The 576,716-nt window shown below is 39.8% G+C and overlaps 4 protein-coding genes, 2 non-coding genes and 1 pseudogene across 13 annotated transcripts; 5 read left to right on the top strand and 2 right to left on the bottom strand.

Annotated features, from left to right (window-relative positions):
* Positions 1 to 91,374: 91,374 nt before the first annotated feature.
* On the top strand, positions 91,375 to 311,772 carry DNAJC1 (DnaJ heat shock protein family (Hsp40) member C1). The gene is made up of 12 exons (XM_075552477.1): positions 91,375 to 91,871; positions 170,195 to 170,296; positions 170,573 to 170,619; positions 177,406 to 177,571; positions 178,766 to 178,863; positions 179,819 to 179,912; positions 198,320 to 198,410; positions 217,041 to 217,204; positions 274,430 to 274,549; positions 298,336 to 298,384; positions 309,482 to 309,891; positions 311,395 to 311,772. The coding sequence occupies exons 1-12, from the start codon at positions 91,659 to 91,661 to the stop codon at positions 311,461 to 311,463; spliced, it is 1,623 nt and encodes a 540-aa protein (XP_075408592.1). The 5' UTR covers positions 91,375 to 91,658; the 3' UTR covers positions 311,464 to 311,772.
* LOC142452098 (U7 small nuclear RNA) lies at positions 202,236 to 202,297 on the top strand. The gene has a single exon (XR_012785154.1). It is a non-coding gene; the product is annotated as a U7 small nuclear RNA (small nuclear RNA).
* LOC142452296 (small nucleolar RNA SNORA47) lies at positions 214,156 to 214,293 on the bottom strand. The gene has a single exon (XR_012785313.1). It is a non-coding gene; the product is annotated as a small nucleolar RNA SNORA47 (small nucleolar RNA).
* Positions 311,773 to 326,737: 14,965 nt separating the features above from the next.
* On the bottom strand, positions 326,738 to 555,830 carry MLLT10 (MLLT10 histone lysine methyltransferase DOT1L cofactor). 8 transcript variants are annotated; one of them, XM_075552468.1, is made up of 23 exons: positions 555,612 to 555,830; positions 555,302 to 555,461; positions 551,759 to 551,838; positions 499,047 to 499,101; positions 461,028 to 461,137; positions 450,296 to 450,399; positions 447,441 to 447,534; positions 445,506 to 445,601; positions 431,438 to 431,533; positions 417,748 to 418,003; positions 412,428 to 412,997; positions 400,740 to 400,784; positions 399,952 to 399,984; positions 365,502 to 365,680; positions 351,579 to 351,696; positions 349,712 to 349,784; positions 346,196 to 346,350; positions 343,991 to 344,179; positions 343,516 to 343,604; positions 343,022 to 343,383; positions 341,545 to 341,641; positions 333,762 to 333,971; positions 326,738 to 328,491 (listed from the first exon to the last, which is right to left on the bottom strand). In XM_075552468.1, exons 2-23 carry the CDS (start codon positions 555,459 to 555,461, stop codon positions 328,447 to 328,449), a joined length of 3,216 nt encoding a protein of 1,071 aa, XP_075408583.1. In that variant the 5' UTR covers positions 555,612 to 555,830; the 3' UTR covers positions 326,738 to 328,446. The 8 variants fall into 8 exon arrangements, with proteins under 8 accessions (XP_075408583.1, XP_075408584.1, XP_075408585.1 ...); XM_075552469.1 differs by lacking the exon at positions 445,506 to 445,601; XM_075552470.1 differs by lacking the exons at positions 499,047 to 499,101; positions 551,759 to 551,838.
* LOC142450596 (COMM domain-containing protein 7 pseudogene) lies at positions 381,264 to 396,239 on the top strand (annotated as a pseudogene).
* Positions 538,773 to 541,287, top strand: LOC142450595 (large ribosomal subunit protein uL24-like). The gene is made up of 2 exons (XM_075552590.1): positions 538,773 to 538,808; positions 540,808 to 541,287. The coding sequence occupies exons 1-2, from the start codon at positions 538,773 to 538,775 to the stop codon at positions 541,285 to 541,287; spliced, it is 516 nt and encodes a 171-aa protein (XP_075408705.1).
* A 16,064-nt stretch (positions 555,831 to 571,894) lies between the features above and the next one.
* On the top strand, positions 571,895 to 576,243 carry SKIDA1 (SKI/DACH domain containing 1). Its single transcript, XM_075552467.1, has one exon. The coding sequence runs from the start codon at positions 571,968 to 571,970 to the stop codon at positions 574,992 to 574,994; it is 3,027 nt and encodes a 1,008-aa protein (XP_075408582.1). The 5' UTR covers positions 571,895 to 571,967; the 3' UTR covers positions 574,995 to 576,243.
* Positions 576,244 to 576,716: the final 473 nt, after the last annotated feature.

The raw sequence follows: 576,716 nt of genomic DNA, 5'->3' as shown, positions 1-576,716 counted from the left end.
ACCACCAGTGTCACTCTCAGTACCACGATGCTTTGAACTGCCAGACATATGTTATTAATGTGCAAGACAGTCAAAGAGTAGATTTCTACTACTGACATAATGTGAAACATCAGATACGAGACAGGTGGTAAGTGAAGACAGTGTTATTTGAAAAAGAAAAAAAAATCCAAGAAACTAAAGTTGCTTTCTAACATCAATAAAATAGAAAAAACCACAAGGGAACAACATGGGACCCAAATTGGTGGTGAGAGTGGGGGGGGGGGGGGAGTGGCAGGCCTGGAAGGAAATGATCAAGGGTAAGGTTACGTAAAGAAGAGGTATAGCTGTAACCCAGGTGAGGACGGAGCATGATAGTGGGGCAGGAGGAAAGTCAAGGGAAATACAGGAAAGAGCTAGGAGGCAAAGGGCATTTATAGAGGACTAGACAAAGACATGTACATGCAAATATATATATATGACAATGGGGAAATAGATCTATGTGTCTATATTTATAGGCTTAGTATTAATGTGGCAGAAGGACCTTGGGCCTCTACTCAAGCACTCCCTCAATGCATGAATACTTTCTGCTATTAAATTGGCATTCTATGATGCTCACCCTCCCGACACAACTGCTGAAGCCAAAACGGGTGAACAAGTAAATGTGGTGAAGAAAGCTGATGGTGCCCGGCTATCAAAAGAGATAGTGTCTGGGGTCTTAAAGGCTTGAAGATAAACAAGCGGCCAGCTAGCTCAGAAGCAACAAAGCCCACATGGAAGAACACCCTAGCCTGTATGATCACGTGGTCTCAAAGGGATCAGTTATCAGGCATCAAAGAACAAAAAATCATATCATTGGCTGCACACCTCCATGATATGATCGCCGAGGACAAACGGGTGCATAAGCAAATGTGGTGAAGAAAGCTGATGGTGCCCGGCTGTCAAAAGAGATAGTGTCTGGGGTCTTAAAGGCTTGAAGGTGAACAAGTAGCCATCTAGCTCAGAAGCAACAAAGCCCACATGGAAGAAGCACACCAGCCTGTGCGATCATGAGGTGCCAAAGGGATCAGGTATAAGGCATCATCAAAAAAAAAAATACCATAGTGAATGAAGGGGGAAGTGCAGAGTGGAGACCCAAATCCCATTTGTCGGCCAAGGGAGATCCCCTCACAGAGGGGTCTAGGGGATGAGATGAGTCAGTCAGGGTGCGATGTAGCACTGATGAAGAACACAGCTTTCCCCCAGCTCCTGGATGCTTCCTCCTCCCGCCCCCACCCCCCCCCCAACTACCATGATCCGAATTCTACCTTGCAGGACTGGATAGGGCAGAGGTTGTACACTGGTGCATAGGGCAGCTGGAGGCACAGGGAATCCAGGGTGGATGATACCTTCAGGACCAGGGGTGTGACAGGTGATGCTGGGAGAGTGGAAGGTGAGTGGGTTGGAAAGGGGGAACCGATTACAAGGATCTGCAAGTGACCTCCTCCCTGGGGGATGGACAGCAGAGAAGGGGGTAAAGGGAGACGCCGGATAGGGCAAGATATGGCAAAGTAATAATCTATAAATTATCAAGGGATCATGAGGGAGGGGGGAGCGGGGAGGGAGGGGAGAAAAAAGAGGACCTGATGCAAAGGGCTTAAGTGGAGAGCAAATGCTTTAAGAATGATTAGGGCAAAGAATGTACAGATGTGCTTTATACAATTGATGTATGTATATGTATGGATTGTGATAAGAGTTGTATGAGCCCCTAATAAAATGTAAAAAACAAAGAAAAACCTATAATAAGAATGATAAAGGAAAACAAGATAATACATAAATTACTAATAAGACTAAAAGAGAATGGTATAAAAAACTCCTTATTTTTTGAGGTATAATAAGGAGATACTATGAATATTCTATAGACATAAATTCAACAATTTTTTTTCTGTTTGGGGGGAAATTTACTATGATTTAAAATTTAACAAAGTAAATTGGTCTTTCATTCAACAATTCATACATTGATTGCAGTCCCCCAGCACTCTTCCCACTTCCACTCTCCCTGTGCTTTTCATTATCCATCCTTCTTTCTTGTCCCTTCTTGCTTTCAAGAGCTTTTATTTGGGGTTTACTGACACACGAGAGAAGCCAGCGAAGGCATATGCAAAGTCACTATATCGTGAGGGCTTTCCTGCTGCATAAGATCACTGGCATGTGTCTGACACATACCAGTGTCATTAGCAAACACTGTCCTTCTCATTTTGTATGCTTCGTTATTCCATAAATTCAACAATTTCAATGAAATAGATCACTTCCTTAAAAACTACAAACAACTGATCAATATGGATAGCTTGAATAGTGCTATAACTCGTAAAGAGTTAAAGGTATTCCAAAACTAAAACCTCTCGGTGCAGATAGCTTCACTGGTGATTTCTCCCACACATCTTGTTAGTTTGCTTATTTGTTTTATTCTGTTAGACACGGGATCAGTATGAGTTGGAACCAACTTAACAACATATAACAAGAGGAACGTAAAATCCTGACTGATATACTCTGGATCGATCCAAATTATTTTTTACTTAGGGCCATGGGCAATTTGACAGCAATGAATTTTAGGGTTTTTTTTCTGACTTTACACCTATACCAAAGTAGACAAAGATGATATGAAAAAACTGTAAGACAATACCATTCATTAACATAAATTTAAGTATCCCCAACAAAATACTAGTTAAGAGAATTCAGTACTATGTATAAAAAATGTAACATAGCTCAATCATCTGGAATTTATTTCATAAAAGCAATGCTGATTTAATACTTAAAAATAAATCAGTGTGATGAACCATAGTAATAGCTTAAAGAAGAAAAATCATGCATGATCATATCAATCAATGCTGGAAATTAATTTGACCAAATCCAACCATATCTATGGTTAAAATTCTAAGCAAACCAGGAATAAAAGCAAAGTTCCTCAACATGGAAGAGAAAATCTACAAGATTCCCTCCTACAGCTACCACCATATTTGGAATCAGACCTAACAATTGTGAAGATGATATAGGAAAGGGCAGTGTTTCATCGTGTTGCCCTGTCACTGTCAGTCAGAATTGACTCAAAAGCACCTCACATCATCACAGCAAAGCCATCGGGTTTAATTTTCACTCTAATCCACGGCCATCAAGTCGATCTTGATTCATAGCAACCCTATAGGTTCCCCAGGCTGTCAATATTCATGGGAGCCAATAGCCTCATCTTTATTCTGTGAAGGAGCTGGTAGGCTTCAACCACAGACTTTGTGGTTAGCAACCCAACCCTCAACCGACAGCACCAACCAGAGCTCCGTTGTTGGAGTATGGTTCTTCATAATCTTTTTATTGTGAAGAATCCTATCATCACTATTCTTTTTATTTCAGGTAAATCTGTTGTGATGCCACAATTTCATTTCTTATTCATGGTATTTGTATCTGCTTTTATTCCTTTGTTCAATTTGCCAGCGGTTTGTCAATTTTATTAGTCTTTTCAAAGAATCAACTTCTAGCCTTGTTGCTGCTGTTCGTTTAATGTTTTCTGTTGCATTGATTTCTGCTCTAAATCTTTATTATTTCTTTTTCCCCTGATGATTGTAGGATTATTTTGCTGCTATTTTTCTATTGTTGGAGATGTTGGGTTAAGGTTGATTTTGGTTCTTTCTTCTTTTTTAATGTGTGCACTTACTGCTATAAATTGTCATCTGAGTGCCACTTTTCATGGATCCCAAAGGCTCTGGTATATTATTCATTATTTTTTATTTGATTCAAATAACTTATTTCTTTTATTATACAGGGTAGTTGTCAGTTTCTACATATTTGATTTTTTTGCCCTTGATCTTCCTATTGTTGGTTTCTAAATTTATAGTTATGATCCAAGAAGATACTTTGTAGTATTTTGATGTTATAAAATTTAATGAGGCTTACTTTATAGGCTAAAATATGGTGTCTTCTGGAGAATGTTTCATGTACACTAAAAATAATATATATTATGTTGTTGGAGGGTGGAGTATTCTGAACATGTCCTGAGATCAATTTGGTTGATTGTTGTTTAGTTCCATGTCTTTGTTGAATTTCTTTCTAATTTTTCAGTCTTCATCCAAAGTAGTATGTTAAAGTCTCCTACTATTTTTTTAGAGTTCTCTATTTTGCTCTTCAATTCTGTTAGTTTGATTTAAATATTTTGAAGGTTTTTCATGGATTGTATAGATATTAGGACTGTGTCCACTTTTCCATTGATCTTTCAATCATTATATAGTTTTCTGCCTTGTCTCATGCTGGATATTTCCCCAAATTTATCAGAAATCAATATTACTGCTCCTTTTTAAAAAATTATCATTTGCTTGATATACTTTTGCATTGTAGTCTATTTTTATGTCTGAGGTGGATCTCTTTTAGATAGTATATTACTGGGTCATGTTTTCTTATCCATTTGCTATTATCTGTTACTTGACTAGGGCATTTAATCCATTTATATTCAGTATAATTATCAATAGGTATGCATATATTGCTGTAATTTTATTGTGTGGTTTGTGTTGTTGTTGGTTTTTTAAATCCACATACTTTTTTGTGCTGAGTTCATTTTTTCTTATCATTTCTGTCATTGCTGTATGTTTACTGAATCTTTATAATTTTGCTCTTTTTCACCTTGATGGGAAGGCCTAATAAATTTATTTGGTGTTACCCTGCAATGTATTAATTTCTTCCAGAGTTTAAGACAGTCTTTTCTCTCTTGAAATCCCTTTGACTTCCCCTCTGTTTGGAAGTTCTGTACTTACACAATGTATTCCCTCTTTTCATTTTGTAGTTGTCTTTGTTTGCAAATTGATATATCTGGATCTCTAATTTCAATCTTGTAGGCTTGCTTTATTTTGGATACTTCTATATCTAGGTTGACTTCTGGGTGTTGTCTTGCATATTCATATCAGATTGTTATAAGGTCTGATTTCTACAAGTTCTCTTAATTTCTGCTTTCTGAAAATACCATAATTTCACCATTATATTTGAGGGATCATTTTGCTGAGTACATAATTCTTGGTTGGCCATAATTTTTGGTTCATAGTTATATGTATGCCATCTTATTGCATCCTTGTCTGCGTGATTTCTGCTTTCAAGATTCTCTTTGGTTTTTCTTTTTTCTGATTGTTTTCCTAGCAAATTAGTATTAAGAGCTTTGTCTTCAATCTCATGAATTCTGCCTTCAATTGATTCAGTTCTACTCCTTTATCCTTTCAATGTATTATTTGTTTCTGAAATCTTAGCATTAATCTTCTGGGATTCATTTGCTGCTTTTGCATGATTTCTACTTTTTCATTCAGTTTTGTCAATTTGTTTTAGTAATGTTTGCCAATTTCTTCTAGAGTTATATTTATGTTTGCCTTGGTTTCTTCTGCAACTTTCTCAAGCCTTTGAAGGTATGTAAATATCATTCTTTTGAATATCCTATCAGAAAGTTCCAATGCCATTTCTTTTACAGATAGGCTTACCGGTTCCGTATTTTGAGTATTTTTTGTATTTGAGTCTTATTTCTTCATATGAACGGAAATTGTCTGTTATCTCTGAGACATTGTGATGATGTAGTATTTATATGTAATTGATGATTAAATTTTGACGTGTTGTTAGGTATTCCCCAGCTGTTCCTGGTAGGTGTGATAGAGGATGGGGGTATATATGCAGTTCTGTATCCACTGTTTGTATAGTATGGCTGAGGGTGGACTGGGCTGGTGTTGGCCAACATAGCTTGTTAATCAAGTTCTACAAGAATGGTTCATGGTCCTTGCCCAGTAGGTGGGACTGCAGGAGATGCAGTGTAGCCTTGGCTGCTTTACCTCAAGAGATGGGGCAAGGGGCGTGGGAGAGAAAATCAAACAAGAGTAATAATGAATATGATAATATTTTAAGAGGAGAAAAGCAAACAGCAAAATAAAATAAATTAATCCCTAAAAAATGGAAAGGAAAAACAAGGGAAGAGAAAAAAAAAAAGCCAAATCATAAAAAATGGAGGGACAAAAGAGATAAAGAAAAAAAACTAAGAAATGGAATGGGGAAAAGAACTGAGCAATGGAAGAAAACAAGAGAAGGAAAAGAAAATGAAAGGAGAAAACTGGTAGGAGGGGCAGACAAGTGCCTGAAACATGCCAGCCCTCTCTACCAGCCAATGAGATCCTGGTGCAGAGAGCAGGACGTGCAATCCCAGAGTGTCTGTCAGCCTACAAAGGTTTGGGATCAGGGCACCTGCTAGATCAGAGGTGGCTGGGGTTTGGTACCTGCTTCTGTAATGAGTTCTTCGCTGGGAGCAAATTGCTCATCTAGCACCCCACACACCTCCAGATGTCGATATGGCATGCAGCCAGAGCCTGATGCACCAGGGCGTGCGTGCCTCTGACAGTGCGGTAGGTGGGTTTCACCACTCCCTGAGAGGGTGACAGTTAGGCCTGTCCACACCTCCAGTCACCAGCAGGGTATTTGGAATGAGGAGAGGAGCATACTTTTCTGGACTCTAACCATCAGTGTGGCCATTTGTGTGGTTGTGGGTGAGCAACTACAATGATCATACGACTGTCCCAATTGAAGGCTACTTGCAAAAGTTAAAAATGGCTGTGCTGTGTCAGGCAGGTAAAAATTCACCCATTTTGGCTGGCTGCTCTCTTGTCACGTTTGTCCAGCTTATCCTCCTAGTCAGTGTTCAATCCACGTTTCTCTCCTTTCTCCTGAAACTTGAGATTCCAGGGTTGTCATCAGTACCAGTGCCATTTGCTCTCTCCTGTCTGTTGTAGCGGGTCTGTTTAGCATGTCTGCAGAGCCCACTAGTATCTTGTCAGAAGCCTTTTTGGCTGCATGTAGGATGGTCAACACTTTTTTGTTGAAAAATGGAATAAAAAGATAATGGAATGTTCCACTTTTTGAAGTCCCTCATAATTTGTTTGGAAGCATATTGCCAGTACTGTTTTCCATGGCATTCCTCAATAGGTTTGAACTGCCAACCTTTCAGTTAGTAGCTGAATATAAGCAATTTGTGCCAACCAGGGGTCTAAAAAGAATATGCCTATGGGTGTCTGTGTGTGTGTGTGTGTGTGTGTGTGTGTGTGTGTGAAACTACATCACCATTAGCCATTAACCCAAAAAACAAAACAAAACCAAAAAATCCACTGCTGCCAGGTAGATGCTGACTCATAGGAACCCTATGCAAGACTTCCAAGGCTGTGACTCTTTACATTAACAGACAGTCTCATCTTCCTCCTGTAGAGTGGCTGGTGGGTTTGAACTGCCGGCCTTTCAGTTAGCAGTCCAACACTCAACAGCGCCACCAAATGCAAATTAAAACCTTTATGAGATTTTAAGGGGTATGCTACCAACACCAACCTTATGTCTAAAATTAAAATTACTGACAATGTGGAATGTGGAACAGTGTTGTTGAACATAGGTGTCAAACTGGAAGCCCGCAGGTGGCAAGCAGCCCCCCAGGGTAATTTTTTATGGCCCACAATGCTCTGAAATAAAATGTAATGAGGGAATTGTGTGTGTGGTATTGCCTCAATCTCACCTAAGCACTATTTTCTTCATAACAATTTTTTCTATTTTCATTTTATTTCAGAGCATCATGGGTCACAAAAAACTACCTCCAGGGCAACCTGCGGCCCACCCCTGTTGTTGAGAATGCAAATGGCACAGCCATTCTGGGGAAAGCAACCTGTGGGAAGCAGTTTTTCAATTTCTTATCAAGTTGAATATTAACTCCCACCATGAACAAGCTAATCGCAGTCATAGATATTCTCCTTAGTGAAATGAAAGCTTGAACTCACACAGAAGTCGCTATTTGATTCTTTAGAATGGTTCTGTTCATAATTGCCAGAAACTGGAAAAAAGTTTAACTGCCCTTTAGTAGGTAAGTGGATAAATGATTATATACATACATTACAATGCAAAACCCAAACCAGATCCACTGTCCTTACATTGATTCTGATTTATAGCAACCCCGGGGAACAGAATAGAACTGTCCTGTCAGGCTTGCAAGGCTGTGGACTTCACACAGCAGACTGCACGCCTTTCTCCCATTGAGTGGCTGGTGGGGTCAAGCCAGTCACCTGTGGGTTAGCAGCTGATCACTTAAGCATGGTATTACCAGGTATCCTTAATGGAAAACTAATTCGTAATAAGAAGAATTAAATAATTGTTATCAGCAACTGGATAAAATGTATCTCAAAGGAATTGAGCTGAACCAAAGAACCTGTGGTAGTTTCATAATCTGGTGTCCATTTGGGACCTGAGAGGATTAATAGGGGTGGAGTCTAGTCTGTCAATCAGGTCATAGCCAATGGGGCCTGTGTGTGGGCATAGCCTTTTCCTGAGAATTCTAGGAACTGTATTTTCCTCCTTGGAGCAGGAGACACTCTCTCTCAGCTGTCTCCCTGCGAGGCATTTCTGAGAAGAACTACAGGAAGCTACCCTGAGGCAGTCAGAGTTTAAGAGCTGAAGGAACTGTGTGGAGACCCCTGCCAGTGTTGAGATGCTTACAACGCCACTGGATCCAGAAGACTTCCCACCCACTGGCCTGTGATCATCCTGCATTTGGCGTCATGCATGTGTGGTGTACATCTGAAGAGGACTTTATAGATTGCTATCGGACATACGGGCTAATATCAGACACAAGGACTTGATCTGGACTGGGCTGGGATGTTTTCTCAATATTCAGTTGTTCTTGTACATAAAGCTCTTACACATGTATGACTGTCTCCCTGGATTTGTTTTGCTAATCTACCCAGACTAACGCAGAACCAGTCTCAAAAAGTTGCATAATGTGTACACTCCGTTTACATTTTAAAAACCCACAGCCACCGAGTCAATTCTGCCTCATAGCAACCCGATAGGACAGAGCCACCCTCGCCCCTTTGGGTCTCCAAGAGTGTAACTCTACTGAAGCAGCAAGTCTCATCTTGGTTCTACAGAGCCCGTTGGCCTATGAGCTCCCTGCAATCGGCATCATGGCATGTGCTGTGTGAGTATAAAGAGGAATTCATGGACTAGTATTGCACATATGGGCTAATATTGAACATATGGACCTGATCTGCACTCGGCTGGGGTGTTTTCTCAATATATTGTTCCTTGAGATAAAGCTCTCTCTTACACACACACACACACACACACACACACACACACACACACTATAGTAACAGAGCCTAGGAGTGGTTGCTACAGATTAGGGTTGTGAAGAGTAAGAGACTACAAATTAAACTGAAACCAAACCCACTGGCATCAAGTTGATTCCAACCCGCAGTGACCCTACATGGAGTTTCCAAGACTGCAAATCTTCATGGGACTTCAGATGACCTCGTCTTCCTCCTACTGAGGAGCTGGTGGGTTCAAAGCCTGACCTTGAGGTTGGCAGTCAATCTAATCCACAGAACCACCAGAGCTCCTATGAAGGATTTTAGAATGAGGACATTTTTCTGTCAAAGATTGTTGTGGCAGGTCTATGAATTTATACATCTTCTATGAAAATTCATACAACTGAACCCTCAGTAAAAAAAAGAAAAGAACAAAGCAAAAACCAATAATACAGAGGATTTCTACCGAAGAGATAAAGTGATACACAAATCATGCATCATATGTGCTGATGTGAAAGTAAAATAAATAAAAATCAAGTAGAGAAATTTGTGAATGCGATCTTATAGCTGGCAGAACAATCTTAATGATTCTGTTTTACATTGGCACTTAGTTTGCTAAACTATATGCCACAAATCATGAAAATCACAGGCATTAAAATACTATATATAATAATAACGATTTGGGATCTTTTACCATATTACAAATTGCTACCAATCTCCTCTTCCAATGCTGTTCTTTCTTTACTCGTTTTTTTCTTCTTCCCTTTTTAGTAGCTTGACTTGAAATCATTCTCACGCTAAGCAACCATTTTGGACTTCTCCTGATTAATTTTAAAAAAAGCATTTATCATGTTATTTATCCATCTCTTTTTCCTTATATCATGTTTAACACCTCCCAGCTTGAAGTCACTTAAACATGTAATTAAAGGGGTTTTTAATCAGTCTTCCAGATTATTTATGGAGATGTTAAACAAAACTGGACTTGACTTTAAACTCTTACCAGGTTCACTAATCTAAACCAAGATAGTCCACCAACATGCTGCTGCATTTTAAACTATCCATTGTTTATAGTCCCATCTAAGATTCATTGTATAGTATCAATAACCAAAGGAATCCATTTCCATTTCTCTAATGCATATGCTACCAATTGCTTACTCAAGGGTCCAGATGTTTTATATCTCTTTGTCCACTTATTTGATAATTGTATGAAATATTAGATCTCACATCCTCTTACTGGCCACCTACAGAGAGACAAACAGCAGTGTGAGTCCATTAGAATCCGCTTGCTCTTAAAACAGATAATAAGTCAGTAACTAACCCCAAGTAATGAGCAACAGTGACAGATGCCTGGCAAAATCAAAGCAGATATTCCTCAGCTGGAGTAACAACTTATAAAAAAGGACAAAGAAAAAAATCACCGAAAAAAAAGAACTCCAGTAAGACAGAGAATTTTCTTCTTATGAGATAAAAATAAAATGTTATATATTCAAATTAAGCTAAACCTATTTTTAAAAGTATAAACTCCACTTCCATGATATCCTCAAAAAGGTAAAACCATCCTAATACAGAATAATGGTGGGTGCTAGAGATTAAGATTTCGAGGAGTATATGACTACAAACCAAAGCCCAAACTCGCTGCCACAATAATGAATCAGTAATAGATGGTATGTTGTGGTTTTTGGATGCAGAGACTAGGATCGACAGAACCGTCAGATAAAATACAACTAAAACAGTGCAATAAAATAGCATGAAAAATTGCACCTTAGAAATATGAATGTTAAGGCATTGTCCAAACCAACCTCCAAACGCAATACCCTTGAGTTGATTCTGACTTGTAGTGAGATCCTATCAGACAGGGTAGAATGGTCATTGTAGGTTTGGGAGAGTGTACTATTTATTAGATGAAGAAAGTCTCACCTTTCTTCCAGGTAATAGCTGGTGGTTTGGAACTGCTAACCTTGAAGTTAGCACCCAAATATGTAATCCACTATGCCACCAAGACTTTGACCAAGAGGTATCTAAATAATGAAAGAATATAGTTAAAAAGTATTGAGACCCATTCTGCTGTTATTTGAGTGGATTTGGGTATAATGGCTCACAAGGATGTGAACTTTCTTTTTTTAAAATCATTTTATTGGGGCCTCGTACAGCTTTTATCACAATCCATACATACATCCATTGTGTCAAGCACATTTGTACATATGTTGCCATCAGCATTTTCAAAACATTTTCTTTCTGCTTGAGCCCTTGGTATCAGCTCACTTCCCCCCTCCACCACCATCTCTCCCTCATGAACCCTTGATAATTTATCACTTTTCCTCCCATGTCTTTCACTGACCGATGTCTCCCTTCAGCCACATTTCTGTTGTTTGTCTCCCTTGGGGGGTATGTCTGTGTGTGTGTCTGTGTGTGAATTATATGTCAATCATTATGATCGGTCCCCCTTTCTCCCCTTACCCACCTTCTCTTTCCCCCCACCCTCAAGGTATTGCTACTCCCATTACTGTTCCTGGGGGTGGTTACCTGTCTTGGATTCCGTGTGTCAAGATCTCTTATCTGTACCAGTGTACATGCTCTGGTCTAGCAGGGTTTGTAAGGTAGAACTGGGGTTATGAAAGTGGGAGGCAAGGAAGCATTAAAGAACTAGAGACCTGATGTGTGTTTCATTGGTGCTATATTGCACTTTGGCTGACTCATCCTTTCCTTGTGAGCCCTCGGTGAGGGGACTGTCCAATTGTCTACAGATTGGGTCTCCACTCCGAGTCCCCTCGTTTGCATTGGTTTGTTTGGGGTCTTCGGATACTTGATCCTGTTGACACCTCATGATCACCCAGGCTGGATTGCTTTTCTGCCAGATGAAATGCTCTTAATTTTAAGGCATGCTAAATTTTAGTTTTTAAAGATATGAGCGAGAAAAAAAAAGCGTCCTTTGTAAATAAAGTCACCTTGTTTCCAAGCTTTATCATATCTGCTTGGGGGCAGGTCATCTTGTGGGGTAGAAGTTGATTGTATAGGTTGTATCACTCAAAAAGCCATTTGGAAGTTTTCTTGACAATGATAAAGAGATCTGACGGTGTCTCAGCTACTGAATTGTATCTTTTTTATATTAATCATTTTATTGGGGGCTTGTACAATTCTTATCATAATCCATACATACGCCCATTGTGTCAAGCACATTTGTACATTTGTTGCCATCATCATTCTCAAAACAGTTGCTTTCTACTTGAGCCCTTGGTATCAGCTCCTCATTTTTCCCCTCTACCTGCCCCACCCCATGAACCTTGATAATTTATAAATTATTTTTAAATAATTTTATTGGGGGCTCGTACAATTCTTATCACAATATATGCATACATCCATTGTGCAAAGAACATATGTCCATTTGTTGCCATCATCATTCTCAAAACATTTGCCTTCTACTTGAGCCCTTAATATCTGCTGCTCATTTTCCCATTCCCGCCCCACGCCCCCACCTCATGAACCCTTCATCATTCATAAATTATTATTATTTTGTCATATATTACACTGTCTGACATCTCCCCCTGCCTTCTTCTCCCCCAGGGAGGAGGCTATACATAGATTCTTGTAATCAGTCCCCCCTTTCTACCCTACATTCTCTCCACCCTCCAGGCATCACCACTCTTACCTAACTGGTCCTGGAGGAGTCATCGTCCTGGATCCCCTGTATTTCCAGTTGCTATATGTGCCTATGTACATCCTCTGGTCTAGCCAGATTTGTAAGGTAGAATTGGGATCATGACAGTGGCGGGGCGGGGGGGGGGTAGTGTTTAAGAATTAGTGGAGAAGCTCAGGTGCCTGTGGGATTTGTAGTTTATTTTTTTAGGGGTGGCCCTTCAGAAGGAGTTTAGGGCAGGGCTGCCAATGCAGCTGTGGATTCAGAGAGCTCTAATATGAATCTACGGTTCCTTTCAAAGTTGTTCCTGGTCCCTCCCCATGTTGTCATTGCTGAGGTCAATCTCTGTAGTTGTTGAGGTGTGCTCCTTTTTGCTGTCTTGTGAGTGGTAGCCAGTGACCCAGGTGCCCAAGGGCAGGGCCTGTTGCCCGCCCCTGACTGGTGCCATGCGGGTGTTCCTGACCTAGCATTCCTGAACAGGGAAATTAGGAATTCTGCCCATTGGTGACCTGGAACATCAGCACATGCCTCTTGGGCCTGGAGTTCCACTATGTTAGTGAGTGTAGGAAAATATGGTGTCTTTAAATGGGTGAAAATTCATTGTATGCTGTGAATTTGTTGGTTTGAAATATTGAAAATTTTTCATTAGACAATGTTTACATACCTCACCTGAAGAACCTTTAGAGAGTGTATATATGATGAAATTTAAGAATATATTAAGTTGCTTTAAAACAATATGTATAGCTATAAAATTTGGAGTTATTTTAACTTTGAATATGTACCAAGTCTCTTTAAATATTGAAAAAAAAAGAATTATTGGAAAGTTATATGTTTCATCATTGCTACCCTGTACCCTACCTGGTTCATCTCCTCCCCACAACCCTTCAGCAAGGGGTGTCCAGTTGACTACCATTGGGCTTTGGGTCTCCACTCTGCACTCACCCACCTTTTCAGTGATAGGATTTTTTTGTTCCTTGATGCTTGATACCTGATCCCTTCAACACCTCATGATCACATAGGCTGGTGTGCTTCTTCCATGTGGGCTTTGTTGCTTCTGAGCTAGATGGCCGCTTGTTTACCTTCAAACCTTTAAGACCCCAGACGCTATATCTTTTGATAGCTGGGCACCATCAGCTTTCTTCACCACATTTGCTTATGCACCCATTTGTCTTCATTGATCGCGTCAGGGAGGTGGGCACCCATTGATATGATTTTTAGTTCTTTGATGTCTGATAACTGGTCCTTTCTGCACCTGTGGTCAGAAAGGCTGGTTTGCTTCTTCCATGTGGGCTTTGATGCTTCTCACAATTGTATCTTCTTAATTTATTTAAAAGAAGAATGTATGACCTTGACATGCATTTGTTAGTGTTGTTGTTAGTAGGTGCCATGGGTCTGTGTTGATGCCTAGCAACCCGATGTACAACAGAAGGAAATGCTAACTTGTCCTGCCCCTTCTTCAGAATGATTCTGTTTCAGCCCATTTTTGTGGTCACTGGGTCAATTCATCTTGTTGAGAGTGTTTCTCTTTTGTCGTTGTCCATCAACTTTGCCAAGCATGATGTCCTTTTCCATGAACTATTCTCTCCATGAACTTATAACATATCCAAAGTACATGAGACAAAGGCTTGCCATCCTTGCTTCTAAAGAGCATTCTGGCTGTACTTCTTCCCAGCCAGGTTTGCTTGTTCTTCTGTCTGTCCATCGTTCACTGTTATAGAATTGTTTCTGGTGTATAGTGACTCTTTTTTTGTTTAATCATTTTATTAGGGGCTCATACAACTCTTATCACAATCCATACATATATCAATTGTGTAAAGCAAATCTGTACATTGATTGTCCTCATCATTTTCAAAACATTTCCTCTCCACTTAAGCCCATGGAATCAGTTCCTCATTTTTTCCCCTCCCTCCCCGCTCCCCAGTCCCTCATGAACCCTTGATAATTTATAAATTATTATTTTGTCATCTCTTGCCCTGTCTGACGTCTCCCTTCACCCACTTTTCTGTTGTCCGTCCCCCAGGGAGGAGGTCACATGTAGATCCTTGTAATCAGTTCCCTCTTTCCAACCCACTCTCCCTCTACCCTCCCAGTATCGCCACTCACACCACTGGTCCTGAAGGTATCATCCACCCTGGATTCCCTGTGTTTCCAGTTCCTATCTATACCAGTGTACATCCTTTAAGACCCCAGATGCTATACCTTTTGATAGCTGGGCACCATCAGCTTTCTTCACCACATTTGCTTATATACCCATTTGTCTTCAGTGATCATATCATGGAGGTGTGCACCCAATGATATGATATTTTGTTCTTTGATGCCTGATAACTGATCCCTTTGGGACCACGTGATCATACAGGCTGGTTTGTTCTTCCGTGTGGGCTTTGTTTCTTCTGAGCTAGATGGCCGCTTGTTTACCCTCAAGCTTTTAAGACACCAGACGCTATATCTTTTGATAGCTGGGCACCATCAGCTTTCTTCACCACATTTCCTTATGTACCCGCTTTGTCTTCAGCAGTTGTGTTGGGAAGGTGAGCATCATAGAATGTCAATTTAATAGAAGAAAGTATCCTTGCATTAAGGGAGTACTTGAGTGGAGGCCCAATGTCCTTTTGCTACCTTAATACTAAACCTATAAATATAGGCACATAGGTCTATTTCCCCATCCTCATATATGAATATATTTGCATATGTACAGGTCTTTATCTAGACCTCTATAAATTCCCTTTGCCTCCCAGCTCTTTCCTCTATTTCCCTTGACTTTCCTCCTGTCCCACTATCATGCTCAGTCCCCACCTGGGTTTCAGCAATTCCTCTTGGTTACATTACCCTTGATCATGCCCTACCAGACCTCCCATGCCCACCTCACCACCAATTTGGATCACTTGTTGTTCCTTTGTCCCTGGGTTTGTTAACACCACTTCCTTTCCCCCCACCTCCCTCTACCCGTTGTCCCCCCAGAACTGTTGGTCCCGTTGTTTTCTCCTCCAGATTGCTCATCGAGCCTGTCTTATTTAGACAGACCTGTGGAGATAATAACATGAACAAAAACAAGACACAGCAAAACAGTGATTCTACAGGACAGGATAGTACTTGGAAACCAATGTGGGTTTCTGAGACTGAACTCTTTGTGGGAGTAGAAAGCCTCATCTTTATCGGTAATATTTTCAGTATTCTTCACCAACACCATAACTCAAATGCATCTCTTCTGCAGTCTCTCTTATTCATTGTCCAACATTCACATACATACGAGGCGATTAAAGTATGATATGTCTTAACCCCTCAGGAACAGAAATGGGAGTAGGGATACCAGCAGGGTAGAGAGTAGGTGGGGAGAGGAGAGGAGGAAGGGGAAACATTGCAATGATTGACACATAACCTCCACCCCCCTCGAGGGGATGGACAACAGAAACCATGGGGGAAGGGAGCCAGTGGTCGGTGTAAGATATGAAAATAAAAATAATAATTTATCAAGAGGTCACAAGGGTGGGAGGAGGGTGGGAGGGAGAAAAAGGAGCTGATGCCAAGGGCTCAAATAGAAAGTAAATGTTTAGAAAATAATGATGTCAACATATGTACAAATATGCTTGATACAATTGATGTATGGATTGTTATAAGAGTCGTAAGAGCCCCCAATAAAATGATCTTTGAAAAATAATAATAATAAATAAAATATGTATTTATGAAATCAAAAAATCTCATACAAAAAAGTTCTCTCTACTGGTTAGCTACTGTTATCAATGTACTGAAACTACATATATTTGCACTCCTTGGATAAATTTCTTTTACTACACAATTCACTTTGATACATTTCCCAACAAGCATTTGGGACTGCTGAGAGAAGTCAAGTTATTTTTCATCTTAGACGGACCCAGGAAATGCTCGTTGGAGAAAGTAATATCGCTTTATTGAATAAAACTATTTGGTAATGTCTTCTGAGATCACCTTCCCACTTTCATGATGCAAGCACGATAGTGTGTTCAAGTGAATGGAGTCTTCTGAGGAATATTGTGTGAGAAGTGACACAAATGCTTTCTGGTCTGTACTTCCTGACACTAACCAGTTGTGGAAATGTGGGCAGTTGTTTGACATGATGAATGACAATTTTCATACTCGTATACTGCCAGGGTTGGGCTAGAATTCTAGTTTTCAAGCTCTTTTCCAAGGTGTACCCACAGGGTAAGAGAAGGCTAGGGCAGGCCAGCTAATCTCTAGTCTGCCCACTCCTGCCTCAGCCACAGCAGCACTGTTTGCATTCCGCGGATAGATTCTCCTTTCGCTTGTGCTTTTTTTGAAGCAAGCTTTCTATAGCTAAACAATTTTGATCTCTGACAACATCCTTTTTAGTCCTATTGTTCTAAGAGTCTCTGAGTCTAATAGGCAAGGGTTTATGCTCTTTGTACACTTTTGCTATATTAGCAAGGCCCTTTTCTGTTACAAGGAAAGGAGCCATGAGGTTTTCCTCAGATGATGAAATTGGGAAGACCTGGAGAAAATCTCAGCACTGGAGAGTTGGCGCATGGAGTGTCAGATTCTAAATCTAAGTCTTTCAAAGGTAATGGTAACTTACAGCAACAACAGAAAGGACAAACGCTTATTTAAGCCTTTCCCATCTGGAAGAGTAAAGGCACTATTCATTTCCATAAAGTAAAAACAAAATGATTAGATCACAAGGACACAAAGGCCAATTTAAGTCACAAAACAGATGTGTGCTCTTTAGATTCAGTCACCTCTCCGTACACAGAGGCCACACCAGGGGGTGGTTTGAGAACTTCCCTTTTCTGTCTTTGTTCCCTGGATCTTTTTATCCCTCCTGCCTTATGGCTAACCTCCCCTCTGCCGCCAGTTGAGTCTGCTCTTCTTCTGGGTTTCTCCTCTGGAAGGTCTTAGGAGAGGCCTTATGGGCTCTTCAGAGAATGAAAACCCTTCCTTGGTTCAATTTCCTCTTTTCCTTTGCTGACACTGATCACCTTTATAGCAATCAAACAAAGGATTGTTGTGCTCTGTTCCTCTTCTTCACTTAAGAGTGAGAGAGAGGAGAGAGAGAGAGAGAGAGAGAGAGAGAGAGAGAGAGAGAGAGAGAGAGAGAGAGAGATCCAACCAAGAAGAAGCCTGCCCTGTCATACACTCTTAATAAAAATCAGCAGAGAATAGAATTTGTTAGATATTGGCATTGAGGTTGCTGGTTTTCCCAAGAAATTGGCTTGCTCACCCCTGGTACACACATAATTTCCATTAGAGTTGATTCAGTTCCAAACAGCAAAGGAAGAATAGATTACATTAAGTTCAAATTTATATTTGTGAACGACACAGAAGTTATTACACGTGCATTTAGGAGCCTGGTGGTGTGGTGGGTTACACATGGGTCTGCTAGAAACAGGGTCAACCGTTCAAACACACAAGTTGGTCTGTGGGAGAAAGATAAAACTGTCTGCTATGATAAAGATTTGTGGTCCTATTCTGTCCTATGTGGTTGCTATAGGTTTGAACCACTTCCATGGCAGTGGGTTGAGTGAATAAGACAAGCCCAGTTTTGATGTTTTTCTATTTTTATGCACAATTGTATACATTTAAGTCAAAGTAAATAGCTACCTTCCACCACTTGTCTGTCAGTTTGTCATACTGTGGTGGTTTGTGTGTTACTGCAATGCTGGAAGCTATATCACTGATATTTCTAATACCAGCAGGGACGCATAAAGTAATGATGTTGAATATGTTTCAGCAGAGCTTCCAGACTAAGATGGAATAGGCTGTCCACTTTTGAGGAATTAGCTACTGAAAACCTCATATAGATCAGTGGAATATTGTCAGACACTGGAAGCCTCATAAATAGCAGAATATTTTCAGATATAGTGCTAGTAGATGAGTCTCTCAGACACCAGACATTCGAAATATAACCAAGGAAGAGCTGTCCTTTCAAAGTAGAGTCAATCATAGATTGAATAAAGCCTTCGGATCCTTCGTTTGCTGATGTGGCATAACCACAAATAAGAAGAAACAGCTGCAACCCTCTATTAATAATCGGAACTCAGAATGCATTATGTATGAATCTAGGAAAATTGGAAGTTGTCATAAATTAAATGGAATTCATAAAGATGAATGTCCTAAGCATTAGGGAGCTGAAATGGGTGGGTATTTGGCCATTTTGAACTAGCCATGTGGTTTATTATGGTGGAAATCGCAAATCCAAGAGGAACGGAGCTGCCTTTCAAGATCTGTCTTGAAGTACAATACGCTCTGTGATAGGATAATATCGATACATATGCAAGGAATCCCAGTCAATACAACTATTATTCAAATTTATGCACCTAACACTTAAGCTAATGATGCAGGAATTGAGGCATTCTACCGAAGTCTTCAGTCGGAAATTGATCAAGCATGCAATCAAGGTATATTGATAATTATAGGATATTGGAATGCAAAAGTTGGAAACAAAAAGGATGGAACTCACTCTCAACTCACTGACATCGACTCAACGCAGACTCATAGCAACCATGCAGAACAAGGTAGAACTGCCCCTGTTGGTTTCTGAGACTGTAGTTATTTACGGGAGTAGAAAGTCAAATCTTCTTCAGGAACAAGGAGTAGTAGTTGGAAAATATGGTCTCAGAGATAGAAATGAAGCCGGAGATCACATGATGAAATTTTGTGAGACCAACGACATCGCAAATGCCCCTTTTCAGCCACACAAAAGGCACATAGACTTCTCCAGGTAGAATACACAGAAATTCTGTTGACTACATCTGTGAGAAGAGGTGACGGAGAAGCTCAGCACAGCAGCTAAAATCAAGTGAGGGCCAGCTGCGGAACAGACCATCAGTTGCTCATATGTAAGTGCAGATTGAAGCTCATGAGCCCCAAACCACAACTCTAAGCAGATTCCACCTGAATTTTGAGAACATCTCAAAAGCAGATTCGATGCATTAAACACTAATGTCAAAAGGCCTGATGAGCTGTGGGATGATATCCCAACAATAGACACGAGGAAAGGAAAAGGTGCTATTTTCATACTCTCTTTGCTTTTTCATGACATGTCTTAGTCCAGAAGGCATAGATCTGCCTTTGGGAACAAGTGTTACTGAAATTTTTGTACAATCTTCCACCCTCATTGTTTGCGTAGAATACAGTCACCCAAATTTTAAATCTGTACAAATTAACAATTCATGTAATTTAATCTAAAAAGTTTTCCTATATATGTGTGCTTTCATTTCTCAACAATATTTTGCATTCTATACCTTTATCTAAATTAATGATACTCTCAGTCAAGTTACCATATATCCCATAAGAAGTATTTGTAATTTTCCCCCATAAAATGATAGTGACGTGTCTAAGGTCACCAGGGCCATAAATAAATTACAGCTCAATGATTGAATTTTGAGCTTACACTTAATTGTAGCCCCAGTCTAAGGAAAATTAGTTGTTATGACACGGCTCTAAAGAGCTCACTGAAGATGTAGTGCTATAGCAAAGTATGGTGAAGAAGTCAGATGGTGCTCAATTATCAGAAAGAACAGCACCTGAGGTTTTCAAGAGCTTATCTTCAAACAAGCAGCCAGCTAAGAGAGGTGTCAGCTAAGTGAACCGGAAGAAGCACACCAGCCTGTGTGATCCAAGGACTGTAATAAAATCCAAGGCTGTAGCATCAGCAGCACAACAATACTACTATTAAATTAATAAAACCCAAGCCTGGAGGAGAGAAGGTTATTAGAGCTTAAATTCTGAGCGTTGGTTTGCAGAAGGCAGATGACAGTGAAAACTCAAAATCCATTTGCAGGGTTGCCATGGAGATTGAGCCTCTGGAGAATCTCTTCTGACCATTGATGGAGGATGTGAGCAGCCTTGCTCATGGAGCACGTTGGAAAGGAGATGAATGCAGATGTAGTTAAGTTAAAATTGAACACCTTATCATTTGTTCTCCTTTTGGACTCATTTTAAATGTGGTCTAGCTTTTATCATTTTCGGCTTTCTCTGGAATTGACGCTTTTCTCTTTCATTTTGTTGTTTTTGCTCTTTTTCCTGTTTGATTTTGTACATTTTATGTTTTTCATGTGTTTAACAGCTTTATTGGTGTAAAATTCACATATCATACACTTCCAGAGTTTAGTCACTTTTAAAGAGGTGTATATACACATACATCATCACAGTCAATTCTAGTGCTCCCTCTCCTCTCCTGCATTCAGTGTTTGTCCCCGATAAACCATTGCATCAGGTTTTGTCTCTATGCATCCACTCCTTCTGTGGTTCATAAACTGGGAAACCCAACAGAAATAATAAAAACAAAAGCAAAAAATATATATGTATATATTTACATATATAAAGATAAAACATAAGAAAGAAAAGACTACCAGAAATATTAAAAATAGAGAGGAAATTTCTGTCATGGAACAAGTGAGAAATATTTAAGCCTACAGCAAATTTAGATTGGGTCAAGAGAAGGTCAACTAACCAAGTATCATATGATACCATGCATGGTTTGATCCACGATAATCAAGTTTACAGTAATCTCTGCCTGATACTGAAGCTGTTTGCATTCCTTGTCTGTGGCCAGGGGGCATCTGCCAGAGGCTTACTCTGACTAGACAGATGGATGTTGGGCTTCCACTTAGCCTTCTACAACTTCGGTGTTCACAATTTAAGCTCTAGTGCTCTTCCTTCTTCATATTTGGACTCTGTTATTGTCAGCTTTGGATCACATAGGCTGGTTGCTTCTTCCATGCAGACTTAGTTGACGCCTCATTTAGATGGCTGCTTGTTTGCATGCAAGCTTTAAAACCCCAGACACTATTTCAATTGGTAGCCAAGCACCATCTGCTTTCTTCAGCACACTTTGCTGTAACACTTTGCTTGTGAAAACCCCGTATCTTCAATGATCTCCATGAAGGCAAGTATCTAGCAGGGCCATGTCAGAAGAACTAACTGTTCTTGGATTGGGGATAAAAGTACAATATATACTCAAGTATAAGTCTACCCAAATATCAGCCAGGGAAGCTAATTTTACCACAACAACTGCATTAAAAATGTGCTGAAAAACTCGGTTTATACACGAGTATGTACGGTAAATGGGAGCTTAGAATCCACCTGCTTGTCCAGGGATAATGAATGACTCTGGTTTACTTTAGCAGTCATATTATTTTATGACAAAATGAACAAACAAAAAATAAAAATTGATATCCCACTGGGATATAAGACAATTGCTTCGAAAACACCAATAATGTATCCAACGGTATATCATTTAAGGCACTGTTGAGATGTGGGGTTTACGCAGTTATAGTCCAGCTGTGAACTGCGATCCATGCGTGGTTGCATTATACAGATTGAATTCTTAAGTGATTGAGCTCTGTTTACATTGAGCATGGGGTTGCTGTGAGCAGAAAATTTCTTGTAGCATTCCTTATAATGGCAGATCCTTATCTATCAGATTAATATCTGTTATGTTAATGCAAGGGGAGAATTGAGATGCTAAATATATGGTGGTTCTGGGTCTCCTTTCATTGGATACTCACTAAGCCAGAGGTCCCACCCTAGGTCCAACAACCACCATTTCCACAGTCTTAAGATGGCCATCATTTGCTTTCTCTGCCATCAGGGAATTTCAGTCCTATGTCCAAGGACTACAGGGAGTTTTGAGGTAAAGCTCAGATTGTTCAATCAGACTTTACATAGAGTCCTGTTGTGGTCCTCGGAGGATGCCATGTTCCCTCTAAGGCCAGGTCTGAGGTCATCATAATACTTAGTCCATGGCATGGTTCACCAGCGGCTGGATAGAAGCTTATAGCATCAAGTGAATGGTCTTCTCCCTGGGGTGCGCCCACTGGTGTGAGAGCTCTTTCCCATCTTTTGAGGTGGTTTTTTTTATAAAGTGCGTATAAGAGGGGTGTTGTACAGTTCATGGACAGTAGGCAGACTTTCTACCCTTTTCTTTGGGAAATGGCTTCTAAGATTTGTTTTATAGGTGTTTCTCCTTATAGTAGTGGATTTATGTGATATTTCTCCTTTAATGATTGACTAATTCAATCAGCATAATGTTTTCAAAGTCCTCCCATGTCATGTGGTGTTTCATGCTGTCATCGCTGTTTTTTTAGGAAGGTGTAGTATTTCATTGTGTGTATGTCCCATAGTTTCTTTATCTGTTCTCTTCCACTGTTGGGCATTTGAGTTGCTTCTAGTTTCTTGCTACTGGGAACTCTGCTGTTATAATAAACCTGGAAGAACATACATTTTTTGTCTCTTATTTCCTTGGAGTTTAGTCCTAATAATGGTATTGCTGGATCATATGGGATTTCAATTCCCAGCTGCTTCAACTATCGCTGTATCATTTTCCATAATAACTGTGCATGTATGTGTGTGTATATGTGTATAGCAGCAATAGAAACAAATTCCATTCTCTCCTCAACCTCTCCAGCATGTGTTGTTTTCTTTTTTTAATTGGGCTAGCATTGTGGATGTAAGGTGGTATCTCATTGTGGTTTTAATTTGCATCTCCCTAGGGCTAGTGATAGTGAGAATTTTTTTTCATGTGTTTGTTAGCCATTCATATTCCATTTTTGGTGAACTGTCTGCTTGTCTTTAGCCCTCTTCTTAATTGGGTCGTTTGTTATTTTCTTATTGAGCTGTTGCAGGATTCTGTAGAATTTAGTAATTAGACCCCTTGTCCAAAATGTTTTATAGGTTAAAAAATTTTCCCAATCTGTGGACTCTCATTTTGCTCTTTTGAAAAAATCATGTGGTGTTCATAAATGATGTAATTTCACCATGTCCCAGTCATCTCTTTTGTCTTCCACTGTGTGTACTTCCTCCATTATATTTGTTAGTCTATGTATTCCTTGCAAGAGGGCCCTTAAGTTCCAGTTTTTTCGGTGATGATTCTGATAGGTCTAGGGTTTATATTTGGGGCTTTAATCCATCTTGAGTTTGTTTTTGTGTATGGGGAGAGATGTGAGTCTTGTTTAATTTTTCTGCAAACTGGACAAATCCAGCTTGTCCAAAGCCATTTGTTGAAGAGACTGTCTTTGTCCGATTTGGTACAGGATTAGTTGCCTGTAGGCTGACGCATTTATGTAAGGGTTTTCTGTTCGGATCCATTAGTCTATATATCTCTCATTGTGCCAGCACCAGGCTGCTTTGACTACTATGGCTATGTAGTAGGATTTTAGGTCAGCTAATGCAGACTTCTTTCTTGATCCTTCTTTTTAAGAAGTTCTTTGCTTATTCTGAGTTTTTTTCCTACCCATATGAAATTGGTAATCAGCTATTCCATTTCTTTTTTAAAAATCATTTTATTGGGGGCTCGTACAACTCTTATCACAATCCATACATACATCCATTGTGTCAAACACATCTGCACATTTGTTGCCATCATCATTCTCAAAACATTTGAGCCCCGAATATCAACTCCTCATTTCCCCCTCCCTCCCCGCTCCCACCTCCCTTCTGAACCCTCCATACTTAATAAATTATTATTATTTTTGTCACAGCTTTTCCATTTCTTTAAAGAATATATTTGGAAATGGGAGTGGAATTGCTTTGTATCAATTGTTTTAACTAGTATTGACATTTTCACAATATTAAGTCTGCCTATCCAAGAGCACAAAATATTCTTCTATTTATGTAGGTTTTCTTTTGTTTCTTCGAGTAATGTTCTGTAGTTTTCTATGTATAAGTCCTTCATTTCTTTCCTTAGATTTATTCCTAAGTATTTAATTTTTGGGGTAGCTATTGTAAATGGTATTGTTTTCTTAATGCCTTGTCCATAACTCTCTTCACTGATATTCAGAATTCCAATTAATTTCTGGTTGCTAATTTTGTATACTGCTGCTTTGCCATATCCCTCAATTGTTTCCAGAAGTCTTTTTATTTTTTAACAACTTAATAACATTTTATTTTATTTTTAAAAAACATTTTATTAGGGACTCATACAACTCTTATCACAATCCATACAGACATCAATTATGTAAAGCACATCTGTACATTCTTTGCCCTCATTTTCAAAGCATTTGCTCTCCACTTAAGCTCTTTGCATCAGTGTACATCCTCTGCTCTATCCAGACTTGCAAGGTAGAATTCGGATCATGATAGTTGGGGGAGAGGAAACATTTAGGAACTGGAGGAAAGCTGTATTCTTCATCAGTGCTACATCGCACCCTGACTGACTCATCTCCTCCCCTAGACCCCCTCTGCAAAGGGATCTCCAGTGGCCGACAAATGGGCCTTGGGTCTCTACTCTGCATTTCCCCCTTCATTCACTGTGGTAAGATTTTGTTTTTCTGATAATGCCTTATACCTGATCCCTTCGACACCTCGTGATCGCACAGGCTGGTGTGCTTCTTCCACGTGGGCTTTGTTGCTTCTGAGCTAGATGGCTGCTTGTTTACCTTCAAGCCTTTAAGACCCCAGACACTATCTCTTTTGATAGCTGGTCACCATCAGCTTTCTTTGCCACCACATTTGCTTATTTTGTGGAGACTTCCGGGTTTTCTTTATATAAGATCATATCATCTGAAAATAGTGAGAATTTCACTTCCTTTTTTGCCTATTTTATTGCCTTGATTTCTTTTTTGCTGTCTGATGGCTCTAGCTAGGGTTTCCAGTACAATGTTGAAGAGTGGTGACAGGGCACATCCTTATCTGGTACTCATTTTCAATGGAAATGTTTCTACTTTATCCCCATTGAGGATGATGTTGGTTTTTTGTAGATGGTTTTTATTGTGGTGAGAAATTTCTCTTCTATTCCTATTTTGTTGAGTGCTTTATATAAAAAATGGGTTTAGGCTATTGTAAAACACTTTTGCTGTATCTTTCAGTATGATTGTGTGGTTTATATTTTTGCCTTGTTTATGTGATGTATTACAGTGATCACTTTTCAAATGTTCAATTTTCCTTGCACCCTGGAATGAATCCCACTTGATCATGGTGAATTTTTTAAATATAATGTTGGAATCTATTGGCCAGAATTTTGTTGAGGATTTTAGTGTCTATATATATGAGGAATACTAATCTATAATTTTCTATCATTGTGGGATCTTTGTCTGGTTTGAGAATCAGACTGGTATGCTGGCTTCAGAGAATGAATTTGGGAGTCTGTTATCTTTTTCTATGTTCTGGAATAGTTTGGGTAATATCGTTGTCATCTTCTCTGAATGCTTGGTGGGATTGACCTGTGAAATCATCTAGTCCTAGACTTTTCTTTGTTGGAGGTCTCTTAATAACTTGATCTATTTATTATTTTGTTATGGGTCTGTTGAGTGTTTCAATATCTGTCTGCATTAATTTGAGTTGATGATATATTTCTAGGTATCTGTCTATTTCTTCTAAATTTTCTAAGTTCTTTGAATACAGTTCTTTATAGCACTGTGTTGTTACTATTTTGCTTTGTTTAGATAACATTGTAACATCATCCTTTACTGCTCTTATTCTGAGTTATTTGGACCTTTTCTGTGTTTTCCTTTGTTAAGTTTTCCAGTGGTCTGTCAAATAACCAACTTCTTGTCTTGTTGATTTTTTCATTGTGTTTATTTCTGCTTTAATTTTTATTATTTCTTTCCTTCTTTAATTGAAGGGTTTATGTTGTCCTTTTTGCAGGTATTGTGTTAGGTTGTTGATTTGGATTCTCCTTTTTTCATGTTTGCTTTGATTTCTATAAATTGGCCTTTGATACTGTTTTTGCCATGACACAAAAGTTTTGATATTGTGTGTTTTCATTATCATTTGTCTCAAGGAATTTAAAGAATTTCCTCCCTTATTTGCTTTATTACAATCATTTTCCAGTATCATGTTGTATGTACAATTTCCATGTGTTAATCTTTATGTTTCTGATTTTTTAAATTGTTGATTTCTAGTTTTATAGCACTGTGGTCTGAGAAGATAGGTTTTAGGATCTCAATTTTATTTGAATTTGTTAAGGAATGCTGAGGTCTATTCTTGAGAATGGTCCATGTACATTGGAGAAGAACATATACTGTGTTTTTGTTAGATAGAGTGTTCTGTATATGTTTATGAGGTCAATTTTGTTGGGTGTGTAGTTGAGTTCTTTTCAGTTTTTATTGAGTTTCTTTCTTGATGTTCTGCCTTTCCTTGATAGTGGTGTTTTGATGTCTCCTGTTTTATTGTTACTCTCAGTGTATTGGTTTCTGCGAGGAATTGTTTTGTATGTTGGTTTCAGGTTTGTGTGTTGTTGCTAACTTTTTATTTTTGGCCATAGTACATCATTGAGTAATTTTTTATAGTGGTGGTCTTGTTTTAGTGAATTTTTGAGTGATATTTTTTTCTGGGTACAAGATTCTAGATTGACAGCATTTTTTTCCTTCAGGCTCTGTTTAAGTCACTCCATTTCCTTCTTGCCTTTATGGTGTCTGCTCAGAAATCTAAGGTTATTCTAATTGCTGATCTTTTGTACAAAATTTTTCTATTTTTCTCTGGCTGCTCTTAGACTATTTTCCTTGTTGTTGATGTTAAACATCTGGACTACAAGATGCCTGGTAATTTTCCTTTTGGGATTTCTCCTGATTGGGGTTCTTTCAGCTTCCTGGATCGTTATATTTCCATCCTTTAGGCATAAAGCAAAGTGTTTTTGCCAGAGTTCTTGATCCATTCTCCGTGTGGATTTTTTTGGTTGTTATTTCTTCTTATTCCAAAATCCCTATAAGACTTAGGTTGTTCGTCTTGATTGTGTCCCATGTCGTTCTCAGGCTTTTATTGGTGTTATTTGCAACTTTGTTGTTGTTGTTTGTTCTTCTCTTCCATTGGAGTTTATACTTCTGTCTTGAAGCTCACTAATTTGGGTTTCCATCTCTTCTATTCTGTCTCTCTGCTATTGTAATTCCTAACTTTTATGTTTCTATTCGGAGGTTTTCTTATAAGGAGTGCAGTGAAGCTTCTAGCTTTTTGTTTTCACTTTTCCTCTCAAACGCTCTCTTCATCTGTTGCATGGAGGCAATCATCATTCTGTAACGTTCTTTGTCTGGTAATCCCATCGTCTGTTCAATTTCTGGCATTTCATCTAGGTATGATTAGTGTTAGGTTATTTGTGGCTATTTCTCTTGGGGGGTTTGTTTGTTGTTGTCTGTGTATGTGTGTGAACCAACATCTTCTGTTGTTTCCTCAAGATCTTGATGTAGCACTTAGAGGTGGTAGGGAGCTGAGGTTATGTGGGAGTAGTTAACTCTGTTAAGTGGTGCAGTAGAGAGGTGATAGCACTTTATACTAATTATCTGGAGGATAATGTTTGAATATGTTAGGCAAGAGAACTAAGAGTAGAAGAGGAAGTGTGAGAGGAGAAATAAAGGAAAAGGGAAACAAAAAGGAGAAGGGTCCAGTAGAGTTAATAGGTGGGTTAAAAGAAAGTGAAGTAGACCCCCCCCAAAAAAGCCTTGTTTACAACAACAAAAGACAGACGAATAATATTTGAAAGAAGGAAAACAAACCCAAAAAATGTAATACTAATATCAGATTCTGATTTTATGAGGATGAGAAAGAAAGAAAAGGATTGACAAAAAGAAAAGAGAAAAAGGGGCTATGAAATATAAGTTTAGATATAAATCTAAAGGAAGAAGGATCAAAAGCCAAAAGTATTAAAAATAAAAATAGAAAAAATAAGTCTGAGATATGAAGTAGAAGAACTGTTCATGCATATTTGTTTGGGCTCTAAGCTTTTCCCTGGAACTTCGTCTCTGATGTGGGTGCTAACTAGTGAATCAATGATGTGTTGAAGGACTAAAAGGGGGGGGAAAGGTAAATTGAAAGTAAAGCAATAATTTGTTGTCCTTACATAGACCAGCAGATGTGGAAGTCCTGAGTAAGGATGAATTATGAGAGTAGTGCACAACTTTGTTTTAAAGGGTGGAGAGGAATCAGAATGATAGAACACACAGCAAATCAACAATATCAACAACAGAGGTCTAGGCCGTTTGCTGGGGGAAAATCAGGACTTTTTGGAACAGCAGTCTTTTGAGTAGTTGGAGACAGTGTCTGGGAGTATGTTGTTTTACTCTCTCTTGATCTTTGAGGATGGCAGGGTAGGGTTGAGTTTAATGTTAAGGGATGATTTGGGTGCCTGGGAGGGCTGAGAATCCTGTATTCTTATGATTTAGGTTACTTATCGTAAAAGAACAGACTAATGGATCAGGTTGCAGGGGACGGGATTTGCCCTTTTCATCTGATGTGGGTAGTAATGTAGGGGTGGGGAAGTGGGGTCTATAACTGCCACCTACTTAGATGCTCTTGGAGAGAGGGACGAAGCAATAGCCTACTCAAAAGGCAGGTTTCTAATCTAAGCAACCTAGGGTGCTGACCAAGACTGGTGTGATCCTCCATGATAGGATCGCTGAAGACAAATGGGTGCATAAGCAAATGTGGTGAAGAAAGCTGATGGTGCCCGGCTATCAAAAGAGATAGTGTCTGGGGTCTTAAAGGCTTGAAGGTGAACAAGCGGCCATCTAGCTCAGAAGCAAATAAGCCCACATAGAAGAAGCACACCGGCCAGTGCGATCACGAGGTGCCAAGGGACCAGGTATAAGGCATCATGCAAAAAAAACGATATAAGTGTGTGTATATATATATATGTATATGTATATATATACACCATATTAAATGAAGGGGGAAGTGCAGAGTGGAGACCCAAGGCCCAAGTGTCGGCCAATGGAGATCCCCTCATAGAGGGGTTTAGGGGAGGAGATGGGTTAATTAGGGTGCGAGGTAGTACCGATGAAGAACACAGCTTTCCCCCAGATCCTGGATGCTTCCTCCCCCCAACTACCATGATCCGAATTCTACCTTGCAGGACTGGATAGGGCAGAGGCTGTACACTGGTACATATGAGGGCTGGAGGTACAGGGAATCCAGGGTGGATGATACCTTCAGGACCAAGGGTGTGACGGGCGATGCTGGGAGAGTGGAGGGTGAGTGGGTTGGAAGGGGGGAACTGATTACAAGGATCCACATGTGACCTCTTCCCTGGGAGAGGGACAGCAGAGAAGGGGGGAAGGGAGACTCCGGATAGGGCAAGATATGACAAAATAACGAGGTATAAATTACCAAGGGCACATGAGGGAGGGGGCAAAGGGGAGGGAGGGGAAAAAAAAAGAGGACCTGATGCAAGGGGCTTAAGTGGAGAGCAAATGCTTTGAGAATGATTGGGGCAGGGAATGTATGGATGTGCTTTATACAATTGATGTATGTATATGTATGGATGGTGATAAGAGTTGTATGGGTCCCTAATAAAATGTAAAAAAAGAAAAGAGGAGAAAAAAATGATTAGGGCAGGGACTGTACAGATGTGCTTTATACAATTGATGTATGTATATGTATGAACTGTGATAAGAATTGTATGAGCCCCTAATAAATTGTTAAAATTTTAAAAAAAAGATTAAAAAACAAAAAAAGAAAAAGAAAATGATTAGGGCAAAGAATGTACAGATGTGTTTTATACAATTGATTTATGTATATGTATGGATTGTGATAAGAGTTATATGAGCCCCTAATAAAATGTTTTTTAATAATTAAAAAAAAAGAGACAGATGACTGATTGCTCAGTCTATCCAATGTCTCATCCCAGAGAACCCTCTGGGCCCTGGGGATTATGGCCCTTGTCTCATGTACAAACTCCCTGCCTATGCTATGTAAAACCACTAGAAGGGGAGTTTTACCGATAGGTCTAGGGAGACATCCGCCCAGGAGCATGTACCCACTGAGCAATGTGTTGAGTTCTTAGCCTGTCTGACAATAAAAATAAACAAACAAATGGGCAAAATACCAGATTAGTAATTTAAAGTATAATGTGCATATATTTATCTGTTAAATATTAAGGTAGCAGATGTATACTTGGCCTCTACGCATGTCCTCCCTCAGCACAAAGAACACTTTGTTCTAACAACCTGACATTTTGTAATGCTCATGTTCCAGTGTGTCTGGAAGACAAAATGGGTGCTTAAGAAAATGTGATGAAGAAAGCTGATGGTGCCTGGCTATTACAAGATATAGCATCTGGGGTCTTAAAGGCTTGAATATAAACAAGTGACCACCTAGCTGGGAAGCAACAAAACCCACATGGAAGAACCACACCAGCCTGTGTGATCACAAAGTGTCTACAGGATCAGGTATCAGGCAACAAAAGACCAAAAACAATTGTTTTGATAACAAACAAGAGGGATTGGAATGGAAATGTAAAGACCATCTGTAGACAACTGGACATCCCTTCACAGAAGGGTCACAAGGAATGGACCAGTCAGCTGGGTGCAGTATAGCACAGAAGAAGCACACAACATTCCTCTAATTCTTCAATGCTTCCTCCTCACCCACTATCATGACCCCAGTTCTATCTTACAAATCTGGCTAGACCAAAGCATGTACACTGGTACAGATAAGAGCTCTCAACACACAGACAGATAAACCCCTTAGGAACAGTAATGGGAGTCGCCATACCATGAGGGTAGGGGGAAGGTGGGGAGAGAAGAGGGGGAAAGGAGGAACCGATCAACAGCAGATGATGTAAGATATGAAAATAATAATAATTTAGGATTTATCAAGGATTCACAAGGGTGGGAGTGGGGGGAGGGAGGGGAAAAAGAGGAGCTGATACCAAGGGCTCAAGTAGAAAGAAAATGTTCTGAAAATATATGATGGCAACATGTGTGCTTGATACAATTGATGTGTGGATTGTTATAAGAGCCCCTAGTAAAATTATTTATATATATAGAGAGGCACCTGACCCACGTCATATTTTCCAATGTTTCATATAAATGTGAAAATTGGACATTAGATAAGGAAGACTGAAGAAGAATCGATGCATTTGAATGACAGTGCTGGCAAAGACTATTGAAAATACCATTGACTCCCAGGAGAAGAAACACAAATCTGTTCTGGAAGACGTAATTCCAGAATGTTCCTTAAAGGTAAGGATAGCAAGACTTCATCCATACTTTGGACATGCCATCAGGAGATGCTAGTCCTTAAAAGAGGACATCATGTTTGGAAAAGTAGAGGGGCAGGTAAAAAGAGGAAGCGCTTGACAAGATTGATTGACACAGACAGAGGCTGTAACAAGGGGCTCAAACAGAATAACAATTGTGAAGAGGGTGCAGGACAGGACAATGTTTTGTTCTACTGGTCATAGTATTGTTATGAGTTGGAACTGACCCAATGGTACCTAACAAAAATACCTATCTTTACCTTTATTTGGTGTGTTTTCACATTCAATGTAGTAAATTTGGAGATTTTCGACAGTATTTATCAAACCAAGAGTTAACTTTCAAAGGTAAAACTTTGCCCACAATTTTTTTCAACCTTTGCACAAAGCTAAATAGAAAATTATAAATTAAAAGCTTATGTTGTTTTTCAAATCTATTACTTAATAAAAAATTGAATGTAATGATCTGAGGCTTTTTATTGTTATAATGATTTCATGCTTTTGTGGTAAAAACATGCAAGGGAATTTTTAGAAGTTCACAGGAAGATTCCACTATTTTTTATTTCCCTCTTCCCACGAACTATTTGAAGCCCCCTCACGTGTGTGTGTCACAGTATTTGCTAATTCGACATTTTTCAGGCTTACAATTACATTAATCATGCTGTGCAGCTATCCCTCATAATTGTTGCCAAATGTCCCACCCTGATATTTTAAAAAATCAGCTTACTGGGGGCTCATACAGCTCTTGTCACAATCCCTCCATCCATCCATTGTGTCAAGCACATTTGTAAATATGTTGCCATCATCCTTTTCAAAACATTTTCTTTCTACTTGAGCCCTTGGTATCAGCTACTCATTTTTTTTCCTCCTCTGCTTTTGTTTTATTTGGAAATCCTGAAGAGACGAGTAACAGAATTCAGTCAATGTAGTGGAAGGAAATTTCTTCTGTGTGAATTCTGGCTGTGAGTTCAAACTACACTCTGAGGAACTTCCTTTTTACAGAAAGAATGTCACTTAATGCAGTCACTGACACGTCTATTGTGAAGATTTATGTACATTAATTAGACTTAATATGATTCCACTCTTGTTTTAGTTATATAATGAATTCTACTTCATTATTGATTTTTTTGACCACAAATCTAATCCATATTCCTTATTATCAAACTAACACAGAGTCCAGTCAATTTTAACTCCCAGATATCTATTTCTACCACTAACAAGGCACTTATTATTAGCTCTCACTGAGGCTACTGCCTTAAACTCCTAATTGGTCCTCTGCTCTCATCTGCTTTGGCCCCTCTTCAGTTTGCTCTCCACTCTTAGACAGAAGGAATGTTCTCAAAGGCACACAGGGAAACAGAAAGGCAGTAGTCTGACCCTTACTTACCTCCCAGTCATATTTCTCACTCATTTTTCTGCTCATTCTCTGCCACCTTCAGAACTCCGTTTTGATCTCCAACCAGAGTTAACAAACTTGTTGCGTCATGGTTTTGCAAATTTAAAATGAAGCCAAATTTTGGCTTTGGTTGGATTGTAGCTTTGCTTTTAAAAAGTTTTAAACACTATGAAAGATTTAAAATGCGAAGCGTTGATATAATAGAGGAGGAGTTGTAACTAATTAAGAAAACCGGAATATTGTGCTCCATTGTAAGGTATCCAGGAGATTTCTACTAATTTATGTTTCCATTGCCATAAATACTACCATGTGAATTTTCCCTTGCCTGGGTCTCATAGAAGGTTAATGTGCTTAAAGATTTGGATTGTTAAATTTTATGGTCAGAAACATTTGATTCTCAACTTGTAATCCTTGGTGGATTCAGAGAAATGAACTAGTGTGAACAACCGAGAAGAAAAAAATTCCATTACAACATCGAACAGAAATGGAATTGCTTAATTTTCTATGCAATCTTTGTGGAGATTCTTTTTCTCCCACATAGCACATGCTACGTAGCCACTAACAGCTTGACTATTTAAATAGAAATATTTTGCCCGAGTCAGACATTAGCAATTAGATACTTTGGCGATGTAAGAAAGTGCTCTTAAAACAAATCATGCTAATGATTTAAGAGCACTTTGTGCGTCCTGTTGTCAGCTTCTCCATATCATCTGAAAAGAGTCCCAGGCATAGAGTAAGCATTTAATATTTGTTGACTGATAAAATGTACATGTGTGTCTAACTTTAAAAGCTTGACTAATACACAGAATATAAATCTTTCATTTTTGGAAATTAATTCTTAATTCAGCTAATCTTAATGGCCTATGCAGTAAGTGGGCCTATGGGTCTCCTGTTTTAGAGAAAATGGAGGCATATTTCATTTGATAACCAAAACAAAGCAACCTATTGCCAATGAGTTGATGCCAACACATAGCAACTCTACAGGACAGAGTAGAACTGCCCACAGGGTTTCCAAGGCAGTAAATCTTCATGGGAGCACCCTGCCACATCTTTCTCCAGCAGAGCAGCTGACGGGTTCAAATCACCAACCTTCTGGTTAGCAGTCAAGAGCTTGAATTACTGTGCCAGTAAACTTTTTCATTTGAAAAAGAAACCCTCTTCTCAGTTGGTTTACCATGTCTGAAAGAAGCTTTAGGCTGGAATGAAATCCACAGAGTTTCTTGTGATTTGACTGATACTCAGTTTATTCTAGCTTTTAAATTTGTACGTACTGATTGTTATTCGTTAATCTAACACTTTTATGTCAAAAGGAATGTGTTTCTCCGTTGCTTTGATTTATTTTCAAGGAAATATAAATTTACTGTGTACTTTACATACTTATGTATTTTTATTTTTAAGTAACTAAGTGTGGTAGTTATGTAATTTCATGTCACCTTGAAGTGTAGGGGTGGAATCTAGCCTGTCAATCAGGTCACAGCCTGATGGAGCCTCCTTGTGAGCATGACCTCCTCATAAGAAGGTTCCTGGGAACCTCCCCCCTATCTCTCCACCTTCACCTTCATGCGAGCTGTGCTGAGACCTGCAGGAGCCCTGGGATGTATCTGCTGCCACTGAACCACAGGATTTTCACACACTCTCTGTGCTCTTCTGCATTTTGCAGCATTGCTTGTGGCTGCCTGAGTCTGAAGAGGGATTTATGCACTAGTAGTGGAGTTATGGACAAGTATTGGATTGGGCAGGGAGTTTTCCTGGTATCTATCTACTTCTTGAAGTAAAGCTCTCTCTTACACATATGAGTATCACTGGATTTGTTTCTCTAGTCAACCTGGCTTAACACACAAAGACGCAAAGAATGATATAAGAAATATTGAGGTCTATGAATTCCAGAAGGAACCCTGATTGTAGACTGCTAACTTTGGGGTAGCACTTGGCACCCCACCTGAACTGGTTGGGGGTTACTCACAAGGGGGCCGCACTGAAAGTCTAAGGCATAAATGGGGGAGGGGAGCACGAGACCACTCCATCCCCCGACTGTGGGAATAGCAATGTGGACGTATGGGAAACAAATGCCTTTTGGACACAAATACAGCTCTGTGTCATGATGTTGCTGTTTTTATCTTTTATTATTATTAATATTTTGTTTTTGTTTCTTGATGTTGATCTATACAAGAAATGCAGGATGGGCAGTGTTATAGAGTCAGGGGCCAGATCAATAGTTCCAGAGAGACGGGGAGAGAGGTGAGTGGGAAGCCAATCATGATGGGTACAGGGAAATAGTAGGAGTTCTAAAATGGACTGAGAGGAGGATGTATCTTTTTGGGGGGAGTTTAATCAATATAACTGTTATCTGAGAGGAATTACTGAGAGGTGAACGACAGGCAAGCAGAATAGTGAGGTAGAAGGAAAAAACATAAACCCCAATATAGATATATATTTACGTGTAAAATATATATGAACCTGTATGTATTTGTTTTTCTATGTATATATATGTGAATGCAACAAGGAAGCAGGTAGACTTTGGATCTCTACTTAAATCTTACCTCAGTACAAGAATAGCTTGTTCTAATAATGTGGCATTATATGACATCCACTTTCCTAACACGATCACTGAAGACAAAATGGGTGCATAAGCAAATGTTTTGAAGAAAGCTGATGGTGCTCGGCTATTACAAGATATAGCATCTGGGGTCTTAAAGACTTGTAGTTAAATAAGCAACCATCTAGCAGGATGCAGCAAAGTCCACATGGAAGAAGCACACAAGCCTGTGTGATCATGAGGCATCAACAGGAAAGAGGTATCAGAAGTTAAAAAAAAAACACTCATCCAAATTTATATGAAGGGGTGTGGATATAATGGAGGTCCAAAGTCCACTAGTAATAAAATTGGATAGTCCCTCTTGGAAGGGCCCTGGGGAATGGAGGATAAGTCCAGGGTACAGTCTGACACTGATGAACCATATAACTATCCTCTAGTTAAGATTTCCTCCCCGGACTATATGGTCCTCGTGGGTCATGTTAGATTTGTGTATGTACATTTCCACATTTAAAATAGCTCAGTACATGGTAGTCAAGCTAGGCGACCCCTCAGAGACAGTGACAGGAGTAAAGTTTCTCAGAGGGTACAGGAAGTGAGAGACAGGAGAGGAAGGGGGCATGATTGTATAGCCCCACCCGATGGGATTGATGATGATCCCACCCAATGGTATTGACCAACAGAACTGTATGGGAAGGGAAGAGATATTGGAATGAGTAATATAGGTCAGTAAAATTATTTTGTTTAAAATTTAAATAACAGGAATAAATAAATAATTGTGCCTATTGCTAGCTTCAGAAATAGCGTATTACTTACACATTTGAAGTTCCCTGAATATTCCTCCCAAAGTGTATCTCATCCCTTGTCACTATTCGGAAGTGTCATTCATCTTCAGTCTTTCTTCTTTTCGGATATTTCCAGGCAGGATGATCAATTTCTTTCTTTGGATTCTTCGACCGCATTCCCTAAGTGCTGCTGTGTACTATTGTTTCATCGTGTGCTTCATTCATTCATTTTCACTTCTTTAGTAATATAAGTATTTGAATACGAGAATAATCTTCTAAACACTCCATGTTTTTCGTGGCTTTCATATGTACGGCTAAATCATTTGCAATGCTGTGTCTGATACCTTACTTGACTTAAGAAGGACTTTCTGATCATTGTGGCTTTTGAAAGTCATCTGGTAATCTGGTTGTTTTTTTCTGAAGGTGCAAAGCTAGGTCAAAAACATATCGCCACTACGGTTCCAGTTCAAGCACGCACTAGTTGATTACAAGTAAAAGGTGTTTAACCATCCCTGCACTCAGTGGGTGGCTGCAGACGATTTTCTCTCAGTCATATGTGTACACTCCTCTAAATCTCAATAGTGAGCTTTCAGAACAAAATCCATCAACACGGTGGTTTTCAAGGGAATCTCTTGGGCCAGCTGCATTCACGTCAAAGAGGTCAGCTCTGAAGGTTCTGGTGACTGTGTTTTGGGCCTCCCCAAGGGGTCATCTTGGTAGACTTTTCTCACAGCACACATGATGACCACAGGGTCTTTTCACGACGTTCTCTTAAAATTTAAACCTTCATTGATGGGGAAACAGCCTGGAAAACTGTGGGGAGGAATTATTCCCATTAGGACAGAGCAGCTGCTCATTCTTCAAGGATCTTGTTGGGAAACCTTTACCCCATCCACCCTACAGCCATTGTCTTGCCCCATAGGCTTGTTTTTGTTTCCCAATCTCAAAGAACATTTAAAAAGAGTGCCATTTAAATCTCTCAAGGATACCAGAACAGGTATTTTGATGGTGCTATAAATGGAAGAATGCAGAATTATTTTGGATAGAGTTAGAGAGATCGAAACACTGATTTCAGAACTCTATAGTCCTAGATGGAGTTCGAGAAACAATAGCTTCACATTTTGATATTTTTGTTTAATAAACATTTCTATGATTTTTGTAGTAACACATTTCTACTTACCCTTGTAATCTACCAGAAGATTTTTGTTTTCTTAATTACTTTTAAGACTTCTTTTAAATTTAGATGTTCTACAGTTTCATTATAGCATTTCCCAATCTGAAGATATTTTTTGTCTAGAAGTTCAAGAATTCACTGAACTTCTTGAAACTCTGGATTGCTATGCTTCTCAGGCCTAGAAAATCATCTTTCTCCTCTCTTTCTGGAGCTCTTAAAAAAAAAAAAAAAAGAAACTGCCATCAACTTGAAGCTGACTCCTGATGATCCTATAGGAGAGGATAGAACTGCCCTGGGGAGTAGAAAGCCCCATCTTTCTCCCATGGAAAGGTTGGTAGTTTTGAGCTGCTGACCTCACAATTAGCAGTAAGTCAGCACGATGCCGCCAGGACTCCTGCTTCTAGAGCTCTGGAGATGCTGAACAACTACAGCTCTGGATAGATGTTAAACATCTCCATGTCTCCTACTCTTTCTTTTATATATTTTTTCTGCATCTTTTTCTATGTTATATTCTAGGCTCTTTCTTGGAATTCGTCTTCAGGCCACGCACATTTTTGCTAGCAGTGTCTGATTTACAATTTCCTGGACGTTTTCCTGGCTCATTACTAAGCCATGTGTCTGTTGGTGGGTTAGCTAGTTTAGGCTTATTATCTTAAGAAGATGAACAGCTGCGGAGCTTCTTGTCATGCCTCTCTTGTCCTGCAGCTTGATTATAAAGATAGCACAGAGCCATTCTTTAAATTCTCACTCCCCTCTAATATCAAACAAAAATGCAGGGATGCATCATCTATTCTGTTTTTTTTTAAACAGATGTATTAGCACATAATTCACATATCATACAATTCAGTAGTTCAATCACATCAAGAAGAGTTGTACAGTCATCACCAGTCTTAGAATATTTTCTTCATTCGTGTACTTATCATTATTAGCTCCTCAATGTCCCCCAGGTCCTCCTGCCAGCCCAAGGAACCACTAATCCAGTTATTGTCTCTGTAGAGTTACCTAACCTGGATTTCATATACAGGAAAACAGCAACAACCCAAACTAAGAACAATAACAAAGTAAAACAGATAAAAACCTCAATCTAAAAGAAAGCAGAAAACGTTGAAAAATAGAACAAATTTAAATGGATCACAAGGGAGACCAAATGATAGGGAACTAAAGCTTAATCTAACTGCACCTGCAGCAATCCACTTTGCAATGCATTCTGCATGATAGCAAGGCCATTCACATCCCTGGTTCACGGTCAAAATGGATTCACCAGGGGCTTAATCTATGTTTTTGTTTTTTATCTGAAAACAGTTTTAAAATGGGCCAAAAGGGAGCTCAATGATACTACATTTCGATCAAGTCATGTCAGGCTTAATTGACTTTGTAATGCTACCTGGTAACCGGGCTGCTCACATCCCTCAATTATGATCAGAGGGTCTGCACAGGAGGTTGAATCCATGTGTGGACCCTGCAAATGGATTTTGGGTTTCCGATGCCATCCAGAACCTTCTACAAACCAGGTGTCGATCATTTAAGCTCTGATACCATTCCCTCCTTTAGATTTGGATTATATTGTTTACAACCCTTGGTTCACACTGGTTGGTGTGGTTCTTCGACGTGGATGCCTCACTTAGATGGCTACTTGTTTGAAAATAAGCCTTTAAGATCCCAGACGCTATTCTTTCTGACAGCAGGGCACCATACAGTTTCTTCACCACTCTCTTCTATAGTACCCATAACTTCAGTGACCTCTTCATGAAGGCAAGATTTGGAGCTAGGATTAAGTGCAAACCCAATTCCATTCATGCATCTATAGCTTATATATACCTCTGGTTCACCTTAGAAACATAATTTTCATTTTTTGTTAGAAAACATTATCCAATCTTTCCACTGGGGCACCCCTTTCACTGGGGAACCCAGTCAATGATGACTTTTAATGACCCAGTTGGCGGGGGGAGGAGGGCGTAGAACTGCCCCTATGAGTCAGAAAGGTTCTTACTCTGTTCAGTTTGGTTTTTTTCTAGGGTTTCAACCTAGTTCTTCCTGGATCAGTCATTGTCTGTGAAGCCAAACAGGAATAGACTGGAATTTGCAAACTGCTAGTGGCTGGCATTGGAGACTCAGAAGTGGGATTTGGGAGGCTCACGTAGGAGACTGGATTGTTGCCAGGGCTATTGAACCAGGACGGTCAAAACAGTGTGGTAGTTTGCATCTTTGAACAATACACCGATGTTCTGAGTTTTCCAGGTAAGAGATTTGTTTGCCATGCTGTGCACAGGCTGCTTTTGTTTCTAGCCAGATGTTGACTCATCATTTTTCTGGTTCTCATGATCATTGCAGGCACCTACATTTGACAGATTCCTGTCCGTTCCAGTTTTTGCTTCATCAGCCATGACTGATCCAGGCAGAACTTGTTGAAGGCCTTTTTTTTTTTTTTAAATAACCAAGCAAGAGGTAGACTGCTCCTCAGACTAAGCCACGTCTGAATACTCAAGTCTTGACCAACTCTAACAGGCTGTCAACTCATGCTGTACTTCACATTTTTCTGTAGTTGACATCTTCTATTCATATGTAAAAGCTCCATGAGATTGCACGGCTTGCCAGAGATTTCAAGACAAAATATCTGGGAATAATTTTACTTTTGTATCTCAAAACGAATTACATTTATCATTTTAAATAATATGCTTATATCTTACTCTATTTTTATGTATTTTTTGTTTTAAGGGTCTTTTATTGGGAGCTCTTATTTTAATAATTACAAAAAATGCTTTTCAAAAGCTATTAAAATTCTATGACCCACACTGTACCTCCTGATTTTTGTTGGTATTATTTGGAACATTTTGATGGTAATCTGTATTTTTCTATTATTTTTATATCATATCCATTTTTATTCACTTATGACATTTTTAACCTGCTCTATAATCACAAGTTCTAGACTTGGTTTATTTCGTATGTTTAATTGAATTTAACAGCTTTCCCATTTCTGGGTATTGTATTCCTTTTATGTTTGTTTGAATTTCGTGATCAGCATTTCCCCCCCAAAGAGCATGTTTGAGAATGTCATTGTTTTCTATTTATACACAAATAGTCTAAAGGGTTTGAAAATTTTAAGGTGCATTTATTTTTCCAACTGCCCTACTGGGATGTAACTCTGAATGCTGCAGGAACCAGTCTGCGACTAACTTGATTTCTTTTCCCTTTAATGGCAACCTACTTTATTTGCCTGCACGCTAAAACAAAAACCAAACCCACTGCTCTCAAGTTAGTTCCAACTCATATTCACCATGTAGCATAGTATGGAACTGCTCCCTAGGGCTTCTGAGTCTATATATCTTATTAGATCAGAAGGCCTTATCTTTCACCCATAGAGTGGCTGATGAGCTCAAACTTCTGACCTTGTCATTAGCAGCTCAGTGCTTAGCCCACTGTGCTGCTGGGACTCCTTTTGACACAGAAGGAGGTGCTCAATACGTGTGGTGGATTTGTTGAACTTGAAGGAAGGACTTCCAAGGATTTTCATACCAGAAATACTATACTAGATGATCAAGACACTGGCATATGAGAGCTACAAAGTGAGCAGATGGTGGCAATGGGAAGTCAGCCCACCAAAAAGAAAGAGAGATAGATGAGTTGGCTCAGAGAGTTGTGGGCCTCTGGATGACACAAGGCGACCAACATAACAGAGACTTGGAAATACACCATACAAGGGTTATTCATAAAGGGATTTGTTATTGTTGTTGTTATGTTTTGGCTATCGTTGTTGGTTCTGTGTCTAAAAACTCACTGCCATCTGGTCTCTTCTGAGTCATAGTGACCCTACAGGGTAGAGTAGAACCCTCCTATTAGCTTCCTGGATTATAACTGTTTCTGGAAGTAGAAAGCTGTCAGTGTGGCTGGAGGTTTGGAGTCCTGGCCTTACTGACCCCAGTCCCACACATAACCGCAACCTCACTCTAATGACTGTCCCTCCCTAATAACTCTGTCAGGTTGGTCTCACTTTTACAGAGTCCCTGATCTCTGTTTATCTGGAAATACCCTATTTTTACCATGCATGTTAAGGGACAGTTTTGCTGGATACATAATTCTTGGCTGATTTTCTCCCCCCCACCCCCATGCCCCATTGTCTTCCTTGCCTACATAGTTTCTTTGAGAAATTAGAGCTACCTTACTCGTGTTCCTTTGTAGAAAGCTTTATATTTTTCCTGAACTGTTTTCAGGATTTTTTCATTGTCTTTGGGTTTGAAAAGTTTGTGTATGATATGTTTTTGGTGATTTTCTTTTGGGGTCTACCCTGTCTGAGATTCATTGAGCTTCTTGAATACAGACCTTCTCATCTTTCATGATATCAGGGAAGCTTTTTTCCCAACAAATCATCAATAATTTTCTTTGTGCTTTTTTTGTTTGTTTGTTTCTTCCTGTTGTAGAATTCTGATCATGTGCAATTTATTCTTTTTGACGGTGTCCCACAAAATTCTTAGAGGTTCTTCTTTTTTTTTAAACTGATTTTCTCTCTACTAGATTAGTATTGACATATTTATTTTCAAGTTTGCTATTTCTGTCTTCAATTGATTCAGTTCTCCTCTTTTCCCTTTCCAACATGTTATAGATTTTTAAATTTTAGTATTAACCTTCTGGATTTCTAGTTTTTGTATGGTTTCTAATATTCCATTAAGTTAAAATTGTACTTGTATTGTTTTTCTGAATCATTCTAGCATTTTGTCTATAGTTTCCTGGATCTCCCTTTGAGTATCTTGAAGATATATATATATAAATCTTCTTGTTAGGTGCCATGGAGTTATTGGTATTCTGTGCTGTCCAATCAGCTTCACTCATAACAACTCTATATAAATAGAATAAAACACATCCAGTCCTGCACGTTGCAGCCAGTGTGTCAATCCATCCTGTGGAAGATCGTCCTCTGTTTCGCTGCTCCTCTACTTTAGCAAATATGAGGTTATTTTCCAAGCGCTGGTCTCTCCTTATAACATGGTTAAAGTAGGTGAGACAGAGCCCTGCCATCTGGGCTTCTAAGGATCAGTCTTCATGTTTCTAAGGAGCTGTCTGATCATAATTTCTCCAGGACAGATTTGCGTATTCTTTTAGCAATCCATGGTACTTTATGTACATATATTCCATATTTGGCAGCTCCAATATCATTTTTTTCATCAGAAAGTTTGTCTGGCTCTGAATTTTGGTCTCTATCTGCCCTCTTTGTATGAACTGAGGTTGTCTATTGCCTCTGAGACATTGCAGTAGTGCTGTATTTGACATTACTTGTTCTGCTTTGTTTTCTTTTGGCATACCTAGGCAAGTAGGATGAGCATGCTACTCTTCTTGCTAGTTTGGCAGCCTTTAGGACCAAACTTCCTGCTTCTCCTGGTGAATGTGATTGTGGATGGGCATGTGTGGGCAGTTCTCTATTTGTTGTTTATGTATAGCACTTGAGGACATTCTAGGCTTGTATTATCTACTGTCTGTCTTCAATCAAGTGGTTAAGAAGTAATGGTGACAGTCACCCAGTGTGTGGTGTGACTGGGGGGAGGAACAGGGGGACAGGGCAGGGGTAGCTGGGTAGTATAGATGTATCTATTTTCTCTCATGACAAATAACAAAAACAAACCAATGAAAACCACGACAAATATTTTTAACAAAAGGGTTAGTCTGGGTAAACTAGAGAAAAAAAAATCATGGACATTCATATGTGTATTAGAAAGAGCTTTATATACAAGAGCAATTGAATATTGAGAAACCATCCCAGTCCAGATCAAGTCCATAAGTCTGATATTAGCCCATATGTCTGATATCAATCTATAAATTCCTCTTCATACTCACGCAACATATGCAATGATGCCGAATGCAGGAAGATCACAGGCCAGTGGGTGCAAAGTCTTAGGGATCCAGTGGAAGTAGAAGCATCTCAGAGCTGGCAGGGGTCTCCATGTGGCTCCTCCAGCTCAGGGCACTAGCATAGCTCCATGTGTTTTGTCAACAGGAATGTCTTGCAGGAAGAGTCTGTGTGTCCTGCCTCCAGCGAGCCATTTATCTCCTTAGCGCCTCCAAATGAGGTCATCAAGCTGTGACCTGATTGACAGGCTAGACTCCACCCCTTCACTCTTAAGCCTCAAATCGACAACAGATCATGTAACTACTACAACAAAAAACAAGGGAATGAAAATTAGGAAAAAGGTAAAACAGAACTTAAGAAGAAAGAAAACGGGAAAACAAAAGAAGAAAGCAAAGGAAGGGAAGGGAAGGGAAGGGAAGGAGAAAACGAGGGCAGACTGCCAGGGTCAGTGAGCTCTGGTGGCCTCCAGGAGGCCTCAGTGGGCAAGGTGCTCGTCCAGGACTGTGGTTTTGCTGACCGAGGAAATGGGAAGGGGTTGGAGTCTGGTCTGGGATGTCATGCTTTGATGACATAGCAGCTGGGAATGCACGCCTCCGTGTGTGGGAACAGCATGTGCTTGTTACCTGATCTGCAAGAGTGCATCCTTGACTTCAGGGTGGCAGGGGTGCATGAGATGTGTGTTGTCACTGACTCTGGTGCATGGGTGTGGAGAGTGACCACACTCCTCCTCTCTGGGAGAGTGAGGGGCCTACGGGGAAGATCACACCATTGTAGGAGCCAGTCTTCAGTGCGGGCTCTGGGGAAATCCCAGGCTAGTGGAGCCAACTATCTTGTTCCTCCCCTCAACAGAATCCTGCTCGTAATAATTTAAAATGACCAAAATGCAACACTGTTAATGCCACTCCATAAGTCTTCTTGTTTGCTCTTTCCGTTTGGGCTCTTCTTCTAATTAATATTTGATCTACAGCTTTATCCTTTCCTTTGAAGTTCAGGGTCCAAGATTATGACCTGCATCTGTGTCACTTGGCTTCTCAGGTCTTTGGTACAGAGGGGCTGGGTACCATGTCTTACTAGAATACCACCACCCATACAAGTTTTGCCCCAATCGCTGTAATGCTAACCTAACCCTGGCATTGGCCCACTATAGTCCTGACGTTTCTGACTGAGAGGAGGGACAGCAAGTACTGGGGCCAGACTCAGGCAAAAAAAATATGGAATCAGGGAGAGAGAGACAGAAACAAACACAGCCACAACCAATTTGACCTAACAACATAAATACTGAGAGAGAGACAGGGAGGGAGAGAGAGAACGAACTGATGATACCTGGCCCACCATATGCCTTCCCAGTGACACAGAAGTAGACATGGTAAAAGTGAACAGGGTCCCCCTTTAGATATAAATTGGACTCCTGCCTACAACGCTAAGTGAGGTACATTGGGTTGAAAGGAATCAGTTCACCTCAAATCTCTTCTGGTTACTTACTGTTTGTTTTCTATAAGTATCTGTTCTTGTTTGCGGTTTAGATAACAATAGGTAACAATTGCCAACCTTGTGCAAATGTCCAATGTGCTGCTGAATTGCATTGGACAGTAGAGCCCTCACCTTCAACAGTCTTTTTGCTGCTTGAAATTGCGAGGCAATAGTTCAGAAGTACAATATGGACAAAGAGCCATCAATTCAAAGATATCATCTTACTAAATAATTGGATGCTTTCTTAATACTGTTGGGTAAGAGGTGGACTCCCAAGGACACAGTCAGTGACTGATGGTTTGATTTACATTAACCAGCTTTAAGGTTGGGCTTTAGCACTGATGTATTTTATGGTCTGTATGTCCCTTGCCTGAATTTGGAGTTACCAAGCCTGGACACAGTAACAGTTGTGGATTTGGTGGATTTTGATTTTATGTTCACAGATATGGTTTTGTCTGAAGCCCTTCACCAGAGTCCTTGTTTAGTGTTCGGTCTGTTTTTAGAGTGGGGCCTGTATGCTGGGGGAGAGGAGACCTCTATTTCTTCATTATTCATCTAACTCAGATTATGCATTATATATGACCCTGTATAATCGTTAGCCCTGATGGCCAACAAACATATGAAGAAATGCTCACAATCATTAGCTGTACAAGAGATGTCAATCAAAACAATAATAAGCTATCCTTGCACACCAGTATTCATAGCAAAGTTCAAAAGCCAGAAAATAACAAATACAGAGGGTACCTGTCATAGTTAAGGTTTATTGTGCCAACCTTGCCTATAAACACATGTGGGGTTAATTGAAAGGTGGAGAGATAAATGACTCGGTGAACCTCACCTTTCTAGTTCTTGGATCTCTTGCTCTCTGATGGTCGGACCAATGAGCGGCTGCCTTAGCCCGTTCCCTGTCTTAGCTGGCAAGGCTCACTTCCTGTGAGACATCCTGAGGAGAAGCCGCATGGACCTACACCGATGCAGCCCTGGGTGCTGGAGCAGCCGGGTAGAAACTCCTGCCAGCGCTAAGATGCTTACACATTCACTAATTCAGCTTTCCTCCTGCAGTTGGTGTCATTGCGTGTTTGAGGAGGACTTTGTAGATCAGTGACAGACATTTGGGCTAATGTTGGACTTGTGGGCTTGGACTGGACTGGGTTGGGATGCTTTCTTAATGTACACTTACCTTTTATATAAAACTCTCTCTTATATACATATGAGTTTCTGTGGATTTGTTTCTCTAGTCCACCCAGACGAACACAGTACCTCATACACTGCTGGTAGGGCTGTAAAATGGAGCAGCCACTGTGGACATTGGTATGGTGCTTTCTCAAAAATTTAAGAATAGAAATAAGATATGACCCAGCAATCATACTGTGTAATATATATCCCAGAGAAATAAGAACTCTAACAAAAAATATATTATGTACCCTTGTTCATAGCAGCCCTATTGGCAATAGCAGAAAGATGGGAATCATCTAAATGCCCATTAATGGTAGAATGGATAAATAAACATTGCTACCTGCACACAGGTCAAATACTAGACAACATTCAAGAATCACAAGGAATCCGTGAAACACCTCAGAACATGGATGAGCCCAGAAGGCATTATACCCAGTGAAAGTCGTCGATCACAAAAGGACAAATATTGCTTGAGATCACTGTTATAAAAAGTAAAAAAATAAATAAGGTTTTCACACTGAAGGAAACACTCGAATGGTGATCAAGGGGAGGAGGGGAAGTCACAGGCTGGAGGGGAGACAAGTGTTAACTTGGGTAAAGGGGAAGGAATATACAGTAAGAGGGAGGTTTGCAAAAAATGATGGAGGCAAGGGAAGACACTGTGAAGCTCACAAGAGAAGCAGAGGCAAAAACTTTTGTACACACAATCCTGTACTAGGGGTGATGTATGAATAGGCACTTGGATCAATAGGCAAGCTGAACAGATGTGGGAAGGAGAGTGGAACTATACTCACAAACACATGCAGGTTTGACAGAGAATATTTGTATATGTGGAATTACCCTTGCTACAAATATGAATGTGGTAAAATCCACAAGGGGAAAGGTTATGAAAACTTCTTAGCCATTATCAAAAATTTAAGGGAATGAATCGCTGAAGTTGGGTCCAGGTTATACTCTTGGGGAACCAAAGTCAACTGGCACAACATAGTTCTCAAAGGGAGTGCTCTACATCCTACTTTGATGACCGGGTTATTAAAAGCTCATGAACAGCCATTGAAGTGGTAGCTGCTGGTCTCGTCCCATGTGGAAGAAAGAAAATTAAGACACAGGAGAACAATGAGTCCAATCTCCACAACTCTAAAAGCAAAAGAATTCCATGGTACTCGGTTGCCACTACCAACATCTCTGAAAGGGATCACAGTAGAAGGTTCTGGATAGCATGGGAGGAAAATGTGGAACAAAATCCTAAAAGATGTACCTGGCTTACTTGTTGGATACAGACTAATGGACACCACAAAGGTATGGCCCTTAGTCACCCTCCATGTCTGGAACTGAAACTCGCTCTGTGTTAGAATAAATAACCATTTAAGATCAAAAGGGTAGTATTTAGCTAAGGACTAGGAAATAAGGAGGAATGTAACTAGAAAACATAGGGGGGAAGTAGGATAAGTGATGATGCATTGAGGGTAAGTTGAAACAAGATGTGTATAACTTGTTGATGGTAACACTGATGCTCCTCTCGGGAAACTTTTACTCAATTCACAAGAAAAAGCTTTTTAAAAAAATATTACTAACTCTGAGAAACTATTCCCTTGTCCCACTATTTACTTCCTAACCACACCCCAAATATTTTCTCCTGACAAAATCGGGTAAAGGGGAAGTGGCCACACGTAGGGTTTCTCCCATATCTGTCTGACGTGCTGTTTGTCTGCAGTAGAGAACAGCTCCAGGTGGGACTCTCCATGTACTATCTACATCTTCAGTAATGTTAACTGTACATTCTGGGTTTTGTTCCAATTTATCACGGTGAGAAAACTACACCAAAGTGATGGGCATTGTGCGTGGTCTTCACGGAGTCCCCACTCACTATGGTAAGGAGGCGGATTTCCACCTTAACAACCACCTCTGGGCTGCCTCCCCACACACCCACCACTCTCTGTTCTGTCCTCCTTATCAGTTACCAGATAGATGGATTAGTCATGGACTAATAGACTTTTTGTTTTGACATGCCTCCTCCTGTTTTCCTGGTGTTTTGTTTTTGTTTTTTCCCTCCCCACTTGCACATCTGCAAAATCTATTACAAGTCTAGTGGTCCAGCACATCGCAGGCACTCAATAAATCTTTGCTGAATGGATCTCTGGAGCAATGATGAACAGCACTTCTGAGTAAGCAGCTGGGGGACTGCTGATTCCCACAATCTTCTGTCTTTGAGTAACACTTTTCAAAGTGCACAGTGACAGCCTTTCCTCTTTTAAACTTGCTGGCAGCACGTGTGCACACACGTGTGTATGTGTGTGTGTGTTCCATCTTTTTTATTTTAAGATTTTAGTGGGAAGAAGGTCCTACCATTTTCCTTCAGGGGGAGGAAAGTACATAATATATAATATATATGTAATTTTAATCAACTAAAAAAGAAGCCAAGTATCAAAAAAGATCAGACCTATTTTGGGGGGTCATTTGGCAATATCTCTCAAAATTAAGCATGCACATACCCTCTGACATAGTAATCTTACGATAGGACTTTAATTATACTCAAAAGTATAAAATAGCGTAAGATTAAGGTTATATATTAGCATATTGTTCATAATTATGAAAGCCTGGGCAAAAAGTAATGTCTATGAAGAGGAAACTGCTCAAATAAATTATGGTTTAGCTATACAATGAGATCATATACAGCTGTAAAAAGAATTGTTGCTGTTCCAACCCATCACTACTCTATGCTATTTACAGCAGAATGAAAACTGCCCCATCTTGCGCCATCTTTACAAGCGTCGAGTTTGAGCACATTGTTGCAGCCACTGTGGCAGTCCACACCTGCTGGATGGGTTCCTCGTTTTTGGCTGCCTTTCTACTTCACCCAGCAAGCTGTCCTTTTTCAAGGACTGGTCTCTCCCAATGATGAAAATAAAGGCTTGTCGTTCTTGCTTCTAAGGAACGTTCTGACTGAACATCTTCCCAGATAGATTTGTTTGTCCCCGTGGCTGTCCTCACTGCTTTCCCTATGCTTTGCCAGGATCATACTTCAAATGCACCGCTTCTTCTTGACCTTCCTTGCTCATTGTCCAGCTTCCACACTTGAGACGATTGGCAATACCGTGGCTTGTGCTAGGTGCACCTTAGGCTTCAACGTGACATCCTTGCTCTTCAACGCCTTAAAGAGGTCTTGTCCTGAAGATTTGTCCTATCCAAGACGTCATTTGGTCTCTTGACTACTGCTTCCATAAACATCGATTGTGGATCTAAGCAAAAAGAAATCCCTGGCAACTTCTATCCTTACTCCATTTATCAGGATGTTATCTACTGGTCCAGTTGTGAAGATTTTGGTTTCCTTGACCCTGAGTTGTTAAAATAATAATATAAAGATTGTTTTGTGTGTGTTAATAGGAGAGATTGCCAAGAATTGTTGTTAAGTGAAACAGAAGAAGCCTAGCTGCATGTAGCATGCCATCACTTCTGGAGAAAGAAAAGGGGAGGAAATACCTACATGTGCTTTCACATGCGCAGTCAAGCTCTGCAAAGTTCTGGGAGGATATGTAAGGAAATGAGGCATTGATTGATCTGTGTAGGGTGACTCCAGCCTATGAGACTGAGGGGTGTATTTTTAACTTCTGATTTCTGAAACATGTGGCTCAATTATCTATTCAAACTTGGGAGGAAGGAAGGATGGAAGGAAGGAAAGAAAATACACTAAAATGTTATAGTAATTGTGTCTTGCTGATTAACAGTAGTGAGTAGCCCTTGTGTTTTTTATGAGCTGGACCCCTGGTAACTTCCTTTTAAAAAAAATAATAATTGCTCTTATTTTACTTTATATTTTTAAAACAAAGATTCCAGTGTATTGTATTAGAAGTGATAGATTACCTAAGATATGGGAAAATACATTTTTTCCAGTTTAACCCTGCAGGATATTCATTATTTTTGCCATTAGGGGAAAAAAACACAATTTTTTAAGAATAAAAATCTTGTTTTATTGTTATTTATCACAGGATTTCTTCTTACTCTGGTTTAAGCCAAACTTCTTTGAAAAAGCAGAATAAACACACAAAAACATGGCTTCAAAGATTTATATTCCATTTCAATACAATAATTTAAAGCAGAAGAACTTTGTTTTTCCTTTTCCAGATACATAATGCAAATTGGTCTAGGTTTTATTTTATTTTTGCTTTAACATTTCCAAAAGTGTGATGTGGAACACAATTGTGTGCACATGCACACTCACCACCCCTTTGTTGTGCTCTCACTCGCCTCAGAACTCGGCTTCATTGGTTTCCAATATCCAGACCAGTGGCTCTAACACGGTGCATGTATTTTTCTGGAGCCTGGGTCCTAGGGGGTTATGATACCCACATTTTTAGAAATATAAACCTTTGAGACTCTAGCACCTAACAACGTGTTTATGGCGATTGACTGATGTATTTTTAATTTTTTCATGGGTGAATGTACTTGCAGTACGAATATTAATTAATTTTTTTCTATGTGTCTTGAATCCTTCAGACAAATGCAAATGACATTTGGCACACGGATTCTTTGACTCTTGGTGACTGAGTTGACAGCTTAGTCAAATAGTTAGGAGTTCTGCCTTCTTGAAGTAGGTCCTGAGTGGGCCAGCCCAAGGGAACAAGATTGGAAAATGTCCATGCACTGGACTGGGAGAGAGGTGAAGGTTCAAGGCCCAGGGTGGGCTGAGAATTTCAAGGCTCAGAACACCAACATGGCTTTCTCCATGGCCGAATTATTACCACAAACAGAAGTTAAGCTGTTTTGTCACCTGCTGACTACGAATGGGCTTGATGGGATTCAAGGCAGCAAACCCAGAATATTGTTACAAAATCAATATTAAACAAAGTCCCTTAGGAAACAAATGATCAAAATGCGAAGCTGTTGCTTTTCACATATCCTTCTGGTCTACCCACTCTTGAAAGCAGGGCCTCCATCTCTCTGACTCTGCCTGGATAAACCTTGTCCTCTGCAATTTATAGCACGTCAAAAGGGCAATGTGAGCATTCTTCAGAGAATCAAATGGTATTCCTTTTCAACATTCTTTGAGTGCGAGGATGAAAAGGAGTATGATAAAATCAGCAAGAGGACAACTCAGGGCTGCCGGGTGGACGAGATACGGGTCCCAACCACATTCTCAGAGGACTGCTCTTGGGACTCACAAAGAACGAACAGACGCAGCCTCGGCACAACTTTCCAAGCTTTTCCCTCACCAGTGCAGTTTTTCATTTGATTAAAGCTTCTTCCTAATAGATCCTCATGACTATCCTTAGAGTAAATCTATCACAACTACCCCTTAGGGATCCCGGGGAGTGGGGGGATCACCATAGTTTTATGAGCTGACCTCTCCACTTTGAATCCAACTGGCTCAGCAGATGGCCTCAGAAAGAGCCTTTGGGACTGGGCCTTCTTTTGGGAGGCCCCCTACTGAGATGAAGACAAGTGTCATACTGAGGTTGTTAACTGAGGTTGTTAGCAGCCATCCACTGATACCTTCCGTGTCCAGAAAACTCCTGCCTGTGTGAACTGGAACCCAGGTAGTAATCCTTTTATTATGGTCAATTATTGTAGTTGCATTTTCTGTATTATTTTTAAACACAGATAATAATTTATGACATTAGAAACAATGAAGTAATAGATGGCCCTAAAAGGGAAAAAATTGTTTCAGTTGGATGTGCTAAGTGGTCATTAAAATCTCACCAGGAATATGAATAAATTTCATTTGGTAACAATACTTTTGGACTTAATCTAGTAACCTGGAAGGCCTCACTCCCAGCATGTGAATTTTTTTTCTTCCCACCCACCCCCAGCATGTGAACTTTTTATGTCTCCATAAAACAAACAAACAAACCAACAAGAGAGGCATTGGTGTTTGTGTCTTCTGAATACGAATCTCATAAATATCCTTTGGCATTAATATAACCCTAAGTAAAAGTCACAATTCTTGCCTATTTATTCCCAAACCAGACTCTGGTCTGGCTTGGCACATTCTCTTTTGTTTAGAAACCAGAAACATAGATTGAAGGAGAAAGAAGGGTAAATAAACGAAAGGCGTATACTAACTTGAGTGAAAGGGAAGATACACCCTTTATACAACAAGAGGGAGGTCAGCAAAAATGGATGGAAATTCAGAAAGCATCTCAAACCCATCCAAACCAAGCCCGTAAGTCTGGTTTAGCCCATATGTCCGACAACGATCTAGAAAGTCCTCCACACACTCACAAAACACACACAATGATGCCAAAGCAGTGGGTAGAAAGTCATTGAATCCAGTGGCAATGTAAGCATCTCAGCGCTGCTCCAGCACCCAGGGCTGCATCGGGATAGGCCTATGTGGCTTCTCCCCAGGGATGTCTCGCAGGAAGTGACCCTTGCCAGCTGAGGCAGGGAGCTAGCTAAGGCAGCTGCACATGGGTCTAACCATCAGAGAACAAGAGAAAAGAAAACTAAAAAGGTGAGGTTCGCTGATCCATTTACCTCTCCATCCTTCAATTAATCCCACATGTGTCTATCGGCCATGTTGACACAATAAACCTTAACTAGCTCAGCAACAGAGGTAAATACTGTCTTATATGCAATCCTTCCATAATAATGATCCACAAATGGATACATGAAAGACATGCAAGTTGAAAGGGTATAGGTATGGGAGTGGGTCTATATCCAGAAATATAATTAAGTTTGACAGAGGATATGTCTACATATGTATTTACTTACGCTGCAAGTATATCCGTGAATGTGGTAGAGCACACAAAGGGCAGAGTTGTGAAGACTTCTTAGACATACTGTATAGACTCAAGTATAAGCTAAGTTTTTCAGCACATTTTAAATGCAGTTTTTGTGCTAAAAGTAGGTGCCTGGGCTGATACTCGGGTCAGCTTATACTTGAGTATAGACGGTAACCAAAGACCTTGAGAGAGTGAGTCACTGGTCTGGGGCTCAGGACCATGGTCTTGGGAGACACCAAAATCACTTGCCAGGACACAGTCCATAGAAGGGATGTTCTACAGCCTACTGTGATGAGTAGCACATGGGATCTTAAAAGGACACACGTAGCCATCTAAGGTGCAACTATTAGTCTTTCTCATCTGGAGGAAAGCAGAATGAAGAACATCAAATGTATGGAAAACTTAGTCCAGTGGACTAATAGACTGCGCTAGTTAGGGGTTGATTTTTGTGTGTGTATGCCAACATGGTACCTGTAAGAAGATATGGGTGGTTTAGCCTGTCAATCAGATCACAACCTGATGGTGTCTCCTTGCTGGCATGGCCTTCTCGCATGGAGGGTCTTGGGTGCCTCCCCTCTCTCTTTTCTTCACTTTCCTTCTGAAGGTGGTCAAAGCCCTGGATATGCATCCACCACCATTGGATCCACAAGACTTTGTATGCACTGGCCTGTAATATTCCTGGATTCTCCATCACTGCTTGTGACTGCATGAGTCTGAAGAGGGACTTATGGACCAGTATTGGTCTTAATGGATTTGAGTTAGACTGGGCTGGGATGTTTTCCTGATATATAAAGTTTCTTGATATAAAACTCTTTCTGACACATATATGGGTGTCACTAGATTTGTTTCTCTAGTTACATAACCCAGCCTAACACATAGACCATCCAATCTCATCCTCCACGACCCAGAGACCAGAAGAACTAGCTAGTGTCTTGCTACCACTACTAACTACTCTGAAGGGACTCACATTAGAAGGTCTTTCATAGAAAGGGAGAAAAATTTGGACCAGAGCTCAATATCATGAAAAGTACCAGTTTAGATACAGAAGGGTGGTAATGCCCCCTACATTCCTGCTCTCCCCAGGACTGTGGCCCTTAATAGCTCTTCAGGCCTGGAATTGAACCCACCACCCTTTCCCCACCACTACCCGCAAGCATAAAATTTCAGCCAGACAGTAGATATGGAGATAAAGAGAACAATAACAATAAGGAAATGTGCAGTTCTTAGAATAAGTGACCTTTTGAGATAACAAAAGGGCAGCATTTTCCCAAGGACAAAATTCAGAAGGGCAATGAAAGGAGGAATGGGACCCAAAAGGGAGGAAGTGCTATATAAGTGATGTCACATTGCGGGCGTAGCAATCATGACACGAAACAAAAGGGGCATGGATTGTTGAATGTAAAATGGATTTGTTCTGTAGACTTTTACCCAATTCACAATAATTAAAAAATTTTAAAAATTGAATCAAAAGTAAATAGCAAATTTTTAGTGAAGCCCAGGTGGAAAAATGGTAAGATCCTTTATGCTTTATAAAAAGTTTATGGGGACACTGCTCCAGATAAGTCAGCAGTTTACAAATGAACAACTCATGTTAAGAAGGGATGAGACAATGTTGAAGACGAAGCCTGTAGTGACAGACCAGCCACATCAATTTGTGAGGAAAAAATAAACCTTGTCTGCTCCCTTATTTAAGAGAACCCATGAACGATAGCAGAAACATTGGCCAGCACCATTGATTCAGCTCACACAGCTCTGCTGAACAATTAAAGTTGAGCAAACTTCCTGTTCACTGGGTGCCAACACTGTTGCTCCCGCGTGAGCTGCTACAGGAGCAGAGCTTCGGATGGAAATTTTCACCAAGTGGACTAAGATCCTGAAGCATTTCTTTGAAGGAGTATAACAGGGGACGAGGTGCTGCTTTACCGGTACGATGCTGAAAACAAAGCACAATCAAAGCTACGGTTACCAGGGGGCAGAATGGTCTTAGCAAAGTAAGAGCAGACCAGTAGAAAGCAAAGGTCATAGTAAATGTGTGGGGGTGGAGGGGGGGCTTTCAAGGAATTTTGCTCGCTTACTTTCTGGCAGCCCAAAGAATGATCACATCTGCTTGTTATGAAAATGTTTTGAGAAAGTCAGACAAAGCATTAGCAGAAAAACACCCAGGAGATCCCCTCCAAGGAGTCCTAGGTCAGGACCATGCTCCTGCTCATTCTTCTCACCAAGCGAGTGTAATGCGGTGGGAATTTTGATGGGAAGTCATTACGAAGCCACCTTACGGTCCTGATTTTGTCCTTTCTGATTTCTTTTGTGACCCTTAAAAAATCTTTAAAGGGCATCTTTTTTTCTTAAGTTAGTAATTTAAAAGAGAGTACATTGGCATGGCTAAATTTCCAGAATCCTCCATTCTCTAAGACTGGATTAAATGGCTGGGATTATTGTTTAGTGTCTTGACCACAATAGAGCTTATATTAAGAAGTAAAATGTTATATTTTTAATTTATCACCAATCTCATGTATTCGTAAACTTTTAAAAGACCCCTCGAATATATTTTGATGAAATAATTTGCCATAACTGAACCCCAAAGCAGCAAAATTTAGATACCTGCTACTCATTCTATGACTTTATTTTTGGTTCTTTCTTTCTTTAAAATAAATGATTACCTTAAAGTCCACTGATTTATTATTAGAAGTAAAAGAGAGAGAAAAAATCTAGAAATAACACTTTTCCCTTTTTAGACCTACGTTTGTACTAGCTACGATTTGTAAAGTGATGAGTCCTAAGTTGTATTTCTCTATCGTAATATGAAACAAAACAAAACTACAAGGAAGCAACCCAAAAGTATTTCTTCCTGTAATCAGGTAAATAAAATAGCATTCTGACAGACACACAGAAGAATATTTGAATATTAATAGGACTTCTCTCAAGAGCTGGCTCTTCAAAAGCCGAGTGGCTAATTTTCTGGGGACACATACTTTGTAAGCTGCTGAAGCATACTCTGGGGATGAACACCTGTGGAGGAAGTGAAGGAAATAGAATTGAGCAGAAACCCAAAGTCCCATTGAGTTGATACTGACTTACAGCAACCACATACATATAGGGATTCTGAGACTGTACACCTTGATGGGAGCAGACAGCTTTGTCTTTCTTTCCTGACATGTAAAACATATAGGTAACAGCTCACTGGGGCTCCTTTGATATGGAAAAAATATGTATGAATAGTTGGAGGAGAAACTGATCTACTCTGTAAACCTTCATTTAATACATAATAAAACATTAATTTAAGAAATAATAAAAAATAACTCTTCAGCTGAAGGCAATTCCAGAAGAGGGACTGTTGTCTTAGTCATGGTTCTGTCAAGAAATAGAACCAGTGAGATATAGATATAGTTAGGTAGATAGATTTACTTCAAGGAATTGACTCATGCCATTGTTGGGGGCTGGCATGTCCAAATTGGTAGGCCAGAAGGCAGGCTGTGGACCTATATACCTGCAGTCCAATGCTGCTGTCAGGCAACAACAAGAGGGCAGAGTGGAGAGAGAAAATGATTCTGCCAAAGCATCTCTTTGGAGTCTGAAGGCAAAATACAGTCTAAGGCGTTTCCTTTTCAACTGGTTGCATGTTTGCCTTAAATCTGATTACATTAGGGAAAATAATCAGATTGGATTATGGGACAACAAAGAGTCTAGTGTCTGACCAAACCACTGAGAATCATACCCTAGCCAAATTGACACATACTGAGCTCACTGCCATAGGGCCCATTCCAACTCGTAGCCGCCCTATAGGACAGGGTCAAAGTACCCCTGTGGTTTCTGAGACGGTAACGCTTTGTGGGAGTAGAAAGCTTCCTCTCTCTCCCATGGAACAGCTGGCGGTTTCGACCTGCTGACCTTCGGGTTAACAACATAACATGTAACCTACTAAGCCACTGGAGCTCCTAAAGTACACATAAATTAATACATAACCATCACAAGAACTCATCTGAAAACTCTGGAGGTAGGAAGTAAGTGGTGGTGGAGGATGGAAATGATACCTGAGTCATTTACCATATCACATGCTTAAATCAAAACATACTCACGCTGCCTTAATATTTTAGGCATGTATTATAAAGTAGTAGGAGAAAGATGAAGCAGTGTCCTCACATAAAGGTGTATAGGCTTGGAAACTCTTAGGAACAGTTCTTTTCTGTACCATAGAGTCAATATTACTCAGTGGCAAGATTACAAACGGAGATCTACTGAGTCTAACAGCATGAGCCAAATCCAGAGCAAAATACCTTTAAAAATCAACTGAAAGAAAACACGACAAAAGTCTAATCAAACCGTCATTGTTATGAATGTAGACAGTCTTACAGTGAGCAGTGAAATTGTTACACATGATAGTTTTTTTTAATTCCAAATATACACAGCTTCCTTTCTAACCAGTTAGCCATATTAGTTTATTCCCTGGATATTGAATATTGGGGTTATATCATGTACCACTACCACCTGTCTGTCAGTTTGTCATACTGTGGTGGCATGTGTGTTGCTGTGATGTTATATCACTGGTATTTCAAGTACTGGCTGGTTCACTCAAAATGAGCAGGTATCAGTAGAGCTTCCAGACTAAGAACAAACTATGAAGAAGGAGTCTACTTTGGAGGAACTGGCCACTGAAAGCCTTACAAATAGCAATGTAACATTGTCAGATACTGATAATCGTTGTCAAGATACAGAACACATGAATTGCACAAGCGCATGCTCATCGATAGAGCCAAAAGATGAGCCAGCCCTTCAGGGCAGAAGGTACTCAAGGACTAAGGAAAATCTGTCTTTTAAAAGTAGTTACCATAGTGACATGCATGGAGTAAATCCTTCAGCAGGAAAGCCTTCAGAACCTTCATTTGCTGATGGGGCACTAGTCAAATGAGAACAGCCACAAACATTTATTAATAATTGGAACTTGGAATATATGACATGTGAATCTTAGAAAATTGGAAGAGGTCCTTATACACTGAAAAGGGGGGGAGTCATCATCCTTGAAGAAATAAAAATGTCATTAAAAAGAAAGATATGGCAAAATAACTATTTTAGGAAAAGGGGGGTGTTCCTTGGAGGGTATGGTGGGGAAGAGAGGGGGGAAAGGGGGGCTGATATCAAGGAGTTTAAGAAGAAAGACAATATTTTGAAACTGATTGTGGTAGCAATTGTATTATACTGGCTGATGTGACAGAACTAGGGAATGTTATGAAACCTGTAAGAGCTCCCAGTAAAATGATTGAAAACGTTTTTTAAAGAAAGAAAGAAAAGACTAGCATGGATGAATGTCAGAGGAAACTGAAACTTGCTCTTAATTTATAGAGTAGCTAAGGAAAATGGAAGAAACGATGAAATCAAGGAGCTGAACAGAAATTTTCAATGGGCAGCTCAAAAGTAAAGTATTAAAGTGAAATGTGCAAAGACCTTGAGTTAGAAAATCAAAAAGGAAGAACGTCATCAGCATATCGTAAACTGAGTGAACTGGAAAAACGTTCAAGCCTTGAGTTGCAACATTGAAAGATTCTATAGGCAAAAATATGAAACAATGCAGGAAGTATCAGGAAAAAATGGAAAGGATTCACTGAGTCACTGTACCAAAAAGAACTAGTCGACATTCAACCATTACAAGAGGTAAGTATTTAATCACGAATTAATGGTACCGAAGAAAGAGTCTAAGCTGCACTGAAGGCATTTGTCAAAAAGAATGCTCCAGGCATTGATGGGACAGCAACAGAAATGCCTCAGCAAGCTGATGAAACACTGGAAGCACTCACTCACCTGGGCCAAGAAATCTGGAAGACAGCTACCTGGCCAACTGACTGGGAAAATCCTATTTGGATCCATTCCAAGGAAAGGTGACCCAACAGAATGCTCAAATTATAGAACAATCATTGATACGACATGCACATGAATTTTACTGAAGATCGACCAACAAAAGTCGCAGCAGTATGTTGACAGGGAACTGCCAGAAGTTCAGGTTTGATTAGAAGAGGATGTGGGACAAGGCATATTATTATTAATGTCAGGTGGATCTTGTTTGAAAGCAGGAATACCAGAAATACGTTTACTTGTGTTTTGTTAACTAGGCAAAGAAACTATAACAAAACTATGCATAGCAAAACTATGGATAGCATTGAGAAGAATGCTATAACGTAACTATGGACTATAACCAAACTATGCATAGCGTTGAGAAGAATGAGAATCCCAGGGCATTTAAGTATGGGCACGTTGAACTTAAATCAAGAGCCTGTTGTTTGAACAGAACCAGGACAACACTACAGGGTTTAAATTTTTCTTAGGTGTGTGTCAAGGTTGTACTCTCTCACCAAAGTTATTCAATAATCAGACAATCTTGATTATATGAAGAAGAATGTGGGATCATGTCAGGGGAAGCCAGCCCCTAACACATCATTACGGGTCTGGTAGGTGCAACTGTACAGCGATCATAAGTAAAGATCATAGTAAAGCCATAGAGAGCATGAGAGAAGAAGACACATTTCATGGTAGCATGCTCACCTCAGCGCCGCCTGATGGTCCACATGGAGGGAGAGAGCTATCTTTAATGCCAGCCCAGGCTTTTTATATTCTCCAGGGACATGCAAGCCCCCTAATTACAGGTGAGTACAAATGTCACAGAAAAGGGTTGTGCTATCGGTAATACAGTAATGAGAGGGGGTGGTCTAGGGACATACATACAATAGGAAGAGGAGGGATTGGGGGTATACATGTGATAAGATGGGAGGATAACTTAACTTTGGATGTCACAGAGTCAGTTTGGCCTGTTCCCTGACTCAGCTGATAGAGATCGTTATTGGTAGGGTGAGAATGCTTGGTCGCAGGCCTCAGGGAGGAATAGTTTATTGTCCCCAGTAGCAGGGAGTGAGGCCTGCCATGTAGTCTGGTGACTAACTGTCCTAGAGGCCTACTCTGTAGTCTGGTAACTAACTGCCCTCGGGGAGGATGTCTGTAAGCATCTGACCTCTCCCCACAGGATCAGGTTTGGGGAAAGTCTTTTTTTTTTCCTTTCTGGGTTTTTTATTTATTTGATTTTAATTTTTTTATAAATCATTTTATTGGGGCTCATACAACTCTTATCACAATCCATACATACATCAATTGAGTAAAGCACCCCTATATATTTGTTACCATCATCATGCTTAAAATTCACTTTCCACTAGGGTTCCTAGAATCAGCTCATTTTCCTTTTCCCCTCCCCCTTCCTCCCTGCTCCCCCCTCCCTCATGAACCCTTAATAATTTATAAATTATTATTTTATCTTATCTTACACTGCCCAGCATCTCCCCTCACCCACTTTCCTGTTGCCCATCCCTCAGAGAGGGGGTTATATGTAGATCCCAAGATCGGTTCCCCTTTTCTATCTCCCCTTCCCTTGTATCGCCACTCTCACCGTTGGTCCTGAGGGGTTCATCTGTCCTAGATTCCCTGTGTTTCCAGATCCCAACTGTACCGCTGTGCATCCTCTGGTCTAGCCAGGTTTGCAAGGTAGAATTGGGATCATGATAGTTGGGGGAGAGGAAGTGTTTAAGAACTAGAGGAAGGTTGTGAGTTTCATTATTGCTATACTGAACCCTGAGTGACTCATCTCCTCCCCACTACCCCTCTGCAAGCAATTTCCAGTTGTCTACTGATGGGCATTGGGTCCCCAACATGCACTCCCCTCATTAACGATGATATGATTTCCCCCCCCCCCCGCCTTTGTTGCTTGAAACCTGGTCCCCTCGGCCCTTCATGATCACACATGTTGGTGTGCTGCTTCCATGTGGGCTTTGTTGCTTCTGGGCTAGATGGCCGCTTGTTTACTTTCAAGCCTTTAAGAGCCCAGACACTATATCTCTCAATAGCTGGGCACCATCAGCCCTCTTCACCACACTTACTTATTCACACATTTGTCTTCAGCATTTATGTGGGGAAGGTGATCACACAATGATGGTTTTTGTTCTTTGGTGTCTGCTATCTGATCCCTTCAACACCTTGTGTTCACTTAGGCTTGTGTGCTTCTCTGTGGGTTTTATTGTTTCTGAGCTAGATGGCCGCTTGTTTGCCTTCAAGCCTTTAAGACCCCAGGTGCTATATCTTTTTGATAGCCGGGCACCATCAGCTTTCTTCACCACGTTTGCTTATGCACATATCTGCCTTCAGCAATCATGTCGGGAAGGTGGGTATCATGGAATGACCGTTTAGCTGAGCAAGGTGCTACTGTATTGAGGGAGTGTGCGCGAGGAGGCCCAATGTCCAACTGTTACCCTACTACTGAACCTATAAATATATGCACCTAGGCCTATTTCCCCCATAATCATAAATATATTTACATATGTAAATGTCTGTATTTAGGCTTCTATATATGCCCTTTCCCTCCTACTCCTTTCCTCTATTTCCTTACGCTTTCTTCCTGTCCCACGACCATGTTCAGCCTTCATTCTGGTTTCAGTAATTCCTCTAAGTTACCTTGCCCTTGGTCACTCCCTTTCAGTCCTCCCATCCCTGGGAGAGTCTTACTAACAGCCTGAGATATGCAGATGACACAACCTTGTTAGCTGACAAGTGAGGAGGACTTGAAGCACTTGCTTATGATCAAGGACTACAGCTTTCAGTGGGGATTACAATTCAATGTAAAGAAAACCAAAATCTTGGACCAATTGGTAATATGATAAACAGAAAAAGGATTGAATTTGTCAAGTGAGGAAGTTAGTTTATTGTGCCAATCTGGTCGATAAGCACATGTTGGGTTAATTAAAGGGCAGAAGGATAAATGGCTTGGTGAGTGTCGCCTTTCTAGTTCTCAATTCTCTTGCTTTCTGATGGTCGGACGAGGGTGCAGCCACCTTAGCCAGTTCCCTGCTTTAGCTGGCATGGCTTACTTCCTGCAAAGCATTCCTGAGGAGAAGCCACTTGGACCTACCCTGATGCAGCCCTGGGTGCTGGAGCAGCCGTGTGAAGATGCCTGCCAGTGCTGAGATGCTTACACATTCACTAACTTGGTCTTCCTCCTGTAGTCGGCATCATAGTGTGTGTTTTTGTGAGACGGAGGAGGACTTTGTTGATTGGTGTCGGATATATGGGTTAATGGGTTATTGTTGGACCTGTGGGCTTGGGCAGCACTGGGTTGGGATGTTTTCTTGATGTGCACTTAACCTTTATATAAAGCTCTCTCTTATAAACCAATTTCTGTGTACTTGTTTCTCCAAAGTACCTAGACTAATACATCAAGGATTTTGTCTTGCTTGGATCCATAATCAATGATCATGGAAGCAGCAGTTGAGAAATCAAACAACACATGGCATTAGATAAATCTGCTGTTCAAGACCTCTTGAAAGTGTTGAAAAGAAGGCTGTTTCATTGGGGACTAAGGTGCACCTGACCCAAACTATAGTATTGTCAATGGCCTCATGTGCATGTGAAAGTTGGACATTGAATGAGGAAGACCAAAGAAGAATAGATGCATTTGAATAATGGCACCAGTAAGAATATTGAAAGCATTGTGAACTGCCTAAAGAACAAAGAAAATCTATCCTGGAAGAAACACATCCTTGCACCCTAAAAACCATCATGGCGAGACTCTGTATCACATATTTTGGACATGTTATCAGGAGAGACCAAGTCACTGGAGAAGCGCATCATACTTGGTAAAGTACAGGGGCAGTGAAAAAGAGGAAGCCCCTTCATGAGATGGATGGACACAGTAGCTGCAACTGTGGGCTCAAACACAAGGACAATTGTGAGGATGGCAATGTTGGATCAGGATCAGGAGATGTTGTTGTACATAGGTGTGCTATGAGTTAGATCCTACTCAACGGCACCCAAGAAAACAACTATAATAACATTCCACTCCTTAACACCCCATAAAAGAAGCCAACTACATGCATGTAGTGACCATCTTGGGAGCATCCATGTAAAATCTCTGGCAAAGAGTTTAATATTTTCAGTGACTGCTAAACTTTTCTAGGGTCAAAGAGAAATTAACTTAGGCTAAGACCTATAGGAAGAATTTATTGTTGGCAATTCTGAGAAGCAACACCAAGAGTTAGAGACAGAGAGATGACTGGACAGGAAAGAACCTTACAGTGAAATGTTGATTAATAGATGTAATTGTTGTCAGGTGTCATGGAGTCCATTCTAACATCGACTCCTCGTATAACTGAAAAAGCACTGTCTGGTGCTGCACTATCTAAGAATTGTTGTATGTAAACCCGTTACTGCAGCCGCCACGCTGTCAATCATCTCATTGAGAGGATCATTTTGTGCTGGCATTCCACTGTACCAAGCATGATAGACTTTTCCAGGGCCAGTCCCTCACGCTAACATGTCCAAAGTGCACTTGTAAGGGGCGTTTCAACAGTACTTCTCCCAAGACACGTTTGTTCAATTTTTTTTGGTAGTCCAAGGTACAATGTTCTTTGCCAGTATCACAATTCAAAGACATCAGTTCTCCTTTCGTTTCCTTCTTCGGTGTCTAGTTTTCACGTGTCTATGAGGCAATTAAAAGGAACATGGCTTGGGTCAAGAGTACCTTAGTCCTCAAGGTAAAATCTTTGCTTTTTCATACTTTAAAGTGATCTTGGACGGCAGAATTGTACAATGCAGTACGCCGTTTGATTTCCTGACTGCTGGTTCCATGGGCATTGATTATAGATCAGTGTGAAATGAAATCCTCAACTGCTTCAAACTTGCCCCCATGTATCCTGATGTTGCTCTGGGGCCCAGTTGTGGGGAGTTTTGTTTTCCTTTGTGTTGAGGTGTAGCCTTGGTTCAACGGTTACAGTCTTTGATTCTTCAGCAATACATGCTTCAAGCCCTCTTTCCTTTCAACAGCAAGGTTGTGTCATCTGTGCGCTGAAGGTTGTTCATGAATCTTCCACCAATCTGTGCTCTGCATGTGATTCAGCTTCTCAGATTGTTTGCTCAGCAAAATCACTCTTTTACGACCATCAGAGTTACAGTTTATTTAGGTGGGGGGGGGGAGTCAACAGATGTTAAAATTATGGGTTTATATTTAATGGAAGTCACCCCTGTGTAGTGTAAACAGTTAATTTCTTAACTACTTGCCTAACAGTTGGTGATTCAGGCCCACCCAAAAATAATTCAGAAGACAGGCACAGTGACCTGCTCCCAAAATGTCTTGACCTTGGAAACCGTATGGGATAGTTCTACTCAACACACCTGGAGTCAACCAGGAGTCAATATCAACTCAACAGCAGCTAACAACATGTAATGGGAAACGAATTTTTACAGTCTCAAAATAGCTTCTGAGAGAGATTATTTATTAATTACCCAAAAAATGGCAACTACAGAAAAGTAACCTGGTGGTGAATGCTTTTTACTGATCTTAGTCCTCCTTAAAAGCATGAGTAATAAAAGGTACATTAATGTAAAACTCCTACTCTAAGTCATAATCGTTCATTTAAGCACAAGAAAATAATCAAGAAATTCTAAATTGAGAGACCTATGATAAAACATTTTTTTAATATAATGTCATTAAAGGAGAGCAAAGTACACGACCATGAAATAAAATGCATTATTCTGATCTGGATTCTGAGTCAGAATCTATATGTCAATTTTCAATCATGGGCACTATACTAGATGAAAGTATTGTGTCAATGTTGAAATTTCCTGAATTTTATAATTGTTTTGTGATCATGTTAGAGGACAAAGTTTTTAGAGGTGAATGCTAGTGAGTGCTGCAATTTAATCATAAATGGCTCAACTTTATAATAATTTTAATTTCAAAAAGGTATATAAATGTATAGAAGGATAAAGCCACTGTGGCCAAATGTTGACCATCAATAACGCTAGAAAAGGGGTTGAGAAGGAGATCGCTTTACAGCTTTTACAACTTTTCAAGTGTGACCTCTTTTTTTCCCAAGTAAAAACTTCAAAATTGGTAAAGATAGGCTCGCTAGATATTAAATTGTCTGGGAGCAATGTAACCCTACTAGCACAAACCTGATATGTTCCTCTAGGGTCCAGAATTTGGTCCAAAATAACATTTTCCATGAAAAGAACCAAGGATCCTTGGTGAAAGTGATTGATATTTTTGTTTGGAGCAGAGAAATTACAAAGTGAATCTGGGACGCCTCTCTCAGTAAGTCATTAAGAAAGGAAACTTTCAGATTCTGAAGTTGAGACAAAAAGAGCCAGGAACCAGTTTAGAGGGGCTGAGATAGGTTGAATAAAACAACTAAAACATCACAAAGTATACTTCGTATATTTGAAATCAGTGTTACAGAAAAAGTCATGTGTGCTTACTATACAAAATGAGAAAATTTAACAGGTTATTGCTCTAGAATACATTACTGATGAAACATGTCATTTTTCACTATTATAAAGATGCAATTTTAATATCTTTAAGAATTTTGTATTCTTTTTTGGTTTTTTTTGTTTTTATTTTTTAAATCTTTTTATTGGGGCTCATAAGGCTCTTATCACAGTCTGTACATACATCAATTGAGCAGCGCACCCTTATACATTCGTTGCACTCATCATTCTCATAATTCACCTTCCACTTGGGTTCCTGGAATCAGCTCAGTTTCCCTTTTTTTCCCTCATCCCCCTCCCTCCCCGATCCCACCCCTGGTCCCTTGATAGTTTATAAATAATTATTATATCTTATCTTACACTCCCCGGCATCTCCCCTCACCCGCCTCCCCATTGCCCATCTCCCAGAGAGGAGGTTACACATAGATCTCTGAGATTGGTTCTCCCTTTCTACACCCCCTTCCCTCCTGGTGTCGCCACTCCCACCGCTGGTGTTGAGGGGTTCGTCTGTCCTAGATTCCCTGTGCCTCCAGATCCCCACTGCACCGCTGTACATCCTCCGGTATAACCAGGTCCGCAAGGCAAGGTAGAATTGGGGTCATGATGATTGGGAGGGGAGGAAGCGTTCAGGAACTAGAGGAAGGTTTTGAGTTTCATTGTTGCTACACTGAACCCTGAGTGGCCCATCTCCTCCACACTACCCCTCTGGAAGGGGTGTCCAGCTGTCTACAGGTGGGCATTGGGTCCCCATCACGCACTCCCCCTCTTTCACGGTGATGTGATTCTCACCACCACCCCACCTTTGTTGTTGGAGATCTGGTCTCCTCTGCCCTTCACGGTCACCTATGTTGGTGTGCTGCTTCCGTGTGGGCTTGGTTGCTTCTGGGCTAGATGGCCGCTTGTTTGCTTTCAAGCCTTTAAGTCCCCAGACACTATATCTCTCAGTAGCCGGGCACCATCAGCCTTCTTCACCACACTTGCTTGTGCACACTTTCATCTTCAGCGATTATGTGAGGAAGGTGATCACACAATGATTGCTTTTGTTACTTTGTGTCTGCTACATGGCCCATTCAACACCTTGTATTCGCTTAGGCCGTGTGCTTCTTCTCTGTGGGCTTTGTTGCTTCTGAGCTAGATGGCCACTTATTTGCCTTCAAGCCTTTAAGACCCCAGATGCTATATCTTTTTGATAGCCGGGCACCATCAGCTTTCTTCACCACGTTTGCTTACACACACGTCTGTCTTCAGTGATCATGTCGGGAAGATGGGTATCCTGCAATGACTGTTTAGCAGGGCGAGGTGCTATTGTATTGGGGGATTATGCATGAGGAGGCCCAATGTTCATCTGCTACCCTACTACTGAACCTATAAATATATGCATATAAGTATTGCCTCCATAATCATAAATATATTTACATATATACATGTCTGTATTTAGGCTTCTCTGTATGCTCTTTGCCTCCTACTCCTTTCCTCTATTTCCTTTCGCTTTCCTCCCGACCCATTACCATGTTTAGCCTTCATTCTGGTGTCAGTAATTCCTCTCAGTTACCTTGCTCTTGGTCACTCCCTACCAGTCCTCCCCTCCCCTCCCTCCTCTGGCTTTGAACCACTCGCTGTTCCCTTGTCCCTGTGTTGGGCGACACCTCCTCCCTTCCCCTACCTCCCACGCTCTCATGTCCCTCCAGGACCGTTGGTCTTGTTGTTTTCTTCTCTCATTATTTGTCCAGCCTATCTTGTCTAGGTGGACCTGCTGACATAGTAATATGTGCATACAAATGCATATGACTTTGACTGCACCCAAGTGGCACATAAGAACATGGCTTTGACAGAAGCAACATCGACACGCTGATAAGCAGAAAAGCCACTAACATACAAAATTTACAAGGTACGGGACAGCACCTGAGACACAGTGGGGGATGTGCGACTGAGCTGACCCCGCCACACTGAGGCAAACACTGGGGGCGTGCAATGGAGCAGCGGAGGAAGCAGAGCAAAGGGATCCCGAGGGAGTATAAAGGATGGACTTCCGGGCCAGGACGTGGTGCCTCACAAGCTACACCTAGAAAACACTCCTAAAGGCCAATGAACTGACCTTGAACTACTAGCAATTTTTTAAATAAGAATTTTGTATTCTTAACAGATTATACAAATATAAAAAATAATTAAAATAGAATGGAGCAACAATTAGTTTAATCTAGTGAAGCGATTAGTCATCTGAGTGATGGTACAGATATTAATCTGGCTTAAAAAGTAAGTGATAAACTAGTTAAAACACAGGGACAAGAGCATTCTTGTTACTCCAAGTGTGGTCCATGGACCAGCAACATCAGCATCACCTGGGGGCTTGTTATAAATATAGGCAGTTAAATCCAAAACAGATATACATGTTTCTATTAAAGAATAATTTACATACATTAAATTTCACCCATTTGATTGTAAAGTTTTGCAAATTTTGAGGAATGCATACAACCATTTAACCTCTACCACAATCAAGATATATAAACCAGTTTTGTTACCACTCCCTCTTCCCCCAATTTCCCCATTTTCAAGATCTGAGAACTATTGATTTTTCTTTTGTCCCTTGATTTTGCCTTCTCAGGAATTCTGTACAAATGAATTAATGGAATCATATGGTTTTTCTTAGCTTAATGAATTCATCCATGTTCCTTGGTATATCGATAGTTCATTTCTATTTATTACTGAGTAGCATGCTAGATTTAGCAAAATTGATTACTCAACTGAGAGATATTTGGGGTGATTGCGGTTTGGAGAAATTAGGGGAGAAATTGTGTGTGAATAAAATTTCTTTTTACTTGCTGGTAAATACATGGAAGTAACATAGCTGGGCTGTAAAGAAAACGCATCCTCAACATATAAAACATTGCCAAAACTGTTTCTAAAGTGACTGTGTCATTCTGCATTCTCATTGGCTATATATGAAATTTCCAGTTTCTCTGTATTTATGCCAGCATACTTAGAATTCTGAAGGGGTTTTTTTTAGTCTCTATGTTCTATTTTTAAGCCATTCTAATAAGTAAGTATATAGTAGCATTTCACTGTGATTTTTTCTTACATTTTATGGATTACTAATGATGTTGAGAATCTTTTCTTCAACATTCCATCCTATTTGTCATTTATATATTTGTTTTTGGTGAAGTGTCCTCAAACTATTGTCTGGTCTCCTAAAATGAGTTATAGAGTATTTCTTCCTCTTTTATATACTGAAAGTGTTCTGTAGAATTTAGTACCTTTTTTAAAATAGAAATAATCAGTGAGATCATCTAGATTTGGAACTTATATGTCGGCAAGTTTTAATTGTGAATTTAATACCATTAATAGGGGAAGGAGTATTTAGGTCATCTATTTCTTTTTGAGTGAAATTTACCAGTTTGTGCCTTTCAAGAAATTTCTCTATTTCATGTAAGTTACCAATTTATAGGCATACAATTGTTTGTAGCATTCCCTTTCCCCAACGCGTGTGAGCCTACTTGAGCCTACTTATAGCACAATGAAACACTGCCCGGTCTTGCACCATCTTCACAATGACTGTGTTTGAGCCATCATTGCAGCCACTGTCGATTCCTTTTCTTTTTGACTGACCTCTACTTGACCAAGTGTGATGTCCCTTTCAAAGAACAGATCTCTCTTGATTACACGTCCAAATTGGAATACCGGAGCAAGATCAAACCACACCACTTTATTAAAATTAAAGAATAAGCCTTTTATTACAGCTAGCTGGGCCAAGAGAAGAGGCTAGTGCCTGGAAAAAACACTCTGGACCTTGCACAAGCACGGCAGACAGGTTCTACACAATAGCTAAACCAGGGAGCTAGATTGGGGGGGAACATTGGGTAGTTCCATTCTTGGTTATCAGGCAGACAGGACATTGGGAGGGGATTAGGAGGGGACACCTGCAGATGAGTCAGGGTCTGTCAAGATTACTACACTGCTAGCTTACCTGGCAGACAGGCAATCAGGAGAGGTTATGGGGCCATCATCGGGGTGGGGCAAGATCTGTCAGGAGGTTGAAAGGGTGTGTTAGTCTGAGTAAACTAGAGAAACAAAATTCATGGACACTTAAATGGTTCTAAGGAAGAGCTTTAGATACAAGAGCAATTGAATATTGAGTAAACATCCCAGCCCAGTCCAGATCAAGCCCCTAAGTCCAATATTAGCCCATATGTCCAATACCAATCTATAAAGTCCTCTTCAGACTCACATGACATATGCAATGATGTGAATTCAGGGCGATCACAGGCCAGTGGGTGGGAAGTCTTGTGGATCCAGTGGTGTTGTAAGCATCTCAGTGCTGGCAGGGGTCTCCACATGGCTCCTCCATCTCCCAGGGCACGGGCTATATTAGCATAGGGCCATATGTCTTGTCAGTAGTGTCTATCAGGGAGTGAGTAGAGAGAGTGCTCCTGCCTCCAAGGAGGAAATACAGGAGTTCCCAGAATCCTCAGGAGAAGGCCATGCCCACACAGCGGCCTCACTAGTTGTATCCTGATTGACAGGCTAGGCTCCACCCCTATACTCTAAATCCTCAAATTGACACCAGGTTATGTAGCTACCGCATCTGGCAAGAGTCTCTGTGAATGAATCAGAGTTTGGCAGGCTATAGCTATTGGGTGGGGCTAGGGATAGCAAGGTTGAGGTCATACAAGATGACAATGTTAACAAAATGGAGTTCTTCAAGCTAAGCTGGGTAACTACACAAAGTACCTAAGACGCAGTCTCATCATCCTTGCTTCAAAAAAGCATTCTGGCGATACTTGCTCCAAAACAGATTTATTTGATCTTCTGTCAAAACCTACCAAAGAGTACTTGAAATATTCTTTGCCATCATCATAATCCGAATGCATCCTTTCTTGTGCAATCCTCCTTGTTCACTGTCCAGCTTTTGTATCCCTATGAAGCGATTGAGGCAAGCTCACCTTAGTCCTTATGGTGACGCCTTTGCTCTCTAACGCTTTAAAGCGATCTTGTGCAGCAGAATTGGCCAATGCAATATGTCGTTTGATCTCTGAACTACAGCTTGTACGAGTGGATCCAACTAATTGCAATCTTTGACAGCTTTAATCTTTCCTCCATTTATCAAGATGTTGACCATTGCTCCAGTTGTGAGGATTTTGGGTTTCTTTACATTGAGTTGTAATCCATACTGAAGGCTGCAGTCTTCCTCAAGGTGGTAGTGTGAAGTTGCTGGAGTTGGTAATACCTCAGTTCTTGGCTTCGCATGAAAGAATTCACACTGAAGCCCACTTTGTGATTCAAGTGGGTTTTTTCCTGAAGGACATGATAAGTTTCAGGTTTTACAGTCTTAAAGGGGTTCACAACTGGGCCCGAACAACCACATGGAAAAGATCATCCATGCGTGCATATCTTGGGGTGTGATCCTGGGAGGCCATAAGCTCAAGAACTCCAGAGGTTGAGAGCATGTGAGTCAAGAGGCAGTGGGCCTTGAGTAGACTGGAGTGGGTACATATGCGCCTGCGTTGGGGAGAGAGCTCCTCCCCCTCTACCTGCCTCTGACCAGGAGCAGGGTAAGAGATTGTCCTAGAGTATGCTCCCTCCCTTTATTCTAGCCCACCCTCTGGCTGGGGGAAGATGTAGTTGATAGTATTGGTTGACCCCATTGTCTGAGTTAGGCCCACCTGCGTGATATCATGAGCCTGGGCCCAACCAGGTATATCTCCCACTTGGCTTGAGTATGAGCATACTCAGTTTAGGGTCTTCATAGGGGGTCTAATGGTTGCCTGCTTTCTTCCCAACCTCCTCTATGGGGCCTTCACAGGCATGGGAGAGGCAATCCCCATCCCTAAATCTAGCTACCTAACAGTAGATTTAGTCATTACCTGACGTTCCCTTTTTTTTGAAGTTCCCTTTTTTATGACAGAAATTTCTCTCTAATAATTATTGATTTAGCTGCATCCCACACACTTAAATGGCATACTTTATTTTCATCCAGCTCCCAATACCTTTTCTTTTTAAAATTTTAATTAATCATTTTATTGGGAGCTCTTACACCTGTTATCACAATCCATATATCAATTGTATCAATCACATTTTTACATACATTGGCATCCTCATTCCCAAAACATTTTCTACTTGTACCCTTGGTATCAGCTCCTCTTTATTCCCCTTCCTCACTCACCCTCCCATCTTCATGAATACTTGATAATTTATACATTACTATTATTTTCACTTTTTACATTGTCCGCGGTCTCCCCTCATCTGTTTCTGTTGATCATCCCCCTGGGAGGGAGGGTGTTGTAGATTGTTTTGTTTTCTTCCTCTTCTCCCAACCACCCCATTTTCCCCTACCTTCATGGTATCGTTACTCCCATTACTGTTCCTGAGGAGCTTAATCTGTCCTGGATTCTGTGTGTCAAGAGTTCTTATCTGTACCAACGCCACCTGTTCTGGTCTAGCCAGATTTGTAAGATAGAATGGGGGTCATGATAGTGGAGGGCAGGAAGCATTAAAGAACTAGAGGAATGTTGTATTTCATTAGTGCAACACTACACCCTGGCTGACTCGTCTCTTCTTTGTGACCCTTCTGTGAGGGGGTGTCCAATTGTCTATAGATGGGCTTTGGGTCTCCAGTCTGACCCTCCTCGTTTGCATCAAAATTGTTGTTTGTTTTGGGTCTTCTGATGCCTGCTACCTGATCCCATGGACACTTCATGATCACATGGGTTGGTGTGCTTCTTCCCTGTGGGCTTTGTTACTTCCCTACTAGATGGCTGCTTGTTTAACTTCAAGCCTTTAAGACCCCAGATGCTATATCTTTTGACAGCCAGGCACCATCAGCTTTCTTCATCACATTTGTTTATCTACCCATTTTGTCTTTAGGGATCATGTTGGGAAGCTGAGCATCACAGAATGCCGGGTTATTAAAACAAAATGTTCTTGCATTGATGGAGGACTTGAGTAGAGGCCCAATGTCCATATGCTACCTTAATTCTTAACCTATAAATAGATGTATATAGACCTATATCCTTATTGTTATATATTAATATATTTAAATACATACATGCTTATAAATGTCTTTTGCCTCCTAGTTCTTTCCTCTACTTCCTTTTACTTTCCTCCTGTTCCATGATCATGTTCAACCTTCATTTGGCTCTCTGTACTTCCTCTCGGCACTTGAACCTCACTAGGCTTTCTGTGCCTTCCTTGACATCGACTTCAGATCTCTTGTTCCTTTGTCCCTGAGTTTTTTGCTCTCTCTCTACCTTTTCTCCACCTCCCCCTCTTCCCTGTCCTCCCCAGAACCATCTGTCCTGTTGTTCTCTCCTCAGGATTGCTTATCCTGCCTATCTTATATAAATAGACATGATCCCAATATTTCTTATTTTCCTTGAGGCTTCCTTTTTGATATGGTTTATTTAACCTTTCCATTGTCATCAAGTCATTTCTGACTCATATTTACCCCATAGGGAGGAATGGAACTATCCCATAGGATTTCCAAGGTTGTAATCCTCATTAAAACAGAAGATTTTTTTCCATGGAGTATCTGGCGGATTCACATTCCAACCTTTCAGTGACCAGCTGAGTGCTTAATCACTGTGCCACCAGGACTCCTAATGATTTATTTAGAAATTAGTTTTTAAATTTCTAAAGTTTGAACAAATTTTTGTATGTGTGACTATTGATTCCTAACTTAATTTGATTATGGCTTATGAACATTCTTTGCACAATTTCAATTCTGTAAGATAATTTTATAGGAAAGAATAAGGTCAATTTTAGTAAATGTTGCAAATACTGTGTATTTTGCTGTTATTGGGTAGAGTGTTTTATTAGACCATATTGACTGATACGCTATTTAGATCTTCTTTCCTTGCTAGACCAGGTGACACAGTGGTTAAGTGATCAGATGCTAACAGAAAGTTTGGCAGTTCTTCCCCCACCCTACAGTGCCACAGGAGAAAGACTTTATGGGCCATTTTACTTGGTCACATGAACTTGCCATGATTTGAAAACGGACTCACCAGCATCTAACAACAATAACATATTCTTGAAATTTTTCTGTGTACTTGGTCTATTAAGAGGTGTTGAAGTCTCCCATTTTAACTTTAGATTGTTCTTTTTCTCCTTTGAGTTGTATTGGTTTTTCACATGTGTATTTTAAAGCTCTGTTGTTATATTTAATGAGCACTGACAAGGAGGCCTCGTGGCATAGTGGATTGGGTATCCAGTTGCTAACCACAAGGTCAGCAGTTTGAATCCACCAGCCACTCTGCAGCAGAAAGATGAGGCTTTCTATTCCTATATTCAGTTACAGTCTCAGAAACTAGGGCAGTTCTACTCTGTCTCCTAGGGTAGCTGTGAATTGGTATTGACTCAATGACAGTGACTTTGGTCTTTGGAGTTTCACAATGTAGTTGGGCAGCAATCTGCAAGGTCAGGAGTTCTAACCATCCAGCTGCTCCTGTAAAGATTTACAACCTTGGGAACCCTATATAAGAGCTTGATGAATCAAGGTCAACTTAACCACACTGAGTGGGTGGATGTTTATATTTATGCCCGTCTAACTTCTTAATATGTCCTTGTAGATCTGGCTCTTTATCATCAGGCAATATTCTGCGTCATCTCAAGTGGTATTCCTTATTCTTAAGTTTATTTTCTTCTGATATTAATTTAGTGACTCCAGCTTTCTTTTGATTGCGTTTTATGGTATGTCTTTTTGTAGCCTTTTCTTTTAACTTTCTATACAAAGCATGTTTCCGATGTTACTGTTTGGAGTTGTCAAGTAACTCCGACTCACGGGGATCTTATAGATGACAGAATGAAACGCTGAAGAGTTCTATGTAACTTTCATGATTGCTGGTTTCTCTGAGTCCACTGTTTGTTGTGCTCATGTCAGCACATCCCACTGAGGGTTGTCTTTGTTTCCATTCACTCTCCAAACTTTACCAAACAAAATATTCTTTTCTTGCGGTCTTTCCTAGTGATATGTCCAAGGCAAACACGGCGACATCTATGCAGCAGCTAGTTATTTTGCTTTCTTTTTCTCTCCCCGAGTTTCCAGCTTCCATTCTTCCATCTGAACTTTGTCCTTGGGCAAGCCTTTTGATCTCAAATGGCTGATGATTAGCAGGATGCTTTCCGCCCTAGTGCCACTGTTTGCCTTAGACACCTGACTTTTGTTAGCTGAAAACCGAACCAGGGGGGTGATTTTTGTGCCAGTCTTAATGAGTGATTAAGGGCCATGGTCTTGGGTATTCTACCAATCTCTATCCCACTAATAAACCTGGTCTTTTTTTATTATGATAATTTTGAGTTTTGTTCTATATTTTCCTCCAACTCTATCCAGGCCTTTCTATGTTGTCCTCCTTAGAGTAGTTGGCTGTGGTAGACAGACACTCATTCTTCTGGTCTCGGTGTCATGGAGGTTGACATTTGTGTGATCTATGAGCCTGCTGGACTGTTTTCACATGTCTTTGATTTTGTCTTGTTTAAGTTTTTTTTTCCACTCTTCTTTTCTCTGAATGGGAAGATTTCTATAGCTCTCTCATTAGATGGCTACTCTCAAGCTTTTAAGACCCCAGTCATTACCCACTAAAGTAGAACATAGAGCATTGTCTTTGGGAACTATGATATGGCAATTGATCTTTGTGTTGTGCAAGACTATGGTCTTGATCCTGCCCCCCCCCCCGCCCAGTAACTTGTTCCTGCATCGTGTCTGGCTCTAGGTAAGAAGTTTTCATACATTTGCCCCTTATAGACACTACTATACTTATGGATATCTTTGCGGCATACATACATACACATGGGGAAATATCCTCTTTCTAATTTATGTCAATTTGTGGGTAGAATCCCCTTCTTCTCATACCTGTTCAGCTCCCATGTCTGTTTACACATCCACTTGCTGATTATTGCAAGATTGTATCTGTAATAATATTTCCTTTTCTTGCCATTAACTTTTATATTCCTTTTTTTTTAGTTTACTTAAAAAACATCTATTCTGGATTTTATCTGGTTAAAAATTAATTCATTTTAACTATTCATATACAATGTAATTTATGGTCAGATTAAAATCTACCATGTTGCTGGCTTTTCCTATTTGTATATTTTCTCCTATTTTTTCCCTTTTATTCCCCTTTACCTCCATAATTGCTTTATTATTTATACCACTTAAAAAATCTTTAAGTGGTTGCTCTGAATTTGAAATGGTGATCTTTAACTAATTGCATTCTGCCATCAGATAATATCATACTGCTTCATGTGTAGTGACAGCAAAGACTTTATCTTGCTCATAACTTCATATAGTATATTTCCATGTTAGGCTTTCAATACATTTTGTTGAATAAGAGAATAAAAATTCCTTTTTCTCTCTAAGAATAATAGCCTATTGTTTTATATATCAACTTCATAAGACAAAACTATCAAATAAAGGGGAAAACTGTCTTACCTCTAAGTCTTAATAGCATATCCAACTCTCAGGGTAAGTTATTATTTGCAGGATGGGTTCCAGGTTTCATCTGATAGAACCTAGTTGCTTATGGGAAGGGAGTGATGACTGACCTAATTGCTGTATTGATACAAATCATTGGTCTCACTTTTGGGTTGCATAATAAGTTTAAGAGTTAGACTCACAACTTAGGAGCACCATTTGTAGTTGCTCATATACATTCTGATCAGCACATAGTAAACTATTTTTTAAAATCATTTTATTGGGGACTCGTACAATTCTTATAACAATCCATACACACATACATTGGGTCAAGTACATATGTACATTTGTTGCCATCATCATTCTCAAAACATTTGCCTTCTACTTGAGCCCTTATATAGGCTGCTCATTTCCCCCTCCTTCCCCACTACCCCCTCCCTCATGAACCCTTCATAATTCATAAATCATTATTATTTTGTCACATATAACACTGTCCGATGTCTCCTCCCACCCTCTTCTCTGCTGTTCAGGGAGAAGGCTAGACATAGATTCTTGTAATTGGTTTCCCCTTTCTACCCTATATTCCCTCCAGGCATAGCCACTCTCACCACTGTTCCTGAAGGAGTCATCTGTCCTGGATTCCCTGTGTTTCCAGTTCCTATCTGTACCAATGTACATCCTCTGGTCTAGCCAGGCTTGTAAGGTAGAATTGGGATCATGATAGTGGGGGGAAGGAAGCATTTAAGAACTAGAGGAAAGTTATATGTTTCATCATTGCTACACTGCACCCTGACTGGCTCATCTCCTCCCCACAACCCTTCACTAAGGGGGTGTCCAGTTGCCTACCGATGGACTTTGAGTCTCCACTCTGCACTCACCCACATTTACAATGATATGATTTTTTTGTTCTTTGATGCTTGATACCTGATCCCTTCGACAGCTCGTCATCACACAGGCTGGTGTGCTTCATCCATGTGGGCTTTGTTGCTTCTGAGCTAGATGACCACTGTTTATCTTCAAGCCTTTAAGACCCCAGATGCTATATCTTTTGATAGCCGGGCACCATCAGCTTTCTTCACCATATTTGCTTATGCACACATTTGTCTTCTGTGATCATATCAGGAAGGTGGGCACCCACTGATATGACTTTTATAGTAAACTATTTTATGATGTTTTAAAATAAGTAATATTCACACCCACTGACAGAGGGATGATGTGTTAGACAGGGTTCTCTAGAGAAACAAAACAAAGACACTAATGATTTTAGATAGATAGCTAGAGCACAAAAGAATATAACAGGTTATTAGTCCACACAGCAGTACAGAGGACTCAGTTCAACTCACTTCTGTGGAGCAATTAATATACAGAAAGTCCTTAAACTCACAATGGCTGCTGGGTCCAAGGTCAAGGAAACAGCTGAGTCTTCCATAGGTTAATGCAGGCAGTCCAGTCACAGGCAGGAAACAGCAGGGTGGGTCACCAACAGTCAGCCAGATGAGAGGATCTGAAAGTCCCCAGCTCAAGTAATGTATACACCAGCACTGTGGTGAAGCAGGTCTCAAAGGAATCTCAAGCTCTAGCTACATAGTCCACAGGTTGGGCGTCCCACAGGTAGTATAGCTCACAAGTTTAGGCAGAGAACTAGCTAAGGCAGCTGCACACTGGTCCAATCACCAGAGAGTAAGAGAGAGGTGTTTCCACCTCCAAGGAGGAAATATGAATTTCCCAGAATTCTTAGGAAAAGGTCATGCCCACACAGAGGCCTCATTGGCTATGACCTAATTGACATACTAGACTCCACCCCTTCACTCTTAATCTTCTCAAGTCCCAAACTGCTACCAGATTATGTAACTAACACAGATGAATAAACAAATTGTAGCACATGCATACAATGAAATATTATGCTGCTGTAAAGAATAATTAATGAGGAGTCTGTGAGGCATCTTTTAATCTGGATTAATCTGGGGGACATCTTCCTGAGTTAAATAAATCCATCACTGAAGAACTAGTATTGTATGATCTCACTATTGTCATCAAGAATAGAAAAACATAGAGAAAGCTCTATTCTTTGATGGTTAACAGGAATGAGAGGAGGATGGAGGGGGAATCATTTTCTAGCTTGTAGATACTTTATAGTTTTTGAGTATCCCTGTGCTGCACATATATAATAGGAGGCCACAGCCATTCAGACTTCATAGACATAGCCAAACAACCTGCAGAATTGGTTTAGTGGACAAAAATACTAGGATCATAGACCTGTGGGACACCTCAATCAATTGGCATTACATAGTCCATAAGATAATGTTCTATATCTTAGTTTGGCAAGTAGTATCTTGGGTGTTAAAAACTTGGGGGAAAGTATCTCAGTTACAACCATGGGTCTCTATCACCTGGGACAAAATTTTAAAAAAGGAAAGACTCAAGGAAGAAAGTCTTCCGGAGCACTAACTGCCCACATAGACCACAACTTCATCTAGACTGAAAACTAGATGGCTCTTGGCTCCCACCACCAACTATTCTGACCAGTTTACACAGGAGAAAGTCCTGGATAGAATGGGAGAAAATGGAGAACAAACTTCAAATCTCTAACAATCGCCAGACTTGTTGTACTGAGAGAAACGAAATGAATTACCTGAGATGATTACACTTTGTCTGAATCTGCTCCTATAAGTCATCTTTTAGCCACATAATAAAATGGTTTATAAGATAAACAATATCACCTGTGAGTAATGTGCTCCCTTAATCCCTTAATGAGGAAGTCTGTACAACAGCGTTATGAGACCAGTCAACATGTATCCAAAACCAAAGGTGAGAAAGCAAGAAAGAGAAGCTAGACCAAGGAAAGAGCCAACAGAATGAAAACAATGAGATGAAAGCCAATGTCATGACAATAACTAGAAAGGTGGCACATTGTGAAAATTATAACAGATATCACAAAGCAATCTGTACAAAAGTTACAAATGGAAATCCAATTGGCTGTGTAGACTTGACCATAAAACATAGTTTTTAAAAATCAGTAAGATTCTCATGGAGTGCCATAAAGTATACCCCAAACTTCTCTAGTCACTAAAAGAGTATTACTGACATCTTGAATAAATATAGCGGAGAGACATGATTTCTATTTGTTTTCTCAGTTGTAATGGGAAATGGCCCAGATAATGGAAAGTTTTCTTAAAATTTGTCCTGTAAATCAGAAGTCATGCCTTCAACAGGAAGAATAACAGTATTTGCAGAGAGACTTGGATATGCAAATACTATGATAATTTTATACACTCATCAGAAAGGTTTTGAAGTCCTACTGATATTTCATTTAGTAGAGGAGTGTATATCACAGAAACATCTTTCTTTGCTTCATTTATATTCAAAAGCAAACCATGCTGAAATTTCAGTCAGTGTTACCATTCATTATTTTCTTCTTTTCATATTTTTTGATGTAAGGTCATGGTTGTGGTTAAGATTTGTTTCATAATGATGTCTCAAGTTGCATTTTTTGACATGGAAGGTCTTTATTTTTAGCATATAGGAATATTCTCACTGCAACAGAAAATCATGTTTCCACTTTTGTTGAAGCATAGAACCTTCATGGTAGAGTTGTCAGAGTTAGCAAATAAAAATACAGGACACCTAATTAAATTTGAAAATCAGAAAATAACAAATACTGCATGTGGCACACTGGAAAATGATTTGCTTATCTGGCAATTGTTAGACTAAAGAATTGTGTACAAGTGCCAAGTTGACAAGGGGTAGATTGATATAGTTAAGGTTTATTGTGCCAACCTGGCCGATACACATGTGGGGTTAATTGAAGGGTGGAGCGATAAATGGCTCGGTGAGCCTCACCTTTCTAGTTCTCGGGTCTCTTGCTTTGTGCTGGTCAGACCAGGGTGTAGCTGCCTTAGCCAGTTCCCTGCTTCAGCTGGCAAGCCTCACTTCCTGTAAGACATCTGAGAAGCCGCGTGTACCTGCCTTGATGCAGCCCTGGGTGCTGGAGCAGCTGTGTGGAGACCCCTGCCAGTGCTGAGATGCTGACACACTCACTGATTCGGCTTTCCTCTGGCAGTTAGCATCATTGCGTGTGTTTTGTGAGATTGAGGAGGACTTTGTAGATCAGTGTCATACATATGGGCTAATGTACTTATAGGCTTGGACAGCACTGGGTTGGGATGCTTTCTTAATGTATACTTACCCTTTATATAAAATATATATATATATATATATATATATATATATATATTTCTGTGGATTTGTTTCCCTAGTTTACCCAGACTAACACATTATGAAGGAAGGAAGGAAGGAAACATCCCTTCTCAAGACATTGGTCACCAGGCAGCAAAGGATATAGATATGCTAAACAATTAAAAAGTAAATGTTGACTAAGCATTTGCCATCTGTAAGATATTGTAGTATAACTTGTCATAGAAACAAGGAAAAAAAGAAGAAAGGAAGATGTCATCCCTTGAAGAACTTACAATTTTCTATGGAAGAGAACACAGATACACATGAAAAGGCGCAGCAGTGCACAGCAGTTGATATTGGGTGCCACAGGAGTGATGGGGGACAAGAAGAATCAGGAGATCGGTTCTACCTGGGTGTCTGGAGACACAACCAACGTACACACTTCAAAGGGAGAAGGAAGAGCAAAGAAGTGTGTTTCTAAATCTTTTATATCTATCATTCAGTTTAAGCTTCTCAAAAATCCTGTGCGTGGGAGTGGGGGCAAGAGCTAAATGAGATTGAGAGGGCCTCACATGCCTGTGGTCACACAGATAGTAAGTGGGATTTTCACTGTTATCCTAGTACCTCCGAACTCCAGAAAACCTAACTTTTTAAAAAAATCATTTTATTGGGACTCATACAACTCATCACAATCCATCCATTCATTGTGCCAAGCATATTTGTACATTTGTTGCCCTCATCATTCTCAAAACATTTGCTTTCTACCTGAGCCCTTGGTATCAGCTCCTCATTTTCCCCCTCCCTCCCCACCAACCCCTCCCTCATGAACCCTTGATAATTTATAAATTATTATTATTTTGTCATGTCTTACACTGTCTGACATCTCCCTTCACCCACTTTTCTGTTGCCCGTCCCCCAGGGAGAAAACATAACTTTTTTAAAAAAGTGTTATTGTCGTATTTTCACTCATATTCAGAAGATTTGTGCAATTATCACCACAATTTCAGGACATTTCTTATACACATTGCTTTTAGGCCCCCATTTCCCCTTCCTCTTCTGACATGCTCCTGTTCAGTTTCTGTCTCTCCAGATCTACTCATCCTGGGTCTCACATACAGAAAATCATATATACTTTAAACAGGAAGAAAGCAAACAAAAACCAGCAACAATGGCTAGATAAAACATAGAAAAACTTCAATTAAAGAGAAACCAAAAAATATGGAGAATGGAAATAACTTTAAAATGGGTCAAAAGGAAGATCAAATGAGAAGATAGTATATTTTAATCTAACTAGCATCATCGACTTTACAATGTTTTCTGCCTTATAGGAAGGCTATTCACAGTGGTTCTTCTGAGATGTTGAGGAAGTAGATTGGGCCCCTGATGGCTATAGGGAGTTATGAAAGGAGCTTGGTCGTGCTGTTGAGAAATCAAAATTCGGGATTCAAACTCATCAGCCCCAGAGGCCTTTTGTAGGGTCACTGTGAGTCAGCATCCACTCCACCACAGTGCGTTTGGGTTTGGAAAGGTCTGACTGGTAGTAAAAGGCTTTGGAAAAAAAAATGAGTTGTGTAGCTTACATGTTGCTATGCTATTGGAAGTGATGCCACTGGTATTTTAAATATCAACGGAGTCACCTGTGGTGTCATGGAGTCACCAAGGTGGTGCAGGGGGTGCAAACTGCACTGGGTGACACAGTGAGAGGGATGACTGTCTATAACAGTCTAGTGTTTACGGGGAAATTTATTATTTTTTTATTAAAACATCCCTACATTTTCCATAAGCCTAGCTTACATGTATCACTCTACCTACAAGGTTAAAATGCCATGCTATCTTATATTTTGGAACTTCTGATTCACCTAAGAGCCCTGGCAGTGTTGTGGCTATACCTTGCGGTGCGATCCGCACGGTCAGCAGTTTGAGATCATCTCCCGCTCTGTGGGAGAAAGACTGGGCTTTCTACTTCCATAAACCGTTACCGTGTGGGATTTCGCTATGAGTCATCATTGACTCCATGGTAGTGAGTGTCTTAGGACCAGAGGCCAAAGGAAGAGGGGAGCATTTTGCATCCCGGATCAACTCCTGCAAGTTTCCTGCCTGAGTACCCAGTGAATGGCCACGGACGCACACGTGGAACGAGAAGCCTCTGGTCGCAGTTAGGGAAAGAGGCTAGTTTAAGTACGAGGTGGCGAGGATTCCAGGGGTTACACCAAGGCACCTCGTGCATCCTGAAATGTGTCATTCTGAAACGCAGAGGTATAGACGTTGAGTCACTGGTGCCTCAGCTGCGGCTCCAGGACACAGTCAACAGTTCTGATTGTGCCAGTTCACACGGAAACGAATTTTCATTACATGCAAACTGACAAAAGAAAAAAAAAAGACATCTCTAAAATTTCCATCCACCACTCATGTAAAAGGATGGGGCAGACACTGCCTCTTCCCGTGTCGCTTTAAAAGAAGCAAGGAAACCTTTAGGCAAACACCCTCAGTACTGCCCTGATACAGCTTCTTTATCCTAAGTTTGATTTCCGTATTTATTTCACTATGATGCCACCGGACAACAATGTTCCTTAGAGGGACGTGTGGTGTCTGCCTCAATTCTGCACTCCCCAAGAGACAGTCCTGGTGCAAGGAGCTGCCTGTGGTCGTGGGGAGGGCGGAGATGAGCAGTAAAGAACAAGAAAGAACAAGCACATCTTGCCAGACCGTGGAGGCAACTTCATTGTCTTCCAGCCTGAAGTTGGAACGGTGGCACCATTTTCACTGATCTGAAGAAAAGTCTCAGCAGGTCTCTTGGAGCAGGAAGAGGGGAAGAAAACAGGCCAAATGGAATAAATCATGGTTTGTTCCTTCACCTCCCTCCTACTGTCTTTGAGTCAATTTTGATGGATACCAACACTATGGGGCAGAGAACTGTCCCTAAGGCTTCCAAGGCTGTAAATCCTCCTGGAAGCTGTCTTATCTTCCTCGAACTGAGTGGCGGGCTAGTGGGCTGGGTTAGCACTCCAATACTTAACCCACTGTGCTACCAGGACTAATTTTCTATAATCGAGATAAGTTGATTTCAAAATGTTGAGATTGTTTTCCTTTACCAGATGCCCCACCCACCCCCCAAAATAATAAAATATCCTCTGAGACTTCAGAATGTAGAACCTATCTACTGTGGGAGTGGCCTAAGGTGATGATCAATGACTTCTTATCAATGACTCAGTGTACAAATATTTTTGTAGTTTTTATTCATGATTTACAACTCTAGCACCTTATAGGAGCCCTATCATAGGGGTTAGCAAGGTCAGCTGTTAGAAACCACCAGCTACTCCGAGGGAGAAAGACCAGGCTTTCTACTCTCCTAAAGAGTTAGTCTCAGAAACTCACAGGGGGCAGGTCTACCCTGTCCTACAAAGTCACCATGAGTCATGATCAGCTCGATGGCAGTCAGTGAGCACTTCACAGCCTTCAGTCATATCAAAGTCTCAAAAAGAGATAACACATGATTTGATATTTTATCCATTATTAATATCATTTGTTATAAAATTAACAAATGGAAAGGCATTCATTTTTTAAAAAATCAGTAGACTCAATTTCAGGAGGAAGAAAAGACTGGAGTCTATGAGTTAATCACATTAAATTTTAAAATAAGGCAAAACCAAACCTCCTGCCATTGAATCAATACTGACGAACGACCTTGAGGGATAGATAACAGCTCGCTAGGGCTTCTTTTTGGCAGCAAATTGGCTGGTAGATTTGTGCCACCAGTCAGTTTGAGTTGCTGGCCTGTTAGCAGCCCACTGCTTAACCAGGGCTCCTTAAGTTATCAGAAAGCAGAGGTGAGATACATGCTTAGGAGACCATTGGTCAAAAGATACAAAAACCATACTCACTGCCATCAAGTTAACTCTCTCATCTTGACCTTATGGGGCAGAGTAGGGCTGGCCCCCTGGCTTTCTGAGGCTATCCATCTATATGAGAACAGTCTTCTCTTTCTCCAGTACAGCCACTGCTGGAGTCGAACTGATGATCTGTGGTTAACAGCCTAGCAGCACTTAACCCACTATCTCACCAGGGCCCTTTCGGCCAAAAGATACTCTGTAATAAAAACAATGAACGTGTCACTAGAGAAAGATGAGGCTTTCTGCTTCCATAAAGAGTTAGTCTCAGAAACTCACAGGGGCAGTTCTAGCATGTCCTATAAGCTCACATGGTGAGTCAGCACCCACTCATTCGTTGGCAGTGAGTTTGGTTTTACAGATAAGGGCTAAATTAGCTTTTCAAAAGTTCAATTCAGTGTTTTCTTCCTCATGCGCAATCTATAAAAGGAAAAGGGAGGGGGGGAGAAAGTGGATACGTTCAATTAACATCTAAAACCTGTGGTTTAAGACTTAACAAAACCTACTGCCAGTATCTTCTACAATGTTTTAATATAAACATGATTCTTCTTGAAATTTAAATTTTTGTGTTAAAATCGGGGTCTCCTGTTGAAGCTATTAAAATTCAAATAAGAAAGCTATGTTAATACTAGATACTTTCTTTAGAGTTAAAAATATACTTTGCCTGCTTAAAAAAATTCTTTGCCCCCTGGTGGTGAAATTATTATTTTTAAAGTTAAAATAAGACTTTATGAAGTCTTGGCTCTAAGACAAGAGCTAGTCCTCCTGTGCTGAGCAAAAACAATAGAGAATTATATATTGGACGTGGAATAGAGGGAGGCTGGGCTCTATGGCTCCATTAACATGGGTGTGATGCAGCTGTTATATCTGAGACAATAATTTAATTTTTTTCCTTATCTTACCACTGGAACTAAGTTTTTCTTAATTTATCTGTCTTCATTTCTATAACAATCATCTTACTAATTCAGTATTCTGAAGAAATGCTGCCTCTTTTCAGGACATTTAATACTAGGCATTTTTAATACATAACTGATGTGCTAGGAGGGATATGTTGATTGGGGTGAATGATCCTGGTTTTCTTTGTGTTCTAATTTGGCATCACAAACAAGATTAGGGCTGGAAGGCAGAATGCCAACCCAAGCGGTTCAGCCTGAAAGAATAGATGATGAAGAGGTCTGTTAATTTCTTCTTTTGCAGACTAATTGGAGCCTTTGTAGATGAAGGAAATGCAACGGATGCTGGACACAGGCTGAACTGAGGAGTCTGTCGCAGAGAATATCCCAAATGGTTAAAGGGAGACAGAAGAGAACTAATTTTCAAATTCAGGAAACGGATTCAAGTGAGTTACTAGAAAGCTTTGAAAAGTGAATGGTATTCTTGGCACTGTAGAAGATACTAGAAGGAAAAAAAAGACATTTTATCAGAGGTTTTATTGTGACTCATTAAAGTCCATGTAACGCAGAAAACATCATTATCTGAAAATGCAGAACAGCTTCAGAGTAAGACAATGGCCAATGAGTCTTCAGTGATTAAGGTGAATACTCTCCTTTTATTCAGTTGAGGTGCATGGGCTTCATTCAGGATCGATTATGTAGCTTGAAGCTGAACTTAGCAGGAAAACCATGTGTTATATGCCTTTAAGGAGTTAGAACAAAAATAATTAAACCAAACCCAAACTGACTCCTGAGAACACTTGGTAACTTAAGAGCAAATTGGCCTTAAAAAAAGAAATGAATACCATACAGGAGTACTATGTTCTTTAAAACATCACCTAAATGAAACCAAATGGTCAACAATTATCTTAAAGCAGAGACAAGGGTGCAAGGGAACTAGATGAAGATGCAACCACCAGATGGTGATGATGAGAATGTGCGCATATTGTGAAAAATGGAACTAATATCACTGAACAACTTGTGTAGATTGTTGGATGCTGCGGACCCAAAATGCAATGAAATGTTATTTTAGAAAATTAAATCAGCTTTTAGAATCAGCTACGGTTTTGTGAAGACACACTTGCCTCCCCAGCTATTGATTGGGTAAATTTATGGCAACGATGACAACCATGATGGGTCAAACTTAATAACATACGGCTTTAAAGCCAACTTCAAAACATTTGAAAATAAATGGGATGTATTTATAGGCAAAAACCAAAATAAGTGTTTATTTGGCAATAAGCCCTTTAAGAGACAGCTCACAGCTCAAGATGTTAGCAGAGCCAAGTTCCTATCCAGGAATTAGGATCAGCAGCCCCCCCTCAAGCCAACACCACTCTGAACTGTCTATTAGTGCTGCTGTATGTGTTATGTGGTATGGATTGGCAGGTTATTTCTTGAGTCTAGGAATGCTCAAAATTTCCCCCACATAGATTAATGGCATAGTAACTGCATCACCAAATGCATTGCCACTGAGTCAATTCTAACTCTTTATTCCATATTTACTTACAAAAGGGATTGTTTTCCAACAAGGTTATTTCCCAGGCGGATACTTCCCGAACTCTTGCCAACTCAATAGAAATGTGTTGAACAGGTATTGGGACAAGTAAATTACTGAGTCAAGTTACTGGTGTAGTTAGATGGCATTGAGTTAGTCCTGACTCACAGAGACCCTATGAACGAAGCCCTGCCTGGAAGCACACCATCCTCATACCCATTGTCAAGCTTGGGCCTACTGTTGGCAGCACCGTGTCAATCCGTCTCGTCAGGGAGCTTCCTCTTTTGACTGGCCCTCTATTTTACCAAGCACCGTGCCCTTCTCCAGGGACTGGGCCCTCCTCAAATGAGCACAATTACTACAAGTCCCTGGTACAGGCAGCATTCTTCTTGGGCAAGGCTAATTCGACTGCATCGATTCTTCATTCTTTCTGATTTGCTCCCCAGCTACACCACGGGTTGGGTTGTGGGCACCTTAGTCCTCAAAGTGACATCTTTGCTCTGCTACACTTAAAAAGGGATCATTCAAAAATAATAAAATTAAATTTAAAAGAGATCGTTCACAGCAGTTCACACCCCTCACACTCCCCTTTTGACAATGTCTGTATTATTATACATTCTCCCCAGCAAAGTTTCTCTACAACCCTGTCAACCCTGTGACTTTCTTGGTTGTCACTGCCATTCTAATAGGTGTGAGTGCTGTCTCATTGCAGTTCCGTAAAGACGAATGTCATCTTTGTAGGTGCTTACTGGCCTTTTGTGGAGTTGTATGATTTTGAAAAGAAATATTGATTCAAATTCTCTGCCGACTTTTAAAAAATTCGATTAGATAACTCCATTTTACAACTTAGCAACAAAAAGACAAATTCTGCTATGTTGTAAAAGTTCTTTACGTATTCTCGCTATAGCTCCCTTATCAAACACACAATTTGGAAATATTTTCTTCCATTCTGTTATTTCACTTTCTCAATTGCATTCTTTGCAGTACAATTTTTCAATTTCTTCCCAATGGAAGGGAAGATACATTCGTTTTTTTAAATCATTTTATTAGGGGCTCGTACAACTCTTATCACAATCCATACATACGTCCATTGTGCAAAGCACGTTTGTCATGAATTTATGTGGCACAAATGGTTAAGTGCTCAGCTGCTGGCCGAAAGGTTGAAGATTTGAACCCATTCAGAGGTGTCTTGGAATAAGGGCCCAGCAGCCTACTTTGAAAGATCCCAGCCTGGAAAATCCCAAGGAGTGGTGTTGCTCTTCACACATGGGGTCGCCTTGAGTTGCAATCAGCTCAGCACCAACTAACAACAATTTCCTGACCCCCTGTAACGAATTAGGGAAGATATCATTCTCACAAAAGAAAGCACTAGCAATGGAAGGAAAAAAAATAAGAGACTGAACAGAAGCAATGTAAAACTAGACAGTGAGATGTTGATGGGAAAGAGAGCTTTTTAAAAAAACAGTTCTATTAGCACTCTATCCCCATATCGTACAATTCAATAGTTCAGTCACATCAGGAAAGTTGTACAGTCTTTACCACAATCAATTTTAGAACATTTTCTTCTACCTTGTACTCATTGCTATTTGTGTTTTGTTTTTTTCCAAATTTTGGTAGAAATATGCACAACAAAACATTCTCCAGTTCAACAATGTCTCATGTACAATTCAATACTATTGATTAAACTCTTTGTGTTGTACAACCATGATTGATATCCCTTTCAAGACTATTCTACCACCATTAAAATAAACTCAATGCCCACTAACCAAAAATTCTTCCTTCTTTACTCCTGGTAACCATAGGTCACGTTTGGTTTCTTTCTTTCTTTTTGTAGTTTTTTGATATAATATTCACATATCTTACATTTCCATAATTAAATCACTTAAAGATTTTTTTAACTTACATGTCTTTAAAACAGACCTATCGCAACCACAAAACTTGGTATATAACCAAAAGAATTCAAAGCAAACCTAAAGAATTCAAAGCAATTCAACCCTCCCAAACTAAAATGAAATCCACCGCCATCCAGTCAAATCCTATAGGATTTCTGAGACTAAACTCTAGAGGAGCAAGATACCCTTATCTTTCTTATGTAAGACAGCCCATGAATTTGAACCACTCACCTTGTGGTTAGCGGTCCAGTGCCTACCCACAGTACCAATGCTTCTTCCCCAAATGCCCAGTGTCAGATAAATTACCAAAATGTGGTACCAAAGATGTAATATTACTCTGCCATGGAGAGAAATGACATCCTGACACATGCATGGATGAAACTTGAAAACATGCTGCATGAAATAAGTCCATAACAAACGGAAAAATATGACCCCACTTATAGGAAATAGATAATAGGGAACCATAGCTTCTTACTGATTGAGAAGGAGGGCCAAGGGGAATTCTTCTTAGGAGGAATGAGTTTCTGTTAATATACAGTGGATGGCAATGCAATGTGATGAGCACACAAAGGTGACTGAATTGTACTTGCCAAAAGAGTTGAGTTGCCAAATATTTTGCTTACACACACACATACACACACACACAAACACACACATGTATTTCCAATATATTTTTATTTTGGTAAGTCACATGGGCTTTAAAAAGTTCATGGGGAAATTCCATTATCTTTCAATTCCATTTTTCCTTGAATTTTTTGAAGACCCTTTATATGTAGGTAGCAAAACATTTGCTATTTCAACCACTCACATGTCTAGTTTAGTGACATCATGTTGTTCAACTATCACCATTAACCACAGTTAATGCTTGAGCTATTGAGGTTGTTATGCATATTTTAAAATATACTATTCATCTCTGGAAACCCAGGTATCCTATAAAAGAGTGATATTTAGTGGTCCTTGTGTCATTTTCATCCTGCTAACCAATACAAAGTGCTATAAGTAATGCTTCTTCCTGAGAAGTGGAGGAAAGTCACGGCATATCACAAGAAAGTGAACTGCTCAATATGTGTAGTAGACTGAGGTTTGTAGATGCGGCTGCCTGGCATTGCAAGACAAATCAATGAATGAATGTAGCTTAAGGGCCACTGTAAAAAATTAAGAAGAAAAGTAGCTTGGTCAAGCTAGCACTGCAAGTATGGAAATCTTGTACTTCTTGAGAAATAACCTTTTACTCTTGTATGGAAAACACAGCCTTTATGTGAGTGCAGCTTATGTAATACATGGCACATACAAAATATGACTTAATCACTTGTTTATGGTGTTGCTAAAGTTTCCCGTCAATAGGGGGTATGGTAGTTACTTCATTGGTTGTCAGTTTGAGACTATTACGAGCGAAGGGGTAGAGTTTAGCCTATTAATCAAGTTGCAGCTTGGTGACCTCATTTGGAGGTGCTAAGGAGATAAATAAAGGACACACAGACTCACTGGGACACATTCCTGTGGAGAAGACACATGGAGCTACATCAGAGACCTCGAGCTGAAGGAGCCATGTGGACACCCCTGCCAGCACTGAGATGCTTCCACTGCCGCTGGATCCACAAGATTTCCCACCCACTGGCCTGTGATCTTCCTGTATTCGGTGTCATTGCATGTGCTGCGTGAATCTGAAGAGGACTTTATAGATTGGTATCATACATATGGGCTAATATTGGACTTAAAGACTTGATCTGGACTGGGCTGGGAGGTTTCTTCAATATTCAACTGTTCCTGTATATAAACCTCTTCCTATACACGAGTATCTATGAATTTGTTTCTCTAGTCTACTCAGACTAACACAATGGGCTTTCAGTAGTTAAGTCTTTGGAGACCCAAAGTCACACGAAGATTTTTCGACTGCACAAAGGTATGCAGCCCTAACCCCCTTGTTCAAGGGCCAACAATATTTTCCCAAGTTTTCATCACTCAGATCTCAGTGCACCCTAAGATTGTGTCTTCCTTGCCTTTTTCCTTTTCCCAAGCTCACCGTCACCGAGTGTTCTGACGCATAGCGACTCTAGGACACATTAGAACTGCCCCTGTGTGCTTCCACGACTGTCACTCTATGGGAATAGAAATCCTCTTCAGTCTCCCATAGAGCTGGCTGGTGGTTTCATTAGCTTCCCAGTGTGTAACCATACCAGGAGGGGAAGGGGAAAGTCGGCGAGTTAGGGGAATTGATTACAATGATCTACCTACAATCCCCTCCCAAGGGAATGGACAACAGAAAAGTGGGTGAAGCGAGACAGCGGTCAGTGTAAGACATGGAAAACATAATAATTTACAAATTATCAAGGGTTCATGAGGGAGGGAGGGAGGAGAAAAATATGAGGAGCTGATATCAAGGGCTCAAGGAGAAATAAAGTGTTTTGAAAATGATGATGGCAACAAATGTGTTTGACACAATGGATGAGTGGATGCTTGTGATAAGAGTTGTACAAGTTCCTAATAAAATGATTGTTTAAAAGAGCAGCTAGAAAAATGACACGTCTGGTGAGTTTCTGAGGGTGGTTCGTCTGTGGCATGGAGTCTAGACTAGAAGTGCCCCGGAGGCTTTCCTGTAACCTTTCATGTGGTGCCTTGCTGTACTCGAGAAGAACCACTTGTGGAGCTGAGACCTCGCCATTCCCAGCCTAGCTCTAAACTACTATGGCCACCTGGGCTCTTCGAGATTAATATATCCCAGGCTGCGGATCTTATCTTTATGCCTGTAACTTATTTATTTTTAAATTGTTTTATTAGGGGCTCATACAACTCTCATCACAATCCATACAGACATCAATTGTGTAAAGCACATCTGTACATTCATTGCCCTCATCATTCTCAAAACATTTGCTTGCCACTTAAGCCCCTGGCATCAGCTCATTTTCCCCCTCCCTCCCCGCTACCCTCTCCCTCAGGAACCCTTGATAATTTATGAATTATTTTTTAAACCATTTTATTGGGGGTCGTACAACTCTTATCACAATCCATACATCCGCCCATGGTGTCACGCACATTTGTACATTTGTTGTCATCCTCATTCTCAAAACATTTGCTTTCTACTTGAGCCCTTGGTATCAGCTCCTCATTTTTGCCCCTCCCATGGCTGTAACTCTTCATTCATAATTAAAGTCTAACTTTTTAGTTTAAGTTCCATTTCTAGTGTACCTCTCAAAAGGCTATCCTAGACTTGCGTCTGTAGCCCTGTGTATCCTACACATCTTAGCTGACACAAAAATGAACTGTAGGGAACTGGGGCCCACAGCAATACAACCAGATCTCCAGTGCGCGGTTAGGTGTACACGCGTAGGGCAGAGCCGGAAGGTAGCGCTTTCTGACCGATTCTCCACGTGGGGTGCTCCAGGTGGAAGCGCGATGTCGCTCCTGGTGCCCGGCGCCGACAAAACCTATGCCCAGCTCCGCCGTGCCCCACATCCGCGGCGAGACTTCCTCGGTCAGAGGCCCCGGTCCGGGGTGCCCGGTTTTCTCTACTTCCGGTCCCGGCCCCTCTTCCCCGGTTGCTAGGAGACGTGACGTCACCGGAAGCCAGGACTGGGATAGGCTGAGGCCAGGGGAAGCCGCTCCCGCTCGGCCACCTCCGCGCCGGCGCGGACTCTCCAGCTGTCTGGTAGGCCCTGAGGTGAGGGTCCCGGGCAGGCGGACCCGGCCGCCGCCCGCTCGTCCGCTCGCCCACCGGCTCCTCCGACGCGGCCCTCCCGGCTGGGGCCGGCTGCCCGGCGGACGGCGTCGGTGCCGCGGACTGTGTTCCCGAGTGACAGGCGGTGTCCCCGTGCCCGCGCTGCCCGCCACGGCCCCGGTCTCGGCGGACGGCTTTGCGCCGCGGGTGACCTTTCCGAGCCCAGAGCGATGACGGCTCCCTGCCCCGCGCTGGCCCGGCTGCCCCAGCGCCGCCGGTTCCGGCTCGTGCGGTCCCCGCGGCCGCCGCCGCCGGTGCTGCTGCTGCTGCTGCTGGCGGCGGCCGTGCGCCCGGCGCGCGGCTGGGAGAGCGGGGACCTGGAGTTGTTCGACTTGGTGGAGGAGGTGCAGCTCAACTTCTACCAGTTCCTCGGGGTGCAGCAGGTAAGCGCGGCCGGGCGCCGCGGGGTGCAGGCTGGCGGGTGGGGCGTCCCGGAGCGCCGCGCTCGCCGGGACGCTGGCATCCTCGGTTCCGGCTGCTGAGGACCCCCGGGGGGAGGCACTCGCCTGCCGAGCCCCCCAGCGCCTGGCCACCGTTCGCCACGTCTCGAGTTCCGGTTTCGTTGACAAGCTGCAGCTGTGTGGGAAGATGAAGGAGGGATGTTGTGGCCAGATCCCCTCACACCTCCTCCTCACGCTTCCCTGCTTTCCCGGAGCTGGGCAAGGGTAGCCCCTCCCGGAATCGCCCCCTTCCTATTTCCACGGGTCTCTGGTCATTGTAACCGCGTCCTTTCCGGGGAGGTAGGAGTGCGTGTTGGCTGCTACCTGTGCCGCCACTTTTGGGGGGTAATCTTGACAGCCTTCTTGCTGTGGAGTAGTTTGGAAATCGGGAGCCACTTGCGGCTCCTCCCAGGGTGGTCCCGGAGTTCAACGCCACAGTTGGCAACTTTCTGGGCCACAGAGGCACTTAACTCGAAAGAGAAACTCAACTTGGAGGGGCCGGGTCGTTGTTTTTCTTTCCCTCTCCTTTAATTTTTGCGTTTGCTATTGAGAGTCCGGAGTAAAAGTGGATATACAGTCTCTCTTTGAAGCAGAGTGTTAAATGAGAGCTGGCAGGTCACTGCTTTTTAGGTTTTCGGAGTGAAAGTTTTAGCATTCCCTCCAATATGATTGAGTTAAAAAGCAAACACCCTGCCATCCACTTGATTCCGATTTATAGGGACCCTTTAAGAGAAGATAGAACTGCCCTTGTGAGTTTCCCAAACTGTAACTCTTTACAGGTGTCGAAAGCCTTATCTTTCTCCCTTGCACTGCCTGTTAGTGTCGAACCTCTAACTAGCAGTTTGCAGCCCAAAACTTAACCCGCTGTGTTTCCAGGGCTCCTCCATTTCTAATGGTTATGGGGTAAAATGGCACTAAATTTATTGACAGTTATCTGTAAAAGCACATTCCTCATGGCTAGATATGAATTGTAAATTTTTTCCACCATATGTTATGATACAATTGAATTTATACAAAATGGAAACTTAATTTTCAAATATTGTATTGGCCGTGCTACTGTTTTGAATATAAAATTGCTCTATTGTATGGTACAGTGAATTTAACGATCTTGATTTTTGTAAGGGTTGTAAAATATAAGCACTTCGTATTTTAAATTCCCACATGCAAACAATTATGTAGTAAATGTGTTTATGACCTGTCACCTGTTGCTATTTCCGGATCAAACAGAGAATATACCTTATTTCCAAAGAAAGTGATTATCAGTATGTATAAAAATAATTTGTGAAATGCTGATTCTAAAGACTAACTTTGAAGAATGTCTTTAGTATATTGGGCTTTCTGTTATCCACAAGGTGAGCAGTTCAACACCACTAGCAGCTCTGTGGAGAACAGCTGCTTTCTACTCCCATGAAGAGTAACAGTCCCGGAACCTCACAGGAACAGTTCTGCTCTGCCCTATTGGGTCACTTTGAGCCAGTTTTGACTTTATGGCAGTGAGTTTAGCGGTTTAGAATTTTTCATTGATTAAATTCCATAATTCAATTGAGTCTTATATATAACCTACTCAAAGATCTTGAAGCCGCTTTCTTCATGGATGATTAAGCCCCTTGGATACAATGCAGAAAATGAAATCATCTAAGTAAATGGGCCTACAGAAGTTTAAAATTTAGATTATATAAAAAAATTAGATTATGTTATCTACACGTGCATGTAAATTCTCCCAGATTTTCCATTTATAATTTCATGCAATTTAATTTGCAGGGTTAATTAGGCAGTATGGAAAACCAGAGCTCCTAACTGTCTGTGCAGTGAATGGAAAATAATGAAGCGTAGATGATTGAGAAGAATCAATGTGGAGGTAGAATTGGAAGGGAACTCTCCGGGGGCGGGGGGATGTTTTAATCTGTGTTGAGATTGCAAAATATGCCAGAAAACACCTTCTCTTCAGGAGAGAAATTGATTGTAACAAGTTCTGTACATTGAAACTGAACTTGCTTGGAACATTTTAAGGGAGCCAGATAGAGACAGTTGCAACCTCTGTTGAATTCTTTTTATCTATTTCGTTGTTGTTGGGAATATGCACAGCAAAAAACACCAAGTCCAACAGTTTCTGCATGTGCAACTCAGTGACGTTGTTCATACATTTTTCAAGTGGTGCAGCGGTTCCCATCCTCCTTTTCTCAGCAGTTCCTCCTCCGCTAACATCAACTCACTACCTTGTAAGTTTCCTCCCTAAATTGTATGATTTGTGAATTATATGCCAAGAAAACTTTTTTTTTTCCAGTGGAATTCTCAAGGTTGACATTGTTTGAGTAAGCTAGGAGTCCTGATGTTGTAGTGGTTAGGAATCTGGTTGCGATCCACATGGTCGGCAGTTTGAAACCACCAGCGGCAATGAGGGAGAAAGACTGGGTTTTCTGCTTCTGAAAACAGTTTTGAAACTCATAGGGGGTTCTATGAGTCAGCATAACTGGCAGTTAGTGAGTGAGTGAGCCTATTGCTGGGTTTTTAAGAAGGCCTCCGGGAGTAGTTATGGTTTAAGGTTTAAAGATTGCTTCAGTGCCATAGTTTCAGGGGTTTATCCAGCCTTCACAGCTCTAAAAAACCTGCTTAGTCCAGGAGAATTTGAAATGATGCCTTGTATTTCCCTTTTTAATCCCATTTTGATCAGGATTTCTCCATATAACCTTTGATAAAAATACTTAGTAATGGTAGCTGGGGATCATCCTGATCTTTTGATCACCTGACAAAGGAGGGAGTTGTTCATGGAGGCTAGGTTCCTCCACCCTCCACCCCCCCCCACCCCCGTTGTGAATTGAGTTGGGGTGTGTATTTCAAACCATTAACTCTACCTTGAAGAGTTCAAACCACTCATCAGCTTCATATTGTACTCTCTTTTCCCAGTTGCTCTTCTCCCTCTTGTCTCAACCTCCATACTTCCCTTCACCCAAGTTATCCCCTGCCAGCTCACTAGTCTATTGCCTTCCCTACCTCTGTAACCTCTGAAGTGTGTTCCTTTTGGTGTCAAGCCTTTGTCCTGGTTTTAGCAGTCGTGTCATACAGTATTTGACCTTTCTTATTGATTCACTTCACTCAGCATGATGATCTACAGGCCCATCCGTGTCATCAGGTGCTTTGTGGTTTCATCATTGTTTTTTTTAGTGATGCATGGTATTCCATTGTGTGTATGTACCAAAGTTTCTAACTTCCTACTATTGTGCACAGTGCTGCCACGAACATAGGAGAGTATATGTGTTTGTGTTATGTTTCTTACATCTTTAGGTATATGCCCGAATATCAGCTGAGGCAACTAATTTTACCACAAAAACTGCATTAAAAATGTGCTGAAAAACTCTGCTTATGCATGAGTATTTGTGGTATATACCAAGCAAAGCGATTGCAGGATCCTATAGAGTTTGTATTCCCAATTTTTGGAGGTAGCACCATATATATCACTTTCCAAAATGGTTGTACAGAGGTTAAATTCTTAATGCATTCTTTTCAAGCCAGATCCAAGCAAGCAATCTTGTCTGGCCAAGTTCATAAGGGTCCAAGACAAAGGAGGTAGGCTATTCAAAGTGGTGACTTGATTTTATCCACTAGTTCATTTTGATTTGTTCATTCAACAGGGACTTATTCGATGTGTACTAGATTTAAGCACCAAGAGTTGGCTAGTTTATAAAACAAAGCCTCTAGCCTCATGAAACTTATATGTTAATAGGGGCAAAAAGGTGGCAGGCAACCAAGCAAGTAAAGATAAAGTTCAGATAATTGGAAAAGGCCTGGGAAGGAAGGAAGGAAAAGAAAGGAAGCAAGCCATGTGGATAACTGGGGGAAGGGCATTGAAAGACCAGCAGATACCAAGTACAAAGGTCTAGAAAGCTGCAGCTTCCTAGCAGAGTGCATGCGAGGGACAGTGGTCAGAGGTGAGATCCAAGTTCTAAGGTCAGGCACCGTTATTATGGGGTTTTCTAGGCTATTGCTAAGATTTTGGCTTTTGTTTATAAGCAAGTTGGGAGGGGGGCCTGAGGTATGCTGGCATTTGAACAGAAGAGGGGCATGATTTGATTTAAATTTCAAAATGATTCCTTTGTTGTACCCTGAGGATGGCCTGTAAGCCATTTATTAGTGAGCTACTTGGACTTGGGTGGTAGCAGTGGGGGTGGTATAAAAGTCATCCCACTCTGGATTTAATTTAAATATAAAGATGGCAAAATCTTAATAATGCTTTGAACATGGGATATGAGAGCAATAGAATTGAGCATATCGAAGATTTCAGCCTCAGTAACTGGAAGAGTGTAGTTGCAACTGAATTCCATAGGGGAGCATGGGATTGGAGCCGGCTTGGTAGGAGAGAAATCAGAAATTTGAATCTGGGTGTTGCAGACCATTTTGGAGGGTCTGTTGACCATCCCCTTGGGGGCTTCGTGTTATCCGTTGGGCTGCAATCCTCAAGGTCTGCAGTTAGAAACTACCAGGTGCTCCGCCGGAGGAAGATTGGGCCTTCTACTCCCACCAAGAGTGACAGTCTCAGAAACCCACAGGGGCAGTTCTACCCTGTCCTGATAAGGTCACCATGGAATTGATGACAGTGAGTTTTGGATTTGATTAAACATCCTAGTGGAGCTAACAAATTGAAAGTTATCTTAAGCTGGGATTTTAAGGATAAAGGAGAAAGATTTGAGCTGTAGAAATTAATTTGGTAGTTCTTGGCAAATTTTGAACTTCACAAAATTTGAAGCCACAAAACTGGATGAATTCACCAAAGCAGTCAGTGTAAAAAAACAAGAGAGGGATCTGGACCCAGTAACCCCTGGGGGTGCCACACTGTTAAGAGTCAGGAGGTGAGGAAGGACCAACAAAGGAAATAGAGGAGGAGCAGCCAGTAAAGTTAAAGGTAAAGTAAGACAGGGTGGTCTCCTTCAAGGTAAGCGCAGAACGTAATTTCAAAGATAAGAAATTGGGTAAAATGATTTTAAAAGTTAACCAAAAAAAGAGATAAGAAATTGGGGGTATGTACTGACGATAATTCAAGGCAGTTGAGTTCTGAGAATTGCCTATTGGATTCAAGCATGGAGGTTATTGACGACACTAGTAGCAACTGCTGTTTCAATGGTGGTGTGTGATCAGTAGGCTGGCTAGATTGGGTTCAGGAGAGGACAAGTAAATATTGGAGGCAATTAATATACAAAGTTCCATATGACATAGAACCTAGTAACCTTTGTTGTGTCCTTATCTGCTAGATCTAAGATAGTTAGCTTGGTTACTCACAATGCCAAAAAGGGTGTAATCAATGATTTTGAAACTTGGACCAGGCCACTTCCTGGCATTATCACCTTGGGCAGATGAGTTTGGCTCATTTTCAGGAAAGGTGATACCTTTCTTATTTATTTACTTCTTATTTAGGCACATAGAAGGCATTCAATATTTATTGAGTAAAAAAACCATAAACAGAGTTCCAGTTTAACATTACATGATTTCAAAGGTGATAAGTTGGTAGATGCAGGGGGAAAAATGTTTCGTTGCAATAACTTTCAGCAAAAAGAAAAAGAAATACGTTTCAGCTGCAGGTCCCCATTGCAATATTTCTATTTTACTTAATAAATCATTAGATACTAACATTTCTTGTGGGTCAATGACAAATCTGTTTTGTTTTTTATGGCTTTGGGAGCCATGGCTTATATTTTGTACAACATTCTAGTCAATAGTAAGTGCTTCACATCCACTTAAAAATCTTTGAATTAAAATTGTGACAAGCTAGGCTCTCATAAATCTCCAGGTCAGAATTAATTTAATGACAGTGGTTTAGGTGGGGGACTTATGATGACGTTGGCATTAACTCTAACTAATATAACCAGAAACTGTGCTTCCCCTTCTTATAGTTTGCTTATGTCTTCATCCTTATAGTCAAATGAAAGTGGAAAATAGGTTAACAGAAGAAATGAACTAATTAAAGAAATTAATAAAAGAAGAAAGAAATTAATACATGCTTATAAAAGATTATTTTAATTTTTTATCAGAATAAACATTTTAAGCTCTCTCAGTCTTAATGTATAAAATGTATAAATGTACACAGAATAATAGCAGCCTCTTTAGGAGAGTTGGCTTCCTAAAAACAAAACAACATTGCTGATCCTCCTGGCCCATCTCTTACATCTTTTTAAAATTTTAAATTTATAACCATTTAAATATATCTTATAACATTCCATACTTCAATTATATCAAGCATATTTATTGGTACACATCTTGTCATCATCTCCTAAACATTTGCTTTTTATTTGAGTCCTTAGTATCAGCTCTTCTTTTTTCCCTACCCTACCTCCCCACTTTTGTGACCCCTGGTTAAATTATAAATTATTTTTATATTTTGCACCAACCTCTGTCTCCTTTTACCCGTGTTTCTGGTGTTTACTCCCCTTCCCCCGGGGGTATGTGTTATGTGTGGATCATAGTGATTGGTTCCCCCTTCCTCTCCTCCTACCCCCACCTTTCCCCTACCCTCCTGGAATTGCTACTCCCATTTCTGTTCCTGAGGGGTTTATCTGACCTGGATTCCGTGTGTCATGTACTCTTCCAGTGCACATGCTCTGGTCTGGCCTGAAGTGGAAGGCAGGACTGGAATCATGATATTGGGGGGTGAGGAAGCCTCAAAGAAGCAGAGGAATATTGTGTTTCATGGGTGCCTTACTGTGACCTGGTTGGCTCATCCCTTCCTAGTGACCCTCCTGTGAGGAGTGTTCTATTGTCTACAAATGGGTTTTGGGTCTCTGCTCCAACCTACATTGTCAATAATACGTTTTTTTGTTTTATCTTATTTTGGATCTGGTGCCTGTTACCTGATTCTGTTGACACTTCATGATCACACAGATTGGTGTGCTTCTTCTATATGGGCTTGTTGCTTCTCTGATAGATGGCCGCTTGTTTAACTTTAAGCCACTAAGACCCCAGATGCTATATCTTTTGATAGCCAGGCACCATCAGCTAGGAAGCAACCCAGATTTTTTTCCCTAAGGTCATTACTGGTGATGAGATACAGTGCTATTCTTAGGACCCCATAAACAAACTAATGAAACCAGTGGGAGACGGCATTGTCACCTCACCTAAAAAAGCTCAGCAAGTGAAATCAGAGATCAAGAGGATGCTCTTTTCTTTCTTTTTCTATCTATTTATTTATTTATTTTTAATGTAAGGAGGATAGTGCCCTCGGAGTTTGTTCCACCAGGTAAGACTGTTAATCAAGCTTTGGAGCAGTGGTTCTCAACCTGTGGTTCACTATACCTTTGGGGGTCAAACCTTTTCACAGGGAACTCATAAGACCATCAGAAAACACATAAATATTTCACCATATATAATTAAATATTGTTTTGTGATTAATCACTATGCTTTAATTATGTTCAGTTTGTAACAATGAAAATACATCCTGCATATCAGATATTTACATTATGATTCATAACAATATCAAAATTACAGTTATGAAGTAGCAATGAAAATAATTTTATGGTTGAGGGTCACCACAACATGAGGAACTGTATTAAAGGATCGCAGCCTTAGGAAGGTTGTGAACCACTGTTTTAGGGGTTCTGAAAAGATTGCATAGCAGTGTGCAACTAAAAAGGCCTGATTTGTGGCAGAAAGGGGACTGGTTTTGCCACCATGACAATGTACCTGCTCATGCAGTCATCTTAGTGTGTTAGTTTTTGGTAAAAAACAGCATGCCTCTTGTGCCCCATGCACCTTACTCATCTGACCTCACTCTGTGTGACTTCTTTTTGTTTCCACGATTGAAGAGGGACATGAAAGGACAGCAATTTGATGACTTAGTAGATGTGAAGGAAAAAAGGAGGGATGTGCTGTCAGTCATCCAAACATGAGTTGGAAAAATGTTTCCAAGAATGGAATCGCAGATTTGACAAATGTTTTAAGTATAATGGAGAATACTTAGAATGTGGTATGGATGTTTTGCAAAAATCTAAACACATAGCTTTGAAAAATAATTCTGGGGTTTTTGCAGTGACCCTTCTCATTTCCAAATCTTCTGTTACAATTCACTGAACCAAGATCCAACGTAGTCCAGATAACAGTCTCATCTCAATGGTCTTTCATCGGTCTTTGAGCACAAGTGCATGAAATTTGTGGACGTTTTTGTCCGTTCGGGAAGTTGATGGATGGTCATAATGAAGTTTGTCATTAATTGACATTTCACCTTTTTTGAAATGAAAAAACCACTCACATACTTGAGATTTCCCCCATAGTGCTGTTCTTTTAAGCTGTGTTCAATATCACAATAGTTTCTGTGGCATTTTTCCTTAGCAGGAAATAGAATTTCACAGCTGCATACTGTTCTCTGAAATCAGATATCCCAGAAAATGAGGTTCAAGAGAAACTGCTTTTACGAAAAAGTTCACTGTGACCAGAGAGAACCTTCCCAGGCATGCTACTGGGTGCACTAACTTCAGAGCGAGTTGCTGGATGCTTGCTTGCCTAGCGGGAAAAATGTGTACTATGAGAATGCTTCTTAGCAGAGCTTTGTTTCTGATTGTGTGTGTGTGTGTATACACCCCCTTGTATTTTGAAAATTGTGTTGCCGAGTATCCAGAAGTAATGGTATAGAAATTCTCTTGAAGTTGTTTTTCCTCCTTTAATGATATTTTGAGTTTTTTCATTACATTTATCATGAGAGACCCTTAGAATATTTTTGTGTTTTTCCCCGCTCAGGGGGGTGTCTTTTATTACTCAGATATAGGCTAAGCTGAGCTGGGAAAGTGGAATTGGATTTTGTATTGTAATGATTCCAAAGTCTTAAATAGGCCATCGTTTTACCCAGAGAGTGCCATAGTGTGGTAGAGTTAATAACGCTAAGTTTTACGCAGAATCTGGACTGAAAGGGAGGGTAGTAGGTTGTACCTGGATCAGAACCTTCCTTGATTTGGTGATTGCTGACAGGAGAACTTGTGGGGCAGTTGTAAGTACACCAATACAAATAATTTGGTAAAATGTCTAGTATATATTAAGCCTTTATTAATACCTTTCTATCTATGAATTATTTGTTCCATAAATTGTTACTTTCTGGTGTTAGGAACCATTTTCTCAGTTGGGCGTTATCTGGTCTACCAATTAACTCTTCCTAATTAAGCACCACCCCCAAGCCTTACTTAAGATAGAGTTAGGCAGAAATGGAAGGAAAAGGAAAAATGTTGCCGTGAAAAGAGAAACTTTCTTTGGGGATGCAGGACCCTAGATAAATTTTCTAATGAAGCTATAGTGATTGTGTGTGTGTGTGTACACGCGCGTGTGTGTGAAAAACCTCCTTTATTAATTTTTTATCACCTTATTGGGGCCTTTTACAGCTCTTATAACAATCCATACATCAATTTTATCAATCACTTTGTGCATATGTTGCCATCATCATTTTCAAAGCATTTTCTTTTTACTTGAGCCCGTGGTATCAGCTCCCGCCACCCCCCCCCCACACGTGCTACCCTTGTGAACCCTTAATAAATGATAAATTCTTGTTATTTTTATATCTTACATTGCCCTCTATCACTTTTCACCCATGTTTCTGCTGTTCATCCCTCGGTGGCGGGGGAGGGTTGGTGTCTCTCATTGTGATCAGTTTTCCCCTTCTCCCCCTACCTTCCCTTACCCTCATGGTATCACTATTCCCGTTTCTGTACTTGAGGGATTTATCTTTCTTGGATTCTGTGTGTCCAGGGCTCTTATCTATACCAATGTACATGCTCCAGTCTAGTTGGATTTGTAAGGTAGAACTTGGTCATGATAGAACTGGGTAGGGATGTGGGGGAGGGGAGGATGCATTAAAGAACTAGAGGAATGTTGTGCTAAACCGCACTCATGGCTGACTCGTTCCTTTCTTGCTACCCTTCTGTGAAAACCTTTATTTTAAGGAAGGAATAGCATCAGAGCTTAAATTGTGAACACCTGGTTTGCAGAAGGCTTTGGATGTCAGTGGAAGCCCAGAATCCATTTGCAGGGTCCACACATGGGTTCTGGTGAGTCTCCTCTGATCATAGTTGAGTGATGTGTTATCAGACAGAGAGCGTAGGCAATTATGCCACACATAGGTCAATATGTAATAGCTTATCATTTGATCTTCCTTTTGACCAATTTTAAAGCTGTTTCCGTTTTTTAAAAAAAATGAAAGGGAAATGCATATGGATTAAGCCCCTGGTGAATCCACTCTAACCATGGGCCAGGCATGTGAGTAACTTTGCTAACATGCAGAATCTTTTGCAAAGTCAGTTGTTTCAGGAGGAGCTGATACCAAGGACTCACTAGAAAGTAAATATTTTAAAAAGAATGAAAACAGCATATGTACAAACATGCTCGATGCAACCTATGTATAGATTGTAACAAGAGTTGTAAGAGTCTCCAATAAAATGATCTTAAAAAAATTCAGCACCCTCTCATTTGATCTACTTTATGATCCATTTAAATTTGTTCTAGTTTTTTCATGTTCATATGGAATTTCTTTTATTTATTTATAAAACATTTTATTAGGGACTTCCTACAACTCTTATCACAATCCATACATATATCAATTGTGTAAAGCACATCTATACATTCTTTGCCCTAATCATTTTCTAAGCATTTGCTCTTCACCTAAGCCCTTTGCATCAGGTCCTCTTTTTTTCCCCCTCCCTCCCCGCTCCCCCCTCCCTCATGAGCCCTGGATAATTAATTAATTAATTATTTGTCATGTCTTTCCCTGTCTCACGTCTCCCTTCACCCCCTTTTCTGTTGTCTGTCCCCCAGGGAGGAGGTCACATGTGGATCCTTGTAATCGGTTCCCTCTTTCCAACCCACTCACCCTCTACCCTCCCAGTATCACCACTCACACCCTTGGTCCATATTTTCCACTTTTTGATTGAGGTTTTTGTCTGTTTTGTTGTTGCTATTTTGGGGGGTAGTTTTATACTATTTTTCTGTATATGGAGCCTAGGTTAGGTAAATCTAGAGATTAATGGATTAATGTTTTTTTATGGGCATGGCAGGAGAGGTTAAGGGTAAATAGAGAGCTAATAGCTAATAATGAGTACAAGAATAAAGAACATATTCTAAAAATTGAGGTGATGATTGTACAAAATCTTGATGTGATTGCACTACTGAATTGTTAGAATATGTGAATTATATGCCAATAAAACTGGGGGAAAAACCCTCCTTTATTTTAATAAAAAATTTATGTGTGAAAAGTGGGCCCTTTACAAAGACAATAACTGTGCTATAAGAAACATCACAGAATTACATTTTATGAGCTCAATATTTGGACTTTTCAGAAGTTATATATATGAAGGGACTTCAAAAAGTCTATGAAAAATAGAATGAAAAGGTAATGGAACTTTTCCATGAACCTTTGGAATCTCATCATATTTACAAATATGAAGTGACATCTGAGTGTCACAAAGACTTAAGTAGAAATGTAATCTACTGTGTTTCATTCCCCATTCTCCTTAATGCTAACTTTAAAAAGGGTAGAATTAATTCGCTTATTCAGTATGTCTCTGACCACCATCCATCATCCAGCACTCAAATATCTCATGTGAACTCAGCCATTCTGCAAAAGGAGGACATGCCACAGTCCACATTTTAGTTAGCAAGAAGATGTAGCCAACAGCGTATTTCATTATTAGATGGGTGACTTTTGTTTGCTAGTGGCAGTAGGCATAAAGCTTTCTTTAAACTATATGCCGCCAAGTAATAAACTTTGAGTTGTTAAATATTTAAGCTAAGAATCTAAAATCAAGAATTAAATAAAGGGCATATAATAATAGAAACATCAGAATGAAAATGTAAATGATGCAACATTAAAATGCTGCTGAGAGCAAACACTGGACTTGTAAAGGGACTAATTTCCTTAGTTAAACAAATTCCAGAATGCATCTATTGCCTGTTTATAAGTGGTACATACTTTTAAAAAGCACGAGATCTCATTACACCTTGTGTAGTGAGCAGTAGTCAAAATGAATTAAGACCAAAAAGAAGATCATTGTCATAGACCAGGAAGGTCCAAACAGTGTATTGGAAAACCTTGGGATCCATGTACAGGCCTGCTAAGGAGGGAAGAGACTTATTGTCTACCCTGTCCTTAAAAACTGTATTTATACCATTAAAATTGAGCAGGTCTAGGAAACTATTCCATGGCCATTTAATTTATGTACTATCAATAATGCCTGCCTTTGTGGATTTAAAAAAAAAAAGCAAATCTTTTTAGCAGTTATTTTAAATTACCATCCTTGTAGTTGACAAATAAAAGCAGATAAAAAGTTAGTACTTAGATTCTTTTCTGACTTTACATGGTATTAATAGTTGGTGATTATGTTAGCCTATTTGTCTAGACTGAAAAACAAAACCAGTGACATTCATATATTTTTATGAGCTAACTATACCAGGAAGTAATTTTATATCAAGAAGGCATCCCAGCCCAATCCAGCTCAAGTCCATGGCAGTCCACCTCAAGTCTTTGGGTCCAGTGCTAGCTGGAGCCTTCTTCACACTCACAGGAAGGTGAGGCGGAGCGGAAACAGGAGAGCAGTCACTGGATCTAAGATCAGAGGGAACATCACAGGGCGCCAACAGCTCCCATTGTCCAGTGCCCCATCTGAGGGCACCCCTGGAGCAGACAGAATCCAAGCAAACAAGGAATGCGAAGGGAGAGACAGAGAGAAGAGGAGAGAGCTTGAGTGCTAGGTGCCCACTGTCTCCCTTATCAGAAGGCCCACCGCCAAGGAAGCATCATCAGGCTGTGACTTGGTTGATAGGGTGGACTCCACCCCTACACTTTCATCCTGACACAAGTTGACATAAAATCTAATTGCCACAGTAATTAATTAGATTTACCAAAATATTGAAATATCTATGTATGTATGAGGGGTTTAGCCCCAGTTAATTGTTACTTGGACTAAATTTGGTGGCTAAATTGGACTAGCATACTTCAGATTAAATATAATTTGTGTTGATAATGCTATCTGAGTCTAAATGTTCCTGTAAGATTCATAAATTGCCTCTGAAGACTGTTTCCAAAGAAGAATTTCAGAGATGTTTTGAGTGATTGCAACATGAACTAAAATATGTTGCCTTATAACAATGTTTTCAAGTAAAGACTCCTCTGTACTTAATTAACAAAATTTTTATTAGACATCTTTTGATCTATGTTAGAAAAATATAATATAAATAAAATTATCTTAATTTTAGAAAATTCTTGAGCCAGAAAAAGATAATCCAATTATTTAGTTAATATTAAGAACACGGATAAGAGTATTCATTATATAATATTTCTTTGGTAAGGCTTGTTAAAACAGAGTGGTAGACTAACCAGAATAAATGTTAGTGTATCTAAAAATAACAAGGGAATAAACAGAGTACACACAGAAAGGAAAATATTCATAGAAAAATGCATAAATACAAATATAAAAGGAAATAGAGTAATATCTCCATCTTGTGGTCTTCTTAGGATATTGCCAGTAAAGTTGTGGAAGAGTTGTATTTTCACAACTGTAGGCATAAACGAAAATAAAACATGGAGCGGCAGCTTCTTGCACTCTGTTTCCCTAGAGATTACCGCCTTGGAGCCCTCTGTCTTACAGGGCATGATGAGCCAAAACCAGCTTGCTGACAATGGTGGTTTTGACATGGGGTTTTTTCCCTTCTTTTTTTGTCTTAGGGTTTTACAAATAGACTTTTCTGTAAAATTCCTAGGTATGAAAGAGGTTGGGAAAGCACTAGTAAGATGTGCAGTTCTGTTTTCTTCCAGTGGAAAAATTATGAACACACATGCACACACAGCCTCTTCCATTATCATTGAATTGCATTTTTCTATAAACTGTTTAAAGGCCCTTGTTTAATTATCCTATAAAAATAGACTTGTTGCACTTGATAAAAATTGTGTTACACTGAAAATCATTTAGCACTCACAGAAGCAAAAATATTATTTGATAGATTGGCGAGGGGACCACAGCAATCAAGAAAGCGGATGAATTTGTGCATTTTGGATACTTGATTCTTATTCCCTGATGGTGGGAATGATCTTTAAACTTCAGCATCATTTACAGTAAGTGGGAGGAGTACTTTAATGAGCTGTCAGGATCTTTCATAGGAAAAGGATGCAAATAATTAAAAAATATATGAATACATAAATTCTCAGTAGCTTAAAATAACACTTTGTGACATGACGAGAAGATAATATTTTACTTACAAATCTTGACTGGCGGCTATTTCAGGTTTTTGACAGACGACAGACTGTCCAGCCCTTGATCTCTCAGAGAAGTACTGTGCAATAGAGGCAGAATGCAAACCATAGTTCATATGTATTAGATTTTCTAGGAGCCATATTCCATAAAGAAGAAGCTATTGCAATTAATTGTGATAACATTTTATTTAATGAAAAATAAAACATTACAGAGTATAATTAAGTTAAAAGAATTAAGTTAAAAGACATTTTACATTTTTTTGTACTAAATCATCAAAATCTTTTGTTTTTTCCAGTTACATGTCTTATCACATGTCCATTTGAATGCTAGATTTAGATTGAAAATACTTGATATATATTTAGATTTCATAAAGTATATAGTCAGAACTTGGATTGTCAATACTCCTGTTGTTCCAGACATACTTAAATGTTTTCCATTAAGGGAATTTGGGTATCAGATTTTTAAAATCCAATGATAAACGAATGCTAGGTAACTCAAATTAAAAATATAGCTTGTTAGTTGTACTGGCACATTTGGAGTACTCAAATGTAACACAACCCTAGAGACAGTTCTGTGTTGCATAGTTAGATCTAAATATTTTCTGATGAAATCACTACTTTCTCTTTTTTTGTCAGGGACTTACCCAAAGCAAAACAAAAAGCATCCATGAGTCAATTTTGTATGGTGAACCTGAAATGTAAGGTTTCTGAGGCTGTGCGTCTTTACAGGAGTAGAGAGTCTCGTCTTTCTCCGGTGGCATTTGAACTACTGACCTTATGGTTAACCGTGCAGCGCGTGCCAAAAAGTGCCACCAGGGTTCCATTGGTAGTTTGCAAAGTTTTTGCAATTGATATTTTAACCCAGTGGTTTTTTTTGTTGTTTTAAAGTTGCTCCAGTTGTACTAGATATCATGTTCTTGTTTAGCTGTACACTGTATTTTGTCCTGTCTTTTCTTTGGCCAATAAAAGCTACTGCATTAGGCCTGTCCGTTATGGTTTTTTAAAGGTAATCAGTTTATTCAATTTGGTCACTTACCTTTGCTGATGTACTTATTATATTTTATAATTTTTTAATGTTATGTATTCACTTATAGATGAGGTATTTAATGTGGCTTTGAACATTCCCCCACCCCCCGCATTGTTTCTGCTTGTAATTATGTAATTGCCTGTTCTTATTTACTCATCCATCATATGTATTGCCAGCTATGAAATGGTCACTATAATCTCTGCTGTCATGTGTTTTGATTATTATAAAATTTTCAATCAAATTATTTTTTAAAAAGACTCCCACATACAGTTCTACATGTGTCTGTTGGAGTTTTGTGAATACCAACCAGGGATTCCACACCCACCCTTTTTGACTAGCCACTGCTAAGCTTCTACAGAGCTCTCAGTGAATTAGTTACTTTTCTTAGAGGGATTCACTGCTGATTGGTATACCTTTGACTTACTTTGTAATTTCCTAATTTGCTGAGGGGAAGAAGTAATAGATCTTTACACTGATAATTCTTACTCCTAGCTGTTGTTGTTTTTAATAGACCTGGTATAGAAAAACAGACAAGCAAAAATTAAAGAAAGGATAATAGGATCCTAAAGTTGGAAGAGACTTTACCAATACTTAATTTATCCCCTTATAGGTCTTCTGTTGCACTCCCTGAGTATGTCTAACACTGGGAATCAGGTTTAGAGTCATAATCCATTGCTTCAAGTTTACTCAGCGAACCTCTATGGAAGAGTAGAACTGTTGAATTGGGGTTTTCCCAAGGCTGTAGATCTTTATAGAAGCAACCTCCCACAGCTTTCTCCCAGGGAGTGCCTGGTAGGTTGCAATTACCGACTTATTTATTGGTTAGCAGCTGAGTACTTTAACCACTGCACCACCTGAGCTTCTTTTGGATGGTATTTAATCAGAAAAAGTTTTATTATTTTATTCCCCATATAAACTTTTTCTTTTTATTAATTCATCACAAGCCGTGATTTAGATTTTAAATCACATTCCCAAGTTCACTGCCATTGAGATAATAGGGCTCATGGCGACCCTTTTACAGAGGCTTGAAGGCAGAGAACACAGTAAATGTCATCCTACAGACTAGATAATAGCAGTTGGAAAGAGCAGATGGCCAGTGAAGCTGTGCAGCCACCACCTGATCCTCTTGCTTTCACGTTGCAGCCCCAGCTGAACATTGGGTTGCTTTTAGGTAAACTAGAGTACGTATATACTCGTATATAAGCTGAGTTTTTCAGCACATTTTTAATGCACTTTTTATGGTAAATTTAGGTGCCTTCATGATTTTCAGGTTGGCTTATCCTCAAGTATATACGGTAGGTTCCCAGGCATTTTCAGGGAAACGTGTTCCTGTTGGCAACACCCAGGCTGAGGTCATTAGCTACCGTAGCATATTATTTTGATAATACAGAATAGTTTTAGATCAGCATAGTGGAGGTTACATAGATAATCTTGTATCCTCAAATATCAGACACTCCCATACCATATCAGTAAAGAAATAAAATGAACTCCACTGCCAATAGGTTACCTCAAAAACTTCTTATTGGCACTGGGCTCAAACAAGGATCCACGTACTACTGACGTCATCTGCAGGTCTCTGCGATCAGTCGACCTTTCCCGGCATTGGAAACCTGTATTTCACTATCCCACTATAGATCTCAACATCACTTCAGGAAGGTAGGCCTCCTAATTAATTTGGACAACACCATATTCCTTGGTTAAGACTGTGTACAGCAGGAATTTTTTTTTTGCTCTGTAGCTTTTAAAATATATATTTTAAAATTTTTAATACCACTGGTAAATCCTGTTTCACTCAGGACACCAGCACTGGGTCCTCGGTTATATCTTTTCCCATTTTGACGAGTCTCTGTTTTACTTCATATTTAGGTCTGAGACAAGGTTGTCACTTGCCTTGAGGACTTCCAGTCTTGCTAAATTCATAAGTTAGATAATTGAATTCTTTTTCTGCTATTCAACTTGATTTTTTTCCCTTCTCATAGTACTCCATAACTTGGGGTTTGCCTGGGGTTTCTGTTTTTGCATGTTTCTTCTGCCTTCTCATTAGCTTGCTGGGGGTCATAGCCACAGTGTTGGCTGGCTGGTGGGCAAAGGACTCAGTCTAGATTTGAAGAGGTGGTGGGAACAAAGAGGAAGGGAAACTCAGTTTAGATTTCAGCTTCCTTTGCTTTACGCAAAGTTTTATACGTATGCAAAGCTGAAATCATACTTCGTATACCACTTTCAACTTTCATTAGTAATCTTTCAGGGACTTATGCCATCGAGTTGATGCCGACTCACAGTGAGCCTACGGTGGAGAACTGCCTCTGTGGGTTTCCAAGACTGTAACTCTTCACAGGAGTAGAAAGCCCTGTCTTGCTGCTGAGAAGCACCTGGTGGTCTGCAACCACCAACATTGCGATTTCAGCCCCATGTATAACCAGTACACCACCAGAGCTACCTTTCTGGAGGCCCTGTGTACTTACTCTTTCTAGATTAAAGTTTTGTTTGGGTTTATTTTAATGCCCTCAAACAAAATACAGAAGAGGAATTATTACTTTCCACCCCCACCTCCAATAGTATAATTAATGGAACTAAAAAATACATGTTTTTAGAAATTTGGTTTATATGATCACTCATCTCAAGAAATACTAGTATAAAAATCCTTGCCACTTTTTTTTCTGCTTAAAAATGTCAGTGGTTAGCTTTTTGTCATTAGTTTGTTGTTGTTTTGTTGTATATTGTTGTTTGGTTTTGATCTGTCTTGTTTTTGTGCATGTTATAATCTCCACAGGTCTGTCTAAATAAGACAGGCTGGATGAACAATCAGGAGGAGAAAACAACGGGACTGACAGTTCTGAGGGGACATGAGAGAGGGGGTGGGGGGAGGGGAAGGAGGTGGTGTTAACAAACCCAGGGACAAGGGAAGAATAAGTGATCCAAATTGGTGGTGAGTAGGGTGTAGGAGGCCTGTTAGGGCATGATCAAGGGTAATGTAACCAAGAGGAATTAGTGAAACCCAAATAAAGGCTGAGCATGATAATGGAACGAGGAAAGTCGAAGGAAATAGAGGAAAGAGCGGAGAGGCAAAGGGCATTTATAGAGGTCTCAACAAAGGCATGTACATATGTAAATATATACATGAGGATGGAAAAATAGATCTATGTGCATATATTTATAGGTTTAGTATTAAGGTAGCAGATAGACATTGGGTCTCCACTCAAGTACTCCCTCAATGCAAGAATATTTTCTTCTATTAAATTGGAATTCTATGATGCTCACCTTCCTGACACAATCGCTGAAGACAAAGTGGGTGAATAAGGAAATGTGAAGAAAGCTGATGGTGTCCTACTATCAAAAGATAAGCATCTGGGGTCTTAAAGGCTTGAAGGTAAACAAGCATCCATTTAGCTCAGCAGCAATAAAGCCCACATGGAAGAAGCACACCAACCGATGCGATTATGAGGTGTTGAATGGATCAGGTATCAGGCATCAAAGAACAAAAAATCATATCATTGGATTCACATCTCCATAATACGTTCGCTGAAGACAAATGGGTGCATAAGCAAATGTGTCGAAGAAAGTTGATGGTGCCTGGCTATCAAAAGATAAAGCATCTGGTGTCTTAAAGGCTTGAAAGTGAACAAGCAGCCATCTAGCTGAGAAGCAAGAAAGCCCACATAGAAGAAGCACACCAGCCTGTGCGATCACGAGGTGTCGAAGGGTTCAGATATCAGGCATCATCAGAACAAAAAGTCATATCATTGTGAATGGTTGGGGGGAAGTGCAGAGTGGAGACCCAAAGCCCATTTGTAGGCCACTGGACATCCCCTTATGGAAGGGTCTCAGAGAAAAAAAAGAAAAAGGGTCTCGTGGAGGAGATGAGCCAGTCAGGGTGCAGTGTAGCAACAATGAAAAATACAACTTTCCTCTAGTTCCTAAAAGCTTCTCCTCCCCACCCCCAATATCATGATCCCAGTTCTACTTTGCAAATCTGGCTAGACCAGAGCATGTACACTGGTACACATAGGAACTGGAAACACAGGGACTCCAGGGTGGGTGATCCCTTCAGGACCAGCGGTGTGAGTGGCAATACTGGGAGGGTGGGTTGGAAAGGGGGAACCGATTCCAAGGATCTACATATAACCTCCCCCATGGGGCACAGACAACAGAAAAGTGAGTGAAGGGAGATGTTGGACAGGGCAAGATATGACAAAATAATAATTTACAAATTATCAAGAGTTCACAAGTGGTGGAGTCCCAGTGTAATCCCTGCTTTCAGGCAGTGAGCCTGGCTCAGATCCTAAGCTTCCTTCCTATAGGGGACTTAGAGTTATCATTATCCAGTGGGTGCCAAACTCAGTCTCTTCTGCTTACTTCTGGCCTAGAGCCCAGTAGGCCTAGAGCCTAAGCTTTATTTATGGTTACAAGTTTAGACCTTTTTCAGTCTGTAGAGCTATTTAACCTGTTGTTTTAATAGTTTTATTTTTCCTCTCTTTACATTTTATTATCGGTACATATTTGGAATGGGGTTTGGGTGAAAATCCCTGTAGTGTTTGGAATGCTATTTTGACCCTGTGACCTTTATTTACAGCACTGCACTTCAAAAAAATAATTATTGTTTTTAATGCTGGCTGTCAAATTACCTAAAAATATCCATCACTTATCATCCAAAAGTATAGTTAGGCTCATTATTCACAGCAGTATAAGAGATTGTTACTTAGGCATTAAAAGGGACCCTTTACCCTTCAGTCTCTGTTCCTTCCTGGGTGTTAATCTTTATCCAGTTTCACCTTGGCAGTAGCCTGCGAGGTGGTAAAACAAGCAAATAAAGTTTCTGAAACACTCTGATCCCACAAAGAGAACCTTCCCAAATGATGCCACTGTGGGAAAAATCATACTGAAAAAACTGTTCCGCTCAGGGCAATCCTGGGTTTTGCAGGGGAGGTACCCCTTGTATATGCACTGTTTTCATGCTGTCTTACGATATGTCTTAGTCAGGTGGGCAAAATTCTACTTTTGTGAATGAGTGTTATGGAAAGTTTTGCCTTATTTCCAATCCTCGTTGTTTGCATAAACAGTATCCAGTCACTTGAGTTTTCCATTTGTATAGGTCCATAATACATGCATTTTGGTTTTAAAATCTGCCCTATACATATATTTTCAATTTCTAAATAGTATTTGAAATTCTGTAGCATTGGCTAAATTAATGATATTATCAATAGAATTACATATGCCCTGTTGTTGTCATTCGGTATGCTCAATTGTTTCCAACCAGTCATTACTGTATACACAACAGAACGAAACACTGCCCGGTCCTGTACCCATAGCTGTGATTTATAAAGTTCCCAAATAAAAGGTTAATGACGTCTTTAAAGTGGACATGGATACACGAATGGACTTTGAACTTTCACTTAATCATAGTCAAAATTAGTTCATGTGACATGGCCCTACTCAATACCGACCCTGCTATCAGAAAGAAAGCTTGCCTTAAAACAAGTAGTCATCTAAGTGTGTTTTCAAGTAAGTCTGAACAGAAGGACACAAACCTGTGTGATCCCAGGATTGTAAATAATAAAAGTCAAAACCAGAGGAGGGAATGGTATTAGAGCTTAAATTCTGAGCACCTGGTTTGCAGAAGCCGATGGATGACAGTGAGAGGACAAAATCTACTTGCAAGGTCCCCACTTGGTTTAGCCTCTGGTGGCTCCATTCTGACCATTGATCAGGGCTGCAGTAGAAAGTGGGTTAATGCAGATGTAGTTCTAGGTTAAAATTTAGCACCTTATCATTTGTTCTCCCTTTTGACCCACTTTTAATTTGTTCTATTTATTATTATTTTTGTTATCTTTTCAACTGAGGTTTTTCTTTGTCTTGTTATTTTAAGTTTGCCTAATAATTTCCAATGATTATTTAAAGAAATCAAATCTACCTCATCATAATTTTGAACTCTAGTCACATGAAAAATTCATAGCTTGGGTCAGATGAAGTAAATTTATGGTCTATGAGAAATAAAAGTGGTTATAAATTTTTTTTTGACAAGCTACAAGTTCTACATTCTGGCAAGCAAATACCATTGTATCCCAGCCAAGAAAGCCAACTAATGAGGTCTTGTGGTTCAGACCACACTTTAGTGCCTCTAATCTTTATGTCCCCCGGAATGCTTTTTTTATGTATATGATAGCTTCATAATTCAGTATTGTAGCCATTACTGAACAACCAGCTTTTTCATAGGCTGCTTGTGGTTTTGAGCTGTGCTTTCCAGTGTGGCAGCCACTAGCCACTGCGCACTTGAAATGTGTCTAGTTTGACTAAGATTATGAATTCAAATTTTTATGTACTAAAATAAAATTTGTCAATTGAAACAGTGTTGTTGGGTGCTGTTGAGTTGGTCTCAACTCAGAGTGACCCTACATAAGTATAGTAGTATGAAACCACCGCTCAGTCCCGTGCCACCTCACAATTATGGCTATGGGTTAGCCCATTGTTGCAGTCACTGTGCCCATCCACCTTGCTGAGGCTCTTCCTCTTTTCTGCTGACCCTCTACTCTGCCAAGCATGATGTCTTTCTCCAGAAACTAGGCCATCCTGATAAAGTATGTGAGAGCATTCTGACTGTATTATTACGTATATTTTACTACCCCTCCCCCCAGAAAAGCTGAAAAATATTTTCACGGATAACAAGTTTATTGCTGTTGTACTTTAACTGTCAAAATTCTAGCTTAATGAGATGTTCTGTGGGTGTCAAATATACTTTGGGTTTTGAAGATTTGGTAAATTAAAGGAGCCCTGATGGTATAGTGGTTATAAATTAAGCTGCTAACCGGAAGGGTCAATAGTTCAAAACCACCAGGCACTCCAAGGGAGAAATACAGAATTTCTGTTTCCATAAAGAGTTACAGTCTTTCGAGAATGATGATGGCAACAAATGTACAAATGTGCTTGACACAATAGATGTATGTGTGGATTGTGATAAGAATTGTACGAGCCCCCAATAAAATGATTTAAAAAAAAAGAGAGAGTTAGTCTTAGAAGCCCACAGGGCAGTTCTGCCCTGTCCTGTAGGGTCACTGTGAGTTGAAATCAACTCACTAGTAATTTCTAATCCCTATTACAGGATGACTGATAATATTTTGTATATATTACTTTAAATATATTATTTATATTTAATATAACTGTAACAAGGTTATTAAAGTTAGTTTCAGTGCTTCCTATTATTAAATGTTTTAGTATTATTTTTAATATAGTTAGAGAATTTTAAATTGCCCATGTGGTTCACATCACATAATATTTCTATTGGATAGAATTTGCTTCAAATAGGAGCCAGCATACTAAGTCTGCCTCTTGCTTAGACTCCTGTTTTAGAGTATTATACTCAAAAGAGGAAGTAGGTGCTTATATTGCCTGTAGGTGAAAAGGATTATTTTGAGATTCAGGAAGAAAAATTTTACATTTCTATTTACTTATGTTTTTATCTCATCCTTTAAATTTTTATATTCATTCTCTAATATCACATGTATTAGTAGAATAAATTTACTTTTTTTCTGAATGGGACCTATGACCAAAAAAATGGGACCTATGAGGAAATGATAATGAGATAGCACTTCTGGATGATAGGGAGGTATAACTCTCTTAGAAAAATATAATGAGAAGACAAAAGAGTCAAAAAAGAAAAACATTTCAAAACTCTGAAAATCAACTAAAGGCATGAAACAACTTTAGAAACATTTTGTTTTGTTTTTTTAAATAGTAAACTTTAGATGGGACCTATGGCTATCCAGAGACATTTTAGCCTGGGTCTAAATTCTTCCTCTTAATTCTGACTGGGAGGTAGTTCTGCTAAGGAAACACAAGCTCTTAAATCTAGCACTGTTGGGTAGAGCTGGCATGTTTTGGAGTAACATGGAAAAATCTCATGCCCTGGGCATCTTAGGTATCTCAGTGCCAGACAAATGGGGAAGGCCCAGATCACAGCCTGTCTGAGGTTGTGACTTAGAATGGGTTAGTAATAAGACATCGATAGTCAACTAGAAAGCAAATGAACAGATCCAGGGAATGAGGCGGCCATGATGGGTTTTGATAAGATTCCTCAAATCATCTGTGATGATCTCTCAAGCTATGCGTGTGCACAAAGCTACATACACACTGTGAGAATGTCCTAGCTATTCACACATTACTGGTTGAACATGAGGTTGTGTGTACATGTAAAGAAACACAGGAGGGTTTGATGCAATGGAAAACTCCACAAAGACTTGTAAAGTGCCTCTGTAGCACGTTCTCCAAATGAAGGAAATATCATTTGACAAAAAATATGTGTTAGGCAGGGTTCTCTAGAGAACCAAAACCAGGACGCTTTTGATTAGATGGATGGATGGACGGATGGATGGATAGATAGATAGATAGATTTATACAGTGAGAAGGAATTGCACAGCTAATTAGTCCACACCAGTGAAATGTAAAACAGCAACACAGTAGGAAAATGGAAAATGAATTGAAACAAAACTTGAAGAAAATGGACAGACTGTTAGCAAGAATGATCAGGAAAAGGAAAGAAAGATGGTATAGACTACCCACCCATTGAGCCCCATCAAGCCACGGCCAAGGCAGTACCAGAGACCTGGGCTGGAGCCACAGGTGGTGAAGCAGCTTCCAGCACACCCCTTGGAAATGTTTGCTTAGGATCCCAAAATACAAGGTGGTACAAACCAGACCGATTAATAGAAGCATTTAATAAGGAGCAACTTACATGCAGAGGACAGCATGAATTCCACAGTAGACACAGGAATCACCAGTTATGTAAGTTATGATGCTTGTGCTCTCGTGCTGTTTGTCCTGAAAGCTTGTATACTCTGAAATGCAAAGGTTTGTGACTCTGCCAAGGGAGAAGGAGAAGCCTTGAAGCCATTTAGGAAGTCGTTCTAGGAGTGTTTATTTTACTGATTACTGATTATGTTTATATTAAAGGCAGTTTAATCTGTAGGCGCTAGCTAGCTTCAGGGCATGGGGGCAGCTGTTTAAAGCCTTCTTTTAACTATGGGATGGTATGAGACAGGGTTGTTGCTTGATCAATCTGGGGCATTCCCAGATTTCCTGGTGTGCAAAATCTGTATTGGATATGTCTAAACTCCACACGGCCTCAGGAAAGAAACTGAAAGAGTATAAGACAATACTATGAAAACCATTGCTAACAAATTTAAAAACTTACATGAAATGGACTGTGGTGGTTAGTTTTATATGTTAATGTGGGTAGGCTGTATTTTGGCAGATAATGGACTCGTTACTTGTCAGTAATACATTGTGTGTAATTACCTTCCTGGAGAGTTTGTTTGGACATACCAGAAGATGGAGTGAATTTACACCGCAAGACAAAATACATACCAAAAAGACTTTGTCTACCATTTCAGGAGGTAGCATAGAATCAGGAACCTTGCCTTAACTGTTGAGTACTGCTATAACAAATACTACAAGTGGGTAACTTTAACAAACATACATGTTTTTTAAAATATTCATTTTATTGGGGGCTCATACAGCTCTTATCACAACCCATACATCATCCATTGTGTCAAGCACATTTGTACATATGTTGCTATCATCATTTTCAAAACATTTTCTTTCTACTTGAGCCCTTGGTATCAATTCCTCATTTCCCCCTCCCTCATGAACCCTTGACAATCATAATGTATAAATTATTACTATTTTTTCATGTCTTACAATGACCAATGGTCTCCCTTCAACCACTTTTCCTCGTGGGGGAGGGGTTTATGTAGATCATTGTGATCTGTTCCCCTTTTCTCCCCTACCTTCCCCTCCCCCTCCTGGTATCACTACTCTCATTATTGGTCCTGAGGGGTTTATCTGTCCTAGATTCCTTGTTTTGTGGCTCTATCTGCACCAGTGTACATGCTCTGGTATAGCCGGATTCGTAAGGTAGAATTGGGATCATGATAGTGGCGGGGAGGAAACATTCAAGAACTAGAGGAAAGTTGTATATTTCATCAGTGCTATAGTGCACCCTGACTGGCTCATCTCTTCCTTTGGACCCTCTGTAAGGAGATGTCCAATTGTTTACAGATGGTCTTTGGGCCTCCACTCTGCAATCTCCCTCATTCTCCTTGATAGGATTTTTTGTTCTGTATCTTTGATGTCTGATTCCTGATCCCATTGATACCTCATGATCACAAAGGCTGGTGTGCTTCCATGTGGACTCTTTTGCTTCTCAGCTAGATGATCCCTTGTTTATCTTCAAGACTTTTAAGACCCCAGACACCATATCTTTTGATAGCCAGGCACCATCAGCTTTCTTCACCACATTTGCTTATGCACCCATTTGTCTTCAGCGATCATGTTGGGAAGGTGAGCATCACGGAATGCCAAGTTTTTAGAACAAAGTGTTCTTGCATTGAGGAAGTACTTGAATAGAGGCTCAATGTCAATCTGCTACCTTAATACTAAACCTATAAATATATGTACATAGATCTATTTCCCTATCCTTATATATAAATATATTTACATCTGTACATACCTGTATTTAGACCTCTATAAATGTCCTTTGCCTCCTAGTTCTTTACTCTAGTTCCGTTAACTTTCCTTTGGTCCCACTATCATGTTTGGCCTTCATTTGGGTTTCAGTAATACCTCTAGGTTACATTGACCTTGATCAAGCCCTACCAGGCATACTACACCCTCCTCACCATCGATTTTTAGATCACTTGTTATTCCTTTGTTCTTGGGTTTGTTAACATACACTTCCTTTGCCCTGCCACCCCCTCTCCCATGACTCCTCTGGAGCCATCGGTCCTGTTGTTTTGTCCTCCAGATTGTTTATCCCCCCTATCTTAGCTAGATAGACATACAAACATACATTTTTATCTCACCATTTAGGAGGCTAGAGGTCTGACTGTAGAGCACTGGTGCTAAGAGAAGGTTTCCTATCCCTGTTGGTTCTAGAAGAAGATCCTCGACAGTTTTGAACATCTGTGCACATAGTGTCCCTTGGAGATCTCCATGACTCTTTGCATCAATCTTCGTCTGGACAGTGTTTCTCAAAGTCACATTCCAGGAAGGCTATAAAAGCATCTACTACACTCTGTACTGGATTATGGGTTAGAGTATAAAAGTTTTTAATGACCAGAGAGCTGCTGAGTAATTTTTTTTTTTTGGTCACGGAAAAGGGGGCCAAATAAGTTTGGGAGCCTATGGTCCAGGAGGTTCTCAGTGCAGGGACCCCAGGCCCAAAGGATATGCAGTGCTCCTAATTTTTCTTTCTTGGTGGCATTATAAGGACCTTTTTCTCTGCTCACTTGTTTAATCCTTCTTATATCTCAAAAGACATTGACTCAAGATGCAGCCTGATCCTATAGATGAATCCTGGCTCATGAGCAGTGATGTCCATAATGTAATATAATTCATAAATTGTATATATTTGAGTATAAGCTAACCCGAATATCAGCCGGGGCACCTAATTTCACCACAAAACATGCATTAAAAATGTGCTGAAAAACTTGGCTTTATACAAGTATATTTGGTAATTACCATAGTGACTCATGGAGACTCTGTAGAGTTTCTGGGGTTGTAAATCTTTATAGAACAGGAGCAGCTAGTGAGTTTTAACCACCCATCATGCAGTTAAGACATCAGTGCTTACCTTACAGCATTACCAGGGCCTATCAGATCACAAAATGGAAGATAAATATATAATACTGAGAATAATGGCTTAGCAAAGACAACACATACCATATATACTCGTGTATAAGCTGAGTTTTATGCTGAAAAACTGGGGTTCGGCTTATACACGGGTCAGTGGTACCCCAGCGAGGTGTAACATCTTGCGGGTGATTGCCATTCTTCTGCTGTTCATTCAAAGCCCTGCTGACACTGCAGGGCTTTGAATGTTTGTTTACTCACATCTAACCAATCAGAGCCATCCTATGACATGGACAGCTCCAATTCGCAGAAGCACCCGTAGTGATTCATTTACCACGACAGCTGAACTGGTAAGGTTGTATCTGTGGCTGTGCTCTGTCTCTCCCCTCTGGTCTCTGTGTTGATTTACATCCTGCATTTCCCACCTAGGCTTATACTCGAGTCAATCAGTTTTTCTGGTTTCCCAGGTAATAATTAGGTACCTTGGCTTATACTCAGGTCGGCTTATATTCGAGTATGTACGGTATATTGGGGGGACAGATTTTAATCCATAACAGTACTGAAGGAAGAATTTCACACTACATTTAACACCTTCATAAAAAACAAGCCTCCAATTGAGCTATTTCAATAACCTGATCCAACACTGGAAATACTCATTCACGTATGCCAAGAAATTTGAAGGAGAGCTACCAGGTCAACTGACTGGAAGAGAGCCATATTTGTGCCCATTACAAAGCAAAGTAATCCAACAGTATGTGGAATTTATTGAACAATAATATTAACAAGTGCAGTTTTGCTGAAGATAAGTTTGTTGTTTTTTTTAAATGTAGTAGCTGAACCTCAACAGGGAACTGCTAGAAACTCAAGATGGATTCAGATGAGGCATGGGATGAGGGATGCCACTGCCGACAGCACGTGAATCTTGGCTGAAAGAAGAGAATACTGGAAAGATCCTTACTGAAATTAAGCATTCTCTTGACTGTACAAAGGTATTTGTGTGGATCATAGCGAGCATAAGCGTTGTTTGGGAATTCTAGAACACTTCATTGTACTCACGAGAAATATATACAGAGACTGAAGGGCAGTTGTTCAAACAGGAAAGGTGATACTGCATGATTCATAATCAGGGAAGGTATGTGCCAGGGTTGTATTCTTTCACCATGCTTACTCAGTCTGTATGCTGAGCAATAATCCTGAAAGCTGGACTGTCTGAGGGGGTACCCCCAGAACCAGAACTGCACAGGGCAGAATTGCACCGGAGCTTTCATAGTGTGCATTTCCCCCACTAGGTGAGCATCAAGCCACTAGCTCTGAATGCTAGTGCACCCAGTGTCATCGCCTGGGAAGTTTTTTTTCATAAAAGCAATTTCACTCAAACCCGAGAATGTTGTGCAGCTATGAAATGTTTCCTGCTTGGGAAAAATGTCACAGAAACTGTTGTGATGTTGAACACAGTTTACAAGGACAGCACTATGGGAAAACATCAAGTGTTTGGGTGTTTTTCTTGTTTTAAAAAAGGTGAAATGTCGATTGATGACACACTTCGCTCTGGACATTCGTCAACTTCCTGATTAGACTAAAATGTCGAGTTGGAGTGCATTTGGAGTTTATTCCAAAAGGTCAAACTTACTCAAGCTTTCTATTTACAGATTCTGAAAAGATTCCATACAATGTGCAACAAAAAAGGCCTGATTTGTGGCAGACTGGGAACTGGTTTTGCCACCAGGACAGTGCACCTGCTCATGCAGCCATCTCAGTGTGCCAGTTTTTGTCCCCACACACCTAATTCACCTGACCTCACTCTTTGCAACTTTTTTTTTGTTTTCTCGAATGTAGAGGGACATGAAAGGACAATTTGACATACATTAAGAAAAAACGAGGGAGATGCTGTCATCCATCCAAACAGATAAGTTTGAAAAATGTTTCCAAGAATGGAATTGAAGATTTGATAAATGTCTTAAGTGTAATGCAGAGTACTTTTAAGGTGATAAGGTTATTTGTTTTTTTTATAAAGAAAATGCAAATACATAGCTTTGGGGAGGAAATTCCTGGTTTTTTGGGGGGTACCCCCTCATATGAAGAAGAAAGTGACATCAGGATTGGAGGGAGATTAGTGATCAGTGATATTCAAATGACACAACCTTGGTTGCTGAGGTTAAAGTGGACTTGAAGTGCTTAGTGATGAAGATCAAGGACAACGGCCTTCGGTATTGTTTACGCCTCAATGTAAGACAAAACAAAAATCCTCATAGCTGGACCAATAAGCAACATCATGATAAATGGAGAACAGATTGAAAATCTCAAGAAGTTCATTTTACTTGGACCCACAATCAACAGCTGTGGAAGCAGCAGTCAGGAAATCAATAGTGTATTGCAGTGTGGGTAAACTGCTGCAAAAGCTCTCTTTAAAGTTTTAGAAAGCAAAGATGTCATTTAGGGGACTCAGGTGTATCTAATCTAAGTGCTTATATTTCTGGTTACCTCATAAATGTAAAACTGGACCATGAATAAAGAAGACAGAAGAATTGATGCCTTTGAATTATGGTGTTGGTAAAGAATATTGAGCATACCATAGACTACCAGAAGAACAGAAAAATCTGTGTTAGAAAAAGTACAGCCAGTGTTTTTTAAGAAGAGATGACGGTGAGACTGTCTCACGTTGGTTGTATTATCAGGGACCAGTCACTGGGGAAAGATATTATATGTGTTAGTCTGGGTACTTTAGAGAAACAAATCCACAGACACTCATGTAGAAGAGAGAGTTTTATATAAAGGTTAAGTGCACAACAAGAAAACATCCCAACCCAGTGCTGCCCAAGCCCACAAGTCCAACATTAATCCATATGTTCAGCACCAATCCACAAAGTCCTCCTCCATCTCACAAAACACACACTGTGACACTGACTGCAGGAGGAAAGCCAAATCAGTGAACATGTAAGCATCTCAACTCTGGCAGGGGTCTCCACACGGCTACTCCAGCACCCAGGGCTGCATTGGGGTAGGTCCATGTGGCTTCTCCTTGGGGATGTCTTGCAGGAAGTGAGCCTTGCCAGCTGAAGCAGGGAACTGGCTAAGGCAGCTGCACCCTGGTCTGACCATCACAAAGCAAGAGACCCGAGAATTCACAATGTGAGGTTCATCGAGCCATTTATCCCTCCACATTTTAATTAATCCCACGTGTCTATCGGCCAAGTTGGCATAATAAACTAACTATCTCACCATACTTGGTAAAGTAGAGGGTCAGTGAAAAAGAGAAAGAGCTTCAATATGATGGATTGACACAGGTACTCAAACATGGCAGTGATTGTGAGGATGCTGCATGAATAGGTGGCATTTCTATTGTACACTGTGCTTATAGGGACTGAGCAGTACCAAAGGACTATAGCAACAATAAGAGTTGCCGTGCATGCTGTAACCTGAAGTGATCACCTGTGGGGGTATGGCTGCTTCCAGTAGGTAAATAGATGTTCTGGCAAACTTGTTCTTTCTTCATCCTGCATTTGTTGCCAGACCTCCCGCTCCTGGGATGTAAGCCTGCAGAAGGGTCCAGACTGCCTCTTGATCTGTAGGTTTTGGATTTCCCAGCCTTCAGTGCAATTTGGGACTATTGCATTTCGTACCTTTGGGTCTTGATTGTATGCTACCTCATTTTTCTTTTCATTTTTAAAAAATGTACAAATAATTTATCTTTTTTTAAAGATCATTTTATTGGGGGTTCTTAGAGCTCTTATAACAATCCATACATCAATTGTATCAAGCATATTTGTACATATGTTGCCATCATTATTTTCTAAACCTTTGCTTTCTATTTGAGCCCTTAATATCAGCTCCTCTTTTTTCCCTCTCATCTTACACCAACCACTATCTCCCTTTCACCACAATTTCTGTTGGTTATATGTCATTATGTGTGTGTGGTTCTGTGGTTATGTGTTAATCATTGCTATCCTTTCCCCCTTACTCCCCTCCTATCCCCACCTTCCCTCTACCCTTTTGGTATCGCTACTCTCATTTCTGTTCCTGAGGGGTTTATCTGACCTGGGTTCCATGTGTGGTAAGCTCTTACCTGTCTCTGCGTACATTCTCCAGTCTAGCCCTCAATGAAAGGCAAGACTGGGGTCATGAAGTGGGGGGTCCAGAAGCCTCAAAGAACCAGAGGAATATTGTGTGTTTCATCAGTGGTATACTATGTCCTGGTCGCCTCATCTGTTCCTTGTGACCCTTCTGTGAGGGGATGTCCCATTGTCTACAAATGGGTTTGGGGTCTTTGCTCTGACCCTACCCTTTCTTCTCAACAGTATGTTTTTATTTGTTTGTTTGGGTCTTCTGATGCCTATTGCCTGATCCTGTTGATACCTTGTAATCATGCAGACTGGAGTGCTTCTTCCATGTGGACTTGATTCTCTGCTAGATGGCCACTTTAACTTCAAGCCTTTAAGACCTTAGATGCTATATCTTTTGATAGCTGGGCACCATCAGCTTTCTTCACCATATTTGCTTGTGCACCCATTTTGTCTTCAGCGATCATATCAGGAGGGTGAGAAAGCCAAGTTGTTAGAATAAAGTGTCCCTAAATTGAAAAGGGCTTGAGCAGAGGCCCAAAGTCTATCCACTACCTCAGTGTATTGTCATATAAATATATGTGCATATGCCAGTACCTCTATTTTAATGAATTAATGTATTTACATATGTACACCTATGTGTATACCTCTATCCATAGCTTTGCTTCCTAGATTTTTCCTGTTTCTTTTTACCTTCCTCCTGCCCTGCCATCATGCTTGCCCTTCTTCTGCCTCTTAGTAATTCCTCTCAGCTAGATTGCTGTTGCTCCAGGACTCCAAGGATCTCTACGTCCTCCTCGTTGTTGATTTTAATTCCCTAGTTGCTACCTCTTAAAATGGTCACTCTATCAGTTATTTTTGGTATAATGACTTCCTCTATTCCATCCACATTCTTGCTGATAATTGATTCAATATTTTGCCCATAGAATTCTTTCAGTAGTGCAACTTGAATTTTGTTCTCAGCTTGAGCTATGCTGAGCATAGTCTTCCTTTTTAGTTTGTACCTCCACGTCTTTGCACATTTTATTACAATACTTTGTCTTCTCAAGCTGCCTTTTGAAATTTTCTGAGCTCTTTTACTTCATTTCTTTGTTGTTAACTACTGCAAGTTTAATAACAAATTTCAAAGTCTCTTGTAACATCCACTTTAATCTTTTTTTTTCTTTCCTGTCTTTTTAATGACCTTTGTTTTCTTCATGAATGATAGTCTTGATATTTGGAATGAAGAAGTTGTCGGCCTTGCAGAGTTTCATCATGTGATTTCCAGTTTTGTTTCTATCACTAAGGCCATATTTTACAAATACTGTTCCTTCCCCTTTGTTTTTATCTTTTTAATTCCAATAGCTATTAATTATGGATGCAACTTGAATGCATGCTTGATCAATTTCAGACTGAAAACGTTGAAACAGTTCTTCCATTTCTTAATCAGTAGCTTTAGTGGTTGGTATGTAAATTTGAATAATAGTTGTATTGACTTGATTTCCTTATATATGTTTAACTCTTATCCTATATAGACAGCATTGTACTTCAAGATCTTGAAATATCAGTTGCTTTTTTTCCCAAAACATTTTTGGTTGTGTGTGTGTGTGTGTGTGTGTGTGTGTGTGTGTGTGAGAATTAGGGATTTACATTTCAAATAATCATTTTTGTATTCAGCAATTTAAACCACTCATCATAACTCCCAATAGCTTTCCCTGTCCCTCACCATCCCATTTTTCTCTTCTGGCTCTAGTAGAATATTAGCTCCCCCTTCACCCAAAGTTAGCACCTGTCTAGTTTATTGGTGATTCATTACTGACTCAGGTGTGTCTTTAATTTTTTCCTCTTTTAAATTTTTCTTAGTCTCCTGTACTGGAGATCAATTCTAATCTTGAATTCATATTGGTTCTAGGTATTAGAGTCATCATGGGAGAAATAGAAATACACTGTACTTCTTCAAGCTCCCTAAGTCCTTACTTGGAGTACATTAATGATTAATACTTAAATTATTTCTCTTCCAAGACTTTGATTTTGATTCATATTATAGTTTATTTGGATGTCTATAAAGTAAGGACTTGAATTCCTGAAGGAGACTTGGTAATAGCTGCTTTACAATAATGAGACATTGTCAACTAATTGATTAGGTACCAACATTTAGCTAAACAATAAGCATGTGCTTGACATAGTCTATCATCTTATTTTTTCATTTAAATTTATTTTGGTAGTTTGTTTTTTAATGAATTTAAGACAGTCTTAAATTTTGTCTGGCATTTAAGTGCTAAGTACTAACTACAAAAGGTCGAGTCTTTTGTTTGTGAAAATGTCAGAGGCCAGCATTTTGAGTGCCCACCATATTCCCTCCAGTTCTACCAAGAAGCATCTGTAGACTCTAGTTCATTCATGGGAGTAGAGGCGACTGTCACTAGTGCTTTGCCTGTTACTTGCCGTTGTCCTCTTTCCCCCTTTCTTGCTGTTGCCGTTTTGATTGGTTGCTTTTGCAATGGCCCCCACTGTTGGTGATGTGGAGACAACGAGAAATAGGACAACCTAATGGATAGGCTGCCCTCAAGTAAGACATAGGTCAAGGCAGAAGCCCATTTTAACATGGGCATAGACGTCAGTAAGCACCTTCTGTAACAGGATGAAGGCATAGTGCTTCCGCTCTTTTGCCTTCTGTTGTTCTTTGGGAATTGCTGATAAAAGCTAGAAGAGTTACAATCATTTGCTCCTAGAGATACAAGTGGGTATCTTTAGAAGCTGGTATTGATTTTTGTTGAGTTAGGACATTCGGTGCATATTTCTTTAAACCACCTCCAACCAGTCTGTTGGTATTTTTCCATTACTGGACCAGCCTCCTAATAATTATTATTCAGATTCAGTGATAAATAATATGGCAGGACAAGCTTTGACATGGAAATCTAGCTGATAGTAGTCTGATGTTACTGTAGGTAAAGAAAGAAAGGGTGAGGACTAATGAATAAATATTTATGTTGATTGCCTTTAACTGTTGAGCAATTACATAGTTTTTAATCATGGTCCGACCTTATAGAAGCAAGGCCTTGCACGTATGTCAATGTTTTGCAACATGGTCATTATGAAATATTTTCTTTCCTACCGAGTATATATAATGTTTTCCTGGGTTTTATAGAATACATATAATATGATCCTTGCTCTAAAGATAATTTAAAGAAGACATGAGTAACCTATTACTGTCTTTAAAATAGCAGCAGTAAACCTATTACTGTCTTTAAAATAATCTTATTATGCAGCCCTGCTAGAAGCAAAGTTTCCCTATTTATAAATAGTAAATTATAATTATGGACATAACTGCGCATGCAGCACCAGCCGCCGATTCATTTGCAGACCTCTTCAGCGCACATTAACATTTCCTTGTTATGTTTTTGCCCATCTAAATATGTTCCTCTTTCCCTGATTTTTCCTGATTTCTCTTGAAGAAACATGAAGTAAGTCTAACATTAAAAAAAAACCCTTTAGACCAAAAATCTTGAGCAGTAATCAATTCATCACTTAATGAAGGACATGTGTAGTTTGAGTTTCTGGATAACCCTTCTTCCTTTGAAAATGTTCCTTAATTAAAACCAGACTAGAAAAATAAAGAAAGTATTCAGGACAGTAAATAAAATGTATGTGCTTCATGAAATTTGCAGAATTCGTCAATACATCTAACAATGATTTATAATTGCACCTGGCCTGCACACCTATCAGTGTGCGTCTAGCAGGCACAGTACGTAAGTAGCTAGTATAAAACACTAAGGTGAAAGGGTTAATTGGCCTTGCACAGTTCAATTTGCCACTCTAGTGGCACTTTCTGTTGTCTGTGTAAACAAAGTTGCTAAGTACTTTCCCACCAAGCTGCCACCCTTTTATTTATCCAGTTGAACCACCAATAAGGGATGGATCAGTTTGTCAGTTGTTAGACCCTTTCTTCCTGCCATTTTGGCCAAATTCATGCTTTTTCCTCTATCAGCTGTCGCTACATACCTTTCTAACCTTTTTTTTACTCCTGATGAGCTTGGTCTTTAAAAAAAAAAAAGTATGGCAGTTTTTTCTCTTATTCATTGATTTAAGTGTATGCATTTGTATATGTGGTTCCTGTCTTCTAGTTTCTACTCATTTAGACCTAATTTCTGCTTCCTTCAACTCTCATTTTACCTGTTCAGCTCTCAAAACTTTTTGTTCCAAATAACATTGAAATAGTCTTGAAAAAGGATAATATTATATATATAAAGGCTTCTTTAACCAGCCTTTTCTTTCTTTCTTTTTTCTTTTTTGTTTTTAACCAGCCTTTTCTATTTGAATACCCACACCTTTTACCCCACAGTGCATTAATCTATCAACATATATCTTATAATTATTTATTTATATGTGTGTGTATTAATCGACAGGATAAGGCATATAAATTATACCCTGGAACTTTTTTTTTACTTTATGCTATTAAAAATGTGTTTACTAAAACTCATTGCCATCGAGTTGATTGTGACCCTGGACAGCTATGTTCTACTCTCCCTTACAGTATCCTGAGTCAGAATCAACTCAATGCCAGTGTGTTTGGTTTTGGGTTCAGTAGCAAACAACCTTATAGATATTTTCTGGAATACATTGCTATAGTTTTTTTAGGGCAGTGTTTTCCAAACAGAAGGTAGTGAAATCAATTTAGTAAGTTGGAACCTGCATTAAAAAATATAATAGAAAAAGATTGTGGAGTGTTACATCTCATACTATAGATCTGGAGCCATGGTAATGTAGTGGTTATGCTGTGATCCCCATGGTTGGCAGTTCAAAACCACCAGCAGCTCCACAGGAGAAAGGCTAGGCTTTCTACTCTCATAAACAGTTTCAGTCTCGGAAACCCACAAAATGGTTGCTATGAGTTGACTTCAACTCGATAGCAGAGCATACAGAGAAGTATCTTAGTCTCAAAGTGGACTTACATGATCTGGATCATAGACTACATAATACTTTGAAGGTTTTCCCACTTGGTATCTGACCCATTGTCTTGAGTTGGATGGGGCTTGTCCATTCTGTGGCATTGTGGGCTGCTTTCTTGATATAAATTTCTGTGTATACTTGTATAAGTGTCACTGCTTTTGTTGCTCTAAAGAACCCGCCTTACCCACCAGTAAAATGAAAATTAAGATGGAATTTTTCACCCTTAAGAATATAAACAAGGTAAACATTTGACTCCAAACTCACCTGCCATTGAGCTGCTGCCAACTCATAGTGACCCTTTGGGACAGGGTAGAACTGCCCTTGTGAGTTCTTGAGACTGTAACTCTTACAGAGTAGATAGCTCGTCTTTCTCCCACAGAGAAACAGGTGGGGTTTGTGTGTGTGTGTTTGATTTTTTTTAAAAATCATTTCATGGGGGCCCGTACAACTCATCACTATCCATATATACACCCATTATGTGGAGCACATTTGTACATTTGTTGCCCTCATCATTTTCATAACATTTGCTTTCTACTTGAGCCCTTGGTATCAGCTCCTCATTTTCCCTCTCCCTCCCTCCCTCCCTCATGAATCTTTGATAATTTATAAATTATTATTTGTCATGTCTTATGCTGCCCAACGTCTCCCTTCACCCACTTTTCTGTTGTCTGTCCCCTAGCGAGGACATTATATGTAGATCCTTGTGATAGGTTCCCCCTTTCTACCCCACCTTCCCTCTACCCTCCTGGTATTGCCACTCTCACCACTGGTCCTGAGGGATTCATCTGTCCTGGATTCCCTGTGTTTCCGGTTCCTATTTGTACCAGTGTACATCCTCTGGTCTAGCCGGATTTGTAAGATAGAATTGGGATTATGGTAGTCAAGGGTGGGTGGGGGAGGAAGCATTAAAGAAATAGAGGAAAGTTGTATGTTTCATCGTTGCTACACTGCACCCTGACTGGCTTGTCTCCTCCCCGCAACCCTTCTGTAAGGGGATGTCCAGTTGCCTACAGATGGGCTTTGGATCCCCACTCTGCACTCCCCCTCATTCACAATGATACGATTTTTTATTCATTGATGCCTGAGACCTGATCCCATTGACACCTCATGATCACATAGTCTGGTATGCTTCTTCCATGTGGGCTTTGTTGCTTCTGAGCTAGATGGCTGCATGTTTATCTTCAAGCCTTTAAGACACCAGATGCTATATCTTTTGATAGCCGGACACCATCAGCCTTCTTTACCTCATTTGCTTATGCACCCACTTTGTCTTCAGCGATCATGTCAGGAAGATGAGCGTCATGGAATGCTAGTTTAATAGAACAAAGTGTTCTTGGATTGAGGGAGTACTTGAGTGGAGGCCTAATGTCTATTGAGGCAGGTGGTTTTAAATGCTGACTACTGCACCCCAAAGGCTCCTAACATCTGACTAGTATACCAAATATTGAATAGGATGCTGGAAATGTAAATTATCATAGCCACTTTGGAAAGTAATTTGAGAGTGTTTATCAGGATTCACTGTATTTCATACATTACATCTTCTGATTATTAATGCCTCATTGACAATGGAAGGTCCCCAAAATGCTGAGGCAGCACTTTGCAGTCATGCTTTGAGTGCCTTTCAACCTGAGGACCTTACAGTCCATCAGTGTCTTAGCGTTGTATTGCTATTTGTAAGGCTTTCAGTGACTAAGCTCTCAAATAGACCAAGAGCCTGTTTCTTCTTCCACCAGAAGTGACTGCTGGTATTTGAAGTTGGTGGCATAGCTTCCACTAGTTCAGCAATGAACAGGCCACCACAGTGTGGAATGATTGTTATTGCTGTTGTTTTACTCACTGCCATAGAGTTGATTCTGACTCATAGTGACCCTATCAGAAGAGATGACTCCCGTGGGTTTCCAAGAGTGACAACTATTCTCGTAAATCATTATGGAAACAGAAAGCCTCGTCTTTCTCCTAGGCTGTTGTTTCAGTTTATGAACTTTATGATTTACTTTTTCATTTTGATGAAAATGTTTATTTTTCCATAAAGTTACCCTATAATTAATTTATTTCTATCCAAGTTTAAAACAGTTTGTTCTGCCTTGAAATCTATAATACTTTCCATTTGGAAGTTCTCTTAACAATACTATTCCCTCTTTTAATTTGTGATTGGTTTCTTCATAAATTGCTATCTCCAGTTCCCCTAGTTCCAGTCCTATAAGTTTGTTTTACTTTGGGCACCTCTATATCTGGGCTGATTTCTCGGTGGTGGTGTCATCTGTGTTAATTTCTGGCTGTTATCTACTGCTGTTAGTTCTCTGTCTGAAGGAACTCCCCACTAAGTAATACTTTTAAAGTTGGTCTGGTTCTTACAAATTCCTTTAGTTTCTGACAATTTATTATTTTTTTCTAAGAATTTCTGACAGGCAAAATTAGTTATGACAAGGTAATTTTTTTAATGTACAAATTATGTCTCAATAAAACTGTGAAAATATGTATAGCATATCTTATGTTTCTTAATGGAATGGGAGGGAATTTAAAATATTTCTCCTGTTTTTCATCATTCAATTTTTAAAGTTTTATTGGCACATAATTAACATATCATACAATTCAATAGTTTAATCGTTCAATCATATCAAGGAGAATTGCACAATCATTACCACATCAATTTTAGAACATTTCCCTCCCCCCATATGGTTAAATTGCCTTTAAAATGAATTGTATGATCACAATCAGTTCTTGTGCTCCCTGCCTCCTCCTGCCTTAACATAATTCAATTTTTTATGTGAGCATAATTTAAAAGATTATTTGAAGTGTTTTAGATGTCCTTTTAACAATAGTTTCCACCGCCCCAAAATAAACAAATTAGTTTCCATCCACAAAAATAACAAAACTACCTCTATTGAATCTATTCTGACTCCTAGTGATCCTATATAGGCTTTCTGAGGTGGTACATCTTTTTGTGGTCAGCAGTACCATAGTGACTTGACAGTGTCATGAAAATGCACTGCAATCAAGTCCACTCCAACTCCTAGTGACCCTGGGGCAGGGCACAGCTGTCCTGTATGTTGCTGCAACGGTCACTCTATGGAACTGGGAAGCCTCATCTTTCTTCCTTGGAGCAGCTTTGGTTTCAAGGGGCTCCTTTTATTTCCATGGGACTCAAAAACTTAAGCAGTTTGGTTATAAGTATATAACCCCCAAAAAAGACAAAATGATTTTAACTTCTAAGTCTGAAATATGTTGCTTTTGTTTTATATATAGAAATATGTTCTTTAATGATATAAATAAAAGATACCCAAACAAATGATTGTTTCTATCCCTAGTTATTATTGAATGGTTGGTTAGTCAAATCTAAATACAGTGAAGAACATACTCTAGTCTTCATTGATTATTAAATATCTCTAAATAAATAGTAAAAATAAAAGCTGTGCCGTACATGTTTGAACAGATAATATATATACTTTTGTAGTTATAATCATATCAGAATAAGTTAAAATTTATATGATTGATATGGAAAATATTTAGAAGCTATATGTCAATTTTATAATGTGATATAAAAATGTCTGAGTGAGATTAAGGGGTTGTGTTAGGCTAGGTTGTCTAGGAAAACAAAATGTGTATATAAGTGTTCGTATAACTTTATATATACACACACAACATACATACAAGTATATATAAATATTAAGTTGCTTGATAAAAAGTTCCTTCCTATACCATATATACTCGTGTATAAGCTAAGTTCTTCAGCATATTTTTAATGCAGTTTTTGTGGTAAAATTAAGGGTCTCGGCTGTTATTTGGGTTGGCTTATACTCGAGTATATATGGTATATATTTATGAAGGGATCCCAGCTCAGTGCAACTCAAGTCCATGGATGTGATTCTAGCTGGAGCCCTCTTCAGACTCACATAGCTGCAGGCTGATGGCTCAAAAAGTTCAGGTGAGATGCAGAAGAGCACAGGTCTGAGGGTTCAGAGTTGAAAGGGTTCAGAGTTGGATCCAAGGTCAGTGGAAACATGGCAGGGCACCTAAGCTCTCAGGGTCAGACAACCCACACAGGGCCACCCCTGGAGGTAGGCACAGTCTCAACAAGCAGCAAGGCAAAGGGTCAGAGAGAGATGGGGCGGGGTCTCTTGAGTCTCATTAAAAGGCCACACCTACCAGGAGACATCATCAGGCTGTGACCCGAGTGAGAGGCTGGACTCCACTCCCACAAGGGCAAGGTGGCATAAAGTCTACCTGCCCCAGGGATGTAGAAGAATTAGGATATGATCCAGAAAAGCCTCGAAAAATGTGTAAGATAGGAGTTTGTTCTTGACTGATCATTTTATCTTTTCTTCCAATCATCAATGCACTTAGCTCATGTTTGAAAATAAATCTTTGACTCATCAACTTTACATAGAGATGCTGACCCTGGGAGTCTGTTGAGATCTGCAAAAGAAACCATTCATTAGGGAAAGACAGGAACAAATACTTAAACAGACTTCAAGTACTCGCTTCCCTTAAAGAAATCCATATCCTTTATTTTAAAATATTTATAATTATGAGAATTTATTGTATCTACTTTCCTTCTGATTCTGGTGCTATTTTGGGGGTATATTTTCTCTTAAAAACAAATTATTTTATTTTAATAGTTTCAGAATTTAAAAATTTTTGTGTGTGTGCTATTTTCTTCTACTGACCTCCCTTTAACAACATAGTAAAATGGATTATGAGGCATTAGGGTATTAATTTTTTAAATAACTTAGCTTTAAGCATAATAAAAGTTGGTGGACCACATAGAAAGAATTTGGCTTAATCATGATCATTGTTCCATTTTGTCTAGAAAATAAAAATTAAAATAACTTTTACATGATTTTTCACTTTTCATATTTTAATAGCTTCAGATTTTTTTTGTTTTGTGTTATTTCCTTCTACTGACCCCCCTTTGCATTTGTAATAAAGCTGCTTAGTTAAGATAACTGTATACACCATAATCCTCAGGAGCAAGAAATGCTAATAAGTCAATTAAATTATTAAAATTTCATGGTGACAATGACAATTTAAGAAACTAACATTAGTTCCTAAAATACAGGATACCTTGGTTGTCAAACGTAATTTATTCCAAATTCGTGTTTGAACACTAAAAAGTTTGAGAACTGAACATATTCTTTCCCAGAAGAAATAATGGAAAAACACGTAATTGGTTCTGAGACCCCAAATTACACTCATAAATCAATTTTTCCAGGACTTTGAATCACTATGGAGAGCTTTTGGCCTTCTAAGCTTGTCACTGCCTTGGGTACACTATTGCCACTGAGCTGTTTCTGATCTATCCAAATTAAAAGTTACTTAATTCATGCAGGAACCCTGAAAAATAGATTTGGGGTTCCTGCTGCCATCTGCCTTCTACTCTGGTACCATTCCCTCCTTCGAATCTGGATGTTACTATTTATCATCCTTGGACCACACAGGCTGGTGTGCTTCTGTGGACTTAGTTGACTCCTCCCTTAGATGACTGCTTGTTTGGAGACAAGTCTTTAAGATCCCAGACTCTACTCTTTCTGATGTGTTGATATGTTTACCTGTATATGAAGACTGGGATGGGTGACGCTAGAGAGACGGAAAGTGGATTGGGGACTTGTTGGGAGCAGGGGTCGAGTAGAGGGAAATGGGGAGCTAATGATGAGTATTAGAGGGAAGAAAATGTTCTCGAACTGAGTACAGAGATGATTGTACAACTCGTATTAATATGGCTGAACTATGGAAGTGTATGATACGTGAACCACTTTGTCAATAAACCGTATTAGAAAAAGAAAAAAGGTTTCATTCATGCTAGAACTAAAGCTCAAAAATATCCCAAACCCACTACTACAGAGTCCATTTGGACTCATAGTGACCCTGTGTAATCTAGCTTCCTCTTCTGCTGAGCAGCTGCTTTGAACCACCAACCTTTCAGTTAGTAGTCCAACGTTTATTGACCAGGGCTCCTAAAGCTCAACAACGTTGTTGTTCAGTGCCATCGAGTCAGTTCCAACCCATAGGAACCTTATGCACAACAGAACAAAGCACTGCCCAGTCCTGGGCCTTCCTCAGAATTGTTCCTGTAGTTGACCTTGTTGCAGCCACTGTGTTACTCCTTTTCCTCTTTTCTTTGCCCTCTTCTTGACCACGCAGGATGTTTACCCAGGGACTGGTCCCTCCTGACATCGTCTCCAATTGAGGGTGCCTTAAACAAAGTTGTTGCTGTCATAGCACTCTTCTACACTACTAAAGAGGCTTCCAAAGCTTTTTATCAATTAGAATTTGTATTTTAAATCTGCCCAATGAAAATATATGTGAAATAAGTTGGCAAAGGTATTTCCAAAGTTCTGTATATTAAAAACTCACTTTTCTGGATCACTCTTTGGCTGTGGGTTATTGGTGGTCACTTTCTCCATAATGGAGTTTCTCTATGGGTAGCATTTCAAAAGGAACCCAAAATTTGGTGTGCAGTTCAATGCCAACTTTGGACACAGGTTGAGCTAACCTCATTTTGCTGTCTCTTGGATTACCTTCCAACTGAAAGTCTGAAGTTTATGGTGCTGGTACGTTGAAGATTTGTGCATGCACAAGGAATGGCACCTATCTCATTATTATGACTTGGTATTGCTACAATGATTCGATTCCAGCAATGCTAAGATGCATCTTATTTTAGAGAGTTTGGAGTCTAGGGGAAAAGTGTGTTTTAAACCATAATGGCTCAGAGCGAAGTGTTGGGTTGCTGTAATGTTTACTAATTGTATGATCTTGGGTAAGTCATGGAAGCTTTCTAGTCCTTGGTTTCTTACTTCGTTTCAAACCTCTATCTGTAAATAGTGTCTTTTCCCCTATTTAGTGCCACATCTTATGCTGTTCGTTGATGATTTAGCGCAGAGTGCTGTCTGTGTTACTAAGACAAAGGCTGTGATGTGCTTTGCCGAGAAAATGTGTGTCTCAGAGAAGCTTCTGATGTGAGTTATCGTGCGGTTAGCCAGGGGTTGGATGTTAATAATTTAACAATATTTGTTAAACACGGTCTTGTAAAACAGGAACACACATTCAGTGTTGCTGTATACTGACTGTTTGACACAAATGCTGTGACTAGAAACATGCAGGAACCCGTCTTTTCCCCAGCAGCAGCAGTTCCGAGTTTTTATGGTGACTGAGTATAGATGGTGACATTATTATGAAAGTTGACTATAACTGAATCAACAAACACATTGGGGAGATGGCACAGCTCTTCTTAACTGTAGAATGTCAACGAACAAATGCTGATAGAGTGACAGAAATAGAAAGTTCCCCCCAAACAACTGCCACAGTAATTATTAGTATAGCCAAGAATTATCAGTGGATTCTAAATTGAATTGGCAAAGATATCTTCCCACAAGATATTTATGAATTACACAGAGAAACACAATAGCTTCATAGTGAATCAACCTGGCAAATATGGATTTAACCAATTGATTAATATCAACACCATCAGTAACTTGGCATATTAGGATCATTTATTTATTCCCTGATGTGCATAGAGAAGTACATAATATATGTTCAACTATAATTTAATGACGAGAAAACATCCAGCAAACCCAAATTGAGGGACTTTCTGCAAAGTAACTCACTAGTTGTTTTTAAAAATGAAGGCTGAGGAACTGCAGACATGAAAATGAGATACAATGTGTGACCCCGTACTAAGAAGATTATGCTGTAGGAGGGCAGTTGGCAAAATTGGAATAGATCTCTAGGTAACAGTGTTATATCAATGTGATTTCCCTGGTTTCAATAATTACACTATGGTTATATAAGATGTTAACTTCAGGGGAACCTGAAGCAAGGCTATTCGTGAGAACTCTGGAGGAGTTAGTGCTTATGCACTAGGCTGCAGTATGCAAGGTCAGCAGTTTAAAAGCATCAATCACTCCACAGGAGAAAGACCAGGTTCTCCATTCCCTTCAACAGCTCCAGTCTGAGAGACTCATACGGGAGCTTCTATAGTGTTGCTCTGAGTCTGCATCGACTCGATGGCAATGAGTTTGAGTTTATATTCTTTTTACAACTTTTTAAAAGTATATAATTATTTCAAAGTAAAAAACTTTAAATCACTAGAAAGGATAGAAAAACACCAGATCAGACTCATTTGAAGAAAGGATTAATGAACTTAGAGCTCAAAATACATTAAATTCTTTCCCCAGAAAGAACAATAGATGGAATTTTTAGAGATGTAAACATAGAAACTGCGAGAGAAAAAGGAGCATGTGTAACTGGAGTTCCAGAGAGTTCCTCCCCTCAGTTCATCCACACCCACAAAAATTTTTGATTTTTTAAAAGATCTTTTGTTGAGACTTCGCCTAGTAAAACATAGACCAATTAAAGTTTCTACATGTATAATTTAATGATATTGGTTACATTCTTCTAGTTATGCAACAAATTCTCACCCTTTATTTTTCTTAGTTGTTTCTCCTTTATTAACATTATCTTAATTGTCCTCTAAGGTCTCTTTTTTCTTTTGAAAAAATCATTTTATTGGAGGCTCTTACAGAAATTATAACAATCCATAAATCAATTATATCAGTGAACTTGTACATATTTTGCCATCATCATTTTCAAAATATTATCTTTCTACTTGAACTCTTTGATATCAGCTCTTTTTTCCTTCCCTTCCCCACCCTCCCGTCCTCATGAGCCCTTAATAAATTTTATATATATATATATGTTTATATATATATTCATACCTTACACCATCAGCTGTATCCCTTCACCCACATTTCTGTTATTTGCCCCCCTGAGGAGGGAGAGGTATTATACATCCATCAATTGCTATCAGTTCTCCCTGTACCCTCATGGGATCGCTACTCCCATTACTATTTCTCAGGGGTTTATCTGTCCTGGAATCTGTGTGTCGAAAGCACTTATCTGTGCCACTGTACATATTCCAGTCTAGCAGGATTTGTGAGGTAGAACTGGAGTCATGATAGTGAGGGGAGGAAGCATTAAAGAACTAGAGCAGGGGTGTCAAACTGGAGGCCCTTGGGCCATAGGCCTGCCGATGAAATTTTTTGTGACCCATGGTGCTCTGAAATAAAATGTAATGAGGGTATTGTGTGTACAGTATTGCTTCGATCTCCCCTAAGCGCTATTTTCTTCATAACAATTTAAAATTTTTTTCATTTTATTTCAGAGCATCTTGGGCCACAAAAAATTACCTCGGGGGCCGCCAGTTTGACACACCTGAACTAGAGGAATATTGTGTGTTTCGTCAGTGCCATATGGCACCCTGCATGAATCATCCCTTCTATGTTACCCTTCTATGAGGGAATGTTCAATTGCCTGTGGATGGGCTCTGGGTCTCCACTCTGACCCCTTACCTTTACATCAATATCACTGTTTATTTTTGGTCTTCAGATACCTTCTCTTGATCACACAGGCTGCTGTAGTGCTTCTTCCATGTGGGGTTTGTTGCTTCTCTGCTAGATGGCCGCTTGTTTAACTTCAAGCCTTTAAGATCCCACATGTAATATTTTGTAATATCTGGGACCCATCAGCTCTTTACCATATATGCTTATGTACCCATTTTGTCTTCAATCTCATATCGGGAATTTGAGTATCACACAGTGTCAGCTTATTAGAATAAAGTATTCTTGTGTTGAGGGAAGACTTGAGTAGAGGCCCAGAATCTGTCTGCTACCTTAATACTTTTATCATCTAAATATATATACATAGACCAATACCCCTATCTCTATATATTGATATATTTACATATATACATGTCTATATTTATACCTCTATATAGCTTTTACTTCCTCGTTCTTTACTCTATTTCCTTTTACTTTTCTTCTGCCCCACTATCATGTTCACCCTTCATTTTGCTCTCAGGAATTCTTCTCGGCTGCATTATGGTTGGTCAACAGCACCAGCATTTTATACCCTCCTGGTCGTCGATTTTAGATCCTTTATTGTTCCCCTGTCCCCTTTATTGTTGACTATCTCCTCACTTCACTCCATCTCCTCTCCCATGCCCCCAGAACTATTGGCCAGTTGGTTTCTTGGGATTGTTTATCTACCATAGATAGATAGATAGATAGATAGATAGATAGATAGATAGATAGATAGATAGATAGATGTAAAATATATTTCCTATAAATAAATAGTTCTAGATCTATCTTCTGACTTTTGTAGATACCCCCAACCAAGTGTGGTTGGGTGCTGTCCTCTAAGGCTTCTATCTGATCTTTCAAGTTGTCAGTTTCATCCAGTATTTAGGAGAGTCATATGCTCAAGGCAGATTTTTTATTTTTACTAAGCTAAACTATTTGGTTTGATGATAACCAAAGAGATTTTTGATTTAAGATTTAAATATTAGCTCAGAGTAATAGTTTCAGGGAGTCACCAACCTTTTTATATCTCTAGAAATTTGAAATTCTGTTCTCTGTTTCCCCCATTGACCAGGATTCTCCTCTGGAATTTTTAATTCAAATGTTAGGATGTTAAGGTGGACACTATCCAGTTCTTATGTTCCAGAAGACTTTAATAGAGAGAATGAAGAGACAGTATGTAAAGGTAAAGAGACAGTGCTGAATTTTTTTAAACATGTTTGAAAATTACAAATTCTTCCAAAAAGCACAATAAGTTATCAATAAATATGGTTAAAATAAGAGAAAAATTTATAAACCAACCAGAGAGGAAAGGCAGATAATCCATATACAAAGGAATGACCAACAGATAAAAGACTTCTCAATAACAACAATGGAGAAAAGAGTTCATTCTTTTGAAGACACTGTGGAAAATAGCCCTCAACTAGAATTCTAGACTTCCATACCCAGTGAAATTGTCAAGAAAGAGGACAAAATGATGACAAACTAAAACCAGGCCCAATCCATTACCATAGAGTTGATTCTGAATCATAGTGACCCCATGTAGGGTCATTAGGTACGAGAGCACAAGTTGTCAAAATGCAGGACAGAAGTTAGTTATGTTTAGACCATGTGTAAGCAAACTTTTGCAAACAATTTCAGCAGTGAAATCAAGAAAAAGTAATTTCATTTAAAAGTGATATTTAAATATATCAGAAAGACCTATTTTTTCCCATTTATATGAAATGTCTAGAAAAGACAACTGTAGAAACAGAAAGCAGATGAATCATTCCTTGGATTGAGGAATAGGAATGAGCATTAAGTACAGAAGAGTGTGAGGAATCTTCTGTGGTGTGATGGTTTCATATAATAAAACGGGATAATTATGATTGCACAATTCTGTAAATTTACTAAAATCACTGAACTGTACATTTAATTAAAACAGATGATCCTTATAAACTATAAATGATACTTCAATAAAGGTGATTTTTTTATGCACTAGAAAGAAGGATCTATAGAGATCTTTATATGTCGAGCATGCTAACAATACAGATTTCAGGGCTCTACACTTAATTGGTTAAATCTGGAGTGAGGCGTGAGAATTTGATTGTGTACCCTACCTGAGATGATTTTGACAGGCACTGAGATATACCATATGTTCTCGTATATAAGCTGAGTTTTTCAGCACATTAAAAAAAATCATTTTGTTGGGGGCTCGTACAACTCTTACCACAATCCATATATCAATTGAATCAGGCATGTTTGTACATATGTTGCCTTCATTCTTTTCTAGACAATTACTTTCTATTGAGCCCTTGGTATCAGCTCCTCTTTCCCCCCCACATTCCCCCACCCTTATAACCTACCCCCCTGATTGTACATTGTTATTATTTTCATCTCACACACCAACCACTGTCTCCCTTCCCCCATGTTTTCTGTTGTTCTTCCTCCTAGAAAGGGGTGTATGGTTATGTGTCCATCATTGCGATTGGTTCCCCCTTTCTCCCTTCCTCTCCCCCTCTTCCCCCTTCCCTTCTGGTATCACTATTCCCACTCCTGTTCCTGGATTCTGTGTGTCGTGAGTGCCCATCTCTTATCTATGCCTGTGTACATGTTCTGGTCTAGTCTGAATTGAGAAGTGGCACTGGGGTCATGGTAGTAGGGGGTGAGGAACCAGAGGAATACAGGGTGTTTCATCGATGCTTTTCTGCACCCTGGTGACTCATCCCTTCCCTGGGGTCCTTCTGTGTGGAGATTGTTCCACTGTCTACCGATGGACCTTGGATTTCCGCTCCAGCCCACCTCGTTCTCAACAATATGTTTTTGTTATGTGTCTGCTGATGCCTATTACCTGGTCCCTATGACTCCTTATGATCACACCGGCAGTGTGCGTCTTCCATGTGGACTTGTTACTTCACTGCTGAATGGCGGTTTGTGTAACTTCAAGTTGTTAAGACTCCAGATGCTATATCTTTTAATAGCCAGGCACCATCCACCTTCTTCACCATATTTGCTTATGCACCTGTTTTGTCTTCAGCGATTGTGTCAGGAGGGTGAACATTTCAGACTGCCGATTGGCTAGAAGAAAGTGTCCTTGTATTGAGGGAGAGTATGAGCACAGGCCCAAAGTCCATCCCCTACCTCAGTGTATTGCTGTGTAAATATATGTACATGGGCCAATACTCTGTTTTTGTGCATTAATGTATTTACATATGTACACCGCTGTGTTTATACCTCTATCCATTGCTTTGCTTCCTTGGTCCTTCCTCTGTTTCCTTTTATCTTCCTCCTGCTCCACTGGCACTTTCCTCCTCTTGGTACCTCCTCTTAGCTAGTTTGCTATTGCTCCAACAACCTCCACTGCCCCCACCCTGCTTGCCCACCTCCCATCCCTATCTCCTCCTTGTTATTGACTCCAAGACCCCAGTTGTTTCCCTGTCCATGGCGCAGCCTGCTCACCGCCCCATTCCCACATTGCCCTCACCACCCAGGTCTCCCCAGGACCTTTGCTCCCACTGCTCTCTCCTTGGGCATGCCTCCCATACCTACCCTATAGAGGTAGGTACACCAATTATGACATAGGCCAAACTGATTTAAAAAGTGAAAATAGTAAATCAATAAAAATTTTAAGAGGGAAGGGCATGTAGAAAGGGAGAAACGATCTCGGAGATCTATGTGTAACCTCCTCTCTGGGAGATTGTCAAGGGGGAGGCGGGTGAGGGGAGATGCCAGGGAGTGTAAGATAAGATATAATAATTATTTATAAACTATCAAGGGACCAGGGGTGGGATTGGGGAGGGAGGGGGATGGGGGAAAAAAAAAGGGAAACTGAGCTGATTCCAGGAACCCAAGTGGAAGGTGAATTATGAGAGTGACGAGTGCAACTAATGTATAAGGGTGCTTTGCTCATTTGATGTATGCACAGATTGTGATAAGAGCCTTATGAGCCCCAATTAAAAGATTAAAAAAAAGAAAGAAAGAAAATTATTAGGGCAAAGAATGTACGGATGTGCTTTATACAATTGATGTATGTATATGTATATGTATGGATTGTGATAAGAGTTGTATGAGCCCCTAATAAAATATTTAAAAAAATTTAAGAGAGAAGAAACATGCAAAATCCTGGGTCTGTTTGCTGGCCTTCAAGACTGTCCAGGAGCTGCCCCTCCTGGCCTGGAACGCCCCCTAGGGGGCTCCTCAGGGGCTCCATAGCGCTGCCTTGCTATAGCTGCTGGTCTAGTATGCGCCCTTCTTGGTTCCCGCCGTTTTGGGGAGTTGTGACTGCGCTGCCTCCCCACCGTGTGACCTCAGAGATGTCCTCTGCCACAGTCGGCTCCAGAAGGGGACAGCGTGACACATTCAGCGTATTTTTAATGTATTTTTTCTGGTAAAATTAGGTGCCTCGGCTGATATTTGGGTTAGCTTATACTCAAGTATATAGGTACTTAAAAGGGGTGGGGGGGAGGACTTAAAAGAAATAAGAAAAGAAAGAAGGAAACTGCCAAACAAAGCAAAAAGAACTATTGCTTTATTATTCCAATAAATTTAAAAATACTTAAATAGAGCATTTGATGGTTAAGCTTTTAAATTCCATTATGGTTTTAAGTTCAGATTTCTATATGTTAAAATAGTTGCATATTTTCCACTATGTCCTTGGTTAAAATTAGTGATAAGTAGATCGCTTGTGTGAAAATGTGCATCACAATGAAGCCCCAAAAAAGAAATATATGACTAGACAGAAGTAGGCATTCGATATGAGTTCTTTTATAGAACTAGAAAAGTGCTTTGCTTTATGATGATGGTATAATAAAAAGTAGAACATTTCTACACATGCATGTTCTCTTATCTTTTAATTCCTTTGTGAAGCTCCTTCATATGCAGTATTGTTTGGATTGTCTATAGAAAGCAAAAGTATAAAGAAACTAACTTTAACAACAATAAAAAATGATTAAGGCCTTAATAATAAATGTAGTTGGGAAAAATAAGAAGCTTACTAACAAGAGGGTGACACAGTGAATAATAATATTTCATTGTTAACTTGCTAGACTGTAAAACTATTGCAGAGATCAACAAGGAATGGTTAAGTAGATTACACTGTTAACTCAGTGAAAAATGTGCCGATAGCCATTACATTGCTTTATTAAATTTATAAAGTAAAATGAAAAACTGTTTATATTGAAAACAAAGTACAATATTGCAAATTAATTTATAAAAGTAAGAGTGGGAAAATTGAGGAAAAGAAATAAATATAATGGTGAAAGTATTAATAATTTAACTGAGTGAAGGAACTTGTATTGCTCTCTAAGCTATATTTTTCAGAGGTTTCTGATTAACCAACTTTCTGATTAATCAGAAACATTAGAAAGGAAATCTTGCTACTAGCAAAATGTTTGTTGTTGGGCAATTCTAGAAATGAATAAGACTTGTCTTAAAAGAAAAAACGCAGCGCGCACTCATTTTCATATATAGCTTTAAACTACACTTCTGAAAATAGATACCTGTTAGGCACAATTATTTTTATCAAAAATTTATTATATTTCCTGTGCTAGCATGTAAGGTAGTATGTAACGGAGAATGTGGAAACCAGTGAAAAGAGCTTAACAAATGTAATGTCAAAATGAAAGTTTTTCCTAAGATTTTTTTTAACCTTAATTTTAAAAGTATGTTGTAAATTTTTTCACACAGTACAAAAAAATCACTAAAGTAACAAGTGATGTTCCCAAACTTTGCCCTTCACCTCCATTTCCCAGCAATAACTTTCATTTAAAAAAATTTATTTTTATAGATCTCCATTATTTAAATGTTTCCCTACCAGACTTTACATGATGAGATTTGTCTCCCTATTTTACTTTTAGGAATTAGCATGTTCTCCTCTAAATAGTAAGACTTTAAGCAGATAGTATTCTAAACCATCTGTAGGTTTAAATTTTTTGTAGTGGAGTCATTTAAATTGGGAAAACATCTCAGGCAAATTGATCACCACATGTATCTGGAATGTTAGAAAACTAAAATTTTTTATTTTATCCGTGATTCTCAACTGGGCGGTATTTTTGCCTTTCAAGTCCCTCTCCCACCTTCATCAATGTCAAGAGATACTTTGGGTTGTCACAACATGGGGGCAGTAGAAGCCAGAGATGCTACTAAATATCCTACGATGTACAGAACAACACCCCTGCTGCCACCACCCCGGAAAAAAAAAATAAAAAAAGAATTATCTAGGCTGAGCTTGAGAATGCCTGCTTGTTATGAAAGTCGTAGAGTGAAGACTTCCCAGGCTTCCCAGGCAGACTGCTCAGATTTGTATAACAACCCTACCATTTTCTGTGTTACAAAGGTCAGTTTTGCGCCTCGATTTCCTTATATTTTTAATAGTAATAGTACCTATCCTCTAGGGTGGTTCAGAGGCTACTTACAACATTGAATACATATAAAACAGTTAGAATAGTACTTAGCACATACTAGGAATTTGATACATGTTAGCTACTATTGTTTTGTTAATTTAACATGAGAATTAGTACCTAAAATCAAAGCACTTCAATATCTCTGCTTTATAAATAAGTTTCTCAGTAAAAAATTAATTTCTTTAAAAAAATCCTTTTTGGGGGGGTTATATAGCTCTTATCACAATCCATACAATACATCTATTGTGTTAAGCACATTTGTACATGTTGCTTCATCATTAAAAAATTAAATTCTAATATTTTAAAATACAGTCAAAACACTAATATCAGACCTTCTTAAAATAAAAAAATGGCCTTTTAATATAGCTCATTAATTTTGGAGGAGCCTTGAAGTGCAATAATTATGAGGTTAAATTGACTCTCTACATTTATATATTTTATACACAAGTTAGTTTCTTTTAATATTTAAAAAATTACAAGTAATGATGCATCTTGCAAAGCAATAATATCCCTTCACCTGAGACATTACTTTAAAAAAAATTTTACTAGGGACAAATATAACTTATCACAATCCATACGTATATCAATTGTGTAAAAAGCACATTTGTACATTCATTGCCCTTATCATTCTCAAAACATTTGCTCTCCACCTAAGCCCCTGTCATCAGCTCCTCATTCTTCCCCTTCCTCCCTCATGAACCCTGGATAGTTCACCTGAGACATTATTTAACTGGTCTTTCCACCTAGGGTCTGAAGTTGTATCCTTTGTTTCTGAGCAGTCTGAATGCCAGTAACATAACTCAGCAAGTATGTGTTGATAAAAAAGGGAAATATTATAAATATTCTTAATACTTTTTGTGAAGTCAATCTTAAATAGTCCGGCCTCTGTTCATAGAGCGGGGCTGTCGAGATTGGGGGAGCACTCATTGTCCAACTTGCTGACCGTGTTCAAACTTTCAAAATGCAAATTATTTTAGAGGTAATAGAAAACTTTCATTTTAATCACATGATTTTTAAAATCTCTCCCCTTTTATACCTGTTGTAGGCATTAAGCTCATGATTCTAATGTCATTATTTAACTACATCAATTTCAATAATTCTTTGAATATATATGTTATTGCTATGCCTATCAGTAACTTATGAACTGTGCTTATATCACCAAACTGAGTGACGATTTAATTAAAAGTATTTTTTGTATATTTTGCAAATGCCAAGAACAATGTTAGAGACCATGTTTTTTCCTAGAAACAGTTGACTTTATTTTCTCCATAATTTGACTAAGGTAGTAAAATGCACCAGCAAAAAGCACATGAATATTTCTGAAACAAAACAAAAAAAGTGTGTGTGTGTGAGATTTAGACATTTCTTTTGTTGCTTTTCTATGAGTTCTTTTTTTTTTTTAGTTCAGTTTTAGTTTTTTACCACTTGATGGCAGTGATGGAGCTAGAGCTACCCTAAGAAGGTGAAGGCAAGAACATTATGAATAACAACAGGGGAGATACAAAGGAAATATTTGACATTTTAATACTATTCACATTTCTAGGTGATGTTACTTATATTACAAGTGACAGTAATAGGGGGAAAAGCCTCTAGATGGAGCTTCAGTACTTTCTAAGGGAGAATATTTGTTGTACTTTGCCAAATGCATGCTCTATATTGTTCTATATATTTAACTTAAAATTTAAGGATGATTATATGTCAGTTATAGTTAAGAAATTTAGCCCACTGAGTCCTGTAATTATTTGAAATGTGACTAATTTAAGTATCTTAAATTTCTGTTTTTTAATATTTACATTAACCGAAAAAAATATTTATATAAACATATGTTAAAAGTGTTAACCAAAGCAACCTTTTCTGGTATTAGTAAGCAATATATAGTTTATTAATAAGAAATCAAAGATTTGAAATAAATATATCTCCATAGTTAAATAAAATCATCTGTATTCTTTATTATTATTATGCCTAGGATCATCTAATATTTTTGCTTTTTATGAGAGCTTAAGTATTTTTGTAGTTGTTGCAATTTTTGGTGTTCTGACTTATGTATAGTTTGTGTGTATGTGCATCTATAATTTTGAACTGGGTTCTGGTTTAAAATTTAGATAAGTTATTCAAGTTAGGCTTTCCCAATAAAGTAAATGATAAAGGAAAAAACATTTTAATGTCGAACTAGTTGCAAGGAGCTTGAAATTTGGGTTTCAGGAATTATAGTTTAGTAATTAGTCTGGTTAGTTATTATTACTAAAAGATTTTAAATAGGCTTTTTTATACTTTATAAATATTATAATATAGGTTCTAGAAACCTACATGTAGTTCATTTTTATCAAAACTAAATTATGATCTCAACAGACTTTTTTAGTAGATAGTTTCTTTGTACATAAGAGAGTTTCTGGTTTTAGGATGTATGTAAATATCTAACAAATTAGCTTTCACTAAACGAGCTATTACTCTATTATCTTTCAGAGTGCTATATATTGTATTAGAATGAGCTTGCATATCTAACAAGCTAGTAAAAGACATCAGGTGCTTAAAAGACATTTTAGTAATAAGAAGTCAGGTGCTTGAAATTGATATTGCACCTTAATTAAACAAGACCACATATGCTGTTAATAGTTATGTCTGTTATTCTTCAACATTTGAGTTCTTAAGAGATCATAAATATTTTTCCTATTTTCTCCCAACTTAAAAGATTTCAAAGCTATAGGAATATTCTTTTTAATAACATTCTGTAGTAGTAAGTATTCCTGAAATAATGAGTATTTTTACTTTCATCAGAAATGTCTTCTATAGTTAAGTGGGGGGATTTATTATTATTATTATCACCATACATTTATAAGATGCTATTTTCACTAGAAGAAAAAAAGATATGATTGTTGTCAGAAAACATATTAATGCCTATTTCTTTTAGAGTAACAAGAAAATTTGGAGCATGAATAGTAATTTTTTCTTACTTTCCCTTTAGTATATACCTTTATATGGATTTTGATTTCTTATAAATAATTTCAACAAATAAGTGCCATATTGGTCCGTAGTTGGCATTTTAGGATGCAAAATATTGGAGGAAAATCTTGGGTGATTTTGTTATTGGTTTGACATTAGATGATTGTTTTATTTTAAAAACGATTGCCTTACTGGAAAATTGTAAGAAATGCCTGAAAAATAGTTTGAGTCATTTTATTTACTGGTATTTATTTCTTTCAGTTTCTTGAATCAAATTCTTATTAATTCTCTATTAAGACCAAAAGCTCAGTGAAACAGTTGTCAGTAAGTAGTTGTCAATTGTATTTAACACTAGTGTTAGCAGCTGCTAGTTTTCTTTTTGGCTGAGCAAATTCATTTCATGGTATGTATAAAGTCAACTGAGCTTGCAGTGCAGTTTGCTTGTTAATCATTTTATTAGTAGTAATCTCCCAGAAAGCCGTATGCTGCTTTATTTGTTCCTCATCTGATTGAGTTTTTCAGACTCTCGTGAAAAGGGAACACATTGCAGAACTATCTCATAAATTGGCAAATGTTCATCTTTTATCATTAATACTTTCTAAACAAGTACCATTATATTAAATTAGCTGTCAATTGTGTAATGAAATTAACTTTTTAAAAATATGGGCTCTGTTTTTCAAAGGTAAGGCAACCCTTCTAACAAGACAGTTTAGCTACTACTAAGATTTATAAGTAATAATTACTAAATAAAATAATTTAAAAGACGTATGGTTAAGTTTCAGCTTGTTACTTGAAAAATCTAATTTCAACCAAAACCCAACCATTTTCCATTTCTCTTGAACACTGACCCTCTGAAGATAACAGTTAGATATATGAAGCTAGTTTTACATTGTTTAAACCCTTTTGTCAAGGTGGAAACAGTGAAGCCCATGGTGATCTTTTGTTATCACACAAATTTAAAATTGTCTTGACTTCAGTGGAGGGAACTTCTATTTTATAATAATTCAGGCTAATGGGGTACATTTTCTCCCCCTTTGGCCCATTATACTGGCATTGTGCAGGCTCATCTCTACTATTTAAAGCCTGTTGAGTTGACTTTGATCTTACTGAAAGGAATGCCAAAATCTGCAATGAAGCACTGCTATTTTTACTAACGCTTTTTATTATATTTAGAGTATTGTGTGCACATTTAGTATTAATACTATAAATAATATTAACTGTAAATCTTATTGGTACTGATAAGACTGAATTAACTGAGTAGAAAGACTGGTTTATCATAGTTCTTTTTCAAAACTAGTTTTAAAGTAAGTTTTCCTGAAATAAGTCTAGTTAAAATTTCATTAAAGTATCTGCTTTAAGGATAATGATAAGCCGAAGGAAATCTCTAACAGTTATTATGGTTGGGTGCCATCAAGTTGGTCCCGACACACAGCCCCCTTCCGTACAACTGAGGAAGCACGGCTCTATCCTGTGCCACCTTCAGAATTGTGCTTGAGCCCGCTTTTGCAGCCCATGGGCCCCTCCATCTCCTTCAGGGTCTGCTGTTTTGCTGGCCCTCAACTTGACCAAATATGATGCACTCCTTACGGCTTTATAGTGCTTAATAAAAACCTCTTTTTGATTTGTTTCAAAATGTTTTATTAAGCCCTGACACAACTCCCACTATTAATACACTTTTTATAATGATGCAGACTCAATTGATCACTTCTGAAGCTGTATGTAATGTCATTTCATATATTCAAATATCACTTGTTCCACTCTTATGTTCAAGTTTTGGTTTTATATTATGACGTAGCTTGCCATAATTCCCCAAATGTGATTGATTGTATGGCAGTCTGAAAAAGAGGGCTGCTCTCTAGTTGCAGTTTTGTTTTTCAATAAAAAGAAATCTTTATCTTTTTCATTTATTCTAGCACTAAGACATTTCTATTTTCTTTTACTTCTAAAAATAAATTACATGTGGTGACTTCAAAACATCCATAGAAAACAGAAGATTCTGAAGTCCCCTCATATAATTCATTTTTATATTTGTTTTTTAACATTAGGCTACATAAATAGCAATGGAAATACGTTCTGAAAGCTTATTCAGCTTTGTAAAATAAGACCTATGTAGAATTAAACAAGCGATTTCTTGTGTTGCTATTTTCCTTAAAATTTCATTATTAAACTATGTGGGTTTGCTTCTCTACACACACTATGCCTTTCTTACTTAAAAAACAAAACATACCAACAGACAAGTACCCTGAACTTAATTTTTTATGCATTCTTTTGATTCTTATAATGGTGTATAGTTTCCTAGGACTACTGTAGCAAATTACTATAAACCTGGTGTCTCAAAGGAGCCTGGGTCAGTGTTGGACTTCGAACTGCAAGGTTGGTAGTTCAAGCCCATCAACTGCTCCTTGAGAGGACCATGAGGCTGACTGCTCCCATAAATATTTACAGTCTCAGAACTTAACCCCTGTTAAGGTTCACCATGAGTCAGAAGCAATTCAATGGCAGTCGGTTCAGTGTCTTAAAAGAAACTTACCCTATCACATTTGTAGAGACCAGAAGTCCGAAATGAAAATGTTAGATGGGGCCACCCTCCTTCTGAAGGCTCTTAGAAGAGTCCCCCCTGTCCTCGTGCAGTTAGTTCCTGGTGGCTCCTGGTGTTTAGTGGATGGCGACATAACTCCAGCCTCTCCTTCTGTTTTCACATGCCCCTCCTCCTCCTATAAGGACGCAATCATTTGAGCCACTGCCCAACTGATAAGCATGCTCTCATCTCAGGCAAGTCTTCAGGGTGGACAGGACGGTGTTTCCCAGTGACGTTCTAGTAGGACAGCCCTTGAAGGATGAGCATTGTAGCCCCCATGATCACCAGTTTCCAGAAACCAGTGAAGATCACCCCTCTGGAACCTTAGTCTTCAGTGCTGACCTCTCTGCTTTAAATGTAATTGGCCCAGCACAGTGGTTCTCAACCTTCCTCATGCCGCGGCCCTTCAATACAGTTCCTCATGTTGTGGTGACCCCCCCACACCCCAACCATAACATTATTTTTGTTGCTACTGCATGATAATATTTTGCTACTGTTAAGAATCGGGTGATCCCTGTGAAAGGGTTATTCGACTCCAAAGGGGTTGTGACCCATAGGCTGTTGGCCCAGCAGATCCCCACAGAAGCTGTTTTGATTGGATCTTTTATTTCAAGGCACGCTAATGAATGAGACTTAAGACAAATGTATTACTGAAAGAACTTGTCTGCAGCCAGCCACTGATGGCAGAGACATATTTAAACATATTTTGTCTGGAATGACTATGGGAATGTATGAACTAGTACGTCAGTTGAAACAATTTTTTACTTACCCTGACTTCAAAATATTTGTGGAAAAAAATCCATTATCTTTTCATTTTATTTTCCCACAAGCTTCTGGAAACCCCTTTCTGTCTCTCATTCTCTTTCTGATCCCCCCTACCCCCCCTCTCACACACACACACACACACACACACACACACACACCACAGATAGGGGTGGGGGTGGGGGGAGAGTAGTAGTAGCTTAGAGAGAGAGAAAGAAAGACTGATATTAATTTGGGTGTGAATTTGTATGTTCTTTTTTTTTTTTCCTTCATGACCAGTGTTTAGAACTGGGTTGATTTTATTCAAGCTTACATTAGTTTGGCTTTTAAATAAACATCTCTGCTACAAATATCTTTAATGTTAGCTGTATTTGCATACTTTCCAGAAGCTTTTTTGGTATGGTGCATTGGATCTACATCACAGACCTCTTTTTCTACTGAATTTAATCTGACATGTACTTTATAAAAAGAAAATGAATCTTGACCTTGTTTTGAAATTGTGTTTCTTTTATTACTGATTTATTGCTGACCTGCTTCTGAAATTATATAAATTAGACTTACCCTGCAACTGAAAAGATAAATTATTGCAAATCTTTTCCCTGATTACAGTCCTAAAACGTTAACCACAGAGGAAGAGGAAGAATAAGCAGGCCTTTCCAGTATGGGATAGTGCTATATCTTAGTGTATCTACCAAGGCTACAAAGAGTCTCTTTCTTATGTTACACAGGTTAAGGAAAGGGAGGAAGACCACATGAACTTCTTAAACTATTTTTGGCAAATTTAACTCCCCAGTTTAATTTACGTATAATGGTTTTTATATTTTTGTTTCCTTTGCTTACATGCTGAGGTTGCATATTTTATTTGTCTATTGAATTGTTGCCATCTCTAAAAGGAGGTCAGCTGGGGAGTTAAATTTGCCAAAAGTAGTTTAAAAGATATAGAAGCTTCTAAAGTTAACTTTATATTAAGTGGCACAAATTCATGCATTTGGAAAAAGGTTAAAAGTAAGATTATATATTTGGGTGAATTTTCACAAATGAGTATGTTTATATAGTTAATCATCACGTTCAAGAAATAACCCGGTATCAGCCACCCAGAAATTCCTGTTGCTCCCATGGTTACTATACTTTTCCTGGACAACTGTTCCCCTGCCTTGTAACAGCATACGTTTGTTTCTGTTTGCTTTCTTTCATATATGGGGGGGTACCCCCCAATACTGGAAAAGCTCCACTGAGCTGACCTTTCATAGTATGCATTTTTCCCACTAGTTGAACATCGAGCAACTTGCTCGGAAGTTAGTGCACCCAGTAGAGTCGCCTGGAAAGGTTCTCTCTGGTCAGAGTGAATTTTTTTTGTGAAAGCAGTTTTACTTGAATCTTGTTTTTTGGAATGGCTCATTTAGGAGAACAGCATGTGGCTTTGACATTTTGTTTTCTGCTCTGGAAAAATGCCACAGAAACTGTTGTGATGTTGAATATCACATGAGTGTTTTTCTCGTTTCAAAAAAGGTGAAATGTCAATTGATGACAAACCTCATCTGGACAGACAAAAATGTCGACAAAATTTGTGTACATGTGCTCAAAGACTGACAATGGACCATTGAAGAGATGGGGAAGTAACCTGGGCTGTCTTGGAGCTCGTGAGCTTCAGTGGATTTTAATGGAAGATTTTAGACTGAGAAGGGTTGCTGCGAAATTTGTGCCTCGGGTTCTGACTGACCAGGACAAAGAGGTCTAGTGGAAACATGCCCTGCTTTGGAAGAACAGCTCCAAAGTGACCCAGACTTTTTTTTCCAAGTTCATTACTGGCGACGAGACATGGTGCTATTCTTATGAGCCTGAAATCAAACATCAATCAAGCTTTGTTTGATTGATGACTCCCATCATCACTTGCCCCAAAAAATTTGTCAAGGGAAATCAAAGATCAAGACAGTGTTCATTGGTTTGGTTTGTGTTTGATGTGAAGGGGGTAGTGCATTTGGAGTTCATTCTACCAGGCTTTTGTTTAGAAGTTCTGAAAAGATTGTGTAACAGTGTGCAACAGAAAAAGGCCTGATTTGTGGCAGAAGGGGCACTAGTTTTTGCCACCATGACAATGTACATGCTCATGCAACAATCTCAGGTCGCTAGCTTTTGGCAAAAAACAGCATGCTTCTTTTACCCCACGTACCTTACTCAGTTAACCTCTGTGACTTCTTTTTGTTTCCACGAATGAAGAGAAAGATGAAAGAACAGTGATTTGACAACATAGAAGAGGTGAAGGAAAAGGGGGAGAGGTGTGGTCCTTTCAGCCATCCAAGTAGATGAGTTTATAAAATGTTTCCAAAAATGGGATTGCAGCTTCGAAAAATATTTCAGGTATAATGGAAGGTACTTGGAAGGTGAGAAGGTTGTTTTGTAAAAAAAAATTTAAGTATGTAACTTTGACAAACAATTCAGATTTGAGGGGATACCCCCTCATACATGAACTTATATTTTAATATGCATCTGGCTGTTTGGCTTTTCCCCCTTACTATTATAATCTTAAGAGTCATGCATACTGTTGTATAGAGCAAATTTTTATTACTGTTCATTCCTCTACAGTGTTCTATTGTATAGAATGTACCTCATGATAGGTATCTTAGGTTGTTTCTGGTTTGGGATTATTATGAACAGTGCTTTTTTTTTTTTGGTACTTTTTCACACTCCCATTTAAAAAAAATTTTTTTTTTATTTTAACAATTTATTGGGGCTGATACAATTCTTTTCACAGTTCATACATATACATATATCAGTTGTATAAAGCACATCTGTACAGTCTTTGCCCTAATCATTTTTTTTCTCTTTTCTTCTTTTACATTTTATTAGGGACTCAAACAACTCTTACCACAATCCATACATATACATACATCAATTGTATAAAGCACATCCATACATTCCCTGCCCCAATCATTCTCAAGGCATTTGCTCTCCACTTAAGCCCTTGCATCAGGTCCTCTGTTTTTTCCCCTGAACAGTGCTTTTATGAGCTTTCTTGGACTTGTCTTTTGGTGTGCATGTGTATATATTGTATTGGGTATTGGGTGATATACACCAAACTAAAAAATGCACTGCTATCAAGTCAATAACTAGCATAAAGGACAGGGTAGAACTTCCCCAATGAGTTTCCGAGACTGAGTGACAGGTGATTTCAAACTGCTGGCCTTACGGTTAGCAACCCAACACGGTAACATGTGGGGTCTGATATATACTAGGAATGAAAATTATTCTATCATAAAGTATATGTGTATAGACACTGACAACCAGCTTCAAGTTATATTGGTTTATATTCCCTCCAGTAATACATTAGAAGGATCTCTGGTGGCATAATGGTTATGTGTTGGGCTGCTAACAGTGTGGTCAATAGTTTGAGACCACCAGCCTCTCCATGGGAGAAAGATGGGGCTTTCTTTTTCTGTCAAGCTTGACAGTGTGGAAACACACAGGGGCAATTCTACCCTATCTGTTAGAGTCGTTAAGAGTCAGAATTGACTCAGTGGTCGTGAGTTTGGTTTTGGTTTGCATCTCCCTTCCAGGAGCCCACGTATGCTGTCAGGTACGTGCACCTGCTAACTGTAAGGTTAGTAGTTCAAACTCCCAGTTGCTCCAAAGGAGAAAAGGCATATCTATACAACCATGCAAACCCACAACAGGAGTGCTCTGCGTTAGAGTCCACTCCCTGTCAGTGGGGTATCTTCCTTCAAGAGAGTGCTGGTGATGCTGTGGGTAAGTGCTCCATAGCTAGCTTAAAGGTTGCTGTTTCAAATCCACCAACCAGTCTTTCGGAAAATCATGTGACATTCTGCTTCTATAAGGATTTGGAAACCCTATGGTCCAGGTCTATTTTATCCTATAGGGTCACTGTGAGTCAGAGTCAACTCAAGGCAATGGATTTTCTCCCTTCTAGCCACATAACCTTTTTTGCTTCACCTCTGGTGAAGATTTTGAGCCTAAAGTACCACTCAATCAGTTTACATCTTCCTTCGTATAGACTCAAACAGAAATTTCCCCTCTCACTTCTTATTGGCCACGCCATGTACAGAGCATTTGGATTTTTAATGTTTATACTCGGGTAAGAAAACATTAAACATCCCTCAGCCAACATACATACTTTCACCATCACTATCTTCTTGTTCCCGTCCCCTGTGTACCCTCTTTGAGGACCAAACTTCCTCCTGTACTTGGATTTTTATTCTTCACTCTTCTCCCCCTTGCTTGGGAAATTTACACTTGCACTGATTCTGTCTACCAGCTATATTTAAATTCTTTCTTATTCTTATCAGTACTTAAGTAAATGCCCCTTTAAGAAGAGGAAACCCCTTTTAATGTCACGTTTCGTTTTAGCAGCCAGATTTCTTAAAAGTTTGTCTCCATTTCTTTGCTTCCCATTTATTCCTTGCTCTACTTTCATTTGGTGGTAGAACTTAATTACTTTACTACAGCTGCTCTTAACAGAGTTACTATTGATCTTCTTGATAACTGAATCCAGTTGATATGTTCCAGTGCTCGTTTTACTTGGCTTTCTGTTCCCATAGATTTCCAGCTTTGGAAACACACAGGGGCAGTTCTACTCTGCCTTACAGTGACACTGTGAGTCAGAATGTCCTCAGTGGCATTGAATTTTGTTTTGTTTAGTTTTCCTTTGGTCTTGTTTCTCCAGTCTTTTATGCCAACCTAGCTCTATTACTAAATAACACCTCCCACTTGGTAAGTTTGTGATCATCTCTATTCTTCTTATTTCAATGTTTCCTGTTTTTGTGACTAGTACTAATAGCCTAACTTTTACAAGCCTGCATGCACAAGTCATCTATTATTTACACATCCCACTCAATCTAATTCATCAGCACAAGTCCTTCTAATAGTAATTACTGAGGACTCTTGATTCTATCTGTGTTAGACTGGGTTGACTAGAGACACAAATTCATTGATACTCATATATGTGTAAGAGAGGACTTTATATCAAGAAGTAATAGTGCATTAATAAAGCATCTCAGCCCAGTCCAGATCAAGTCCATAAGTTTGATATTAGCCCCTAAGCCCAATGTTAGCCCATGAATTCCTCTTTAGACTCACAGCAACACATACAAATGATACCGAATGCAGAAAGGTCACAGATGAGTGAGTGGAAAGTCCTTTGGATCCAGTGGCAGTGGACACATCTCCAGGGCTCTGGCTGCCATCAGTATGACTCCATGTGGCTTGTCAACAGGAATGTATAGCAGAGAGTGTGGGTCTTGCCTCCAGGGAGGAAAGGTGGCATCAGAAGGCCACTCCCATAAGGAGGCATCAGGCTATGACCTGATTGACAGGCTAGACTCTATCTCTTCACTCTTAATATCCTCAAGTTACCTTAGGAACCCATCATCCTTCTCCTGCACTACTGTGATTCTCCGTGACTATCCTACACATACCCAATGTCTCTTACCTGTATCCTGTGTGTTTTCTATAATTAGGTAGTGTCCACGATCAGGGAAACACTATGATCCACTAAGCTACTACTACTGCTGCCAACTTGAAAACCACCTTCCACCTTCCTACGCAGAAATGAGTGCCCAACTCTAGGAAGGACTGGTTGCCCCTGATAACACTGCCACAGAGAACTCAATAACCTGTGTGCCATCAGAAGTGGCCTTTGCCTTATTTCTGTATTTGAGTACATATCATCAAGCAAGTGTGAACTTTAAATCACTACTGCTTTTTACCTCTTTTATTTATGGTCTTTATATTAGGATCACTCTAGACATGCACTGCCCATACTAGCCATAGGTGGCTATTTAAATTACAAAAATTAAATACATTTAAAAATACAATTTGTCATTTGTTCTAGTGTGATTTCAAGTGCACAGAGTTGCATTTGACTTCCATTCTGGATGGTGCAGATCCATAACGTTTCCATTATAGCCTGTTGAGAAGGGCTGAATTAGGAGGAATATGGAATGCATATCTCCCACAGGAGTCAGGACAGCTGAAGCAGGGATACTGTAGAGAACAAACTGCCGTCGATTTGATTTTGACTCAGTGATCTCGTAGGACAGGGTAGAACTTCCCCTGTGAGTTTCCAAGACTAGTAACTCTTTACAGAAGTAGAAAGCTTAGTTTTTCTCCTGCAGAGAACCTGGTGGTTTTCAAACAGCTGACCTTGTGGATAGCAGCCCAACACATAACCTACTAGGGAGGGCACTGAGTCCCATAAAGAGCTAAGAACGGATGCTCAAAGCAGAGTCAGGGTGTGTTTAAACTATTGGTGTATTACTTGAGGATCCTGAAGGAAAGTGAAAAAGGATGATGTCTAGGTTTTTTGCCTAGGTTACTGAGTAGTACCATTTACTTTGAAAGGTGGGGTTGTGGAATTATTGATGCTTTCAGTGGGAGCTTTAAGAACCTTAAATTGAAAGAATTGATCTCTCTTTAAGGAATTTATAATCTGTACTATGAATAATTTAAAATCACCTTGAAGAGAAAGGAGAAATATAGTAGAATATTTTACATGCCAACTTATATGGAAATAAAACTTTACTGTAAAAGAGTGAGTTAATTTCAGAGAGTTAAAGCAGAGAATCCAGTATCATCTCATTGCATTTTCTGATTTGTGCTTCTGCTTGGCAAGTCTGTCAGACTCTTAGAATGTGGCGAGAATTTGTTTATTAAAATTGGAAGACATAAGAAAAAACAAGTCCTCTGTAATAAATGGAAACATTGGCAGCTCTATGGTTGAAATTTTGCCTTACATACAGGTGACCGAGGTTCAAATCCTGCTCAGTGCACCTCATGTCCTACCATCCATCTGTCAGTAAGAGCTTGCTTGTTGCTGTGAGGCTTGTAGAACTGGCATGGAGGAGGTCAGACCATCTCTGACTTCACAAGGAGGAAAGAGAGTCCAACTCATCAGCCCAAGGATGATTGTTAGGAGGGTGAGCTCAGACATGTTGTCCCTCCCATGGCACTCTCTGCATGTCAGCTGGGTTTGATAATTCATTGCAGTGACCACCCAGAATGCACAGACAACACTCATGGTTATGCGGTTTTCTGGAGATGCTAATAAGTTACAAGGCGGGATCAGAAATGCTCAAGATAAATTTATGCAGTCAGTACAGACTAGACTGTATCTGGCCCCCCAGACCCTTGGCCTGGCCCGGCTTCCTGTTCATCAGCTTCTGCAGCTGCACAAGTCAAACCCTTTAGCTCACATCTGACCAATAGACTTTAACTGAACTTACCTACTTCTACAATTGTGTGAGTCATTTCTTAATGTAAATCTCTTTCTATGTGTATATACATGCAAGCATCACTGGTTTTACTTCTCTAGAGAACCCAGCCCGACACATCACTTAGATGCATTGCCATCGAGTTAATTGACTCACTGCAACCCGTAGATCGTTCGTTTTATACCAAGAAGGATGTAAAATTGACCGATCCAAATATTTACAATCACATTTAATCCTTTTCACAATCACAACTGAATGATATCCTATCAGTATCTTTCCCCTCATTCTCTTACTAAGACTCATCGGGAAAAGAGGCAATACACCCAATCCGCATGATTCCTGTGTTAGGCTAGGCTCTCTAGTGAAGCAAAACCAGTGATACACTCTGTGTGTGTGCATGTGTAGAGAAATTATACATGTAGATATATACATGCGCACATACATGCTATGTCAATAAAATGGCTCAAGCAGCTGTAGAAATAGACAAATCCAGTCTAATTTCAAGTCTGTTAAGCTGGAAGCATCTCCTGACTCATAGTTTACAAGGCTTATTTATTCCTTCTCTCTGGCATGCTTTTCTGTACTACAAAAGCTATAACTACTGTAAAAGCTAATAACAGCATATTCCAGACTCACTTGCAACAGCAATAACCCCAGCAGCAATAGGAATATCACAGGCTACAAAGGTGGATAAATCAAAGGTCAGCAGAGCAAGCTTATGACTAGAGAGCAAATTAATCCAACAGGTAAGATGGCAGGTTGCCAATGGCTCCGAGGATCAGTGGGCAATATGGCAGGAAGTGGGTTCAAATCCAAAGAACCAGAGGTTGATAAGCCTGACCCAGCAAAAAACAAAAAACCCAAGAACTCTCACAGTATCTATTCGTATAGAAAATGGGCCATACCCTCAAGGACACCACCTTTCAATTTCATCAGGGCTATGGCCTTAGTAAGGGGGTTGTTCCCACCCTAATCTTCTAACAGGTGCTTAGCTGCTCACCCCAGGCCCCATTGTGGAGTTGGTTTCATTATGGTGGATCACATAGAGTATCACTCGACTTCACCTGCCAAACCAATGAGAATCCTGACTCAGCCAAGTTGGCATAAAAACCTAGCTGTCACAGTCTTACCCTTTGTTTGATGGTAGTAACAAAGAGTATGGCTAGAAGAACCATATGGGATGAATTAGTGTACACATGCTGGGCATGTTTTAGTGGTACTTCCAGACTAAGATGGGCCAGAAGGAAAAGCATGGTGATGTACATTTAAAACCCAGGCAATTGATTACTCTGGTCTGATCTGTAACTGATCATGTCAGTATGGCAGGACTAGGCAGCATTTCATTCCATTGTGCATGAGGCTGCCAGGGCTTGATGACCCATCTGGTAAATACAATGTGCGGTTTCAAATTGTATTCCTTCTTTCTGGCATGCTTTCGGTACATCAAAAGCTACAACCACTGTAAAAACTAATAGTTACATATCCCAGGCTCACTTGCAACAAGTGTTTTCATTGCCATTTATCTTTGATCAATTAGATGTACATTTGCAAAATTTGGAAGAGGAAATTAGGTAGAGGCTATGTGTAGTATGCTACTTTTACTTTTTCTCTCTACTGGCTTTGGGTCAATCCATTTTTCGTTGGCGTGAATTCGTTTTGAAACCAAAGCACAAAGTGGCCGTTGTCATCTTTCCACTTTCTTGATGATGGCAGAGAGAAGCATAGCAGTGGGATTTTGAACTAATGCCAAGCAGTTTACCATTGAGCATTCGGTTGGTTACTGTGAAGAGGCCGGATCTGACCTTTGGATCTTATCTTCCAGGTTGATATTCAGGGTCCTTTTCAGGGAAGGACATTGCCAAGAACAAGATAAACTGGAAGGAACCATGGCAGGAAAAGCTTTGTAATGAGAACTGCAGCTCTGGGATTAGAGACTGATCTGCTTCTGAAAGGTAGTAAATGCAGAATTTCCCTAGAGGAATGGCAGGTTTTAAATGTTTCTGTCTCATACCTGGAACCTCTCCAGGTCGATCTTCCTAATGAGATCCTTTGGTAGAAACCGGGAGAAGGGTGGCAAAACAGATCTGTGACCATTTCCCAGATAGGGAAACAGATTTAAGCGATTGCTAAGGCACTCTCAAGGAACCCTGGTGGTTTCATGGTTCGGCATTCAACAGCTAACTGGAAAGTCGGTGGTGGTTCTTCCCGGGGAGAATGGTGTGGCAATCTACTTACAGCCTGGGAAACCCAGTGAGGCTGTTGTTCTCTGTCTTATTGGTTCGCTGTGAGTTAGAATCACCTTGGTGGCACACAAGGTGCTCTTTCTGTCCTTTCTTTTCTCTTCTATCTCTCATCAGGCTTCTCTCTCAAGCTCACTGCCATCAAGTTGATTCCAACTCGTAGTAACATCAAGGGACAGAGTAGAATTGAGTTTTCGAAACTAAATTTTCACAGGAGTAGAAAGTCCTATCTTTCTCCTAAGGTGTGGCTAATGGTTTTCCACTCCTGACCTTGAAGTTCACTGTCTAGTTCGCAACCTACTAATCTACCAAGCCTCCTGGATTTAGTCAAGCCAGCTGAGGGATTATCAATTTTGTTCATTTTTCCACAGAACTAGCTTTTGTGTTCCCTTTGCTATTTTACTAATTTGAGCTTTTATGTCTGCCAATTCCTTCTCCTTCGTGCTTTTGTTGTTGTTTGGTGGGGTGGGGGGCATGCATTCTGAGTTCTTTGGTTTTCGGTTTGTCTGGTTAGTGATAGCATTTAAAACCACAGATTTTTCTGTAGGTAGAGCTTTAGCTCTCATAGCTTTTGAGTTGAGCTGTTTTCCTATTTTTGTCATTTTAATCACTGGTAGCTATACTATTTAATTATTACTTTTAATGTGGTCTGTAAAATCTCTAGTTTCTAGACTTAAGACTTTCTTTGTGACCAAACTAATTACTGATATTTGTAATGGTCACTCATGTTCATAAGTCTTTTGTATTCTTTTAGTGATATATATATATGTATGTGTATAGATTTATACACACACACTATATATATATATATATATATATATCCCAAGATTGTTGGTTTTTAATTATTCAGGCTTTTATAGCTCTGTTTATTTTTTATTTACTTGATATGCCCAATTCTGAGTTATGCTTAAAATCTTACTGTGATTGCTTTTATGAATTTATCATTTGGGGGAATCTTTGCTATTTTGTCAATGAATGTGTATTGTTTACAGGAGAAAGATTTATGACTGTTTCAACTTTGGGCTTATATATTTTTTTATTACCTTATGAACTCTCATCCTGTTACTCGAGTTTGACTTTAAATTCTCACTTAAAAAATTAATATCAACATAGCCACATTTATATTGTCAGCATTTGTTTTTGTTCATTGCTTTGTTTTCAGATTTTCAAATTTGATTTTCAACCAGATTTGATGATCATTGTATTTAATGAGGAAATTGAGTGTATGTTTATGTTTTCCATATGCTTGTCTGTATTCCTTTCCTCTGATTTTATCAGAACTATTTAATATACTCTTGTGCTTTTGTTAGCTTAGTAAAATTTCTTGTTTTTCTTTTTTTGGCTTCTGAATTGGTTTTTAAAAAAATAATTTGTTCTTTAAGTGAAAACTTACGGAGAAAATTAGTTTTTCATTCAATACTGCACACTCAACATTGATTGCAATCCCTTCAAGGTTTAAGCGCACTCCTGTTTCCACCATGGGTGCCTCATTTCCATCTGTCCAGTTCCTCTGCCCCTTACTACCTTCTTGACTTTGCTTTTGAAAAAAATGTTGTCTTTTTGGTCTGTCATATCAGTGTCCTGAGGAGCACATTTCTTCTGGTGTTAATATTTTACAGCCTGGATGGTAGCCTCCTGAAATGGAGTCAGTTCCAAATTAGAAGGCTGTAATATTTATCTTCATTTCATGTTAATTTGGAAATTCTCATATGCTTTTCTGTTGCACAGTAGTAACCTTCTCATCCTTAAAAACAAAAACCAAACCAATGTCATCTAATCAGTTCCAATTCACAGCAATCTTCGGTTAGCTTTCAGAGGGTAGGCCTCATCTTTCACCTACTACGGGATGGTAGACTTGAACCACTGACCTGATGGTTAGCAGCCCAGATTCCTATTCTACAGTGCTACCAGGGTACCTTTCTTTTCATCCTTAAAGATGGTAATAAAACCTATATTTCTCTACTCATGGATTAAAATCAAATAATAGTTTTTTGCATTCTAGCTACCTTCTTCCAGCTTTTAGTGTTGCTTTTCATTTAAATGTATTATTAGAGTTTCTGTATGGCATATGTTCTGTTTCAAGAATACTTACTAACTTTATTATATTAGAAATTATCAACCATAATGTAGTTAAAGCAACCTAGAGTCGACTGTAGGTTGCATAATTTATTGTCCACCAGAGTTTATTCTTTATTGGCCTTTTATTATGAAAAACCTCAAAAATAGAGAACAATTTAATTAACTCCTACATATCCATCACTCAGATTTAACAGTTAGCAACTTTTTGGCACATTGTCCTATTTTATTATATGAAATATTTAAAATGAATATAAGATATGACTTTTTATTCCTTCTGGTTCACGATGCATCTCTGGTGGTGGCATGTTCGTATTATTTCTTGTGTCAAAATCATCAGATGACCTTTCAGTGCTTTAGTTGGTAGAATGAGAGTATCAGTTCCTCTTCAGAATCTCTAGAGGTCCCTTTGTTTGCAACCTATACTTTTGTTTCTATTTCCCAGGACTGTGAACATTTAGATTGATAGATTAAACTGCATCATTTAAACTCTGTCCATAGTTTTATTGATTTTTTTTTTAGTTTAAGACTAATACAAAGTGCTGATTCCAAGTAAGTTGTGTAATGCAAACAAAGCCTAGTAGTTTTCATGAATTGCTTTTTTTTTTAATTGTCAAAAAGTTACAATTCCTGGACCATTCAAAAGGGAATGTTCTTAAATTTATATCTAATAGATTGTCTCTTTGTACACACTAATTTGCTAAAGTGGTGCTTTATTTTCTACCCGCTTCTGTGATTGCTTTTATGAATTTATCATTTGGGGGAATCTTTGCTATTTTGTCAATGAATGTGTATTGTTTACACATTGTGATTGAGACTTCCTGTACAAATTATGTAGTTTGTCCTCTGCTTTTTATTTCAGTATTTGCCTTAGAATCTCACCCCCAAACTCACTGCCTTGAATCTAGTCTGACTCATAGCAATCCTCACTGGGATCCCCAGGGTATAAATGTTTACAGGAGCAGAGAGCCTCATCTCTCTCCTGTGTGGAGTGCCGGTGGGTGTAAGCCACTGACCTGCAGTTAGCAGTCCACCACTCCAAACTGGACGGACTGTTAGAGATATATTTTTAAATCAATTTATTAGGGGCTCATACAACTCCTATCACAATCCATACATACATCAATTGTGTAAAGCGTATTTGTACATTCGTTACCCTCATCATTCTCAAAACATTTGCTCTACACTTGAGCCCCTGGCATCAACTCCTCATTTTTCCCTTCCCTCCCCACTCCCCGCTCTCTTATGAACCCTTGATAATTTGTAAATTATTATTTTGTCATATCTTACACTGTCCAACATCTTCCTTCACCCTCTTTTCTATTGTCCATCCCCCAGGGAGGAGGTTATATGTAGCTCCCTGTAATCGGTTCCCCATTTCTACCCCACCCTCCTGGTATCGCCATTCTCACCACTGGTCCTGAAGGGGGTCATCTGTCCTGGATTCTCTGTGTTTCCAGTTCCTATGGTCTAGCCAGATTTGTAAGGTAGACTTGGGATAATGATAGTGTGGGAGAGGAAGCATTTAGGAACTAGAGGAAAGTTGTATGTTTCATCATTGCTACACTGTACCCTGACTGGTTTGTCTCCTCCCCATGACCCTTCTGTAAGGGGATGTCCAGTGGCCTACAGATGGGTTTAGGTCTCCACTCTGCACTCCCCCATTCACAATGATATGATTTTTTGTTCTTTGGTAACTGATACCTCATCCCTTCAACACCTCATGATCACCGAAGTTGGTGTGCTTCTTCCACATGGGCTTTGTTGCTTCCGACAGAGATGTTGAAGACTCTATTAGTAGGATTATTTCAATACTGGGTCTTCTGATTTTTGTTTGCTTGACTAACCCTGGGTTTTTTTTACTACATGATACACAGAAAAAGGTGGGTGTTACATATACTGAGACATGAAAAACTTGATGAGTTTTTGATGATTGGGAATCTTGTCCTAGAAAAAGGAGCCTGGGTGGCATAGTGGTTACTCGTTGGGCTGTTAATCGCACGGTTAGCACCAGTCGCTCTGAGGGGAAAAGAGGAGGCTTTCTGCCCCGGTAAAGAGCTGCAGTCTCGGAAACCCACAGGAACAGTTCTACCCTGTCCCATAGGGTCGCTGCCATGACGCAGGATTGGTTTTGGGATTCATATAAAACACAGGTTGATAAATTACATATGCTGGGCAAATTTAGTTACCACTTATTTTTATAAATAAGATGTAACTGAACCACAGTTACAGTCACTTGTCTGTGGATGTGTGTGGCTGCTCTTGTGCTACATGGCAGAGGTGAGTAGTTAGAATAGTAACTATTAGGCCCCCAAATCCTAAAGTATTCATCTCCTCAGTTGCCTCGTCTTCTTGGTCTGAAACATGAATTTCAGTGAGTTGTAAGACAAATTGGACAAGTATTAAAATGAATTTCTCCCATTGTCACTTCCAGGCCTATATAAAATGACTTTTATTTATTGAGCACAAGATAGGGCTTTGCACTCCTGTAAAGAGTTACTCTTGGAAACCCACAGGGAGGGGCAGTCCTGGTAGGGAGGTCCTGAGTTGGCGTTGAGTCAGTAGCGCTGGATGCTAGAGACGTGGGTACAGGTGTTGTGGGCAGCAGTCTTTTAGATGCTAGAGCTTCTTGTACATCCCTTACATCTTACAGATAAGGAAACTGACAGAGGAATTAGTAACTCGTTCAAAATTATCACCCCCCAAAAACATATACCCAGCTTTTAAATAGTGACCTCCTATTTCCCAGTCACCCTAGTGTGTTTTAACTAGTAATCTCTTCTCTCTTTGTATGGTTGCTTAGTCTACCTGTTTCGTATAAGTAGAAGCATATAATATGTGGCTTTTGTGTCTGACCTTTTTCACTTTAATGTTCTACTGTATGAATATACCACGTTTGTTTAAATGTTGATTGATGGGCATTTGTGTCATTTCTTCTTTTTAACTGTGTGACGAATGCAACTATGAACACTTGTGTCTTAATTTTTGTGTGAACACTTGATTTTAGTTCTCTTGGGTATACACGGTTGAGAAGAGTTGTTGGGACATGTGGAAAATCTGTGTTTAATGTGGAGGAACCAGGAACCTGTAGCCCACAATCGCTGCATCATTGTATATTTCCATGAGTATCATGTAAGCATCCCACTGTCTTCGCACCTTTGCTCTCACTTGGTGTCTTCCTCGTTAGAATTGCTATAGCTGCCGCCGCCCCAGCTCGGGCCGCCACCGCCGCCTCAGTCGAGGCCCCCACCGCCCGCCCGCGGCTCTCCGAAGCCGCCCCCCCCCTGGCTCCCCCCGTCCGCCCTCCCTGCGCAGCAGAAACATGGCGGCAGGAAGGGAGTGATCCTCTCAGCGCCCCACATTGCCGCCGCTGCATCCGCAGAATTCTCCATCTTATTAAGGAGGAATGATGGCCTGTTTGGTATAGCTGATGGTATCATGCAAAAACCAGATGTTCAAAAAGATGGAGACATTAACATACAGAGAAGCTAACTTGCCGAAGTTCAGAGCAAGATATTGGTGGATCCTGGGATAAATCCTAAGTCTCTCAACTTCTCGACCAGTTTAGTCCATTGACTATGCAGCCTAGTGTAATAGACTGGAATGATGTTAGGAAACACAAATATGGTCAACTATCAGAGTCTGCATCCCAATATCAAGAAACTGCTGACATCCTGGAGCTAGGTCATTTTACCTGGGACAAATACCTAAAAGAAACATGTTCAGTCCCAGCGCCTGTCCATTGCTTCAAGCAGTCCTATACTCCTCCAAGCAATGAATTCAAGTTCAGCATGAAATTGGAAGCACAGGACCCTAGAAACACTACATCCACCTGTATTGCCACAGTAGTTGGACTAACGGGTGCCCGACTGCGCCTACGTCTTGATGGAAGTGACAACAAAAATGACTTCTGGCGACTAGTTGACTCAGCTGAAATCCAACCTATTGGGAACTGTGAGAAGAATGGGGGTATGTTGCAGCCCCCTCTGGTTTGCTGATGATATTTCTATAGAGGGTCAGCAAAAAAGAAGAAGACCCTCCACAAGAAAGATTGACACGAGATAGACTGACACAATGGCTGCAACAGTGGACTCAAACATAACAATTGTGAGAATGGCACAGGACTCAGCAGTGTTTCATTCTGTTGTATACATTGTTGCTACATTGTTGCTATGAGTCTCAACTGACTCAATGGCACCTAATAACAACATGTTATGTAACAACATTCTAGAGCTTTAAGTTAATTATGCTTATAAGATGGGAAGTTTAAATTTTGTCATTCCTTGTACCTAAAATAAAGAATATGTCTGTTAAAATAAAAAAAAATAATTGCTACAGCTATTTTAATGGATCTGAAGTCTTTTGGGCTTGGTTTCAGTAATGACTAATGCTATTTGAGCATGATTATTGATGAAAAATTTAATCTCGGAAAAAATATAATCAGCCAGAATGCTCCTTAAAAATGAGGACAGTGAGACTTTGTCCCATGTATCTTGGATATTTTTCAAGAGGTACTCCTAGTCCTAGAGAAAGATATCGTACTTGGTAAAATAGAGGCTCAGCAAACAAGCAAAGGGCAGACCTTCGGTGAGCTGAATTGACACAGTGACCACCACAGGTGGCTCCAACAGAGCACTGATGGTGAGAATGGCGCGGGACGGGCGCGGCTTCTCTCTGCTGTGTTCGGGGTTGGTTTGAGTCAGGACCAGCTCCCTGGTACTTCACGACGTTGGCCATTTGTGTAAGAATGAGCCGGAAAGGATTGCAAGGAGGATTCCAGTTCATACGTGCATGAGTTTATTTAAAAACAACAACAACGCATTTAAACGTGTCCCTGCTGTCAGTGCGTGCGTTCTCTCGGCAGTGCACTTGTCTTAGCCGAGCTACAGTGCCTTGAAGAGATCTAATCAAAGCAGTGGCTTCTACAGGTATCTTATCTCCTGGGCCAGTAAAATCAAAGACAGAGAGGCCAGCTCAGAAAATGATAAAAACTGGTTTGGGTGCTTTTTTGGATTCCCAAGGGGTAATCTCGATAGATTGTCTCAAAGGACACATGGCAGTTACAAGTGCTTATTTTAAGATTTTTTTTAAAAGATTATATAAAAAGCCAAAAAAAAGCTGCACTGAGGGATTGTTTTCATCATGACCATGCAGCTACGCATTCCTCGAGAGTAGCAAAGGCTCACCTGTGAGAATTGTATTGGGAAACTTTACCTCCTCTACTTTACAGACCTAATCTTGCCCCTTCAACCTTCTCTTTTTTCCCCCAAACTCAAAGAACATTTAAAAGGAACACGATTCGAGTCCCAAAAGAATGCCCAAACCACAGTTTTGAAGTAGTGTGAATAAAAGAGCACAGAATTTTTTTCAGGAAGGAATAGAAAGGTAGAAATGCCTTCAGAAGTTTATAGACCTACATGGAGGATATGTTGAAACAATAGATACATGTTTTGATGTTTTTGTTTACTAGAGCTTTCAATGATTTCATAGCCATGCTTTCTGACTCACCCGCTCATCTTCCTGAGGAACTGCCTATGCCTACTTAAGTCCTTTGTTACTTTCTAAATCAGTTGTTTGTTGCGAGCAATTTCCTCTAATTTATATGTTGTCTTATATGTTTATGCAAAAATCTTCTGACTTTATCACCTCAAATTGACCTATTTTTCTTTTATTGTTGCTTTTGCTTTGGTGTCATATTTAAGAATCCATTTGAAATCTAAGGTCATGCAAATTTACTTCTATGTATTTTTACACAGATTTTATAGTTTTAGTTCTTGAAACTTTGATCCATGTTGAGTGAATGCTTCTAAACAATGTGATGTATGGTCTAGCTTCATTATTTTTCATGTGAATATCCAATTGACTCAATATTATTTTTCAGGAGATAGTCCTTCCCTATCAATAGTCTTGGCGCCCCTTTTGAAAATCAGTTGACTTTAGATGTAGAGGTTTATTTCTAGACTCTCAAATCTCCCTTTGGGTCTATATGTCTACCCTGTTATCACTGCCACACTGTTTTCATTACTGTGGCTTTGTAGTACGGTTTGAAAACCAAACATGTGAGTCCTCTTAACTTGTCATCTTTTTCAATATTGTTCTGGTTATTTTGAATCCCTTCTGTTTCCATATGCATTTTAAAATCAGCATGTCAGTTTTTGCAAAATGCCTCGTGGGATTTTTGCACTAAGTACAAGATGTCTTTCCATTTATGTAAATTTTGTTCTGCAGTTTTTCCATTACTGCTTCCTTTTAATTTTAGTTTAGTTCCTCCCCCTTCCCCCAATGTACCACTTCCATTTCCTTTAGTTTCTTTTACATATAAGTTTTCATTCTTAGTGGTTACTCTGTTAATTGTAATTAACACCTTAATTAATAAAAATATAGTTAGGATTCATACTAAGTTAATACCTGGTGGCATTGATTTGATTTGGGCTTAAACTTACCCTATAGGACAGAGTAGAACTCCTCCCTAGGGTTTTTGAGGCTGTAACTTTTTTTTAATAAACAGTTTTATTGACATATTGACATATCCTACAATTCAATAATTCAATCATATTTAAAAAGACGTGCATAAAGCTGTAAATGTTTATGGAAGCAGGCTGCCTCATCTTTCTCCTGTGGAGTGGCTGGTGGTTTTGAACTACCAACCTTTTAGTTATTAATAACAAAGTGCTTAACCTACTACACCACCAGGTTGCCCAGTTCAATAGGTAGCCACAAATGTCTAACTTTTCTATTTGCAACTGAGCCCATTAACCATTTCTATCAGCCAGGGACTCCCTATTCCCACTGAAGGTGCAATTTATTCGCGAAATACCCCTACTGGGAGAGTTGTGTACCAGTTCCTTAGTCAGGAGAAAGCTGTCTGAATCTGCAGCTAAGTGATAAATAAAAGGTTGGTGATCTGTATCTGGGGTCTGGATGTATGATAGGGAAAGGATGATACAAGATTGTGGGAATTAAGACTCAAAAAGTGGCCAAGTGAGTTGATGAAGGCAATTGGCAGCTACTGAAGGATTTAAACATGTTACATTTACATTCGGGTAAATACTCTTCCAGGAAAATAGGGCTGGGACCAAGCAGTGATACATATTAGATTATTATAAGTCATTTCCATTTTTCAGTAGATCATAAATGTTCCAGGATCCCTGGTGATGCCTTGGTTTAAGCATTTGACTGTAAAGCAAGACTTGGGTGATTTGAATCCATCAGCAGCTCTGCAAAAGAAATGTGTGACAGACTCGTGCCATGAAGATTTATACCCTTGAAGCTCTGTGGGCAATCAGTTCTACTTTGTCTCTCATGTTGTTATGAGTAAGAATAGACTCAGAGGCAGTCGGCTTGGTCTATGCATTTACTATGTTCCAAAAAAGGAAATACATAAACTCTGATTATTTTTAAATATACTTTTAGAATAATTTTCTGTATGATGTAGTCCCAAGTAAATAAAATTAAAAGCACTATTGGAGGTGGCTATTGAATTCAGCATTTAATATGTTTCCCATAAAAGAATCAGTTTTCCATTAAATAAACATTTTTTCTGTTGTATTGCATATAGCTTAATGTACAAAATATACTTTATGTACAATTGCTAGGGAACATTAATTTTATTCAGCAAATAAAAATTTTAAAAATGTAACCATATAACCTGGATAGCTTATACTGCTCATTTTATAGTTCATCAGGGTCCACGGTGTACGAAAATAATCATACTTGAACTAAAATTTTTAAGTAGAACAATAGCCTAGAGCAACAAGTCCCAGAAAATGGATAATGAAAATAATAGTTTCTAGAGGAAAGCTTGGCAGACTAATTATAGTGTCACTTGTTCAGTCTCTTTCCACACTTTAGCAGCTCTTTAGTCCCAGGGACAGAGTTTTTGTTTTATTTTTAATCATTTGAGCCATTTGACAAAGTTGTTTCAGGAAACCAATTGTACAAACATTCAGCTATGAAACAAGAGATAAAATTTAATAAGCCACTTTACTATCATTTTTCCCCAACATGAAAATGTTCATTATTGGAATATCTTTGAAAGTTTGTAGACAATAAATTTGAAGCTCCTACTTAAGAGTGAGTTTTGTTATAGGATGATGCTCTCTGGTTATAGCTGTGAATACAAGATTATATAAAATCATAATTTGCATGTTCCCTTAGTCTAAAGTATTCCTAATGAACTAAGGTGACTTTAAAAATATGTTTAAACTGTATTAGAGCTGAATCGACATGATGGCAACTAACAACAACAGTTATAAATGGTGAGAAAATGTATATCTGCAAACTAGCTGAGGGAAACCAGACAACACTGAAAACACTCCTGAAGGGACTGAAAACATGTCAAGTACAATATACGTAACTTTCTGATTACGGTTATTCTGGATAAATGCAAACTTAACTGACTTCAAATAGGCATGCTTTTGACATGTGAAACTGAGATTCTGTAGGCTGAAGAAACCACATATGGTAAGCCTGGTGTTCAGAAGTTGGCTTTAAGATATTCTCAGATACATAAAGACCTTCTTTGAAGGCACACCGATATATTAATTTTTAATTTGTTTCTTATCTCTTAATTACCAAAAGAGATGTACTGGTTAATTTTAGGGGAGCTAGCGCTTGAAAAGTTTTGGCAATTGCTATCTTCTTTAAGTGACTCTCGAGTAATGAAAAGTTAAGAGGAGAGCCAAATTAGATTGAATAATTGTTCAGTCATGTGGGTCAGGCTAGTTGCATAGCCTGGCTGTTGGACTGATTGCTCAAATTACATTGCCTCAGGTCCTGCACTTGGTTGGCTGTCTTCTCAGACCTTAACAAGGTTCTGGGAATTTCTTTTTTTGACAAAGTTTGCTTTGTGTTTTTCCCCTCCCCCCATCACTTCCAGGATGCTTCATCTGCAGACATCAGGAAGGCATATCGTAAGCTTTCGCTAACTTTACATCCAGACAAGAATAAAGATGAAAATGCAGAAACTCAGTTTAGACAAGTAAGTGAAATATGCTGCCATTCCATATGCTTTGGGACAAACGCCTAAGTGAATAGGTTCATGGTAGAAATATGTGGAATGTTTACACTGAAAATGAGCTAACAGTTTAAACCCATCATTTGTATCTCACTTCCTACTAAGTAAATTTTCACCTGCATTTTTCATTAGAATATTATACAGGGTTTTGTGCATGTGAATTGTAGTGCCTTCACTATACTCCTAAATAATTTATTATTTTTGAGAGCATTTTTATTTAAAGTAATGCTTCTATTTTAGTTGGTGGCCATTTATGAAGTTTTAAAAGATGATGAGCGGAGGCAGAGGTGAGTGTTCATTTCTGCTTTTAAATTAAAATGTTAAAAGTTTTCATACATCCCTTTTTAAAGAAAAGAAGTAAGGGTCTGCTTAAACTTTTATTTATTATAAGTTAATATTTCTTTTTGCTACTTCCGAGAAGCGTAATGTTTTTAAAACCCGTGTTTAGTGCTGCGTTACTGTCTTTTGAAGATATTTACAGTACTTCAGACTTTGGCATCACGAATCTTAAAAACAGTCAGCCAGGCATGGCTTCAGGAGACGAGAATTTTAACTTAGGTGTCTGTGGCTTGTAAAATCCAAATTAAACTTGATTTTAAACACATGCCCATTCATTTCAATGAACTTTTCTACCTGGGCTTGGTGGCTTGTTTTGTTGTTGATGCTACTTTTCATATCCACTAATTGCTTTGGATAGGGTGATTATAGATATTCAAGTTGTGCCTTTTCTTGATGTTTTCTCAGTCTCCCTCTCATCTGGGAATGAAATTGTGAATAAAACAGTTTGAGAGTCAGAGAGCAAACTTTGTCAAAGATAGGGATGGGAAAATAATCTTTGCTTCTTTCTCTTTATTTCATTTGCTTCCCTCCTTTTTCTTACTGTGCTTGGAGATTCTACGTTTAGAGTTAAACTTTAGACGAGAAGCATCCCCCCTCTGTCTGAGAGACCTCTCCGTGGCCCTTACAGAAGAGGGGTGGCAGGGGTTTCTAGTGCCTCACTCACAGATGCATGGGATGTAGGCATGTGTGCGGAGGGCTGTAACACAGACCCACACGGAGATACACAGTGTGCATCATGCCTCAGGACATTTTACAAAAAACTTATTTGTATGCGTGAAGTTGACTAGTATTTTCTATTCTAAACTAAATAATTTTCTTTAGTAGTGCTGGCTGTGATCAATTAAAATGATTCCATCAGCCATTAATAGACCATCATCTACAGATTGATGTTGATCTACCTTTTAAAAAGTATTTAAAAATTAGTGATTTTGAATGTTGGCTAAAGGCAGCGTGAAAATCTGTATTTTCCTGTGGGGGCTACTGCATCTTAAAGACAAACCCCAAAAGGATGCTATGTGACATTCGGAATCTTGCTTAAAACGTGTGATCTGGGATTATTCTATATCCTAAAATGTTAGCTACCAGGCTTGGTTCTCATTTTAACTCTTTTATTTGAATACCTTCGTTTGGCAGATTACAAAGCAAAGATTGAAGATAGTCTCTTGAAATTTTCTTTTCTTTTTAACAAGGGCTGGCATTAGTCCAGATACAATAGCAGACATTCTTCTGGTTTGATGCAACTCCGTGTTGAAAGAGACCTATGAGTTTGTTGAAAGAAGTGTTGATCCTTCTGTGCATATTTTCTAGTTGGTTTCTCCCAGTGAGACCGTAGTTTTGTTTCCGGAATCATGAATGTGTCTGTTAAGATAGCTTCATTTAGCTTCCCAACATCTTTGGCATCAGATTTTGTCCTTTTGATTGTTTATTTTGAAAGTCAGTAAACCCTGTAATAATTTCTTTTTATTACTAAAATCATTTCTTATACAAGTAATGTTTCTTCATTAGCTGGACTCATTGAACATATTTTAGGATTAGTTTCCATAGCATTTACTTTAGAGACTTGGTAGAAAAAAAAATGGATCTGACAGTTAAGCAAACAGCTGTAGTATTTTATACCCCTTGAGGCAGAAGTAACTCATTGGTAACTGGTTTTCCTTGAGGCAAAAGTCTTAACTAATCAAGCTGAGAATCACTTTTCCAAAGAATGTGCCTGAGGCTGGGTGACCTATGAGTATTTAAACATATCAGAAAACTCACTTCTGCAGGCAGTTACGTATTGTTTATAATTCTTTAAAGGTGGGGGAGGGTGGGAGGACAGGAAACCAAACTGCATATGGTCGGTCACTTTCACCTTCCAAAGGAAGAGTATCTCATACTGATGTATTTTTTAATGTTTCATAGTATTACAGTTGTTTAATTATTTTAAAATTTCATTCAAGAAATGTTTTTAGATGCATAACTTTCTAGTAATTAATATTTTACAAAATTATAGACATTTTCCCATTTTTTCTTTAGATTTATGATTTCATAGAAACCAAACCCATTTTTAAAGTTTTGGTTGAGAAAGGGAATATCAATGAAATAGATAAACCAGATAACTTTTTTGTCCATAAAAGCCTTATTTTGGATATAATGTGCATACCATTAACATCACTTGTTCCAAGTATACAATTGAACAACTTCTAGTAAATTTACAGTGCTTTCAACATCCAGGTTTTTTGTTTTAATCCAGTTTGAGAATATTTTTAATCACCTTAAAAATTTCCTTGACTTCATATACAGGCAGTCTTCCCCTAACTTCCAGCCCAGGCACTCACTGATTTGCTTTCTCTTTACATGAATGTCTTAGCTGAACATTTCACAAAAACAGGTTAGGCAGTATGTAATCCTTTGCATCTGACTTCTTAATCTTTGCATTGTGTTCTTGAGGTTCATTCATGTTGTAGCACCAATATTTTGCTTGTTTTTATTGTTAATTAATACTCCATTAAGGAGTACTAGTGGCACAATGGGTTAAGCATTGGGCTTCCCATCAAGATATGGGTGATTTGAACCCGCAATCTGCTCACCAGGGAGAAGTTGAAGCAGGCTGTTTTCTGAAAGATCTACAATCTCTGAAATCCTATGGGACCATTCTTCGTGGCAATTCAAACTACTCTTTCAGTGAATTCTGACTCAAAGCGGTCTTACAAGACAGAGTAGAGCTGCCCCTTTGGGTTTCTGAGATGTAACTCTCTATGAAAATAGAAAGCCTCATCGTTTTCCTGTTGAGCGACTGGTATATTCGACCTGCTGACCCTGCAGTTGGCAGCCCAATGTATAACCCTCTATGCCAGTCGGTTCATCTTCCATTGTTGGTGGCCTTTGGGTTTTTTTTAACATTTCTGTAATGCAGAGTAATGTTGGTGTGAACATTCACATACAATTCTTTATGTGGACTGAAGTGTCTTGTTTCATATGAGTAGAGCCTTGCAGCGTAACTGAATAAAATTTAACCCCCCACACCACCACCACTAGCACTGGAAGCATGGACTATATCATAAAGATCGATAGATTTTCTTAGTTAGTGTAAGGAAGCTTATGATACCAACTTTTCAGTTAACTCCTTAGTTACCTTCCTTACCGCCAGGAACAGCCCATCTGTATTCTGATACGCTGCTATGTAGGTAATTCAAGCATGAGCCAAATTTAACTACCGAGTCAATAGATACTAATCATTGTAGATATAGCCTACATTATGGTTTTATTAATAATAGTATATTTTAAAATCTGTTATAAGTGGTCAGTCAGTTTTCTTTCATTGCACAACCCTAAATTTGTTTGGTCTACTTAATGTTGATACATTTAGAGAAGTTGAAAGCATATTTTAATTTATTATATAAAATCATGTTTTATTTACAAAGTTAAAGTGATTTCAGCCCTTATTTTTAAAATATTTACAAATCTCACCCCTGCTTGAATTCTGTGACAGATGTGTTTGAATCAAAATAAACACTAATCTGAGAATAAGAAATCTATTTTAGCACCTTTTCTTCCCAAATTAGGAGATAAAAATATATCTGTTATATAATGTCTAATGTGCTCTGTACCACAATTTGTGATATAAAGAGGGACAGGGAGAATCAGCAATTAACCAAAAGCTGTTTCCTAATTATAGTCATTGTGCAGTAATTTTTAAGTTCAAAAAGTGACCTAAAGCAAAATTGTGTCATGCTTACTGTTTTGAGCTAAAAATTCAAGCATTCTATTGTGGGAAATCTGCAATTTAAGTAAATAGTAGAATTATTTTAATAGTTTTTTTTCTTGAGGCACAAAATTTTTATTTATGTAATTGTTACTTTATATTTCAAAACACATAAATGTTTTATGTTTCTATACTTGTTTCCCTGGTAAAATAATTTCTTTTATCAATTTTCCAGATTTTTACTAAAAAGACTATATAGAGCTGGTGAATTAAAAATTACAGGATGGCACTCAAAGTGATTATGAGACCTTTATTTTAATGTTCATTCTATATATTTGGAGAAAATGAAGTTATCACACCACATGTTGATTGTGTGGGTTTAATCAATTAAATGCTTTAATTTCCAAGGTGTTATCTTTATGTGCCTTGTGGTTTTTGAATTAATAATGTTTTTATCACAGACATTTACTTATATTTTTATAACACATTCATACACACATACATTCTTAATCTGGTTTTAATAAGTAATTAAGAACCGTTCGTATGACTCAGTTACAGAACATTTGAACAGTGTTACATGTTTAAATACTTGTAAAATAAACAATGTACGTAATTTATGATGCTTTTAAGTTTTATGTACTATCAGTACAGCACTTTTTCCCTTAAGTAGCTTATGAAAATGGTATCTGTATTTTAAGAGATTTATTTTTTCAGTTTTGCCTCAGGAAAGTAGTAATTTGTCTGTTAACAGCATATTTTCTAAAAAAGCGAGCTGTGATAGAAGCTATCTTCCTTTAAAATGGCTAGTTGTGTGAGCCACAATGTTCATTGATAGTAAAATCAACAGAGCATTGATTCTAAGCTTAATCCTTGGAGACTGTTGTTTAGAGTGGCCTTCATAACCTAGTAAATAGCTAGTTCCAGTTAATATGTTCGCTCCATGCGGTTTTGCAATCTGGAGTTTGGTTGTACTCTAGATACAACTTGTATATGGGGTGAAAAACAAGCTATTAATAAACACACAGCACTTTCAGCAATGATGATAAGGTATTTGTTCTGGAATTCTTAGCTATGAGTTCAGCTGTGTTTTCTTCCAATCCAATTTAGCTCTAATGTAAATTTAATGCTTAGTAATGCTATTAGGGAATTGTTGCTACTTTCTTAAATGTTCTTTATTAATAACTGCGTTTTGCATAGTTATTTCATAGAAGAATTTTGCTAAAAATAATGTTATTTTGTATTTATGCTTTTCTCCCTCACCAACAAATTTGAAGTAGATTATGAATTTAGGATAAATTCAGGCTTTAATGTTCATTGGACTTCATTTAAATGTTTTAACATTTGTTATACCATTTGAAATCTTATAACCAATCTATTTGTAATTTTTAAAATGAGTATGTTTTTATCAGCTAGGTTTAAACAGATTTTTTAAGACAGTGTGTTAGCTTTTGATAAAAACATAATATATCTTGATATTAGTATTTAAGAATTTCTAGAAATATCGAAAAAGGAAAACATTTAACATCAGATAATATCTAGTTCATCTCCTATGCAATCATATTTTGATTTGTAGATTTGCATCCATTACACAGTTTGCCTCTTACAACTCCAGTACATGTTAATACCCTTTGCTTTGAACATTGATTATTATGATCTGATACTATTATTAATAACTTAACTGGACTAAAAGCCAAGATTTTTGGATTTTCTATATTTTGCATTTATAACCAGCGTTTTTCTACAGGAAAAAAAAGTTGCCTGTAATAAAGCCTCTGCTTTATTATTTTTTAGCATATCTCCAAGGTATCAATTTAATAACTATCAAAGTAGCTACTGCGGTTGTTGCATTTAAATTGATTTACATGTCAAGACTGGCAGTTTAGCAGCTGCGCTATTATTCCTAGATCGGTCAATTTACTTGAGAAAAACCTACTACTGAGTTCTACTGACCTGGCTGACAATATAGGCCCTATTTCTATTCCTGTAATTAGGCCTGCAACTAACTCAGAATATTTTTAATTAAAATATTTTGGTCAATGTGTTGCACCAAATTAAGTCTTTCAGGACAGATTTAATACTGGAAATAGTGTGGTTAGAATATTTAATGAGTTGTGTTCAATTAAGATTAACAGGTTGTGTGTGCTGACTATACAGTATTTGCGTGTGACCATTTTGAATTTTACCTCATAAGTGTATCCTTATTTTGAACTTTAGAAGTATTTGCCTTAATAACTGTCCGGCAGGCAAATTTTAATTCAGGAAAAATTTTTTCCTCAAGTAACTTTTTTCCTTCCAGTCTTGTAGTAACAAGCAAATAGATTTTAAAACATGTATGCTTTTTCTGTTCTTGTCTTACAGAAAAAGCCCAAAATAGGTCAAATGACATTTAAATGTTTACAGATAAACAGTTTTATTGAAAGTGCCAGCATGAACATTTGTTGTCTCTACCTCTCTTTCTAATTCAGGGTTTTATTTTATAAAGGAATGTGGGCAATACTAAATTAAAGTTTGCTTTTTTTTATAGGCTTTCACTTCATCAAAAAGCTTTTATAAAATAATATATATAAATGTTTCAACCTTGAACCGTGCTATGGAGATGGAAATAAAAGCATTGACTAGAAAATGTGTCCTACGATTGTGGTTCCATTATGTAATTCAATGTAACAAATGGAACTTTTACCTTGATGGTTTTTTCCTGTTGGGGGCCGTCCTTTTGTTGCTGACTTGTATGTTGTATGATGAGATCTTTACTACACAACATGGTAGATGGAATGCACGACTCCTCTAGGCCGGCCATCACTCCATGAGTCATTTCACTGGGGCTCTGAAAAAACACAAGCCTTGCTACTAACAGTTCAGTGCACGGTGTACCTTTCAGAGTTACCTGTCACTGGATCTGAATTTACTAGACATTATAATACACCGCATCTATATAAATGCTGTGGTGTTTTGTAGAAACTGTTTATCCTTCCTCTTCTAAATATAGGACAAATAAATTTTTACTTTTGTTTTAAACTCCCTGTGAAAACTCCTGTGTTTGCTACTGTAGGTATGATGGTATTCTGATCAGTGGACTTCCAGATTGGCGGCAGCCTGTATTCTACTACAGGCGGGTGAGAAAATTGAGCAATGCTGAGCTGGCTTTACTCTTGTTCATTATTCTCACCGTGGGTCATTATGCTGTGGTTTGGTCAATCTACTTGGAAAAACAACTGGTAAGTTTGGGTAGTAAGTCAAATGTTCTACTATCCTTAATTCTTTATGGAACTTCAACCATTTCTTTCCCACCCATAATTTTACAATATTTCTACATGTGTTTTTCCATGAATTTTTACATGAACTTTCTATCGTGCATTCGGTGTTTAGTATTTGGTGGTATAGAGGTGGTCCCTGCAGTATGAGCATCCACTGTATGGACGGCTCATACTTGCCCTTTCTTGTTATGTAAATTCGACCTCCCGTTATAACCAACCCCTACCTGCCACAAATTCTTCTTCGCAATCTCCTCCCCTTGCTGCTTTGGAGATTTTAAATCACTGAACACACTTAGAGCTTTTTCTTGTGTTTTCCAAATAAGAACCATATGCACCTGTTCCAGCAACTTTCCAGCAAATTTGACTTACAGACAAAGGAGATCGAGATCTCACTCCTTTGCAAATTGCAAACTTGCCTGTATCTCTGAGTCAAGAGGGGCCCGTGAAAGACAACACCCTTTCATACACGTGGCATTGGAGTTTATCAAAACTTTATGAAGGCCCACATATCTAGAGAATTAGTTATCTCGAGGCGTCTCCCCTCTGAGGATGAGAGGGTAAAAAACATGTTTTCTTGATTTTTACCATCCAAAGAGAAATTTATTTTTTAATGTAAGAATTATTTTAGAAAAATTTTTGATATAGGTCGTTATATAATGCACATATACCTTAAAATAAGGTCATACTTAAATTGAGTATTATTTCATAACTTTAGAGATCAGTTGATTAAAAAATTTTATATTTCCTTAATCTAAATAGTTTATCAAGCAATGGACTTTTGTTTGTATGTTAAAAGATAATCAAACATCTATCAGTATTCATGAATTAGCATCTGTTTGCTCTTTCTTTTTGAAGTGACATTATTAAAGTTGGCTGAATGAGAAAAAGTAAGTTGAATGCTTTCTCTGCTTAGAAAACTTTGATTGCTATGGAGATGCATATGACTGACAGTGCTGAACTTCATGTGTATTTGAGGGCTGGATACCATGGCAACAGTTATTGTTAAAGATTGATGATTTTACTTAATCATGTTGGACCCTACATATATTTGCATAATGTACCTCCATAATGTTTACCCTTCACAGAAGAGTCTAGATAACATTTGAAGAGTACATGCTAATGATAACCTGTAACCATAATTCTTTTTACATTAAGGATGAGCTGCTTAGTAGAAAAAAGAGAGAAAAGAAAAGAAAGACAGGCAACAAGAGTGTGGATGCATCAAAACTCAGTGCTTCCGAAAAACATGAAAGGTGGGAGCATTCATAATATTTTATCATTTGAAACTATTTTCATTTATGGTGAACATAAGTATAATTTAAAGTCATGTATATTCATTTCAGATGTTCCGGCATTTATATCTGTAGTAGGTTTATTATTAAGCTCTAATAATGTGCCGTCGTTTATGAAACAAAGTAATTTAAAGCAAAATTTACAGATTTTCCCCCTTGTTAAGTTTTAATATGTATGTTTAAATAACATAACCCCAAATTCTTAGAACTTGAAATTTTTACAATAAACTTTAAATACAAGGCATTAGTAGAATCTGTCACTTTAGTGGTTAGCTCTGAAGTGACATGATGTAGAAAAGCAGTGATAGGCAGCCCATGGGCTCCAAACGACTCGGTGTTCCTTCTGTTGATCCATAGGAAGAAATAAAGGGTTTAAATAGCTGGCACAGCAGGGCCTGGACTGGATCAGTGTGGGGTGGAGATCAGAGACTATTCTGATGACATCAGTGAGTAATGCTTCTGTGAGGAGCAAGTGACGTTAATTTTTATGTATTGGTTTGTTGATGGTACAGTCCTCATCTGGTTGTCAGCACTTGGGGACATTCTAATGATGCCTCGTCTCTTCTCGCTGAAATAACCACGAGGCTTTAAGAAATCCGTGTGATGAAAAGCGCAGGTTAGAAGGAGGACTTTGAGTTTTCCTTTGAATGTTCCTGACATGTCTTAGCAGCTGCTTTTCCTGGAGCCTTAACTTACATTTCCGTATGTGCTGTTGATACTGCATGTTGGGAAAGACTACCTTTCATCACAGAATAACAGATTAAATGATAACCATCATCTGCTCTCAGAAATAATTTCTCTTTGTTTTTTGTCAAAGTGGGAATTAGTATAAAGAATTCATGATCTTTATAAATGCAATTTGCCTCACAACTTCTGCACATCGTGGTATTTTTAAGTTTGTATTGTTTTCCTTCAGATTGCTGACAAAACCACAATGGCATGATTTGCTTCCATGCAAGCTGGGAATTTGGTTCTGCCTTACACTAAAAGCACTGCCTCATCTAATCCAGGTAAAAGACTTTCATGTAATATTAGATGCTTTCATTTTAATTATTCATGAAATAATTTATGCCCAGTGTCCGCTGTCTGAATGCTGATACACAGTGTATGATTCATAATGTTGATTGAATTGAGTACTATCTCCATAACTGTAAACCTGATTTAGAATAGTTCTAAACTCATTTAGGTATTTATATCTATGACACTCCTCCTATATTGCTGAAAAAGGAATAACTATACTATCTTTAGGACAGGCAAAAAAAATCAATAAAAAATTAATCTAAAACTGAAAGTATGTCCAGTAAAAAAAACAAGACTCAAGTAGCTTGTCCTCCATTACTTTGATAGCATTTAAATACATAGTGTAAAAACTTTGCATGAATATCTACCAATTTATTCAGAAAGATATTTTGCTTTCCATTTTATTTGCAAATTTAAGCGGTATAAAGTAACTGTTCGCTGTATATTGGCACTCAAAGTGTCTGTTTCTACTTAATCTTGATGATCAAACAACTAAGTGTGGGAACGTATCATTTATTTGGCAGATTATCCTAATTTTTGTGCAATTAGCACATCAAATTATATTTTATTATAGTTTTGATTATTTTAATTACTGTACCTGGTTAGAAATTTTAAAATCCCAACTTGCAAACATTTAAAGGAAATGTTTTATATATATTTAGCTTGTAGGGGTATAATAAAACATGTATTTCTTTGAGATTATAATTTTGAGGAGAAATACTTATTTCAGAAAATAAGTGTTTATAGAGGCAGATAATTTTTTACCAAGTTCTACGATTTTTTACACCATACTTTGAGAGCTGTTTTTCCTAATCATTTAAGGAAGTACTTTTGGGTAAGGCATTGGACTGCTAATTGAAAGATTGACAGTTCAAAACCACCAGGAACAAAGATGAGACCGTCTGCTCCTGAAAAATTTATAGTCTAAGAAACCCTGTATGAGGGTGGGTTTTATTGTTCTGTTTTATCCTTGTCATGGTGAAAAATTTATATTTGAAGGAAAATCATTAATGTGTATTTTGACCTTTGAGTAATTACTTTCCAATTCTTCCATCAAAATTGTTAACTTTCATAGTTATTGTGTATAGAGTCTTATATTTTCTTTGCAGTTAATAGATAAAGATTGAAATAGTTGAGTAATTCAATAGCTTAGGTTTTTAAGTTACTTAACATGCATATGTGAATTAAAAACCCATAATGCTGTGTCTGTAAACAATGAGAGAGGGAAAGTATGCTCATTATAGTCATGAAAAGTATTTTTAGGGTTGATTTTGTTATAAGTCTGGTTATTTCTTGTCAGCTTTAGAATTTGTGCAATACTTAAAATGATATAGACAACTTAACCAGCATACTCATAAGGCAGTATGATGGTATATTACATAGAATGTCAACATTAATTGCTTCTTTATAATCTGAATGTGAGTACCTTGAAGTAAAGTTTATTTTGTTAAATTGACACTTTTCTACATTAGCATTACAGGCTGACGTGGAAATAGAATCAATAGATTATGATATCTTAGATTTAGAGTTCATTATTCTGCACGATCTTGTGTTTTTCGAGATGGAACGTGTGAAGTGATTGTTTTGCCTCAGAATAAATTTGTAAACTATACCCAAAACTCTTTATGCTCTTTAAATTGTATTTTTCTTAAACTGCGTGAGCAAGGTCGGCTGGTTGGTTGGCTTTGGTTCTTGTTTTTGAAGGTTTTGCTGACTTGAGGATTCCTGTGGTCTCTCACATTTGAGGTGCTAAGAACAGGACTTTTTAAGTCAAATTTTATCCATCTAATTTTTAAGTTTTATTTTACTTACCTCTTTTTAAAATTGCACTCCAAGAATAAAATAAAATACTTTTCCTTTATAAAGCAAATATTGTTGTGTGTGGCTTAATACCCATTTGTGTAACATCTGATGGGCATTTTTGAGTATGGTTGTGGCCCCATATGGTGTTTTTGTTGTTATTTTTAAAGAGAAAGCAGCTCTCTTTTTGTGTATTACTTCACCCTAATGGTTTTAAAGATCGCAGGCCCCCAGAGTTAATGAAGCATGGGGCTCTCAGGCACATCCCAATTCCCACAAACCCTCTTCCTTAGTCCTCCCACGGCTTCATTCAGATGTACAGGGCTGCCATCTGCAGCTGCACTTCTAGCCCCTTACCTGCTGCCTGCCCAGTCTCCATGGCCATCTCTCCTTGCACCTAGACACGTGTAAGGTTCTGATACTGTGGCTGCTGCATCTCCCACCCTGCCCGCTTGCATGCTCGGCAAGGCCAGCCTCTTGTATGAAGTAGCTGCAGCGCTTAGGCTTGAGAGGAATCCCCTAGATTTTAATTCTCATATAGTCAAGGATCAAAGTAGCTGTCAGAAAAGACTCTGAAACTTGCTTTTAATCATAGAGTAGCTAAAGCAAGTGGAAGAAATAAGGCCAGTCGGAGAATAGAAATTTTCAAAGGGCAGCTCAAGAAGACAAAGGCAAGTATTATCATGAAATGTGCCAAGACTTGGAAAGAACACACTCAGCATATCTTAAACTGAAAAAATTGGGGGGAAATTCAAGCCTCAAGATGCTCTACAGAAAAAATATTGAATCAGGCATCAAAAGAAGATGGAAGCATCAAAAGAAGATGGAAAGAAAACAGAGTCAATCTACCGAAAAGAACTCATTGACATTCCATCATTTCAGAAGGTAGTGTATGAGCAAGCACCATAGTACGGAGGGAAAGAAGTTCAAGCTGCACTCAAAACATTAGCCAAAAGCAGGGCTGCAGGAATTGGTGGAATACCAATTGAAATGTTCAACCAGCTAATGAAGCACTGGAAGAACTCACTCATCTATACTGGAAAATTTGGCTACTTGGCCAGGTGACTGGAAGAGGTCCTAATTGTACCCATTCAAAATAAAGATGATCCAACAGAATGTTCAAATCACAGAACAGTAACACCGATATCACATGCAAGTAAAATTTTGCTGAAAAATCTTCCAACAACAGTGGCAGCAGTCCATTGACAGTGAGCTGCCAGAGGATTCAGGCTAGATTCAGAAGAGGACTTTCAACAAAGCTTGTCATTGCTGATGTCAGGTGGATCTTGGCTGAAAGCAGAGAATACCAGAAAGATATTTACTTGTTTTATTTACTATGCCAAGGCATTCGACTGTCTGGATCATAATAAACTATGGACAACCTTGAGAAGAATGGGAATTCCTGAACACTTCATTGTGTTCATGCAGAACCAGAACTCGGGAATAATGCATGGTTTAAAATCGTGTGTGTCAGGGTTGTATCTTCTCACCACACTTATTCAAACTATATGCTGAGCAAATCATCCAAGAAGCTGCCTTATATGAAGAAGAAGGTGGCGTCAGGATTGGAGGAAGGCTTATTAACAACCTGCAGATGCAGATGATACAACCTGGATTGCTGAAAGTGAGCAGGATGTACTGATGAAGTTCATGGATTGCATCTTTCAGTATGGATTGCAACTCGATGTAAAGAAGACCCAAATCCTCACAACTGGACCAATAGGTAGCATCAGGATACACAGAAAAGATTGACGTGTAAAGGATATTGCCTTGCTCGGATCTACAATCAGTGCTCATGGAAGAGCAGTTAAGAGATCAAATGTGGTTTTTTAGTGGGAAATTTTGCTTTACAAGACCTCTATAGAGTATTGAAAAGCAAGGATGTTTACCTTAAGGATAAGGTCTGCCTGACCCAAGCCTTGGCATTTACGGTGACTTCATATGTACATGAAAGTTGAATTTTGAATAAGGAAGACCAAAGAAGAATTGATGCATTTGAATTGTTGTGCTGGTAGAGAATATTGAAAGTACCATGGACTGCCAAGAGAACAAACAAATCTGTCTTGAAAAGTACAGGAAGAGTCCTCCTTAGAAGCAATGCTGGCAAGAATTTGTCTCATGTACTTTGGATGTGCTGCCCTGAGAGACCAGTCCCTAAAGGAAGACATCGATCATGCTTGGTGAAATAGAGGTGCAGTGACAAAGAGGAAGGACCTCTCAGCAAGATCGATTGGTACAGTGGCTACAACAATGGGTTCAAACATAGGAACCGTTTTGAGGATGGAGCAGGGAGTATGTTCTTCTGGTATACATAGATAGGGCCACTATGGGTCAGAACCAACTTGATGGCACCTTGCAACAACAGCAAAACAAAGAAACAATCCATCTAAATAACTTCAGGTTAAGAAAAATATTTCTATATTAAGTGTCTTATTTAAGAAGATCATATATAACTGTCCCAAAAGCATCAGTGTTCTACGATGCATATACGCACATCTCACTATTGATAGATTATGAATTAATACGAAAGTCACTGCAAACTGAAAAAACACAATAAAATCTATCCTTAACAGCAACTACCCAACAGTTTCACTGATGCTTTGGAAAAGTATGTTTACCAATAGAAAATACTTGCACTGTTACCATTTGTGGGTGAAAAGGCCCACCTACTATCCATTACAGTATTTTGTTAGGGAACACCAGAAAAGCTAATTTTATGTCCTTTTATCTTGTGTGGTGAAGTAGAAGGACAGGACAAAAGAGGAAGAAGCTCAAGGAGATGCCTTGACATCATGATTGCAACACTGAGCCGCACAGGAATAGTTGTGAGGATGGACAGGGCCAGCAAGGATTTGGTTCTGTTGTGCATAAGGTCTCTATGGGTTGGACACCTAACAAAACATATTATGCTTTATGAGAATTTAGCTACAGATTATCGCTTATGGTTATCCAGTAAGATTGAGAAAATGCTCCCAAGTTCACTATCTATTGCTTAGCAATTGAGATCCTTAGGAAAACTCTTTATTGCCTGCTAACCTATCCAAATTATTTTCTATCTCCTGTACTAAATTATAAATAAGATTAAATCAAAACCAAATGCACTGACACTTAGTTGATTCTGACTTACAAGAACACTATAAAATACTGCAGAAGGAAACCCAGGGGATTTCCAAGGGTACAAATCTATGTCAACTTGATATATAGAGTGAAGGGGTGGATTCTAGCCTGTCAATCAGGTCACAGCCTGATGATGCTTCATTATGGGTGTGGCCTCCTCTCTTCCTCCCTGGAGGTGGGACCTCACACTCTCTGTGCTTCACATTCCTGGTAAAAAGCCACATGGAACCAATGTGATGGCAGTCAGAGTCCTGGAGTGGAGATGCATCCACAAGACTCACCCACTGGCCTGTGATCTTCCTACATTTTGCATCATTGCATGTGACTGTGTGAGTCTGAAGAGTGATTATGGACTAGTATCAGATTTATGGGCTAATATCGGACTTACGGACTTGATCTAGACTGGGCTGGGATATTCTCTTAATATACAATTACTCTTTGATATAAAGCTCTTTCATATGCATATACAAGGAGGTACCTCCCAAAAAACAATTTTACTTTTCAAAGCTATGTACTTAAGTTGTTTTTTTTTAACAAAGCAACCTTATCACCTTCAAAGTACGCTTCATACATTTGTCAAATTACACTTGATACATTTTTCAAATCTGCTATTCCATTCTTGGAAACATTTTTCAAACTCATCTGTTTAGATGGCTGACAGCACCTACCTCATTTTCTCCACCTCTTCTGTGTTGTCAAACTGCTGTTCCTGCCGTGTCCCTTTTCATTCACGGAAACAAAACGAAGTCGCAGAGTGAGGGCAGGTGGGTCAGGTGTGTAGGGCAAGAGAGGCATGCTGTTGTTTGCCAAAAACTGGTGCACGGAGATGGCTGCATGAGCAGGTGCATTATCATGATGGTGAAACCAATCCCCCATATGCCACAAATCAGGCCTTTCGTGGTCACATACTGTTATGCAATCTTTTCAGAACCTGTACATTTGAAAGCTTTATTAACAGTCTGACCTGGTAGAACAAATGCACTGTGAGTTCACATTTTCATCTGTTTGGGAAGTTGATAGCCATACAGAATGAGGTTTGTCATTAATCAACATTTCACCTCTTTTGAAACAAGAAAACCACTCGTACACTTGAGTTTTTCCAATAGTGCTGTCTTAACATCACAACAGTTTCTGTGGCATTTTTCCCGAGCAGGACCTAAAATTTCACAGTCGCACACTATTTTTTTAAATTTATTTTTAAAACAATTTATTAGGGGCTCATACAACTCTTATCACAGTCCATACCTATACATACATCAATTGTATAAAGCACATCTGTACATTCTTTGCCCTAATCATTTTTTCTCCTCTTTTCTTTTTTTACATTTTATTAGGGATTCATAGAACTCTTATCACAATCCATACATATACATACATCAATTATATAAAGCACATCCATACATTCCCTGCCCCAGTCATTCTCAAAGCATTTGCTCTCCACTTAAGCCCTTTGCATCAGGTCCTCTTTTTTTTTCCCCCTCCCTCTCCTCTCCCTCCTCCCTCATGTGCCCTTGGTAATTTATACCTCGTTATTTTGTCATATCTTGCCCTATCCGGAGTCTCCCCCCCGCACCCCTTCTCTGCTGTCCCTCTCCCAGGGAAGAGGTCACATGTGGATCCTTGTAATCAGTTCCCCCTTTCCAACCCACTCACCCTCCACTCTCCCAGCATCGCCCCTCACACCCTTGGTCCTGAAGGTGTCGTCCACCCTAGATTCCCTGTGTCTCCAACCCTCATATGTACCAGTGTACAGCCTCTGCCCTATCCAGCCCTGCAAGGTAGAATTCGGATCATGGTAGTTGGGGGGAGGAAGCATCCAGGATCTGGGGGAAAGCTGTGTTCTTCATCAGTACTACCTCGCACCCTAATTAACCCATCTCCTCTCCTAAACGCCTCTATGAGGGGATCTCCATTGGCCGACACTTGGGCCTTGGGTCTCCACTCTGCACTTCCCCCTTCATTTAATATGGTATATACATACATACATACGTACACATATATATACATGTACACATACATACACACACATATATTTTTTTTGCATGATGCCTTATACCTGGTCCCTTGGCACCTCGGCTGGTGTGCTTCTTCCATGTGGGCTTTGTTGCTTCTGAGCTAGATGGCTGCTTGTTCACCTTCAAGCCTTTAAGACCCCAGACACTATCTCTTTTGATAGCCGGGCACCATCAGCTTTCTTCACCACATTTGCTTATGCAGCCATTTGTCTTCAGCGATCCTATCATGGAGGTGTGCAGTCAATAATATGATTTTTTGTTCTTTGATGCCTGGTAACTGATCCCTTCGGGACCACTCGATCACACAGGCTGGTGTGTTCTTCCATGTGGACTTTGTTGCTTCTGAGCTAGATGGCCGCTTGTTTATCTTCAAGCCTTTAAGACCCCAGTCACTATCTCTTTTGATAGCCGGCACCATCAGCTTTCTTCGCCACATTTACTTGTTCACCCACTTTGGCTCCAGCTGTTGTGTCGGGAGAGTGAGCATCATAGAGTTCCAATTTAATAAAAGAAAGTATTCATGCATTGAGGGAGTGTTTGAGTAGAGGCCCAAGGTCCTTCCGCCACCTTAATGCTTCCTATAAATATAGACACATCGATCTATTTCCCCATCCTCATATATATATTTGCATGTACATGTCTTTGTCTAGACCTTCATAAATGCCCTTTGACTCCTAGCTCTTTCCTCCATCTCCCTTGACTTTCCTCCTGCCCTACTACCATGCTTCATCGCCACCTGGGCTAGAGTATACCTCTTCTCTACGCAACCTTACCCTTGATCATTCCCCACCAGGCCTGCCACTCCCCCCTCTCTACCATTTTGGGTCCCATGTTTTTCCCTTGTCCCTGTGTTTGTTGACACCACTTCCTTACCCCCTTGCCCCACCCCCACCCCAAGTCCCCCCGGAACTGTCGGTCCCATTGGTTTCCCTCCAGATAATTCATCCAGCCTGTCCTATTCAGACAGACCTGTGGAGACACTAACATGCACGAAAACAAGACAGAGGAAAACAAAGCAACAGTATACAACCAGACAATAAAACAACAAAAACAAACCACTGACAAAGAACAGAACAAAACAGTTCACAAGAGAAAAGCTTGTATTAGTTCAGGTCACAGCCGCACACTATTCTCTTCAATCGGCCATCACCAAAAAAATGAGGTTTAAGCAAAACGGCTCTTAAGAAAAATTCCGTGTGACCAGAGAAAACCTTCCCAGACAATTCCACTGGGTCCACTAACTCAGAGCGAGTTGCTTAATGCTCAACTAGCAAGCAAAATGCATACTAAGATAGCTCTGCTCCACCCAGTGCAATTCCGGGGTTTGGGGTGGGTACCTTCTTGTATGAGTGTCTCTGGATTTGTTTCCCTGTTAACCTGGTCCAACACACTGCTCCATCTTTCTTCCTCAGAGCAGCCGACGGGTTCACACTGCCAGCATTTCAGTTAGCAGTCAGGTCCTTAGTCATCACGCCACCAGGTTCTTACAGACAGCAATAGTTTTATCAGTAATGGATGTGTAAAGCTTCCTCTGCTCATATATTTAGAATAAACAGTTTAATAAGTTCAGCAAAAAATTAATCATGTAATCAGTGTAAGGGACTATAGAGATGAATGGACCTTTTAAACCTAGTCAGATACAGGTTACAACACACGAATTAAAATAATTGGGGTGCAATGTAATATATAAGGCTCACCTGAAGTGTAAAAAATGACCTCTGAAGATGTTCAGAATACTAAGATGCCCTCTATTAGAATGACCAAGGAAAACTAACAGGAGGAGCCACTTAAACGGAGTCTTGAAAGATGAATAGACACTTAACAGTGTGTACTAGGTAGTAGTGTGCAAAGATAATATTTTAGGGACCATGCTTTCCATATAATCACCCCATATTAAGGTTGGAAAAGATCAGAGGAAAGCCAAGGATGCCCTGGTTTCTTGTTGTGTGTTTTTTAAAGGTAATATCAGATCATTACTGTCAGATTATATTCCAGGTCTCCAAATTCTGAATATACCCAACCCACTTAAGAATTTATATTCTGTCAGATCAGTCTAATATGATCAACACATCAAGGATATTTAGACAAAAATACAGTTAATAACAACAGCAAAGTATTTTATCATGCATGTTTATCAAATATATATCTACATTTTGACGACCAGGAGAGTTAAGATATGTGATGACTTAAATGGGTAGAAAATACTCAATGCAATTCTGTCCTCAGATAAGGTCAGGTAAGGTGCCAGGTAGAAGTAGCTCTTTGATAAGATAGCTCTTCTTACTTTTTTGACACAGTCCTTATTTCCTCCAGAATTTTGCTTTCAAAAAGATATTGGGAGACTTACGAGAATTAGTTGATTTGAAAAGTGAGGTCAGATAACTAAAAGCTCTTATACTTGATACATTTTAAATATTTGATAATATTAAAAAGCCCAAAAAAGAAACTAATGAAAAAGTATATGGAGAGTGTGACTCAGTAAGTAGCTGAAAGAGTAGTTAGTATATGCATAGAGAAATGGAGATAGTAAAATATAGAACTTAACATTCTATTTTATTTATAAAGTAAATAGAGTTTTAAAAATGTGTTTAGGTATAGCTCAGAAAGCAAGTGGGATCATTAGCAGGACACATGGAATGTGAATGACGATACAGAAGGCTTGGGGGCGGAAACTGGTGTGTGTGTGTGGGGGGGGTGCTTGGACTCTGGTGAATCCCCTCTGACCATAGACCAGCGATGTGAACAGGCTTGCTAGCATACAGAATTCATTGGAAAGTGCATTATGGCAGATGTGGTTAGGTTAAAATTTAATTCCTTATAATTTTCTCTCCCTTTTGACCCGCTTTAAAGTTGTTCTAGTTTTTAATGTTTTGTGCTTTCTTTTTGATTGAGGTTTTCCTCTATTTTGTGATTGTTAGCTTTCGTTTCTTGTTTTTGTTTTGTTTTGTGGTAGCTGAAAGCCAGGATGGGTAAATCTATAGAGACAGTATAGGGATCAATGGTTTCTTTGGTGGTGGTGGGGGTGGCAGGGAAGGTTTAGGGGAAATGGGAGCTGATAACAAGGAGTACATGAAAGAGGGAAGTATTCTACAATTGATTGTGGTGATGACTTCACAACTCTTTTTGATATGATTGAGCTGTTGTATGCTCTGTGGATTATGTGCCCATAAAACTCTCTTTACTTTTTAAGAGCTTGGACTAGATGCAGAGGAGGGACTATATGCTTCAGTCTAGAATATAATGGTTCCAATAGAAGAAAAACCCCAACAAAGCTTTGACATTTTGCCAGCCTGCTTCTGTTCTCATAATAGTTTTGTAGGGAATACATCCTCATTTGGAGTGTGACTAAACCAGCCATCTATTTTTGGCTATGTTCATCCTATAATGCTGTGGAATTTTTGTAATCTCCTAAATACCTTTGCTTGATATTTAAAATCTGATAATTTGTTCTATAGCCATGAGAAAATCGATTAAAGAATTATTGTGTATATTTTCAGTATAATTCTTAACAACATTGCCTGTTTTCATCTTTGTCTCTTTGTGTTGAAGCCTCAGATATTTGGGCCCATAATAATTTAAATTGTTATGACTATCAAATTCTCAAAGAAAACCAGTAAATTCAAGTCGTCCCAGATTATGACTAGTGTCAGTCATATTGTTGCTGCTGCTGTTGTGAGGTGCTGTCGAGTGGGTTCGAACTCATGACCCTGTTGTTTCAGCCACTCGGTCAGTCCATCTCCATGATGGTCTTCCTCTTTTTCATTAACCTTCTGTTTTACCCAGCTTGATATCCTTATTTGAGGGACTGATCTCCCCTGATAACATGTTCAAAATACATAACACAAAATCTCAACATCCTCACTTCTAAGGAGTATTCTGTATGTATTTCTTCCAAGACAGATATGTTTGTTTTTGTGGGTGTTTATGGTACATTCACTGTTCTTGGCCAGTACCATACTTCACATGCAATGATTCTTCTACAGTCGTCCTGATTCCTTGCCCAACATTTATATGCACATGAGGAAGGTGAAAAGACCATGGCTTGGGGCAGATGCACCTAAGTCCTCAAAGTGACTCCCTTGCTTTCAATACTTTGAAGAAGTCTCGTGTAGCAGATTTATCCAGTGCAGTACGCCTTTGGATTCCTTGACTGGTAGTGTTGGTTATGGATACAAGTAAAATTAAATCCTTGACAATTTCAGTCTTTTCTCCGGTTATCATGATACTGTCTATTGGTACAGTGTGTGGATTTTAGTTTTCTTTACTAATTAGTTCATATTCCTCTACTTTCTTTTTTAGGTGAATGCTAAAATCAGAATTTATTTGGTTGGTAATCTATGCTTGATATTCTGGGCATTGACCATTCACATTTTTTAAATAGCTAACATATAAAATTTGTATAGGTGTACATTGCTTAAAGATGTAAAACTTTTCATAGCATTAATCCCCAGTCTTACCTATTCTCACAACCAACCTGAACGTAAATGAATGGAGTTAGCTAAAAATTATGGCAAGATATTTCTAGAATGAATGTTCCCATCCCTATCAAAAATGACATGTTGCCTAGGATTGGTGGTTCAGACAAGAGAGGAATCTTCTCGGTGTTACTGTGGCTTTTGACCTTTTTAAAAATACCTCAGAGATTAAAGGGACTGCTATACTACTTTATAAGCCTATGTTTAAATGGAAGCATCATCTCTGCTGTGAAGTTTCTCCCTTGGGGACTACAACTCTTGATAACCCTGGAGGTCACGTTCTTAAAATCAGGACCCTTCTTTTCTAGCCCCATGTTTCTGCCAAATGAGAAGCTATCTGAAACCAAATAAAACGAATTAGCTGCGGGTGAGGCGGAGGGAGTCCCTAAAAGGCTAGGAAGCATTTATAGCAAGTCAAGTTGCCTGCCCTTCCACTCAGAGTTAAACACAGATTTTCTAAGAGATAAGGATGCTTATTTTTACTACTGCGTTAGTCCGGGTGGACTAGAGAAACAAATTCATGGACACTCATATGTGTAAGAGAGAACTTTATATCAAAGAGCAATTGTACATTAAGAAAACATCCCAACCCAGTCCAGAACAATTGCATAAGTCCAATCGTACCCCATATGTTGATACTAGTCTATAAATTCCTCTTTAGATTCACGCAGCCATGCAATGACGCTGAATGCAGGCAGATCACAGGCCAGTGGGTGGAGAGTCTTGTGAATCCCGTGGTGGTGGAAGCATCTCAGCACTTGGGGAGGTCTTCATATGGCTTCTCCAGCTACAGGGCTCTGGCTCCATCGGCGTAGCTCCATGTGGCTTGTCAACAGGAATGTCTCACAGGGAGACTGTGTGTGCCCCACCTCCAGTGAGCTATTTATCTTGGTGGCACCTCCAAATGTGGTCATCAAGCCGTGAACTGACTGATAGGCGAAACTCCACCCCCTCACTCTTAATAGTCTCAAGTTGACACCAGATTATGTAATTACCACAACTGCTGTAAAACTTTTTTATAAAGTTTTTTGGGCAATACTACTTCATGTCGGAAATATATAAACAAAAGTTAATAGAGAAACTTTTTATAAAGCTGAAAATGTAGGATGAAGAGATACATGAAAACTCGAAAAACCTCATGAGACCAATAGTCCATATCTTCTACCTCTCAAAGGAGAGCATAAGATGCAAGTTTTAGGATGTCCATGGATAGAGGGCGACGTAGAGTTTTGTTAGTTGTACAAAAGATAAGAAACCCTAGAAAGGTTAGACTTGGGTAATACTTAAGACCCATAATTCATAGTGACCCTACAGGTCAATGTAGAACTGTTCCTGTGGATTTCCGAGACTAACTCTTTATGGAATTTGAAAATTTAGTCTTTCTCTCAAGGAGTAGTTGGTGGTTTAAAACTGCTGACGTTTTGGCAAGCAGCCCAACACGTAAACACTACAATACCAGGACACAAATCAGAATTTACTCGATGGCAGTGAATTTTTTTTTTTTTGCTTTCTCTTTAGTAAGACCTGGAATGGTAAAGCAATTTCCCCAGAGTTGCACTACCATTTAATGGTGGAAATGAAACTTAAAGCAGATGAAAAGAAATTTGAAAATATTAAAAATAAAAGCTATTAAAGAATAAGTGTTTTAACAACCACATTGCTAAAGCTGGACTCATACTCCTTATCAGTAGTATGTTCAGGTTGATAGCCTAATTATTATTAAGATTATAGAAAGATGCTTGTATTTAGTAAGCTGAGTTTCAGCGGTTCGTCTGTCTAAATGGAGTAAGGAGTGTTTAGACTTTGCTTTTCATTGAAGATTGGTAATTAGATTAGACGAAGGGCTTGCCCGCTTCTGCTGTCTGCTTTATAGTTTATGCTAAGGTACAGATAACCTTGACACCTCAATGGCTTAGAAATTTTCCTAGTTTATGCTACATGTCCATCACGGGAGAAAGGGCTTCTGCGCTCCCTAGCACGTTAGTTACTCATAACGTTGAGGGCTTCACCATCTGTGGCTCCCCCGTCTGGAACATACAGCTTTCTTGGTCCCTCTGGCAAGAAAAGAGAGCTAGGAAATTGTAGAAGCTTTACTTTGTTTGCTTTAGAAAGGACATGATAATTTCATCCTCAGCCCATTGGTCAGAACTAGTTCCATGCCCTCAGATAATCTCAGGAGGGCAAGGAAAGGTGAGGAGACTCTGCACTGTTAGGTGGGCTTGACTCTTAAGAGTAGTATGTACCAAGTACTTTCCTAGGCCCTGAATATACACACATTAAAAAAAATTAAAAACAACTTCATGTCCTCATGGAGATTCCATAACCTGTGGCTTCATGTGCAGAAATCCATGTTACAGGAGTATTGGACTAAAAACACCCATAAAATATCCATTCTTGGAGTGAGGTGTATTTCTGCTTTGTGAACTGCTCACTGCTTGGGGTCTTTGAACTCTTCAAGAAATTTTTTAAGTAATTAAGAGAGATCCTTTGCAAGTAAAAACATTTACCTATGGTTACATCGATACGGAGTTTAAGCTCCTAAACTGCATAGGGATACCATTGCTGATGTCAAATGGATTTGGATTGAAAGCAGAAAATACTAGAAAGATGTTTACTTGTGTATTGTTATTGATTATGAAAGGCATTTAACTATATGGACCATAATAAGTGATGGGTAGCATTGAGAAGAATGGGAACTCCAGAAACTCCATTGTGCTTTTGAGGACTCAGCACATGAACAAAGGAACAGGCATGCAAAGGGAACAAGGGTTTAAAATCAGGAAAGGTGTGCATCAGGGTGGTATCATTTCTCCATACTTATTCAGTCTGTATGCCGAGCAAATCTGAGATGATGGACTACATGAAGAAGGTGACAGGATTGGATGGAGACGTATTAAATAAGCTGCGATATATAGATGATGCAACCTTGCCCGCTGAAAGCAAGGAAGACCCAGAGCACTTGCTGATGAAGATCAAAGATCGGGGCCTTCTGTATGGATTGCAACTCAATGTAAAGAAAACTAAAATCCTCACAACTAGACCAATAGACATCATCATGATAAATGGGAAAAAGATTGCGGATGTCGAGGATTTAATTTTGCTTAAATATGCAGTCAATTTGCTCGTGGAAGCAGCAGTCAGAAAATCAACCAAACCCATTACATCAGGCAAACCTCTTGAAAGTTTAGATGAGAAACAGTGTTGATGCAGGTATACATTTTAATTGTCTTATGTACATATGAAAGTTGGACCCTGAATGAGAAAGACTGCAAAAGAATTGATGCATTGGAAGTGTAATGCTGGCAAAGAGTAACATGGACTACCACAAGAGGAATGCTCCTTAGAAATGAGGATGGCAAGACTTTGTCTGATGTGCTTTGGACATGTTGTCAGGAGAGACCAGTCCTTGACTGGTCGTGCTTCGTAAAATAGAAGGTCAGCAAAAAAAGAACACCTTTGACTCGAATTGGCATACTGGCTGCAAAAATGGACTCGAACAACGCAATTGTGAGGATGATGTAGGACTAGGGGTGTGGTTTGTGCTGGTGTACATGGAGTTGCTATGACTTAGAACTGACTTGACTGCACCTGACAACAACCCCAAAGAATCGTGTGCTATTCAGTTTATGTCATGTCAAAACAACAGCTTTTGCTTCCGCGTAGAACTTAAAATGGGTTCCTTTTCGATATTTGAGTTTGAAGGGGGAAAAAGAGAGTCTGAAGGTATAAGACCAGGGCTGTAGGGGAATCTGGGGTAAGGTTTTTTTAAAAAAATTTTAATCATTAGGGACACATACAACTCTTACCATAATCCATACATATATCAATTGTGTGAAGCATATTTGTACATTCATTGCCCTCACCTTCCCAAAACATTTGCTCTCCACATAAGCCCCTGGCATCAGCTCATTTTCCCCCTCCCTCCCCACTCTTGATAATTTATAAATTATTATTTTGTCATAGTTTACACTGACGTCTCCCTTCACCCACTTTTCTGTTGTCCGGCCCCCAGGGAGGAGGTTACTATGTTGATCCTTGTATTCGGTTCCCCATCTCGACCTCACCTTTTCTCCACCCCCCGGGCATCGCCACCCTCACCACTGGTCCTGAAGGAATCATCTGTCCTGGATTTCCTGAGTTTCCAGCTCCTATCTGTACCAGTATACATGCTCTGGTCTAGCCAGATTTTTAAGGTAGAATTGGGATCATGATAGTGTTTGGGGGAGGAAGCACTCAGGAACTAGAGGGAAGTTGTGTTTCATCGTTAGTACCCTGCATCCTGACTGACTCGTCTCTTCCCCACGACCCTTCCATAAGGGGATGTCCAATGACCTACAGATGGGCTTTGGGTCTCCAGTCCGCACTCCCCCGCATTCACAATGATGGGAATTTTTGTTATGATGATGCCTGATACCTGATCCTGGGGTAAGGTTTCTAATGACAGTCTCATAGAACTATCCTTCGTACCCTCAAAGAGTGAGCAGGTGCATTATCTTGATAGAGAACATGCTAATGTTTTCTTCTGCATAACTTTCCTAAACTTTTTCTTCCTGTTGCATTTTTCAGTTTTTTAAAATTTTCGTCATAATAAGCCCATGTCATCATCCTATACCCTTCAAGAAAACCTACCAAGACTACTCCATTGGATTCCTCCCAAACAGTCATTGAAACCTTTGGAGTTAACCTTTCTACGTAGAGTTTGACTGGCCTGGCATTTCCCTTTGAAGCCACTCGTTTCAAGTAGACCTTGTTCTCTGGATTGTATTGGTCAACCCAACTGTCCACTTTATCATTCATCCCAGAAAATTGTCTTCATTAGCTTCATTCATAGTTAAAAGGTTGATGGAAAACTTGGCTCTTCGAGCTAGCAGATGTTTGTGCAACCCTTTGACTTTCATTGAGCCAAAAGCTTGCTTAAAATGGGAATGCCGAACCATGTACGATCTCAACATTACCACATCAATGGTAATTCTTTTTTAAAATCGTTTTATTAGTGACTCATACAATTCTTATCACAATCCATACATACATCAATTGTGTAAAGCACATTTGTACATTCATTGCCCTCATCATTCTCAGAACATTTGCCCTCCACTTAAGTCTCTGGCATCAGGTCCTCATTTTCCACCCTCCCTATCAATGGTAATTCTGTGGTCTTCTTTGACCATATTCTGGACATCATCCAGTTTCTTCATTCATTGAAGTTGATAGTCTCCTCTCTCTACTCATCTTTGAGGCCTTCCTTGGAACAATTTATCCATCTAAAAACTGTTGTTTTATGTGGATCAGCATTCTGTAAACTTGTTGCAAAGCTTCACAGTGATTTGTGAAGATAACCATTTGTGTTTTATTAAATTTTGGTATTAGCCCTAACCTAAAAATCTTTTCCCCCATAGTACAAAAGAATCCTCTCTGTCTATTTCTAAATCTATATCTACACACATTCTTTCTTTTTGAAAGCACCGTAGGGATACTAAGGCGAGTGTAGTACTGAGAGAACTTGACTGCACACATCCACTGATCACAGACACATAGCTTATGTGGAATAAACCCTGGCATGTTATCGACTGGAACCCTATTAGCAATTTTATCATATGGGAAGGTTCAAAAGACTTTCAAAGGAGCTGATGCTTGAATAGGGTCTTCAAAGACTAGTGAGGCTAGGTTGTTCTAGCTAGAAGGCAAAGCATGTGCAGAGGCGTGAAGTGTAGCCCATGTGGTCTGGCAACTATAAGTAGTTTGCTATAGAATATTGGCTCCCGAACTTATTTGACCTACCATCTCTTTTCCAGGGGGGAAAGAAAAAGAAGAAATTGCTCAGCAACCCCTGACAATTAAAAATGTTTGCGCTATTAGTCTATAATCCAGGATAAAGTGTAGGTATCTGTTTTGTACTCCCCTTAGATTGGTCTAGTGCCCCCCAGGAGCAGTATTGCTCACTTTGAGAAACACTGCTATAAAATATATGAAATTTGAGCCATGACACGGTATGGAACAGCCAGCCTTATTCCCAGGATTTTCATATGCTTAGAGCCTCGGCATGATTTCCTGAGCCTAGTCTTTCTTCCTATGCCTCCCTAAAGCCTTCCTTTTTTGCCCTTCCTCCACTCAGTCAGCATTTAGTCATTCTATCTTGATGCCTAATTGTTTGTGTCCTCAGCCTTTCACCTTCTAAAATAAGAACTGTTTGATACACGTCTCAGGGTTGTGGAAGGAAGTATGTATGCTTCATTATCAGATTGTGAATCTTTAGAGTAACCTTCCAAAGACTTTAAAATCAATTTAACAAATGGGTATTGAATACCTAGTTCATGCCCGGATAGATGCTAGGGATTTTGTGAAAGCTTAGTTTAAAATCCATGCCCTTGAGGAAATCAGAACTTAATAGCTGCCCCAATTTGTACAGATCGGAACATTCTCTTTTTGACCTGAAGTTATTTCCTGTAATAATATATTTCTTTGTGAAGTGACTTAGAATTTATCTTGGTTGAACTTTAGTCATTAACATTTTAAAATATGATACTTTTGTGTTTATTTTTTGAGTATATATTTTACTGAAGGTGGTACTGTTTATCTGTGATTTTGAGAATCTATTGAGTATATGACTAATATGATGGTAGTATTAGTTTGTTGGTCACAATAATTTAATTTATTATACTAAATAATTCAATTCAGCAACATGTTTATCTGTTTATCCCTGTAAAAGCACTTATGATACTGAAAAAAAAATCATTACAGAGGAAGAAATCAGGAAGAAGTGCAAGAAAAGAGTTTAATTTATACTCAAAAAATCTGAGGCCTTAATCAGTTCCCTGATTGATTGAAAAATCATAAAGAGGTGTTTGAATTTATTCTGTTCATCAAAAATTGGAAAGTATAAATATAAAAAAGCACTATTTGTAAAATGAGCATGCTATTTTAAAGCAAATTATATGGAAAATACTGTCAAGGCAAACTACTGATTAATGTATTTATAACTTCTTCTTTAAGGATGCTGGACAGTTTTATGCTAAATACAAAGAAACAAAATTGAAAGAAAAAGAAGATGCATCAACAAGAGCTGAGCTTGAAACACTTCAAAGTGAGTTTTAGACTTTGTCTTACTGTGCTAACCCAATCACATAAAACTAATTGTTTAAATTTGGAGTTTCCCTCAACGTTAGCAGTAATTAAATTTTCTATGTCTTCTTTGCTACTCTTTGGACAGAGTCAGTTGTGCTCAATTTTTTGTATGTGGGAAACATTTTATTAATTCCTGAATCTTCCATAGTGTGGGATCAGAAAGATGAATAAAATTAGCATGACTCATATAGAGCCTCAAGTCTAATGGGCCTCAAAAATCTACTTAAGTCCTAATCTGCTGCAGGCTTACAACTGTAACTGATATTTACTGATAAGCCTAACCAGTTGATTATCCAACTTGCTATATATTATAGAAGTAGTACATGAAAACTGAAGGTATCCATGCTTCTTGTTTCAAATGGCATTTTTCATTTGTAGTATTATATACAATATTAAAATGAATAAATTATTGCTATGTTGCAATGGGGCTTTCATTGAATACTTAAGACACAAGTATGTATTGGCTAAATCAGTGTTACTCTCAATAGAATTACCTTATGGCCTGTGGGCTGATTTATAAAGTTCTTTGTCATAAAATGATGATGATGTCTCTGCAGTGAATCAGAGACACGTGTAAACCATAGATACATGAACGGATTTCGGGCTCACACTTCATTGTAGCCGTAATCTAAGAACAATTAGTCCTTATGACATGGTCCTACTTGATACTCACCCTCCTGAAGAGATTGCTGAAGACGGGTGCTGTAACACAGCAAAGTGAAGGAACCAGATGGTGCCCGGCTATCAGAAAGAATAGCGTTTGGGGTCTTAGAGGCTTGTCTTCAAACAAGCAGCCATCTAAGTAAGGTGCCAACTAAGTCCCCATGCAAGAAGCAAACCAGCCTCTGTGCTCCAAAGATTGTAAATAATAAAATTCAAATAGAAAGAAAGGAACGTTTTGTAGGGTTAAATTGTGACCCCCACTGACTTGCAGAAGGCTATAGAGGACAGTGGAAGACCAAAATCCATGTGCAGGTTCTCCACATACATTAAGCCTTGGCTGAATCCCCTCTGATTCTATTTATTGTTTTATGGAATTTGAATATTTGAATAGCCGTGCTATCAAACAGAACATTGTGAAGTCAATTTTGGCAATATAGTTAGGTTAAAATGTGACACCTTATCATGTGATCTCCCTCATGACGGATTTTAAAGTTGTTCAGGGTTTTTAATATTTTCCTTCTGTTAGATGTTTTTCTCTGTCATTGTTGCTTCTGTTAGTTTTGTATGACTTTCTATATGTGATATCCAGGATAGATAAATCTATAGAGACAACTCGTAGATGAACAATTATCTCGAGGCATGGCAAAGGCAGGGGTGGGGGGGGGGGGATGATTGCACAACTTTTATTCATAGGATTGAGCTATTAATCTGTATGATATGTGAGTTATATGCCAATAAAGCTACTAGGGGGTAAAAAAGACAGGACATAGTTCATGTTGATTACCGAAAAAGTTGAACATCCTGTGAAAGTAGACTTTCCCCCTGGTTTTGGTCTAGTGTCTAATTTTGCCATATCTACAGCTTCCCATCCATATACAGTTTTTCTTGTTAGCTTGCTTACTTTTTATTCAGAACATTATTTCCTCTTCATTGAAATTTATATTTTTATTACCATCGGATGCCCCAAGTAGAATGTAAACTCCATGAAGGTAGAAACTTCATGTTCTGTCCACTGCTGTGTCTTTCCAAGTACTATAAATAGTGTTTGACATATACCTAAAACCAAACCATATCCTCTGCCATCCAGTCTATTCTGACTATACCGACCCTACCCAGGGTTTCTGAAACTTTTCCAGGAGCAAAGAGCCGCTTAACCTTCCTCCCTTGGACGTGGACTGTAGGTTTGAGGTGCCCAGTTTGCGGTTAGCCGTCCAAAGCCTACCCACAGTGCCCCCGGGGTTCTAAATAGGGGCTAGCATATAGGAGGTACACGATAACTAGTTGTTGACTGATTGATGGAGATGAAATCTCTAGTCTTTAAAAATTTCCAGTATGATTATTTCTGGTTTTGTCTTCATTCCTCTTCATGTACCTGGACTCATAGAAAAGAATGCAATTTGCATGTAAGTCTGACCTAGCAACAGTACACAGACGTACGTAATTTCACACAGTAACTTGCATGCTTTTGAGGGTAAGCAGTAAAGCTATTCCTGTAGCCCATAGAAGTGGTTTAACCCAATCAAATTGGAATGGAGCAAATTCAGTATTAATGTAATTATGATGCTTCACCCATTCACTATATGGAAAAAAATAGTTCTAGCTTATTTCCCCTCCAATAATTAAATCCTAGTTTTCTTCTTTACCTTGACACCAAATTATGTTTCAGAAGGATAACTTAAGTTCCTTCTAAACTCACAAAGAGTACATTGTCACTACCTAAATATGTGACTGAGAATTTTAGTTTCTTTATCTGTCAAAGGAACATGTTAACTAGTTGATATCCAGTATTTGTTTCCTCATGCTACTGTAGTAAATTGTCACAACTATAGTGGCTTAAACATAAATTTATCTTGAAGTGTAAATCAGAAGCTTAACATAGGTCTCACTGAGCTAAACTTCAAATTCCTAAAGAAGAGTTGTGTTCCTTTCTGGAAATTTAAGGAAAGAATCCATCTCATTACCTTGTCTAGCTTCTAGAGCAGTGGTTCTCAACCTTCCCAATGCCGTGACCCTTTAATGCAGTTCCTCATGTTGTGGTGATCCCCCAACCATAAAATTATTTTTGTTGCTACTTCATAACTACTTTCGCTACTGTTATGAATCGTCATGTAAATATCTGATAGGCAGGATGTATTTTCATTGTGACAAATTGAACATAAGTAAAGCATAGTGATTCATCACAACAGTATGTCATTATATATTGTGAAATAATTATTTCTAATGACAAATAAATGCATTTTTGTCTTGAAGCATGGTGTAGCATGGGTAAGTCTTCACCCCAGGTACGCATATGTGGACGCATCTGCATGTGGGTGGATCCGTTTGGAGACAGATAGAGGAGACGTGTTGCGGTTCCTAAGACCATTGAAAATATGTGTTTTCCGATGGTCTTGGGCGCCCCCTGTAAAAGGGTTGTTCAACCCCCAAATGGGTCATGACCCTCAGGTTGAGAACCGTTATTCTAGAGGTTACCCACACTGGATCTCGGCCCCCTCCTCCCCCGTCAAAGCAAGTACCGTTGCATCTCTCTCTATTGTCCTGTGGTCAGTCTCTCTCAGCACACTTAGAAAATGATCTGTCTTAAGATTCCATGTGATGTCACTGGGCCTTCTTGAGCTATTCTGAATTCTCTCTCCAGCTCAGAATTCCTCGATCTTAATCACATCTACAGAGTTCCTTTGGCCATATAAGTTTCCAGGGCTAGGACTGGTGATCTTTTGGGGCCACTTCTCTGCCTAGCACAGTTCCTGAACTGTTTTTAAGGGAAGTTTGGGAGCAGAGCTGTTTCTTTTTCATCTGTTGTTTGTAGCATTGAACATAATATTCTACCACATTAAAAAAAAAAGTTCAGTAGTAGATGAATGGATGGATATGTGAATGCATATAATGTCATGAATATTAATTAATGAGTATTAATTGATCACCTATCCCGAATAAAATACTATTCTAAGAAACACATAAATTGATTCAAGAGATTAAATAATGACAAATACATAATAAAATGAAGTCCAACTTTTTAGTTGTTTGAAACAGACTAGAGGGAAAATTTAGGATGATTAGGCAGATATGGATTAGATAATTAATTATCAGTACTTTCATATTATACATAAGATTAAAAATGAAGTGTTACAGCTCTTTTAGAATTTGTCTAGCAGGTTTTTCTGGTTTTCCCGGAAAACCCCCACACACCAGTAAAACAGTTATTTAACAAAACAAAAAAAAAAGATTAAAAATGAAACTGCTATAGCAATGTTTAAATGACTTTATCTTAAATGAATTAATGACAGAATGAAACTCTAAAATATAATTTTTATTTTTAATTAACAATGTTATATAAAACTTTCTAAACATTTGAAAAGTAACCAAAAGGAGAAAAAAATCACATTTATAAGAGGGGGAAAATAAAATAACCCCAAATTTATATCTATAGCAGTGGTTCTCAACCTTCCTAATGCTACAACCCTTCAATACAATTCCTTGTGTTGTGGTGATCCCCCAATCATAAAATTATTTTCATTACTACTTCATAACTGTAATTTGGCTACTGTTACGATCGGATGACCCCCAAAGGGGTCACAACCCACAAGTTGAGAATCTCTGATCTATAGGCCACATTAAATATGCTATATTTAGTCACTTTTACAGCCATAGCCTATCATTTTAATGCATTTTTAATTAAGCTACTTAATTGGTATAATTGGACATATGTATTAAAGTTTCTAATAGTAATGGATTAAGTATGTGTCAGTTCCCTTTGAAAATAGGAGCTAAACATAAAGTATTTATCATAATACTACAAAATCCTTTTGATGTTTGTGATCATTTTCCCAAAATGATTCAAAGATTTTGTTCTGCCTAAGAATTTGACAGCAGTGCGCATACAGATTACATTATTCTTGCTGATTTCTCTAGGAAAATAGATTATGTAAAAAATCTAAAATTTTAAATCTCTACCTGAAAACTCTTCCTAAATGTTAACAGTTTTTTGTAAAGTTTGAAAATCTAACACTACCTCATGAGTTATTGAATTCTAGAATGGAATAGTAAGTGCCAGAAAGCATTTAAAAAACCACACTCCTACCAGACTCTGAGTAATAAGACTTCTTTTACTTTTGTTTTTAAGATCGGTGGTATATTTAGAAAAGGTGTTGATATCAACATTAGAAGTGTTAAAGAACAGTCACATTCACTGTTAATAATGTCAGAAACTGTCATGTATTTTAAAATGTAGTCTCTAATGATTACGTGCAAAGAATCTTTTAATTAATTTTGTTAACTTCATTACAATGTTCTGCATTGTATACTTTAGAATTAATATATAAAGGCCCAGAATCCCCCGGTGTGTGTTTTATTTGTCCCTATCGTTCTTAATTTTAAAGACCATCATTGGAATACTGAGTTCATAATAACATTTCCATCTACTTAATTGAGTAAATGCATATCATGCAGATTAGCCGTAGCTATTTCATGCTGCCTGTTTTTCATGACCTGATTGCTAATGTGCCCTCATGTCTGTCTGCTCCGCTGAGATTATGCAGCACCCTCTGAGGGCTATTCTAGAACTACGTTGAGTAGGGCCTTGTGATCTTGTTAGGTGCTTGTGAGGGGAAGAAACGTTGTGAAACAAGGTAATTTCTCAAAAATAAATATTCTCCCTGGAAGCCTATGTAATAAACTTTGTGGATATCTACTTGGAAATTTCCTACCACTTGTTTGTTATTAATCTTTTAATAATTTTGTTATTTAGGTAAATAATTTGGACAAAGATCTAAAACTGAGTGTTGATCCCTTATCAAAAAATGGAAGAAAATGTATTTGATTGTTAGTTAATTGAACGTAAAGGTCACAACTTAAATGGTCAAAAATTGGGAGGAGGGGCCTACAGAAGCAAAACTTATTATTTTCCTTACCTATTTCTCTATCCTTTACAGCCTGCACAGTTTTCAAATGGGATTTTTTTAAGTGGGGGAGGCGAGAGACTTAGCCAAAATAATCAAACCCTATTTGCCAGGAACTTCTTGTTTTCAGAAATGATCATCGAGGGGGGTGAGGGACCTTCAATTTTTTTCATGGATAAATTTCATTATATTTTAATCCCATTAACTTTTTTAAGCCCCTTCATATTTCCACATATTAGTTTGGGGCTTTCTTTGTGTTGTGTGCCCCAGGGGTGGACCTGAGTAAGGGGTGTGAGGCGTCACAGTAGGGGGAAAGCACTTACATGAAGCACATGCTTTTCTGTTGGACCGGAAGCACTCACCTTTCTTAAGGTAAAGGGAGGCTGGTTCTGGAGAAAACTAAGGTTCATGAAGAAAGGTGATGCTGGTGCTGATGTGTGAGCTGATTCAGGAGTCAGGGAAGCAAGGAAAATGAAAGTAGTGGGGGCATAGTGCCAAAGTAGGTTTTAACATTTTGCCCATGGTAATATAGGTACTGAGTGTTCATGGATAGAAGAATACTATCCTCGATAAGTTAGGTAAAGACTTACTACATATAATTAAGACACTAGCTCTAATATGCTTGAAAGCAAGGTAACAGAAACTCTGTGCCTTACGTGTGAGAGCGATCAAGTCAACGCCGGCGCAGGGTAGAACTCCTCTTGAGTCTTCTCCCAGTCTGTAGCTCTACCAGGGCTCTTACATGGGAGTCCTCGTCCCCCCAAATTTGTATGTTCTAATAACAATGGAATTGTAGATTTTAAAAAGTACATAGCTCAACTGTAAATTTGCAGTTCCCATAATAGTTCAAATCATGATACTGTGTATGCTCAAATGTAATGTAGTCTTAGTTTTCCCACTGAAATGGTTCAAAAACAGTTTTTTATCCAATTGACTATATAAGCAATTAGGGTTATAGGTTAGGTAGTCAAATTCAACCAAAGTTGGACTAGACCGGAGCATGTATACAGGTATAGATAAGAGATGGGAACTCACAACACACGGAATCCAGGAATGGGAATGGGAATAGTGATACCAGAAGGGTAGGGGGAAGGGAGTTGCGGAGTAGAGGAAGGGGGAACTGATCACACTGATGGGCACAAACCACACACACACCCTTCGCGGGGAAGAACAACAGAAACCATGGGGTAAAAGAGACAGCAGTCGATGTGAGATATGAAAATAATAATAATTTATAATCTATCGAGGGGTCACCAGGGTGGCGATAGGAGGGGGGAAAGAGGAGCTGATACCAAGGGCTTAATAGAAAGTAAATGTCTAGAAAAGAATAATGGCAACATATGTACAAATATTCCTGATACAGTTGATGCTTGGATTGTAATAAGAGTCGCAAGAGCCCCCAATAAAATGATCTTTTAATAATAAAAAAAGTTTAACCTATTTATTTAGATATGAGTACCTAATTAAATTTATATATTAAATAAAATACAGGTTATAAGTTCCCATAAAGATCTGATTGTGTTTGCTTTTTAGCTTTAACTTGTTTATAGCTATAAACATTGTTTATAGATATGACTCCAGTGCCAGGAATATGGTAAATGCTCGATAAAATTTTTTGGAAGGAGTTTTGAGATCCTGCCCTGCCAGTTCCTTCTCTCGTCGTTTCTTAAGCAGTGCTATTCAGACTCTCAGACTTACTCTACTCACTGTTTGTCATCACTGACACTGATTTCTGAAGGATCTAACACAGCTCTCTGAGCTCTATCATGTGCAGGTAGTCACCGACTTATGATGTAGCTCAATTCCAGCAATTCCATGGGAGTCGGTTCTGATATAAGTTGAATGCTTCATTTTTTAAAATTCCTTTTCATTACTGCCTTTTATTATCAGTACACTTTAAGTCTGATCTTTATTTATGTTTAGTGCTTGGAAACATTACATATAAACTTACAGGTATATTTTAATACATATAGACCTTAAAAATTTTTGTTAATGTTCTGTAACAATGGATAATGTTGGCATTTTTTCAGTTGCAGTGATGACTTCTTTGTGGAAGGTTCTGGATCATCTGGACTCTCCCTGGGAGTAGGGGATGTCATTTCTAGCCAGCACATTAGTGCATGTTATCTGTATGACCCCTTTCTTTTTCCTTCATGTATCTTGCAGTAGCATCTCGCCATTTCCTGAGTCCGCTGTTAACATAGTGATCAACATTTTGGACCAGGTTTTTAGAAACAGAACCAAATTCATGAGTATATGGTCATATTTTGAACAATAAATATTAAAATTAAACCTCTCTGAGTGAACATGAGAATACTACTAGCTAATTGCATGCTGTAATATCGTACATATGCAGTAATATGCAATACATATCACTAATAATCAAATGTACACACAAAAAGAGTAGGGTTTTAAGTGTGGTCATCCTAGCTCAAACAGGTTATAAACTGGGACTACCTAAATAATGAGATGTGGTACTCTTGAAACCAGGTTTACTGCTGTTACTGGACATTTTATCCCAAGCCACAAGGACCTATTTACCTAGTATTAGGGGTTTTTCCTTTTGTTATAATTGTTACAATAAAATCATTGTATTGCTTTTTATATTTAACTTTTTACAGTGAAATAATTATAGATTCGTGATGTATATGAATGGACTTTGACTTGCACTTAATCATAGCCCCAGTCTAAAAACAATTCGGTCTTTTTTTTTTTTTATCATTTTATTAGGGGCTCATACAACTCTTATCACAATCCATACATACATCAATTGTATAAAGCATAGTTGTATATTCGTTACCCTCATCCTAAAAACATTTGCTTTCCACGTAAGCCCCTGGCATCAGCTCCTCATTTCCCCCCCCTCCCCACTTTCCCCTGCTTCATAAACCCTTGATAATTTATAAATTATTATTTTGTCTTATCTTCACTGTCCGACATCTCCACCCATTTTTCTGTAGTCCGTCCCCCAGGGAGGATGTTATATGTAGATCCCTGTAATCGGTTCTCCCTTTTTACCCCACCCTCCTTCCACCCTCCCCGCATCGCCACTCTTACCGCTGGTCCTGAAGGGATCATCCGTCCTGGATTCCCTGTGTTTCCAGTTCCTGTCTGTACCAGTGTACATCCTCTGGTCTAAGCAGATTTGTAAGGTAGAATTGGGATCATGATAGTGGGGTGGGGAGGAAGCATTTAGGAACTAGAGGAAATTTGTGTGCTTCATTGTTGCTACACTGCACCCTGACAACAATTAGTTCTTTTGGCACGGTCCTACTTGATACTCACTCTCATGAAGAGATCATTGAAGATATGGGTGCTATAGCAAAGTGTGGTGAAGAAAGCAGATGGTGCCTGCCTATCAGAATATATGCTGGGGCCTTTAAAGGGTTATCTTCAAACAAGCTGCCATCTAAATGGAAAAAGCATACAAGCCTGTGTGATTCAAGGATTGTAATTCTAGTAATAAAATCCATATCCGAAGTAGGGAACGATATCATGGTTTAACTTGTGAAAGCCCAAAATCCATTTGCAGAGTCTTCAAATCCAAACAAAAAGAATTACAGATTCGTAGGCAGTTGCAAAGGTTCCATGTACCCACCTCCCAGTTTCTGCACTGGTTATATTTTATGTAATCACAAGATAGTATCAAAACCAGGAAATAGACTTTGGTATAAAATGTGTCTGTACTTTTATGCTAGATTACCATTTGTATCTATTCATGTTACCACCACTCCAATCAACTGGCTTCCCTTCTATAGTCACCCCTACCGTCACACTCATCATCTCTTATGTCTGGAAACCTCTAATCCAGTGGTTCTCAACTTCCCTAATGCAGTGACCCTTTAATACAGTTCCTCACGTAGTGCCCCCCCCAACCATAAAATTACTTTGCTACTTTATAACTGTACTTCATCACTGTTGCTACTTCATAACTGTAATTTTGCTACTGTTATGAATTGGGCGACCTCTGTGAAACGGTCTGTGGACCCATAAAGGGGTCACAACCCACAGGTTAAGAACTGCTCTAATCTGTTTACCGTCTTTTTAACTCATTGGATCATGTGATTTTTGAGGATTATATAATATGTGACTTTGTGAGATTGGCTTTTTTCATTCAACATGATGTCCTTGAGATCTACCCTAGTTCCATATTTCATCAGCCATTCATTCCCCCCCTCACTCATCCTTTTTGTTGGAGAATATATTCCCTGAAATGGATGCACAGTGACTATTTGACCACCAATTGTAGGACATTTTGGTCGCTTACAGTTTAGCTTATTACAAATAGAACTATTTTGAGCAATCGTGCACACTACTGTGAGAAACTAAGTTTTTGTTTACCTGGGATAAAGGCCCAGAATTTCACTTGCTTGGTCTTATAACAAATATATGTATAAACTGTCAACTGTTTTCTGGAGTGGTTGTGCCATTTTGCATTTCCACCATCAATGTGGAATCATTGAGGCTCTCTCTGGCTATGCCAGAATTTATTATTACCAATATTTTAACTGTTCTTATGGGTGTATAGTGATGCTTCATCATAGTTAATTTGCATTTGGTAAGGCTAGTGATCATTGTTTTCATGTGCTTATTTGCCCTCCGCATTTCCTTTTACGTGAAAACTTTCTTCATGATTTTGCCTATTTTCTAATTGGATTGTTTTTTCCAGTACTGAGTATTGAGTTATTTTTATATCATATGGATATGAATTCTTTTGTCAGATATATAGTTTAATAATTTCAAGATAATGAAAACATAGTTGTAACAGTACAGACAGGGTTAGAAATGTAAGCCAGATTCCCAAGGGGATGTGGAATGAGGAATATCATGCTGATGTCAATAGATTTCGCAGAAAGCATAAAATATCAAAAGATGTTCACTTGTTATTTTGTTGACTTTGCAAATATATTCAATTATGTGGATCATAAGAAACTATGGACAGTGGGAATTTCAGAACACTTAATTGTGCTCATGCAGAACCTGTACATAAACCCAGAAGCAGCCGTGTAAATAGAAGGAAATACCAGATGGTTGAAAATCAGAAAAACTATATGCCAGAATGGTGTACTTGCACTATTATTATGCAATCTGCAGACTGAGCAAATAATCCAAGAAACGGGACTTTCTGAAGAACAGTGCATCAGGATTGGAGGAAGGCTCACTAGCAACCTTAGATATTCAAAAGAGGATTTGAAGCACTTGTTTATGAAGATCAAAGAATGCGGCCTTCATTATGGATTGCAACTTGGTGTAAAGAAAACCAAAATCCTCACAACTGGGCCCATAGACAGCATCATGATAAACAGGAAAAGAAATTCAAGTTGTCAAGGATTCTATTATACTTGGATTCAAAGTCAGTCTCATAACGGTCAAGAAAATCATGTCCTGAGCGAAGCCAGTGGCTCACAAAAGGACAAATATTGACAGCTTTGATGGGGATAAGAACCAAGACAAAGACTTGAATACCATAAAGAACAGACTTTGGAGGTTACCAAGAGCTCGGTACAGGATGGAAGATGAAGCAACAGACTAGAGGGTTGACACGTGGACTAGAAAGATGGAGGACCACAACAGAGTGAGGCAAAACCCCAGGGGGAGCGAAGGTGGACGCCTGGTTTGAACTGTTGAATGCAGAGTTGACGGTCTGAAACGTAAATCCCCCCCCCACACACACACTTAATTCACAATTTAAAAGGGAAAGAAACAACTTAGTGTATTGGGAAAGCCTACTGCAGAAGACCTCCTTAAAGTGTTAGAGAGGAGAGGGTTCACTTTGAGGAATAAAGTGCCCCTGACTCAAACAAGCCATGCTGTTTCATGTGCCGTAGATGCTTGTGAAAGCTGGACAAAACGAACCCAGAAGAGTTGATGCTTTTGAATTATGATATTGGTGAAGTATATTCAATATACCACTATATTTGTAGCATTCCTAACATGCTAAGTTCACAAAATTGAATGAAATTAATTAATTAAAAGTTTTCATCTGGCATTTTTTTAAATTATAAGGTGAAAATAAATATTAGTTTTGCTTCTTACGCTTTTTGCCCTTTTCCCTTAGCTGTTTCCCACCAGGCCCACACTTGCCTTACAAGGTCTCCTACCAATGTGATCCTTTATTGGACCTCTTTTTTCTCCGGATAGTATTTTTTTAAACATAAGAATACTATGTTTTTGCACAATTCTTTATAGTAAAATAGCTAAAATTTATTGAGTGTTTCATTTTTTCTATATACTGTGCTAATCATTTTGTATGTTTTGATCCAATTTACTCTTCACGACAAACTATGAAATGTAGTACTAATAGCATTCCCTTATCAAATCTCCTTATTATCCGAACTTTTCGAACAGACTGTTGAAGGACTTAAGGCAAAAGAGCTAGTAGGTTACAGGGGCTAGTTTTTAATCCCAGATCTGCCCTGATGAAGAGCTTTTTCTTCCATTTATTCAGTATTTATTGAGCCCCAGATTTTCAACAGTGAAGGAAGTAGACAACAATCCTTTAACAGGTAGAACTAATGCTCTAGTGGTGAAACAGATCAGCAAATAAGGTGAGCAGTCATAAATGCTAATGTGGGAAGCAGCAGGATGGGGTATAAGCAAGTGAGTAGATGTGGGTGTGGTAGGCGTACTGTTATTTAGAGAGGGTGGGCAAAGAAGAACTCATAAGGAGTGAGCCAAGCAGATGAGGGAGGTGGGTCTGAGATAGAGGGAGCATCAGACACCTCAGTGTGCATGAGGAATAGCAAGAAAGCGGGAGCTTAAATAAACCTGGGAGAAAGTAGACCACAGTGGGCTCAGAGAAGTGATAATGAGGTGGAATGGCCGGCATAAGTCACCTCGAGCGTTAATAAACCATTGTAAGCAGTTGGCTTTTACTTTCACTGAAATGGAAAGGCATACAAAGGATCAGTAGAAGGATGACTTGGTTATCTAGTGTTGTAACAACAGCAGGACAATTACCACGAGTAGGCGACCTGAAGGAACAGTAATTTGTTCTCGCACTTTTCAGGAGATTGAATTCAGGATAGGTCTCTAGAAAGAGGTCTTTCCTTGTTGATTGCATCTGCTAAAGTAACTACCTGCGGTCCATGGTGTTCCTGCTGTACATGATTTGTCTCTGTCGTAGTCTTATCTTGAAGCTCAGACGTGATTACTGTATATACTCGTGTATAAGCCAAGTTTTTTTTTCAGCACATTTTTAATGCAGTTTTTGTGGTAAAACTAGATGCCTCAGTTGATATTTGGATAAGCTTATACTCGAGTATATACGGTAGGTTGAAAGTCTGCCTTGTGCCTGTATGTGGTCCATGACATAACAAAAGAAAAAATTATTCACAGGTTCAGGAGCTAGGATTTCAGCGCATATTGTGAGGGACTACAGTTCAATCCATAATATGGGGGAAAGCAATAGAGGTATATGCTTTATGAAGGTGTTTTAAATCCTAAGCAGAAATAGAGCTATTATCTGAAACTACTGTAAGTTCCTGCTAAAGCATCTTCACTCTGACCTGCTTCTTCCAGTGTCATCCAAACCTTGATTTTAACATCTTATATGAACTCTACCTTCATTTTAACATCCTATATGAACTCCACCAGGAAGTCTTGATTGAGAAATCAGGTACTGAGAGTCTGACTGCTAGCTTAAGAATAAACCAAAGCAGAGAAGAACTTGATCAAGGAGACCAGTTGGGGCTGCTTATAGTAATGCAGGCAAGGATTGACGATTGATTGAGTCAGTGTGGTAGCAATGGGATTCCAAGTGTATTCTGGAGGCAGAGACAAGGTTTCCTGGTGGATTTCATATAGGATGTTAGGATGAAGGAAATGTTGATGACTTTAAGGTTTGAGTGGCATGGGGAGAAGCAGGTCAGAGTGAAGGAACTTTTATTAGCTGAGTTTGAGATAAGGCTCTATTCCTGTTTGGGGTTTAAAACACCTTCATAAAGTATACAACTCAACGTTTAATCCCTCCACTATGCTGTTAGACTGGCTGGTGTACTTGAAGGCTCAGAGCAGTGAGGTGAAGGAGGTCAGTAGTGTATAAAGAATAGAGCCCAGGTTTTTCTCTTTCTTGATCTATTTTTCCCGCCATCCATTTCATGACATGGTTTCAAGTCTATTTATTATTCTAACTTTTCTAACTATCCACTAATGGATTTAAAGTATTGTGCTAAAAACTGATATCAATTTGCTTCCTTTTCTCTTTCAAGTTGTTTTATTTCTGTTGGCTCGTTCTGAGCATTTTTCCAAAGAGAACGTCTCTGTCCCTGGAAAAAGAAAACGATAAGTTTACGATGGTGTGACTTGGCTTAATTTAAAATCCATTATACTACAAGGGTATTCCCCCCAAAAAACCCAAAAATGAAATCCCCCCCCTGTAAAAAGCTATGTACTTAAATTTTTTTACAAAACAACCTTTTTTCCTTCAAAGCACTCTCCATTACATTTAATACATTGGTCAAGTCTGTGTTTCCATTCTTGGAAACATTTTTCAAATTCATCTGTTTGGATGGCTAATAGCACCTTATTTTTTTCTTCACCTGTTCTGTGTAATGAATCACTCCCCTTTCATGTCCCTCTCCATTTGCTGAAACAAAAAGAAGTTGCATAGAGTGAGGTCAGCTGGGTCAGGGGCATGCTGTTTTTTGCCCAAAAACTGGTGCACTGAGATGGCTGCGTGAGCAGGTACATCGTCGTGGTGGCAAAACCAGTCCCCCATCTGCCACAAAATCAGGTCATTTTTTGTCGCACACTGTTAAGCAATCTTTTCAGAACCTCTAAATGGAAAGCTTGATTAACAGTCTGACTGGTGGAATGAACTTTAAATGCACTATCCCCCTCACATCAGTAAAACCATTGAGCATTGTCTTGATCTTTGATTTCATTTGATGAGCATTTTGGGGGGCGAGGTGATTCTTGCATCTCCCACTGGCTTGATTAATGTTTGCTTTTGGGATTGTAAGAATGCACCATGTCTCATCACCAGTAATGACCTTGGGGGAAAAGTCTGGGTCGCTTCAGAGCTGTTCTTTCAGCGCATGGCATGTTTCCACTCGATGCACTTTTTCCTGGTCAGTCAGAACACGAGGCACAAATTTCAAAGTGACCCTTCTCATTCCCAAATCTTCTGTTACAATTCCCTGAACCAAGCTCCAAGGCAGTCCAGATAACTTCCCCATCTCTTCAATGGTCCATTGTCAGTCTTCGAGCACAAGTGCACACATTTTGTCAACCTTTTTGTCCATTTGGAAAGTTGACGCATGTCCAAAACAAGGTTTGGCAATCAATCAACATTTCACCATTTTTGAAATGAGAAAATCACTCATATATTTGAGTGGTTTTTCCCATAGCACTGTCCTTGCAAAATGTGTTCAACATCACAACAGTTCCGGTGGCATTTTTCCCAAGCAGAAAACAAAATTTCACAGCCACACACTGTTCTCTTAAATTGACCATTACAAAACAACCCCCCCCCCAATAAAAACGGGGTTCAAGAGAAACTGCTTTAGAAAAAATTCACTCTGATCAGAGAACCTTCCCAGGTGACACCACTGGGTGCAGTAACTCAGAGCTAGTTGCTTGATGCTCACCTAGCGGGAAAAATGCATACTACAATAGCTCCGCCCAGCAGAGCTTGTTTCTGTTTTTTGGGGGCGTAGGGTGGGGTGGAGGGTTACCCCCTCCTATACTTCAGGAGCAGCCGTTGAGCACTAGCCTGCTACTTGGAAAGCTTGGCAATTCAAACCTACCCAGCAGTTCCATGGGATGAAAGACCTAACAATTTTCTCATAAAGATTACAATTTAGAAAATCCTATGGGACAGTTTTGCTTTGTCACGTCAGGTGGCTGCTAAAACCAAAACAAATGAAACTCAAAGGCATCAAATGACTAGGAGTTGAAACGGACTCAGTAGGACATAACCTAGCAGCAACAACAGCATACTGTTCTCTTTGTGTTTCTCTCTCTCTCTCTCTCTCTCTCTCTCTCTCTCTCTCTCTCTCTCTCTCTCTCTCTCTCTCTCTCTCTCCCTCCCTCCCTCCCTCTCTCCCTCTCTCCCTCCCTCCCTCTCTCCCTCTCTCCCTCCCTCCCTCTCTCCCTCTCTCCCTCTCTCCCTCTCTCCCTCTCTCCCTCTCTCCCTCTAATGCAATGTTGGCTAGCAGGGAACTGCTTCTCTGAAGGTGACAGAGGGGCATCCTCTGCCCTGGCGACCCTTCCCTTTTGGAGGCCTTGACAAGTGGATGGCAGCATGGTACAGAGCTGCTTGACCTTCTCAGTCCTCCACTACTGCTCTCCTTTATGGCCAATATGCTGAATCACAATTTGGTAAATGTGTTTGCTCTGATGAATTTTTGGCACACTGAGACAAAAATTTTTTTTACCATAATAGTTGGCTCATAAATTGTGTAAACTGTCCAGTGGTTACCATGGGTGAAGGTGGAAGACTTTTTACTTAGACCCATTGAATTTATGCTAATGGTGGTGGAATAATTTGGTAAAGGATATCAATAATGGTTGCACAACAAAGGGTGATCCATGACACTGAGCTATACATGTGGAAGTTGTGGAATTGAACAGTGTTTTGTTATGTATATTTTTGCAACAATTAAAAAATAATAATGACATGAATAACAATGAGAACAAGAAAGATGAAAATTTCTCAGGTTGCAGCTCTTCTTGATAAAGTTGAACTATTAAATTGTATGATACGTGGGTAAAGTGCCAATAACCCTGCTTTTGAAAAAAATAATTGCGTAGTGCACGTTTCTAACTGTATGAAGATTGGCAACTTATCCCTAAACGTGCATTTTTTTGAGCCTAAACTTTTTGCCTTTTGTTTAGAAAGAGCATTGAGCTGAAGGACTCCCTTCAGGTGATACTTGGCTCATTTCTCATTCCTTTGATACTCTTACTGAATATTTTTTACTTTGGAGGGGAGACCCTTTTTCTTAATTCACTGGGCACTTACTGAAGCATCAGCTTTACTTCTGCTCTTCACGTTTATCGATCTCACTTGCGGTTAGAAACCATGTTAAACCTGAAACCCATGAGTTATTAGATGTTAAGACTTAGACCTGTAACACAGAATACTCAACATTTTAGGCCAACGCCTTTTTTTTCCTGTAGAATTCATCATGGTGCCAACTAAAAAATTCTTAGATTTGTTTTTCTTGAAATAATAGTGATGTGTTCACAGGATTCCCAAATCTGTGATACCTGGGCCCATGCTAATTATATAAATAATATTAGAACTAGACAATTAGAGAAAATATCCGATTGGTTATGGAATTGAAGTCCTTTATTCACTTATGCATTTTTCTCAGATCATTTAGTTTTGGAGAACATTTTTTTATGTAAGATTTTTGACAAGTGTAAATGTTATATGCTTCGGTCTTGGCTCTATTATTAAAATAATACATGGTTTAGTGAATTTTCAATAAGGTAATAAGGTATTAGTTTGTTGGTTTCAGAAATCTGAATTTTCATATTGATTTATCCAGATAGTCTTATAAATTTTTATTTTTATACCCATGATTTAATTAAAATATTTAAATATGCATTCAGATAGATGTATACAAGGTATGTGTGTGTATCGTGTTGTTTCAGACCATTTTATTAGGAGCTAATCTAGACATCATTCCATTCCATATTTCAGTCACTTCAAGCAGTGTTACGCAATTGCTACCACAATCAATTTCAAAACATTTTCTTTATTCATGAACTCCTTGATATTCACTTCCCCCACCACCTCCAGCAAACCCCCTTGAAGCCCTTATTCTGGTTATTGTCTCTATTCATTCATCTCTCCTGGGTTTCTTACACTGGAAAACATAGAAAAATAGATAACAAGAGTTGAGAAAGCTACTAGCTGATTCCTGCTCAGAGGAAGCCTGCATTGGGTTTCTGGGACTGAATGTCGTCTTAGGAGCAGATAGCCCTATCTTTCTCCCATTGAGTGACTGGTGGGTTTTTGGTAGTTAGTCTAATACTTACCCAACTCTGCCACCAGCACCCCTTTCCCATACACACAGTAGGTGTTTATCCAAAATTTTTCATGTTTACAAAAATGTTGTATGCATGAATTTGTACACATGCATGTGTGTGGGGTTATAGCGGCGTTGTTTTATAAATATGAAATTTTGCATACTTTTCTGCAGCTAGCATAAATTACTCAAAGTCATGGAAATCTCTGAGTCAACTAATCTGGCTCTATGCAAGTATCTTCTAATGGAGACTTAATATTCCTAAGTAGGCCTGTATCATCAATAACTATTCACTTCATTTATTAATCATTCATAATAACGATAAGTATAAGAAAAAATGTTCCAAAATTAAGTGAGGTGATGATTGTACAATTCTTTTTAATATGATTGAACTTTTGAATTATATTAATTGTTTCAATAAAACTTTAAAATATTCACTGTATTAGCAGTTTCCTATCTCTATAGAGAAATAATAGTCTCACACATGTACATATCCATGCATATACACTCATGCAGTCACCTAACACTTTCATTTCTTGGTTAATTACTGGGAAAAGGTTATGCTTTTGTTTGCATCGAGATTCTTATATAGCTTTCCAAAAGGTTTGTAATAATTTCACATTTCCACTAGAAATGTAGAGATATAACTCAAGCAGTAGATTTTATTAGGTTTTTAATAATAACAGTTAAGCTACTCTCTCCTAAGATTATATTACTATTAAATTGTAAAGGTAGGATTTAAAATACTAAAGACTGGGCTCCAAAATGAAATATTTGATAAAAATTACTTTGAAAATGAAAAATATAGTAGACAAATGGACGTGGTGGCAATATCATGAACATCACCACTATCTCTGAATTCTTATTTGCAAACAATGGAGTGGTTTAATGTACAGTAAAGTTTAGGGCCAGGTATTTATAGCAAAGCAACTTTACTTTGATGAAATAACAATATTCACTTATTCTTTCAGTATATGGTCTATGAATTAAATGCTAGAAATTATTTTCTACAAATCTCAATAATTGGTTCTTTTAAACATTTTTTAGAACAGAAGAAAGTTAAAGTAAAAAAACCCAAACCTGAATTTCCTGTATACGCGCCTTTAGAAAGCACATATATTGAATCTTATGATCATGGAACTTCAATAGAAGAAATTGAAGAGCAAATGGATGATTGGCTGGAAAACAGGAACAGAACACAAAAAAAACAGGTAAAGAATTTTAAGACATGTTCTGACTGAGTAAAAGACTTGCAGGAAAGTGCATGACATGCAAAGGTTCCTCATGGTGAATGTACACAAACCGAACCAAGTTAATCATCACCGAGTGGAGAACAGAATAGTGCCAGTGCTGGGGTCCAGAGTCTCCCTCACACTTCCTTCAGCCCTCCCTTTTCTCAGCCTCTCCGGGATTACAGCTGTCCTTAACTTCTAACGCCGTGGTTGGTTTGGCCTTCCTTTTGCAGTTTAGCTAAATCATCCTGTAAGCTGTTTTATTACATCTAACTTCCTCTAGTCAATATCCTCTTTATGAGCTTTCTCTGTTATTTATTATGGCACGTAGCAGTAGTTTGTTCATTTTTGTCTCTGTAATAATCTAATTATAAATATACCAATTTATTTTAGTTCCATTTGGGGGCTACAATAAGTGATTTTCGCATAACTAGTCATACACATGTATTCTAGTAGGCACATAATGTAAATTTTTAGTTTTGCACTTGTAAGGCCTTGCAGTATATGTATAGTTCAGCTTTCATAAATACTGCTGTATGAATGTTTAGTTTTGCCACAATGTTCTCATCAATTCTTTTTCAATAAATGAAATTTTTTATTGTGAATTTAAGTGGGGGGTTACATTTCAGAGCATCAACTATGTATTCAACAGTTCAAACCTCTCATCAACCTGCCTCCCCCACTTCACATATTGTTTGCGTCAATTTTTACTTCACTAACAGATTATAAAAATGCCTGTTTTTATATTTTACCCACTGTGGTCATTATGCAGTGGTATCCAACAATGGTTTAATTTGCAAAGCTCAGATGAATAATACAATTGAGCACCCTTGCTGATGTTTATTGGACATTCATTTTCTTCTTTGTGACCTGTCTCTTCAAGTCTTTTTTTTTTTAAATTGGGCTGCCTCGCTTTTTTTGTTCTTTGTTATTATAGTGTGAGTAAAAACTTACAGAGAAAATCCATAGATATATTTACAGTCCATACAAAGATGTATGCAGGAGTATTTCTCTATCAAGTCTGTATAAACTTGTGGATGACCTCCCATTTGTCTTCCCACATCTGTTCAGCGTGTATGTCTACCTATGTTTCTACTCGTGCATGTTAGCTGTCACTGCAGGATTGCGTGTATGATAGTATCTTTGTCTTTTATACTTTTATCCTCCCAGTGAGTTTTTTTTGCATTAGTCATTTTATGTTACCAACTCCTGTATTATATATGATCTTTTCTTTGTACCCCTTGATGCAGTGTTTGTAGTGGTTGCTGGGCACCATCTCTAGTTCGTGAATTACCTCTTTTCCCTTTCAGTCTGGTATCCATCAAAGAGTGTTTCTTCTGTAAACCTTTTCTTGACTCTTTATAATAATGGCCTCGGATTATTCTTCTTTTGTAATTGACTTGTTTCATTCAGGCTAATAGCCTCCATTTTAATCCTCCTTAATGAGGTGTTTCATGGTATGTACTCTGGCTTGTTTATCTGTCCATGTGATGAGAGTGTGTTAGTCTGGGTAGACTAGAGAAACAAATCCATTGACACACCTATGTGTATAAGAAAGAGATTTATATACAAGAGCAATTGAACATTGAGAAAACATCCCAGCCAAGTCCATAAGTCCGATAATTAGCCCATATGTCTGATACCAATCTATAAAGTCCTCTTCAGACTCACAGAACACATGCAATGATGCCAAATGCAGGATGAGCACAAGCCAGTGGGTAGAAAGTCTTTGGGTCCAGTGGCGTTGTAAGCATCTCAGGGCTAACAGGGGTCTCTCTCTGGCTTCTCCGGCTTCCAAGGTCTGGTCGCGTACATGTGGCTTATCTTCTGCAATGTCTCCCAGGGAGTAGCAGAGAGAGAGATGTCTTCTACCTTGAAGGAGGAAGTACCAGCTTTCCCAGAATTCTCAGGAGAAGGCCACGCCCACACAGACATCTCATTGGCAATCACCAGATTAGGTGACTACCACAGAGAGCTTATAGGCCGTTTCTATCTTGTTTATAAATAATGGTACAGTTACCGACGAAGAGCACAGCTTTCCCCCAGATCCTGGATGCTTCCTCCCCCCAACTACCATGATCCGAATTCTACCTTGCAGGGCTGGATAGGGCAGAGGTTGTACACTGGTGCATATGGGAGCTGGAGGCACAGGGAATCCAGGGTGGATGATACCTTCAGGACCAAGGGTGTGAGGGCCGATGCTGGGAGAGCGAAGGGTGAGTGCGTTGGAAAGGGGGAACTGATTACAAGGATCCACATGTGACCTCTTCCCTGGGAGAGGGACAGCAGAGAAGGGGGGGAAGGGAGACTCCGGATAGAGCAAGATATGACAAAATAACGATGTATAAATTACCAAGGGCACATGAGGGAGGGGGAAAAAAAAAGAGGACCTGATGCAAAGGGCTTAAGTGGAGAGCAAATACTTTGAGAATGATTGGGGCGGGGAATGTATGGATGTGCTTTATACAATTGATGTATGTATATGTATGGATTGTGATAAGAGTTGTATGAGTCCCTAATAAAATGTAAAAAAAGGGAAAAAAAAAAGAAAGAAAGAAAAGAAAATGATTAGGGCAAAGAATGTACAGATGTGCTTTATACAATTGATGTATGTATATGTATGGACTGTGATAAGAGTTGTATGAGCCCCTAATAAAACGTTTAAAAATAATAATAATAATGGTACAGTGAACGTGGATAAGCATACATCTGTGCTTGTTACTGCTCTTATTCCTCTAGGAGATGTGCCTTAGTAGTAGAATTGCTGGCCTGTATGGGATTTCCATATCTAGCTTTTTAAACTAGTACCATCCACTTTGTTCTGTGGTTATATCCTTTTACAATCCAACCAGCAGTGTGTGAGAATTGGAGCTCCTCCACACCTTCACCGGCTTTGGTAGTTTTCTCTGTGCTTTTGTTATGACTTATATCTCTCTAGTGGATTTCCCAATAAGGAAATCAAGATCAGCTGCTCATAGCCATCAGCCACTCCGCAGGAGAAACACGAGGCTTTCTGCTCCCATCAGGAGTTGCAGTCTCAGAAACCCTGTCCTATAGTGTCACTGTGCCTCAGAATCGACTCCATGGCAATGAGTTTGGAGTTAGAATGGATTTATATCTCACTGCATTGTAAATGTTCAGGAAGTGGTTTACACATATTTTCTCCCACTTTGACCTGCCTTTTAGTCCTTTACTATACTGTCTTTTGATGACCAGAAGTTACTAATTTTAATGATTAATCTTTTGATGTTTTTTGTGCAAGACATCACAAATCTATTTTGCATCTGTCTTACTGCATTTTGCTTCTTTATTATGTATTTTAATTTGATTATATACATTTTAATGTTCATAAACTATTATAATGTTTATGTATTCTATTTATTTAGACTTTTCACCTACTTAACCTCTTTTGTGCATCATAACTTCAGTATCTCTATAATTCTAACGAGTTATTTTTCCCATTTCTAATGGTTTCCCTTAGCATTTAATTTTTGTTCTACTGATAATTAGTTATTATACTTGTCTTCCTTCTTTCGATTTTAATAGTTAGAGGATATTATTAATAAATGTAGAATTTTAGTTTGAAAACATTTTATTTCAACACATAATTTTATTGATTTCTAGCTTTCAGTCAGACATACCTCCAGCAGTGGATTTTTACCTCTGGTGGTGGTGTCAGGTAAGCATTGAACTACTAACTACAAAGTCAGTGGTTCAAACTCACCAAGCATTTGGTGTGAGAAACATGAGGCTGTCCTGCCACCATAAAGATGTAGTCTCCAAAACCCCATATTAGATCGCTATACACTGGAACCAGGTGTTTGTTTGGTTTGGCTTTGTTAGTTTGTTTAGCTTCCATTTCTTTAAATGCAGTTTGTCTTTTTGTATTCATACCTTTATTATTTTCTAATTAACTCTGGTTTGTTATCAGTTTCATTAGAAAGTACCTGGATGTGATTCATCCATTTAGTGTTCAAAGTGCTTCTTAATTCTGTGACTTAAAGCCTTTCCTCAAGTATGAAAGATTCCCAAATTTTATCTCTTAAAATATTGCTTCTGCTCCATTCTCTTCTGTTTTTCCTGAACTCCAATTTCATGTATATTATACAGTCTTTCTGTATTCCCTATGTCTCCAACTTGTTTGTCTTTGTATCCTTAATCTCTTCCTGATTTATTCTGGATAAATAAATCATCAAATCTGTGGCTCACACTCTAGCTTGTTCCCATATGATCATAGCAAAAATATGCATAGTTTGAGAAGGTTCACAGATGATATTAAAAACCTTTATTCTCCAGGAAGTTTTATGTAGTTTCATCTCTTTGTCCTATTGTCAAAATTGCTTGTAAATTATGGACTATTCTAAATTTAATTTAATTAAATATGTGCCTGGAGATAGTTTGACCTACCCCAATTATTACTTCAGGATCCCCACCCCAAATATCAACTCTACCCATGTAAAACTATGTAACAGCTCATCAATCATGACAGTATATTATACAGTAAGGTTTTTATGCAAATGGTCATGAACTGGTATGAGATGTCCTCTGAAAAAAGTAAGCTATATTAATTGAAGTTTAGAACCCATATTGGGACTGGCTGCTTGTGTTTCGAGTATTTTGTTGCATACTGGATGGCTCAACTGTAAGGACATTATGGAAAAATTAGAGACAAATAGTGAAATTAATGGTGCCTAGGTTTAGAATAAAATCGCAGTAGATTCTCATTTACCTGACCTGTCGGATTTAGGGATCCTAGTAAGTTCCCATTTTTACTAATGCTAGAGTTTGGATCTCTTAATTTGAAATAATTTTATAAGTAATCTGTTTGTTAATCTATGTATTCAAGCATATGAGAGGGGCTTCAAAATGTTTCCGTAAAATAGAATGAAAAGATAATGGAATTTTTCTGTGAACTTTTTGAAGATGCCTCATATATGAAGGAGAATACTTTAAAATACTTGAAAAAGTATGTATTTTTCTTCAATGACCCTTGAAGTCTACTTATGCTAAAATTTATACTTGAATATTTCATACTATAAAATACAGTGTATTGTTAATATTCAAGATAGGAATATTGATTTATTGACTATTGAGGCATTCAAAACTTTAAAGAAAAGCAACAAAAAGTTAGTGGAATAGATGAAAAAGCTCCTGAACAAGGCAAATACTAAAGCTTATCATGCTACGACTGTTTGTTTGAGAATTCTCTGTGCCTCTTGATGGATGTGTACGTGGCCACTTGGTCCTGTGACTCCAAGTGCTAGGGGAACACATCAGAGTGAATAAAGCGGGCAAAGGTGCTCTTTCAGGGTGCTTATGCAAAGCAAACATTTCCTTGCTGCTCCCTCTGCCTGGGACAGCTCTCAACCCCGGACTGAAAGTCAGCACTGTGAATACAGTCTGCCAACAGTTGCTACTGCTGTGCTTCCCCAAAATGTGCAAACGCGTATCTTCACTTAATGTGTGTAAAGCAACTTTTGTAGAACTTCTCTTGGTGCACAGATAATTTAGGGGGCGATTGTTTGCTTTACAAATAATGATTCATTTTACAAAACTCCCCCACTTTGAGGAGTACTTTCTCCCCTTAAACACTAGTTTGATTTCAAGTTTCAGTTTTATACAACTCTTCAGGAATAGAGGTTGCATAAGGTGAGGTGATGTATTGAAAACTGTGTAAATCTGCTGGTCATTCACTTGTACTTTCGTCCTGCCTGCATCCTGTTGGGTTCATCTGTGTCTGCAGAGCTCTTTGTGCAGCAGTTGCTTTCCTGGGTGTTTTTATTTGAAAGCCCTGTAGTATATGCTCGTTAGAACCCGTGTTTATGCTCTTTGTGGAGAACTCACCATAGAATCGGGCACACATTTGACTCTCAGTAAACCTGTGTTAAATTAATCAAGTGCCCAAAGTAATTTGTCCCGGTGACTTCTGCAGAGAGAAGCGTAGTAGTGAGGGGGAGGAGACAAAGTACTCGATTCTTAGGGTTCTGGCATCACTAGTTTTTAGAATAAATGTGTTCAATTATAGGCCATTCCTATTTTTTGGATGAGAGAATATATTTTAAAATATTTGATAAACTTAAAACTATAAAACAAAGCTCTTACCTTACTCTAATCTTCTTTTCTTGGGGACCCTGCTACTCAAAGTTTTCATTTACAGTTAAACTCTCCTTCAGTTCTTTTCAAGAACCAAATGTCAATGAATACATGTGTCTGGAGACCCCCTCCCTCCAAGAGCTTCTCCAGCTTTCTCCCTCACTAGACTTGCTTTGTTCAGTCTTTGTTTGGGAAAGTTTTAAAAGCTGTAATTGTAAGATACCACAAAGTTGATATAAAATGGTATAATCTAGAGATAAGCTTCTGAGAAAGTTTACTCTGAGCTTATGAGGGGGCTTCAAAAAGTTCGTCAGAAAATAAAATATGAAATATCCCCCCACAAACTTACTGAAATCCTTTCCTGTGGCCTGGCCATGAGTGATGGTAGACAGTGTGCAGTGTACCTCTGTATAAGTCATGTAGGCAGATTTCATGAATTTACTGATAATTCCATCTCAACTAAAGAAAACAGAACTTTTTTTATCATTACCGAACATCATGATAGCACCTTTTGAGTGCTTATATGTTATACATAGGCTAGTTCACTTAATCCTTACAACCTCGTATAGCAGTATTTCCTCTCTTTAATCAAAATATTTGAATACCAAGGTCAGTAAGATATATTTAATTTAGAATTGTTATTTTCAAGGTAAAAAAATTTAAATGCCAAGAGTTCCACATGGCTCAATCAATAGAAGCAAGTTATGCATTAATACATCTATGGTATTTCTTTATTCTGTTTTTTTAAGTTGATTTTAAAAAATAATTATATTAGGGGCTCTTACACTGCTTCTAACATCCATACATCCATTGTATCAAGCATATTTGTACATATGTTGCCATCATTATTTTCTAAACATTTACTTTCTATTTGAGCCTTTGGAATCAGCTCCTCTTTTTCCCTCCCTCCTCACTCCTTCCACCTTCTTGATCCCTTGATCAATTGTTATTATTGTTTTCATGTCTTAAACTGACTGCTGTCTCCCTTCACCCACGTTTCTATTGTTCATCCCCCTGGGGCGGAGGGGCCCACATCTGTGTTGTTCATCCCCCCGGGGACAGGAGGTTATGTGTCAATCTTTGCCTCAATTCCCCCTTCCTCCTCTCCTTCTTCCACCTTCTCCCTACCCTCCTGTGTCACTACTCCCATTTCTGCTCCTGAGGGTTTTTTTTTACCTGGATTCCATGTGTCATGAGCTCTTATCTGTACTAGTGTACCAGTCTAGCCAAAACTGAAAGGCAGGATTGGGTCATGATAGTGGGGGGTAGGGAAGCCTCAAAGAATTAGAGGAATACTGTGTTTCATCGGTGCTATACTAAGCCCTAGTTGACTTATCCCTTCCTTGTGACCCTTCTGTGAGGGGATGTCCTATTGTCTACAAATTGGTTTGTGGTCTGTGCTCCAACCCCCCTCATTCTCAACAATAAGTTTTTTGTTGTTGTTTTGGGTCTTCTATTGCCTGTTGCCTGATTCTGTCCACACCTCATGATCACACAGGCCGCTGTGCTTCTTCTGTGTGGGCTTGTTGCCTCTCTCCTAGATGGCTGCTTACTTTAACTTCACGCCTTTAAGACTCCAGATGCTATATCTTCTGATAGCCAGACACTATCACCTTTCTTCACCACATTTGCTTATGCACCCATTTTGTCTTCCTAAAACGTGTCAGGAGAGTGAGCATGACAGAGTGCCAGGTTGTTAGAACAGTGTTCTTGCATTGAGGGAGGGTTTGAGCAGAGGCCCAAAGGCCATCCAGTTTCTCAATGTAGTGCCATATACATATATGTACATAGGCCAATACCTCTATATATGAATTAATATATTTACATAAGCGTACACTTAGGTTTATACCTCTATCCACAGCTTTGTTTCCTAAATCTTTCCTTGATTTCTTTTACCTTTCTCCTGCCCTCCATCATGCTCACCCTTTTTCTGCCTCTTAGTAATTCCTCTCAACTAGATTGCTGTTGCTTCAACATCACCAGGATCTCTACGTTCTCCTTGTTGTTGCTTTTAATTCCCTATTTGTTCCGCTGTCTCTGGCATCGTTTGCTCACTGCTCCTTTCCCCTGCTGCTTCCTCCCCTCAGGTCCCTCTGGAACCATTGGTCCCATTGATTTCTCCTCAGGCTTGCTGCTTCCCATACCTATCTTATGTAGGCAGGCAAAACAACAATAACAGAGACAAAACAAAAGACTGAAGGAAAAGAAGTAACTAGCAAAAAAAACCCCAAAACCAAAAAGCATACATAATTCCAGGTCTGTCTGCTGACCTTTATTTATGACTATCTCCCCACTGGTCCTGGGGGAATTCCAGGAACTGCCCCTCCTAACCTGAAGTCTATTTTGGGGGCCACTCAGGGGCTTTGTGGTTTGGTTTTGCTCTCGTTACTGATCTATTACGTTCCCTTTGTGGTTCGCCCCACTGTGGGGGTGTCAGACCGGACTCACTCCCCGCTGTATGTCCCCAATATTGTCCTCTGTTGTGGTATGTGCCAGCAAGGGGACATCATGTCTTGGAACTGTTGTCAGCCCTACGATCCTCTCTGTGACTTAACAGCAACGTGCAGGCATGTCATCCTCAGGGCTTGGAGTGCCAGTATGGGGTGTAGACTCTCGCTCTCTCTTTTTCCTTCTTGGTTTGCTTCCGTGTGGGTGTGGCAGGCCAGCCCCTCTGCAGCACATACTTCTAGGGGTGGCTTGTGTCAGTTTGGCTCTGATTGGGGCTGGCCCTATAGACCTCTGTATTCGTGAGTTGTTCCATGTGGTTACAGTGTTCTCAATGTTTGGCTTGCCATGGTGGGGTCGGCACTCACACTCCCATTTCTGTGGAGACATAAACAGTACCGTCCCTCTGGATGGATTAGTGTGGCCTACTCCCCCAGTGCCATCGTCTCACTCTGCCCCCCTTTTTCTCCTCCTCCTCCTCCTCCCCACCTTCTCCCTTCTTTTTGTTGGAAAGACGTGTACATCCTTGGGTTTGTTCTGCAGCACCCCACCCCGCCCAATTACCTATGCCTCAACCCATAAAGTGTGAGATAAGTGACTTTCCTTCTGTACCTACTCTGCTGATTATACTTACCTCAGCAGACTCATGTTGTACTTGTCCTTTGTGATTGGAGGCAATTCGCTTAGCATAATTTCTGCCAACTCTTCCCATGAGATGATGTGCTTCATGTGATCATCAGTGCTTTTTAGTGATGCATATTACTCCATTGTGTGTATGTGCCACAGTTTTCTAATCCACTAGTCTATCAATGGAAATTTAGGTTGTTTCCAATTCTTTGAGATTGTGTGCACCACAATAAGCATTGGAGCACAGACAACTGGTCGTGGTCTGGTTCTTACCGCTTATGGGTATGTGTCCAGTAGAGGGATTCCTGGGTTGGAGGTAACTCAATTTCCATTTACTTTAAATATCACCAGACGGCTTCCACAGTGGTTGTACATATCTACACTACCACCAGCAGTGGAGGAGAGTTCCTATCTTACCACATCCCCGCCACCATTTGTTCTCTCCAATATTCTGATTTGGGCTATCCTTAAGAGTGTTAAGTGGTAGATCATGGTTGTTTTAATTTGCATTTCTCTGATAGCTAATGATTGGGAGCATATTCTCATATGTCTATTGGCCATCCATCTTTCCTCCCTAGTGAAAATTCTCTTCCATGTTTTTTGATCACTTCTTCAAGGGATTAGCTGTTTGCCTCTTTTTGCAGGCTAGGAGGGTATTGTAGATTTTAGTAGTAAGCCCTTTGTCTGTTGTATCATTTCTAAAAATCCTCTCCCAGTCTATGGTTTCTCTTGTTACTCTCTTGGTGAAATCTTTCCGTGCACACAGGTGTATTAACCTTAGTATATCCCATTTGTTGATTTCCGCTTCATCTGTGTGTATACCCTTCCCTATTACAATTAGCCTATGCCAAGGTTCTTGGGTTTGTTCCTATTCCTTTGTTTAAGGCCCTGATAGTTCTGGGATTTACTTCTAGGTCTGTGATCCACCATGAGTTTGTTCTTGTGCATGGGGTGAGATAAGGGTCTTGTTTCATTTTTCTATGGGTGGCTATCCATTGCTTCCAGCACCACTTGTTAAAGAGGGTATCCACATCCCACTTGATGCTTTTTGAGCCCCTGTCAAAGATCAGTTGTCTATATGCTGATGGTTTTATTTCTAGGTTTTCTGTTCTTTTCCATTGTTCTGAGTATCTGTCGTTATTCTAGTAACATGTTGTTTTGACCACTGTGACTGTGTAGTAAGTGCTAAAGTCAGGTAAGGCAAGTCCCCCTCACCCACCCCACCCCCGTCTTTGTTCTTCTTCCTATGGAGTTCTCTGCTGATTTGGGGCTTATTTCCTTTCCATATGAAGTTGGTTAGTTTTTCCAATTCTTTGAAGAAATTTGCTGGTATTTGAATCAGGATAACATTAAACTTACAGAGTGTCTTGGATTAGATTGGCATCTTTACTATGTTGAGTCTCCGAATCCACAATCATAGGATATTCTTCTATCCATGGAGGTTGCTTTTGGTTTTCTGTAGTAAGGTTCTGTAGTTTTCCTTGTATAAGTCTTGTGTTGTTTTGGTTAGATATATCCCAAGATATTTCCGTTTGTTCTTGGCTATTATGAAGGGCACAGCCTTCTTGATAGCAAACCAGTAGACTTCTGTTAATTTATCTCGTATACGGCCACTCTTTTCTATTCCTCTATCGCTGTCAGTATTCCTATTGTGGAGCTTTTGGGGTTTTCAATGTGTAGAATCAGATGTCTGCAAATAGCATTAGTTTCACCTCTTCCTCTCCCGGGTGAATATCTTTAATATCCTTCTACTGCCTTGTGTTATTAGCTACAACCGCCAGTACAATGTTGAAAAGAAGTGGGAACAAGGGGCATCCTTTTTCAGTGGGATTATTTTTGTCTTTTTTTCCATTGACTATTGGCTATTGGCATTTTGTAAATAGCTTGTATAAACTTGAGGAATTTTCCTTCCATTCCTATTTTCTTTGGTATCTTAATTAGGAATGGGCGTTGAATGTTGTCAAATGTTTTTTCTACATCTATCAATATTATCATGTGATTCTTATCCTTTTTCTTATCAATGTTGCAAATAATATTGACAGACTTTTGGATGTTAAACCATCCTTGCATTCCTGGAATGAATCCCACCGGATCATGATGGATGGTGTGTTTTACATATTTTTGTTTTCTATTGGCCGATATTTTAAGGAGTTTTGCATATATGTTCATTAGAGATATTGGTGTGTCGTTCTCTATTCCTGTGGGAAGCTTGCCCTGTTTGGGTTTCAAAGTTATACTGGCTTTGTAGAATGACTTTGGGGGTTTGTCATCTTTTTCTCTTCTCTGGAATAATTTGTGGAGGATTGGTGTCAGCTTTCCTGAATGCTTGGTAGAATTCTCCTGTGAAGCCATCTGGTCCAGGAGATTTCTTGATGTCTATTTCTTCTTTTGCTATAGGTCTGTTGAGGTTCTTGACCTCTCTCTGGGATAATCTAGGGAGAGATTGTTTTCCCAAATTTTTCATCGGGTCTTCCACACTATTGAAATTCATTATAATACAGACTTTAAAAGTACTTTGTGATTATCCTTTTAATCTATTGTGATTTCCCTGGTTTTATCCCTCATCCTGGCTATAAATATTTGCTCCTTCTTTTCCTTGGTTAAGTTTGCCAGCAGTCTGTCAATTCTGTTAATCCTTTCAAAGAACCAGCTTTTTGCTGCACTGATTGTTTGCATTGTTCTCTTCCCACTCGTTTAACTCTGCCCTGATCTTTATTATTGCTTTTCTTTTGCTATTGGAGGGGTTGTTGTTTTCTCTGTTCTAGTTGCTGGAGGTTTTGTGATAGTCTATCAGTTCTAAGTTTCTCTTCCTTATTCATATATGCATTAATTGCTATTAAACTTCCTCTAATAACTGCCTTTGCTGTATTCCATAGGTTTTGGTACATTGTATTTTCATTCTCATTGGCTTCCAGAAACTTCTTAATTTCTTCTCTAATCTGGGCCAGTACTCATTTGTCACAGAAGATCATTATTCCTCGTCCAGTTGTTTGGCCTTGTTTTTCTAGTTGTCCTCCAGCTTTATGGCATGGTGGTACGAGAGGGATGTCTGAGTGATCTCTATGTGCTTGAATTTACTCAGGTTCAACTTGTATCCCAGCATGTGTTCCATTTTTGAAAATGAGCCATGTGCACTTGAAGAGAATGTGAATTATTTACCTTTGGATGGAGAGCTCTATAAATGTCAATCAGGTCCAGTCACCTAATTGTAGTGTTTAGCTCTTTAGCTGCATTGCTGAGCTTCTTTCCCAGTGATCTGTCTTTCTCTGATAGTGGTATATTAAAGTCATATACTATGATTGTTGAGTCTTTGAGTTATTTTTTCAGCTTTTGAATAGTTTGATGAACTTTGCAGGTTTCTCATTAGGCACATATGTATTTATTATGCCTTCTGTATCCTGGTCTACTGATCCTTTGAGCATTGTATAATGCCCATCCTGGCCTCGCATTATGGTTTGCACCTTGAGATCAATTTTCTTGGGGACGGGGATTGTAATACCTGCTTTTTAAAAATTGCTGTTTGTCGTCTGTATTTTCCACCAGCCTTTTATACTTAGTCTGTTTGTCTGTGAGCTTAAGATGTGTCTCTTGCACGTAACAGACTGATGGCTATGTTTTCTGAGCCAGTCTGCTAATCTTTGCCTTTTAACAGGTGAGTTCAGGCTGTTGATATTCAGTTATGACCACCATCTGTGGATTCCTGGATGTCATGTTGTACCTTCTGTGTTGGGTGCTTTCTTCTCTCCCTTCTTATCAGTGTGCTGTGTTTATGTGGGGAGTTTTGTTCTTGCCTTCTTTTCCCTCTCGGGCAATGTTATCTTGGTAATTGTTTTCGGCATGTTGACTTCTAGATGGAGTTGAGCTATATGGTGGTCTCCTGCTTGTGCTTGGTGGATGCTTGTCTTGTGACCACAGTGATTCAACAAGGATTTTCTGCAGGGTTGGGTGTCTTCTGGCATATTCTTTGAGTTTTTCCTTGTCTGGAAAGACTCTTACCTCACTGTCTATCTTAATAGATAATTTGGCAGGGTAGAGGATTCTCAGGTCTGCGTTTTTCCGTTCAGCTTTCAGAAGATGTGACTCCACTCTCTTCTCATAATCATATCTTCTGATAGGTCTGAGCATATTCTTACCTGAGAACAATTGTATGTCACCACCTTTTTTTTTTCTCTTTCTGCTCTTAAAAATTTCTTTTTCCTCAAAGTTGGATAATTTAATTATTATTATATGGCGTAGTGAGTTCTTCTTGGGGTTTGGTCTAATTGGTGTCCTCTTTGCTTCCTGAATGAAGGCCTGATTTTCATTCATTAAGGTGTGGAAATTTGCTTCCAGGAATTCCCTCCCCAATTTAGTTGTAGACTTCTTTGTTGTGTCTTGTTCTGGAAGACCAATTGTTTGAATATTGTTCCTCTTCATAGCATCTGTCATTGACGTTAGGTTTTATTCTGCCTCTTTTATTACCTTGTTTGACTGCCTTTCCCATTTGTTGGAGTCTGCCTAGTTGTCCTCGAGATTGCTGGTACAATTCTCTGCCTCTTCTAATTGGTTGGTGAGGTCCGTTATCTCGTGCTTTGCTTCTGTTACCTCATCAATTAGTTCTTGTATTCCCCTTTGGTGCATGGACTTTATCCCCTCTATCTTGGACTTCATTTCCTTTTTCATGGTGTCCTTATTCTGCATTGCTTCCTTCATTATTCCAAAAAGCATTCTGAAGATTTCTTTTTTGTTGCCAGTCAGCATCTGTTTCTTCTATGGGTGTAATTGGATTTAGGACTTCCTCTATTGTGTTTTGTTTTTCTTGTTTACTTGTTGAGGGTGCTGAGGTATGTTGTCTGTGTGTCATTTTGGAAGATCTAGGAGCCATGTTCCCAAGAGACAGAAGGACCCTGAGCTCTTTCTCTGTGTGATTGGTAAGTGAGGTTTTGGGAATTACCTGTGGCCTACTGTGGGCTGGGCTGCTGTGTAGGCGTGGTGCCATGGTGACTCAGTTACCAAAAGTGATAGGGGATCTTGAAAGCTATGCTGATGCCAGCTACTGTAAGTATACCACTGGAACGGGCTTGCAGTGTGGGCATGGGTCTGGTCTGGACCGTCTGGCCACAATTCACAGTCTTATGAAGACTCCCTATGGAGCCAGTTTTCGCTTGAGCTGTGGTTTTCAGCCTGGCCTTTTCCTGTTTTGTTATGTTAAAATCCTAGGCTGTGCTCTGGAAATTAGAGTTCTGTTGGTCTTGTTATGTTAATATTATGCTAATAGACCAAGGCCAGATTTCTGGAGGCTTATATTTAAAGTTACACAAAGGAACACAGCCTGGAATTATAAACACTTTAAAAAATTATTGTTTTTCCCTTTTATAAAGGGCTTGTGGGCTGCACTGGAATTGGGCGATGCTGTGCTGTCCCCCAGGTAAGGGAGACCAGATTAGCTGAGTGGTTTGGGGAATAACTAGACCTGAATTTGCTCCAGGTTTTCTCCTTCACAGCTTTGTCATGGATAAATATCCCAGGGGCCCTTCAGTTGCTGAAAAGTAGTGACTTAATTATGTATCATAACCCATGCTGGCAGGGTTGGAGTTGGGGAGAGTGGCTGAGGGTATAGCCAATGTAGTCACTCCATTCCTGGCTGGGGAGAGAGGATGCAAAGTCTGAGAATGCAGAAATTGAATGGAGAGCAGAGAGGGGAACACTGATGTGAGGGCTTATGGCTAGTTCTGGGAGGCTCTCCAAGAGCCTGGGATTATGACCACCTTTAGACAGCATCCTGGGGTATTACTATGCTGCAAGTCTCGGATCTGTGGTGTAGGATGGGGTGGCAGATGCTGTCCTGCTGGATCTAGTGAGGGATTACTGGAGTCCACAGGCAGAGAGGGTGAACTTAGAGCATTTCAGCTAGTTCTTGAATCGCTCCTTGGGTGAAAATTGCAGGGAAGGTCTGAGCCAGACCGTAGTACACTGAATCCACTTTTAACACCCAGCTTCTCAATATTGGCCTCCTTACCTCTTTTAATTTTCTGATCTAACAACAGGAGCACTGGACTGGTGATTATAGCTGGACACCATCTTTGTACTTCTTTATTCTTAACTTCTGTCAAACTCAGCTAATTTCTTCTAGAGTTTACCAGGACTTCCATCACTGACATTAAAAAGAGAAAAGTGACAATATTCAAGTATTAGAAATAGTACATGAAAAGTAAAATGTTGGAAGTTATTTCTGATTATTATTAATATAGACTTTTTTGTTGAGACAGCAGAACATACAGTAATTCACCAGTCTCTATGTGTACAGCTTTTGACATTGGTTACAGTCTTTAAGTTGACCACCATGCTCACCCTCCTTTGCTAAGTTGCTCTGCCCACTACAGGGTTGTTGTTTTATTGCTATTCTAATGTTTTTATTGTGTTTAGATGAAGTTTACACAACAAATTATCTTTTCATGGACTCATTTGCTGATGGAGGGTTCCATGAGTTCTTTTAGCATGGCCATGGGGGTTCCGTGTCCTTTCTTCTGGATGTTCAGCCTCCCAGTCTACTCATCTTCACTTTTTGGCAAATGTGTTGAAGAACACAGCCTTCTGAGGTTTTATTATTTGTTTTCCGGGCTCGTCTGTCATTTAACTGAAAGCTAGTTCCTGGGAATAATAGCTTCAGCTCTGGTTCAAAGTAAGTCTTAATGCCATTATCTCCAGGGTTCTTCCAGCCCTCTGTCAGACCAGTGTATCTGACCTTTTTTGTCCATTTGATTGGCTCTGTATTTTTCTCCTGCTCTATCTGGGACTGCTGCTGTGACCCTAGTCAAAGCAGTCAGTAGTGGTAGCCTGGCACCATCCAGTTCTACTGGTCTCAAGAGTCATATGGTTCCTTTGTACTTCAGAGTAGCTACTCCATTGAGACTGGTTTTCCTAACCCTCTTTTGCTCTCGCCAAAAAGAGACCCGTAAATGTTAGGTGGCTGCTTGCAAGCTACTCACCAAAGTCGGCTGCAGACCATTGTCTTTATGTCTATATGTGCCACCTGACGTAGATGCCCCAATGTCTGCAGGGGTCCTCAAACTTTTTAAACAGGTGGCCAGTTCACTGTCCCTCAGACACATTGGAGGGCCAGACTGTAGTTTAAATAAAAACAATGAACTATGCACACTGAACATAGCTTATTTTGAAGTACAAAAACAAACAGGCAAAAACACCCGGCAGGCCAGATAAATGTCCTTGGTGGGCCACATGTGGCCTCTGGGTCATAGTTTGAAGACCCCTGGTCTATGGTCTTTCATCTCCAAGTTTAGGATCTTTGTCCCTTGAGGTGTTTGGTTATTTCTTAGAAATTTCCATGACTGTGACCTTGTTTTATATATCCTCTCTATTGTACATTCAGCACCTACAGTTAGGTGTATAGAAATATCCCAAACCAAACCTCGCCTCTCCAGGTGGTTGTGCCCCCTTACATCCTCCCGTGCCTTTTCAGCATTCCTACCCATTCATAAATTATTGTCAATATTGTTGCATGATTGTCTGTGTTAGTTATTACTACAGTTACTATGTGTTCTGTCACTTAAATAGCATTCTCTATTTTTATAACCCACTCAAAAAATTCACTGCCATTGAGTTGATTCCAACTCATAGAGACCTTTTAGGATAGGGTAGAACTGTTCCTTTGGGTTTCCAAGACTGTAATCTTAAAAACAAAACAAAACAAAAAAACTCAAACAAACCAAAAAACCAGGAGACTGACTCACTATGGCAGTAGAAAGCCTCATCTTTTGCCTGCAGAGCTGCTGGTGTATTTGAACTGTTGACCTAGCAGTTATCAGCCCAACACAAACACTACACCACCAGGGCATCTTTTACTAGGTCCTAATATTTTCACTGGCCACATTGAATTTATAAACAACATTCACGATTAAAAGGTTATTAAGGAAGTTAACAGGAGCCCAAGTGGCATAGTGGGTTACATATTGGGCTTCTAATCAAAAGGTCAGCAGTTCAAAACTACCAGTAGCGCTGCAAGAGAAAGATGAGGCTTTCTACTCCTACAGGGATTTACAGTCTGGAAACTCACAGGTGCAGTTCTATAGGGTCACTATGAGTCAGATCAACTAGATAACAAGGAGTTTGGTTTGACATTTTTGTTCATCAGGGTATGTTACAGAGTTCTTGCAGGGCTGTTAATGAAATACCCAACACATAACCACTACATCACCAGGGCACCTTATTACTAGGTCCTAATATTTGTTGCAATGGCCACATAGAATTCCAGAGGGCATGCCGCTCCTCTGTATGCCTAACCCAGAGTTTGGAGCTTCCTGTATCAGCAAACCCAGCTCCCTGAATTACATGCCCAGGGGCCTCATTCCTACAAGCCTCAGCCTGAAGGCACTCAGCTCCTCTTCCATGGGTCAGCAAGTTCAACTCCCCTGAATTAAGTGCCCAGAAGCACCCCCACTGTACAAACTAGCATCCTACCTTGAAGCACTCAGCTCTACCTATTCCTTGGGCTCGGAAGGCCACCACTCTGTTTCCTGTACTGGCTCCTGGATTGGCTGCTGCTCCTCTGATGTCACAGCCGTCTTCTGGATCAAGGAAGTTCACTGCTAAAGGATCTCCGGTCCAGAGGACACACTCCACTGCCAGCTCTTGCTGGTAGTGAGATCCCCTCTGCTGCCTTTCCGAGGGCTCATTTTACAGCCATTAGGATGACATTCCAATGAGTCCTATTCACAACTACTCACCATGTATCACGCACCTTCTTATCCAAATGCATACAGGAAAAGGTCTCTGGTGAGAGTTAGAGACTTTGGCTGAATGGGCCAGTGCAAACAGTTCACTGACCTTGCATTCCTGTGTCTTCCTCTGCCTTTGTCATGTGCTGACTTCCCCATATTTTGTAGGAGCTTTCTCTTCACCCACATTAACCTGTCTTACTTATTTCCTCTTCCTCCCCCACCCTCCTGTCTCCCCCACCCCAGAACCTCCCCTGTGTAGATCCTTTTTTTAAAAAAACATTAACAGTGGTCTAATTTGATATTTACCTTTTAGTAATGAACTTAGGCCACTCGGCATAGTGTCCTGTAAATTCATCCATTTAGTCCGTGGAGTCATCGTTATTCTTTATAGTTAGGTACGATTCCATTGCAAATGTGAGCCAGTTTGTGTATCACTTCCTCGGTTGATGGACACCTCGGGTACTCCCATCTCTTTCTTAATGTGAATAACGCTGCAATGAATATAGGTATGAACATGCCCATACCTGTAGCAACTCTGGTTTCTGTAGGGTGTTGCCTTAGGAGTGAGATTGCTGGATTCTATGGTGTTTCTATGTCTAGCTTTGAAAGGAAGCACCATTCTGTTTTCCTTGGTGACTATCTCATTTTTACATTCCTACCAACGGTGCTATGGAAGTTGGCACAACCTTGCCAACATTCGATATTTTCTGTCTTAGCTTTATTGTTATTATTAAATGTCATTATTGTCTGGAGGAGGTGGAATCTCACTGTAATTTTAATTTCATCTCATTGGTGGCTAATGGGGATGAAAGATGAGACTTTCTCCCGCCTCACTCCCCCCAGTCTCAGAAACCCACTCAGAAAGAGACAGTTCTTTTCTGCCTAGAGGGCACTATGAATCAGAATCAACTTGATGGTACTGAGTTTGCGCTTGGAATGGTTAATGATTGAGTACTTCTTCACACGCTCTCTAGCTGCCTGAATGTTTTCTAAGGGGAAGTATCTGTTCATATCCTTTGCCCATTGTTAAATTGGATTGTTTGTGGGGTTTTTTGTTGTTGTTGACTAGAAGTTTTCTATAAAGTTGATGATCATTATCTGACCATTTTATGTTAGGTTGATGATAGTTTCCCCTCTCCCCCATTAATTTATGAAACAATGCAGCTAATTTTAAAAAATGTAACAGATGTCAAACTCTTTGTGGTGTGGGGAACGGTTTTGTGAAAAGATCACTTAAATTTATGATGAATAGAGTTAAGGTTTTAATGAGGCATTGGGTAAGCCAAACCAAATCATTTCCCGCCATAAGGACTATAACAAAAAACTCTTTCAAAATAAACTCTTTCCTGCTTCCTTCCCTCTGGTGACTTAGTGGTAATGTCTGCAGTGTTTTATGTAGGAGACCTGTATTTCATTCCTGCTCTTGTTATCTCTCTCCCTGGGGCTGCAATGAATAAAATAAGAAATAAAATCACTATCCTGCATCCTTATTGCCATGGGCTGTACCCTTGTCAGATTTCATAAGCTGAGCAAGATGGGCCTGGTTAGTATTGGGATGGAAGACCGCAAAGAAAACAGAATCTGTGGGACACGCATCTTCTGTGCAGCCAGTATTTCATCTTCCGTGAAGCTCTCTCTGTCTTACCGCTAGGGCTGCACTTCACGCTTTACTATTTGATTGATTTACTTGCTCTAGAAAAACATTTTTTTCAGAGTAACTGCATTCTTGAAAACTAAATCAATGTATTTATTTATTTTCCCTTCTCAAATTTGAAAACCGTTTGGTTGAGGAGACATTTTTAATGAGCACTGTTTTAATTATGTAGAATTTTGCTTTCTCAGGGACATTTCATCTATTGATCTCTATATAAAGTATATTTTCTCTTTGTTCCAACAATATTGCTTTTGTTTGACAAATGATATAATACAACATGTGAAGTTGTTATTAAAATACATACAGTGTTTGGTAACGTGTAGGGTCAGCAAAAACTAGGGAAACTGTCCATGCGATCGATGGATTGGCACGAGGCCGCAACAACTTAAACATACAAACTTCCATGAGGAAGGCACACACCTGGCCAGTATTTTCTTCTGCTGTACATAAGGTTGCCCTGAGTAGTTGAAGCCAATCTAACAGCAACCAATAACAAAATTTCAGTGGGTGAAGACATAAACCCTAAATTGTTGTCCTGTTCCCTTTAAAAGCGAGGTAACCTATGTACTTGATAATTTTACATTTTAATTTTAAAATCTTACATTTAAACTAATGTTTTCAAATATACAGCACATGATTCTATAAGATATACCCTAATAGGAGCTGAGGGATCCACAGGCAGGAAGAAAAAAAATAGATATACCCTAATATTTAACCCAGTGTACCTGAAACTGCCACTCTCCAAATGCACAGTGACACTAGTCTTTTGTAGAAAGTACTGACAGTGCAGATACAGTACTATACATGTACACGCATACCTACATTCCCTGAACACGGTTTTGCTTTGTTTTGATTTTAAACAAAGGAACTCTTTTTTCTCCCTAATGACAGTTTAAATAGGACTGCGATATATAAAAGATACACGGAGCTGAGCGTCTATGGTTATTGCCAAAATCAGGAAGGCTAGAGGACTGACCATTCAGCCTCACCTTCACCCCACAAGGCCAGGCACCGTGCAAAAAACAGATACCTACACTTTATCCTGACTTATGGGCTATAGGTTTTAATTGACAAGTAAATGCTGAGGGGTTTTGTTTTTTGTTCTACCTGAAAAGGTGGCAGGCGACCAAATAAGTTTGGGAACCTGTGCCCTAAAGTTTGATGGAATCTGTTTACCTTCTTTATTTGCCCTTTCTTGATATGCACAAAAATTTGGTTTTCTTGAAAGAGTTGTGGTAATTACATAAAAATGAGCACGCAAAACACACACATCAAAAATACGAACAGAAAAACAGGTGGTTATGAAAATACTTTCTGAGAAAAAAGGTGTGTGAGTGCGAAAGAGAGTACAAGTGGGCGGCAGGAAATCAATTGGGAAGCCGGCCTTGTTTTCAAATGGTGGTGGTAGACTCAGAACAAGGAGCATGAACCTGGAAAGTGCTCAGCAGTGAGTCTTGGGTTCACACCCTGTGCTCTTGTCCAGTCTTTTTGAGTTCTGCTTAGAAGGACCACAAACCAAAATTAAACTCGCAAAGTTTTAACAACTGGTTAAAGATGAATGGCCTGCTCTTGTTTATCAAATAAAAACAATCATTTGCTTAAATTACGGGATACTCCGATTTATCTAGCATATAACTTAGTATCATTTTTCAATGTTTCTCTAAATGTCATCAGTGAATTTTCAGTTATTTTACATTTCTATTTTAAGGTTTAGAATACCCTTTGACAAAGGCAAATGTTTATCAATTGGTTCTGCAGAGGAGAAAAGCCCTCATTTTGTAGCACTTTCCAATTTCAGTGATGTAATTAATGACTCCCACCAGGGCTAATTTCGAACTACAGACCTGAAGTCATTGAAAGTGCAGATGGGAAGAGATTCGCAGCTCGCCACCATAACACCCAGAGGCAAATATCTTCAAAGGCCTGGGAAATAGTTATCAAAGGATTTCTGGGGTATTTTGGCATTTCTAACATAATTTAAGTAATTGTATGTTTATGTAATTTGATTTTCAGTGATATGTTTTCACAACTGGCTCCTGATGGATATGAGCAAACCACTGCTCCTAGGCAACATCTGGATTGTTTGCCGATTTTAAAACTCTGTAGATAATCTCTACATGGAGGAAAATCTATGCTGCTCCCACTCTACCGCTAATTCAACCAATCCCTCAGTCTCTGTACTGCCTCCAAGATTCCCTGTAAATAATTATGTAGATTTTGCTGGTGGTATTTAGGAGATATTTAGAGGATGTGAGTAGCAGCCTGTTTCCTGCTTCTTTTTATCAGTTTGTTTCTGTCTGTATTATTATATTACTCTGTAGTTATTTAATCTCTTACCTTCCTGTTGCTTTCCTAACAAGATTTTTTAAATTTATCAAAATGAATACCTCTCCCTTGTCTTCACAATGGCGCAGAAAGAAAGCAGCCCTGAGTGTATTGTGGTATCCATGCGAGTTTTGTTTCTACGTCATCAACCACCTGAAACTGTCTAGATCAACTTGTTTTCTTCTTAGGAACAAGGCTTGCTTTTTAAAAGCTTTTTAATGTAATTAGTTTGGTGACAGCTAATGTCTTCAGTGAGCTTTCTCAATCTGTTACCCTAGCAGTCAGCTATTTGCATTCATCATTAATAATACTCAATTTCTACTGAGTATTTCGATCCTTTATTAGCTCCCATTTTGCTAAAATTAATTGTTTGACAGAATTTTTAAAGACATATTTTATTTTCCAAAGGATTTATTTGGGGCAATATGAGATGTGGCATACCTGCCAATCCCATAAAGGTAGATTTTTCCTGGCCTTTTATGTTAAACGTGTTCTTCGTGTAAGTGAAGCATCCAGAAGAGAAGGAAGCCTAGTGCAGACTGGGCAGCAGGGACCCTGATGAATACATAGTGACAGGGAGTGATGGCAAATACACTTACTCCAGGGCCCTTTTGGTCATTCTGAACGAGAAGGAGCGCTTATTTGAGAACTTAAGATTTCAGAGTATTTATTTACTGTTTATGTTTGGTATATCTGCTTTATTAAAACTCAGTTTTAAGTCTATTGAAATTACCACCGACAAATACGCTCTAATGTCTGTATTTTACAAGGTTCCTTTCAGCTGTCGGTCATTTGGCCACACTGGCGTACCAAGGAACACAGTCTTAAGTCTTTAGCTACCAGGTCTGTGAGAAGAAGTTTGTCAATCATCATTTGGGAGAAAGTGTCTTTCCCAGTGGCCTTTCTAAAGAGAAGTCACTCAGTCACTCTTTGCTGGTCTCTACAGACAGATATGCACGTACTTCTCTCAAAAGGCCTCTCCCGGCAGCGTGCTACACTCAGCACCAGAACCCACAAACCTTTCCAGTTTTAGGAATTACCCACAAAATTCACTTGCTTTTAAAAATTTTAACTCCTCCATTTGCATTCAGATTCCCTCACCCTGCACCTTGATGCACAAGTGAAGCTACGTGGCTTCCGTCCGCGTGGAGGAACTCCAAACTAGGGCAGAGTTGTGTTAAGCAGTGAAACGTAAGCCGTAGAACAGCTTTTCATAGCCTGCGGTATGAAATTCTCAATAACTCGTCCAAGTGGGAAAGAGAATGCTTTTCAAGTTTTATAGACTTACATGAAGTGAGAGCACAAAATGGCAAAATATGTCCTTGTGCAGGCTAAAGTGTGTGCTCGATATTTATATACCAGCAAGTATACCTAATATCCGTGCCTGCATTAAAGGAGACTTGGTCAAATAGCAAAGTGTACTATGAGAATTACCGTATGTACTCTAGTATAAGCCGGCCCGACTATCAGCCAAGGCATCTAATTTTACCACAAAAACTGCATTAAAAACGTGCTGAGAAACAGACTTATACATGAGTATATACAGTAAATGAAATGTATCGATAACAAGAGTCAAGAGTGGTCACCAGAAATAACAGTTTGATGTGAATGACATGAATTTCTAAAAATTAAAGAGTTTATGGTTAAGGTGGTTATCAGCATGTTTTATTTCATGCCTATCTTCTAACCTTACTTTAATTTCATCATGCCATTCAAAGTCTATACTAACGAGTTTAGCAACCATTTCTCTTGCTATAATTGTTTGACTTGCGCTTTATAATGATACATTTCTTTTCTCCTTATAAATTCTCTACACTGGAAACTGCTTAAAGTTGCTTTTAACAATGCTAAGATAATATTGATAATTAAATCTATAAAGTGGGTTTTTTTATTAAGCCTGCATATCTTATAATTAATGACTGCTACCATACCACCTGCTCTCTTCTGCCTTGAATCTTACATCTGTGTTGCTTTGAAACACGAGAATGCGCTGCACTTCGTAACAAATAATATGTTACTTGTTCTAGTCCGACATCATATTACTGATTAGCTGAATACTATATCCTGTGTGGGGTTTCCCCCCTCCCTTTTGTATCTCTAAATGAACCACTTCTGTCTTAGAAGGATTATGATGTTGTATAAAGCAGATACTTAAATAAATTACCTCTCACCCCCAAAGGGGAAGGAGATCATAAAAGAGACAAATAGAATATTAAATGCTTTCCAGAAGGGTAATTTCAATAATATTTAAAACATAACCAGTTATGCCTACATTTAAAGGAAAAGGGAAAGAGTGGTGGGGGAAGGGAGATGCACATTGGCACTGGATCTTTCATTTATAATATTGTAAAGCATTTTCTCTGTATCCTGTAGTGCAGGATTTAGTTTTAGTGTTTTGTATTGTTTACCCAGCATCCAGTCTAAGTAATAATCTAAACAGCACTGTTTTCAAAAACGCCGAGATGTTCGGGTTGCAGTTGGCTGTTGTTCCTTCTCAGCTCCACTGAAGGCTAGGTTAGGGCCCTCCTGTAATGCAGTTCTCCTTCTATTGTTTGTCCACAGGGAAACATGAGTTGTTGACTTAAACTGAGCTTGACAGTTCATCTCACCCAGTCACTCACTGACAATTCTTAATCTTTTGCGGATTTGTCTTTCACAGGACAAACTTATTTCCATTGTTTCCGAGTTCTTGGGACGATTGCCCCTTATTCACAACTAAGGATAATTGGGGTCTTGATTTATTCCTCCACAGCAATAACTTCAAAGTACTTGTAAACTATTTTGATATGGGATTAGACTCAAATCACCAGGCTAGTAAAACCATTGTCAGTGTCTGTCTTTTAAAAGAAGATATTTTAATACAATATGGTCTTTATTGAAGAAATAATAGTGTCCCTTATTAAATAAAATCCATAGAAAGTCAAAGTATGCTTCAGAATGGCAATTGATGCATCTGTCTTATGGATCAAACCAGTCTTACAAATGTGATCCGTTTTCTTTCTTTTTTCCACGGTTAATCTGTATAGTAAAACAAATAATTGCTTATTAATATGTCATAAAAAATCCCTGTCTGATGACCTGAAGATATGCAAAGAAGAGAGAATGAATTCTCAGGAGGAGGACATATTGATCAAAAAGATAGAGACAAAACATTAAATATCAAAATCACAATAAAATTATAAACCACTGTCTAGATTCTAGAACATGGTGAGATTGTTATAGGAGATTACGCTAAAAGATAAACAAAAGTAGATAAAAGTATTAATTTTGGAAAGCCAAGCTGGTGAGTTGTGAATATCAGACTAAGAAGTTTATATGTCATTTTCATAGAGTGGGCAGCATTCTCTAAATTTTGAACTTGAAGGAGCAGGGTGTTGCCATAATGTACTCTGTTTCATGAAGACGACTCTAGCAGTGGTGGACCAAAACTACAGAGTAAGAATGGAAGGGAAAGCCTGTTCAGAAAGGATGCCGAAATAAGTCCCTATGTGCCTGAACCTAGCTAATTAGTAAATGATGGAACTGAAGCACCATCTGATAGGCCCCAAACCACTATCCTATCTTCCCTCCACTCTACAAGTATATTCCATTAGTAGTAGTACTATTTGTTTATGCGGAGAGAGAAGTATGCCTTTCATTTTTGTGTTCCAGTGTTTTACTTAGTGTAGGACCTAAAAAATTAGGTACTCCACTCTGTGTTAGTCCAGATAGGCTAGAGAAACAAATTCATAGACACTCATATGTGTATAAAAAAGAACTTTATATACAAGAACAGTTAAAAATGGAGGAAATATTCCAGATCAAGTCCATTAGTCCAATATTAGTCCATATGTTTCATACCAATCTATAAAGTCCTCTTCAGACTTACGAAACACATGCAATGACGCCCAATGCAGGAAGATTACAGGCCAGTGGGTGGGAAGTCTTCTGAACCCAGTGGTGGTGTAAGCATCTCCGTGCTGGTAGGGGTTTCCACGTGGCTTCTCCAGCTCACAGGGCTCTAGTTGCATCAGGGTAGGTTCATGTGGCTTCTCGGGGATTTCTCACAGGGAATGAGCTGAGAGAGAGAAAGGGAGAGAGACTCGTGCCTATAAGGAAGAAATACAGGAGTTCCCAGAGTCCTTAGAAGGCCATGCCCACACAGAGGCTTCATTGGCTACATTCTGATTGATAGGCTAGACTCCACCCCTACACTCTTAATCCTCAAATTGACACCAGATTATGTAACTACCACACACTCAATAGTAATTGAGCACTTCACTCAAAAGAATATCATATTTACTTACGGTTTTGGAAAATATGGCTCTCTGAATTGAGATAAACAAACCTATTTAAATGCCAAAGAAAAACATGCAAATCCATTCACTGGATGCATTGATGTTAAAAATATAGGCTTTGGCACTTTTAAAAAGTTGTGAAAGGGTGGTTTTGAGCTTCAGATTTCCTTACACAATTCCAGATTCAATTGTATTTACTAAGTACAGTAACAACTGTGAAAGCAAATTTAGCTACAGAGGATCTATAATTCACTGAACATACTTCCATTGAGACTAGCATGGTTTATTAATTGTAGTATATATGTTTGGGGGTCAGACCAACCTCTTTTGAACCTAAATTCCACTACTTACTGAATCAACTTGTTGAAAATAATTTTCCTCCACAGTACCTATCACAACTCTACCCAAATTCGAAGAGTTGATCAAATGATGATTTGCTTAGATTCTCTCTTCTCAAGCTATCAGATTTAAGAAAAAGCTTCCATTTTGACAGTGCATATACAGTTGTGTTAAGTAACAGGCATCGTGCACTGACAAAACAGGAGATGTTGGTCCTCAATATAGATAACTAAAATCTGATAGTCTTTTAATGTGAACTGCTCTCATTGAATGCATTACTATGCAGTATTTCAGTGTTAGGATAGTTGAACTACATGATTCATTGTCTTATAAATTATCACAGCATTACTTTATCATTATTTTCTGCCTTAAAACAATTACGCGGAAGTACTTACCAATCACAAAATAATTGTGCTAACACTTTGTACTTCTGAGTGCCACTAGTTAAGTTGGACAGTTTCTGTTAAGTAGCATTTTAAATTTTATGTAATTTATGTAGACTTTTGCAGGGACTTTAGTGTCATATTTCTTACCCACTTAATAGTGACTGTGTTTCTTTCAATTTGCTTAATGGAGCATTAGAATTTATGTTTGGCAAATGAAGTTCACAAAGCCACAATATATGATTTAGTTTGGAGGGACAAATAGGAACATTCGAAGTATAGTACATAATCGACAAAATTCTTTAAAATTTTATCTGTATAACTACAAAAACCTAGGTATAATCTGTGAAAAACTTGAAAAGCTACTCTATCAAACAGCCATTCTTTTCCTAAGTGACACTGCCTTTAAATAACATTCTGAATGTATTATAAAATTAACTGATATACAGTTTGCTTTATGGGAATTGATTCAATATGATAGGATAAAAACTGCAAAGTTGACTTTTTTTAATAAGCCACTTTACTGCTTTGTCACTGTGTAAAACGTTATAGATTGCCATTTTTAATATACTACTTAAAATCTCAGTGTCACACCTACTCATGCAACCAAAACTTGCACCGGTGAAAACCTGTCTCGTAACACTTTTTTTTTTGTTTTAGCAAAAACTCAATAAAAAACATCTAAAATAACTGGAATTTTTAAAAATCACTTTATTGGGGGGCTCATACAATTCTTATAATCCATACATAACATCCATTGTTTCAAGCACATTTGTACATTTGTTGCCCTTCTCATCATTGTCAAAACATTTTCTTTCTACTTGAGCCCTTAGTATCAGCTCATTTTCCCCTCCCTCTTGTTATGAACCCTCCCTCATGAATAATTTATAAACCATTATTATTTTGTCATATCTTATACTGTCCAGTGTCTCACTGCATCCACTTTTCTGTTGTCCATCCCCAAGGGATAGGGTTATATGTAGATCCTTGTAATCGGTTCACCCTTTATACCCCACCTTCCCTCCACCCTCCCAGGATTGCCACTCTCACCACTGGTCCTGAGGGGTTCATCTGTCCTGGATTCCCTGTGTTTCCAGTTTCTATCTGTACCAGTGTACATCCTCTGGTCTAGCCAGATTTATATGGTAGAATTGGGATCATGATGGGTGGATGGGGGGAAAGCATTAAAGAACTAGAGGAAAGTTGTATGTTTCATCATTGCTACACTGCACCCTGACTGCCTCGTCTCCTCTCCATGACCCTTCTGTAAGCTGGAATTTTGATGATTAAAAACAGCACATATTTACCTTCGTTGATTTAAATAGAAAACTAAGCTCTTAAAATTTCAGAAAAATGATATTTCTGAGCTTACAAAAATTAGCTGATTTGGGGAATTTTTTGCTTCTTACTAATAGGTAGGGAGAGGCTTCAAAAAGTGCTTTTAATTAAAATTTTCCATGAACTTTTTGAAGACTCTTCTGCCACAAACAGCATTTTCTACTTTTTAAAATCTAGATTCTATAATTCATTGAAATAATGGCCACATAGAACACACGAACTATTCATGAATAAAGGGTTTAGTTGTCAGGTTGCAGGACATGTGAGAAAAGCCCAGGATGCAGTGGCTTTGTCATGACTCTTTCAGAGTTCTTTCAGAGATGCTACTAAATGCCCCAAAAGGCATGCCACTCCTCTGTGAGCCACAGGCCTGAGGCGCTCAGCTTTCGCCCCGTGAGTTAGTAAAACCGCTCCCACAATTAGGTGTTCAGAGACATCCCACTCCAAAAGCCAGCCTTTGGCCCCCAGAACACTCAGCTGTACTTTGTATTTTTCTTTCTTTTTTTAAAATAATTTTATCGGGAGGTCTTACAGCTCTTATCGCAATCCATACATCCATCCATTGTGTCAAGTACATTTAAACATATGTCTCCATCATTTTCAAAACATTTTCTTTCTACTTGAGTCCTTGATATCAGCCCCTCATTTCCCCACCTTCTTCACATTCCCTCCCTCATGAACCCTTGATAATTTATTTTAAAATTTTTTCTTCCATGTCACCCGTTTTTCTGTTGTCCATCTAGGAAGGGAGTTATATGTAAATCATTGTGATTGGTTCCCCCATTCTCCCCCAACCTCATTATTGGCCCTGAGGAGTTTGTGTCCTGAATTCCCTGTGTTTCAAGGTTTTATCTGTACCCAGTGTACATGCTCTGGTCTAGCCCAATTTGTAAGGTAGAATTGGAGTCATGATAGTGGGATGTGGGGGGAAGAAGCATTGAAGAACTAGAGGAAAGTTATATGTTTCATCGTTGCTACACTGCACCCTGACAGGCTTGTCTCCTCCCTGCAACCCTTCTGTAAGTGTAGGTCCAGTTGTCTACATAAGGGTTTTGGGTTTCCATTCTGTGCTCCCCCTCATTCACATTGATATGATTTTTTGTTCTGGGAAATCTACCACTTTGTCTCATGCCCCAACTCGGCCTTGCTGCTCTGATGTCACAGCCTTCTAGATCAAGGAGGTTCATTCACAGAAATCTCAGGGTCCAGAGGATGTGTCCCCTCCTGGTTCTTGCTAGTAGTTATTATATACTTAGATTCGTTATCCAAATTGAACTGGGGCCACTCGACCGTAGGGAAAAAGATGAGGCACTTTGGCCGAATGTCCAGCATCAGCCCTAGTTTAGTAAGGTTGGTTAGGAGACACCCTAGCAGTGTCCAGGGGTCAATTTTAGAATTTTGATTACCTATGGCTACTCCGAGACCAGTAGTCAAGGCTAAAGGACCAGTGTCCCGGTCATTTGCCCCTGGCTATGGGTAGAATAAAGACCGGAGGATTGACAGGGATGTCTCCACTGCTACCCTGGGTCACACCACAAAAACGGAGGGCTATCTCTGACATGGCCACGCATTTACAAACAGAGAGGGCCGGGGTCACCAGAAATAGACATGGGTTGGGACTTCCAAGGTCTGTGCTGCCAGACCGGAGCTCGGCCAAGGATCCCTGGAGCAAACGGGAAAGGAGAGCTACCGGAAACTGCGCTGGGCAGCTGAGAGGGGGCTCACTCCTCCTGGGTTTCGGCATCATATATTAAGTTCACCGCATAGATACACCGAGGCCAGGCCAGAGAGAAAGAAAAGGGAAAGTTTATTCTGTGCTTCCCCGGAGGGATTCACAGACTCCATCTGGGAGTCAGAGAATCCAGGCTGCCAGGGAGGGAGCAGAGAGAAGGGAAAGGGAGAGAAAGAAACGGGAGTCCTGAACTCCCAGGCAAACTCCACGGACAACCCCCCCCCCCCACTGGGGGGACTCGAGAAGTCGCACTTATCTGTGGTGGAGTGCTAGTTTTAAGCTGATCAAGAGGGGAGGAAGGTAAAGCAATAAAAGGAGTGGGTAGAAACCAAGAAACCACAGGTGTGCAAATACAGAGGTAGAGGCAAGGATTCTCAGCTATGGGGGGCCTCTAAATGGGTCTCTGTCCATAAAAATTCCAAGGCAGGGTGGTGATCTGATCATTCCGTTTGGCACTGAGGCAGATGGCTCATTGATTTGCGGCCCCTGGAATGATTAGCCTGATAGGGGCAGGCAGGCTTTCCCTAATGTCCTCCAACTGGTACCTGACCCAATATTACAGTAGTGAGATCCCCACTGCTGCTTCTCAGGGGCTCATTTTATATTCAGATGGTAATCACAATGTAGCCCGTTTACAATAACTCAAAGGTAAATCCTATCCATGACCCCCCCCCCCCCACCTTCTTTTCCAGGCCCATGCAAGGGAAAGGTCAGTACCGAGACTTTGACTAAAGGAGCCACATTAAATAGTTCACTGCCCCTGCATCTTTGAATGTATGTGTGACAGAAGATAAAATTAAACTCCCAGCAGTGATACATTCCTTTGTTATTTTTAAGTAATATTCTACTTTATAAGACATTTTCCCTCCATTCCATTTCAAGTAGTACATGCTTCCAAGATTGTATTTTGCTTTATATTTGACACTATCCTAGGTACCATTTTTAATTTCAAAAGATAGTCTTTGCACCCATAAGCATATTCTCCCTCCCTCCCTTCTTAACTACTAACTGTTAACTGTTTTACTGTGTGCAGTGCACTGACTTAAGCAGTGGGGATACATTTGAGAACCCAATGGACCCTGCTTTTATGGAACTGACATGATGATTAAGGAGACAGAGTTTTTACTGCATGTTCTCAATTCTGACAAATTGTTACAGTCTTTGATAATTGGAATATTAACCTTACTAGAGGCCCATTAAATTAGAGTAAAGCAAAGGGGCTTGTTGTATAGGCAGTGAACTTTAGTGCTCTTCTCATTTTCCACAGTCTAGTATTAGGATTGTTGTGGTTTAGGTAAAAAGTTACAAGCAAACTAGTTTTCCATCCAACAAGTTACTAATTTTTATCCTTTTGTGCTTCCACATTCGTTGTTGCCAGTTCATCTGAATCTACTTGTTCAGTCATTAGCTGGTGATTTCCCAATTTACATATTTAACCCAAGCCTTTCATCTGCTTGCTGTAGCTACCTATCAGGCATTGTCATATTGTGTGGTGCTTAGACACTGAGTACCGTGGCATGAAGGCCTTCTCTTACCTCCTGTGACTACACAAGAGAGAATTCAACTCCACACCAACCTGTCCCTACCCTCCGTCCTTCTTTACCCTAATCTGACGCCAACTATTCCTCCCACAACACTCTATTGTTTTCTGCTGCGTTTTATAATCCATTGCAATGGCCACACAGAATTCACACATAATACACAGAATTAGGGAAGTTAACAATTTACCACAGCCAGGATCAGAAATCATTAAGAACAGAGACTTTGAGAATGATGAGGGCAACAAATGTGCAAATGTGCTGGACACAATGGATGTATGTTTGGATTATGAGAAGTGTTCTACGAGCCCCCAATAAAATGACTGAAAAAGAAAAATAGAGACTTTGGCTCACAGCCACACCTCTCCTCAGTCAGCAAGTGCTTCTGTCTAGTCTGCAGCCTCTAATCCATGGTCTCTTGGCCTCTGGTCTCATGGCTTGCCTGCTGCTCTGCTCAGTCTCATGGTCTCTGCAAGGCTCACCTGGTCCCCTTGCTTTGGCCACTCGTCTTGCTGTGGCATGGCCTCTGTCACTTCAGGCAGGGATTTCAAACCTGCTCTGCTGGTGCGGCTGCTTCTTAATGGTCCCAGCAATTCTCTCTCCTGGATTCTGGGATGTGTCATTCTTTTTATTTTATTAATCATTTTACTGGGGGCTTGTACAACTCTTATCACAATCCATCCATCCATTCATCCATTGTGTCAAGCCCATTTGTACATTTGTTGCCATCATTTTCAAAACATTTTCTTTCTACGTGAGCCCTTGGTATCAGCTTCTTGCTTTTCCCCCTGCCTCTCCACCCTCCCTCCCTCATGAACCCTTGCAACCAAAGAAAATGGCAAGACTATACCCGCTTTTTGCATAGTTGCACGAATCAAGTGGTGGGAGTTACACAGACAAGGACGGAAGAGTCGGGTTACGAAATCTCACTTCACCAGAGGTGCCAGTGAGTCGGTTCCTACTCACAGCAACATACAGAACCTCTGGGCCATGCTCACAAATGTGTGAGTCCGTGTTGCAGCTCGTGTCCATCCGTCTCCCTAGACTAGAGCCTTCCTGGTTTTCACTGACCCTCTGCTTTACCAGGCATGGTATCATTTTCCAAGGACTATGCTCTCCTCAAAATGTGTCCCAAGTATGTGAGACGGAGTCTGGGTCTCCTAGCTTTTAAGGAACACAGGCTGAGTTCTTCAAAGACAAGTTTGTTCTTTTAGCAGCCCTCGGTACTTTGAGTATTCTTTGACAGCACCATAACTTAAATGCGTCAGTTCTTCTTTGGACTTCCTTATTCATTGGCCAGCTTTCACATGCATCAGTGACCATTGAAAATACCAGGTCTTGTGTCAGGCACACTGTCCAATTCACCGAATCCATCATAGTTAAAATTGAACTTTGACTCAAACGTAAGAACAATTGTGAGGATGGCCCAGGAGCTGGGGGTGTTCATTCTGTTGTATACGAGGTCACGGAACAACAATGATTGACTTAATTTTCCTCAACTTTCTTATACTTACTCTTGTTTATCGAACAAGACCATAAGCAGTCTGTCAGCATCCCAGGCAAAGGATTTGATGACTTTCTGGTTTTTCAAGTCTAGTTTCTTCTGATTGTTGTCTCCCCTCGCTGTTTCGTCCTTTTCTCAACACTTCATGCTACCGTCCTAGTCCATTCTCCTAACTCTCTCCTGCCGGCTAATAGTGCCCTGCCTAAGATCACATGAGTTCATCCTGTCTTCTTCTTGCCCGTTAGGCTTTTCTGAAACCCCATGTCCTTGGAGAGCCTCCCATAAAGTATTGCCTTAGAAACTCATCCTACAATGACCTTTCTATCTGAATTTTTACAGCAGTGTTTTTTTTACAATGTCATCTCTGTTTGGTTGTTACTCTAAATTGTTAATCTGGTATTTCATCAGTTTGTTTGTTCATTAAAAAAAGGTGTTGGCTGCCTGTGTGGAAAATACTCTGTTCACGAGATGCAAAGATAAGTAAGACATACCTTATTTTGTCCTTAGTAATGATATCACCAGACCCACTGTGTGACTTCATTCCAACTCAGGGCCACCAGATATAGGGACTCCAACGCTGTAAATCTTTACAGGACCCCACAGCTTCATCTTCCTTCCATGGAGTAGCCAGGGGTGTGAGCTCCCATTGGGGGCGGCAGTTCACGGCTTCATGACATCGCCACCAGAGCTCCTTCAGTGAGATTGAAAACCTGCCGCCACCGAGTCAGTGCTGATTCCTGTGGACCCAATAGCTCAGGGGAGAACTGTCAGTCTCTTGGGAAGCAGAAAGCCTCATCTTTCTCCTGCTGAGAGACTGGTCGGTCGCAATGCTAACCTTGTAGTTTGCAGGCCACTACATAGGGCAATCATAATAAGAATGATGATATTGGCAAGCATTTAAGTGCCTACCTGTGTACAAGGGCAGAGGGGCTGGCTTAGAAAGATGGAATTGTCTTTTTTCCCCCTTGTGTATTAGCTTATTTAATATTCACAACAGCAGCAGCTGGTACATTTTAAAATTATCCTCATTTTATACATGAGGAAACTGAGGCACAGGGAAGCAAAGTTACTTGCCTTGTATTACTTAGGTAGTAAATAGCATCGCCGTTCCTCAAACCCATGTGACTAGCATGAGAATCCATGCACTTAACCGCTGAAAAGTTTAGATTTAGACCAAAATAAACAGAATTTTAGATCTACTGTCAGAGCCTTTTGAGAGATTTAAGCAAAGCACTGCTGCATTTCAGCAAATGGCAAGATTACTTCCACTTAGGAAAACAAACATGGGAAAAGGACTTTGTGAATGATCTGGAAGTGGGCTGAAGAGAAACATTCCAAGTGAGGAACTTGCATGATATAAAGCATTCTTGAAGCAGAGATGTTCAGAGTATGCAATAAGGAAACAATTAACTCCAAATGCCTTGTTCTTTTCATACTACCTGATAAAGAAGATTAATAAAATGAGGCAGATCAGAAACCCAAGGATGTTATTTATCCACAAGACGGTCACAGCATTTGACCTTCATGGGAGCAGTGTTTTCCTTGGAAGTAGACTGCACTTTGCTCAAGACCTAATGAGACAGTCTAAACGGATTTTTTTGTGTCTGCATTCATTCGTACTGGGGCCAGATTAAGGCTAGACTGATGCTTAGAAGTCAGTCCCCAAACAAACTTTCCAGAGACATTCTCTATGCCTCCCTCCTTGTCCCATGTGACTGTCGTATCCAACAGTTCAAGGGGAGAAAGCTCTTATGGCCTAAAGAAGAAATAAATACCATGAGATTGTTATAAAGATTCATTTATCTTTTATAGTTTGGACCGTATGTTAATTCTTTAGAAGCGATTTGTTTCTTGAGGGATTCCGAATACGTATAAGACAGCTCAGAAGTTTCAGGATCATTTGCTAAAGCCTAAGTAGCCCTTAAATATGTTTACTTATCGTGCTATTTTAAAATAAAAGTCTAGATTATTTATGGCTTGCTACCTTTATTATGCAGTAGACTGACTGCTAGCGGCAGGGTCAGCAGTCAGCACCCATAAAGATTTACAGCCTTGGAAACCCTGGGTCTCTATGAATCAGACTTGACGCTACTGCAGTGTGTTATGCGTTACATTTGAGCACTATTAATGTAAGCATAGCTACTGAAATCCAGGTAATGATAAGTCAAATTAGCGAGTCACACACATTAAAAAGCTCTGATATGTATGATAGCAAGCTAGCAAAGCTATCCCAATCCAGTGCCCAGAAATCTTCAGACTAAAATGTGTTTAAATAGGCCATCATTTCATTTTAGGAATGTAAATTTAACCCATCAGTGTGAACAATTAAGTTAAAATACATGATTATAACTGTATAAAAATAAATTTAATTGTTTCAACTCATCAACTAATCTTAACATTTAGTTATAGCATAACTTTATAGACCTTGAAGTTAATATTTTCAACTGGATTTGAAGTGTTTGTTCACTTTATAAAGATAACAATGGAGCACTACAGACAAGGCTCTCTATCAGTTAGAAATGGATTTGACTGACAATGGCTAAGAAGTTTAAAGTATATTTCTATGTTTCTGATCTCTCCTCTTTGATAAATAACTTTCATGTTCCAATATGATGTACATGCCCTTTATGCTTTCATTCCATTGATAAAAATCATGATTTTATAGCAATTGCAGAGTAGGGGCTTGACATGGATTCTCAGACTAGTAAACGAGACAAACAAAAGCCACTTCTGCTGAACTGATTCTCACGTACAATGACTCTGTGGGCCAGAGTAGCACTGTTCCAGAATGTCCCAAGACTAAATCTCTGTGGGAGCAGACAGCCTTCCCTTTTCCCCTCGGAACACCTGACAAGTGTGAACAGCGGCTCTGGAGTTCGCAGCCCCCCACGTAATCCACTCCACCATCAGAGCTCCTGAAAGCAGCTACACACCCAGCTAGTAGTTGAGAGTTCGATAAATAAGAACTAGCAGATTACGGGCAACAATGGCTGTAATCACCTATAAGTAAATGCGCCTTGTTATCAACACCGATTTGTGATTGTTTTATAAAAATACCAAGCTAATGCATCCGGCCAAATCAATATTTAGGGAGTGGCAAACATGGAAGGAAATATCAGGAACTCTCAATTGCTGTTGATGTGCAAGTAAATTCACACAATTACTTGGAAGAATTTGGTAATATCGGATTGGAAAGTAGAAGACACCATGCCCTGTCAAGCAGAAATTCTACTCCTGAACACACAGAGAAATTTACTTTCTAAGAGAAACTCACTTTTAAAAGTCACGTAAAGTGTTCACTACCCATTGTACTAGTGAGATTTTAGAAAGCATCTAAGCGTCCATTAATAAGGAGAATGAATAGATGAAATCACACCATAGTGATCGAGTAGACTAATACTAAACCGCAGTTAGAATGAACTAAAGCTATACACATCAATATGGGTGAACCTTTGAAAACAATGTCACGTCAGGGGTGGGGGGGATGTGTAATGTGATGCCATGTGTGGCACCAAGGCAGACCACGGAGGAGGGAAGGGGCTGTGGAAGTGGTACTGATTTTTTTAAGCCTTTTAGTATCTTTTAGTTCTGTTTTTTGTTTATACTTATTCAAAAGAGTATAATATAGAAAAGGGGTACGTCGACAGTGTAAGCCATGACAAAAATAATAATTCATAAATTGTCAAGGGTTCGTGAGAGGAGAGGGAGGGGGGAAAATTAGCTGATACTAAGGGCTCAAGTAGAAAGCAGGTGTCTTGAGAAAGCAAATGTACAAATGTGCTTGACACAATGGATGGATGCGTGGATTGTGATAAGAGTTGTATGAACTCCCCCCCAAAAAATGATTTTAAATAGAAAAAGAAAATGTTATGCCAGAAACAAGGAAGATGTCGGCCTCCAAATGAGGACTTATTTGGGTCCCAGCCAACCAGGGACAGCCACCTTTTTTTTTTTTTTTTAAACCAAAACCACCTCTTTTGGGGCTCAACAGTCCCTGCCAGACATTTAGAGGGAATGGTGTCTTACTACTTCTGCCCTTTCCATCACGTAGACCAGCTGGGGGGCTGTCCCCAGTGTATCTTAACTGCACAAAAAACCTGCTGTGCTGCATCATGACATAGCAGTTGTTCCCTTCAAGTCACAGTCAATTCTTCAGATAGATGAATCTTTGAAAAACTGGTTGGGAAAAGAAAAGATTAATCCGTAGTATTCATCATCCCTTGGCTAATTTTTTTTAATGTCCCTTGAGGCATAGACTTGGTAGACTTCCAACTTTACTCTCAGAGAGATCTATATATTTGACAACACTGATCCTGGGAGACATACGTAAGTATTGTCAGTTTCCATTGTGTATGAGTTCTCCAACTCTATTAATGCATCTGCTCCCCTACCTCCAAAGGACCGGTTGGCTCCCTACCTATTTCTTCTACATTCCCCCCAAATAGTCATTCAGCATTTGTTTACTGTATCATCTACCCAGGTACTGGTGATCTGTAAGTAGAGGGTATGATCCCAACCCTTTAGGGGACTATCATGTGTACAGAGCGGTAACTAGATAAAAACCATGATAATTTCTTTTATATAAAAGCATATAAAGGGATGAGGGAACACAGCAGAAGGAATTCTGAAGTATTCCAGGGAATTAGAAAGTCTTCACAGAATAAATCTACTCTTAATAGAGAGTACATTCTGATCAGATGGAAAATACTAAGAAATGCATACAAATATGATACTGCCTGATAGTTCATCCCGTAGCTTGGCTATGTGAAGCACAGGTTAAATAAAATAGAAACAGATGATGCCCCATCTTTAGATGCCCTGCATAGGAGCTTGAATTTTTTTCCTCCTTGAAACCAGGGAGAACATTGATGGAGTATTAATAATTGGATACTTTGTGATCAGATTTTTGAACTCTTGGCAAGGAGATTATAAATAGTATGTTGTAGATTGCTGTGCGAATGGAATAAAACCATCTGGATGGCACACTTAAAACGATTCAGAGAGACCGTGTCTGTAAGATAACCTGTAAAGCCTTCCACTGCTTGTATCTGTGGTCTTGGAAATGATTACTTGGACCCCCACAGCCATGAATGTTGGGATTTTCACTGCCTCTCTCTGATGACTGATGCAGTTGGACATCCTTTCATGTGCTTATTGGCCATTTGTATATTTTCTTCACAGAAATAGTCAACTCAGATTCTTTGCCCGTTTTTAATGGAGTTTGAGAAAATGAAGTGGACATGTGGGTCCTTCCGTTTACACAAGAGGAAAGGAGAATGCAGTGCCACACCAGTTCAAGGCCAACTGCCACAAGCTATCGGTGGATGTGCCTTCACCTCCCGCCTTTATTTACTCTGTTCTGAACCCCAGCTGTCCCTCCCACAGAACTCTGTTTTTTTCCTGGTTCAGAAATCCACTGCGTGGTCACACCTCACAGAGGCCTTAGTCAGGGTTATGGAGGCTGAGTAGGGAAGTGACCATTGCATGGTCAGCGGTTGAAACCACCAGCCACTCCAAGTGGGAAAGATGAGGCTTTTGACTCCAGTAAAGAGCTATAGTCTCCGGAACCCACAGGGGCAGTTCAACTTTGTTCTATAGGGCCGTTATGAGTCAGAATCAACTGGAAGGCAGTGAGTTTGGAAGGTGTTTTTGTTTTGATTGGTTTTAATTAGGGAAGTTCTCAGGTTACTACAAGTTTGGATCGGAAAACATTAGAGATATATATAGTCTTTGTGTCTCCATTGCCTCTTGTCAACTGCACCTGCAGGCTTGTCTCCCGCTGGACACAGCGCTTTAACCTCTGCCCTGCTCAGGCAAGTGTTGTAAAGCTCCATTCGCGCTGATAAATGCCCAAAGGGAACTTCCCTCTGCAGGCGAGCCTCCTGCCCCAAGGACTCAGCTGTACTCACGTGAGCTAGAAGGCCCTCCAGTCGGCAAGGGTGATGGCCCTTCGCCACCCTTCAGATCGGGAAATGAACTCTCACCGCTTTGACTCGATTTTCAGGTAAAGAATACAGGTCTACAAGGAAACAATAACACTAGGGAAGTGTACACATCTTAGAATGGTCATCTGAGATCCAAAGGGCAGTATTTACCCAAAAACATAGGATAAAAGGAGAAATGGAAACACACGGAGGAAGTGGATAAATGATGCTCTGTTGGTGAGGATGGTAAAGCCCTGACTCCTGACGGCGCTGTGTGCAACAGAAGGAAGCCCTGCCTGGTTCTGCACCATCTTCATCACTGTAGCACGTTTGAGCCCGTTGTTGCAGCAACCGTGTCAGTGCATCTCCTTGAGAGTCTTCCTCTTTTTTGCTGAGCTTCTAGTTTGCTGTGCATGATGCCCTTCTCTGGGGTCAGGGGCCCTCAAACTTTTTAAACAGGGGGCCAGTTCACTGTCACTCAGACCCATTGGAGGGCTGGACTATAGTTTTTTTTAAAAAAAACTGAACAAATTCCTGTGCACACTGCACCTTTCTTATTTTGAAGTGAAAAAACAAAATAGGGCAAAAACACTGAGCAGACCGGATAAATGTCTTCGGCGAGCTGAATGTGGCTCACAGGCCGTAGGTTAAGGAGCCCTGGGTCTCTCCTGGCATGTCCAAAGGGCCTGAAACAAAGTCTTGCCATCCTGATTTCTAAGGAACATTCTGGCTGTACTTCTTCCAAAATAGATCGGTTTGTTCTGGCAGGCCATGGTACTTTCAATATTCTCTTACAGCGCCATAATTTAGACTCATTGATTCCTCGATCTTTCTTATTCAGTGTCCAACTAGCACATACATATGAGACAGTTGAAAATCACCCTGGCTCAGGTTAGGCATTCTTTAGTCCTCAAAGTGACATCCTTTAAGGAGTGAAAGCCTTACACGCATTTGTAGTGTCCCCATGTGGATTAAACCTTCAGTGAAGCTGGGCTGGATCCTGGACTAAGGATGTAATGAGCCTTGCACTCAGAGTGCACTGGAAAGTGGATTACTACTGTTAGGAGCCGGATGCAGTTGGGTTAAAATTTAACACCTTCTCTCTCCCTTTTGACCCACTTTAAAAAAATTGTTCTAGTTTTAATTTCTGCTTTCTTTTCTATCGAAGTCTTATTTGGTTATTATTGTTGACTTACTGTTTTTGTTTTAGGTTTGTTTTCATATACAATCCAGGAGAGGCAAATTTTAGAGGCAGTGATTGGATTAATAGTTTCTTAGCATTATGGCAGAGGAGATTAGGGGAAAAGGGAAGCTACTAACGAATAGAAGAATGAAGAAAATTGTTTAGAAGGATTGTGATGATTGCACAGGTCTTTAATATGTTTAAACCACTGGATTTTATGATATGTGAATTATATGTCAACAAAACTTCTGTCACATTTTTTAATTTCTTTTTAATAAAGAGGTCTGTCCATGTGGATCCAAGCAAGATGAAAATCTTTAGCAATTTCAATCTTTTCTCTGTTTATTACATTGTGACCTATTGGTCCAGTTGTGAGGATTTGTTTTGTTTTGTTTTTCATACTGATTTGTAATCCATACAGAAAGCAGGCTGCAGCCCTGGGTCTTCGTCAGCGTGTTTTTGAAGCCCTCCTTGCTTTCAGCAGCAAAGGTTGTACCATCTGTGTATTCTCCAACCAAACTCACCGCCATCAAGTCGATTTGAACTAAAAGGAACTCTATAGGACAGGGTAGAACTGCCCCTGGGTTTCCGAGATGAGAGCTTTATGGGAGTAGAAAGCCTCTGTCTCTGTAGAGTGGTTTGAAACTGCTGACCCATAGTTAGCAGCCCAAAGTGTAACTGCTGGGCCCCAGTGCCTTCCATCCAAGGCCTCCTCCAATCCTGATGCCCCATTCGTTTCCTTAGAGTCCAGCTTCTTGAATTGTTTTCTCAGCATAAAGACTGAATAAGTATGGGGGAAAGATTTAACCCTGACACACACCTTTCTTGGTTTTTCACCATGCAATGTTCCCTTGTTTTATTTATCAGACTGCCTCTTGGTCCATGTACAGCAGTGGTTCTCAACCTTCCTAAGGGTGCAACCCTTCAGTACAGTTCCTCATGTTGTGGTGACCCCCCCCCAACCATTAAATTATTTTCGTTGCTACTCATAACTGTCATTTGCTACTGTTATGAATCGGGTGACCCCTGTGAAAGGGTCATTCAATCCCCAAAGGGGACGTGACCCCCAGGTTGAGAACCACTGATGTATAGGTTCTTCGTGAGCACACTGACCTGTTCAGGAACCCCTATTCTTCTCAAGGTGATCCGTAGTTTGTTTTGAGCCACATAGTAGAGCGCCTTACATAGCTTCTATAGCACAAGTAAATGTCTTTCTGGTTTTCTTTGCTTCCAACCAAGATCCATGTGATGTCAGTAATGTCCCTGCCACATCCTCTTCTGAATCTGCTAGAATTTCTGCACTATGCTACTGCAACTGTTGTTGAGTTCTTTTCAGCTAAATTTTACTAATGTGATAATAATGATAATTTTCAATTATTTCCACATTCTGTTGTGTTAACTTTCTTTGAATTGGGTACAAATATACATCTCTTCCAACCAGTTGACCAAGTAGCTTCCAGTATTTCATCACCTTGCTGAAACATTTCAGTTGGTAGTCCATCAATTCCTACAGCCTTGGGTTTTTCTCCCCTAATGCTTTCAGTGTAGCTTGGGCTGTTTTCTTTCTTTCTTTTTTTAAAAAAATTTTTAGGGCTGTTTTCTGTAGTACCATTGGTTCTTGACCTTACATGACCTCTTGAAATGATTGGTCATCAGCCTTGTGTTGTAAACTTCCTTTTTAGTACAGTATTCTGCGTGCTCCTTTTATTACCTTTCAATGCTTCCTGCATGGTTCAATATTTTGCCCATAGAACTTTTCTTGTTTTTTTTCAGCTTGAGATTTGTTTAGTATGTTCTTCCTCTATGGTCTTCTAACTCCAGTCCATTGTACATTTCATTATAATAGTGTACTTTGTCTTCTCAAACTACCCTTTAAATTTTTCTGTTGAGCTCATTTCTTCCATTTGCTTTAGCTACAAGAGCAAGTTCCGAAGTCTCTTCTGAAATCTACTTTGGTCTTTTCTTTCTTAGCGGTCTGTTTAAAGACTTTGTGCTTTCTTTATGTCTGGTGTTCGTGGTGTCGTCCAATAACTTGTCAAGTCTTATTGTTGACTACATTAACTCTCTGCTCGAAATTCAGGTGGGGTATACTCAGGGTCATATTTTGGTTCTGGTCGGCTTGTTTTAATTTTCTTCAACTTCATGCTGAATTTACATATGAGTAATTGATGTTGTCTTCCACGGTCGGCCTCATTGTAGCTGAAAATATTGAGCTTCTCCATTGTTTCTTCATACATGTGTACTCCAGCTGGCGAGGGCCATCCATACAGCCACCGTTTCTGTTGGGAATAAAAAGGAATCTGCAATGAAGAAGTTACTGGTTTTCAAAATTCTATAAAGTGATCTCTAGCTTCATTTCTATTCCTAAGGGCGTATTTTACTCTTTGAATCCAACTTGTGCATGCTTATCACCAATAACTATCAATGTGTACTTATATTGCCTATTTGATCACTTTCAGACTGAAGATGTTGTTAGAATTTCTCAGTTTCTTCATCACTAGTTTTATTGGTTGGTCCATAATTTGAATAATAGTTGTATTAACTGGACTTCCTTGTTGGTGCATATATATTACCCTAACACAGACAGCATTGGACATCAAGGTAGATCTTGAAATGTTCTTTTTGCTGGTGAATATGATATCATTTCTCTGGAATTTCTCATTCCTGGCATAGAAAGCCATGTGAATGCTTGATTCACAATGGCCATTTTAGCTTACTAATAATTCCTATGGTGTCGTTCTTGATGCTTTCCGTTCATTTTTGATGAGCTCCGTTTTCCCCAGATTAATTTAGATTAAACAAAATGGAAAACTCATCTGCTCTGTAAGCCTTCACCCAATATAAAATAAAAAAGTTCGGGGAGGGGAAAAAGGAAAACGAGGAGCTGATCCCAGGAACCCAAGCGGAAAGCGAGTTTGGAGAATGATGAGGGCAACGAATGTGTAAGTGTGCTTTACACAATTGATGTATGTGTGGATTGTGATAAGAATTGTATGAACCCCTAATCGCTTCTCAGCCTTTTGTCTAAGATCAAGTGTAGTATCAAGTGTAAGAATTGTATGAGCCCCAAGAAAATGATTTATAAATAAATATGTTCTTAAAAATAGAGCTGTAGCATCCCTCCCCCCCCCCAAAAAAAAAAAAAGGATTTGTAGGCCAGTCTGAATAGGTGCATACCATCCTTACTGTGCCTTAGTTTTGTTCAGGAAAAAGCTGGAAACCCGTTCAATGATAGAAAACCTTATGTGCGCAAGTCATGAAGATGATTATGATTAATGTATTGCAAGTAGGGACTGGATCATTCAGTTCACAGGGGAGCAGCATTTGTGTGAGCATAAAATGGATTTTGAACTCCAACAGCACTGCCCTGCCCAAAGATCGTGGACTCTTGCTCAAAGGTGAAGATGGCAACTTGATGACAAATGGCTGCTTTGACTATGCGCGGCTACATGAAACTCCTAGAAAGTCTCACCGCACCTCTTCCTAGTCTTCAGTTCCAGGGCTTCAACCAGGATTTTCCCATGATAATTACCATGACTAATTACCCACATTGTAACACTCCAAGTCTGTCTCTGTATCACTTCATTGTTCATGACGAAACCTGTTTACAGCTTATAGCTTCAGGAGTAATTGTCCATCCGTTGGATGTTTGTGACCTGAGGATGGCCTTTAAATGAAATTCCCAGAATAGGCAAATCAATTAGTGGGATGTAGATTATTGGTTGTCTGCTGGTTGAGAGAAACATGGGGCAGTTGTTGAAAGCCATGGTTTGGGGAGGACTGTGATGTCCTAGCATTGAGTGTAGTGATGATTGTCCAATTCTGTGACTCTATTTTCAAACCTTGAACTATATGCCATAAATAGGTGATTTTATGACATGGGAATTAGAGTTCAAAAAAATCTTTTTGAAAAACAATCGATGTTGAATGCATTAAGTGTGGCTATATCCTAAATTATGGGATCAAACCATGTAACTTTTAAAGGCTACCTCCCATGAACCATGACTCTTAAGTTTCTGTAACTTTAATTTATATTCGTGGTAAATCAATCCATTTTTAAGACTTGGATTTTGAAGCATGACTAAGAAACTAGTGTATTAATGCATGTTCTCCAAAACTTTGTTAAAAATTGATTTTATTGCTTTTCATGAGGTGTTAAATCAATACCTGTGTCATGTTCTAAAATCTTTCTATTAACACTCTCTTAGTCTCTGAATATGACTCTGCTCTCTCCTAAGTAATGTAATAATGATGCATCTAACTGTGCTTTTCTACACTTTACTCTCCTGCATTTTTCTAAAAATAACAAGATTTCAGGTAGTGAGTAATAATATAATCTTAAATAAGACTTTTCCCTACCTCTTAACATTTAGAAAACAGCAGAAAATTATGTAATAATGCCTACACAAAGATTTCATAATATAAATGATCTAATACAAGTTTTCAAAGATACTCTTCCTCATTGAGTAACATAACTAAAAATTGGGTCTTAATTCTTTATACATATATCTTTGTATGGGATGCTTTTCGTTTTTCTTTTCAATGAGAGATTATAATTCTACTTTGGGCTTATAGAAGTTTCCTACAACATCCTAAGAAAATAATTACGTCTCTTTTTGCCAATTCCTTTACTTCAAGGCACTGATAGTAGTATTAGGAAATAGCTGTTATAGATCATATGAAAGTTGTGAGCCTTGGTGGCTCTGTAGGTCAAACGCTCAGCTGCTAACTGAAAGGTCAGTGGTTCAAACCTACCAACTGTTGCAAGGGAGGAAGATGTGTCGGCTTGCATTCATAAAGACGTAAAGCCCTGGAAATCCTCTTCCACCCAGCTCAATTCACCCTTTTTGGTGTCTCTGTGTATTGGAATTGACTTGTCACCACCAAAGGGTTTCGATGAAAATGTATTTGAAAAGTAAAATGGAGCGGGTGAGGGAACAAAAGCAAAGACTGTCGGTCATGATTTAGGCTCTTTTCCTGAAAGAATGTATGAATTGTTTGGTACGTAGGGGTAAAGGTATTAATTTTATTAAATACTTGATATTTGAAATAACTGTAGTTTTTAAATTCTGTGATGAAAATTTAAAACAAATTTAGCACACCACCACAAGTTCTTCACCTGGATAATGGAAATCATAAAGCCTCAAAAAGACATAGACTAACTTTAGCCAATCCCAGTCTGTATAGACACAGGTTTACCACAAGCAGACCATTGTCTAAATATGGCTCTGCTATTAGTGCATGGCTGTACACAAGTTGTCTCAGTGATACGCTCATCTTAGTCTCAGTAGGGTTCCTTCAGAATCAAGGTCTAATCCAAACCGTTGCTTCGGAGAGGATCTGTTGGACCAATTAAATGCAAGGCAGAGAGGTGCAGAAGGTGATAGCAACTGGTTCGGGGATTCCACATGGATCGTCTTGATCAATTTTCAGGTGCCCTTTTATGAAATTTGAAACGCTGAAAACTGCGTTGGTGAATAAAAGGTCCAGGAAATTGGCACGGAGCAGGATTGGGTTTTAATGGTTGTTGTGTTTTTGTTTGTTTTTCCCCTCTTTCTATGGCAATAGTCTCCCTGCTTGTTCTTGGTGGGTAGCATGGGCTGCCTTACCGCATCCACCTTACAGCCATGATCTTGTCCCTGCAGACTTCTTTCTGTTCCTAAAACTCAGAGTTCCAAAGGAGCACAATTGGGCCCCTTGTAGATGCCCAAAATGCATAAATGGAAGAGTGCAGAATTCTTTGGGGGAAGGTTTACATGAAAACACCGCTTGCAGAAGTGGATAGGCTGAGGTGGATAGGCCTTGAGGCAGTAACGTCACATTTTGATGGTTTTGTTTTTGTGATTGGGTAGCGGTACTTTTGGACTTACCTTCATAGATCAATGAAAGAGAGGCCTGAAGTAGATTCAACACAAATAGTCCATTGATTTTTAACAGTGGTCTCAAAGCAGTACAATGCATGAAAGGATACTCTTTCCACAAATGGTATGGGAGTTACTGGGTATCCAGGTGAATAGAAAACGAACACCGACTCCTGCTTTATCCTTGATGTAGGAAAGAGTACTTAGGCCAATCAGATCATTAACCATGGAGGAGGAAAATGATGATTGGATTTGTTAAAATTAGAAACACCTGTTTTTCCAAGCCACTATTAAAATACGGGACGGGGGTGGGGTGGGGTGGACTGTAAAAAGGCTAAAGCATTTGAGATGTTCACCTTTTAAGGGAAACAAACAAGTTACCCCGCCAACATTTTCATGACGTTGATGGAAGACTTGAGATTGAAGCCTGAGTTTATTACTCTCTGCAGGAAGTAGTGTGCCAGCATTTTCCTGCTGGTTCCTTGTGCTCAGATTACCACAAAACAGTTGGAAGTGGGACATACAACAGAGGAGAAATCCTAAGCTTCGGGAATTCATATCTCTTATAATAGGCAGTAAGCGCTCCAGAGGGCTGCAGTCTCTTAATATTCTAGGCAATAAGAATGTTTCTCCTTTATGAAAAAAAATTATGATTTTATCTCACTACAGAGTATATATATACATATATGTTTATACACACACACATATTTACCAGTTAAACCACTCCTACATGTTTTATTCCATGGTAATTGCATTCATTAAGTTGTGGTCCCATCACCACTATCTTCTTCCAAAAGTTTTATATCTCCCCAAACAGAAACTCAGTACCCTCTCAGGAAAAACTCCCATCCCCTCTTCCATCTAGCCTCTGGTGACCCCTAATACACCTTTGTCTTCTCTAAATAATCCATGTAAGTGCAATTGAGACCCCTCATAAAATATTTTAAGCAGCATAATATTTTTAGGGTTTAACGATGTATGTTCAGCCATGTATCAGAATTTCATTTCTCTTTGTTGCTGAATAATACTCCATTGTATGTCTATGTATTATAATTTGTTTATCCATTGATCTATTGCTGGGTGCTTGTTTCTACCGTTTGGCTACTGTGAATAATGATATGAATGACTAGGAGTGCCAATGCTGCCTCCATACCTGCTAGAGTCCTGATTTCAAGTCTCTTGGTTATCTATATCTTACACTGTGTTCTTTAGAGGATCAAAGCTAGGACATCTATGGAATTTTTTTTAAGTCTCCTCATATGTCACTCACCGTCCATGATCCCAGCCCACTTATCAAACTATTGACCAAGAAAATCCCAAAGATTCCACAAGAAAGCTACTGGATCTAATGGAAGGATTCCACAACGATTCAGGGTACAAAATCAACACACAAAAATAAGTGGGGTTCTTTACACGAGTGAGGAGAACTCTAAAAGTATATCAAGGAAACAATGTCATTTGCCATGAGTGCACAAATAATAAAATACCTAGAAATAAACCTAACCAGGCATGTAAAAAGACCTTTACAATGAAAACTATAGAAAGCCACTGCAGGGAACAAAATGTAACCTTTTAAATGGAAAAGCATCCCATGCTTTTGTGTTGGAAGACTTATTGTGAAAGGTCAGTATTATCCAACTCTTCCTTCACCCCCTACTCCCCCCCCCCCCCTCCAGCAAGTTGATGCTGACTCATAGTGAACCAATAGGAAGCTACCCTGTAGATCAGGGTAGACCTGCCCCTGTGAGTTTCCAAGGCTGGCGCTTTAAGGTTGGTGGTTGCAAACTACTGACCTTGTGGTGAGCAGTGGTGACTATGTGACCTTGTGGTGACCACTCTGCCTGCAGGGCTCCACTTTCCCAAGTTTAAGAGTTGGCAAAGTGGGCAGTTAAATGGAGAATGATCACCACCCCTTCTCTAAACATGTCTTGTGTAGTGAGTCTCAACGCTTAAAGGGCTTGTTTCCATTTATCCTGGGTAGTAAACTTGAAACTGGGATGGGAGATGGTTCACAGGGTCCTATTTGGCAAGGCAATTTGTAGTTACTGCAATTTTAATTGAGCTTTAATATATTAGTCATTGTGTCACATGCCCACAGTTTGATAATGTAGGACAGTCAGTGGGTGCTATGACCATAGGAAATTTTGACAAGAATGCAGTTCTTAAGGGAACTGATTATTACATTCAGTAACTCCTATAAAATTATCAAGGGTTCTATGCTGAAATTAAGGCAGTGGTTCTCAACCTGTGGGTTGCCACCCCTTTGGGGGTCAAACGACCCTTTCACAGGGGTCACCCGATTCATCACAGTAGCAAAATGACAGTGATGAAGTAGCAATGAAAATAATGTTATGGTTGGGGGTCACCACAACATGAGGAGCTGTATTAAAGGCTCGCGGCATTAGGAAGGTTGAGAACCACTGAGTTAAAGTGGAGTCTTCAACAATAAGTAGTTTGAGCCCCTCATATTGGTTAAGACTGAAGGCTTATCAGTTGGTGCATTTTAGCAGATGTTAAAATTAATTCAGAACCTATGTTATAGAAGCACAAATACCATTCAGTACCCTTTTATCTGTAGGTTATGTACATTCTTTGATTAGATTTCATATTTCCAAATGGGTGAAATTCTAGATGTCTATGTCACTGTGGGTATATTTATTTGTTTTCTCCCTGTCATCCAGATTTTTTTGTGTGTTTTTAATTTCTTTTTCTGGGTGTATTTAAGGAATTCCTCCAGAGAGCCTTGAACTAGTACCCTCTGACATGTGAGAAGGAGTCCTGGGGGAATGGAGGGTACACATTGGGCTGACAGCAAGGTCGGCGATTCAAACCCACCAGCCTCTCTGTGGGAGAAAGATGAGGCTTTCTGCTCTCATAAAGATGAGCCACCTCGGAAACCACGGGGAAGTTAGCTCTTCTCTGTCCTAGAGGGGTCTCTGTGAGTGAGAATTGATTTATGGTAGTGACTTTTTACCATGCGAGTGGTTGAACTAGCCTCTTAGCCATGGTATCATAGATGTTTTCCCTGTAACCCTGAGGATCAAACGCTTTTCTGTGTGTGTCGGGGGGAGAGGGGGCACAGACACAAAAGGAGGTAGCAACCGCAAAGTAGGGTGCTCATGAGCCTTCAGATGGTAACTGCTCACTCTCCACCTGATGTGCCTGTGTACCATACAAGGTCTAAGTCTTTCTCTCTGAGCTCTCTCTAGAACGAAGGCCGATGCCCGATTGCCTCAATGCCAGCCAGCCCACCAGTGGGCAGCAGCCTTTACCATGAGTCTCATGTCAGTCCTGGCAGATGCTGGATGAAGACTCGCAATTCCATTTAAGACAGAGAAAGATCTGGGCCAATACACATATCCCAGGGCCACTGATAGGGAGGACCTCAGGCTCCTTATTCCAGCACCTACATGCTAGGATCCCAACTACCAACTTAGGCTACTTAAATTCCCGCAGTAGTGGCTCCATTAAAAAGAAAAGAAATTAAACACTGTCATTGATTCATATAGTGCCCTTAGAGGTAGAACTGCCCTTTGGGTTTCTGAAACTGGAACTCTTTATGGGAGTAGAAAGTCTCAGCTTTGTCCTCTGGAGCAGCTGGTGACTTCAAACTGTCAGCCTTCTAGTTAGCAACCCAACATATAACCCACTGCGTCACCAGGTCTCAGGGGCTGCACAGACTCAGCAAATGCCTCACACAGCAGAGCCAGTTAGCCAGCCAGAGCAAGAGAAGAGAGACCCCTGGTGGCGGGAGCCTTCTGCTCACTCCCCTGCTGACAGCCTCCATCGAGGTAGTACCCTGTGAGGACTGGACAGACACTCTCCAAAGTCTGATTTGGATGTCGCGATCGATGGTGTTACACACTGACCGGATACAGAAAGCTTCATTACTTAAATGAGGCTTTTAGGGGAGACCTCCCTTGCTAGTCCGAAATGGCTTAAGAGAGCAGGGAGCAACACTGGCTTGGAGTTTTTACTGGTCTTAGAAGTGGGACTAGAACAAAGGTTCCTACGTGGGGGGGAGGAACTTGAGCAATCTGAATCATGTGCTGGTTGAAAAAGAGGGAGCACCCAGGATTTCTCAAAAACCGTCCCATATCAAAACGTTGAATTATACTCGTTACAGTGTCGGCTCACTGGTTGTGCATTGGGCTGCCAACAAGGTCAGCAGTTCAAAACCACCAGCTGCTCCTCTGAGAAAGCTAAAATTTCTACTCCCGTAAAGAGTGACAGTCTCAGAAACCCACAGGGGAAGTTTTACCCAGTCCTAGAGGGTTGCTATGAGTCATACTGGACTCGATGGCAGTGAGGGAGATTGATATTAATGAGTAGATCTACTCAGTGCATATAATGTAGATTGGAATTTGAATAATGCAATGTATATATGTATCATAGTTTTAAAGGACTGAGGCTTTACATAATTTTCCAAATAAAACGACATTCTTCTGGGTAAATATAGAACCTTGATCACACTTAGTTATTCTGAACACCACTCCCACCCCCAATTGAGAATAAAAGAATTTAAAAGGCATACGTTTTTTTAAAAAGAGGAGAAAGTTAACACAAATAGAGATACTAATTTTAGAAGGTGGAAAGCAATAGCTAATTAGTAACTGCTTGAGTCTTCGCTTTCTCTACTGTAAAAATCCTTGCAGGGAAAGGAGCTAGGTCCTATCACCAAACCCACTGCCATCCCGTCGGTTACTCTAGATAGGTGTTCCAGGGCTGGCGATCTACACAGGACCGGAAAGCTTCCGCTTTCTCACGAGGAGTAGCTGGCGGTTTTGGACTGTTTATGCTTGGACGGACCAATGCTTACCCAACAGCATCACCTGGGCCTCTTAGCTGACATCACAGCAGCCCAGGAAAGCTCAGAAATTCGGATGTGGGATAGAACAGGAAGTTTGGATGAAAGACTGCCCAGGGAGTTGTTAGACAACCCCCTTCAGGTCTTCTCAACCTGTGCAGGAATTTAGTAATATTCTCAGAGAAGCAGTAAAAATGAGTAGAAAACTTTAGTGAAATACTGCTTGAAGAACACCAAACCAGGATTTTTATTTTGCTAAGCTCTTTCTTGCAACCTCCTTGAAATAAGTTTTGCAGGAGATTATGACCTAATGCCTAAGCACAGCCATTCTGTGTAAAAAATAAACTTCTCTAATAGTTGGGGGAAAATGTCACTCAAATAGCTTTCTATATTCTGTGGTTTAGATGAGAACCCCAAAACAGTAATAAAAAATAAAGCTTCTTTCCTGAGAACACTACAGAATTGTTGTCCTGGCTGATTGCGGGTGGCAGTGTGATCCAGCCTTCTTCATGACCGTTGGCGTGCTCACGTCCTTTGCTGGGCAATCGTGTCCATCTGCCTTACTAAGGCTCTCCCTTGTTTTCCTGGGTTCCCCTTGACCTCTACTATACCAAACCGGATGTCCTTTGTTAGTGATTGGTTTTTCCTAAGTGTGTACATGTCCAAAGACTTCTCTTCTGAGAAGCATCTTAATTGTATCTCTTCTAAGACGGACTTGTTTGGTTTTCCCGTACTCTGTACAGTATGTTAAATATGTATCACCATGCTACAGTGTACATGCATCAATCCCTTTTCTGCCTCCTGTTTCATTGCCTGCCTTCTGCATACATCTTAAGTCGCTTCATATGTATGTTTACAAGGGAATTTACACAGTTCTCATTGTTCTGGGCAGTGTTTCTCAAACAGCCTGTAGTGAGAATCAGCTTTTAAATTTTTTGAAATCTAAGTTTCTCACTTTTACTCTAAAAATGTGTCATTCTTTGGTCTCAGCTGGTAACAAATCATTGCCGCCAGGTTGGTGCCAACCCATAGACTACATTTTGTAATTGGTCCAGGGGAGGCACCCTGTGTCTTCAGCAAGGTGGCTAAGTCGCAGCTGGAGAGAAGACTTTCTGGGCACGATGTTAAGGGGGCTACGGTGCAGTGGTTTGTAGTGAGTCGTTAAGTGGTTCGTCAGTGAAGAGCTTCCTCCTGCCACCATGAAAAGCTATCCTGGTGATTTGCTTTAAATTTTGCTGTTTGACATGCCATTTATCCACATGTTTATAGGTATGTATCACTGATCATTCCATTCAGATACGATCAAAACTCATGATCTGTCCATGGCCCCATAAGGTGTTTTGGTTTTTATTTCTGAGGAAAAGTAGCTCTCCTTTTGTTTACTCTTCTCCACCCAATGATTTTAAAGACTACTGCAGCCAGACTACTGCAGCCAGACTACTGCAGCCAGACTACTGCAGCCAGACTACTGCAGCCAGACTACTGCAGCCAGACTACTGCAGCCAGACTACTGCAGCCAGACTACTGCAGCCAGACTACTGCAGCCCTGGACCACAGGTGGGATATGGACAGGGGACACAGAGCACATGCTTGTCGGTGTAGGTTCTTGGGCCTTGCTTGGCAGGCAGGTGACTGGCCGGCCGGAGCTGTGGCGCTGTGCTGCCGCTACTGCTCAGAAGGGGAGCAGCATTCAGGGCTCGGGGAGCACCGGTTCCTCTGGCCGCTCCAGCAGCAGCAGCTGTAAGAAGCAGAATAGAACCTGCCGAAGTTGTCCATCCACTGTCCAAATCACATAGTGTCATCTTGCACGGCACCTGTAGAGGACATCAGGGATTCCTGGTAGTGCCATGAGCTTGACATTAGGCTGCCAACTGTAAGGAACTGACTCGAATGTTCTATTCACTTTCTGTTTGAGAACGTGCACTTGGCATTCAGACATACAGCTCTCGTTCCAACTTAAGAAATTGGTTCTATCGTGGGCATTGAGCAATACGTATTTGCATTTCTCAAGGGTATTTAACTACTCAGTAGTTAAGCCGGGAAGAAAAGTTTTGTGATCCCAGTACAGGTCAACCCCTTTTCTTAGTGACACGATTGAGTTACAGAGGAGAACTGCCTCGTAGGCTTTTCTTGGGAGTGGTCTCCATGGAAACAAATGACCAGGCCTTTCCCCCTTGGCACCAGCAAGGGGGCTCAACCCACCAACATTCGGTAGACGAGCACCGACCACACCATGTAGGGAACCTGTATTAGGGTCTGATGTTTTAACCAAGCTAGATCTATTTTTTTATTGGTAGTAAATACTTTTATTGGAGCTCCTTACATCTCATCACAATCCATACATTCCTCTAGTGTGTCAAGCACGTTTGCACATATGCTGCCCTCATCATTTCCAAAGCCTTCTCTTCCCACTTGAGCCCCTCAAGCTAGATCTATTAGAAATGTTTGACTTCTTTGAGAAAATACCCAGTGGCGGATGACACCAGCGCAGCCCTGGGGCCCCGGAGTGGAAGCCCACTCAGCAAAGCTGAGGACCGCTGTGACTCCTTGTGACCACGCTAGGGCATCTGGTCAAGTCCCTGGAGGACATGGGCTGGTTCTCCTGCCCATCAAGAGTCTGAGATCATCAATCTCTTCCCAGGATGTCCTGCGGGGACAAGGTTTTGGAGATTATGCCTGTGCAGAAGTAGGCCCAAACTGACCAGCGTACCAGGCTCAAGGCCTTTGTCACTGTCAGGGACTACTATAGCCACATTGGCCCCACTATCCTTGGGATCTTCATCCTGGCCAAGCTGCCCACGGACCCTGTGTGGCAAGGCTGTTGGGGGGAACAAGATTAGCAGGGTGACGGGGCTGCTACAGGCACATGCTGGTGCACCTCGCCCCCATCCCCAGGGACCCTGCCATTGTCCCCTGCTGCCCAGGTCCAAGAAGTTGCTGTTGATGCAGATATTGACAACTGTTGCACCTTGGCCACGGGCTTTGCGGCCACCTTGGGCAACTTCCCAAGACCACCTGTGATGCCATCTCCAAGACCCCAATTGCTAGAAAGAGACCACATTCACCAAGCCTCCCTGCCAAGAATTCACTGACCTTCTCGTAAAGTCTGTGTGCAAAAAGCCAACTGTGACCGCCACAGAGTTGATGGGATACAAACAAATAATAGAATAAGCTAAGGTCACCCCTCCCCAATTAAATATAAAACTGTACCTTAAAAAAATTTTTTTTAAACGGGATAGCGCGAACTGTAACTTTTGGTGTCAAGAGAAAATGTTCATTAGCGAGCTTTGGTGTAGCTTCTCTTTGTTATATAGAAATGGACTTTGTATTAAATTACGAGATACAAAAATAAGTCAAAAGTTGTCTTAATTTGGACTTAAATGTTCTGTACCAACTAAATCGCGTATTGTAATTAAAATTTTATGGCCCAAATTTGCAAGGGGGGAAGGTGCAGAGAGATGACTTTAAAAGTACAGTATGCTTTCCTTGCCTCGTCTATCCCAACGCCACCCGGAAGTTTACATATTTTTAAAGACGCCCAGTATTTGAGCACAATATCCATCCGCAAAAGAGCACCCCTCGGTTGAGACCATTGAAATTTTATATGGGTTTTTACTCTAGTCAATATATTTTGGGGTTGTTCCATTAAAATATTGAATAACTTGAAAACTGCTTACTTTTTATTTTGTATTCAGTATGGAAATTTATTCCCAGAGCGGAGCTTTTCTGATGCAAAATTGGAATGCTTGTGTAGTCACAACAGCTGTCCCCACACCATGTGGCATCTTCCATTACTTGACTATAGAGATGAATTTTTGGCCCCATGTTTCAGTAATATTGGACACATATGGTTTTAAGTGGCAAAGCAGTATGCTTATGCATTCATGTGACTTTCACAGCTACAGTTGGCTCCAGATTAGAACAGGGAGAATACATTCACACCACGGCCACCCTCATGGCTGCCGGAGGAGCTGGATCACAGTAGGCTCTGTTGCTTCCAAAGACACAACTCACTATTGCTGAGGAATTACACCTGCACGAAAGTGCTGTACAGCTGTAGGGGAGAGACTTGTTAAAAGGATTCCCTCAGAGGCTGTGGATTATGGCCCTAGCCAGTATTGATGTCACTGGTCGTTTGTTTTTTTTACGTATTAGTAATAAATATAACAGCCCTAAAGTAACTATGAAATCAAAGGAAGCACAACCCCAGCAGAAGGTGATTTCTCTGGACTCCAGTCCGAATATGTGGTGGGAAGTTGTCTCCTTCTCAGGAAAAGGAGGCACTGGACGCGTATTATTCACCGGGTTGGTTTTTGTTCATGCTTATCGTTTGTCAATGTACCCTATTCAAAAAGCCAATTCCTTTGAAGTAGAAATTTCTTTTAGAGAACTCATTCACTCTGCGAAGTAACGTTTTATGTTCTTGCCATTTTCAACTATTTTGTTTGCTCCAAAAATGTTTGTTATGATCAATACAGAAATAAGATTACTCGATTGACTGTGAAATGCATTGATAATGTGAAGTGGTTTGAATGCCTTCGTCAAAGAATTCAATACGATGCATATGCAATGTTACCTTCTGGCCGCTCCTATTTCAAACTTAACTCTTGCATTCCTGAAACTCATTTGGAATACTTACTAAAGCTTCAGCTTCCTAACACTAAAAATATTATTTTCTTGAGAATCAAATTACATTCCTAACAGTAAGATCTTTTTGTTGCTCCTCTGAATAAAATACGAATAAGCAACGAGCCTTTTTCCCTCTGACTGAAGTAAGAGCAAGCAAAAAGAAAGAAATCGCAGTGTAAAATGTTAAATTATCTGACATGAAGAATTAGATTTCTGATGTTCATTAAATATCAAAGAAATTCCGACCATTCCCAGTGCAGGCTCTTTTTATATAAGTGAATTTATGCATGTATCCTACAGACCATACAGATGAATATGTTTGAGTCTTTCAGCTTTTAGTGGATACAAAGTAGAATGATTGATAAAATCCTCCCTACTATTGGCTATTATTTACTGACTCTTAAGTGGCAGGTTGTATTTATGCCAATTTATCTGCTTCAGGGAACATTCTTGATAGCAGAACAAAGTGAATAAAAGTAGTTTGCTTTGCAAATGAATGCAAATAGGAGAGCCTTTTCGGAAAGCCCTTTAACTGGGGCAGTGCACTTTGATTATGAGTGAAGCTGCCATTTGGACGTGGTGAAAAGAGCACGCTTGAGCCATTGATTGGGGGAGACAGTAAAAAGTCAGGAAGGGCCCCGCTAAGCTTGCAGTGAGGCAGGCGGATGTCAGTGTGGCGAGCGCACAGTGGGAGAATGACAGGGAGGATTAGTGTCAGGGAGAAGCTTTGCTGTGGCTGTGGAGATAGTCCCTGGGGTCACTCACCTCTGACTGTTGTTCTGTGCTGATGGTTCTGTAATGCAAACTGCCCGTGTATGCCTGTGCTTCATCGGAAATGGTGATTAGAAAAGGTATTTGTCTCAAAGGTTTCTTTCTTCCTCCCTTCCTTTCTCATTAAAGGAAAATAAGGTAGGCTTCCTGCATCTCGAGTATTACTTAATACCAGAGCGGTTCCCGCCTCTGGTGAGTGATTGTCCGGTGCTAAATTGTAATGTGGAAGAATGGCAATGGGGTCATTTACTAATAGTTCCTGTTGGCTTTGCTAAGTTTTGGCTTCGACCGGCGCTGAGTAAAATGGGGAGAGTATGTCTGCTAGTGGGATTTGTACTTCTGAGGTTTTTACTGTTCCGCAAGGTGGATTCAGCTTTATGGTTGGGTCAGCTTTTAGAAGACCGTTGCCATCTCCGAAATGAAGTGTTCTGCACGGACTTCATGATATAAGGCTTGATTGCAGCCTTTTCTAATTTTATTTCTATTTCCAGGTTTTTTATGAAAAGGCAAGCATTGCACTGTCAGCACGAGCAACTTAGAGTTCTTGAAAATGAATCTTGGTCTCAGTTGGGATTCTAATAATTCAGCATATTTGCTTGTCCGCCTTTTCATTTATCCTTGCAGTGTTTCCTGTGTTCTCAAAAAGGTGGTTTTTCTTGAAGCTCACACACCTCGAGCACTGATGCGTCAGGTGTTGATGTCACAAAGTACTCAGAATGGTTCCTCACTTGAGAGTAAAACGGAATTGTCTTTTTTTTTGCCATTATTTTTGTCTCCAAACTCCTGGCTTCTGAACATTTCCGCTTTTTAGTTTCATATGCAAAGGAAAATATTAAAGCTGTCGGAGCTGCGCGTTCTTATAATGTTAAATATGAAACGACCTTCCTGTAAACTACTGGATGCATTTTAAAAAGCAAAAGATTTATAAGATTTGAAGAGAAGCCAAAGTATGATAATATTGTTGACTTGCAGAAACCATATTGCCTGCACTTTGCTTCACAGGCTTTTAGAAGTTTTAGCAAACCTCCCGATTATGTATGTGTTTTTGATGTTGCAGGCACCTGAATGGACAGAAGAGGACCTCAGCCAGCTGACGAGGAGTATGGTTAAGTTCCCAGGAGGGACCCCAGGTCGATGGGAAAAGATTGCCCATGAATTGGGTCGATCGGTGACAGATGTGAGTGTGCTCTGATTTACCTTTGTAGAGGGGGACAAACCAGAGGCAGCAAGAGTCTGTAGAAGGCAGACATGGGATGGGTCCACACACTCTTTGAAGGGAGGCTACAATCCTTGTAGAACCTGGAAGCGAACCATTAAGGAAACAAGCGAGAAGCAGATGTCAGGTTAGTCTCCTGGTCCACAGTTAACAGCTGTAACTGATCATTGTGTGTCTGTGTGTCGGTGGGGGTGGGGGGGGGCAGGATTCTTGTGCTTAGAGAGAGACTTAAGCTACTGTAACCTAATCACAGAAAAACAGTGCCAGTTTTTGTGTTTCATATGATTCCCCATTTAGCTGTAGAAAAAAAGTTTTCAGTCTGACCAGAGTTGGAGAAGTTGTATTTCAGCTGGATCTCTTTAACACTGAAGTGTAGCTTTCTGTGGGCATTTAGACAGGTGATTTGCATTAATTAAATGAGCAGTACTCCTCTAATCCAAAATGAACTGTTTGGATTTTTATTTCAAGGTTGATATCAACCCTCTATTTTGACAAGTTGCTGATTGGGGAGAAGAGAGAGAGGGGGATGGGGAGAAAGAGAGTGTGAGATATGCATGGCCGAACCTAATGTTTAATTGATAGTGTTTACATGGAAAATTTGGGGCTCGGCATTTTGGGTGCTTTTATTTAGGACACTTGGGACAGACACTCAGAGCACACAGCTTAGTGCCTAACACATACTGAATATTCAGAAATGTTTCATTGACACATTCGTTACTAAATTCCTAGATTTACATAAATCCTACAGATCTAAGATGTTTACATTATTGTTGAGCAAAACTATTCAAGTATTCCCTTTAATTCTTTTAGCATACTTTCGGTTCTTTTTTTTTTTGACAATGAGCAATAAAAACCCTGCAGAATGATTTATAAAAGCAGCTACAAAGAAGAGTGGTTTGCTCCATAAATACAAAAGTTTATTTTCTAGAGTAGATTTCGACTGTTTTATTTAGAAGCAGACACACAGAACATATTATTGCTGTGATTTTGTATCTTTTTGCGTGCATATGTGTGTAGAAACTGAGGTGGGAATTTTTAATTAGATATGTAGATATTTTTACTAGTGTACAGGTTGTTTTAAAGGAGTGCTATTTTGAATTTTTTCTAAAATTTTTGCATTAACCTGGCTTCAGCAATTAATCCAGTTACATGAGGGACGTTACCATCGTAGTTTATAGCAAACAACCTTTTTTGTTCTGCTTATTTATCTTGAGAGATTGGCAAAGAACCCAAAGGACACTTTTACTTTTGCTAAGAATGGCCCTGGGAGGTCCGTGGTATTATCTTGTGTTAAGATTGTTTCCAAAAGATAAATTAATAATGACTTATTGGTAAATACCTAAGAAATTTCTAGATCTGGGTGTTTTCATTTAAGTACTGTGACCCTTGAGCTGCACAACCATCAAAAGATTGGTTAAAAAAAACTGCTCCCCTGATATGTCGGAAGTTATAAAACATTGGCTCCAATGGGTCCCCCGCAAAAAAATAGTTCACTAATTTATTATCTCCAATGAAGATAGCACCATCTTTAAGGTTGTAAATGACATTTTTCCATGGCCTCACAGTTAATAATGGCAAGGGCACATAGGAAATTGATTTCAATTAATTTACTGTCATTAAAATCTGGTTAAATTTGCATCAGTGCTTTTAAGAGTAGAGAGATGGAAGTTTAAAAATGTTTAGTATACACGTGATATAGACAACAGATCTTTGAGATGGCGTGTTAGTATCATATATACAGAGAAATCTATACATAATTTATAAGTCGTCTCCGTGCAGGCAAAAGTATTGTTTCAGTTTCCGCCCCCCTAGACCTTACCCCAGAGCGACTGGTGCTATACAATAGAAGGCAAGCCATACGTAATGCTGTCGAGTGGGTTCCAGCTCCTGGCAACCCTGAGGACAGAGTAGAACTGCCCCCGTGGGTTTCCACAGAGCCGCTGAGAGCCACTGGGCACTTTACACACCGTGCCACAAGGGTGCCTGACTTAGAATAGTTGTATTTTCTCGTGAAAGTGGTAAACATGACTCTGTGAGGGTTTTGGTGGTGCTGTTGGGTTTTTGTTGGTGTTTGCCAAGTACTAGTTCTATTTTCTTAATACCAAAACTCCCTTGGAAATAAGCATTTGGTACCCAAAAATGTCATTGTGATTTGCTTTTTTTGCCCTATGTCAGCTACATTGATGCAGACTCCATATGTTTCCATTCTGTGAGCATCATCTTCACAGCTGAATTGCACACAGGAAAACTTTAAATCACTCTCAGAGAGAGCAGGCGTCTGAGAACAGATCCTGAATACTTTCGTAATTGCATATGGATGGCTTTGGAATCGCACGCTGGCACAGCTGAAAAGGCTCTGCCCGCACAGGTCCTCTTGTTAGTGGAAGTGAACCGCACTAGAAGATCGCTCCTTCCACTTTGGGACTGAAGGCGTTAATTAGATTTGTTTTCATGAAGTGTCTGATTATGAAGAAAGAAACCCCTTTCCGTGTGATGTAATCAGAACCTCAGCATACTGCCGGATCACCTGTTCCACCTCTTCTGTCTTCGCGCATCTGTTCTTTGACCCTTCTTCCGGCTGGATTTGTAGCTGTAGGCTGAGTTCCCTTTCCTTGAGAAGGAATTGACCTTTTTTTGAGAGGGGTGGGAGGGGAGCAGTGGTGGGATCTACACGTCCTTTATTTGAGTTGACAGATCATAGTGAAAAGTCTATTTTATTCATCAATTAAGAAAGGAGTCTTAAGTATGTTAATTGTTGTCGTTAACATAGTTAGACTGCTGAAATCTGCTCCTGACAAATACAAGCCAGGTGATTATTATTTTTAATCCACGGAAAGTATATTTTAACTTAGACAGACCTCAACTGTAAGACCTACTTCATTACAGATTAAGTGTTTTCAATGTTAATGTATGCCTTTCAGCAAATAATTTTGGTAGCCACAGAGGGCACTCAACTTATAGAAACAGCAGAGGGAACAAATACTGTGTGGCATGGAAACCCAGCCTTAATGTGACTATTAGCTGAAGGCTTTCTTCAGTAAGGTCAGGGGCACTCGGGTTTCTTGTTTGTGAAGTAATATCATTATCCTGCCTGAAAGGATGTAAACCGATTCTGCTGCTTTCTCTGCTCCCTAATCTCTTGCATTCTGGTTGTGATAACAGACTGATGGGAGATTTTCTGCCGGCTAGAAAAAGGCCCAGGTAGGCAGCAAAACAAAAGACAGGTGGAGGGATGGAAGCTGACTCATAATTAGCTTAGTGCCCCCAGTGTGAGGTCAGGAGTGTGTAGTTAGGTAAGAACCTCTCTATAAATGAGAAAAGAGGAGAGATGTTCGTAAAATTAACAATTTTTCTTTTAACTAACTAGAACTTGAGAGAGGGACCAAAGGAACTATCAATTTTGGGGAGAGGGGGGTTGCGGGGCGGGGTGCTTGTGCATTATTATGTTTCCAAAAGCTGAAGTGAATTGTTCTGCCATTGGATTGGTAGCAGGTGGCTATCGTTTGGTGCCAGTGTACAGAACAAACGGGGTTTCCATTGCAACGGTGTGTGTACCCTTTATTTCATGGCATAACTTGCAGCCCCCTCAACGTAGCCAACACGCCCCCTCCGGCCTCCTCTGGGGTTTTGGGTGGCCATTCGGCCTTCCTTCTTGTCTCCTGAACTTTTTTGTCGCCCACCGGGTCTCCTCGGGTTGATCCTTCTGACGAGAAGAGTGCGCTCCCCGGTGGCAGAGTTTCGTTGCCTAGCATTGGGCTGAAAGGTGGTCTTGGAGTAGGTTCTGTGCCAGCTTTGAAGCGTATGTGACGCTAGAATCTCGGCATCTCACTAGGCTTTGTAAGACCAGTCAGTGTGGTCTTTCTCATGGGTTTGCATTTTGATCTACATCACACACACACACACACCCTATTCTGTCCAGGACCTTGTATCGTGATCCGAGCAGTTCTGTTATAGGCTGTGGTTCAGGGCAAGCAGCCCTGTGGACTCCTGAGTTCCTTGAGTCGTTGACTATCTTCACTCTTTTGGGGAGAGACCAATAGTTGCATCTTAGATCTCAGCTTGCGAGCTTTTAAAACCTCAATATGGTATTTCTTTTTGGCAACGATAGCATTGGTTTTGCTTTCAGAATCAAACTAGTCCTACACAAAAACATGAAGATGATCAGGACGCTTGTTTTCTGTAACAGCGGTCTTGTTCTGAGCCTAAGCTCACAACTTCTCTCCTTCCCTCCCTCCCTCCATCCTTTCAACCTGTGAGGAGATTTAACATATTTCTGCTAAGCTAATCTTATAACCACCTTTCATTGCTATCAAATCAATTCTGACTCATAGAAACTTTCTGTAGGTTTCTGAGACTATAAAGATACATCTTTACATATGCTCATGAGGAAGACATAATCAGTGTGGTAGGGGGCTTCATTCCCTTGTTCCTGCCCATCCCCCGAGGAACAAATCAGTCAGGAAACTGCCCCGCACCATCATGGCTGCGAAGGACGCCAGAACCTGAAAAAACAGAGGTGGACATGCACTTTACTCTAACCAGCCGAAAAATCCCTGGAGACAGTGTGAGCTGGCTTGCTTAGAGGGACAAAGTTAAAAGAACTGAAAGGGAAGGGGGGCCAATTAGGATGCCTACCAAGACTCCAGGAACCAGGGGCAGGAAGCTCCTCACGGCACAGGTTGTAAGACCTGGCACCGCAAGAGTCTCATCTCGTCTCACCACACAGTCAAGCAGAGCCCTTCCATCAGGACTGAGCTGGAGTAGTGGGTACATCCACCACTGCAGACGCCTAAGTCAACTATTTTAATGGATTATTTATTGGTTTAAAAAAATCTTTATGGGAGCAAGCAGTCTCATCTTTATCCTGTTCAGTAGTTGGTGTGTTTGAGCTACTGAGCTTGCCGTTAGCAGCTTCCCCCAAACCCACGGGGCCACCAGAACTTCTCTATGTAGATACGTCTGTTTTAATAAAAACCAGACTCACTGCACCGAGTCCATTCTGACTCACAGCACTTTAATGCAGTCAAGAACCGCCCCTTTGGGAAGCTGAGGCTATAAATCATTTGGAGAGCAGAACGCTGTATCCTTCTGCCTCGGAGTGGCTGGTGGGTTCAAACAGCTGACCTTGTGGTTCGCCACTGAACATGTAACCCATCATGGCACAAGTTCTTATCCCAGGGTTGCGAATGATTGATATAACAATTTCAGTCAACTTGATTGCGTATTTGAGTTTGGTGATAGGACCTTTGGTGTCCATCAGATAAAACGTGTGTGTGTGTGTGTGTGTGTGTGTACCATATGCATATGATTTCTAGGCCAGAAGTTTATATGCTTGCATTCCATGCCACCATTTCTCTCTCAACATTAAGAAACCACAGATAGGACATTCTTTTGGGTTTTGGTTTTTTAATCATTTTATTGAGAGCTCTTACGCATACCATAACAGTCCAGAGTTTAATCACATCAAGCAGTATTTATTGTACACTTGCTACCACAATCAATTTCAAAACATTTTCTTTCTTCTTCAATTCCTTGTTATCAGTTCTCCTTTGTCTCCTCCCTCCTGCACTCAACCCCCCAGGAACACTTATTTCTATTTTTTTTATTTTTTGCCATATCATACACAGTCCAATATATCCATTCACATACAGTTCTCTTGTTAGACCCCATCATGTGGGGTTTTACAGTCATCTCTGCTGTCAGCTCCCTATTCCGCCTCCCCTCCTCTTACCATACCTTCAGGGAACCTTTACTCCTGTTACTGTTTCTGAAGGGCTCTCTATCTTGACTTCCAGGTACTGAACAATCTTAAATATACAAATAAACACACACAAATCTAACATGATGAGTGAGGTAAAACAAAAACCATGATATTAATGTGTGACAGTTCAGGTTTATTGTGCTAACCTGGCCAGTGAACACATGTGGGATTAATGGGCTCGGCAAGCCTCGCCTTTCTGGTCTCTTGTTCTCTGATGGTTGGACTTGTGTGCGGTTACCTTAGCTAGTTCTCTGCCTCAGCTGGCAAGGCTCACTTCCTGCAAGACATCTCTGAGGAGAAGCCACATGGACCTACCCTGACCCGTCAGCGCTGAGGTGCTTACATGCTCACTGCTTCGGCTTTCCTCCTGCCTTTGGCATTGTTGCGTGTGTTTTGTGAGATTGAGGAGGACTTTGTAGATTGGTGTCGGACATACACTAGTGTCGGACTTATGGGGTTGGACTGCTTTCTTAATGTACACTTACCCTTTATATAGATCTCTCAAAAAATATGAGTGTCTATAAGTTTTTTTTTCTCTAAGCGTACACAGACTAACTCATAAGGGGAGGAAATATTGAAGAACGAGAAGATAGTTATGAAGTTCATCAGTGCCATACTGCACCCTGGATTTATCATCCCTTCCATGCAGATAGGGCATTATTATAAACTATATGAGAGTAAGTGACAAAGCATTGCTCCAAAATCATAAAAACCTATATTAAACAAAAACATCAAAGTATGAAGCATTGTTTCTCAGTATAGCCTCCATTTAAGTCTATACCCTTCTGAAAGTGGTATTCCATTTCTCTAACTCCTTTTCCCAAAGGATCCTGTGTGCTCTGATCTGCACTGTGCTGAAGGGGAGTGGGCCTCCTCCAGGAACACATCCTGGTCTCAAATGTCCTTGAGTTTGGAGAACAAAAGGCATCTGAAGGGGCAAGATCATGGCTGGAGGGCAGGTGGGACAAAGTTACCCAAGGCAGTTAGGTTAGGGCAGCTGCTACTTCACTCAGAGTGAGCAGTGGCATTATGATGGGCGGTGCGGGAGGGGATGTGTGTTTTGAGGCCATTTGCTCACCAATGCGGTTTTCCTCATTAAATAGCTTTCCATAATAAGCTCCTGTGATTATCCTGTATCCTTTGAGAAAATCTATCATGATTACCTCTTTATGACCACCCCCCACCCCACCCCCCGAAAAGAGTCACTGAAATCTCCTGAGTTCACCTCTCTGCCTTGAATTTAACTGCCCCACCAGAAGCTATTGTTCCGAGTGGACCTTGCTCTCCGGAGGGCTTTGGTAAATCCACGATTTGTCCCGGCTGTGACTCATTCCACAAAGTCATCTTCATTACCTTTCGCCCAAAGGACTGGCGAGAACATGGGCTCTCTTTTGGTACGTACGCGTGGCTGTAAAGTAAAGCCGAGCATTTAAAAGGACATTATTCAGATAGTGGTGATTTCATTTGTGAAATTATATTCATGGCTCTTGAATCATTTTTAAATTGTTGTGGGGAACAGCATTGGCTCTTGCGTCTCAAAAGTTGATCCACTCCTGAGCCAGCTGGTCATTGCACAGTGCTTTTGGCACCTGTTGAGCCAAAAGTTTGCCGAGGCCAAGATGTCCCTTAAAATTGAAAATGCCAATGCATGTGAGATTCCAGCTTCATTAGCGAGCATCAGGGGTGATTCTGCTGTGTTCTCCTGCCAGTTTATTCCGTTGTGGGAGTTAACAGTCTTCCTGCTCTAGACTCATCTGTGAGGCCTTTCTGGTGTCAGCACACTGTCCAGCATAGGAATTTTGAAATTGGGCAATACAAATCCTCCAGCTCTGTGCCTCTCAAAATGACGGTCCTTTGCATTTCCACTTAACTTTAGGATGTTTCTTATCAGTGGTTGTATAAACCCACAGTCAAACGAGTTGGTTCCAGCTCACAGCAACTCTGTCGGTTCTCCTCCTCCCCAAAGCAATCGGGGGTTTGAACAGCCGAGCTTGCGCTTAGCAGCCAAGCACGTATTCATCATTGCATAGAACTTGATAAGGAATGAAGTGATTTTAAATTATACTTTCAGATTTTTCACTGCTCTAGTACATTGGAATTTTTTATAAATTCATCTCACAGCCTTTGACATTGCTCAACATTAACACATCGCCGTGGTTAAAAACAACTTTCCTTCTTCTTAGTCAGTCTGGAAGAGTCTTGGTGATATAGTGGTTACATACTGGCCTGCGATCTACAAGGTCTGCGGTTCAAAACCTCCAGGTTCTCCGAGGGAGAAAGATGGATTTTCTGGTCCCGTAAAGAGTTATAGTCTTGGACAGTTCTACCCTGTCCTAGAGGGTCACCGTGAGTCCAAATTGACTGGATGGCAGTGAATTTTGAGTTTTATCCAATCTAGAAAATTTGTTAGGCTATGTCCAACTGTAGGTTTCTTAATACATTTTGACTTGTATTCTGTGGTTCTCACTTTATAATGAAATTAATACGCTTGAAAATTTAGCCAATTATAGACTTGATCAGATGCTTACAGTCCAAAGAATGGCTGAGTCCTCCACTTGTCTCCGCTTTCTTGGAATCCGAAGAGCAGTTGCGTCACCTGGTCAGACCAGCCAGTGAGAGGGACTGTGACCTGCACCGGCACAGGAAGTTTCCTTGGTCGTCGATTACAAACTCTGATGACCTGGTTACGGAGGTGGTTGCCAGATCTATGCAGTCAGTAATTTATGGGTTATACTTTTCCACCACCTCAACCTTCTTGGGAAAAGTGAAAAATTTTTTTAAATTATTTTTCTATACCCCAGGATAAGACTGTCTCATTTTCTGACTTTCTTTTTCTGTGTTTTTCTTAGAGACTGATCTTCCTGTTTGTCCTATAGTTTCCATCCATAGAGAAAGGTCTGTGTTGGGGGTTTTCTGTGGAGTTTCACAGAGATTTCTTGGGTTTGCATTCAATTTTCAGTCCCAAGCAAACGAGAAACCACCACCAAAACCACAAGGCATTTTGTTTTCTTCTCTAGGTTGCTAAGTTGCGTGACCTGGTTTTTTTCCCCTTTAATTTGGTTTCTGATTGCTTGAGTTCATCAAGAAGGCAGGAGCTGAAAAGTTTCCCTCTTTATCCTCTGAGGACAGAGACCAGAGAGCACCGTTGTCACCAGCAGGTTTGGATTTGCTTCTTACTGAGTGCTCTGGGGCTGCTGTGTCTGTTGACTTGCTTCTGGCATAGAGTGACTGTGTGAGAGGGTAGACGGTCCTCATGGCGTTGCAGTAAGGGAGCAATCATCTTGAAGGGACTGTCAGCATGCTTTCTTCTGGAAGAGTCACTGGTGGGTGCTTAACCACCGGGGCTTCTGCCCCTTTCTGTTCTGTGCTACTTACTCTGAGTCTCTGCTACTTACAGAGAACAGGCCAAGCCCTACCAAGGAAGTGGGTAAGAATTCTCTAAGTTACTGTATATACTCGAGGATAAGCCCGCCCGAGTATCAGCCGAGGCACCTAATTTTATCACCAAAACTGCATTGAAAATATGCTGAAAAACTCAGCTTAATACACGAGTATATACAGTAGCTCATGAATAAAGCTAATTTTTGGAGATCTTTTCTTTGTGATTTTTATAATGATCCAAAGATTGCCCGAGGCCTGCATCCCGTTGTTCTCCAGCCAGACTCCATCTGTGCCTCTGGGTCCGCTTGTCTGAGTGCACCTCTAAAAGAACACCCGGAACTGGGGCTGCCCACTGCCTGTCCTTCCCTGTGCAGGCGCTCCCCGAATGCTCAAAGACCTTCCATTTTGACATCCACGAGTGGCCCCATCCCCACTCACTCTTGTACCTATTGCTTTGAGTTTAAAGATTTTTCCAAAGTGTTTGTGGAATCATTCACCCCCTTCAGGCAAGCTTCGTCTGCATAATATGTCCTCTTCTCCGTTCAATCTGATCTGTAACTCTTTTCCCCAGAAATTTCTCTAGCACAGTGGTTCTCAACCTTCCTAATGCCGTGACCCTTTAAGACAGTCCCTCATGTGGTGGTGACCCCCAACCATAATATAATTTGTGTTGCTACTTCATCACCATCATTTTGCTACTGTGATGAATCGGGCAACCCCTGTGAAAGGGTCATTCACACCCCCCCCCCAAAGGGGTCGCGACCCACAGGTTGAGAACCACTGCTCTAGCACTAAGAGCGTTTCCCCCCTTATTCTTCTCTACTTGGTCACTTCAGTGAGTATGGAGGGCAACTAAATAGAGGAATTTCTAACTGAAAATTGACCATTAGATCTGGAATGAATTTTCGGCACTCTTGAAGGTGAGAATTGGAGACCCATGGATGTTAGATGTTGTGCCAGAATTTACCCAGTATACAGCTTGGCATACTCTCTGGATTGATGTTTTCCCCATCTTGTCATGTTGTACCCCAGATGTCAGATGAGCCTTCTTTTATTTTCCATTGGTCTGGGAATAATTGGCTGAGACCGCCAATTGCATTACAGCCTGCAAGCATCCGGCAACCAGTCCAGTGTCTGCGCTGCTTGCACTCCTCGTGCTTCAAGTACCTACATGCCAGTGTGCCCTCTTAATCTGCCTTCTAGGGAGCTCCTCTGGAAGAATCCACACACTGAAAAACATTAATGCACAGGTGGGGCCTAGTTAAATTGAACCTGAAACTGGCACAATGATCAACATGATTTTGTTGGGGAAATGGAGGCACATGCTTTAGAAAATACCCTATAAATTCCTACAAGAAAGTGCTGACATCCAAGTACCCCCTCCTGGTCATGCCATCAGCAGTTGCTTTTCTCTATCACTTGCACCCCCTTTCTGCCTTTATCCCCTTTTCCTTCTCTACCTCTGCCTTTCCTCACATCCTCTCATTTTGGGTCCACGCTCCACCCCTGCTCCGAACGCTTTCATCTGCTCTGCAAAAGAACATGCCCTTTCCTCGGAAGCTTGGGGGCAGCAGACACCTACGCCCGGGAGGGCGACCGGGGGCTTTCCACCTCCTCTTAAACCACGTGACAGACTCTTCCTCCAAAACATGCCGCTTGCTTTCGCGGGGGAACTCTAGAGCCGTTTGCTAATATTTTTGCCCACATTTCCCCGTAAAAGGACCTTGAGAGGCATGCCATTACTTCAGGCCCTTAAAGCAGAGGATGTTTCCTTTTGTCTGGCTGAGTTGTCTTCATCCACAAAGGACAAGAGGGAAGGAGGGACAGATCAAATAACTGAGAGGGGAACATCAGATGCCCGCCTCCCCTTGCCCGCGGTAGGCCTTTAATTAGCCCTTTCCGTCCACAGGGTGACAAACAGCATAAATACCTACCACACACTGAAGACACACACTAAAGGCACAGCGCGGTTGGCAACCACGCCAAGGTTTGAGTAACGCATGGTGATGTTCTTTCTGAGATACGCTGCCCTAATTCATTTGCAATCTTCTGAATGAAGATGCAAGAACATAGCCGGCTGTCAGTTTCAGTACTGTGGGCCCTTGTCTGTTGCCCTGCTGCTGCCAGCTAGGCCCTCTTTCTTTCCAGCACCAGCAGGGTCATCCACAGTGGGCACGACCCCGCTGTAGAGCAGAGGGGCAGTTTTGAACGGTCAGGGACATTGTCTTCAAGTTGTGTGTACACTGCTAGGCTTTCTGGAAGAAGAGGCTTCTAAAGCCAAGACTTCCAGGATGAGCTGGTGATTGGTGGACATGGGGATGGGCTCAGGGAGAGGGAAAGAAAGAGTCCTTCAGATTGGGTGACAGCAAATGCAGGGAACCACACGATGACGAAAGCCTGGAATGTGTGAGGAGTTTCGAGTGTTGGCCTTTGCGCAGAATGCAGCCTTCTGAAGGGGGAGACCAAAAAGGAGGGTGAAAAAGTCAGCCAAGGCCCAATCTCAAAGAAGTTGGAACTTCTACCCCCAAAGTTAGGAAACCCTTGAAAAGAGGGGTGAATATGTTAGGTTGTTTTAATATCTCACTGAAGTAGCAATATTTGCAAAAGCACCCTATAATGTGTTGGCAGCAGCAATTTCTCCAAAGTAAATGGCTGTCTACATTGCTTACCTATATAATCAGGCAGTTTATGCTTGGCCCTCTTTTTGATAGTTAAGATGAACGCTGTTATCTCTTGTGTTTTTCTATCCAGACAGATAGAGAATCCAGAGAAAAATTTAAAGACACTGGAGAAATAATAAGAATGAACAGCACTGCTTTCTACCAGTTGGAAACATTTTTGAAGTGGTTTATTTAATGTTCAGGTAACAGAGTGCACTTTGTATTTGAAAGTTACAGTAGTTCTTGGTTGTAATGAGTGCTAAGTTCAAATGGGAAATTGATTAGGAGAAAATATAAGTGAATGAAAACCAAGGATTTGAATTGGTTCATTCCAGTTTAACCTGCTGATACGCTGCATTTCCATCTAGATAGGCTGTGTCCCATTCTACGTTTTACTCAGATCCCCAGGTGAGCCTCACTAAAATGTAGATTCCGATTCAGTATAGCCAGGGGTCTAACCAGAAATGAAAGCACAGATACTGGACTTCACAGTGACTTGCTTTTGGTAATTATGCAATATTTACAATATCATAAAATCAGCCTTCATTTGAAAAACGAGGAATGAGGTTATTACTAGTAGTCGACATGTATTTTGTGAACCATCTGGGAGATGTCAGTAATATGAGAATATCTATTTCTATGGCCCCCAAAATTGGAAAATTCTTCCACTCATGGAAAACTTTTTGTTTTGCTAATTAATTTTCTATGCTTTAATCAACATTTCACCAAAAGGTCAAAAACCTATTTTAGATTTTTAAAAATTCATTCTACACCTAGCCTGTGTGTTCCAGACCATACTGAAAGGTCTCTATTTCACAAGGCTTTTCAAGATAAAATTTGATATAATTGTACTAAGAAAAGGAATTACAGACCTTTTCTGGCTTAAAATCAAGATATGGTGAAACAAACTTCTACCCAGCCCTATAATCTGGGACTGCCAATGCACCTGTGGGTATGGTATTACCACACAGGTGACCTCACCACACAGGTGACCCACAACGCTAGTCGCTCAGAAGAGCACCCTCACCTGTGTGCAAGTTCTCTCCAAAGAGGAGGCTAGAAAAGAAGGCCTGACTATAGCTGGTCACAGCCTGTGTTGAATCGGAGACTGTGACTTTTGCAATTGTGCATGGCATAAAAGCAGGATGGGTAGCTGAGAAATTCACTGTGGACCCTGTGAGGAAGTCACAAAATAGTTACTTCCAAATCTAGAATAGTCATCAATTGCCATCTGGATCTAGAGCAGAGAAGTAAAATAGATTCAATGATGACCTGATCACTGAATCATCCTGACTGAGACACGTTGGGCATTGAGTTTTTATGTTTGAACTTCGCTTATTTGGGAAATCTTAACCTGCCTAGAGTCATAAATACACAGCTGAGGATGCCAGTCTTTCCTCCTAAACGGAACACCCTGCCACCGTCTGTCATGCCATCACCTGTCACACACCAACCCCACCCCTAAGTTGAAAGTTAGTAAGAGAAAAGGTATTGCGTGAGATTATTGTGGCTCTCCAGCCCTCTGTGAGAGATTGGGTTTAGCAGAGAGACTGGGATATTAATGTAACAGTTGGGCCACATAGAACTGGATCACAAGTTGTGCTTGGTTTCTATGTAATAAGGAGACGTTTCGAGTTGCTTTTTAAGTGGGAGAGAAAGGTATGGCGCCAAGTGACCTTTGTCACAGTAGTGATGTCCCACCAGTTTCATTGTTTGAGTGTGTGCTGTGTGTAGTGGCATGGCCAGATTGTGATATAGAGAAGTGTAGACTCAGAATTCTCTGACAGCACAAAGAATCTCTAAGCAAACATTCACAAACGAATTTGGGGATTCGTTGTGACCAAGACGACTGTTCTTACCTGCATCGAGAAGGTCTCTGGGGTAGTCAATCCTGTGTGACTGTCTAAGGTGGTTCCTCCCTCTCGGCACTGGAGTTTACTTACTCCACAGGATTCTTACATATTTTTGTATAAAAATTCTCATTCTCAATTTTTCATAGTTAAAAAATACTATATGCAAGCCTGTTTTTTGACTTTAAGATGTCAGAAAATTTGTGCCTTAAGTTGTGGGAATCCAGAGCTAAATATATTTTTGACTAGGGCTACCCACTACCATCAGGTTGATTTCAGCTCATAGTGACCCTATAATAGGGTTTCTAAGACATAAATCTTTATGGGTTTAAGTCGCCTCCCCTTTGTTCTGCGAAGTGGCTGGTGGGTTGGAGTGGTCTACTTTGTGGTAGCAGTCTCTGGCTTCATCCAGTTGACCGCAAATAAAAAGTTTATCGGAATTCTTCATGTGACCAAAAGATGCAGGCAGGAAGCTTAGGAAAAAATGTAAATTCTAAATATACACCACAAACTTTTTTTTAGAATTGTACTTTATTGTTGAAGTAAAATGTAATATATCCTTTCTAGATAAGTAGATATATATTTTTTAAATACTTTTATTGGGGCTCTTACATCTCTTATCATAATCCATACATTCCTCCAATGTGTCATGCACATTTGCACATATGCCACCATCATCATTTTCAAAGCATTCTCTTTCCACTTGAGCCCCTGATATCAGCTCCCCGTTTCTTCCCCCTCTGTCCCCCACCCACCCTCCCTCATGAACACTGGATAAGTTATAGATTATTTTTTCCATATCTTACATCGTCCTCCATTGCCCCTCTCCCACTTTTTCATCATTTGTTCCCCTGGGAGAAGATTCTAGGTTGATCTTTGTGATCAATTGTTCTGTTCTCCCCCCACCCTACCCTCCTGGTATCTCTACTCTCCTTGTTGGCCCTGAGGGGTTTATCTATCCTGGATTCCCTGTGTTGCAGGCTCTTATATGTAGCAGTGTGCATGCTCTGGTCTAATCCGATGTGTAAGGTAGAATTGAGGTCATAATAGTGGGGTGAAGGAAGCACAAAAGAACTAGAGGAAAGTTGTGTGTTTTATTGGTACTATACTGCACCCTGACTGGCTCTTCTCTTCCCTGTGACCCCCTCTGTGAGGAGTTGTCCAATTGTCAACAGATGGGCATTGAGTCTCCACTCCATGCCCACCTCCATTCACCTTGGGTATGGTTTCATTCTGGGTCTTGGATGCCTGATCCCATTGACAGCTCATGTTCTACACAGGCTGGTGTGCTTCTTCCATGTGGACTTTGTTGCTTCTCAGCTAGATGGACTCGTTTACCTTCAAGCCTTTAAGACCCCACACGCTGTATCTTTTGATAGCTGGGCACCATCAGCTTTCTTCACCAAATTTGCTTTTTCACCCGCTTTGTCTTCAGCAATCGTGTCAGGAAGGTGAGCATCATAGAATGCCAATTTAATAGGAGAAAGTATCCTTGCATTGAGGGAGTACTTGAGTGGAGGCCCTTCTGCTACCTTAATACTAAACCTATAAATATAGGCACATAGATCTATTCCATCCTCATATATAAATATATTTGCATATGTACATGCCTTTATCTAGACCTCTATAAATGCCCTTTGCCTCCCAGCTCTTTCCTCTATTTCCCTTGACATTCCTCCTGTCCCACTATCATGCTCAGTCCTCACCAGTGTTTCAGCAATTCCTCTTGGTTACATTACCCTTGATCATGCCCTACTGGTTTTTTTCTTATGTGGTTTTGTATACTTCCCTTTGTATGAATTTCCTTTATAGTTCCTGTATATTTCCCTTTAAATGAATTACTGTTTCTGTGGAGTTATATGGCCTCTTACATAGACGTCCAAAGGAATCTCCATGATGCAAATAACTTTCATAAACTTGAAATTCGCATTGTCAGCAGTTTGGTTATGTAGGAAGGATAGCTTGCATTCAGTAGGTTGTATTTGTAACATGTCTCATGTTTGTTGTCTTCTTTCATAACACCACACACGAACAAGGTCATACTCCTAACAAGTGTTTCCATTTTTAAATTCTTTTTCCTGTCTTAAACATTCCTTTTTTTTATTAATCTTTAAATTGAGGCTCATAAGGCTCTTATCACAATCTGTACATACATCAGTTGAGCAAAGCACCCTTATACATTCGTTGCACTCGTCATTCTCATAATTCACCTTCTACTTGGGTTCCTGGAATCAGCTCTGTTTCCCTTTTTTTCCCCCGCCCCCCTCCCTCCCCGATCCCACCCCCCTAAACATTCCTTTAAAATTCGTCTTCCAAAAGCGTAGCTTCCATTATATGACTTCCAACCCTAGCCATTTTTAATTCAATCAAATACTTGTGAATCAAGCCCATTCACAAGTGATTTCAACCCATTTATTCACATAGGCCTTGATATCCCACAGCATAACCAGAGGACTCACTGACTCTGGCCCTACACTATCCAACTCCGTGCTCACTGTTGAAGGTCCTTTCTCTGGCTTCTCTCCTACCTCTCAGCTCTTCCCTGCTCAGTCTTAGTTATCTTTCAAGTACAACTTCTTCTACGAAGACTTTCTTGATTTCTCCAAACTCGTATTAAACCTTCTACTCCTTTATTATTGCTCTGGTCTTTTGTTTTTCTAAAAGAAATAGTTATCCATGTAAGTATCACATTTGCTCTACAAAATACACAATTTTAAGATAGTTATTTAATGGAAAGTACCAAGAAGCCAAATAGACCTGGCTTCAACTTTTGACTTTTCTGCTTACTAGTTTATAAATTAATTCTGTCTCAGATTCTTTAATTTTACATACAGGATAATAGTTTCTATTTTACAGAGCTATTATAAGTAGTATGTGAATTAAATGCCATAGCTATATAAGAATCTACCTTAATATCCTGAGATACATTTTTAATCTTACCCTAAAATTTTCCCAGGAAGTCACCTAACAGACTGACTCATAAGAAAAAGACTATCACCATGACTAAAGGTCTTTTTTTTTTTAATTTTCTCTCGGTGACCAAATTAAACTAGAGTAAATCTAAAGCTGAGTTTGATAAGTTCAGGTGCATATGATAAGCCCCTATTGTAACCACTTAAAAAAAACCTCAAAAAGTACAGCGACACACCGGCCCATGTGACCCAAATATTGTAAATAATAAAATCCAAGATCAAAGGAGGGAATTGTAATATAGCTTATATTGTGAGTACCTGGTTTCAGAAGGCTATGGATGACAGAGAAAGTCCAGAATGCATTTGTGGAGTCTCAGTATAATTAAGCCTCCATTGAATTCCTTTAGACCATTGACCAAAGATGCAAACAGCTCTGCCCTCAGGCAGAATGAATGGAAAGTGGATTATTGCAGATCTAATGAGGTTAAACTTTAATATTTGTTACACTTTTTGACATAATTTTTAGCTTGTTCTAATTTCTATTATCTTTGGATTTCTCTTTGATTGCAGTCTTTCCTGTGTTTTGTTGTGATTTTGTGTGATTTTCTTCATTAAAAATTCAGGATAGGTAAATCTATAGAAACAATAACTAAACTAATAATTTCTTAGGGTTATAGCAGGGGAGGTTAGGAGGTAATGGGAAGCTAATAATAATGAGTCAAACATGAAGAAAATGTTCTAAAATTGATTGCAATGATGTGTGCACAGCTCTTAGTAGAGTTAAACCACTGAATTCCGTGGTACATGAATGATTTGTTAATAAAAGTACTTTTAAGAACAGTGAGAAAATCATTAAATTAATATGCTACATTGTCAAATAGTCTTTTAATGCAAAAGAAAGCATGAAAGAGAAGTATGAGCTAAAAAAGAAAGAGAACAAAAGGCAAAATGGCAAGCATTAATCTAACCATATCAATAATATTAAATACAAAAGGACCGAGCAATCCTCTCAGAAAACAAGTTGTCACGGTAGATTTTTAAAAATATATACTCCAACTAAATGTTTTCTACAGGAGAGCGTTTAATTTCAAAGATGCAAATAGATTGGACTTAAAAGGCTCAAAAAGCTGAAGACAAAAAGGGTACATAAGCAAATGTGGTGAAGAAAGCTGATGGTGCCCGGCTATTAAAAGATATAGCATCTGGGGTCTTACAGGCTTGAAGTTAAACAAGTGGCCATTTAGCAGGGACACAAATAAGCCCACATGGAAGAAGCACACTAGCCTGTGTGATCATCAGGTGCCAAAGGGATCAGGTATCAAAAGATCCAAAACAAACAGTTACATCAATGTGAAAGAGGAGGGTTGGAGTGGAGACCAAGAACCCATCCGTAGACAATTGGACATCCTCTCACAGAAGGATTACAGGGAAGGGACGATTCACCCAAGGGTGCAGTTTAGCACTAACATCATTCCTCTAGTTCCTGAATGCCTCCCCTTCCGCCCTCCACCAGGGCCCAGTTCTACCTTACAAATTCGGCTAAACTGGAGTACAGACATTGGTACAGATAAGAGCTTTCAACACATGGATTAAACTTAAAACCCTCAGGAACAGTAGTGAGAGTAGCAATATCATGAGGGTAGGGGGATGGTTGCCTGGAGAGCAGGGCAGAAAAAGGGGGAACCCATCACAAGGTTGGATAGATAGCCCACCCACCAAGGGGATGAATAACAGAAATGTGGGTGAGGGGAGACAATGGACATGATAAGGCACAAAATAACTATCATATCATTGATCAAGGTTTCATGAGGGTGGGAGGATGAGCGAGGGAGGGGAAATAGGAAACCAAGGGCTCAAGTAGAAAGAAAAAATTTGGAAATGTTGATGACAACATATGTTCAAGTGTGCTTGATGCAATTGAAAGATGGATTGTTATATGATTTATAAGAGCCTCCCAATAAAATGATTAATTTTTTAAAGTTTAATAATAAATAAAAGATACATCTTACACGCAGAAGCCACCAAAAAGCTGGTATGGCTATAGTAATGTAAGCTAAAACTGTAAAATAAGAAAAGTTACTAGAGATACATTAAGTGCATGTTACAACCATAGGTGGTCAATCCATGATGAAGATAAAAAATTTAAAACATATGTACGTCATAAGAGAGCATCAAAATGCATGTAGCAGTATGGAGAGGCTGGTGGTTGTGAACTGCTGACCTTGTGGTTAACAGCCCAGTGCATATGCCCATAGACCCTCCCAAATAGACCCTGGTCCACAAATAGCCAAAACAATCTTGAGAAAGAAAACTAGGCGGAATCACTTACCAATTTCAAAACTTAATGACAAAATGATAGTGAACAAGTATTGGCACATGGACCAATATATATAGATCAATGGAATGTAATAGATAATTCCATAATAAGCTCAAATCTATGGTCAACAGGTTTCCAACTAGGGTGCACTGGGGAAAGCATAGTCATAAATGGTGCTGGAACTAGTGGATCTCAGAAAGCTGCCATCGAGGGATTTCAACTCAGAGAAGGATTTCAACCTGTGTTTGAACTGCCCCTGTGGGTTTCTGGGAGTGTAACTTTGTCCAGGAGTAGACAGCCTCGCAGAACAACGGGATAGCCACATGTGGTGGAATCCTTCCGTACTACAACTTAAGGCTTGACGTTTTTCTTCAGTTTTCTCTTTTGGTTTTCTCACAGAGGTGTGTGCATATTTCATTATAATGCTCTCAAGCTGCCTCTTGAAATTTTCTCCTTGACTCTTTTGGGTCACGATATTTTCCTTTCCTTTTATTCTATGTTCACAGCTTCTGATACCCATTTTAGTCTTTTCTTCTTGGTCTTTTTAATGACTTTTTGGTTTCTTCGCTTTATGATGTTTTTGAGGTTATCCCACCGCTTCCCAGTTCTTCAGCCTGTAAATTCAAGTAGGATGTACCTATAGGTATCCTTTGGCACCTGTGGACTTGCTTTAATGTCTTCAACTTGAACTTACATATAAGCAATGGCTTGTTGTGCGGTCAGCCTTTGGCTTTATTCTCACGAGATTGAGCTGCTCCATCATCTTTCTACAAATGAGGTTGATTTCATGCCTGTGTGTGCCATCTGGGGAAGTCCACCTGAACAGTCACCAATATGCGTAGGTTGTGGTTCCACTGACCAGCAATTATCAATATATCTGGATCGCATGTTTGAGCAATTTGAACCTGCAACGACTGATAAAAATCAACTTCAATGATCTTTTTCTTATTACTAGTGGTTGGTCCATAAATTTGAATAATATTAATTGGTCTTCCTTGTAGACATATGGATATTATCCTATCACTGACAGCTGTACTTGAGGACAGATTTTGACCCATTCTTTTTATTGATTATTGCAACAGCATTCCTCTTCTACTGTTCATTTCCGTCATAGTAGACCATATGATTGTCTGGTTCATGATTGTCAGTTTGGCCGTTTCAGCTTGTTAAGGCCTAGGGTATTGATCTTTGTGTTCTATTTCACTTTTGATTACCCCTGGCTTTCCTAGGGGCATGCTTCCTACAGTCCATGTTGCAATCATTAACAGATGTTTGCAGTAGTTTTTTTTTTTATTCTGGGTCACGCCACAGCAGCAACTGGAGATGCCAAAAGCTTTGCTCCCGTTCTGTCTTTAAGGTTGACTGTACTTTGAGGAGATATCTCTTCCTCAGCTGTATCCTAAGCGCCTTCTGACCTGAGGGGCTCATCTCCTGCTAGTAGAACATGTTCTCACTGCTTAGTTCCTCCAAAGTGCACTGCTGCTGCTTTTTCATAGTCTCAAACCACTTCACAAACAGTACCCCTTACATCACTTAGTGGTATGAGGGGATTAACAGATAATGTGATTCTCCCAAAAGAAAGCTCCTCGTGTGAATTATTGTATCAGAGCTTTGGGAACTACTCTGGAATTATCTTCAAATATCTTAAGTAAAAAAGAATAAAATGCAGGACACAAGTAATTTTTCTGTATGCTGACTGGTGGTGGCAGTTATATGAATGTGTAAATTATCTTGAGAGATGCTTCAGCTCTGTACATACAGACAGCTAAGGAGAGGTCTCATGAAGAACGTAATTCCGGGCAACATTAGTGCTGAGCACAAAGCACATGGTGAGGAATCTCTCACTAGGTAGAGTGTCCCGTGATTGTTTAGTCTTGCTAAGCTGAAGGATGCGTATCAGACAGACAACAAAGGCGGAGAGTGGATTTCCTTGCCCGACAGGTTAAAGACCGAACGCTTTGTTATCTAGTCAGTGAAGCCATTAAAGATATTTGATCCGAGTTCTACCTAGGAGGTATTATTTTATAAAAAGGATTAATAAGTAAGTGGGGACCAGTTAGAAGGCTGCTAAGTTCGTTCAATCAGGTGAAAATAAGGAAGGAACAAGGGTGGTGGAAAGGAGCCCTGGGGGCTTCGTGGACTATGTACTGAGCTGCTAACCTCAGGTCAGAGGTTCAAACCCACCAGCTGCTCTGCAGGAGAGAGCTTTCTGCTCTCACAACCCAAAGGGCAGTTCTACCTTTTACTACACGGTTGCTGTGACCTGGAACAGACTCAATGGAAGTGAGTTTTAGATAATGGGGGGGAGGGGAGGGGGAGGATAGGAGTGAGAAGGGAAAAAATGGTAGTGACGGTGTGATAAAATGCTGGCCTGAAGAGCTGGACAGAGAAAGCAATCAAAGCGTTGACGCTTGACTTCTGAGCCTAAATAGCAGGGATGATCATAGTACTGGTAAGGAAACCCCAAACCCAAACTCACTCCCACTGTGCCCATTTAGTCTCATAACGACCCCATAAGACAGGTGGAACCTGTGGGCTTCCGAGACTGTCAGTCCTTATAGAAGCAGAAAGCCTCATCTTTCTCCGGAGGGGCAGCTGGTGGTTCCAAACGGCTGGCCTTTGGGTTAGCAGCCCAACAAGTCAAGAGAAAAGAAAATCAGCAAATTTAGTTGAGTTGATATGTGTGGTTTGGAGTTTGTTGCCTCTGAGCAGCTCTCGATAAGCGGAGGGGCGGCTTCTAGAAGCAACCAAGTGACAGAGCAAACAGTGCCTGCCCGACTACGCCACCAAGAAACCACTCCTGGCTCTGCTGAACTCCTCCAGTTTCTTCGTCTGTCAGCAGAGAGCCTGGGACTGGAGAGGCAGTGGTTGAGAGCAAAGATGCCTACGCCAGACTTGCCTCGGTTCTGCTGCTCACTAGCCTTTCTACCACAGACAAAATCTTTCTTCTCTGGGAATTCGCTTTGTAAAATGGGCATAATAAGTACATACGTAACCTAATAGGGTTTCCGTGAGGCATGTACATATCCATATGCAAATCTTCAGGCAGTTCCCACATGGGACAGTGCTTGGTGCACAGTAAGCGTGTTCTGATACAGCTGGAGTCCCTTGCTGAGCTAATGGTCCACTGTCATGTGGTAAATTTCTGGGAGACTGGCATTCTGTGGCAGGGGTCAGGGCCAGAGGTATATAAGTTAATCATTTATCTTATTGGGTATTATTGAATAGATGGAACGAGGTGCCGAAGGGGGTATATGAATGACAGGGACCAAATGTTGAGGCACCCTTGTTTGGGAGCAGAGGGCAGGAGTGTAAAGAAGGGGCCAGTGAAGGCATGTTCGTTTGGAGGAAGAAAAGGGAAACCCAGAGGGACACGCAAGAAAGCCAAGTGTAGAAAAGGCAAGGTCTAGAGAGGGTGGTCTTTCACGGGAGGACGCTGAGCTAAGTTTGAGCGGTTTGGGAAATAGTTGAAGATATAAGCAAAGGAAATGAATTGGGGGAGCATGCCTTTGCGAGGATTTAAGTAGCACATGAGCTTCAAGAGGAAGGAAGATAACTTCTTTCTTTGAAATGGGATAAAAGAAATTGATATCTGGTGATGCAATCAATTTTGAGTTTGGAAATTAAGGAAGCGCATGTTAGATTTCTTCAAATTTTAACATACAATAGGATTAGCCAGATGCTCTGTAAAGAGAGCGTAAAGTGGAGAACAGAATTGAAGAGTGAGCTTTAATTCTGTCCTCTCTCTGAATGGAAAACAAACTATCTGTTTCAGCAATAATAACTAATATTTACTTAGCTCGTACCATCTGCCAATTATGGTGCCAAAGGCTTCTTGCAAGCCCAGAGCATCCCTTGGAGGCAAAGTATTAGGCGTATTACCCACATGAACAGAGAAAGGATAGAAAGAAAATCACTTTGTTACCCAGCAAATAGGAGGTTGAAACCAAGATCAAAAACCATATCTGCTTAACTCTAAGCTCTTAACGATCAGTCTTTCTGACATTTCATTTTGAAATTTCATTAAATCACAGAAATGTTCGTTCAGGAACATACATGAATTAATGAAGCAGGATATAAGATATAGACAAACAGCCATCATAATAGACAGTAAAATTTAAATGCAACACAGTTTACATTTTAACTAAATTGAGGAGAGATGGATTGTTTAATAGATATACTAGAGCAATTAACTGTTCATTTGGAAAAAATAATTTTGACCTCATATTTTAAAATATGCATTATAGAAGCTAGAACACTGCTTGTCTATCTCAGGGTAGGTCTGACTGAGAAGCACAGAGAACTTGAAATAATAGTAATGCCCTATAATTTGTTGGAATATTGATTACAAGTCTACTTATTTGTTAACTCATTGATTTACACATACAAAATCTGTACATTCTATCATATGTAATTATTGTCTTAGTAAAGAAGAGAAGGAACAATACGTAGATCTCCAAGATATTGTTAAATTGGGAGGGGAGAGAAGCTATAGAATGAACCCTAAAATATACCTTTATTATATAAAGAAATGATTACAACTGTGCAATTGCACAAAGGAAGCTTCATCTACTGAAACTCACGGACCTGGAATCACTCAACAGACCCGAGGTTTCTCCTGACTGCGCCATGGACCAGATGGGTCATTTGGACAACAAGTCGTTTAATTTCTGTGGCTAAGTCAATGGACTGATGACAGAGTTCTTCCAGGCCCGAGATTCAGTGGCCCCTGTAAATTCCCATCACTCAAGAGAAATAGGCCACTCAGCCAACTATATAGAGAAAGACCATATGAAAGGATCTGAATTGAAATTTTGAGTTGAAGCTCATTAACAAAAAAAAAATGTTTTTAATGTTTTGAAACAGGTGACAACTAAAGCTAAGCAACTAAAGGACTCTGTAGCCTGCTCCCCAGGTGAGTTAGCAACCGGTTTATTGCACTAATCGGAAGAGTTTCTTAAAAACAAATACCTTTTTGCAATAACTTTCTTAAATGCAATGGTGTAGAATAGTTTTTCCCAGTGAATTACACTGGCCTAAAAGTGATCAATTACCGGCAATAGCTATGCCAGTCCAACCTTGCACACAAAGTAGGTGCGAAGAAGATGTATCTAATTAGCTGGAAGTACTATTAAAAACAACTTACATGTCCATCAGTGGTCCAATGGGTAAACTGTGGTGCATGCAAACAGTGGATTAGTACACAGCAATGAAAGGTAATGTCGAATCCACAAAGCTCCTCCCAGCATGCATGGATCTGAAAGACAGTATGCTGAGTGAAACAAGTCAATCACAAAAGGACAAACATGAGACTGCGATTATAAAAAGCCAAGAGCAGGTTTATGCACAGGAGGAAATATTCCTAACAGCAAGGCGGAAAAGTCTAAAGAGGGGAAATCACTCTCTAGATTGTACTCAAGTTTTTGTTGTTTTTTAAATCATTTTATTGGGGCTTGTACAACTCATCACAATCCATACATCCATCGTATCAAGCACATTTGTTGCCATCATTCTCAAAACATTTTCTTTCTACTTGAGCCCTTGGTATCTGCTCATTTTTCCCTTCCCACCCCCACCCTCCTGTCCTCCCTCCCAAACCCTTGATAATTTTTTTTCATGTCTTACGCTGTCCAATGTCTGCTTTCACCCACTTTTCTGTTGTCCCCCAGGGAGGGGGTTATGTGTAGATCATTGTTATTAATTTCCCCCCTTCTCCCCCCACCTTTCCCTTGCCTCCCTGGTAGCACTACTCTCATTATTGGGCCTGAGGGTTTTATTTGTCCTGGATTCCCTGTGTTTCCAGCTCATATCTGTACCAGTGTACATCCTCTGGTCTAGCCAAATTTGTAAGGTAGAATTGGGATCATAATAGTGGGGGGGGGGGGGAGCGTTAAGCATTAAAGAACTAGAGGAAAGTTGTATGTTTCATTGGTGCTGTACTGCACCCTGACTCCTCCCCTCGACCAGTTGCCTACAGATGGGCTTTGGGTCCCCACTCCACACTGCCCCTCATTCACAATAAGATTTTTTTGTTATTTGATGCCTGATACCTGGTCTTATCAATACCTCATGATCACACAGGCTGGTGTGCTTCTCCCATGTGGGCTTTGTTGCTTGTCAGCTAGATGGCTGCTTGTTTATATTCAAGCCTTTAAGACCCCAGATGCTATAGCTTTTGATAGCCGGGCTCCATCAACTTTCTGCACCACATTTGCTTATGCACCCATTTGCCTTCAGCAACCATGTCGGGAAGGTGAGAAGCATGGAATGCCAGGTTAATAGAACATGTTCTTTCATTGAGGGAGTACTTGAGTGGAGGCCCAATGTCCATCCACTACCTTTAAACTAAACCTATAAATATATGTACCTAGACCTATTTCCCCATCATCTACAAATATATTGACATATGTACATACCTTTATTTAGACCTCTATAAATGCCCTTTGCTTCCTAGTTCTTTCCTCTATTTCCTTTTTACTTTCCTCTTGTCCCACTCTCATGTTCAGCCTTCATTTAGGTTTCAGTGATTCCTCTAGGTTACATTGCCCTTGATCAAGCCCTACCAGGCCTCCTACACCCTCCTCACCATTGATTTTAGATCACTTGTTCCCTTGTCCCTAAGTTTGTTAACATTCACCTCCTTTCCCCTGCCTTCCCCTCTCCCATGTCCCTGTGGAACCATTGGTTCTGTTGTTTTCTCCTCCAGATTATTTATCCCACCTATCTTATCTAGATAGACCAGTAGATAATAATATGCACAAAAAACAAGACAGAGCAAAACAAAGCAACAGAAGAAAACAAACCAATGACAAAAAAAAAAAAAAGAAAAACCTGTAAATAGTTCAAGGTCTGTTTGTTGACCTTTAGGAGTGTTTTCTGGTGGAATATGATGGGGTGCCACACCCTGGCCCCAAAGTCTATTTTTGGTATTCCCTGGGGACTTTGTTGCTCTGTTCCCCTTGCTGTTCTGCTGCACACCATTAGTGTTTCCACTTGGTGTGGTGGGGTCAGATAGAGCATAATTCCCACACTGTCTCCAGTGTTGTCCCCTATAGGGCTATGGGTTAGTGAGGGACATTGTGTCTCGTAGTGGGGCCAGCCCTATGGTCCTCTCTGTGCATTGGCTGCTCTGAGCAGGAATTTCATCCTCAAGGCTTGGTGGGCCAGGATGTGCTCCATTCTCTCTTCCTCCCCCTGTATTTGCTCCCGTGTGCTCTGATCATGTACTCAAGTTTTAATTCTGGTGACAAGACATGGCAATACAATTTGAAAGGTGTCAGCACAAGACCAAGGTAAAGAAAGATAGTCACAGCATAAATATCATGGAGAGATTACTGAAGAGATAGGTGCTATATCAAAATGTTGAGGAGAAACTAGATGATGCCCTATCAAAAAGAATAGGGTCTGTAAAATAAAGGGGGAGGTCTGGGATCTAAAGACTTGTCTTCAAACAAGCAGCCATCTAAGTGAGGCATCAACTAAGTCCACATGGAAGCAGCACACCAACCTGTGTGATCCAAGGATTGTAAATAATAAAATCCAGATCTGAAGGAGTCAATGGTATCAGAACTTAAATTGTGATCACCTGGCTGCAGAAGTCTATAGATCACAGGGAAGATCAAAATCCATTATCCATACATGAACTAAGTCTCTTGTTATCAGAGAGAGCATTGTAAAGTCAATTACGGCAGGTGCAGTTAGGTTAAAATGTAATATCATTTGGTCTTCCTTTTGATACATTTTAAAGTTGTTGCAGTTTAAAAAAAGGAAAGGGGGAATATATGTGAATGAAGCCTCTGGTGAGCCCCCCGCAGCCATAGAGCAGGGGTGTGAGTGGCCTTGCCCTCCTGCAGACTGTGCGCTGGAAAGTGGATCAATGCAGATGCCGTTATTAACACTATCATTGGGTCTCCATTTTGACCCATTTTAAACTTGTTCTAAAAAGAAATTAAACTTTAAAAATTAATTTGTTCTAGTTTTTAATATAGTGTTTTATTTTTGTTGTTGGGTATATATAGGTTTTGGTTTTAGTTATTTTTAAATTATACCATGTTATTGGCATATATTTCACATCTCATGCAATTCAATGATTCAGTTATAGTAATGAGTCAAACAATCATCTCCAATTATAATGTCGTACAGTCATCTCCACAGTCAATCTTAGAGCATTTACCTCACAGACTCATGTATAAGCCGTTTTCCAGCACATTTTTAGTGCAGTTTTGTGGTAGGATTAGGTGCCTCGGCTGATGTTCGGGTCAGCGTATCCTCGAGCACATATGGCTCTTGTATCTCGCACTCACTGTGGTCACCAGCTCCCGCCTTCCCGCAGCCTTCTCTGCCCTGCAGCCTGCATAGCTCTACCCGGCCTGGGTTTCTTGTACCAAAACCAAGCAAAACACAGAAAAACAAAAACCTCTGCACTCTGCATGCTAGCAAGGCCATTCGATCCCTGTTCTCCCGTCACAAGGGATTCACTGGAGGCTTCCTCCCTGGGTGGACCCTGGGCATGGACTTCGGGCTCCCACTGTCCCGCTGGGCTCCATAGCCTTCTGAAAATCAGGTGTTCACAGTTCATCTGCTTTATTTTTATCAAGGTTTTACATTGCTCTTGTGGTCCGTTTTTTCTTGTTTGTCAGTTTGGCTTTTGGTATGTTTTTTATCTGTGAAATCCAGGAGAGGGAATTTGGGAATACAGTAACAGGTTGAATGGGTTCCTGATGTTATGGCAGGGGAGCTGGGGTGCTAATAACTATGAGTACAAGAAAGGGTAAAGGTTCTAAAATTGGGGTGATGGTTGCACAATTCTTATTATTGAACCAATAAATTGCATGCTATGTGAATTATAAACCAATAAAGTCCTGGGTGTGTTTTTTTAAAGCTACTATGGTAAATGCTATGAGCAGTCCTGGTGGCATAGTGGTTACTTGTTGGGCTGTGATCCACATGGTCAGCAGTTTGAAACCACCAGCAACTCCAAGGGAGAACGCCTGGGCTTTCTCCTCCCCTCACAGTCAAGGTCTCGGAAACTGTCAGGGGGTCCCTATGAGTCACCATTGAGTCCGTGACAGGGAGGGTGGTAAAGGATAGAGCTTACAAAATTCAAAAACTGATAATAACTTGAGTAGATACATAGGTAAATGAGTATACAAAATAGGTAAGGAGGTTCTATGTCATATGCAAGTCAGGCTTGGGATATTTTTATAATACTTGTCCTTTTGTGATTAACTGACGCCACTCAGCCTAATAGCTTCCAGGTCCTTCCATGTCAAGCATTGGTCCATGCTGTCATGACTGTTTGCTAGTGATGCATAGTATTCCACTGTGTGGATGTACCATAGTTTCTCTCTCCGTTCTCCACTGTTGGGCATTTGGGCTGCTTCCAGTTTCTTGCTGTGGTGAACTGTGCTGCTGTGAACATGGGAGAGCGCACCTCCACTCGTGTTGTCTCTCTTATTTCCTTGAGGTTTGTGCGTAACGGTTTCGCTGCATCATATGGGATTTCAATTCCCCATTGCTTTAACTATCACCATGTCGTTTTCCACATTGGCTGCATGTATTTACAAGTCGAGTTTGACTTTTTACGTGCATATCTGTAAATGCTTCATGTATACCTATACCAAAGTGATTCAAAAAAGGTTCCATTCATAATGCATGGGTATATTCCAAACAAAACTTGTTTGGAATATCAAATATCTCTCTGCCTTCAGATAGTTTTTCTCAGTAATGTACTTAACCTTAATCTCATTAGGGAACCTTTGAGGAAAATATCTACCTATATACTCATGTAAACGCCGAGTTTTTCAGCACATTTTTAATGCAGTTTTTGTGGTAAAATTGGGTGCTTTGGTTGATATTCGCGTCGGCTTGCCCTCGAGTATATACGGTAATCAACACAGTAGCTTCTAGGAGGGTCTGGTGAGGCAATCAAATTCAAGACAGAGGTCAACTCACAAGCTTATGTGACTTTTGGGGGACTCCAAGGGGGACCTCAAAGGACACAAAACAATCACAGGAGTGTATTAGAAGACGTTTTATGAAGAACATTGAATTGGTAAGGAACCCGAGGACAAACACTCCCACCCCGCCCATGACACACACCTGCTTGTTATTCAAGAATTGCCAGAGCTGTCCTGTGATCATTTCATGGGAAGATCTCACCCCACCCACCCTACAGTCCTGACCTTGTCTGCCTCCAGGCTTCTTTTTGTTGCCCAGACTCAAAGAAAATTTCAGAGGAACGTGATTTTTGAGTCGCTCAAGGATGTGACAGCTGCTATTTTGACCCCTTGCTGTGTTGTAAATCAAAGCACTAGAGAGAGAGGAACACTGTGTTCAGAAGCGTGTAGACCTAGACAGAGGATACTGAGACATAATAGCTTCAGACTTCAATAGTTTTGTTAATAAAGGTTTCTAATTCTGTAACAATACTTTTTTACTTAATGGTATGTTTATCGTGCACATGGGGACACAGGTTTAGAAATTACTGAGAGATTGCGACTGAACTCCTAGATTTGAAGGGCTAAAGAGATCTCAGGGGACATTTAGGTATATTCCCAAAACAGAGTTAGTTCATAGAGCTTATGTTTCAGATTTTAGTCCGTTGAGTAGTGTCAAGGGTCTGAAAGGCTTGGGAGCAGCCATAAGAGAAGCTAAGAAGCTACTTTGGACTTTTCTTGCCTAAAGAAGAGGAGAATGAAGAAAACCAAAGTCTCAAGCAATTAGTAGAAAGAATGAATGGCCCACGCGAACCACAGAGGGGGGCTGCAGAAGGGACCGCTGAGACTTGATGCCCTAAGACAATGTTCTAACTCCACATTCAAGACCATCGCGGAGGCCGCCTCTGGCCACAAGAATAGACAAGCCGATACAATAAATAATAACGCCCATGGAGAAAGTGCCCCCTCAGACAAGACCACCGCCGAAGGTCAGGGAGAGGTGGGCAGTGAATGATTGTAGCGGGATGGGAGGGCAGCAGGGAGAGTGTGGACACATTTCTGGGACCACCACCAATGTTGCGGAGCATCGGATCAGAACACCAGTGGGCTCTGTAGTATCTCACACGAAGCACAGCAACACGCTAAAAACAGAAAACCTAGCTGTTTCCTCCAGAAATACGTGGTCTGTTGGCAGCACCCCCGCCCTCCCCCACACACACACTCTTAGCTCGCATCCTGAAGTAAGGAAGCGCCGCCCACACCTTGCAGTCCTTCCAGCGGTGGGACTGGACCTGTTAGTGTGGGAAGCAGCATTAGGCATGGAGAGGTGATGCAAACGAGATGCCCATCTCCAGGACATCTCCAAACCGGCTGCCTGGGAAGGGTGGGGGGCGCGTCCAGAGCAAACGTGAGTCCTATTCCAGCGTCTGTCTGTGTGGGGCACGAGGTGCGGTGACGAGGACATCAAGCACAGTCGAGTTTGTAGGTTCTTTCTGAGGTGAGCTCTGTGACTTGGCAGGGGACGTGATTCTCGTCACGGTGAGAGGGGGCATCACACTGGCCGTGGGGGCAGCTTCTGGCAGGGCAGGGATGCCACAGGAGCACCTTGGTTTTGTTTGCTATATCAAGAAACGAAGGCTCTCGAAGAAGTGTTGTGACTCCTGGAAGCCAATCATGCTTCCAAAGTATTACAGATAGTCTTGAGAAAAATTTTTCTACAATTGTGGCTATCTATCAAAGACTTGGTAAATAGAGAAGTTTTAAGAAATAAACTGGTTTAGCTGGCTAGCACCCAAGGTAAAATGACAATTCCGGAAAAAGCATAATTAAAATCAAGTATTTGATCCTTATTAATCACATTCAAGAAAACTTTTTTTTTCCTTAAAGGAAGAAATTAAAAACCACCCACCCACAATTTTTATTGTGGAAGACAGAGTTCTTCAGGGTTGTTTTGTTTCGTTAATAGACCGCCATATGCTTCCCATGAAATGAGGCCATGCCTCAGCACTCTTGGGTAACAGTATAAGGCAGGGGGGCACTGCTGGCCTCATGCACGGCCCTTTCATACAGTTCCTCATGTGGTGGTCACCCCCCAGCCATACAATTATTTCCATTGCTGCTTCATCACTGTCATTTTGCTACTGTTCGGAATCCGGCGACCCCTGTGAAAGGGGGGTTCGACACCACCCCCAAAGGGATCCCGACCCACAGATTGAGAACTGATGGTCTAAGTGCACATCCCATGTGTCAGTCGATTCTGACTCATCGGACAGAGTAGAAGTGCTCCTGTGGGCAGCAAGATTGACCTTGTGGAGAACAAGTCGCCACATGGAGCTGTTGATAGGTGCGCACTGCCTACCTCTTGCTGAGCAGACGGGCTTGCCCACTGGGCCACCAGGGTCCTCCCACAGCCTGTGATCTAGCTTCCTCTTTTGTGAGTTCAACTGTGAACTCCAACATGCCCGTGATTGTGAGGTTAATGTGGGAGCTGGCCTTTCATGCTGTTGTACGTCAGGTCACTTTGAACCAGAGGCAAGTCGATGGCAGGTATCTGTCTCTCTCTATTGTGACCAACATACACAAATGTGGCACTTTATTACAAACATTTCTACAGATTAAAAAAATTGAAAATGGAATTTTAACCTGTTTAAATATCTTTTAAAGAAAGTGACTTCATTTGTTAAAACATAGAAATGGTAACACCTTCCACTAACATGCCTAAAATAATGACGAAGTCAACAACAAATCAAGTGTCAAACCTGAATTTTCAATTCAGGATACGACAATATGGATAGCACAGTCTTATTTTTATTTTATCATTATTTTTAAATCACTTTATTGGGAGCTCGTACAACCAATCTTATTTTTAATTACTGTTTTTATGCAAACCATGTTATGTTTCATTTAATAGTTATTTTTAGAAAATTATTTTTATCTTTCTATTGGCTTAAGTGGTTTTATAATTAAATGTCATATTAGTAGAGTAGTGCATAGTTATAGAATTCATAAATTTGTTGTCGTTGGGTGTCAAGTTGGCTTCAACCCATAGCGACGGTTCGCACTAGTACGAATCCTTACATGGTCCTCGCGACCCTCACCATTGCTCCTCCGCCTGAGCCCATTGATGCAGCCACTGTGTCCATCCCTCTCGTTGAGGGGCTTCCTCTTCTTCAGAGATTCTCCACTTCTCCAAGCATGTCCTTCTCCAGGGACTGGTGTCTCCTGACATGTCCTAAGCATGTAAGACAGTCTTGCCATCTTTGCCTCTAAGGAGCACTCTGGCCTGACTTCTTCCGATGCAGATGGTTTGACCTTTTAGCACTGTGGTGCTTTCAGCATACTTCTCTAGCGCCGCACTTCAGATGCATGGATTCCTCTATGGGCTTCCTTTCCAGTGTCCGGCTTTCGCACGCATGTGGTGCGATGGAGACTAGCATGGTTTGGGTCAGGCACCCTCAGTCCTCAAGGCAACCTCCTTGCTCTTCAATATTCTAAAGAGCTCTTGTGCCTGTTTGACTAGCTAAGGGCTCTTTGGACTTCTCTTTCAAAGTATCCCCCTTCAATAAACTTTCTTTCTGTTCAAGCCTATAAAATATATTAGAGGTCTTGTGCAGCAGATTGACCTAATGCAGAATGTTTTTGCTCTCTTGGCTGCTGCTTCCATGAGCATTGATTGTGGATCCGAGCAAGATAAAAGCCTTGACAACGTCAACCTTTCCTCCATTTCTCATGTGACCTGTTGGTCCAGTTCTGAGGCTGTTGGTCTTCTTTACATGGAGTTGTAATCCACAGTGAAGGCTGCAGGCCTGGATCTCCATCAGCAAGGGCTTCAGTTCCTCCTCACTTGCAGCAGGCAAGGTTGTGTCCTCTGCACGCAGCAGGTTGTAATCAGCCTTCCTCCAGCGCTGGCGCCACACTCTTCATATAACCCCGCTTCTCGGATGACTTGTTCAGCGTGCAGATTGCCCACGTATGGTGACGGCATACCACCCGGACACACACCTTTCCTCATTGTGACCATGCCCGGATGCCCTAGTGCTGTTCATAAATATAAAAAGTACATAATCTATTAGAATTTTGTGAAAAAGGTTTTATTCATGGGGTTTAGAAGAGATCATGCTTGGAATAAAATGTTGCTCGCTGGCTCATAACAAAGCACTCGCAGCAACCTCACGAATAGTTGTTAAGGGACGAGTGAAGTAAGTGCCGGACACCCCCGTCCTCAATCCATCACAGAGGGGGAATCAGAGAGTGTGTGTGATGACACAGAATTGTTTCCAAGCAGTGTGCGCTAATACTCTGAAAATGATGAAGAAAGTAAGTCTGCAGTGTGCATTTCTAGAAGGACTCTATCCAGTTGCGTGTCCGTTACCGTCTCTGAGGAAAAGCAGGATCAGACTTGGTTTCCATGATTCTGTCGCCTTTGGTGCTTATTGTGTGCATGGCTCGTTTTCATTTGGAAAGCTAATAGAAAAGGAGGACATACCACTCTAAACCGAAGTGAAGCACTGCATCTTGATAATGATAACGTAGTGCACATCTCTGATATCATATTCCTTAACCTGTCTTCATTGACTGCTGTAACATAAAGGCCACAGCTAGGTGACTCTAAACAACAGGAATTTGATGTCCTCGAGTCTGGGGGCTAAAATGACCCACTTGGGGTCTTGACCTGCCAGGAGCCAGAACAGCCCGTGGTCACCTTCACACGGCATCTGCCCATGACCTTATAAACCCCACCCCCGGTTTTAGATTCCGTGTCCAGGATGCTCTCTGGTCCTCGCCAAGATGGGGTTGGGTCAGGGCACAGAAAGAAAGCCCAGTTCCTGGAGGGCTTGCACGCACTGGCGAGCTGTCGGGAGTCCCACGTCTCAGGGAGGTAAGATTGGCCAGTCACGGGTCGACAGGTGGCGACCTTCACCGACATTTGACAGGCTGCCCTCCAGAGCAGCAAGACCTGCTCTCTAGCCAGCCAGTCGCCACATTTAACTATTGAAACTCCAATTTAATTTGAAATGAAATAAGATGTTCTTCAAGAAAAGTAAGATTTAAGCTCAAAGTGGCATTTCAGCTGCTTCACAGCCTCAGAGAGCGTTTCAGCCCGTGGGCAGCGCTGGGCTAGTCCAGGGTGCTCTCCGGCCCCTCTCCCTGCGGACCTCCCCTCCGCATCAGGGTCAGCCAGTACTGGGTGTGGTCAGAGATCACAATTTCTGCCAGCGTGACGGCCGAAAAGGAAGCATTCGTGGTTTTAAACTGCGGTGCTCTGGTGCTCAACGGCAGCCTGTGAGATGTCGGTCCACTGGGACCTTTGCCCTTTCGTCTTACTCATGGCAGGGGACCGTCAAAAGCTGCTTCCTCTGAAAAGGTTTCAGTATTTCGACACAATTTTTCTATCAACATTTTAAAAGTCTGATCATTGCTGCTGGTGTGTTTATTTGTTCACCTGCCTACCAGAGGCGATACGGTACGTTCGTGTGGACAGACATGTTCATTGTTGTTAGGTGCTGGCATGTAGGCTGTGACTTAGAGTGACTGTGAGGTGGGGGGGGGGGAGCGGCTAGAGAAACAAAATCATAGACACTCATATGTGTATAGCAAAGAGCTTGATGTACTGAGTGGGAATCAGCTGGCTGGCAGTGAGTGGAAAGCAGGTCATTTTCATTATGCTAATGGGATTAATAAAAACTGGGCTGTGAAGCCATCCTTCCTTACCTTGTAAGTGGCAGGCTAGTTTGTCTCATAAAGATCTGTGCGCTCTTTGGCCACAGCCTGGTGCTGTATCTCACCAGCATTTCTCCGGGTGGTGGTGAAGACAAAGCCTTCCAGTCCCACCCAACCCCCTTCCTTGACTGGCTGTATTGAGCCCGACTTTCCTCACTGCAAAGTTAGGATAATGTTGTCGCCCATGCTCTAAGCCAGTGTGAAAATTAAATAAGGCATGCTCAATGCGGGGACCTCCTGTAATGAACCCAAACCAAACTCGCAGCCATCAGGCAGGTGGGACTCGTGGCGGCCATCTCTGTGGTTGCCCGTGAACTGAGCCAGCCTGTCTGCCCTGTGGCCTTCTTCCCTAGGACTGGTTAAACTTGCCGAACTCAAAGCAACGGCCCAGAATTTCAAGCCCGTGAAGACCCCCGCGGCCTGGCCAGACGCCATCATCACCCAACGGGAAGACGCGGAGAAGAGCGCCGAGGAGGAGCTGGAGGAGGGGGCCCCAGAAACCCGGCCTCGGAGGCGGAAGGCAGCCAGGCCGCCCGAGGGGGCCACGAGGGCGGAGCCGGAGGAGAAGGCTAGAGCCCGGAGGCAGAGGGACTTCGAAGCCTCGGAGCAGAACGCATCTAGTGAGGAGGACAGCCCGAAGAGGGAGACGGAGCCGTGGACGCAGAACCAGCAGAAGCTTCTGGAATTCGCATTGCAGCAGTATCCCAAGGGGTCCACCGACCGCTGGGACAAGATCGCCATGTGCGTGCCCTCCAAGAGCAAGGTGGGTGCAAAGGGAAGGCGGCAACCCGGGTGGCGGGCGGAGGGGCTGTTGTCCGTGGGCCTGGCGCACCCCAGTCCCCCCCACGCATCCTGTAAGACAAGGTGCTGGGTGTCCACTCCGGCGGGGCGCGGATGGGGGGGGGACGGCTCCCTCACGGGAAGCTGGGAGCTGGCCACGAAATCCTAAGCCCTTCCAACCTCCCCCGGCCCACACGCAGCGGATGCGGTCACCAGGAGGACAGCGGTTGTGGCCTCAGCCCCTTTCGCTCAGTAGGGACACTTGGTAGCTCAGGGCCCCAGCGGGTAGGCCTCTGGCTTGGAGGCACGGGACGTTGGCATTTCAGATCTGGGCCGGCTCAGCTTATGGACTTGGCTCTTCTGCAGGTGGGCAGCAACTCTGCCCGATAGGAGAGACCTTCAGGCTGCCTGGTTTTTGGTCTTCTCTGCCTTGTGATGGCCAGAGCATTCCTGACGCGGGTGTGGGGTGGGGGGCGGGTGCTATACTTGGTAGCCACTCTCAGCTGAGACACGGGTGCCGCTGTCCTCTGGGCGTGGCAGCGCAGGTTTACAACCGTACCCCCTTTTTAAATGGAAATGCCGTGTGGGGAAGTGTAGCCTGTGGCCAAGCATGCCCCTGAGCACTCAGGTCTGCTCACCTGCTTTCACCCGAGCAGTTGATCTACTTGGGAAATGGCCCGAGCAGTTGATCTACTTGGGAAATGGCCCGAGCAGTTGATCTACTTGGGAAATGGCCCGAGCAGTTGATCTACTTGGGAAATGGAGGCTGGCCGCCCCAGAGCCAGAAGCCCCCAGCCCTGTCACCTCTGCCGGCAGGACGCAGTGACAGTGGACGCGGGCCTTGAGCAGAGGGACTGGGACTTCCTGTCTGCCTGCTGCCTCAGCCCCGGGCATGTAACCCATGACTCGTGACCTTGCAGCCACGGCAGAGAGGGCCTGTGTGCATGTCCGCCGGGACCTTGGGCCGCGGGTGCCACCTTTGCCAGGAGGACAGGGTGTCCCTTGGGAACCCGCACCTGTCAGGGCTGCCAGTTAGCCCTGGCCTGGCCGCGCTCCATTGAAATGCTACCAAGAACAGACACGGCCGGATGCGTGTGGGCTCCCCATACCGTTGTTCCCAGTGTTCAAGAAAAAGGATGGATCTGGGGGAAATACCCGCTGATGAACCACTAGAGCCACTCCCCACATCGCCCCACCTCCCCGGTGCGGGGAAAGGGGTCCCTGGCAGGCCCTTCAGGGAAGGCGACCCCAGACTGAGAACGACAGCCCCTCGGGGGGCCGGCCAGCCTCGGAGCTTTGGTTTCCCCGAACTGGCAAGTAAAATGCCAGAGTGCTCCAAGTTGATGCTCACGATCACAGTCCGATTCTCCCCTTGGGAGCTGGGCCCCGGGACCAGCCAGGCCTGTGTCTGGGGGAGCCCCGAGTGAAAGCGGCCAGTTGTGCCGCTGCCGCCACCGGCCTCACCTCTTGTCTTTCCCTCCTGCAGGAGGACTGTATTGCCCGATACAAGCTGCTGGTTGAACTGGTCCAAAAGAAAAAGCAAGCGAAAAGCTGAATGTTCACTGTCGTTTTCAAGAGGGATGACTTTCAAGATCGTTGGCAGACATTTGCATTTTGTACCTCAGTATTTCTATACGTCATGTGCCTTAGTAGAATAAAGAAATGAATGTGCTAAATTACCGAAGCCAGGTACACGGGCGCTCGTAGATTATCTTAGCCTCTCCTCAACGCAGCGGACCTCCTGGAGCGTAAATCCCGTGCTTTCTAACCGCACGCACAGTGTAGGTAGGCCTGGGAACTGTCGAATTTGAGTGAACCAATGTGTAAGAATTAAAAATGTGTTTCAAAGAAACTGACCAAAGAACACCGCAGTGAACTGCTATGTTGGGGGCTGAGAAACAAGAGGGGGAAGGGAGAGGGGGAGGAGACCAGCACACAACGGACCAGTACTGGTTGGTTTTAAGAACTGTGTGTTTGGTGTTTTCTTAATGTAATGTAAAAAAAGTCCCTCCGCATGACCTATGTTGAGTGGCACTATCTCCTCAACTGATAGGATTCCCAGAAAGCATGTAGGAGTTTTTAGGAAGTGATTCAATTGGGTCTGAGGTTTTAATACCTAAAATCGCTATTTTAAAATGTTGCTTATCTACTGAATTATTTTTTGTCCAGATATTTTCTTCCTATACTTATTTTTTAATTAATCCTTTTATTGGGGGTGAACTACTTCTTATAGTTGGTATTTGAACCATCTTCTTCACCTTAACATTATTGTAGACTACTGCCCCTCCCACCCCCCAACTCATCTGAAAGGAAGGCTTTGTCCAGAGCCGCCCATGCTGGGAACAGACTCTGGAGGCCAAAGATGAGGCCCGGACAGTGGTTGGGGTTGAGAGGGGACTTCAATGGCACCACTCAACCTCCCGTTATATAAGCAGCATCAGTGGACACAAACACACGACGGGGCCCCGCCAGCCTCCAGGAAGGCGTTCACTCAGCCTACCTTTCCTGCCCGCTTTTTGTCTCTGAAACACAGCACTGTGTCTAAGAGGAGGGGCTCTGCAGGCACAGTGGTTCAAACACTCTGGCTAACCAGTGGTTTGGGGCCACCAGCTGCTCTCTGGGGCAACCTGAAGCAGCTGCTTCTGTAGAGACCACAGCCATGGAGACCTTAAGGGCTGGTTCTACCCTGTGCCACAGGGTTGCTACATGTTGGGATTGACCCCACAGCAGAAGGTTTGGGGGGCAGGGGTATCTTTTAATGTCCCCATGGGTGGGTCCACCAGGTGCCATTGACCTAAGCTGCTGCCCTCCTCACCGCCCCTGGGTGACACCTGGCCTGGCCTCAGCCTTGCACTTTCAGAAAAGGGCAGAGTTTGAGTCAGTGATCCACATCTGAATCCTGGATCTGAAGGCAGCCGAGTCCAATGGTGTGGCTTCTGGGCGTCTTGGCTGTCTAGGGGTGTGGGGCTGTGGGGAGCTGCCAGGATGAGAACATTAAGGGTCCCACTCAGAGCTGCCCCCTCCGCCTAGTCTTCACCCCACTCGGACCTTATGCAGATGCGGAAGTAGCATCATGACTTCCAGCTGGACCTGCCCCCACCACCACCACCACCATGGTGCCCGCTGGCCCGGCCCCGAGTGCTCCGACCACCCTCCCTGCAGACAGATGAGTGTACAGGGGGCGTGTGTGTGTGTGTGTGTGTGTGTGTGTGTGTGTGTGTGTGTGTAGGGAGGGGGTCGCCCACACCTTCCTGGATGATCCAGTCTGTTATTGTTTGCCCCGCCAGTTGGTTTACACCACTTACAGCATCTGTCTTTAGAACCCAGTCACGCGTTCGATTTTGCCCCGGCCAGGTAAAGCGGGGCCTGCCCGAGCACCATGCTCTCCCCGCCGCCAAGCCCTATTCCAGATGGATCTAGGTGTGGGGAAGTACAGGCTGAGCAGTGCGCCCTCCCAACTGCACGCCCTGTTTGAATAATGCTTGACTATTAAATTGACCAGCGAAGGGGCCACACTGCTTACTCCTTACATGCTGATTCTTCTGCCAAACTGGCTAGGAGAACTGCTTACAAGCCTTGAACTTACCTGCATATACTCGGCAACAGCCCCACCCCGAACCCTAACTCACGTCTTGTCGCCTGGCTGATGGCAACCCTGCTGGAGAGAGGGTAGAACCAACAGCTCCCGCGGGCTTTCCAGACTAACGTTCACATGAGTAGTAGGCCTCCTTTTTCTCTCTCGGAGCAGCTGGTGGTTTCAGCTGCTGGTCTTGTCAGCAGCAGCAGCACAACACAACCCCCAGAGCCCTTCTGAAACCCACACCTGATGCGCCTAGGAGGAGTCCTGACAGCTACCCAAAACGCCTGCATCCGCCAGCCACGATGTGGCTTCCGAGCGCCCTGGCGGCCTGCTTTGGTCAAGATGGACAGCCTTGGACCCCCGTGGGGCCGCTTTGCTCCATCTCAGACTCACTGGGGTTGTAACCCCACTTGAGGACATTCTACTTCAACTGGAATATGACAGCCAGTAGGTGTATGCTCACTGGTGTCTTTTCGAATGCAATTTCCAATTTCAGATCAAAATTGGGATACGCTTCCTACTTAAAATGTCTCTTGCTGCAGAACTTGCTCTTGGTAAGGGGCCAACCCCACCCCCTTACACCAGAACTAACGCTCTTAGATACGACATCCTCCATCCCTCCTTGGTCTCACTGTGATGAATCAGTTCTCTCTCTAGAGAGACTTTTTTCCTAAGTATAGTATTTCCCTGTTAATTTCCTCTTAAAACTTGTTCCAAAGGCTGTGTGTGTTATGAATACAAAGGACTCGAGAGAGGTCATGTAGCGCTTACAGATATTGGGGCTCGTGGGTCAGAATCAACTCGTGGCAGTAGGGAGGACACAAACAGGAGGACTGGCTCTCATGCTGGCCAGGACCGCCTCAGCCGACCCCCGTTGCCAGCCCTGGGCTGCTGAAAGACGGCCAGCACCGATGCCCCCACAGGCCTGAGGGATCCCAAACTCTCCCAAGCGGATGCCGACGAGGCTTTGGCATACCTTTTGCTTGCTTTCGGTATCGCCGGCTTTGGGGATGGAGGTGTTTTGCCCATCTCGACCCCTAGCTCCTTCAATGGCAAGAGTGAGTCGACGTGGTGAGCATGGACCCTGACCAGGAGCTCCTGCCACCGGCTCGGCCCTCTGGCTGTCCTCGGCCTCTGGGCCCCAGAAGACATGGAGGCAGTGGCTTGTGTTGGGGCCTCACGGGGGGCCTCCGAAAGTACGGTGCCTTTAGAGCTTACAGTTTTATCCTGAGTTTTCACGTACACTCCCACCCCACTTTCTTGCAGAATTATGAACCTAAAACAAAGCCCACTTTCCAAATATCAGCAGAAGACCAGCTGTCAGTTATCTCAGGTGCAAAATCACTTCTGAGCACGCTGAGCTGAGGCAGGCCGGACAGCGCTAGTTACAGAGGGCAGTCTCACGGGACATTCTGCAGGCCCTCGCCAGGGGCCAAGGGCCCCTTGTGCAGCCTGTAAATGGGGTTCATGTGGCGGAAGTCCAATGTCTGGCCACCAGGAACTGCTGTCCCTTCAGTGCCTCAGGGAGGTGACGTACTTCTGCCTAATTCACCTGTCACTCAGAAGCCACACCTGCAGCCTGGAAGCCAGCTCCTGTTTTGGCAGTGATTCCTGCCCCCTGGGTGAATAAACTACTTGGCCTTGGAAGTGATTCCCTGGGGAGCTGAATTATTACCCTGTAAACCTCAGAGACTACAATTATTTTCCTCTGATCTGGAAGGAAAAGGGCGTTGTGTGAAATGGTAACAGAGAAAGCGCCTCAGCAAACTGGTTCCCATGCAGGAGGCAGCAGCTACTGTCTGAAGCAGCAACGTCTCTAAGAAAGGGGGAGCCCCATCCTGGGGCGCTGAGGGCTGAGAGGGGAAGTACAAGCCCCACCCACAGGCCAAGCCAGATGCCCATATAGGGCAGGGCACCTAAGAGGCAGCTGAAGCAGCTCAACTGGCCTGCCTCACATTTCAGTACCTGCCCAGGGAAGCCAATGCTTCGGAAAGATTCTGGAGGCATGGTGACCCGCCCACCTGGAGCAGGGGTTGGTTCCTCAGTCACTGTCTCCTGGATTATCACATGAGCTTTAGCTTCATAAAGCGTTTTTTTCATTAGACTGTGTGAGGGATAAATGGCTCGGTGAGCCTTGCCTTGCTTGTTCTGTGCCTGTTTAAAGGGGTACACTACCTGTGGGATGCCTAGCCTGTGGACTGTGTCGCTGTAAGTTGAGGTCCCTTTAAGCCCACGCGATTGGAATGTTCATCTCTGGAGCTGGGGACCGACAGTTGATGACAGTTGGTGATTTGCCGTGCTGTTTGCTGCCTGGATATATATAGCCCAGCTCTCTCTACAGAAGGGGACTGGCAACTGGCAGCTCTCAAGCCTAAAAGGACTGCTAGTGTCTCTGCTTTATCCTTTAACTGTTAATTTCTTGTATTATCTATCTGTATATAATTTAACGGTTCATTTCTTGTATTATATATATCTTTATAGATATATTTATATATAATTACTAGCAATCTGGTCTTGTCTCTCTAGAGAACCCTGTCCAACAAATTTTGGTACCAGGAGTGCTTCTTAGAGAAATAAACCATAAATATGGCTTTCCAATCTGATTAGTCTTGACGTGGATACGTCTGCTACCCGTACTAATCCATGGTGTGAAATAGCAAAGATAATACCTAAAGTAGCACCACCGGTAGATGACGAGCTGCAAAAAGGAGATGCTCTAGGTGATCGTATGTTTGATATTTTCCAGGAGTTTTGTCAGGATGACAAGTATAGGGAAGCTGGTTGGCTGGTCCTTCGTACAATGGAAAGTGTGATTGAGGAGAGGGATGATCTCAGAGCCTCAGAAGCACGCCTCAGGTGCAGACTAACAGATTTCAAAACTTCCATCTGTGCTACAAAGGAGAGCCTTCTCTCCTCTACTAAAAGAGCTGACATTGCTGAGAACCAGGTCCAGAGTCTCATTATACGAGTGGCTGAATTACAACGGCAGAATTGCAGATCTAGAGTAGTGTCTGAAACCAAAGTAAGGGCATTAACTGGGAAAAGTTCGGACCCTGAAACATGGGATGGGAACATATGGGCTGATGATCCAGAAGAAGAGGATATTGAGCCCTTAGAAACACCTGAGCAGATTAGCCAAACTATTCAAGTTGATGTGCCACGTGGGGCTGCATCAGTAGCATTACCTGAGGAAGATGCCTCGCAAGATATTGCTGAGAGCACCCAGGAAACACCCTCACCACCCATTATTTCCACTAGACCTGTCACTAAAATGAAGTCTCAGAAACCTCCTAAAGGTGAGGTTGAGAGGATTATCCAAGAAGAAGCGCACTACACACATAAAGACCTGCTTGAGTTCTCAAATACGTACAAGCAAAAGCCTGGAGAATTACCCCTGGGAATGGTTACTCAGGGTGTGGGATACTGGTGCACGAAATGTAATATTAGACCGGTCTGAGTTTCTGGATATGGGACCCCTAAGCACAGACTCTTCTTTCAATGTCTCTGCAAAGACAGGCTAAAAAAGGATCTAAGTCTTTATTTGGTTGGTTCAATGAAGCATGGACTGCCAGATGGCCTAGATTAGACCAACTTGAAGTACCTGACCTACCTTGGTACACTGTAGAGGAAGGCATCCAAAAGCTTAGAGAAATTGGTATGTTGGAATGGATCTATCAAGATATTCCCATAGACCCAAAAAGGGGGTGTCCTGAGAACATACCCTTTACCACAACCATAAGGAACAAGTTTGTGAAGTGGGCCCCAGCATCTCTTAAGACTCCTGTAATTGCTATTCTGTGTGCACCAGGATTAACAGTGGGCACTGCCCTAAGCGAACTCCAACATTTGCCCACGATGGGGCTGATTGGTCCCCGTGATGGTAGAGGGCAGGTGTCAGCACTGAATCAACAGTCAGGGTGGGCGTGGTTATATTAGACAACAAGTTTTCAATAATAATCAAAGCAACCTGTCTCTTGTGGAATTATGGCAATGGCTACTTAGCCACGGTGTCCCTAGGAAAGAAATAGATGGGAAGCCTACTAAATATTTACGTGATCTGTACAGGCAAAAGAATGGTAGAGCAGGTGAACGGCAGAATAGACAGTCACGATCGCTCAATCAATTCCCAAACCTGAGCCAGTTTACAGAACCACAACCCCTTGAATGAAAGGGAGGCCGGGTCCCTTGTAAGGAGGACCCTGCTACATCACTGAAGGTTTATACTGTTAGTCTTTCTTCTAGCCTTCCCCAAAGGGACCTGCGGCCTTTCACAAGAGTGACTGTTCACTGGGGGAAAGGAAATAATCAAACTTTTCGGGGATTACTAGACACCGGCTCAGAACTGACACTAATTCTAGGAGACCCAAAATGTTTCGAAGGCCCACCAATCAGAGTGGGGGCTTATGGAGGTCAAGTTATCAATGGAGTTTTAGCTCAAGTACGCCTCACTGTGGGTCCAGTGGGCCCCCGGACCCATCCTGTGGTTATTTCCCCAGTTCCAGAATGCATCATTAGAATAGACAAACTTAGTAACTGGCAGAACCCCCATATCGGATCCCTAAAATGTGGAATAAGGGCTATCATGGTAGGAAAGGCCAAGTGGACACCATTAGAACTGCCATTACCTAGGAAAATAGTAAACCAAAAGCAGTACCGCATTCCTGGAGGGATTGCAGAGATCAGTGCCACCACCAAAGACTTGAAAGATGCAGGGGTGGTGATTCCTACTACATCCCCATTTAATTCACCAATTTGGCCTGTAAAGAAGACAGATCGATCCTGGAGAATGACACTGGATTATCGTAAACTTAACCAGGTGGTGACTCCAATTGCAGCTGCTGTCCCAGATGTGATTACATTGCTTGAGCAAATTAATACTTCTCCTGGTACATGGTATGCAGCTATTGATCTGGCTAAGGCCTTCTTCTCAATATCACCTTCTTAAAGGGCCACCAGAAGCACTCTGCCTTCACCTGGCAGGGGCAACAATATACGTTCACAACTCTCCCCCAGAGGTACATAAACTCTCCTGCCCTGTGCCAAAATTTAGTCTGAAGGAACCCTGACCACCTGTCTATTTCACAAAATGTCACACTGGTCCATTATATTGATGACATTATGCTGATTGGACCCACTGAGGACGTATCAAAGACTCTAGATTCATTGGTACAATATCTGCGTACAAGGGGTTGGGAAATTAACCCAACAAAGATTCAGGTACCTTCCACATCAGTAAAATGTCTAGGGGTCCAGTGGTGTGGGGCATGTCGAGATTCCTACTAAAGTGAAGGATGAGCTATTGCATTTAGCGCCCCCAACGACTAAAAAGAGGCACAACGCCTAGTGGGCCTCTTCGGATTTTGGAGGCAACATATCCCTCATTTGGGTGTTCTACTTTGACTTACTTATCAAGTGACACGAAAAGCCTCCAATTTTGAGTGGGGCCCAGAACAAGAAAAGGCTCTTCAACAAGTTCAGGCTGCCGTGCAAGCTGCTTTGCCACTGGGACCATACGATCCAGCTGACCTAATGGTTCTAGAGGTGTCAGTTGTAGATAAAGATGCAGTGTGGAGTCTTTGGCAGACCCCTATTGGTGAATCACAGCATAGACCATCCTCTGCAGACAACTACTCCCCCTTTGAAAAACAGCTGTTGGCCTGTTACTGGGCCTTAGTGGAGACTGAACGCCTCACCATGGGCCACCAAGTCACCATGAGGCCTGAATTACCTATCATGAACTGGGTATTGTCTGACCCACGTAATCATAAAGTTGGACGTGCGCAGCAACACTCCATTATTAGATGGAAGTGGTATATACGAGATCATGCCAAAGCAGGACCTGAAGGGACAAGTAAGCTGCATGAAGAAGTGGCCCAAATGCCCACAGTCCCCACTCCTGTCACATTGCCTCCTTTCTCCCAGTCTGCACCTATGGCCTCCTGGGGAGTTCCTTACCATACTTTAAGTCATGCTTGGTTTACGGATGGCTCTGCACAATATGCAGGTGCCACTCGTAAGTGGGCAACAGCAGCACTACAGCCCCTTTCTGGGATCTCCCTAAAGGACAGTGGTGAAGGGAAATCTTCCCAATGGGCAGAACTTCGAGCAGTGCACCTGGCCGTTCAGTTTGCATATAAGGAATAATGGCCAGATGTGAGACTATATACTGATTCATGGGCTGTGGCTAATGGCTTGGCTGGATGTTCAGGGAACTGGAAGGACCATGATTGGAAAATTGGTGACAAGGAGGTGTGGGGAAGAGGTATGTGGATAGACCTCTCTGAAGGGGGCAAGAGAGTAAAGTTAATTGTATCTCACGTGAACGCTCACCAAAGCATTACCTCTGAAGATGAGGGCTTTAATAATCAAGTGGATAAGATGATATGTGCTGTGGAGACTGGTCCTCCTCTTTCCTCTGCCACTCCTGTTATCGCCCAATTGGCACGTGAACAAAGTGGACATGACGGCAGGGATGGAGGTTATGCATGGGCACAGCAACATGGACTTCCACTCACCAAGGCTGACCTGGCCAATGCCACTGCTGAGTGTCCCATTTGCCAGCAAGAGAAACCAACATTAAGCCCAAGATATGGGATAATTCCTCGGGGAGATCAACCAGCAACTTGGTTGATTACATAGGACCACTTCCATCATGGAGGGGACAGTGTTTTGTTCTTACTGGAACAGACACCTACTCTGGATATGGATTTGCCTTCCCTGCACGTGATGCTTCTGACAAAATTACTATTCGTGGACTCACAGCATGCCTCATCCACCGGCATGGCATCCCACATAGCATTGCTTCAGATCAAGGAACCCACTTTACAGCAAATACAGTGCGGCAATGGGCCCATTCCCATGGAATCCACTGGTCGTATCATGTTCCTCATCATCCTGAAGCTGCCGGCTTCATAGAACGATGGAACGGGCTCCTAAAGACACAATTATGGCGCCAACTAGGTGGCAACCACTTGCGGGGCTGGGGCAATGTTCTCCAGGAAGCTGTATACGCTCTAAACCAGCAGCCAATATATGGTGCTGTGTCTCCAATAGCCAGAATTCATGGGTCCAGGAACCGAGGGGTGGAAGCTGGAGTGGCACCACTCACTATTACTCCTAGTGATCCACTTGCAGCATTTTTGCTTCCTGTCCCAGCAACCCTGTGCTCCTCAGGCCTGCAGGTCCTGGTCCAGAAGGAAGGAACTCTCCCACCTGGAAACAGCAGTGATTCCACTGAACTGACAGCTGAGAATGCCCTCTGGACACTTTGGACGTCTCATGCCTTTGGCTCAACAGGTCAGGAAGCGTGTCACCGTACTAAGTGGTGTGATTGATCCTGATTACCAAGGAGAAATTGGACTGGTGCTACCTAATGGAGGTAAAGAAGAATATGTCTGGAATCCAGGAGATCCCATAGGCCGACTCTTAGTGTTACCATGCCCTGTGATTAAAGGAAAAGGTAAATTACAGCAACCCAATCCTAACAGGACTTATAATGACCCAGACCCCTCAGGAATGAAGGTCTGGGTCACCCCGCCAGGCCAAAAACCACAGCCAGCTGAGGTGCTTGCTGAGGGCAAAGGTAATACAGAATGGGTAGCAGAAGGCAGTTCTACCGATCAGTTACGACCACGTGATCAATTGCAAAAGCGAGGCTTGTAATTGTCAATGTATTTTCTTTGTATGTGATTATTGCATATATTTCCTTTGTTCAAGTATGATATGTCAGATATAATTTGACTCAGTGTGTTTTCATCTATATGTATGAAAGATGATTGATGGTACGTATAAGTGTGATTTCATTAATATCTGGAAATTATATAAGTATGTATTGGTAAAGAATTGTGTACAGGTGCCAGGCTGGCAAGGGGTGGATTGCGACAGTTTATTGTGCCAGCCTGGCCGATAAACACAAGTAGGATTAACTGAAGGGCAGAGGGATAAATGGCTTGGTGAGCCTCGCCTTGCTTGTTCTGTGCCTCAATTTAAAGGGGTACAGTACTTGTGGGATGCCTAGCCTGTGGACTGTGTCGCTGTAAGTTGAGGTCCCTTTAAGCCCACGCGATTGGAATGTTTCTCTGGAGCTGGGGACCGACAGTTGATGACAGTTGGTGACCTGCCTTGCTGTTTGCTGCCTGGGTATATAGAGCCCAGCTCTCTCTACAGAAAGGGACTGGCAACTGGCGGCTCTCAAGCCTTAAAGGACTGCTAGTGTCTTGCTGCTTTATAATTTAACTGTTAATTTCTTGTATTATCTATCTGTATATCATTTAACGGTTAATTTCTTGGATTATATATCTATCTTTATAAATATATTTATATATAATTACTAGCGATCTGGTCTTGTCTCTCTAGAGAGCCCTGTCCAACACAGACTCTTTAGAAAAACTCCAGTTTTACAAGACGCAACAGACCAAGATCCAGGTGTCAGTGATGACATCGTTTGTGGTGTGGGAGTTCACGTTGCTTAGCTAAATCAAGGTCAGCCGCTCCTCGGCTTCCTACTGTCAAGAGGAAGGACAGTCCTGGGACTCACGGGAGCTTCCTCCACTGCCCTTCTGAGCTGCCGTGAGTTGGCGTTGGTGTACCAATGGAATGCGGACTGTGTTTTGTTACTACTTAATAAATATGAACTTTAAAACAGTACAGTCTCAAATCGTTTTTAGCAGACAGCCGGGGCTCCAGTCTGTCTCACAAAGCAAGCCAGGATCACAGTTAAATAGCTAAGTGTCTTCAGATATTTGACCTCAGTTTGCCCTTTTAAGAGGGTTGGCTTCAACTGCTCCTGAAAATGTTCTATTTGGCTAAATTAGTAGGTCTCATCTTCAAAATCAACTGGACAACTGGTGTGGTTGTCATCTCAAAGCTGGAATTGAAAATGTGAAAAATGTTGCCTGAAGTTGTCTTAGCATAATAAAAATGAACAAATAAAATCCCAAACCCAATGCTTTTGCGTCACATTCTGCCTCAGCCACCCTTTCCGGTTTCCAGGGCTGTCTGTCTGTAGTACAGATGCAGACTGCACAGCTTGCTCTCCTGAAGCCGCGGGAAGGAAGGCTCGGACCGGGAGCTTCCAGGGTGGGTGCCAGACTCCTCCTCGTAGCAGAGAAGGGGCTCCTGGGGGGGGGGGATAGGGAGACGTGCGCACATCACGTCCTGAAGGTGAGACCGGTCAGCTCCAAACCCTACACCTGGCCTGTTTTGCCACCATGCAGCCTCTGGAGGCAAAGGGCCCTGCTCCTCTTCCAAGTGAGCGGAGCTGTGAGCAGAGGCCACATCAACTCTCCAGGGGGAAAGGCTTGCTTGCGTGGGTGTCAGCCAAAGAAATGATTGACTCAAGGGGGCATGGTGAGGAGGGAGGGAGGAGGAGAGAGAGAGAGAGACCCCTGTCTGCACTCTCTCTGCCCACCTCCTTGGGAACAAAACGGGGCCCGCTCCATCCCACCCCCGCAACCTCATGGCTTTGCCAGCGTTCATTACCACCTGCCCAGCAGGTGGAATCTATGATTCCAGAAAAGGAAAGACGGGCTTGGTGATGTCACCCGGGTAGATTCCCTGTCACTCCACTGTCCTACAAGGGCGACTTCTCCTTCAGAGACTGCACCTCTAGGCCTCTGCTGTGCCTTCTGCTCTGGGCTGGATGTCCCAGAACCAAGAAGTTACTAAGTACCAGGTCCTTACAGGTCATGTGAAGCAAGTCCTGCCTGCTTCATCTTGGACCAAGAAAAGCTGGGGTGCTGAAGGCCAGCAGGGAGAGCTTAACGCACGGCCCACCGTAAGCCCAGGACTACGCAGTCCCGCCTGTGATTCGATGTCAAAGCAGCACACCGGGGTCACTGGCAGGGCTGCCTGCGTCACAAGATGGACGAGGCTCTCGGGCACCATGCTAGGTCTTGGCACAGCACTCGTGACAGGAGTCTCCATACACAAGCTGTGAGCCTTCAGCTAACAGCTCAGGAAGGCACAGGGACTTCCCAGGGGGACATGAGGGATGGTGCCCCAGGTGCTGAGGTCGGGCCAGTTGGGCTCTGGAACCTTCTAGCGTGGAGTGGCCTGAGCACAACAACACAAAGATGGCAAGTTAGGGCAGGGAGAGACGCTCAGCACGCACACATCGGTAGGGACGTACAACTCAGAAGCCTGACGTGTCACAACCCACCCATTAGAGCTGGCGAGCACCGTCACGGAGCAAAGGATCGCTCAGCCCGCGCTGGTCGGGGCGCAAACCTAGGCCCCGCCACTTTAGAAGGCAGCCTGGCAGTTTCCTAGAGGGCTAAGCATAGGCTTACAGGTGCTCCAGGCAGGAAAAGACGCGCACATTGCTAACCAGCGGGGGTTCCCACCCTGACGTGGGGTTGAAAAGGCTCAGCTCTCAGTGAAACGCCCCGCGGCAGCAGGGGTCAGGGCAGCAGGGTCAGGGCAGCCAGACTTCTCTGTGCCACACAAGGAAGTCGACCCGGGATATGGATGCACTTCTCACACCCCTCACGACGGCCACAACAGGGGGGGGGGGGGGCTAGTGCCAACTCTGGGTGCCAGTTCGTCATGGCGCACCCAGACTAGTTCCCTTGTGACACATGTGCCACGGGAATGTAGGGGGCTAACAGAGGAAGCCAGACGGCCTAACAGTCTGCTGAGAACCAAAGCTCCATGTTTGTCCCAGAACGGACTGTGTCAAGTTCTGACCCAAGACCGAGCCTCTAAAAAGCGCCACACGGACAGAACAGACTGCGCCTTTGTCATAAACCAGCCAACAAGAGCGGCGCCGCCCGTCAGGGGCCACCTGGAGCCATTTCCAGGAACCCGCTGACGACCACAAACATGAGCCAACCTTTCCAATCCCCCTTAGCCTTGCATGGCATTTAAAGGTGTTAACCCCTTTTCCCGGGGGCTGGCGCACATTACAGCCTCGGCCCAGGCCGACACACTGCTCTGCCTCAGCCCGTCTGCACCAAGGCAGGTAATCAGCTTTGCCGTTTGCAACTCACCTGGCCTCGTGAATGAACTGGGTCGCTTCTCTGAAGGTGACAGAAGCAGGGCGGCAGGGGTGTGGGGGTAGACAGCTGCGCAAACGCTGGTGGGAGCTTGCTCGGACGGCTGCCAGGGGCAGCAGGATGGCTGATCCCGGACACGGCCGCGGTGCCCTAGCAGACAGACGCCCTCCCGATGAAGCCGCCTGCCGCGAAGTGAGAAACACACCAGGTGTGTCTTCTTTGGTCCCTGGTCAGCCAGCCTCCGCTCGCCCCGAGCACCTGAGTGGCCCATTTCAGACCCAGGTGCTGTTCTAACTGTAGGTTTTCCAAGGGCACCTTCACATCTGACCTTTCAAGACCTTACTCCCAAGAGCCACTGTGTCTCAATTCTTTCAACTTTCTGCGGCCTCCAGTTCTTTCTGGAACGACGGGGATTCCGGTTCCTCCCATCCCACCCGGTCTCCAGGCTTCCTCTGCTACCTGCTCTGCCGTGGGCCCTCATAGCACACCAACAACTCTAACTGCCTCCACCTGCCGGATGCTGGCCCTCTGCTTCTAGAGCGCTGACGCGGCGATGGCCGAGCCGGGATCAGCGCTGCCCGGGGGCCACGGTGCTCCCAGGCTTGGCCACAGCCTCTCCCAGGCTCCCTCACCAGGCAACCAGAGGTTCAAGTCTGTCCCCCTCCGCCCCGCCCCCCTAGTTGAAAAGCAAGATGCTGCCACCTTCGGGTGGGCTGACTCACCCACCACGGCCCCCTGGGAGCAACAGCATGCGGCACCGCCTTCTCCAGCACAGCTGTCTCCACGGCGGCCAGGTTGGAGCCCAGGGTTGCAACCAGTGCACCTCGTCACGAGGCAAATCACGAGACAATGCGTTCAGAGTGCCGAGCTCATCAACTGCCTGTCTCTAAACATGAGTAAAACACGTCCTGTCCTCCTCAGTTACTATCTCCAAGGGATCCAAACTTGCCTTTTCCCCCAGGCTCCCCTCTCCAGGTAATCTCACCTGAAGGCTTCACTCACATGAGTTTAATCCCAAATGCAAGCATTTCCATTTGCCCCCCCCCCCCGTGTCCAGGCTGCCCGGTGAGCAGACGCTTCCATGCAAAGAACACGCAGCACTCAGCCACAGACAAAGGACCCCGGAGCAGCCACGCAGGAAACCAGGGGCTTTCTCGGGGTCCTGGAAGCTGTACGGGACCTCACGGAGCTCAGAAAGGTACAGAACCACTGGGCGCTCCAGACCACTCCCAGTGCAGGTAAGGAGCGAAGACAGAGGGTAGGTTTTCAATGACTAGAGACTGCACAAACAAGTCACACTTGCAGCGTGAGTGTGTTGTCTGGAGAGGCGGACACCAGCGCAAGGAGGCAGGGATGCGCCAGCTGTTACTTCAGAGGAATGATAACGAACCTTTCCCAAATCATTCTTCGCTGTTGTATTCAAGTCTGTCTAGGAACCTAAAATTCACCACTTCATGAAACTGATCACCTGTAATGAGTTTTCCTTGCCCACTGGGATCTAGTGCAGTCAAGTACACTGCAGCCCACAGCAGAGGGACTGCTCCATGGAGTGTCCCGGGCCGAGTCGTTCCGGTAGACTGGCACAGCTTTCCTCTGCGTCACTGTGGGTTTGAACCAACAACCTTACAGCTGGCAGCTGAGTGCTCAACTACTGCACCACAAGAGCTCCCTAAGCCCCCACCACGGAGGCCATTTCCACTCAGATTGAGCAGAGCTGCCTCTTCAGGACCAGAGAGGCTCCTCTGTGTCCCACGGGGTTGGTGGGTTTGAACTGCTAACTTCTCAGTTCATAATCCAGTGCTTAACCCCCAGTTCCACCAGGACTCCAACCCTTCATAACTGAGAACAAACTGTGCAGAGACCCGTGTGTTCCGGTTCCGAGAGTCTGGAATACACTCTGAGAAGTTCCGATTTTGAAAAGCACCAAGACACAAAATCCACTTGATAAATTTAGATTTCCCATTCACTAATGCCTCCGATCAGATCTAGCTGTAGAAAAGAGAGGGATTTGCTTTTTAACAAGTATGAACACACTATAAGTCATGTTCTCCTCCCCGCGCATCTCCACGATCTCCACGGTGACTGCCCCCCGAGGTCATGTCATAGCGTCCTCGCACCCACGGCCCACTCTGCACATGCACAGAGCCGGCACTGCGGGAGGGAGCGCGGGTACCACCGAGGCACTGCCTCAGAGCACGGCCCACCACTGCTGCAGCGGCCTGCGCCTTCAGCTTCTCCCAACAGGCATGGCACAGTTATAAACATTTATAAATTTTATTAACAAAACTTTGTACATTCTCTTTAATACATGTGGAATTTTACATCTAGGTAAAATAACAACACATTCAAAATTTACCATTTATACAAATTGTTACAGAATAACCACCAGTGGGTTGTAAAATAAACCACACTGGTTTGTTTTTTTTTGTTATCTACAAAAGATTTGACTTTCTTTAAAATTCCCCTGAACATATAAAAATAAATTAATTTTACTTTCAATTAAATCTACCAATTAGAAATAGTACAAATCAAAATATCGATGTTTATCTTAGGAATTTTTCACAATACAAAACGGATTCACAAAACTTTATTTACAGAAATGAGGTAAGAACTGTGCAATGTTTAACCAAGAGACATATTGCAGAATTAGCATGTTCTTCCGGCTAATCCACAGTGGAGGTCTAATTACAGCTGGTCCTCCCACTAATGATGCACACGTTTAAGGATAGGTCAATGGTTCCACCCCAATTGTGTAATTTATGCTCTTCCGGACTGTCACGCCAGGAGATGGGCACCCCTAGTAGGAAGGCTGTGATACAGGGTTACCGTCTGAGTAAGTGTGAGAGTGGTAGGGTTTATTTGTTCAGTCACTGGCAGTAACGGGAAGTTGTATAAATAAAAATGATACCTATTCCTACCAAATCCATTCACTTAATGTGACTCATTAGTGGATAAGCAACCAGGTAATAGTTTGGCCTGAGCTATCTACAGTGGCATAGAAAGTTATTAATAAAGGCCTAACAGTGGGGAGGACTGCTGGCCCAACGCAGAAGATTCCGACTACTTGTAAGGACGCCGATAGCGCAAGCTCAGCTGTCTGGAGCCACGAGCACACAGGGAGGTGCGAACAGGCACTTGGTGAAGGCCAAACCCTACCACCAGCAGCGGCCAGAGGGGCCCCTTCTTCTGAAAGAGGTCTTTCCCTTCAAATCCATCTGGTTCCCCAGCAGCCTTAGAACTCACTGAAACACAAGGTTTCTTTAGAGAACGAGTAGGTCAAAGACACAAAAAGAACGCAGTTAGCAAGACAAAATTACCTTTAGTCGAAGCAGACATTACCACCCTAGCTTGATTGCCAAAAGTGGCCAAATTTCATTAGAAAGGAAATTTCTAAAGACAAAGCTTGCCAAGCCCCGCTTGATAATAGGTCTGAAATATTTCATCAGTAGAAGCTCAAGTAAAAGGGAAAAAATGTCTTGGTCAGTTTCTTGACATCTGCGTTAAGATCAAACTCACACAGCAAGCACAAAACAACCCAAACAAAAGAGCCTGTTTCATTTTCCAATTGGTACAAATCAAATAGTTGTAAATGGATTAAGTCTTCAGTTTTCCTATGCATGTCTCCAATTTGTAACAAAATTAATTGTGCATCAACTACATAATTTCTCTCAGGTTGATAAAAATCATTGCATGTAAATAGTTACACATTGACAAAAATTAGTTACTGAAATTCTTTCGAAGTTCAAAATATCTAGGTGGGGGGGTAGGGGATTTTATTTCAGTGCAACAAAGCAACAAGAACATTAGTCAAAGCTTACAGGAAGAGTGTCCTGGTGGCGATTCGCCCTCTGTTGTGCAGCTTGTTTCTTGTTGCATTTCCTCACAGATGACAGAGGGCTGAGAAGAGCAGCCAAGGGACCAGCTAGAACAGCAGGATGAGCGATTGCTAGACGGTCCCCAAGTGTCAGCTTTTCTCTTGAGCTACGGGCCCAGCTTTGTCACTAAGTCTCTGCAGTTAAAACAAACAACAGATTCATTAGTGACATCAATTTCTAGCCAACAGCTGAAATTGTAATGAGAAAAACTGAGGTTCATATGCTCCCTCCTTTTGCATGATATAAAGACATGAATTCTCTGGTAAACGTTTTAAAACACTAGTCAGCAGTAAAAAGGTGGTGTGCCCATCTGAGGGACAGGATTCCTAGAGAATACGTATAGAAATTATTCTCCACAATTGACTTTCCAGAAAAATAGTAACATATTATTGTAAAGAAATGTATGTTTTATGACCTATGAAGTCATGAGTTCTGACCCCTTACTACATATTACCACATATGCTCGAGCATAAGCCGACCTGACTATCCGCTGAGGCACCTTATTTCGCCACAAAGACTGCATTAAAAAAGTGCTGAAAAACTCTGCTCATACACAAGTATATACGGTAGTTAAAGGTCCTTTGATCCAGAGACTCCGTTTTCTAATCCAGTTACAAAAGGTATACAACCCATTAAAAATGAGAACCTTTGCCACTGACATGTATCTAAGAACTCTCAAATGGAGCCCTAGGGGTTGAAAATGCTAAAAAAGCTTTACTATTAACAAGACAGTTGACAGTTTGAACTCACCCAGAAACATCTGGGAAGAAATGCCTAGCAATTTGCTTCGGAAAGGCAGAGTCCTGGAAAACGTAGAGCCCGCTTCTCGGCTGCACCGAGGGCGCCCTGAGTCAGGTGCACTGGACCGCTACTGGCAACGACTGGTTGGATCTGGCAAAGATGTCTGGCTCACAGCAGGGTACCCAGGAATAGTATTTCTCAGGTCTGATTTCCCTCCATTAATTAAGCACTGCTCATTTTTAAATTGTAAATTATGTCTTCGATTAATATTGCACCACTTGTCTGTCAGTCTGTCATACTATGGTGGCTTGTATATTGCTGTGAAGCAGGAAGCTATGTCACCAGTATTTTTTCAAATAGCAGCAGGCTTGCTCACAGTGAACTGGTTTCAAGAGAGATTCCAGACTGAGAACAGACTGTGAAGAAGGGATAGGCTGTCCACTTGGGAGCAATTAGCTGCAGATAGCATGAAAACATGGTCAAATCCTGAAAGCCTCATGAATAGCAGCAGAACATCGTCAGGAAGAGCGAGTCCCTCAGGTCAGAAGGCACTCAAAATACGACTGAGGAAGAGCTGCCTTCTCAAAGTAACACCAACCATAAAGACACAGATGGAATACAGTCTTTGGGACCTTCATTTGTGGCTGGGGTATGTTTCAAAATGAGAAGAAACAGCTGTAGAGCTTGTAAAGTATGAAGTATGAATCTATGAAAACCTGTAACTCGTCAAAAATGAAACAATGCATAAAGAAGATCTGTCATAGGCCATTAGTGAGCTGAAATGTACTGGTGTTCGCCATTTTCAAGCAGGAAATCGTATGGGCTGGGAATGACAGATTCAAGAAGAATGGTGTCACTTAAAAAAAGAGATTCTGAAACTTGGTCCTAATCGCAGAATGGCTATGGCAAATGGTAGAAATTATGAAGTCAAAGAGCTGAATAGAAAATGTCATAGGTCGCCCCCAAACAAAAAATTATATCCATGTGAATGAGGGGGAGGGCAGAGTGGAGACCCAAAGCCCATCTGCAGGCAATTGGACATCCCCTTACAGAAGGGTCACAAGGAAGAGACGAGCCAGTCAGGGTGCAGCACAGCAACCATGAAACATACAATTTTCCTCTAGTTCTTCAATGCTCTCCCCACCCCAACTCTCATGACCCAATTCTATCTTACAAATCTGGCTAGACCAGGGCATGTACACTGGTGCATATAAGAGTTCACAACACAGAGAATCCAGGACAGAAAAAGCCCTCAGGACCAATAATGAGAGTAATACCAGGAAAGATAAAGGGAAGAGGGGTAGAGAGAGGGGGAACAGATCACAATGCTCTACATACAAACCCCTCCCAGGGGGATGGACAACAGACAAGTGGGTGAAGGGAGACTGGTCGGTGTTAAGACATTAAAAAAAAAATCATCAAGGGTTCATGGGGGGAAGGAGGAGAGTGGAAAATGAGTTGATACCAAGGGCTCAAGTAGAAAGGAAAGGTTTTGAAAATTATGGCAACATATGTTCAAATGTGCTTGACACAATGGATTTATGGATTGTGTGATAAGAGCCCCCAATAAAATGATTAAAAAATAGAAAGAAAAGAAAATGTCATCAGGCAAGTCGAGAAGACAAAGTAAAATATTACAATGAAATGTGCAGAGACCTAGAGTTGGAAAACTCAAAAGAAAGAACATGTTCAGATCTTCAACTGAAAGAACTCAAGGGAAAAAAAAATCCAAGACTCATGTTGCAATACTGAAAGATTCTATGGGCAAAATACTGAACGATGCAGGAAGCATCGAAAGAAGATGTCAATACAGAGCTGCTGTACCAAAAAGAGCTTGTCAACATTCAGCCAATTCAAAAGTTAGCATATGAGCAAAAACATTTGCCAAAAACATGGCTCCCAAAGTTGATGGACAGCCAATGAGACTGTTTCAACAGGCTGATGAAGCACTGGAAGCTCTCACTTGGCTGTGCCACGACATTTGGAGGGCAGCTCCTAGACCGACGGACTGCAAAAGGTCCCTATCTGTACTCATGTCAAACAAAAGAGACCTAGCAGAATGCTCAGATTATAGTACAATATCACTAACATCGCAAGTAAAATTTTGCTGAAGATCATTCAAAAATAGTAGTAGCAGTACATTGACAGGGAGCTGCCAGAACTCCCGGTTAGATTCAGAAGGGGACATGGGACAAGGGCTAACACTGCTGTCACGTGATTCCTGGCTAAAAGAAGAGAGCACCACAAAGATGTTTCATGGATCATGCAAAGGCACTGGACTGTGTGCACCATAACAAACTACGGAGCATCTAAGAATAAGCATTCCCTAATATTTCATCGTGCTCTGGAGAACCTATAAATAGCTCCAGAGGCAACTGTGCGAACAGTAGAGGGAATACTGCCTGGTGTAAAAATCAAGAGAGGTGTGCGGCAGGGTCCTATCCCCTCACCATTCTTATCGAGTCTGTATACTGAGCAACTAGGGCAACAAGCTAGACTATATGAAGAATGCAGCATCGGGATTGGAGGAAGGCTTATTAACAACAACTGGTCATATGCAGAGGACACATCCTTGCTTGCTGAAAGTAAGGAAGACTTGAAGCACTTGCTGCTGATGCTGAAGGTCGTGGACTGCAGCCTTCAGTGTGGATTACAATTTAATGTAAAGTAACATCAGGATAAACAGAGAAAAGAATAAATTTGTCAAGGATTTCACCTTGCTTGCATCCATGCTCATGGAAGTAGCAGTCAAGAGATCAAACAGTGCACTGCGTTGGATGAATCTGCTACACAAAACCTCTTTAAAGTCTTTGTGGTAGTGACATAGTCTGTTGTCAACTTGAGACTTTTAAGAGTGAAGGGGTGGAGTTTTGCCTGTCAATCAGGTCCCAGCTTGAAGAGCTCTTTGGAGGTGCTATGGAGATGAATAGCTCCCTGGGGGCAGGACACACTCACTCCCTGCGAGACATTCCTGCTGACAAGACACATTGAGGGAGCTAGCTAGCTAGCCCTGGAGCTGTCAGCACTGAGACGCTTCCACCACCACTAGATCCACAAGACTTTCCACCCACTGGCTTGTGATCTTCCTGCAATCGGTGTCATTGCATGTTTTGCGTCAGTCTGAAGGGGAATTTATAGAATGGTGTCGGATATCTGGGCTAATATCCGACTTAAGAACTTGATCTGGACCAGGCTGGGGTGTTTTCTCAATACACAATTGCTCTTTTATCTACAGCTCTTTCTTATACACACATGAATCTCCCTATATTGGTTTCTCTGGTCTACTCAGACTAGCACAGTGTTGAAAACAGGGATGTTACTGTGAGGACCTGACCCAAGCCAGGGTCTCTTCTTCCATTGCCTCATGTGCACATGGGCATTGAGTAAGGAAGACTAAAGATGAATTGATGCATTTAAATTACAGTATTGACTAAGAAAGTACCACCATAGACAGTCAAAACAACAAACAAATCCGTCTTAGACGAAGTACAGCCGGAATGCTCCTTAGAAGCAAAGATGACAACGGCTTCATCTCACATACTTTGTACATATTATCAGGAAAGAACAGTCCCTGAAGGCGGACATCATGCTTGTTAAGTAGAACTTGTGGATTTCCAAGGTAATATATCTTTACAGGAGAAGAAAGCCCTGTCTTTCTCTCATGGAGCTGCTAGCTGGTGGTTTCAAACAGCTGACCTTGTGGCTAGCAGCCTAACTCTTAACCACGATATTACCAGGGCTTCTTTACTGGTAGAGGGCAGCGAACTTGAGAAAGACTCACAATGGATCCAAACAACACCAACTCAAAAGAACCTAACAAAACCCAGTAAAAGTCAATTTGTAATTAATTCACATTTTTAACACAAGGAAAACTTAAGAACATGGGGAAAAGCCATACAAAAAAAGGATTTTCCACATTAATAGAGAAGCTTTCGGATTTCTCATGGCAGCAAACACTGAAAGGCTTGGGATAAAGACAGTATTGATTCACACACAACAGGGCAAAACAAAGCGCATTACAGATTTCATGATAAACAGTAATCCTGTTTCGTGAATTGATCCTTCTTACTAAACACAAACTAAGGTTTCTGGGCAGTAAACGTCGCCTAAGGGGAAAGTAACGACTTTTAAAACTTTTATTTCCCATGTCTCCCACCACATTCTTTCCCTTGTTCTTTTCCTGAGCTCCAGTTCATTCTAGATCTCAATATCCTTCCTCTAACAGGACTCTGCCCTGAACTGGAGTTGAGGGCAAGTCTCTATACCTCAATACAGTAGACCGACTACAGGGGGAGAAACAGGCTTAAACTGTCAATTTAGGTAACACACTTGCTAAATTACACGGGCTGTCTCTGCAAGTACACCAAGATTTCAAAATGCAACAGCTATTTTCTTTCGATTGGACTTCCCTCTATTTTAAAAACTGCTGAATTATAAAAGTCTTCAAACATTATGTGCAAATTTATAACAATGCATTCAAGAGCTGTATGAACTATCTCCGGTCCTTTGTATTTATAACATATAGTGTTTTACACAAGTTTTAAGAGTATATTTTTGGAGAAATACTTTGCCTATTTTTTTTTAAACGTCTGGAGAGATTAAACACTGATCAATCATTGAAACTTATTATTTTCCTTATATACAAAACAGAAAATATACTTACTGTTACTTTCTGACTTGCATTATCACCATGGATTGTAAGAAATGGGTTAGTGGAAGCTGTGTGAAGTGGTGGTGCCTGAGTACCTGCAAGCAGGCTGTTTATTGGTATCTGGGTTGGCCCAGGGATCTGTATTTGCTGCAATTCAGGTTGGTGGTGTTGCTGGTGGTGATGTTGTTGCATCAGTTGATAGAGAAGGGCCTGATGTTGTTCCTTAGGGAGGAAGAACAACATAGGAGGAGAAATGAGTTCCCATCAACAAAACTGAGGCCTGCCTTTCTCTTTTTAAAAATTATACATTTAAATGTTTGTCACATACATGCTGAGGCAAAAAAACGCGAATCTAGGGGGAAATTGCTGAACCACCATCTATGATAAAATGGCAATATCATCAGTAGCAGTACTATCAAAGCATACCAAACAAACAAATGTTTTTCTGTTGTAGCGATCCCAACTCGGAGCAACCCTATAAAACAGGCAGCATAGCCCACGGGGTTTCCAAGGCCGCCACACCCCTCTCTCGCAGAGCTGGCGGTGCACAACAGAGACTTTGTAGCTTACAGCTATGTACTTAACCTTTGGGCTCACAAGGTTCCAACCAAGTAAAGAAGACCTCCATTCTAATGGGGTAGCCATGATAAAGCGAACGGCAACTTGATTATTACGTCACACACCATCTGTACTTGATCTTAGAATGCACCTGCGTTAGAGCCTTCCCTTACTTCTCTTCAGATTGAAACAAGGGTGCTGTCCTGACACAGGTATTATGCGACTTACTCTTTAAAACAAGCATTTATTTCACTGAAAACATTTTCTCGGAGCTTTATTATTTGCTAGACACTGGAGTTTGGGTGCTTGAATCATGTGCGTGTGCACACTGCCTTTTTATGTCTACTACCTTCATTTCGTGGAAGGGAAGAGGCAAATTACAATGTAGGTGATAAATGCTACCTACAGGGAAGGGAAGGGAAGGCAGGAGTGTGACAGTATGGCCGAGATGAGATAGCCAGGCTCTACTTTCAAATTGGTTCCCACTGCCATGACGTTGAAGCCAACTCATACTGACCCTATAGGACAGGGTAGAACTGCCCCCGTGAATTTCCAAGACAGTCACCCTTTCTTTTTAAAGACTGTCACACTCTACAAGAGTAGAAAACCCCATCTTTCTCGCACAGAGCGGCTGGTGGTTGTGAACTGCCAATCTTTGGGATCATAGCCCTATTCATAATCACGATGCTACCAGGTACTCCCTTAAAATGATTCATCAAAGCACTGCTCATCGATTGAGATGGTAACCGTCTGAAGAAGGATTTACAGGAGATGAGGGGAGTGGGGGGAAGAATTTCGAGGCACCCAAAGACTCCGTGCAAAAGATGCAGGGCCTAGGACTCCGTGTGAGCGAAGGAATGGCGAGGAGACGTGAAAGGAGGATGTAGAACTCACTGTGGAAGGCCTTGGCTACCTTGGCTCTGCTGGTGCTATTGTGTTACATGGTTGATTTCAGTTTATAGCACCCACACGACAGAGTAGGACTGCCCCATAAGCCTTCCAGATTGGAATCTTGACAGGTTCAGATCACCAGGCCCTTTGTCCAGGGAGCTGCTAACGTTTCTGTCAGGAGCCAAGTACTTACCGTGCTGCAACCATGGCAAAGCAGCAAGTAGCGGAAAATTTTGAGGAAAAAGTAGCGGATGACTTGTGCAGTTGGAAGGAGGGAGTTGCTACCAACTGAGATGAGGAAAAGTGTGAGTGGAGCAGGTTGTAGTGGAAGATCGGCAGTTACATTTTGGGCATATCTCAGCATTTCAAATTGGGGTCCAGGTGGCGCCGTCCAGTAAGCACTGGGCTGCTAACCACAAGTCGGTGCTGAAACTCACTAGTGCTCCTTGGGAGAGAGCTGAGGCTACCTCCTCCCATAAAGATTTATAGCCCCGGGTCTCTGAGTGGGAATCAAGCCCCGGGCTTGAATGATAGAAGATTGAGGTTATATTTTATATACCTCCTAAGATATTCAGTATCAAGCAGGTGGTTAAAAATTGGAACTCAAAGTTCAAAGGCGAAGGCTGCCCTGAAGATGTACATCTGGATGTCAGCAACACCAGAGAGGGTATTTTAGCCCAGTAATGCCGAGCACAACGTTTTCATAAGATTCCATTAAAACGTATCTGGTACCGAAACTATAAAGTTTTAGGAGCCAATGACGATGTCGACGAAATCGTCACTTTACTAGCACAGATGCATACCATTAATCACGCATTTTAGCGGCAGAATGCTTGAATAGTGGCACTTGTTTTGACTGACTGTACGTTTGAGGTTAAGTGGTCGTTGGTGTTCAGTGCATTTTACAAAATTTTCAATCTAGTGAAGGTTTTTTTTAATCTAGTGAAGTTTTAGTGTTGATATTTTTGTATATGTTCACAAAACTGTAGTTTTTATGTGCAAGGTGTAATACTCACAAAAACACATTATATTTATTATATGTTTCCGCTCTTTCAAAACGTAACAAATTCGTTTCATTCGTCTTTTGAATCGAGAGTGACAGAAATTACCACAGCCTGGATTGTGATTTGTTTTATGGAAAACAGCTAATTTATGACCTATATGGAAGCAGTGCAGACTCAGACAAGGAACCAGATGCTAATGAGGATGAAATTGGTAAATAAAATGTGCATTATATTAAAATTTTTTGATTTTACAATATAAAATTTTAATTATATTGCCATTCAAACTATTCTGATAACAATATTTATTTTTTCCCATGATAGGAAGTGAATGTACGCCCGATTATTCTGATTTGGGTGAATTAGAAGCCCTCGTAGTTAGTAATGATAATACTAGTGAAGATGAGTTAGAAACTTGAGTTGTTGAAGAATCAATTCCAATGACTATAAGTTCAAAGCCATCTACATCAAAAAATCGAAGAATTCCTCTTTGGCGGCACATTTCTGGAGACAGTACAGCTAGACCTATGCCTGAATGGTTAGGGAAAATAGATTCTTCTGGGGTAGTAAACCGTCCTACTGAATATTTTAGACATTTTTTCTTGAAGGATATCATTACTGATATTGTCGACCAATCAAATCTTTGTGCAATCCAGCAAAATCCCAATAAAACTCTTGCACTGAGGAGCCAGGGACTTGAGCAATTTTGGGATACATTGCTTGCTATGTCGATGATGAAGCTCTCAAATCCACGTTTACATCGGAAGAGCAAACTAAACTGTCCTATTGTATTGGAAGTGATAAGTAGAGATAGATGGGAAGATATAAAGTCCAAGATTCACTTCAATGGTAATTCCCAAAGTCTGCAAGAGTTCAAAATGAGCATCGCCGAAGCTCTTCTTCTTGAAGGAAAAATAGACCAACACAAAGAGGCAGCCCTTCCACCCGCTTTACTGATGTTGAGTTTGCTAACAGAAAGAGAAGAGGTCCTGCCACCAAAAGCATCCCTGGAAGAGATGCCCGTTTGGATGGTCGTCACCATTACCCGGGTCACAAACAGAGGAAGATGCAAAAATGTAAATTGCAAGTGTGCACCAGTACTTTTCTGCAGCAAATGCAAAGTTCATCTTTGTATTACAAAAGAAAAAAATCGTTTTGTGCAATTTCACACTAACTAAAATTATAAACAAATATATTTTATATTACATTTTATAAATAAGTTTTTTCTTTTAATAATAAAATAAGATGAAAAATAACATAGAAATGAAGGTGTATTTTTTTAATTCCTGTATTATAAATCCATGGACGAATGTGACGATTTGGTTACATTTAAAAAACATTGCAAATTTTATATTTTTAAAATATATTTTGGTTGTTATATATATTGATAATCATGAAAGTACAGATTAAAAACAAAATTTTCCCCCTGAAATTAAAACTTCAGGCGTTATAGGGTTAAAGCCATGAGACTGGAGAGTTCACTGAGGCATTAGAGTATTCTAAATTCAAGAAATTAAGGAGAAGATGAAGAATCAAAAGTAGATGGAAATGTCAAAATCAAAATAGACCAATAATTAACAGGAAAATGTACGTATTCCAAAGCAATGGATTTGGGTAATATTTCACCTCACACAAAAATAAGAATAGAATCATGTTTATATTTATATATATACACATACACACACATATATAGAGAGAACTTAAGAGTTCATATACAAGCTACCTTTACAACACTGTAAGAGAACGATAGTGAAAATGATGAAACAGAATAAAAACAGATATTTTCAGTTTTTGAGTAAAGCAAGAATGTTATTGAAAAATTTTAAATCAAGGTTGAAACCGAAGCCAATGTGGTGTGCTAGGGAAGTGGGTCTGGTCTCACTGTCAATGTCGGCTAGAGAAGGTCCCGGAGCCACACCTATCCACACAGTCTCCAGCGCCTCGGGCGTGGCAGAGGTAGAAGAGCCAAGGGAAATCTTGGAAGAAGCGCCAGGCCCACATGGTCTAACTTTACAGAACTATATTTTATTTGTTATTTTCCCCTAAATATGCTTCTTGAAAAAAATTCCACATATATGTGGACCTAAGTAGTTACAACATGTGTTGTACAAGGCTCAGCCATATAGTTTTCTAGCTGTTTCAACCCTATAGAATGTAAGTATCACGGGTCTTAAATCCATTTTCCAAATGCATGTTAAATTGGAGTTAGGAAGCTGCTGCTCCGAAATCCCTGAAAATTTCAAGCACACATAAGATCAACTTTTTACAAATTCCGTTAAGGAAAAGTATTAAAACAGCATTTTCACCCATATAGCATTTTCCTACTTTCCTTTCTGATACTGAACAACTCATATCCTTTGGAGTCACGATACTCAGTGAGCTGAGGTTTATGGTTTCAGGTGTGTGTGTGGGGGGGGGTGGGGGGTTTCCCACTAAATCCTGTGCCCTTCTTAGTATGCATGAAAACCTTACTTATCACTGTATAATATTAATATATACTGTGAGCATAGATTATGTCATGGATTTCCGTTTACTTGGATTCACTAACAATGCCCATGGAACCAGGAATCAAGAAATCAAAGGACATACAGTTCTGGCCAAAGCTTCTACAAAAGACCTTTTTAAAATATATCACTCTTTGCTATCAAATACCAAGCCATGATATTTTCACTCACCTGGACAATGAAGAAGGAAGACCAAAGACAAATTGATACCTCTGAATTATGGTGTTGGCGAAGAAGATTGAAAATACTGTGGACTACCAGAAGAACAAATTCAGAAGTCATCTATGTATTTACTCCTTAGAAGCAAGGATGACCAGTCTTTACCTTTTACATTTTGGCCATGTTTCCAAAAGGGACTGATCCGTGGACAAAGACATTATTGTTTGGTAACGTGGAGGGTCAGAGAAAAAGAGAAAGTCTTAACTAGACGGATAGACACTGTGGTTGCAACCAGAGCCCACACTTCACAATTGCTGAGGAGGGTGTACAAGTGGACAGTGTTTCATTCAGTTGTACAACTGGGTCACTATGAATTGAAAGCAACTCAAACACCAACATCGGATGTCACTGACTCCACAACGGGAGGGGAGCAGTTGTGAAATCCACTAACCATACATTCACATTAGCCCAGCATTTCCAGGGAAACTGGCAGCCCTTCCCCTTTTTAAAACCACATGATCTATGACATCAAAACTACCGTTATCAAAAACCTCCCGACAACCAAATTCAACGGTAAATTTCTTACTTATCCCATCCAAAGCAGCCGACCCTTCCATCTCCGAACCATTTTCTACTCTTGGTTCCTAAGGCACCTCTCTCGCAGCCCTCCTCTGCACTCACTGGACAAGTTCTCCTGTTCCAGTGTCCAGGGATCCGTCTTAGAACTCAATCTTCATCCTTTCGGCAATCTCATGGGTCTAAACATGGTACATGCAACCATGGCTCCAATTTTGTTTTTCCAACTACATTTGGCCCAGTGAACTCTGGCTTACATTACACCACTGTCTAGTCAACATTGCACTTGAGCATCTAAAACAAGACACCTCATGGATTTTTTTCTTTTCCCTTCAAAACCAGTTTTCTAGTCTAAAGCTCAGTAAAAAGTAATAACCAATTGTTTGGGACTTTTCCATTTTCACATATGTCTAATAAATAGGTCTTGTTGGTTCTATCTTCAAAATTGACTTCAATTCTAAAGAGTTTTCGACCACAATTAAAATGCATTAAACTATTAAAAAAAGTTTTCTACCACATAGACTACTTGAAAGGAGCCTTGGTGGGGTGGTGGGTCACGGATTACTAAGTGAAAGGTCAACAATTCAAACCTACCAGCCGCTTCTGTAGCGGAGCAATGAGGCTTTCTGCTCCGGGAAAGACTGACAGTCTTGGAAACCCACAGGGTTGTCTGTACTCTCTACAGTCACGATGACCCTTCCTTGTCTGCTTGAGTTTTATATCATGCATTTTAAAACACCACTATCTCCTATCTGGGCGTGTTCACTGGCCTCTTTTGTTCACTTTTGACCTCATCTTTTCCACTCAACAGAATAAATCTTTTGTCATGTCACTCTTCTGTTCAAAACCCTACAATTAATTCTTCAGAAGAATTCTGTGAAAAAAGGCAGTGGTGTATGAAACAGGATGAACAAAACATGAATTATTATTAAAAAGCAAACTGATAAAGTATATATATATGTGTATGTATATATATACATATGCATACACACATACTATGCTCACTAGTTTTGATATGCTTAAAAGTACCCATAATAAAATTTTTTAATCACTGGCAGCTTTCCACCATAAAATAGAATCAAGCTTTCTTGCCCATAGACAAAAAAAGCAATCCCTAATTTTTTAGAATCGAATCTAGTGGATTTCCTGTCACTTAGCTTATCTCCATCTTCTCTGCTCTAGCCTCCCATTCATTCAGCATAGGTCCTACACAGTTGCTTGGCCCCTCTCAACCTCAAATATTCAACTCCCCCCTGCACCATTGCAAACATTCCTGCTCCTTCAACTTTTATCGCTCATCTGTACTTAAAAGCCACTGCCCCTCTTTTGCACACTGGACTATCCTATACAATGGCCCACACTTCTCTACCCCTTGATCCTGCTAGATTTTTCTTGTCTGTACTTGAGGTAGTTAGTTTATTGTGCCAACCTGGCCGCTAAGCACATGTGTAGGTTAACTGAAAGGCAGAGGATAAATGGCTTGGTGAACCTCGCCTTTCTAGTTCTCGGGTCTCTTGCTTTCTGATGGTAGGACCAGGGTGCAGCTGCTTTAGTCAGTTTCCTGCTTCAAGCTGGCAAGGCTCACTTCCTTCACGACATCCCCAAGGAGCTTTCCTCCTGTGGTCAGCAACACTGTGTGTGTTTTGTGAGATGGAGGAGGACTTTGTGGATTGGTGTCGGACATAGGGGCTTATATTGTACTTGTGGGCTTGGGCAGCACTGGGTTGGGATGTTTTCTTGAATGTGCACTTAGCCCTCATATAAAACTCTCTTATTCATAAGAGTTTTTGTGGATTTGTTTCTCTTAAAGTATCCAGACTAACACAGTGCTTTATCACTATATTGCCTGTCTTTCTCACCAAAATGAAGCAACATGAAAATACAAACTTATGTCTTGTTTACCACTGCAGCACCAGCGCCTGCCAGAAATAGCACTGCAGTGCATGTTTCAAACAGCATGGGGGTAAACAAACAGCATTTTTTTGATTGCGCATTCAATAATGTTACTGTCACAAAGGTGTAATCTATACACACATTGATTATCAACTGCCACTTAGATCACCTGCTCCTAATAAGAATCAAATATTATCCAAAGAAAGAACTTACTGGTGTGAGCTGTTGAGAATTTAACAGCTGCTGAAATTGCTGCTGATGAAGAAGTATTTGTCGCTGCTGGTCAGAAAGTAATCCTAGTCCAGAGGCACTGAAAAATGATTACAATTCTTACTTTTTAATATACACCTTTAATTCATTTTTAAAATATAAAAAAGAAAACGTTTCAGTTTGAGGTGTAATAAATTAACAAGTCAAGCTTTTAAATACAGCACTTTGCTTATCTCCGCAACCCAACACGCCCCTCCATACAGTCAGCTAAATAAGAATTCTCGTTGTCAAGAAAGAAATGGTTTGATTTTCTTTTTATTAAAGACCAAGTAGACACTAAGCTTTATGGGATAAAAATTTTACACGTGTTTGTAAAACTATGCATAATTTGTATTTAATAATTCAAAGATAATTTAACTCACACTAGTAACACATTTAAAACAGTCCAAATACACTAATTGATTTCACCTAAACCTTTTTTAATGACCCCAATTGTAAGTAAAATCAAGCACCAATAAAATGATAGCCACAAGACATACTCTGCAGGTATCCACTGCTAACCTATTTTAAATTATTTATTCTCCAACAGTATGTGTAAAAACTACAAGATGTTAATCCCTCTTGTTTTAAACAAACATTCAAATGCAATTTCAGTACAATGAAATATAAAGTCTCACGCCCTAGAAATTAAAGATAAATATTTGACCTTTATCCTACATCAAAATCTTGGGTTAAAAAGTTATGATCAAATTACATAGCTGAATTTGAAGAAACCAAGAGTCGGCCCTCCATTGCCATGGGTTCTGCATTCAACCAACCACAGATGGAAAGTATTTGAGGAAAAACAACACAATGTAGTGGTGTCAAAGTAACCCCTCAAAAGCTAGGAAGGAGTACAAAGTTCTATTTATACAGAATTTACATTGTATTAGGTATTATAAGTAACCTAGAGATGTTTTAAAGTATTGGATAGGATGTCCCTAAGTTATATGCAAATACTACACCATTTATTAAGGAACTTGAGCATCCACAGAGTTTGGTATTCACAGGGATACCAGAACCAATCCTCCACGGATACCGAGGGTCAGCTGTGATTACCAGTACAGTACTACCTTTCTTCAGAGTTTATGATACATGAGCGTAATATACAAGGGAATAAGAAAAAGTAACATTTTAAAATACAAGTCACAGACCAAGACTGAAATTTTCAGCACAGAATATATTTAATACTTTATTTTACTGAAACTGATATAATTTTGTTTCAATCGGAATCTTTTAAGTTTTAAAAATAAATGACTCTGGGCATGATATGCTTAGATTCTATCTCTCCCCACCCTCCACCCCTAACGTACATCCACAAGGAACACATCAAAATTCTCAGTGAGAAAAAAGGAAAAGCAGGTTTACTAAAACGTGAACAGCACTGGTAGGTACTATGTTACATTAAAGTACCCAGAATATATTTAAGTATGTTTCTTACCTGTTTGTCAGTGTAGCTGGCATTGGATGTGTTGCATTAGGTGGTACAGTTGTGTGGGTGAGGGGGGCAGGGTTCTGGGATATTGTGACAGGAGTCTGAATAACCCCATTTAAAGCTCCTACAATGCCATTGATTGCCAGTTGGTTACCTGGCAAAGCTCCAATTATTCCACCCACTCCAGGCACGGCAGGAATGGTGGATGTTCCAGTCTGCATCCCACCAGCTAGTGCCCCCACTGTCACGCCATTGACCTGTTGAACTCCACTAACTCCTGAGCTTGGCTGAGCTGGACTCTGCCCAGCAGGAGGTGGGGTGGAAAGAGCCGATGAACTGCTGGTGCTTTGTCCACTAGAAGTTAAGTCCTAATATAAGAGAAAAGAGAGAGTTAACTTGTAAAGAAGACAGCAAAACTGTTTAATAATTTTGAACCATTTTACATTAATATACTATTCTTCACAGGTAAACTACACTAGTGAAAATAGCAGCAAATTTACCTGATTTAACACAGGAATAGAATTATCAGGTAAAAAGCTGTTTCCGAGATGAGGGCTCTTACTGCTATTTAAGGAATCGGTGGTAGGAGCTAGAATGAACAAAGATAAGAAGAAACCGGTTTACCTTGTTAAATTACATTATATGTGAGATTAAAGGTTTATTTAAAAGTTAATGCTGAAGTCTATTAAAAACACTTAAACATTAAGACATACATTTCCCGAGACCAGTTGACATAGAAAATCTTTACTGAAAACAGTGGCATTATAGAAACAGGAATTTCAAAAGATTTGAATGTATGTTACCATAAAATTATATACCACAGAAGTTAAGATTCTTTGCAACTTTCACGTGAACCTGTAACAGCTACAAACGAAGCCTTTCTACATACTCGTGCACAAGTTACTTGTCACCAGTGGTTCACTGGATGCCCCCCACCCGCCCCCACCCGTAACTGCGCAGGGCTTTCGTCCGTACCCGTCTGTGTGGGAAACACATGCACTGGATGCGCTGGACTCTGGTTCATGGTGATTGTTGGGAAAGGCACTGAGAGCTGGGCATTCAATAACTGAAGGCGTTCTTTTTTGGCAGTCAAGTTCTTTATTTGTTCCTCTAATCTTCGGTTTTCAACTTGAAGTTGGTGTAATGACTTCAGCATTCCTAAAACTAGCAAACATTTTAAATAAAAACAACACACACAATTAAGTATTTTAACGACAGGCATCATCGCTTCACAAATAAAACAAAAATGTCAAAATGCTAAAGAAAAAAATTCTAAGTGATTATGCTTCCTTCTAAAGTATATGTAGATGTAATAAAGTATATGTAGATGTAAAGATGCTGCAGTGTGTGTGTGTAAATATATATGTGTGTAAGCCTACAGAGAGCGTTTTTCGGAGTATTCCTTCTGGAACTCTTGTGCCACACACCACGACGCCAAACCAAACCACAAAGTCACAGGTTCGGCTAATTTCCATTCTCAAAGAGAGAAAGTGAGAATGTTTTTATGTTCATCTAACTTAAAGTCTTAAATAAAAATTCAAAGTGATTGTCATAACTTTTAAGTAAGATATTATTTAAACAGGCAAGGGTCTCAACCAATGAAAACTCCTTAGACCACAATAAAAAGCAAAATTTCGATTCCTTGCTTGTTTTAATCTAATTATACGGCCAAACTTCTGGTAAGAAGCCTCCAATTCCAGCAGCTAGACATGTTGATCCCCAGATCCCCCAGCAGGGGGCACTGTGTGCGCACTGCAGCCATGGCTCTCTGTTCCCAGATAAAGGCTTATCATCTGTGAATAGGCTCCATTTCTGTCCTGCTCCATCCCCTCAAATACTGTCTCAATTCCTTCCACCACTTGGACCTCCCAACTGACACCATAGTTTACTGCTGCTATGCCATGGTGACGGACACTTTTAAAAATGTACGTATTAAAAAGTTGTTATTTGTTTAACGTGACCTTTGGGCCTTGAAAAGACAACTATACTGGTATAGACACACATGGTCACTTCCCAAGGATTTAACTTTTATGCCTCCTCTTCAAGATCCCACAAAGAAATCCTTAGTGTGTCCAAATGAGATGCAGTAAGACTAAGCTAAACCTGTCCTCCAGCTATCATGTTTAAAGGATTATCCCGGCATGAATTTCCTCACAATCAGCATTTTCTGTCACCATTCATGAAAATACCAACCCAGGGCACTTGGCCCACTAACAAAAAGCAATAGTAATAATAATAATATAAAACAGCAAAAGTTTATATCCCAAAATGATGAAAACTATCCACTTTTTACCCAAAAAATAATATATCTTTAATACAAGGCCGCTTTATTTTTTCAGCTAACCACCAACCCTGTTTTGGGCATGTTTATAACTATACTGAATAAATATTGAGTAAGCATGTAAATTATAACAATTCAATATACACCCATATATGATTATTTATGTGCATTTACGATCCAGTAATTATTATTCTACCGTCTCCAAAACGGAAAATCAAGGGGCGATCTGATGGTATTCTCAGGATATCTCTCTCTCTCTCTCTCTCTCTCTCTCTCTCTCTCTCTCACACACACTCACACACACACACACACACACACACACACACACACACACACTCCACCCTTGACCCTATTTGCCTCATGAACAAGTTTCCTTCAAACAACTCATCTCATGTGTTCATAAAACTTTTTAAACTGGTGTAAACAAAACATAATGGAGAAACATAAATTACTGGTATAATAATTATAAGCAATTATGATAACCAGTTAATATATAAACACCTTCTCCGTTCAAGGAAATGTTTGTATTTTTATGTCATTTATTCCTTAAAACAACCCTAAGATATAAGTACATCATTATTAGCACGTACAGTCTCACTATGAGTCAGAATTGATTTGATGGCAGCGGGTGTGGTACCTTTTAGTAGATAAAGATTAAGAAATTTGCCCCAAGTTCAAACTTTTGATAAAAGGTAAAAACAGAATACAATTTGAGGGTTAAGACTGTAAAATCTGTTCCAATAAAGTAATGACTTCATTTTACTTTGCACCCTATTATAATAAAACATTTATCATCATTTCCTTACTATTCTAAATGAACACTGAACATTTTCTGTGTCCATTTGTCTCTGTCCAGCCATCCAACTACACAATCTTCACGTAAAGAAAAAGACACTTACTGTCGCTAGGAGTACCCTGTTCGAGCAAAAACTGCTGTCCTTCGCTCCACTGCCTCTCCAAAAGCTGTTCTATACTTGCTGCTACTGGAGGCAGATTCTCCAAACTGCTGTTGCTTGGCGGATCATAGCGAATCTGTAAGCTGCTTACAGGAGATCTGTTAAAAAAAATCAATTCCTAAGTTTAAAAGGGGGGAATATTCTTTTAAGGAGGACACATTAAAGTTTCTTGTCTATATTGAATCTTTTTTCCTGTTCAAGTTTTCTAACCTCTGCTAGAAGTATCAGGTTCCAAACGTAAACACCATACTCTACCCTAAAATTTATTAATTTTTATTCTTCCTCCTCAAGCTGTAAAATTAAAGAAATAGTTGGTCATACTAGATACAATAGAAATTCATAAACAAAGCACAATCTCATGAATAGGTTTTAAACAAACATGTACAGAAAGTCAAGGTTAAACACTATTTTATTTAGCCACAGAAGAGTTCAAACATTTTGCCTTAATATCTAAAACATCAGAATAACAATGAGTAATTATAGGCCTGTGATGGGCATTTTCATTTACAATCAAGAAAACCTCAAATTTAAGTAAAAACAATATTCTAACAATTTGAAAACAACCATTTATTATAATCTGAAAGTAGTTATTTTCACATTAAATATATAATTAGTATAAAAGTATTTATTTAAACTTTTAATATAAACGTTTTTAAGGTATTTAAGCTTTTTAAGTATTTAAACTTTTTATTATAAACATATGTAAAATATATTTCTAATAATAATTTAATCAACCCTTATAAAACAAATGCTACTTACATGAAGGTGAACGTGTAATGTTCTCTCAATTGTTCAAAAATTTTAAATTAGTCAAACCTGCCATCTCTGGTCTCTCAATCTCCAAACCAAACTCACTGCTGTTGAGTAGATTCCGTGACCCCACAGGGCAGAGGAGAATTGCTCCAGTGGGTTTCCAAGGCTGTCACTCTTGAAGGGGGCACAGAGTCTCGTTTTCCCTGCCCCACAGGGCAACCGGTGGTTTCAAACTGCTGACCTTGCAGTCAGCAGCCCAGCACATAACCACCCATAACCACCGTGCCACCAGGGCTCCTCCTTCTGATCGCTAGCGCCAACAAGACATGAGTACAGGGCTTTATCGTTTCTCAACGTGCTGGGTCATTATCATTTCACATGCAGCTTCACAATTACTTGGAAAGAAGTCATTCAACATGGACTCATTGTCACTGAGTCAATTCTGACTCACAGACCCTATAGGACAGGGTAAAATTGCCTCTGGGTTTCCGAGACTGTAACTCTTTACAAGAATAAAAAGCCTCATCTTTCTCACAAGAAAAACAGCTGGTAGTTTCACTATGCCCCTTGGGTTTCTAGTTTGAAGTCAAGACATGGCTTATTGGCTCAATTTCCACATGAGGAAACAAAGAAGGAACTTCAGTGACCTGTCCAAAGGCACATTGCAGGAACATGGCAGAACTCGGGCTATTACTCAGATTTTCTAATTGCCCACTCATGGTTCTTCCCACTGCCTCCAGATTTCTTTACAAAAATCTATTGAAATAAGAAACTAACCAAATGGCTTTTAATTCCTTATATAAACATTATGCATCACATAGGTCTGGTGGGCCATTTCTGTCAAACAGCACAGTCTGGAAGAATCATTGACACACTAGTGCACGTAAGGCTGATTTTAAATGGTAATGTGAAGTTGGAAATACATGCCAAAAATAATTTAATACCATTCATTGGGTCAAAAAGAAGTCCTGGTAGTACAATAGGCTAAGCCCTCAGCTGCTAACCAAAAACTCAGCTGCTAGAGCTCCCCAGTGGCTCTGAGGAAGAAAGAAATGCAGTCTGCTTCCCTAACACAGCTCGTCCTGGAAACCCTGGGGTTCAGCTCTACTCTACCTTTTAGGGAGGGTGCCTTGCAGTCAGAATCGACTTGTGGGCACACAACTGCCATTTAACTAACTAAAATAACCACACGAGGATACAAAAGGGTCTTGAAGTATTTCTGAGTAGCCTTCTGTGTATGTTTCAAGTTGAAAAGGGTGGCAAAGAAATGCTGCTTTCCCTAAACATAGAAGCAAAATCCATTTTTTTATTATTTTGAATCATATCTTTGTGTGCTTCAGATACCATGTTTCCAAAAAAATAGTATTTAATTTCCTGCACAGTTCAATTTGAAACAACAATACTACTTTTAGTTTACTCAGGGACTGTGCAGGAAAAAGGAAGGTGCTTTCAGATGTTCCAAAAGAGACAAAATAAGAGGTCATGAGACAAACGTTTATAGTAAGTAAGGTGTTCCCTAATGGATACTCGTGAGAAATATAAGCCACACAAACCAAACCAAGCCTACTGCGCCATGGCATCTGCCCTACAAGGCAGAGCATAACTACTGCCTAGGGTGTCCTGAGCTAGAAATCTCTCCCAAGAAGCAGCTGAAAGGTTTGAACTGCCAACCTTTCCGTTAGCAGCCTAATATCTACGAACTCCTCTTACTTATTAATCTAATGCCATGCTTAAGGCAGAGCTCATAAAATAAGGACACAGGGAGAAAGTAAACTAGAAGAATCTGTACGAGTTGAAAAGTAGAACAGAGTTAATTTTAAAGTAGCTATGACCTGAAGTTTCTTCGTCTTCCATAACCTGACACAGTCATTTCCCATCGCTGCCACTCTAGGTGGTGCTCAGAAAAGCTTAGCCCGTTAGCATGGTTCCAGGAGCTCTCGTAGCATAGTGGTTCCCAAATGGGCTGCTAACTTTCAAGGAACCAAGTTGGAAAGCACCAGCCACCCTGTCTGCTCCCATGACGAGTTACAGTCTCAGAAACCCATGGGGGCAGGTCTACCTTGTCCCATCGAGTCACGAGGAGTCGGCATCAACTCCATGGTCGTGATTTTTTTTTTTTTTTTAGTATAGCTCTGGCTAAAAGGGTACTCCTGCTGAAAGGAATACAGTTCCATAACTCACAATGGACACATATGGACTGCTACCTGAAATCCAGTTACATAATATCTGTAAGCGTTTCACAAAATCATGTCATATATTTGCTATACTGATGATTCCAGTAATTTAGAACAGTAGAAGGAGTTCTACTGCCGAGATGCATTTACTAAATTATGAACCAGAGACTAAAGGGGTTAGTTTGTTTCCTACAAGGGCCCTTCGACTAGAAATCAAAGTTGAAAGCTGTCTGTAGCATTAAGCAATATTATAACTGAAAAATAATATAGTGCCAGTGGCTATGTATACAAATGATAAAGATTGGGAAATTTCAAAAAAAATTATTTTAGTTTATAAAACTAATCATGTATATAAATGAATATTCAAAGTAATTTGGGATCCTTTTTTCTTAACTGTCTAGACATTCTTCTTATCTATACAACGCTTCTATACTTCACAAGTATGTACTTACTCTACTGATAAAAGATGAAGAAATTTCCAAATCTCAGACTGTTTCGTTTTCCTAAACTTTGCAGAGTAAATAATGCTTACCGTGGTGAGAGACTTCCTCTGGGTGAGCTTCCCCTGCCAACAAGGCTCCGGCTATTGTCCCCAAGATCTTGATCTGCAGTGTAAATAGTTCATACTGATAAAGCAACTCTCACTAGATAAGAGGTTTTAAGCTCTTGCTCTGATTTTTACTAAACAATACATTAAACTTTGCCAATATCTGTGCATTTACTGTGAAAGTAGAAGATCTGTAGTACTAGTTTAGAACTGCCGAACTGTGGCATGTAAGGCGTTGTCCCTACAAGGGTTTTTTGAGGGTGTAGGAGGCCATGGATTATGTTCTGGTCTTTCAATCCTTTCAATTTTACAGCACAGCCGCGTGGTTTGCATTTGCAGTACCCTCCCCTCAGCCACTTTTAATTTCTACGGTTAAAGTAATGAATCACAGCTGTGGACAGCTAATCTGTATGCTTATCACAGCAAATCCTGATGCTTTGTATTTTTTAACACTTTGCATCCCAAGACACGTTATAAAATACATAACGTATTACACAGCCCCACACACCAAGACTTAACTGACGTTACTTTGCACCCAGGCTAAAATTATGTTATTACAGGGATTATGAACAAAATAAGTAAAATTACTGATAACACTAATTTTCAAATTGATAAACAAGCTGTAATACAGAATTCTACTTTAAAAGAAAAAGAAGGTACATTAAAATTTTTCTTCAACTATTCCTTAAATAACCCTGCTTGAAACGAATGTGTATTTCCCTGTAGTTCATTCCCTATTAAAATCACTCTATTTAAAATCCAGGCCGGATGATCCCTTCAGGACCACCGGTGTGAGTGGCGATACTGGGAGGGTAGAGAGAGAGTGGGTTGGAAAGAGGGAACCGATTACAAGGATCTACATGTGACCTCCTCCATGGGGGATGGACAACAGAAAAGTGGGTGAAGGGAGATGTCGGACAGGGCAAGATATGACAAAATGATAATTTTTAAATTATCAAGGGCTCATGAGGGAGGGGGAAAAATGAGGAGCTGATGCCAGGGGCTTGAGTGGAGAGCAAATGTTCTGAGAATGATGAGGGCAATGAATGTACACATGTGCTACTTACACAATTGATGTATGAATAGATTGTGATAAGAGTTGTATGAGCCCCTAATAAAATGAATAATAAATAAATAAAGATAAAATCACTCTATCTGGTCTCTCTCAGGGCTGTCCTCCCCCTTATTCTCTGCCAGGTACCCGCTGACCCTCTAAGAGTAGACACGACTGATCCATTCTTGGTAAACTGCTAGACCCATTCCTTTAACCGAGACAGGCATGACTAGTTGAACACTTGGACAAATCCTTACTCAGGTGGAACGAAACCAAGCAAATCCAGTGGCTCATCAAAACAGTACAAGAAGCAAATGGTACAAAATGTCAACTGGTAAATAAATATTCACAGGATGACTGAACACTGTAGAAAGTCTCTAACAGGATTTTAAAACCAAGTTCGTGTAGTGCGATTCCAGGAAGAGTGTAAATAAAGGTCTGTGTTGTTCACAGAAAGGTCCTGTGTTAGGTCATTTTAATTGCTCAGACCTGTAAACTGGACACGTCAATCATGAGTCACAAGAGACGTTGTTGCCTTCCTGCCTGCTGATGGCTCTGCTAAAACATTCACATTTCAGACAGTTAAAAAAAAAAAAGCAAATCACTATTTTTGCAACAGCATACAAATTTTACTTCTAATTGTGGGTCTTAAAAAAATCCTGTATTCATCGCATCCATAGATTTTTTTTTTCCAACACAATGAGTCAATTTGTGTGTGGGTGTGGGGAGCATTGGTGAAGTGGGGGTGGTGGAAAAAAGGAGTTTAATTTTAGATTTGAATCATTCTTGAAAACTTACCTGTTTGACTGTTTTCAGAGTGAGCTATAAGAGTTGCCACTGATGAATTTGGATTTAACCTGTTGCCATACATATGAGCTGGTGCCTGACTGAGAGAAGGTCCAGACAGGGCATTTGCCTAAATGGAAAGAATGGCAAAGATAAATGAATTATATGTGAGTTATACTTGAAAATACTAACTAGCTATTCTCAACCAAAGTCTAAAGCAAAACCTCTTCCTGAAAAGCAAATTACATTTTTGTTTTTAGTAAAGTTACATAATACCACCTTTTTAAAAAAATCAAGGGGGGAGGGTTATTTTAAAATAGCGGCACAGAGTTCACTGTTCTTGCTTTTACTTTACAAGTACGTAGCCAATACCAAAGCTCAGTGGCATGGTAACCATGTGAACATAGGACTAATTATTTAATCGTATTAAACCATTTACAAAATAAGGGCAGGTAGACAACAGATGTCTAACAAATGCTTCAGTCTCACATCACATGCTGGCTAAGGAGGTCAAAAGGTCTGACTTGTAGTTTTAGCATTTTAACTACACAGAGCCATATCTCCATTACTTAACTCTGTCATTAGTAAAACCTGCACACTATTTTGTTACTTCCTATTTTGGTAGACTTGGAAGCCTGCTGCTTTTTCTGTTTCGTTTTGTTTTTATTTTAAAAGAAAGCAAACAGGCATCACAAGTATGTTTTCTATACAATGCTGGGCTCCCCGAATCACAGCTTTGCCCTGACCCCATATAAGGCACTGTCTCTTTGGCAGGAATCCAGGTCTACTGACTGAGGAGCTCGTCCAAAGTCTGCAATTCATTCATGTTGCTACCCACAGTTCTGAAGGCCTCTACTGGGACTGGTGCCAAACAAGGGAAAATGAGCCCTTAAACAGATGAAGGAAGGAGGCTGGCCAAAGTCTTGCAGAACCCAATGTAATAAAAATGCCTTCTCTGATGTGCATACTTTCTCACTTTCCAAGAATATTGCAACCTTTAAAGGTGGCATCTTAGGCACATCTCTTGTGCACAACTACTGTTTTCACAGAGGGCACTAATGGCCTGAAGTAATTTTCAGATTTCACTGAACTACACACTTTTTAAAGACTACTTCCTCACGAGTGACATCAAACTTAAGCTTTTATAAAATGAAGTCACTGCACAGCTACTTCAGAGCAAGAATCTTGAAAATAACTTCAAAGAACCAAAGCACTTGTAAGATAAAGACACTGAGTAACAGCAGAACATATGGGATCTTCTGACATGTGTAACTGCACACGAGAGACTAAGATGACGTTGTAGTTAGAATACACAAAATGTTACAGAAGGTAAATGGTGTTTCAGGAAAGATTCATACCCTGACATTATATTTTGGCATTTAGCCAACTTATTATACATGAAAAATGGACTTTCATGGTTAAAAGTCTCAGTGATGTTGAATCTCAACCTTGTATTCCTTGTTTCAGAGGAAATATTTTCTAATTCCACTTCAATGCCTAAATTCAACCTGTCATTTTGGGTTTCATTTGCCCTCTTGTTTAAGACATGTTCACAAAGTCCGTAAGTTGACAATAAAGTCCTGTTTAGCAGCCAATTAAACCTCGGAGGGAGAAAAGTCATAATTTCAACCTTAGATGATACGACACACCTAACATGTATGTGACCAAACTCATTAGTATTCTGACTCAGAGTAGAAATGCGGCACGGGGTTTCCTAGCCTGGGAAACCCTGACAGAAGTTGACTGTCTCACCTTCCTCTTACACAGCAGCTGGAGAGCGCACACTGTCAACCTCCAGGGTCAGCAGCCCAGTGCTTAACCAACTGTGGCGCCACAGGTAGAGTTGGCAATGTGGGATAAACAAAAATATGAAAGGGTCTTTTACCTCCAGAGAAGTCAGACATTAGAAACCTTATTATTTCTTAAAATATAACTTGAAGAAGAATAATTCAAATAAGTAAAATAATCAGAAAGACTGTATCAAGACCAGTTAACTCTTGTTTTAGACACGGTGCAAGAAAGATCAGCTAAGCGCTTAACAAATAAAAAGAAACACTAGTTAGCAAGCCACAGTGACATTCTGAGACATTCTGCTGCCAACAAGGAGGCGAGGGAAAGCTAGGAGTGAAGAATGAGAGAGCAGAGTGCTGCCGCGGTCCCCACAGCACTGTGCACCTACAAGCCACAGGGGCAGGACTCCGACTAACCCCCTCTCAACCTGTCTTGCGGTCATCTGTTGTAGCACACGAGTTACTTTATCCTAGTTTCTCTCTCATCCTTGCGGCTCACCACACTCAAGATGGAAAAGCAAAGTTACACAGTAGTGCTTATGCACTGGGCTGCAGCAGTTCCGAGTCACCAGCTGCTGAGGGAGGAGTAGAAAGCCTCTGAAGAGTTACAGGCTTGGAGACTGCCAGGGGCAGTTCGAACCCGCTCCATAGGCCGGCTAGGAGAAGAATCCACTCAAGGACAGCTGAGCTTATTTTATTGGATCAAAAAGAAGATCAACTATCTTTAGCATATTCCAAAAAAAAAAAAAGTGTTATCTTTTCTAAAGATGGCTAGCGAAAGTGAAAAGGTGTAATAAAAATCAGTTAAAATGATAAAACCCTCTTCACTGTCCTGAATGATTATTTTCCCCAATTTTCTACAAGGCTACAATTTTACTTTAAAATCTTTTGTTTGGGCGGTGTTGTTGTGTATTTGTTTGCTTATTTCTAATTTGCACCTAAGCAAGAAATTTTCAAAAGGAAAATACAAATGAATTATTAATTTTATCACACTGCATGGTAAAGCGCATCTGAACTACTCTAAACTAATTTTCTGCTATACAAGTCAAGTCATTAATGTTATTTTAAGTGAATAATATGAATGATCAGACTTCACAATCTCAGTCATTGCTTAATCAATACATCTCAAAGAATGTTTCAATGGTAAATGCTGAGGATCCTGGCTACTTAATAACCCTTTCTGTTAGTATTCTGTTAGAATAAGAAAAGCTAAAATTTCATGAAGGGATTCACTTAATAGCAAAGAAGGTTAAGTGAAGAGGGAGCAAAAACAACTTACTAAGGAGTGCACACATATTAAGTATCTGTCATTCTGTATACTCAAACAAAAATACTTGCCATTAAAACAGGAGGCATTAAGATGCAAGGGGGGGGGGGGGGAGACAGAAAAATTTATGTTAACCTAAATAAAGAATAGCTATGAAACATAAAAGGACCTGAGAGCTTTTCTATAAAAAATTATAAAAGGAAGCATTAGCATACACATTACTTCTCTCCAGCATATGTTGGGCACAGACTTTTTAAAGCACAGATTTTAAAGCCAATCACGAATGTGCCACAAGTCTGCTTCGACTAGTAAGACTGGTGGTTCTTTCTGAAGGGTAGTATCTATTTTACAACATTTCAATTTTATCTTGCCCACTAAGGAGAAGAGATGTCATGATATGGGTTATCCACAATACAGATAAACTTTATGCACTTTTTTGCACATCTAAAAATTATTTTAAAACAAAATCTTAAGTGATTACAAAGCAAACTAGTTGTACTCAGAAGGTGAAGTAAGTATTAGATCAAGACAATTATTGCCTAAAATTAAGTTTACATTGTCAGAAGACAGCTCTGCTTTACCTTCCAGTATCTTATAGTGTAGAGGCTACTCCCTCAATATTAATAACTGGAAGGAGCCACTTCTAGTTATGTATGTTGCTATACTTATTCTAACATTTTATATAAGTATCATTAAGAGAAGTATTCTTCAGGGTGGACCCAAAGACCAATAAAGTAAAATTAAACAAATAATTATTATAGTAAATCGAAGTCACTTTTAAACATGGTCTGTTGAGAAATCTGAGCCAAAGAATACCCATTACCAAATGCAGAATAGGCTAAATGTCTAGAAAGGTATGCAAAGTTTCTCCCAAGGCCTTATTCAAAAGCAAAACAAAAGAACTTTAGAATTTGAATGTGATACAAGCAGATTTAACATGGTATTTCAGCTTGAAATTTCCTGTTGTTTGCAGTTCATTTACTTCAAATGTCTGCTTATGCGCACCTACCTGTTTATCTGAGCTCTAGTTGTAAAGTATTCTACTAAATTCCTAGACAGGTGACTTATTGTAAGGCTAGTTGTATGGAGAAAATAAATTTACTAAATCTAACTACTGAGTTAAATGAATATGACTTAGAAGTAGCTATTGTTTTTAATAGACTTTTCCCCCCTCTAAATGTTGGTAAGGGCTGAATAATAAAGTAAAAAAATAGAGTTCTGTAATACGACTTATGAAAATTTTACCTTTGCAAAGTATTGTAGCGATGCATTCATTACCCAGAGGTGAATTTGAAACTTCATACTTTAATCATGCAGGAGCATGTTACAACAAATATTTTTAATGCACAATTACCCTGTCTGTAAACATGACAGCCAAAATGCTCTAAAATACACAGATTCTTCAACCCTTATACAAGATTTAAAAATACATTCATTAAAAAAAATACATTCTTATTTTTAAAATACATTTTAAAAGCCCTAATTCACATAAACTTTTAGTAGACAAAACGATATTATCTGGGAGGGTGGGGGAGGGAGGGAGGGAAAAAAGAGGAGCTGGTACCAAGGGCTCAAGTAGAAAGAAAATGTTTGGAAATAATGATGCGCTTGATAGAACTGATGTGTGGATTGTTATAAGAGCTTTAAGAGCCCCAGTAAAATGATTTATTTAAAAAATCTTGATTATTATCGATGTCTCTGCTTCAAACCATGCTGCATCACCTTGGACAGATTATTAAAATTCTCCGACATCCAATTCCATCTATAAAATGGAGATACTGAGAGAATCTACCTCAGGGGTAGAATAGTAAAAGAATTAAAGTGTTCTCTTCATATATGTGACGGGGCTTAGAAAACGGTTTGGTATATGATAGACATTCCTGTACTTGATCTTAGCCCAAAGGCTGACAAGTGCTGGCATTCAAAGTTTTGCTGTTATTTCTTAAAGTATATTCATAAGCCATGATCGTTTCTCTTTACCATTAATTCACTAGCAGTAACGGTGGCAATATTTTCATCTATAAAGTTAATAATACATGATATAGTAACATTATAAACATAAGGATTCCAAGATTTCTCATGATAATTTATAGATATGCTTAATTTGCAAACATAATTTGTGTGCCTAGAAAAGTTTCCAGGGAAAATATGAATGAACATTACTCAAGCCAACAAAATAACAAAAAGTTCCACCTTATTTCCCTAACCAGACTCAAACTTTACACTATGAAACATAGTCTGATAACAGAGGCCATTTCCGTGCCAGCAACCACCAGTAAGGCTTTAATACGCAGCGTGTGATGAGAGATGAAACCAAGTGTGAACAACTTTCAGGTCCCATGAGTAGCCTGACTGTGGAAGCTGTCAGGTTCAATTGCATCATTCCACATTATTCAATGCCCTAAACTGCTCCCTAATTGTTAGGAGCTTAACATATTCAAAACCATTGTTCAGCTAATGCTGAAATGTGCCACAATTGAGTTTCCATAAAGTAGTGGGAGGGATTAAAGCGCAGTTAAACCATCACGGAACACTCATGATTGGGCAACCAGACTGGATAGAACCAAACAAGTCTAAGTAGATTCGCAATCAGTTAACATCTATGTAGAAATATTTATCTTTTGGGGAAAAAATGAAGTCCTTAGGGCATTAAGGAAGCTACTAAAAAAATAATTAGAACTGGACGAGTCCTTAGATCACTGCTGAACCTAAAACGACCAAACCTCATTTATGGCATACCACCAACGAACGATGTCCTGTATCTGAAAAATGTAATGCTATTTTTAGAACAGGAAATACTTCGATTTATTTCCTCACAAATAATCAGACTTTTTCTGCAACTGTATCCTAGGATATTTTGTAGTATCACTGTTAACAACTATTACTTTATGGCCTGCAAGGTGTATAATTTCATTTTAACTTCATAACCTAACTGTATTAGGTACGACAGATATTTAAAGTATCCATATTTTACACATGAACAAATGGAGCCTCCCCAAAATTAAAGACTCATCCAAGTCCTAATAGTGCCGGCAGTGTGACTCCTAGAACCCGAGCTTTAGCTTCCATTCCTGCTGGTTTGCATTGTGACACATTACCAGCTCCAAGGCTCTAACAACTGCAGGTAGAGTAAAATTCCTAAAAAATGCTTTTTTTCAAAAAGATACCTCTTAAAATAAAGGCCATACAAGTGGGAGTTCACTTTCACAGTTAGCAAACTAGAGAGTTGGCTTAAGTGTCAGAATGCTTCGATTCTAAACTTAATTCTCTTACTTGCTAGACATGTGTACCCTTTGCTATTACTTTATCACCATTCAATAAATACAAATCACGTATATAGTTCTTTTACTAATAACGCTAACTTCCTTATTAGCCCCTACAAAATTATTATCCTGATCACATATACACATGGATAACCTCCAACGCTGAGTTAAGTCTACCTGGAAAATGTAACCATTTTTCCAACAGAATGAAATTGTCATTAACGAACCTAAATCCTGCCATTGACTCACAGCGAATGTCAATCTTTGAGACTGTAAAGTCTCGTCTTTCTCTAGGGGGCGGTTGTTTAATTACCATTAGCAGCCCAGCTCACAACCCACTAAGCCACTGCAGGCTCCAGCAAGGGTTGTTACTGGACATCATCTGATACCAACAGCTGCATCTATGAAAAACGTTCAAAGTCGATTACAGTCTCACAGAAATCTATAAAACCTTACTTACTAAATTGTACACCTTAAATATACTGATATCTATTTTTATTGTCAAATAAATATTGGGAGTTATAAATCAATTAAATGATTCTTAAACCTAAATAGTCACACTGTGCAAACTTCTAAGTAAATATGGTTATCTACACGAAGAATGTACTAGAAGGAAAACCCAAAAATGTAGGCTATCATGGAAGGCAATTATTTTTCATTACATTCCATCTTACATTCTTCAATTAAAAAAAAAATCATTCTTCAAATGAAAGCTTTTGTATCTTTCCTCAGACATAGCAGAATCAATGCAGAATTGGGAAACACTGTGGGATTTGAAAGGAAAAATGAAAAATAAATAGCACACCTACAGAAACTAATGTATGTATACTTCTACTCATGGCAAAAGGGCAAAGCACATCATTAGAAATCACACAGACAGTAGCTCTATCTTGTAATAATGCCGTGGAATTATTATTGTAACTATATTACCAATCATCTAATATATAAAACAGGTTTTGTAAATTAAATACTGTGAAGGAACAATCACACAAAAGCATCAAAGGTATTTAACATTGAAGAAAATGTAACTGGGATTATCATGTAGGTTTTATAGAAGTTTGACAGGGGCAAAGGAAGGAACAAAAAGAGGAACGATAGATATACCAGGGGCTCAATAGAAAGTTAATGTCTAGAAAAGAATGATGGCACCATATTACAAATATGCCTGAGACAACTGATGGATGGATTGTTTTAAAGAGCTGTAAGAGCCCCCAATAAAATAATCTTTCAATAAAATAAACCTTAACACTGTTATTTCACTTCTCAAATAAGTCCCCCCCCACCATATTAAAAGTACAAATCAAGTAATTTTGCATTATCAATTTCATTAGGTATTCCATCTTACCTCTCTGATCAATATCCAGAGAACAATTCTCAAGACAGCAAATAAGCCGGACAAGAGGCCTATCTTATATAAAGCCAAGGCCAATGAGATCAGGAATAACCTCTGGAGTTGTACTCTGTTGGCACCATGCCAATGACTAACCATTACTACTCTTACTAAACTTTTTGGGGGACAAGCAGGAAAAAGCATGAGAGTCAAGGAAATAAAATATTAATCAAAATTAACATTCTTACTCTGATCAATATTAAAGTATTTACTAGTGTGATGGATTTTAAATAATTACAAAAGAACTTTTAACTTACATGTTGGCATTACCCTCATCTTAAATTCATGATCCATAAAGAAACCCTAAATAAAGGGGCTAAAATCTAACTACAATGAATTTGCACTGTTTGAAAAGGAGCAGGTTCTATGTGAAAGTTATACCAGTTTTAAACTTTGCCATACTGAAAAGACTGAACAAATCCACCCCAATTTTAAAAGTCCTACACATTCCATTTAATCTACACATTTTTGTGTCCTTTCCCTTGCACACTGCCTAGAAATTTTCACATTTTCCATGTTCACCACCATTACTATTCTCTTAGGCAGATAAATTGAAGTAGCTAGCTCTGCAGTCAGTTCAACTGAGAGGTTAACGTGCCTCAGTTGCCTGGAGACTGATGGTTGCTACAGCAGCATCAGATAAGGAAGGCTAAATAAGCTTCCGCTTCAAGGCAGAAAGCATTAACTGCTAGACAGAAACATGGATGTAGTTGTCTCAGCATGTAGCACTTGGGTCTAACTTGAGGATCTCATTTATAAGAGACCCATCTTACTGAAACATGGTGGGGGATAAACAGTAAAGATTTTAATTGGACTGAATCCTGGATTACTTGCAACTATGATTTCTTTGTTCTTCAGTTGAGTCACATGTTAAATGGAATTTTCCCTCTGGCTATAAATTTCTCTCCACCACATTTCCAGCACACACCCCACCAATGCCAACCCTTAAAACCTACAAACATAATGAATGAGAAGAAATGAGCGAATTTTGCTTAATTCAGCTGAGAATTAAGCAGAGTGTAATTAAAACAGACTGTTAAAAAAAAAGAAAAGAAAAAATACACATTTGAAAATGTTAATGTGAAACTTTGTCCAAGAATATAAAGTTATCAACAGCATATGGTTACACTTAATTAAAAGAGATAAAACTATTTATGAGAGTCATTTTCTCATTTATCCTTTCACCTTCTTTAACAGCAGGCCTATTATAATGACGACCTCACTTTTCTAGTAAAATGAGGAAACAAAAACTCTCCCAAACTTGTCTTTAGCAGTTAGTTTCACCAAATAGCTAATTTTCACTTTTAAAGAGTATACTACTAATTATACCATTAATTTTCTGTGTTCATCATTCTAATTCTTGGCTTAATTATGATCGTTGACTGTATTTTTTTTTCATTGACTGCTTTTACTACATCATTCACACAGTTTGAAAACCACCTCATTGGGGATGGGGGTGGGGGGGTGGAATGACCTAATGCTATGCTTTGAGGTACAGTTTCCAGAATACTGAGAAAAACATATACACAACCATAGATCTCGGATTGGCTCCAGATCATCACAATTAAGCAAGCATTATTACAGTGAGTAACATCAAATTTTGCTTCCCAGTGTATACAAAAATTATGTGCATATAAATAGACGACAGTTTATTATGAGTACAATAAAACATTACAAAAAATTTTGTAATATTGTGCAAATAACCAAAATGGCACAAAGTCCCATTAGTGACCACACGCTGTACAAAACATGATGCCAATAGATGGGCTCTAAGCAGCATTGCCACAGACTTCAACTACATGGGACATGAAGTACAGTGAAGCATAATAAACACAGTATGCACACACACGCACACAGGTCTATCCAATGGGAATTAGAAACACAAAAGTTTTAGGGAAACTTGATAATAACTACTATGAACGATTAGCTATTTGTCACTGTTATATTCATTTTCCTAAACTCTTGAGAGCCTCACTACTAGAGCCTGGAAAAAATGAAAAAAAATTTAAGTACAAATTAATTTAAAATATGTATTTGAATGCATATTCTGAATCTAAATTTACAATGTATGGGGAAGTAGACAACGGAAGACGGATATATGCGCACCTATAGCTCTACTCATTTACTGTCTTCTTTATAAAACTGAAGATTATAATTTTTTTCAGATGTGATTATTGCTTCTAACACATTTCTGAAGATTAGGTCAAAGGAGCCTGCCCTGGTGACACAGTGGATGGTGTGTTGGGTTGTGTGGTGAGTAAAACTGCTTAAATACAGGGCTCTTCTTTATCCACGTCTTAGATAGCTCTATCTCAGGATAAGTAAAGCCAGATGATCATGTACTTTTTTCCCCCTTTCTTTTTTTTTAAAAAAACATTTCATTAGGGATTCATACAACTCTTATCACAATCCATACATACATCAATTGTATAAAGCACATCTGTAAATTCTTTGCCCTCATCATTTTCAAAGCATTTGCTCTCTACTTAAGCCCTTTGCATCAAGTCCTCTTTTTTTCCCCTCCCTGCCCGCTTCCCTCATGAGCCCTTGATAATTTATAAATTATTATTTTGTCATATCTTGCCCTGTCTGGCGTCTCCCTTTACCCCCTTTTCTGCTGTCTGTCCCCTAGGGAGGAGGTCACATGTAGATCCTTGTAATCGGTTCCCTCTTACCAACCCACTCACCCTCTACCCTCCCAGTATTGGCCCTCACACCCCTGGTTCTGAAGGTATCATCCGCCCTGGATTCCCTTTGCCTCCAGCTCCCATCTACACCAGTGTACATTCTCTGCTCTATCCAGACTTGCAAGGTAGAATTCAGATTATGGTAATGGGGGGTGGAGAGGGGAGGAAGCATTTAGGAACTGGAGGAAAGCTTTATTCTTCATGGGTGCTACATTGCACCCTGACTGACTCATCTCCTCCCCTAGACCCCTCTGTGAGGGGATTCCCAGTGGCCGACAAATGGGCTTTGGGTCTCCACTCTACACTTCGCCCTTCATTCACTATGGTAAGATTTTTTTTTTTCCCGATGATGCCTTATACCTGGATCCCTTCGACACCTCGTGATTGCACAGGCCGGTGTGCTTCTTCCATGTGGGGCTTTGTTGCTTCTGAGCTAGATGGCCGCTTGTTCACCTTCAAGCCTTTAAGACCCCAGACACTATCTCTTTTGATAGCCGGGCACCATCAGCTTTCTTCGCCACATTTGCTTATGCACCCATTTGTCTCCAGCGATCCTATCATGGAAGTGTGCACCCAATGATATGATTTTTGGTTCTTTGATGCCTGATAACTGATCCCTTCAGAAGCTCATGTACTTTTGACATGTTATCAGGAGAGATCAGTCCCTAAAAGGGGGCATAATGCTTGGTAAAGGGACAGCCAGAAAAGGAAGCCCCTTAACAAGAAAGAGTGATAAATGGTTGCAACAATGAGCTCAAACACAGGGAACAATTGTGAGGATAGCAATGGATAGGGCGGTGTTTCATTCTGTAGTCTATGGGATCGCTATGAGTCGACCAAACAACACCATGCAACTTCCACCAAGTGAAAGGGTAGAACCATGCGTGTGCAAAACACTAAAAGAGGGAATGGTCAGTGATGTCATTCCTCCAGCAGTAAACAGGTATCTCAGAAGCAGAGGACGCAGCCCATGACCATCAAGAAAGAACAGCCACCAGAGGAACACATGCAAGCTCCCTGCCTGATATGACAGAGGCACTAGAGATACCAGTATCTGCAACAACTGAAACCAAGAGACAAGAGCAGAGGAACATTGATGACGCCATGAGGCAGTGCACAGAAAAAGGATCAAGATTGTGAGGCTGAGAAGCTGAAGAGTTGAAATTTGGCTGCTGGCTAAGAAGATGTGCTGCTGTGGATCAAACACTGTGTCCTTAAGGTTTTCTGATCCTGAGTTATGGTCACCTGTAAACTTCACCCAGAATCGTGAGTATTCGCTGTGAACTCTGTGTAACCTTTAAAAAACGAATTATTGTAAAGCAAGAGTGTCCTGGGAGGAACAGAATAGAAAAGAATAAAGAAAGGAGACGGATGGAGGAGTATCTGGTCTCTGCATTGTGGCAAACAGCCTTAGGCAGGTGTACGGTTGGACTCTCCTTGCCCCTACTAAGGTCAGAGGTCTGTCAGATGCAGCTTTTGAGGTATTTCACCAGCATGCTAATCACATACTCAGCAGTTCAGCCCTACCAGCTACTCCGAGGGAGCGAGATATGGTTACCTGCCCCCTGAAGATTTGCAGTCTCAGAAAACTATTGAGGTAGGTAGTTTATTGTGCGAAACTGGCGAATAAACATGTGGGGTTCACTGAAGGGCAGAGAGATAAATGGCTCGGTGAGCCACACCTTTCTAGTTCTCAGGTTTCTTGCTTTCTGATGGTTGGACTGGGGTGCAGCTGCCTTAGCCAGTTCCCTGCTTCAGCTGGCAAGGCTCACTTCCTGCACGACATCCAGAAGGAGAAGCCACATGCATGGACCTACCCCAATGCAGCCCTGGGTGCTGGAGCAGATATGTGGAGACCCCTGCCAGCGCTGAGATGCTTACACGCTCACTGATTCAGCTTTCCTCCTGCAGTGAGCTTCATTGCGTGTGTTTTGTGAGATGGAGGAGGACTTTGTGGATTGGTGTCAGACATATGGATTAATGATGTACTTGTGGGCTTGGGGAGCAATGGGTCGGGATGTTTTCTTGATGTACAGTGGGTTTGGTTGAATTTTTGGTAGACTAGATCACCTACGAAGTCTTAAATTCGTAGTGAAGGGGTAACCATGGCAAATTCTATATAATCTACATATCTGCTAATATTTACAAACATTCTTCCCCAGTAGGAGGATATTAGTGTAGTATTTAAGGAAATATATCGTTATAAATTCTCTCATAATTTTTAGTCAATACAGCTGATATTCATATATTATTTGTATAATTTTAAAACTTAAGAACCTGGCTCAATTTTGTTGAATCCTTGTTTGTAAGGAAAGAGTATGTACAAGTGACCCCTCTCCCCCTTCACCCACTCCTTACTACTCTATACCAAAATTAGAAACTTTGGCTCAATTATGCAAATGTACCTACTTGGTGCCTCTATCGCTCTTAGCTATCATGAAAAAATGTCTGTTATTTATAATAGCAACTATATACAAACTGAGATGTTTTATAAATCCCTATAGAAAGTCCTGTGTCACTTGTTTTTCTTCTAACCAAACTTACTTTAAGAAATAAAGATGGTTTTACACAATTGATGTATGTATGGATTGTGATAAGAGTTGTATGAGCCCCCAATAAAATGATTACCAAAAAAAAAAAAAGATGACACTAGCTAAGAAGCAACAAAGCCCACATGGAAGAAGCACACCAGTCTGCGTGATCCCGAGGTGTCAAAGGGATCAGGTATCTGGCATCAAAGAATGAGGGGGGATGTGGAGTGGAGACCCAAAGCCCATCTGTAGGCAACTGGACTTGGCCTTACAGAAGGGTTGCGGGGAGGAGATGAGCCAGTCAGGGTGCAGCAAAGCACCAAGTTAAGATACATCTTCCTCTAGTTCTAATGCTTACCCTCCCCACTATCATGATGCCAATTCTACCTGACAAAACCAGCTAAACCAGAGGATGTACACTGGTACAAATCAGAGCTGCAAACACAGGGAATCCAGGACAGGTAAGCCCTACGACCAATAATAAGAGTAGAGATACCAGGAGGGGAAGGGGAGGGTGGGGGAGAAGGGTGAACCTATCACAAGGATCTACATATAACCTCCTCTCCTCCCTGGGAGGCGGACAACAGAAAAGTGGGTGAAGCGAGACATCGGACAGTGTAAGACATGGAAAAATAATAAATAATCTACAAATTATCAAGGGTTCGTGAGGGAGGGGGGAAAATGAGGAGCTGATACCAAGGGCTCAAGTAGAAAGAAAATGTTTTGAGAATGATGATGGCAACAAATGTACAAACGTGCTTAACACAATGGATGTATGTATGTATGGAAATGTGCTTAACACAATGGATGGATGGATGGATGGATGGATTGTAAAAAGAGTTGTATGCGCCCCCAATAAAATGATTTATTCAACAAAAGATGACACACAATCAATTTAATGGAACTGTATGTGTATAAAGCTGAAATGTTTTTGTTGTGTATATTCCCAACAACCAAAATTAAATAAAATAAAACCACCTACACAGCGACAGTTCACCATCACTTACCTGAGTTGTAGCAACAGCAGTCGTTGCAGATGATGTGGCTAAGGGAGAAAGAGCTCCTACTTGCTGCAAAGGACCAGGAGGTTGCTGAGGTAAATGAGAACTGGAGACAGGAGTACTCGATCCTGAGCCAGATACTACATTTGGAAATGAAACTGCTACATCATTGTTGTTATAAATACCTGCAAGAAAAGAAGTTGCATTTAATTATTTCGAAACCTAGTAGTCAAATACATTAAAACTTACGAAACCGAACTCATTGCAATCAACGGATTCCAACTCTTACTGACCCCATAGGACAGGGTAGAACTGCCTCCATGGGTTTCTGAGACTGTCACTCTTTACAGGGGATAAGAAAGCCTTGTCTTTCTCCTGAAATATGTCACATACAATATTTTAATCCTAGGAATTAAAATATACACATTTCTTCCCATCTATCTCCAAGTATGAGTCTCATAGTTGGTAATAAAACCTACACTTTCATTAAAATATGTACATACCCTGAAAGAATCTGACTCATTTTAATATAGTAAAATACACAGTAATTAGAAACCACAAGCTTGGTGACTAGAGAGAGGGTCAGTGGAAAGGAGAGAGACTCCTACCCCCTCCCTCCAAAACGGAAGAAGAAAAGAAGACCCTCCCCTCCCAAGACGGGATGATACAGTGGCTATGGCCGGGAGAAAGGCACTGCACCAAGCAGTCTATTTCCCTATCTTATACAAGGGATCGTAAAGAGTTGGAACCAAACAACCTAGACCTGGGATTGGAGTAAAAGAAAACTACTGGAAAGGTGGTAGCTTTAAAGCTAATTGCTAAAGCACTGCAAAAGGAGGTGATGGGTGGTTTGGAAAAAGACATGCAACAAGTAAAGTAGCAGGGTAAACACTAAGAACTGGTAACTTCAATGAAACTTAAGCTTACAATACAAAGACTTAAGAAATTTGTTAAAAAATCAAATGGAAACTAAATCAAGAAGAACACATGTCAAAAGTTTAAAAACTGGAGCCCTGGTGGCAAAGTGATTACACACTGGGCTGCCAACTTCAAGGTCTGTGGTTCAAAAACAAAGGGGAGCCACTGAAGGATGATAAGCAGAAGCTTGCTGGTAAAAGTGACGTTTAAGCAAGACATAAATCGCTGGTAACAGGCAGAGAATAGTTTGGAAAGAGGACTTAAACACAGGCTGGAAAACTGTTAAGAGGCTATAGCCTTAACACTAAAGAGCCCAAAAGAGGGATTAAACTAAGAGCACGGTAGTAAAGAGATATTACAAAAGGGGACTGATATGCAAAAGGGGACTGATAGTACAAAAAGTGACTAATCTGAAGATTAAAAAGATACAAGTGTCTAAAACTGCTCTTAAAGAACAATAATCGGCTGTGCTCCTGAGTAGAGCAGCCAGTCCACAGAGAGAACATGGCTGGTCCCACTATGAGAAATGATGCCCCTCAGTGACTAAGGGCGATACAGGTGACAGCACCGGAGACACAGTGTGGGAATTGCACCTGACCTGATCCCACCACACCGAGGCAAATCACTGGGGGAGTGCAGCAGAACAGCAAGGGAAAGGAGTGGCAAGGTCCCCAGGGAATGCTGAAAGTAGACTTTGGGGCCAGGGCGTGTTGCCCCAACAGACAGGACTGGAAAACGCTCCTAAGGGCCAGCAAACGATCCCTGAACTAACTACAAGCTTTTCTCTTGTGAACTGTTTTGTTCTGTTCTTTGTCAGTGGTTTGTTTTTGTTGTTTTGTTGTCTGGTTGTATACTGTTGCTTTGTTTTCCTCTGTCTAGTTTGGGTGCATGTTAGTGACTCCACAGGTCTGTCTGAATAGGACAGGCTGGATGAACTATCTGGAGGAAAAACAACGGGACCGACAGTTCTGGGGGGACTTGGGGTGGGGGGGTAGGGGGGGTAAGGAAGTGGTGTTAACAAACCCAGGGACAAGGGAAAAACATGGGACCCCAAATGGTAGAGAAGGGGGAGTGGCAGGCATGGTGGGAAATGATCAAGGGTAAGGTTGCTTAGAGAAGAGGTATACTCTAGCCCAGGTGGCGATGAAGCATGGTAGTAGGGCAGGAGGAAAGTCAAGGGAGATGGAGGAAAGAGCTAGGAGTCAAAGGGCATTCATGGAGGTCTAGACAAAGACATGTACATGCAAATATATATAGGAGGATGGGGAAATAGATCTATGTGTCTATATTTATAGGTCAAGTATTAAGGTGGCGGAAGGACCTTGGGCCTCTACTCAAACACTCCCTCAATGCATGAATACCTTCTTTTATTAAATTGGAACTCTATGATGCTCACTCTCCCGACACAACGGCTGGAGCCAAAGTGGGTGAACAAGTAAATGTGGTGAAGAAAGCTGATGGTGCCCGGCTATCAAAAGAGATAGTGTCTGGGGTCTTAAAGGCTTGAAGGTGAACAAGCGGCCATCTAGCTCAGAAGCAAATAAGCCCACATGGGAAGAAGCACACCGGCCAGTGCGATCACGAGGTGCCCAAGGGACCAGGTATAAGGCATCGTGCAAAAAAAAAAAAGATATGTGTGTGTATGTATGTGTATATATGTGTATCTGTATATATGTATGTATATATATGTATATATATATATCATATTAAATGAAGGGGGAAGTGCAGAGTGGAGACCCAAGGCCCAAGTGTCGACCAATGGAGATCCCCTCATAGAGGGGTTTAAGAGAGGAGATGGGTTAATTAGGGTGTGAGGTAGTATTGATGAAGAACACAGCTTTCCCCCAGATCCTGGATGCTTCCTCCCCCCCAACTACCATGATCCGAAATCTACCTTGCAGGGCTGGATAGGACAGAGGCTGTACACTGGTGCATATGAGGGTTGGAGGTACAGGGAATCCAGGGTGGATGATACCTTCAGGACCAAGGGTGTGAGGGACGATGCTGGGAGAGTGGAGGGTGAGTGGGTTGGAAAGGGGGAACTGATTACAAGGATCCACATGTGACCTCTTCCCTGGGAGAGGGACAGCAGAGAAGGGGGGAAGGGAGACTCCGGATAGGGCAAGATATGACAAAATAACGATGTATAAATTACCAAGGGCACATGAGGGAGGGGAAAATGGGGAGGGAGGGGGAAAAAAAAAGAGGACCTGATGCAAGGGGCTTAAGTGGAGAGCAAATGCCTTGAGAATGATTGGGGCAGGGAATGTATGGATGTGCTTTATACAATTGATGTATGTATATGTATGGATTGTGGTAAGAGTTGTATGAGTCCCTAATAAAATGTAAAAGAAGAAAAGAGAAAAAAATGATTAGGGCAAAGACTGTACAGATGTGCTTTATACAATTGATGTATGTATATATATGAACTGTGAAAAGAATTGTATGAGCCCCAATAAATTGTTAAAATTAAAGAAAAAGAATATCATGCATGAAGAAATCAAAAGTTCATTAAAAAGATAGGAAAGAAAATAAAAGAACAACATGGGTATCAGGAGAGACTCAGGAACATGCTGTTGAATGTAGAGAATCAAAAGCAAATGGGGAAAATGATGAAGTAAGAGAGTTAGGCCAAACATTTCAAAAGGCAGCTAGGAAAGACAAATCAAAACATTATGAGATGTGCAAAGGCCTGGAGGTTGAAAACAAAATGAGAATAAGATGCTCATTATATATCAAACTAAAGTAATTGAAGCGAAAATCCAAACTTGTAGTTGAAATATTAAAAGATTCTATGTGCAAAGTGTAAAGTGACACAGAAAGCATCAAAAATAAAAAAAATAAAAAAAGAGTTGTATGAGTCCCTAATAAAATGTAAAAGAAGAAAAGAGAAAAAAATGATTAGGGCAAAGACTGTACAGATGTGCTTTATACAATTGATGTATGTATATGTATGAACTGTGAAAAGAATTGTATGAGCCCCAATAAATTGTTAAAATAAATTTTTTAAAAAAAGGAAAAAAAAAAAAGAACAATAATCGGAAGTGGTAATGTTCACTGAAACAGGAATATGTACTGAGAGCAACCAATGCTTTACTCCTTACTATGCGCAGGTAACCACTAGCACAATAGCCCAATTATATTGCTTTCATTTTCATGAGGGGGTTTCAAAAATTTATGGAAAAATCCTATTATCTTTTAATTCCATTTTTCCGTGCATTTTGTGAAGTGCCCTTGCTTGAGCAAAGAGAAGTTTAAAGAAATTAAGCAGCTTGCTTGTATACTTATTAGGTGGCAAAACCAGGACTCAAACTGACAGCTGTCTTATTCTATAACTTAAATCATTGCTTAATCCAAGTTTAAGGTTCAGGTTGATCATCAAGCACTCTGAGATACCTGTAGGTCATAGAACTCTTATGAACTCTAGAACACAATAAAATGAGCTTAAGTTTAGATTTAAAAAAAAATTTAAGCAGCTCTTGAGATACAAACCTGGGAACTGGAGGCATAAAATAAACTTGAAAACTCAAAAAGAGCTTGCTCCAAATGTTTATGATCGTCAGTTATCCAGGAGATGCAAATCAGAATGAGATGCTACCGTACAATGACAATGAAGACCCCAATGTGAAGGGGGAAAAAAAGGGCAGGAAAGGAGGCTGGAGAGGATGCAATATGAGATAGAAACGATCACAAACTGTGGGTGACGCTGTAAATACGTAACCATTATGTAAAGTAATATGGCACTCCCTTAAGAAAATGGAAATTCCATACGTGGCAGTCTTACCTCGCCTGAACATATACCCTAATGAAGTATAAGCCGTAGCTTGTAAAAAAATAGAAAAGTATAAGCCGTAACATGAAGAGACATATGCTCTCTGGGTTCATTTAAGTACTGCTCACAATAGCAAAAAGTTGTAAACAGCCGAAATGCCCAACAGTAGAAGAATGGATAAAGAAACATTGAGTAGAACGAAAATGTTTTGAATATGATGGCAACATATGTACAAATATGCTAGATACAGCTGATGTATGGATTGCTCTAAAAGGTGTAAAATGATTTATTTAAAAAGGGGGTGGGGTGGGGAGAGAAACTTTGATACACCAAAATCAATATTAATATAATACCTTCCGCAAGCTGAAAGACGGACAACACACACCTGCTAATAATAAGAGCAAACAAATCCTAAGGATTATAGCAGAAAGAAATAAACTGGAAAAACAGAAAAAAAATGGGAGGGGGGAAATCAATCAGACAAGAACTTAGTTCTTTGAATGGATTAACAAAATTGACCAACAGGTGGCAAATGTAACAAAGTAAAAGAGAAGATGCAAAGTTTTAGAATTAGGACTCCAAGGGCAACATCAACACACATCCAAAAGAACCACCCTTTACTACAAATGACTGTACTCTAACATGTTTGATATCCTTGAAGAAATGGACAAATGCCTAGAACTATACCACCAAACCAAATTAACACAGATCAAGGTAGACAACTTCAACAGACCTATAACAAAAGAGACAAAAATCAAGTAACTTCGAAACAAGAAAAACTCAAAACCAGATGGCCTCACAACTTTTTAACAAGTACTCAGTGAAGAACTGCCATTGACTACACAAACTATTCCAGAAGATAAAAAAGACAGCAAACCCCTAAACTCATTCTGTAAAGTGAGCACAACTGATACAAAGAATAGGCAAAGACCCCCCCAACGAGGGACAACTACACACCAATATCCCTCATTAAAAAAGATGCAAAAATTCTCAACCAAGTCCTGGCCAATAGAATCCAAGAATCTACCTAAAAAAAAAAAAAAAAAGATTCATCATGATCAAGTAGAATTCATACCCGGGATATGACAATGGTTCAACATTGGGGGGAAAACCAAAGTGATGATCCACAACATCAACAAAACAAAGAATAAGAACCACATGATCAGCCCTGGTGGCACAGTGGTTTTGCCACAAGGTCAACAGTTCGAAATCACCTAGACATCTGATCATGTCAGCAGATTACAGTATCCAACACTCATTTCTTTTTTCATTAAAAAAATTTATCAGTATTATATTTTATTTATTTTTAATCATTTTATAGGGGGCTCATACAACTCATTGCAATCCATATATACCTCCATTGCGTGTCAAGGACATTTGCACATTTGTTGCCCTCATCATTCTCAACACATTTGCTCTCTAGTTGAGCCCTTGGTATTAGCTGCTCAATTTCCCCCTTCCCTCCCCACTATCCCCTCCCCCAATACTCATTTCTGAAAAATAAAAACTCAGTAAAATATGAAGGAAAATTCGTCAACATAATGAAGATCATATATGATAAACCATAGGCCAATATCCCATTCAGAGAAAAACTGAAAACATTTTCCCTAAGAATGAGAGCCACACAAGCATGCACCTATTACCACTCTTATTCAACATCTTGGTGGAAATCGTAGCCAGAATCATAAGACAATAAAAGGAAATCAAGGGAATATAACTGGGTAAAGGAGAAGTAAAACTATTTGCAAATGACATGATTTTGTATACAGAATATTGCAAAGATTCTCCTAACAATTGAGGGATTGTAAAGTAGAAGCACACCAACATTAACAAACAGAAACCATTAGATTTCTGTATGCAAGCAAAGAGAGCTCTGGAAAACACATCAAGAAAAGACCCTAAATGCCCATCAGTAGAAAAATAGATAAGAAACTCTGGTACACATGCACAATGGAATACTATGCATTCTTAAAACAGTGATAAAACCATAAAGCACCTCATACCAAGGATAGACCTGCACAGCATTGCAGTGCAAGTCAGTCAAATCACAGAAGGGTGAATACTGTAAGAGACAACTACATTTGCTCCTCAGGTCATCTCTCTTCTTAAACCAGGGCTCTCAAACTCAATGAAAATGCGGGCCATCTGCAGAAGCAACAAAGCCCACATGGAAGCAGCACACCAACATGGGAGATGGTGATGGGTGGAGGGGACCAGGTCTCAAACAACAAAGGTACGGGGGCGGGGAGAGGATCACATCACCGTGAATGAGGGGGAGTGCGTGATGGGGATCCAATGACCATCTGTAGACAGCTGGACATCCCTTGCAGAGGGGTAGGGGGGAGGAGATGAGTCACTCAGGGTTCAGTGTAGCAACAATGAAACTCAAAACCTTCCTCTAGTTCTTGAACGCTTCCTCCCTTCCCAATTATCATGACCCCGATTCTACCTTGCCTTGCGGACCTGGTTAGACCAGAGGATGAACAGCGGTGCAGTAGGGATCTGGAAACACAGGGAATCTAGGATGGATGAAGCCCTTAGGACCAGCGGTGAGAGTGGCGACACCGGGAGGCAAGGGGGTGTAGAAAGGGAGAACCGATCTTGGAGATCTATGTGTAACCTCCTCTCAGGGAGATGGGCAATGGAAGGTGGGTGAGGGGAGACGCCGGGCAGTGTAAGATAAAATAATTATTTATACACTATTAAGGGTGCCGGGGGGAGCGGGGAAGAAGGGGGAAGGAAAAAAAGGGAACTGAGCTGATTCCAGGAACCCAAGTGGAAGGCGAATTTTGAGACTGACGAGGGCAACAAATGTATAAGGGTGCTTTGCTCAATTGATGTATGTATGGATTGTGATAAGAGTTGTATGAGTCCCAATAAAATGATTTAATTAAAAAAATGTATTGAAAAAAACGCGGGTCATTTGGTGCAACAGGCAAGATTCAGGCGGGCCACATCACATTCACAAATTTTGTTAAATTTATATATTGAAGTGAGAATTCATGAATATAGATAGAATAATTAAAACACTATAATTGCTTTTATTTAAAAATTTATTTTATTTAATACATTTCTAAAACTAAATTTATTCTTTTTCACCCGGAACTTGCCAGTCCTACTAGTTTTTCACTTACCTCTTATGTTGTGACCGGAAAATATAATAAACTAATAAAAAGCACAAAATGTTGGGACAGCTGACCAGCGTGATGCACAATCGTCATGGCGTCCCTCTAAAACTGTTCACTCGCGCTGCCGCTAGGTGTGATTCCTAACAGCACAACGCAGAGCGCTCTTTTTAACCTTGTCGCTACTGGGATCTGTTTACATGACGGGACACTGAGAGTGGCAGATGTGTCGCTTCCAAACATCGCCGGAACTGAGTCAGCACGTTTATCCACGTCCACAGGCTCCCAGGAAAGACATCGGGCCACGTGCATACTTGTCTTCGGTAGCTACAGAGTTTACAAGTGAATCGTGGTACAGTATTGCCTCCATCTCCCCTAAGCGCTATTTTCTTCATAACAATTTTTTCTACTTTCATTTTATTTCAGAGCATCATGGGCCACAAAAAATTACCTCTGGGGCCACATGTGGCCCGTGTGGATCGCCAGTTTGACACTCCTGTTTTAAACCAATCTCTCAGGCAATGTGCATGCCCAATGCTCACGGATCCATATATCACCCCCTTATTTGTACATCTTAATAACTACTTACACAGAGATAGCTACACCTCAACTGGAGTCAGTTTCTCAAGCTTTGGGGAGAGAACCAATCAATTCTTGCACTGTAATACTGTTTTATGGTCACCCAAAATCAATAAACACTCCTTACTAGGGTGCTTGCTCAGTGAACCTTAATGGAAGCCCAAGTCCAGAGGTGGGTGGGATGGGAGGGGTGTCTATCTTTGAGATGGGGATTTTACCACTGTTGCTGGTAAGTTAAGTGGGGTAACATGCCACTGGGAAAAATGCTTAACGTTACATAATATACACACCCAAGAGGAGGATACGCCCATTATCATGTTCCAGATTTGGCACTTTTGACCTAGTTTGACCTCAGTGACTCAGGTCTCAGGCTGCAGACAACCAAATTTTAGACTGTCCTTTAGAGATGGCACGACATTGTCCTTCATAGGCCACAGAAGACTTCTATTTGGAGACCTCATGGAGCAAACTGGACTTGACCTTAAACAAACCTAACAATCTATAAATTATCAAGGTCTCATGAGTGGGGGGCCGGGAAGGGGGGAGGACCTGATGCAAAGGGCTTAAGTGGAGAGCAAATGCTTTGAAAATGATTAGGGCAAAGAATGTACGGATGTGCTTTATACAATTGATGTATGTATATGTATGGATTGTGATAAGAGTTGTATGAGCCCCTAATAAAATGTTTTAAAAAAAGAAAATGATTAAGGCAAAGAATGTACAGATGTGCTTTATACAACTGATGTATGTATATGTATGGATTGTGATAAGAGTTGTATGAGCCTCTAATAAAATGTTTAAAAATAAACAAACAAACAAATAAATGGCTATCCTGTATGTGTATACTTTCCTTTTCTAAAGTCTTTAACATTCTCTAAGACTTGCTAAATTAATGACACTATCGATTGATTAATGGAGCCCTGGAGGCTTAGTGGTTACATGTTGGGCTGCTTACCGCGAGGTAAGCAGTCCAAAACCACCAGCTGCTTTCTGAGAGAAAGATGATGCTTTTCACTCCCATAAAGTTAGTCTCAGAAACTCACAGTTCTACCCCTGACTAAGTGGAAATGAGTGAATGAGTATGATCAATAGAGTCACTCTATGTATCACAGTGATGATTTACAATGTTCCCCAATAGAAGGATAATGATGTCTCTGAAGTGGATTAGGGACATACATAAAACCATAGATGTATACACAGATTTTAAGCTCACATTTAATTGTAGCACTAATAAGAACGATTTGTTCTTATGACTTGGCCCAACTTGTTATCTGTCCACATTAAGAGATCATAGAAGATATTGGTTTTATAACAAGGTGTGGTGAAAAATTCAGATGGTACCCAGCTATCAGGAAGAATAGTGTTTAGAGTTAAAGGTGTATCTTAAAACAAACATCCATCAAAAAGTGAAGTGACAAGTCCACACAAAAGCAACATACCAGCCTTTGTGATCTTAGGATTTTAAAAAGATCAGATTATTATTGTAAATGTAAAACCAGAAGAGATAGCGGGATTAGTTTAAATTCCAAGCACCCAGTTTATAGAAGGGTATAGATGTGAAAATCCATTTGCAGGGTCTCCATAAGATAAAGCCTCTGAAAAGTCAAGGGAAATAGAGGAAAGAGCTAGGAGGCAAAGGACATTTATAGAGGTCTAAATAAAGGCATGTACATATGTAAATACATTTATTTTTGAGGATGGGGAAATAGATCTATGTGCATATACTTATAGGTTTAGTATTAAGGTAGTGGATGGACATCGGGCCTCCACCCAAGTACTTCCTCATTGCAAGAATGCTTTGTTCTATTAAATTGGCACTTTTTAAAAAGCTTTTTATTAAGATTTAAAATTTCAGAGAGTAAATTGGTTTTCCATTCAACAATTCATATATTGATTGCAGTCCTCAAGATGTACTAGCACTCTTCCCACTTCTGCCCTCCCAATATTTTGCCATTATTATTCATCCTTCCTTCCTGTCCTTTTGATTTTGTATGGTTGATTGTTCTAAAGAGTGTTGTATACCTCTCAGATGTTAATCATCCCCTCTAAACCTATAAATTTTTTGGCTGAAAGCTGAGTCAGAAGAGTGAGTAGTTCTGGAGTGAAGAGTAGCTAAGTGCCACAGTCTGGGGATTCCAAGTCTCCTGAGACCAGTAAGCCTGGTCTAAATTAGCATTCTATGATGCTAATCTTCCCAACACAATCACTGAAGAAAAGCAGGTGCATAAGCAAATGTGCTGAAGAAAGCTGATGGTGCCCGGCTACCAAAAGATATAGCGTCTGGGGTCTTAAAAGCTCAAAGGTGACCAAGCGGCCATTTAGCTCAGAAGCAACAAAGCCCACATGGAAGAAGCACACCAGCCTGTGAAATCATGAGGTGTCGAAGGGATCAGGTATCAGACATCATCAGAACAAAAAATTATTAATTTTGAATGAGGGGGGGGGGGGTGCAGAGTGGAGACCCAAAGTCCATTTGTAGGTCACTGAACATCCCCTTACAGAAGGGTCTTGGGGAGGAGATGAGCCAGTCAGGGTGCAATGTAGCAACGATGAAACATACAACTTTCCTCTAGTTCCTAAATGCTTCCTCTCCGCCCACTATCATGATCCCAATTCTACCTTACAAATTTGGCTAGACCAGAGGATGTACACTGGGTACAGATAGGAACTAGAAACACAGGGAATCCAGGGTGGATGATCCCTTTAGGACCAGTGGTATGAGTGGCGATACTGGGAGGGTGGGTTGTAAAGGGGGAACCAATTACAAGGATCTAGAAATAGCCTCCTCCCTTGGGGGATGGACAATGGAAAAGTGGGTGAAGAGAGATGTCGGACAGTGCAAGATATGACAAAATAGTAATTTGTAAATTATCAAGGGCTCATGAGGGAGGGGCACAGTGGAGGGAGAGAGGGGAAAAAATGAGGAGCTGATGCCGGGGGCTTGGGTAGAGAGCGGATGTTTTAAGAATGACGGCAATGAATGTACAAAGTGCTTTACACCATTGATGTATGTGTGTATTGTGATAAGAGTTGTATGAGCTGTAATAAAACTATTTAAAATAATAATAAAAGATTAAGGCTCTGCTGAATCCCCTCCGACCACTGACCAGGGGTGTGAATAGCTTTGTTGTCAGAGTGCACCGGAAAGTGTAGATGCAGTGAGCTTAAAATTTAACACTTTATTATGTGTTCTCCTTTTGAACCAGTTTAAATGTTTTTATTATCTTCTGGGGTTTTTCTACATTTTATTTTGTTGTTATTGTGTTTGTTTTTGTACATTTTTCTCTGTATGAGGGCGGGGGGAGAGGGTAGTGAGCTCATAGTAAGTACAAAGAAGAAGAAAATGTTCTGAAATTGATTATAGTGATGATAGTACAACTCTGTTTAATATGTTTAAACTACTGAACTATATGACATATGAATTATATGTCAATGTGACTGGGTAGACTTTTTTAAAGAAACTTTAGTGTATACACACAACATGGGCAAACATTATGCAGTGCTAAAGAGAATGTTGAAACCACAAAACACCTTATGATATGTTTGGATCTGGAGAACATTATACTGATGAAGTTAGTCAATCATAAAAAGGAAACTATTGTATGACACCACTACTGTAAAGATAAAAACCAAGACAAAGGTGTGCAGAGGGCCAGGGTAACAAGATGTAGCAGGGGGCAGGAAGACAGCAGGAATTGACTTGAAGGGGAGGATGAAGGCCCATAAGACAGAGTAGAAAAATTTGGGGTGGTGAAGGTTTGGATGTGTGTTGAGGAGTGTTTTGAAATGTTGGGTACAGAGTTGATAATCTGAAATGTAAATTACCCCACCTAATTTACAATTTAAAAATTTCATTTAAAAAAGTTTCCTTAGGCTTGCAGGAGAGTGTTTTAATTTTAACAGTAGCTCACATTCAGAAATTTGGAAATTTCACATTGAAAAGTCTAAACTCACTTCTGTTGAAAAATTAACATTGGGTTTTGTGTTCTGACTTAGAAACAGTCTGATGAAGTTTAAACATCATAGATTTCTGTAATCCACAAGAGTCCCTAATTTTCCTTACTATATATCATTTACCTCCTTTAAAACCTTCATGTTACCAGCTTGTAAATCATTAACATCTAAGTATATGATTTGTATTTCCTGATAATAGAGCCAAAGGAGGACTATGAAAATAGTCAGGGAAAGTTCTCAGCATGATCAAGAGAAGGGGAGCAATGTCAGAACCCTAAAGAGCACTACTATTTACAGGGCAGACAGGAAAAACAGACCACAAAGATAAAACTGAAATTCTTTTCACGGATTTCTAAAATAGTCTCTTTTACTTTTTCTGGGTTTTTTAAAATACTTTTTATTTTTTCTGTTTTATCTTTGAAGAAAAATTTCAAATGTTGGTAACTAGCCATTTAAGACAAGGCTAGAAAAGGGAGTGGCAATAAATTGTGACATGATAACTCTTTTAGGAAGCCTAGCTGTGAAGAACAGACAAGAATGAAGAGTGTTCCTAAAGAGAATATTTATAAACCTTATAATCCACAGCAAAGGAAAAAATATAAAAGTATCTGAAATTTTGTTTATTCCACAGCTTATTCAACAAGTATTAAATGCATTTTTATTCCAATAAGGGCTGTGAAGACCTCAGTGAACATAAATCTGCCTTCAAGGACTTATAATAAGAAATATTCATAAGCTCCTACAGGAGAAAAGCATTAGGCAGCATAAAAATGGACATGAAATAAAGGACTACTACATTCCAAAGACGGCGTCCTGGTGATGCTGTGGGCTGGGCATTGGGCAGCTAACCACAGGATGGCACTTCAACTCCAAGCAGCACTCAGAGGGAGAAAGATACGGCTATCTGCTCCTGTCGAGGCTGACAGCCTCAGAAACACTGTACACGATACAGAGTCGCTGTGATTTGAAGTTTTGGGTAGGTTCAACAGATACACCTGGGAAAGAGGAGTCTAAGGTAAAAGGATTTTGAAGTATCTTATACGGTAATTTTTTTTTAAAAGGTAGAATGACGATTACTGTGCTATTTTGATGTGTAAAAAACAAACCATGTATGGAACAAACTCTAACTTTTAAAGTAGAGGCTAGCTGGAAAAAGCATGCTGGAAAGAAAATAAACTTTAGAATAAGGAAAATAGGATAAAATACTAGCTCTCCCAACTGTGATTGCAATCCAATTACTTTAGTTCCCTAAGTCTTATTTATACAAAGAAAAAACGATAGCTATTTAAATACTTTTTGAGAATCTGATTTAAGGAGCTTTGATATCTAAATTTGAATTCTATTTTGGTGTTGCATGGTATGTACTTAATGTGAAACTGCAGTTAAACTGTTATCCGGAACTCAAGCTACTGCTAAAAATGTAATAAAACAAAAATTTCTTTTCTGATTTTATGACACTTTAAAAAATATATATATATATATGCTTACTAAGAGAAGAGTATTTTTCCTTCTTATCATGACAGAAAAGCGTAAAATTATAAGTCCTTTTTGAAAATGAGAATCATTGATTTATCTCAACTCCCTCACACCTCAGGTAAGGGTGGTGCTACTCTTCAACAGTTTACCAACACCTCTAGATCTTTTTCACAATGCAAATAATCCTTAGATAGCCTTATACCTGCCTGCTTTCTATTTAACTTCACTCCACTTGCATCTTTTACAACTCACGTTCTGATTTAATCCAATTAAAGGGGGTATTCGTTGAATCCTGTAAGAGGCCTGCTCTAAGAAACAGCCTCAAAATCATCTGTAGTGGAAAGAGAAACTCTGCAGAATGACAGTGGCATGCCAACTTATGCACTATTAAACAAACACTTATTGAGTCTCTACTAGGAGACAGGAATTTGTAAGGAACTGGGAATTAAGTAAGGAGCTTAAATTTACTATTTAACTATGAAGGCAAGCACTAAATCAAACACATAAATAAAAATTGTGGTAAGTGCTATAATGGAAGAGAATAAGGTTCCACAAGAGTAAAATTTAGCTAGTAAAATAAACACCTCTCTGAAGATATAACACCTCAAAGGTAGGTAGGTGTTAACTGGGGAAAGAAAAAGAAAAGCTTTCCCTAAAATATCTTGGCATCGTCCAAGAAGAGAATTTAGTTAATATCACCAAATCATAGTAAAGAGAGTAGTATGAACTAAGTTTGGAGAGAAAAAGGTACAGATTTCACAGGATCTTATAAAGCATGAGGAAGCATTTAGAATTTATGTAAAGGTCAATGGAAAGCCACCAAAGGTAAATAGCATGACTTACTGTTTAAAAAGATGACTCCTAAGGACTGCTAAGTAACACTTAGATGGAAAGGGAGCGAAGAATGGACACAAAAAGATCATGTAGGAAGCTTTTAATAATTAGATGAGAACACGTGTCTACCTGGACTGAGGTACAAGAAGTACTGACCATGGAAAAAGATGGATCTGAAAAACATCTAGAGTTAGAAATCAGTTAAGCTAGATAGCAAATTAGATTTGGAAGGTAGGATAAATAAAAGTATCCTGAGTGAGTTCCGTATTACTGCCTAGGTATTTAGAAACATCATTTCCTAGAGTGAGAAAGCAGAGGTATGTTTGTAAAGAGAAAAGGCTGATCTATGATTAAGTTTTGAGGTGCTCCAACATTCTAAAGATGGCTAATAGAGGAGACATTTGTAAAGGAAATTAAGATCAATGAGGTAGGAAGCAAGCCGTGAGTGTATGCAGTCACTAGGGCCAAGAAAAGGCAGTCTGAAGAAAGAGGGAACATCAATTACTTCAAATGCGGCTGCAAAGTTTTGCTGAAACAGAATGCAACTGCCCGTCGATTTGGAAACATGGGCAGGTGGTGACTTGTAGAGCAGTATAGTGAGGGAAGACTGCAGCCAGGAAGCAGTGCTTAGACCTAAGATTTCATTACTGCACCCAACGACATTACACAGCACTTGATACACAAGAACTAACTGGTCTAGCATCAACTGGTAATTTTCACCAACTGGTTTCATATTGGCTTGGAGGTCAGATCAGTATATATAAAAGTTATTTGTTAAGCAGGAAACCAGAGTAAGTGGATTGGAGAATATATTTTAACAGAATATATAACTATAGAAATGGTTAAGTTAGATATTTTATCCCTCTTCCCCATCCCAAGATGTTGAATATTCTTTTCCAGATGTCAGCAAAGTAGCTAAGGTCACCAAATCCTGCTTCCTCAGGCAAAGAACTTCCCACATGCAGCCTCATCTACAAAGGGAGGACAGTTAGCAAGGCTTTCATAGGACTGCTGTACGGATTAGCTAATACGGACAAAGCCAAGATTAGTAGAGTTGTCTACCACATAGTAAAGGTGCTGGAATAGGTCCTCACATTGGCTGCTAACGGAATGGTTGTCAGTTCCAACACACCCAACTGCTTGGAGAAAGATTTACTTATCTGCTCTAGTAAAGATTACAGCCTAAAACCCTTACGAGCAGTTTGGCCTTCACATACAGTCCTGGTGAGTTGGAACTTATTGATACACAACAATAACAAAGTGAGGGGAAGGAGATAAACATTAAATAAATAAACACAATTAACACAGGATGTGCTGTGACTATATATACACAATTGTTACATGCCATTAGGTCAATTCCATTTCATAACGACCTCAACCTGACAACAAAAGTGGTCCAAAGGGGTTTCTAGGCGGTTGTCTTTACTGGAGCAAATCCAACAAACTGGCTAGCTAAGTGCAAACCACCTATTGATTAATCTGTGGCTAGGTACTCTTGGAAACTATCTTTAACTTTATCTTTGCTGAGGTTTGGGTTGGGTTTTGTTGTTTTGTTTTTTTTCCAATTCTTTTAAATAACTATACATACAAAAAAAAAGTCCCCACTCCAAATAAAATTGGATAGAATCCAATCCATTGTGGCTTACATATAACGAACTCTAATTGATACGGTCTGTATTGTATAATAGGAACTAAAACACGCAAAGATGAAGCTAGATACCAGCCTCAGGCCAGTAATGTAGAGCCTTGCATTCAGTGAAGAATTGTTCTCACCATCGCTGATGGTTTCAAACTACCAACATTTTGAATATCAGCTGAACACATTAACCAAAGTACCATGGGGCACCTTTCAATTTGATCCTGGCAGAAAGTTACTATTGACTTCTAACCAGAATAGTGGTGTGATCAGAACTATTTACTTGTAAAAGGTAACGTTAGGGACTAGCATTACCCTGACACTCACGGCCATAAGTTGATGTTGACTCAGTTTCGAATATTGTAGCTGTTTATGGGAGTAGAAAACCCCGTCATTCACCCAAGGAGTGGTGACCTTGACCAAATATTATCACAATGACAAAAATTCAGAAGGTGGCATGACAAAATACATTACTATTTGGTACCATCAATCCCAACTCACAGCAAACCCAGGTGACAGGCTTGAACTGGCCCGGGGCATCTTACTTCCATGCTGATGCCATGTGCTACTGAGTCAATTTTAATTAGGAAAGTTCAATTCTTACATTTAACATGAATACATCTGAAATCCTTTTTGCTGTATCACCTGAGTCAGGAAACCATTAAACTACAAAACATGACTGAAGTGCTATATAAATGTGAAGACCAAAAGCTCATTGTCATGATGTCAATTCTGATTCATAGCTGATTCAATAGGGCAAACTGGAACCTCCCTGTGGGTTTCCAAGACTGTTAGCTCTTTACCAGAGTAGAAAGCCTCCTCATGTTTATGGATTAAAGACTTCATATTGTGATGCTCATATTAATCAAAGCAATCTATAGATGCAATGTAATTTCTTTAAAAATTCTAACAGCCTACTTTATAGAAAGACCAAACCTCAAATTAATAGAGAACAGTATGAGGGCCCAATTAGTCAATCTTAAAAAAGAAAAACAAAGCAGGAAGACTCACATTTTCCGGTCTCAAAATATACTACAGCTAGAGTTGTCCAAAATATGGAGGCTGGTGGCATAGTGGTTATGCCTTGGGCTGTGACCCACATGGTCAGCAGTTCAAAACCATTAGCAGTTCAGTGGGAGAGAGGCTGGCTTTCTACTCCCCAAAATAGTCAACAGAAACCCAGCGAGGGTTGCTATGAAGGCAGCATTGATTCGATGGCAGTGAGTTGAGTCTTGAGTGAGTACAGAAAGACACAGAGACCAATGGAATAGAGTATCCAGAAATAAAACAATACATCTATGGCCAGGTTGCTTTTCACCAAGGTACTACATCTAGTCAATGAGGAGACAGCAGTCTCTTCTGGTATTTGAAGCTCCAGAACAAATCCTATAAACTTTTAAAATCTGTAGTTAGGTGCACATCCCAATAAAGGTCCTTTTACCATTCATAGCTCACATAATCACACTCCAAAAAAAGGTCAATGACTTAAATAAAAGAAGCATTAAACTCGTAGAAGAAAGGATAAAGATAAAACTTGAAGATATTATTTTTGACAACTGAATCCTGGGATTTGTGATGAACATAAAAAGAAAAAATTAATTGAACTTGGTCAAAATTTAAAATCTTTGTTAACCATTTATCTGATAAGGGCTTAATATTCAGACTATATTAAAAATTCCCACAACTCATCAAAAAGACGGACAAAGACTATGGATAAACATTTCATCTAATAATAAAATTTTATGTGCTAATTATTTTAAATAGTATATGAAAAGATGGCATTAATTATTAAGAGAATACTAATCAAAATAAAATGACGTATCAACGCCACACCCAACAGATGTTACCTATTATTAGAGATATTAAAAATATTGTGTTCAGGAGGATATGAAGAAAGGTCAAGTACTTATGCCGTGCTGGTCGGACTGTAAAATCATGTATTCTGCTATTGAAAGCCATTTAGATAATCTTCAGAAAGTTACAAATTGAGTGTGTGGCCCAGCAAGTCTGTGATATTTATACATCCCAAAGGAGCCCTGATTGTGTAGTGGGTTGCACTTGCTATGAGTTGAGAGACTCAGATATTTGGACACCAATTTCATTGCAGCAATATTCATTAGAACCTAAAGATTAAACAACTGATGTCCATCAACTAATGGAATAAGTAAAATGTAGTATTTACACATACAATGGAAGATATTCAATCATCAAGAAAATACAAGTTCTGATAAATGGTATGAAGTAAATGAACTTTGATAAAAAGTTAATAAAATTGATGCTGAGTAAATTAAGTTAGATACAAAAAGATAAATAATATCTGTTCACCCAGTATCGCCACTCACTCCACTGGTCCTGAGGGAATCATCCGCCCTGGCTTCCCTGTGTTTCCAGTTCCCATCTGTACCACTGTACCTCCTCTGGTCTAGTCAGGCTTGCTAGGTAGGATTCGGATCATGACAGTGGGAGGGTGGGAAGGAAGCATTTAGGAACTAGAGGAAAGTTGTATTTTTGATCGTTGCTATGTTGCGCCCTGTCTTGTCTTCTCCCCAAGACCCTTCTGTAAGGGGATGTCCAGTGGCCTACAAATGGGTTTTGGGTCTCCACACTCCCAAGCTCATTCAGTATGGTAAGATTTTTGTTCTGATGATGCTTTATACCTGATCCCTTGACAACTTGTGATCGGACAGGCTGGTGGGCTTCTTCCATGTGGGCTTTGTTACTTCTGAGCTAGATGGCTGCCTGTTTACCTTCAAGCCTTTAAGACCCCAGACACTATATCTTTTGGTAGCCGGGCACCATCAGCTTTCTTCACCACATTTGATTATGTACCTACTTCAAGGACCTGCATTGACCTCCTCCCTGAGGGACATACAACAGAAAAGTGGGGGAAGGGAGACGTGGGATAGAGCCAGATATGAAAAAATAACAATTTATAAATTATCAGGGGTTCATGAGGGAGGGAGGAGTTGGGAGGGAGGGGAAAAAATGAGGACCTGATTCCAGGGGCTTGGGTGGAGAGCAAAAGTTTTGGGAATGATGAGGGCAACGAATGTACAAATGTGCTTTACACAATTGATGTGCACATGGTTCACTAATTCTCTCATTTTTCCTCTAGGTAAGAAGAGACCTTAGAAAGCTACTAACAAGCTTTTTAAGATAAAGATTTGGGACTTTTCCATATTAATGTATTATTTAAATGTCTCTCACTGTTCTCTTTATAGGGGAGGAAGGGGGAACCGATCCCAATGATCAGCACATACACACACACACACACACACACACACACACACACACACACCCCTCAGGGGATGAATAACAGAAACCTTGGGGGAAGGGAGACAGCAGTCCATGTAAGATATGAAAATAATAATAATTTATCAAGGGAACACGAGGGTGGGTGAGGAGGGAAATAAGAGGAGCTGATACCAAGGGCCCATTAGAGAGTAAATATTGAGAAAATGATGGCAACATAGGTACAAAAATGTTTCATATAATTGACGTATGGATTGTTATAAAAGCTGTAAGAGCCCCCAATAAAAATTGTTTTTAAAGTATCATCTTTACCTCCCCCCACCTAAGGAGAAAAGCTTTTAGCCCGGCCTCAGAACTCTTGGTTTGCTCTACTCTCTCTCCCGTAAACACGTCTACCGACATTGGTTGACTTTAGATTGTCTTCTCTCTGTTAGCTTTACATACTCAAGAATTTTTTTTAAATCGTAACTTTCTATTTGCGTAACTATCGTGTTATACCTACAACTCTGTTTGCAGAGCCAATTAATTTTATTCAACAATTTAGTTCATTTTTTGACATTAATTGCAATACTCTCAAATTTAGCAACATTTTTCCCCACTTCCTCCCTTGGCTCCCCATTTCCATTTCTAACCCTTCCTACATTTCTGAACTTTGTTTTGAGACAAATACTCCTCCTTCAGCTTTGTTGGGCTTAAGATTCTGAGAAGCACGTTCCTTACAGATAATAATTGCCCACTTCACAAGCTTATTGTTTGGCTGAAAACTCATCTTCAGGAGTGAGTTCGGTTCCAGGTTTGAAGACTGTCTAAGGGCCATAGTCTCAATTAGTCCACAAATCTCTGTAATATAGACTAGTAAATCTTGGATTAAAGATTTTAAATATTGTCTGATATTTGTGTCCAACTCTGGTCGAGGACCTTCTACAACATGGGTAGGCGGCCTCCAGCTGGCTCTGGTTATAGGGTCTGGAAGGCTAAAGTCTGCATGTCCTTCAGTCTGATTTTCTTCACGCTTTGTTACTCTAGAAGGGAAGAGACCAATCGTCGTACCTTAGATGGCCGCCCGAAAGCTGTTAAGACTTTAGTCGCCACTCATCAAATTCAGATATAAAACATTATCTTGTAGACTATGTTATAATCAACTGATCTAGATGCTCCCTGAGACTGTGTCCTGAGCCCTCAAACCCACTGACTCAACTCTTTCAAGGTACTTGGTGATGGCTTAAACGTTTGAAATCCTTTGGATTTTGCAAATCTCTCTCTCCAGTTTCTAGAATTGTTTCTCTTAGATATTTAAATTTTTTCCTATATCTGAATGAATATTTTTCCTTCAATATTTTTGCTCAAGTAATTTATGGTTTCTTTCAACCTAAGATCTCTCATCACATTAAAGGAACATGATTTCTTTGCACATTTCTTCCTTTTCACTATTCTCTTCCTTTCTACACTATCAGAATTCTACTTCTATCTTCTATGTAACACTTCAGTTTCTTGTTTTAATGTTTAAATTAATCTTCATCTTTTTCTTCTATTATTTCCTTCACCTAATCTACATATTAACCTGTTATTTTGTTCCTCATTGGTTTCCACTGTTCTATAGGGTTCTTCGTTTCAACTACTATAGTTCTTCATATCTAAGGATTTTATTTGCATTATTATATTATTTTCTTTGTTCAAATCACTATTATTTTCTTCACATCTTTTATTATGTTTATATTGATTTAACTCCATAGTTCCTTTGAAATGAAGCTTACTGAAAAATTTAGGTCTCCTATTATTGTCATCAAGGATGAAAAGTTTTTGGTCTCTTAAACTTATGACACATCCAGAAATGACTTACAATACATGCTTCCTTACACACTTACTGAATGGAAGTATAAATTGCTGTTAATATTACAAGCTTGATGGGGAAAAAAATCTAAAAAGTATAATCCCAAATCTCAAGTTATACTTATATAAAAAGACTACTACCTCAGGAACCAATCCACATATCCAAGGGTGTGGAAACAGAGTGACCGCATGCAGTGCCCCACCGTGAGGGCGATTCTGAGGCCGATTCAGGGCTGTGTAAGTCATGTGTTCTGCTGCGCACACGGTCACTATGAGTTAGCGCTGACTCAATGGCACCTAAGGAGTTCTGGTGGCACAATGGTTAAGTGCTTGGCTACCAAGCAAAATGTTAGCAATTTTAACTTACCTACTGGCTACACAGGAGAAAGAACTAGTAATGTGCTTCTGTAAAGATTACAACCTAGCAACCCCTATGAGTTACACTCTTTCACTTGCGTTCAGGATGACTCAACTTGATGGCAAAGAAGTATGAATGAAGTATGGCAAGTAACATCAACTTCCATAGGAACAGACCATAAAAATTTATAGACAATCCAGGTTATTTCCAGGTTTAAACAACTTAATATGTTTCTATAACATATTACTGGACATTCACAACAAAAATTCACAGCCATCAAGTTGACATCAACTCATAGTGACCCTATAGGATAGGGTAGAACTGCCTCCTGTGAGTTTCCCAGAGTGGAACTCTTTTTTTTTTTAATTTAAAAATTTTTTTCTGTTAACTCTTTATGGGAGTAGAAAGCCCCATCTTTTTCCAGAGAAGAGGCTGGTGGGTTTGAACTGCTGACCTTGAATGTGGCAGCCTGACTCATAACCACACCACCATCAAGGGAGGGGGCCCAAAGCAAACAAACGTATTATACCAAGAGGGGAAAAAAAAGAATGTTACAAAGATGGGATTCATCTTTACACACAACCAACTTCCATATATACTCGAGAATAAGCCAACCCGAATTATCTGTCAAGGCACCTAATTTTACCACAAAAACTGCATTAAAAATGTGCTGAAAAGCTCAGCTTATACAAGAGTATATACAGTAAATGTTCTTAATTCTAAACTCAATAAGCAATTTTCTAATTATAATTTGTTTTCTCAAAGTTTCCTCGCCATACCAGAAAGATCACATTTGGAAACTCCACTAAGTGAACCGGACTTTACCTTCCACGCGCCTGTATCAGATTAAAAAAAAACTAAAATACTTCCTTAGACTTAGGAGTGAAACACCTTAGTCCATGACTACCATCCCACGGTTAAGGATTTGGACGCTTTTGGCCTTTGGTTCGCATCTCTAAACCCCATTTGCATTTGTACGCTATGTCTTAGTCCATAAGACATCATTCTGCTTTGGTGAGTGAGCATTATCGGGAAAACTGTACTATTCTCAAACCTGTGGTCGCATTCATTGTGTTCCGGCGCTTACACTCTGATCTATGCAAGTAGACACCCTATATATCGTACTACCTTTATCTCAACAGTATTTTAAATTCTATACCATTTGCTAAATTAAGGATACCATCAATAAAGAGTATGAGGATGATTTTTAATACTCCCCAATTAAATGATAATGCTGTCTCTTAAAATGGATTAGGACATATATAAAGCACAGATACATAAATGGATTTTGAAAGCCCCAAATCCATTGGCACAGCTTAAGCCTCTAGAGAACACTCTACCATCTCTGACCAGGGGTGTGAATGGCCTTGCGATCAGACAGGGTGCATTAGAATTAGACTAAGGTAGACAAAGCTAGATTAAAATTTAACACCTTATCGTTTCTTTTCCCTTTTGACTCATTTAAAATTTGTTCTTTTTCTCATTTTCTGCTTTCTCTTTTGCATTTAGGTGTTTCTTCTTATTTTGTTGTCACTGGGGATGGGTCAATTGTATGATTTTCTGTATATGAAATCCTGGATGGGTCAATCTATAGACAGTACTTGGATTATTAGTTTCTTAGGGTTACAGACAGCAGATGCGGTCTCAGAAACACAGAGGCAGTTCTACCCTGTTATACAGGACAACTCTGAGTCAGCATCAATTAGATAGCAGTGTTGGGTTTTTGATTTTGCTTGGAGGGGGGAGGGGCTTTTATAAAAAGGGAGGTTGGGGAGGAAATGGAGAGCTAACAATAATGAGTAGACAAATGAAGAAAGTGTTCTTAGATTGTGGTCCTGACTGCACAACTCTGTAATGTGCTTAAAATAAGTGAACTGTATGGTATGAGAATTATAAAAACTATTTCTGAAAAAGATCAACTTAATTTAAAAAGCGCTATTTGCCTTCTTCTCAGGTGTGTTTCTATCATAAACTAAATTGCTTCCTTATCTTCATTTTCTGAGATACTAGTTTGAGCCAGCTGATCTGATCAATGGTAGATACGCTCATAAAACTAAAAGAAAGCTACTAACATAGTCCATGCAAGGGAGTGTAAAGCTGTGAATAAGGCAGTACCGATGGGGGAAGAGATCAATATTACAAAGAACAAAAAAAAATTAGAAAAGTCATACCTAGAATGCTTCAAAGAATTATTTAGAAGTTAAAACCAAAAACAAAACAACTTGTTGACTAATTCAGCATCGAGTACACTGAGAGTAGGATTTGGCAGACTAAAACATTATGCCTCCAGTACAAAGGTACAACTTAATACGATAGACAGAGTACAGAAAGAAAAGACAAACAGCTAGATTGGGAACACCGGAATTATAAAAGAAAATAACTGTAGTTTAGATGTATAATCTGTACACATGTAAATGCCACTATTATCTTTATCCAATATTACATCACAATTTTAATTACACTACAACGGCTATTCTTTTGTAAACAGTCAAGTTACTGTATGTACTTGAAAATAATATTCAAGACTCTTTTTGAGGGGCGTGGTAGTGGTGGGAACCTAGACATTCTTTAATTTAACATAATGAAGATAATTTTTAATTTAATGCTTTCTTTGGGGTGGGAGTGGGGGGTCGACAATGAATGTTTCCAGTGTTCCTATCCTCTTTAAAGTTTGATTTTAGACTTTTGATCTCTGAAAGTTCCTGATTTTAGCTCCATTAAATATCCCATTTCCCTTGCATCTTAATCTTTCATCTTGTAAGTATTTCCTTTTTTGCATTTTATGATTTCTCTAGAATAAAATAAACCCGATTCAACCTGTTTGGTTTCTCTATGAGCATTTCTAACCACAAACAATGTCACGAGTCTAGTTATTACCCATATAAAAATTAATTTCAATGATCTTTCATGGACCAACTCTAATCTTATCAATTAATTTGCATGTTAAATATCTCTAAGTATCTTGTTGACAAACGAGAACTCTTGCAAAGGTTAGGAGGAAAATATCAGAAAGATACAATTTCAGTCAGACCTGGATTATCCTCTATAACTGGTCTCTGGGTCCAGCATTAACAATTTTCAATCTTCTTACTGTGCTACCATATTATTGTCATATTATCCCTGCTGAAAACCAAGTTTTATCATCTTTCCCCCAAACTCAAATACCAACAGTATACTTTGAATTTCCTGACCTCATATCTCAAGTTGTGGACTGTACACAGCCAGTGTATTCTCACTGGTGCTCTTTGCATACCTGATATTAGGAGTCTCAGTTGACACTAACTCATATAGTAACCCTTTGTACACTGAAGCGGAATTATATTACATTGGGTTTTCAGTCACTATTTAATTAATTCATTTGTTGATTGATTGATTGTATTGGGAGGCTTCAAAAGGTCCATGGAAAAAAAACTATTATTATCTCTTAATTCTTCGCCACTCCCCATGAGGTTTTTAAAGCCTCTTCTGGGTGAACTCACAGCTAGCAACCATTTGCACCATTTGGAGAGACCTTTGTGACTATTCCACCCACTGCCATTGAGCTCATTCAGATTCACAGTGACTATCTTTAAGACAGACAGAACTGCTTCTTTCCACAACTATGAATCTTTACAAAAACAGACAGTCTCATCTTACTACTGTGGAACAGCTAGTGGGTTTGAACCACTGACCTTACTGTTAGCAGCCCAATGTCTACTCAACTATGCTATCTGGGTTCTTCCTACCCACGTACTGCCATCAAGTAGATCCCAACTCATAATGAATCTTATTATAGGGTTTCTGAGGCTCTCTATCTTTATGGAGGTGCACAGCCTCATCTTTATCCTTTAGAGGTGCTGGTAGGTTTGAGCCACCAACCTTACAGCTAAGAATACAAAATTTAACCTGATGACACCACAGAAGCTTCTTAATATTGATTTATATGGGAATGTCTCCAAGGTATATTAGGAATAATTTAATACCATTACTACTTGAACCATGCTTAAGTTGATGCATACCTAAGAATTTAATTCCCTCATTATATTAGATCTGTCTAAAGAAAACAATTGCATCTTTTCATTTTTACAATTTGGAATCATCAGTTCCAAAAAGCTCATGAGGTTCTCCTAATGCATGACCATCTACAGCCACGCTGTACATTGGGGCTGCTTTTAGGAGTCTGGGAACTGTGACCAGAGCTTAGGCATGGTCTCCCATAGAGCGCACGGGGCATAGTTGCCAGATGTCTTAATAAAGATGCTCTTTGAAGAGCCAATAAACATCACATTTTCTGTGCTCCGTTGCAGAAACCCACTGGGCCGAATTACTACTCACCTATTCTGTACTAGCTTTTACTACTAAGCTCTGAGAGGAGACTCAACCATCCAGCCCATAGTTCCTGTGAGAGGGAGCCTGCTCATTTTGGGTTGGCTTGCCTTGGGTCTTTGAACCCTTTTGTATTTTGCTTCTATGTTTTTGTTTTTTAAGAGCTAGGACAAGTTGAAGATTAAAAGAGAAAAAAAACCTGTCATGATAGACAAGTCCAAGAACTTGGGTCAAAGGGTTTATAGTGCTCTGGCCCCCTACCCCTCTAAAGCTGTGGAAAATTTCAAATCCTTAAAAATCATATCATTGTGTGCTCACCTTCCTGATACAATCACCAAAGACAAATTGATGCATAAGCAAGTGTGGCAAAGAAAGTTGATGATGCCCGGCTACCAAAAAATATAGCACCTGGGGTCTTAAAGGCTTGAAGGTACACAAGCGGCCATCTAGCTCAGAAGCAACAAAGCCCACATGGAAGACGCACACCAGCCTGTGGGATCACGCGGTGTCAAAGGGATAAGGTATCAGGCATCATCAGAACAAAAAATCGTATCACAGTGAATGAGGGGGGGAATGCAGAGTAGAGACACCTAAAGCCCATTTCTGGGCCACTGGACATCCCCTTACAGAAGCGTCTCGGGGAGGAGATGAGCCAGTCAGGGTGCAATGTAGCAACAGTGTAACAGACACCTTTCCTCTAGTTCCTAAATGCTTCCTCCCCACCTCCCCAGCCAACTATCATGATCCCAATTCTAACTCACAAATCTGGCTAGAGCAGAGGATGTACACTGGTACAGACAGGAACTAGAAACACAGGGAAATCCAGGGCAGATGATCCCTTCAGGACCAGTGGTGTGAGTGGTGAGACTAGGAGGGTGGAGGGAGAGTGGATTGTTACAGGGGGAACCAATAACAAGGATCTATATGTGACCTCCTCCCTGGGGGATGGACAACAGAAAAGTGGATGAAGGGAGACGTCCGACAGGGCAAGATATGACAAAATAATAATTTATAAATTATCAAGGGTTCATGAGGGAGGGGGGAGCAGGGAGGGAGGAGGAAAAATGAGGAGCTGATGCCAGGGGCTTAGGCGGAGAGCAAATGTTTTGAGAATGATGAGGGCAATGAATGTACAAATGTGCTTTACACAATTGATATATGTATGGATTGTGATAAGAGTTGTATGGGCACCTAATAAAACGATTTAACAAAACCCAAAAAACAAAATCCCTATAAATTTATATTCACAAACATTAAAAAGGCAGCACTCTAAAAAAGTTTCAATTATTAATGGCATTTATCAGTTTATGTTAAAAGCTCATATACAATTCATTTCCAATTACACTAGTTCTTTAATGAAGTAGAAACTTTAGATTCTGCTTCTCTTGCAAGTTTCAATAAATGTTTGCAAATTAGTTTTACTTTGTTGTAGGCTAGCAGACATAGTAAAAATTGCTTGTTCCTCCCCAGTGGCTGATTCACCATGCAAATGTTAATGTCTGTTTTCACTTCTTATATACTTCAAACATATCTTCCAATAACCTACAGTGATCTAAGAAACAGTAGTTTCGAGGCTTAAGAGTGAAAAATATATATACAAAATATACTGTATTGTCTTTATCTATAGTAAAGGTCTTATACTGCTTAACAAGATTGTTAGTCAAATTCCTCAATCTGTGCCTACAAGTTCACACCATTCCATGTACATCTCCTGTCAACCCTATCTCACTTCCCCACATTTCTGACTCAAGAATGCATTCCCAAGGGCTACATTTACTTTAATTTAGCTGCCCTTCCTGTTGTAACCTTTTATTCCTATCAAGATACAATTCCCTGTTTTTCTGTAGGCTCTTAATTTCTTTTTAATTATCCCTTACTATAAAAATTCAGTTTGTATACATTAAAAAAAACTTCTTATACCGCTAAAAAGACAGAAAAATAATTTATGTTAGAGTTAAAAGTGGCATTTGTTGTATTCTTGGCTATGACCATTATTGCATAAATAAAAACATAAAATAAAAAGGAGCTGTGCTCAAGTTGAATGAAAATGTTTTGAAAATGATGGCAATATATGTACAAAAGTGCTCAACACAATGGATGGATGGATTGTGATAAGAGCTGTAAGAGCCCCCAATAAAGTGATTTTTTTTTCTTACAAGAGAGAGAAATAGCATACCAACCAACAGGGAAAATTAACATCTGTTGCCATTAAAAAGAAACTGCATCTGCAAAATCTAGATCAATGGGTCTGAGTCTCCTCAGAGTCACCCCTCCCCCAGGAGTATTATTATCTCATTACATACCGTGAATTTCAGACTGTGAAACTGCTGTAAGCCTGTGGATTACTCATCTCTGTTCTTTTATTTCTTCCCTAAAATGATCCAACTTCCTACATACCAGTTTGGTAGACTTGAGTAGACTCTTAGTCTCGTAGGGAGAGTGTTCACCTATACAATCAATTAGCATTCATACTCATCCCACAACATACAAAAAAGGAACTCCTAAAAATTTATGGAAAACAGAATTAAAAAATAAAGAAATCTTTCAAAGAAATTTTTGAAGCAACCTCTTATCAATCAATAATTGATTAACATTCTCTAACCACCTCTACCAAATAGCTCCATGAGGGCAGCAAAAACAAGCTGCCCATCTGAAAGGGGTAAAAAATAAAAAAAGAACATTTAGTAGAAGGTTTAATTTTGAAAAAATTGCACGTATGAGGTTAGGTTAAAAAATAATGCTACGGGGTATCAGTTTATACATGCGTGGGCTTCTTTCTAACAAAAAGGTGTTTAAATATGTCTCTAGTCAGTGGATGCCTGCAAACAAGCTCTCAGTGATACATCTGGTTTTAAGTCTTGACATGATGCCTTTTGTAAAAAAAATAATAAATGAATAGAGTCCATTCAAAACAGTGTCTTCAAGCTGTTAAGAGACCTCAATGAAATAGATTTAAAACAAAGTGAAATAGTGCTTCCCAAGGGCATCTGCTTGCTGGCCTTATGAAATTAGAGGCAGAGAGATCAGCTTATAAAGTTAGGATGACTGTTTCTCGAGACTCAAAAGGGTAATTTTGACACATTTTCTCAGAGGCTACAGGGTAATCACAGGGGCTTATTAAGAAGTTTCACAAAGAAAAGAAAAAGATGTAAACTGCATTGGTGAGAAAACCACCAAAGCTATACCTCCGTTTTATTTTCCTGCAGGCTCATTGCTCGAGGATGGTCAAAGCTGTCCTATGAGAACTTCATTGGGAAACCTTACTTCATCTACCCTAGAGTCTTGGCTGTACACCTTCAGAGCTGTCTTTGTTGCCCAAACTTAAGTTCCTATAAAAGGAGCACGATTTGAGTCCCTCGAATTCTTCAACGAAGGGTTAGAAATGGAAACACCACTTTCAGAAGTGTATAGGCCAAGATAGAGGATATGTTCAGAAATAATAGCTTCATATTTTGATGTTGTTTAATAGAAGTTTCTACAATTTTTTAGTAATGTTTTAAAATTTACCCTCATATTGTCGAGAATAACATACATATGAATGAATTTAACAATACAAGCATATAACCTGTGCATTGAAAACGACAAAATACTGGTTCAATAAGATATATAAGGAAATGGATAGGTATCCCATACTAATTAATTAGAAAGCTGAATATCGTGAAAATGGCAATAGTTTCCAAATTGATTGAACTGCCTTTCTCCCCCAGAAATAAACTGGTCATAACGTTCACAGGGCATTACGAGGCACCTCAAACAGATAAAAGAGATCTTAAAAATAAAATTAAGCTGGGATAGTCAAACTTCCTTGTTAAACACTTACTACAGAGTTAGAGCAAACATGACGTGTCACAGGCTGGTCTACGAATAAACACACAGACCATTGGAAAAGAACTGGGTCCAAACATAAATGTACACCTGTCTGGTGAACTGAATTTCAACACTGGTGCCTAGATCATTCAGTGGGGGTCAAAAAGTATTCAACATAGGTGTAAATCTATGTAATCTTGAGTTAGGCAACAGTTTCTTAACTATGACACCAAAATCACAAGCAACAAAAGAAAGAACTAAATAATTCTGATAGCCAACTTAAAACGTTTGAGCTTCAAAATCACTATCAAAAGATTAAAAAGACAACTCAAATAATGAAAAAAAATTGGAAACCATGTTATCTAAGTCTAGTGGCTGAACCAGCTGGACGCGCAGCGGTTCACAGCCCTGACAGAAGTACTTTTCCACTTCTTTACGGAGCCAAAAGAGGTAGAGCGGTTTCTGGCTCAGCTCTCAGACTTCGCCACCACCAACCAGATCAGTCTCAGCCCCTTCAGAAGCATCGTGAAGTCTCCTGCTGGTTCCAAATGGTGCCTTGAAGAAGGGCCTGACAGCGGGACAGGTCCAGGCAGATTTCATAACTCTGGGTCTCACTGAGGACAGAGCCACTTACTTTAGTGAAAGTGGAGACAGAATCCCTCACCCTGGCTCCCTGGGCCACAGGTCAGACTCTGATGACTAACCAGCTGCTAGACAGGGAGTGGAAGTGTGGAGGGACATCTGGGAGCAGCGAACCGGAACAAGTGGGGAATACTTTGTTACATTTAAAGTTGGTGGTTAAAAAAGGGAAACCAAACTAAAAATATATACATAGAATTAACCTTGTTTCCTGCACAAGATGGAGGGCATCTGAGCCAGCATGGAGTGCTTCAGCTGAGTGCTGTGGGTCGCCCCCAGCCTGGACCATGGTTCTGAAAGCTAATCCCCCAAACCCTCCCCCACCCGCCTGTTGGGTGCTCCTTTTGCCCTGCTTGTGTCCTGAGAGCCCAGTTGCAAAGATTCCTGATAAACAATGGGATTAAGCACTTGAAGAGCCTATTAAAAAAAAGAGAGTAAAAAAAGAAAAGTCTAGTCTGCCAAAACCTTAAAGAGTTCCTACGATTCAAAAATAAAAAAAGGGAACCCAAGGTAAAATTGGGAAAAGATTCTAAATAGGAATTTCCCAAATACACAAAACTATATGCTCAACTATTCTTCGTCATTACCACTGTCAGTTGACACCAATTTAATTCTGACTTCGAGCAACCCACCAGAGGTGCAGAGCACAACCGCTCCACAGAGTTTTCAAGAAGCAGACCACCAGGTCTGTCTGCGTGGGTGCCCACGGGTAGGTTGAAACCACTAACCTTTAGACTAGTAGTAACTGAGTACAAACGCACTTGAGGCGACCTTCGGAAAATGGAAAACAACACCTAACGAGGTAATATTTTTCATTCCCTGGAATTGCTCTACAACCCTGAGTGACATGAAAACTAACAGAAAGGTTGAAATCCCAAACCGACCCAGCAGTGCTTCAGATTGCTTCAGGGCTGGCGATCTGCTTCTGTGAACACGAACAGTCAAGGGATCCTTATGGAGCAATTCTACTGTGCACCACATGGGACCACCACCCGTCAGCAGTGACTTGATCGGAGTTTTACTTTACGCATGCAGAGGAACTAAAACCTTTCTGCAGAGCTGGTGGGAAGGTAAAGTGGAAAACTTTTTTGGTGGCTCCTCAAAAATTTAACCATGGAATCAAAATATGATCTAGCAATTCCACTCTTAGATACACACAAGAAAAATAAAACCTTATGTCCATGCAAAAACTTGCTTTTTATATTCCTAGCAGCCAAACCAAAAAGAAAGCAGAATCACTGTCATTGAGTCCATGCTGACTCCTGTCAACCCTCTAAGGCACATTAGTACTGCCCCTTGGATGTCCAAACTCCACCTCTTTAAGGGAGCAGTAAAGTCCATCTTTCTCTCGTGGAGTGGTTGGTGGTTTCAAATTGCTGACCTTGCAGTTACCAGCCCAATGCAGAACCACGCCATAGTAGCGTCACTTATGAAAGTCAACAACCCAAGTGCCTCCACCCTCCCAGTATCACTACTCACACCACTGGTCCAGAAGGGATCATTCACCCTGGATCCCCTGTGTTTCCAGTTCCTATCTTCTCCCATGTGGCCTTTGTTGCTTCTGAGCTAGATGGCCATTTTTTTAACCTTCATGCCTTTATGACCCCAGACGTTATATCTTTTGATAGCCAGGCACCATCAGGTTTCATCATCACATTTGCTTATGCACCCATTTGTCTTCCGCGATTGTGTCAGAAAGGTGAGCATCACAGAATACCAATTTAATAGAAGAAAGTATTCTTGCATTGAGGGAGTACTTGAGTGGAGGCCCAATGTCCTCTGCTACCTTAATATTAAACCTATAAATAACTGCACATGGATCTACTTCCCCATCATCATACATATATTTATATATATATATATGCCTTTATTTAGACCTCTATAAATGCCCTTTGCCTCCTAGCTCTTTCCTCTACTTCCTTTGACTTTCCTCTTATTCCATTGTCATGCTCAGTCTTCATTTGAGTTTCAGTAATTCCTCTTGGTTACATTACCCTCGATCATGTCCTACCAGGCCTCCTACACCCACATCACCACTGATTGGGATCACTTGTTGTTCCTTTTCCCCTGGGTTTGTTAATACCACTACCTTCCCACTCCCCCCCCCACCCCCCAACTCCCCAACTGTAACTCTTTATAGGAGCAGAAAGCCCCACCAAACCTCTACAAGATGAGTATTACCAATGATTATCAATCAGATACTTGCCTTGTAATAAAAAAAATCACTCTATTATTTGTTTTTTAACCAATGAAATATAAAAATCTGACATTATAATAGAGTCCTTTCTCAAAATCATAAGACAAATTGTTTATAATATTAATTCTGTGGCATTGATAGAAACCTGACAGTCACACCCAAATTAATACAAAGTAGCATTTTCTCCATCAATAATGGTATCAACGGAGTTCATTTGCAATTGCTTCCATAAGAATCCTGGCTTTCTTTTTACTTCACATCTACTTTTAGAAACTTTCAGTCTCCAAATGGTAATATTCTTAGTAAAAAAACAAGTCTAAATACACCTAAGCAAACTACAAGAGGTGATAAAACCTTCAGCTTGTATGCTTCCAGAATGGTAGCATGTTTAATTTTTAAGAACACTTCCAATTCCTTTCTTCTAAATTTGATGCCTAATGTTCAAAAAATGAAGTATTCATGATCTATAATTACATCGAAATGACTTTAAATAACTATCTGTTAATAAAATGGTCATTTATAGAGCAGTCTTCCTACCAAACAACAGATACCCTCCAATCAAAACTAGTATCCCTGCCCTTAGTCTCTTGCAGGTTGTTGAAATGCTAAGCATCTAACAATGTAATCCAAACACATTGCAAATGGGCCGCAAATTAAACTGCAAAATTTCATGAAGCCACTGATAATGTGTTGGAAAAAGCTTAAGCAACTTGGCTGGCTTAAAATAAACAACAAGATGACACTGCATTTGAACATTAAAAGACTGCAGAACGCTCCATGCTAACTGAGAGGAGCCCTGGTAGCCTGGATGGTTTACACATTAGGTCATTAATTTGGTAAGGTTGGTAGTAATCCACCCACTGGTCCTTAAGAAGAAAGAAGAGGCTTTCTGCTCCTGTGAAAACTTACAGCCTTGAAAACCCCAGGCAGCAATTCTACTCTGCCCTAAGGAGTCACTGTGTGCCAAAGTAACTTGATGGTTAGAGGGTTTGGGCACTCTAAGAAGTCTCAAACACATTTGCAAAAAATTATCTTCATTGTAATTAAGTTGCAGAAATGAAAAATATGGTACGTGGGGAAATTTTAGAATCCAACCTAGAACAGGAGGCACAACTCCACTATGAAAACATGAAAAATATGGTGCAATTTTAAAAGCTAGCTTCTATTTACCCACCACTTGTCTGTCAGTTTGTCACACTGCGGTGGCTTTTGTGTTATTGTGATGCTGGAAGCTGTCACAGGTATTTTCAAATGCCAGCATGGTCACCCAAAGTGAACAGCTTTAGCAGAGCTTCCAGACTAAGGACAGACCAGGAAGAGGGCTGAGCTTCACAATGCAGAGGAAGGAACCGTTGAAAATCTTACGTATAGCTTCAAAACATTTTCTGCTAATGGGTTAAAATAATTTAAAAGTCTATACATTAACTAACAAACAACTTAAAAGTGAACTTCTCTAAGCCACGGGATAAGCAGTCTGTTCCTACACCAAAGTGGCTGAAAACACTATTTGCCAAAAAAGGGTAAGACTTTCAAAAAGGCAGTTATTGTCATTCTGGTTTTACACAGAGATAAGTCAAACTGAGGAAACAACTGACCTATCATCTATCAATAGTCAATTTATAAAGCTTTCACTAACATGTTGAACAACTGACTGACTGTAGTGCTGTATTTCATCCAATCAATAAGTATAACATGCTAGCTTTCAATTGAAAGTCTACAAAATGCAACCTTTGTGATAATTGAAACCATCAGAGAAGATTCTAATGTAACTTACCATTATGTATTGCATTCAGCAACTCTGAGAAAGCTTTCAAGTAAGGAAAAAAGGACGTCAGGTTAAGATCATACTCCAAACACAAAAGAAATACACAGGCATAGACTGAATCAGTATAATAAAACCTCAATACGATTATTATGTATTAGTTTGGATCATTAAAACTATAAATCTGACTTTGTTATTACACAATATAAATTTCTTAATGTATTATTTAAGTTTCCAATATGCTAAATTTAGATTAAAATTCTAGACATATTGCATGTTGACAATACTTTCCTTAGTAGAAATACATAATTATATCTTTAATTACTTTTAAAAAGGCTTTTAGTAGACTTATATTGTAATTCTGCATATGCAAACTTGCCTTAGGTCACACTTAGCAATATTTATTACAAAAAAAATTCCATTATATAAGCCAACTACACATTCTTATTTGCTAGCTTGCTCTGTAAGGTTTCAACATATAGAGGTCTTAGCAAGAACGCTACTTAGTGTTAACATACAGATAGCTGTAAATTATGAGCATTAAGACTGAACGGAAAACAAAACACAGAAGCCACCATTCTGTTAGGTATCATAAGCCAACAATATTTAAAACTTTCCCACAATTCGATAGTAATGAACATACTGCACATATAATAGACAGAATCTGGAAAACTTCAACTACGAACCTGTGGGGCTTGGAAATTTTTCATTGCAATGATTCAGAGGTGGCATATATATTAGAAAAATCACTAGAGGAAGAGTCAAAAAACCTGGGTTACCAACCCAGTTCGACAACTTACTAGTTGTTGGACATGCGCCATCATGCCGATACTGCATGGAAATCTCTGTTGGGAGGGAGGATAAAAGAAGTCAAAGAAATTGCCAGTGACTCAAGGACAGAAAAAGAAACATGAAAGAAAAGTATGAAAACATTCGCTTAGAGTCCAAACAAAACAGTGAGGACAGAAATGATAAACCAGCGGCTGGGACATTCGGGTAGGAGAACCAGAGGTAATAGAATTCTCATAAATCTAAAGTGTGGTATGGATATATGCATGGGTGCGGCACAGAGTGAGGAACACATAAGGTTTTAGCAATGAATTCACATACAAAGTGCCTAACAATAAATGGCCACATTAATAAGGAGGATGCAGACTTAGGCACTGTGGTAAGCTAAAATGCTTTATTTAATACATAAAAAGCAAAACGTGTAGTAAAAAACATTTAATACTGTTTTCAACTAGATAATTCTTTAGCTTCTGTATGCACAGAAATCCATCATTACTTATATAGTATGAACACATTAAATTATATCCACTTCACTTTCTTATACCTTTCATTTCTGAAGAAAGTAATAAATATGACATTATTCTCACATTTTTTATTACTCAAAAGGGGGTAAGAAAGCGGTGTGTGATTTAAGGCAATAAAATGTTGCTTAATAAATTGGAGCTACATCAACACAGCGTTCCAAAGGAGCTGAAACAGTGGATAAAAACAGGACCAAGGATGTGACTCAAAGGACCTGGCCTGCTTCTTCGAGGACAGCGGTTCTCCACCTCCTCACTGCCGCGCCCCTCGAACACAGTGCCTCATGTGGTGGCGGCCCCCAACAATAGCATCATTCTCAGTGCTACTTCATCACTGTCATTTTGCTATTGTTATGAATCAAGCGTGTACCCGGGAGCGAGAGTGCGTGCCGCAGCCTTCCAGGTGTCTCCCCAAAACCGTCACAGAAGGTTGGGTTCCCAGAGAAGGACGTTCCTGACCGCGTCTTCTGGACTGCGAGATTCGTCTAGTCAGATCCTAATCAACTTCTCCCAACCTCTCTAAAAGAAGCCATGGGAGCCTGTCAAACCCACACTTTTCTGTTCATCTTCTTTCTAGGAACCTCCTAACCTGACCTTGGCCATCCATTTGGATCGTCACAAGGGTGTTTACACAGATATAGAAGAGGACCCAGTTAATACATTTAACTGGACTACAAAACAAGTTGAGACTTGTGATGGAGAATTTTGTCAAGAAACCCTTCTGGTTATTACAGCAGGGCCTAAGTCTGCCATTGCCGCTACCACGGGCTGCGTCTCTGGAACAATATCACAGACAACCTTTTTCCAACACAGCCCAACCCCTGGCTTGCTGGCAGTCTCCTTCACTAACTATTGTGAGGAGTCCTATTGCAATGATAAAAGGGGCATATGCCCACCTTGGATGCTAAAAGAGCAAACAGTTCCTACTAAACCAGCGACCCTCTATTGCCCGGCCTGTGTGGCTTCGGGAAACTGTTCAAAGGCACCTTCTCTTCCCTGGCCCAGTGGCACTAGCCGGTGTGATCAAGGAAAACCGACGATCACTGGAGGAGGCATGGAGTAGTCCATTGTGGAGGTCCAGGGCTGTATAGGAGTGAATGGTTGCTGGCTGATGTCTAGGCTATTTGGCGTTGGAGTCTTGGAGGTGAAGGAAGCTCTCAAGTCCTTTAGGTAAACCACATCAAAAAGGTTGCGTTGGCATTCTCAAGGGACTCAAAATCATACTGCTTTTTAAATGTTTTTTAAGCCACTCTAAGCAAGACTCCAACGAGTGTACTACAGACAAAATTTGTTGGTATCCATGCACTGATCACAAAGACAAGTTTGTGCGCACATTTTGTTTGGAACAAACACATGCAAGTAGGAGAACTACAGCCCTAGTGGCAATACTTTTTGACTTGCACTCAGATTTTTGTTGCACAACATCAACAAAAATAACGTACAGGTGTCTAAACTGCTTATGTACAAGTAAAAACCCCATAGGAGTCGGCGCCTTGCTTTGAGATCCTGGTTTCCTAGGAGGTTATGATGAATTGACTTGATGGTGTAAGGGCCGTTAGTGCTATCTGCTCTACATTCTAGTTTATGCATAGTGCCTGGGGTCTTAAAAGCTGGCAAGCAGCTAAGTTAGCACAGCTGACCTCTACTCACCTGGAGCAAAAGAAAAATAATTAGAAAAGGAGGCTAATTGCATCCCCGCAAAAATGTCTTCTTTGCCATGAGAAACGTATGGTGCCTGGCTACTGTGACTGAATATTTTGAACGAAGACTCGAACACTGATCAAAGGGGGTAATACAGAACTTAATTTCAAATTCGCATGGACTCTATATTCTTTGGGGAATGGAGACTACATCAACTCCTAAAATTATTGTCCCGTCTAACCTTTAAATCTTAAACCAAAACTATCCCCTGAAATTACCTTAAAACCAAGCAATAAGCCACTAATAAAGCAACTTAAAATAAGAATACCGAGAAAAAAAGAAAACATGGTAGAAAAGATTATGAATGGAGACCCTGTGGGAGTTACATAATTGGTTGACAATTTGAGAGGATTAAGAGTGAAGGGGTGGAGTTTAGCCTGTCAAAAAGGTGGCATCTTGATGACCTCATTTGGAGGCGCTAAGGAGATAAATATCTTGTTGGAAGCAGGACACATGCTCACTTCCTGAGAGACTCTCTACTGACAAGACACATGGGGCTTTGCTGATGGCAGCAAGAGCCTTGGACTTGGAGGAGCCATGTGAAGACCCCTGCCAGCACTGAGATGCTTCCACTGCCACTGGATCCACAAGACTATCCACCCACTGGCTTGTGATCTTCCTGCACTCGGCATCATTGCATGTGTTTCGTGAGTCTGAAGAGGACTTTATAGATTGGTATTGGAAATATGGACTAATATCAGACGTGTGGACTTGATCTGGACTGGGCTGGGATGTTTTCTCAATATTCAATTGCTCTTGTATATAAAGCTCTTTCTTGTACACACACAAAAAAATAAAGGTCACAATGAACATTTCCTTTAAAAAGCTGAAATGTTAAAAAAAAAAACAAGCAATGGTTTAATTTAACAAGTAAGGTATGCTTTGAGCATTGCACTCTTCTAAGATCCATATAGAATCAAACTGGCAACAAAAACTAAAAAGATTAGCTAAGAATTTTAGTTTATGTTAAAGAACTAAAAAGAGTTAAGTGAGGATGGCAACACAACTTAAAGAACTGTGATCAATGACACTAACGTGTACATTCAGAAACGACTGAATCAGTTATACGTCTTGCTCTTGTCCTATCAAACACAAAGAAAGGTAACTGCGGAGCTCTGGTGGCATGGGAGGCTATGTGTTGGGCTGCTAGTGGCTCTGGAGGAGAAAAATGAGGCTTTCTAGTTTAAAAAAGAAAGGTAAATAATTAAGAACATTTGAGAAATAAAAATTAAGTTTTTTGAGTATATTTTAACTATTAAAAATTAAAATAAAGACAAGCATAGAACAAGATCCAAACAAGTTTTGTTCCAGAACCTCTTTGGGGCACTGATCAACACCAGAAAATCCCATCATTGAAGCGCATTTTGAGTAGGTTGTCTCAAAAAGGTGTGGGAGCATGATATTAAAATAATGGAGACGAAGATGCTTTTTGAAAACATGGAACTTTACAAACTGGAAGGTCAGGGTACACCTGAAACCTCTAAAGCAATTTGATGACATTAACCCTAAAACCATCAATTTGTTTTTTTTGTGGAGAAAATAACCAATTTTTTAATTTTTAGAAGAAAGCAATGCTGCCAACTTTTGCTTCAGTAAATCTTAAACTCATATAATGTAATTGAGAAAAGCAGAAAACAGGAAGAGGATACGTACATCTCAACTCTTCTAAAAGTATTGCTAATTTTCTATGCTTTAAGACTGGGTGTACCTAGTTTTCAGATAAACAAAGCCTTGGCAGGACATATGAAAGCTTCAAACAAAAGTTTAACATAATCTGTAAACCAAAATTTTAACTCTTAAAACACCACACCAAAAAATAAAATAAAAAACACCATACCAATACTCCAAAACCAAACCCAGTAGCTATGGACTGACTCTGTTCTGACTCACAGAACCCCTAGATAGGATTCTGACGCTATGTATACATCTTTATGAAAACAGCGTATGCTGTGTGAGGGCTTTAGATATTAAAATGGATCTTTACTATTTCAAGACTGAATCTATCATGAAGACTGGATTCAATTCTGCCGTATGTCCTGCTGTAAAACATCCTCATCGCAGCAGCTACTCTATTTCACAGGTGTACCAAGGGGCAAATGAGTATTAATAAGAGTTGTTTAAAATCTGTTACATACTCTCAAAGCACACATATTGTTATCATCAGCTGAGCCATCCTGCCCTACTTAATCACCATTGACTCTATTCCACAAACACAAGCCTCCATTTTTCAATTAAGTATAGCCCTCAAATATATATTTTTCTTTCTGTTAATATTTTGTTGGCCTTCTCTTCTGCCTCATCGAAGTGCTATTCACATCTCATCACCGTGGTCCTTTCTAACTTAAGAAGCCCCTATCATAAACAGTCCAGTAATGCTACACAAGAAGTATTACAAATAAATCATTTCATTTGCAATCGGCCCTGAATATTTGGAAGGCAAGCACAAAATCATACAGTACTGCTAACCACATGCTTGCTATGCACTCTGCGTTTATTACTGGTATTCATTTAAAACAGGGTACTTAGCAATTTTTATGTTCATAGTACTGAGCTAGCAGTAGATACAGTAGTAAACATGAGGAACACAACCTCTCTCACTTCGTGCAACTATTATCCACTGGATGTTTTAGTTCTACCTGCACGATCAACAGGTTCTTAACAAAGAGCTCCTCCATTACTAAATAATCAACATATTGTCAATCCAAATGAATCTTCTTAAAAAGGGCTACCCTACATGTAAAATAATTCTTAATAATGCAGTCCACAGTCTACATTTCTTCCTTCCTACACATATATCAGGGTGAGAGGTAGTTTCTTGTTTTCATAATTACTTTTTTCAACTTAAGATTAGCCCAAAGGAAACATTAACTTTCTTATACCAGTGAGAGGAAATACATCTGCTGAAGTTAATTATTGGTTCAACAGTCCTTTGTGGGAATTACATTGTACTCATGTGACTTTAGACTCTAAACAACATTCCTTGAATTTCAGAATTAACATGGATATGAAACCAGGGAAACCAAATTATCTCCACCAATAGAAATTTGGAGAACTATTTCTTGTTCTATAAATGAGTAAAAATACTTAACACTTAATGCTTATATGAAATATGTACTAAGTATGTATTTAGCTTGTATGAAATGTATGGTACATATGGAGAGTTCAATAGTATTGGCAAATTTTCATTTACAATTATAGTAGGGAGGAACTGTTAGATATATTCCAGGCATTTAGGCAAATTCTTTTAGGTAAAGAAAGACGTTAGTATTGTTATCAGTAAGAGAAATGTCCTGATTTACTTTTAAACTGTTATGAATTTTAATAAGGCATATACACAAACCCCACTGTCAGTATAAATAGTGCTCAATCATTTAAGAGTTTAATGTGTACAAATGAACAATTCATGAAATGCAGTCAGAACCCAGTCTATACTCGCATAACTAACTTCCTTTTCTCAACAGTGTGTTAAATTCTCTATCATTTGATAATTACTGACAAAATCAACAGAATTACAGGAGGATGGATGGTAATGTTCTCTGTCATAAAATGATGATGAGACCTCTAAAGCAGTGGTTCTTCATATGGTGGTGACTCCCCCAGCCATAAATTATTTTCACCGCTACTTCCTCACTGTCATTTTGCTACTGTTATGAATCGAGAGGCCCCTGTGAAAGGGTCGCTCCACCCCCAAAGGGATCTTGATCCACAGGTTGAGAACCACAGCCCTAAAGTGAACCAGACATATGTAAACCATACATAGGTGAATGGATTTGGGGCTTGCAATGAATTCTAGCTCCAATCTAAGGACATTTAGTTTTTAGATAAGGCCCCGCTTGAAGTTCACCTGCATGAAGAGATCACTGATGATATAGGTGTCAAAGAGAGTAAAGGGTGGTCAAGAAAGTAGATGGTGCCAGCTAAAAAAAGAATAGTGTCTAGGGTCTAGTCTTTAAACAAGCAGTCATCTAAGTGAGGCGTCAACTAAATCCACATGGAAACACACCAGCCTTGTGTGTAGCAAGGATGATAAACAGTAAAATCCACATCCAAAGGAAGGAATGGTATCAGAGTTTAAATAGTGAACACTAAAATTGCAGAAGGCTATGAATGGCAGTGGGATGCCAACATCCACTTGCAGGGTTCCTACAGGGATTAAGCGCATGGTGAATCCTCTCTGACCATATACAGGTATGTCACTAGCCTTGCTGTCAGACAGAGCATTGTAAATTCATTCATGGCAGCTCTAATCTTAAAGTCTAAGGCTTAATTATTTGATCTCCCTTTTCACCCATTTTAATTTTGTTCAAGTTTTTAATTTTTCCTCCTTTCTTTTCTTGATTGAGCCTCTTTGGTTTACTTTGTCATTGTTATAGGTCTGTTTGTGTATACATCATAAATAAATTTATCTGCTGTTTTGCTTTGGGGTTTTTTTTCCTCTTATATTTTTTCAGTGTACGAAATCCAAGGTAAGTAAAACTATGGGAAAAGTAGCTGGATTAATGGCTTATTAGGGGTACAGAAGGGGAGGTGGAGGGAAGTGGGGAGCTAATAATGAGTTCAGAGAAGAAAGTGTTCTAGAACTGATTGTAATGGTAGATTATACAACTTTTTAATATGACCAAACTATGAAAGTATTTATCAATTACATGACAATAAAACTATTTAAAAACTACAGCGTACAAAATTAAGGCATACAAAACTTCAGGAAAATGATTAAGCATAAATTTAAAGAAAAATTATTTGCAAGTCCTAAATCTATTTCTTTTTTGTCGACTAACAATATTTTTTCCTCAAATATTGTTAGGTGACAAAAACCCTCCTCAAATTACTGTTTACCTAAGGTGAGATGAACAGATACAAATTCATACTTTTCTTCTTTTTTATTCCTTCATACTTTTCTTCTTGAGACATACCATAAGCAATTCCTCTCAAGGGGATGGCAGTGTAAGAGACACTATATCCCAAAAACATCATCTCCTAAATCTTTACAGGTAGAAAATATTTTCAAGGATAGACCACATAATTTCATTAACTTTAAGATATATGTTTCAAAAAGCTTCCAAATGCAGAATCTGAAATCTAAGAATCTTCAGACTTTTTTTCCAGACTAACTTTGTATAAGGAAATTTCCAAAAGATCATGTCAAAGTAAAAGACAATGGAATTTTCCCACAAACTTCTTGAAGCGTCCTCAAATGTACATAGAATCAAGAGGTTCACTCGCCACAAAGGCAAATTTAGGCTCTTGCTAAAAATGGTTGTGACAATAATTATTCTGAGTAATTCTCATTACTCATATTATCTTAACAGGGGATAAAGCTAAATAATTGCTAAGCTCTTCTAGTCTCTATGGATACACAGTAAGTATGTGTGTATATATATATATATATATAGAGAGAGAGAGAGAGAGAGAGAGAAAGAGAGAGAAAGAGAGAGAGAGAGAGAGAGGAAGGTCAAAAAGTATTACTAGGGTTCCAACTCATGCATGCACAAGTTTATTACTAACAATAAATGTTTAAATATATGGTCATAATCAGTGTCTGGCTGCAGATAAGTTTGTTAAGCTTATTAGGATGCTCCTAAAAAAAAAAGGTAATAAATCAAAACAGTGGCTTCCAAGATAATCTGCTTGAGCCAGTTCAACTCAAGGGAGAGAGAGGTGAGCTCACAAGGTTATGGCAACAGTTCTTTGGAATCCCAAAACCATAATCTTAACAGATTTTCTTAAGGGACACAGAATAATCGTGGAGCTTATTAGGAAGGTTTTTTGGTTTGGTTTGGGGGGATGCATTGTTGGAAATGGAAGCAAGGAAAGGAGTTTTCTCTCCCCCATCCTGACAAGACACTTGGCTCATTCTTTGAGAGTAGCAAGGGCTGTCCTATGACAATTTCATTACAAAATCTTATCATATAATTTTACAGCCCTGATTTTACCCCTCCCACACTTCTTTTTGTGCCCAGAACTTAAAGAATACTTAAAACGCACATGGGGATGCCTAACGTGTCATTTTTGATGCGATATAAATGAAAGACCACAGAACTCTTTGGAGAAGGGTTAGTTAGAAATCTAAAATGTACACATCAATATGGTGGATACATACAAAAATAGCTTCACATTTTGTTTAACAAATGTTTCTTCAGTTTTGTAGCAAAACCTTTTGATGTAACCATAGAAATTCTAATGTACAATATAGTTAAGTTTTCCAATGCATTATTTCTCACTATAACATGCCTCTTTTCCCACTGAAATGGTCATTGTTAACCAAAGGTGAGTCAGCTTCCCAGGACACATTTACTTATGCCTGCATCTACTTTTGATTGGAGGAAAAGGGAAGTAGGAATCCTGTTAAACAATAATTAAGACAGTACAAAGTAACAAAAAATCATCCAATTAAAATGTTAATAAAGCTAAGGTTGAAAAACCTACTTTAAATCTGTGCTTACTGTGGCTTATGACACAATCCTCTCTTAATTTCCACTCATTTCTGTCAAAAACTTGGTAAACAGGTCCACCACCATCAGTGAAAAGACAGGGGAATCCCTTGCTGTGTAACATCGGTCAACTCTTTCTAAGCCTCAGTCTTTCAGCTGTAAAAATAGGTGCTCTAATAGCCCTTTATCCATATAGTTCTAAGGAGGACATGAGAAAAAATATCAAACACTTAATATTTCCCAGCAGAAAATGAATACTTTGAAAAACGTAGTTATTTCTCACAAATGAGCTTTACACGATTTTAAAATGGTGGGGTTTTTTTTCTATTTTTAAAATTTGATATGCTGACAGGGTTAAAAATGAATTTGCATATTGAAATTCGTATCTGCACACCTTTTAAAGTACACTAAAATCCTGTATCTATAAAATATATATAAAATTACTAAGAGTTTAATCACCTTAACTAAAATATCATTTATGGAATCAAACATCTATAATCAATAGGGGGTGATATTTCTAATCAACACTTATTTAAAACCACTCATCTTAAATCCAAGACAATGTAAAAGATAAAATTTTAAAAATAAATAAAAATTGTTAAATTACATATGAAAAATCTAATTTCTTTTTAAGACATGCATTTTAGAGAAGTGAAAAAAATAGGCCATTCCAACTGTAGGTTACAGAAGCAACCGACTGATGTGAGAATAAACAAAATAATAAATTCACTCAGACACTAATAAGGAAAATTATAAAAACTGTTAAAGTTTGGAAACAAAAAGTAAATCTCTGTATCTTCTGAAATAAAAGGTGATCCTCTAAATTACAGCATTTAAATCAATTAAAATTAAATGGTTGAAAACTATTGATAATAAAAAATAACAGGACAAAAATTCTCACATCTATATGTCAACCATGAGTTGACTTAAAAAACAGTGGCCATCTGGAGGAAAAACAACGGGACCGACAGTTTTGGCGGGACTTGGGGTGGGGGGTAGGGGGGGTAAGGAAGTGGTGTTAACAAACCCAGGGACAAGGGAAAAACATGGGACCCCAAATGGTAGAGAAGTGGGAGTGGCAGGCCTGGTGGGAAATGATCAAGGGTAAGGTTGCTTAGAGAAGAGGTATACTCTAGCCCAGGTGGCGATGAAGCATGGTAGTAGGGCAGGAGGAAAGTCAAGGGAGCTGGAGGAAAGAGCTAGGAGTCAAAGGGCATTCATGGAGGTCTAGACAAAGACATGTACATGCAAATATATACAGGAGGATGAGGAAATAGATCTATGTGTCTATATTTATAGGTCAAGTATTAAGGTGGCGGAAGGACCTTGGGCCTCTACTCAAACACTCCCTCAATGCATGAATACCTTCTTTTATTAAATTGGAACTCTATGATGCTCACTCTCCCGACACAACGGCTGGAGCCAAAGTGTGTGAACAAGTAAATGTGGTGAAGAAAGCTGATGGTGCCCGGCTATCAAAAGAGATAGTGACTGGGGTCTTAAAGGCTTGAAGATAAACAAGCGGCCATCTAGCTCAGAAGCAACAAAGTCCACATGGAAGAACACACCAGCCTGAGTGAGCGAGTGGTCCCAAAGGGATCAGTTACCAGGCATCAAAGAACAAAAAATCATATCATTGACTGCACACCTCCATGATAGGATCGCTGAAGACAAATGGGTGCATAAGCAAATGTGGTGAAGAAAGCTGATGGTGCCCGGCTATCAAAAGAGATAGTGTCTGGGGTCTTAAAGGCTTGAAGGTGAACAAGCGGCCATCTAGCTCAGAAGCAAATAAGCCCACATGGAAGTAGCACACCGGCCAGTGCGATCACGAGGTGCCCAAGGGACCAGGTATAAGGCATCGTGCAAAAAAAAAAAAAAAGATATGTGTGTGTATGTATGTGTATATGTGTGTATATGTATATATGTATGTATATATATATGTATATATATATCATATTAAATGAAGGGGGAAGTGCAGAGTGGAGACCCAAGGCCCAAGTGTCGACCAATGGAGATCCCCTCATAGAGGGGTTTAGGAGAGGAGATGGGATAATTAGGGTGTGAGGTAGTATCAATGAAGAACACAGCTTTCCCCCGGATCCTGGATGCTTCCTCCCCCCAACTACCATGATCCGAAATCTACCTTGCAGGGCTGGATAGGACAGAGGCTGTACACTGGTGCATATGAGGGTTGGAGGTACAGGGAATCCAGGGTGGATGATACCTTCAGGACCAAGGGTGTGAGGGACGATGCTGGGAGAGTGGAGGGTGAGTGGGTTGGAAAGGGGGAACTGATTACAAGGATCCACATGTGACCTCTTCCCTGGGAGAGGGACAGCAGAGAAGGGGGGAAGGGAGACTCCGGATAGGGCAAGATATGACAAAACAACGATGTATAAATTACCAAGGGCATATGAGGGAGGGGGGAATGGGGAGGGAGGAGGGGAAAAAAAAAGAGGACCTGATGCAAGGGGCTTAAGTGGAGAGCAAATGCCTTGAGAATGATTGGGGCAGGGAATGTATGGATGTGCTTTATACAATTGATGTATGTATATGTATGGATTGTGGTAAGAGTTGTATGAGTTCCTAATAAAATGTAAAAGAAGAAAAGAGAAAAAAATGATTAGGGCAAAGACTGTACAGATGTGCTTTATACAATTGATGTATGTATATATATGAACTGTGAAAAGAATTGTATGAGCCCCAATAAATTGTTAAAATTAAAAAAAAAAAAAAAACAGTGGCCAGGTGAACCAAAATTTTAAAATGAAATTCTATGAAATTTATAAGAAATGAATGACCTATAAATAAACTGTTAAGTCTATATTTAGTTAATTAACAACAGATTAGTGTAAAACAACTTTACCAAAGTACAAAATGTTCTAAGATGTTAAGACATTTTTATATTAACTAAGATAATAAAATGTAACCGAGCAAATAAAAATATTATAAATACTTTAAACTTTAAAATCCTTCACATTTTAAGACGAAGGAAGGGTGGTGCTGGTGAAGGGAAAGAAAAAAATTAAAGGCAAATCCCTACCTGAACCAACTGGAGATGAGCCAACACTAAGACTCTGTAAACTTCCATTCCTGATCAAGGTAGGAGATTTCTGAAGGCTACAGCTTGTTACACTCCCTGCTGCTGATGCTACCGAAGATGTTGGTGAAGCAGAAGAAACTGAGAGATGAGAAACATTCTCTTGGCTTTTGTTTCCTTTGGGTCTACCAGGCCCATGTTTACTTTGCTTACTCCCTTTCCTTTTCTTTTCCTTTACAGTTTCTTCTTCTGTGCCAGAAGTTTGAGCCCGTTTGTATCCTGCTGTAGGTAGGTTGGAATTACCCAATTCTCCTGGTGAATTTTCAAAGCTTTTAGGCTGTGGAATAACAGCTGAGGTCGAAGGGAGACCAATTAAGGAACCAAAACTATTTACACCCCCTTCCTGACTTGCAGAGTCTCCTTTATGTACATCTTTGGTTGACGACGACTGCTGAGAGTGCGTATAACTGTCATTACGCAGATCTGAGTCCGTAAAGCTCAGGAAATCCTGCGGAGACTGCACTGAACTTCCAGAAGATGACTTTACACTGCCTGGAGTTCCTGAAAAACTGCCTGTAGTATTAAGGGAGGGGGGGGGAGAGAAAAGTAAAAATGGATATAAAAGTTACCACAAATAGACATGATACTATCTAAAAAAGGAGGTGAGAATATAAAGCAAATATAAAAATTAGAATATAACATTATGCAGCAAAGCTGTAATGAAAAAGATTATAAAAACCAATTTATATCTAAAGAAAGTTAGTTTAATGTTTATAATTATTTAACCCTAAATTACAATCTAAACTGTACTTTATCTAACTTACCTTTCACTATTTCTCAATTCTCCCCAAGTCACTTATATATACTGGAAGAAGTATTAACTAATAGTAAAGTCTTCTGACAGTCTTGCAGGGAGACCTGGTAAGACTATACTTTGACTCTGGGTGGCATGAAAAACGCCTTCTTTTCAAGTGCTGAGTAGATTATTAATGTCACACACATAAAAAATCACCAAGACTTTTCTTCCAAAACCAAACTTAGTGCCATCAAGTTAATTCTGTCTCATAGCGCCCTTACTGGGCAGAATAGAACTATCCCTGTGGGTTTCCACCACTGTAAATCTTCATAGGCTCAGAAAGCCTCCCCTTTCTCCTCTGGAGCAGCACGCTAGTTCTGAACTCCCCCCTTGTGGCTAGTAGCTCTATACACAACATATGCCGCAAGAGCTCCAAAATGTTTCTTAAAGTAGATGACTTAACTCCAAGACATGCACACAAGTATTACTGCCTAGAGCCGCGGTTCTCATCTTGTGGGTCCTGGCCCCTTTAGGGTTCAAATGACCCTTTCAGTGGTCGCCCAATTCATCACAGTAGCAAAATGACAGCGATGAAGTAGCAAATGAAGATAATTTACGGCTGGGGCGGACTGCTGCATTAGGAAGGTTGAGAACCACTGGCTTAGATGTCTGTGTCCCATCAAAACAATGATTTGACGAAATGCAATTCATATCTCAAAAATATCACAGGCGTGGTTTCAGGCTGTTACAATAAGGCTAATGCAGCAAGCCCCATGAAATTTTTGTTGCGTAGTGCATATAAAAACTATATTAACACTATACTATAGCCAATTAAGTATGCAATAAAAGTTTGAAAACAGCTAAGAATAACAAAAATGTGAGCCAGAGTCACAGAGGGAACACAATTAGAAAAATGGTACCAACTGACTGGTCTAACACAAAGCTGCCACAATCTTCAATATGTAACAGAAAACACCGTATCTATGAAGCACGATAAAATGATTTATGCTTCAAATAACGATCACATGAAACCCATGTCCTAGTTCTGCTTCCCCAGAACTAAGAAAAGCAACCCACCACTATCATGCCACTGTTGTTTTATGAAAATTACAGGAAAAGTAACTTTCATAAATCTCTTAAAACTGGTCATTCTCTTTCTACTCTACAGCTAAAGAACATTAATCGCCCATCATGTCAGGATCAGCTTTAAGAACGTCATGTTTCCTTTATGCCTGGGAATATATTAATAATATATCAGAAACAAAAAAAACAGCTTTGTCTGCCATCACATTTTCTAAAACCTTCTTCACTGTTGCCAAATAAAGTAACAAGTTAAGACTCAGTTATAAGCACACATCTATCACGTTTCATAAACTAAACTATACACATTTAACTATGTTTGAAAATAAAATTGCAGTGTTTTATTAAAGTGAAGAGGAAAAATAAACCTGTTAAATTTTACTGAACACCGTTAAAGTAATCAGAAAGCAATCTAAATATGTATAATAGCTTTGTCACACATAAGGTAAAGATAAGAAAAAAAACCTAACAAATGCCTAAGGGTCTTTTTAAGCAATCTCTTCTTATTAAAAGAACACTAGAAACTCTAAATTTTAAATCCTTTAAGAGTACATTTGCTTCATTAACATACAAAATTACTTCTACCTGTTCTGGCATTTTTTAGGCTATGTTTAAATAGAATAATATACATTTTAACAGGCCATTTATATTTTATAATTTTTATCAATGAAAAATAAATGCAATTTGCCACTGAATTAAGAGCTAGAAAGAAGTTCTTCACTGTCTATTCTAAACTGTCACTATCTTGTCTTTTTTTTTAAACACTTTTTTGATTTTTACAGCTGGTGTTAAAAGCCTAATATAGTGTAGTAAATACTTTTAAATATTCAGCAAATGTAATACCTGAAACACATAATTTTAAATCATTTGCATTAAACATTTGCACACTATCTGCTATGAATTCACCTTTAAATTTTAACATTAATTTATTTATAAAGTTTAAGATAAGATTTTCTATTATGACAATGTTGTCATTTTTAAAATATGAAAGATTAGTTTTCTAAAAGAATTATTACTTCATGTTGCTACTGGGTTCCACTGAGTCTATTCTGACTCATCATGGCCCTACAAGAAAGAGAACTGGCACCCCAGGGTTTCCAAGGTTGCAATATTTCCAGAAGCACACGCCCTTATCTCTCGATTGGAGCAGCTGGTGGATGGAACCTTTTGCTTAACATCCATGCACGTGAACCATGGTACTACCACTTGATTCCTGTACCTCTAGTGTCATTAGTCTTTATAACTCACCCACCCACCCACCCACCAATTCTGACTCAGTGTGTGTCTCTATGGAACAGAACAGTAACGCTCCCTCTGGCTTCTGGGTAGAGAATGTTTTTGCTTGTGCAGGGCAGGTAGTGGGTTTAAACCGTGGAGTAAATGGTTAGCAGCCCAATGATTAAACTACTTCATCAACCACAAGGGATCCTTTAGCATTTTGCAGATAAATTAAAACATCAAAAATTCCATTTTAATAGCAGAAAATAGGGTCTTAGTTTTAAAGGAAAAATTCCCCAGTAGTACATTTGAAATGTGAATTTACATTAAAAATTAAATTTTTATTACTAAATTTACTTTTTAAACGCAACAACAAACAATTTTTAGAAAAATGAAGCAGCGAATTTGACATTTTGCTTAAAGTTATGGAATGGAAGGTAGGATTTTTACAAGGACTTGATGGATACCCCAAACCCACCTGTAAGATAATTGGACAGTCCCCTCACAGAGGGTGCAGTATAGCACTGAAGAAATAGATAAATATCCTCAAATTCTTTAAATGATGGGACTAGCAATTATGTAATTATGCTTGTTCTAATTGAATTATCTAATAATCTTATAGATTGTTATATCTTTCAGAGCTCCCCCAAAAAGGGCTTGAAAATGTTCAAGGTCAAATGAGTGCTTGTCAATATGAACATATTTTTTAAAGTCATCAAACTGAGTAATCTCTACACACCATCAAAATAAAACATATTAGAATTGAAGCACAAAATTACTAACAAAATCAAGAACAGAGTTAAAGAAACAATTCATTTATCATTTGCTCCCAAAGAAAAAATAATTTTGCATGCTCTAACAATTTTTTATTTATGTATGTACCTCAAAATATTAGAAATATATATATGCAGTAAAAATTGAGAATATATGACTTATATATTTTAAAGTTTACCTGAGTTAGTCTGTTTTCTATAAAACAGAGTTGTCGTATTAAAAACAGCATGTATTAAAAAAAAACAGCATGTATAATTCTTTAACATTTCCGTAAAACAATAAATTATTTTTCAGTGTTAAGTACGTCCATGAAATCTTTAGGGTGTACTCTTTAACCAAACTCACGGCCATGTAGTTGATGCAGACTCACGGCCAAGCGCCAAAGCCCATTCTTTCTCACGGAGCAGCTGGTGGTTTGAAAGGGGCAACCATGCGGATCTCAGCCCAACATGGAACCACTGGACTACTAGAGCTCCTCTTTAGGGCTTATATTATTGTTTATCTGAAATTCAAATTTAATTAGGCATCCTGTAGTGTACCTAAACCCAGTAACCTTACAATAAAATATATATGTAGGCTTAGCCAAACTAATTTAAAATGTATAATAAATATATTACTAATCAACAACTCTTAGTTACTAAGTAAGACCTATGTAGACAGCCTCAGTGCTATGAAGAGGACATTGCTTGTACCCTTTGGGTACTAAAATGATAAACCTTAAAAGTGTTTTAATAGCTAGGAACTGAGAAACACAGGGAATCCAAGAAAGATGATCCCTTCAGGACCAGTGGTGTGAGCGACAATATTGGGAGGGTGGAGGGAGGGTGGGTTGGAAAGGGGGAACTGATTACACGGATCTACATGTGACCTCCTCCCTGGGGGATGGACAACAGAAAAGTGGGTGAAGGGAGCCTTCGGACAGGGAAAGATATGACAAAATAATAATTTATTAATTATCAAGGGCTCACAAGGGAGGTGGGAGCGGGAAGGGAGGGGAAAAATGAGGGGCTGATGCCAGGGGCTTAAGTGGAGAGCAAATGTTTTGAGAAAGATGAGGGTAACGAAAGTACAAATGTGCTTTATACAGGATTGTGGTTAAGAGTTGTACGAACCCATAATAAAACAATTTTTTAAGTGTTTTAATTAATATTTGATAAGGTATGTAAATGTAATTCATAGAAAAGAATGACTGGTTTTATAAAGTAAAAGAAAAACTCCATCTTTCATTGTTCTTCCCATTCTTAAACATCATTTACATCTATTTAAATATTTAAAGTACAGTCAACTTTGGCTGCATATAGCAGACCATTCAAAAAAGGTCCTAGAAATATTTTAACAAAATATATTACTCGTTGAATTTTACTATTTCATAATCACAAATGTAAGACAATTTCTTTTCTAAAACTTAATTACTATTAACCATCATAAGAAAAGTATTTTAGCTATAATTAATACCTTGCTGAAAAGGACTAGCTGCTGAAACAGTTGTTGCTGGATTTCTTCCACCACCGGGCTTTCTTCCCCTTGGACCTGAGCTGTGAGCTGAAGATTTCTTCCCTTTGCCCTCTGTCCCTCTAGCCTCTGAAACATCTTTTCCACTAGTGGTATGAGCAGACACTTCCTGGAAATTTGCATTTGTAAATCGTGCTGCAGTATCTTCCAAGCGCTTCAATGATCCTGCTATAGAGTTACTGCTAGTGCTTGTGTAAGTCTAACATTGAGATCCAGGAAAGGAAATAAAAGGAGAAAAAACTAATTATATTATGGCCACAGGGGAAAAAAAGAAATTAACAAATAATTTTTAGGACGTTGTAAGATATCTTAAAAGTACAGTTGTAAAAACAAGTCAAACTACCTAAGAAAATCATATAGATAATTACACTTTAAGCTCTTAGTATAACCACTTTCCTTGTTTTAAAAAGAAAAATGTAGATAAAACTTTATAGTATGATTATTTGCGTTATCAAACTATAGTGATTAAGAAACGTAACTATTTGTCATATTATGTGGATCAACGGTTATAAAATAGTTATCAGTTTATCACACAACATCATTTTCATAACAACATACCATACTATTTCCTAGACAAGAAATTAAAATCAACTTTAATGTTCAACACAGAAAGGTAACCATTTAAAAGAATCTATTGGCTAGTTTAGGACACAAGAATTTTTAAAGAATTCAAATGAAGGCTGCATTTTAAAACTAGATGGAGTAAGGCCTTATAACACAGCCTATCTTTTAAGCATAGAGAAGGAGCCCTGATGGTATAGTAGTATCATGTTGGAAATTCTTTTCTATTTCTAGTATTTTAAGTGGGGTTTTTCGTGTTTTTTTTTAATCATTTCTGAGTTTTATCATTTTCTGAGATTTTTTCCCCTATCAATTGAAATCATAACGTGAGTTTTGCCATTGTTCTAATTTTGTTGAATAGTTAGGCTTATATGGATCCCTGGTGGTTTAGCAGTTGGGCGTTGGACTGAAATCTGCATGGTTGGCAGTTCAAAACTATCATCAGCAGCTTTTGTAAACAGTTAAGAGTTTTGGAAACCCACAGGGGAGTCAGCTTTGACTCAGTGGCAGAGTCTGTTTTGGTTTAGAAACATGGAGATAAAAGTATTTATCTATAGTTAAGATTTATACATATTAAACATTATTATGATAAAATGGATTCAATTTCCTTGTTGATCTAGATGTAAAACAGTAATGCAATATTTTAAATGACTAGCTTCTAGTATTTAACAATCATTTAAAAGCATGTCCAAATAGTGTTAAATTATTGTGAAAATGTATTATATACCAAACTCTCCAAATGGACTATCATAGAGTCAATTCTGCTTCTTAGTGACCCTAAAGGACAGGGCAGGACTGCCACTGTCAGTTTCCAAGAGTACAACTCTATGGGAGTAGAAAGTATCAACTTTCTCCTGAGGAGCAGCTGGTAGTTCCAAACTGCTGGTATTGCAGGTGGCAGCTCAACATGTAACTAGTCCACATGGGCTCCTTATAAAATATCCGGAAGGTTATTTATTAATCAACAAGCTTCATGAATGTTTATAAAATTCACAGGGTCAAGAATGTTGAGAAGACTTCTGGCAGGATGGCACCCAAGTAAGCAGCATCAAGAACTCCGTGGGGATTAGTAAATTCACTGATTAGGAGAATCCAGAATACTCCCTAGGCCGGGCAGGTGACCTTCTCCCCTAGGAGGTCTCAGGGGGCCTCTAGGCTATGCCCGAAGTTGGCCTCACCTTCACAAGCAGCCCTCTTCTCCCCATGAGCCACACTGCTACCATACCTCATACCTTCCCGCCACCAATCCACAGGCCCAGCAGCCACAGCTAGACCCCATCCACAGTTATGCCCAAGGTAAGTGTTGGGTCAGGTACTGGTCAGGGAACATTGGAAAATGCCTGTCTGCTCCTATCAGACCAAGACAGCTAATTTCAAAAAGGTCCCAAATCAATGAGCCATCTTCCTCGGCACCAGGCAGAATTATCCGGGAACCACTACCCTACCTTGGGATTTGATGGATGGAGACGGCTTAGAGCCCCATAACTGCAACCCCGACCCTCTTCCCCCACCTACAGCTTCCACCCACTCCCAGATTAAAACTTGCTCTCCACCACAGATTAAATGCGACTTCGGAACACCTTTTTATGGGCCTTGGAGTTTGCCAAGAAAGTTCAGGGCTCCCGTATCTCTCACTTTCCCTTCTCTCCTCCCCATACCTAGCAGCATGGATCCTGACTCCCTGCTAGAGTCCATGAATCTCACCCAAGAGGCACAGAAAATAAACTTTGGCCTGGCCTTGGTTTATCTTTGCAGCGAACTTAATAGTAAGCCCCGCAGCCAAGAGACCCACACACACCACCAGCCCACGTCCATACCCGATGCGATTGGAACCCACTCCCCCACCACGTCGCTCCCAGGTAGCTCAGGCACCTCTGCCTAGGTTTCACTTACCTACCAACTGTGGCCCATGGGAATACTTCAATCACTACAAAAAGTCCCAACTGCAACCGTTTAAGCCTGAGGCTGGATCCTTCCGCAAGAGTCACCGCAGCTCTTCAAAACCAGAGTCAGAACCCATCTGCCATCCTCTGCAGATTATCCCACAGGGCTGACCTGGACACCACGGCCCTCTGTTGAGCCTGTCCCAGGCTAGTGGCTTTTCTGCCAGGCCAGCTTCAACCCCAAAGTTTTCACGCACAGCAGCTGCAACCCTGCTACTTCTCCACCAGGTCACTTCCGCCCCAGAGGGCCTACACATGGTAATACCGTGATAGCACAGCTTCCCTGGTGGCCAGGACTCAACACCAGGGCTTTCCTGTGGCACCACAGCGGCTCTGTGGACCGGATAACTACCAACCCCAAGGATTACCCATGGTATCTCTAAGAACCCACGACTTCTACCCTAGATTCACGGCACCTCCACAGCACCAACTGTCCAAGTGGTGTCCCAGCCAGCCAGACCAGTCCCACGGACACAATGTAGGCACGCCTACTAGCATGGTCCAGAATCACCCAGTCACTGGCTGCAGGCATCTTCCAAGCACCCCCACTGCTGCTAGCCAAACCTCCCCTGCACCTCCCTTACCCAATACCCAAACACAGTAGGCCATAGGCAGACCCCACAATCACTCTTACCAACCCCACAGAGAGAAAGCTCAGGGCCCACATGTATTTCAGGAACATGGCATCAAGTGCCACCAAAACAACATACAAACAGCAACATAGATCAACTTCCTCTACAAGGAAACAAGAGAAACAAAGTAAAATGCCAAAGGTAGTCCTAAAGCTCATGACACTTATCCAAGAAGCAGACACTGATCTGCCACAAAAGGAAATCCGCAGAATGTTTCTTAAAGTGGTACAGGGCGTGAGGGAGGCAATAAAGAGAAAAGGATACAGTTAGGAGATGAAGTTCAAGATGAAAGGGAAGAAAGTCCATGCACCAAAGGGAAATACAAGAGTTAAGAGGCTAGGTAACAGAAGCAAAAAAACAACATAAGCGACCTCAGTAACAGACTAGCAAAGAGAATGGTACCAGTGATTTTGAGGAAAACCAGGCAGACTTCAACAAATGGGAAATACAGTCAAACAAGAACACCAAAGAGGCAGAAGAAAACCTGAGATCTATGACAGATGCTATAAAGAGGAACAATATTGGAATACCATATATACTTGAGTATAAGCCGACCAGAATATCAGCCAAGGCACCTAATTTTACCACAAAACTGCATTAAAAATGTGCTGGAAAATGGCTTATGCACGAGTATATAAGGTAGTAAGAATACCAGGATAAGATTTAAAAACAAACAAACCAGAATACCAGGACAAGACACAACGAAAAAGTCAACAGCTAAAGTCGTGAAGGAATTTCTGGAAGAAAACGTTCCCACCTTAATGAATGAGAATCAACCATACAGGAAGCAGAAAGGACAACAAGTAGACAAAACGCCAGGAAGAATCGCCAAGTCACATAATACTTAAATTATCCAACTTTGAGGAAAAGGAAAACCTCTTAAGAGCAGCTAGAGGAAAACAAAGGCAGTCACATACATTTACTCAGGACATTTACAAGAATATACTCAGACCTATCAGCAGATAGCAAAAGTGGAGGAAAGATTGGAATAAAATCTTCTGAAAGAGAACTCAAGAATCCTCTAGCCCTCCAAAGTGTCTATCAAGATAGACAAAGAGGTAAGAGTGCCCCCGGACAAGGGAAAACTCAAAGAGTACATTATACAACACCAAACACTGCCAAAAAACAATCCTTGCAGACTCATTGTGGTCAGATCATCAACATTCACCTAATACAAATAGGAAACCACTACATAGCACAACCCCACCTCTAAGTCAGCGTGCCAAAAACCACCACCAAGAAAACACTGCCTCAACTGCGAAAAGGCAAGAATGAAGCCCTTCTCCTAACCCCCCTGCCCCCAACACACATACTCACAATGCTATGTGAAGAGATAAAACACCCAACATATCAGGTACCGGATGGCAAAAATGAAAACACAGTTGGTAACAACTCTGAGACTCAATGATCCGAATCCGTCCAATGAAAGACAAAGGCTTGCAGACTGGCTCCAAAAACATAAGCCAACAATATGCTGCCTGCAAGGAATAAAAGGCTGGTGAAAAACATACCAAGATGACGGCAACGAAAAACAAAGCAGGGATTGCAATCCTAATGCAGGACACAATTAAAAGAGGCAAATCATAGCAAGAGATAAGGATGGTCATTATAAAATGCTAAAAGGATGAGTAGGTCCAGAACCAGTGAACATAATAAATATATACCTGCCTAACGAGAGATGTTCAAATTTTGACAAATTCTTCAAAAAATGAAAACAGAAATCACAGACTCAGCAATCATAGTAGGTGGCTTTAATACAGAAGTATCAGATATAGATAGATCAGCAGAAAAGAAACTCAGTAAGGAAGCTACAGAGCTAAACACCACAATTAGGCAACTTGACCTAAGAGGACATTTATAGAACTATCCATCTAGAAACAAAAAAAAGACTACATGCGGGGGCACAAATCGAGCCTGAGTAAATCCAAACATACAGACATCACTCAGATATCCCTCTCAGAGCACCACACCAGAAAGCTGGAGACCAACAAAAGGACAATAAAAAAAAAAGCACAAACTATTGGAAGATAAATAACAATCCTCTGCACAATGTCTGGGTACTGGCCCAAATTAGAGAGGAAATCAGGACGTTTTTTAGAAACCAGAAAGAATGCGAACACATCCTCCCAGTTATCAGAGGTTGTTTGATAGTGATTATTGCACATGTCAAACAAGAAGAGACAGACGTGAGACTGATACACTGTCACAAAATCTTCAGCAGTTAGAACAGAGACAACAAAACAATCTATCCCAACCGCAAAATAAAAGAAATAATAAAATCCAGGGCGAGGTAAAGGAGTGGGAAAACAAAAGAAAAATGCAAAAAACAATGCAGTACTGGCTATCAAAAGATAGAGTCTGGGGTCTTAAAGCCTTGACATTAAACAAGCAGTCATCTAGCAGACATGCACCGAGCCCCCATGGAAGAAGTTCACCAGCCTGTGCAATCGTGAGGTGACAATGGGATAGAAGAATAGGCATCAGAAGACCCAAAACAAACAGACAAAACTATATTGTTGAGAACAAGAGGGAAAGGAGCAGAGACCCAAAACCCATCTGTAGACAATGAGACATCCCCTCACAGAAAAGTCACAAGGAATGGATGAGTAAATCAGGGAGCGGTATCACACCCATGAAACACTCCGGTTCCTTGAGGCTTCCTCACCCCACACCCCCCCCCCCACTAGCATGACCACACTCCTGCTCATCCACAGTGGGCTAGACCAGAGCATGTACACAGGTACAGACAAAGAGATAACTACTCAAAACACACGGAACCCAGGAATAGGAATGGGAATAGAGATACCAGGAGGGTAGCGGCAAGGTGGGGAGCTTGGCACACTACCACACCCCGCCCCAGGGGACGAACAACAGAAACTATGGGAGAAGGAGGCAGGGGTCAAGGTAAGACATGAAAAAAATAATTTATGATTTATCAAAGGGTCACGAGGGTGGGAGGGGGAGAGTAAGGGAAGAAAGAGTCGATACTAAGAGCTCAAGCAGAAAGTAAATTTTTAGAAAATAATGATGGCAAAATATGTACAGATATACTTGACATAAATGATTTTTCCCCAGAATAAATTATTTTCCAAAATGTATATTAAAATCTCTAGTATGACACAAATCTGAAAACACACAAACTAAAATTATCCAATTATATTCATCACTCATACAAACTGCCAAATAAATTTGACAATTTTTAAAGTAAAATAATAAAATCATGTTTTAATAGTTTTTTTTCAAAATTAATGTTCTATAAAGAGGACTTGGCCAATGTCCTAAAGATAGAATCTTTGCAAAAAATATTTACCTGCACCAGTGTGCCCCCAACCAATCTCACTATCAATACCAGATTTTGATCATCAAATAAAAATGGCAAAAATATCTCATAAAACAAATTACTCAAAAAAAAAACCCAAACAAAAATAAATTACTCACTATTCTGCTAAAAATAAGTTATAAACAAGCACAAAAGATTTTAAGGCCAATTAAAAAATATATCAAGCCAAAATTAAATTACAAGGGTTACTTTACAAACATGAAAATTTTCTATGATAGGTCAATTTGGAAATAAGTACTCAACAAATAAAAAATAATTTTAATAGCTTGATTTGATCCTGAAATTCTCCATCCCACTTTTATCTAATTGTATGCTACCTAATAAATGTTTAAAAGTCATCCAAAAAATAAAATAATATATCAAATAATAAGGAAGAGAAAATTAAATAGAATATTGAAATACATTATTCACTTCCACATGCCAGGTTGCTATGTGTCAAAATCGACTCAATGGGAGTGAGTCTGGGTTTTTTTGGTTGTTGTTTGTGTGTTCTAACATGGTACATAGTATTATGGTTTATTCCTAAGACTTAAAAGTAAGTTAAGGTATTTTTAAGGTTAATTTTGAATATATGTGATTTTTATTTTTTAATGGCTAATGATACTAATTTCAGATAACATACAATTTCAATATACCAAACTAAATAGCATTAATTGGGAACAAAAGCTATTTCCTACTTAAAACAAATATTTTACATTAGATTCAAAATGAGTCTATAGTAAGGAACCAGCGAAACAGCGCCCATGTTTTTTTTTTAAAGGTACTTGAAAGAAGTACTGCAAGAGTGCCCCGTAGAAGCAAGGATGCTTCGTCTTACATACTTTGGACATGCTGTCAGGAGAGACCAGTCCCTGGAGAAGAACATCCTGCTTGGTAAAGTGGACGGGCAGTGAAAAGAGGAAGACCTTTCTTTAACAAGACAAATAGACACAGTGGCTGCAACAATGGACATAAAGCATAGGAATATTTGTGAGGATGGCAGTCAGGCAGTACTTCACTCTCGTGTGTACACATGTAGGAAGGTCATGGGTCAGAACCACCTCAACAGCATCAACAACATATGTGCAAGTAACAAAAACTGCAAACAACCCAAATGTCCACTAATAGCTGAATAAACAAATTATGGTCTAGACATACAACAGAATATTCACTCACAGCCTTTGAGTAGATTCCGACTCATAATGACCCTATAGAACAGAGTACAACTGCCCCAGTGGGTTTACAAGATGCTAAATCTTTAAGGAAGTCGTATAAAGTTGCTTATCTCTCCTTTGAGAGATTAGTAGATTCAAATGGTTGAACTGGTTAACAGGCCAAATGTGTAATGCACTATGCCCTACCAGGGATCCCTACAATAGAATATTAGTCCTCAATTTAAAAAATGGACTTCTTATACATATAACATGGGTTAATTATAAAATTATATTGGTTAAATGAAAATAAAGTCAATAAAAAGTGCATATTTTTCTCCATCCCCTTTTTTAAACAACATAGAAATTTTAATTAAATAATGATAGAAAGATCAATAATTGCCTTGACAGGAGAAGTACAGCAGGACAGAGATAGTGGAATTTAATTGGTAACCAAAATAAAACTTTGCCAGTTTCTGTGGTGATACTTTCACTAGTGTGTACATTTATCTAAGTGCATCAAATAGTCCACTTTAAGTATGTGCAATTTATTGTACACCAATTATACCTCGATCAAAATTAGAGGAAAAGGGACCCCTTATAGTTAAGACACAACAAATTTGAATTCCTTTATTTTCATAATATGATTTAATAGCGTGAGGTAGAAAAATTGTTTTCTAACTAGTTTTATTTGGTTTTAAAAATTATTATTAGATGATTAAATTACTTAAAAACAGCAGCAAGAAAGACCTATTTCTAGTAAAATAGATTGGATAATAGTACAATTGGACAATATTTTTAATGAATCTTTATAAATATTTATCTTTAAATTAAATAGCAGTAGAAACATTTGGTTCATTATTTTATAGGAAAAAAAGTTACATTCACACAGTCTTAGAAAACCAGGCTGATTTAACAGCCAATTCAAAGGTTTACTTAAAATCAGGTAATCTTTCCTACTCTTTTCTAGAAATATATCAAGAACAAAAGACAAAAAAAAAAAAACAGACAAGAGAAGACATGATCCAATATCTTTGGAACATAGAAAAATCAGAGGAAAAAATACCTATATTTAGCTTAAACTAACCCAATATTAAAAAGGAAAAAAAAAAAACCTGAGCTATTTGTAGTGATCGTCAGAAACAACTACTAAATTTTATAATAATGATGATGATAAAGTAATGTTTTAAATAAAATGTTTCTTTTAATAAGGTTATCAGGTTCAATTTTGACTCTCTTCTTTATCTTTCTTTGATTATTCTAGAAAGAGGGAAAATAGTTAAGTAGTGCTCATAAGGAATGTAAATTGAGGATATCAGGGAAAAAACTACACAATCCTAAAATGACACAATGAGAAAGAGCACCTTCAAGGTGAGAAAGAGCATGTTGAACCCATAGAAAAATACTACACTCCTATAAACCACACTCAGCAACCTTACAAGATAAAACTGCTGAGTCTTCCTCCTGCTGAGCAACTGGTGGGCTCTAACCTAACGTGTAACTATACGTCATGGACGGCTCCTACCCTCCTCTTATGAGGAATAAAAAACAAGCCATCCCCTTACTTTATGACTCACGTCTAAAACCGCCACAGTGGGATCCAGCAGCAGCCTACACTGTATTTTTTCAGCATCCTTTCTCTTCAAATACTCTTGGCCTCATCCTCACCATCGCTATTTGCCTTAAATCAATCATGGTTACTCTGTCCCTAGATTAGAAAATTAATCCTTACCTGCCTCAAGTTCATTCAGCTATCAACACCCCATAGTATGTCCATACTCCCTTGCTTCCCTGGACTCAGAAGCATCAAGATACGCTGTGACAGACGCAGTGTTTTCTCTGAGCACCCCTTATGTGACCACCCAAAGCCCTTACTTGCTATTTCAAGCACAGGCTGCTTACTTCACGCCTGCAAAAAACGCAGGCAGTACTGTGAGTAAGTGCTAATCACAGGGTTACTCCTCCTTCCAGCTCCTATTTTTATACAGACCTAGAATGATTTTTCTATTTATAAATGGGTGAAGAAAACAAATCAAAGGAAGAATGCTACTCCCATGATACTTCTTAGATACATTTTTCTTTTGCTGGTAAAATAACAACAAAAAATTTGCCATTTTAATCATGTTTAAGTATATAATTTAAATGCATTAATTACCTTCAAGGTTGGAACAATTGTTACCACTGTTTCTTGCCAAAATCGCTCATCACTCAAGAAAAAATTCTATGACTATGATGCCTAACTCCCCACTACTACTAAAAGATTTCAACTACAACCCCACCAAAATAAAGACCTAAAAAAAATCTTTAATACCAGCACTGAAAAACCTGAAGCATAACACTTGAAGCCCATCCAGAGTTCTCACCTACAGAATGAGATAACTGAATCAGAATTTACCTTTATAATAAGATCCTACGTTATTTATTTCTGAGTACCTAGATTGGAAAGGCAAATTCTTAGCAAGGGGTTGAAGCTTTGTTTTAAACAGCCAATATATGGTGATTTGATCTGGCAGGAATAAAAATCCAACATAATATTCTAACTTCTTTACTCTTCCCATTCAAACAATACATCAACAGTCTTTCCCATGCTTGTTACCCAGAAACTCTATTCCTTCTAGTTATGTAGACCAAAGACTTTAGAACCATCTTTGGATCCTCCCTTTGCTTTGCATCTCTCATCATATCTCTAAGAATGCCATTTGGGCTCAAAGTCTGACCGCTCATCACCTCTACTGTTGTCATACTCTCTCAGAATTACTGCAATAACTTCTGACCTTTCTAGCTTTTACTCTTAACTCTTTGTAAGTTTATCCACAATGCAGTATCCAGGGATCCTTTTAAAATCCAAATTAGACCATGTTACATCTCAGTTCATGAACCACTTGGTAGCTCACATTTCATGCAAAGGAAAAATGAAAGTTCTTGCAATGGTTTGTGACTGGTGCATCACATTGGTCTCACCTTCTACAACATTATACCAACCACTGTGTCTCCTGCTGTCACTAACTAAAGCACAACAAACATGCTTTCATTCTCAGGACCACTACACAAGTTATTGCGTTAGCCTAAAAGTCCTTGGGCTATGTATGTTTCCAACTAATTTCCCCATGGTTGGACACCCTTCCCAAAAGTCACTTTTGGGGTCATGCTAACACACTGACCATATCACTGTATAGTGCAAGCTACCTGTCACTGCCACCCTGGTATACCTACACCTTATATCCCTTATAGTCTTCTTACTGTGTTCTATGTAATTTTTCCCCATAGCACCCTCCATTATTTGACATATTAAATAATGTATTTTTTATTTTGGGGGTCACCCACAAGTTGTAAGGACTCCAACAAGGGCATACATTACTATCTACTATCTACCTGTTACCAGATAGATCAGTCTTAGGACAGTGGCTAGCACATAAGAAAGAAAAACTGACTGCCCTCAAGTGGATACTATCAATCTCCAAGACAGAGTAAAACTGCCCCCCAAGGGTTTCTGTGGCTGTATATCTTTACAGAAGCAGAGAACTTTCTTTCCCCATCAGGGTGGCTAGAACTGTTGACCTTGTAGTTAGTAACACAAAGTGTACCCCACTATACAACCAGGGCCTCTATCACTTAATAGACACGAATAATAATAATAATGATGATGCATCTGCTAAGTAAGTGCAAGGATGAAATTGATATTATTAACGTGAGTCTCAAAACACAGTAACTCTAATAACATTTCGCTGTTAACCGTTCCGGGTCATGGGCAACTCAGATATGATGAAATGAAATACTGCCTGGTCTGCACAAACTTCACAATCATTGGTATTCTTGAGACCATTGTTCTGGCCACTGTGCATTTTCAGAACCTAGGCAGCTAATTTTTCAGTATTATGTAAGAAAATATTCTTTGTGATTCACAGGTCTTCACTGGCTTATTTTCAGAAGCAGACCATCAGACCTTCCTTCTTGGTCTTTAAGCTTTGCTAAAAGCTGTCCATCGGCCCACATCATCAATCACTGAAGCGTTGTAAATCATATAATCCAAAGTCAAAGAAGGGATGAGTATCAGAGCCTAAACTAGGAGAATCAGGTTGACAGAGACTATGGATGACAGTGGGAGCCCAAGCTACATTTGTGGGAATGACACGGGAAATAAGCCTCCGGTCATTTCCCTCTATCCGGAATTGAAGAATGGGCAGAGTGCATTGGAGAGATGAGTATATAAGATCAAAGGGATAATCCTGACTTTAACAGTTAAAACTTTGTCAGTTGATCCCCCTCTGAAGCATGATGAACTTGATCTAGTTTTCAACAGTTTCTGTATTTTTGTTTATGTTTGTATGTGTGTTTATATAAGGGCTTATCTCAGAGGTGTTATGTCATTGGGGTTACTCTTAGGAGTTGTTATGTGTCTTTCTGCCTTTTGGTATATGAAGCCCATGATTGATAAACCAAAAGGTACAGTAAGTAGAATAATGGGGGTGGGGGGGGGGGGGGCGAGAAGCAGTAAAAAGGAGTGTCAGGAAGTTCAGGAAGAAAAAGAATGTTTGGAACGGATTGTGGTAGCAATTACATAATACTACTTGACGTAACTGAGCTATGAAATAACATGATGTATATATTAACTGCTAATTAATATTACATTAAAATAAATATATTTTAAACGCTACCCGTCATGGGTGACCCTGCTGGTATTTGAAATACCAGTGGCGTAACTTACAGTATAAAAGTAACACATAGCCACTGTAGTCTAACATAATGACAGATGGGTAATATTAGACTTGCCTAAATTTCTATAGCATTATTCTTAACCAGCATTTTATTCTAACTCCATTTGGGTATGTGATAAGGGGGTCCTGGTTGCACAGTGGTTAACTGCTAACAAAGACCAGCAATTCAAACCTATCAGCCAGTATGCAGAACAAAGTTGTGGCAATTGGTTTCCACAAGGTTACAACCTTGGAAACCCCATGGGGCAGTCCTATCTTATCCTATAGAGTTACTATAAGTCAGAATCAATAGCTTTGGTTTTAAGGGATTGGTTATTGATCTACCTTGTCAGGATATCAAACTCAAACTCATGCCAGTAAGTTGATTCTGACTCTTCGTGATACTCTTGTGGGTTTCTGAGACAGTAGCTCTTTACTGGAGTAGACAGTCTCATTTGGCTCTCACAGAGTGGCTGGTGGTTTCATACTACTGACCATGTGATTATCAGCCCCAGTGCATAACCACCTATACCACTGGAGCTTTTGCTTATTGGGATAGACAAGTGTTAAATTTGGAGAAAGGAAAAGGTAGTAATCGACAAAAAGGAAAGGAAAAGCCAAAGATAGGATGAAGTTAATGGCTGGGGGGAATAAGTAGCTTAAATTATTAAACACAATTGATGATCTGATATACAAACCCCCGTCCTGATACACAATTTTAATTATGTTGTTTTGGTTTTGTTTTTGTTTTTCAATAAAAGGGGATCTGCACTAAAAGGTTTGTTTTCATACAATTTGACTAAAGACCAAGAAATTTATTATTTTCAAACTAAAATTTTTGCAACAGACTAACAATTCTAAAATGTCCCTGCACTGCTATCATTTTCAATTTATCACATAGCTGTAGTAGGATTAAGTATTAAAATGCTGTTCTAATTGCTTTATGCATATTAAATAATTCAATTCCAATAAATATTTTTGCCTTTCTATAGTTAATTAGGTTTAGTTATAGAGAAGTTAATTAATTTGCCTAAGAACTCAACCAAGTATTGGGACCAAAATTCAGAATCACAGGTGCACCAGGTCCACTCTTCAGCCAAAATTCTTAATCTCAGTTATGTCTCCCCTTTTTATCCTTACTTAGATTCACTAACAATGAGTTTAGAATAAGCAAGTCATAGGATGAAAGGATTAAATGGAAATACTAAGTAGTTGATGTAGGTAAGAGGTGGACAGATGGGAGAAATTTAAGAGGGAATCAGAATTCCCAGAATAAAACCACATCAGCATACAATCAGTTATTACATAAAACAAACGGCACTTAAAAACGTACCTTTTCTGTAGTAACAGTCAAAGATGGAACTAATGAGGGTGATGGTTCTGGCTGCTTCTTGTGTTTTTGTTTGTGTTTGTCTTTTTCTTTGTATTTCTAAAAATGAAGAGGCAAAATTAAATTTAAATTATACTATCTTTGTAATATAGATGAGTCTTATAACTATGTTCAGTAGCTTTTTTCAGTAGTTTAAAGTGCTAAAGAATTTTGGTAAGAATTGTACGAGCCCCCAATAAAATGATTAGAAAAAAAGTTTTGTGAAAAGACTAAAATAACCATTCCCTCTAATTATTTCACATATACACAAATAATAATAGCATATTATTTTAAAATAATTTCCATTTTCTTGTATTTGATCAAGCCAAAAAGATACCAATAAAGAACTGAAGTATATGGATTCTTTGCTACATTTACATATGTTTTAAAATCATTTTATTAGGGGCTGAAACAGCTTTGATCACAATTCATACATGCATACATTGTGTCAAGCACATTTGTTGCCATCATCATTTCCAAAACATTTTCCTAATATTTGCGCCCTTGGGATAAGTCCCTCATTTTTTCTCCCTCCCTCCAAAACACTTTAAAGTTTATAAATTATTACTTTTTCATGTCTTACACTGACCAATGTCTCCCTTCACCCACTTTTCTGTTGTCCGTCAGCCAAGGAGGGGGTTATATCTGGATTATGAGCCGTTTCACAAACTTACTTTAATAAATCTAAGCACACATACAAATAATTTAGTATGCATTTTAAAAATAGCACTTTAAAGTTCCATGGCACCGTAGCACATTTTAATTGTAGCAGATACTCCATTACCAACCACTGAATTGTAAATCCAGAAACTAGAGAACAGGGAATAGAAAGAAATTCAGGCGAGCAAGCCCAAGGCTACTCATAAAATGAAAGAATTTGTTACCTCTAACCAAAAAAATAAAAAAGAGCTAACATCATGATATGCTGCTGTGGTACAAAATGCTAAACCGGAGCGCTTAATATAAAAAGGAATAAATAAGCAATCAATTACAAACCAATTATAGTAAGAGTCCAACTTTATTTAATGTCAAAAAATAGTAAACCAAATGTTTTCAACTGTTTGAATCGGTCACTTACAATTCAGTGTTGGCTTACTAATATTTATAAGCTGGTCCAACTTATTTCTTATGGTACATAAATTTAATCATTTAAAGCACTTATCTGCTTAAGGATTGAGAAAAGGAACCGGAGTCGCATAAAGATTAATACCTCTGCCCCTACCCTAAAATAAACAGAGTATGTACACAGAGGGCAAAAAGCATAAAAATTAGATGCTTTCCTACACTGCCCTAGTACTGCCACTTTTCTGACAGTATGTTAATACTTAAGCAATAGAAAATATCAATGAATAACTAACTGATCTTTAACTGGATCTTTTAGGAAACTTTCCTGACTAAAAGTTATCTTTATTGTGGTAGGTCAAAATAATAATGACTTCCAAGGAATCAAATCACCTTTGCAATGGAATGTCTAAGCTCCATAATGAAATGGAAACCTGTTCTGTATTCCTTTTAACTGTTATGACTTGTTTTGATCAATGACAATCACAGAGGTAAATAGTAGGCAAGTTGGGGAGCCTGGTAAGTGTTTTATGGCTCCAAATTCTCCTGTTTGGGATTCCAACCACCATGTAAAGAATTAGTCCAGGCTTTCCTGATAGGGAGGCCAGGTAGTGAACAAGGACAAAGGGAAGAAAATGGAGATACCTCAGCTGACAGTAAGCAGCACTGAGATACCAACATCTGAAAAGAGCTATCTTGGATCACTCAGCAGTTACAGCTGACTATAACTTCATGAGTAAAATCCACTTGATACTATTGTGGGAGAAAAAGAATTGCCACTGCTGATCATGTTGTTATCAGTCACGGAGTGTGTGGGTGTTTACTTTCAACAGTAGATCAATGAAAGTACACTATAGTATATAACTAGGTCACACTGGATGCTATCTTTACAAACAGAAAAGTACAAATTAAAGCGTTAACACATTTATTGATTGTTTTGTACACACTAATAAATAAATCTAAAGTATATAATCTCATTTATAAATAATCTTGACCTATAAATAGATACTAATTATCCTCCTTCACTGAGAGCAGAGAAGAGATGAAAGGCAAGACTAGAAAGGCAGACACAACCGCACCTTTACAGAAATGTATCGTATTTTCTATCTGACTCTTTTGTCTGTTCATTTATCTAAAAATGTATTTATACAGTTACCAATCCTTTATATACCACCTGGTTTGGACTGAGCACCCTCATCAGTAAAGAGTCCATGTGGAAAAAGAAATCTGAAGTTGGTCTTGAAAGTGTCTGAACGCTTCTCCGAGATTTTCTAGTGTCAATTTGTTTCCCAGCACTGCTTCTTCTAAATCTTCCTCCTTGTCTGGCACTGGTTCAGAAGCACTTGGGTGTTCTGTAAAATCCTGTTCAGGCAGATATCCTTACTTCTCAATGGTTTTCTTAAGGACTCCTGGGACCTTATGCTTCTCCTATTATCTTGCCATTGTTTAACACAAACCTCTTTCTAAAATTATCAAACTATTCTTTGCTGGTATTAATTTCTCTAGCTAGATCCTTCACTTTCCTCTGGCTTTAAATTGTCATATAATTACTATGCCTTTTCTGAAAACACATTGAGAGTAATGGTTCTCAACCTGGGGTCATGACCCCTTGGGGGGTTTGAATGACCCTTGAATACGCATTATTTCTTATGTTCCACCCACATGCAGACACGCCCACATACGAGGTACCTGGTGTGAAGACTATTACCCAAGCCACACCATGCTTCAAGACAGGTTTTCATTTATTTGTCATTAGAAATAAACATTTCACAATATATATTAAATATTGCTCTTGTGATGAGATACTATGCTTTACTTATGTTTAATTTGTACAATGAAAATACATCCTGCATATCAGGTATTTACATGACTATTCATCACAGTAGCAAAATGACAGTTACAAAGTAGCAACAAAATAATTTTCTGGTTGGGGGGTCATCACAACATGAGGAACTGCATGAAAGGGTCAAGACATTAGGAAGGTTGAGAACCACTGCATTACATTCTATAGGTATGCCATTGTTATAGTAATCCAGCCCCCAAATAAAAGCTGCATTCTCAATACATAGTAAGTTATTTATTCACAAAAAGTGAAAGTCTTGCACACTTACGGGCATAGCTGGAGGGATGGCTTCACAATTTCCTTTTCTTCTTAATGTTCCTTACATTGAATTAATGTATTTTTAAATGCCGGGCAACTGCAGCTGCAGCCCCAAATCAATGGTTCCTATGCAGCAATTCAACTTCTTTGGTAAAGTCATTACTTTACCACTAGTGGCACTTCATTTAAGTGTCCCATAGTACTATTCAAGGTTTCCAGTATTGCAGTGAGCAAACTGCGAGATAATACTTTTCACTGGATAGAGAAACTGCTCCAACAGAGATAATAAACATCACAAAGCATCTCCAGTGAATGAAGATGCCCAAATATGCGTAACACTTGACCTCCCAGCAATAGCAATAGGTGGCAGCCACAAAGTTATTACAGAACAGTATGTACTACAATTAATTGTACACAGTAATTAAATACTGCACCTTTACCTGTGTTTAGAATTCTCTCCATTACTAATGGCATCATGTATGATTGTGTTTGTGTGCTTAAGTTTTGATAAATTATAACTTTTACAAGAGATTTGTGTATTTTTTAAATTTCTATATATTTTATGTTTCTAAACTCCAAATTTACTTCTGAATTGATCCTGACTCTTAGTGACCCTATATTACAGAGTAAAACTGGCCCTGTCGGTTTCCGAGGCAGTAAATCTATTCAAGAGTGGAAAGCCTCATCCTTTTCCGTGGAGTGGTCAGTGGTTTCAAGTCACTAATCTTGCAGTGAGCATGTAACCACTATACACAACCAGGGCTCTTGTTTTATGGTCATTAAGTGATTAAATAAGCGCGCGTGTGTGTGTTAAGCATTTGTGACATATCTATTTTCCTAGACTACATGGTTCACATGCATGGTTTTCCAAATTGTCAATCTCCAAAATATTCCAGTACACTTATTGTAAAATATCCACATATAAGTGCCTCCATGCAGTTCAAGCTCATGTTTTCAAGTGTCAATTGTATCTCCCACTACATCCTAAAGGCCAGCATTATCATGACAACAAGGCCAGAAAAATATGGCATGGAAAGTTATGAATATAAATCTTCAATGTGCTGACAACCTACAGCCAACAGCAACTAAAAGGATTACATATCATCATCAAATAGGATTTAGCTCAGGAGAGCAAAGGTGATTCAATACATTTTTGAAAAAAAATATTGAATGGGGGGTGGGGGGCTTGAAAGGTAACCATCTCAACTCAGAAAGAAACAAGTGACAAAATCCAACATCCTTTTCTTAAAACAAACAAAAAAAACCCCTCAGAAAATGAAAAACAGAACTTCCTCAAGGCAAAAAGGCATTCATGCAAACTAGTTTCATACTCAATGGAAGACTAAAACCTTTCCCACTAAAATCAGAAAAAAAGGAATTCTTCTTTTATCATTGCTATTCCTTCCAGCTCCAGATATCAGACAAGAAAAAATAAAGGGAAAATGAAAATAAAGGGTACCCTACTTAGAAAAACTGTTACTGGCGTGTATAACATCCTAGATACAGACAATGTCACAGAATATACCCAACACATACACACACAAATATACATACAGAAAACAATTCTATATACCAAAAAATGTGAAATTATGTCAACATTCCCATTACAATACCTCCAGAAGAATAAAATACACAGAATAAATTTAACCAAGGAGTGTAAAAACTTATACAATGAACAACAACAACAAAAAAAACCTTATACACTGAAAACAGGCTGCCAAAATCACTCAATAAAGGAAGAATAACCTCTTAAACGGTGCATGGACAGGTGAATTTCTATACGAAAGCAATGCAGGTTTTCACCATAAATGAAAATTAACTTCAAAACAAATCAATTCTAAATAGAAACGTTAACACATAAAACTCTGTAAGAGGGGTACATCTTCAAAATTTGTTATTTGACAATGGATTGGAATCTCTAGTTTCATGAATGCTAGAAGTAAACATAAGACTGCAGGGTCCGGCACAAAGAGCTTTCTTACTCACAGCGTTCTTACTCAAAGCTTTCTGGACTGCTGCACTGCCACCGTGCCACGCCCACCCCTCACCCCTCCTTCAGACCAGAAAAACTACTCACAAGACCCCAGCAATGAAAGCTTTTGTCCCACAGCCCGTATCTAGGACAAAGTGGTGAAGAAACCTGCTTTGGCTGGTTCCTTGGATCATTGCAGCTCCTCCCTGAAGGGAGTATCACACAACATGGGAGACAATGAACTGGAGTGTCAGTCTTTACACCACTCCTAATTCAGACAGGTCACTAAAGTGGGACAGATGATAGGAGTATATACACTGAGTTGCATAAAAAGAGAACTACCTCCTAAAGGCCAACAAACGATCCTTGAACTAACTACAAGCTTTTCTTTCTTGATGCGTTTTGTTTTGTTCTGTCAGTGGTCTGTTGTTGTTTTGCTGTATACTGTTGCTTGGTTTCACTCTGTCTTGTTTTTGTGCACGTTATTGTCTCCGCAGGTCTGTCTAAATAAGATAGGCTGGATGAACTATCTGGAGGAAAAACAACGGGACCAACAGTTGAAGGGAGACAGGGGATAGGGGGAGGTGGGGAGTAAGGAAATGGTATTAACAAACCCAGGGAAAAGGGAACAAGGGATCCAAATTGGTGGTGAGGTGGGAGTGGCAGGCCTGGTAGGGAATGATCAAGGGTAAGGAAACAATGAGGTATAGCTGAAACCCAGGTAGGGGCGGAGCATGATAGTGGGACAGGAGGAAAGTCAAGGGAAGTAAGAGTAAAGAGCTAGGAGGCAAAGGACATTCATTTATAGAGGTCTAGACAATGACATGTTCATGTGTGCATATATTTATAGGTCTAGTATTAAGGTGGTGGAAGGACCTTGGGCCTCTACTCAAGCACTCCCTCAATGCATGAATACTTTCTTCTATTAAATTGGCATTCTCTGATGCTCAACGTCCCGACACAACTGCTGAAGACAAAGCGGGTGCATAAGCAAATGTGGTGAAGAAAGCTGATGGTGCCTGGCTATCAAAAGATATAGCATCTGGGATCTTAAAGGCTCAAAGATAAACAAGCGGCCATCTAGCTCAAAAGCAACATAGCCCACATGGAAGAACACACGAGCCTGTGTGATCAATTTCTGGAGGGATTGCAGAGATCAGTGCCACCATCAAAGACTTGAAAGATGCAGGGGTGGTGATTCCTACTACATCCCCATTTAACTCACTTATTTGTCCTGTAAAGAAGACAGATGGATCCTGGAGAATGACAGTGGATTATCGTAAAATTAACCAGGTGGTGACTCCAATTGCAGCTGCTGTCCCAGATGTGATTACATTGCTTGAGAAAATTAATACTTCTCCTGGTACATGGTATGCAGCTATTGATCTGGCTAATGCCTTCTTCTCAACACCAGTCTCAAAGGACCACCAGAAGCAGTTTACCTTCACCTGGCAGGGGCAACAATATACTTTCACAACTCTCCCCCAGGGGTACATCAACTCTTCTGCCCTGTGCCATAATTTAGTAGGAAGGAACCTTGACCACCTGTCTATTCCACAAAATGTCACACTGGTCCATTATATTGATGACATTATGCTGATTGGACCCACTAAGGAGGGTGTATCAAAGACTCTAGATTAAATGCACACCACAAAAGAACCAACAGAAATATAAAGGTATGAAGACCTGTAATCCCCCAACTTTGAAAACCTAGAGGAAAGCTAACAAATTTCTAGAAACACACTACCTACAGAAACCAAAATGGAATGAAGTAATAAATTCTAACAGACCTGTTAACAATGAAAAAATTGATCAAGTCATCAAAAATCTCCCAACAAGAAAAAGTCTAAGACCTGATACCTTCATTAAGAAATCTATGAAACATTCAGGAACAAATGCTGACACCAATTCTGCAGCCGAATGACGCAGGAAGCATACTTCACACCATATACATACAAGAATTCAAGATGCACGGAAGACCTAAATGTAAAACCCAGAACTATAAAGAATAATGCAAAAATAAAGACAAATTTAAGTGTCAGTAAATGGCATTAATACATTGTACATATAACCGAAAGAAACATGAGCAACAGAAGACCAGCTACTTAACTGGATTTTCCCAAAGTTAAACACTTAAATGTGTTATCCAAAAATTTCACCAAGGCAGTTTGAATCAGAGTGCAACGGAGCTCGGTAGGTGTTTGACAAGCCCTTTCTCTGCGTTGGTTGAGATTCACCGGAATTCGAAATGGCTGGCAAGAAGGCTGGAAAGGACTCTGGGAAAGCCAATCTAAAGGTGGTTTCCAGGTCACGCACAGCTGGCTTGCAGTTCCCGCTGGGCCCTATCCATGGACACCCGAAAACTAGACAACCATCTAAAAACACGTGGGCGCGACTGCCGCTGTGTACCTCATAGCAGAGGTACTTGGACTGGCAGGGACTGCATCAAAAGACTTTAAGGTAAGGCACAGAGTGAAGAGTTGGACTTGTCCATCAAGGCTATCATAGCTGCTGGTGATGTCATTCCATATGTCCACAAACCTCTGACTGGGAAGAGAGGACAACAGAAGACTGTCTAAGGATGCCTGGGTTCCTTTAATCTCAGGACTCTAAATACTCGAACAGCTGTCTAGTGTGGGTGATTCTAGTGGACTGTATCTCTGTGGAAAACACAATTTTGCCTTTTTGCCATTCTATTTGAGCAAGTGAAGTTTTAACTTCCAAACCAACCAAATCTCTGCATTTGAATCGTAACCTGTTTAAGTGTTACTGTGGCTTCAAAGAAGCTACTGATTCTGAAGTAGTGCGCTTTGATGGTTTTTAAAAAGCTGTTTGGGGTTTAATTGTGATGCAGAAGTTATAGTAACAAACATTTGGTTTTGTTTTTTTTTCTTTGGGAGGGGGAGGAGGAGGGAGAGGGGAGAGGGAGGGGGCGGGGGAGGGGGGGAGAGAGCCAAACATTTGGTTTTGTACAGACATTATTTCCACTCTGGTAGATAAGCTCAATAAAGGCCCTATCCACCCACCAAAAGATTTTTTAAAAACAATCAACAACAACAAAAACAAACTAGGGGGAAAAATTAACAATGACATATCAGAAAAGGAATTAATCTCTAAAATTTATAAAAAATTTATTAAAAAGCTTCAATCATTCAACAACTAAAAGACAAATAACTCAATTAAAATGGGCAAAGCAAATGGACAGACATTTCGCCAAGGATATTAAGCCAGAAATACGGAGACCATCAGTCAATACAGCAGGGCAGGATCAAACGAGCCCCGAAATAATCAGTATCAGGTACCATCACACATCGTACCAAAGGCAAGCAGTTCCTGCCAGCACATGAGAAGTGAATTAAATGTTTGACCAAATTAGCAAGTCAATTTTAAAGTTGTTAATTTTGTACAGCCTACAAATGATCTTATAAATAGCCAAAAGGCCCTTGGCAGAAAAAAGTTCTTCATGCCTGCAAAAGAGAAATACAAATCAAAACAAAAATGAGAAATCCTCTTACTCGAGTATTAACAGATAGGCTGAAACACTTGAAAGCAGTAATACTACTGGGCAGCAGGGAGACACTGGAACCCTCACACACAGCTGATGTGACTATCAGATGGTGTACCCACTGTGGAAAACAATATGGTGCTTTCTTACAGACCTGGAAATAGGAATACCAGAGGACGCAGAAGTCCCTCTATTTGGTATATGCACTAGAGAAAGAAGAGCCGAGACACTAATAGATCTATGCACATCTATGTTGGTTGTAGTACTATCCACAACAGAAAAAAAGGAAACAGCTTAAATGCCCATTTGATAATGCAACTATGCTCTATACAAACAATAGAATGTTGTGCGATATTAAATAACGGTGAAACCGCTCCTGACATGGATGAGCTTGCAGGGCTTTACGCTGAGTGAAATAAGGTCACTACAAAAGGTCAAATATTGAGAGGCGGGAGGGGGCAGGAAAAAAAAAGGTCAGATATTGTATGAAACCACTAAAGTAAAAAAGTCAAGAACAGGTTTTCACACTGAAACAAAGTCTGTGATGCTCGCAAGGTGTAGGAGGGAACGGGAAGCTACATTACTAGGTAGAGGATCAACAGGAAGGAAAGGCAATATACAATAAAAAGGAAGGTGACAAAAAATGATGGCGGTGGGGGAAGGCAATGTAAAGAATGTAAGAGATAAAGGCTTTAAAAAAAAACCCTCACTGCCATCTAATTAATGCACTCAACGCTATGGGACAAGGCAGAATTGCTGCTCAGACATGTCACTTTGTTTTAAATATATTGTGGCTCTTTCTTTCTTCCCCCTAGTTAACAATTCCCCACTGCCATGGAGTAGATTCCCACTTGGAACAACTTTACAGGAAAGGGTAAAAAACTAAGGCTGTAAATCTGTACGGTAACAGACTGTCACATCTCCCTTTTAGGGGGTATTTGGTGTGGTTTCAAACTGCCAACTGTTTGGTTAGCAGTTAAGTGCTTTAACCACCCCAACACCAGGACTTTTAGTTAATAGCTAACCAATGTAGATATATCTTGGAAAACCAAATGCTGTGAAAAACAAAGAAAATGTTTTAATTTTCTTAATGTTGTATTAGAAAGTATAATTTGTATGTTTATTTCATTTTAATAAATAATTCAGACATCTGAATATTTGGCATTAAATGGGCTTATATGATTATGATTTAATAAATGATATTTTAAAATATAAGTATGAATATATATATAAGTATATACCAGATAAAAGAATTGGATTAAATGATTCAAACTATGTCCACTGCATATTACAAAAATTTTCTCATAGTGTCTAGTGTTTTAAATACTAAAGTCTGAATGAATTCCAAGTACTACTTTTTAAGGCAAGACTTTGTTTAATTTAAACATTTATTTTTTTTTCCTTTTTCTATTAACAATTTATTAGGGGCTCATACAACTCTTATCACAGTCCATACATATACATACATCAATTGTATAAAGCACATCCATACATTCCCTGCCCCAATCATTCTCAAAGCATTTGCTCTCCACTTAAGCCCTTTGAATCAGATCCTCTTTTTTTTCCCCTCCCTCCCCGCTCTCCCCTCCCTCATGTGCTCTTGGTAATTTATACATCGTTATTTTGTCATATCTTGCCCTATCCGGAGTCTCCCTTCCCCCCTTCTCTGCCGTCCCTCTCCCAAGGAAGAGGTCACATGTGGATCCTTGTAATCAGTTTCCCCTTTCCAACCCACTCACCCTCCACTCTCCCAGCATCACCCCTCAAACCCTTGGTCCTGAAGGTATCATCCACCCTGGATTCCCTGTGCCTCCAGCCCTCATATGTACCAGTGTACAGCCTCTGCCCTATCCAGGCCTGCAAGGTAGAATTCGGATCATGGTAGTTGGGGGGAGGAAGCATCCAGGATCTGGGGGAAAGCTGTGTTCTTCATCGATACTACCTCACACCCTAATTAACCCATCTCCTCTCCTAAACCCCTCTATGAGGGGATCTCCAGTGGCCGACACTTGGGCCTTGGGTCTCCACTCTGCACTTCCCCCTTCATTCAATATGGTTTATATACACACACACACACACACACACACACACACACACACACATATATACATACACACGTATATCTTTTTTTTTTGCATGATGCCTTATACCTGGTCTCTTGGCACCTCGTGATCGCACTGGCCGGTGTGCTTCTTCCATGTGGGCTTTTTTGCTTCTGAGCTGGATGGCCGCTTGTTCACCTTCAAGCCTTTAAGACCCCAGACACTATCTCTTTTGATAGCCGGGCACCATCAGCTTTCTTCACCACATTTGCTTATGCACCCATTTGTCTTCAGCGATCCTATCATGGAGGTGTGCAGTCAATGATATGATTTTTTGTTCTTTGATGCCTGGTAACTGATCCCTTCGGGACCACTCGATCACACAGGCTGGTGTGTTCTTCCATGTGGACTTTGTTGCTTCTGAGCTAGATGGCCGCTTGTTTATCTTCAAGCCTTTAAGACCCCAGTCACTATCTCTTTTGATAGCCGGGCACCATCAGCTTCCTTCACCACATTTACTTGTTCACCCGCTTTGGCTTCAGCAGTTGTGTCGGGAGAGTGAGCATCATAGAGTTCCAATTTAATAAAAGAAAGTATTCATGCATTGAGGGAGTGTTTGAGTAGAGGCCCAAGGTCCTTCCGCCACCTTAATACTTAACCTATAAATATAGACACATAGATCTATTTCCCCATCCTCCTATATATATTTGCATGTACATGTCTTTGTCTAGACCTCCATAAATGCCCTTTGACTCCTAGCTCTTTCCTCCATCTCCCTTGACTTTCCTCCTGCCCTACTACCATGCTTCGTCGTTAAGGCAAGATTTTATAAGCATACTAGACATTTTTCAAAATGACCCATAGAGATGGTAAGATCTTAAAAGGAAGGAAGAGAAAGATGGCTAAGTGCACCCATTCTTTTAAAGTACCTCCTCACTAAACGTCATAATAGAAATATTCATTTCCAAAACAAGTGAACAAATCTAATAATAGTAAATTTCAAATATTACTTCATAGCTTTAACAATCAGTTAAATTCCACTATTAAAAACTAAAATGCACAAATGCACTTTATTCCTAAAAGTAAAATTTAAATACTATTTACACAATAAAAATACCTGTTTCTAACACTTAAAGCTGAACAAGTTACATTAAATTTTTTCTAATTTAATATTCGATAATCAGGGGAAAAAAGACCCTTAAATGTAGCAACCATGAAAAATACAACTTTCCTCTAGTTCCTAAAAGCTTCCTCGCCCCGCCCCCATGCCCACTATCATGATCCGAACTCTCCCTTGCAAGTCTGGCTAGACCAGAGGACATACGCTGGTACAGATGGGAACTGGAAACACGGGGAATTCATGGTGAATGATCCCTTCAGTACCAGTAGTGTGAGTGGCGAATACTGGGAGTGAGCGTAGAGGGAGGGTGGGTATGAAAGGGGGAACCGATTACAAGGATCTACATGTGACCTCCTCCATGGGGACGGACAACAGAAAAGTGGGTGAAGGGAGACATCGGAAAGGGCAAGCTATAACAAAATAATAATTTATAAATTATCAAGGGTTCATGAGGAGGGGGAAGCAGGGAGCAAGGGGAAAAAATGAGTTGCTGATGCCAGGGGCTTAAGTGGAGAGCAAATGTTTTGAGAATGATGAGGACAAAGAATGTACAAATGTGCTTTCCACAATTGATGTATGTGTGGATTGTGATAAGAGTTGTATGAGCCCCTAATAAAACGATTAAAAAAAAAGAAATCTGACTTGAAAACTTTTTTTAAATGATGCATGTATGGTTTGTGATAAGAGTTGTATGAGGCTCCAATAAAATGATTAAAAATAATAATAATAAAGTTCTGGGGGGGTGGAGGGAATACCTTAAATGAAAAATCAATTTTTTTCTTAAGGCAACAAGTATATTTTTATTAATAGTCATCAATACTTACTTAATGCTATACTTAGGAATCTGCTTTCAAATTATGACATGGAAAATATATAAAGTAATTATCAATTAATTCCTCTTAAAATGATAAGCTTTCCCTCTTCTCAACTTTTAATGAATCTTACATCTAAAAATCCTTATTTCACCATTTTTAAAAGTTTGAATAAAATCTCATGGTACTTCCTGTTAAAATTAGTAATGAAATCAATCTGCAATTTTTCTGTCAATAATCCAAAAAGAGAGAAAATAGTTTGTATATTGCCCCTTTATCACAAAACCACTTCATTAATAAAACAAAGATAAGTGTATAAAATGGTGCCTAAGACATATATATATATTAGTCTAGAGCGCCTTACAACTGGACAGTCATACAATTTCCCTCATTATACAGAATTTAATCTCAAAACTAACTATTTAAGTTTTCAACGTGTATATCTTAATAAAAAGGCACAAGCATACATTAAAATTGAAATGTTTTAGCATAGCTAACTTTAACATTTCAATCATCTTCCCCAAATCCTAAGTATTCGCAAGTCAAAATGTTAAGTCATTTAAAATCCATCCTGCACAAATCTTTTCAAGACTAGTTTATAGCAACTATTTATAAGAATAACCTTGCTTATTGGAAGATGATATTCTTTGAATCTTCAAAATCACTTCACAGTAGTATCCTTCTCCTACACTATCAATATGTTGTTAAAGCATGATGTGATTCTACAGTACCCCAAGCTTATGAAAACCTAATCATATTCCTTAGTATAAATAAAAATGTAAGCAGAAAACAGGCAAGTAAGAAGACAGATTAGTATTTAAGCAAGCTTTTAATGTTTTGAATTAAAAGAAAAAATATTCTCTACAAATGGTGTAACATTTTCCCATTAGAAAAATTAATACAGCAAAGGCTTGAAAAATAAAAAGAACTTCCAAACTTCTATTATAAAGAAAAAGATGATGAGATATTTACTTACATGTGAAGTAACTAGTTAATACCACATATACTAGAATATAAGCCGACCCAAATATCAGCTGAGGCACCTAATTTTACCACAAAAAAGCTGATTAAATGTGCTGGAAAACTTGGCTTATACACAAGTATATACGGTATATAGCAAATAAACCATTATTGCAAAGTCATTAAGAATTTTCGAAGATGATCGCAGCAACACATGCAAGAAATCTCAATCTTTCAAATTGTGTTTCATATTTTTCGTTGAAATAGGTAGATCCATATTCATAAATATGGCATTCTTTAACCTATTTAACCTTGACTTAATACTCCATGATATAAAGCTGCAATTTATCTATTTTTCAGTGTTTCTATTCACCTACCTAAAACTAAATTTTGACCAAAAAAATTAAAAACCTATCAAGTAGATGTGCTACATATTTAGCAACAACAAATCCACTTACTTTTTTCTCTTTCTCATGATGCTTATCCTGAGAGTGAGAGGAAGAATCACTTAAACTTTGATCATATGACCTATTAGATCCCCGTTTGCTCTTTTTCTAAAAAAGAAAATATATATACATATATGTATATGTATATAAAAATCTTTACAGAATTTTTTTGTTAGGTTTAAACCAATTAATGTGAAGTATTTTAAAATTCCTTACTAAAGAAAAATATTCTCACGACTTCAATCTATGTAATCTAGTTTAGATAACATTCAAATATTATCTAATACATAGAATTAAATCTAAGTCTAATTTAACATTGTCATTTTTGTACATCAATTGAAATGTATGCAAATAGATCCCTATTTTCAAATAAGGGACTATTGTTTCATTATCAGCTTAAAAACAGTAAGTTTCCACCAAAGAGAATACCATCTTGAAGAAGGATAGTACCAGAATAGAAAAAAAAAAAAAAACATTTGAAGTTACTTCATGCCACTAGAAAAAGCAAACAGGCTTTTAAATCTCTTATTTTTAGTATTAAGGGTATGCAGTTTTCTAAAAACTGGTCTTTTTGCAGTTCGTTAAGCAATAAATTAAAAGTGTCAGTAATAGACTCATGCATTTAACAAAGCATTACTAAAAAGCATTGCACCATCCTTATAACATCATATAAAAATATGATGATGAGAATATTTGGAGTGCTTAAAAATGGTGGTATAGCAACCAATTGATTTAATAAGAAACATTCAAATTATCATGCGAATGTTGAGTTTAACAATCCTATTATCATATTCTTTTTACTGAAACCAGCAAATGGGATAAAAGCGCATCAATGACTAGCAATGAGAAAGTTCTATTTGAACAACTTGAAATCTATTTCATTATTTCTCTAGTTTATCTATATCATCTCCACTCAATTACAAAATGATCATTTCAATAGGTTTTTAACATTCACGCAGCAAATTGTTCAGTCTTAAAAGTCACAAAACCTCTCTGAAAACACTATAGTATTCTTTGTCAGTTAAAAAAATGAGTCTTTAGCAAACACACAAAATCCTAAGTATTTCATATGCATGAAGCAGAATGTTGGAGATATGAGCAGCTCATTTCATGAGAATGGGCCTGTAATTCTTTTTTTCTTTCTTTTTACAGGCAGGAAAGAGGGAGATAGGGGAGGACAGGCTAAGGAGGCAACCAGCATCATTCATAAGAAAAGGGAAGGAAAAAAACTCTCAAGAAAAACAAAGAAGCCTTAAACCTTTAGAGTGCAAAATCATATTGAAGCTGAAAATTAGACAGTTTGAACATTAAAATACTGATCATTCAAAAGAACACGGATACAACTATATAACAACAATCAAATGTTACTAACTCAATCACCCATGCCTTGCTTATGAAACCAAATACTGACCAAATTAGGGGGGGGGGGGAATCCCAAATTTTAAAATATTTTTTTCTTAAGGTCTTTAATCAAGTTAGAGTAGCCTGATTTGTTTTATTATTTAATAAATACATAGTAAGGTGGGTAATAAAAATGAAGTAAAAAATTAAGACACACAAGTGACAATCACAAAATATAATCAGTAATCAAAAATATAACTGAAACCATGTCTTAGTAAAATGATTTATTTTTAAATTAACTGAAAAATGCAGTATGTAGAGTTCTATCCAAATTCATTTTCTTCACAAAAGTTTACCTACACATTTACTGTAAACTGTTTAAAGTATTGTCTTAAAATACTCACATTTACAAATGGACTCTAGTAAACCAACTTTTTTAACCTACTAGATGCTTTAATTTCTAAATAAAAAACTTACTGAGCCAAGTTAATCTCCAGCAAAAATCAAGGGAAAAGCAGTTGCTATTTAGGCTTTTTTAATAAAACAGGATCATTCTATTGTCAAGATCATCATCATTTTCATATTAAATTCAAGGCAAATTCTTACCAGTTTACTAAAATGGTATTTACAGTAGCCACAGTACTGGACATTATCTGCACCATTACCCTCTTCTTCACAAAGTAGTCCAGCAAATTGAGCACTGAAAATAAAAGCCACATATATTATATTAATAAAAATTCAAACCAGAGTATATATGAACACATGAAATTGACTTACATGCATGTCAGGTAAGATAAAATCTATTGTCGATGATAAAAAGGATATTTAAATAATGTGACAAAATGTATCTCACTCAAACTCGCACCTTTACTTCTTTAAAGCCATCATATACAAGGGTTAAACCAGAAAGTACTTTTATCCTTTTTTCCCCAGAAAGTATTATTACTAAGGTTCTAATTCACACACGACTGGTTCATTCCAAAGAAAAATATGTTTAAACATGTCTTGTAGTCAGTGGATGGATTCAGACAAATTCTTGTAGGAATATGATCTCTTAGTTTCATTAGAATACCATCAAAAAGCGGAGGAGAGGTCGGTCCACCATTGGCCTTTTGAGGGCATCTGCTGTGCCAGCTAACTGCGAGGCAACTCTGGGAGGGGAATTCCAAAGGGTAATCTTCACAGAGCATGCGGGCTTATTGGAAGCTTTCCTAAGATTGAAAACCACACTGGTGAAGTAAAAGGAGACTGGCAGAGGCATTTTTTCCTATCATGAATGTATACCTTGCTTATTCTTTGAGGGTAGCAAGGGCTGTCTGTCGAAATTTTGTTGGGAAACCTTACTCCATCTACTCTACTGTCCTGGATCCTGTCCCTTCAGATTTCTTTTTATCCCTGAAACTCAACAGTTCAAAAGAACGCAAGTGTTTTGACATGGTACACATTTTTAAAACGCGGAATTCTTTGGAGCAGGAGTTAGAGAGATGGAAACGCCACCTTCAGAAATGTATAGACCTAGATCAGGATATGCTGAGAAATTGTAGCCTCACATTTTTATTTGTGTTGTTCAATAAATATTTCTATGATTTTGAAGCAACACTTCCTGCCTTGCCCTCTCATTCCTGGCTTAAAGTACACTCTTCAATCGTGTTTATTGAGGATGAGTAATTGTATTTATTTTATGCTAACCAAAAGTCTTTTAATTTCTTTGAGACATCCTGATGGCACTGTGGCTAAGAGTGATGATTCAAAACCAATCGCCACTCCATGGAAGAAAGATGTGGGGAATCTGTTTCCATAGGCAATAGAGCCTTGGATACTATAAGGATTACTGCCCAAGGGGGCAGTTCTAACTTGTCCAATAGTAGCTCTATGACTGAGAACTAACTTGGAGGCAGTCTGTTCTTTAAAATAAGTCTGCCCCTGCCCTCTAATGAATATGACTTTTTACTTTTAAGATCTATATTATACATAAAGATTTTTAAAAGGCAATGCCTCTAAAATTATAAACTCTAAAGGAATATTTATTTTACAGATGCAGATTACATGCTGGTAGAAGAAAAAAATCCATTCACCCAAGAAGCAATCAAGTAACATAAGAGGCAAGATAAATATAAGTTGTGTTTTTCAGTAAAAAACAATGGAAGGAATGTATGGATGTGTTTTATACAATTGATGTATGTATATGTATGGATTGTGGTAAGAGTTGTATGAGTCCCTAATAAAATGTAAAAGAAGAAAAGAGAAAAAAATGATTAGGGCAAAGACTGTACAGATGTGCTTTATACAATTGATGTATGTATATGTATGAACTGTGAAAAGAATTGTATGAGCCCCAATAAATTGTTAAAATAAAAAAAATTAAAAAATTTTAAAAAAACAATGCAAGAAATAGAATTAAAATATTACCCTAAAAAATCCCCACCACAAGGCACTAAAATTTATATTGCTAATGAGCTCTTTTAACACACCAAAATTAAAAAATTAGTACTTAATTTATACTCAAAAAAAAACCTATTTACCTGTTCAACTTAATCAAATAAGCAATTTACCGACATCAGCTCAATTAAGCCTAACACCAAATCAAAGGTTACAGAGAATAAGAAATTAGAACCTGTGTGCATATACTGCAAATCCACCCTGATAAAGACACCCAATAATTTAAACCATTATTATAAATAAGTAAATCTGAACATAAAAAAATGATTCCAATGAAATTTACTGTAAATATCTGCATATCTACGGTGAAGTGCAATCACTGAAATATAGCTCTTCCATCTATTTGTCTTTTAACTTCTAACAAATGATTGGTGGTTTGGAGAACTCTAACTTGAGGACTGGTCAGTTTCAGCCTTCCTTTCTAAATAAGAAGGCCGTCTCTGAAGCAAGAACAGAGAAAATGCCAGGACCGTCGAGAAGCAACAGCCACAAATGGAGCACGTATGAGATCCCTATCTGAAGTGCCCAAAGCTGCAGCATGGACACCAGAGATCATAATACTGTGAAGCAGAGCAATGGTCAGTGCACAGGACAAAGAAGAGGCCAGGGAACTGAATGGCTGAGGAGCTAGGGACCAAAAGAGACAGGTGTTCCAAAGACTTTATCATTTAATGATTTCTGATCTTGGCGGTGGTAACCTGTTAGCTTCTCTTATGAACATTGTCTATGAGTTGTTTCTTTGTGGCTACTTCAATGAATTGTTTAACCCAGCAGAGAAAGAGAATGCCATGAGGAACTGGTTGCTATCAGAATAGGGTACAGAAAGATATGGGGTGCAGACAAGTCTGATTTCAGCCTGTGGCAACTGATCTTGGTTGTGCAGAATTGGACTCTCTTTCTCTTTTGTGGAGCCAGAGGAGGTCCAATGTTGCCTCCATGATATTTTCTTAGTATTCAATTAAATCGTCAGTTTATGAGGTATTCACCAATTTCATTTTTGGACAATATCATAATGTACTTACCACGTTACATGGAAAGCCTGTCGACATCCATGTTTATTACATGTCATGCAAGCACCAGTGGCCGCTTTGCTTTCTCTTCCTTGTTCATCACAAATGTAGCAAGTCTTATAGTAGCGAATTTAAAAAACAAGAAAAAACAAGTACTTATTATGAATTTTAGTCAACTTTAAAAGTCAAAGTAAAGTTTTCCATCTAACCATGGCATCAATGAATTTTTTTCTCCTCCTGACAATCTAATTTTTATAAGCATGAAAACATAAACAACATATAGGTCATAGTGCTAGTAATATTTACGATGACACTGTCTTAGTTAGACTCAAAAACTTGTCTGTTAAGGAGAATATTCATAGAAGCTCTAAATCCAGCAGCCTAAATATAATCTGTCAATATCTCCTTTAAAACGTCCTGATCGATATTCAACTGACTCCTGTAAGGGTGTCAAAATGAAGTTGTATTCTTCCCTCTCTACTCGAATACATAGTATCTAAGAGCATTTCCAACTATGCACAAAAAAATCATTAAGCATTCCACAAGGGCAGTCATTCAGCGCTGCTAACCTAATATGTTGGGGCAAAATAAAACACATTTAAGCTAATAAATAGGTCAGAGATGCCCCTAAAAGGTACAGGTCAACAAAGACTTCCAAGGTGAAAATAGTCGATTGACAGTACTACCTTTTAATAACTTTAATAACTCAAAACAATCTCTCTTCATGAGATAAAAAGACTGAATTACATTACATAACTGGACACCTGTGAGTACCAGCGTATAGTGAATAAAATTATCAGTTAATGTTTGCACACAAAGATTGCAATGTCACGACACTTGCAGAAAATTTTACATTAGCAAATATTTTGTGTATTTTTACTACAATAAAAAATTATCATGACTGAATATATAAAAATGCATATTAAGAGTATAAATAATTAGATGATACATTAACTAAACAAATTATTTTCAAAACTGTGACTATAGCTTGGTCCTAAATAAATCTATTATCCACATGAATGAATTATTTCAACTCTCCTGTCGAAAAATTAGTACTTGAGTTACAAAAGTCACTTTATATCTCTAAAGGGTAAGTAAGAGTTCCATATACAAAAAAAAGGCCTGAGTACTCTGAACAAGAACATATCTGTTCAAATTTTTTAAAAGAGCCAAACAAATGTATATTTCAGCTACAAATCATCAAGAAGATTAAAAATAAGAGGAATAGAATGAAACAGTAGCATTTTTAATTAACCTGGAAGCAGGGGCGATGCACACCCCTCACTAAGGAGTTACTATCATTCAATGCTCAGACTATCTAACTATCAATAGCAGGACATAGGGGAAAGCAACACTTCCCATGCAGGCAGCTAAGATGAAATCCGTTAAAATTGGAGCCAAATGCTTAAGTCTTAATTACGGGTTGCTGAGATAGCATAAAACCACAGAGAGCCACAGCAGTTCAAATTTACTCAGGATCTTTTCCATGGATTTTCACAGGGAATTCATGGGGAAAACTGAAGGAATAATTTTTAAACAACAGAATCTTCCTTGGGAGTTACTGGCATGCAGGATATCGAGTACCACTGAGGGACAGCTGTGAAGTCCTCTTTATCAAGATCATTGTCTCAAAAGCCTTAAACACTGAGGGAATGCCAACAAATCCCTCCAAAAAATTCCTCGTCATCAAGTGGCTGCCAACTCATAGCAATCTTATAGGGCAAGGAAGAACTGACCCTGTGGGTTTGAGACCGACTCTTTACAGGAGTAAAATGTACCATCTTTCTCCCTCCAAAGCATCAGTAAAAACCCATTAAAGTTTGACAAAGAAGGTTTTGAAAAAAAATCTTTCAGCACTGAGGAAGGGGCAGGAAAAATTCCAGAGCCCAGGATTTGTACCATCACTCCAAGAAGTATTCGGGCATGCGTGAGAGGTTTTAAGCTTTCTGATTCACAAGACCGTCTACAGATAGAACGTAGGTCTGTACAGAGGCTAGACTAAAACAATTTAAGCCCCACCATCAAAAAACAAACAGAACAAACAACACTAGAAAGAAGGGCAAAAGTAGTATGGAGAAGAATACAACTGAACAGCTAACACTGAATGATGATGGTTAAACAAACATTCTGAACACAAACCCTAACTCCTAACCGAACTGCCTAACATGTTGTTACTTGCTTTTCTGACTTAACAGTTTTTCCAACACACCTTTCTAAAGTAGATCACCAATTCTCTGCTGTGTGCTTTTGGGGCGGGGAGGTACCTTTAAGCTGAAGTGCTTGTTAGCTAATTCAAAGGAAAAACCAAACTGAACCTTAAATGCCTGAACGAGGTGCTTCTTCCTCCAGTGAGCAAGCCACCCTAGTTACACTGGGCAACCCTGGTTTGAGAGCTGCAGCCTGTGGGCCAGAACATCTCTCTAAGCAAACGAGCTGGCTGCACAGTCTTTGTCTGCCTCGCCTGTACTGTTCAGTCTGACATACAATAAAAAAACTAGAAAGCACACTAAAAATAATTCACTGTCAGGAGACAGAGCAATGAAGAGAAAATGAATTAAAAATTAGTCTCATGTTGGAACTATCAATTACTGTAATATAATAAGATTAAAATGTTGAAGGAACTAACACAAAAGGTAGATGGAATTTCTATCGACAGGATTTTTTGTTGTTGCTAAATAGAAATGCAAGGGGGAGACAAGTAAACATGTTATTAAAGATAAGGAATGTTTTGGATGGCTCAGGATCAGACTGAGCAAAGAATAAGTGAACCTGAAGGTAAGTAAACAGACAGTGGATGAATGGCTAAAATATGTGTGCGTGCACGTGTGCATCTGTGTGTGTATATATGAAATAGAGAAATGAAATCTCGATAAACAAAATATAGACAGAGCTTCAAGACATTATGCTAAGCAAAATAAGTCAATCACAAAAGGACAAATATTTTATGATTTCACGTATCTAAAAAAAAAAACAAGAAAAAAAAGAATAGGAAAATGTATAGAGACCTAAAATTTCTGGAGTTACCATGGGTACAGGGCAAAGGAAAGGACTTACTGCTTGTGAAGTTGTGATTTACAGTGATCAAAGAATTGCATTAAGGATAGGATCATACAACCAATTAATGTGATTCCTGACACTAAGTCATATTCTTATAAAAAGTTGAATGAGCAAAAGTTCTACGGTAGAAATATTTAGAAAAGTGATCCACCCAATGTTTTGGTCTGATTTTTACATATAGCTGCTGAGGCTGTTTATGAACAACCACATACTTCAGGGGACTCAGTTCTTTGTTTTGAGAGATTTAAGGTCATGTTTCATGGGACATCCTAATTAAGTGGCCTAATAACACGTTTAATGTGTCTGTTCTACCTCCTAGTTCGTTGCGTAGTGCCTGGGGTCTTAAAAGCTTGCAAACAGCCATCCAAAGCACGAGTGTTTGCCTGGAACAACAGAGGAAGAAGGAGAGTTATAAATAGGAGGGAATGCAATGAATGGTTAATTGTCTCCATGAACAACTACCTGGATGGTGCCTGGTTATCCTAACTGAGCATTTTCATCAGATTCTAGAGAAAAATCCTGAACAAATGGGGGGAAAAGCAGAACAGAAGTTCAAATTCTCATATGGAAAACTGGAAGAATCCCTGAAATTATTGCTATGAAATATCTTAACCAAAAAATATCCCTTGAAACCTTAAAACAAAACAACACATTAGCTTAACTAGTGAAGATGCCTGTCTATAGGTCTTTCTATATGGGATCAAATAGATAACAGCTACTCAAAAAATTAGACAGGAAATTTATGGGGCAGTAAATTTTGTTTAGGAAGAACAACTCAAGAGAAAGAGTAGGTTTGCACAGCTAGAAGAATGTAATCAATGTCACTGAGTTGTACATGCTGAAACTGTTAAATTGGTGTATGCTCTATTGTATACATTCTCAACAACAAAATTATTTTTTAAATGGTCAATCAACAAAAATTATGTGTACATGCATGCCTGCCCCAATTTTTAAAACATTCTTTAAAAGCGTAACAGCATAACAATATCAAATGGACAAACATATGTAAAATAACTCAGAAGCCAGGTCAACCTTGAAGAGGTAGTCAACTGGCTAAAAGATAGGCAATGTAAGAATCAATAATGAGAATGTCAATTTGCTTAAACACATTTAACAAGTTTAAACTCAAGTTCATAATATTTTCAAAATTAACCAAGTGATTTATAGTAGAGAGAATAAAATTATTATTTTTAAAGTGGGAAATTTGAAAAATCAAGCATTTTATACTGCCTTCCTATAGGAAGAGTACCACTGGGTAATAGAATAGACAAGAAAAAGATCTATATAGAGAATATTTGGCTAATAAATGAAGAAAAATAATAATAATAATAAATGAGGAAACAATAAATTGGTACTTTATATACTTGAGTTATAAGCCGCCCCAAATCTGCATTAAAAATATGCTGGAACACTCAGCTTATCCACGAGTATATGGGTATTTTGCAATCCCTAAAGAAATAATGAATCGTGTACTGACTTATAGTTGACATCACATAAAGAGTGATAACCAGTTAATCGGAAGCATATTTGCTACCTGATCAAAGAAAATAACACCATATACAGTATTGCTACAAATAATGAGAACATTAAACTGAAAACATCTCCATCCCCACAACCTAACAGCTGTCTTTACGGATGAGGTGTTACTAGAGCATGTGACTGACAGCTTTTGCAAGAGCAGAGCTGAACCGTTTCCAAAGAGACTACCTGAGCCCGTGCCAAAAAATACTCACTGCCTAGCCATTAAAAAAAAAAAAAAAAAAAGTTTGTCAAAACTTGCTTTAATCTAACTATCATTTAAGAAAAATACAAGGGATAGAAAAACATTCTAAACTACAATATGAAGTTACACTCAACAGAATCAGGACTGTGAGATGCTTTATAGGGGCAATAACCTGGTTTCTCAAAGAGAGAGAGAGAGAGAGAGAGCTGTAAAACAAAATAAGTGACGGAATGTGAAAGAGAAATAAAGATAAATAGGAAGCTAATTTTTATTAAGAACTTAAGATTTTTTTTAGATCTTTTTTAAAACAGTGAATCAATTTTGAACACTGATAGGTGAATTTAATGACATTGAGGAACTAGAATGTGTGTGTTGTTTTAAGTGTAATAATGGTATTTTGGCTAAATAGAGCATTTTTTGAGAAGTACTTATTAAAATATGTACTAATCAAAGGGTATAATGGGGATCTAATTCAAAATGCAAAGATGGCAAACGTGGGTGTCTCAAAATATTGGCTTAGTTTTTATTTTGAAGCTGGATGATGCATACACGAAGTTCATGTTGTTTTGTATATTTGAATTTTGAACATTACTTAAAATTCATTTTAAATATGCTACATTGAGAATAAAATTATAATTTATAAAAGTATAAGTAAATACACTAGAATACATTTGAACAATGGTGTTACAAATAAAAAGGCTGTTAGGCCTATTTGCATAAAGATGAAAGCACCAAGTGAGTATGTCTGGTTAAGAAAAGCCAAACAACACTTTACACTTTCAAATTTCCAGTACTTCCTTAAATACTTCAGTACTTTCAATAAGGAAAAAGCAATTTGTAAAGAAATTAACACAGTTATTTTCCAACAGCAGTGGAGATTTTCATGTATTTTGGTAAAAAAAAAAATCTAAGGGCAACTTTAAAAAGTAGTGCTAAATTTAGCCCTTTTCTCACCAACGCACTTTCCATTTTCTTAAACCTTCTTTACAAACACTCACAATCGTGTGTTCTTTGAGAAAATCTATCAAGATAAACCTTTGGGTTCTCCCAAAAAAAAACAGCCACCATAGATTTGAACTAACCTCTCTACTTTGAAATTAACTGGCCCAGCAGATCTCTTTGGAAGTCACTGTTTTCAGTGGACTTTCTTTAGAAGATTCCCTAATGAAACTATGACAAGTTTATTTACTACTGAGAAGCCCTGTTTACTAATATTCACAAATTACACAGACAGACTTAAAGAACATTTCGTTTAGAATAAGCTTGTGCATATAAGAACTAGAACCTTAGGAATAATACTTATTGACACCCCTCATATAGATACAGAAGATACATATAGGTATGTGTATATGTTCCTATCTTTGTATGTATATACATGTATATACACATATAGAATTGTCTAGTCCACTCGGAGGGTCTGGGGACAACAATACCCCAATTATACCACTCTACTAAAAGGAACCAGGGATCCTTACAAAAATGGTGACTCCAAGACGAGGGCAGAAATACACGAGATGAGCCTAGAACAAACACCTTGTTGCTCAGGAGTGCTCACAGAGTAAGTGATAGGAAAGTGTGAAGCGCTCTACAAGGCACACGTAAAATAATCTGAGGGTCACAATAAAATATTTACTGAACTATGAACCATGAAAATAAAACAGCATCTGAATGTTCAAACTAATACACATATGTGGGTAACAGAAAAAGTTTTTACTGATAGTGGATTAAAAACTCATAAATGAAAAAACAATTAGAATTACAAAAGCAGTATTTGTCATCAATTAATTAATAAATGCTTAGTAATATAAAAATTAAGCTAAAAATCATCATTTGATACTAAAATTAATGTGTAAGTCTAATGAGGGGCAGGATATTTATAAACAAAGTGTTTCTTATTAAAAAAAAAAAAAGCTATGGAAGGATCCTGGGGAGGAGAGGAGCCAGTCAGGGTACAGTGTAACAATGAAACATACAACTTTCCTCTAGTTCTTAAATGCTTCCTCCCACCCCCACCCCCACCCCTACCATCATGATCCCAATTCTACCCTACAAATCTGGTTAGACCAGAGGATGTACACTGGTACCAATAGGAACTGGAAACACAAGGAATCCAGGACAGATGATCCCTTCAGGGTGAGTGGCAAATGGGGAGGGTGGAAGGGGGGTGGGGTACAGAGGGGAAACAGATTACAGGAATCTACATAAAACTTTCTCCCTGGGGAACAGACAACACAAAGGTGGGTGAAAGGAGACATCGGACCGTATAAGATACAACAACATAATAATAATTTCTAAATTATCAAGGGTTCATGAGGGAGGAAGAAAAATAAGGAGCTGATGACAGAGTCTTACGTCGAGAACAAATGCTCTGAGGATGAGGGTAACGAATGTACAAATGTGCTTTATACAACTGATATAGATATGGGTTATAATAAGAATTGTACGAGCGAGCCCTCAATAAAATGTGTGGGGCTTTTTTTTTTTTTAATCTTACTGCCTTGTTAAGGGGGAAATAACTGAATAAACCTTACAGATGGCACCAAGAGATCAAGCTAACATCACCAATAATATAAAAACTGAAATTATGAACCAGCTGATAGGATGCAGTGAGAAGATAGCATTACTTCTATATTTCTGCCAAAAACATGTCAATTTGTATCGGACCATGTAAGACATGAAAAAAATAATAATTCATAAATTATCAAGAGTTCAGAAAGAAAGGAGGAGTAGGGGGGCAGGAGGGGGAAAATGAGGAGCTGATACCAGGGGCTCAAGTAGAAAGAAAATGCTTTGAGAATGATGATGGCAACAAATGTACTTGACACAATAGATGTATATATGGATTGTGATATGAGTTGTACAAGCCCCCAATAAAGCTAAAAAAAAAGAAAAAGAAATTATCAGACAAAACTTCAAGATAATTAACCAATAATTTTCACAAGAATTAAAATAACTTAAAAGTTAAAGAAAGAATACAAGATTAAAAATAGGCTAAATAGGTGAGGCAACTTATCATCTTTCTGCCATGAGAGATATTACTGGGAAAATTGGGGAAACATACATGAAACCTGTGGTCTAAATGGAAATAACTGACTGGTGTTGATTTCCCGATTTTGGTGGTTCCATTTTTGTTATGTGAGAAAATGTTATTCTTTATCGGAAACACACACTAAAAGTATTCAGGGTGACAAAGTATTATATTGGCAAATTATTCTCAGTAGCTTAGTGAAGGAAACGTTCTCTGTACTGTTTCTGAAACTTTTCTGTAAATTGAAAAATATCTCAAAAGTACTAAGAATGTGTTTACACATTACAATAAAGATTGTGACGTGACAAAATCCTTCAAAAGATTTTGAAAGAAATAAAATACATCCATCCATGTTAACATACCAAAATAACAACAAAAACCATACACAAAGTTCAAAGAGAAATTATGGAGCAAAAATATACATGAGCATATGTAGGACAAAACAATCTCTCTTAACAAAAACGAACACCTAAATAAAAAAGAAAAGCGAGGGAAAATGCAACTCAATTAACAAAAATTAACTTTAAAACAGAGTTAAAATACTTAACCTTGCCAGACACTGTTTTTTTGTTGTTTGGTTTTTTGTTTTTGTTTTTCATGAAAATACCAAAGGTTATTCTTTATCAGTCCTGCAGTTCTTTCAACAAGATACAGAATAAGCAATCTCATTCATTCATGATTCAAGTATATTAAAGCCACCCCAGTGTTCTTAAGTTGTTATGCAGAAGTTTTATTGATTTGTACTGCATATGACACACCGAATTGGGCCCTTCGATGAGGGACTGCTTAATTAGCCTACTGTTACTCATTAACACTAGGTATCGGATAAAAAGGAATTCTGTGAGATAATGGAATTAAAGTGAGTAGGGTTGAACCCACCCATCCACTCTGTGGGAGAAAAATGCAGCTAACTGCTTCCCAAAAGGTTTAAAACTTGGAAACTCTTATCTTGAGCAATTCTACTCTGTCCTGCAGGGTCACTTTGAGGCAGCTACAAGTGGATTTGGTTTTTAGAGCCATTAAAAGAAATATAATTTGAAGAAAAAAGATGTTCAAGTTAAGTTTTAAAAACACATAAACAGTATAAAAACAATATGATTCAATTATTTTAAATTTATACAGTCCATGCAAAATTTCACAGAAAAAAATGTACAAGGGTCTAAGTGATGTGTTTTAAGATCGTTTTCATCATATACTTTTCTAAATTCTCAAGCTTTTGTTTTTTAAAATGGCTGTGAAACCAATGTCTTCAATATAGAGATTACTCAAAAGGTAATTTCAATTAAAGGGTGAGAACTATATTAAAAAGATTAATGAAAAAGGTCTTCAAAAGTATATAAAAAATTTCCATTGTCTTTCACAATTCCATTTTTCCACAAAATATTTGAAGCTGCCTCATAGATGTCTATACACACTGATACACATATAAGGCGCTTCAAGAACTTCATGAAAAAATAAAATGAAGAAGATAATGAATTTTCTCATGAACTTTTTGAAGTTCCCTCATATATAACATTATATATAAATTACTCTTAGTAACTTAGTGAAGGGAAAGCTCTTTGTACTGTTTCTGAAACCTTGCTGGAAATTATCTCAAAGTACTAAGAATGTGTTTACACGTTACGGTAGAGAAAGAGTTTGACATAAACGTATGTATGGAAGTATATCTATGGCTAATGGATCATTTAAATACATTATAAGATTGTGATGCTGATGAGGTAAAATCAATACACTTGCTCCTCACTTATGGACGATTTTGTTCTTTACATTCTAGTATTTACAAGAATAATTTTAAAAACTATTATTCAACTATTTTGAGATTAGCAAGGCAGCGGGCCTGCTTGGCAACAACTGTGCAACATTCCCTCTCAGAGAGAGGGTTCTCCAGGTGGCCTCTGGGAAGCTGGATCACACTACTCATAGCCCTTAACTTCGTCCTACTGCTGGCAAAGTGGCCTCTTCCTGGTGCATGGCCACTGCCTTTAAGCAGACATGCAGGCAGCAACAAACGAGTGGGTACCTGTGCTGTAGTTCTAGCACCCAAGTGAATAGAGACCCAACAGCTCACAATTGCTTTGAGGTTGGAAGGGAGGAAAGAAAGAGGAAGTAGAGAAGAGTGTTTGGAAGAAATGTATTCCAGTTTGATGCCTTTATGTCCTCTCCTACAGTGGAGCAGGTGAACATCACCGGCGGTCCTGTCACCCTCCACAGAAGCTGTCTACCTCAATGATCTGGCCTGACAGCAGTGCAGGCTTGCAAAAGTGCAAACAGTGCTCTGAGACCCAGCACGGAGGAAAGGTGACATAGTTAAGCTATAGAAAGTTCAGTTACACGTCTGGTTTTATCCACTTAGCCTCCTCCAAGCCTCCTCCTCCACACAGGAGTAATCCATAACCGACCTTGTGACAGTGATATGAACATCAGCTAAATCTCAGCTATTTTTATTTCCATGAAAATATTTTATAAATTTTTTAAAAACAGACAAATGATCTGGCAAAAGGAGTGGGAAAAACACCTCCATTTTTATATGACAATCTGTCCTTGGAATCTGACCATATCAGTAATTGAGATACAGATGTACAAGGGAGCTTCAAAAAGCTCGGGAAAAAAATTGGTCTAAAAGGGAGTTTTTCTATGAACATTTTTTAAACTCCCTTATTTATCTTTACTAAATCAAGACCGAGATGGGAAAAGCTAATATATTAGCTACAAATTTAAAATACGTCAACATAAATGCTATCTTGGGGGTGAAAATAACATTTCTTTTATAAAGAACATTCTGTAAGTGACATTTTATAAAAAAAAGTTTTTTAAAATTTATCTATACTCACTTTTTAAAATAAGAAAATTAAAGCGATGTAGGAGCCCCTAATAAAATGTTTTTTAAAAAATAAGAATATTAAATTCAAGCAATAAGAAAATAATGCCCACTCTACCTTATTGTAACGATCGTGTGGAACAGACTGTAAAACAATTGGTTCCATTGTAGAAACATTGGCAAATTGGACTTCTGGAATATACAGGGCACAAACCACATGAGCCCAACCTAAAAATGAATAAAGATAAAGTAATTTAGTGCTCAATGAAACTTTTTCAAAGAAAAATAAGTTCATTAACTTACTCAGATGAGTCTTTAAATGCCTTTAAGCAAGCACAAAAGAATATAACAAATTCCCGTAACTAACCTTTACTTCCACTGCAGAATAGTCAAACCACTATCAATTTTGTTCTTAATAATCTCTCCAGTAATTACACACAGTACTATAAATAAAGGGAAATACTTTTTAAATTCAGAAGCCAGGAATCGCTGTTCTTATGCCAGATGAAATAATCTAAACTACTTCAAAGAACCAAATTAAAATATAACACAATACTTTAAGTGTGAATAATTTACTTTTAATATAGGTTCTAAGTCAATATTATTTTTAAAATACTCACTTTAAGATTACTTTTTTTATTACTATTTTGTAATTGTTGTTGTTAGGTGCTGTCAAGTCAGTGCCAGCTCATAGCAACCCTGTGTACAACAGAATCAGACACTGCCCAGTCTGTGCCATCTTCACAACTGTTCTTAGGTTTGAACCCCACGCTGAGCCACAGTGCGAATCCATCTTGTCGAAGGTCTTCCTCATTTTTGCTGCTCCTTTACTGTACCAAGCAGGACTCATTTTCACTATTTTACTTTAAACTATTTTAGAATAAAAATTATCATTTTACTGCTACCTTTTCTGTCAAAGTATCACAGAGGAGATGTGATAGTGAAGAGTTACTGGGCCAAATGGAAAGGGATAAAGGTCTATTGTTGCCCTAGGGCATCTGACCATTCCCAAAGAAGCAGCTTATGAAGGGGTATCTCAAAAAACCTAATGCTCATTTGTTTTTTTGATGTGAGGGAGATAATGCAGTTGGAGTTCATTGCACCAGATTAGATTATTAATCAAGCTTTCTATTTAAAGGTTCTAAAAAGATCGCGGAACAGTGTACAACAAAAAGGGCCCAATTTGTGGTCTGGGGACTGGTTTTGCAGCCATCTCAGTATGCCAGTTTTTCACAAAAAACAGCATGCCTCTCTTCCTCCATGCACCTGACTCACCTGACCTAGTTCCATGCAACTTCTTTTTGTTTTCATGAATAAAGAGGAACATGAAAGAACAGCGATTTGATAGCAGAGAAGAGGTAAAGGAAAAAACAATGAGGGAGGTGCTGCTGTCAGCCATCCAAACAGATGAGTGTGAAAAATGTGTCCAAAGTATGGAGTCACAGATTTGACAAATTTATTAAGTGTAATGGAAAGTACTTTGAAGGTGTTATGGTTATTTGGCAAAACAATTTAAATATGTAGCTTTGAAATAAAATTCCAGTTTTGTGGAGGTGCCCCCTGTAGATGGAAAAAGTACTTTCACAGTGTCAGAAGGCTAGTGATAAAGAAAGAAGAAAAACTCATCCCTCTTTCCCAACCCATTCAACAGGTTATAATTAAGAGTAAATTAAAATTTCATCAACCCTCATGGACCCTAGGCTTTGATTTCATCTATTCAACTGAAATGGGATTAAGAAATTCTAAGTTACGAAAGTCTCTAAGAAAAAAGAAGCAAATGCATGTCCTCTCTGGAGGAAAAAAAAATTATATTGAGGTACAAATAATTTCTACAATTTAAAATAATTTTCAGTACAATAAAAATCATCAAACACGTGACAAATAACATATGAATAAACACCAGCATATTACTATAAAAGGCCAACAATAAAAAGGAAGACCCATAACAAGCTGGATTAATGTAAGATAGTGGCTGCAACAATGGACACATTGTAAGGATGGTGTATGACTGTGTAGTGTTTTATTCCCTTGTGGATTCACCATCTGTAGGAACCAACTCAACAGCATCTAACAACAATAGCATTATATACTGCAGTTATTGGTATGAACTCAGCAACCCCAATGACCGAGTCAAACAACTTCAAAGGGTTTTTGAGGTTATAATCTTCAAGAGAGCATCTTTGATTTGGGTCTTTCCCCCCCCCCCCCGCAGAGCTACTAGCTGGGTCTGAACCAGCATTTCAATTACTGGCTGACTAGTAGCTTAACTATTTGCACAAGCATGGCTCCTTTGGGTCATAAAATGTAAGTATTAAAATAACTATGTAAATTGTATTCAAAGGCATTGAAGACAATACTGAATTTTCTGCAAAGAACTGGAGACTATACTAAGTCAGTTTAAAAAGCTAAAACACACACAACAAAATTAAGAAATGAGTGACTTTAGCAAATGTTTACAATGGATGAAAATACAATGAATGTACAGCAAAGCAGGAAAGAAGAAAATATCCAGACAGGACAAAAAGGAACAAAAAAAATGAAGCATTCATTAAGATTAATGCAGGAAACAAACCTACCACACACAGAAATATGTGTGAAAGTTACACAAAGAATTATCTGAACTAATACCTGAAAGCTACTGAAAGCCATAAAAGAAATACTATAAAACAAACACCAAGAGAAAAACACAAATCCACACTTAACTACACTACTAAACCTACACAAAGCGAAGGAATAAAAATGCAAGTTTCAAAAAGAACCAGAGACAAGTTTCAAAAATAACAATTGGGCAAATAAAAGAAGAAATTATCTCTAATAAGATTCCCATTAAGAACCATTACCCAAAAAAGGTTTTTTCTATGACACATAAAGAAAAAGTGAAAAATATAAGGGCACATAATTTATGCAAACATTGGCTTACTAAAATTAAATAATTATCAAATGGTCCTGCAGATCCTGTACAAATCTCCCCCATCCAAATTTTTAAAGTAAAATCTCAAGAAGACATATAAGTGAATATTCATAATAACGTTACTGAAAAGTATTAAAAAGATATCAATAAGTCCAAAGGGGTATAGCTGTATAGGAAACAGTTATCTGCAAATGCCTATCACTGAATTTGGACTCTTAGCAACCTTGGGGGCACAGAACCACCACCACCACGCTGGGGTTTCAAAGTCTGTCAATCTTTACAGGCGCAGAAAGTCTTATCTTTCCAGTGTGTTCTATACATTTAATACAATTCTGATCCAGATCAGAATCAGGATAGGTAAAGGAATAAACTAAAGAGTAACAACAAAGGACTCTTAACTTCCCTGTGGGCCGGCCCCAATCCCAACTACATGGAGACCTGCCCTTTCCCCCAGAAGATTCATTTCAGAGGACAGCACTGAAGCTGCAGCTCCGGGAGAGGGACATGTCTGATCAAAGCACACGGGAGCAAATGAAGGGGGCGGATGAGAGAGTGGAGCACATATTCTGGCATACCAAGCCTTGACGACTATAGTCCCGCTGAGAGAAGCCAATCCACAGAGAAGACCATATGGCCGGCCCCACTATGAGGCACAATACCTATAGCCCTACAGGGGACAACATTGGAAACACAGTGAGGGATTTGCGCCTGATCTGATCCCACCACAGGGAGGCAAAACACTAAGGGCATGGAACAGAACCGCAAGCAGAACAGAGCAACGAAGTCCCCAGGGAATACCAAAAGTAGACTTTGGGATCAGGGCTTGGCACCCCATCAGATTCAACTGGAAAACACTCCTAAAGGCCAAAGAACAGTCCTTTAACTAACTAAAGGCTTTTCTTTTATGTTGTTGTTTTGTTGCTTTGTTTTGCTCATGTTATTATCTCCACAGGTCTGTCTAAATGAGATAGGCTGGATGAACAATCTGGAGGAGAAAACAACAGAACTGATGGTTCAGGGGGGACATGGGAGAGAGGGAGGTGGGGGGAAAGGAAGTGGTGTTAAGAAACCCCAGGACAAGGGAACAACACCCAATCGGTGGTGAGGAGGGTGTGGGAGGATGGTAGGGCATGATCAAGGACGATATAACTGAGAGGAATGACTAAAACTCAAATGAAGGCTGAGCATGATAATGGGACAAGAGGAAAATGAAAGGCAAGAAATAGGAGGCAAAGGTTATTTATAGAGGTCTAAATAAAGGCATGTACATATGTAAATATATTTATCTATGATGGGGAAATAGATCTATGTGCATATATTTATAGGTTTAGTATTATGGTAGCAGATGGACATTGGGCCTCCACTCAAGTACTCCCTCAAGGCAAGAATACTTTGTTCTTTTAAACTGGCATTCCATGATGCTCACCTTCCAACACAACAGCTAAAGACAAAGCGGGTGCATAAGCAAATGTGGTGAAGAAAGCTGTGGTGCCTGACTATCAAAAGACATAGCACCTAAGGTCTTAAGGTAAACAGGTGGCCATCTAGCTCACAAGCAACAAAGCCTACAGGGGAAAAGCGCACCAGCCTGTGTGATCACGAGGTGCCGAAGGAATCAGTTATGAATCATCAAAGAACAAAAAATCCAGAAGATGTACACTGGTACAGATAGGAACTGGAAACGGAATCCAGGGCAGATGATCCTTTCAGGATCAGTGGTGTTAAGTGGCGAAACTGGGAGGATGGAGGGAAGGTAAGTTGGAGAAGAGGAACCGATTACAAGGATCTACATATAACCTCCTCCCTGGGGGATGGACAACAGAAGAGTTGGTGAAGGGAGACGTCAGATGGTGCAAGTTATGACAAAATAATAATTTATAAATTACCAAGGGTTCGTGGGGGAAGTTCGGAGGGAGGAGAAGCATGAGGAGCTGGTGTCAGGGGCTTAGGTGGAGAGCAAATGTTTTGAAAATGATGAGGGCAATGAATGCACAAATGTGCTTTACACAATTCATGTATGCATGGATTGTGATGAGTTGTATAAGCCCCTAATAAAATGATTTTTAAAAATCAAATCATTGTGAATGAGGGGTATTGCAGATTGTGAACCCAAAACCCATCTGTAGGCAACTGGACATCCCCTTACAGAAGGCTTGTGGGGAGGAGGCAAGCCATTCGGGGTGCAGTGTATCAACGATGAAATATAAAACTTTATTCTAGTTCCTAAATGCTTCCTTGCCTGCAAACCCCCCCACCCAAATCATGATCCCAATTCTACCTTACAAATCTGGATAGACCAGAGGGTGTACACTGGTACAGATAAGAGCTGGAAACACAGGGAATCCAGGACAGATGATCCCTTTAGGACCAGTGCTGAGAGTGGGGATACTGGGAGGGTGAAGGAAGGATAGAGTGGAAAGGGGGAACAGATTACAAGGATCTACATACAACCTCCTCCCCGGGGGGAATGGACAACAGAAAAGTGGGTGAAGGGAGACGTCGGACAGTGTACGATATGACAAAATAATAATAATTTATAAATTATCAAGGGTGCACTAGAGAGTGAGGAGCGGGAAGGAGGGAAAAAAATGAGCTAATACCAAGGGCTCCAGCAGAAAGTACATGTTTTGAGAATGATGATGGCAACAAATGTACAAATGTGCTTGACACAATGGATGTATATTTGGATTGTGTTGAGTTGTATGAACCCCCCCCCCAATAAAATGATTAAAATAACAAAATAAAAGGACTCTAATTTCCCAACCTCAAAATCTGAATAGCAGCCACAGTAATCAAAGCAGCCTGGTATTCATACAAAGATAAACACATAGAAAACAGAACAGAGAACCCAGAAACATTTACCTACAGACAACTAACTTTGTAAAAGGACCAAAACCCATCAAACAGGGAAGAGATAGTCTCTTCAACCAATAGTGCTGATAAAATTGGGCTTCCACTTACAGGAGAATGAAATATGACCCACATCTCACTCCATATAGTAAAACAAATTCAAGGAGTAATGACCTAATTAATGCAAACCCTAAAAACATAAATTATCATCAATAAAAAGGGGGGGGACAAAATTAGGGGTCCTAATACACTGCATAAATTCATTATCAAACAGAATCAAAACCCCACACAAGAAAAAATAGAAGGTTGATGCCTCCTAAAGATGTAACATTTAGGTGCATCTAAAGACTTGACCAAACAGTAAAAAGCGACTGGGGGGAGTAGGGTTGGCAGACATCCAAGACAAGAGACTAATCTCTAAAATCTATAGGAAAATTTAACACCTCAACAAGAAAAATATGGATAGCCCAATTTTAAAATGGTAAGAGAACCACAGATGACACATCTAGATATCTGACAAATATACAAAGAAATGCTCACATCACTAGCCATCAGAGAAATACAAATCAAAACAATGCAAGGATTGCTAGAAAAGTTGAAAACAACAACAATTTCTGGAGAGCATGTGGTGAGAACAGAATTCTCATACAATGCTGATGGGACCGTAAAAAACAGTACAGCCACCATGGAAAGGGATGTGACACTTCCTCAAACAATTGGGAAAAGAAATACCAACCAATCACTCTACAGGGAAAGAGGGGGGAAAAAAAGGAACAGCATGAACAGATATATGCATTGCAGCACTATTCACGATAGCAAGAAGATGGAACCATCAGTAGAGGAATTGATAAACTTTAGTACTTACAATCATATAGTACATACACATCATTAAAGAATGATAGAACTTGTGAAGCACCACACAACATGGACTGATTTGGAGGCTAATATGCTACTATGCTGAAGTTAGTCAATTACAAAAAGACAATCTGCCTGAGTCCACTATGTTAATTAGGTTTAATACCAATTTTGCCTCATCAAGATTTTCTGGTTTGACAGGTGAGAGTCCTAGCAATTCCCCATGATATGAACAAACACAACTTAACTACATAATGGGATCTTGCTGTGAGCAGCCAAACCGTTTAAAGAGCAGTGTGGGTTGCCAGGGTCACAGCCCCGATGCAAATGAAGTAACAGTTTTACATTCAACGACTCATATACATTGTTTTCATATCAATCACCGTAATCCCCGCAATATACTAATAAACCATCCCACCTTTTCTCTGTTCCTTCATTCTTAACCCTTCTGAGCTTTGTCTTTAGATAAATGTTACCCTTCTGATCTCAAATGATTAGTCTCCCTAGAATGGCTGTTTTCCTTATAAACCTGACTGAAACTGAATCAGAGATGAGAGATGGGAGTTCATTACCAGACCCAAAAAGTGATCCAAGATCAAAGTCCTGTGGTATCCACCAATCTAGTTTCCTACCAAACCTAGTTTCCTTCAAAATTTCTAGTTTACTTCAGCATCTTTTCCTCACTCTATCGAGGACATTCTAATGTGATCCCTTTTCCGAGTAGTTGATAGTGGTAGCCAGACACCATCTAGTTCTTCTGATCTCAGGGTGGTTAGAGTGATCCATCAGTTTGCTGAACTACTGTTTACATGTTTCCAGTTTTGACCAGACAAACCAACAGATGTACCTTAAACTGTCACTCACAAACTTTTAAAACATCTGTCATTATTCATCAAAGTAGAATATAGACTCTGTGGAACATGTTATACCAATTGAGCCTTGTGTCCCCAGGTTTAACAGCTCATTGATCCAAGGTACCGTACTGGTTATATCTAAGAAGTCTTCATAATTCTGTCCCCTGTATGCACCACCACATACATGGGTACAGTTGCAGCAAAGGTAAATACCCATGTACAAAATATCCTTGGTCAAACCAATATATATATGCAAATATATAGGTAAATGGGTATATGCAAATATTCTCCATCAAACCAATATATACAAACATATATAGATAAATGCAAATATCCACAGTCAAACCTATACATAGAGAATGTATGTGTATGAGTGTATACACAAAGACAAAAATGTTGGTATACACACATTCTCCCTCTCACAGTTGCTTAGGCCATGTGTCTATTCAGGCCAACTACTCGCTGATGATTATAATTGCAGGACTGTGTATTTAACAGTATTTACTGCTGGTGGCTTTCATTCTTTTATTCCTGTCAGTCCTTCCTTGCCTCAAGCATTTTTTTGCCAACCTCTTTTATTGTATACTATCTTCCCTATCCACCGAAGTCCTTGAAATCTACTTGATTTCTTGTCCATTTGGAAATCCTGTAATTGCACTAATTCCTTCTACTTATAATTGCCTTTGCAGATACATATATATATATATATGAAAACACACACGTCATGTATATATACACATATACCTGTGATTTCCTATTTTCAGTGCTGTAGGTTTTACATTTGGATACTTCTATCTGTACTGACTAATGGGTGATGCTGTCATGTGTGTTAATCAAAGGTTGTTATCTACCACAGTTGGTTGGTTCTCTTGTCGTAAGTCCCTTTAGTATTTCTTATAAGGTTGACCTGGTTTTCACAAATTCCTTTGTTTAGTGACAAGTGTCCTGATTCTAGCATAACATATGAGGGACAGTTTTCCTGGGTATATGATTATCAGTTGGCAACTTTTTTTTTCCTTTCCCCGTTTTGTACATGTCTTCCTATTGCTTTCTTTCCTCTGTGGTTTCTGCTGAGAAATCAGAGATTAGTTTTAGTGGTTATCATTTGTAGTTAACTGTTTGTGTTTCTGAAACTGCTACAGTTCTTGTCTTTGGTTTTGTAAAGTTTGATTATGTTAAATTTGGTGATTTTCTTGCAGGGTATGTCGTGTATGGAGTTTATTAAATACTTTGTATGTAAATATCTAGCTTTTCATGATGTTAGGGAAATTTTCTACAAGTCTTAAATTTTTTCTGTGGCTTATTTTTCCTTCTTTAATAGTGTCTTCCTATTCTAGAATTCCAATTACACACAAACAAATGCTCTTGATTGTGTCCCACAAAAATCTTAGGCTTCCTTCATTATTTTTGTTGTTCTTTTCTTTGATTATTCCTTTAGTAGATTAGTATCGAGGGACTTCTCTACAAGCTCACTAGTGTGGCCTACTGAATTCAATTCTACTCCTTCACCCTCTCCGTGGATTATCTGCTCCAATAGCTTGGTATAAGTCTTCTAAATTTCAATGGCTGGCTTTAAAATTTTTGTCAATTTAGTCTTGTAGTATTTTCCAGAATTTCTTTAAGGTTTTTTTTTTTTTTTGTCCTTGCTTTCAACTATCACTGTCTCAATCTTTCTCACTCTGTTGAACACATCTAAATACTGAGAAAGGTCTTCGGGTTCTATGTTTTGGTCACTCTGTTTTGTTTCTGATATAAACTTAAACTATTTTATCTGAGACTATGTGGTTAATACGCTATTTCAGTGATGATTTTGATGTTAGTAACTTTTTTTTCAGATGTTCTTTTTTATTTTTTATTTTTAACGATTTATCGGGGGCTCATACAACTCTTATCACAATACATACATACATCAATTGTGTAAAGCACATTTGTACAAAACATTTGCTCTCCATGTAAGCCCCTGGCATCAGCTCCATTTTTCTCTTCCCCTTCCTTCCCCACTCTCCCCTCCCTCATGAACCCCTGATAATTTATAAATTATTATTTTGTCATATCTTGCCCTGTCCGATGTCTCCCTTCACCTACTTTTCTGTTGTCTGTCCCCCAGGGAGGAGGTCACATGTAGATCCTTGCAATTGGTTCCCTCTTTGCAACCCACTCTTATGCACTCACCATCTGTCTCCTACTGAGTATGATAAAGAATGGGAATGTGTGCTCTTTGCTGTTTGTGTGGCATATATTTGTGAGTGGGTTGGCTGGTACTGGCTGTAATCTAATAATGATCAGGTGGGTAGAGGTGCATGTAATGGCCCCTGACAGGCTGCAACAGGTATGGATGTGGCTCCTATCTATGGGACAAAGGAAAGCAAGCAAAAGAATAGCAGCAAACAAGATTAATTTTTTTAATTACTAAAAGATGGGACTACAGTCAGAAAATAACAATAACAAAAGGATAACTAAAAACAAGCAAGGGAAGGAAAATGCAATACAAAATGAAAATTGGGGGACAGCAAAGGAAAAATCCGTTTTTTTTAACTTAGAGAAAAATGATTTTCCAAAAGGGAAGGTAGGAAACACAAATGGAAAATGGGGGTGGGGGGGTGTTTCGGACTTCAGACATCCAGTTGTCCTCACCCTGTACCAGCTAAGGATCCCAAAGGGTAAGAGAATGGGTATGGAATGATGAAACGCATAGTTCTAAGTCCAGTTCTATAGGTTGTCTGGAGTCAGTGTAACTCATCTGGAAGTCGTTTATATCTCCTTACATGGTGGCGAAGGCCAAGGTCCTTGTTGCCATACAGAATTCTTTCCAGCATACCGGGCAGCTGGTGGCAGGGCAGTTGATTCTGTTCTGATGAAGCATAGTTCACATGCCTCTAGACACAGAAGTAATATACCCTGCACCCAATCAGCCATATGGAGGCTGAGCTGCGGCAGGGGTGTGGCCAGCCAAGGGTAGGAAGAATCAAGGCTGACCAAACTTCTAGTCAACAGGATGGTGTGGGGAACAGGGTAAGATCCCACGTCTCATCACTAGTTACCAGTTTGCATCTGCAAAGATTGTTGACTCAAACACTAATTACAAATGTTCAAGATGGCAAATCCCTCCTGAGGACAGGAATTCACTTGTCTCTTTTTGGGCCACTTTTGTCCAGCATCTTCTCCCTCAGGTATTCAATCAATTTCTTTATCCTTTCCTCTGAAGCTCAGGGTTCCAGAGTTGTCATAATCATCTGTCTCCTTGGTCTCTGGTTAGAATCTATGTAGCATGGATGCTTAGTTTCCCATTTTGTCACGAATCTCCCTCAAATGTTCTATTTTTCTTAAGTACATATATTTAGTTATAATAAGCACATCACACAATCATGCTAGACCAATCATACTAAGGTTCCACAATCACTACCACAATCAACTCTAAAACACCTTCCTGCTTTCTTGTGCCTTCTAGCGTAGACTCCTCATTTCCCCCTTCACTTCATTCTCCTCATCGCCAGGAAATTATTATTTCAATCACTTTAAACATGTCCTATTTCTTAACATGAACATGTTTATGCTATGTTTTGTGACTGTTCTGTGTGCTGAAACTTTTGAATTATTCAAATTTAAAAATACTTTAGACAATGTGATCCACATGGGCTCACTATGACAATTGCATACATACAGTCTTTTACACACAAAGTGGATGTATATTTTAAAGTTAGGTTTCAGCCAAATCAAATACAATATGTGAAATCACAGATAATTTTAATGAAAACTTACTGTTGGGGAGTAACAGAGAAGTAAACCTCCTTGCAATAAATTCAAGAAAGAATGGTAAGTGTAAAAATTGAATTAAAGGAAATAAAAATATCATTGTTGACAGTGCTTATATAAGTTTTATGTCCCACATAACTATTGTAGATACTGAGACACAGCAAACAAATAAAAATCCTTGTCTTCTAAGGTTGAGAGAGGAAAAGGTAGGACAAGATAATGAATAAACAGAGCAGTGAGAAAGTCATGCTTGCCACAAAGAAAATTATGCGTGATAAGAATGGCAAAACTGGATGACATCTGGGAAGATGGGGCCCATGTAGGGCTGCCCACAGGATGACTGATCACCAGATTGAAGGGTAAAGAGGCCGACCTGGGGAACTAGGAAATGAGACCAGGGCTTGCAGCTCCATAGGGTTCTTGTCAGTTCTCCCACAGACAGCACAGCTGTACGCAACACACACACAGCCCCTTTTCACAGTACCCGCATGTGCCATGCCTGCCTTGTCAGTAGGCGGCCACTCCCAACTTCTTTCCCAGTCCAGACGCCCCCATTCAGGGGCTCACCAGCATGGGAAGGTCAGTCTCCCCCTTAAAGGCATCCCAGGGATGCCCACACAGACTCCTGGAGGCCCAGGACGCTAGGACCCTTAGCAATCTGCTGAGTAGAGTTCCCATTGGGGAAACCCCTAGCCGTGGCCAAGCTTTTTCCCATGGCAGGGGCACGACTCGGCTCTGGAGACATATCTGGCAAGGTAGATGTGCGGCTGGAACCTGAAGCACATTGGACTCCAGGAGGTCGTTAGATTTGTTCCTATTTTCTTGGGAGAAAGCAAACACAAAACTCCTTAATATACCAAAGGAAATGGATCCCATCATTTCCGGTTTCATGGCACCTTTCCCACTACTGGCCTGCAAAATTGGGACCCCTGGTCCTTAGCCATGTCCCCCTCTGATCAAAAGCCCCACTTAGCTATGCCATCCATTATAAAAGCCCAATTCCACCTGAGGACCACACATAAGGGGTGGATAATTCTGAGTGGTGCAGGAATTCAGTATTTTAAAAATAACAGAAAGACTGCACTCTACATAATATACAGGGTCAATAAGGGGCTCTGGTAGATTCAATAGACCCCTCACTAATCCCAAACACGATAACCTCTGGAACCTGTTCCGTCCAACTCATTAACACAAACTCTGCTTTAAGTTACTAAGTAAAATCACATCTTCCGTAACCCTCTTTTCCAACTCATTAAAAATTACTTAACAGAAAGGTTTCCTATGATAAATATACCACTTAAAATCTACATCTGAGCATCTATATACCCTAATCTTCCTACTAACCTAAATAACACTCCCTCCTAACATACACACAATAACATTTTCCAGCACCTTTCTGATCCTCTCCGAATCTAAAGAGCCAGCTCCTCCCACATACACACACATCCCAGAAGATTTTGTACCACCTTCAGCACAACCAAGATGTGACCCAAATAGCAAGCAGCAGCTACAGTAAAAAAAAAAAATCTAGATAGAAAAGGTGATCCAAGCGCAACACTTCGCAAAGCAGCAGCCCTTGAATCTCCAGAGAAAGAATGACGGAGAATGCTGTTAAGAGACGTACACAAAATTAAAAGATCTATCCTGAAAACTGATGAAAAAATAGAGAAACTAGAATCCTCACACCAAAGGGATATCCAAGAGTTAAAGAATAACGTAGCAGGAATAAATAAAAAGGTGATTTCAACAATAGAATGGAAGAAATGAAAAACCAAATCAGTAATCTCAAAAACAACCAAGAAGAATTCAGCAAAGGACAAAAGCAATGAAACAAAGCAAAATAATCTTAAGAAAGCCCGAGAATAATGTGGGATTCCATGAAGCAAAGCAATACTCACATTATTGGGGTGCCTAACAGGAAGAATTAATAAGCCAATGTTAAAATAAGGGAATTCCTACAATAAATCCTCCACAGATGATAACCACACTCAGGAAGCAGAGAGAATACTAATTAAACAACAACAACAAAAAAATCACATCAAGGCATATAGTGGTCTAACTATCAATATCAAGGAGAAGTAGGGAATTATGAGAACAAGTACAGAGAGAAAAAACACCATATGGAAAGGTAAATGGAGAAGAATCAGTTCAGACCTCTCTACAGAGACCCTGCAGGGATGGAATTGAAGCAATGTTTTTAGAAAGTTGAAAGACAACAACTGAAATCCAAGAATCCTCTATCCAGCAAAGTAAAAGTTTTCTCAGGAAACCCAAGAAAATTTGTAAAATCATAACTAGCATTACCAAAAAATACTTTCCAGTTCTTTATGGGCAAAAAACAACAACCCCAACAACGGCAGCAAACATGAGACAACAGGAGGGTCTAACAACACGCAGAAACAAACACACTGAATAAAAACAGTACCCTAAACAGTACAGATCCAATGAAGAAACGAAGACAAGAATATACTCCTCACACCCACACTCCACCCTATTAAAAAAGAATGAAAAATATAAAATACAAATGTTATAAGACAACAGAAATTAATCTACATTTAGATTTAATTACATTGAAGGTTAATGGTTTAATCACACCTATTAAAAGACAAAGAGTGGCACACTGGATTGGCCAACAAAATCCATTAACCTGCTGCCACCAAGAGACAGAGCTAAAACTCACCAAAAAAACTGACTGAGTCAAAGAATGGCGACGTTTACCAAACATTCAAAAAAAACAAAAACCCCACAGGTAGCAATACTAATCTCTGATACAACAAACCTCAAAGTACATGATTAAGTAGAGATTAAGAATCGGCATTACCATAATGCTCAAAGGATAAGAGACCAAGAACCCAAAAACATAATAAACACATGCACAACAAAAAGCCCTCTTGAAATTCAACCAAATCCTCGAAGACATGAAAAGAAATTACTGGATCAACAATTATAGTAGATGATTTCAATACACCACTCTTAAAGAAATATACATGAGCAAGTAACGGCATAAGTGAACAAACAAAGAAAACCCTGCACATTCTTCTCCTATGCACATGTTCTAAATAGGCTAAAATTTCTAAAATATACTAAATTCTAAAATTTGGTCATATTCTAAAATAGACCAAATGTTGGGACACAAAACAAGCTTGAGAAAATTCAAACTAAGAGATCATTCAAACCATCATCTCTGACCACGGTGCCGATAAAGCTGGAAATCAACAATAGAAAGAACAGCAAAAGACAAAACACTTGGGAGACTCAATAACATACTTCTCAAAAAAGAATGGGCAATTGCCCAAATTAAAGAGGGAATTAGGAGGTTACTAGAAAGCAATGAGAATGACAATACAACATACGAAAACCTGAGATGTACCCAAGGCAGTTATCAGAGGTCATTTTATTGCAACAAATGGATACATGGAAAAAACGAGGAAAGAATTATAGTCAGTACCTTAACACAGCACCTCCAGCAGTTAGAACAGAGTCAACAGCATAATCCTTCCAACAGCAAAAGAAAAGAAATTATAAAAATTAGAGCAGAGATAAATGAACTGGAACACAGAAGAATAATGGAAAGGATCAACAATATTGACAAGCCACTAGCAAACTTAACAAAGGGGGGAAAAAGGAGCAGCTGTCAATATCTAGAATTAGGGATGAAACAGGGAGAGTCTACACGGGAGCAGACGAAGGGGGAGGCGGGGAAAGTGGAGGCCATGAGGACAATGTTCCCAATTAGAGTAGCCAGTCCACAGAGAGAACCACATGGCTGGCCCCAATATGAGACATGACACCCCTCACTGACCCACAGCACCACAGGGGACAACACTGGAGACACAGTGTGAGAACTGCACCCGATCTGATCCCAAAACACAGAGGCAAAACACTAAAGGGGTGCAAAAGAACAGCAAGGGAACGGAGAGGTGAGGGAATGCTGAAGGTGGAGGGCGTGGTGCCCCAACAGACTGAACTGGAAAACACTCCTAAAGGCCAACAAACAACCCTTGAACTACCTACAAGCTTTTCTTTCTTGTTCCTGTGTTTTGTTTTGTCATTGGTCTGTTGTTGTTCTGTTGTATATTGTTGCTTGGCTTTGCTCTGCCTTGCTTTTGTGCATGTTATTATCTCCACAGGTCTGTCTAAATAAGATGGGCTGGATGAACAATCTGGAGGAGAAAACAAGGAGACCGACAGTTGGGGGGGGGGGACGGGACGGGGGGGGGGGGGACATGAGAAAGGGGAAGGTGGGGGGAAAGATAGTGGTGTTAACAAATCCAGGGACAAGGGAACAAGTGATCCAAATTGGTGGTGAGGAGGGTGTGGGAGGTCTGGTAGGGTGTGATCAAGGTTAATGTAACCAAGAGGAATTACTGAAACCCTGGTGGGGACTGAGCATGACAGAGGGACAGGAGGAAAGTCAAAGGAAATAGAGGAAAGAGGTAGGAGGCAAAGGGCATTTATAGAGATCTAGATAAAGACATGCACATATGCAAATAGATCTACATGCATATATTTATAGGTTTAGTATTAAGGGCAGTGAATGTACAAATGTGCTTTACACGATTGATGTATGTATGGGTTGTGATGAGAGTTGTATGAGCCCCTAATAAAATGATTTAAAAATAAAAAAGGGTGATTTACAGTTAAAAAGAAAACAGGGAGAGTCACGACAGATGCTAAGCAAATATAAAGTCCTATATGAAGAAAACTACAGAACATTACTACAACAAACAAAAAGGGATCTTCACAAATGGAAGCATATTCCATGTTCATGGGTTGGAACACTCAGTATTGTGAAAGTGGCAATACTACCCAAAGCAATTTGCAAAAAATTCAATGCAATCCCGATTCCTTTCCAGCACCATTCTTCAAAGAAATGGAAAAACAGATTACTAACTTCACATGGAACAGGAAGAAGCCCAGGATAGGCAAAAAACTCCGAACAAAGAAGAACAAAGAAAAAGAAGGTGGTCTTACACAATCTGACCTCAAAAACTACTATATAGCCACAGTTGTCAAAACAACCTGGGTACTAGTATATAATGATAGATACTCATATCAAAGGATCAGGACAGAAAACCCAGAAATTAAAAATGCCTGCATACAGAAACTGATTTTTGACAACGACCCAAAAAACATTAAATGAGAAGCAGATGCCCTCTTCAATAAATGGTGTTAGAAAAGTTGGGTACCCATAGGCAGATGAATGAAACAAGACCCAAATCTCACTCCATGCACAAAAACAAACTCAAGGTGGATCAAAGACCTAAATGTAAAACCCAAAGCTATTAGGATCACCAATGAAAACATTGGGACAAAGTTAGGAGCCCAAGGTTCAGGGAATGCAAAGGCTATCAGAAGTTATTGAAGCAAACACATTCCATGGAAGATAAAACAGGAGAGTGAGACCTATTAAAAATAAAACGCTTGTGTACATCCAAAGACTTCATTAAAAGAGTAAAAAGAGAGCCCACAGACTAGAAAAGGATATTTAGTAACCACATAACAGATAAGGACAAATTAAATTACTAATATCTACAGAATTTTACAAACCTACAACAAGAAAAAAACGAACAGCCCTCTGAGAAGGTTGGCAAAAGACCTGAACAGATGATTCACAAAGGATGACAGTACAATGGCTAATAAACTCATGAGGAAATGCTCCCGGTCACTAGTCATGGGGGTAATGTAAGTCAAAACAACCTTGAGATACCACCTAAAACCCATGATTGTAGTCCAATATAAAAAGAAAGAACAAGGAATGTTGGAGGGTGTGGTGAGATAGGAACTCCACTGCTGGTGGACTTGTAAATAGTGCAAGTGAACCAGTGGTATGGCAATACCTAAAACAGATGGCAATTGAAATACAGTATGATCAAGCAATACCATTATTGGGCACATACCCAAAAGAACATCACGAACAGATGTATGCGGCCTTGTCCTCCTCCCACCATCCACCTCCCGCAGCATAGTTCACAATAGCAAGAAACTGGAAACAGCCTAAATTCCCATCAAAAGAATGGATAAAAACACTACATTCACATAATGGAATACTACATATCCCTAAAAAAATAGCGATGAAATTATAGAGCAGCTCAAGGCGGAGAGGAATCTGGATGACATTATACTCTGGAGAACCCCCCCACCCTCTAAAATTGAGGGATGGGAGGAAAGTGTTCACTAAACAATGCTTGGGAAAGAGGAGTACAGAAAACCAAAAGCATAAGTGTGACTTGAACAGTTTAATCTTTGTCTACACATCCCCCCTATGATGCACGCTGGACTTGATCTGGATTTCAAAATTTTCTGCATTTTTGGTTTATATTGTTTTGTGGTTTATATATATATTGTTTTGTACATAATGGAGTGTATCTCAGAGGTGTTAGGTCATTGGAGTTCACTTTTGAAGCTGTGTTATATGCTTTTTCATTTTTTCAGTACATGAAACCCAGGATTGATGAACCTATAAGGACAGCAGTAGAATAAGGGGCTTGGGGAGAGAGGGTATAGTGTTAGATGGGAGGGAGGGAGTGGTAAACAGGACACAGTGTCACAGAGTCCATTTAGAAAAAGAATGTTTGGGAAGTGATTGTAGTAGCAATTGTACAATTCTACTTGACACGATTGAAATACAAAATGATGTATGTACTAAATCCCAACTAATAATTTTTGTAAGGTAGGGACACAATGTAGGGGAAAATACGGCAGCACTATTGATGTGGCCAAGTAGGGTTGCTACGAGATATAAACTGGTCAAGAAAGACCCATTTATTAAGGTACTGCTTCAAGAGACTTGAAGGATATGAGCCCTAGGACTATTTAGAAAATGTGCATCATGATAACGGAATAAGCTTCCCTCAGAAGCTTACTCTTTCTTCATAATGTTTTTAATCCGTAAACTCTAATGAAATGTATCCCCCCCCTGATGGATTTGAAATACCAGTGACAGCTTCCAGCATCACAGCCACTCGCAAGCTACCACAGCACAACAAACTTGACATGAGGCAGTCATCTGAACGCAGCAAGGGAATACTGTGTGGTTTAAAAATCATGAAAAGATGGGCATCAGGAATATATCCTTTCACCAAACAATCTGTATGTTGAGCAAATAATCAGAGAAACTGGATTAGATGAAGAAGAATGCAGCATCAGAGTTGGAGGAAGCCTTATTAACAACATGTGATTTTCAGATGAAAACAACCTGGCTTGCTGAATGTGAGGAGCACTTGAAGCACTTGCTGATGAAGATCAACAACTGAAGCCTTCCGTATGCATAATAACGCAATGTAAACAAAAGGAAAACCCTCACAATCAGATCAATTAACAAGGTAAAATGGGGGGAAAAAAAGGGACGAAAATTGTCAGAGATTTCATCTTCCTTATTCTCAATACGCAGGGCGGTAGCAGTCAAGAAATCCAACAAAGAATCAATTTGGATAGATCTGTTGAACAAGTTTCTCTTTAATGTGTTAAGAGTAAAGATGTCATTTTGAGGATTAAGGTGCACCTGACCAAAGCTATGTTATTTTCAATAGCCTTTTATGCATGTGAAACCTGGATACTGAGCAAGGGAGACTAAAGAAGACTTCATGCATTTGAATTTTGGTGCTGGGAAAAACAGTGAAAGGACCATAAACTGTAAAAAGAAGCAGCAAATGTAATGCAAAGATGGCGAGATTTCATCACATATTTTGGACCAGTACCAGAAAGCCCAATCTCTAGAAAAGGTTATCATGTTCAGAAAAGTGGAAGGTCGGCCCCAAAAGAGGATGTCAAACTGACATGATATAAATCCAAGAGCCTTTATACAATTGATGTATGTATATGTATGAACTGTGATAAGAATTGTATGAGCCCCTAATAAATTGTTAAAATAAAAAATAAAAAGCAAAAAAAAATAAAATAAAAAAATAAATCCAAGAGCACGGAATTCACTGGGGAAGGGTTAGAAAAGGTATCAACATCACCTTTAAAAATATATAAACCTCAATGAAGGATATGGAGAAACAACAGCTTCACATTTTCATCTTTTTAATAAAGGTTTCTAATGTTTTACAGCAATATATTTTATTTACCTTCATATGATAAAATATCAGGAGCTAATCTATAAAGTTAAGACAATAGCAATACAAAGAGTTTTTAAAAATTAAGCAATCTGCTACTATCAGTAACATATGGATTGTGTGTACTCTCTTTATATAAGAAGAAAAGGACATAACCTTCATGGTATTTTTACAAAAACTTGTAAATTCAAGATAATTATGAGAATAATAGCAGACAAACTCAGATTGAGACAATCTACAGAACAGTTGGCCTGTATCCCTCAAGACTGTCAAGGCTAGGGGAAAAATTTTGTCACCAATCACAGGAGTCTGCTGGGACGTGACAGCTAAATGGAAGGTGATGCACCTTGGATGCAATTTTAGAAAAAAAGATATTAATGGAGAAAACGGCTAAATCTCTCAAAGGAGTCTGGAATTTAGTTAATAGTACTGTGCATATCAACTTAAGTTTTAATAAACATATTACAATAACAAGAGGTTAGTAATGGTTTTGTGTTAATATATAGGAACTTGCTACTCTACCTGCATAACTTCTAAAAATCTAAAATAATCCAAAAACAATCTGATTTTAAAGTTTCTTGTTTAAAATCTAAACAAGTAAAACTAAGAACACTATTATTAACTCTTTTCAAAAGAGAAGTGGGGAAGATAACGATATTAATGAAAAAGGACTACCGTATATACTCGACTACAAGCCGACCCGAGTATAAGCCAAGGTCCCTAATTATTACCTGGGAAACCAGAAAAGCGGATTGACTTGAGTATAAACCTAAGGTGGGAAATGAAGAAGCTATTGGTGCGTTTCAATAATCAAAACTAATGAAAATAAAATTACTAAAAATTGAGACATCAGTGGCGTGATGTATTTAAATATTTTAAATAAAAAACATAAATAAAAGGACAAGTCATTTAACATTAGTAAACCAGCACAGTAAGTGGAAAATAAGTTCCACAAAAACAATAAGGCATCTTTTGATAAAGAAGAGTCTTGAGGGTGGACATGTAAATATGAAAAGACACAAGGTTTATGTAAACCACCTGTACAGCCTTTATGCCCAATTGGAAAGAATTGAAATTTTCGTGTCAGAAATATTCAGTGAGAACTATCTGTAATTAAAGTTTTAAAGTAATTTAACTATTAAAAAAAAACAATAAGGCATCAACAATGATACCCTAAGAGTACTATTCCCTGAGCTCAATCAGCCACCAAGCTAAAATATAAAGAGTTAAAATCCTTCAAAACCGGATTCCTCATCATCATCCGTATCCCAGTGCAGAGCTTCAGCTGGTGTGAGGTCATCATAGACGCTGTCCTCACTGAGATCACCGTCATCACCATCACTGCTGTCATTTTCATACAGAGCGCAATCTTCACTGCCATCCATAGCATTACTAATACTACATTTCTGGAAGGCACATGGCACCATGTCTTCTGGAATGTCTTCCCATGCATCTCGAAGCCACTTTGCTATTAACTCTATGTCAGGCTTCATGAGATTTCCTCCTTTTGTTAGTTGAGCTTGACCAGATGACATCCATTCATGCCACATCCATCCATCGCACACGGTCTCTAAAAGCCTTATTCAAAGATACACGTCATAGGACGGCTCTGATTGGTTAGATGTGAGTGAACAAACATTCAAAGCCCTGCAGGGTCAGCAGGGCTTTGAATGACCAGCAGAGAAATGGCAATCACCCACGAGATAAAGGGAGCTTGTCCTATTACCTGGGGGTGGGTGGGGGTGGGGTGGAGGAACGAGATGTTACACCTCCTTGGGGTACCACTGACTTGTGTATAAGCCAAACCCCAGTTTTTCAGCACATTTTTTTGTGCTGAAAAACTCAGCTTATACACAAGTATATATGGTACCTTTATCAGATATTATAACACATCATAAACAATACGGTATTGACCCATGAAGAGACACATCATTGACTAGAATAGAAAATTAGCCAAATCTCCTGGATTTGGCTAATTTGGAAAAATGAATTCTTCAAAATAGCTATTTGGGTAAATGGAGTCTTCAAAATAGCACATACCTCACATTTTACATTTTAAAAATTTCAAATAAATCAACTACTTTAATTTTTGTATAGCTATCTTCTAGAAAAAATCCTTGGGAGACTGTTTAAATAGTGGAATAGAAATAGTGTGAGTCTGCTACAAAATCCAGAGGCAATTTTAGAACAGATTGATGACAATGACTGTAACAATTAACTTCAGAATGACCACAAGAAAAATAAAATACTGCTTTCAACAAGATCTAAACTGCCTCCTGGATGGTTGCACTTAAATAAATGACTAAAGGACTAAATAAATAAATAAAATGCTATCTGGAAAGGAAAAACCCTACAATTCATACCACAGACAAAAGGAAGAAAAAGGTTAAAGAGCTAGACTCCGAAGCCCTCCCCTTCAAGTTCTTGAGGAAAACATCTGACAGTTTTAACTTCCTACAACAACGACACTGAAGACAGATGACAGTCTGTAGGGTCTGCCATATACCAATAACTTATCCAAGAATGCTCTTTAGCCTCTTGTATTGAACTGTCAAGATTGCATATTGCTTGACTTATAATTTATGGACTACAGCTACACTTAAAAAATGGGAGATAGTCACTTACAAATAATAGAGGATATAAGACTAGCGGCCATTTTTATGCTGAGGGACCACAAACTACAACTTCGCTGTGCTAATATGACCTAGGTTTATCTTAGATTGACAGTCTCACAGTTAAAACATTTTCTATAGGACCATGATTGGAGATATCTGAAGCTACAATTCAGTATCAAATCTCTATAGAATTGCAACTGTGTATAATTTTACTTTTTATATATATTTGGTATCAGCAAGTCACTGTGTCTCAGTTTAATGAATCCCCCAAACTGAAACTCACTCATACAGCTGCAGAGGAAAGGGCAATGAAAATAGGCTCTCTCATATGCTGTGGTGGAAGTATGAAATAGTACAACCTCAATTCAGAGAAATGTACTCAAATTATAGATGCATAACCTTGGACCCAAAAATTCACTTCTAAGAATTTATCTATGGCTAATTATCAACCTATGGATAATTACATGGTGCCAAGTTATTCCGTTCCCTAAAAAATAAATTTAAAAGGATTAATAAAATATTCCCTGTCCTAAAACAAGAGACCTGACCGGAACACACTACCATCAGCTCAATGTCCACTCCTGGCAACAATGTAAGCAGAGTAGAACTGTTGTGTGAGGTTGCCAAGGAGACGGCCCAGAGGCGGGCTGCCTCATCTTGACCCCCGTGAGGCTGTTAGTGGGTTCTCCCGAACCACCTTTTGGTTAGCAGTCCAACATTTAACCACTGTGCCACTAAGGCTCCTTTAAAATAATAGCTTAAATAAACTGTGGTTTATTTATAAATTACATATTTACAAGTCAATAAGGGAGAGAAAACAAAGTGCAGGTGAGCTTTCACTATTTTATGTGAAATTATTTGGTGGAATTACTATATTCCACACATTTGTGTGAAAAAAGGGCTTACTTATACGGAAAGTAACCCTAGATAGATACAAAGAATATAGTGACATTCCAGAAGGGAAACTACATGCCGGGGAGGCAGGAGTTGCACGGTACTACTTTTTTTTTTTTTTTTTTTTGCGGGGGGGGGGGGGGGGGTGGTGGTTTTGTAATTGTCAATGTATTTTCTTTTAACATTTTATTAGGGACTCATACAACTCTTATCACAATCCATACATACATCAATTGTGTAAAGCACATCTGTACATTCGTTGCCCTCATCATTTTCAAAGCATTGGCTCTCCACTTAAGCCCTTTGCATCAGGTCCTCTTTTTTTTTCCCCTCCCTCGCCACTCACCCCTCCCTCATGAGCCCTTGATAATTTATAAATTATTATTTTGTCTTATCTTGCCCTGGTGAGTGGGTTGGAAAGAGGGACCCGATTACAAGGACCTACATGTGACCTCCCTGGGGGATGGACAACAGAATAGGGGGTGAAAGGACACGTCAGACAGGGCAGTACTACTTTTTAATCCAATAAACAAGGGCACTGGGTAAAACCTAGAAAGAAATGGAATACGTATAAAACAAGTTTAAATAAAGCTCTGCATGCTGAACTGCATGGATACCATGGCTCTGAGAATACTACCCATCAAGTTAAAAAATACCCTAGAGCAAGAGCTTGGACAATTTCTGTCTATGCAATATGGTGCGTGTGATAGTTACAGGATGTGTCAACTTGGCAAGGCTGTGGTTTCTCAGTGGTTTGGAAGACACTGAACTGATAATCCCTCTTCTATTAAAAAAATATATAATGTAATCATGCTCCATTTTGTGATCTGTTGTAAGCAGCCAATCAGTTAAAAGCTGGAATATAATATTCTATAGATCTCACTCCCTTGGGATGTGAGTCAGCTCCTAAAGCCCTGTGACCAGTAGTCTGTCATTTTTAAGTTTAACAACCCTTGCAAGTGCATGAGTCAAAAGAAGCCCCCAGCGTGACATTTAATCCAGATTTCAGAAGTGCCAGTTTCAACAAGTCCCAAGAGTAATTTCCTTCAAAGAAATCTTGTATGTGTGCGTGTGCGCACTTCACAGGTTGTGCTCCTCTAAAGAATGCAGAAATTGGTAACAAAAGTGGTGTTAAAGCAGTGGTTCTCAACCTGCCTAATGCTGCAACCCTTTAATATAGAGTTCCTCAGGTTGTGATGCGACCCCCAGAACCATAAAATAATTTTCGATGCTACTTCATAACTGTCATTTTGCTGTTATAAATCAGGCACCCATGTGAAAGGGTCTTTCAACCCCCAAAGGAGTCGCGACCCAGAGGTTGAGACCCGCTGTTTTAAAGGAACAAACTCAAGGATGAGTTTTCTAATTAGTTCTAAAGTCTGGCTAGTCTTAAATAAGATTCTGACTCACAGTAAAAAGGGCACTGCTAAACCAAGGTATGAAGAAGCAATAAAATATACCACCTATTAATATGGTTAAGTTCTTACCTATTAATATGGTTAAGTACCAAAGACTATACAAAAAATGGTGTTATAAGAAAATGAAAGTGGCCACAATAGATCACAAAAGGACTACACTACATCATTACACAACTGCCAAGTAACATTGGTACGTGAATGCCAAATTACATCACTGCAACTCGAGGATCATGGTCCTCCCGAGTAGACATAAACTTAACCAGGATGGCTACTCTAAGTCTTGCATCCATTACTGCAAGACGTAATGTCATTAATACGCAAAACAAACCATGCATTCTTTACTGTTGTCATAAATGTGAAATGTCAGTTAAACAGATAGCTGGTTAAGTGAGATATTGCTATATAATCATAGTATGCTAAGCAATCACTAATTTATATAAAGGGATTAAGTGTGTACTGGAGTGTAGGGATGAAGAAAGTCTAGGCCACCTTCAAAAGAAAAAAGTGAATGAATAGTGTGAAAATTTAAAAAACATAAAACACAGTATTTAGACGTAACAATATTATCATCAGTAGTAGTAGAAGCTAACAAAATGAGTCAGTGGCTTATAGGGAACCTGAGTGAAGAATGGGAAGAGTACAAAAATAGGCCAGTAATTTTCATTAAAAATTTTACATAAGAGTGGCGTGCTGGGAGGGTAGAGGGGGAGTGGCTTGGAAAGAGGGGACGGATTACAATGATTTACATGTGACCTCATCCCTGGGGGACAGACAACAGAAAAGGGGGTGAAGGGAGACATCGGACAGGGCATATATGACAAAATAATAATCTATAAATTATCAAGGGCTCATGAGGGAATGGGGAGAGGGGAGGGAGGGGAAAAAAAGAGAACCTGATGCAAAGGGCTTAAGTGGAGAGCAAATGCTTTGAAAATGATGAGGGGAAAGAATGTACAGATGTGCTTTATACAATTGATGTATGTATGGATTGTGATAAGTGTTGTATGAGCTCCTAAAAATGTTTTTAAAAATTTACATAAGAGGTCCCCCCAAAAGAATTTATTTCAGAGGACATCACTGAAGCTGCAGCTCTGAGTGAGGGACATGTCTGATCAGAGCAAACGGGAGCAAATAAAGGGGGAGCAAGAGACAGCAGAGCACATTCTGGCACACCAAACCTTGACAATGATATTCCTGCTCAGAGCAGCCAGTCCACAGAGAAGACCATTTGGCCGGCCCCAATATGAAACACAACATCCGTCACTGACCCATAGCCACACAGGGGACAATACTGGAGACCCAGTGTGGGAATTGCACCGGATCTGATCTAACTAGATGGGTGGCTAGCCTCCAATCTCACTCACCCAGAGCCACCAACTTCATTTGCACAGTCCCTGCTCCAGCTGAGGTGAGGGTATGCCTTTGAAAGACTCGACCCAGGTGAGCACTACTTCCAAGTCTAGAAGCACATGAATCTGGCCTCATCAGGACATCCTTCCATAAAAAGTGGGCTTATGCCCAACTGGTCTCTAGGAATGACAGAATTCAATTCTTCCTGACATTTTCTGAACTAGGAAGGATTTCAACTGAGAGGACGAGTCCCACCTGGCCATCACTCCATGACCTTGATGGCTGGCAGAAGAGCAGTGCCCATCCCTAACGGATGCACAACCCTCACAAGTTCTCTCCCAACCCTGGTTTTCCCTTTGTTTCCTTTTGCTTTTCCTACTTCTGGTTATTCCTTTGTTTTCCCGCCTTTTCTATTTCTTTTTTCCATTCCTCTTTCATTCTTCTTTATCGTAATTTTCTTGAATATTGTCCTGTCTCTTTCCCTTTTCCTATTCCTCCCCTTCCTACTTTGCTTATTGTGGTTTTTCTCTTCTCTTGTTTTCATTTTCCTTTATATTTTTAAGTTATTTTAATATCCCTTGCTGTTGTTTGCCTCTCAGTGTTTTTGTTTTTCTTTCTGTCCTTTTTATTATTGTCACTTTTTCTTTCTTTTGGGTAGTTGGCTGGTTTGGGGTGGTTGTTTTCTCTCATTTTCACGTTTCCCCCCAACCTTGTTTCACCCAATAGAAGAGAGCATGGCTGTGCCTTTCTCTTGATTTTTGTTTTTTTTTCCTCCTTGTCCTAACCAAGGGAGACAGTAACTGTATCAAAATAGTCCAGCCACATCCAGACCTAATAGGTAAGAGTAACTCAACCCACTCTTTTACCATCTATCTGATCAATAGATAACAGAGTACATGAGGCAAACCAGGCCTTAACAAAAGAAAGTGAGCAGCCATCTCAAGTGCAACTACTGATCTCTCCTTGTCCAGAAGAATGATGGAAATTAAAGATGCATGGAAACAAGTAAGTCAACTAATGGACCACTCAAGCATCAGCTTCCACAACAAACAGAACTAGATGGTGCCTGAATACCACTACCATTTGTTTTGAAGTGGATCATTTTAGAAAGTTCTGGATAAAATATGAGAAAGATGTGAAACAAAACTCAAAAGCACAAATAAAAGACCAACCTTGCTGGTCAGATAAGAGATTAGAGAAACCCCTAAGACTGTGGTCTTTAGTCTCCCTTCAAGCATTGCAATGAATTCACTTTTATGTCTCAATTTCCTGCCAAGCAATAAAGAGATCTACAAAGAAAACAATAACACGATGGAGGTATGCAGGGGCAGCCTTTACCCAAGGACAAGTCTCAGGAGGGTTAGGTAAGAAGCAGGAACAAGAGGCATGGCTCTCAGGGAGAAGTTGTGATGAGTGGAGGTGGATCGACAGGACTGCAATATGAACAAAATGTATATGTGTTACAGGGGAACCTGATGTTCTATAAACCTTCACACAAGCCATAATAAAGAGTTAAACAATGAATAAATATAATTTGTGGGCACTATATTTGACTGTTAGATTTTATACCAACTTTGTGAGCCAAGATTATCCCACGATAAGATACAATATAGCGTTGTCAACTGCATGACAAGATCTTCCGTGAAGCAGACAAGCAATTAATCTGGTCACAGTCTTGATAGAATTTAGGCAGATTTCCTTCAGAGTGTAGCCTATTCTTAGTATAAACCAGGACAGCAATCTTTAAAAACGAAAGAGCCAATCCTGTCCCTCAAAGCAACTTAAAACTTCTTCGAAAGCCATGTCTTTTTACAAATGAAATCACCATTATCTGAATAATGTCCTTTAAATTTTTCCAATTTTACTCCAGAGCAGTATGGTACATACTGAAAAAGCAGCATGTGGCTCAAAATCCACAGTTTACAGACCGGATACAGAGTAGCAATGTGAAGAAGCTAGCTTACTCCTACTGCAAGATTTGGACCCTGTATGGTTCATTGACTTGTTTTATCACCTGCGGATTCCAGTAGCCATCAGCTGACTAATGACCTTGGATTCATCCAAGCAATCTTGGATACATTTAGCTTGGCATCCCCCAACATTTGATCTTCCTACATCATCTTCCTCCTTCCTGCTCATCAGCCTTGCAGCTACGGCAGTCAAGAGAAGCCTTCAAAAATCATATCTGACCCATAGACTCGAACCAGACTGAGTTTACCTATTTCTATAATTGTGTGAGCCATTTTTAAATATAACGCTACTGCTTGATAGGAAGCATTGGTTTCCTTATTTAAAGAACCAAGCCTAACATACCATGCCACAAAATTAGAGCAATGGCAAAACTCGTGTGATGATTTCAATTCACAGAGAAAAAAATCTAATATCCTTTTATGATAAAAACCTTAAAACACTAGAAACAGAAAATAATTTTTCAAATGCTAAACAACACTTATGGGGGGGAGGGGAGAGATCAAATGTAATCATTAATCAAATGTTGAAAACCTTCCAAAATCAGGAATAAGGCAAGACTGACCGCTTCAACAATTCTATACAACATTATACTGAAAGTTCTAGCTAAATCAATCAGTTAAAAAAAAGAAATTTAAAAAATCCAAACTGGAAGGGCAAAATAACAGTATCTCTACTACAGATGGCAATGATCTTTAAATGTAGAAAATGATGAATCTGCAAAAATACAATCTAAAATAAAGGGTAACTCTTCATGACTTTGAATTTGTCAACGAATCATTTAGATTTGAAACTGAAAGCAGGGGCAACAAAACAAAAAGCAAAAACAGTACTTCACTGAATTAAAAAACTTGTGTGTATTAAATGACATCATCAAAAGTGTAAAGGTAGCTCAGAGAATCTGAGTTTCAGAGAATGGAAGAAATTATTTGAAAATTACGTATCCAATTAAGGATTTAATACTCCAAAGTACAATAAAAAACTCTTGCACCCCCCAAAAAATGAACATTGGACATGAACAGATTATTTCTCCAAATAAAATATACAAATGGTCAAGAAGCATGAGAAAATACGCCAACATCATTAGTCATCAGTAAAATGCAAATCAAGACATAAGCTAACTCTTTATAATCACTAGGGTTAACTATTATTTCTAGAAAGCAAAAATAAAAATGAAAAACAAAAACCGTAGGTAACAATTATTGGCTAAGATGTAGAGAAATGAAATCCTTGTACATTCATGGTTAGAATAAAAATAGTGCAGAGCTAAAAAACAAAAAACAGTACAGCAACTATGGGAAAGTTTGGTGATTTCCTTTTTTAAAAAAAGTAAAGTTTATTAGTGGATGGAAGGGAGAGAAAATGGGAGAGTCAGTACTTAAAGTGCACTGAGTTTCTGTTAATGATGGTAAAAGAATATGGGGAAATATAGTGAGGAATGATTGCACAGGATGCCTGCTGCTACAATAGTTAACCATTTCCCACCAGATTGAAAACCACGAGCCATTTTTCAAGAGGGAAAAAACTAGCAATCTTCTCCCATAAAGATTATAGCCTTGAAAACACTAACAAGCAGTTCTACTCTATCATAAAAGGTCACCTTTCCCTTTATCACGAAGATGGCACCGAAGGCGAAGAAGGAAGCTCCTGCCCCTACCAAAACGGAAGTCAAAGCAAAGGCTTTAAAAGCCAAGAAGGCCGTGCTGAAAGGCGTCCAAAGCCAAACAAAGAAAAGATCCACACCCACCTTTCTGCGGTCCAAGACCCCAAAACTAAGAAGGGAACCCACATACCCTGGGAAGAGCGCCCCCAGAAGAAACAAGCTAGGCCCCACTGCCATCATCAAGTGCTCCTCGACCACAGTGTCTGCCATGGAGACGATAGAAGATACAACACACTTGTGTTCACTGTGGATGTCAAAGCCAACAAACACCAGATCGCACAGGCTGTGAAGAAGCTCTAGGACACTGACGTGGCCAAGGTCAACGCCTTGATCAGGCCTGACGGTGAGAAGAAGGTGTATATTCGACTGGCTCCTGACTATGACGCTTTGGATGTTGCCAACAAAATTGGAATCATCTAAAAGTAGCCCAACTGACTAATGCTAAATATAGACTTTTTCAATATATTAAAACAGTCACTTTTCAAGGGTTCATGGACAAAATGGTGAGCATAATCAACCTAATCAACTGTAAAACATGTTGAATTTGTAACTGTTTTGTGAATGGGAAAAACAACAACCAACCCTGAAATTTTTACAACGTTAGTATCTGATATCCATTTTTATCTACATGGGTCTGTGTAAACCAGCTCCCAACTTATTAACCTGAAACTTACCACAATAAAGAACTCTTATACTTTGGGGCCTCAGGAACTAAGTTAAAGCACAAAGAGAAAGTGAGTATCATTAAAGCCACCCTTCCCCGATAGAGAAAATACATCATGCCATGTCTAATTTTAAAATACACAAGTCTGTTATACTACATTGGGTCTGTTTTGTCATGTGTTTATCAACAGTTGACAAGCCATTTTCTTTAATTTTGTCACTTAACAATAGAGAAAAATTGTAAAGTATTAAAAAATTCCCTATGGCGCCCTCTCTCCCTGCTACACATTAATATAGTGCATTAAAATGTGTATTTGTAATAATTGGCAAGCTAACACTGAAACAATATAATTCACTAAAATCCGTAGCCTGAAGTAGGGTTCATTCTTTGTATTGTATAGGTCCTAAAGGGGTTTTCCAAGATCAAGATATACAGTGAGGGGAGAAAGGGGGGAGCCCATCACGATAGAAATATAGCATGCTGCCCACCCCAACCCCCACCGAAAGGAACGAAAGGCAGATGTGGGTGAAGGGAGACAACAGTCAGTGTAAGATACAAAATAACAACAATATATAATTGATGAAGGAGTCAAAAGGATGGGAGGGGGTAGATGGGGAGTGGGGGAAAGGAGCTTATACCAAGGGTTCAAGTGGAAAATGTTTTCAAAATGATGATGGCACCTTATGTACCAATGTGCTTGATACAATCGATATATGGAATGTTTTAAGAGATGTAGGAGCCCTCAATAAAATGATTTTTTTAAACATGATGAATAGTGAGGGACCAGAAAGACTTATTAACAACTGTGACATACAGATAACACAACCTTGCTTATCAAAATGTGGAAGGTTTGAAGCACTTGCTGATGAATGAAGATGAAAGACAACTCTCTTCAGTATGGAAGACTACTCAATATAAAAAAACAAAATCCTCACAAGTGGGCCAATAGACCATATCATGATAACGGAGAAAGGAGCAAAGTTGGGAAGGATTTCATCCAAAGGCAAAGTTCATGGAAGAAGCATTCAAAAATCAAAGGAAGCACTGCATTGGGTAAAAGTGTGTGTAAGACCTTCTTAAAATTTTAAAAAGGATGTCATTTTGAGTACTAGAAGGTATTCAAATAAATGGTAGCCCTAACACTGGACTTAAGCATACCATCCACTGTGAATATGGCATAAGACCCAACAGTTCATTCAAGTTATACATGAACAAATTTTCACTTTCAGTTGCCATCTATATCTAAATATCTTGTTTTCTCATTGCCAAATTCTAAGCAAAGCCTTGAACCATTTTGAACTAGTTTACTCCTGGTAAACACAGTAAAATCAGAACACACTTGATTTTTAAAATTTGGGTGAAGCACAATAAGAATTGGAACAAGATAAATTAAAAGTCAGGGTCTTAGAATGGGAGACTCACAACAGACGTAGTAAACTCAAACACCTAATGCAGAAGGCTTCACTATTGCCAGGACAATGGCGAGTAACACAGCTTTAAAGTAGTATCGTTAGTCACCATCTTTGAGCAAGACACCTCAGTTTCTAACTCATCTGGGACAAAGGATTTATTTGGTTGCTTCACACTGCACTTTGTTTTCTAAAAGGGAGGTTGTGTTTCTAAGTAAGGCACTTACTATAATTTTATCTTTCTGGTTATTATCCTAGTATATCCATACACATTGTACATATTTGGGTCTATCTGAACTAGGAAGAACTGGTTCTAAGCCCTAATTTTTTTAGTCATTTTATTAGGGGCTCATACAACTCATATCACAATCCATACATATATCACTCCCACTCCCCCCTCCCTCATGAACCCTTGATAATTTATAAATTATTTTGTCCTATCTTGCTCTGTCCCACATCTCCCTTCACCCACTTTTCTGTTGTCCATCCCCCAGGGAAGAGGGTCAAATGTAGATCCTTGTAACTGGTTCCCCCTTTCCTACCCACTCTCCCTTTACCCTCCTAGTACCGCCACTCATACCACTGGTCCTGAGGGGATCATCTGCCCTGGATTCCCTGTGTTTCCAGTTCCCATCTGTACCAGTGTACATCCTCTGGTCTAGTCAGACTTGCAAGGTAGGATTCGGATCATGACCGTTGGCAGACGGGAGGGAAGCATTTAGGAACTAGAGGAAAGTTGTATTTTTTCATCGTTGCTACATCACACCCTGTCTCGTCTCTTCCCCAAGACCCTTCTGTAAGGGGATGTCCAGTGGCCTACAAATGGGCTTTTGGTCTCCACTCCACACTCCCCTCCTCATTCACTGTGGTAAGATTTTTTTGTTCCGAAGATGCCTAATAACTGATCCCTTCGAGACCTTGTGATCGCACAGGCTGGTGTGCTTCTTCCATGTGGGCTTTGTTGCTTCTGGGCTAGATGGCCACTTCTTTACCTTCAAGCCTTTAATTAAGACCCCAGATGCTATATCTTTTGATAGCAGGGCACCATCAGCTTTCTTCACCACATTTGCTTATGTACCCATTTGTCTTCAGCGGTCGTATCAGGGAGGTAAGCACACAATGATATGATTTTTTTTTTTTTGTTCTTTGATGCCAGATAACTGACACCTTCAACACCTCGTGATCACACAGGCTGGTGTGCTTCTTCCATGTGAGCTTTGTTGCTTCTGAGCCAGATGGCTGCTTGTTTACCTTCAAGCCTTTAAGACCCCAGACGCTGCATCTTTTGATAGCTGGGCACCATCAGCTTTCTTCACCACCTTTGCTTGTTCACCCTCTTTGTCTTCAATGGTTGCACCGGGAAGGTGAGCATCATAGAATCTAAGCCCTAATTTTAAGAGTAATTTAAGAGTACATCTTAAGAAACCCTGTTGGCCTTGTGAGACATTGGCTGCTAACCCCAGGTTCCACAGATCAACTCCACCAGCCACTTTGAAGACAAGGCTTTCTCCTCCCAAGAAGATTTAGTCCTGGACACCTTATATAGAGTCACTGTAAGTCAAATCAATTCAATGACAGCAAATTTGATAAAGACACAAGACCTTTTCTCACAAGAATTTTTTAAATTTCTTATTCAAGACTTTCTTCAGAGTGACCTCAGTTTCCTGCTTCAGAAATGCTTAAATTGCTTATCAATCTGTGTAACTCAAGGACTAAAAATAACAAAAATCAAACCCAAAGAAGGGAATGTTATCAGAGCTTTATATTGTGAACACTCAATTTGCAGAAGACTATGAATGACAGTGGAAGCCCAATATTCATTTGCAGGGTCCCTAAATCTATGAAGCCTCCGGTGGATCCCCCTCTAACCACAGCCAATGGATGTTTACATAGACTTGCTATCAAAAAGAAAGCACTCTACACTCAAATATGGTCGATCATCCAGTCTCCCTTTTGGCTCATTTTCAATTTGTTCTAGTTTTTAATGTCTCCTGCTTTCTCTCCAATTGATGTTTTTTGATGGTTTATATTTTGTTGTTGTCTTTTTTGGCTGGGTTTTTGTATGTTTTCCAGTATATGAAATCCAGGATACGTAAATAGACAGTAACTGGATTAATGGCTTATTAGGGGTATAAAAAGAGAAGTTGGAGTACGGGAAGAAAGAAAATGCTCTAGAACTGATTGCAGTGATGAGTATACAACTCCTTTGGATATGACTGAACTACTAAAGTATATGATATGTGAATCATATGTCAATAAAATCTTTTTCTTTTAAAGTACTTGAATTGAATCTGGCACTTGGCAACTTCCCATAACCAACCACGACCAGCACAAACCACTCCCTGCCACCCAGCCCCAACCACCTCCTCAAAGCAGCGCCTTCAGATGCCCCAAGGCCCCTTCAGTGCTTCCCATTCACCACCACCTTTCCTCAACCACTACTCATGACAATTGCATCAGCATCACAGGTGCAACCCAAACTATAATCAGGACTCACAGGCCATCATTAACAATCAGATCAACCTGGAGTACCATGCTCTACTTGCCCATGTTTTACTACTCTGCATTGAAGTGATGTGGCATTGAACAATTTGCTAAGTATTTTCTGTACTAATCTCACAAGGAGAGGGAACATGCAAAGAAAATGATAAAGCTGTAGAACCAAGGTGGCTGGATCTTCCTGTTATCAAGGAGGAAAAAAAAACACTGAGAGGATAGATTGCAATCCATGAGATGAAACAAATTCTGACTTGCTGAATGTAAATTTTGTTGTTGTTGAATATAAATAAGCTCTGTAGACCTTTACACGATATACAATAAAATTTTTCAATTATTTTAATTTTTCAAAGTAAACAGACTGAACACAAAGGAGTGTACATCACACATAGGGAAAAATGTGACTCACTCATCACTGGAACTACACAAACAGGCCACTGACAACAAATCTCTACTTGTGTGACTTCATTGAGATAAACTACACAAGCAGGTGGAGTTTCTCACAACATTGGGTGACTAACATTAACAAATTGCACAAGATGGGGCCACAGAATATAGCTCAGCAGAGTATCATTTTGACAAGCACATCCTAAGAGGAGAGATGTAGAGCACTAAGCTTTTTGTCTACCTTGCCTTCCCTCCAGGTACAGGGGTGACATCCAGGGTCAACAAGATGGTGCATGCATGTAAGAATTATCATTATCTTTTTAATAAACTATACCAAAGCATTCACTTAAGTTCTCTCATTTGTACAACTGCTTCAGATACAAGCAACCTAATGCTCAGAACTTAAAATAAGTTCATCATCCTCTCCCAGCTCCCCATAACTCACAGCCTCAGACTACAGTTGATTACAGGTACATGAATATACCTATGATCCAACTTCACTAGTCTTTATAATAGTTTATCTGCATCAGTACATTGACTGGGAGTTGACAGAGCAGATCCAAAAAATGAAGTAGAGTAAGGGATACGGACCGCTAGCATCAGATTAATCTTGGTTAAAAGTAAAGAATACCAGAAGGTTGTTTACTTGTATTTCATTAAATAAGCAAAGGCATTTAATTTGTTGAATCATAACAAATTATGAATAAAACTGAAAAGAATGCAACTTCCAGACCACTTAATTGTGCTCATTCTTAACCTGTAGTCAGTTCAAAAGCAAAAGGGAATATTGTATAATTCAAAATCAAGAAAGGCATGTGTTAAGGTTGTACCCCCTTCAACATATATATCCAATCTGTATGTTGAGTAAATAATCTGAGAAATTGGATTACCTGAAGAATACAGAATCAGGATTGCAAAAAGACTCATTAATGACCTCTGATATGCAGAACCTGGTGGGGAAAGCCAAGAGGACTTATAACTGATAAAAACCAAAGACTGCAGCCATCAATATGGACTACACTTCACTATTAAAGTAACAAAAACCCTCATAACTGGCTCAACAAACAAGATCATGATAAGAAAGGGAAAGATGGGCGCCAGCAAAGATTTCATTTTCCATTGAACTACAATCACCCTTGGAAGCAGCAGTCAAGGAATCAAAGGACGTGCTGCATTGGGCAAATCTGCTGCAAAAGGCTTCTTTAACATGCTAAAAAGCAAAGATGACATTCTAAAGTCTAAAACAGGCCTCACCCAAACCACGGTATTCGGAATTGCCACATACACATGCAAAAGCCAGACAATGAATAAGACCAAAAATTATTGCTGTCTTTGAATTACTGGATTGGTGAAAATATTAAATATGTAATGGACTTACTGCCAAACAACAAACAATTTGTCTTGGAAGAAAAAACTGCTTCGAAGCAAGAAACGAAAATTCTGTCTCATGTACTTTGGCCCTGTCACCCATCAGGAGGGATCAGGTTCATAGAGAAAGACATCGTGCATGATTTTTTTTTTTAAGTTCAGTGAAAAAGATGACCTTCACTGAGATGGACACAGTTGCTCACACAATGGATGCTAAGACAGCACAGGATTGGGCAACATTTCTGTTGTACACAGGGTCCTAGGAATTAGGAATGAATCAACAGCACCTAAAAGTCAAAACATGGTTTTACGTATTTCCAACCTAATCTCTACAATGTTGTCCAAATGATCTTTCTAAAATAGAAATGCCATGATATTTCTAGCTTCAAGGGTCCCCCTCAAGCAGCAAGTCAAAGTTCTTAGTATGAGCAAAAGAAAAGGGGGATAGAAAAGGAAGGAAAACATGACTACCAGCCTCACCTTTCACAGGTGCCTGACCCTCAAGTCTTAAGATTCAAACTCCAGATCGTTTTTTTCTCAATATACTTGTGTCTTATCATTGGAGTCTCCCATTGCCTATACTACTACTACTTTTCACACACCAGGCTATGTTAAACAATTACTTACCTTTAAAAGACAGAAGCCTATTACATGGATAAAATTAAAGAAATTAAAAGTTGATAAACCCCTAATCCTCACTGACAGGAAAAGAAAAAGACCCTTAGCTAGTACTTAAACATATTTTCCAAAATGATAAACGTAGATTAGATATTAATAACTGACATTATCAATATTATAAATCAGGTGTACTGCGGTTTTGTTAACTAGCCTAGGAAAACCAAGTAGCAATTTTATAAGAAAATGTATTCCCGTTCTATATAATGTACAAATTATTTTTGGAACAAAATGTAATAAATTTTTTAAAAATCAACATTAGATTTAGAATTTTATAAAGAGGCACTTCAAATCAGTGAGGAAAATATGATAAATAGTAGCCAGCATCTTAGCATCCAAGAGAAAATAAAGTTGGGTCCATACCTCACATTGTATTACCTGGATACATTCCAAATGTATCAAAGATTAAACTGTAAAACAAAAAGAAACCATAAAACTACTAGAGGAAAATGTGAGAGCATTCCTTTATAATTTCAGAGTAGGGAGAGCCTTTCTAACTATGATTCAAAAGGTAATGAAAGACAAGACTAAAAAATTCAAGTAAACAAAAGTCAAAACTTCCACATGGTAAAAAAGCATTCTAAGGAAAGACTACTAACACCTGAGCAAAAATAAAAGTCCAATTCATGTCACCTGAGAGAGTCCAATGAAGGTGCCAACATATCAAAAAGATCAGCAACCAAGTAGAAAAGTATATAAACAGACAACTCACAGAACATACAAAGAGCTCTTTAGAACATGAATACATGCTGAACTTCACTCACACGAAGAGAGATGCAAAGTAACTCCTAAAATACCAATTCCACCTACTGAATTATCAAGACTATCACAGCCAGAAACATGATTTACCATGTACACTTAAGTATTAGTCATAGAAGAAAAGATTACAAACACTAAAGTGCATCAGCACATGACTAACATAAAAAAGAAAACTATACTGATAAAGACAAAATAAACTGTTTACTGAAAAAAATGAAGGTGAAGAAGAATGCATCTAATATTCAACATTTGTTTTAAAAAGGGGGAGAAAAATTATATTTTTGTCTACTGATATATTTTTTTAACAAAAGAAACCTAAGTAGCTATAGAAGGCAGTAGCAACAGCAATTACCCTGATGGCAAGTAAGTTTTCAAGATAGGAAACAGGATTATGAGGAAGGATTTTAATATCGTTAGTTTTAATATTTGACAATCTGATGGTATATTACTCTAAACATTGGTTTAAAATATATGTAAGTAGCCAGACACACAGCACTTTCCTCCTTTATTACAAACGCTCTCTGTTCTGTGTAAAAAAATACTGCAGTTGGTGGCCCTAAACTGAAAGATATAGTAATAAGTTTGAACCATATCTTTTTAGTTTCTTCATTAGCTACTTAGTTTAAGAAATTCATGTCTAAATGCTTAATTATGATACTAAGTTGTAAAGATATATAACTTCTATGCCTAACAACAAAGTTAAAGTGAAAATGAAAAACACACAGAAATTCTCAGGAAAACAATGAAAATTAGAGACAGAAGTCAGCATTTCCTTATATTCAAGCAACAAAGATCCCCAGGATGTTAAAAAATTACTATTCACTAGAGATCTACCTGTCTAACAACATAAATTAAGCTAAAAAAGAATCTCAAACAATGGATTTTAGATATAACAAAGGAAACTAAAAACTGGTCTGTTTTTCTAAAACTAATTTTTAGCTTAAGAAATTATGTCCATAAAATATCCATGTTACATTCTGTATAACATAACTAATACTTACATTTGCTCACAAGTAGAAAATGTGTACCTCAACAACAAAGGATTATAAATTAAACCTACTACTGTTAAAAATATTTCGGTAGCAAACATCGACTTGAAAAATAATATGAACTATCAAATATTTTTAAACACTCACTACCCTACTCACTTTCAATTAATAAAATACCTGCAATAGGTATTGCACTTACCCCCATTATCTGTTCTTTTTAAAGCTCCATCCTTATGGGGGCATAGTTCACATCTCTATTAAAAAACAAAGAGAAAATGAAAGCTTTTTCCCCCCCACAAATATAACATTTCTTTATAGCCTTAAAAGTACTAAAAATGTGGGAGAAACATTTGTACTATGGCCACCAAAAATATTTCACAGTATTTCTCATTAAGTAATTTTTTTCCTTGACATGTGTGATCTTCAGAGCACCAGAGAGCAACATTAAAATGGATAAATCTAACTGGTGTAAATGTGTAACAAAAATATTTTTCTTTCCATATTTTATATTACCATCAACAAAAACAAAAAGATTCAGCACGTACCATATCTCTTTTACTCCCTTATCTAGGGCCAAGTAGGGTTGTTACAGTCAATTAGAAATGAGCCAAAATAATTCATTTAAAGCGTGGACTGCCATTCATAAACAATGAAGGAATGGATGGATCTAAATACACCATTATTCTTACAGTTAACATATAATTTTACTCAAAAGTGATTGTTGTTGGCCCTCTTCCTAACACTCTTATGTTTTAAAGCCAGATACTACCAAAACCAAGCTCAAGGTCAGTGCCACTGAATTGACTTCTGACTCACATCAACCCTGTAAGAATTTCCCCTGTGGGTTTTCTAGATTTTATATCTTTACCAAAAAGTATAATGTCTCATCTTTCTCCACCAGAGTGGCTGGTGGTTTCGAACTGCTGATCTTGCAGTTAGCAGCCCAATGGACAACCCACTATACCACCATGGCTCCTTAAGGTACTAACATTTCTTTTCAATATTGGAAAGGGGGCAGGTATAATTAATAATGAAAGAAAGATTTCAATTACATTGTCTTAACTATAAAAAAATACGTTCTAAGAAGTCACATCTAATTACTAATTAAACTCTATTTCATTCCAGAAATAATTGTTATACTAATAGAATAAAATCCTAAAGAAATTTAAAAGAAGAGAAGATAATAATAGCAAATAAGTACATAAAATGTAAGCCACAGATACTGTATTCCTTTTCAGGATTTCACTCTCCAAGTTTTGCCATTACCTCTGTGACAGGACTTTCCAAATCACTTTCAAAGCCAGTTACCGTCAAGTAAATTGACTCATGGCAACCCTAGGTGTGTCAGAAAATACCTACAAGATTTTCAATGGCTGCTGATTTTTCAGTAGCAGATTAGCAGGCTTTATTTCAAGGTGCATCTAGATGGACATAATCTGCCTGCCTCTCTGGTAGCAGCCAAGAATTTTTAACCATTTGTACCACCCAAGAACTTCAATCATTTCATCTGACCTTTAAATGATTGCAATTTGATGTTACACACTAGACAGTCTCATTTATCACCAAAACTTCCATTACCAACTAAATTACAAGAACTTGCTACTGATTCTCAAATTTTATCTCCTGTTCAGTTATCCTTTGAATTTGAAACCCAGTATATATAAACAAAAAAACTCACAGACATCAGTCATTGTTGACTCATAGAGACCCCCCTATGTGTTTTTCAGACTGTAACTGTTTACTTAAGGGAATACAAAGTCAGGTCTTTCTTCCACAGAACTGCAGGTAATTTCGAAGTGCCAACCATGGGGGTCACAGGCTGCTACGTTAATCCCTACCCCACCAAGACTCCCTCTCTCCAGTATGTAATACACATTTTAAACTCTATTTAAAATTTAGGATAAAGTTTGATCTTCTTTTAGTTTTATCTGCGATTCAGAATCAATGAGATGGCAGTGGATGTATCTTAGTAATGATATTTGCAATCACATCTGCAATGAAAGACACCTAGCTATAATCTGACCACTTCATTAAACTTTATAACACGTTTTAATCTTCCACAATAGTACTGGGAAATGACTAAATTGGGACTACTTTGGTGAGCACCTAAACAGCCTCTCCACATTTACTTTTAACCAATACCCACCAATCTATGTTTTACTCTATTAGAGCAGAACTCCAAAGCACTAGGCTTGGGAAGGGTTATGGTCTACAGCGGAAGCCTAACTCCATTCTCCAGTGTTGACATAAATTCAGGCTCTATTTAATTAGATTAACCAGCAATGTAGCAATTTCACCCTCAAGAGATGACAAGGGAGAGAGGCAGATTTGCCCTTATAAGTCTAAGCATGTCTGTAATAATTTACCGAACATATCTGCACATTAATGAGGTTTAAAAGTTGGAGTCCTTAAAAAACAACAAAACTTGGAGTCCTGGTGTCTCATGCCACATCACCAGTGGCCTCAACCACCCTAACCACTATGAAACCAAGCAGGAGGATGAAAACTCAGAACTGATATTGTTAGCCAAAGCCCACATCCAATCATGTAAGCTTTTTAATATCCAACTGTGTACCTATCCCAATGATGGTCCTTTCCCATCTTCTAGTCCTTCCTGCAGCAAGGATTAATTGAACTACAACGTATCAAAATCTGATGGTGATTTTCTTTGTGCCTAATAATACATATACTATATAACAAACTCCATGGGTAAGCTCCATTTCAGCCTCTGTACCATACACGCTGGTTTCCCCCTTATTTCAGGATGACTGTCTTTGTTCCTCTTAAAGTTTAATAAAAGGGACCCTCTATAAAATATTTTCGAAGTGGGGAAAGTAGGGAGAAGACATGGGGAGCTGATATCAGGGGCTCAAGTGGGAAGAGAATGCTTTGAAAATGATGATGGGGCATATATGCAAATGTACTTGACACATTAGAGGAATGTATGGATTATGACAAGAGATGTTAAGAGGCCCCAATAAAAGTACTAAAATTTTTTTTCAAATCTGGGTTAAATTTGTCCCCTAGTACACAACAACACACTAGTGAATTTCAAAAACACAAATCCAAATATACCACTGCACCATTCAAAACCTTCAATGATTTCCCCATATAATCTCCCTATTATTACAACTTTCTAACTTCTCCATAGCACTCTTTGAGCCATAATGACTTTTCTTCTTTAATTTCTTAGTGCACCAAAGTCCACTGCAACCTCAGAGGCCTCAAATGTGCTCTTTATATAGAGCCTAACTGGAATAAAGCCCTTGAGCGCAATCATCGGTAGGAGAGCAAACTTCTATCCATCTCTCAGGTTTGTGGTTAAAGTTGCTCATTCATCGAAGTGTTCTCTAAACCCTGTAAAAAGGATAGAAACTGTATAAAACTGTACTTTCCTTAGCCTTGCTGGTGCAGTGGTGAAAGTGCATGGCTCCTAACCAAATACTTGGTGGTTCAACACCACTGGCCACTCTGCAGAAGGAAATAAGTGGTACTCTCTGCTTCCATAAATATTTACATACTTTTAATCTTGGATTTATCAAAATTACACTCAATTATTTACAAAATTATGTTGGTCGCTTTAAGCTACATGACATGGCTTTAGAAGTCTCCTTATATAGTCACAAAAATAACCACCTGAATTCAAAAAATATTACTACATGGGGGTAGGAGGAGATGGGGGAAAGTAGCGGTGAGCAAACAATGCCAGAGACAGTGAAACAACCAGAGAATTAAAATCAACGAGGATGTAGAGATCCTGGGAGTGTTGGGACATCAGCAATGTACCTAAGAGGAATTACTAACAGGCAGAAGAAGGGTGAGCATGATGGTGGGGCAAGAAGAAGGTAAAAAAAAAAAACAGAGGAAAGATGTAGGAAGCAACGTTATGGATAGAGGTATAAACATAGCTGTATACATGTAAACACGTTAATAAAAATAGAGGTATTGGCCTGTGCACATTTATAGGTCAATACACTGAGGTAGTAGACAGACTTTGTGCCTTTGCTCAAACCCAGCCTCAACACAAGAACACTTTGTTCTAACAACCTGGCATTCTATGATGATCACCCTCCCAGCACGATCACTGAAGACAAAGCAGGTGAACAAGCAAATGTGGTGAAGAAAGCTGATGGTGCCCGGCTATCAAAAGATATAGCAACTGGGGTCTTAAAAGCTAGAAAGTAAACAAGTGGCCATCTAGCTTGGAAGCAACAAAGCCCACATGGAAGAAGCACACCAGCCTGTGTGATCATGAGGTGTATATGGGATCGGGTATCAGGCATCAAAGGAAAAAAAAATCATATCATCGTGAATGAGGGGGAGTGTAGAGTGGGGACCCAAAGCCCATCTGTAGTTAACTGGACATCCCTTTACAGAAGAGTCTCAGGAAGGAGATGGGCTAGTCAGGGTGCAGTGTAGCAACACGGAAATCCAGGAACAGGAATGGGAACAGCAATACCAGGAGGGTTGGGAAGGTAGGGAGATGAAGGGAAGAAGGTAGAACTGATCCCAATGATGACGCATAACCAAACCACATACACTCCTCCAAGGGGAGGAACAACAGAAACCATGGGGGAAGGGAGACAGCAGTCAGTGTGAGATATAAAAGTAATAATAATTTATAATTTATCAAGGGTTCACGAGGGTGGAAGGAGTTAAGGACGGTAAAAAAGAAGAGCTGACACCAAGGACTCAAATACAAAGCAACTATTTAGGAAATAATGATGGCAACATATGTACAATTATGCTTGATACAAATGATGTATGAATTGTTATAAGAAATCTAAGTGGCCCCAATAAAATATTTTAATTTTTAAAAAAAGCATTACTACAAAACCATAGGAATTGTTATTAATAGATAAAAATGTAAAACTATTGTTTGTCAACAAAGCTCGCACCTGGGTCTACACACTTCCAAGGGCGGTGCGTCCACTTCTCTAATGGTGCCCCTCCCCCACCCCATCCCACCCCTCCCCACCCCCACCGATCCTCTGTCAGTTTGTCACACTTGAATGTGGCAATGAGGCTGGAAGCTCTGTCACTGCTACTTCAAATGCCGTAAGGGTCAACCAAAGTAGGCAGTTTGTAGTAGAGCTTTTAGACTAAGAAACTGGCTGCCCACTTCAGAGGAAATATCTGCTGAAAACTAAATGCCTGGCTTCAAAGCACTATCCCATACTGAAGGCCTAAGGAATGGAAGCAGACCACTGTCATCAGACAGTGCCAGAGGATGGGCCACTTGAGAGGAAAGGAACTCAAAATGACTGGCAAGCTGCTTTCTAAAACACAGTTGATCGTGGCATGGTGATGTGAATGAGGTAAAGCCTGTGGGAGTACAGCCGACAGGATCTTCACTTGCTGATGAGACACAACTCAAACTGAGATGAAACCGCTCCAAAGATCAGCAACCAGAACAGGGAGTGTACAAAGTACAAATTCAGGAATATTAGAAGGCATCAAAACTAAAAGGAATGTATAAAGATCAATATATTTAAGGTGTTGGCACACTGAAATGGACTGGAACTGGCCATTTTAAATCAGAAGATCACCTGGTTTACCGTGCCGGAAATGACCAAATCAAGAGGACATGTCATTCCATTCATTGTGAAAAGGACGTTTCAGGGTCTATCTGTAATACGATTGTATCTATCCATTTTAAAGGAAATCCAATCAATACAACTATTATTCAAATTTATGCAACAACTACAATAGCTCGTGATGAAGAATTTGAAGAAGTCTACCAATGTCTTCAGTCTGAAATGGAACCAACATATGCAATCAAGATGCACTGATAATTACTGTCGATTGGAATTCAAAGGATGGAAACAAAGAGGAAGGAATGTGGTTGGAAACTATGATGGTCTTGGGGAAAGAGACAGTTGTTGCCTCGCGTGATAGAATGTTGCAAAGCCATCAGCTTCTTCATAGCAAAGTATCTTTTTCAACAACGCAAATGGTGACTTACCAAGAACTTCTCCAGATGGAATACACAGAAATCAAACCGACAGTATCTGTGGGAGGAGATGATGGCACGTAATATTAGCAGTTAAAAGCAGATCAGGGCTGACTAAGGAACAGATATCAATTGCTCATAGTTAAGTTCAGGTTGAAGCTAAAGAAAATTAAGACAAGTCCCTAAGAGCATACACACACACACACACACACACACACACACACACACACCCCCTTCAATATCTCTCATCTGAATTTCACAAACAGATTTAATGCAATGAACACTAATGACAAAAGACCTGATGAGCTGTGGAGAGACATCAAGAACATCATTCATAAGAGAGGGGAGAAGGAGGATATGACAAAAAAAAAATAAAAATAAGAGTTCTTGGGGGTAGGATTGGAGAGGGAGAGGATAAAGGGAGGCTGCTATCAAGGAGTTCAAGAAGAAAGAACATGTTCTGAAATTTATTGTGGTAGCAATTGTGCAATACTGCTTGATGTGATTGAATTATGGGATGTTATGAGATCCGTAAGAGCTCCCAATAAAATCATTATATACATATTTAATAATTCCCAGTTTTCAGCACTAAAAAGGAAAAAAAAGGAATTATCATTCATATAAGAGGCTAAAATTAAGAACACTCAATCTGTAGATGGCTGTGGAGGGCAGTGAGAGCTCAAAACCCATCTACTGAGTATACAGTCCGACCCAGACACTGGCAGATCTGCTCTAGCCAAAGTTAAGAGTTCTGAAGAGCCCTATTAGAAGACAGAGACTATTTTCTTTTTTTTTTTTTTGACAGAGACTATTTTAATCTTCATTATCCTGGCTTGAACAATGTATTTGGCCAATCGACCTCTCTATAGATATGACCAGAATTTGTACTGGGTGCAAGCATCTCTTAGTTGTTCCATGACAGAAATTTCTTCCCTGGATTTTTGGATATTGATGGGGCCTCCTCCCAAAGATACATTATTTGTATTTGTCTTTATGCTAACAGGATCTTATCTTTAAAATATATGCACGTCCATGTGTGTATGTATATATAGACATATATATACATCTCATGAAGAAAGCAAAAGTCCATGAAAAAGATAAAAGATCTAAGTAGATGTCAGAAGAGACTCAAATATTTGCTTTTTTTAAAAAAACATTTTATTAGGGGCTCATACAACTCTTATCACAATCCATGCATATACATACATCAATTGTATAAAGCACATCCGTACATTCTTTGCCCTAATCACTCTCAAAGCATTTGCTTTCCACTTAAGCCCTCTGCATCAGGTCCTCTTTTTTTTTTTCCCCTCCCTCCCCGCTCCTCCCTCCCTCATGAACCCTTGATAATCCAGATTGTTATTTTGTCCAAATATTTGCTTTTAATCGAAGAGTAGATCAAAAGCAAATGGAAGAAATCATGAAGCCAAAATGCTCAACAGAAAATTATAAAGAGCAGTTCAAGAAGACAAAGCCAAATATTGAATGAAATATGTATAGCCCTAGAGTTAGAAAACAAAAAGGGAAGAACATACTTAGAGTATATCTTAAATTGAAAGAAGTCAAGGAAAAAATTCAAGCCTTGAAATACAATACTGAAAGATTCGATGAGAAAAATATTGAGAAATGCAGGAAACATCAAAAGATGAAAAGGAAAAAAATTAAATTTTTAAAAATTTTAAAAGATAGGAAAAACACATAGTCATTGTACCAAAAAGAACTAGTCAACATTCCACCATTTCAGGAGGTAACATATGAGCGAGAGTCAATGGGTAAAAAGGAAGATGGTTCAAGGTGCACTGAAAGCATTAGCTAAAAACAAGGCCAAAGGATTTGATGGAATACCAATTAAAATGTCGTAACAAGATGAAACACTGGAAGCACTATGCCCGAAACTTGGGAAAGCAGCTACTTGTGCAACTGTGTGGAAGAGATCCATATCTGTACCTACTCCAAAGAAAGGTGAGCCCACAGAATGCTCAAAATACAGAGGGTCATTAGCATGCAAGGGAAACGTTCAAGGTCATCCAACCATACTCACCGCAGTACACTGACAAGGAACTGCATTCAGAAGAGGATAGTGAACAAGGATTATCATTGCTGATGTCACATGGATCTGGGCTGCAACAATGGACTCAAGCACTTTAAGAATTGTGAGGACAGCACAGGACCTGGCAATGTTTCCTTCTGTTGTGCACAAGGTCGCTATGGGTCAAAACCAGCTCGATGTCATCTAATTTATAATAACTCTTTCCCCCAAACAATTCTAAGCTCTTTGATTTATGTACACCACATCAAAATTATAGCTTTGGCATCCTCAAGGGTCTCAAACTGTGTTCCTCAAATATTGGAGTTCAAGAACAAAAAAGAAGTCTGGAGGGGCAAGATCTGACCTGGAGGGTGGATAGAGGAAGATCTCCCACCAGCATTCTCTAGGACAGGCTTTTACTACCTGTGAAGAATATCCAGGTGTATGTTAACAATGGATAAATTCCTCAGCGCAACTCTTCTGGCTTTTTGCTTACCAAGGGAATTTTCCATTTTCTAAAAACTTCTTCAAAATATGCCTCTGACCATCCTGTTTCCTTTAATAAGAAAATCTGTCAAAATTACTCCTTGGGAATCTCAAAACACAGCCCCCAGAACGTTTTGAGCCAACCTCTCTGCCTTGCATTGAGAACTGTTTAGATTGGATTTTTGTTTTAAGGCACCCTGATGAAACTAAGAGAAGACTTATTACTCAGTGAAAGTGTCGGCAACCATTCACTAATTACAGGCACAAATTTAAACACATTTTGTTTGAAATAATCCTGTAAGGGCATGAACTAGAACTTAGTACCAATACTTCTGACTTATCCCTGGTAGGATGAATAAAAGGAATGAAGCATAAACACAGTTGTTAAAGGCGGATAATACTTTGCTTCTAAGCTATACGGCAACCTCCCTCACTAAGAAACTCTTTTACATCCATAATTTTATTTTAAAAGAAACTGCAAAAAGCAGTTGCTCATAAAAGGACAACTAACTAAATCTAATATCAAGACTAAGACCAAAGTTATATTACTCTCTGCAAATGATGACATGTAAGAATAAGGAACAAAAATCATATCATTGTGAATGAGGAGAAGTGCAAAGTGGGGACCCAAAGGCCATTTGTGGGCAAATGGACATCCCCCTTTACAGAAGGATCTCAGGGAAGAGACGAGCCAGTCAGGGGGCAGTGTAACAACGATGAGACATGCAGCTTTCCTCTGGTTCTTGGATGCTTCCTCCCCTCAACTGTCACAGTCCCAGTTCTGCCCTGCTGGACCGGAGGATGTACACTGGCGCAGATCGGAGCTGGGAGTGCAGGACAGATGAACCCTTCAGGTCCAGTGGTGAGAGAGGGGAGATGCCGGGAGGGTGGAAGGAAGGTGGGGTGGAAGGGGGGATCGGATTACAGGGATCTACATGTGGCCTCCTCTCTGGTGAGCAGATAAAAGTGGGTGAGGGGAGATGTTGGACGGTATGGGATATTACAAAATGATAATGACTTATAGATTGTGGAGGTTTTATGGGGGGAGGAGGGAATGGGGAGGGAGGGGAAAGGGTGGGGAGCTGGTGCCAGGGGCTCATGTGGAGAGCAGATGTTTTGGGAATGATGATGGCAGCAGGTGAGCAGGTGTGCTTGACACAATGGATGGATGTATAGATTGTGGTGGGTGTTATACAAGCCCCCAATAAAATGATCCAAAAAAAAAAAAAGAATTGTCTAACAATTGAGGGAAAGAAAATTAAGTCTATGATACATATATAAATTCAAAATACCTGAAAAAAATTAAATCTAAGAATTAAAAGTAAAAATAATTAGTAGTCTAGCCTAACAAATTAAAACCTCCATAAATATAAAATATTACAATAGATGATTGATTAAATGTACAATGCATATTTTAAAATCCTCTTAAAATAAAAAACAAAGAGTTGAAGAAATATGAATATAGAAATCACAAAAAACATTTTGTTTAATTAGTAAAACATTTCTTTAAAAGTAATTCCTAACATTCAGTGTGCCTTGAATGTTTATTTTCATATACTTTTGATGGCTCTATTCCAGGGGTCCTCAAACTGCGGCCAGCCGAGGACATTTATATGGCCTGGCAAGTGTTTTTGCCCTGTTTTGTTTTTTACTTCAAAATTAAGATGTGCTGTTTGCATAGGAATTTGTTCATATTTTTTTAAAAGTATAATCCGGCCCTCCAACAGGTCGGAGAGACAGTGAACTGGCCCCCTGTTTAAAAAGTTTGAGAAAAAGAAAAAAGTTTGAGGACCCCTGCTCTAGTCCCTGGGTGGCACAATCAGATAAGCATTTGACTATTACGTAAAAGGTTGCCAACCAAGAACTCTATAGCCTCAAAAATTATCTGTAAAGAATAAGGAAGCGTTCTTAAGATCACACAGTCTCTGAGGACATCTAAATTTTGCTAAAAGGCTAACAATAACCACGAAAGTGTGGCATTAATAGAACAAAGACATACTAACAACAGGGTCCAGCAAAATTCTCAACAAATATAGTCAATCAAATGATGCTTGATAACAAAGTAATCTTTATAGAAAGCGATGAACAATGACATCATACACAAAAAGAAACATCTACACACAGTCTATAGTTTTCACAATAATTTCACACCATATCATGGGTCTAAATGTAAAATACAAAACTACAACTTTCCCAAGTTAACAGAAAATCCAGGGGGTCTTGGGGTTAGCAATGACTTTTAATATGTAACACCAATGACACAAGTCATGTAAAAAAATGAAAAATTGTTAAGTTAGATTTCATTAAAATTAAAATATCTGTACTTTAAAAACAATGCCATGAAAATGACAAGCCACAGGCTGAGAAAAATATATGTAAAATACGTTATCTGGAAAAAGACATGCTAGCCAAAATACACAATGATCTTTTAAAAACTCAGTAACACGAAGACAAAAATTTTAAATTGGGCAAGAAATCTGGACAGACACTTCAACAAAGAAAATACTAAGAGTGAGGAGAAACAGGAATTCCCATTCAGAACTGCAGGTGTCAACATGAAATGGTACAGCTACTATGGAAGACAGTTTGCTGATTTCTTACAAAGCTGAAGATATTCGTATGATACTGTTATAGATTTAATTGCGCTTCCCCCAAATTGCCACGTTTAAGTCTTAGCCCTATACCTGTGAACATGATTAGTCAATTTAACATGAAATCATACCAGAGTACAGCAGATTCTAATCACATCTCTGAGGATTATCCTTTAAAAAGAGGAAAAAAAGCAGCCACGTAGCTGGAGGCTCTGTAAAATCCTCTTCAAACAAAACTTAGGTTCTTAAACCTTTGCTTTTTAATAAGTTTTATTCTAAACCTCCCTGGAAGAAGAGAAACTTATACCAGTGACAGCCTGGTATTTCAGGAGGAATAACCAAAGCAAAGAACAACCCCACTCCCCTCCCCCTCCCCGCCACACACACACACACACACACACACACACACACACACACACACTGACAGGACACCTGTGGAGCTGTCCCCCACCCCCCTCACAGAAGCCCTCAGTGGAGGAGAGGGGAAAGGTGAGCTGATTCATCATCCCCACCTCTGCCATGAACTACCACCACACAAAGCACTAGTACTTCTCCCCCAGCATACTTAAGGGGTGGAGTCCACCAGTGAGGGGCAAGCTTTGAATGAACTTGGTGGGTAAAGTCACAGGATCCCTGCACCCTAAGACTGAAAAAGCCACAGCCCACAAACTGCATTCCTGACAGAAGGGATGCAAATCAGCTGCTAGAGGCTAACTTTCAACAAACCTCAGCTGGAATTGTCCCACCTAAACTGTGGCAACACTTCCCCAGCATACCAGGGAGATGAGCTAGCCCCGTGGAGTGCAAAAATAGGTGAGCCAAGGGGTAGGGAGTGGGGGGGGGGGGCACAGGAAATGGTTCAAAGAAACATCAATAGCTTGATACACACTAGGAGAGGACGATTTTAAACAGACGCTGGACCCTGTTCTGAGATAGTCAGTGAATACATTTCAGGTGGGCAAGCAGACAAGTGTCTCCACTATCCCTTTTTGTCGGTTCCATTGGTCACTGATCTGCTGTCCCTGAACTGAACTCGGGAGCAGACTTGGGTTCTCACAGGGGCAGTATTTATTTCCTGTCATCCTATTCAGGACAGGCTAGTGCCAGACACAGACACCCTTTGCTCATCAAGATCTACAATAGGTGGAATGCTGTTCATTCCAGAGACAAATATAAAAACACACCATCATGTCTCAGAAGCAGCAGCCAATTTCTGTTCACAAGGGAAAACAAGAAAAAAAATGGCACAGCTGAGAGAAACACACAGATGTGGTTACAGAGGAGGTATGGATTAGGAAAAGGCTTTAGAAGTTCCTATGGAGTTTAGGAGAATGATCTTCAGCTGCTTTAAGCTAATGGAAGACGGACAGAAATGCCTTCAGCCAAGTCCCATTTGGCATGAGCAATGATAACCTCTCCTGTCACTTCCTATTCTGAATCCGGCTTAAATTTCTGACAGCTACCAGTCATACTACTGCACTGTTGTTGAATTCTCTTGAGCAAAATTGTACACACATGGGTTATTGATTTTATTCAATAATTTCCACGTTCTGTCATGTCACCTTTCTTAGAAATGGACCCAAATATATATCCTTTTCAGTAGGTTAGACAGGAGCTGGATCCAAATTTCTTGGCATAAGAGTGTTCCAGTGCTTCATCAACTTGTTGAAACATTTCAATTGGTATTCCACTAACTCCAAGAGTCTTGTTGTTCACTAATGCCTTCAGTTTATACATTCGTCCTTCGGTATCATTGGTTCTTGGTCATATGCTAACTCTTGGAAGAGCTGAATAGTCACCCGTTCTTTTTGGTACAATGACTATGTATTTCTTCTATCATCTTTTAATGCTCCCCACATAGAAGAGTCATTATTTCGATTTTAACATCTTTTTGATTAACATGGAAAGACTGAATAAAAAAACTGAATTAGTTCTATCTAGTGTGCTGTCTGCTTCATGTTTTATGTAAGAAAAGTTACTTTCTACATGCTAACACTCTTTGGGAGTGTCTCTTCTGTTCAAGCTCTGATCAAAAAGATGTGATAGTCATAAAAGGATCATGAATATACACGTGACTGTGAAATCACCTTTTACTTATAGCCTCCCACCTTTTTAAGAATTGGGGCTAACCTGTGAATGTACAGCAACTATCTGCTCAATTCTCTAAATCTCAATCTGATACAAAAAGACTCTTAAGTATGTAACAAAATATCATTCCTAACATGAAAAACTTTAACAGTAAGATATGACAAATAATAACTTATAAATTATCAAGGGTTTGTGAGGGAGGGGGGAGCGGGGACGGAGGGGGAAAATAAGGAGCTGATACCAAGGGCTCAGTGGAAAGAAAATGTTTTGAGAATGACGATGGCAACAAATGTACAAATGTGCTTGGCACAATGGATGGATGTATGGATTGTGTTAAGAATTGTTCGAGCCCCCAATAAAATGTTTTTTAAAAACTATAGCAAGGATATATCTGACAAAATAGTTAATAAATTATATAATATGCACTAGAAAATATTCCTTAGTGATACTACGGATGACCTAAGTAAATAGAAAAGCATACTTTTTTATCGAGTACTTGATATTATTAATATGTCAATTCTCCCCAGATTAAACTAGCGTACCCAATGTAGTCTAAAGCTCATCAAACAGTTCTGTAGACATTTACAAGATCATTCAAAATTCAAATGGAAATCAAAGAACCTAGGATAGAAAATGAGGACAGTGGTTGTTCTGTAGCAATCACACGTGCCAGACAATAGTCTAACATTCATGTTGAGATGTCAATGTCATTCAAGAAAACTTAAATAAAAACTCACAGGAAGATAGCAATATACGTACATCTGTTCACTCAAAACAAACAAACACTTCCATCATTGTGACTCATAGCAATCCTAAGGGAAAGAGAACTTTCTCTGTGGGTTTCCAGGTCTGTAAATCTTTACAAAAGTTGAAAGCATCCTCTTTCTCCCAATAACATGTTAGAATGAATAAAATCAACAATGACCACACGAAGAATTGGAACTCTCACGTGATGCTAACAGGAATATAAAACGATACCACACATCACTTACTTCTTAAAGTTGGACATACACTTATCATATGAGGTAGCAACCCAATAGTCAGGTGTCAACCAAGAAAACATGAAAGCATAGGTACACACAGACTTGTAGTTGAATGTTCACACAAGCTTTATTTGTAACACACAAACTGTGAAGGAACCCTCCCCTGCCACATGACCATTGACAGGGTAAGTGGGTACTTCTAAGGGAATACTCACTCAGACTCACTGCCATCAAGTCAAAGACAGCTGATACTAAAATAAACACAGCACAACAAGGCAATTTCAACTCAGAGCGACCCTACCGGACAAGGTAGAACTGCCCATGAGAGTTTCTGAGAGTGTAACTGTTTACAGGGCCAGAAAGCCCAGTCAACCCGTCTTTCTCCCATAGAACTGGTAGTCTCAAAATGCAGACCTTGCAGAACACAGCCCAACAAGAAATCACTAAGCCACGGTGCTCCAAACTAGTTAGCAATTAAAAAGCATTATTAGTACACAAATGAATCTCAATTATGTTTATGAAAGAATAAGAAAAGCAAAAAGAATACACACTAATTCTACATAAAATAAATTCTAGGAATCTAATAAATACTCACATGAAGTAGAGCAATATTTGTCTATTAGTGGAGAAGAGGTGGAAGGGACAGGACAAAGGGGCAGAAAGATCTTTTGGCAACTAAGGGATAACTTCATTATTTTTATTTTAGTGGTAGTTACATGAATACATAGTCAGTCCTCTTCATTAACCAAGAATTATGTTGGGGTTTTTTTGTTGTTTTTTTTTAAGAATTATGTTTTACAAAATCACCAGGTTCTTCGGCAAAATATGGGGTGGATTCCTGTGGGTTCCCAACTGTTGTTTTCAACCAATCAGTAATTTAAAAGATTTAATACACATCTACTCAAAAACTTATTATTGAATACATGTTGTTGATTCATTAGCACAAAACCCACATCTAAGGGCACTATAATTTATGCATGTTATAATAAAGCTTAGCAAGCACGTGTATTATTAGCTCTGTAAAGCACATCACAGTTTTACTGTGCTTTGTAATCTAGACAATAATTCAACACTATGCGTGGGACCATTTTAAACAGCAATATTGCCAAATGAACAAAAATGTGAGGAACATAGCAATGAGAAGACTGAAAATGACACTTGTTTACAGTACAGTTTTATTGTAAGAACACAGAACCTCACTACTAGGTGATCCGAATTTTTCAAAGCTCTTTGTATTTTCCTACACAAATCATGAAAGTGCCATTGGTACATATTTTAGAATTATAAGGTTTAACCCTATAACATCGAGCATGATGATTTTGTAACATTTAATTAACATAATTAATTCAATTAATATATTGATAACTATGAAAGTAAACTAAACAAAAATTTTTTTCCTGAAATTAAAAATTCCAGCATTCTAGGGTTAACAAGTAGGCAGGTTTATAAATACAAAATCCACAAATTAGAGGACTACTACATATTTTCTAATCTATAGATTATTATATGTTATTTATAACTAAAAAATTTGAGCTGCCAAATACTCAAGTTCTGCCTAATACAAAAGTTCCCCGTTGGGGTACAAGTTAAATCTCTACCTTCTAGTTTCAGCTGTTATCCAACTGCTGATTAATCGAATCTAACAAAAGCCATCCTATAACATACACAACAGCACTGCCACATAGGGATTTCAAAGCTGTAAACTTTACAGAAGCAGACTGCCACATCTTTCTCCATACTATAACTGACAGTATGACAACTGGAAAGGAAGCCTGGTGGATCAATGGTTAAGTTACTTGAAGACAGCTAATTAAAAGGTCAGTAGTTGGAACCTCTAGTTCCTCCATCAGAATAAACTCAGCAGCATGACACCAGCCTGTGTGACACAAGGTTAGTAAATGATAAAATCTAAGATCAGAGGAGGGAATGGAATTTAGAGCTTAAATTCTGAGCTCTAGTATGCAGAAGGCTAGGGTTGACAATGAAAGCTCAAAATCCATTTATGTGCTGAGTTTCCACAGGAATTAAACCTCCATAAATTCCTTTGCACATTGACCAGAGAAGTGAATAATTTTGTCCGCAACGTGCATAAGATGAATTAAAGAAGATAAAAAGGTTAAAATTTAACACGTTATTTGTTTTCTCTTTGACTCATTTTTAATTTGTTCTACTTTTATTGTGTTCCTTCTTTTTTTTTAACATTTTATTAGGGGCTCATACAACTCATCACAATCCATTCATATACATACATCAATTGTATAAAGCACATCTGTACATTTTTTGCCCTAATCATTTTTTCTTGTTTTCTTTTCCTTTTTTACCTTTTATTAGGGGCTCATACAACTCTTATCACAATCCACGCATATACATACATCAATTGTATAAAGCACATCTGTACATTCTTTGCCCTAATCACTCTCAAAGCATTTGCTCTCCACTTAAGCCCTCTGCATCAGGTCCTCTTTTTTTTTTCCCTCCCTGCTCCCTCCTCCCTCATGAGCCCTTGATAATTTATAGATTGCTATTTTGTCATATTTTGTCCTATCCGGCGTCTCCCTTGCCCCCCCTCTCTGCCGTCCGTCTCCCAGGGAGGAGGTCACATGTGGATCCTTGTAATCAGTTCCCCCTTTCCAACCCACTCAGCCTCTACTCTCCCAGTATCGCCCCTCACACCCCTGGTCCTGAAGGTATCATCCACCCTGGATTCCCTGTGCCTCCAGCTCCCATATGCATCGGTGTACAACCTCTGCCCCTGCAAGGTAGAATTCGGATCATGGTAGTTGTGGGGAGGAAGCATCCAGGATCTGGGGGAAAGCTGTGTTCTTCATCGGCACTACATCGCACCCTGACTGACCCATCTCCTCTCCTAAACCCCTCTGTGAGGGGATCTCCAGAGGCTGACAAATGGGCTTTAGGTCTCCACTCTGCACTTCCCCCTTCATTCACTATGGTATATATATATATATTTGCATGATGCCTTATACCTGGTCCCTTTGGCACCTCGTGATTGCACATGCTGGTGTGCTTCTTCCATGTGGGCTTTGTTGCTTCTGAGCTAGATGGCCGCTGGTTCACCTTCAAGCCTTTAGGATCCCAGACACTATCTCTTTTGATAGCTGGGCACCATCAGCTGTCTTCGCCACATTTGCTTACGCACCCGTTTGTCTTCGGCAATCGTATCATGGAGGTGTGCAGCCAATGATATGATTTTTGGTTCTTTGATGCCTGATAACTGATCCCTTTGGGACCACTCGATCACACAGGCTGGTGTGTTCTTCCATGTGGGCTTTGTTGCTTCTGAGCTAGATGGCCGCTTGTTTATCTTCAAGCCTTTAAGACCCCAGAAGCTATCTCTTTTGATAGCCGGGCACCATCAGCTTTCTTCACCACATTTACTTGTTTACCCGCTTTGGCTTCAGCAGTTGTGTCGGGAGGGTGAGCATTGTAGAGTTCCAATTTAATAAAAGAAGGTATTCATGCATTGTGGGAGTGCTTGAGTAGAGGCCTAAGGTCCTTCCGCCACCTTAATACTAAACCTATAAATATAGACACATAGATCTATTTCCCCATCCTCATATATATATTTGCATGTACATGTCTTTGTCAAGACCTCTATAAATGCCCTTTGACTAGTAGCTCTTTCCTCCATCTCCCTTGACTTTCCCCCTGCCCTACTACCAAGCTCTGTCCCCACCTGGGTTACAGCTATACCTCTTCTTTAGGTAACCTTACCCTTGATCATTCCCTACCAGGCCTGCCACTCCCCCCTCACTACCATTTTGGGTCCCATGTTGTTCCCTTGTCCCTGTGTTTGTTAACACCACTTCCTTACCCCCCTAACCCCCACACCCCAAGTCCTCCCGGAACTGTCAGTCCCGTTGTTTTTCCTCCAGATAGTTCATCCAGCCTGTCCTATTCAGACAGACCTGTGGAGACACTAACATGCACGAAAACAAGACAGAGGAAAACAAAGCAACAGTATACAACCAGACAACAAAACAACAAAAACAAACCACTGACAAAGAACAAAGCAAAACACTTCACAAAAGAAAAGCTTGTAGTTAGTTCAAGGATCGTTTGCTGGCCCTTAGGAGAGTTTTCCAGTCCAGTCTGTTGGGGTACCACGCCCTGACTCCAAAGTCCACTTTCAGCATTCCCTGGGGACCTTGCCACTCCATTCCCTTGCTGTTCCGCTGCACTTCCCCAATGCTTTGCCTCGGTGTGGTGGGATCAGGTCAGGTGCAATTCCCACACTGTGTCTCCGGTGCTGTCCCCTGTATCACCCTTAGTCACTGAGGGGCATCATTTCTCATTGTAGGGCCAGCCATGTTGCTCTCTCTGTGGACTGGCTGCTCTACTTAGGAACATCATCCTCACGGCCTGGTGGGCCAGGTGTTCCTTCTTTTTAGATAGAGGCTTTTCTGTGTTTTATTTTGTTATTGTTTTGGGGAAGTGAGGAAGCTGCATAAATTTTCTTTATATAAAATCCAGAATTGGCAAAAATCTATAGAAACAGTAGCAAAATTAAAAGTTTCATACGGTTATGACAAGAAAAGTTTGGGGGTAATGAGAACTAAAAATAATGAATATAAAAATGAAGAAAATGTTCTAGAAACACAGTGGAATACCAACTCATTCTTTTTCTGTACTACAATCATCATTATGTATACATATAAAAAAAAGATGTTTCCTGGTAAAGAAAAATATATGTCTTTAAACTAAATTCCAGAATAGGCCAATGTAATCTACCACAGTGGTTGCTCCTTATGTTAATTCTATGACCCAATATTGTGTTTGGATATACTGTTATTTTACTACCCAACCCAATTAATTCTATTAATGATGGAAAATAGCTTGGTAAAGGTTATACTTCAGAAATTCATACTTTAAGCTTTGTGTATTATATGTTTTCATTTATTTAATGTAAACAAGTACTGAACTCTAATAATATCCAACATGCATTTGACTTTATCAAATTGTGGTCACTTACATGTTGCTATGATACAGAAAACTATTGTCACTGGTATTTCAGATACCAGCAAGGTTATTGTGGAGGTTAGGTTTCTACGGAACTTGTAGCCTAAGACACCACTAAGATAATAATTTTGGTGATCTAAAACGATAACTCAAAATGACTGCTGCAAAAATGTATGCATGCACAAGTTGGCAGCAGACAAAGTCTCTTAGTAATATATTTGTCTTAATCTTATTAGGGTGCCTTTCCAAAAACATCCAGTCAAAACAGTGACTTTCAAGGTGATCTGTTGGGCCAGCTCCATTTAAGAGAAGAAGTCAACTCGGAAAGCTACCGTTAATGAGTTTGGTTATTTCAAAGGGGTAATTTTGACAGATTTTCTCAAAGGACATAGAACGATCACAGTGAATTGTTAGAAGTCTTAATAGAAACTGTAGTGATGACCAAAAGGCCATGGAAGTTTTGTGCAGGAATTTTATTTCTCTTCCAAATCTGAGAATACATCTGCTCATTCAAGGGTAGCAAGGGAAACTACCACATCCACCTTTCAGGCCTGATCCAGCCCCTAGACTACTTTTTGTTCCCCAAACTCCAAGAACGTTTTAAAGGTAGATAATTTGAGTTCCTTGAAAATACCAAAACTGGAAAAAAAATTTAAAAAGAAAATACCAAAACTGCCATTTTTATGTGGTATATACTGAAAAATGCAGAATTCTTTAGGGGAGAGTTAGGAAGATAAAAACACCATATTCAGTAATATATAAACCTAGCTAGATGGGGTCTATGTCAAGAAATAGTTTTACATTTAGAAATATATATTTTAATAAAGGTTTCTATGATTTTGTAACAATACTTTTTTATTTAACTCCTAGAATTCCAAAGCTTAGCAATGAAAATCTATGGATCAGAACAGAATACGATCCAGTCTCAAAAGTATTAACATTCATGAACACTGACTGCACAGGTCCAGGAAACATTTCTTTCTGCTAAACAGGGTGTTACCATGAACTGTAGTCAACTAGGCAGGAGCTAATATGCATATTTGGATATTTAGTTGGAAATATGCATGTCTAAAATGTATTTTGTATTAACAACAAAAAAGATGGATTTGTACATGGAATGGGAAAAAATCCTTACTGTCAAGTCAATTCGAAATCATTGCCAATCCTGTGTAGCGTTTTTGAGACTGTAAATCTTTACAGTAGCTGCCAGCCTCATCTTCCTCTGGAATAGTGGCTGGTGTTTTTGAATCAATGAGCTTACAGTTAGCAGCCTAATTAATGCCTAGTGCTGAGTACCACCAGAGATCTGAAGACAGGGATGGATTTATAAGCAAATATATAATGTTCATGGTAGAACCTAAGATGTAGGCAAACAAATATTTGCTATAGGATTCTGTAAACTTTATATATGAAAACTTCTATCATTTAAACCAGGCGTCCTCAAACTACGGCCCACGGGCCACATGCAGCCCACAGAGGACATTAATTCAGCCCGCCGGGTGCTTTTGCCCTGTTTCTTTTTGTACTTCAAAATATGTGCAGTGTGCATAGGAATTTGTTCATAGTTTTCTTTTTAAACTATAGTCCGGCTCTCTAACAGGTCTGAGGGACAGTGAATTGGCCCCCTGTTAAAAAAGTTTGAGGACCCCTGATTTAAGCCAACAAATCTCAATCGTATGACATCCAAAGGGTAGCACATGCTCAAGGTATGTAAAGAAAAGAAGGTAAGTGGAAATAAGAAATCCAGAAAAGACATGAGAAGCAGTCTTTACATTGTGGGAATTTCAATCACTATCACTAATAAAATTTTTATGAATCATTGAATGGAAAACATATTTTCTCTATAAACATACACCCAAATCACAAAGAGTTAAATAACAATCTTTCACCAAATGGAACATCAAAGTGAATGAATGCCTAAATTTTCTGTAAGAATTGAACCAATGAGTAAGTACATAGTAGGTAAGGTAATTTGTTTTTAAAGAAGTTTCTACAGAAGTATTGTAAATAGTATTAAGCATTAAGTAATGATGAAGAAGATAACCGAAAGGGACAATCAGCCATACAGCAAATTTACCCAAAACAAAATCCCAATCTGATAAAGGCTCTTCAATCACCACTTCACAAAATATAAAGAGAACAGAATATCATGTACATCAAGGATAAAACCAAGCCGATTGAATTGTGTCCCCTCAAAAATGTGGGCCAAGATTCTCAATGGTCTGGCAATTATTGAAATGATATAATACATCCCCCACTAAGTGTTTGGTGTGACCAGCCAATCCGTTTTAAGGGGACTAGATAGAATGCAATGTCTTTACTCAGCCCAAGGCCTGATTTGATATTAAGTGATGTTTTCTGGGTGCTATAAAGGAAAAAAAGAAAAAGGAGCAAAGAAGTAAAAAAAAAAAACGTTCATTACCACCAAGATATACGAGCCAGGAGTAAAGCACATTTGGACATGGTTTCCCAATTCTGAGTACCACCTGGGCCCAGGGGAAGATTGATGCGAACACACCTGGAAATCTTTAAAAGGTTGTTGACAGGCACAAAGGAGCTTGCTAGAGAACTCAGAGAGAAAGCCTTCCCCTGGCACTGGCACCCTAAATTTGGACTTCTATCCTCCATAACTTTGAGAATAATTTGTTAAAACCATCCACTGTGTACCTCTATAATAATGGCACTGAAATAACTAAGATACCGAAATGTAAAAAAAAAAAAAAAGTGACCCTAAAAAATAAAAAACTCGAGGGCATGGGGACAGTAATGATTGTGTAACTCTTCTTCATATAAATTAACTACTGATTTGTATATGTAGATGTTAATAAACTATTATTTTTTTAAAAAGATCAAAATGAGTTGATTCCAGGAACCCAAGCAGAAGGCAAATTTTGAGAATGATGAGGGCAACAAATGTATAAAGGTGCTTTACACAATTGATGTATGTATGGATTGTGATAAGAGCTGTATGAGCCCCAATAAAAGGATTAAAAAATATATATCAAGGGGGGGAAAATCACAGATTAACTCACTATACCACTAGGGTTCCTTAAGGAATGAAAAGTAAAACAACATTTTCTGTTAATTTATAGGGTTGTTTTTTGGGAATTACATTATTATATTTGATCTCTGAGCAATATGCTGTCAGGAACTGAGGGGTAAAAGTTTATATGCCTACAGCTCTTGGCCAAATTCAAACCCCCTAACCTTTATTCTTCTATGGGTACACTTTAGTTAATACTGCTATATAATTAAAGTATGCTTGTAAGGTATCTTTATATGTAAAAGATAATTTTGAATAATAACTCTAGTTCTGTGTATTTTGGGCAAAATGCTAGTTTACTTCTGAGCTTTTCATATGTTTTGGAATGTCAATATGATAGAAAATAGAACTAATGAAGAAACTAATATTTTTAAAATCATTTTATTGGGGGCTCATACAACTCTTATCACAATCCATCCATACATACATCAGTTGTATAAACCACATTTGTACATTCGTTAACTTCATCATTCTCAAAACATTTGCTCTCCACTTAAGCCCCGGCCATCAGCTCCTCATTTTTATCCCCTTCCTCCCCACTCCCACCTCCCTCATGAACCCTTGATAATTTATAAGTTATTATTTTGTCATATTTTATACTGTCCAATGTCTCCCTTCACCCACTTTTCTATTGTCCGTCCCCCAGGGAAGAGGTTATATGTACATCCCTGTAATAGGTTCCCCCTTTCTACCCCACCCCCCCCTTCCTTGACCCTCCCGGTATCTCCACTCACCACTGGTCCTAAAGGGATCATCGTCCTGGATTCCCCAAAGTAACTTTTAAGTATCTTTTTTCTTTTTAATCATTTTATTGGGGGCTCATACAACTCTTATCACAATCTATACATCCATTGTGTCAAGCACATTTGTACATTTGTTGCCATCATTCTCAAAACTTTTTTCTTTCTACTTGAGCCCTTCCTATCAGCTCCTCATTTTTTCCCTTCCCTCCCCACTCCCCCTGTATCTTTTTCTTATAATTAATGAAAAGCTTGGAGTGGGGGGGTTGGCCAATTGTATAGTATTAATATTATCTGAATCATACCTCAAAAAACTAGCAAATTTCATGACAGTTAATAAATAATTGGAATTTAGTGGTTCCTATCTATTATCTACCTACTCAATTCCTAATTAATAAACTTTAGGTTTTTCTATTAATTTTCAACTTGTAATCTTACTTTTCACCAAAACATCATGTTCCCCTTTCTCAATTACCATTATACCATTTTCGTTAAATCAAGTGTCACATGCTCATATTAGGAAAATGCTGCACAGTGTTTATTTCTTTTATGATCTGGTATTTTATTTTTACTAGTGTTAATAAATGCTTTATTAAAACCACAATAAGGTATCGTTACAATAGATTGCCTTACACCACTCATGAAGAACGGATCAGTTCTTCGGATTAGTTAGAAGTTTTCCCCTGGCATTTAGGATAAACAGAACTCAATGGAAAAGGAGAACAAACTGCGCAGGGCACTAACTCACAGGCTGCAGGCCAACGTGGATCTGCACTCAGATCCCTCACACTGACCGTGTCTAGAGTGCTGTCCCTGGGGAAACCAGGTCATCAGTGCAATCGCCTGATATCCCACGAGGATAATTTGCAATGTACTTTTTTGTTTATACGGGTTTGGGGTTTCCTGCCTTTGGCTTTTTGTTTTTTTCCTTAGTTTATTTTCTGGTTGGTTGGCTGCTGGTGCTAATGTACTGGGTAATATGGGGTTCGATTTTGTCATAATAAACCTTAGTCATGCACATTCCATGGGCAGGCAAATGAATTCTGGGTGCCTACTTAACTCTAGCCCTAACACAAGAACAGTAAGTTCTGTTAACATGGCCCAGCTGGATACTCCCCTTCATGAAAGGATCACTGTAGATAAGGATGCTACAGCAAAGTGGGGAAGAAAGCAGATGGTGCCCCATGACTTGGAACAGTACTGGGGTCTTAAAGGCTTGTATTCAAACAAGTGGCCATCTGAGTAAGAAGTCAACTATGTCCACATGGAAGAAGCACACCAATTTGTGTGATCCAAAGATCAAATATGACGAAGGGAAAGTATCAAGAGCTTAAATTGTGAACAGCAAATGTGTGGAAGGCTGTGGTGGGCAGTGGGAGTCAAAACCTCATCTGTAGATTATCTAGTCAGATTAAGTCAGATCCCTATAGTCACTGCCACGGGTCAAGAATAGCCTTACCATCAAAAGTAGATTATTGTAATCTTCATTAGGCTGGATGAAACTTGACACTTAGCCAGTTGACCTCACTCTAACCTGAATTTGTTCTAGGTGCAAGGATCTCTTGCTCGAACCCGGCTTCTTGGATATTGGAGGTCTTTTCGTTCCTGCTCATGCTGGTTATTTTTATCTTTATATTGCTATTGTTTTGTCTTTACCACTTCCTTTCATTCTTGTTCTTTAATGTTTCTTTTGGGTTTAAGTTTATGAAACACAGAAGGAATGGATACATAGAGATAATATCTGATGCAAGGATTTGTATGGGGATATAGGGTGGGTAGGGGGCTATGGGGAGGATAGGATGATCTCAGTGAAGGTGGGAGGGGGAGGGAGCACTAGAACTGAATGTGATTACACAGCTCATTTTAAAGGTAATTTAGTCAGGGGAGAAAAAAAAGAAAGTGTACTGAAATTGACTGTGGTAAAGATTGCACAATTCTTGACATGACTGAAAGATTGAATTGTATGATGTGAATTATGTGCCAATAAAACTGAAAGGAAAAAAAAACTAGGTTGCCTTGCTATTTGGGGCTCTTTGCATTTTATATACATTTAAAGTCATTTTGTTTCACCATTTTAACTTCTATTTGATTACAAAAGAGGTCTTTATCAGTTCAGTAAAATAAGAAAAAGGATTGCAAAGAGCACAGTGTGGAATCACATTGCGGAGTCTTTAGCATTTATTTGGTCTTGGAATTCTTAAGAGCCAGAGCCAGACCAACACCTAAGACTAATGAGTAAGGGAATGCCTACTCAGGAGGGACTAAGTAGAAGAGCAAAGCTATCTCAACCCCATAAGACAAGATATACACCATAGGCTCTCACACAAACGTATTTGGCTTACAACCCCATTTTCAGAAAAATAATTACTCAAGGACCCTCTGGCAATTAAAAGACATTATATAATGTCCCATGATCCAGGATAAAGTGTTAAGCATCTGCTTTTACACTCAGCCCCCTTATCCCTCACTTTGGGAAATGGAGGGAGGCCAAGGAAAGGTCTGGAAGATGGAGGCTCCAGGGACTACACCAAGTCAATGTTTATGCCCTAGAAAAAGCAGCCTTATCACTCTAGGACATGGAAGCTACACACTGAATGTAACACACCCCCCCCACAACCCCCCACCTCCTCTTCCAGACCTTGCCCTCTTCCTTTTAATCTTTTGGCTTGTAATTAATAGGAAGTACATTCTGTGAGTTGTTCTAACAAATTATCAAAACCTGTGGATCTGAAGTAGAGAAAGTCCTAGGAACTAATAGAGAGACCTAAGAACTGTGAGGTCAGTTGCAGCTCATCCCAAAAGTGGGTATAGAAAAACCCAAAGTTACGTTCTTCTGGTCTAAAGTAAATAAAGTCGTGTAGATTGCCAAGTTTGAAGTCACTATCTGTTCATCCAGTCATGGGTGGCTAAGGGTGAGAGAATGCCCGTGTGGCAACAGGAAAAGGAAGCTGAGATTTATATTAAGACACAGCTAGCATGCAGAGTGGGATTTGTTATCCACCACAAAATATGGCAAACGGTTAATCTAGTTGAATGGTTTACAAAATTGACACAGAAGAGGAGAAATTAAAATATCAGTATCTGCAAATGTTAGGATTATACACTTAATAATTCATTGGTAATACACAAGTAAATTACTAGAAGCTATTGGGGGGAAAAGTTACCATATATACTCGAGTATAAGCCGAGGTACTCAATTTATTACCTGGGAAACCAGAAAAACTGATTGACTCGAGTATAAGGCTACAGTGGAAAATGCAGAAGCTATTGGTGAGTTTCAATAATCAAAACAAATGAAAATAAAATTACTAAAAACTGAGACTTCAGTGGCATAATGTATTTAAACATTTATTTTAAATAAAAAACAAATAAAAGGACAAGTCATTTAACAGTAGTAAACCAGCACAGTAAGTGGAAAATAGGTTCAACAAAAACAAGGCATCAACAATGATGCCTTAAGAGTACTATATCCTGAGCTCAATCAGCAACCAAATTAAAATGTAGAGTTAAAATCCTTCAAACCTGGATTCATCATCATCATCCATATCCCAGTGCAGAGCTTCAGCTGGTGTGAGGTCATCATAGACGCTGTCCTCACTGAGATCACCGTCATCATCATCACTGCTGTCATTTTCATACAAAGCGCAGTCTTCACTGCCATCCATAGCATTACTAATACTACATTTCTGGAAGGCACGTCATACCATGTCTTCTGGAATGTCTTCACATGCGTCTCGAACCCGCTTTGCTATTAACTCTATGTCAGGCTTCATGAGATTTCCTCCTTTTGTTAGTGAGGCTTGACCAGATGACATCCATTCATGCCACATCCTTCGCACATGGTCTTTAAAAGGCTTATTCAAAGATACATCCAGAGGCTGCAGTACAGATGTAAGCCCACCTGGAATAATGGCTAAAGTAACTTTACTAGATTTTGTCAATTTTTTTTATGTCATCCGATAGGTGGGCTCTGAACACATCCCAAACAAGGAACGATGGCTTTGTCTTTAAGGCTGCTACTGGTCGTCAGTTCCAAATTTCTTCCAGCCATATTTTTGTTCCGCCTTCATCCATCCAGACTTTAACATATGCAGGCACAGTAATTCTTGGTGGGAAATTGATCTTTTTAGGCAAGGTCTTTCTTTTAAAAATAATGACAAGGACGCAGCTTAGTTCCATTAGCCAAACATGATAGAACAACTGTAAAGTGTTTTTTTTTTTCAGTTCCTGTGGTTTTGAGAAAAATGTTTTTTTTCTCTGAAACTTGCCACAGTTCTGTTGCTTGGAAGATCGAAAGTCAAGGCAGTTTCATCCATATTCCTAATATCTGCAATGTCATAATTATAAATTCTTCTTTGTCTTATAATAAATGACTGGAATGACAATTTTTTCTTCAAGATCTTGTGGCAATTTCTGGGAAATCTTTGTTCTTTATCTCAAACATAGTAGGCCAAACCTAGTCGTGAAGCGGGTACACCATCCTGCTGACACAGCAAATTTTTCAATGCCTGGTGTCATCCTTAGCCATTTGTGGAGCACGTATGCAGATTCCCATGCGTGTTACGCAGTAACAATTTTGACGATACTCCATAACCCATTTATGCAATTCACTCTCTAGAGCCCCATAAAAAGACATTAAACCACGACAAGCTTTTTTAGCTTTTGGAGTCTGTTCCAAAGTCAGCCTTCATTTTCCAGCACTCCCTCACTTGCTTTTTGTCAACACAGAATCCCCTACTTGCAATACCGTTATTGCTCTCTTCTGCTCTTGACACAACCTTGATTATGAAACCAGCCTCATATGACCAGCGTTTTTGGTTTGGTTCAAGAGTATCCATTTCTAATAGGATAAAAAAACAAGACTTTGAAAAATAACTTTCATGGTAATCCCCCCCCCCCCACGACATGTTAGCAGGGAGGAGGTGGGGGGAGAAGGGAAGTCTGTGCAGGCGGGAGATAAAGAATGTGAATCTACACAGAGACCAGATGGGAGAGACGGCGCGCAGCCACAGACACATCCTTACCAGTTCAGCGGCCGGCATAAGTGAATCACTACAAGTGAATCACTGCAGGTGCTTATGTGAATTGGAGCCATCCATGTCATAGGACGGCTGATTGGTAAGATGTGAGTAAACAAATATTCAAAGCCCTGCAGTGTCAGCGGGACTTTGAATGAACAGCAGAGAAATGGCAATCACTGAGAGATAATGGGCATTCGTCCTGTTACCTGGAAGGGGAGGGGGAGGTCCTAGCGAGATGTTACACCTCACTGGCGTACCACTGACCCATGTATAAGCTGAACCCCAGTATTTAATTGCTGAAAAACTCGGCTTATACACAAGTATATAGGGTAATTAAGACCCTCGATTCCATTTCTGTGTATTAGTAAGTTAACCAGTGAAAAACAATAAAATGAAATAGAAATGGAAAAAAGTAATAATTAAAATAGCATCATAAAAGAGCAAATATCTCATACTTTGCAACTATCATAGTAACTGATTAGGTGAGAATCAACAATACCTTCTGAAATCATTCTGGTAAAGTTTGATGAGGAATGGAGTATTCATTTGGACTCAAATTATCTTCTCATGAATTACCAATTAATCAAAAGGAGAAATATAGTAAACTTACATCTGAGTAGCCTAGAGGACAAAGTTCAAAAGTTCAGGCATCAATAACAGGAAAAACTGATAGACTAGATTTCCTAATATGATGCAATAAAATATACCTTAGTCAAAATGCCTTAACTAATATTAGTAGATACATCAATCTTAAACTCAGGAATACTTTATTTGGCTTCTAGTTCTCAAAGATGTCCATAATACAAAGAAATATTCCAAATGAAAGGAACCTAAAAATATAGACACAATCTGAAATACTAAACTGAATCCTACTCTGAAAACAACTACTACCCCGACAAACCTCCCAAAAAACCTACTCCAAAACACTTTTTTGAGACAATAGTGAACAGGAAATTGTGGGCAATAGATTAGTCAGTGGGGACCCAAAGCCCATCTGTAGGAAACTGGACATCCCCTTTCAGAAGGGTCACAGGGTGGCAGGAAGGAGAGACCAGCCAGTCAGGATGCAGTGTAGCAACGATGAAGCATACAACTTTCCTCTAGTTCCTAAATGCTTCCTCCCCCCACCATCATAATCCCAATTCTACCTTACAAATATAGCTAGACCGGAGGATGTACACTGATACAGATAGGAACTGGAAACACAAGGAATCCAGGACAGATGATCCCTTCAGGACCAGCGCTGAGAGTGGCGGTACTGGGAGGATACAGGGAGGATGTGGTAGAAAGGGGGAACCAATTACAGGGATCTAGATATAACCTCCTTCCTGGGGGGATGGACAACAGAAAAGTGGGTGAAGGGAGACATCAAAAAGTATAAAATATGACAAAATAATAATAATTTATAAATTATCAAGGGTTCATAAGGGAGGGGGAAGCATGGGAGGGAGAGGGAAACCTGAGGAGTTGATGACAGGGGCTTAAATGGAGAGCAAATGTTTTGAGAATGATGAGGGTTAACGAATATACAAATATGCTTTACACAACTGATATATGTTTGGATTGTGATAGGATTTCTATAAGTCCCCAATAAAAAATATATTTTAAAAATATATTTTTCATAGATTAGTCAACAGTATACATATGTGTTAAATTTTCTGATATTACTTTACTGTGATTAAGTAAGAGATTATCCCTTAAGAAATACACTTTGAAGTAGTTAGGAATCAAGTGGTATGATTTCTACAACCAACTTAAATGGGTCAGAATATTTTCATATGCAGAGTATAATAAATGATGAAATGGCAAATCACATGAATTTTGACATGTCAAAAATATAACAATGAGTAATATGGCTGAATGCATACATAATGAGTTCTTTATACTACTCTTGGAACTTAAAAAATCATTTTATTTAAAAAAAACATTTTATTGGAGACTCATACAACTTTTATCACAATCCATACACCCATCCATCGTCACAAGCACATTTGTACATACGTTGCCATCATCATTTTCAAAGTATTTTCTTTCTACTTTAGCCCAATTGGTATCAGCTCCCCATTTTCCCCCTCCCTCCCTCATGAACCATTGATAATTTATAAATTATTTTTTCATGTCTTGCACTGTCCAACGTCTCCCTTTACCCCCTTGTCTGTTATCCATCCCACTGGGAGGGGGTTATATATAGATCATTGTGATTGGTTTCCCCTTTCTCCCCCCACCTTGCCCTTACCCTCCTGGTATGGCTCTCTCAATATTGGCCCAGAGGCGTTTATCAGACCTATATTCCCTGTGTTTCCAGCTCTAATCTGTACCCCATGTACATGCGCTAGTCTAGCCAGAAGTGTCAAGTAGAATTAGGGTCATGAGAGTGGGGGTCATCTTGCACCTTTCAACAAATTTTAACAGTTTAAAAAAATCAATTAAAACACATCAAAACCTTAAGAAGGGAAAAAACCGAATCAGTGAGCAAACACCTCCCAACAAAAAAAGGTTTATCAAAGAATTCGACCAAAATTTAAGAGAACTTATACCAATACTATATAAACATTTTTAAATAGATAATTAAGGAATACTCCAATTAATTCTATGAAGAAACATAATGAAAATGAGGCTAAGATAAAGAGGGAAAAAACACCACAGACTTTTATTTGTTATTAATATACAAGTCTTTTGTCAACTTTTTGAAGCCGTCTCAAATGTAACTAAAAATAATAATGAACAAAATTTGACAGCATTATTTAAAAAGTTACTACAACATGGATGAGTGGAACTGATTCCAAGAATGCAGAAATGGGCTAACATTAAAAAATCACAGGGAGGGAGGGGAAAATGAGGAGCTGATACCAAGGGCTCAAGTAGAAAGAAAATGTTTTGAGAATGATGATGGCAACAAATGTACAAATATGTTTGACACAATGGATGGATGTATGAATTGTGGTAAGAGCTATACGATCCCCAAGTAAAAATTTTTTTTAAAGAAATGAAGGGAAGTGAAAAAATAAGCTAAACTGGGGGTAGATAGGTATGACCTTGGGTGGAGAAAAAAATATTTTTTAAGAAGAGAACTTAAAAGGGAATAGGGCAAAACTATTTGGGGTTTGATAAGTTGTTGGACATAAAATTGATCTGAAATGTAAACCCTACTTAATTGCTAATAGTTTTCTCAAAAAGAAAAAAAATTAGAAACTGCTTACAATTAGAAAAATTATGGCAACTGTTAATTTCTGCTCAGTAATAGGACAATATACAAACAAAAAACTCATTGCTATTTGGTCAATTCTGACTCTTGATGACCCTATAAGGGCAGGGTAAAATTGCGGCTGTGTATTTCCAAGACTGTAACTCTTTCCTGGAAAAAAAAAGCCTCATTTTCCTCCCATGGAGCCAGCTGGTGGTTTCAAACTGCTCAACTAGAGATTAGCTTTATTGCTGCGTGATTTAAAATAATACTTTCATTGTAAATATTGTGGACCATAATTTCTGGTGTACCAAAAAGTGAGAAACACTCAAAAATTAGGAAAAATGAAACATTCATATTTGCTTTGTAAGAAATAATCTAGAGTTAGAAGAAAGCTATTCTGAAAAGGAAAGTAGCATCATGGTGAGAGAAATATATTGCAAGCATGTGCCTTTTTGTAGAGTGGGCAGAAAAACAAGTCTATGTACTATAATTTTGAACACTGTAAAAAAAAGCACTTAAAATTAATAAAAATCCCTGGGAGATGGACGGCAGAGAAGGGGGGGAAGGGAGACTCCGGATAGGGCAAGATATGACCAAATAACAATCTGTGGATTATCAAGAGCTCATGAGGGAGGGGGGTGCAGGGAGGGAGGGTAAAAAAAAAAAAGGGAACCTGATGCAGAGGGCTTAAGTGGACAGCAAATGCTTTGAGAATGATTAGCGCAAAGAATGTATAGATGTGCTTTATACAATTGATGTATGTATATGTGTGGATTGAGATAAGAGTTGTATGAGCCCCTAAAAAAATGTAAAAAAATAAAAGAAAAAGAAAGAAAATGATTAGGGCAAAGAATGTACAGATATGCTTTATACAATTGATGTATGTATATGCATGGATTGTGACAAGAGTTGTATGAGCCCCTAATAAAATATTTTTTAATTAATAAAAATGAGAAACAGAGACAAAACTGTCCGAGTGAAAAGTTAAGAGAAAAAATATTCAATTTACAAACTTACGATTTTGAACCATGTAAAATATCCTCTTATAAAACTTAAACTGTTCCAATTATCTACAAAAACATAGGTTCTGATTGTAACAGTGACCATTCACAGGTACTAAAATTTAAAATAAAGCTTCTCAGAAATCCTAAAAACTGTAAGAAAGATAAAAGTTTTAAATGTTCTTATCAGTCATCAAAGAACAAAAAATGCTATCACTGTGTGCTCACTGACCTGATACAATCACTGAAGACAAATGGGTACATAAGCAAATGTGGCAAAGAAAGCTGATGGTACCCGACTATCAAAAGATGCAGCGTCTGGGGTCTTAAAGACTTGAAGGTAAAATAAGCAGACATCTAGCTCAGAAGCAACAAAGCTCACATGGAAGAAGCACACCAGCCTGTGCAATCACGAGGTGTCAAAGAAATCAGGCATCAGGCATCATCAAAACAAAAAATCCTATCATTGTGAATGAGGGGTGGAGTGCGGAGTGGAGACCCAAAGCCCATTTGCAGGCCACTGGACATCCCCTTACAAAAGGGTCTCGGAGAGGAGATGAGCAGTAAGGATGCGATGTAGCAAAGATGAACAATACAACTTTCCTCTAGTTCCTAAATGCTTCTCCCCCCACCATTACCACTACCATGATCCCAATTCTACCTTGCAAGTCTGGCTAGACCAGAGGATGTACACTAGTAGAGACAGGAACTGGAAACACAGGGAATCAAAGACGGATGATCTCTTCAGGACCAGTGGTGTGAGTGGCGATACTGTGAGAGTAAGGGGAGGGTGGGTAGGAAAGGGGGAACCGATTACAAGGATCTACATTTGACCTCCTCCCTGGGGGATGGTCAACAGAAAAGTGGGTGAAGGGAGACGTCAGACAGGACAAGATATGACAAAATAATTTATAAATTATCAAGGGTTCATGAGGGAGGGAGAGGCTTAGGTGGAGAGCAAATTTTTTGAGAATGATGAGGGCAAAGAATGTACAAGTGTGCTTTAACACAATTGATGTATGTATTGAATGTGATGAGAGTTGTATGAGCCCCTAATAAAACAATTTTAAAAAAAGAAGTGAAAAGTTTCAAAAATAAAAAGTTTTAAATGTTCAAAGTGGGTCAGGTAGAATGAAAACTGTGCAGAAAATTTGGAGTTTGACAATTTTAAATTAACACAGCAAAATCAACAAGACTATAGACTCAAGAGACAAATCTAATGGCTTTAGAGCGTGAATGAATAGTTATGATATTCATGTATTTACTTAAAAATTTTTTAAGAAACAATGTAAGACAACCTACAACAAAGGGACTATATCATAACCATAAAAAAAACCAACTCCCCCTTCTGTAAACAATACCCACACCACCCCTGGCATTAGGGAAACTGCTCTTACCCCTGACTCCAACTAGTAGTTCTAGTGAAGGTTGCCATTCATAGTACCCTCCCCACTCTCCAGCCACATGGACAGGCACATGCTCCAAGACAGGCCAGTCAGAGTCCTTCCCCAGGATTCTTCAAAAGAGCTCCCTTCTTCTGGTAGAAGGGGCTGGGAAGATGAGAGCCAAAAGGTGCCAGCAGTCATGGTTCCAGTCTCATGAAGTAGAGAGTCTGCAGTATGAGAGAATGAAATCAACACGCAGAGAAAAAGATAAGAGGTGAAGTCTTAAACTCCACAGAATGAAGAGGAGGAAACAAATATACCAATAATGACATTAATACAGTTCATACAACTAAAGATAAGATTTGATTCTGAGATTCCTGGTAGCCAAGACCAAAAAAAAAAACATTAGAACGTTTCATAGATCTATCAAAAAAGGAAATGTATCCAATTTTCCAAGGGAGATAACTGTCCTTATGTTAACTACTTAAAGAACCTGATGTCAAATTAGCAAAAGAATTTCTTAAACCTGGATCTCCAAAATTGATTGCAAAGAGGGTATCAGAGGCCTGATAGGGCTTGATCAAGGGCAATGTAACCTAGAGGAATTACTGAAAACCAAATTAAGGCTGAGCATGATAGTGGGACAAGTGGAAAGTAAAAGGAAGTAAAGGAAAGAACTAGGATGCAAAAGACATTTATAGAGGTCTAAATACAGGCATGAACATATGTAAATATATTTATATATGACAATGGGGAAATAGATCTATGTACATATATTTATGTTTAGTATTAAGAAAGCAGATGGACACTGAGGCTCTACTCAAGTACTCCCTCAATTCAAGAACACTTTGTTCTATTAAACTGGCATTCAATGATGCTCACCTTCCTGACACTATCACTGAAGACATAGCGAGTGCATAAGCAAATGTGGTGAAGAAAGCTGATGGCACCCGGCTATCAAAAGATATATCATATGAGGTTGTAAAGGCTTGAAGATAAACAAGCAGCATCTAGCTCAGAAGCAACAAAGTCTACATGGAAGAAGTACACCAGTCTGTGTGATCACGAGGTGTCAGTAGAATCATGTATCAAGCATCAAAGAACAAAAACTCCTATCACTGTGAATGAGGGGGAGTGCAGAGTGGCGACCCAAAGCCCATCTGCAGGCAACTGGACATCCCCTTATAGAAGGGCCACAAGGAGGAGACAAGCTAGTCAGGATGCAGTATAGCAACCATGAAACATACAACTTTGCTCTAGTTCCTAAATACTAACTCCCTCCCACTATCATGATCCCAATTCTGCCTTAAAAATCTGGCTAGATCAGAGGATGTACATTGGTACAGATTAGAGCTGGACACAGGGAATCCGGGACAGATAAACCCCTCAGGACCCATAATGAGAGCAGCAATGCCAGGAGGGGAAGGGGAAAGTAGGAGAGAAAGGGGGAACCGATCACAATGATGTACATATAACCCCTCCCTGGGGGACGGACAACAGAAAAGTGGGTGAAGAGAGACATCGGACAGTGCAAGACATGAAAAAATAATAATTTATAAATTATCAAGGGTTCATGAGGGAAGGAGGAAAGGAAGGAGGGAGGGAAAAATGAGGAGCTGATACCAAGGGGTCAAGAAAAAAAACGTTTTGAGCGTGATGATGGCAACAAATGTACAAACGTGCTTGACAAAATAGATGTACATATGGAATGTGGTAAAAGAGTTGCACGAGCCCCCCAATGAAAGTATTAAAAAAAGAAAGAAAGAAATTTCCTGGGACCTGAGATAAAAGTAAAAACAAACGAAAAAGAAACCTGGATCTCTAAGAAAGCATTGCTGAAAGACAAAAATAGTCAGTGTCCATGACTTGGGTGTTCTAGCAAACGTAGATTTCATTATAACTATGTTATAGTTCAATTATTAAGTAAACTAAGAGGCTAACTATAATAGGCAATTGAATAAGTAGAGATATATCAATTCTAGTATTAAACTTATAAAATGTTTGCTAATGTCAAGGAAAAGGGGGAAATGATGAAACCAGAAAAGGAAAGTAGACTCACAACAAGATTCTAAAATGTTTATGAGCTATAGGGAAAGATCACATAGGAACGATGGACTCGAGATAGGATATCACTGACAATTGCTGAAACAAGTCTCCGGAAGGAATGGGAAAAGATCCCTTCAAAAAGCACAAATAGTAACTTGCATTTAAGATCAGTAAGCGTAAACCATGTGTCTACCCCTTCACCTTCCTAAAACTCCACCTAATGACAATTCAGACAATACATCATCAAGCCACACACATAATAGATTGGGAGAAAGGAAGGTGGGAGGACATTCACTGGCCAATCTTGGGTGCCACAGAGCCACCAAAACCTGACGTAGCTGAACCTAACGTGCACCCTGTAGCCCAGGTCTAGAGCCTACACCATTCATCTACCCACACTGCAGCCTAAGCACATGCACACTTAGGTTGTCACCACCTGTTGCCCTCTCCTCCCTGCTGCTATATGAAGGCCAAGTCAGATGTGGTGCAACCTCAAAATGTTTGCCCCGGTTGCTGAAGCACCAGGCCTGAAAAACTACGCCATCAGAGGGGGCAATATGTGGGCATGTTGCCTTTCAGAGCTACAACAAAATTGGCAGGGATGGGGGTTGGGGGATTAAGAATGGTAGGAACAGAGGCACCAACCAACATACTAGAGTGAGTCATAAAGTACCGCTACAAGATAATAGAAGCCTGTTGTTAATAAAAATATCAAAATGGACTCCTTCCCCCCCCCCCCCCCCCCGGCAGCACAATCCCTCTCACTCACTCCCCCCCCCCCCAGGCAAAAAATAAAAATGTGAAGGTACTATTTCTCAACATCACCTCCCTCTAGGTCTATACATACTTCTGAAGATGCTGTTTCCGTCTCTCTAACCCTTCTCCAAAGAAATCCTCACTGTTTGATTTACACATCAAGATAGCATTTTTAGTCCCCCTAAAGGACTCAAATTAGGGTCTTCCAAGTCTTCTGAGCTTGGGAACAAGGAAGTTTACGGGGAACACATCAGAGCTCTAGAAATGGTTGGGGTAAGAATTCTCAACAAGTTCTCATAGGAGAGTACTTGAGAAATAAACAGGCGTATTGTCAAGATGATAAAAAAAAACTTGTCCAGAACAGTATTTCCTTTTTTGTATAACCCTTTTATTTTCTTATAACCTCTTCCTAACAAATTCATATTGGTCAGCCTGCATGCTTCAAGGAAGTCTACCAAAATTACCCTTTTGAAGTCTAAAAAAAAGTCACCTCAGTTTTCTATAGAGCTGACCTCTCTGCCTTAAATTGAAGTGGCATACCAGTTCCTGTTGAAAGCCACTATTTTGATTGGACCTTTGCTTTTGAAGGTACCCTAATGGAACTAGATGGAGCCCTGGTGGTGTCTTAGCAATGTGTTGGACTGTGATCCACATGGTGGGCAGTTCAAAATCACCAACAGCAAGGGAGAAAGACTGGGCTTTCTACTCCTGATATAGTTATAGTCTCAAAAACCCACAGGTCTGAGTCTTTCTTGAATCCAGGGCAGTGAGTAAGAACAAGACAAATGAGGAAAGGTGTGTGTCCGGGTGGTATGCCGACATCATACGTGGGCAATCTGCACGCTGAACAAGTCATCCGAGAAGCGGGGTTATATGAAGAGTGTGGCGCCAGCGCTGGAGGAAGGCTGATTACAGCCTGCTGCGTGCAGAGGACACAACCTTGCCTGCTGCAAGTGAGGAGGAACTGAAGCCCTTGCTGATGGAGATCCAGGACTGCAGCCTTCAGTGTGGATTACAACTCCATGTTGTATCGTTTGGGCATCAACATATAACATGGTAAACTGAAAACAGATTCAAGTTGTCAAAGATTTCGCCTTGCTTAGATTCACAATCAGTAGTCAAGGACGTAGCAGTCAAAAGAACAAATGAGCATTGCACTGGGTAAATCTGCTGCAGAAGACATCTTTTTTGTTTTGTTTTGTTTTAGAAGATGTCTTTAATGTGTTGAAAAGCACGGCTATTCCTTTGCAGACTTAGGTGCCCCTGACCCAAGCCATTGTATTTCCAATGCGATAGCTGGGCACTGAAGAAGAACCACCAATGCATCTGCATGATGGTGCTGGGGAAGAATATGAAAGACCATGGACTGTCAGAAGAACAAACACATCTGTCATGAAGACAGCAAGAATGGCAAGACTTCATCTCACATACTTTGGAAATGTTGTCAGGAGACCAGTCCCTGGGAACAACCTCATGCTTGGTACAGCAGAGGTGCAGGGAAAGAGAAAGGCCCTCAACAAGACGGATGGACTGTGGCTCCAACAACAGACTCAAGCATAGGAACAACTGTGTGGACAGTGCAAGACAGGGCATTAGTTCCTTCTGTTGTACACAGGGTCATAAGGAGTCGGAACCCACTCAACAGAATCCAACAACAACGAGACAAAGAAGAGTGTACTGATGAAATAACGTTTCTACAGAAAGCCACACTGCTGGCAGAGACATTTTCAAACATGTACTGCTGGGAAACAGTCCATACATGTACAAACAGGAACGCTGGTCACAATACATTCTTTCTTACCCTCATAAATCAAACATCTATGATGAATATATCTAACTAATAACAGAAGCATCTGTTACTAAAACAAACAAAAAAGATGAACTATTGGGAAATTCCAGGATTACAATTGATATGTGAAATTTGTCACAGCATGTTCACAAAAAACACACACTAGTTCAACAGGGGATAGTTCAGTTATGGAGTTATATTCTTAATGAAGAAAGGACTCTAAGTAAAGAAATGGAATTTCAAGACATTTTGAAATGAAAAGTGCTTTAATGTAACTAATGACACCACAGAGCTCTCTACTCTGATCCATGGTCTGCCACCTGATAGGAACGGTGCAACAACAGACTACAGCACATGCCATTACGTTCTCTGCTGATCCTATGCTAATGAAGACTTTTAAAGGATAGAAATTAATTCATGTTCAGTTATACAATCAAACCTGACCTATTGCAAACTGGAATTTGAAATATAGAAATAATAACCAAAAAAACAAACTGAGTGCCATCAAGTCGATGCAGGCTCATTAACAAGCCTTTAGGACAAAACCATCCTACGGGGTAGAATTGCCCCCTTTCAGTTTCGGAGATTATAATTATTTATGGGAATGGAAAGCCCAGCTTTCCCAAGGAACAGCTGGTGGTTTCGAACTGCCAACCTTGCAGATTACAACCCGATGTGTAACCACTACACCACCAAGCCTCAAAATGGGAGAAAATTTGAAAGATCGAAGTGATTTATCAAAACATGAAAAAGCAATCGATACTTTGTGTTCAGTTATTTTGAAAAGATGGACTTCAACACAAGCGAGATAGAAAACTTTAAAGAATGTCAGATAAGCCAACTTCTGTATCCTCATTTATTTACCTCTACCTTGAATATCCACACAAATTAGCCATGTGAAAATCTGAAAAATTGGAAAATAATGGTGGCACTTCAGGCAAACTCTACTGAACACTTGATAGCTTACATAGTGAAAATGCAACATGTGATTATACAGAAGAAGAGGACAAGGTTATAAATTAACTTAGATACCCAGCAGTTAATAACTAACCCCCCTTTCTCCAAATCTATATCCAAAGACAGAGCCAAAACTTTGATTCTTTGAATCCCCAACATCATGTGAACATAAATTAAGAGAAAAAGAATAAAATTCTAGTTCTTGCAAGTATAAATAAAATGCTTCACAACTGGACAAATGCTAGCAAAAATAAATTAAATTCTAGACCAATACATCAATTCCTCCACTACAAAACAACTAATTGCAACTTATTACTCTAAGAATCCCAAAAGCACCCTTTTAAATCCAAGCCATGAACTCAACCAGTGCTACTTCTATCCAAATAAGGCAAACATTGGTTTAAATAGTTTGAAAAAGAAAGATGTCTAATGTCTCCATTATCATTTCCTCCTTTACTTCTGCCATTCCACAATAATCAGAGGAAAGAAATTTACCCATCAAGGAGAAACAAAGAAACTTTACTCAAAAGCATGTTCAACAGCTTTATTTTTACCTAAAGGTACTGCAAGTTCAGCTAACATATGGTTTATTATTCTAAATAGAATTTTTTTAATTACTATTACTATTAAGATGGTTGATATATATAAATCCCACTTCTATAGGCACATTTGGTCATCTTTTGCATGTTATACATAAAGAAATGTACTCTTAGTAAAAAAAAAAAGTGCTCCACTAAGATTTGTTCTTTCATTATGACTGTTTTTGTAGTGTCATCACATATTCAATAAATGGTACAACTAACTCTACCCAAAATAAAGACATAAGGAAGATAACTATAAAATTTTGTAAATTAGAAGTTGATAGGAAAACTCTTAGCAAAAACTACTAGGCAATGTATGTGTGGGGCCAGGAGGACTATATATGGGAGGTATGGTGAACTGAAATTAATTGTGCCTTTTTTGTATCCATTTCACTATAATTCCCATCAAATGATTGGGTGAGATCATGCCAAAAAGTAACAGAAGGCTCCTGGAAAACACTCCTAAAGGCCAACAGTCCTTGAACTAACTATAAGCTTTTCTTTCTTGTTGATTTGTTTTGGTTGCTTTTTGTCATTGGTTTGTTATTGTTGTTGCTTTGTGGTATATTATTGCTCTGTTTTGTTTTTGTGCATGTTATTATCTCCGGAGGTCTGTCTAAATAAGATAGGCTGGAAGAACAATTTGGAGGAGAAAACAACGGGACCGACAGTTCCGGGTGGGACATGGGAAAGGGGGTGGCGGGGGGAAAGGAAGTGGTGTTAACAAACCCATGGACAAGGGAACAACAAGTGATCCAAATATGTGGTGAGGAGGGTGTGGGAGGCCTGGTAGAGCATGATCAAGGGTAATGTAACCAAGAGGAATTGCTGAAACCCAAATGAAGGCTGAGCATGGCAGTGGGACAGGAGGAAAGTCAAAGGAAATAGAAGAGCTAAGAGGCAAGGGGTATGTATAGAGGTCTAGAAAAAGATAGGTACATATGCAAAGATATTTATATGAGGATGTGGAAATAGATCTATGTGCATATATTTATAGGTTTAGTATTAAGGTAGCAGAAGGACACTGGGCCTCCAACTCAAGTACTCCCTCAATGCAAGAATACTTTCTTCTATTAAATTGGCATTCTATGATGCTCACCTTCCTGACACAACCTCTAAAGACAAAGCGGGTGAAGAAAGCTGATGGTGCCCGGCTATCAAAAGAGATAGCAGCTGGGGTCTTAAAAGCTTGAAGGTAAACAAGCGACCCTCTAGCTCAGAAGCAACAAAGTCCACCTGGAAGAAGCACACCAGCCTGTGTGATCACAGGCTGCTGAAGGTATCCGTTATCGGGCATCAAAGAACAAAAAAATATCAATGTGTGATCACCTCCACGATAAGATAGCCGAAGACAAATGGGTACATAAGCAAATGTGGCACACAAAGCTGATGGTGCCCGGCTATCAAAAGAGAAAGCATCTGGGGTCTTAAAGGCCTGAAGGTAAACAAGCGGTCATCTAGCTCAGAAGCAACAAAGCCCACATGGAAGTACACCAGCCAGTGCGATCACAAGGTGTTGAAGGGATCAGGTATCAGGCATCATCAGAACAAAAAATCATATCATAGTGAATGAGGGGGCATAGGGTGCGGAGTTGAGACCCAAAGCCCATTTGTAGGCCACTGGACATCCCCTTACAGATGGGTCTGGGGAAGAGACAAGCCAGTCAGAGTGTGATGTAACAACGATGAAACATACAACTTTCCTCTAGTTCCTAAATGCTTCCTCCTCCCTCACTATCATGATCCCAATTCTATCTTACAAATATGGCTAGACCAGAGGATATACACTGGTACAGATAGGAACTGGAAACACAGGGAATCCAGGGCAGATGATCCCCTTCAGGACCAGTGGTGTGATTGGTGAAACTGGGAGGGTTGAAGGAGGGTAGGCTGGAAAGGGGAAACAGATTACAGGGATCTACATGAGACCTCCTCCCTGGGGGACGGATAACAGAAGAGTGGGAGAAGGGAGATGTTAGACAGGGCAAGACATGACAAAATAATAATATATAAGTTATCAAGGGTTCATCAGGTGAGGGGAACAGGGAGGGAGGAGAAAAATGAGGAGCTGGGAGAGCAAATGTTTTGAGAATGATGAGGGCAATGAATGTACAAAAAGTGCTTTACACAACTGATGGATGTATGGATTGTGATAAGAGTTGTATGAGCCCCTAATAAAACAATATTTTAAAAAAGAAAGAAAAGGCAATCTGATTAAACACTGGACAGAGGACAAGAACAGAGTTCCCCAAAGAACAAATTCAGGCAGCCAATAAATATACCAAGAAATGTTCATGATTAGCCACTCTAAATAAAATAATAAACTCAAAAAAAATCATCTCTTTAGCTTTTCCCTTTTGGGGCCATCGCTGAAGGAGCAGCAGCCAAAACGAAGTTCAATCCCTTTGTGACTTCCGACCGGAGCAAAAACCGCAAAAGGCATTTCAATGCACCTTCCCACGTTCGCAGGAAGATTATGCCTTCCCCTCTTTCCAAGGAACTGAGACAGAAATACAATGTTCGGTCCGTGCCTATCCGCAAGGATGATGAAGTTCAGGTTGTGGGAGGACACTACAAAGGTCAGCAGATTGGCAAAGTGGTCCAGGTCTGCCGAAAGAAATACGTCATCTACATTGAGTGGGTGCAGCGAAATAAAGCTAACGGCACCACTGTCCATGTGGGCATTCACCCCAGCAAGGTGGTTATTACATGGTTAAAACTGGACAAAGACCGCAAAAAGATCCTGGAGCAGAAAGCCAAATCTCACCACGTAGGAAAGGAAAAGGGCAAATACAAAGAAGAATCACTTGAGAAGATGCAAGAGTAAAATATCTTGTACACAACTTCCATTAAAACCGGCACATTTGGGAGACCCAAGGCCCAAGTGTCGGCCAATGGAGATCCCCTCATAGAGGCGTTTAGGAGAGGAGATGGGTTAATTAGGGTGCGAGGTAGTACCAATGAAGAACACAGCTTTCCCCCAGATCCTGGATGCTTCCTCCCCCCAACTACCATGATCTGAATTCTACCTTGCAGGGCTGGATAGGGCAGAGGCTGTACACTGGTACATTTGAGGGCTGGAGGTACAGGGAATCCAGGGTGGATGATGCCTTCAGGACCAAGGGTGGGAGGGACGATGCTGGGAGAGTGGAGGGTGAGTGGGTTGGAAAGGGGGAACTGATTACAAGGATCCACATGTGACCTCTTCCCTGGGAGAGGGACAGCAGAGAAGGGGGGAAGGGAGACTCCGGACAGGGCAAGATATGACAAAATAACGAGGTATAAATTACCAAGGGCACATGAGGGAGGGGGGAAAGGGGAGGGAGGGGAAAAAAAAGAGGACCTGATGCAAGGGGCTTAAGTGGAGAGCAAATGCCTTGAGAATGATTGGGGCAGGGAATGTATGGATGTGCTTTATGCAATTGATGTATGTATATGTATGGATGGTGATAAGAGTTGTATGGGTCCCTAATAAAATGTAAAAAAAGAAAAGAGGAGAAAAAAATGATTAGGGCAAAGACTGTACAGATGTGCTTTATACAATTGATGTATGTATATGTATGAACTGTGATAAGATTTGTATGAGCCCCTAATAAATTGTTAAGATTAAAAAAAAAGAACTGTATGAGCCCCCAATAAAATGACTTAAATAAAAAAAAAAACGGCACATTTGAAAAAAAAGTTATCTCTTTAAAAGCCTCAAGAATTTGATGATGATGGCTATGCTGGATTAGTAAGTAAATATTAGGCAGTATGAGTCAGCACTAACAAAGGTATTTGCAAACTTTTCAGTTTGAAGACATTCTATTCAACATAGACAAAAAAAAACCAAAAAAAATAGGAAACTGTTAAATATTAAATGATTATTTTAAAAAGATAAAATGGTAAATCTGAAACAACTCACCATAAGGGCACTTAAAATTCAAAAATAAAATGAGTTTTAAAAGAATTTTGAATGCAGGTATCATAAATTCCCCAAAAATGTATCAACTCAGCTGGACCATGATTGTCGTTCATTTGGCAATTACGTAATGATGTCATTTGGCAGTGAAATCAAGCAGTCACCGTCTCCCACGAGATGATCAGCCAATCAGGTGTTAGGAGAGAAGGGTGCGCTGGAACACTCTTACTCAAACCATAGCCCTGGTAAAATGTAACTGGAGTTTCCCTAGGAACTGAAGCATCTTTTAGCCTGCAGGAAATAGAAAAGGAGAGAGAGCATCTAAAAAGAACCCGAGAACAAAGCTAGGGGAAGAGGGAAGGTGGATGCCAGACACGTGGAGCTAGCCAAGGGTTGCTAGGCCCACAGATGTTGCAAGAACAGGGCCTACCTCCAAAGTCAACAGAGAGAAAGCAAGCCATCCCCTAGCTGGCACTCTGAATTCAGACTTCTAGCCTCCAAACAATGAAAAATCAAATTTCTAAAAAATAATAATAATATAAAAAAAGAAAAATCAAATTTCTGCTTGTCAAAGTCATCCACTTCTGCTATTTCTGTTATAGGATCACTAGATATCTAAGACAGTCTGTAAAGATAAAATCTCAGGAGCGCCATTGGAAGGGCTTTATGGCTCGGCCCCCATACAAGCTACGTGGACAACTAGCCCTTCCCCCCAGAATTTACTTTAGAGGATGGCACTGAAGCTGCAGCTAGGGGAGAGGGACTTGTATGATCAGAGCACGCGGGAGCAAATGAATGGGGAGGAACAGAGAATGGAGCACATCATGGCCCACCAGACCTGGAGGACGATATCCTCGCACCGAACAGCCAATGCACAGAGTGGACAATATGGCTGATTCCACTATGAAACACGACTTCCCTCGCTGACCCATGACCCTGTGGAGGACAACACTGGAGACTCAGTGTTGGGATTGGCCCGGACTGACACCGAGGCAAAACACTAAAGGCGTGCGGCAGAGCAACCATAGGAGCAGAGCAAGGAGCTCCCGAGGGAGTGCAAAGGATAGACTCTGGGGCCAGAGCATGGCACTCCATCGGACTTGACTGGAGGACATGCCTAGAGGTCAAAAATTAGACCTTGATCTATTTACAATTTTTTTTCAATTAATTTATTCTTTTATGGGTCACTGGTTTTCTTTTTTGTTGTCATCGCTGTGTTCTCTTTGTCACTTTGTCCTGCTATGCCTTGTTTTTGGGGTGCATATTATTATCTCTGCAGATCTATCTAGACAGGCTGGAATGAAGAGTCTGGAAGAGAAAGCCACAGCACCGATGGTTTGGGGGGACATGGGAGAGGGAGAGGCGGGGTAAAGAGGTGGTGGTGGCCAACCCAAGGACAAGGGAGCAACAAGTGATCCAAAATTAGTGATAAGGCTGGTATAAGAGGCCTGGTAAGGGTAATGTAACCAAGAGAAATTACTGAAACCCCAATGAAGGCTGAACATGATAGTGGGAACAGACGAAAGCTAAAAGAAATAGAGGAAAGAACTAGGAGAGAAAGCGTATTTATAGAGGTCTAAATACAGGCATGTACATATGTAAATATATTTATATAGGATGGTGGGGAAACAGATCTACATGTATATATTTATAGGTTTAGTATTAAGGCAGCAGATGGACATTGGGTCTCCACTCAAGTACTTAGTCAATATAAGAACACTTTGTTCGATTGAATTGGCATTCCATCATGCACACCTTCCCTACACGATCACTTAAGACAAATGTGTGCATAAGCAAATGTGGCGAAGAAAGTTGATGGTGCCCAGCAATCAAAAGATATAGCATCTGGGTGTTAAAGGCTTGCAGGTAAACAAGCAGCCATCTAGCTCAGAAGCAACAACTCCCACATGGAAGAAGCACACCAACTTGTGTGACCATGAGGTGTTGAAGGGATCGGGTATCAGGCATGAAAGAACAAAAATTCTTATCATTGTAAATGAGGGTGAGTGAAGAGTGGAGACCCAAAGCCCATCTATAGGCAACTGTACACCCCCTTACTGAAGGGTCACAGGGAGAAGACAAGCCACTCACTTTGCGAGGTAGCAACGATGAAACATGTAACTTTCCTCTACTTCTTAAATGCTTCCTTCCCCCACTATCATGATCCCAATTCTATCATACAAATCTGGCTAGATTGGTATAGATAAGAACTGGAAACATAGGGAATCCAGGACAGATGACCCCTTCAGGATGAGTCGTTGAGAGTGGTGACACCTGGAGGGTGGCAGAAAGGTGGGGTAGAAAGGGGGAACCTGATTACAAGGATCTACATATACCTCCTCCCTGGGGGATAGACAACAAAAAAGTGGGTGATGTCGGACAGTGTAAGAGATGACAAAATACTAAAAACTTATAAATTACGGAGGGTTCATGAGGGAGGGGGGAGCCCCCAATAAAATGATTTAAAATTATATATATATATGAGCAAAGAATGAATGTGGGAGGAAGAGAGCACTGTAACTGACTGCGATGTATATACAACCCTTTTTAAAAGGTATAAATTTAATGATGGAAATGTATGATATGTGACTTTTGTATCAATAAAACTATTTAAAATTTAAAAATAAAAAGATATAATCTCTAGGTGGCAGAAAATTTAAAAAGAACCTCAAAGTTAACAAAAAAGTTATCTTATCAGCTACATACTCCAGAACATAAGTTTCCAAACTTATTTGGCCTACCACTCCCTTTCCAGAAAACAAAGTTAGCATGGGGCCCCTCTCCCTCTGAATTAAAAACCGTTGTACTATAGCTCATAATCCAGAGTACAGTGTAGGTATCTGCTTTTGCAGTCCCCTGGTCGATTGTTCTACTGCCAGGGAGTGTTATCAGCCCCTCTGGGAAACACTGCTCTAGAATTGAGTTGACTATGACACCAGTATAAGGACATGTTTGGTAAAGTGTAAGGGCAGCAAAAATAAGGAAAGCCCCCAACTAGATGAACTGACTACATCAGTGAACTCGGGCATAGGAACAACCATGCTGGCACAGAACCATGCAGTGTTTTATTCTACTGTGCATAGGATCCCTATGGGGTGGGGCCAACTGAATGGCACCTAACAACAAGATGACCAGTATAGAACCACGTGGCAGGAGAGTTCTACCTGGGTTCTCCCTGTATAAGGACAGGAGCTAGTAAGGTCCTATTCCATCATATAGAAAAGCATTGGGCCATTAAGACCAAAGAAGTTGCAAAAAGGGTAAGATAATCAGCTTTTGGTGTTTATAAACTAGAAGCCCTAAAGGAAAAAATGACCAACCAGGAACCTCAAGCATGTGTTGAGGGAGTCCAACACACATTACCTAAAAAGCCCCAAGTCAAAAAACACAAAAACTGGTTAGGAGCAATGAGCCACATTAAGCAACCTTTGAAAAAAAGAGTCTGCTGGTTACCAACAACCAAACCATTTTCCCCTCTTCCTTACTAGCAGAACTCCAACTTTATTGAGAGTTCAATGGACTCAACTTTTAACACCACATTTCGCAGACTTCCTAACAATTAACTAAGTTTTCGAGTTGGGCTTCCAGGAGAACTCATTTAAGAGGACAATTCAACTTGAAAATCACCTTTGAATTTTCCCTTTAGTCTGAAAGTTAATCATGATGACTGCCAATCTAGCTGCCATGATGTGATCATGGGACCACCTTACAAATGAAAATCAAGTACTAAGGATAATATAAAAGGCAAGCAGGAAAAGCTTTCCTCTAATTACTTCACAGAGCTGCCATAACAACTCTAATATGCCTGCCTGGACTCCTTTTAAACTAAAAGCATAAAACCAAACCCACTGCTGAGAGTTCTGACTCCCAAGGACCCTATAGGCAGAGTAAAACTGCACCAAGACTATTTATGTCTATGGGAGCAGAAAGCCTCATCTTTCTCCCTAGAGCAGCGGGTGGGTTCAAACTGTTAACCTTGTGATTAGCAGCCCAACACACCCACATCACCTTCCTCCTAATGTGTAAAAGCCACTATAACTCAAACTCAATTACTAGCAGCCAAACTTGAATAGGAATCCCAAGGAAGAGAACAGCTCCTAAAGATTACATTAATTCAGTCAAAATGTATAAAGTATATATCACTATCGTAAGCTAGCAAAAGGGGAATTCCAAAATCTGAGATGCTTTAAAATAGGTCTATTTTAAATGTTCAAATATATAAAAAGAGGAATATAACCCTTAAGAAAAAACTACAGCAATTACTTTTTTTTTTACGTATCAGGCAATTCAAAAAAAGAAATAAAGGTGGATATTCGGAAAACACTTCATGCAGGATACCAGTAAGCATAAATTTAAAGAGATTATCCACAAAACAGATATGAAGAGAAAATATGAATGAAAAATTGAAAGACAAAGGGGAGGGAGGGGAAAAAAAAGAGGACCTGATGCAAGGGGCTTGGGTGGAGAGAAAATGCCTTGAGAATGATTGGGGCAGGGAATGTATGGATATGCTTTATAAAACTGATGTATGTATATGTATGGATGGTGATAAGAGTTGTATGAGTCCCTAATAAAATGTAAAAAAAGAAAAGAGGAGAAAAAAATGATTAGGGCAAAGACTGTACAGATGTGCTTTATACAATTGATATATGTATATGTATGAACTGTGATAAGAATTGTATGAGCCCCAATAAATTGTTTAAAAAAAATGATAAACGAAAAAAAAAGACATGAAGAATGGAATGTATATTCCAAACATGCACTTAATCAACAGTTCCAGGAGAAGAAAATATAAGAGTGACAATATTTAAAGACATAGAACGAATGTCTAAAACCGATGAGAGCCCTCAAAAGGAACAAGCAGACCCAAGGCACAGGCACACTAAACTGAGAACCAACAGATTCACTGTTAGCAGTGGTTACCATGACAGAAACTAGAATACAACTTATGGTTACAAGAAAATGCTATTAACTCAAAATTCTGTATGTAAATATCACACAAGAGGGTATAAAATAATGCAGTTTAGTAATCACAAGAGAAAAAAACTACTATGAGGTAAACTACAAAGAGAGGGAAAATGTAAAAGCAAGGGAAGTAAGAGTTGCAGTGAGCAAAAGCATCAGTAATATTTAAGTCCAGACTATAAATATACAAAAAAATAACAAATTTGGAAGATTAAAGATACAACAATCATGATAAATAAATACAAAATCAGATTTTATTTTTAAATAAGTTGAATGTAGCAGTCATTACTATAAATGCAAACAAATGACATCTGCCTATGAAAGATTTCCAGACTGCATTTTTAAAAAAGGAAACTTTATTTCATTTACATGTATGTTCATTATGGTACAATTTGTAATAGTGAAAAATTAAAAACCTAAAGATGGAAATAGTGATATATTTACGTATCAGAATACTAAAAAAAGAAAATTTAACTGAATTCTTATGTATTAATGTTGCTAGATCCCAAATTGCATGACAGTACACATCCAGATGATACCATTTCTACAAAGCATACTACTACATTAGGTGGACCATGCCAACAATAAACTGATTAAAAGTTGACTCAGACAGACTAGGGAGAATCCACAAAGAAATTCAACTGAGATTTTTAAGTGCATTATTCACTTAAGCAGAAAGAAAGATATGAACTAACTACAAAGAACTGACATTTGCTATTTATGGGTGAGGAATGTGTAGATATTCATTATGTTCTATACGATTCAAAAATACAATAATCAAATGTATAATACATTAAATTTGACCTAAGCATGTAAGTCAAATAATTTTACAAATTCATAATGATGTGTATGTAAGTATCTTCCTTAAGCAAAGATTTAAAAAGCAAAATAGTACAATCTCGAACCATGTATTTTCGATCGCCTCATATGCAGGCAAAAGCACACGAGCATAGATGCTGAGACGGTATCTTTCTCGGGGACTCGGGAGGCTGGGCTCGCAGCACTCCACTGCAGCACTTTTGGCTGTGGGGTAGGGGTCAAGTGGAAGGTAAAAAAGAGAATCACTGGGGAAGTCACTCAAACACCAATGAAGTGGCCTTGAATCTTGCAGCCTCACCTTCTAAGGTTGTACAGAAATAGTGGGCTTTTTTTGTTGTTGATTTTAATTTACTTGAATTACTTTAAAAATGTAATTGTGAGATTTCGAAATATATGGAGAAAATTTAAGTTCCCATATATTCACCCAAAAAGGAGGCCGAGCAGATATGGCTCAGCTCCTGACAAAAAACATTAATATTTCAATCAAAGCTAAAGTAAAAATGTCTTAGTAACACCAATGTGTAATGGGTTTTTGACCACTTAATTTTGCACAATCCATCCTCAATGCATAATATTCATAATCTAACATATCTTCCTACTACATGATAAAAAATTGTACAAGGAGATAAAATTTTAAGTCATTTCAGTCTGAGGTGCTTAAGAATGTTTTAACTGCTAACCATTCTAAGTCTAACCAAAAATGGCAGGAAAAATTTAAATTCAAATTAAATAAAATACACATTTCTTCTGAGTGAACAAAGCTTCAAAGAGTTAAGGATAAATTTTCATTATCAAAAAAAAAGAGGGATATTTCCTTATCCTTTAGTTCCATTTTCTACTAACTTTTTGAAGCTCCTCTTATATAAAGAGCATCCTTTGAAATCCAATCAACTTTTTTTCCCCACTATAAAATCGCCACTCCCCTGAGAAGAGCTATCCTCAGTTCACAGGACTCTCCGTAACTGCATTTGAGTAACTTCACCCCTAGTGCCCGGCCATAGGAGACTTGGTTTTGAACTATGGGGTGCTAACCTCACAATCAGAAAAGGAAAAGGCTTTCTACTAGCAATCAACAGTCTCAGAAACCCACAGGGGCAGTTCTACCCGGTCCTACACTGTCGCCGATGAGTCGGAATCGAACAGATGGCAGTGAATCTGGTTTCTGAGTTTTTGAATGCCTGGCCCACAGGTGGCAAATTGGCCGGCAGGTGGACACTTGGCCAAGCCAAGCCAATGGGGTCTTCTCCTCAAAGGAAAAGGAGCTTCTGAGATGTCAGCCCTCAGTCAACTCTCTTAAAGCAGGAAACAGAAAATATCATAAGCTGAGATATGACCATCTTTCATGACAGAAGGCAGTCATGCCAAGGCAATTAAGAGCCTTGCCTCTGTATTCAAGACAAGTCTGGGTTCCAATCATACCCATAGGAGTGCTGATGGCATAGTGGTTACCAATTGGGCAGCTAACAGTGATGTCAGCAGTTCAAAGCCACTAGTGGACCTGTGTGAGAAAGACCTGCTCAGTAAAAATGTACATCCTCGGAAACCCAGAGACAGCTCTACCCAGTCCTACAGTCACTCTGAGTCAGATTCAACTCTATAGCAGTGAATGAGTGAGTGAAGCATAACCTAGAGTCCAGGTAGACAGTCTTAAAAACTGTCATGCCCTAGCCATAAAATGAGAATAACAGACCACCTCATCTCATAGATTTGTTGCCGACTCCTTGATTCTTACAACCCTATCCGACAAAGGAGAGCTGCTCCCTGAGGTTTCTGAGATTGTAAATGTTTACAGAAGCAGATAACCTCACCTTTCTCCCATGGAGGGGCTACTGGGTTCGAACTGTCCACGTATTTAGCAGCCCAATGCATCACCCACTACGCTACCAGGGCTCTTTTGGCACACAAGGAAGTTAGGAACTGATCAGTGAAGTAGCATACCAAAAAAGCAAAAAATAAAGACAGTCAATTCCTTTTTGAAGCACCAGTATCTATTTTGGAGTTCTTAGATGATGCATACTGACAGTAAACTGTCCTTTCTCCAAGTTTTAGTTTCTCTCCCTTTTTATGTTTGTCACTCTAGGACTTTAAAAGAGGTTGTATCTCTTCTTTAAAACTTTTTATGTTTCTACATCCCAAAGAAGTAGAATAGTTGAAACAAGTACCCTAATATACCTTGGAAAATAACTACCTTATTCACCTTGACATTTTGACCACATTTATAAAGGAACAAAATAATTCAACAAGTGGCCCTTGAGGGGAAAAAGCTTTCCATTACTCTCCATTAATGATGTATCTACTCCTTTTGTTCATACCCACTCTCTTATTTTATTCTTTTATTCTGGTTTGAATCTGTTGGTAACACTCCCTGGAATAGCTTCCCTTCATGATCCTTAACTGATCAATGAAATCATGACTTCCTTTGCTTGGTGATCCATGCCCTCCCACCCCCAACCATCCATGATTCAAAGGGGAAAGGGATGCCATGGGGGAGGGGTGTACAGGAAAAAACATAAGACACCTATAAATACTTCAAGTCCTAAAAACCTTAGATTCCCTGCCACCTTTGCGAATTCTCATGCTTTGAATGGTAGAACAAACTAATTTCACCACAGTGCACTGTCAGAAAGAAAAAAAGTGCCTATGAATAGAACAGTGCTGAGACACACAACCCTAGTTATTCAATCATTATTTCTGTTGATTGAAAAGAAATGCTTCTGCTTTTGCAATACACCTAAAGAAGTTGAAATTTTTTGACCTTCTGTAAAAATTTCGAGCCAACACAAAAGGTATAAAGTACCACATTTTTTTTTAATTTTAACTATTTATTAGGGGCTCATACAATTCTTATCACAGTTCATACATATACATACATCAATTGTATAAAGCACATCTGTACAGTCTTTGCCCTAATCATTTTTTTCTCCTCTTTTCTTTTTTTACATTTTATTAGGGACTCATACAACTCTTATGACTGGGGCAGGGAATGTATGGATGTGCTTTATACAATTAAAGTACCACATTTTAAGGTGTTCAACACTTTTGCAGGACAAACTAAGATTAAATCTTGTTTCTCCCTGATATTGCCAATTCTACTGGGTAAAGAAAAAACCGATTCCCTCACACAAGTTTACAAAAGTGTTCAGAAGAGACGGTAGGCAGCCAAGTGAAATGGGAAGATTGTTATGTCCCTTGCTCATGAGCAGATGTAGTAAACTACAATAGACAGTAAAATCCTTATTTTTCAAATTAGACAGAACTTAGCAGAATTGTCCATATACCTTCCTTTAGCTGCACTGCCATTATATTTTAACCATGGTTCATCAAGTTAATCTCCATAGCTAGTTCACATGTTCCTAATTCTGTATACATAATCAGTGAAGCCCAAACTTGACTTTGTATTTTCATTCTTTTCAAAATATCCATCCATATAACTTATGTAGTTCAATTTGTTGTTCAGATTTATAAAATCTATTTAAAATTGTTGTTATTTGGCACAAATTCTCTCTTAAATTACAGTCTCTGAACAAAAGTCTGTTAACTCTTCACACTCCAACAAGTATACAGCACCCTAAAGTACTCAAGAAGTATCTTGGTATTGCTGACAAATCCTTACCACTCTGGCTGCTCTCTCCTGAGATTCACATTTCCTGCAAAACCATGGTCCAGTAGGAACTTGAACAATGCCATAGCAAGCTGTAGGGAAATATAATGTTTTAGGAAATATTAAGATTTAAAGGATTGTGAAATTCAAGTACCCTTCAAAGCCCTGTTAAGCTACCTCTCAAACTATCTGAGTTAACTTGCTTTACAAAGAATTAAAACATTTTATATTCTCCTTGTATTTAAAATTTTAATTAAACTTAATTAAAAAGTAAAATTATTACATTTCCAACCAAAATGTTAAATGTCATTTAAGTATTTTTCATACAATTTTTGTTTCTTTGAAAAGGACATTGGGTAAAATATAACAGTTTTCATGAAGTTAGGGATTTCATTTATTCCTATATCTTTTTTAATTAAATATTTTATTGGGGGCTCTTATAACAATCCATATATCAGTTGTCATCAAGCATATTTGTACATATGCTGCCATCATTATTTTCTAACCCTTTACTTTCTATGTGAGTCCTTGGTTGGTATCAGCTTTTATCCCTCCCTCCTCATGACCCCTTCATAAATTCTAAACTATGATTATTTTCATCTTACACCGACTATTGCCTCCCTTCCCCCATGGTTTGTGTTTGTCCCTCAGGGGAGATGGGTGTTAGGGGTCTATCACTGCAATCAGTGCCCACCTTCCTTCCCTCCTCTCCCCACCTTTCCACTACCCTCAGGGTATGGCTACTCCCATTACTTTTCGTGAGTGGTTTATCTGACCTGGATTCCATCTTATCTGTACCTGTGTACATGTTCAGATCTAGCCAGCACTGAAAGGCAGGACTCTGCCCTGGTTGATTCATCCATTCCTTGTGAGCCTCCTGTGAGGGGATGTCCTGTTGTCTACAGATGGGTTTTGGATCTCTGCTCTAACCGCCCTGGTTCTCAACCTTTTTTTTGTTGTTTTTTGGGGATTTTGGGGGGGTCTTCTGGTGCTTGTTACCTGATTTGGTTGACACCTCATGATGGCACAGGCTGGTGTACTTCTTCCATGTGGGCGTGTTGCTTCCGAGCTAGATGGCCACTTGTTTAACTTCAAGCCCTTAAGACCCCAGCCACTGTATCTTTTGATAGTGGGGCACTATCAGCTTTCTTCACCATATTTGCTTATGAACCCATTTTGTCTTCAGTGATTGTGCCAGGAGGGTCAGCATCACGGACTGCCAGGTTGTTAGAACAAAAGTGTTCTTGCGTTGAGACAGGGCATGAGCAGAGGCCCAAAGTCCGTCTACTACCTCAATTTATTGCCATATAAATATATGTACACAGGCCAATACCTCTATTTTTATGAATTAATATATTTACATATGTACATACCTATGTTTATACCTCTATCCATAGCTTTGCTTCCTAGATCTTCCCAGTTTCCTTCTGATTCTTAAATCTTACAGCTTAAATCACAAGTACTTTTACTTAACTCTAATGAAATCATTTCTAAAGAATCTTTCGACTGTCGGCGGAGTAATCCCAGAGATCAAAAAAAATAATCTTTCAAAATGAGAAATTGATTACAGAAACTAAGTATGTTAAATGTGAGATGCTTTCATTTATAAGAAATATAAAAAATAGACAAATTCAGAGAAATAGAGAATTGTGGTTGCTCAGGGCTACAGAACTTGGGGTGAAATGGGAAGTGATTGTTAACAGGTATGAAGATTCTTGTTAAGATTGATGAAAATGTAAAACTAACTGTGGTGGAAGATTTCACAATTCTGTCACTATACTACTACAAATCATTGAACTGTTCACTACATGAGTGAATTGTATGGTAGGTGAATATATCAATAAAGCTGTTATTTTTAAAAAATGAAGCATATGCTTATTGCTAAACATATAATGGGACGGACCCACAACTGTGTGACTATGTATCACAACTAAACCGCCACCTGATTTTAACAAATTAATATCAATATAAATAGTTCAAAAAATTTTCCAAAAATCTAAACACTTTCAATTGACATTCTCATGAGTTTACTGAGCTTGAAATTAACACAGCTTTAATAGACGTTTTCTAAACTCCAAATGCTAATTTCTAATACCATTAAAACATTTGAAAATAACACAGTATAAATGTTATATAAGCTGGAACACCAGGCTAGTGTTCAAGAATTTTACTCTAAAAGTCTAACTTTATCTTTTACATGCTGCCTTAAAAGGTTACATTTTATCATGGAAAAAAATTAAGTTTAAGACTGAGATGATCTGCATGTGAAAACTTATCATAGAATTCATAAGAAATAACTAATCAATGCTGGCCAATGAAAACTGTTAACAGAAATATACACCCCAGGCTCAAAGAGCTTGACAAATGGTAGGTTTGACACACAATGTCACTCCTTGAAAAAAAAAAGAAACTTCACTTTTCCTTAACAAGATATTGTGAACATCTGCCCTCTCAGGTTAAACTCACGATCTCAAAACGACCACCACTGCATGTTACACCTCTGAAATTCCATTCTATCAAGAATGCACTTTAGCACCGTATTTCGAGTTTCCTCTCTATCATTTGATAATCCCTCCCAAAACACCTCTAGCCAATGTCTGCAGCACTCAAGGGGAGAACAGGTAGAACTGTGAATACACGGGGAGAGGGTAAGAGTCACCAATAAATGAGATTGGTTCAGTCGAAAACTTCAACGGCCAGAATGCCTTATTAGTTTCCTCTGCTCTTTTGGGGCACCCCAAAAACTCACCAAATGGAAATTCTCAAAAATAAAGTAGGATGCTCCTTAAGTCTGGCGACACCCCTTCTCTTCAGTAACACAAACCGAACCAGTGGTTAGATGCAGCCACTTCAACAGTCTCACCCACCAGCCCCGGCCAGCTGAGTCACAGCACCCGTGCACCACAGAAATGGGGGCGTCGGCCCCTTCTCCGCAGGAGCTCCCTGTCACCAGGCGGAAGGAGCGGTGCATCTGCCAGAACGCTCGGGTGCAGCTTTCTGCTGCACGGAAGAGGCGAGGCATGCCCCCTTTCTCCCCTCGCCCTCCCCAAAGCAGCCAGCCGCATTCCCCAGGCTGCCTCCATGCCACAGGAAGTCTCCAGACACGCTGCGGCAGACGGGAGACGGCAGCGAAGGGGGAGGGGTCACAATGTTCCCAAGCCCACTGCCACGGTGACAGGAAGGAGGGGCGCAGGCTCCGCGCCCCCCCCCGCACCCACTGTCCCGGCCCTGCAGCACCCCTCCCCCGAGGTCCAGCGTGGGCCTCGTTAAGTCCCCAGCCCCTTGGCTCGCAGGCGGCGACTGAATGACACTTCCGAGAGTGAGCGCCGCATCACATGACAGTGCAGGCCGCAAGCACTTTCTCCCACAAGCACGGCCCACACCCCTCGACTCCTCAGCCGACCCTGCGAGTAAATCCCGGGGCCGCGGGCCGCGGCCGGGCGGGGGCGGGGCGGGGGGAGGGGCGGAAGGGGAACTGGCAGTTGCTGCCAAGGTGGGGGAGAAGCGGTGACGGTTGGGAGCAGGCCGGGTTCGGCCGGGCAGTTGGGTGTTTACCTTGATGCACCGCGACGCTGCAGCCGTGCCCGTCGCAATAAACCAGCGGGTTCTCGGCCCAGCCTCTCTCGTCTGAGCAAACGCAACAGCCTCCAATCATCTCCTTCATACTATGGGAGACCTCGTCCTCCAGTGACACGGGCCGGTCGCTAGAGACCATCTAAGAGGGAGTTGGGGGGACCATTAAAAACACATGCAAACCAGTTAGTGCCCCCCACCCGCGCGGCCGCCCTCGGCCACGGCCCCGCGCCCGTCCGGGCGTCCGGCCCCCGCCCGCCGCTCGCTCGGGCTTTGCCGCTCAGTCACTCACGTTCCGCACAGGAGTCAGGAGCCATGTCCTTGCTGACTCCCCCCACCTCCCCTCTACCGCCTCCTGCGAGTCTTCTTCCCTCCCCACCTCCACCCGGCCGCTAACGCAGAAGCCAAGAGAGGGCACACATAATCAAGTAGGCCTCCGCACAGGCGCACTGGGGAGGGCTCCCGCTGGGCCAGGGGCAACGAGGGAGGGGAAAGAGGGCTGCGCTTCCTCCTCCGAGCGTCACTCGGCGTGCGCGCCCACCCGCCCTGCGGCGCGTGTGGGGAAGGAGGCCGAGAAGAGGCGACGTCTACGTGCGCGCCGCCGCGTCCAGCCGGCAGCCCCGGCCTACCTCCCAGGCCTCCGTCCCACCCCCGCGGCGGTCACAGCCGCCTAGGAGAGCCGCGCCGATGGGCGGGGACCTAGTGCAGCCGGCGGCGCGCTGAGGCTTGAAGGAGCCTGCGGGGGCGCGCACGCGGGGGCGGGGACGTTGGGAACGCGTCCTGCTGCGCCAGTCGCGCGGGCTGCGTGTGCACGTCGCTGCAAGCCCAGGGGAAGGGGAAGGGGAGGAATGAGAAGAAAAGTATGCTGGGGTTGCGCCGTGGAGCAGCAGCTTGAAGGCACTCCAGTTAGGGGATGAGAGGGGTCATCTCCCTGCACAAGGAACCCTCCTGACGGCATTTACCTCAAGAATTGGCCTGAGGGGAACGGGTTGGCTATGTACACTGGGTTCCATGAGGGGTGTAATGAAGCATGGCTTCCTGCAGTTGGCCATGCTGACTTCACAGTACTGCCACAGGCTCTCCACCCATTAAATTCACATCCTGGAACCTACCCAAAGTTCACCAAGGGGGAGTGAGTGCCACCAAATCCACCGCCTCTTTACACGCCACATTGGCTCACTGTGATGCACAGTGACAAATGAGCGTGCATCACAGACTGAAAGTCAAATCTGTATTAGGACTATACAGAGAGAGGACTAACAACGTCAAGGCTACCTTGAGCTTGGTATGTAAAAGTACTCGTGGTTGTTTACCAGGAATAACAAGAAGGAAAAACACACCAGTTGCCATGGAATCCATAATACGATGATCTGCAAAATGCAGTTACATGATGCTAAACGATGAAGGGATTTAATGCCTCCTAGTCAGTCACCAAGATATAATGAACACCAGGAGAGAATGGAGTCCGTTGTGATTGAGGATTTCTCAGATCAGGTTATATTCTTCAAATGCACTCTTGAAATTGTGAGGTCATTTCAGTGGCAGTAAGAAGAAAAGGAGCTCCCTCAGGAACAGAAAATGGCTTAGGCCTATCCCAGTAGATTAATTAGCATACCTGGCTACTAAGCAAACTAGCAAAATCTCTCCTTCCCAGCCCCTTTGCATCCATGTAAATGGAATATCCAGGGTTTTTTTAAGTGTCTAATGACAAAAGTTTAGTAGGAAATAGGAATGTACGGGTAGATTATTTAAATAACCAGAATGACTGTAAGGTGAGTCCATGCATGGCTTTGAGTTAATATACTGATACAATTTGGAAGTTTATCAGAAAGTAGAAATACAAAGTGATTCAGAAAATGCAGTTATATGATGCTGGAGGACCAAGGAACCCAAGGTTGGTCTCCAAAGGACATTAGTTAAGACTTTAAAGGCATTCCAGAAATGTACACCCAGAAATGTAAAAATCATTTTGAAAAAAGCATTCCAAATGTTCTCATAAAGGGGGAGAAAAGTAATATGGTCTTTTTTTTCCATTACAAATTATTTACTAGACATCTGAAAATTACAACATTATACAATGCATGCAAATACTAGCAAGATCATTTAGATGCATTAAAAGCTAGTGAAATCTGTGGTAATAGAAATAGTAAACGGAAGAAAATACACTAAAACATTAAAGGGGCACAAAAATGTGACTCTTCTAGCTATTAGTACATTTAGGAAAACATTATTACAATATTAATACTTAAAAGTGTAAGGAGATGGCAACAATAAATTTCTGAATGTAATTTAAATGTCATTGAAAATAAATAAATGTCATTGATACATACTAAAAAACGGCCTTCGAGCAAAATTATACTGTTCTGTGGATGTTAACGGCATACTGATCTTTACCCTCATACAAGACTAACATCCAGTTCCTCCACAGATTCCTAAAGATAGAATAATTTTGAGTAAAAATCAATGTGAAACTTGCCTCTTCTAAAATCTGTTCACCATTGATACATGAGGTTAAAAATACATTTCTTCCATTTTTAATGTATTATAACTTAGTTCATCTGATGGAACTAGTTTATCTAAAGAATGATGGGTACCTGACCTTATTCTACAACAAATGTAGGTCATTATTTCCACACAAAAAATAATTTCAAAAAAATTTTGAACTTTGAAAAAATATGCACTACAGTACAAGATAACAGGCCTATATATAAATAATTGTACCTGAAGCAAAAATGTGGTTAAACTGGTGTATATATAAAAACTGAAAACAGTAGTCAAAAATTTAATTAATAACCTAACATGGGTTTGAATGTGTTCAAATGAGTTAGGAAAGTTCTAAGAAAAAAAAAATGAATGTAAATAAGTCATCCTCATTTCAACACATGAGCCATACATAAAAATTTTCCTTATAAATTATAAAACAGAAGAAAAAATTTTAATATAGTTCTATAAACTATGAGGAAAAGGAAGAATAATAGATATTATGGAATAGTTCCGATGCAGTTATTTATCTATTCAATAAATATTTATTGATCATTTACTATGTACCAAGGTATATGTCAGATGTAGGAAAGCAGTAAGCAATTTATATATCAATTTACATTTTAATTGTTTTAAATTAAGATACTAGAGGGGGTTTCAAAAAGTCTGTGGACAAATAGATTTGAAAAGGAAATATTTCCCTAGCTTTTTGAAGCTCCCTTCATATTGGAAAACTACAATTTATAAACTGTTAACCCTATTAGTTGGTTTTTTTAAACACACCATAGGTCTTACCAAGTGTCTTTCAAAAAAGGTATGTATGTATATGTACACATATGTGTGTGTTAACAGACACATTATAAAAATCAACAATTGGTTAGTTTTTATTGTAATATATTAATTCTCATTCCAAAAAGTACTTAACAACATGTACTTAAATTTCAAGAATTGGCAGAGTTCGTTTGTTTTTTAAATACAATATAAGGTAAGAAAAAATGACCACAAAATTTATAAAATAACTTGACAGAAAAGAACAATTTAGTTAGGCGCCTAAAATAATGCTAGCCTTTAAATCTGATTCTACAATCTCAACAGAGCCTTTTAAAAAGTGGACATATAGTACCTGTCCAAGAAAAACGTGTGGTATCCTAACAGCATCTAACTCAATACTGGCTCATCTGTTTCTCTGAACTGATCATCTGAGGCACATCAAAAAATTCAAGAATGTTATGATGAAACCTTTAACCCCACTATAATGGAAAACTATATTTTTCTTTTATGGGTAATATCTTCTTATAATTTCCTTTATTCCTTAACCTAGGCACCAAATATTTTGCTTTTTCCTTATCATTTTTAAGTGGATACTATGAAAGAAATACTTAAAACTACAAATGATTCCTATTTGTAGTTTTATTGTTTTCGTTCCCCTCTCCTTATGCATATTATATTTAGTGTTACACCTATTGTTAAAGTACATTTGCATAGTTTTCAGAATAAATGTGCTTTCTGGAACTCAGGTTCTTGACTTCTATAGTGTTTAAAATTCAATATTGGCTCTAAGTTTTAAATAAAAAGTAATTATTAGAATTGATGTATCTACTAAATTTTGTTGGGTATCTGTAATATAAATATGTTTAGAAAACTCAAAAGGGAAACAGCTCTCTTTTATGATCTGTGCAAACCTCCAGATCTGTCCTTCCATACAAACGGCATCTCTGGATAAAATTTTGTTTTGCTTATCTGGTGACCTGGGGTTATCTTGTACCTGAAGTTTATTGAGTCATATACTAATGTAACCATGATTAAAATGTTGAGCTAGTTCTGAAACTTGCTATGATAGTTATCTCACTACAAATGAGTAGTTATCTTCTACAGATACAAACTCACACATGACACCTATATCATGGAATACCATTCAAAATTTTCTAAAAAGGTGTTCCTTTTAATGATGTTGCAAATTAAGATACTAGAGATGGTTTCAAAAAGTTTGTAGACAGAGATTTTTTTAAATAACGGATTATTTCCACTAACTTTTGAAGCCCCCTTGATATTAGTAGTGGAAAACTCCATTTCATAAACGTTATTAGGTGATTTTTAAAAGATATACGGCAGTTCTTAACAAGTGTCTTGCACATAGTAGGCCCGCAAATGCTTGCTTAATGTACAATATTAATGTTTAGAAGCCAATTGCAGACTAGGAATAAAAGCAAAACTTTACATGTACAATTGAATTGCATTTCCTAGGTAATGATTAATAGACATTTTCAGATAATTGTTTTTTTGGAATTTTTCAATTGTTTAAGTTAATATAAATACAAAGTTTTTATTTACCAAATAGTTTAGAATAGTCCTCAAATGTTAATTAACTACCTTTCATGTAAAAGTAATCATTTTATTAGAGAAGTTTAACAACCATATTAATGATAATTTTAGAAAGTTTAATATAAATCTAAAATATTAATTGTGCATAATCTAAATAGCAATTTAGATTTTTTTATGAATCAAGATCTAATATCTACTTTATAGGTTTGACTTGGTTAAGTTTGTGTTTGCCTACAGAGCAATTCTTTGTGCAATCAAATTTATATTTATTGGTTATATTTAGTTTTTTAATAAAACAATGCAAAATTCATGATCTAAAAGTTGCTTTCAGGTCTTTGGAGTGTTACACAGTTCCCTGGAACGTTGTAGAGTTGAGCTTTTTCACCATGATGCAACCATTTTTTAAGGTATTAATACTTTGACTTTTCAGACAATCAACCATATAATGGAAGATTGGAACTGTAAAGTCCATGTTCCCATTTTCTACTGACATTTAGTATTTGCATTGTTATAATTACAGTGTGATTTAAATGATATATTTAGATGTTTACAGAATACAGCTACAGGCGATGTAAGGGGGAAAAAATACTGGACATGGAAAGAGGAAAATCAGTTTTTAAAATATAAAAGAACCAGGAAATAAATTAAACATATCTTACACTGAAAAAAACAAAGGGGGTTGGGGAACCAAACTGAATTACTAAAAACTACTTGGACCAAAATAGGTCACTTTTTAAAATTTAAATGTTTTCCTTTCTGAAAGGGGCCACTGCTTACCAAATCCAGAAACAAGCCCAAGAATATGTTAATTAACTTCATTGTGTCCCAGAAAGAATGAGGCTGGCAAATTCAGGTTTTTTATTCTTTCTATTAATAAACTGTCTGGTACATCTTAGATTTTTAAAATATAATGTGTATATTTACCCCATTGAAACTGTACAGTAAAGTGCCAAAGACCAACATGACCCCATAGGGTGAATCTTATGAAGCTTAACATTCCTGACGAATTAAGCACATAAGCTGAGGATCATTTTTACCAGTCTGTCTTTAGTACGGCGCTTAAGAGTGAAAATGTAGGTAATTTTTATGTCGTGGCACTTTACCCCAATTTTAAAAAGCAACGATTCTAGGTGCCTATAGAAGTGGAAAATAAAATGGTATACAATTAAAGAACGGTATTAATAAAGACTGGCCAGGAATGCTGTATGCCCCTCTCAATCTCCACCCCATTCATACCCTCTTTGCCACCCAGTTGTTTTCTCATTATCATGATTTGTACTATCTACATTTTTACCTGAAATGAGAAAAAAAACCTGAAAAGTAAAAGGTGTAAAAAGATCCACTTTCTATTATCAACATAGCAGATAACCGTGCAACAGTTATTCGAAATATTAAAAAGCATATAAATAAAAATGTAAATTGGATCAAATCTTGGGGGGAGGGTACTATTGGAGGGTGAGTGAGGAAAGGTATGAGCAGATTGAGAATACTTAATTTTCAACGCCAATTTTGTTTTTTCTGCTCAAACCTTCCTAGAGTGACACATCAAATGACTTCTTGTATAAGAATTTCTCCTACATTTTGAATTAGCTAAGTGATTTCTAAGAGGAAATGCAAGTTTAAAGCGATGGCGCCCAAACTCAGTGTTATTCTAAATGCAAACAACTTCCACAGCATTCCAAAATTAAAATCACGAGCACCACTATCCTTAACTGACTCTTGAGGGATCTTGTCAAGCAAATGCTTTTTAAGGACATTATCTATTAACCTCTTTCTTGTAATTCTAAACTTTGTCAAATGATGTTTTCATGATGGCGTGTGGTAAATATAATATTCCATTACAGATCAATTCTAATGGGCTTTTTCCCATCCACCTTGGGAAACACTGCTATATAGTACAGAACCCACACTAAAATGCCTATCTTTAAAAGAATTTCCACAAAGTCAACTATAAATCTAAGTCGAAATTACTCTATAGCTCTAGAAACATTTGGACCACCAGATTCAGCCTTGTCTTGAAGACTCTCAACCACTGTTGGAAATCTTTTAAACACTGCCGTTTGCCGAAAAATTTCTTCTACGTACTTCACAAAGGGAAAGTTTCCTAGATGGGTTGCAATTCATTTGTTTCAACACGCCGTGCAAAATGCAAAGCTAAACGCTTTTCCCTTTTAACAATCACTGATTTTGAAAGTGCATTTGTTTTGAGCAAATCGACCCTGTTTTTGTGAGGGACACTTCGATGCTTCCTTTTTAAATTAGACTTCTTGTATACAAGACAACCGAAGACAGCGAGGCGTGCTTTTCCAAACTCTCTTGAACCTGGACATTAATTTTTGGAATCCATACGTTGAAAGGTATTTTAAAACCTTACATAACATGCTCTAACTTTCCTGGATCCCGAAGGGGGGTAAAAAATGACACAGTCGTCTCGATATCGTTATCATTTCTTTTAAAGCATTCTTCTAGTGCCTTCGCTTTCCATGTGTGCCCGGCTTCCTTTCCTTTTAGCAACGTTTTACAGCCTCCTCCCGGCAAGGTCGGGAGCCTCCCGAGCGGGACCGTAAAATCCGCCGCGCGGACCCCCGCCCGGGCCGGCGGGTCGGGGCCGTGGGGGTGGGGACAGAGGGCGGCGTCGGCCGCACGACCCCTCCCCCGGGGAGGACGCGCCGCGCGAGCGGCAGCGTGAGAACCGAACAATGGGAGTCGCCCGCGCGGTGGAGCCGGGCCAGAGCCGCCGGCTCCCGCTTCCTCCGCCGCGCCGGCCGCGCGCCGAGCCCCGCCCCCCGCGGCCCTCCCCGACGGCGTTCCCGCGCCCGGCCCGCCGCCCGCCTCCTTCCGGAGGGCCGCCCCTCCCCCCGGCCCCCACCCCAAGGTGCTTCCTGAAGCGTCTGCGGCGGCGGCCTGCCTGCTAGTCTGTTCACCTATTTTTAAATTTCCTCCTGTGTTTCAAGAAGCGGGTGGGGAGTCTCACTTCTCCCTGAATGCGGGCTTATTTCCCTCAGGAAAATACCTAGGAGACACCACCCCCCACCCCGAAAAAAAATCTGTGAGGAAATCCAATTTTTAAAACCTTTAACCCTCACCCCAGCTAGTGTTTTTACCGAGATTTGTAAAGTGCACTGAGGCCGAGGGCAGCCGGCAGAGCGCTCTTGCAGTGCCTGCTCTACAGACTCATTGTAGATCTCGGCTGTCTGAGGAGAGGGCAGTGTGTCCAGCGGACGCTGCAAACCAGCGTCTTCCGGGACGAAACACAAAACGGGGAGCGTGGACGAGGGAGCGACCGGAGAAGCGAGGCCGCCCGACTCGCCGGGGCCGGGGCGAGGGCGCCGCGGGGGCTAGCCCGGGAGGAGGCGGTTTGCCTTCAAAGGGAGCTGACATGGTGGCGGGTACGCGCCTGGCGACACCTACTTAAGAGGATGAGAGAACGGATGAAATGAGGTGGCTTCCGCACAGGCCGCGGGGGAAAAAACAACAAAAAACCAAGTCGGAGGGCGACGGAGGAAGAGTCCCGGATATCCCCTCCCCAAGTTCCCCCGGAGAAGCGCTGTGGGTCGGGAGAGGGCGCGGGGTGAGGCGGGCCCGCGGCAGTCAACAGGTCCGGTCTGCGGCGCGGCGGCGGCGGCGGGGCCGCGCAGCTGGGGAGCCGAGCCCCCTCCCCCCTCGCCCCCTCCCTCCCTCCCTCCCCAGAGGCCGGCCGCGTCGGGAGGGCCCGCGCCACACGCCCCGCCCCGCCGGCCTGCCTCGGGCCACTCCACCGCGGCTCGGGGGGTGGGGGTGGGGCGGGGGTTCCCTGCTGGAGAATCCTCCCCTGGGGCTGGGGGGGAGGCGGGGGGAGGGGATCGAAATCAGGGAATGGAGGATTAGGAAAGACTCGAGCTCGGCACGAGCGCGGCCCGCGCGAGGGATCCTGGGTAAAAAGTGGCCGCAGGGCTCCGGGAAAGCGCGGCGAGGAGCCGGGGTCAGAGGTCAGGGCCCTGGCCCCGGCGTGCAGAGCACCCCCACCCCACCCCGCCCCCACGGGAATGCAACGAACAGAAGGAACCTTCTTTCTTGCAGTGCGGCAGCGCGCACCCCTCTTCCCCGAGCTGCTTTTCCCGGGCTGCTGGAGAGAGTAGCTCCAACTCGGCTCTCCTAACCCCACCCCCTTCCACCACGAACGTTCATCCCAACTCTACCCTTCCTCTCAACTCTCCTCCCAGCCCCCTTTTCAGGGCTAGCAATAACGCAGTAAATTTGCTTTAACAACAAGTGGGGGTGGTTGCCTTTACTCCTCCCTCTCCACTCTCCTCCCCCTCCTCACGCTGTGGCTCTTGACACTACTACAAACCAGGACTATAAACATAAACATGTGTCACTGTAACAGGGCAGGTAATATACGGATTTGGGGGTGGGGTCCAGGGGGTTTAGACGCCGCTTGGAGGAGCAATAAAAACTCGTGTTTCATGTACTCGACGACTTTGGGGACCGACACACAGGCACACGGACCCACAAAGGCTCACTTTACTGATAACCAGCATACCCCAAAGCAAATACGTTTTCATGCGAATCCCACTTCTTTCCCAGCCACCGCTGCCATTCCTCCTGTTAGCAAACACTGGCGTCAATACTTGAATCCCCTTTTCCCCTTCACAATCTATTTTCAAGGCAGCCATAGAGATCATTTTTCGAACTAAATAGTAGACCCTTCTCTTCCCATAAACGGTATTCACACATAACATGGGTTGAAAAAAACCTTCAAACAGTAAGAAAGGTTATTTAAATGACTGATAAAATCTGATATGTAAAGGCTATTTCTTGAACCGACCCTTCATGCATCCAGCAACTTCTGGAGATTCGCCACTGCAAGCCTTTATTATTATTTAATCTATATTTACACTACCGCTCAACTTTTATTTCTCATTCTTAGTTCAATAATGCTAGCAACAAATAGTTAAGGTAGAGTAAGGCCAATCTTCTCGCAAACTTTTTGGCTTGAAACCGAAGGAGATTCAGAAAATGTTCATGAGGAAGTGGTTCCCTTTGTTCTTTCATTGTTTCTCTAAGAACTGGCGGATACAAGGACAAACACTTACCTTCTCTTCTTTTTGCTCCAAAACTCAGACGTTCCCATCAGCTTTAAAATAGACAATCCACCTTGAAAGTAACTAAGAATGTCTGAAGAGTTTGTATTTCATTCTTTTTCGCCTCTGCCCTCTTTTAGCGTAGGATTAGGTTGCCGAGCGAGCACGTTGCTGCAAGCTGTAGCCCCCCCGCCTTAGTGAATCGGTCACGTTTAGGACCCTCTAAGTCCATCCTAATTCTGCCAGTAGAATTGAGGGTATTGGAGCTCTAAACTTTCAAAAGAAAAGGGGCCTGCTGCTAACCAGAAAACTTTATTTAAAAAAAAACAAACACCATGAAATTTTCCACTTTTTGCACCACATCACCAAATGAAATTTACAAAAAAATATTAAATATTCCTTCCATGAAAGCACTTTTAAAGTTTATACTTAGCAATAACATTGCAAGATAGATGACGTGAAAGTCAGGTTTGTATGAGAATTTGATGGAATGAGTGCGTTTTACATAGTGTTTGTTGTGCCATGTGTTTCTTTAAAGCACAAACAAAACAATATCAGAGTTGAGAAAGGCCAGAAATAGAAGTTTGGGTTATAATGTTGTGGAAGACCTGAGAGGCGATAGGCGTTCATTTGAAATTTACTAGAGCAAAATTTGGCTTCAAAAGGGAAAGTGAGTTTTTCAAAGTTAAAAGGCTTAATTTGCACTCTATGGTTCCTAAATTTTTTTAAAAAGTGAATTTTCTGATTCGTTTGTGATACTGTCTGTGTTTAGTGCCCAGTCTGATGGGCATTACTGCCCAGCCTTATTTAAATCTGATTATGATGTGATTTGCTGATGTCATGAATAGAAAATGAATCTGTGCATCTCTAAATGCAAACGTAGGGTTTTTTGATCTCCCACTTTTTTGTATGTTCCCTGCAGCTGCAGCCTTGGAAGATGGTGATTGGCTCCAATGCTCCTAGAAAGATTTGGGCTGAGGCCAGGAGGACAGAACCAGAAGATTCCCTTTCCAGAGACCACGAGGTCCCTCAAGTTTTTTGTCTTTCCTTGTTTCCCCTATGAGGGCTCCGAATTTCAGTATGGCTTCCAAGGCTCATGCGTAGGCCTTGATGCTTGGTGTCATCACTTCAGTCTCTACACATTTGGCCCCTTGTGTAAAATAAACACAAACTTGGGCAATCCAAATAAATTGTGTTTCTTGGTATTTGTGTATTATTTTATATATCAACTTTGAACCCTACTTTCTCGGATTTTTTACATTCAGGATCAATTGTGAAAGGCCCTTGTGTCTCATAGGGAAATACTGCAAGAAAACAAGATAATTGGGGGGAAAGGCGGTTTGCAGTAGGAAAAGTGGCTTTTCTTTGATAGCATTTAATTGGAATTAAAAGATTCTTCAGCTGTAAACATTATTTATTCAGCACACATAAGCAGGCATTGTCTTATCACCATAATTATGGTGTCCTTTAAACTGGCTGATAGCGGGAAAGATAAGGGATTGTGCCTGTAGATTCAGGTCAGGTCTCATTCCTTTCTTTTTCCCTTCCTCCCTCTCCCCCCTCTCCGTCAAGCCCCACCCCTTCCTTACTTGGGGACTAGGGTCCCCCACAGCCCTTGCAGATGGGGAAAGCGGGAGATTGGGGCCTACCCATTCCTTACATCAGGAAAGTGATTTTATACCTCTCTAATTTTATGCAATCCATTACCTTGGCACCTATGTTTACAACTGCTTTTTAGCTTGCAATGCGTGGTAACCCGAAGAGCTGTCTTATTGCTCACCTGTATAAAATATTGTCCACTGGCGTCTACTGCTTTACCTTTGTCTATTTTTGAAAACACACTCTTTAGGACTTTCTCAGAACAAAGCCTCACAAAAACCCCTTTACCTCCAAGGATTTGCAAATTTATAAAGGCTGCATTGAATTCAAGATGGGTCAGGGAGCAAAAAAAGGGTAGGAGGTCACTGCATTTTGATTATGGGTCAGTAGACAACATGGCATACTCTGTGTCCCAAACTTCTGTTAAAAACGGGATTTTTCAAAGCTTAAGAACAGAAGGATGAGCCCTTTTGGAGATGTACCCTGATATATTTAGATGAGACAAAAAAATAATTAGGGAAAATATGCTAGGTTGTAACTTAAGTTATTCCTTCACTTGGCCCTTTCTCCATCCTCTATTCATTTTTTTCCTTCCGGAAGAAGCAGAGCAGGAACTTTTGACTATCACACAAGATTTTAGCATCCAATGCCTCTAACCCAGATCACAAGAAGGATTCAGACCGTATGAGACTATAAATTTATTTTTCATGATTTTAGATTTTTGTTATATTGCAAGTGTGATAGCTACTTTTGATAAGCAGTATAGGGAGCTTCCTTTCTTCGAACCAGTGTACTTACATTCTGAGGCCTTTGTGAGGTTTCCTGAGCTTTTCTGTTTGAATTCACTGTTAACAAAATGTGTCCAGCAATCACAAACAAATGTATATGGTGAAGAATTAGGTGGGGTTGGTGGTGGGGATGGAAGAGAGTCAGTTAAATTATGTATGTATGGCTGAAAGCTTGGAAAGAAGAGGATTATTTTAATGCTCTTCAATACTTTAATTATATGACAGTTGTAGTATAGAAATGCAAAAGTACTCTTAGATTTTCCTTCAGGTTTTCAAAAGAACTTTCCCCATTAGTAAACTACTCCTGCAAATTGCTACTGCATTTCCCAGCTAACCATTTAAAAGACTGTAAATGCTGTGTGCATTACTTCGCTCCAGAGGGAAGAGGTCAGACGGAATTGCAATGGTATTTAAACATAAAATACAGTGAAAATAAATCAAAATAGAACATCTAAAGGTAAATTTAGCACATTTATATGGAATAAGTAAAGACAAATATGTTCCTATCTTTACAGTCCATCCCTTTAAAAAAACTGAAAGTACTGATATTTTACATAAATGCAGAAGTGGACATTAAGAATACATTTCTGTCTACATTCAGTACAAACCTTTTCCTTTAGCAAAACAGCTTTGTTTTCAAAGCTCAAATACTTTATAACTATACCATGTAGATTATGCATTTTCATTGAGTAAATGATCACATTTAATTAAACTCAGTGCATGTATATCTGACTAAATTCACAATAAGTGATTTCCTGGACTCAGATTGATATACACACAAATGTTAATTTAGGTGCATCCCTTCATGTATGTACATGTATTTAAGAAATACAGAAGTTGATAGATTCCTTTTCCTTAAAAAGGAATTTGAATGCATTCCATCATCTGAATTGTGTTCATCCTTGGTTATAAAGGCAGCTGACATGGTCAACAAATTTTTCAAAGAAGCCCCCTGGCTTTTGAGGAATAGCATTTTATACATCTGGACCTGCACATCCAGGCAGAGTAAGTAAATTATTGCATAACTTTAAGCATAATTGATAACAGACACCTTTAATTTTTCATCTCCACTCTTTTGGCTAGCTTTCGCATTAATAATCTAAGCCATAAATGTTGGTAGCTATTGATCGAAATCCCCTGTGTGCATGCAAATCCATCTTAAAGTCCCCTGCCTTTCATGTGTGAGCGCTCAGGGGCCTCTGCTAGATCTTTTTATCGGGATCTACCCCCAATGTGCCTGGAGAAGACCCCGGATATGCAATGTGTGCTGATGGCCACAAGAAAGCTGTCTGTGTGTGTGTGTGTGTGTGTGTGTGTACGTGCACGCTTAAGAGCGCGCCTTCTCTCTCTCACACACACACATACACACAGGAAGTTAGAGGAACAAAAGAATGGATTAGATGAGAAGAAAGATGGGTAATGGGAGTATTAAAAATGTTTAAGTGTAAAAGTGTCTGATACTGACATATGCAGAATAAAAAGACACATTCCCTAAGTCTCCTGACCTGTATTTTCACAATTTGGCCTAATAGATTGTATCTTTAGTTTTATTTAAGATTTAATGTTCTACTAGTTTTTTAAAACTACCAAATACAAGTTATTTCAGTTTTTTAAAGGTGGGCAAGGAAAAAGAGGAAAACAGGTAATTTTGCAATGGTTACTAAATCAATCATGTTGCTGTGTGCAGGGGTCGTGGTGTGACTTTGTGCTTGTCTGTGTTTGTAAACCTAAATAGGGCTCAAGAACTGAAATTACCTGCCTCCCACCCCCACCCCCCAAAAAATGGCCCTCTAACAAACCTTTTGTAATGTCTTCTCAAAGGCTTTTTCTGAGTTTACTATTTCTTGGCTGTTTGAGTCTTTGGTCTAAATCTTAAAGCTGGGGGAGGGGCATTGGGCGGGAAGAGGGGTGGGAGGAAGGAGGGCTGGCAGTATATAAGTGCATCAGGAGGAATTTTAAAACATTATTGTCGCTGGCAGTAGAAAGACTCAGATCGTTCTACTTTAAAAAACAAACAAACACCAGCATCTGTTTTTCCTGGAAACTTTGCTTTCTGCTTAAAGGTTTTTGTTGTTGTTGTTGTCTTTTTTGTTTGTTTTGGGGGTTGTTGTCTTGGGGTGGTTTGTTGTTGTTGTGGTTTTTTTTTTTTTTTTGCATTTTGCCTCCTGTGAAAGTGAAAGAGAAAATCGCGGTGTGATAGATCCAGATGCAAAAGAAAGCCAACTCGGTGGATGGTATTAGCTGTGACGAGGCATTGTTCATTGCTGCCTCTCGGTTACGTTTAAAGCCTGAAATACCACGAGATCCATTCAATGATCCTCCTCTCATTCAAGAGACAAAAATGTAATTTGCTGTAGCTCTGATTTCTTGGATGGAAATGCTAGCCTTAGATTTCAAAGGCAAGAACTAGCCATCGCGGTTTGTACACACATTGATTAAGTTGAAGAGCGGCGATTACAGCTGTGCTGAGCGCAACAGTAGTCCAGGGGTGACTTTTCAAATCCCGGCCTCCTGAGTTACAGACTCTCCTACATAGACTTCCTTCATTTCCGGATACACTTCTTGAAATTCCCAATTCTCTTCAGAATTCCTGGGAAATTGCAGGAGGGATAGAGTGGGGGTGGGGAACTATGGCGGAGATTTCATTTCATCAAGCAAACTCCCTTGTCTAATTCCTGTTTTTCTCTTTTCTTTTTGAGCCATACCTGCTCTTCTTGCTAGCCAGGTCCGAGCAGGGGAAGCAGGAACTTCTGAATGAGAAGGAATTAATTCTTTTACATTTTTTCCCTTGCAGCCTCAGAAATATCCGTTTATTCACTTGGCCACACGGGTGTATCTATTTCTTGGAGGAACAAGGAAATCTAGAGATGCCTAACTTACAATGATGCTGTAGTTGCAAACATCGGACAATTTAAGAAGATTTTGCAGAATTTTGCAGAGCAGCCAACCAACCACCTTGGGATCCTGGTAATACAATTGAGAAGACCCTTGCTCTCATTTGGCAATATTTTGGATATCCTTGGAAATGACAAAAATATACCTTGCTTTGACTAAGAAGAGGTTAAACCATATTGAGATTCATCCCAAGTGATTTCTTAAAGCAGATACTTGGCTTTCATGAGGGGAAAACGAGGGTGGGGGGGGAAACGATAGGGGGAGGGGAGTTGTGGAAGATTCATTTAAACTACCAACCAAAGCATCCTGGACCACTGGAAAGAGTCTGCATCGCACATCAGCACTCCCCCCCCCCGCCACCCCCCACCATCGCTATTACGTAAAACCTCTGGAAGAACCTAGGGTGTTTTACATTTTCATTTCTTTGCTGCCTGCAGAAGCATTCTGCTCCCTGGAATTCTGACCTGTCGAGCACAGCACCCTGGCGAAGGCTGTGCTGGGGACCCGAGGACGACTCCGCCGGCCTTCCAGCGAGGTTAATTGTGAAAAGTGTACACATTTCTGGCTTATCTATGCTTTGTTACGAGTCTGACGTGAAACTACCTCCTCGCCCCCGCCCCCCACCACCAGAGAACCGAAATCCAGTTGAATTGTTACAGTGTCTCAGGGCTGGACCCTGAACAGCTTCCTTGGCCAAATAACTTTGTCTGTGGTTGTAAAAAGGGATTTCAGAGAAAAAGGAGAATCGAGAGAAATTCGAAACGTAAGTCTGCGTTGGGGTGGTTCTCCGCGCGGGTTTAACTTTGGAGCTCCCAGCCGGTCTCTCCCCGGCTCCCCTAAGGGAAATACCAAGCTATTCTGCACTGTTAGCTGTTCTGCACATTCTCGCTTAAGCTCCATTTTCAAAGAAAAAGGGGGTGGGGAATCTCTATTTAGGGTTGATAATGTTTTTAAAATCCCTTCCCTTTGAAATGATAATAGCTGTATCGGTAAAATGCAAATAAAGCAAAAAATAGGCAATACCCCTTTAAAGGGGAATATACGGTGTTGTTTTTTTTTTAAGCGTACACACACTGCTTCTGATGAAGTCTGAGAGTGGAGCTGCTTCTGAGCTCCGATAGTTTAATGGAAAGATTTATATACCGACTGTATTATTTACTTTGGGAGGGGAGGTGGCAGTATACGGGTATGCTAATTAGTGGGAGATTTTGGGGGGAAGGGGTGGAATATCAATTTTTATTGCATCACCTGTCAGGAGTGTCCAATCAGCGCTGGCTTTAGGGGAATTAATTGATGAAGGTGTCTCCGGACGAGCTCACTTCACTCTGTCATTTTATTTGTAGCTAAAGCAGCGGCGGGAATAGCAGCTGCATTTCTTTTCTCTTTCTCCCTTCACATTCCATTATCCTAGGGCTCCAAGGGAGAAGGGAGGCCGAGAGGGGCCCAGGTACCGATCTGCCTCGGAGGCTTACCCCAGCACACTGGCAGATCAGAAGCCGGATGGTTTTCTCCCTCTTTTTTCAAAAACCGAAAACCAAAAAAAAAAAAAGCAAGAATCAAGTCAGTGTAATTTCATGGTTGTTGGTTGTTGTTTTTGGGGTTTTTTTTCCCCTCTCCCTCAATAATTTTGCCTGGAGTTTGGCACTCCCTTCGCCGGGAATAACAGTCTTTGTTATTTTATTAGCAGGATGCCTTGAGACACACGCAGCATCTGGCGGAGGATTAACATACATACATGTGTATGTATGCGTCACGTATATATTTACTGCAAATGGTGGGGATCATTTAGTGCCCGAGATGGGAGACCTGAAGTCAGGTTTTGAAGAGGTGGACGGCGTGAGGCTCGGCTACCTCATCATTAAAGGAAAGCAAATGTTTGCCCTCTCCCAAGTCTTCACGGACCTGCTGAAAAACATCCCGAGGACCACCGTGCACAAGCGCATGGACCATCTGAAAGTGAAAAAGCACCACTGCGACCTGGAGGAGTTGAGGAAACTCAAGGCGATCAACAGCATCGCCTTCCACGCCGCCAAATGCACGCTCATCTCCCGGGAAGACGTGGAAGCGTTGTACACCTCCTGCAAGACCGAGCGCGTGCTCAAGACCAAGCGCAGGAGGCTCGGCCGGGCCCCTGCCACCCCGCCGCCGCCGCCGCCGCCGCCGCCGCCTCCGCCTCCAGAGCGCGCCGCCGCCGCCGCCAGCCCCCGCCCGGCTTTTTGGAAGGACAAGCACCAACTTTGGCGGGGCCTGAGCGGAGCCGCGCGACCCCTGCCAATCAGCGCGCAGTCCCCGCGCCCCGGCGCCGGCGCCGCGCGCCCCGCCGCCCATCTACCTCAGATTTTTAGCAAATACCCGGGCTCGCACTACCCGGAAATCGTGCGCTCGCCTTGCAAACCCCCTCTAAACTATGAAACTGCCCCGCTCCAGGGCAACTACGTCGCTTTCCACTCGGACCCCGCGTACTTTCGGAGCCTGCTGTGCAGCAAACACCCGGCGGCCGCCGCTGCCGCCGCCGCCGCCGCCGCTGCCGCCGCCGCCGCCGCCGCCGCTGCAGCCTACTACCAGGCGTCTGCGGCCGGGCCCCAGCCCAAGGCGGCGGCGGCGGCGGGCGCCGGGGGGCCCGGGAGCCTGACCTACCGCTGCAAGCGCAAGCGCGGGGGCGCCAAGGACGGCCTGCTCGCGCCCCACGCCGGCGCCCGGCGCCTGCTGCTGCTGCCCAGGTCCTACAAAGCCAAGGCGGCGGCGGCGGCGGCGGCTGGGGCCACTTGCTTGGAGAGGTTTCATCTGGTCAATGGCTTCTGCCCGCCTCCCCATCACCACCACCACCACCACCACCATCACCACCACCACCACCACCACAGGGCCCAGCAGCCGCAGCAGAACCACCCCGCCCCTCACCACCACCGGCCGCAGCCCCATCTGGGCAGCTTCCCCGAGAGTTGCAGCAGCGACTCCGAGTCCAGCTCCTACTCGGACCACGCCGCCAACGACTCGGATTTTGGCTCCAGTCTGTCTAGCTCCAGCAACTCTGTGTCCTCGGAGGAAGAGGAGGAGGAGGAGGAGGAGGGCGAGGAGGAGGAGGAGGAGGAAGAGGGCGTCAGTGGGGCTTCGGACTCCAGTGAAGTCAGCTCGGAGGAGGAGGACTCCTCGGAGGAGTCGGACTCGAGCTCCGGCTCCAGCCAAGTGTCGGTGCAGAGCATCCGTTTCAGGCGCACCAGCTTCTGCAAGCCTCCCAGCGTGCAGGCGCAGGCCAACTTCTTGTACCATCTGGCCTCCGCCGCCGCTGCAACCAAACCCGCTGCTTTCGAGGATGCCGGCAGACTTCCCGACCTCAAGAGTAGTGTCAAAGCCGAGTCGCCAGAGGAGTGGAATCTGCAGGGCTGGGCCTCCAAGCCGTCTCCGGTGTACTGCCAGGCCAGCCTGGGGAGTTGTTTCGCGGAGATAAGGGATGCTAGGGTATCTGAGATTACATTCCCACACTCGGAAATTTCCAGTACTGTAAAGAGAACTGACCTGACAATGAACTGCCTGGCGGAGGGAGCCTCTTCACCTAGCCCAAAGACAAACAATGCATTTCCACAACAAAGAATACTCCGAGAGGCTAGGAAATGCCTACCAGCAACTCCTGCGACACCCAGGGCAGATAACAACACAATAGCTGCTAGGTTCTCAAATCACGATTCTGCGGGAGCGGCAGCAAACTCAGAACAGGATTCCAAAACCCTTCATTGTCCTGACTTTGCTGCGGATTTGCCCTCTTTGCAAACTGACCCGGAGGTGGACTCAGCAGCAACTAAAGCCGAGAACCCGTGCACTGACACAGGCGATAAGGCATTGCCATTTCTGCACAATATTAAAATCAAAGTAGAAGATAGTAGTGCTAATGAAGAATATGAACCTGACCTTATTACAAATAAGCTAAAGTGCGAGTGCAATGATACAAAGGGTGAGTTTGACAGTGTGACTGAAAGTAAGGAGGAGGACACCTTGTTAACCACAGCCAAGGAAGGGTTTGCATGCCCTGAGAAAGCAACGCCTTCCTTAAATCATCTGGTTCACAGTCAGGGCCTTTCATGCACTTTAGGTTCTCCAAAACCGGAGGATGGGGAATATAAATTTGGTGCCAAGGTGAGAAAAAATTACCGGACACTAGTACTGGGAAAGCGACCTGTACTTCAGACACCTCCAGTCAAACCAAATTTGAAATCAGCTAGAAGCCCTCGTCCTACAGGTAAAACCGAGACACATGAAGGAACACTGGATGATTTTACAGTTATAAATAGACGCAAAAAGGTAGCCAGCAATGTAGCATCAGCAGTGAAAAGGCCATTTAATTTCATGGCAAATTTTCCTTGTCCACCATCACTCATTATTGGGAAGGATGGGGATTTGTGGCCGGCGTATTCCTTAAACACCACTAAGGATTCCCAACCTCCTCACAAGGCCCATCCTATATGGAAATGGCAGCTGGGCGGTTCTGCAATACCTCTTCCACCTAGTCACAAATTCAGGAAATTTAATTCATAAAAATGTTTTGGAAGATATTTTCTTGAACCATATTACCTTCCTTTTGTTGTAAACTGCACAGGATGGTTTGTACAAGTCCATTAATGTGTTACACCCCTTTTGGAGTCCTGGTTTATCACATTTTGAAGACAGAAATCGGATTAATTTTTTTTCCATTGAGTTTTTTTTTTTAAGTAGAGTGGGGGCGGGGCGGGAGAAGGGTTGGGTTGGTTTACATTCCACAGACTACTTCAGGCTAAAGACTCAAGTAAAACTCAGTTATTATGGTAGAGCTGGGACACTTTACTGTTTTGATGCTAATAATGCATGAGTCAGTCGGAATCTACAACGGGTTTGTTTTGGACCTCAGTTCAACTGCTACAAATAAATGTCAAAAGGTTGAATAATAAATATTACAATGAGCCATTAAGTTTATGCACTAGATTTCAGACCTGAAAGTGTAACTGCTAAGTCAGTGAAAGTTTGTTAAGTTTCATGGTTACACAATGAGGTAGCAAGAAGTTTCTGTGAGCCCCAAATCTTCTCTTCTGAAGCTCTTGTTTGTGGGGTCTACAAGGGTAGTTGCACTTAACTTTTGGGGGTGGGGTGGGGTGGGAGAGTTGAAAGATTAGGCTGTGAGTCCTGCTTGAATGCTGATAAAAGCTGCCTCATATATACTAAAGGGAAATAAATATGGGATTGCTTTCTTTCCCCCCTTGGGGGGTAAAAGCTATGTTACCTTTACAGCCACTCCTTGCAATTGGAAGTCTTTTTTTGTGTTCTTATCCAAAGGCTTTAAATAACAGCAACTCTTACTATTACCCTGCTTACCTTGTGGTCTGAGCATGAATCCTCAATCTTGCAAAACAATGAAAGTATTTCTTAGTAGCAGGACATTCCATGATCTAGTAGTGAATACAACCAGGAAAGAGAGAATGAGGGGTCAGAGTACTAAGACTACCCCCCCCCCCAAAAAAAAAAAAGACCGTCATTTCAGGGCTTTTTGGTACCAGAACTCAGGCATGTGGATTTTATGACCTTTTCCTTTTCCTTCTACATCTTTCTAAACTTCTGTTTTCAGACCGTCCTGTGAACAGAGCAGGAGAGTTTCTACTGCAAGTGACAATCAGAGGTGACTATTTGCACTTAAAATCAAACTAGTTCAACATGCAGAGGGCTAGGGTCTAGCCCTTGGTAAGGGCCATGCTGGTGTACTATGTTGTGATGATGGAAGCAGTAAATCAAAATTATGGAAATGTGCACTGTTGAAAAGCATGCTTTAGCTTTATTTGCAATTAAAAACACTGTTTAAAATCTCTGGTTCCATGCATTTCTGCTTATTCCAGATTGAAGGAATGAACGGTTTTGTTGACATTTTCACTTGTAATGTTCTTGCTTGAAAGAAATGCATTTATGAGGTGTAGTGTTTTATTGTAATACTATGTGATGAGGCCAGTCAGGTTCTGTGCAAAAAAAAAAAAAAAAGCCCTGGTGGATTTCTTCCTTAATAACAACAACAAAACTTTACAAACTTGTTACAAATCAAGGGCAAAAAGTTTTAGGTTTAAGAATTGAAGCAGAGACTAGTTTTTATTTTAATGAGACTTTAAGCTAATAATTGTTGTTCAACCCCCCTCCTTAGTCTGACAAATTATGTATCTCAGATCCTTGCCATCTTAAACCCAAGAAGTTGCATCTATAGGTCATAAATCACAAAAGAAAACACCAGCGGAAATGTTTACT

The sequence above is a fragment of the Tenrec ecaudatus genome, chromosome 6, assembly GCF_050624435.1.
Source record: "Tenrec ecaudatus isolate mTenEca1 chromosome 6, mTenEca1.hap1, whole genome shotgun sequence".
NCBI lineage: Eukaryota > Metazoa > Chordata > Mammalia > Afrosoricida > Tenrecidae > Tenrec > Tenrec ecaudatus.
The sequence above is the reverse complement of the archived record's forward strand: the minus strand, read 5'-3'. Positions and strand labels throughout refer to the sequence as shown.

What these genes read in the sequence shown, in the direction of transcription:
- DNAJC1 (XM_075552477.1), top strand. Translation starts at nt 91,659, where the DNA reads ATGACGGCTCCCTGCCCCGCGCTGGCCCGGCTGCCCCAGCGCCGCCGG. An exon ending in CACTGCCTCATCTAATCCAG is followed by an intron (nt 179,913 to 198,319) that starts GTAAAAGACTTT and finishes TTCTTCTTTAAG; the next exon opens with GATGCTGGACAGTTTTATGC. An exon ending in CTCTGTAGCCTGCTCCCCAG is followed by an intron (nt 298,385 to 309,481) that starts GTGAGTTAGCAA and finishes CTTCTTCCCTAG; the next exon opens with GACTGGTTAAACTTGCCGAA.
- LOC142450595 (XM_075552590.1), top strand. Translation starts at nt 538,773, where the DNA reads ATGTATGTGTGGGGCCAGGAGGACTATATATGGGAG. An exon ending in AGGAGGACTATATATGGGAG is followed by an intron (nt 538,809 to 540,807) that starts GTATGGTGAACT and finishes TCATCTCTTTAG; the next exon opens with CTTTTCCCTTTTGGGGCCAT.
- MLLT10 (XM_075552468.1), bottom strand. Translation starts at nt 555,461, where the DNA reads ATGGTCTCTAGCGACCGGCCCGTGTCACTGGAGGACGAGGTCTCCCAT. An exon ending in ATCATGAGAAAGAGAAAAAA is followed by an intron (nt 431,534 to 445,505) that starts GTAAGTGGATTT and finishes CTTCATTTTTAG; the next exon opens with AAATACAAAGAAAAAGACAA. An exon ending in CCAGCTACACTGACAAACAG is followed by an intron (nt 341,642 to 343,021) that starts GTAAGAAACATA and finishes ATCATTTTTCAG; the next exon opens with TGCCTCTGGACTAGGATTAC.
- SKIDA1 (XM_075552467.1), top strand. Translation starts at nt 571,968, where the DNA reads ATGGTTTTCTCCCTCTTTTTTCAAAAACCGAAAACCAAAAAAAAAAAA.